This window comes from Colletotrichum karsti (assembly GCF_011947395.1).
Source record: "Colletotrichum karsti strain CkLH20 chromosome Unknown Scaffold26, whole genome shotgun sequence".
In the NCBI taxonomy this organism is placed as follows: domain Eukaryota; kingdom Fungi; phylum Ascomycota; class Sordariomycetes; order Glomerellales; family Glomerellaceae; genus Colletotrichum; species Colletotrichum karsti.
In genome coordinates this window covers 1-492139 of record NW_024065926.1, presented here as the reverse complement: position 1 = coordinate 492139, position 492139 = coordinate 1, and the positions used below count along the sequence as shown (strand labels likewise).

The following is a 492139-nucleotide window of genomic DNA, read 5'->3' as shown; positions in this document are numbered from 1 at the left end:
GGGTTTTGAGGATAGTGAGTTGGCAGTTGGCTCTAGCTGGTTCAGGCGCAGAGGCAGAGGCAGAGGTCAATTCAGTTTGACGAGAACCAGAAAGCCAGGCCAAATGGACATGGACAGTGGAGAAATCGAAGAACAAGACGGACACGAGGGAAAAAAGGAGGACCTGGCGAATCCGGGGGTGTGTGGTGTGTGGTGTGTGGGAGACAAGGCGAGCAGAGCAGGTCGCGAGCAGGTCGAGCAGAAAAAAAAAGGACCCTTTTTTTCTGCTGGGAAGAGGGAAGGGAAAGAATGGCAAGGGACTGGGAATGGGAAAGGGGGGCCCCCTGGCGGCAGGGAGGGAAGGATCCTCGAGGGTGTGAGAGAGGCGTGGAAGAAAACGGGTGGTGTCTCTGTCCTGTCGCGGCTGCAAGAGTGGTTCTCGCGATAGCTGGTGTGGTTTTCGTTTTCGAGTCTGAATGCTTTTGGTTCTGTTGTTTTGGTCTATACGGGTAGTTGTGGTGGCAGTGGTGGACGGTTCTAGGCCGTTGGTATTTTAGGATGTACGCAGAGGTTTTTCCAATTAGATGGGAGCACACAGTATTCTTCTTTTCTCGTGTTTACAGAGAGGGTGTGGTGGGCGGGAATCCAATGGTTCTGAGAAACGAAGGTGGTTGAACCAAGTACCGTCTTTGCTCTAAGCACTGGACGTTAGCTGAGGTTAGAAGGTATGAGGGTGTAAGGCAAGCCAAGCGGTACCTGATAACCCGCTGCAAGTCGCAAAGCTGCCCTGAGAAAAGCGTGATCATGGCACTGGACGCAAGACACAAGAACAGAGCACTGGAAGCAGAAACAGAACGCGGCGCGGGCGCAAGTGGAGAGAGGAAAGGAAAGGGCGAAAAGAGGGTGTCATGTCCGATGAGGTCGTGTGTCGTCCTGGATGGGAATGATCGGCAGGTTGGGGTTAGAGTGTGGGGGCCCTGACCTCAGACCTGTGCAAGACGCGCCTGGAAGCTGGTGGAAATGCGGCGGCGGCGGATATCGTGACAGTGCCGCGCGGTACTGAATGCCATAGAAATGGCTGCTGACGGTGCAAGAAGGGATTATGTCAGCCAGTTGCTGACTGTACGAGTCGGCACGATTCCCACAGGGTCCGGCTCCGTCCACTTCGTCATAGAACGGGGGCGCATCCTCTGTTCGGGTCAGCTCTGTGGGCTCTGAGTGGCTGGATTCTCGGTTGTGCGCCCTCCAGGAGGTCGAGCATAGCGCAAATGGCCATCTAGACCCGTCGATTGTTGCGACCAAGTCGCGCCATTGTATTCTTTTTGCCATTATGTTTCAAGGCATCTACACCAGGTGAACGAGAACACGTCGCGATAGATTGGCCCGTTGGATCGTGAGATGCGCGCCAAAAGCAAAGAGCTGTGTAAGCCTCAACCACTACGGATACCACCACCTGCGGACGGATAGACGGCGGACAGCTGCCAAACGGACTTGCAGGACCCCAGCATGCGGGCATTTGGCACTTGGTAGGCATCTCGGTCTAACAGGAAAAGCAAGGCAGGCCGGTCCAAAAAGACAGGGAACCGCGAAGCGCGAACAGGGCAAGCCCCAGACCAAGGCAGCGACGAGAGGAGACGCACCGCACCAGCACCAACGCACCAAGAATCGGGACACTTTCAACAAAATTGTCTACCGCAACCAGTATTTTCATCCGCGGACTTACTGGTGTGTATTTTGTGTCGAGTTTACTGCTGTTTGATGGCAATTGCAGCGTTGCAGAGAAACAATACACAAGGAGGACGGAAAGAGTACCTTCCCTGTACCTCACCAGAGCTTTATTTGGGAAGTGGGTCCGCATTGGGACGACGTCATAAGGCCCATGTAGATTGGAAATCCGGCATCATCATCTCAACGTCGACCAGTCTGGACCCCTTTTCGACGCCGGCAGACAGCCAATCGCGCCCTTGTACCCCTTGAGTGTGGGAGCACTGGCCGCCTTCGATACCGAAGCACGCCCTGTACGCCTCCAGGGGAGGAAGAGGTGATCAGCTCCTTCCAGACCGGCCATTTCATCAAATCCTTACTTACTTAGGTAAGGCAGATGAAGACAATCACGACAGCTCATCTTCAGCTTCTCAGCTCTGAACTCTGGGTTGTTCATTTCAATTCAATCGAATATTCGGTTTCGACTGCGCATTCACAGGCAGCACTATGCGACATACCACTACGGATACTCCAGAGCTCATTTCGTTTTTCTGCCCCCAAACTCTCGCCCCCTGTTGCCGGACTTACTCTCGGGAATGACGTAGTCGAGCATTGTACGGATAGGTACGAACCGTCAGGTCAGGTCAGGTACCCGTCATCAAATTCAGCTGACGTCTTGGGCTGGGGCTCCCGGGCACTGCCAGTACAGCTGCGCAACACACTCACGTACGCGGTACGGATGTTCGTACGGATACACGCAAACTCTACAGGCCACGACCTGCGTGTCCATCTATCTGTCCGCCATGGTTTGCGTTGCGCCGTATCATGTTCGGGGCCTAGAACAATTCCATCAACTCTACTCGACTCGCGCAATTGGGGCACAGGCTCAGAGCTCTCGATCAACCAATTTGGCTTGACACAATCTGCCTTTTGACTTGGTTATTCTGCCCAGTCCCATCAACTTGGGACACGCATGCAAGTCTGCAGCGAGGGATCATGCCGGACCGTCGCCGAAGACAACATTGGGTGGTCCGGGGCGCAACCGGCCAACACCACGCAGTACCCAAGGTGGCTTCCTCTTCCACCGCATCACGCAGGGTCACCGCAACTTGCTTAGCTGGACGGCGCGGCTGCCTCGACATTGGACGACAACAATCAGGCACACTTGAAACTTGGGAGACGCGGCCACTACGCAGTGCCTATCTTGGGTACGATCCAATGCAAGATGGCAATGAACATTCCGCCCTCGAGTGAGGAGGGTTGGTTCCAAGTTTTGTTTCGTTAGGGCCATCACGAGTTGTTGGCACGCTGGGTCTTGCTCCAGTTGCTAGAGGAATAGCGTGCATCGTGAACTTGGAAATATCTACGGAGTGCCCGTAGCAAGTTGCGCTTGCATAGGTATCTTGCCAAAAGACGAGATTGCCGCTACTATTGCTGTCATGAGCCCCAAGTCAGGACAAGAAAGGGGACAGGCGGGAACGAGTCGAGTCAAGGACGGCTCACATGGTGTTCCGGGAAATTGGATTGGCTTGAACCCAGCCCAAGGTCTCCATGTCCAACTGGAAGCTGGAAGGACGGGAGTGAGGATATTCATGCTCCTAAGCTGAGGGAGGTGCGACTTCCCTTCTCACTCCCCCATGCTCCTTCCCGTCCATGACTTCTCCAAGCCAAGGGAGAGAAAGAATGGCAGGTGCAGTGAGGGGCTGCCCCCTCCCTCCCTTCCTTCCTCGGCCTCGGTGCCCAGTGCTCACATCCAATGACAAGATGTCCCATGTTGCATCCTGCGTTTCTCGATTTTCTCGAATTTTCCCATCTTTTTTCCACGTTTCCCGATTCCATTCCCATTCTCATTCCCATTCCACCGGTCTTCTGCCCGGGCAAATGGTCCATCTCCCGTTACATTCTCCATTCCCGTCTTCATGTACTTCCCATCCCGTCCGTCCTGCTGGCCCGGTGGATTCCCTCCGGCGTCCCCAAGGACCCCTTTCCCTACCCTCCATCCTAATCTCGTCCTATCCCAACGCATTGCATCCAATTCCACGCTATTGGACTCCCGCCTTGTTTTTGTCTTCACCGACACGAACATGGCCAGTTTTTTCTCCCCCACGGTAGTAGGTTTTCTACTTTTACCATGGACGACGAATTCTAACCCCACCGACCTTAGTGCAGGTGTTATCGTCCAAACTACATAGTACAATCACGAAGGATTTCTGCAGACCGTTCAAGTGCCATTCCTACGACCTCGGACGGTACAACCATGAAGGATTTCGGACTTGGCTGAGCTGAGCTGCCACAGCTGCTACCTTAGCTGATGGCTTACACGACAGGATCCCGCCTTCGGACGTCGCTCCGAGGTTTTCACCACTAGTTCCAACCTACCAATCTCGCAATCACCCTTCTCGTGCCTATTCTTGCATTGGTCGCAGAAAATCAGGGTCCTGGGGTCCCGGTGTTCCCGCTGCCACCACTCCGACGGGTCACCACCGGAACAAGCACCAGCATCAACGCCGGCCGGTCGTCCCCCCATTTTTGGAAGAAACCCGCCCAGCCCACGGCAGCGAGCAGGATGGATGGATCATGGATGCCGTGCGATATGCCAGGTTCCAACGCATACTACCCATCCATTCGGCCTTGCGACCGCACTCGTGACCAACTTCAGGGTCTTTTGCTCCGCGCATCTTCCTACTTCCTAATGGATGACTACACGACTTTTCGCTCTCGCCTTCAACTCGTGCAACGATACACAACTCGAGTGCTACTCGGGTACGGATTCCTCATCGCGCGGACGCCTAGCGTGATGGTCGTCAGATGGTGGAATGCTCGTCTCAGCTGCGTAGACTCGTCTCGATCGTCTCATGTGCGCTCAGCACGCCGCCGCGTCCATGACAGCTCTTCTCATTAGCTGGCGCGGCAGGGCATGCAGCAACACGCCCGTTTTCGGGGCTGCATAGCGTTTAACTCTACCAAGGGTCAGATGCTGCAGGGTTCTTGACTGCCAACTTGCTCTGTTAGGTAACTCGAAAGGCGGACAAGTGGTTCTGACTTGCCGCCCCAATGGCTTGCGCCTCCAGCTCGGTACCCACGCACCCAGGTTGTGCTCCGTATCGTCGTCCAAGTCCTTTTTCATCTGTCTGGCCAGTGCCTCGAAACACCCTAGGTACAAACCTGCTGCTGGGCGTTTTGGCTGTCAATACTCTTCCCACTCGCGTTGGACATCTCACACCCGACAATATGGACCCTTATTTTGCTTTCTTTTCTTACTACCTACCCGCACTCCGTTTTAAGTGGCCTTATTATTTCGTCATTCTTCCAGGCATCGTCAACCTTGAGCCCTGTGGTCCCCCCTTTCTATCTCTCTTCAACATCTTCTACGCTGATAATAGAGTTTTCCTCTCCTTGCGCCTGCAGAAGTCCCAGAATCCCATCGTCATCATTCTGAGCGTTCGTTGGGGCGGATCTCTATCTTGTCTTGGCATAATCCGTTCTGGAGACCAACCAGGAGGTACTCGGAGTTCTGGACTGAAAGAGACAGACTTCCTTTGTCTTGAGTGAGACGGACCAACGCGCCATCGCCTGTCGGCTGCACGCCATGTTTCGTAAACCATGCATCCAGCACCGGACTGCTTTCGTCCCGCCACTCAGCTCTTGGGGAACTGTCGATCTCGTCTATCGGCAAAACAAGCAAGTTTTGCAAGATATCGATTATCTCGTGCGCCTGAAGGGTACCAAGATATGGTGAACCTCGAACCCCAACTCGCTCTCCCCCCCTAACTTCATCTCCCCCGCACCGGTCGTCTCACCACGGCGCCCATCACAACCCCTTCGCTGAAAATCAGCCAAACCCCACCACCTCTTTTCCCCGTTGACTTTCTCTTGGAAGACGCTTCAGGGAAGATCGTTCCAAACCACACCGCAAAATCGCAATGGAGGGCGTCCATGGCGATCTAGAACGCGGTCGGCGGTTCCACCTCTTCATTTTCTCTTCAACCATAGGCTGATCTTCCGCGCGGGCAGGGTTCCAGGCTTTAATTCTTCTGCCCACCCAATTTCAAAGTCACACAGCGGGCAGCACACTGACAGGGCATGCAAGACCCTGCTTCCGGGTCTTTTGCGCCTTTTACCGTTTGTCTGTCAGACAGTTTCTCCGGTCCGGCGGTAAACTGACCGTCTGACGATGCATCAGCCGCAGCTGCTGCACATCGGAAGTCTCCCGGAGAAGGGCCATCACAGGCGAGTCAATCGCCTGTCTCGGCTCATGTTTTGTCTTTTAACTTGCTTTCTTCTGCGTTAAGCGATCGTGAACCTACCTGAGTTTATCGACATTTATAACTATGAAGTAAACGGCGGCTGTGGGGGTTGAGTTTTCTGTGATGCAAACGAGCTAACCCTGCTCCGTCTATCGAGAGTGCTGTGTCATGCTAACAGCCTGGATACACAGCAACTTGGGAACAACTTGCTTTTCGGAGGCAGCCTGCATACATCCAGCATGGCGGCGCGTTGCCTTGTTGATGAGGTTGACAAGTCATCCGACTGAACGGGCCGTTAGGCATCGCCGCGCCGGAGCACAACGCCCCTCCGATAACAAGATCCAGATATCACTCCTCGGCCCTCCTGACCTCGGGCAACGCATCTTCAGCCTCATCGCCGTCCGGCGTCAAGTGGTCCCCCTTCATTTCTCGGCCCCATCAAGTCGGCTATGCAAGTCATGACACGGACAACCGAGGAAAACCCACCTCAACAATGTGCGGATGAAAGGGTCACATCAGACGAGACATGGGACTCCATGAGTCCTCGGCGAACGCCGTCGCATAGCAAAACATTTCCCATCCCCGCCCGCCCCCAAGTTCTCAGATCCTGAAATAGGTGGTCACGATGTCCTTGTTTGAGGACCTATGATGTCAGCGACGCTCTCGTGGGGCAATCAACCTGGGGCGACGGGCTCGTCTCGGCTTGGCTTTCTGGGGCCGGGGACGGGATTTCTCGATGCTGGGGTTTCCGCCGATGAGTTGTTCGCTGCGACTTCGCGGGAGCTCATCATCATGTGAACTCTAAAATCTTCGGAGACTCCTCCGAGTTGGTTTGGGCGAATGGCGGTCCAGCCGGTGATGGAGACCAAAAGTCAAGCCCCTGTTCGCGTCGAACGACGTGTCCGCCCAATCGAGCATCGAGATTTTCGAATGGCTTCGTCCGATCGGCGACGTCACACGCGTTCGGCGGCTACGGCGGTTAGGCGGGTACTCTCGAATATTCCACGTCTTCTTCTGTGCCTGGGTTCTGCGATCAAGACGGGAGATCTTGGTTTGGCTGGATCGGCTGGTTCTGCAATAGCTGGATTCAGCCGCCCCAAGCCGGAGAGAGGTCCGGCACGGCGCTGCTCGGTGACGAGAGGGTGACGAGTCGGATTATGACAACGACTGCGATGTGCCAGCCTTTTCAAGACCGTAAGGCTCCCAACGCCTATGGGCTCTCGGCAGTTGCCTCTAGACGCGTTTGGCGTTCAGATCGAAACTAGGTGATGTAATGCCAGTATTACTCAAGTACTCAATCCTGTTTTGTCTGGCGCCTGATGACCGGTGAGGAATCGCAGTGTATGGTCTAGTCTGCTGTTTACTGAGCCAAGTCTTTGGCTCACCTGAATTGAGCGACGATGTTTCCGATGTTGAGGCTGTGAGTGTCAAGCATTCAGAAACGGCAAGAATGCGATTGCTCTTCGTCTTACTGGGCATATAAATTCATTCTTGCAAACTTCACTTGAAGCCTGGGAAAGCTCAAAGTTGGTGAGGATCTTCCTAGGAGTCCATGAGCGGACGTCCCAGTTCATTCGCAAACCACAACGCGGCCAGGCTCGTCATCCACGGGACTATGCCTCTCGAAGCGATGTCGGGATATCAGAGAGTTGATGTGTCTTCTTCTTTTTGGCATCCTCATCCCGACCTTCTCTTCGTCAACTTGAAATTATTCGTGTCGAGTACTCCGAGGATCGTTTGGCGAATGTGTATCCGGTCACTGCTTCGTTTGCCGGTGACTTCGGGACTGGTGATCTTGCAACGACTACTTCCTGCAAGGCGAGGCTCCGTGATGTGAGGATCACGACAACTTCGAACAACTTATTGATATTTCTCGCGTTGATGCGTTGACGCACCTCAGAGCGTTCAATATACATAAAATGCGGCAAGGCATGTTGGCTGGAAGTTATCAGCTCTCGTGGTAAGGTGACGAGAGGGGAGATAATGCGGTGAGCTGTGAGTGAAGACGCCGGGTGTACGCACGAGTTTGAAGACGATTGCGCATCATCCATTGAATGAGATATTCTTAGTATTTGAACACAGTCTTGCGCTTGCGATATTCTCTTCTTCTAGCATGTTTTGTTCTTGTGGTCGCGCGTATAGGTATCCTTTGCACGTGTTCAATCCTCAATACGCATACGATCCAACTCGACTCAGCAACATGCCGCGGCCTGATTTGTGTCTCGTGAATCATCGGTGCTCTGTCGTTTCTGGTGTCCTTGACCTGGACTGTCTTATTCGGATGAGGATTCGAGCGGATGGAGGAACGTGGTTTCGGGCGCCCTTCGTCGTCGTGTTCTCGATGAGAGGAAGTTGCAGCTGATTGGAGCCGTCCAAGTGGGGATGAACAATGAAGATATCCAGCACTGTCGAAGATCTTCAATCAAGTTTGGGACACAAGAGCTTCCAGTCAAAAAATGGTCTTTATATATTGTTAGGAGTGCAAGGTCAGGGTAGGTGTCAGCGTTCGGGTGTAGGAACAGCTTGCCTCGTGATCTTCAACGCCAGCTGCTTAAGAGGATCCAGAATCGGCTTTCGAGGCATATATCTTGTGGGCAAGCCTGCCGCCCAGCTTGGTCTAGAGGGGGACCGTTCTGATGGGCGATACGTTGCACAAGAGCAGTCCAGCGGCTGGTCTAGACGCCCGAACGACTTCGGTCTGCACATCACCAGCTTCTTGGGTCCTGAGACTTGCAAGCTATGTTTGTACATACGTGATTCCGTGCGTCTTCGTTCGTCGTTGTTCTGGGATTATTCTAAACCCTGCAGTGTTTGTATTCCGGCGGTGTTGACAGTCAGATGGGTTACTCTTACAGAAGTATATCACCATGAGCCGCCGGGATGTTGAGACGCTCAAAGTGTTGACTGTTATTTCACGCTGAGGAATAATCAACTCAAGCATCAATCGGCTTTGTGATTTGATCGTAACAGAGGGAGAAAAGCTCTTATAGACTCTGCGATCGCCACTCGGTTTCGCCAGGTCGCCGTCCTTAAAGAGCACTTCGACATCCGTGGCCCCATCCATCTTTCGGCCCAAGAGGCGTGAAAGTGCTCGTTACCGCTGATGCGCTCAAGATTCTCCATTGACATTCACAGTTAAACCTCAATTCATCTAGAATTACCCACAACATGCCGTTATAAGAGTAGGCCTTATAGTCATCAGCATAGTCCTTAACTAATTCCAAAATCTCCAGGGAGACAAGTGCCACGAGGTGCTTCCTGCGTTCAGCGGGAGCCTTTAGCAAAGTCCAGGTATGTTTACGGGGATATTCAGAGTTGCTGTGATGTGTTGAGCAGCCAACATGTTCTGGCTAGGGACCTGTTTGCTGTCGTCGACTGTTGTTGTCGTTCTGAGACTATTCGGGCTGGTATTCGGTCGTACGGGGCGTCGTCGCCGGTTCCAGAGCTTTCAATGTTTGAGCATGCATGCATTCAGTGCGGTAGAAGTGGTAGTTGGTGTGGTGGTTGGGGTATCGTAGACTTGTCTCGAAGCCCGCAGCGAACAACCTTCTGTGCATGAGATGGGCTGGGCTGGCAGAAGGAAATCTCTTTATATCAGACTGGTCTGAGAAAAGACGACAGACAAAGTTCTATCCAAGTTATTCTTTGAGCCGCTACTATCTTGCTATTCAGATACCATGATCGCGGCTGTTTCGCGGCTGTTTCGCGCTGCTTTGAGGGCTAGGATGATTGCCCATATGGACGACTACTCGCAACGACCGCTGGACGTCCAATAGCTCTATCAAGCTGCGGTATGTCGTCGTCGTCTTCCTCGTCTATCACTCTGGATGTATCTCGTTTTATTCATGACGGTGTGTTCACTTGCTTACATGCATGGCAAAGCGATACCTGTCATCTCACTAGTACTACCCGCAACTCCGAGCCGATCATGGTCGAAATTCTGATTTCACTTGTTCTAGGTTGCGTGCCAGAGCCGGACATGCTATCTGTTATCGAAGTTGTCTCCAATTTCACACATTTGCTTTATATCCCTTATGATTTGCGCTGGAGTGTCTCGTTTGTTGATGGTTCGTCTACCCAACGCGGAAGATCCATTATATTTGTCTGTGTTTTCCCGCAATGGACAGTATATAAACCTTTTCGCGAAGATACTTGTGGTTTTGAATCTCAGACTCTTCAGTCTTGAGTGTTTTGTACTCTTTGGACTGTGCTTATAGTTTCTTTTCCAGCTCCTTAGATTTGCTGAGCTTCTTCTTATACTTCTCGCGCTTCGTTTTTTGCTTCTCCACCTCCATGCGCTCGGCGTAGGTAAATTGATCCAAGTCATCCCGGAGAACTCTCGTTCATCAGTGGCCCTCTTGAGTTATTCGAAGTTGTTCATGGCGGTCTACTCTAGATCATGTATACTTTCAGCGATAAGTCGTTGGTGTCTTCCCGGTGTTGATTTGTGTCTTTCCATCTGTTCCGCAAAGGCTGTGGTTCTTCGTACGAAGGGGCAGCAGGATGCTCTTAACCGGCTGTCCCTGAAGCTAGTCGGCCAGAGATATTGCGCGAAGGTTTTCGTTGGAAGACGAAGCAATGGTCAAGATGTACTGAGATTGTATTGCGACTTGCTGAAGTTGCGTCATCTTATCTGATCTGATGATCGTGTAGAATCAAAATACCCATTGCTTCAATTGTCATGTCGTCCAAGCCCGCATCAATTCATGGAACACCAGAGGTCCCTCTCCAGGTCAGCTTCGAAGAATCTCTCGCACTGGTCTGTGTACTCAAATAAACCGCCCTGGCTTTGAGTCTCACATTTACTCGATCGTGCTTCTAGATTTCGTGATTATCTAGGTCAAAGGCGGAGTGATAACTTCTAAAGAAGACATGTTAACATCATAGTCCGAGAAGCCGCAAGGTGGCAGCTCGGTAGTTGACAATTTCATTGTCAGAAGGGTTTCTGTTCTCGTCGTCTAAGAAGCTTCAAACATACTCAGGATCCAGCTTACTCCTTTGGCTGTGTCTACGCAAGGTCTCTTCTAAGGTTCTTCTCTGTTGGTCGAAGGTGACGATATCGCATACTGAGGGGATAATTTGGGCGCGGCGGCCGCGTTAGTTGCAGCGTTGTGGCCACACATGGGCGTCGTCGTAGTCGATAAACTTAGCCCTACTCTGAAGACAAGTATTCAGAGTCCCTGAGGCCACAAATTTCATTGTTGCTGGAAGCAGCGGCAGTGATGTTAACTTCGAGTCGCATCTTCATCTGAAACTTTGATCTAAATAGATCAGAAATGATGCTTCAACAGACTGAATCACTTCACTTTCCAGAATATTGATCGCGCAGTTGAGTTCACCTGGGCGGTGGGGTTGTGAGATTGTTTACTGAGCATAGGCATGTGGTGTCTGCCTCACAAGTTGTCAATACACGACACTGTTGCCATGGGCGAGAAGTGCGACGTTGCAGAGTCATGGCGAGAAGTCGTCTGGGTGTATCAAAGATCTAAGTGGCCGACTTCACTGGACCAAAGACAGGAAGGGGATCAAGTGACTAAGAAAATGAGGAGGCTGGTGTCGGGAAATGGCGTCCAATTGTCTCGGCGCCATGTCGTTTGGTTTGGAATGCGTCCAAGATCGGGTTTAAATGTCGGGTAATACAAATGCTCAGTGGCACAAAAGCACAAGACTCTTGAGACTGTGGGCATGGTGCTTGAAGCCAGCTCGCCCAAGGCGTAAGGTCGTCCATAAGGTCGTCCATGAGACCTTCCATTCCAAGCCACGGGCCCATCGACCACATGGCATTGGCTTGATCTCATCCTCGGACTAGATGGGCTCATGCAGGATGACCAACATCTCACAATAGTGCCGAGGCTAGTGACGAAGCTGACTCTTGCGTGCCATGCGGTGCTGGTATATGATTGTCGCTAAGAGCGCCAAACCGTTGAAGCTACGGCACACGAAATCGTGGCTATCGGTGTCGCTAGACGGAGCGGACGGCCGTGGGGGGTCGTGGAAGAGGGGCAAGGTTCGTCGGACCGCGCCACAGCCGCTTGGAGTGCACCGAGTGCCCTGGGCTGCACCGTGTTCACTGTCCGTGGCGGCCGGCGATTGTGGACCATCAGGCCGGGCCTCCCACGTGACTGGTCGTCGCTTTATCGCAGGACTATGACGCCAGCGCCTTTCCCGATCCGGACTGGCCTGCGATCTTGCACCCTAAGCGAAGAAGCCTGAGATGCGAGATTCTTGAGTCGATAACCGCTTTGTAGTGAGCTGGTCCAGTCCGAACATGTCCGGCCGTATCAAGAAAGGGATCCTAGATGAATCAGAAGCGAGTATCAACCCCTTTCTGAGGTGAGAAGTCAGGGACAAGCAGCCCCGGTTCTTCCGTCGTCATTGTAAGAAGTGCTGCTTGCTTCGCTAAAGATGGAAATGGCGCTAGGTCATTTCAGTGGATAGCGCACTGTTTGTCATTCCTAGGTACCACCTGCAGATCCTTTGCAAGGCCGCCATGCTCGGTCAGCAGGGTGGGTGAGAAATGGGAAATGGGTGTTGAACTGGAAGCTTCCGTCATTCCAGGTTCCTTCTGGTCAGAATTTTGGTGGTGTTTCGGTCGCCCTGTCGAGCACCTCAGACTGGAGAGCCAGCCCCCAGCCCAAACGAAACGAAGCCCAGCCTCAACGAGCCCTGGCCGCCTGCCTGCTTGGGCTTGCTGCAGCACCCGCGCACCCGCACACCCGCACCCGCTCTTGCACTTGCACTGCACCTGCACCAGCTCCAGCCATGGTTCCCATCCTGAACTAAACTAAATCACCCCGATTCACGTTCTCAATCCTACGGCCCGTCCTTGGAAGACGCCATTTCCCAACCTTCCTTTCCCCGTTCTGTCGTATACATCGTTTGTATTCTTCCAGTGCGGTCTTCCAGAGCGTTTTAATTCAAGCACCTTGCTGTTTACCTCGACGTCCCGTCGCACACTCGCTTGCCTCGCTACATATAGGCTCCTGTTTGACCGACCCTCCCACCGTGACGACGACGGCGACTACGACCGTTAGACACCCCGACCGAAGGTCTTTTTCTGCCTAAAATCGACACAGATAGACTCGAATTCGCCCTCGAAGGACAGCCTTTATTCTTCCCCGTCCTTCACCTCCGAAAACTATCACTCGACTACTGTTATCGTCTTACCCTGCGACCGCGAAACACCAACCGCTCGAACCCCATAACATCGAACCCAGGCGCGCCGCCAGCATGCGTCGCCCTTCGGTAGACCTCACCGATGCGTCGCGCAATCTCGAAGAATCAGTCGGCTCTCCATCGTCAGATTTCGACGCCGGCGATGTCGACCTTTCCATGCCACCGAATTCCGACGAGGAAATAGACGACGACGGTGACGGCCGCATCTTCACCCCGCCTCCGCACATTGCGGCGCGGTTTTACAGGCCGTCTCAGGCTCGTCGCAAGGACTCAGCTGCCTCGTCCCGCCGCAATTCCATCTCATCCGCCCACTCCCGCTGCTCGTCCACCCAGACTTTTTCCCGCCACGGCGCTCCCCAGAGCAAGCATGTCGCACAGCACCTCCGGCGCACGTCCTTCCTCGAGGACCGAAAAGCGCGCCTCGCGGACCGAGCTGCCCATGCAGAAAAGGTTCGTCTGAGGGCTGCCGCCATGGCCAAGGCCAGCCACCGAGATGCCTCGCTGTCCGAGGAGCGCGCCATCGCTGCCCAACAAGCACGCGAGCGGAACCTGGCTGAGATCGTGGCATCTTGTGCCGAGGAGGTCAAGAGGGCCAAGGCTGTTGCCGAGACCATGAAGGAGAAGAGGGAGCAGGAGCTGGTCAAGTTGCGCGTGCAGATGGAAGAGCGCCTAGCCGAGGCTGAGAGGAGGAGAGAAGAGCTCAAGAATCGAAACACCAAGAGAGTGCGAGGTCAGAGTTTAGTGGCTCGGAAACCCGCCGAATCCCTTCCCAAGCTCACGGAGAAGGATACTCCGGCGTTGAGTGAGGCTGCCGCTGCTGCAAGGCTGCAGTGGTGGTGGAGGCGCATCCTGAGGAAGAGGGCAGTTACCGAGTTCTCCGAGTTGGGTCTTACCATCGACGGCGTACGAGACACATCCTTTGACAAAGTCCTGGAACTTTTGGCACAAGAACAGGTGGTTGTTGGTACCGCCCGCATCCTCCGAATCTGCGGTCTGCAGGAGGGCGATCCGAAATCCGTCGACGAGATGGCTGCTGTGCGAACTTTCCTCAGCGCCTTTCTCATCCTGGGCCATCCCACGCAGGTTCTTAGCAACAAGGACGGCACGGGGGAAACGGAACAGGTTGGATTGCTGCAGCCTCAACCGATACCCCGTGATGACCTTGCTAACCCGCAGCTGCAGGACCTCGTGACCAAGGCCCGAGATCTTTTGATTTCTTTCGAGAACATCATGTCGCGATTGACAGCCGCGAACAACTACACCCCTCCTCCGAGCTTGCGAAGCGCACTGCCCGAGATCTATGCCACCTTCTACAACGCCTTCCTCGCCTGGAAGTCGCGCGACTCGGAGTCACTTGTACAAGTAATGCTCATGCAGTTTGTTGAGTTGGACTCGATCTTGCAAACAGTTCAGGACAACACAGATGTCGTCGCTGCCGAGCAATATCGAGAAAGTATTAAGAGCAACCAGATCCAGCTCATTGTTAGGATCAAAAAGCTCGCTGGCCAGGAGAAGGGCAAGAAGCTAATTGCCGATGCCGTTCGCAAAGCACGTAAGGCGCGTGCGGCCAAGAAACCAACTGGAGATATGAAGCCTCGCGTCGCCGACAATGCTCCCGGAGAAGCGTCTGCCACAGCCGAGAGTCTTGTATCGCCGCCAGAATCACAAACGTTGACGCCGCCGCCGACCCCGGCTAAGGGCCATGTCAAGCCGCAGCCCATCGAGATGAAGCCAGGCTTCAGTGGTTTGCTGCCAGACAACCGTATCGTGGTCCACGAGCTTGCCATCAACCGGGAATACCGAATTCCTGCCAGCGAATTCCGGGAACACCGTATGTCGCAGCAGATCCCTCTATTCGCTACGATGCGATTCAACTTGGCGCAAGACAATCTGGATGCCAGCTTTGAAATCTTTGTCATCATGATGACATACTTCAAGGACAACCTCCAAAGGCTGGTGAAGCCCGGCGCCTACATGCACAACACGATTGGAGAGATACTTGACGTGGAGGTAGCCAAGCGCCAGTTCCAGATGGGAAGTTTTTCGTACGAGAAGTTCTTCGCCTCCATGGCATCCCTCCTGCCGAAACTGTGTGCGCCATGCCGTGATGACGAGGCCAAGGATCTGGTCACCAACAAGCTTCACCAAGGAAGCTTGGTCGATCGCGTCGAGGCACTTACAGAGTTTGTCGACCTGATGCTTTGTGATTACGTTAATTACATCTTTTCCACGGCGGCTCCACAGCTGATCGAATCTGCCCCCGAGTATGAAAAGAAGCGGTTTAGCGCCGCGCTGCAAGCTGGCGAACACACCTTGGAGGCGGCAGAGGCAGTGTGGCGATCAGCTCGTTCCAAGGTGGTGGCCGAGGTGCGCAAGCGAGACCCTGAAGGCATCAATCACCCCAAGTCTCGCCCTACGGACGACAAATACTACGCGCAGATGCTTGTTGACTGCTTCACCCAGCCGGCGCCAATTTCGAAGGAGAAGGTACCCGAGATGTTGCTCCTTGACTACAAGCGGATGTCGCGGTTGTCACTCGCCTCGCAACGAATCGTCACCACGGGGGCGATCTTGCTGCAGTGCAAGAATCTCCTTAAGCGTGACGTTCGTACACCATGGAAGACGGAGGCAACGCGAATTATGACGGTGCTCGACACGGATCACGACAACATTGATTCTACGGTACAGGGAGTCATGGCGGCTCTCGAAGGTGGACGATCAATGCCGGCGGCGACCAAGACACACCTCAGGGCTCTGGTTGCCAAGGTGCTCAATGCCAGCCAAGACTCGATCAAGAAGGGCGTGGAGCCCACGGAGCCAGTACTCCGTCTTCTCCTCGCCCGTCTCCGTGGCCACCTCAATACTAGACTTGCGGCTGGTTCAGCTAAAGAAAAGGTCAACGCGGCTACGACTGCGCAGGAGAAACTTGCCGGGCTGGGTTTGGCCGAATTCGCAGTACAAGTTAGGGAGATGCTCGACGAAATATCCAAGGTTGGGGCTGTAGACAGGGCGGCCCACGGATCGTGGTGGAACGAAGTAGCGGCCAAGGTTGCTGCGGAAGCTGAAGCGGCCAGCAGTTCCTCTTCCTGAGGTTATGACGCAGAGGACGGACACTCATGGTACGATATACGAGTAAAGGAGGATGCATTCTTCAAGACTCTCCTTGATGACATGATGATGTACTTGTTTGGGCTCAACTGGGACCGGCGTTAGAGGAGAGTTGGTTGGTTTCGACACATTTTCCAAGCATGGGATGAAGCATTGGGTTGAACAGCGATCCTTTGCCGGGATGGATTTCTAACAGGAAGGATACACACGCACATTGGTAGATGATGTGGTAGGGGAGCGTTTGTTACAACTTTTTCGGATGAGCGAAGTCTTGTTACGAAGGACATGGCCAGAATGGAGCATATTCATGATCAGGCTTGTGAACCATTCCTGAGTGTGACAATTGTAAGAGCATTGACTAAAGTGAAGCAAGCAACTCTTCAACAATTACACCGTTGAACCCAACCCCGGTCATTATCTCGCTTCCCATCGGCGTAGGTGCACAAGCCACCACAGCCTCGTACCGGCAGCCCCGTTTTCTTCCCGAAAGAGACAGGTCCGCGCCGAACCGTCCGAGTCGGCCGGCTAACCGCCAAACTCCTGGGAAGGTCTCATCAGAGATTTTCACGACCAAAAGGCCAGACAGTCGAAGAAGGGTCAGAGGAATCGGCCACGACCTGCCTCAAATCGCCCAGCTCTTGGAGTCGAGGCGTTCCTGCAGCTTCCTCTTTTTCCTGCGGGCTCGACACAGGATGAACCCGATCGGGCAGCTGGTCGGACGGACCTGGGCGCGAGGATTCGACGCTTCTGTCGGTCCCGTCGCTCAAGGTCTCATCCGCGGCTCTGTATTATTATCCCCGTTTACTTCGTCTGCTCCGTCTTTCACTTCGTCTTTGTACAATGTAGGCTTCAGACGCCCATTTTCCAACTCTTCAGTCTCTAGGACTACTGCTGCCACCACTTCTACTACGAATAAGTCTCTCTGGTCGTCGTCCAATGTTTGGAAATCCATCCGCGATGGTCTCGGTCTCTCTCGGTACGTTGACTAACTGTTACTCTTTGCTTTATCCTTTTCTTTCTGGGCCGTCATTCCGGGTGCAATCGGCCACCAACTGGCAACGAGGTACTCGACGCAGCATTCCTCAGGTCGCCTCGAGAGCTTCCCCCCAATAATCCACCAGTGGCACGCGCTAAAAGCGTAAGGTAGTGTCACTGAATCCAAGCTCTGAGGTCAGGGAACCTTACCCATGCAGGGACCTTTTGTCTGCCCCTCGTTGCCCCTCACCTCGGAACACGCGCTGAGGTCCACCCTGGAACTCTGTCTTGCCAGTTGCATCGCCAACCCGAAACCCACAACGCCATCACTCTTCCAGTCTGGATTCCCAAGAAGGAAGGACACTTGTGTGGAGCTAGCTACAGCTTCTGATCGAATCCATTGCCTCTTTTTTCTTCTCTTCTCTTTACTTCTCTTCATCCCAATTCCTTGCTTTAAAAGTTGACTGACTCTCCGTTTCCTCAAACAAACAGCCGTCGGCCTTTCTTCCCCGCATATACTACCCGTTCCTACTGCTCGACCATCACCACTTCAGACAAGGCACTCTTCGCCAGCAGAGTCGGCAACATGGCGGATCGCGAAGTTCTCCCCGACTCCATCAAACCCTCCCACTACGTGCTGTCGCTCCGCGACCTCAACTTCAACGACTGGACTTACAAGGGAACCGTGACGTAAGGATTGCCCCTGCCCCTCACCCCGCTTAAGCTTCAGCTTCAGCTCCCAACATACCAAGCACGTGCTGATGTTCTACTCCGAACAGCATCGACGCCGAAGTTGTCAAGCCCACCAAGGAAATCGTCCTCAACGCTCTCGAGATCAAGCTCCTCGACGCAAAGATCGCTGTCGGTCACACCAAGTCGACGCAATCATGGGAGTCCAAGAACTTCAGCTACGGCGAGAAGCAGCAGCGCGCCACAATCACCTTCGACGAGGAGATCCCCCAGGCGCAAAAGGCTGTCCTGACCATTGAGTTCGAGGGTATTATCAACAACGATATGGCTGGCTTCTACCGCAGCAAGTACAAGCCCACCGTCGAGCCCGCCAAGTCCGTTCCCCGCGACGACGAGTGGCACTACATGTTCAGCACCCAGTTCGAGTCCTGCGATGCCCGCCGAGCCTTCCCCTGCTTCGACGAGCCCAACCTCAAGGCCACCTTCGACTTCGAGATCGAGGTTCCCGAGGACCAGGTCGCTCTCAGCAACATGCCCGTCAAGGACACCAAGAAGACCCGTGAGGGCTGGCAGATGATCTCCTTCGAGACCAGCCCCAAGATGAGCACGTACCTGCTCGCCTGGGCTGTTGGTGACTTCGAGTACGTCGAGGACTTCACCGAGCGTCGCTACAACGGCAAGCAGCTGCCCGTCCGCGTCTACACCACCCGTGGCTTGAAGGAGCAGGGCCGCTGGGCTCTGTGGCACGCCCCTCGCATTATCGACTTCTTCTCCGACATCTTCGGCATCGAGTACCCCCTGCCCAAGGCCGATCTCTTGGCTGTCCACGAGTTCACCCACGGAGCCATGGAGAACTGGGGTCTCGTCACTTACCGCACGACCGCCGTCCTCTTCGACGAGAAGACCTCCGAGGCTAGATACCGCAACCGCGTCGCCTACGTCGTCGCCCACGAGTTGGCTCACCAGTGGTTCGGCAACCTGGTCACCATGGACTGGTGGGATGAGCTTTGGCTCAACGAGGGTTTCGCTACCTGGGTCGGATGGCACGCTACCGACTACCTGCACCCTGAGTGGCAGGTTTGGTCTCAGTTCGTCAATGAGGGTATGGAGATGGCTTTCAAGCTGGACGGTATCCGTGCCTCCCACGCCATCCACGTCCCTGTCAAGGACGCCCTCGACGTCAACCAGATTTTCGACCACATCAGCTACCTCAAGGGCTGCTCTGCCATCCGCATGCTTGCCAACCACTTGGGCGTTGACACCTTCCTGAAGGGTGTCTCCAACTACTTGATCGCCAACCAGTACGGCAACGCCAAGACCAAGGCTCTGTGGGACTCACTCAGCGAGGCTTCCGGCAAGGACGTCAACAAGCTCATGGGCCCTTGGATCTCCAAGATCGGCCACCCCGTCTTGACCGTCGCTGAGGAGCCCGGTCAGATCTCCGTCAAGCAGTCTCGTTTCCTGTCTACCGGTGACGTCAAGCCTGAGGACGACCAGACCACCTGGTGGATTCCTCTTGAGCTTGAGGGCAAGGTCGGCGCCAAGGGTGTCACCTCCCTTTCTCTGGAGACCAAGGAGGACACCATCCGCGACGTCGACACCGACTTCTACAAGCTTAACTCCGGCGCTTCTGGTTTCTACCGCGTCAACTACCCCCCTGAGCGTCTTCTGAAGCTTGGCCAGCAGCTTGACCGCCTGAGCACCGAGGACAGGATCTCCATCATTGGTTCCGCTGCGGACCTTGCGTTCTCTGGTTACGGTACCACTGCTGCCCTCCTGTCCTTCGTTCAGGGCTTCGCCAAGGAGGACAACTACCTCGTCTGGAGCCAGATCCTTGACTCCATCGCCCTTGTCAAGTCAATCTTTGCCGACGACGAGACCATCAAGAAGGGTCTGGAGACCTTCACCCTGAAGCTCATCAACGACGCCGTCGCCAAGTACGGCTGGGAATTCCCCGAGGGTGAGAGCTACCTCGATGGTCTCCTGCGCAAGAGACTTCTCCTCACCGCTGGTGTCAACGGCCACGCCGCAGTCACTGAGGAGGCTACTAAGCGCTTTAACGCCTATGTTGAGAACCCCGAGACCAACTCCCTGCACCCGGCTCTCCGTACCCCTGTCTTCCGCGTCGCCATCAAGAACGACACTGCCCGTGCCGTCGAGGTCTTGAAGAAGGAGTGGTTCACCACCCCCGCCATCGACGGCAAGGAGATCTGCCTCTCCAACCTCGGCTTCGTCCGCGACACGGAGATCATCAAGAACACCCTCATCCCCTTCCTGTGGAACAAGTCCCCTCCCGCCCCCGCGTCCGACTCTATCCCTCCCGCCGACATGCACATGCTCGGCTCTGCTCTTGCCGGCAACTCCGTCGCCCGTCAGCTGCAGTGGGAGCACCTGAAGAACAACTGGGACGCCTGCGTCTCCAAGCTCGGCAACCCCATCGTCGTCGACCGCTTCATCCAGGTCTCGCTCGGCAAGTTCACCGACTTCGACACCGTCAAGGACATCGAGTCCTTCTTCGCCGACAAGGACACCAGTGCCTTCAGCCGCACGCTCGAGACCGTCAAGGACAAGGTCCGTGGTCGCGCCGCTTACCGCGAGCGCGACGCCGCCTCTCTTAAGGAGTGGCTTGTCGCCAACAAGTACGCGTGAATCGCGGAGAGAAAGAGGGGGACGGATGGGATACAGAAAACCAGTATCCCATGTAAGTTGTAGCTAGCGATAAGATGCTAGGTTGTGAAAGAAATACCACTTTTGTTTTTTGTCGTCATGAACCCTCCTTATCAGTGATGCCAATGGCCGCGCTTAAGACTGTGGCGTCATAACTTCCTCCACGTTTCCTACATAAAAACGTCGCATCGATGCCAACATTGCGCTGTCTTAAGGGGCAACAATCCCAGGGGTTGAAGTTCGCGGCAATATATGATGTTCACAACCTACTACATGGGCACTGAAAACCTGATCTGAACCTACCCTTAACCAGACCTGGTGATGCGCACGCATGCATTCTTCTCGATCGAATACATGGAAGACGGCGATGACGAACAACGAAAGGCCATCACGAAGCCAGGCTCACGAGATCGAGTTTTCCTTCCGCGAGGTCATACATACAAAATCCACCGGACTTGCCACACAGCGTGCGTCTGCTATGGGACGTTCGAGGTTTCACGTCGATAATCCGGATGGTAGTGTGGTTATCGACATCAGATCCTGTTGAGGTTCCTAATTTATACCAAGTTCAATGCCATTCATCAAGCTTCTAGCACCTTGTGTGATGATATGAGCCAAAAGGGCGGTGAAGGGATATATAAAAGACCACTGTGCTCCATACATTTGGCTCCCTCATTATGCAAGGCCGACTTGTCCCGGAATTCCTAGGGGTAATCCTATTTCGTAAGAAATCTGAGTGCATGCGAGTCTCGCTGTCGTCTATAGTTCAAGAGAAATAAAGCATACCTGGCTCGAATCCTCGTGGTGACGTCGTCCTGTGCCCTTGTTTCTGCTGTCTTATTCGGCTATGTATGGAGTAAATCATGGTATCTCTCTCCCTTCCTCTCTCAGATCATAAAGATTCAGATGGCGTGCCGAGCCTCTCCGTTTAGTTTTAATTAGGCACGTACCATCAATCAAGAGATTGCAACCAAGTGTGTCGGGCCCGTTTCCTCGGCATGTCTTGCCTGCTTTTATCATCCATTCTCTACTCGATCTGAAGACATACATCTTATCGAGCTTTATTGGTTTTTTCGCCCAAGGATTGCTTTTGCTCCCACTTCGGCATGACATTGGCACGATTTTCGGGATTCATTTTGTGTCTGTTAATGAGGACATATATATAAGATTCGCTTTGTGTAATGTTTGTTTTAGAAACCAGAGGATGAGGTGGGCTGATATCTCGATAAAATTGAGATTCTTCTGTGCCACCACAGTTAAATATCTTCATATTCGGGAAGAGTCAGTATGGTTTAGGAAGGTAGTAAGTATCATGCGAGGGAACAGTCGCGCCGGCATCCACGTCCTTCGTCTTTGATGTTTTATTCTTCTTAGTTTACACAAGGACACGAGTACACACAAGTTGTGAAGACTTATGAGAGAGAGGGTTTAGCGTACCTCGACCCTATCAATATCACTTCGCATGGCTCGCATCCCGTGCATGTTGCAGTTGTATTGAAGGAATAGGTCGAATGGAGCACTGTTGCCGTGCTGCTGACCATGAGGCACAGACGAGGCTATTTAAACCAGATCTCCTTTGAATGACACCGTCATTGATAAGCATACATCAGCAAGATGGTACAAACACGTGACAAATGTCTGCCGATCACATCAAAGTCTCCAAGCCTCAAGAACGCCTTTCTGGGGGCACAAGTGTCTGGTTTAAACTGGCATACATCATTCTAGGTGGATTTTGGGCCTCTTTTGCGAGTGGTTTGGTGTGGAATCATGCCGAGTTTGAGTAGTACTGATGAGTGGCATGACACTATGGAATGAGGTTAGCACTGCTTCAGTAGATTCCTCTCGGGTAAATATATATTTGGCGCATCCCACCTCCATTCTGATGTCTTCTCAAACCGCAAAGTTACACCCTTCCACTTCATATAGGATGTCTGTGAGTAGTCCCAATTGGGCCTTGTTGTGTCCGGTGCTACCTCGTCTTCGACCTCACGAGAAGGTGAGCGAGCGACGGTGCTGGCCGAGGCACATTACGGACCGTCTTTATCCGTCGGCATCGCTGGACACTTATTCCTAATTATGTATTCAAGAGCAGTGACACCTTGTCGTTATGAGAAGGTATGTCTCTCCCGAGCCGTGCGTTGGCCCTAGACTTGCCCCAGTGATAATCCTGGGTAAAGAAGATGGCACCAGAGAAACCCTCCAAGTCAACCGCATCAAGCCCTGCGGCTTTGCTAGTAGTACTTGATTGTATAGTGTTCAAATAGCTAGCCTGATACCTTACACAGGAAATGCTTTTGTGAAAATGCATATGGCAAGGACTTTTGCTGCGCAGTGTTACGATAACCCAATGTTTGGCGGCAGTCCCTTCCCTCTAATGATCTTAAGGCTCTGCAACTTTCCAAATGATCTTGCGAGAGTATCTCGTCGTGGGAGTTCAGTAGCCCTGCCGTCAATATAAAAAGAAGGCTGCTTCGCGTCCAAGAACGTTTTAGCATAGAGCCAGTGCTGGAGCTGTCTGGTTCTTGACAGCCAGCATTTTCCATTTGCAAATTGACAAACGGGGCCAGACACAGCCAAACAGTGACAAGAAAATGGGAAGCGTCAATGAGTCGCTTGTGAGCGATATCGATACGGATTTTTCGTAGGTATTCTCAGTCAATAAACCGAGGACACGGAAGGCCGATGGCGATGTCAGTCAGACTTGCCACTAGGAAACTACAAATAATTATATCAAGTGGAGTTTTGATTTCGAATCGGCGCTCCGGCGAAGCCTTGGTATTATTCCGCCATCAAAAGCCGGCTGATCGTGCAGAGACCGCTTCTCAGGGGAAGCATCGTATTTAAAGCTGTAGGCACAACACTTTCGAAGTTACACTCGGATCTTGTTTTGAGATGCTTGTCGTACCAGCAAGTTTCAAACGATGCTCTGTCTACCTCTGACCTAAGCTGGGGTTTACACGAGGATGTATTCAGAGCAAGCAAGTCAGCCGCCAAACCCCCACGCGAAATCCCACTTACAAGCCCGGTCGTCACCTTCAATCAACCAGCCACCCTTCTTCAAGGCCAACCCTCCTCGATCCACGACGCCAAAAGACAGCCGCATGATCACAACAGAGACTCGTGCCGATGACTAAGACGAGATCGCGTAATAAGTCGTCATCTCACCCCGAGCCTCGCCATGCTGACGGGCTCGTTGACCGACTGCCAAGTATCGTTCTGTATCCCCGCATGTCAGACAGACCTCTCCGTAACCAATCCGAGATACTCGTACAGTCTGGTCTTCCGTAAGCCGCCCGCCAAGACAGCTCAGAACCTCTCCAGTCAGCAAAACCCACAGCCGAGCCTTGGTGAGAATGTCGGTATGCTTAACAGCAATCCAAGACATCCATCCCCGTAGCCTGGTCGGGCGACGGAGGTTGGATTACGGGCGTGATCGAGGCAACCAGGCTACGGCGGCGAGTCTATGGGTTGTGTTTAAGGGGGACAGACGTACTTATATAGTCCTGAATGCATTTGACATGTCCAAGCGGTTGGCTTCAGACACCTCCCTCATCTCACCACCGACGCACAACCACGATGAGCAACTGCACTTCAACACAGAGCTTCTTCGGACACTTCACAAGACGTCTCTGCACACGGTGCATGGAGCCGTTCACGACGCAACATGTCTGTTTCCAGGCTCAGAACCTTGTGTGCAGGGATAAACCGACCCGGCGTCTGGTTGAGTGAATTTGTGAGTTAATCTGTTGACCTCAATCCTTGAGCCACTGGCTAACTGTCAAATAGAACGTGTTTCTTGTTGTATTCGACGGTTCGAGTAGGCGTAAATAATAGGGCCGGCCACTCCTGTATTGAGCATATTCCCTCTCCGGCGATAAACGGCATCGTTGTACGGCTTCAGCCGGTGGCTTTGGATCTGTGTAAGTTATCAGCTTTGCGAACGCATTCGTAAACTAATTGTCAACTCAAGAATACCAAGGCGCCGCCTAGACATGGGTTGAGCTGGTAATATACGGTTGGCGTGTCTGGCCAGTCGGGACTGAAGCGGTAAAGATAACGAATATCTTTTCGTGCTGTCTTGAGTTTGTTTATGGGTGTTATCTTCTATTGCCAATGAGTTATCAGTTATACAGCTGCTTCTGTTGTCTGCCATTCACAAATCTCTGATTTATCCGCAATGCAATCATGGGTATTGTCGTCTCATTCCAGGTTGTTTTTTGTATGCCGGCCCAAAGTCATGCTATGTATTGTACAAGCGTAAGCCACGCCACCCGACACCGATGCCAACCGCCCATAAACCGCAAACCCAGAAAAGGGAACCGAATGCCTTTATCGTCAAATTAACATCCCCTGTCCATATCCCACATGGATTTGACACCCATCAAAGTACTTGTCGTAGATCAATCACTTTGGGTAGGGCGTCGCCATAACTCATTCATCAGATCTCGTCTGTAGACATGCGGTAACGAATAGTAGCGAGGTCCCACTGATCGTCGCCGTGATGCCCGAAGACGCCGTCGGGCAGAGCGCCTCTACGACTCTTCATTACGACGAGGTCCGCGCATCGACACAGAGCCGCCACGCTGGCCGCGCTGGCCACGTCCACGACCCTCACCGCGGAAACCGCCGCGGCCGCGCCACTCACCACGGCCACGGCCACGGTGGCCAGAACCGCCTTCACGATCGCCGCGACCGCGGTTGCGTCCCTGAACCTGGTGGAAGCCGTCGTTAGGATCAGCAGCGGGAGCAGGAGCCTACACAGAGTGAGCCAAAGGAACTATGGACGGACGAGAGGAGGAATACTAACCTCTTGCTGAATCTCGTGGTGCTCGGGCTGGTCGTCGGCCCACGACTGGGTGTTGGAGGCGGCGGCAGGGGTGGCCTCGATGCCAGTCTCGGTCTCGACGGGATCACGAGGAACAGAGACCCATTCCTGGGACTCGGACAAGGTGTTATCGTTCTGGTCCCACTTCTCGCCAGCAGCGTTTCCAGAGCCGCTGGTGATGTTAGCGTTCGCATGGCTCTCGATGTTCTGCTCGGGGTGGCCGTTGGTCAGGGCAATATCGTCGCCGGCCTCGATCTCGTTCACGGTGGCGTTAGCGACGGTGGGGTCGGTAGCGGGCTCGGCCTCGGTCTCAGCAGGAGCAGGCTCATCCAGGGCGATCTTATAGGCCTGGGCAGCTAGCTTGACCTGACCAACTTGAGGAATATTAGCACTGCATGCGACGAAGAAAATCCAGTCGAGTCTTACAGGTGGTGTTAAGCTCCTCGCCAGCGACACCGTGGGTCTTTTCGTCGGTGCCCTCGATGAGCTTCAACATGGCGGCGACAGCGCTGTCGTCACCTGCGTAGATGGCAAGGAGGGTTCCCTCGAGGGCGAGGTTCTCGTCGATGGACTGGTCGGCCTCCTCGGAACGGCGGGCTGCGGCAAGACGGAGGAACTGCGACAGAACCAGGAGCTTGCTGGTAAGGGACTGAGAAGAGTCTCCCTCAGCCTTGGCCTTGACCTCAGCGACGGCCTCTGCCTTCTCCTTCTCCAACCTCTCGGCGAAAGCCTTCTCCAACTCAGCCTTCTCGCTCGCGGCGCGAGTGCGGTACTCGTGGTCGATCTTCTTGTACTGAGCAAGCTGCTCCTCGTATTGTTGGACCTGAGCTTGCAGAGCTGGCTTCTTCAAGTACTGAGCCTTTTGGTCGGCATTGATAATGCGCGACGCAACGAGCTCGTCAAGAGACTTGCCAGTGTTCTCGGCAATGAGACCGTCGATCTTGGAGGCGTTGGTCTATGGGACAGCTTGTTAGCGCGAGAGCTTGGCGGGGAGAGGGGTAGAGGTTAACGAACAAGCTTCTTGTTGGTGTTGCGGATGTTCCTACGAGCACAGGTTAGGGAGGCAAGCTTCTTAGGTGGTGGGATTCATCAATTGATGTTTGGCTCGTACTTTTGCAACTCGCGAACATAAGGGCTCTCGCCGGACTCATCGGAGCCATCCGCCTTCTCGGGGGCGGGAGAGGCAGTAGGAGCAGGAGAATCAGTGCGCTCAGCAGCGGCGGCGGCGGCCTTGGCCTTCTTCTTCTTGGCCGACTTGGATTCGGTCTGGACCGCGGGGTTCTGAACGGTAGAGGCGGCCATGTTGAAGCTGTGCGAGATGGCAGTCAACAAGCCGGTCGGGTCGCGGGTCGCGTGAGCTTGGTCGGGGTTTTTTTTCCGGGTGACGTGGTGGCCAGCTACAGCAGCGAGTGCGCAGGTAGGTGACACAGGTAAACAAATTGGTTGATGGGTGATGAGATGCGAGGAAGTAGGCCCTAGGATCGGAAGAGATACTTAGGGGAGAGAGTTTGTGATGAAAAGCTAGAAGCTAAAGGTGAAGCTTGGGAGGTGTGCAGGATATAATTTTTGGAGGAATGGAGAGAGATGATGCGGAAGAGCTAAAGTTGTAAGGTAAGGCAGTCAAGTCAGGTCGTCAGGTAGGTCTCTAGGTGCTGAGGCCCGTCCCTTCCCGGGGCGGAGAGGTCGAGTGGGTTCAAGCCTCAAGCCTCAAGGAGCCGACAGCACCCCTGCCCACCGGCCGGCTGCTGGCTCCTTCCCTTCCCCTTCCCTAATGCACCCCCTGCATCCACTGTCACCAGGCTCCAGCTGGGTTCTAGAACTGAGAGGAAGAAAAGGTACAAAAACCAATGTACCTAAGATGTCTGGTTTCAGCAGCAATTATCAGACTATCGGATAAGGAATTCCATCAAGATACTTTGATATCTGGTAAACATGGAAGCACGCAGTCTTTGGAACAGACAAGACTCAGGAATCACGCACCCTTGCGGGCTCAATTGAATGACGTACGAGACAGGGCATTTCAGCCTTGCAAGTGCTAAGATAACCAACGTCCCTACCTAGGTATCCGTTCGTGTACATGCGCGCTAATCCCCCGCATTAATCTGCGCCTGCTGCTCATCCGGTGGCTGGGAACGCTTGCTGAGGCGTCTACTGGCTAGGAACCTCCCAATCACAACATCGACAGATGACCTGATTTGAACCCGTACAATGCAACCGTCCAAACTCGGTCCACCTATTCAGACGAACCGACCCTTTCCAGCCTCTCACTCGGCATGCGTTCTGGTCAACGGACGTCGTCCTCCCGGGAGGGAAGCAAAGCACCCGTCCTCGGCCAGTTTGCAACATGCCCGCGTAGTCATGATGTGTAGCTCGTCGCACGTTAACCAGCGGAGCCAGGTCCCTCCATCATCCTAAGCAGTATCATAATCGTTGGTGTCCATAGCTCCGTCAACCAGTACTTGCCCAAGATATGATACTGGGCCTGTTGAACTGCCACCCTTTCATTCGCCAGCAGGCTCTGACAGAATTGTGCTGGTAGGTAGGTAAGGAGCGCCTTCTCCGTCAAGAGTAGCGTTATCTGGCACAGGGTCGGGTCGAGCGGTTTGCGATCGGTAGGTTGGCAGTTCAGCCCTTGAACTTGATCAAAGTATCCTGCCAAGACTATCGTCAGCTTTTGAACTATTTGAGGCCAATACTAGTTGCTTGAATGACTTACCGAGGTCACCTTCTTCACACTTCTAGCTGTAATTCCTCTCTCCCCAGCCTTCTTGGACTCGATTGCCGCTTCTTTGACAAGCCTTCCCAGAGAGTGAGCATCGCCAGTTGTAATAATGCACAAATCGTAAACTCACGTCTGCATGAAGAGGACATAGTCGAGGTAGACCTGGGGAACAGTCAGTGACGCGTCTCAACGCGTCTGAGGAGGCGACCGACCATGACGTCCACATTCTTGCTGAGATTGCAATTAGAATGGGCCTTGACAATCTTCTTGACCGTACCGCGAGGGTACGCCTTTTGACCGGGCGCCATAATGACAGTTGGCAGATAATGGCGTCGCGATGTTATTGACGATGAACGTGAGGTAGGCGTCTCGCGGCAGTAAATTGGTGTTGCGGCTCGGTGTGACGTTCCGGGGGTGGGGGAGCTAGCTTTGTTTTGTTTGGGGGCGGCAGTTACCGAGGTGAGCACTTCACGCGGCCTGTGCTGACTTCCAAGGTTGCCTCAGTGCACCACCCCTCCGCACTGTCCTTGACACCGTGCCCCTCCATCCGAGCTTTTTGGAGCTTGCGTCAATCGCCAAATTGTCAGCTACATTTGCGAGGCCTTTCGATACCGAAAAGTCGCACCACAGACCGTCAAAATGTTGTCAAGGCGCATGGTAAGTTTTGTCAAATCAAAACTCAGACGGGACGCAGGCTAACGATATTTGCTGCAGCTCAGCAAGGCCGACGAGGAGGCCATGGGGGACGAGGTCGAGGTCAGGAGAGAAGACCAGGACAAGATCAACAAGTTCAGCCGTCTGCACTCTCGCGAGCTCGGCATCGAGGATGAACTGAAGAACAAGAACGTCAGTGCTGTACTCATGCTGTGCGATCGAATCAGGCTAATATTGTATGGACCCGCAGAAGGAGAAGGAGGAGCTCGAAGACCTCAGCACAGAACTAGAGCTCGCCGACGAGGACGAGACTGTACCGTACGCTCTTAACCCCCGCGCCAAGGCCCACGATATTCCGAGCTGACCCAGGCGGCAGATACAAGATCGGCGACGCATACTTCCACGTCCCGCAACCCCAGGCAATAGAGATGCTGGAGAAGGCTTCGTCCAAGATCGAAGAGGATGTCGAGGAGTTGGAATCCAAGCTGGAAACGATCAAGGAGGAAATGACCCAACTCAAGGTCGAGCTGTACGCCAGGTTCGGAAAGAGCATCAACCTCGAGACATGAATCAATCACGATATGGACGGCTACCCGCCTCCTCGCCGCACGCATGACACCGGCCTGGAGACACCGGAAATGCTGAAATGAAGCGCCAGCGGGGCGTACTGAATCGCACACCGCCCCAGAGAAGCTTGCATCGACCGTCAGGAAGAGAGGTCGACGGACCGGTCAGGCTCTCGAAAGCCTCAACAAAACGCCGCCCTAGGAAAGCCGCATGTTTGACCCGGGGCCGAGTGTGACGGCATCAACCAAGCTAGGCCAATGCAAATCAGCTCAATACGATTGCGCTACCTCGAGAAAAATGCCGAATGACCGCCACATGGAGGGGCAAGCCGGGCATACGCCGGAAAAGAACCTCCACCATCGCGGCCGGTTAACATGTCGCCGACCAAGTGGGGCTGCGATTCGGCTCCGATGGCATCCATGACCCAATGAGAGCTCACGCCCTTGACGCCCGTCTAGTTCACCCCCCTTCCGTCAGCGATGACGGGATTAATTCAGACGGCCATCTGCTACGTCCGGCCCAGTTACGATACACCATCGGATGCTTGAATCTCAGAAAGGTGGTGGGAACAAAGCCTAGACGGTCTCAGGCCAGAAGGGTCGTCGCTTCCATGCAGCATGCATGCGCCCGATCTTCGGGCCGCCTGTCTCTTTGGGCCATTATTCATCAACATGCAACTTATAATGATCTTTTGCCCTTCCCCTCAGTATCCACGATGTGAAAACCCCAACCCACAGCCGAGATTGCCAAGAGATTGGGCATTTGTAATCGGTTCGCAATGCCAGACAACAGCCAACTCAGAGAAGACGTAGAACGGCAACCATCGCCTCTTCACCGTGAGAAAGTTCCAACCTAACCTCGACAACTAATCTAACCTTGGCAGGCCATCACTCCTCTTTATCAGGCGCCGTCAAGAACATAGACGAAGATGATGCCCGTCGCAGATATGACTCTCGCTGTGAGGAGCAAGGGCTCGGTGACGAGAAGGCCACCAGCCCAAGTCCAGACTTGTCAAGTGACGAAGACGAGAAGACAATAGTCTCATGGGAAGATGGCGACCCGGAGAACCCCCACAACTGGTCACATGTCGGTATTCCATCGAGTCTCGACAAATGCATTACTGACACTTTCCTAGACGAAAAAGTTCCTCATCCTCTGCCTGACCATGTTGCAAGTCATCAACAGCACCATGGGCTCAGCTCTACCGTCCAACGCCATCCCGTTCATCACGGCCGAATGGGGCATCACCAGCCAGCCGCAACAGGTTCTGCCCATCTCCGTCTACCTCATCGGGTACGTGTTCGGCCCTGTCGTCTGGGCACCGGCTTCGGAACACGTCGGCAGACGGGTTTTGACGGTCGTCACCTTCGTCCTGTTCACGATATGGACGATGGCCTGCGCCCTGGCACCGAACTGGCCATCTCTACTGGTCTTCCGCCTCTTCACCGGCGTCTTCGCCAGCTCTCCGATCGCCATCGTCACGGGAATCCTCGCAGACATCTACGGCAACCACGAAACCCGCGGCCGCGCCATGACAGCCTTCATGGTCGTGAGTTTCACCCTCCCTTCCGTTGCAAACCCATTCTAACAACCTTCAGATGACAACGTTCGGCCCGCTCTTCGCACCCATCATCTCCGGCTTCTGCTCCCCGACCATCGGCTGGCGCTGGAGTTTCTGGATCGCCCTAATCTACGCCGGCGCGACCCTCGTCCCCGTCGCCCTCCTCCCCGAGACCTACGCCCCCGTCCTCCTCGTCCGCCGCGCCCGCAAGATCCGAAAATTAGACCCCGCCCTCGCCTCGACCGTCGTCGCCCCCTCGGAGCTCGAATCCACCGACCTCAAACAGCTCGCCACCATCGTCCTCACCCGCCCCGTGCGCATGCTCATCTTCGAACCCATCGTGAGCTGCACCTGCGCCTACCTCGCCCTCGTCTACACCATCTTCTACATGTCCTTCCAGGCCTTCCCCATCATCTTCCAGAAACTCTACGGCCTGTCCCCGGGCGTCTCCGGCCTCGCGTACCTCCCCATCGGCGGCGGCGCCCTCCTCGCCGTGCCCGTCTTCCTCGGCTGGGAACGGTACCACCTGCACGCGCAGAAGGAGGGCCGCTCCTGGGCGAAACAGGAAGAATACCGCCGTCTGCCACTAGCCTGCGTCGGCGGCCCGCTCTTCTTCGTCTCCCTCTTCTGGCTCGGCTGGTCGTCGCGCCAGGACGTGAGCTACGTCGTGCCCATGCTCGCCGGCCTCCCCTTCGGCGCGGGCTTCATGCTCATCTTCATCGCGCTGCTCAACTACCTCACCGACGCCTACGAGGTCTTCGCCGCCTCCGCCAACGCCGCCGCCTCCACCAGCCGCTCCCTGCTCGCCGTCGTCCTGCCCCTGGCCACGACGCCCATGTTCGACGGGCTCGGCATCGCCGGCGCCTGCAGCCTGCTCGGCGGGCTCAGCGCGCTGATGTGCGTCATCCCCTTCGTCTTCATCTGGAAGGGCGAGCGCATCCGCGCCGGGTCGCGGTTTTGTATCGCGTTGAGGGAGAGGAGGGAGGAGATGGAGAGGAAGGTCGAGAGGCAGCGGCGTAGGGAGGAGGCGAGGCGCGGGTCGGGGAGGAAAGAGGAGGAGGTGTGAAGCGCGATGGGAGATGGATGGTATACGAACGCCGTTTTCGGCCTGGAGGACCCGACTCCGGTATTTTGGAAGAGACACCGAAGCGGAAAGTCTCGGGGGATCTAGCAGACTGTCGATTCCACCAAATCGGCTACCTACTATATAGAGGCTTTATCGCAATGGTCTCGGAAAGTCGACTCGGGGCATTTCTATATCAAGGAGCCCCTAATGTAATCAACCTGACTAAGAGAGGCTGGAAGGAGCATCCGCCCGCCAAGCGGGCAAAACATGCGAAATACCAACCCCGATATCAGCATAGATTGACAAAAACCCAAAAGCACAATACCAAAACCGTAAAAATCAAGTTCAGCTTCCCACAGTCATCGTGATGAGAACACTCGTTTGCCACAGCAACCCGGACTGGAATGTTTGGTGGTCCGAACGCAGCACAGACATCGATCACCGACATAAGACGAGAACATTCCTGCCCCCCCGCGAAACGAGACAGAGTTCGTCTCATGTCTTGCCGTCAGCCGGACCTTAAGACGACTACACACCACCAAGACTGCTCTTCACTCGCGTAGGATGATTCGTGGATCTTTCATATGAGTCTTCACACACTATAGCATAAGAAGGGCACGCTGACTTTGACTTCGATAGACGTCTCATTCATAACGGGGGAAGGCAGCATAGTTTTCACCAAACCTCATCCCCATTGATCTAAAAGTATATACAAAAAGAATTGAAGAAATATTTTCTGGGATTTTTTTGTTTTCGGTCTTTGCAACTCGAACCTTGTTGTCGCAGAAACGAACCTCGCTTACATTGGAACGAAACGCGCGCCAAATGCAAGAAAACGCAAATGCTGCCATCCCCCATTGTGGAAAACCCAAAGACCCAAGAAAACACCAGGACTCGCCCATGTGGTGTCCTCTCTGTTTTTCCGAATCCGCCTCTAAATCGCAAAACGAGTCGTGAAGTTGAAGAGCGAGTTAATCATATGCATCCCCCCCTTAAGATAGTTTGTGTACACAGAAAAACTTTCGCTTTATTCTTTTCACGACCGCACCAAACGATATGTATACAAGACAAAGTGACAAGAAGGATAATAATGTGTTTGTTCATGAATCATAGATTCTTCTCATAAATATGATAAAACTTGACATGCTTTGGGGGGAATCTAAATCAAACACTTTAGAAGAGCTTGTTGGAGCGGCGGTAAGCAGCGCCGGTGGGCTTGGCGCTGCCGGCACCGGTGCCGTTGGTGGGGAAGGGAGCAACGGTGACGGTGGTGGAGAGGGTGACAACCTCCTCCTCGTCGGCGGGGCACTCATCGTCCTCACCCTCGTCAGCGGCCTCGGTGGTAGCGGGCTGCTGGGCAGAGGCGGTCTTGCTGGGCTCGGAAGCACCGTTGCCGGAGCCGGAGCCGGAGCCAGAGCCGTTGCTGTTGCCGTTACCGGCAGCGGCGGTAGGGGTGGAAGAGGCACCACCGATGGTAACGTAGACGGTGGAGGCAGGGACGGTGACGGTAACGGCGGGGCAAGAGCACTCGCCGTCAGAGCCGTTGCCGTTGCCGGTGCTCTTGTCGGAGTCGGAGTCGGAGCCGGGGGTGCCGGTGGCGTTGGGGCGCTTGATGGTGACGGTGCGGGTGCCGGTGGAGGTAGCGGTGGTGGTGGTGGTAGGCTCCTCAGAGCCGATGGCGCCGGTGACGGAGCCGCCAGCAGGGACGGAGGCAGAGGGCTTGACGGCACCATCGGTGGTGGGCTTGGGGACCAGGACGGTGGAGACGGCGGTGGTAGGGACGGCAGTGGTGATGACGGAGGCGGTAGAGCCCTTGCCGATGGTCATGGTGACGATCTTGGTGCTGACGATCTCGGTGACGGAGGTCTCGACCTCGCCGTCAGCGGGGCAGTCATCGTCTTCATCCTCGTTGTCGCCGCCGGTGGCAGGGGGGCTGGTGACGGTAGGGTCCTGGGCAGAGTTGGTCTGCGAGGGAACGCCGGGGACGGGGACACCACCGCCGGTAGTAAGAGGAACGCCGGGGGCGGAGGGGGTGGCGGAGACGGCGGGAGCGGTGCGGGTGGAACCGGGGAGGTTGCCGGTAGAGTGCTCCTGGACGAGGGACTTGGAGATGCTCTCGGCCTCGGTGACGGGGCAGACGGTCTCGGTCAGGTGGACGACGTTGGTGACAACCTGGGTGATGAGGTCGGAGGCGGAGAGGGTACCGCTGCGAGCAGGGCAGTTGGTGATGGTAGGGGCGCAAGAAGTGACGGTAGCAACCTCGGTGACCTCGACGGTGAGGGTGGTGAAGCCGGGGGCGGCGGAGGCGGTAGAGTTGTCGCGGCGCCAGTGGAAGTGGCGGGGCTGGTAGGCGGTGGCACTGGCGAGGGAGGCCATGAGGCCGACGGCGGCAACGGTAGACTTCATTTTGAGAGTTGTGAGGTGGTTGATTTCTCAGGTAATGTATATATATCTCCACAAAGGTAGACGATTTGTTCTGTTTCGAGGGTTCGTGAAAAGGGTGGGCGAAAGATCAATTCCGCGATGGTTCAAAGCTGGTTGGCTGCAAGACTCAGTTGCGCAAAAGAATGAATGGTGATACTCGGAAAGTGAGCGTCAGTTGGTAGTGAAGGAATGGAATGTGTCCGAAGACTGGCAACGAAAGACTGTGGAGAGTAGAGAAAAGAGCAAAAAAGCGCGGTAAAGGAGAGAAGGAGAGGAAGATATTTAGAAGGAGGAGAGGAGGTCAGAGACCTTTTAGCCCGTGGAGTCAAGTTGGTGGACTAGACATGGGGGGTGGTGAGAAGGGGGGAGGGGGCGCGGACGTGGACGTGGACGGTGGAACTGAACTTGTGGATGGGATCTCAATCCTCGGAGGAGAAGGGGGCCCTACTGGGGCCACCTTGGAGCCGTGGGCCCTTCATCTTGGTCTGGTTCCTGACAGTGACAAGATTCGATGGACTTTTGGAATTGCAGGTCCAGGGTCCGGCCGAGGCCACTCACACCCTCGTTGGCGTTGGCGTTGCCGTTGCCGTTGGACGTCGTGATGGATGTGAGCGGGAGCCAGGCACATCTCACCCTCCTGCATCAGGGGTGGAAAGAACGGGGCCAAACGCTTGCTTGGCCTGCATGGAAGAACATGGGTGAAGCATACGGAGGAGAGAGCAAGGATGAAACTTGAAGGCGGGCAGACGCCGTTGCTAACGGTGTAGAGGAAGCGGCGGCGAGCCTAGGCAGGAGGAGAAAAGATGGCGAAGGAGGTATCCGTATGGTCCTCGTAGTGGTGTGTCGTGACAGTCCAAGGTGAGGACGACGACGAAGTGGTGGAAAAGGAACACCACGCATCAGAGCAGGGGGTGTGGCAGCATCGCAGCTTACAATGTGCAAGGATAATTCAGGAACGGCAGGCGAGTAAGAGGGAGTCGGCAAGCGCCTCGAGAGAAGCTAACAACAGACAACCACCGCACCGCACGCACACACAGCCCTCGCATGGGACGAGAGATGAAGCCGCCTTCCTTCTCAACCCACAGACGGAGCCCTCTTCATTAAATCCAGGAGTGTCCGGGCCCCACCCGCGCCGGTGATGACGGCACGCATTCGACGACGTGTGAGTGTTGGTGGGCGGTATTCGTAGGCATAGTCATAGTATGAATATGTGAGCTGTGTTAAGGGAAAGGAAACATGAGATGAGAATGAAAGAAGAGTGAGAGTGAGTTGAGTTGAACCCCTTTACCGCAGCTTCAATAGGAGGCGTTCGTTTCCTCGCAAATCCAGCGAATAAGCTAGGGCAATCCCGGTCCGGCACCAGCTGGGGAGTACCTGGGTGGACTGTGTTTGCACCTGTCATCGCCAATTGCGCGGACCTGCCAGTTGCCAGCCAAGCTAACCCCTGTCGGGCCTAGACCCCTGTTATCCGCCCCTCAAATGCAGGTACGGGGCAGCGCCAAAAACATGAGACACAACCGTGGCCAATCACCAGACCCATTGTGATCCACCCGCCGGCCGAATCCCTGCTCCAGATCTCAGCGCGACAAGCAGGAAGGAACCACGGAACGCTCCCCTGAGCCTCCGCGGTGAAGGACGGAATAAGTAAAAAATCAGCGATATTGGATGACATTTGCCAACCGTCGACCTTCTGTGCAGCTTCTCTCGCAGTCCAGAACCTCAGTGCTGCAGCCTGCCGGTGGATCTTCTTCTGCTTCTGAGAATCGCCGCGCGGGAAGATGCATTTCTCGCTACAGTCTCACCCTCAGCTCACCATCACATCACATCCCTTGTTTTTCGCTCTCGCATTCATTCGTAAACAACCTCAACTTGTTTGTTGTGGAGATGGTCCGTTGCCGTGTCCCGAGTCGGAGCCGCAAGCCCTATTCCACTCAAGGTCCGATAATTCGGGATGCGCAACGGTAACACAGATAATGTGCGCGCTCGTATGTACTTCGTAGGCAGGATGCAGCCAACAAATCTGTGCGTATCTGCAGAGGATAGGTGAGTGAGCATACGCAGTGGTCCCGATTCTCGACCTCAGCTGAGCCCGTATCGCCTCACCGACAGACCGTATTCCGTGCAGCCCGATGCAGGTCTCTCATTCGAACTGTCGATACGGATGATATCTCCAGACATCATAACCTCAGTCTCACTTTTCGTCCTTCTCTGATGCGTAATCTCTTACTTTTAAACCAGCCCCCTCATTACTGACTCTTCAATCTCTCATATATCAAGCCAGCAACGACGGCTGGCGGCAACGTCTCACCCCGGCGCCAAAAAAAGAACCATCACCAACTCAAAATGAGGGCTGCCGCTTAGCCGGCGACCGTTTGCCTGACGTCTGTCTCTGCTTCGCATCGTAGCGCGCCGTGCCCGCCCGCCAAAAAGCGTATTTTAGTGACGACCTTAACTCACTTTACCTTAGCCCGGCCGTTTTGACCCCGCGCATCAGGACGTGACGTGAGATGAGAGTGAGACTCGGGAGAGGGTTACAGCCAGCGCATACGGTGGCTTGCTTAACGCTCACCAGAAATATCTGCGACGCAGCGGTGGCCAGTCGATCCTATGACGCCGTCGACGCCCCCAAATTCCCATTTGCGGTATGGCTTCAGACAAGACGCCCTATCGTCTATCGTCTATCCGTGTCGTCTCTGCAGTTCCATATCTGTAAGCCCCTCACCCCGAATCTCACTCTCACGATAGCGATTGAGCCCGGCATAAGTGCGGTAGCGGAAGCCGGCATCGAGTCATTATGGGAGTTGTGCATCGCGTCTGTCGTCTATCTGTCGGTAATAATCCGACAAAGCCTGCCTATACACCAACGACTAACATGAGCCCTGAGCCTGAGGGGATCCGGGAATTACAGCATTTCGGCAGTGTCACGATTCCCTCCATCATCGGCATTATCAGGCGCTGCTAAGCACGGAAAGCAGGTCGGGTACCTTGCTTTAGCCAGGAACCGCGTCGCAGTGGCGCTGGCACCGACCGGCATGGAGCCTGCGCTCAGCCCCTCGGCCCCCTTTTGACGCCCCCCTCGGAAGTTGGGCATCCTCTCTCTCCTCTCCAGTCTCCAATGTCTCCAGTTGGATCGCATCGCGTACCGAGGGACACCCGTCAAAATCGTGCTTTTCTGGTTCCTTGGACCTGCGCGCGAGCGCGCTTCAGGGGGCCAAGCGTCAGCGAAGAGAATGGGATCGCCGCGGTGGTCCTGAAATGGTTCATCGGTGCGACGCTGTGCGCTGTGCGCTGCGCGTTCTGTCTGCTGCGAATCATATTGTCATTCTGGCTGAATACAACCTCTAGACTTCCCGCGAGAGCCAAGACGTAAGCCGTGGAGTCGAGAAATCTCCGTTTCTCCATGATCGTCCGTGGTGATCGAGATGAGGAGCGGTCCAGGCTTTTCTGACGTGTGTTGTTTTGCGTCTTGTTATTTTCTCCGATTTTCAGGGCTGAGCTTTTGTTGATATTCATTCCTTCGTCTCATCTTCCATGAAAGGAGTCAATTGACTTTTCAGTTCCCGCCTCCAGCTCCTTTTCTTCAGCTGGTCTGGGCTGCAGAGAATTATTGTTATGACACGACATCTTGGTGCGACGGAGTGAGTGAAACCTGGGATTACCTAGGCTGTTGACTGCCAACCAGCGGAAACGTAAGATCGAAACAGCGGGATGATCTGATGAGATTGGACATCCCATCATCAGACGGAACAGAGCTCAGCATCGTCGACAGCAAATTCAGCAATAATTGACCCAGGTACCGTTGCAGTCAGCCACAGCTCCTGACATCTCTCCCGCCATTTAGCTCATGGCCAAGCATTGAACCCCCGAAAAGGGCCGTTTCAGACCCCCGAGACGATCCCCTTTTTTTCTCGTCGTCCTCGAACCCCTCCGACTCCATCGGAATGGGGGCCGCTTTCTTAACAATGGAACAATAGACAAGACATCTTCCAAGTCGACATCCTCGCCAACGTGCCGTCGAATTCTTCTCCCCGGAATTGGCGGCGGGGCCATCATCTGGGAAAACCTGCGGGAAAACTGCGCAGTTGGCAGTTTGGCAGTTCCATGTCGAGGCAAGGGTTCGATCAACAAATCTCTTCCCCCTCAGGGTTCGCCCCAGAACTGCTGTCGCAGACTGATTGTGTCGAGATTATGGGTGGTGCTCCAGCTCACCACCGTCACCACGCCTGCCGTCTTCCACCTAACAGATAACCACTCATCTCACCACCCACTTGAAAATTAAATGAAAATGAGTCTCTTCCAACTTCCCGGCAATTCCATCCATCCCTCTGCTGGTTCTGGTCCTCGCCTGAACTCTGCAGACTCTTCACATGCCGGACCGTTGGCGCGTACGTGATTAATCTCGCAGATAATTCGCGCTGGAAATTGCTCACTCCCGGACAAAACGCTCACCTTCACCTGAACACCCCGGGCTGCCTTGATGAAGGATTCGTAACGCTTCCTTCCTCTCGGTCGGCGTAGTCGGCACTGGTCTTCGGTCTGCCCAGCTCACCTCACTCGTGCTTTGGTTCGATTGATCGATTGATTGATTGACAGATGAGTCGTCACGTCCGAGTTCCCCGCTGACACCGGAACACGGCTCAGCTACTGCCTCCCTCGCCGGCCTAGGCGCGCCGCCATCGTGAAATGAGAGTCCGCTTACAAGGCGCAATTGCCCGAGATATCTGCTCGATTCCCCTCAGCTATCGTATTGTGCCCGGCCGATAGTCGAACTTGCCCCGCCAACACAATGAACCGACGTGGACTCACTGAGAGACAAACCCCGCCTCAGTCGTTGCTTCTTCCAGTCTTCCGCTGCCGCCTCATGCGTACTGTACTCCGTACCGCATCTCACATCCGTCGTGTTCAATCGTACATACTTGCCGTCTCCCTGGCCCGATGTCTTCGACAGCCATCTCACATTTTAATCAAAAGCGTCGCCCGACCAGGCGATCCAGGCCGGCGCAGCCGTCGCAAACTTCAAACACCACAGCTCCCTGACGCCCGCCTCCTCGGGGAGGGGAGGGGAGGCTTGGATTGTTCTGGAGGGGGTTCCTCCTGTCTGGCACCCCCGTCTTGTTTGCACACAATCGGTTTGCATACCCGAACCCTGTCGCCGAGTCTTATGCGGACGCTCCGTTTTCCCCATAGACACCCGACCACGACATCCCGAGTTCGCCATAGCTTCGAACTGCGACCACACACTCAGGAGTTCGACCCGGAGGAGGAAGGAGTCTGGACTTGCGATACTTTACTTGAGAACTGGGTTTTCTTTTGGTCCAGACATCGCGCCCGCGAACGAGAAAAGCGCCCGAAAGCCAAGTGGCCTGCGCCACAGGGTTCGCAATGCGTCGTCCTTGTAGGGCAGACGGACGGGTGGCCGCGTCTAGATGGGCTAAATTGAGCCTCTTCTCACTGGTCCACCGGCAAGAGGCTCCGTTGCTGACCTCATCGATCAACGATATCAAGTGAAGAGATTTCGTGCCTTTAGAGAGAGTTCTCAATCAGAGGCCCAGAGTGACACTCAAGTCATTATTCGTCTGGCAGCGTAAAAGGATGAGAAAGTCAGCTCAGACCTCAGTCAGAGATGTGCACAACCTACAATCTACCTTCTTCAAGTCTGAAGAACACGCTTCTCTGAGTGCCGAGTGGCTCTTCCGAGTTCCGACTTCACGACGGAGCTTCGGGCTTGTTTTGCTTTCTACGAAGTTCAAGTTCCAAGAACACCTCGTTCCAAAAATCATCACTCACTGTTGACGAGAGTCGTGTTCCGTCTTCATCATTTCGAATGTGAAACGGCTCGACCTAAGATCGATGAATGTCAGCTTGTACGCAAAGTCAACGGGACGCGCTTCTTGCTTGCTAACACTCTCGAACTTATTTCCATAGTCCCTTAGATGGAACATGGTTTTATGTTTCTACGACTATTTTGTCACACTGAGGGCTTTCGATATTCAACATCTATTCGCGTCGAGCTCACGGTCACATGCTCGAAAGACACAGAGTTACCGATAAACACACCTTCCGCCTACCTTGCTACGTTTTCAATGCAGAAATCGACAGCATGATTCAAACAATATCATTCCAAATACGAGCAGTGCTTCGATTTTCGATTCAACTCTTGGCATTGGCACTGCACCTCGATCATATATATCTCTCATCGACTGTGAACAACCATCACCAAACGTCGCTTCTTTGTCAAGTGTTTCTCGACAATGTTTGCAATCACAACTCCTGCCGAAACAATCTCAGTCATATAGGGAGGCTGATGTTTGAACTGGAAACATACCATCGGCAGAGTGTGGACTCGGAAAGGCTACAGACTCTGAGGCATGCAAGCAAGTGCTCAGCCGCAACACTCAGGAAGACAGTCCTCACTGTCACGCAAGTCTTTGACACGCGCTTTCACGAGTCGCAAAGGATCATGGGCTGGGAGAGGTGCTTGCCTTTGAGGGCTGGCAACCGCCCCTGGTGCCCGCCTGTTGGGATGGTGTTACCCTTGGTGACTGCCACGAGTGGAAGAAGAAGCTGTTGAGAAAGAGCTCTCAGGGGCTCTCGCCCTTTTCACCCACGAGGCTGAGGTATGACATCGTCAGGTCAGGTCAGGTCGCCTTACCTCCTCACCACCTTGTTTGAAGAGTTTTCCTTCTGCCACCTTCTCTGCCTCAATCTCCCCCCAAGAAAACCTCGCCAAGCTTTTGACAACTCTCTTTTGGCACCTTGGCCAGCACAGATGCTCTTTTCGCTCGCTCATCAACCCTATCTTTTGCATCATATCTCCCTCTTGGGCCCTTGAGCGGCTTCTTGGATTGGTATTCGGTATTTTGCTACCCATCCGATTATCACACCTCCCCCTCGTTTGGAGATCATAGCAAGGTCGGTCAAAAATCAGCGGCGATGGGAAAGTTCTGTTGTTTCCCCTTTTTCCAACGCGAGGGGAACGAGGACACCGAGGACGTGGAACTCGACGACGTCCCCAGGCAGAGGCCCGTCGCAGCCCCTGTCAACATGCAGTTACCGCAGCCTGCGAAGCTAGCCGGCGGTAATTACGACTTCGAGCACTGGATCGCTAGCAACAACACCACCGGCTCCCTGGCATCGTCTCGATCGCACACGCGTACCCCTGAATCTTTTCTGCCTGACCCGATCGGCGTGGAATTCGATTCTGACTCCGACGACGACATTCACGCGCCCAAAACAAACAGTGGCGCTGCTGGTGCGGTCCGTACGCTGGCTCGACGCCTATCCCAGGACGACAAGAAGCGTGCGGCTGCCAGCCAAGTGAAGCTGCCTCCCGATGTCATCAAGGAGCAGGCTGCCCTTAAGAGGGCTGAGAAGGCGGCGGCAGCTTACCGTGCCGAAGTGAGACGCAATTCGATGGCGAGAATTCAGGCTCAGGCCGAGAGCGAGAACAGCAGTGCTCGGTCCATTTCCACGCGAGGAAGTAACAGAGTCTACGAACTGGAAACGGTTGTTGAGGATCCAGAAGATCATAAAGACAACATCCGAAGCGGACCCCGAGACGAAGTCAAGTTCTCCGTCATGCCTGGCAGCCCCCTTCGGGATGTCGATTACCCGTCACCTCCTACTCGCCCTCGGAATGCAAAGCTTCCTGACGAGACACTCAAGTCCGACCCCGCCGATTACGACATCAAAGAACGTCGACGAGACAGCTGCCCTAGGCCCGATACCGGTTCCAAGGTGTCGGCAGTCCTTCAAGAGCGACCGTCGATGCCCATCATGCCCCCTCCCCCAACCCTCGTTGCTAAGCAAGCCCCCGACGATCAAGATGACACCTCCCTCAGAACTTGGGAGCTTTCTCAGGCCAACACTCAGCGCGACAGCCAATCCATTCTCATTGTCCAGTCCGAAGATGCCGCCACTGGACTGACACAGGACACCACCCAGTCCAACAACGTCTCTGAGAGTCAGCACCAGTCCGACGAACGCGACAAAGAGGTCCCTCAGAGCAACGATCAACCCAAGGCAACCTCTGAGGTCGCCACTGCATCTGATCGCTCGCGGGCTTCGGAGTCCTCGCAGTCTCAAGACGGCAGTGCTTGGAAGGTTTGGTTGCTTGCTCAGAAGCTTGGCTCCCAGGAGAACTCGGTTGCCGCCGCCAATGAAGCCGCCGCGCAGACCGAGGTCGTGTCCTCTGGCAATGACGAGGCGAACTCCAAGGTCCTGGGCTCTGCTACTCTTACCGGCTCGGGAACCTCAGGTCAGCTTACCATCAGAGCTCCACTCAACTCGCCTGACTCCAACTCACCAGACTCTCCAATCGATCTCCAGAGCGCCTTGGTGATGAACCTGGAGATGGAGAACGAGATGGATCGCATGATTCAGCAAGCTGAGGAAGAGGGCGCGCTCTGCCAGGAGCGAGCCGCCGCGTACTTTTCTCAGCAGGCCATCAACCACGGCCAGCTCGACAATTCGCAGCCGTCTCCGCAGGTATCCGAACAAGATCAGATGCAGGATTCCAACACGACTGTGAAGGATCAGGATGGTCCTCAGGTTGCCTCAAAGACGGTCTCATCCTCAGCGATGCCTACGTATCCCTCTTCCTCAGTCTACTCTTCGACCCAAAACACGCGCCCACCTTCATTCTCGACTTCAAAGGATGCAAGCAGCGACGAGAACAGTCGCTACATCCTCGAAAGCCTCAAAGGGATTGAATTTTCCCCATTCGCCGGTATGCTTTCTTACGCAGTATCTGCCTTTCAGGCCGCTAATCAGCAAGCAGTTTCTGGCAATCTCCGATTTGAGCGCTCTGATGACAGCTACCGAACAGCTATGAGCAAGCGTTCTACTTCTGATGCAGCTCTTCCTTCTGTTGCCCTCCCCTCCGAAGAGATTGCCCGTGACGAGAACAATGCGAAGCTGGAGACTCAGATCGAGACTCAGACTGAGACTCATTCCGAGGCGCCCGCTAGCTCCCAACTCCACAGCCGCAAGTCGTCGTTCCTGCAAATCTTGCGTCACCGCAGCCCATCTGGTTCCAAGGGTCATAGAAAGTCGAAGAGTCAGCCTTCTGCGAACCTTGCCCCTTTGAACACTTCGTCCGAGTCCTTGGAGGTTCAAAAGCGCTCTGGCCATCTCAAGAAGCTATCAAACCTCAGCATCAGGTCCAACATGCAGCCCATTTCCACCACCGAGGCTTTCGTTGCCCCGAAGCTGAACGAAAGCACTACAATTATCTGGAAACGAGCTTTTGAGGTTGAGCACCATCAGCGTGAGAAATCCGCCACACCCTCTTCGATTCGGGTCAGCAAGTCAGCCACACCTGGACAAGCCTCGGCAGGAGTTGATGTGACTTCTGCCCTCAAGCCCAACGATACGGCGGTGGATGCTTCCCTATCTCCAAAGCCCACTGGTCTGCCGGCTTCTGCGACAATGGTCTTGGTTGGGGCTCCAGAGACGGAGACGACCGAAGCAGCGGTTGGCACCAACTAGGACTCGGGCCATCCAAAGCTAGCCACCCCTCCCGCATCCTGGGCTAAGTGGGCTTCGCATACTCGGGCTGAGCGCACTGCTGCTGCTGGATCAGCCGATGATGTGAAGCAAAAGGATTTCGCTACCGTCACTGCTTCGAAGGACAAGCAAATTTGGGTCACTGACAAAGACTCGGCAGAGCTAGACGCGGAGGTCAACCAGGGCACTCAGTCTATCTCCAAGAAACTGGGCAAGGCGATGAAGACCGGCCTGAACAAAATGGTCGCATCCAAGTCGAAGAACAAGCAGTCTGCTCAGCTGGAGTACCCTGAGCTGGAGATTCTGCCGACCAAGGATGGATACAAGGATCTCAAAGCTCTTGAGGAGAGCATTGCAGCGATGAAGAGCAGCCAGCGTGCTAAGATGGCGACTAATCCTGCTCTGGCCATTGCTGAGGTGGAAAACGAGTCGCAGCAGTCTATCAGCAGGACATTGCCTACCCAGATCTTGGAGGCTGAGCATGCCAGACACGAGTCTGCTGATGACGCTGACTCCAGCTCTGGTAGACACAACATGGTCGCTAACCCGATCAGTGATGGCATGACTGTTCGCCCTGTTACCCCGGCCAACCTTGTGGCTCCCCAGACTGATGGCTCAGCTACCGCGACTACTGAGAACTGGGTCACTCCAGTTAGCCGCATGTCTGATAGCCCTGCTTCGGGAGCGAAGGGCGGGTACGACTCCGAGGCAGAAGACAATGTCTCCATTGGCAACTCGAAGTCCATCACGAAGGCTTCGGCTTGATTTTTCAGTTCACACGTTTTGTTCTGTGTATCCAGAGAACGTCGAGCAAACCCAGTCGATCTATCCTGACGATGGGAGTTGCAAGAGCAAGTATCAGGCAGGTCTACGCCTCTTTCGATCAAGATACATCTGCTAATCAGCTGAGACAGGAACACAACGACGAGAAGCAGAACTTTTGGTGTTTTTTTTCTGCTGCTTGGCAAAGAGCAGCACTCATGGCTTGGCAAACGATGGTTATGCCCGACAAGGGCCAAGAATGTTATGAATAGACGAAGTGATCTTGTGGCTTGGAGAACGCCTCGAAAAAGGACCGTCGAAGGGCATGGATCACATTTTTTGTACGGTATAGGGGGTGACGGACGTAATTTTCCCCAAGTGTATAAGTTGATAGGCAACGAATTTTAGTGGTAACTGAGGCCCGAGTAAGAATGTGCGTGATTTGACTTGCATGATGTGGCATTCGCGAAGCCATCCGGATGTCTTGCACCGGCCATGCTTGCGTAAAGACTTGACTTGATAAGAACATCGGATACTATTTTGTTTCCTCGCCTGGCTCTCCACGCCCGTCTGCGCTTCACGGCCTGGGCGACCACTTCACTGTCACCAGGCCACACGTACGAGGGCTGCGTCGCGCCTGAGGGATCGGTGCTGTGCACCGAGGCTCTCAGAAAGAACCGTCATCTGCTAACGACGCCTTTCATGTTCTCGAGTCTGTCTCCCTCGACGTCCATCGCTGCCGGTATTCTGCGCCGACACAAGCGGATCGATCCTGGCTGAGGTTTCGGGATCGCCCTCGTTGCTTGACTGTTCTGTGTCATTCGTCTCGCCTTGGTGAAAGTCGGACTCGGCAGAGGGATTGACACGTCTGAACGATTTCGAGAATCTCGTAGGTATTGAGGAGATCTTAGACGAAGTCCAGTTGCGGCTCGATTGTTCGTGAGGTCAGGTGCAAACGGTCGTCGGATAGGAAAGGGGTTGGTTACATCAGAACGAGTCTGTCGCGGACGGTTCGATTTTACTGTCCGCGTTGTGCGAGTTTTGTCCCATTATGGTATCAATGTCGAGAGGCCATAACATGACGATCGACCTTAGTCTACTAGAGCACAGATGATAGTGAATGCTCAATGTGGCCTTGAGCGGTCATAACTCGTAGACTTGAAAATCCCTGGGGCTAACGATACCACGGGTATAGCCTTCACCCCGTCCGTCCGTCCGTCCCTGTTGTACCGACGCCTTCATCGTAACTCCGCATGCGAATTATTACCCCCAAGCCGTAATGCTGACCGAGACTCCCGTAACAATGTCATCATAAAGGACTCAACCAAACAAGACGTTTTCGTAGCTCTGCTGGTCCAAGTGCTTAAACAGGACATCTTGCAGCGCAGCTCTGCTTTTTCCGATTTGCGGGACAACACCTTCAATCTGCTGGAGATTGTTACGCATGCTCTCCATGTGACTGCCGACCTGGCCCGCCAGCCCGCGCAGCTCTTCGTCCTCGAGATCCTATTCCAAGTCAGAACTGGGTATTTTGCACGGGGTATGAGAGATTTTACCTTGAAGAGGGTACCGCCCACGTTTTCGCCGGGGACGAACTTAAAGTCACCGTCGCGTCGGGACCCGTCGTTCACATGCTCGGGAATGAGGACGTGAGTCTTGCGGAGGTTGTCTTTGAAGTGTCTGGCCTCGGACTTGGCATTGGCCTCCAGCTTCTTGAGCGACTCGTATTCCTCTTCCAACGCCTTCTCCGCGAGCTCTTTTTCTTTCTTCAGTAGCTCGACGGCGTGGATCGCCGGATCGAGCTGGCGCTCGAGAGAGGCGATGCTGTCCACGATCCGTTCGAAGTCGAACTCCTCCAGCCGGCCGTTGTCTTCGTTCTGCTTCTTCGCGGCGCTGGCGCCGGCGCGTGGTGGTACGGAGGCCGGGGGAAAGGGCATGCCTCGGGATAACTTCCTGTTCAGACGGTTTGTTATACCGCGCATGACAGAAGCGGCCGATTCACGGCGCTTGTCGTTATCTTTCAGGCGCTGGAGGACTGGCCGCTCGGCGACGTGGAGGATGTTGGAGATGAGGGATAAAGAGGAAGGGGCTAGAGGAGACCACTTCTCCTCCATGGTGGAACGTGAGATATGGCGCATGCGGGTCGTGATGTGGTGGTGTTTTAGTGTTGGGAGACGAGATTTGGGGGTAGGAGGTTCCTGTTGCTGCTGCTCCCGATCACCGGAATTCCGCCGACGGCCTTTCTTGGGCTGTTCTTCTGACGCATCCTCTGAGGGGCGTTTCTTGGATTTTCGTGGTTTCGAGGCCTGCTCTTCTGAGTTGTTGGGCTGTTGCTCCAGGGCATCTCCCGTGGAGCGTTTCTTGGACTTGCGCGGTTTCGAGGCTTGCTCTTCTGGACTCTGGGGAGTGTCTGATTTGCGTGGACGGCCTCGACGACGGCGTTCTGAGTCTGGCGAAGGTTCCTCTTGCTCCTCGCCTTGGGACGGCCTCTTCCGCCGTCTCTTAGTTGGCTTGTCTGCTGATGGGTCCTCGGCCGGGGAAGGTTGTCCAGGTTTCCGTCTGCGAGGCTCCTTTGGCTCTGCATGTGAGGTCTCCTGGCTGTCCTCCTGTGATTGGAGGGAGGGACGGCCACGCTTTTTCTTGGCAGGTGCCTCTCTTTCGGGAGAAGGCTGGTCCTGTACCTCCGCTGCTGGTCGACCGCGTTTCCGGTTGGGAACCGTTTCGGTGGCCTCCTCCTCTTCCGCTGTGGGCTCTTCAGTCTCTACAGCTTTCTCCTTTGGTTTCCTGCCTCGTTTCTTAGGTACCGACTCCTCTCGAGTTTCTTCTTGTTCTTCAACCGCGGGTTCTTCTGTCTCGGGAAGCTTGTCCTTTGGCTTCCTGCCCCGCTTCTTGGGTATTGACTCCTCTTGAGTTGCGTCTTGTTCTTCTGCTAAAGCCTCCTTGTTCAAAGAAGGCCGGCCACGTTTCTTCTTGGGGGCTGTCTCCGGCTCCGGTTCCTCCTCGGGTTGTTCTTCGACCACCTTGGCTGGACGTCCACGCTTTTTCTTCCCAGCATTGGCAGCACTTGCCTCTTCAGCATCTGCCTCTCCAGCTTGGGCCTCGTTCAACTTCTTGGCCGCTCTCCGGTTGGCTTTGCTCGGTCTCGGCTGCTCTGTAGAAGGAGAGCTCTGTTCTGCATGGTCTTCGTTGGTCACTACGGGCTCTTTGTTCCGTCTCTTCGGCCGTGCAGGCTCGGCATCTTCCTCGTTCGTATCCCCATCGACCTCTTCACGGCGCGGCCTGCCCCGTTTCTTGAGTTTCGATTCACCTGCGGGAGGAGATGGCTCGGTTCCAGACGCTTGCTCTGGTGATTTGTTCTTGGGAGGTCTTCCGCGTTTTGGTTTGGGGGTTTCCTCGGCGTCGTTGGCAAGCTCATTAGGCTCGTCGTCTGCGGCGCTGTGGGAGACTACCGACGCGTCGTTTGTCTTTGACGCGTTGGGAGGCCGACCGCGTTTCCTCGTTTGCTCTGCAGCTTTTGGCGGCTACGAGCGTGTAAGTGAGAGCTTGCCGAGTTGAAACTCAGACTTACCATCTTGAAGGCATGCGCTTGTGTTTGTGCTGCTTGCGCAATTGCAGATGCTTGGAGTTGATCCTACTTGTTGAGACGCGTTTCGGTAGGTCCCCCTCTGAAGTCAGTGTGGCTGCAGTGGCAGCTGTGGCAGCTGTGGCACCTGGTGGCTGCTACCCCGGACCGTCGTTCCACTGCGATCCCCGACAGTGACGCTGACCAGGTCCTCATTGGACAGCATGTCCATCCGGGAAAGACCGTGTGGGGAGGCGTGGGTGGTGTTCAGTGTTCTGCAGCTCCTGGCCAACGGGTTTCACGGGTGTTCTGGAGCACCGTAGCGCCCCAAGCTCCTTGGCCGTGATTTCCCAGTCGGATCACCAAATGACCAGGTTCAGTCAGGTCCAGGAGGTGCCAAAGGGTAGGTAGGTAGAACTAGAAGGGTCCTCACTACCTGAGGTACAGATAACTCTGTGCCCCTTCCACTTTTTTTTTCATCCCGACTCTGTGTCCTCTTTAAACATCCAACCAGGTCCAGCTTTTCCTCGTGTTGTGTACACTTTCATACTTATTCCCCCATCCCGTCCAACGTCCCTCCTTGGCCCTCCTTTGGTGTAATCGGCGTCATCTCCCGCTTACCCTTTTTTGTACACCACTAGTTCGCGCCCTTTCCCCTCACGCCAACTTCGCAACCCGTCGCTCGGACGCTTATCGCGACATCTGTCTCAGGAGCTTCCTCTCAACTCAACACCACACAACCGACAACATGCGCGTGTCCGCCACCACTCTCCTCGCCCTGCCGCTTCTCGCGGCCGCGGCTGAGTCGCCCTTCGAGCAGTACAAGGCCCAGTTCCAGAACTTCCTCAGCTCCTTTGGCGCGTCTGCGCCCAGCGCGAGCACACCGGAGAACCCCAAGGCTGCCACGCCTGAGGTCGCCGAGAAGAAGCTGTCCGTTCTGACTGTCGACAACTGGAAGGAGACCCTCTACGAGCCTGTAAAGGCCGACGCCACGACACCTGAGGAATGGTGGGTTCTGATCACTGGTCGCAACAAGACCTGCTTCGGTAAGTTTGGTCGCATTCGCAACTGTCATCACTACGTGAGTGCTAACTCTCTTCTAGGTCACTGCGATAAGATCGAGACTGCCTTCAACGAGACCGCGGCCAAGTTCGCTCAGCTCCCCGAGTCCCCCCACATGGGTCTGCTCAACTGCGACGACCAGCCTGTCCTCTGCAACGCCTGGTCCGCTGGCACTGCCTCTGTCTGGTCCATCAACATGCTGCCTCCCGGATCCAAGGTCGACATCTGGAGGAAGCGTCTCAACGTCACAACCACCACCTCGGACGACATTGTTGATCTGTGGAAGAAGGGAACCAAGGAGGATTGGATTCTGACTGAGAACATCTTCCACCCCTTCAACAGCTGGGTTGCCGAGAACAACCTGTCTATCCCCGTCGGCTACTTCTTCTGGGCCTTCAACCTCGTCCCGAACTGGCTCTTCATGCTCCTCGTCTCCTTCGGTAGCCGTACCCTCATGAACCGTCGCATGAACAACACAATGAACAACCGCGAGAACGCCGGCGCCGCTGCCCCCGCTGCAGGTGCCGCCAGGTAATCTAATATGATGAGGGCTGTAGAGTGGTGAATGGGAGGCTGAGAGGCGCGGGACTTGAGCATGTCCCATTTTGGACAATGTAGTTCATATAGTAATCGTAGTTGGATCAACTTTTCCCTTCACATGCATCTTGCACGGTTTTGAGACCCTCAATTACGCTGTCCCGGAGCGTCGCGTTGGAGATGCGGCCGTAACGGAGGTCACTCATGGTTCCGACCGTTTGCTTCACAGAATCGAGGAGGGCAGCTTCTTGCGCCTCAAGTTCTCGAATTTCCGCCTCCAGATCCGCTACGGCAGAGTCCATTTCTGGGATGATGGAACTGAGCGTATGCTTGGGATCCGTCTCAAAGGGACCGTAGACCTAGTCACAAGTTAGACAAGCTTCGTTTGGCCCAGTAAGCGATGGGATCTTACCGCTCGTTCGATTTCCAGCTCTTGGTCAACATCCTCTCGGGCAGCTTTGCGACGAGCATTTGCGATAACGCGTCTGGTTCGCTTGCCCTGCTGTTCCTCAAACTCAATGTTTTGCGCAACAATGTCGACTGCAACCCTTCTCTGACGCTGTAGTTCGCGGTATAGACGGCGAATTTGGGGATTTGTTCGCTGCGCTTTTGGAAACAGCTCTGTGAAGTCCTCGAGGGTGATGATGGACGGCAACTCGGCCGGGGTGGTGAGATAGTTTTGGAGGATTTCGGACTCAGAGGGAGCCATGGTAGCTGAATGAGACTCGGCAGTACGATGAGTGGATGTGCAGAGAATGAAGAGATGTCGGTTTCCCGAAGAGATCGTCGTTTGGAACGAAAAGGTTACTGTTGTTGTTCCTTAAGGTGGTAGGGCAGGGGTGTGTCTAGATGAGGTGAGGTGCCTTCCCGCAAGTGGCGCCCGTGTGTGCCTGGGCAGGACGGGGAGAGACTGGACTGGACGCGATTGCTCTGGCGGGACGCGTTAATGAGCCGCGTTTCACTCCATAGAAAGAATTCGCCTTCCCTTCTTCATCCCAACACCAACCGACCTGCATCACCGAGAACTTATTTCCAACGACCATCGTCACGGTCCAGCATACTCTACTTGCAGAGACACCAACAGTAAGATTTCTTTCCGCGCCAAAATATTGTTGATTGACCGGATGCTAATCGGACCAACAGGTCGATACTGTGCTAGCGACTCATCGAGCACTGTCGTCCGGATCTGTCCGTACCTTAGGCTCGTACTGTGCCAGTGCATGACAACACGTCGCTAGTCGACTGTGTCTTATCGTCTCGCGCACTGTCCGAGAATTTAACTTCATCACCCCTTTGACCGAGGAACAGTTCTACGGCATCAAACTCTCAGCTCTCATCCGCCACGGATTTTCCGCCGTCCATCTAAGACCATTTTATCAGTTCGAGGCATCTTAGATCATCACACAAACCTTATCAGATCCAACATGGCGCCCGCACGCCAACAACCCCCTCAGCCGTTCGCAAAGGACGAGAAGGTCCTCTGCTTCCATGGCGAGATGCTCTATGAGGCCAAAATTCTCGAGATTCAGCAGGCCGAGAGTGGCGAGGGATTCCAGTACCGCATCCACTACAAGGGCTGGAAGAACACCTGGGACGACTGGGTCTCTATCGACCGTATCCGCAAGTTTACTGAGGAGAACAAGGAGCTGGCCAACCAGTTGCAGGCCCAGATGAGGGACCTTCGTCAGAAGAGCAGCGCCAAAGCCCCCAAGAAGGGCCTTCGCGCCAACGGCACCGACTCGCTACGTGGTAGTGAGGAGCGAACTGCTGGAGTTGCTGCCAGCGGCCGAGGCCCTCGACGTGCGAGGGACTTTGATCTTGAACAGGTGAGTTTTGAAACATCTTTCTCCTTTGTCTTGTCCTTTTGTGTGCATTTTTCGGGTCTCGATTTCTCCCGGTGGTCATTGTGCGGTGTCTGCAGTTGTGGACATCTTGAGAGGTCTCGTGAAACCACGCGTCAAAGAGACCAGGGATGGGCAACAACAAGGGGTGAATAGCTTCATGCCGGGTGGGGCCACCGAGGCCGTTACGCAGAGCCGCAGGTGGACGGTGAATAACTGGCCTTGCTTCATTATATGGGGCTTCTTTACTGAGGTGACTGGCCTTTTTTTCGTCCGAAGGAAGGTGAAAGGAAAGCGACCTGCCTCGAAGCTCTTTCCCACAATCATCTCTCTACCTCGACAAATTCATTTACGCCAGCCACCTCCTCAACACAAAATCTTTTTTCGAATTCTTCAGTCGCTGGCCACGAACTGAATCACCGCAATAACTACTCCTTCGTCCGCTGGGTTCGGATTTCCTCTTCTCTATAATTCCTCCAATTACGGCAACTTTTGCATACCATTCCACCAGCATTACACATCAATCAGCATGGCGACTTGGATCGGTGACTACATTGGCAACTGGGACGCGTCCTGCGTGAGCTACCCCGGAGACAACCACTACGGCTGGGAATCCCCTACGAACCAATTATACTTGAACGACGACGAACGCTGCTTGCGTGACCCCTCTCCGGTCCCGCAAGGTTTTGCTCAAGGCTCATATGGTTTCGCTGCGGCTCGCCGCCAGCAGAGCCCCGTCTATCGTTACCGCGACTGCACGCCTTACCCCTCCGAAGATGCGAGTGCCTGGGCCAACGAAGAGAACAGTGTTGAATACGATGAGGAAGAGGACTCAGACCCTGCTGATCCTCCCTTTCCCCACTGCTACGACGAAGATGGTGAGCCGTGGGCGAACAACGACAATGACCTTGGACACGATGAAGCGGACGAATCAAACGCTGCTGAGTCTCTCTTTCGTCATTGCCACGATGACGCTGACGCTCCCTGCCGTCACTGCTACGAAGACGAAGATGGCAAGGTCTGGCTCTACGACGAGGAACGTTTCGATGACGATGAGATCGAGCGACGTCACGATGAGTTCCAGCAGCTATGGAGCAACGTCAGCTGGGAACGAAGCGCGCGAGACCAGGAGGACGCCCCGATCTCACCCACCAACACGATTGGCAGAGCTCCCAGTGTCGTTAGCGATTGGAGCTACACAAGCGACTCCACCGCTTCCAGCGTCGAATTTCTTTGGGAGTCAAAGAAGAATTCTGACGCCAGCGCCTTTACCGACATTTCATCAAGCGACACTTCGGAGCCAGACAGCCTCATCAGCCTTGATTCCCTGCAAGACCCAGCTGCCCAGACCAGCATGGCCGAGCAACACCGCTGCGGACGCATGGACAGTGAGAACAGGAGCAACAAGCGAAAGCGGGACGAGGAAGATGACGATGAGATTGTTTTCCTCTTCGAGTTCCAGCGCAGTGTTCGATCCAGACACTACTAAATCCAACCTTCAGCCAGAAAGGCGCGCGCGCGGCTGGTTCCGCCGGTTTACGCTTTGGCACTACGATGGAGGGATTGCACCTTCCTCAAGCCACTCCCGCATCTATACATCGATGCTTCGCGCGCTTCACCCAACATTGTTTCGTTTTTTCCGTTCTCCAAAGCTCCTTCACAACCATCCGCTTCGACCTCAGTTCTTCCCATTACATCTCGAAAGAGCATATATATATGATGGCTTCGCAATCTACTCCTCGAACTCGCAAGCCACGCAAGGGCGCCGCGGCTTGGCGGCTACCGGCAAACTGCAAACAAGTCGCATGGAAGGAGCCGCGACTTGTGTCAGATCACCTCTGTTCGCCAGTTCCTCGCAGCAAAAGCTATGTCACGAAGAACGGCAAGATCAACTTCGACGATCGCTACGATATGTCCAAAATTTGCAAACGGAAACGGCCAAAGAGGGAACAACTTGACCGCCAGAAACGCAGCCGCGTCTCTCCTCCATGCGATGAGGAAACGGCATTCAAGGAGGAAGCGGAACCGGATATCAACACCATTATAAAGCCAGAACCACCTATCAGCGTATGTTGGACTGGAATCACCTGGGAGAAATCGCATCATCGATTGCCAAGCGGCTTCGATCTTTCCGTTTTTGATTCTGCGTTGCGTTTACGTGCCTGAGCCTGCTCAGAATACTAACCCATCAACAGGAGGACAGTTTCCATGCCCGCCCATCCATTAAGTTGGCCATTCCTGATCATATCAAGGCGATGCTGGTGGACGACTGGGAGAACATCACCAAGAACAACCAGCTTGTTCCTCTCCCTCATCCTCATCCTGTCGATGAGATTTTGAACGACTATCTGGCCTACGAGCGTCCCAACAGAGACGATGGTTCTGCGAACATGGACATTCTTGAGGAAGTCGTCGCCGGTCTTCGTGAGTACTTTGAGAAGTCTCTCGGCCGCATTCTTCTGTACCGGTATGTTCTCAGAAACACTTGGACCTCTGTAACCCTGACTAACGCCATAAAAGCTTTGAACGCCCTCAATACCACGAGGTTAGAAAGGTGTGGGAGAAGGCCAAAGAGGACGACAAGCACAAGTCTGTCTGTGACACTTACGGTCCTGAGCATCTTTGCCGCCTGATGGGTATGTCTGCACAAACTCGTGGTCGGACTGTTCACTAACAAGAAGAAGTCTCTCTGCCGGAACTCGTTGCCCAGACCAACATGGATCAGCAGTCCGTGTCCCGCCTGCGCGAGGAGCTTTCCAAGCTCACCGTCTGGCTCGGCAAGAACGCGAAGAACTACTTCGTTAGCGAGTACGAGACCCCGTCTCAGGAGTACATCGACAAGGCTCGCGGGTTCTAGAAACCTGGACCTGATGCCGAATCATCTTGAGAACACTCCTGTGGGTGGAGTACAACCTGATATCTCAACTTTGCACCTCGTTCCTTCTCCAGTATTGGATTCCATTCTTTACAGCAGTGGAGTGAGGAAGGATTAGGGATAGCAGAATGGGTATCATCGCAGCAACATGCTGCTCAGGCTCCTGACCGGTATGAAGGGTTGGGGATACATAATTATTTTGCAGAGTCACCCGGGAAAGGGTCCTCTGCACTGGGCAGGAAAACGGTTCATGGTTCTTAGCACGTCGATCTTACTTTTCTTTCGTGATTCCCCGCAAATAGTCCGGTAGCCATCATCATAGCTGGCGACCAAGGATCAATGGAACCGATCAACACGGAATGAATGTCCAAAAAAATGAGTGAACTTTTGATGTATTCCGCATAAAACTACGCCCTTATTGCGGGTCGTAGGTGTTGTACATTCCGTCATACTTTTGTACAGATCTTCGTGGTGATGGTACACGATCAGACTCTCCTCCAAATCCCATGGCCAGTAATTTGGCCAGTAATAATACCTGGTCCTCATCCGCCGGAAGCAGACACCTGTTTCCCAGATTTCCATATCATGTCTCCTCGCAAAAACTTCACCACCCTGCCCTCCCCAGACCGGCCTGGCCTGGCCTGGTTTCCCTCCTAACCCGGCACCTCCTCACCGGGCGACGGCCTTCTCGACGTAGAAACCGGGGTCCGGCCTCCTCTCCTCCTTGACCTCGTATTTCGTCTTGGCGCGGTCGACCTCCTCGACCTTGACCAGCTCCTTGACCTGCATGATCATACCGGCGAACTCGGGCTTGACGGGGTGGAAGACGGTCTGCGTGCGGCGGTGCAGGCCGAGGGACTCGAGGACGGCGCGCGTGCTCTTGGGCAGGCCGATGGCCGAGCGGTGGAGGGTGATGCGGAAGAAGGACATTGTTGTTGAGGTTGAGGGCTCGCGGGGTGTGGTTCTCGGTGCGATCGCGTGGGTTTTTGGTTTAGTGTTTTTCTGCGGGCGAAATTTAGTCAAGTGTTCGGGTATATGATGGGTGTACAGATTGCATATACTTACGATTGAGTGACTGCCGAGGCAGTTCCGTTCTCCCGGTACCGCTGGTGTTCTCGAGCTTCGCAACTTTGTCTTTCGTCGTCGATGCGATGACCGCCGTCGAGGGATCCAAAAATCATCGAAGCTGCTGCCATTGGGATTCGGATGGTCTGTGCGTTTCGTTGCGACGGAACTTACCGGACGAGATGGGTCCACATTTTGCTCCCTCAGGGTGGGTTAAAAATGCAGTGAAATAATGAACCTCATTGAACCTCAAGCAATGAGCCTCAAGCAGATGATCTCACTCAGCTCTTCGATTGACTTGGGCGATATGTTTCTTTCTTCACACATCTGCTCCCTCAGGGCGGGCTTAAAATGCAGTGAAACCTTTTTCCACTTCCGACTCCTTGCGCTGGGCCCAGCAAGAATTCACATTGGATAGCTGCTCCCTCAGGGTGGGTTAAAAAACGCAGTGAAATCTCAAGACCTGTCACCGCTCAACTTCCAACTTTCCAGAGCAGACTTGGCGATTTAGATCTAGTCTTCGCTCCATCGGTGACCAAGGCTTTTCTCCGTATGTACTCTCTCAAGACGGCGCAAACTTGTAATACTTTTGGTGTAAGCGACGAGAGTCTACATGTCTTATCAACGCAACTAGAAAGGACACCCCGTTAACGAATGGTTATTCACGCGAGGGTATTTCAGCGTGGATGAACCTGACGCCTTCCGTGATATCTTCCATCGTCAGTCATCGTCTCCAGGTTTTCTGCTTGAACCCACCCTGTATCATCAACGCCAGTAGCAAGCATGACTGATAATCGCTGCTTTTTCTCATTTCATAAACAACGTTGTCGCAAACTTTGCTGCTTCCAAGTTGTACACGCTTCAATGGAAGTTGAAATGTAGTAGCGTCCGCAATCAACCAACTCCAGCCTCGGGGAAGCGTATCAGTTGATGTCGCCGTGTTCAAGCTCAAAACAACTTGTCAATAAGTTATCAATTAATTCACTCTGGACGAATCTCTCCCATTGACCACTCCATGATGAATACATCTTCTCCTCGCATCTCCAATCAATGTCCCTAGCAAGATGGACTTGCAAGCTCCACATCCCCGGCGCCGGACCTCCAGCCGGTGTCCGCATCAGCCGTACGGGTACAGTCCCGAGCTTACCATACTTCTGAGAGTGGCGGCCGCGTCGTTCAGCGCTTCCACACAAAGCAGAGGGGAGTTGCCCAGCCCGATAGGAGGACTGAAGGGTCTTGGCTGCAGAGAGGTCGCACGAACTCTTTGCGGTAGCCCCGACAGCTTGTTTTGGAATCTGAGCTGATCAGCTTTGAAAGATTGCGTCGACTATTATGTGCCGGTCGCCCTAATTGTGGCGGCAGTATTCGTCCTGAACAGTATTCAGTGGAACCTGCAACATGTTGGTTGAGGCGATTGCCCGTATGGAGCATGTCACTGGAGAAAGATCATTGGATGATGAAAACGGGCAAAACCATTAGTATAGTCCCTTGGGACTACCAGCACTACACGTATATAGCTTGTCGTACAGACGCCATTTAGCACACCATCATCCCACGTATGACGTTAAAATCATTTACTCCATTTCTATAGCCACATCCCGTGGCGACCCATGATCCTCCTCTGAAATCCGTTATTCCCTTACATCTGAACCTCAACTCTGCCTTCAGTGCCTGGCGGGCCGGAGCCGAGCTGGGGGAGGATGTAGGTAATGTCATCCCACGGGTGACGGTACAGACCAGTGCGCAGTCTCTTCTGGTCGAGGTAGTGGGCAATAAGACCGATGGAACGGCCGAGAACGAACAGACCGTTGAGGACACCCATCTTGAGGTAGTCCTCGGCCTCTTCGGAGGAGAAGGCGCCGCAGTTGCGCATGAGGTCGACGAAGCAGACAGCGATGCAACCGTCGACGTTGAGAATAAGGTTGTCCTTCTTGGAGGTGGTGACACTCTCGACCGCCAGGGCGTAGTCGAGGAGCTTGTGGCTGGGGAACTTGGCCAAGACGTACTCCTTAACAAGCTCGACACGGAGATCGGGGTTGTTGCGGGACTTGACACGGTGACCAATACCGGGGATGAGCTTGTTCGCCTTGCGCATGTTGTCGACGAACTCACGGGGGCTAAGGCCCTTGTCGAAGGCCTTGGTGAACTCCTCGGCGGCGCCGTCGAGGGCACCACCGAAACGAGAACCAATGGTCAACAGACCGGCGACGAGGGAGGAGATAAGGTCCTTGCCGGCACGGGTGGTGATAATGGTGTTCATGGCACCGGACACGGCGGGACCGTGGTCGGCAGTGAGCATGAGAACCATCTCGAGGAACTTGGAGGCGTAGGGGGGCAGGCGGCGGCGGAACCACAGGAGGGACATGACACCACCAATGCCAATCTCTTCCTTGAAGACGTCCGAAATGGGCATGCCAGCGTACAGGAGCTCCTGGCCACGGTCGTCGGAAATGGTGGAGATGAAGGCAGCGGGCTTACGGATGAGACCAAGCTCCTGGGCCCAGGAGTAGTCGATGGGGATCTTGGGAACGACGGGCTCAGGCTGGGGCTTGATGGTGCCGTTCTTGACGAGGCCGTCGTAGACAGCCTTCAGGACCTGGGGCATGTCCTCGAAGGTCTCGGGGACGTAGAAGCCAGCCTCCTTCATCTTCTCGTTCTTGGTCTTGGCCGTCTCCAGGGTGGAGTTGGCGAAGGCACCAGCGTGACCGAACTGAACCTCAGTCTTGAACATGCTGGCGCAGGTACCAATGGCCCAGGCAACGATGGGCTTGGTGATGACGCCGTCCTCGACGGCCTTGATGACCTTGTACTCCTCAACACCACCAACCTCACCGAGCAAGACGAGGATCTTGCACTCGGGGTCGGCCTGGTACCTGAGCAGGTGGTCGATGAAGGTGGTACCAGGGTATCTGTCACCACCAATGGCAACACCCTCGTAGACACCGTCGGTGTTGTTGGCAATAATGTTGTTGAGCTCGTTGGACATACCACCAGACTTGGAGACGTAACCGACGGAACCCTTGCGGTAGAGCTTGGAGGCAACGATGTTGTCCATCATACCACCAGTGTTACCGATCTTGAAGCAGCCGGGCTTGATACCACCGACAGTGGCGGGGCCAATGATGGTGATACCCTTCTGCTGGGCCTTGTGGGCGATCTCACGGGCGCGCTTCGAAGCTTGTTAGTAGCTGCCTACGATTTAGGGTGGGAATGGCAGTTACTTACGCGCTCGGGGACACCCTCAGCAATGATGGCAATGGTCTTGATCTGAGGGAATTCCATAAGCTCCATGGTGGAGCTGTAGACACTACGGGAGGAGGCGAAGTTGACGACAACGTCGACGTCGGGGTGCTTGGCAACGGCCTTGTTGACCTCCTGGTAGACGGGCAGGAGAGTCTCGCTGGTTCCCCAGTACATCTTGCTGACGAACTGGCCGCCGAAGGTGTAGATGATACCGGCGACGGAGGGGGTCTTGCGCTTGCAGATGAAGTCGAAGTCCAGCATGCCCTGAACGGCGCGGGGCTGGAGACCGTAGACGAAGCATCTGGTCTTGTCGTTGAACAGAGCGTGTTCGGGGAGAGGGCTCAAAGGACGGCTGGGAGCGCTGAAGCGTGTGATGTTGTCGTTGGCAGACAGGCCGCTGGCTGCCTTGGCGCCATTGGCACCGTTAGCGGAGGGAGTGGCCGCAGGCATTGTGAGAGTCGAGCTTCGTCGGTGGGGGAGATGTCAACGACGGAGGAGAGAAAAAAAAGTCTGGCGAGGGGTAACTCGGTCAGTAAGTGGAAGCAGACAACGGACGCCAGAGACAACAAAAAAGGTGTCTGCCCGGGAGAGGAAGTGACTCCAAGTAAGGATTGAAGAGGTAAGGTAGGAGGTGGAGGAGGAGGAGGAAGTTTGGTGGAAAACAAACGAGCCGGATTTGTGGTGGGGAGTAGGTGAGATTTCAGGAGGGAGTCGGAGGACGACGTTCGCAGAAGCTGAATTCGTTGGATCTGCGAGGCTACTGCTCATCGGCAGCTGGGGACACCACCAGACAATTATGTGGACCTTGTAGCTGGCGTAGCCCCAGCTCTTTGGGGGAGACAGAAGTGCGACCGGGTGCGTATGTCGATCGAGGCGGGTGTGAAGGGTACGGAGGGTTGGCAGAGAGCTAGGTAGGATGACACGACAAGGATGGGTGGGATTCGGGGCCCGGGGAGTGGTGGTGGTGGTGGTGATGATGATGATGTTACTGACCTGGTAAAGAGTGGTGTTGTCGGAGGTGGCACAATGGCAAAAGTCCAGCTTCTTTCTTTTTTGTCGAACTGCCCGAAGTTGGAGAGGAGAGGATCGAGGACGAGGACGAGGACGACGGCGGGGAGGATAGATGGCGAGAGAAAGGAGGAGCAAGAGGGAAGAAAAGAGAGTCGGAGATGCGAAGGGAGGGGTTGAAGACGGAGGTCGAGGGCGTAAGTAGTTGAGAGTCGGCGTCGGCGAGTCTGCAAGGTGTGTGGGATTCTTTTTTTTCTTCTCCAGCGGGAATCGGCAGGGAGGGGACGGTGTGAGGCGTGGACGAGGTGTGTGTGAGTGTGTTTGTGTGAGGTGATGATGAGCAGGGATCGTTTGGCGTCTGTTCCTGTCGCTGATCGAGTCGAGTGAGGTACAGTATGTACCCAGGCGCGGGCGGAATCTATCTCATCGGGTACCTCAGTCGGTTCCAGGAACGTACTCGAATATTGGGGCCGAGTTTGAGGTCACGTACCTTACCGTCAGTCCAATCCCAATTCTAAATCTCGATGCTCGAAATGGGCAAGTCCACTTCCCCAAACAATTGAACGCCCAGCAGCGGCAGGAACAGGCGGTCGTGGCGGGCAGATTGAGTTGAGTGACGGGTGACGGACGTGGTGTGTGCTTTTTTTGCTGTGCTGCAAATGCTGGTTCTGATACTGCAGTGAACTGGAACTTTTTTTTTTTCTTTGTGGAATGGGGAATGGGGAATGGGAATGGAGACGTCCGTCATGCGACGGCCGAAAGAGTTGGGGAAGTTCAGGGCCAATGGGACGCTCTGATTGGACATGTTGGTGGTGTTTTTCGTTGAAGTGTTGAATTCCAGCGGGCAGGGAGGGAGGGAGCGACGCGATGGGACGGACAGGGAATGGAAGCAAAGGGAAGGCGGCAAGCAAACCTACCTAACGACGACAAACGGTAAGGTACCTACTGACTGCTGTGAGCGCAGTGTGTGGTGTACCGGTTGGACCCTTGGTCCCCACTTGTTTCTGGCGGACCCCACGCCCAGGTACTGGAAAAGCTCCAACTTGGCACAGGGCAGTTTTACAGGGCAGATTGGGAATGGAAACAAAATCAGCCCGGGAATCTCACAGGGCGGTCACGCATGTACCGATACCTGCCCTGTCCGCAATGGTGCCCGCACCCGTCTTGCTCAGTGACCCCGTACCTGCACAAGCCCAGGCCAGGCCCTTGCCTAGCTGAGGGGAGGGGACACAGAGGGAAAGAGTGACACCTCAAAAAAAGACGAGGAAAGAGCTACCGCGGAGCAACGAGGTCGTTCTTGCCTGCCCTCTGCTAGCATGGAAGCCGGAAGGTAGACGGAGCAAACCCGCCTGCCCTGCACTTGCACTTGCTAAAGCTGCATCGACGGACTAACCCCGATGATTGTCATGAAATCTCAGCAATGGCATGGTCTGAGACCTCGCATATCGAGACAGACCATACTATGTACTGCCAGTTCAGTCGGCGGCAGAGCAAACTGCAGTCACCGCAACGTCGGTGTTGCCCTCCCGCGAGTTCCCCGCCCCGACCAGTCCAAGTTGAGACCAACCGGCTGGCGCTTGACCGCAACAATGGCCGGGAGGCGCGTGCCAGTCAGTGCCACCATACCTGAACGAGAAATCCAAGCTTGCCCAAGCTTGCCGCATGGCGGCAGGGCGGCAGATTTCAAGGTTTGGTTTGACCGCATCTCTCTCTCTCCGTTGCCTTCCTCTACGGTCTACCTCTCAGAAATCACTGGATTGTCAGGGAGGATCGACATTCGACGGCTTCGGGCATGGTCGCGACCAGGTTCATGTCGGTGTCAGACCAGTCAGGCATTCACTGATACTCATCAACAAATCGAACACTCGTTCCATCTCGTCGTCGTCGTATCACTTTTGCCCAGGCAATCTTAGCTCTCAGCTGTATTAGTGGGGGCGAGGCGAGGCGGTCACTAGAACAGCCTCTTGCTGCTTTCAATTGGGGTGGTATTCGTCACCTAAAAAGTTGTTTTCTTGTATGTGTGAAAGAGAGAAGTCGTGCGCCTGCATGTACCTTACGGGTAGGTACTTGCACTGCTTGCCGCGTCAGAAAAAAAGAATTCGAGAAAAAATGGACAAATTGCCCCTCTATGCGAGAAAAAAATGCAGCAAGTTGGAAGAAAAGGCAGCGGAACAATGCGGCGATAGTCGTAAATGCGAAGCGCAGAATCGCAAACCACGGCCGAAACAGACGCGGACGGAGACAAGAGCCACTCGCACTTGGGATAACAAGGACGAGGTGCCCACGATCTGAATCTTTTTCGACGCCGGTGATCGAGTCCACGTCCCAGTTCCTGACTCCCGCCCATGCCATGTCCACATTGCAGCCCAAACGGGCATGATATCACTCATACCCATGCTCCGAAAGACAGTCGAGTCCACGCTCTTGGCGCAGTTCATGGGAAAAATGTCCAGTCCAGGTCCTCGCATGCCCCGAAACCCGGCGTGCCGTGTCCATCTCCGCCGGTTTTCGGGCCTCCCCATCGTCACTCCGACCACCGGGCATTGCGCTCTGCACCCTCACTGAGGGAAATGCACCGCATAGATGGTCGGGTGCCGGGGCTCACACAACTGCGAGAGCGCCGGCGTGGGCGTGGCTTGGGACCTTTTTGAGGGTTTATCTGGATTCTGGAATGTGCCATGCCTGGCCGTCAATTATTGATGCCGGTGCATGCCACACCACTCCATCTGGAGGGAGCGACGCGTGGGAAGCGTCTGACTGTGCAATCCAACGTCTCACTCAAGACCTGGATGACTGTGCCTGCACCTGTGCCTGTGCCACCTCACCGTTCCCATTCGCATTCCTATCCCGGTTCTCAATCCCAATGGCATGCCATTCCAGCGCCATGGCCAGCCTTGACACAGCCGGGACGCCGTCCGTTGTCTCACGAAGAGAAACGTCCGAAACAGATGGCGTGCCGCGGCGCACGAGTCCAAGACTACAGCTCTGACGGGTTGGAATCCATCGACGTTGATAGCCGGTGCGAAGATAGGTTTCGGGAATAGGACGATGAACAGACGCGAGGTGAAGTCGAATCCGAGTCCTGTCCCTCGGATCTGGGAGAATCGTCTGGAACAGCATCATCTTGAAGTCCAAGCCCGCTGCGAGATTGCCGCGCTCCATCTTCTCCCTCCCGTCCCGTCAGTGACATGCAACTGGAACTGTCGCTCTCTCCGGGACCCGTCGGGAGGTTGCGAATTTCGGCGAGTTTTTGGCGCAGGTTGCATCGTGCTGGCAGTGTTCCGCAAAAAAATGGTCCAACACTTGCTGCTGCGAAAAATTACCGCCCTTGACAGAAATCGGAGCCCAGCCCAGGTGAATCCAGAATCCAGTGAGGGCGACTTCCATGGTTGCTTGGAAAAGGTACTCACTCACAGCTGCGTACGAGGTCCACTTAAACCTCTCAACAACCAGTGCCTGCCTTCCCCCAGACAATTTTTTTTCATGCTGGCTTCCCCCTTCCTTCCAACTGGAATCCTCACGCGAGAACTTCGGCGAGGTGCAGGAACAACTGTCAGGTACAGGTACTTGTCCTTCCCGTCCTTTCCTCCTCCCCTTTCCCTTCTTCTTGCTTTTTTCTCCCTGCTCGGATCGTGGTGCTTTGCAACTGCAGTAACCGACCGCAACAGCTTCTACTGTAGGTGCAGTGACTGGACCGGAAACTCGAAGCTGCCCCTCGTCAGTGCATGTCACTCCAAAACAAGGGGAGACAGAAAGAAAAAATACTGCCCTGCCCGCCCAAAAATACCTTACCTCGCATCCCCAAATTCCCCCTCCAAAAAAACCCCTCCGAAGCTTTCCTTCCCTTCTCGGATTCCCACAGTGCCACACTCCGCCGAATACCCCACCCTGTGTCTGCACGTACCACCTCATTCTTTCCCCCCCAAAACTTTTTGGCGTGGTCCCCTAGCTTCCAAAAAAGGTGAATCCACCATCCACCCGATTTCCCACACCCCCGGTCGGTCGGTACCTGGGCGCTCATGGCTCCCCAATGATGTACCTCATCCTCTCACCCCTCCCCCTCCCCTCCTCCTCGTCGGTCTTCTTCTCCCAGCAACAAATAATCCCTGGGAGCTTCGACAAGTCCAAATTTTTGTGTGAAAGGCTGACGATCATCTCCCTCCCGCAGCTCCCTCTTTCCACTCCATACCCTCCCCATCCATACTTCTCCTTCAACCTCGCCGCTTCTCTTCTTCCTCTCACCGCTCGCCTCGACTCGAACTCGACTCGATCCTGCTTCCTTTCCTGTTCCTGACTCTCACTTGACTTCAGGACCTGAACAACTTCTTCCCCAGACTTCGACTTCGTCGCCAGGTGCTTTGCTGTCGCCAATTCCACCTCCCACGGTATGTTGTCGCTCTCGCCCTTGCTCCGTTCCCGCTCTCCCAGTTGCAATCCCAACGCCGCCGCTACGTCTCCGTCCCGCTTGAGCTCCGACTAGCCCCCTCCAAAGCTCGACTCGACTCGAGTACTTTTGCCCGTTCCGCTTGCGGTGTCACTCGACTGCTCAGCATGCAAAAAGGCTCTCATCCCCCCAAAAAGCTCTCTCCAGCCCAAATCCTGCGGCTGACGGCAGCAACACTCGTCGAATCGACCTCCACACAAATACACTCGAATTCCCGAGACAATTGCTGACGAGTCCGCTCTGAATCCAGGCCAGAATAAAGCAGGGAAAACACAAAGGAAACCTCACCCTTTTCTCACCTTTCCACCGCCAAAATGTCCGCCAAGTCCATCCTCGAGGCCGACGGCAAGGCCATCCTCAACTACCACCTCACCCGCGCCCCCGTCATCAAGCCTACTCCTCTTGCCTCTCCCACCAAGCACAACCCTCCCCCCAGGTTGTGCTCTCTGCACTTCGCTGAGGATGCCGATGTCGAGGGTGTTCTGAACCAGGCCGAGGTCACCTACCCCTGGCTCCTCCAGTCCGGTGCCAAGTTCGTTGCGAAGCCCGATCAATTGATCAAGCGCCGTGGCAAGAGCGGTCTCCTGGCCCTCAACAAGACCTGGCCTGAGGCCAAGGCTTGGATTGCTGAGCGCGCCGGTAAGGAGCAGAAGGTCGAGCACACCACTGGTGTCCTGCGCCAGTTCCTCGTCGAGCCCTTCGTTCCCCACCCCCAAGACACCGAGTACTACATCAACATCATGTCCGTCAGAGATGTAAGTTTTGCGATTCCTTGAATTGATTTTCGTCCTTGCTGGTGGTGGCGGTGGTGGATGTTGGCGGGTCGTCCTTCTCCAACTCGGTGGGCCGGGCAAACGGGGGCAGTCCGGTCGTGAGTTGTGAATATCATCACATCCACATCTCAGCAAAGTCGACTCGTCGATAGCTGAAAGTAAGAAACAACGAAAGGAGGAAACTTGTCTGGCGACGTTGGAAGGAATTTGCATGCTTTATGTCAATTCCTGTCCATGGGTCAAATAAGTGGATTCCCGCCGCTGGACTGCCTTTTCCGGTAATTTTCCACCCGAACCGGACGAACGGATGCCACGAGACGAGGCCTGTGACCCGTCCAACTCCGTCCACCCATGCCCTTCGCAGAAGTGCCGCATGCACGCGGCAGCCGGTCATAATACCTCAACATCAATATCTGATCTTGATAACAAATGATACTAATGGTTCATGATGATAGGGCGACTGGATTCTGTTCACCCACGAGGGTGGTGTTGACGTTGGTGATGTTGACGCCAAGGCTGAGAAGCTTTTGGTCCCCGTTGACCTCTCACAATACCCTTCCAACGACGAGATCGCCGCTACTCTGTTGAAGAAGGTTCCCAAGGGTGTGCACAACGTTCTGATCGACTTCATCAGCCGCCTGTACGCTGTCTACGTCGAGTGCCAGTTCACCTACCTCGAGATCAACCCCCTCGTTGTTATCCCCAACGAGGATGCCACCTCTGCCTCTGTGCACTTCCTGGATCTTGCTGCCAAGCTTGACCAGACTGCCGACTTCGAGTGCGGTGTCAAGTGGGCTATTGCCCGCTCTCCCGCCGCTCTCGGCCTCACCAACGTTGCCGCTTCCAACGGTGACAAGGTCAACATTGACGCCGGCCCGCCGATGGAGTTCCCCGCTCCTTTCGGTCGTGAGCTGACCAAGGAGGAGGCTTACATCGCCGACCTCGACGCCAAGACCGGTGCTTCCCTTAAGCTTACCGTCCTGAACGGCAACGGCCGCATCTGGACTCTGGTCGCTGGTGGTGGTGCTTCCGTCGTCTACGCCGACGCCATCGCCTCTGCTGGCTTCGCCGACGAGCTCGCCAACTACGGTGAGTACTCCGGTGCTCCCACCGAGTCTCAGACCTACCACTACGCCCGCACCGTCCTCGACCTCATGCTCCGCGCGCCTATGAACGAGCAGGGCAAGGTCCTCTTCATCGGTGGTGGTATTGCCAACTTCACCAACGTCGCCAGCACATTCAAGGGTGTCATCAGGGCGCTCCGCGACTACGCTAAGCAGCTTAACGAGCACAACGTCCAGATCTGGGTCCGTCGTGCCGGCCCCAACTACCAGGAGGGTCTTAAGAACATGAAGGCCGCTACCCAGGAGCTTGGCCTGAACGCCAAGATCTTCGGCCCCGAGATGCACGTTTCCGGCATCGTGCCTCTGGCCCTCGTCCCCGGCAAGTGGGAGGAGAGCGGTGCTCAGGAGTTCTCTGGTTAAAGGATGATGATGAAATAGAAACGCGGCGGGAGGATGATGGATATTACCCAGGTATCGAAGGGTTAGACGAAAGGAAAGTTTGCGTGGTGCCCGAGACGGCATCGTGCCAACTTTCTTGTACGCTTGCAAGTTTAACGGTGTTTATGACGGCTGGTGCACAATACCTCCGACGGGAAGTCGAAGGTCGGGTCCTTGTATCGTATGTATGGAGGGCATGGTCAACGATCAGATGAGCAAATAATTAGACGCTCTATAATGTGATGTTGGCTTCTGGTTACCAATGATGTTCTGTTGTTTTCTCGTGCCATGAGTCCGTCCGTCCGTCGCTCTTCCGTGGTGTATGTTGTCGTGGTCCACGCATGTTTCTACCTAATGACCTCTATACTGTCGAGAGAAACGGTGCTCTCCACCCGGAGGAGGCAGTGCTCGGGAAACGGCAGCGACGCAATCTCTCGATATCATCAACCCGTCGTCACACCTTGCCCGCCCGTTTTCCAGCTGATTGCAACCTCGGGATCCGGCACTGATGCCCAATATCCAATCTTCAGTTGTTGTATCTCGCTAGGCCCCCGTTGTATTGCAGACTGTCTGCGTGGTCTCGACGAGCCAAACTCAGTTGTTGACATTGACGAGCGACCGACCGACCCCCTCATCGCGAGGCACTGCCCGGTGCCCCGAGACTACGGAGAAGGTCGGAGAGGGTCGATAGGTAGGATGTGTCGGGGCTGAGCTGCTCTGGTGCGGTACGACTTGATTCAGTCAGGTGTTCTTTTCCTCGAGTTTTGGTTGTTGCAAGAAGTCACGCTCAAGACGGCCCCTGGAGCGGTGGGAACTATGGTGTTGGCGATGTTGGTGACGTCCTGATCCACGGATGAGGCAGCGTTCGGGCTACGGCGACACAACTGTCTCGATAGCTCAAACTAAACTTATGATCGTAATCCGTTTGAGTTGCGTGTCACAGATGCTTTGTTATATCCTTTAGATGCAGTATATCCGTGCTGATAGTAGTCTGGGCGACCAGAAAAGCCTTCTCTCAGACGGTACGTTCTCTATCGATGGTTCGCTGCTGAGGGTGTATCTCGTGACCTTTCGTGCCAGAGAGAGATGGGCTCCAATGAGTATAATCAGGAAAGCGCGGTTTGGAATCTGATCAACGTACGAGGGCATAGTTTGGGCTGCGATGAGAGTGTTTCTTGACTGGCAGGTGAATGTGACCCCCTTATCTGGATGCACGAGACTGGGAGGGACAAACTGGAAACTAGTACTCACTCGCCCGTAGCAGCACATGTGTCGCTGTCTCCGAGTTCATTCATGTGCTTCCAAGGCCGACGAGAGTTGTGGACGATACACTCGCAACATGCCTTACTCAGACATCATCACGATGGGGTAGACTCTCTCTTCAGAGCCGCACCATGGTCTGGGTAAGAAAGCCGAGGTCGGCATACTTGGTCACCATTCGAAACGACAGCATCGACAGCAGTAGCGAGGCATATGGAGGATTGAGAAGCCAGACCGGTATTTAGCAGACATCCTCGAGCCAAGTGCAAAGCGTACTCAGTAACCTCCTCACAACCGCCGCTAATCACACAACTATGCCCTAACATTACTCTTTGAGAAGCTCTCAATTAGAACGCTTTAGAATCAAAAGTGGCGGCAATAAGGACGATAGCAATGAGCATGATCACGGAGGGCGGCTAAACGGACCGCGAGAGAGTAAAAACTCGAAAAAGTGGCAAATATTCCGATGATAGAGGACGTCCTTACTTTATCCGGATTCATTGCGTGATTTATGGCGCATGCTCGTGGTCCAGTTCCGTTTGTGATATAGGACAGACTTGATATTGGCGAATAATAGTCAAGGAGAAGGTTCAAACCGCAAGTTAGCTGGCCGCAAGCTGCAATTTCTCCTTTCTGAGTTTTGCAGACTGGCCGGGATATCGTAATATCTTTGGGCTTGGGTATGTATCTACTCTCTTCATGTACGGATATCAAATACGGAGCTCTTCGATAGCAAGTGGCCTGCGAGACACATTTACGGGATGTGGTCTGCAGATTTGTTATGTCTTGTCGCTCGAGACGGTTATCAGAAATCTGAATAGTTACAAGGAGGAGCGAATAGGACTTTCCCCGCCCAGTTCGTTCTCTGAGGCAACCCGCGAGAGGGAGGTTGACACAGGTCGACGATGAGGCTACTGGATCAGCTCGACCGGCGGTCTGCTCCCGAGTCATTCGGGGGGTCAATCATGGTTGATAATGGCATTAGATCAGTCAGTGAGAGTGGGCTCGCCGAGCTTGATCGGCGGTCTACCGGAGTGGCCCTTTACGATCCATATCAGGACGGCACGAGGACGGATACGAACTGCGGCGAGAGTCGCCACGCGAGCTATCCTACAACGGGAGCCAAATCCGCCGTGTTCTCTTTCGGTGGGACCGGGAAGCCAAGTCGCGGTGGTCAGCCCGTCAAGTAGTCTGGAGTTCTTTGCTCACCGTCTTGGCTAAGATTAATACTCGCAATGTAGTCGTTGTTCATAACGGCCAAGACGCAAAAGAGGCGGTGCTCGGAATGCCGCAACAATTGTACAGCTCAGCAAATCCGATCTGGATTCCACGACGAGATTGACTTCGTCCTTGTTCGGTTGGGGACTCATGGATCAGCATAGAGAGGCTCTCGTTGAAGCGAAATGCATGTTGCCTTGGCAGCCCAAGTTGTCAGAACACTTCCCAAGTGGTTGTCGATCTTTCGAGGTGGGCGCGCCCTCTCGGGTTGTCATTGTGGCATATGCCATCTAGTCAAAATTGCTTACCTTTCGTTCAAATAGGTGTATCGGGTGCGAATTGCGTCGATAAAATGGGTTGATGGCTTCATCGACAGCAGCGGTTTCGCAAAGTTCCTTCAAAGGATTGACAAGGCTGGATCGCCGGTAATGACCCTGCTGTCTCGTGGTTGTCGATCAGAACTGTAGCGAGAACATGGCGTAGAGACAGCGGCTTCGTCAAGCACCTATGATCGACTGACCGCCAGCCGGTGGACGAAAACCACGCTTTCCGGGACTGCGGCGGCACCTCGCCTCAGCCAGAATCTCCCGAGACCCCCTTTCACGGCATGCCGCGACTCGGTTTGTGGCACCGCTCGAAGCTGGACGAGCGCCGTCAGTTGTCGGTTACCGGAATCTGGGTTCCTCTGATAATGGAGAGGCAGGATTCGGAATGCGGCACTGAGGGTGGCTGAGAGCGATTAATATCTCCCATCTACCGGAGCTAGTCTGGAGATCATCGATCTTGGGTGACGCGGCCATCCGGGGAAATGTTGGTGTTTGTTGAAACGGCTCGAACGGCTGCGGATGGAACGATGGACGGATGTGACATTAGCGCGGAGGCAGACGGTCGGAGCCGACAGGTCTCGGATGCAAAATGCCGGCCGGGAGAGCCGTGAAGATAAACTGGATCCCGCCTATCTCACTATCTCGTGTAATTCGTATGGAGGCTAAAAGTGGGATACGAAGCCTATCATAATCATCTGCCCACAACCCAAAGTCAGTTGGGCAGAAGATGAGAGAGGAAAAAAAAAAACCCTGGGCAAATACGATGCTTGTAATCTGGCGCGCGCACTGGAACGAGCCAGTGAGAATGGCCCGAGGCTGGCACGATGGAGGCGCCGTTGGGCTTTGCGGGGATTGGGTGGAAGACTTTCGTTTTACGGCTCCTCGGCACGCGAGGTTTTCCGCGTTTTCCATACCATTGAAGGCAAGGCTTGAACGATAGGGCGCGCTAGTACCTGACAGCACGATGGGCTGGGAGGGGGGCGAGGATGGCGAATGATTTGTGCCCTGGATTTGGATTCCTGTACCTCGCGACTCGGTCCAGCGGCCGGCGTGGCTTCTCGATGGCAACTATGCCATTTCCTGAGCATCGTCAAGGCTTCGCCATTGCCACTAACACAACCAACGAGCCGAAGAGGCAAGTGAGGATGGCTCACGTGGTTTAGACTGCCCCGAACAAAGAGCTGGACCGGGCAACCATCCGGCAACAGCGTTCGGCTCCAAACCCTCTTGAAAGAAAGTTGCGAAGACAGTGGCCCGGCCAAGTTGACAAAGGAGGAATTGCAGGTGAACCCTGGCAACCGAGGAGGTGGATGACACCATTTTGTGGTGGGAATATCGGATTTTTTTTTTGTAGGCGGTGGTGGTCTGTTGACTTTGCGACTGCGATTGTGTCGTTCGTCTGTGCCGTCAATCACTCAGAAGTGTCTCTCCGGCCCCCCGGTCTCGCTAGTTTGGCGCATGGTCCCAAAAAGCTTGACCGTGGTGTCTCATAGTGTTTCGCAAGGAGAAAGGGGTCTCTTCTCTTGGTTGTGACGTGTGTCTGAAATCAAGACAATTCAATGGCCTTGGAGACCTGACAGTAGTCAGCTCCTAATAAGTCAGAACAGACAAACAAAACATCAGCAACAAACGGACAGACATCAGAAGGCGCATGTCGTCTGTTGAAAGCTAGGAGAAACGGGCCTGCAGGCTGCACTAGAGCTGCAGATAAACGAGGGGCCACAATAGAGAAGACTGCGAGAGAGATTAGTTAAGACCGGGGGTAGGTAAATTAGACATGTCGCCAAGCTTTTGGTGAACATGCAGAGCCAGTCACCAGCGAGAAACTGGCGACTAGTCAGCACCCATCACCATCTCTCCGACGGGTAGAGGGTAGGGTGCCCTGCAGCAGTGCGAGGTTCGATGCAGTCAGCGCGGACCAGCTTGTTGCCCGAACCATCCCTTCCATCCGACGTCCAAAAGGCAAAAGTCCCTTCTTCCTCGTGACGGCGCCGCGGTAGGCGAGGAAAGAAGCAACAGCGAAGCGAGAGTGGCGGCGGGATACCGCAGACTCAGTGGTGGTGGATGAGCAGAGAGGCCCCCAAGCCCCTCCATTCTGTTACGCGCCCCAGCCCTGTCTCCTGTCTCCTCTGAAGCGTTCGTTACCGTTCGTCGGGTGATGGATTTGCTTCAGAACCTGAGGGAGGTCCCGGGAGGCTGTGTTTGCGAAGGATGGCTCTGTTCGCAAAGGAGGGGCAGCTGAAGAGTAAAGTAAACGGAGCGGCATCCGGCAAAAGAGGCAAAGAGACTCGAGGCAATGGTGACGCGCTACGGGAGTGACGGCGAGACTAAGACGGAGGGAAGGGAAGGGTAGATCCAGGGCTGGGGAGAGCCCGGCAACGTAGAACTACCTGGGTGAGGTTAGAATGACGATGGGAGAACGGAAGCTGCGAGTTGGAACCCAATTCCTCCGTCCAAAGAAGCAAGCAGCCAATAGACGACAAAGTCAAAGCTGGGACGAGGGGCTTCAACTGGAATTGATAGAGAAATCGGTATCCGTATCCGTCAAAAAAAGGAGGAATAAAGTCGCCGCTGCACACACGGACCTTTTGAAAGAAGAGCAAAAAAAGTACTCTGTAAGGTAATAGGTAGATGTATCCAATCTGTTAGGGAAGGCAAGCTGGAGATGATGTGTGACGCTAGGCCGAGATGAGACAAATTCAGTGAGCATCGTATCCAGCAGGCGGGAGCCCAGGAGCCATGCACTTGCCTTTTCCATTTTTAATTTACATGTCACGATTCGGCCTATTCTTGTTGGTGCCGCTTCTCTCTTTCTCTTACTTCTTCCCTCGACAACCCTCCCGTCTTTATTATTACTTCCCCGAGAAGTTCGTCTTCCCGTTTCCTCTTTCCCATCAGTCAAACACCACTCGCTGATTGAAAGTGACACTCGCTCGACCGCGTCGCGCCTGTGAGCACCGAATATCCCGGCTTTTCACCCACCACCACCTTCTTCCTTTCTAGTCACTCACTCATCCCACCATCCAATCCAACAAATCCCGGAAGAACCGTTTTCTTGATCCTTCCACTGTCTCAGTCTCACTCTTCCATCCTGCCGCTTGGCTATTTTCCCCATTACCCACCATCATATTCTCGTCACTCTCTTGGACTCGCGCTAGCGAACGATACGAATATCACCGTACGACTTCTACGACCCAAGGTCTAATTACTCAATACCCAATTCCTACCGGAATCACAACGACATAATGCTTGTGAGTACCAATTCGACTTTTTTGTCATTGTCGCTTTCCCCCATTGGCTCGGCTGTCGCAACCGAGGCCGTTGGTAGCAGCCATCCATCGCGGTGACGATCATGCGCCAGACGAAGCCAAGTTCTGCTGTACCATGCGAACAGCCAACCTCATTGCTCGGATCGAGACTGCTGCCAAAGCCTCGTCATCGATCCCGCTTTCTTACTACTCTCCTGCGTCAACATACGGAACATCCAACTCTAACCAGCTTTCATTAGGTCCAATCTGCTCTCATCGCACTTAGTGCGACCTTGGCTGCTGCTGTCAAGCCCCTCACCGTCAAGGGCAATGCCTTCGTCAACGACGCCGGCGAGAAGTTCCAGATCGTTGGTCTCGACTACCAGATCGGTGGTAGCGCTGGCTACGACCCCAAGCACGGCAAGGATCCTCTCAGCGACGCCGACGTCTGCATGCGCGATGCTGCCCTGCTCCAGCGTCTCGGCGCCAACGCCATCCGTGTCTACAACCTGGACCCTAACCTGAACCACGATGCTTGCGCCTCCATCTTCAACGCCGCTGGAATGTACATGATCCTCGACGTCAACTCTCCCCTCGTCGGCGAGAGTATCTCCAGCTTCCAGCCCTGGACCAGCTACTACGCGGCCTACATGAACCGCACCTTCGCTATCGTCGAGGCCTTCAAGAGCTACCCCAACACCTTGGCCTTCTTCTCCGGCAACGAGGTTATGAACAACGTCGAGACCGCCAAGGACGTTCCCCCTTACCTCCGCGCCATCACCCGTGACTTGAAGAACTACATCTCCAAGCACGCCGACCGCACCATTCCCGTCGGTTACTCCGCTGCCGATGTCCGTTCCATCCTCGTCGACTCCTTCAACTACGTTACTTGCGCCGAGAACGGTGACGAGAAGGACCCCAGCCGCGCCGACATCTTCGGCCTCAACTCCTACTCTTGGTGCGGTGAATCCAGCTTCAAGACCTCCACCTACGACCAGCTCGTTGCCGACCTGAAGGACACCCCCGTTCCCGTCTTCTTCTCCGAGTTTGGCTGCAACAAGGTCACCCCCCGTGTCTTCACCGAGATCCAGTCCATCTACGGCACCGACATGAACTCTGTTTTCTCTGGCGGTCTCGTCTACGAGTACAGCCAGGAGGACAACAACTACGGTATTGTCAAGGTCAACGACGACAAGTCTGTCAAGCTCCTCGTTGACTACGACAACCTGGCCACCCAGTACAAGAAGGTCGACTTCAAGACCCTTCAGACCACCAAGGCCTCCACCTCGTCTCCCAAGCCTCCCAAGTGCGACTCCTCTCTCATCACCGAGAAGGGCTTCAACAACAACTTTACCCTCCCCGTCGTTCCCCCTGGTGGCCAGGACCTGATCGACAAGGGCATCAGCCCCAAGCCCTCCGGCAAGATCATCTCCATCTCCGACTGGAGCGTCAAGTACAAGGTCTACGCCTCTGACGGCAAGACCGAGCTCACCAACCTCGCCGTCTCTCCCCTCTCCGACGACTCCACCAACACCCCCGGCACCAACACTGCCGGCGGTACTCAGGCTGCTACTGGCACTGGCGCCGCGGCGACCGGCACGTCCACCAGCAGCCCTAACCAGAACGCCGGTGTTGCGATGCGCCCTGAGGTGATGGCCCTGGCCGCGCCTCTTGTTGCTCTTCTTTTCTTGTAAAGCTTTGATGAGTACGGGGATAGGGTACTTGGCTTAATGTGCAGTTTGGAGGTTATGACTTGGTTTCTTTCTGGCGACATAGATTCCCCGCGGTTTGTGTAAAAACCTGAATAGATGCGAATGCGTCATTGATAACGTTTTCTACTACTTCGCAATGAAGTTTATTCTACTTTTTCAACGATGCTCCCTCAATGCCTCATGATTGTGACTCTGGTGCCCGAGTGATGTGCGTGAAGATATGAGCTAGGTTAGTGTTACATCGATAATGAATCCACTTACTTTCACTGCATCTTGAACCCCATCAGAGGCATCCAAATAACCACTCCAACGACGTTTAGCTACTATCAGAGGAGTAAGGCAATGTCCATGTTTAGATCGCTGTGTCTTCTCTAACTTTGCCTACCGCCTAAGCATGAAACTATTAATACAGAGAATGAATACCTCGCATAATCTCGCGGAAACAAGGGGTCGCCTCGCCCCCAACGGGCTCCCTCACCGCCCGTATAAGGTACCTTACCCAACGGCCGAGTCTTCAGCGGTTCTTTTCTGCCGGCATTAGAACAGCGCCAGCTGGACCCCAACCAATAGAATCCCCTATCGCCCCCGAAAATGGAGTGACTCTGAAACCCAAAGGGATGATGGAAATGTGTCACTCCACGACACGGGACCCTGAGGCGAGAGGCGCCCCCGACTCACTCCCTCTGTCAGCCCCCCCGTGTGACTGACCGCCCGCCCGCCGAACCGCACCCAGCCCGCACCCGCACCCGCACCCGCACCGCCCCTCCGTGCCACCCCCGAATCCGAACCTTAGGCGTGCTGCCCCTCCATCCAAAGCCCTTTTTTCCCTCCGCGCGTGGTGTGTGTGTCGTGGTGCTTCCCTATGCTGCCCCGCCTCCGACCGCTCGTCCGCGCAATCCCAAGACAACCTCCAGCGACCACCTATTTCTGGAAGAGACAGTTCGCCATGGCTCCCGGTACGTCAGAAGGACTCCCTTGAATCCCGTGCCCGCTTCCGCCCCCATTCCACACCACGGCATGGACCTCGAAAAAGTCCCCGGTACCGCTCTTCTAGATGGAACGAAAAAAGAGGGCTAACACAATATGCGCCGAACCAGTCCTCCCCTCCGACCGCCGCCCGATCATCATCTCCGGCCCCTCGGGCGTCGGCAAGGGCACGCTCTACAAGCTCCTCTTCGAACGCCACCCGGACACCTTCGCGCTCTCCGTGAGCCACACGACCCGCGGCCCGCGGCCCGGCGAGACGGACGGCGCCGACTACCACTTCGTCACGCGCGAGGCCTTTGACGACCTCGTCGCCAAGGACGGCTTCGTCGAGCACGCCACCTTCGGCAGCAACTGCTACGGCACCTCAAAGGCCACCATCGAGGAGCAGTCCGCCAAGGGCCGCATCGTCGTGCTCGACATCGAGATGGAGGTATGTTATCTGTACATCAATGGCTTGGAAGGCAGTGGGCGCATGGCTAACGGCGGGCGCGCGCGCGCGCGGATCAGGGTGTCAAGCAGATCAAGAACTCGGGGATACCCGCCCGCTACGTCTTCATCGCGCCGCCGTCGGAAGAGGAGCTCGAGAAGCGCCTCCGCGGCCGCGGCACCGAGAAGGAGGAGAGCATCCAGAAGCGCCTCAACCAGGCCAAGGTCGAGCTCGAGTACTCCAAGACGCCCGGCGTACATGACACCATCATCGTCAACGACGACCTCGAGAAGGCTTACAAGAAGCTGGAGGACTTTGTCTATGCCGCCTCTGCGTAGACGTTCGGACGGCGGGTGCGAGGACACGCGAGACTGTGCTCGGGGCAAAAGGGGGGCTAGAGTAGACGAGGGATGAAGGCACCTAGACGCAAACATAGACGTGGGTCAACGATCGACTGCTGGTTCATACCATGGGGTATTCCATTAACTACTGAATAAACCTCTGGGAGGATTCGGGGCCATTAAAACGTAGGCAAAGAAGCCAAGCTCGAAGTGCTAAAGTAAAGTGAACTAAGAAAACATAGAAATGCGTCCAGCTGTAAGATGGAAAAGGGGGGAATAATGGACTATTTCGCCAGCACCGAGTACTTAAAACAACGACCACAGGGCCGGAAGGGGGTATGACCTATATCCGCGCAATGCTGGCATCAAATTCCTCCCAGGCAAACGTCTCCCATGTCTTCCCGTGGAGACAGCAACTGCCCCCTGCCTCAAAGTCGTCGGTCGATGTAGCCTCTGCTTGCTGCCGAGGCCGTGCCGTGCCTTTTTATCTGCGCATAACACCATGAGATTGAAAAAGTCGTCAGAGAATCCGGCCGCCCAAGAATATCATTGCCTTCCGGCTCCTCGAGTGCGCGGGTCAGGATGTTCGCCAACTAGTAACCGTTCATGGTCATTCGTTGCGAGCTCCGGCTCATTTCCCGGTCAGCGGCAGGGCTGATGGGTCTGCTGCCACCGCCGTGTGCACTGCTCTCCTTGAGGGCCAACAGCTGCTTGGCACGGAACGTCTCGTAGTGGATCTGGGATGTCGTCTCGATGAGATCCTGGAGGTGGGTGCGGAGCAGGAAGTTCCTCAGGTAGGTAAACTCGCAGTGGTTCTCATCCTCGACGTTGATGACACCCCAGCGGTTCTGGCGGCCCCTAACCTGCTTGCCGTTTACGATGATCGACTTCTCAGAGCCAACAACGGCGAAGGGGACCAGGTCCTATACGGCTGTCAGTCATTGAATCAAGTTTGCTTGGGCAAATACAACCAACCTTGATCTGAGTGTTCAAAACGCGCTCTTCGTCATCAAACTCCTCGTTGTCGTACGGGTACATCTTGAGGTTGTGGAATGCAAACTCCTCCTTGATACGCTCCTTGAAGTCCTGGCGCTCCTCCAGGGTGAGGGTGTCGGACTTAGCAATGACGGGGACGACGTTGACAACATCGGACAGCTTCTTCAGGACGACAATATCGATAGGCTTCAGGGAGTGGCCCGAGGGCTGGATGAAGAAGAGGCAGCAGTGGATGCGAGTGTCCTGGATGTAGCGCTCGCGCTGGGCGGTGAGTTCCTTACGCAAGTACGCGGAGTGCTGGTCCTTGATGTACTTGACGATGGGATCCCAGCAGCGGTCGTTGTTGACCAAGTCTCCGTAACCGGGGGTGTCGACAATGTTCAGGCGCAGACGGACGCCGTTCTCCTCGATCATGTGGGACACGGCCTGGATCTCGGTGGTGGAGCGGACGGGCTCATCGGGCATCATGCGACCCTTGGAGTCGATGAGGTGGGAGGCGAAGATGGTGTTGATCAGGGTGGACTTGCCCAAACCCGTCTGGCCTGTGTTGTGGAGCGTCAGTTGAGTGCCGACGCGACATCGCGATCAGGCCAGCCATCGAGTGAGGCCAGCGAGCGCGGGGGGAGCAATTGCACGGCATGACTTACCAACGCAGATGACATTGAACTGGAAACCACGCTTCAAGAGCTTCTTCTCGATCTGGTTCGTGATGCTGTCGAAACCAACGTGGGACTGGGGGTAGATAGTCTGGGGCTGCGCCATCTTGATAGCTTTTCGGCTCGGAGGAGCGAGAGTGGTGCTAAAAAGGTAAGGAGTGAAAGTGAGATACGTTTCTGTGTTCCAAGAAAGGTATTCGTCTCGATTGGGGGCCCCGAGTCGAGAATCGGAAAAATCAGTGAGCAGGGAGAGAAGAAGCAGAGAGGATCACGAGGGTCGACGTTGGAGGAGAGGACTCAGGATGTTTCGAAGAAGAACAAGCCGGTGAAGGGCAAATGGAAGGGTAATTTGCTACCCGTCCCCCCGTGTCTCTCAGTCAGGCACTGGCCGTTGGCTGCAGCTAATCACTTTGATAGGTTGTCCCTTCCACCTCCAGCAAACAATAATTTCCCTGCAGGGAGGTACAGGGGGGTCCAGTGGGAAAGGGGGAAAGGGGTCCTCACCGTGTTGATTGGCTGGGGGAAGTCTGTGCGTTAGATGAGCTCTGATTGGCTGGAAGATCTCAATTGACAGCTCCCCGGTCAGGTCTTTTTTTTTCGGGTTCGGAAGGGAAGAACTAGAGCTTCAGATCGTGATGTGAGGCCGGTCTGCTGTTCCAATACACCGACGACGTCACCCGCGCACCGATCTCCGACCATATTCTCTCAACGCGCACGAAGCACACGATAGTGGTCCGCGACTCTGCGTGGTCCCGTATCAGTCCACCGACGCGACGACTCCCACCGCCGAATAGCCTCGCTTGCGACGATCTCTACTCGACCCATCCCGAAATGGCCGCCGCCGCGATGACTGCGCAGCCCCTGCGCATCCTCCCCCAGATCTCTGCGCCAGTTATCTCGCAGTCCACGAGGATATTCTCCCTGTACACCCGCCAACTCATCCGGCCCATGCTCCCGACGCTCTCCGCCGCCCTTCCCGCAGTTCACCTCAGCATCCCCGCATGGCTTGGTGACATCTGGGAATCTATCCTGCGGGCAGTACCTAAAAAGAAGACATCCCACTCCAAGAAGAGACACAGGCAGATGGCTGGCAAGGCTCTTCAGGATGTTAAGTCTCTGTGCAAGTGCCCGGCTTGCGGCCAGACAAAGAGACAGCACGTCGTATGCCCTCACTGCATGAGCAGTATGTATAACCTCCGACATTGGCTCCTGCATATCATTGCTAACGCTGAGGTGTGATAGAAATCAAGGATATGTGGAGGGAAGAGAACCCTTCTGGAAAGTTCGTCTAAGCTGCCGGGGGTTTTGTAACAGTTAAGGACGTGTATATTCGAGTGTACAACTGGGTAGCATAATGCGGCGTTTGGGACAATTCACCACCTTCACAGTGTTATTTCGTCGCTTCAAAAGTGCTTAGCTGGCCAACAACCGGCACATGGGCAAATAGATACAGTCTCCAGGCCTGACTTGACGCGCAGAACGGACACATGAGGGACAGAGACGGAACACGTTTTCTCGAGCAAACCTCTCTCAAGTTCGTCGGGAACTACGACGGTCGATTCCGAGTAAAGTTGCTTTGAACCAAGTTGTGATGGTCCGAAGAAGAAGCGACAATGGCATTTGAGACTCGAATCACCGTCATAGGATAACGACTCGCGCAAGTACTTTATTCTCCCGCTTGCGTTTCTCCAATGTCTACAGGACCAGACAAGGCTGCACTTGAAAACGACTCAACCTACAAACACACCAAAACAGTCTCGAATACCATCACAATGAACCTGCGTTGCGTTTCTTTGCTGGAACTATGCACAAGGCCCTTCAGCGGCCTTCAACAAAGAGAACAATTTAGGTCTTGTTCTGGTTAACAATGGTCTTCCAACACAGCATCCTTTGACGTACTGACGAGCATTCAAGGGAACTCCTACAAAGCCATCATGGCTCGCCAGTTCCTAAAACCTCATGTTTCGATATAAGATGTTTCGCTTCACGTCCACTAAGAGAAGAGAAACATCGACAAGACGACAACAAGATTCCCGCATAAAAACACTCACCCTCGCACACTACACCTCAACCATACGAGAAGCACAAAAGTATTTACGATGCCATCCCTTCAGTCACCCGTTGATCGTTGCCAGACAGGCCTGACCAAACTTCCGGTCGAGATCATCCTGGAAATCGTCTCTTATGTCAGTCCTGCTGCGTCTCCTCAGGATGTGTGGGATAACACGCCATTCCGTGATGGCACTTGCGACTTGAAGAACCTCGCTGTATCATGCAAGACGCTTTACGATACTCTGCAGCCCATGCTGTATGCTCGAAGCCAGCACGATGACTGGTATGCCCTCCGCTGGGGTGCCTTCCACGGCTCCATCCAGACGATGGAAGACGCAGTGGCCGCAGGTGCGCCGCTCGACTATACATATGAAGACACGGACGACTACCACACCAGCAACTACTGTCGTTGCGGTCGATTTGAAAGGGTTCCCGTATCCTCACATAGCTCGCAGATTTGCACCCTTTTCCACGAGAAGAAGCCCGTCCGGAGTGCCGGGACTCCTCTTCTGACTGCAATTCGCGGCGGCCAGCCGAAAGCTGTGGACTGGCTTCTTTCCAAGGGAGCCAACCCCAATTACGCTACGCAGACAGGAATTGGATTGGGCGGCGCTTTCTGCCGTTCGTGTGCCCGTAAGTCTGATTCTTCCGGAGGATATCTAAGCTGCATTGGAACCTGTGGAGTCACGCCCATGCAAGGTGCTCTTGACTACTTCACGCACAGCTCCTTCGGTGGCTCTCTCCTTAAGACGGAAGATGCCCGCATAAAGGTTCTCGGAAGTCTCTTGGCCTATGGTGCAGACGTCAACCAGGAGTTCGGCTTCATCGACTGTCCACACTACGATCGTCACCTGCGTTCCCTCCCTCAACAGCATTGGAACCCTTTGGGCCTCGCGGTGTTCACTCAGACAGTAGGCCCCGAGACTGTGAAGTTTCTCCTTGACAACGGCGCGCGATTCGAGACGGGAACTGAGTCTCTGTTCATGCCTGTTCTTGCGCACCTATCCCATTGTGGGATCGCGCTAATTTCCTGGCGAGTCCCCGTCGACCTGCCCCTGTACGACTGCGAGTCCAAAGCGCGTGTCTTGCTCTCGGAGAGGCATGAAGCACACGAGAACTGTCACTGTTTCCCAAGCTACGATAGCCTCAACTCGCTTGGAGAGCGAGATTGCGGACGCATTTCCTGGGATGACCAAACTCCGTACAGCGGCAAAAGGGTGAAGAAGGTGTTCCAGTTTTTGCGGGAACTTGAACTGCCTCTCCTTACCTCACATCTTGATTCGGTCGAATCGAAGCAGATCTCCCCGCTGATGAAAGCAATCCGAGCATTAACTCCGGAAACTGTGAAGCTGCTCATAGGCTATGGGGAGGATCCTAATGCGCGCTGCTCGCTGGGAATATGGCCGTGGCATCAGAATTCTGCCCAGACCATAGATGGACATAACGCACTCACCTTCGCATGCGCCATGGTGGAAGACAGCCCGCCACAACCCCAAATTGTTCTTGAATTGCTCAGGGGAGGCGCGAATCCATTGCTCAGAAACTCCCGAGGACACACGGCATTACACGAGCTGGCCCGCAACAACTTTGACGCTACAACTGGCAAGCTTCTCCTGGACTACGGGGCGAACCCCAACGCTCTTGACGGTAACGGCTGGGCCCCATTGCATCATTTGTGCTCATCGACAAAACGGCCGACGCGTTTTCGCAATTGTCACTTTCCAAACATGGTTGGCCGAGGAAGAATGCCCCTGGCTGACCTTCTCCTGAGCAGAGGGGCGGATCTGGGAGTGCGAACTCGCGAAGACTCAGGACCAGGAATGTCACCATGTCAACTTGCGTTGCAGAACCGCATGACTGTATTGGCAGACCGTCTCCTTGAAGAGGAATTCAAGCGCGGAGATCGTACATTGCGATCGGTGTTTGCGCCTGCTGATGTAACAAAACCGGATTACACCGGCGCTGGATATTTGGACTATTGGGGCGACTTTGATGACTAGAGTAAACATCAGTGGGCGGTTTGTGTGTCGAACTGCACTCCGTTGTAAGTGATTCTTTCTTTTCGTCTTGTTCCGCTTGCTTTTGTTGGGATTTTGGGTTGACAATAAGGTAGTTTAACAAAAGCTATAGCCAGACTTCATAATGTTTCGAGTCTATGAATCATCACAAGCAAATGTAAAATGCAACTAATAACAAAACAGCTGTGAACAGGAGATATTGTGTAGAAGTTGAAGTGCTAAACTGCCCTGGGCTACAAACATGGGTGTTTGAAGCCCCTCAATTGCCCCTCCCCAACTGCCCACTGCAGGGGTCTTTCCGCCCAAATCTGTGATGTCAGCCCCCACCTTCCCGTCCACATCGCGGTCGCAGCTTTCCCATCTTCAACCGCGCATCACTCACCGCGGCAGAAGCTTCACATGGACTGGCAGCCATGGTAGGTGTCTCCTTGCCGCGATTTGCTGCCGCCATAGAACTAATTCGAACAGTCTAAACAATACCTGACCCTGCACACCGTGGACAATGGTACGCCGCCCTTGGAGCTCCAGCTGTCACTTCGCCAGGCAATATAGCTAACAGCCTCTCAGCCCACATCACCGACATCTTCGGGCTTGCCACGACTTCGAGAGCCGTCCTCTCTGCAAGCGGCTCATCGACCCTCCACGTCCACAACACCGCCGACCCCACGATCCCCATCACCCAATCCATCAGCGGCGCGCACAAGCTTGGCTGTCACCACATCTGCACCTCCCGCGATGGTCGTGTAGCCGCCAGCGCTGGCTTCGCCGGCGAGCTGAAGGTCTGGGTCGTCGACAAGGATACGGGAGAGTGGAAGCTTCACTCGGAGGTCAAGGACAAGAACTCCAAGGCTGGCGAGACGTGGGCTATTGCTCTCAGCGAGGACGGAAAGTTCCTCGCAGGCACGACCTACGACGGGCGAGTAAACGTTTGGGACGTCGGCGCGGAGGGAACGCCCAAGATCAGAGAGTACGAGACGGGAAGCCCTGGATCAGGCAGCTTCGGCATGTCTGTTGATCTGAGCAGAGACGGACGGTATACCGCGAGTGGACACCAGAACGGCTCTGTCTACGTCTTCAACAATGACAGCGGACGTCTTGCGTACTCGCTACCAGGTATGATCACTTGCGGATGCCCTATTGATAATCATCTGACAACTCCGTAGGTCTGGCCAAGCCTGTCCGCGCGGTGGCGTTCTCGCCGGGTAACACGAGACTGGCGGCTGCCGGAGACTCTTCCATTATCGCCATCTACGACCTCAAGCACGGCGAGCAAGTCGGCAACATGACGGGCCACTCATCATGGATCACCACCATCGACTGGAGCGACACGGGCGAGTATCTGCTCAGCGGAGCGATGGACGGCAAGGTCAAGGTCTGGTCAGTGGATCGCTACGCCTGCGTGGCTACGCATAGCGAGACTGGCCAGGCACTGTGGTCTGTGAAGTGGCTTCCCAAGACCGGGAAGAGCGAGATGTTCTGCACGGCGGGTGCAAACAGAAGCATTTCGTTCTATAGAGAGGCGACTGGGGCATAGAAGAGACCTGGCGTGGCAAACCTATGAAGTGCATCTAAAATACCCCGGCAAACCGCAGTTTCTGCGGAAAAGAGCAAAGGCAGATAATAGACATCTGAAGTGAGCTCCATGCATACAGTGTGAGGGTAAAGTGTGTATCTTGTATGGAAACAGTGAGGTCTGACGCACGTGCCTTCGTACCAGTCTCGCGTTGCCCCGCCAAAATTTAGGCCCCTGTCTCCTTCCCTCTTTCGTCATTCACTTCACATCCAGATGAGATCAACGACCGCATTGCGACGACCGTAATTGGTGCTGATATCCCAACCACCTTCAATCAGATATATCATACATATCTCATTCTTCAAGGTTACGAGTATTCGTACACTTCTGCGAAGTTCTGATCAAGGCTTCACTCATTCACTACCACCGCATTCGATCGCACTCAACTCCACCCCGGTCACCAGTGACAACCAACATCCACAATGCCCACAACTCGGAGATCAACAGGCGGCGCCCGAGCCCGACCGGGCCCGGCTCGGGGCCAGTCGACCATCAGCTTCTCCCACAAGGTCTCCAAGCCCGTGCCCAAGGACCTGAAGAAGGCCGCCGTACTCACCTCCGCCGTCGAGAGGGCCCAGAAGAAGGAGGAAGATGAGCAGGTCGAGGAGATCCGGGTCGACGAGCCCGAGGCCGCCGAGGAGCCGGACGTCAAGGAAGCAGTCCCCGAGAAGTCGGAAGCCGTCGTCCGCGCTGAGAAGATCAGCGATGCGCAGATTAACAAGTACTGGAAGTCCATCGAGGCGGAGCGCATCGCGCCCAGGGTTCACCAGAAGGACGTGACCGTGGCGGAGAAGGTGCTGCGCTACTTTGATGTCAGCTCGCAGTATGGTGTAAGTGGTTTTCCTGGGGTACCAGTCGGAGTGTGACGGAGCTGACAATTATCTAGCCCTGTATTGGTCTGCAGCGCAGGAAGCGCTGGGAGCGGGCCGATCGGCTCGGCCTGAACCCGCCCGTCGAAGTGCTCGCGGTGTTGCTCAAGGAGGAGAAGAAGGGCACCGCCAATGTTGAGCGAGCTCACATGGACGAGCTCATGAACTCGACAGCTGTCGGGTCTGTATGAGCTGCGGAAGAAAGTCCGCCGAGGAGTTGTATCACCACGAAGCTGCAGGCGTTTGGAGTTGAGAATTGTTTTGAGAATCATTTCGCTGTACGGATATACGAGGCCCGCGGAACAAAGAATTCGCTGTAGATAGCTAACAACTGCTTGCTCTTCTGGACAATAGAGAGCCAGTTTTATACCCTCTATCGACGGAACTATTTATAGCATGCCCTCAGTACCAGATGCTCCTCGTCCTGTGATGCTGCATCGTCTCACTACCAGCAGCCTCCAACTCCTTCATGGTATCATACAAAAAGAAATCAATCAAAATAGCGTTAACAGTCGTCCCGGGGTGCTCCTTCTGAATCTCCCGCTTGATCAGTTCAACACACCAAATACTGCATGCTATTTCAGAGTCAGCGCTGTCGTCTAGAACTTGGTTGTAACATGAACTCACCTCTCATCTGCAACTCCCACCTCGACCCGCTCTCGAGCACCCGCTTGGAGTTGATAGCCGTCGCCAGCGAGGGGCTATAGTACAAGCAGCCCATCGTATTCAGGATCTGAGGGACACGGTAATCGGCAAACATCGTAATCTTGTCAATGTCCTGGAAGGCGCCAATGCCCTCACCATTGAAGCACGCCCAGATATCCGCCACTAGGATCTGGGCTCTCTTTAGGAAACGCACCGGCTTCCGGCGTCCCTCGAAGACGTGCTCATCACGGAAGCAGTCAAAATCCCGGGCGAGCAAGTTGACGAGTCTTGCGGCAGAACCGTTGGCGGCCTCGATGAGTTTTGTGACGCTGCAGTTGTACTTCTCGTACAGCACAGTACCCGCCTCTCGCAGGCACTTAAGGCGCTCCTCGAGAAGGGGCATTTGCTCCTCCGTCTTGGATCGGAAGACGTGTCTCATGAGTTCCATGTTGCACTCGTCTTCGCTCTGCCAGAAATCGGAGCTGGTGATGGGGATGCCCTCCTCGAGAGCCCGCTGCAGCGAGGCGACCATGCTCCAGTAGCCGGTCCAGGTCTTGCCGCGATACTCGACGGCAAACCTCTCGTCTTCGGGCTTTTCCGACCAGAAGCAGAAGTTGAGCAGGTCCATGGTGAAGATGAAGGCGGCGGTGCTGTCGTCTTTGGTCTTGGGGTGAAGCTCATGCTCAGTCCAAGTGGCGGTCGAGTACTGCTTCTGCTCCATCTGGGCGTAGATGGTCGCGGCTGCTCTCTTGGTGGCCCTCATGTCTATGGCGACATCGATTGAGTTGTCGTAGACGAACTCGGCGCCCTCAAGAACGCCCGTCTCGGGCTCATCGTCGACATTGAGCTTCTTCTGGAAGTGCTGGCGAAGCAGGGCCAGGAGTTCGGGGTCGGCCTCGTCGTCGGACATTGCTGGTGCTGCTGCTGCTCCTGTGCTTCTGCCCCGGTCTTGTTCGGATGTGGCTGGTTGTTTCTGATTCTTTGACCCAGACGTGGCTTGCCTCGTCTGGTCGCTGCACGAATACGGCCTTGTAAGCTGCACCTGGATGATTCTGGATGGCTTTGCGATTCTTTTACTGAGGGGACGACGCAGGTTTGAACTTTGGCCGAGGCGGTATGAAGAGACAGACCTGGAGACCCATACAGCTGCACTGACCCGTTTGTTTTTTTGTTGGATCACTGCTCGATTGCAGGCGACGATCATCCTAGAACTGAGTATGAGCCTCTAAAAACCCAATTCCCAGCTCTCCTCAATCGCCGTGTGTTTGCTCGCCCGGCATGGGAAATCACCCAATCGGTCCATTGCCATGTGAATGAGGCCCAGCACCTCAGTGCCTACAAATCGTACAACAGGAACCGGTGGAGGTGCCGTGTCAGGGCAGGCTTCAATCCAGCGTTTCACACAGTGGCTGGAGGATGCACTAGGCCGCTGAGGTTACAGCGCTCTTAGTGAGTGCCTCTGCAAGCGAGAAAGACCCGCTTATTCCAGCTAACCAGACCAATCAAACCTCGAGCGCGGCAATTCCCCAGGAAGCTACAGCTCGAATCCCTGCGAGATCTCGTCACCGGCTGCCGGTATTGGCTGTAACCTTGCTTCTGGGCGATCGTTCCTCCCGCTGACCTCAGGACCTCAGGGAAAAGCTCGACGTACCTACTGTACCTTCCACCTGCCTCTCTGTACCTGGGTACCTTAACCTTCCTCCTTCGCAGCCTCGCTCCCGTGCTGAAACCACCCTCATCCCATCCCACCTGCCGCGGCCTTGCTTACTTCCCAGATCGCGCTTGCTGGCGTACTTCAACCTCGATCCTCTTTTTGATCGTCAATTCTCGATACGAACAAGACGAACGATTTTGCGACTCGTGCCGAGCTGATGGATCCCAAAACGACAGACGCAGCCGCAGCTGCACCAACCACCGCGGAATCGACCGCGCCCCCAGCGACGGCGACGGCGACGGCATCGGCGCCCCCAGCACAAGAGCAGCAGCAGCAGCAGCAGCAACCCGTACAACAGCAACCCGCCGCCGCTCCTGCTGCTGCCGCGCAGCCTACTGCGCAAACAGTTCAACAGCGACAGCCTGCCGTCCCATCGCGTGACAAGTTCTTCCAACAGTCGCTCGGTGGTTCGTTGAACGCAAACGTGAAGAAGGTACGTCGCATCCCCGGCCGATCATGGCGCATCAGACCACGCGACCGTCGCTGCCATCGCAACATCCATCCCAAGACCGCCCCTGCCTCGTCATGACCTCAGTGGATGGCACGATATTGTTGGCGGGTGCAATTGACGATTCAATCGAGCTAATCATGGTCTCGCAGGCGCGCGTTCTGATGGTCGGTGCTGGCGGTATCGGATGCGAACTCCTCAAGAACCTTGTCCTCACAGGCTACGGCGAAATTCACGTTGTCGATCTCGATACCATCGACCTGAGCAACCTCAACCGCCAATTCCTCTTCCGACACGAGCACATCAAGAAGTCCAAGGCTTTGGTACGGCACTCGACGCGATGACGGCGTGTAGGACAAAGCGGGTTACTGACATGTTGCAGGTTGCCAAGGACGCCGCCCAACCCTTCAATCCCAAGGTCAAGATCGTCGCGCACCATGCGAACATCAAGGACTCCCAGTTCAATACCAGATGGTTCAAGGACTTCAACATCGTCTTCAATGCGCTGGACAACCTCGAGGCCAGACGGCACGTGAACAGAATGTGCTTGGCCGCAGATGTGCCCCTCATCGAGAGCGGTACGACAGGATTCAACGGCAACGTTCAGGTCATCAAGAAGGGCGTCACCGCGTGCTACGACTGTACTCCCAAGGAGACTCCAAAGTCATTCCCCGTCTGCACCATCCGCAGCACGCCAAGCCAGCCTATTCACTGCATCGTGTGGGGCAAGAGCTACCTCCTTAGCGAGATCTTCGGAGCCAGCGAGGACAAGTCCGCGTTCGACAACTCGGCCGATGCCGACAACGCCAAGGAGATCGAGGAGCTGAAGAAGGAGGCGGCAGCTCTGCGCGCGATTCGCGATGCTTTGGGCACTGAGGCCTTCCCTCAGCTTCTCTTCGACAAGGTGTTCAACAGCGACATCGTGCGATTGGCGTCAATGGAGGACATGTGGAAGTCCAGGAGAAAGCCCGAGCCTCTGGACTACAAGAAGCTGTCCGAGCAGTCTGCAGAATCTCTCGGTGCGAAGGACACGATCCTGCAGGAGGGTCAGAAGGTGTGGAGCTTGGAGGAGAATTTTGCCGTCTTCGTCGACAGCTTGGAAAGGCTTAGCAAGCGCATGCAAGAGCTGAAGAAGGCACATCAGGATGGCGGAGCTGAGCCTCTGATTACTTTTGACAAGGATGACGAAGACACGCTTGACTTCGTTACCGCAAGCGCAAACATTCGTTCATCAATATTCGGCATCGAGCTCAAGTCTCGCTTCGACATCAAGCAAATGGCCGGTAACATCATCCCTGCAATCGCGACGACGAATGCCATCGTCGCAGGTCTGTGTGTTCTTCAGTCGTTCAAGGTGCTGAAGGGCGAATACACCAAGACGAAGGAGGTAAGTGGAAAATGTGACCACGGCTATCTGGAGTTGGGGACTAATTTTCGTACAGGTGTTCATCTCTCCTCACAATCCTGCCCGTCTCCTCAGCACGAGCAACTACCGGGCTCCCAACCCAGATTGCCCAGTCTGTAGCGTATATCAGACGACCGTCTCTGTCGACCTGTCCAGAGCCACGCTCAAGGATCTCGTCGAAGACTTTGTGCGCCTGGAGCTTGGCTTTGGCGAGAAGGAGTTTGCTGTCAACAACGACGTTGGCCCCCTCTATGACCCCGACGAGACCGAGAACCTGTCCAAGAAACTCAGCGACTTGGGAATCACGGAAGACTCCTTCCTTACTGTTATTGATGAAGACGACGACGAGCCCTTCGTCAACGTCGTCATCAGTATACAAGAATCGTACGTCCGCCTTGGTCACTTGCCACGTAAACACCCGCTAACCCGCCACAGCAAGGAGCCTCTTGAAGACAAGCCCGTCAAGGGTTTGGCCGTTGACCAAAAGCCCGAGATTCCTCGCAAGCCCAAGAAGGAGACACCTGCGCCAACGGCGGAATCGAATGGCACTGGCCAACAGAACGGCAAGCACTCGCTAGAGGTATCGGAGGTTTCTCCAACCACCCTCAAGCGGCCCCGTCCTGATGATGGCGATGAGCCCATCGAGGCCAAGAAGGCCAAGGTCGCAACTACTAGTGGCAGTGATGACGTGGTCATCGTCGATGATTCTACAGGTGGAGCCATCGTGATTGACGACGACTGAGGATGCTTCCGTTGATATCGAAGCCAGGGACACCCCTTCATCCACTCGGGGATATCGGCTCAGACAGCACTCAACCCACCATCCAGATTCAGGATGCAGTTATTGGCGTACGTGTTTTGGGCCAGGAAAACGGCGGCATCAGCCACCTCATCGGGCCGGCCCAAACGCCCCAGCGGAATGCGCTTCTCGAGGGGTTCTCTCGACATGGCTATAATTTGTACATTAGCACTATTCTGTCCAAGGACATTGATTTACGGGGCCTTGGGGAAGCTAGGCTTGCGGATGAGGAACGTGGAGGAAAGGTTTCTTACAGGCAAGCATATTGGTTTCTATGTAGCCAGGGACTATGGCGTTGGTCCTGATGCGCAGCGGTCCTAGTTCGACGGAAAGAGCGTGGGTGAGACCTTTTAGCAGAGGGACACGCAGACGTTAGACATTGGTCGTTTAGATATCGGGGACACGAGGCAATAGTTAGACCTCTGTAGGCCCTCGGATTGGACTCCGCATGAGGAACGAATCAAAAGAGAGAACATACCTATGATGCCTGCCTTTGAAGCTGCATACACACTGGTGCCGGGGCTGCCCTTTTGGGCCAGCAAGCTCGCGACGTTGATAATGCAAGCTGGAGGTTCAAGTCAGCATAGCTCTGTGCGGGAGTGCTGGGATCGGTTGCGGGTGTGTGTGGCAAGGCGTGCCATGACTTACCATCCCTGTCGGCGCGCCTGCGCTTCATGCGTTGGGCCATGTACCTCGACATGAAGATGGTGCCCATGAGGTTGGTGTCAACGAGTTCCCTGGCGGCGTGAGGGGAGGTGTTCTGCAAGAGCTGGAATTGCGCAATACCCGCGGCGTTGACAAGGACGTCTATCTGGCCCGTACGTTTCTGCAACAGCCATCTCCTTGTCAGTTTTACGGTAGCAGGTTTAACAATGTCGTATGACAATGGCAAAATCACATTCAAACATTCGTCTGGCCGATCAAAAGGAGCAAACGACATATGATAAGGGGGGGGGAGGGGGAAGTCGAACCCAGATGTCGTCCAATACGGCTTCATCGCGGCCTTGGGCGGACACGTCCATGACGGCGTAGGAATGGGCGGGCGGCTTCTCGTCCGGGGACGGCCGGGTGCTGCCGGAGTCGGAGTCGGAGGCGGCGGTGAGGGGGGCGAGGCGGGTGTCCCGGAAGGGCGGGAGCTGGGCGCAGAGGTCTCGCAGCTTGTCCTCTCTGCGGCCGAGGAGGGTCACGAGGGCGCCTTCGGCGGCGAAGCGGGCGGCGATGGCGGCGCCGATGCCCCCGTACGCGCCGGTGATGAGGCAATGCCGGGCGCGGAGAGGAAGCAGAGCGCCGGACATTTTTGATGCCGTTACGGCTCTTGCAGCTATTCGGAAGTCGAGGGGTTCGGACTCTCTTGTGACGGTGTTTGGTTTTATGGAGGTGGAGATGTTTACGTGGAAAGAGCTCTTTGATTTAGGCTTTGCGGGATTGGAGGCGAGTGTGTCCGAGTTTGAATTTTTGGATTCCGGTCAGGTGGGGTGGAATGGAGGAAGGGACGAGGAATTCTGGAGAGGTGTTTCTCTCTTTCCCATGAGAGGTAAGTGAGCGAGAGGTTAGAGTGTCGAAATTACTGAAGTAAAGGTCAGGAGCTACTGCTTGTTGCTCCTCCTGCTGAAGCTCTCGGACGTTGGGGGGGAGCTGATTCAATGCAAAAATGCGAGGAAAGCATGCAACATAAGACAAAGACGCCTTCTTTTGGAGCTTCCGAGACTGGGGGATCCCGAGTTGGCGCGGGTGTGCTGGGTTCGGCCGTTGTATCGTAAAGCATATGCCAGGTGCGGCCGTTGGGGGTTTTTGGGGGCGGGGCGAAGATCGATCATGGCATTATTTGCGTGGTCTCATTTTCCTGCTGGCCGTTGGAGGGGGAAATCTGATCCCGAGGTTGTCCTTTGTCCGTCCTTTTTTGTTGATCTCATCTTTCAAGCTCTCTGATGGTGAGACAGACGTTGCCGCTCGATGTTCTCCACCTGTACGAATACCTCTCTCTTTTCGCCTTGATGGGGTGAGACTTGTTCGTAGAAACGAGGTTTGTCTCATTGGGTTTGTAGGTGATATAGCTAATTGACGATTTTGTAGGTGATCAGCAGCTGGTAGGCAAGAAGATAATAGTGTAGACCACCCATGTGTATGAGGCTTCAAGGCGAAGCTCTCGTCCACATCCACATGCGCCCAGCGTAACGGTTAGACAAAGTACCGCAGTACCTGGAGAGGTTTAAGTGCTTTTGGAGAGATCCCTGCCTGGGCCCCGACTCGATACATTGGGGGAAGTACCGTTGACTTGATATCTGCTGGTAGAGTCGTTGGTGATGGCGACGGGAGCTAAGAGCGCCCCGCTGCTGCTGTAGATTCCAGGGCGATGACGCTTATCATTTTGCTACTTGGGGATATATGCTGTTGAAAATCATACCTAGATAATGAAGCTCCAAGATGCAACTTGGTCTCGTATTGTATCTCGCCCTAAGTACCATCTCTCATGGTAACCTGAAAGGTAGCTCATGCAGTCAAACTTTGACATATGCTCTAAATCCTGTCCGCAAAACACCTTTTCAGCACCTCGGCTGGTTCTTCAAGTGCATCCATGGGAGAGAGTCCAGGATACCTCCCCCAAAGTACCCGACCTCCCACACCACCACCACGCCAGCGGTTCCAGTTCTAGTTCCAGTTACAGTTCCACGTCCGTTGTGGTGCGAACGCAACATCGCAATCCCACCACTACACTGCTCTGCTGCAGCTGCAAATTTCCCTTTCCCTCTTCTCACTCTACACCACCTCACTCTCGCCAGGCCTGCCGAATTCCTCCTCCTCAACCTCTCGGCCGCTGGCAATCTCACCACGCAAAGGAACAACGCTCGTTTGCGCCCCAACCTGAAAGAAACCACCGGCAAATGCGCAGTCTCCCACCGAGGCGCCGAGCAATTGCTGCATCCTCCAGGTCCCCTCCTCCACCCTAAACGCCTGCCCGCCCGCCCGCCTTACACCGACCGGAGGCCACCGACCTGAGCCCCCCTCCGAAACCACGAACCCACCGACGAGTTGCCCGACGAAACGGATGGCCGTATGCCTCACGATCGCGACATCCGACAACGCCCGATGACCAGCCATACCAATGGCGCCCCGTCGGCGCCGAACCCCGCCCCGGACCGTCGCGATGCTGCCGTCACGAAGCCCGCCGACACCGATGCCTTTCCAGAGCTCCCCGTCATAACCGTCAAGGCTCCCACCGATGCGCCCGACGCCGGGCTGAGGAGTCTCGATCACTGTATGCTACATCTCTTGTCTTTCTGGTCGTTGGCATGGTGGTCTGTCGTGCTCGCAGCGTCTTGCGACGACGTCAGGCGAGGCGGGGCTGCTGGATCGCGAGTAATGACGGGCCTGAGCTGACCGTGGACGCTGTCGACAGATAAGAGAGCGCTGCCGAAATGGCGATACCAGATGCGACAGTCGTTGCTGCCTCTCATCCGCTGGGAGACGCCGTACTTGGCGTATCTGCAGGAGAAGTTGCGCACCCCGTGGCTCGACAGTTACTTTGCGATTACGGCGAACCTCGGCACCCATACCTTCTTCATGATCGGCCTGCCCATGCTGTTCTGGTGCGGCTACGCATCCTTTGGCAAAGGGTGAGCACGCATTGCGCTGTATCGCACGAGAACACGGCTAACCAGTGCTTTCAGTGTTATTCACATCCTCGCCGAAGGCGTCTTCTTCACCGGCTTCATCAAGGACTTCTTCTCACTCCCCCGACCTCTGTCACCACCGCTACATCGAATTACAATGTCTGGTTCCGCTGCATTAGAGTACGGTTTTCCCTCTACGCATAGCGCCAACGCTGTGTCTGTGGCTTTATACGGCATCCTGGTTTTGCGCAGCCCAGATACGATCATGGAAGAGACAACCAAGACCATCCTCGAGGGTCTATGCTACTTCTACGCCGTCTCCATCGTCTTCGGTCGTCTATACTGCGGAATGCATGGGTTCCTCGACGTCATTGTGGGATCGATCTTGGGCGCTGCTATTACTGTTGTCGAGTTCTACTACGGCCCGGCTCTGGACGCCTACATGCACAGCAGCTCCTGGTGGGCGCCTGCCATTGCCGCACTGATCGTCATCGCTCTCGTTAGGATACACCCCGAGCCTGCGGATGACTGTCCCTGTTTCGACGACAGCGTAGCTTTTGCCGGTGTCGTCATCGGTCTAGAGATTGGAACCTGGATGTACGGTCGCACATCTCTGGACTCGTTTGGGGGTAATGCCCACAGCGTCGAGTCCATTGACCTCAGCGCCCTGGGATGGCATATCGTGGCTGCCAGAGTCGTTTTTGGCGTCCTCGTCATTTTCGTCTGGCGAGAGGTCATGAAGCCAACACTGCTCAAGGGCCTGCCTCACATTTTCCGTCTGCTGGAGAAGGTCGACATGAACCTTCCTCGACGATTCTTCACCCCCGCGTCCAAGTACAAGGTGGTCGATCCTGGCTCAAGGATGGATACCCTCATCCCCTCCGTCAGAGACATACCTCGTGTGGTCCAGTCCATCCGCCACCCTACAACCCGCGGCCGTTCGGTATCGATCGGACCCCAGAGTGCCGCAGACGCCTACGAGACCCTTGCCTATCGCGAGCGCAGGCGGAGGGAGAGCATCGGTAGCAACGGCAGCGTGAAGAGCAAGGGTAGCATGTTCGAACTGCGGGACAAGAACGGCGAGAAGAACGGCGACTGGGAGGGCAAGGGCGCGGCCTCGGGCGTACAGGGCCACAACACGCTCAACGACTTTGAGCGAATGATGGGTACCGGGAGCGTGTTGGCGAGCCCGAGCGAGGAGAAGGGAGAAGTGGAATTGACGGTCGGGCAGCAGGACGAGATCAGTGAGAAGGAGATGTTCTTGCGTCTCATCCGCCCGCGAGTGCGGTACGATGTTGAAGTGGTTACAAAATTGGTGGTTTACACAGGTGAGTATTCTGACCCTTCCGCTGGATCCGGAATCCTAGCACGTGCGCAGGTGCTGACAGCTGCCCCACAGGTATCGCATGGTTAGGCGTCGGACTGATCCCCATCATGTTCGAGCTGGTTGGTATGGGATCTGCCCACCTTCGTAAATGAGAGTCTTTTCCCCGGTCGTCTTTTGGAGACGGGGAAGCTGTGTTTTCTGAAAAAGATACCATCTTGAACCCCCCTTTTTCTTTTCCCTTTTTCATCACTTCTCTCTTCTGCGTGATGCATTGGCACGCCAGGTAGTTGATTTTGCCTTTTCCTCTACGGGGACGCAGAAGTAAAGGCCCCGACATGCGGAAAGGGGCGGCGAGGGACGACGATGCATAGAACCGTTGTTTTACAGTTTATTTTGACGAAACGCACGACCGTGTTATATATTCTTTTCTGTCACTTGCATCTACTACCTAGGGCGGCCTTCGATGATATTTCCAGCTCCGGACTGAAGGAGAGAGAAGAAAGGGGTGGCTTTTTGCGTTAACGAGGCGTTCTTCCTGGGCAGGCTTGGCCCGGCGGGTGTTGCGGGCCAGGTTGTAATCGTGTGTATCCGTATCGGTAGAGATATCAGAGACGAATGGCAAGACTTCTTGTCTACTTCAAGCTCCGTGCCGCAGTCGGTGAAGATGAAGTCCGGTGTTTGTGGTGAGACGTGGCGATGGATGCCTGAGAGAGTAAGAATGACGGGTGAGACCCACGACGGCGGCGTTGACCTGCCGGTTCTAGCGTGTTTGTTGCATATCCCCTCACTCTTGCTCCTTCAACATCAGCGTCGTCAGTGTGTTGTTCCGTCTGCTGTTTGGACGGGGCCTGGCATTCTTGCGTGTGCATATTGAGCTACAGCAACAACCTTGATGGCTCTTGATGAGGAAGAAGATGTGTTGATGCAGTCTTCGACCTCGGGGTGACCTCACCTCGTCGAATTGTTGCCATCATGGTGCGGATTGGTCATTTGGAAGAGACGACCCGCGACGATCGACAGACCCAAGAACTTGCCGAGGAGTAGGCTTTCGAGGCGGAGCAGCCCGTTGGACCCCATCTCAACACGCGAGATACTTCTTCGGACTTCCATCTCAGGACTGCGGCACAACCTCATCCCACATCAACCGGCGTCTTCGTCGCGAGTTGTGACTCCATGTTGCTGACGACGAGAGTGATTTCTCGAGGTCGCAGATGATGGGTCGATCAAGAAGAGGATCTCGCACACAAACTCCTCGGCAGTTCGGCCTCGATGCTGAGCTGAACTCTCGAGGACGTATCCGTACACGTAAGACGCAGCATCCCCTTCGAAACAGAGATTGACACCTGAGCAGCACTGTCACAAGCATTATCACCAGCTCATCGACACAACCATAGTCCCATCACTGTCGGACAGGACGCTCCTCGAAAGCAGACCTGCGTGGAGCTCGAGGTCCACGTCGGAGTTGACGCCATATTCATGGACACGTACGACCATGTGGGGTCCTTGCTACCCAGCAGATCCCCCGGTTGGTTCCCCTCACGCACGAACGATGGAGTGCGGAGCTGGTGATGGACGCCTGGGGAGTGCCGCCCCGTAGGGAGGAGTCACGACGGAGACCATCATCAACCCAAGTGCCGAGAGCTGACTTGATGGGCTTCAGACACCAGCAGCACATGCTTACTTTCTTCTTCATCCAGTCGAGACTGTCTCAGATACGCCCGGCAATCTGGATCAGCGAACCATCACCACCCCCAGGACACGGAGGACTCAGGCTTCGGCGCGGCCCCCAACCTGGGAACCAGCAGCTTCCATCGGTCCAGGGGATCGGATCATCGGACGATCCGCCGCGGGTGATCCAGTCTGTAGGGCTACCCAGCTGGGGCTCAGGAACATGCCAGATTATCAGATCTCGAGGCTTGCGTCGATTGGATGAAGCTTTTCATGAGACCGATTGGGTTCCTGGCGCGATGTTTCCCTACCGGACCCCTGGCGTTTGTCCTGCGGCGGTGCCACTGGAACACCGACACCGACACCGCGACTGCAGCTATCCAGACAGACCATGCACCCTTGCACACGACGTCGATGACAGCTGCCACGGAGAAGAAGCAACGATGCTCGATTTGTTCGCTCTTGGCGTTTGATATCGACGAGCAAGGTTTTCCCAGATACTGATGACCAAGACCAATCCTTCAATCGGTAGCATCACCTCGGGGGTTCACATTCACCATCGCCCTTTCAACACGGAATTTCGCACACACTCATGCGCAGATTGTCGATGCGACCGAATTTCGAAGACACGGCCACGGCGCATGATGCCTCAATCAAACGACGGTCGGATTTTTGCGGTTGTCTCCCAAAATTGCGGGTTTGCGTTACAAACGGGCGACGTCATTTGCTGTTCCGGTGCCGGATTTTGCTAGTGCCTTATCGCCTAAGGCACGCAGATGGTTGCCATCTTTGGTTTAGCGCAGATCTAATCGGGTCAAGCGAGGAATTCATTGCCCAGAGGCGAGGAGCGAAGAGGGAGAAGCGGCAGGCTCAAGGGGAAGAAGGGGCACCACCACAGGGCACCCGACCTTTCTGCGGTTCCTGCCATTTTACCTGACTGATCAAACCAGACCAGACCAAGGCCCACCGAAGCAGCCGCATCTGCCCGATGATGTGCAGCTTCTTCCTCGACACCTTCGACTTTGTGGGATCGCTTTGCCTTTACCTTTGCTAAGCTTTCCGACCTTCATGGTACCTAACTTTGAAAAATTCTCATATCGTATCCATGACCACCTCTGGATTTTTTTCAGTGGTACAACCAAACAACTAACGCCAGGCGCAAACTCTGGGAGGTGCACCCCTTCGCCCTTCTTGCCAGCCTAGCCCTGGCACATCAGCCCAGATCCGCCAAAAATCGACCCATTAGCGAGCTGGCCCGGCCAGAAGCAGCTCTTGTCGTTTCCCTACAGTGGCCAACCCCCCGCAGGATCTGATAACCAAACGAACGAATCTACCTATTCTCCGCACTCCACGAGACCTCTGCACCTCACATTTTCGGCGACTTGACCACACCGTCCTGCGCACCTATTCTCGACTCTAATTCTCCCCTCAGAGCTGCCATCTCGTCGCCGCATGCACGGTCGCATGTAGTCCCATTCATCATGTCGACCGACGCTGTCAGCGCTCCAGTTTCGGAGCCTGCACCTGTGCCGGCGCAATCAAATGTCGATGCCGACCACGACGAGCCGACTCTTGGCCAGATTGAATGTGCGACCAAGCCAGCCTTCCTCCACTCCCCGCCCGACAGCAACAATGCGCCTAAGTCAGACGGGAGCGACTCGGAGCTCAGCGATCTCGACGAAGATGCTGTCGACCCGGCCCCGAAGAAAGATGAGGCCCCAGAGCCCCCCGTCGAGGACGACATTGGCGAGGTCGTTCCAGACCACTGGTCCGGCACAGTGCCTGTCTTCAAGCCAACCATGCACCAGTTCAAGGACTTCAAATTATTCGTACGTCGTCCTGTGTTTTGCCTCGCTGTGCCTCCCCTTGCTAAACGTGAATGCAGATGAGCAAGGTCGATAAATACGGAATGAAGTCTGGAATCATCAAGATTATTCCTCCCTCCGAATGGAAGGAATCGCAACCAAAACTTGACAACCTGGTGAAACAGATCAGGGTTAGAGAACCGATTAAGCAGGAGATCATGGGATCCAACGGAACCTATCGACAGGTCAACATCCTCCATGGAAGATCATACAACCTACCGCAATGGCGACAACTCTGCGACCAGAGCGAACATCAACCTCCCGCCAGGCGTGGCGAGCGCCGAGCCAACGTCGAAAAGCCGAAGCCCCGACCTGCCCCTCGACCCCGACCAGCTGCGAGATCAACCCCATCCGGTTCCAAGAAGCGCGGCCGAGGGCGCCCGGCCCGTGGCAAGGCCAAGATCCAGGAAGAAGAAGAGACTCAAGAGGAAGGAAACCGACCCATGACGCCGGTATCCCCGAAGCCCGACGCCGAGGTCAACGTCAAGAAGGAGGAAGTCGTCGACTCGGTCGAAGACCCAGGAATGGATGTTGATGACGACGAGCCACCTACGGTCGGCAGGATGGGTCGCATGGGTGGCGCGAGGCCCGCGAAGCCCAAGACACAGTCGGTCTCGGCCCGTCGGAAATACAGCAAGAGAGAAGGGTCTGCCATGATCGACGAGGAGGCGTTCAAGGATTTCGACTACCAGATGGATGTCTCGGACTACACACCGGAGCGGTGCGAAGAGCTCGAGAGGATATACTGGAAGACGCTCACTTACGCACCTCCGCTGTATGGTGCAGATCTCATGGGCACCCTTTTCGACGAGTCAACGGAAATCTGGAACCTGAACAAACTGCCCAATCTTTTGGATGTCCTCGGAACAAAGGTTCCTGGAGTCAACACTGCTTACCTCTATCTCGGCATGTGGAAGGCCACTTTCGCCTGGCATTTGGAGGATGTCGACCTGTACAGCATCAACTACCTCCATTTCGGTGCCCCGAAGCAGTGGTACAGCATCTCGCAAGCCGACGCTCGTCGTTTCGAGGCTGCGATGAAGAACCTCTGGCCTACCGAAGCCAAGGCTTGCGACCAGTTTCTCCGCCATAAAGGATTCCTCATCTCCCCCTCGCATCTGAAGCAGCACTACAATATCACCGTCAACAAGTGTGTTTCCTATCCTGGAGAGTTCGTTGTAACATACCCTTACGGATACCATTCGGGATACAATCTCGGCTACAACTGCGCCGAGGCTGTCAACTTTGCGCTCGAATCGTGGCTTCCTATGGGAAAGATTGCCAAGCGCTGCGAGTGCGCACAGGCACAGGACAGTGTATGGGTTGATGTTTACGATATCGAACGGAAACTCCGTGGCGAGGAGACAGAATATGAAGAAACTGACGAAGACGACGACGAAGACGAGGATGAGGACGAGGACGCCAGCGGCCTGCCCTCACCGCCCAACAGTAATGCTGTTGGCATCAAACCCAGTCGAAAGCGGAAGCGAGCAGGAGACAAAGACGGAAAGACAAAGGTCAAGAAGATTCGTCTCAAGGTCAAGGCCCGCGCTGAGCCAATCTGCTGCCTTTGCCCCAACGACATCCCTGGCTCGGAAATCCTACCCACGGACGACGGCCGTAAGGCACACCGCATGTGTGCCCTCTACCTCCCCGAAACATATATTGACACCGTTGACGAGAAGGAAATCATCGCCAACGTTGCAAACATCAACAAAGAGCGTTTGGATCTCAAGTGTCTATACTGCCGATCCAAGAAGGGCGCTTGCTTCCAATGTTCGCAGAAGAAGTGTGCTCGCGCCTACCACGCCACATGCGCCGCTGCGGCTGGTGTGTTCGTGGAGGAGGCAGAGGTGCCGGTGTTCGGCGAAGATGGAACCGAATACAAGGAACAGGCTTTCGAGTTCAGCTGCCGCTTCCACCGCACGAAGAGAGACAGAAAACACGACGGCGACTCCCTCGAGGAGGACGAGCGTATTCGCAACGCTGCCGCGGCGCTCAAGAAGGGCGAGATCTGCCAGTTGCAGTACTACAAGGGCGACATTTTCGCAGGTGTCGTTGTGGAGAACCGGGCGGACGAGCAAACGCTGCTACTGGACATTGTTCCGAATGGGTACGATTCTCTGAACGACGAAAAGAAACGAAAACTAACACTTCACAGCGATCGTCTCGAGGTCGAGTGGAAATGGCTCTTGCTACCTGATCCCTCTGACTACCACCTCCCGAAGGCCTCGGCCAAGGCCATCCCGATGCCATCGTCCCAGAAGGCCAAGGACCAGCTCAATGCGAAGCGGCCGGCTGACGAGGTGCCCAGGAAGGATGCTCCTTTCGTCGAGGGCTACACCTGGGCAGAGTTCCATCCTTGCGATAAGTGTGCTAACCCGAACCAGGCCAAGGTTGATCTGTCGAAGGACAATCAAGTATGGCACTACTTGGGTAAGACCTCAACGGAGGCCAAGGCCCAGTACTCCGAGGACCCTGCCAAGCAGCAGCACAATCCTAAGAGCAACTACCTTGACACCATTCCCAAGCCTCCGAAGCCCGTCTCTGCGACTGCGGCTCAGCGCCGACCATCTCACATCCCGCCTCCACCAATGCCAGTATCCACTCCCGGTGTTGCTATTCAATCAGGCCTCAAGACTGAGAAGCCGTACGTCTACAAGCCCAGGAAGCCAGTGGGAACTTCCCAAGGAACTCCGGGCGCTTTTACGACGCAGAAGTTCATTCCGAAGCCTTCGCCTTCTCCCTCTCCGATGGGCCAGCAACTTCACTTCGGATCGGACCCTCGATACCAGACGCAGACCGGTCAGTTCGCTCAGCAGCGGTTTACACCGGACAATCGGCAGCAGTATGTTTCGCATTACAGCCCGTCTGGCCAGGGACAATACGCGCCACCGAACAACCCGCAACGGCAGAGTCCCTACGGCACTCCGGTACCGCATCCAGCGGGCGCCGCGAGACCGTCACAGCAGATGTGGGCGACGCCGTCGCATGGTCCCAGACCTCAGCCCACGTCCGGTAACAGTCAGGCCTCAACTTCTCAAAGCCATAGAAGATACTCCACTGCACCAACGCCATCAGTTGCTATGAAGTACGCCTTCTTCCAGGTGCATCATAACAGAGATTCGAAGACGTACCGAACTCCTTACGCGCCTTGGGTGGGCTTTACCAACGGCTACGAGGGTAACTTGAGAGCACATCTCATGAGAACGTCACCCGAAGCCTTTTTCAAAAACAGGCAAGGTTCTGTCCTTGGTGCTTCTTCGGCATCAAGTCCAACAGCCCACACCCAAGCTCCTGCACATGGCAGTCCGTACTTCAACACCTTTGCGAAGACGACGCCGCAGGGCTCCATCGGCATGTACGGTCAAAGAACGCCGGCTCCTTCGTACCCGTCGCCGGGTCCAAGACCGCCTTCACACGACTCCACGATGCAATATTCTTCGATGTCTCCGAGCCCTGCGCCTACTGGACAACAGCCTAGTCCCAACGGGTACAATAGTAGTTGGACCACTCAGCAGAGTCCATCGACACCTCTGCATCCTGCGATTCGGCCACAGTATGGAGGTTGGGTGAATGCCCAGCAGCAGCCTCAACCAACCACACAGCCCGCGCCTCAACATCAACCACCGAAGCAACAGATCACACAAACACCTGTGGCTCCTCAGCCTGCGGCTGACCAGCCTGCGCCTGCTCAGTCCCAGTCGACTCAAAAGAAATCGGAGTCTGCGACGAAATCGTCCGCACCCAAAGTGCAGTACAAGGTACATCACTCTCAGCATTTCTAGCCACAGCAGTTTCTCCAACATCAGACTAACCAAATCATAGATTCCCGAAAAGCAGACGCCCGTACCATTGCCGGCCAAGTATCTCGCTGCGATGGGCAAGACGGCTTCAACAGCCACTCCGTCCAAAACAGCCACCCCTTCAAAGGCCAGTACTCAGTCAACTGGGGCAACTTCGCAGGCCAACAAGTCATCACCGTCTGGCGCGGCGGGCTCAAGCCAAGCTACTCCAGTAACCGTTGCTCAGCCTTCTTCCACCCAGGGCAACCCCCCTTCGGTGGGTCCAACACCTTCAAAACAGGCGCCGACCTTTACCTCGCAGACTGGAGTCTCCGCCCCGCAAACACATGTGCCGGCTCCGGTGCCAGCTCCGGTCCAGAGGATGCCATTCACGAATCAGTTTTCGGCTCATCGCCCACCCCAACCCCCTTACCAGCCTTACACGCAGGGCCCTACGGCTCAACAAGTCCAACGGCAACTTCAGCCTCTGGGCCAGGCGCGAGCAGAGCATCACTCCTTGAACCCAGCCGAAATCCTAGCACAAATTGCTACTCAGCCCCGCGTGAATCCCCCAACGCCCACGATGCAGCATCATCCGATGCCTTCACCAGCGTCACATCAGCCGCCCGTGGCCCAGAATTATCCTGGGCACCAGGCTCCTCACCCGCAACATGGAGCGATGCATCAGCACCAGCAGTTTCACCACTACGCGCCGCCGCAGGGTCAATACCAGCCGATGCAGCCGTATTATCCCCAGCCGAGTGCAGCGCATCCCTACCAACCGCCTCCATACCAGGGACACCCAGTCTCTCACGCCTCTCACGCCCCAGCGCCGGCCCCAGCTCCAAACCCGGCGGGCGAGGTAGCCCTCCCGGAAGTACCTGCGGACTCGACGGGCATGGTGGAAAGGATGATGCAGAACCTGCGCCGCGTCGCATTTCACGGCTGATTTGCTCCAAGAGCTCAAAAGCATCCAATTGTACGAATAGTCCGTTCTGATACACACGAAAACGTCTCCAGCGCGACACAGGCGCATCATTGCTGGAGGCGTATGGGAGGAAAAGCACGCACGCATGCACGGAAATCATGAGTTCTCTGACAAAAATGGCGTTGGACGGTTTATTTCGAACAGGGGCCTGGGTTTCGTTATTTCTAATCCGCAAACCCAGGACCAGGGATAACATGGCATCGGGCAGTAGGATGGTTCTTTGCTGCTCGTTTGAGATGCATGCAAACGCAGTAACGAGGCCGAGTGGTTTATATGAGCTACCGCCTCAGATATGTAAATAATGATTGTTTGTTTTGCCTGGCTTTTTTTAATTCAACCCGAAATTCCAAGGGAAAGTGAGCTGCTTCCTTAGCTGCACCGTGACATCTACTTAGCGCGATTTCTCACTGTACTACGTCCCATCCCCTGATTGTCCTTTGGCCAAAGCGGAAGGAAACATCCTCTGTGTAAGTCAAGAGCTCTCTGCGTACAAGGGTCTCTGTCCGGTCGTACAAGCTGATTGAAGTCTCGCGGTTCGTGTTAGGCAAAGTAGATCATTATATATACTCTCTCATGAAATTCCTGCTATCCGCAGACGACACGAGCGGCATTAAGGCGATAAGCAGATGCTGAGAGGGAAGACTGACCGTGAGCTCCTTCGACTTTGAGTCCTCGAGTGGATGATGTCATGGTTGTTCACATATCGTCTGGAAGATGGATGAACTGAGATACAAGTGTTCCTTTGCCCGGCGTCTCTGGTAATTTCGTCTTATTCGATGGTGAATAGGATGAATGGGCTATGTGAGAAGATGTAATCTCTGGAGAGTCTTGGGTTGAGTAGCGATTGTAGGCTTCAATCAACCTGGCCTGTTATGAGGCTGTCAACTTGACTGCCACTGACGAAATGGACACCACCTCGACTTTGGCCTAGTCTTGACGTCGCCTCCGGCTCTATGCTGTTATGTCAGGCGGATCTTAGCACTACCCTCGTGTACGAAGACGACGAGACCGGTAGTTACTTGTATGTTGATGCTTGGGAATGCTTACCTCGCGGCATCTATATTACTCGCGAACATTAGCCCCAGCACCTGCATGTTTTTCTAGGATTTGTATACAATTGCATCCTCCATGAGGGCTAGGGATGATTCTTAGCTACACGCCAGCGCTCCCCATCGTTGTTTGGTACAAGGTCGAATGAGGAGTGAGGATGGTCTAAGCTAATAACCATTCCCTTGTCTGGTGTCTCGGGCTTTTTGGTCTTATTCAACCGTGATAAATCCAGTGAAGGAATCGTATGTATTAAGAAGACGTGAGCCGCTGAAAAGGCCCGCGTCAAGGGGGTTGCACTGAGATGAGTAGGTTGAGTCTTTACTCGACATAAGCTGCAAAATCAGCACGCATTGTCAGGACGTGTCTATTTGTGTTCTTCTTCAGTGATCGCTGTTTGAAGAAACTTTATACTGCAATTCGTGTTGTTTCATTTACCGTCCACAGCCTTACTCAAGCTGCTGGTCGTTGAATTAACCCTCTTCAGCGGGAGCTGTGGTCTGTCTCAACCTTTTGCTTTGGAGCTGCAAATGTTTGAAGACAGGTCTGGGCAGCGACATGTGATGGTGGAAAGTTGTTGAGTTCGATTCTGCATTCTGACCAGGGAGACGGGCGATTCGAGTATATAAGTATGTATTGAGGCATTGTCTGTTATCTCTGGCGGTTGCGTCTTATTGATGATGAATAGGATAGGCTGGGATGCGCGCCTTGAAGATGAAGTCTCCTAGAGTCTCATCATCTTTGTGTCATTGCTTCATGCGCGGATCCTCATCTATGTGAAAGTTCGACGACAACGGCAACCACGTCTACCACTCTTCTTGCAAAGATTCTCGCACAGCAACAAGCTTCCTTTATAGTCAGCTTGTGTTGTCTTGTCTTTACTTGTGTATGGGGTTTGTAAACTTGCCATGTCTTGGACAATGATGTCAAACTTCACAAATACATTCCAGTTGCTCCTCAAACTCACATAGCGTCAACCCGCACCCAAAAGAATCACCTTTTCGCCGCTGACTAAACAACCCTTAACTCCCTCCTCGTTGATCGCCGACGGCGCTTGTGCGGGTGATGAGCACTAGACTGCTTGGGCGCCTTCATAGCGGGAGCGCCTCTCGGACTCGAGAGTTTAGGGGTCATCTGCAAGATGCTTCGAATTGCAGTATCGGGGAGCCAAGTTCCGAGTACCGACTTTCGAATACAGGGCCCAGAACATTGGACTCGACTTGTTTGGGCTAAGGCGTTGCGGGATGTCTTAGCGGTTGAGGACGGCCGCTACCACGGCCGTTGGCCGAAAGATGTAAGCCGCCCGGCCGCGAGATCGATTCCGTATTGTCGGGGAACTGAGCGGCCCGAAGCCAGTAAGCACCATGCTAGTGATCATCTGGATAGAATCGTCTTCTGAGTTGATGTGAGATTGTAAGTGATCACGAACATGACGTCTTCTTGGGAATTTGAGGCCAAGGGTTGAGATAAAAGGGTCGCCTTGTAACCTTCAACATCGAGAAATAGACACTGCAGCAGAACTTGACACATTGCAAAGCACCTGAACGCAGACTCATTATCACAAACAATTTTAGCATCTTCACACTTCATAATGTTTCTTACTTACTCACACAATGTCGTCGTCGGCGCATGCGTTGCACTGGCTGGATCATATCTCATACTCCGCATCATTTACAACCTCTTCTTCCACCCTCTGGCCAAGATCCCTGGCCCCAAGCTGCCCGCGGCAACATCTCTGTGGCTCTTCTATTCCGACTTCAGAGGCCATGCCTGCGACGACATCTTCAATCTTCACAAACAATATGGCAAGTCTCACTACAACGCCCCTCTTGTCTGAATTTCATGTTAACGCCAACCTCAGGCCCCGTAGTCAGAATCTCACCGGACGAAGTGTCCATCAAGGACATCGACGCCTTTCACAAGGACATCTACGCCCAAAACACCAAGTTCCAAAAGTCGGCGTACTACTATCACGCCTTCCACAGCCCAGACTCGAGCGTCTTCTCGGAGACCAACAAGGAGATCCACGCAAAGGAGAAGCGCCTGATGTCCCACGCCTTCTCCCGTGCCAACCTCGTCGGTTACCAGAAGAACATGTACGAGAACACCGCTTCGTGGATAGGACGGTTGAAAAGCTACGCAAATGTCGGCCGCGTCATTCCCCTGTGGCACGCCACGCAGTGTCTCACGCTCGACACCGTCTCCGGCTTCAGCTTCGGCTCGAAGGCCGGGGCGCTTGAGGCGGAGGACTTTTATCACCCGCTGTTTGTCGGGTTCGAGACTTTTGCGCCGCTTGTCGTCTTGTTTCAGCAGTTCCCGCTTTTGAAGCCCATATTCGGCGCTTTTCAAAAGTTCATGTCTTTTGGTTTCGGTCCTATAAACCAGGTATGTGTCACCAACTTGCATATTTGACCTTTGTAGTACTGACAAGAAGATAGAGCTCGGCAAAGGCTCTTGACCGTCTCAACGAGAAGAAGGGACGGCAGGAAGAAGATTCCGGGATGATCATGTTCGACAGCATGGTCGCCCGCGCCGAGAGCAACGGAATTCACATCAGTCCTCAACGCCTTGTGCAGAACGGAAGCTTGATGCTCGGTGCCGGGACCGGCACCACCGCTTTGGTCCTAACCACGGCTATCTACCACCTCAACGCTCAACCCGAGGTGTGGAAAAGCCTTCAATCAGCTCTGTTGGATCGATTTCCCGACTTCCTGAACGAGCAGCCCGACGTCGTCCAACTGGAGAAGGTCCCGCTGTTGGAAGCATGCATCAAGGAGGCCATGAGGGTCAGCATACCAATTCGGGGTAGATGGCCACGCGAGGTACCGAAGGGGGGCCTTGACATCCACGGCCTCTACATCTCTGAGGGGGTAAGTCTCTAGATCCGTACAATCATGGCTTGAACTCGTGAGCTGACAAAAGGGGATGAAAATCAGTACAGCGTGTGCTCCTCCGCATTATTATACTGCAACGATCCAGATGTCTTCCCAGAGCCAGACAAGTTCAAGCCGGAACGCTGGCTCGATGCCGAGAACGCTCATGACATGCAGCGGAATCTCGTCGTCTTTTCACACGGATCGAGGGCTTGTATTGGCCAGAAGTGAGTTCAATCTTCCCCAGCATACGGTACCTGAGCTGTGCTAAGCAGATAATTGTGTAGCTTTGCTCAAATTGAGCTGAAGATCGCCCTCAGCCAGGTTGTGATGAACTTGAGCCCTGGAAAGATTGTTGATCAGGAGCTTGGGTTTCACGCTCATAGTATCACTTCGCCAGATGGGCTAGCCGATGTCACGCTCCGACTTTCGTAGGATGAGAAGAAGACGGACTCGATTTGGGAGCGAAGCATTCACCGTTGATGTCGTTCGTGGCTAGTAACCAGGGCTTTGCGGGACAGGATGGAGGAGTAGTTATAGCAGGCGTCTCTAGCAACATACAGTATTGATCATCTTTCCGAAGCTTCATCCTGCGCAGTAGCGGCAGTCGAATAATCCATATGCCGTCCAAGCAGGTTGCTGCAGTCCTCCACAAACTTCTGGCCCTTCTTCCAGTGCTGCACGATTGGGTGCATGTAGTTTTGCCTATAAAAGTCGTTCGGGAGAACTGGAGTCCGGGTACAGCAGTGGCCTGACTCCTGTGTCTTCCCTCATGGGCAAGTATTTAGGCTGGAGAACTATTCTGCCGGCATAGTCGCAAATCTGGCGTTTTTCAGACAGTTGATTTCACGAGAAGGCAGCTAGTATGTCCTGAAGTGCTGTTTGTGACCATTGCTGTTGTTATTTTCTAAACATTATCTCCGAATAAGACATCAATGATTACTCCATGATGTTGAATCAAGTTCCAGATCGACGCTCTCATACCCAGTTAAATTCTGGACAAGTCATGAGGAAACGCTTCGCAACCATTCGCTATACGAGTCAGCGAGAGACATTGTTCGTGAACGAGAGAAAGAGGCGTTGCGCCCTTCTATTATTTATATGTATGTACTACAACCAAAACGCCTCCCATGGACCTCATCATAATCATGCACGGCACATCCTGCCATCTGCAGCAACATTCCACGCGTCACTGCCGACGGTCTTGAGCGCGTAGAAGACGCCGGTGGAATCCCACTTCTGCTTGATCTCGAGCAGCTTGTCGTAGTTGCCGCCGAAGAACTTCTCCTTCCAGCCGTCAATGTTGAAGTCGACCTCGTTGACGTAGTTGCCGGACCCGGGGGTCGCGGCCTCGATAGGAGGCATGATGTCGTCCGTCATACGCTTCTGGTCGGAGATCATCGTGTCCCAGTCGGCGGGGTCGTTGCTCCAGGCGGTGGAGTACTGCACGTGGATGGCGGCGTTGCGCCAGTGCGGGTTGACGGCGTTGTCGACGCCGGTAGGGGCAGAGGCGTTGAGGGCTACGCCGGCGGAGAGAACGCCGTAGGTGTCGGCGCCGTAGCGGATGGCATCGACGTAGCCTGCGCGGGAGGTGGTGTCGGAAAGGACGGAGCGGGGGACGAGGCGGGAGCCGAAGTTGTAGGACTCAACCTCGACGTGGCCGTAGGGGAGGGGACCCATCCATTTGTTGTAGTGGTCGCGGTAGTTGGTGTAATCGGTGGCGGAGGAGGAGTAGGGGATGGCGAGGTCGGCAAGGACGTCGAGGAAGGGCTGGAGAATAGCCTTGGCTTCGTCGGCGGTCTTGTTGTAGGCCGTCAGGGGGTTGATGGCGAAGATGGAGCTGCTGTAGAGGAAGACGACCATGGCGCCCTGGTCGGTCATGTTGGGGAGGAGAGAGTGGAAGGCGTCGAGCATCTGCCACCACTTCTCCTGGGTCGTGTAGGAAGCAGCGGTCTGCAGACCGACGCCGCCGACGCTGGCGTCAGGGTACGCGCGGACGGTGACGGAGGTGACGATGCCGAAGGTACCAGGGCCACCACCGCTGAGAGCCCAGAAGAGGTCGGAGTTCTCCGTGCGGGAGGCAGTCACGATCTTGCCGTCGGCGGTGACGACCTCGAACTCGAGCGTCTGGTCGGCGGCCATGCCGAAGTTGGTGGTGAGAGCAGAGTGGCCACCGCCCTGGATGTAGCCACCGGCGGGACCAACGGTAGGGCACTCGCCGCCGACAACGACGAGACCAGAGGACTTGCCGGCCTCGGTGATTTCGTAGCCGAGGACACCAGCACCCATCTTCATGGCGGGGCCGGACCAGAGATCATCGGACCAGGTGGTCACCTCGATATCCTTGAGCTTGTGGGTCCAGGCGGCGAGGGCTCCGGCGCCGGTTGATCGGCCCAGGTGGCTGGAGAAGTGGGTTAGCGGAGGTGTGGATAGGCCGGGACGGGAAAATAAGCTTACTCATGGCCCGTGTTTCGGACGAGGAAGCGGATGTTGTTCTCGCGGGCGAAGTTGACGGTCTCGACAACGTCCTGGGTCGAGGTCACCTCAACAGCGTACTGGACGTAGTTGCCGATGAGACAGGGGGTGGTGCGGTCCGTGAAGGGGTCGCAGGACTGGTTGGCGAAGTAGCTCTGCATCACGGAAGATGAGGAGGGAAAGCTGGGAATCAGTTAGTCGTGGCTGTTGCACTTCATTTTGGGAATGTCACATACTGAGTCTCGGGAAGAACCCATGATTCCTTCAGCGCCGTGCACGCGGCCTCATCGTAGTTCGGGTCGTGGCAGACTGAACCGATGGGCACGGTGGCAATGAGCTTGCCGCCGACAGTGGTGTTGAGGGTGTTCCACGAGTCCGTAGAGGGCCAGCAAGCGTCGCCGGGGAGGCAACGGCATGAGCTGTCGTCGGCGCGCTTGGGAAGGACGCCCGCGGCGGCAAAAGGCGCGGCAGCGAGTGCTGCCGTCGCAATGGTAGCGAAGGACTTCATCTTGACAGGGCTGGAGGAGGGGAGAGCCTGGGAGGAGAGGGGATTAAAGGAATGACTAGGCTGCTGCAGGGAAGACTCCTGACGGCGGAATGAAGCGAGAACGACATGGCGGGATGGTCTTTATATTGAAAACAGTCCGTCGTGGAATGCTAAGACCAACAACTGCTTGGCCGCGGCGCAGGAATGCGAACACCTGGACTGGGCTGTGTACGGATAGACAAGGGCCCCCAAGAGGGGGGACGTTGTCAATCTCCCTCCCGGCCGCAGAGTCTCGTCCGCGGCGCCAGGGCCGTGACTGGAGTTTTCCCCTTTTCGGCATGTTGTCCGGCATTGTGGGTTACCACGGGGTAGATTGCGGAGCTCGAGTGCCCATTGTTTTCTCCTTGAAGCAGGGTCCGGGGCTCCTTTGATTTACCCACAGGATGCTTCGTTGGACCTTCTTCAGGCCTTCTTCTCTATCCTGGAGATCGGCACGAGGTTCTTTGGAAGGTTTGTGCGTTCCAACAGACTTGAAGGCGCAGAACGTTGGAACAGAGAGTTGAGGCTTAGATCTGGGCGCGAAATGAGATGAACGTATGAGTCGTTCGATGCGGCAAGTTTCTGGAAGGCTTGTGGAAGAGGTGACTGGGGCCTTGCATGAAGTCGAATCTCGCCAACTCCCGGGGTGCGGGCCAGGGAATACGCATCGGACGAACAGCTGAACAAGACAGGTCGCGATAGCAGCTGTCAGACTGTTGGTGCTGGATTCTTTGCGCCACCGCAGTCTGCGCTGCAACTTTGTCCTGGAAGACGTCGATAACTAACCCCTGACTGATGGAGTTTGCCTCGGTTGCGCCCCCAACTGGCCCTGGTCGAGTTGTTGGCGCACAATCGCACCCCTGTCCTTTCCCCTGATCTCTGGTTCCATCGCCATCTGGTCTTTCGTCCTGTTCCTGCAGCACAGGCCTGATGCTGATACCGAGCACTCTCTTCAACGTGGCTCTGGCTGGCGGTTGTCTTCCAGGAACACCGCCGTCGTAGCCAGTTGACTTCTGGCGACGGGAGGGGCCGATGGTCTTCCAGCATCTGCCCTACGGCCGCGGATGCCATCGACAAAGCCCGTTGCGCGTCAGCGGCTGAGAATTATTGTTTGCCGTTGTCTATTTTGAGTTGACGCAGTGAGACAAGCCAATGTTGGCTAAGACATGTAGGTGACCGTTCGATGGCATGTGGGGTGCATTCGTCGCTCGCGAAAGGATTCGGTCTTTTCTTTTTTCACCTGTCGTTTTCGATAGTCTCAAGGACTTGTTCCCCTTTCTGGCAGTATCGAGTATCTTTTTCGAGAAACACCGACGATAAACATGTGCCGAGAAGGATTTGCCGCCTCTGCCGTCCACACCACCATCACGAGAAAAGCCTCTTTTCGAATCGATCTCCTTTCTTCTCGGCCAATAGCGGCCACTAGCGTCGCCGTTACACTCCCCAAAATGGCTCCCAACGCCTAGAACTTTGCTCCGAAGCTTAGCAGGGCCACGATGTCACCGGGCCGGGGCGAAAAACGGAGGTCCGAACGTCGTGGGTGGCGACATCGAACGATATCACTTCGTCGATATCGTCAAGCTTTTGGCTTAACCCCCTTCTGCAGAGTCGTCAACGTGTAAGCCGCGTATGATGCGCCGTATCGCTCTTTGTTGTTAGCCTCGGGTGAGTCCCGAAGTCGGTAGCTGCCGATACACCTGAGCTTTGCAGGAAGAGAAAACCCCGGTCCCATGTCTTCGAAGCGCCTCCCCAACACGTGTTGGTGCTCGGGATGAGGGGCCGGTGGGTTCGGTGGGCTTGGAGAGGACAATTGCGCCGGGATCAAATCTCGGTGGCGACATCTTCTTTGAGCTCGTGCGCAGTGTGGATGGTTCGTTGGGCTGACGCAATGCCTTATTCATTCCGATGGTGGGACTATCTTTTATCTATCTTCCGATGTCTTCGGGTCCGAATGATTGGGGGCGCAAAGGATTGAGGCTCTTCTTTCCGCATTCTTTGTCTTATTCGTTATCCAGCTGGCCGGAAGACTCGGTATGCCAAGATAATATCTCAGGTTCTATTGCATTGAACGAAGCCCACTTCTCCTGCCGGACTGAGCTCGATGGTCGTCGCATGAACGATCGATACCGCTCCGAGACCCTTTCTGCTGGGCTCAGGCTCGAGAAATGCGCAGCGCACTGGCTTGTTTCCGGGAGGATATATGAAGACGTTGGTCACGATGCCGTTGCTAGCTGTCAAAGGTGTCAGCAGGGGTTCTTTGCTTTGCCTCGGCTACGGCGACAAGCTCAATTCGGGCCAGACTTACCGATGGCATACCCTGAAAGCGTCTCAGGTACGTCGAAGACATCGGTAAAAGTGCCATTCTCATAGGTGAACGATATGCCGAACACAGCAGCGGGGTCCTCCTGGGGCGTCGGTGCTGCCGCAGCAAGCGATGCGGCGAGAGCGGTGAAGGTTAGATGAACTTCATTTTGGCTGTTGTCTTGATTCGTTGTCCTTGATCTCTGAAGTTGTCAAGTCCTCTCGAGATGTCCAAGCGCTTCAACGATAGAAGACTTTATAGTCTTGGACAACCAAACCGTCGTCTTGCCGTGCTGACAGAGAGCCATCCTGATACGGGCTGTGTTGTTGTTCTGAGCGCCAACTTCGGCCTCAAACGGCGCTCCTATTGCTCTTTTTTCTGTTGCTGACTTGCAACGTGACATCCATGGAAGAAATCCTGCCCTCTTGGGAACTAACTGCTGACAACCTCAGTCAGAAGCCAGTTGCAGTTGGCTTTCAAGCTTGGTCGAGCTGCGCAAGTTTGATTTGAGATCTCAGGGTTTTTCTAAACATTCTAAACAAATCAATTTTGCTGTTAATTGACAAGCACACATCATTGACTTGGCGCCGTCGTGCTCGATATAAGTAATGCAACCCAGACACGAGTTCATGACACTTTGGGGGCGGAATCCCATACGACGCCGGCGGGGCGATTTGCCAATCTGCGGGGTGTGACATTGACGATATATTGCCCTCGGACTCAAATGCGATTTTTAGAAACATGAACAAGGTGCACCCAAGCTGACTCGCGCGTCATGTAGATGCCAAAAGTCCACCCGAAGTTGAGGTGAGAGAACGTGTTCACCAATGTTGAATAAACCAGTCCGGATGCCACTGACCGCCATCGGCATCCAGACACACCGTGTTCCCACCCACGGAGACTCTACCATCCTGGCTGAATTTCGAGATCGAGTCTCGGATCAGGTCTCTGAAGTCTGTATTGCCGATGTAACCTGCGGTTGCAGGACGAGGCGTCGCGCGAACGGAGAGCCCACAAGTGTTGACGCTCACCAATCGCGACCACGAGACACCATTGGCATCGAGGTCGGAAGTTGCAACTCTGAAGTAGCCCTTGGTGTTCTGAAAGTATGTCTGCAGAAAGTTGCAGTCTTCGACGAGAGGGGCGCTGGAAGACCATGCGCTTGTGAAGGTGCTGCCGCCGCAAGCGTCCCAATCTTTGGTGTCGGACACCCAACCGCGCTTCACCAACGCCGGGGAGACGGTATTATGGGACGTCGTGAAGTCGGCATAAAAGGTGATATTCTGGGTGCGCCCATCTGGGAGAGTGACTTCCTCCGTTACGGGTGTGCGCTTGAAGGGGCCAGAAGCCACGTCACGGCTAGGCAGTGAGAATGCAACAGAAGCGGACGCCGCAAGTGAAAAAGAGATGACATGATTGAGATGCATGGTTGCAAAGTCGAAGTCGCCGGAGATTTTAGATGGCGAACTACTGACAGTGGGCAGCTTTAGGAATATCCCCTCTTCTTTATAGACACACGAATGAAGAACAAGGTGTCTGTGTCGTGGCAGCCGGAGGTGATTCTAGCCAGCAGAGGACTGGCCTTACACGTATACGTCTGACGACCGTGGACGTTGCATTGAAGGAAGGCAAGTAGATGCAGACGTTTGGTGCGAAAATAAGACCCCATGTCATCTGCCTATAGTCGAGGAGGGATTTTCGTGAAAACGGGACTTCGGTGTTGATGAGGTTGGAATTCCGGGGACGAATGTGGTCATCTTTCCACATTTGCGCAGCCCAAGTGCCGTCTCAGCAGCTTTGCCACGATCGCGCATAGAGCTTGTTTTAACAGCTTCCCCATTTGGATGTCAGCTTGTTGCCTCTTCTGAGTAGCTTTGAATCCTTCGCAGGCAGATCGTTCGAAATGCTCACCTAATTTGCCCACAGCGCTGATTCCCTCCACTCGAATCGAAAACCTCAGGAATACTCTAGTTATTCACATGTCTTCTTAAACCGTTGTCGAGAAGGCACACTGGACAATGGCCGCTCTTGGCATGTCAATGACAGAGTGTCTTGGGGACGACACGGTAGCGTAACACCTCCGAATTTAATTGAGATTAATCACACAAAAGCCACAAACGGTGAACCCAAGACTCTACCGCCCGAGTCGATCTTGATCCCTTCTTTCCTCAGAAGCAACCTCTTCTCGTCCAGAGTAATACCCTCTCCGTTCCTCGGCCACTTGCCCTTGAAGCCACCAAGAGCCCCCCCTGTGGCGACAACCCTGTGACACGGAACTTGCGGTGCGAATGGGTTACGACGCAAGGCGTTGCCGACGGCTCTTGGTGATGACTTGAGATGGGCTGCAAGAATGGCGTATGTGGTGACGTGACCTTTGGGTACTTGGCAGAGGGCAGTCCAAACTCGCTTCTCGAACTGGGTGCGGTTGGAGGATGCGATGCGCTCGAGTTGTGTGCTCATATCTTCGGCTTCGGGGATCTTGACTGACGTGATGGCACGCGCCACTGGCGACGGTTTCGCGGCGGATGGTCTGGCCATGGTGATTGGGAGGTCGGAGGATGGCTAGGATGCCGTTTTGACGTTGCGATCAAGTATTAGCCTTGATTGTGGAGATATGGAGACTTCTTGGAGTTTCAACAAGCCGGAGAAGGTGTCGAGAGAAAACATTAGGAATAAATAAGTCAATCGCCTACTCTCTGAGTCAACGGCGAAGGTCTGGCAAGTGTCAAGCCAAGGGCGCGTCGCAGGCGCGGGGCGAGCATGGTGGTCCAAGCGATGGATGACGCGAGTCTTGCGCGTGTCACGTGTACTCATCGTCACGTGATGAGTCAAGTCCTTGCAGACAACGCCGTGAGGACAACAGAATTTGGGCGGATGCATCAAGCTCTTAGATGGACGGGAGAGGTCAGCAATGTCTTGCCAGTTGGAGCGTCAAATACGTGTTTTGAAGTACATCGGCATGCGCTCTGATAATGTACAAACTTGGGGATGCGCAAGTATTTGCATGCTCTTGTAGAAACGGGTATCCTCGAACCCAAAATTGTAACCGTGATGTCGTAGTCTTCCGATAACGCCAAATAGACCGAGTCGTACGAAATGTGTGTTGTTTTCCTAAGCGATGCGGGTAGCAAACCTCGGCCTCGATCGCCAAAGTTCGTCCACCCAAACCGTGTTTGATTCCTTGCTTTCAAGCGCCTTAATCACCAGTGTCAACCTCCAAGTCGATCTGCACACCATTGCTGACTCCGTAGTCCTCCAGCGTAAGATGATCCTTGAACGGTCGCTCGCCCTGGCGCTTCAGCAGGATTTCGTGGGGCTCCCGACCGACTCTTGCAGCGACCAGAATCTTGAACATCTTGACGGGATCCGAGGCGAGGCAGGGAATCGCGGCCTTGGTGCCCAGACGATCGTTGACGTGGACGATGATCATCTCTTCGCCGCCGGCAGCAGGTGCGGGTGCGGGCGCGGGCTTCTCTCTCTTGGGGGGCTTTGTGGTATCCTTGGAGCTCGAAGAGCCGGCCTTGCTGTCTCTCGGGCCCGAGTCGCGGTCGCGGTTACGGTCGCCGGGGCGGTAGCTGTCATTGTTGCGATCACGGTCGCGGTCGTTGTATCTGTCTCTGTCGCGGCGAGGGGAGCGGGAGCGGTTGCGGTAGCCGCGTTCGAGACCTCTTCTGTCGTCGCGATCATCGCGGTCGTCCCGGCGACTCTTGTCCTTCCATCTGAAGCCTCCTTGCTTTCGAGGCCTGTCTCGGTCTCGGTCGCGATCGCGATCCCGTCTCGGAGAGCGGGATCTCGAGCGCTCTCTGTCTGCCATGGCGAGTTGGGATGATTGTTGATGGCAGTTGGGAAAAGCAGGTTGCGGTGCACTGAGGTGGAAGCAATGACGGCGCATTAGAATTGCCCCACCATGCACGGGCCACCATAGCCGCTACGCCAAATCGCCCGCGGCGCGCAGTCACAGCTATCGGATCTCTCTTCTTCACTCTGTCTCAAAGAGTTCTCAGATGAACATGAGACTCATCGGCGAATGAAAGGCCTTAATATGCCGACTACAACCATCTCTCATTTCAACTGCAACTCACTCTCAACTCTATGCCATCTAAACGACTACTCCATATTCGACTCTGGAGATCGCGACCTCTTTCGTGCACCATCCAGACGACGCATACTGATATTAGCAGCGTCAACCTAAGCCGAATTACGCTATTTTGCGAGTGCAAATATGACACTTCCTATGCCCACCTCATCACTCCTCGATACGAATTGGCAACTGCGAAATGCGTCCAGCAGTAGACAGGTGAGCGAAATATATGACAATGTTGCCGGCTGAATCCATGCCTCGCCCACCTCCTGATGCATGCTGTCTTTACTGAGGCGAGAATCCAGACCGTTATGGATCAGACACTCGATCGAGGCCGGAGGCTGGACTGTGCTGTGGGAGATTAATTGAATGAGTAACAGGAACTATCCGTACGCTCCTGGAACAGGCGGAGCGGTCGGCTACCCCGGGATCTTTTGGGGTTGTCATGAGTCGCGATGTTCATCCAACCTGACCCGTTCATGCGCCTTTGAGCATTCACCAGCGCAACTTCCGTACCGCTTCTCAGGGATTATGGCACAACAGCAGCCAGGGGATCGAACTCAACTAAATATACAGAACTCAAAATGTCTCTTACAAGTGCTTATTCGTCCCTCTTTCCTCTCCGGTCTGCCGGGTCGCTCTATCAAGGAGATCCCAACACGACTCACGATCCAGTTGACGCCCAGGCCAATTTTCCTGCGGCCGCGAAACCGCACCATTGACACAGCCTCTAATGAGAAGACAACGGGCAAGACTGTCATGAGGAAAACTTATCGGGCACTTTCGATCGGCCCAAGTTGCCGAGAACCGCAAGTTGATGAATCACCTCAGCGATACAGCCTAGACCTGACGAAAGGGCTTGTTACGACTCGGCCGAGCACAGCATGGAGCCCCAGAGGTACACTTATTAGACTTTCCAATGCTCTAATAAGGTCCACCCGCAATAACAGATCGACAACTGTATAAAGAGCCCATCTGCTTTGCGAGCAACTCGGAGTCTCGTTCTCGGTCACCGCTCTCGTTCTCGCCTCGCCTGCAAACACTCTCATTATCAACGATACCCTCGTTCTTATACCACCGCCAAGATGAAGTTCCAACTCCTCCCTCTCATCTTCCTCTTCGCATCCCAGGCATCAGCGGCCTGTGCCAACGGCGATGTTGAGCTTTGGGATCTTCAGGTCATCGACGGTACTGCGCAATGTTCCAAGTACGGTTGCTACAAGTCGTGTACCTTTCCCGACGGCAACGGCAACTGTGGCGGCTGCACCCAACGAGTTTCCACCGGTACTGTTCGTCCTCTTGGCGGCAGTTATTGCTGCCCTGGACCTCTTACTGGCCTGGGCAACACTTGCGTCACTGCTTGTCCCGCAGGTACGTGTTTTTGCAAGCAGTTCTTGAAGCAACACTATGGTACATGAACTGATATGATGTTGTCGATGTAGGAAGTCGCAGCGTGTAGATCAGGATTTGAGTTGGTCACATCCTTGCCTCCGATGTTTGGATGGCCATGTTCAGCGTCAAACAACCAAGCGGGGCCATCGTCATCATTGTATCGAAGCGTTTCTAGTCTATATGTTACCGTCACCTCAATTACACAACAGTCTACCATCCATCCAGTCGTCTGCTTCAAACAGCACCTCTCATTTGATTCAATATAGGTGAAGATTCTCTTCCATCGCCAAAGCTTCAGAAGCTATATCTCGGGATATCGCCCGTCATTTGCGGTCGATGACCCTTCCCACGGACTGAACAATTCCGCCTTAGGATCCTCGAGATTTTGTCGAGGCTTGGTCTGTTCGGCGTTGAGTCACGGTGAAGGCCGCTCCTGTCTCTGATGGCGAGACTCGATGCTTAGGTAACTAGCATGGTGGAATGGGACATGCGAAACCCTGATAAGAGCCTTGTATCAATCCATCTCATTGTAGCTATAGTTATGCTTGTTTCTGCAGTACCCATTCGAAGTTCATGTGGCCCACTTCCCTCACTTGACCTCCCGTCTTAAGCTCTCTCAGCTCCAACATTTGAGGTGATATGCCTTCCTGTAGCCCCTCTCATTGAATATAAGCGATAGATGTCGTGTGGACTATGTGCCATGTCGAAATAGAAGCCCATGACTGTGTGAGAGCGGAAGTATGGGTACTGGCGCAAGAAGCTTTCTTCATGCGGCAACATGTCGAATGATAGTGAACCAGTATCGGGCGTAGAGCGAAACGCTATTGATCATCAGTACCAAATGCTTTCATAACAGTATATCAGTAACACACCACTATTATAACGATGGCGCCGACGAGTGAAGCACTTCCAAAGAATAAAAATGGTTGGGGGCAGTCCCACCACGAGCGTCACAATCGCGATGACAGCTTCGAGAGTGACCTCCATTGCAACTTCGACCGTATGATTTGCTAAGAAAGTTTGCCAGTGAAACTGATGTCGCGTTCTTGAGACCACCTCCCGTTCGTTTGTGTGGTGACAAGATACTGGCTTTCTTTTTGGCAACTGGAATAAGAACGACATGAAGAACGTAGGAGGCCGTTATTGAAGGGAGGGTATCATTCTAATATTTAACATGAACAAGTCCAGCTTCTAACGAGTCCATGTTGGGCATATTGGCAGTGCACTCACTCCTTTCAGACTTAGGATTCAGCAAATCAGGACTTGCCAATGTGAAGTCATTAACATGCAGAGCTGGCGACCCGCAGCTTCCTGACCTACACTGCCCGCGCACTACGCTGGAATGCTGTGCATTAATTTATCCCATGATTCCTACTGCGGAGTTGCTCTCATTGTGGTTTTCAGGTTTCGGTTCCAGCCAATCATAAATGCTTCTTGATGCTCGAATGCTAAGCCCACCATGTTGGGCGAACAATGCCTATTGCCTGTCCTACCCACAAAACAGGTGATGCTGTCACTGGCTAACACATACATACGCTTCCGCCCGCCGATGACCAGCTTCCTCTCGCATTGCGATATGGGATCAGGCCTATCACATCGGCCTGCCAGTCCAGGGCGGATGCTCAGGTGTCAGATATTGGATTTGGCCAATTGGGGTTGCCGCGACTGTGCAGCAAATCAACTGCCTTCAGATATCGGTCAAGGCCAATCAAAATCTGGCCAGCTCAATATGACCTTGGCATGCACCAGATCCGAGCTGCCTACTTAAGCTGAGCATTTTCCTGTCTTAGGCGACTCAGCTACGGCATCTCTGCCTTCTTTCTGGTCAACCCAAGTCTTATCTCATTCGTCGCTATGGTGTCTCCAACACTACAGCTCAAACAGGAAGAATGGATGAAGCACAAAAGCTTCATTCGAACCATGATCATGCAAGAGAACAGGTCTAGTGCTGAGACACGAGAACTGCTTGCAGAGAAGGGATTCTCGGTAACGTAAGAGTCATATGTCTTCATTACAGCGCATCGATAGCTGACACGAAGAAGCAAAGCGCAACTTGAATACAAACTCAAGATCTGGGAATTTAGTAGAAAGATTCCTAAGAAAATGAGCGAGGCTGTTTGGCAATACATCGGCCACCGAACGAGGAAGAGAGCCCGCCAAGGGAAGCAAAGTGAAGTTGTCTTGAGGGGCGAGGTTCTTTCCCCTACCAAAGTGCGCAAGGAAACGAGTCGTCATGAGCCATCGGCCTTGGTTAAGTTCACACAAAGTAAGTATTAAGAAATCGCGACAGCTTTTACGTAACTGACTGTTCGAAGCAATGACGAGCCCCAAGACACCTGAAGGACTAGACTGTGCAATCTACACTCCAGTAGCCCTGTCCGTCGTGTCTCCGTCGCCCATGCAGTTACCATCGCCGTTTCAGACTAAGTGGCCGAGTAATCTTCCTTGGTTTCAATTCCAACCGAGTCTTTCGGCATATTGTGAGTGTCTCAGACTTTCCAATGCTCTCTATAGTCTCTAACAACTCTCAAGTGATTCGCCTAGCCGGGTTGCCGAAAAGTGAAGCGATTTTCCCGACAAGCCAGGCGTTGATCAAGACGTCAGGGTTTCGAGACGCAATGGTATCAAGAGATGCCCATCGTCTTGCTGTAGAGATCGGCTCCGTAATACCTGAGACAAGCGAGAATGAGAACGGCAACATCGCTCGGTCGTTACTGGAGGGTTCAGAGAACGAGGCGTTCTCAGAGCAGGTTAAATTCTCCCTTTACTGCCTTTCCAACAACATCGATCACAGCTCCTGGGTCTCGGTTCTTCATATTCTTGAGCAATCTGGACTCACAAAGACGCCACTCCCGCTAAACGAGTCATCAAACACCACAACACGAGCGATTGCGGAGAATTTGTTCAGACACGCATTTCTATTCAACAATCTGAGAATCGACTATAATGAGAGGTGTGAAATTTGTAACAGCGCACCATGTGGGCAGGTCAATGGAGGCGAAAGACACACAACCAATTCTCTCATGGTCTCAGAACCTGCCACAAAAACACCGATCATCAAGGATCACGACGGTCGTATCAACGGACGCTTCATCGCATGGCTCCTGTCTTCTGGTCTGAGTCCTAACACTTCGATCATTGGAGATCGCGGTTCTCAGTCTACACCGCTCTTACAAGCTACCTGCAATCTGCGTGTCGAAGCAGTGTGTCAACTCTTGGAAGCAGGAGCTGACCCCAACCTGGTGGGCGTTGACCAGAAAGCCCCAGCTCTGATGGCGCTAGTTTCCCTCAACTCGCTATGCGAGAGTGAGAAGCTGAAGCTAGTTGACATAGCTAAACGCCTCTTGAGCGCTGGTGCATCGCTGCATGAGAATGATGACCAGGAATCCATTCTCATGCAAAGCATCAAGTATGGGCATCTAGGCCTTCTCAAAACTCTACTCCAACATGGAGCAAATGTTCTGCACCGTATTCCTTCGAAACCAGACCAAGTCGAGCCCTATCACGGTCATCATAGCGTCATGTGGTACGCCGTTCAGTCCTCAGAGGAGGCCGAGGCTATGGAAACCATCTGCACACTGATTCACCACGCAAAGTTGACGTGGCCATCGTCTTCTACATCAGACTTTGTGACGATGGATGTCGTTATGGCTACTGCTGCTTATGGTTATGACCATATCTTCGAGATGCTATATAGCATCTGTCCCGGCATCGTCAAACTCGAGCACAACGGGTTTCCCGCTCTGCACGCTGCTACGCGTGCGAGACAAACGGAGACCTGTAGACTACTTCTACGTTTGGGGGCCCTCGTTGATGGCCCCGTGCACCCGGATCTACCCCCCCCACCGCTCTTTATTGCCTGGTTCAACGACGATGCCGACACTGCGGCGCTGTTGTACCAATCTGGGGCAAACAAGTCTCAGCGATACGCGACCTATCTAGCTCAAAATAATTGGTGCAAGACCAGTGATTTCTCCTACTACCTTCTACTGAACAAGTGGGAGAAGATCTTATGGGAAGAAACTGCTCATTTTGACGCGTCATGGCAGGCTTACAAAATACATGTCATATCCGGACAAGTAGAGGTCACCGGCAGATGGGCATCATTAGCACAGCAGGGAAAAAAGGTTCCTCCCCGATCTTTTTTTCGAAACGTACGCTCCAAGAATATCGAGGCTTTGCGGCAAGCCCTTAGAGCAAGAGTCGACCCCAATTGGATACGTAAAGGAATTACCGTTCTGCACGATTCTATGATCCCACGAGAATACGTAGAAGAGGGCTTCTGGTTGATAACTGAGAAGAAGATCTGCAAGAAAATGGCAACTGTTTTGCTCGACGCTGGAGCCATCTTAACCGGCGGTGAGGCACAGCGGGCAATTCTTCTGGATGACTGGGATTTCGCCAGATTAATCCTCCGGCAACAAACGTCAATGAGCGAGACTACTCAAAGCCCGCCATATATGTCACTGTTGGAGGCAGCGGTTCTGGCGGATCGCGCTTACACGCTGTTTTCAGTTCTGTCCTATACTGGCGAGAGGTACGACGCCGGAGCCCTCTGCACATCTGTTCTTCTCCAAGCTACAGGCGAAGATGATTGTGATGTTGAACATTTACTGAGTATTCGTCCTCAACATACGACGCCATCACCGCTAGAAGGCTTGGCTATCGGAATTGCAGCCTTGTACGACGACTGGGAACTGTTGGAGTTGCTTCTGGATAAGATCCAGACACCAGCTTTGGCAAGATTACCCAACGAACCGGACGCTAGGAGTAGCTATGGGTTGTCTCTTTACAACCCAGAAACACTCAAGCATCGTCTCGAGGCTGCCCTCAAGAACTCTTTCAGGAGTGCGATATCGTTTTGGCGCTCAGTTGATCAGGGGAGTCTAGACGGCTCGCCACTTGTGATGGCTCTCTGGTCCCCGACGTCTCTGTCCCGACTCCTCAAGCACGGATACCGCCCCGACAAGCTTACGATTTCTGCCGCAGTCATTCAAGAAAATACAGACGTTATCAAACAATTGGCAGAATTGGATTTGCAAAATACAAGTCATCCTTTTGTTGAGGGGCCAGTATCACTTGCTGTTGAGAAAGAAATGCCCAACATTGTCAGAGTTCTACTGGACGCTGGCTACGATGTAAACGAGAGCAACTACTGCGTCACATACGGCAGAACTCCGCTTCAAAGCGCAGTAGAGCGGAAAAACCTGGCACTCATTGATCTGCTTCTCGACGCAGGTGCTAGGGTCAACGAACCTGCAGCCAAAGACCGAGGCGCCACAGCTCTTCAGGTTGCAGCCAGCAACGGACGTCTCGGACTCGTCAAACATTTGGTGGACCGTGGGGCTGACATAAATGCACCGGGGGCTATGAAGAGCGGGAGAACGGCACTGGAGACCGCTGCCGAGAATGGGGGGATCGACGTGATTCAGTATCTCCTCAGTAATGGAGCGCAGACGACTGGTAAACAAGGTCAGCTGCAGTACCTTCGAGCCTACAAGTATGCTGTGGAAGAAGGACGCCTGGCAGCAGCAGATCTCCTCAAAAGCCACCGGCGTTGGACAGCAGAAGACGAGGCACTGTGGTCAAGGTTGGAGAAGATGTCGAAAAGCAGCTGTTCAGAGCTTGAGTCGAATGAGGAGGGCTCGCCAGGCGAACTTCAGCATCCGGATAATGATGGCGTCTCGGCTGCGTCTGCCGCGGGAACCGAATTGGCTAATGAATTGGAAGAGCTAGAGATCATGACCAAAAATCCATTGGACTTCTGGTCGCCCTGAGAAGCTGGAAGTAGGAGTAGAGATTATTGGCGTTGTCAGAACGTAGTTAGTGAATTCAAGTTAGATAATCAAGAAAAAAGAAATATGTAGCACGACCTGGTTTCGATCCAGGGACCTCTGGGTTATGAGCCCAGCGCTCTACCCCTGAGCTACCGTGCTTGTATTGGTTGTTGAGGTTCACTTGCGTTTGACCACCTAGGTAGGACGCAGTGGAGAGTGAGTCATCTCCGATTCAGATTTTTGACTTTGGCCTCAGTCCGGCTCCGCAGTGGAAACGTTGCAGTGAATGCTTTGAGGTCGGCGACGAGGGAGAACGATGGGGCGGATGGAGGGTCTCGTGAGATTGCGTCGTCCTGCATCAAGATCCGGGGTATCTCCACATCTCCAACCCATCCAAAAAGTCCCCGACAACAACTTTGAAACAATATCTTACAGCGCTTAATCATCGAACCCCTCAAACTCGTCGTCGTCCTTCGCCTGCCCAGCCGCCTTCGCCTGATTCCTCCTCCTCACCTCGGCAATCAGCTCGTTCAGCTCCATAGCCTTGATCTTCTCTTCATCCGTCATAGTTGACATCCTCTCCGCCTCCTTCTTGCGTCTCCTCTTCTCCCTACGTTCCGTCCGCACCTCGTCTCTGTCGGTCTGCTTGCTCCACGCCTCGTTGGTCTTGCGCTTCCTCTTCGCCTCGTTCGCCGCGGCCTCCTTCTCGCCGTTCCTCTCCGCTTCCATCGCCGCCTGTCGGGCGGCCTCGCGAGTCTTGTCCTTGTACGCATAGCCGTCCCAGTCGAAGCCCTCGTTACCGAGCCATTTGTCGCCGTCCCACGACTTCGTCTCGGGCATGCGCGGTAGGCGGATCAGGCCCCATGCCTTGCCGAGGTCGGCCCAGTCGAGGTCCTTGACGCGGAAGATGGAGGTCGTCTGGTGGGCGTTGTAGCTGCGCACCCAGCTGACGAAGGCTTTATGGGCCTTGTCGTTGTAGGCGCGGTCGCTGCGGAGGATGTCGCGGAACTTCTCGGAGGCTTCGTTGGCTTCCTCTTCGGAGACGACGACTTCGGGTTTTGTGAGGGGCTGGACAGGGGTCTTGCGGACTTCGAGGAAGGGAATGTAGTCCTCCTCGTGGCCGGGTTGCAGGAAGACGACGGAGAGACCCTTCCTGCCTGCTCTTCCGGCGCGTCCGCTTCTGTGGATAAAGACCTTGGGATCTGAAGGAGGGTCGACTTGGCAGACAAAGTCGACCTGGGGGATATCGAGGCCTCTGGCAGCGACATCTGTGCAGAGGAGGACGGATGGAGATACTGAGTTGACGAACTTGGCGAAACTCTTTTCTCTCGCCTTGGGAGGGAGCTTTCCGTGCAATGGCACGAGTGTGAAGCCGCTAGGGAGGATGGTAGGTAGGACGTGTTGGAAGTAGTCGACCGCAGCGCATGATGACAGGAACACGATGCTCCGCTGCGGGCGGGGGCTGAGGTTCTCCAGAAGCTTGCATAACGCTGGGAGCTTCTGGCTTGCTGGTGTGACGAGGTAGGACATTTGCAAGCTGATGGGCGTTTTCCGGTCTTCGATAATGCCGCCGTCTCTCAAACTCTTCACCCTGACCGCAATCTTGACGGGGTTTCGCAGACCAACTGTGATGATCTGGGATACGGCCTCCGACACCGATGCGCTGAAAAGACCCGTTCTCCTCTGCTTCGGCAGGTAGGAAAGAATTCTCTGGATATCCTGCTTGAAACCCATATCCAACAGACGATCCGCCTCGTCCATAATCATCAATTCGAAGGTCGCTTGCGTGCAGTGCACGTGGGGAGAGGCCAGGAGCTCAACCAGACGTCCCGGTGTGGAGACGAGAACATTGGGCGCATGTCTAACGAAGAAGCTGAGATCCTGCTGTGTCGTGGTGTTTCCACCGACGAGCAGCTGAGGCACGATTACGGGAACGGCGGTGTCGGGGCGCTTGTCGTCCTCCTTGAGATACGGGAGGATCTCTGCTGATGGTGGGTGGAAGCCGACGAGAGACTGAAGAACGGTGTGAATTTGGATTGCAAGCTCGCGAGTCGGGGAGACGACAATGGCGAAGACGTGACCGCGCTTCGTGGGCTCGGAGAGGCGCATGAGCTTTTGGACTAGGGGGAGGAGGAAAGCGAGGGTTTTGCCGGAGCCGGTGACGGCCTGCGAATGTCAGCACGGAGTCGCCTCGTCAATGTCTATACTGCCGGACCTCAACTACAACGTCCTTGTTTCCGAGGAACTGGGGAAGACATGCTGCCTGGACAGGCGTCATGCGCTGAAAGCCTTGGCTGGAGACGAAATCGAGGATCCATCTGCGCAAAGGTTAGCGGCGCGTCGTGTTAAGCAGACTCGGGGGTCGTACTCTGCCAGAGGAGGTGTGAGGCCGCGCCAGGACCTGGGGTCCTTCTTCTTCTCTTCGGGCGCCATTGCGAGAGTCGGTCAATCGAGTCGATGCTGTTCACATAGACTTTGCGCCTCAAATTCGGCTCTGCGAAAGACTTCAAGGCTGTCCGAGCTGGAGGGGCGGGCTGCTCAGAACTTTTTTTTTTGGGTTATCGATAAGAGGCGGATCTAATCGCTTATCGCTTATCTTATCTTTCTTATCATTCGACATATCCTCACGTGGCCATTTGCCCAATTACAGGCGTCCATGCCGCAAGACCTTGTCTGACCGCCCACGGACAAAGCTAGTGATATCATCCCGTCTTCCACCCAACCGTCTCGAGCCACTGTGAGTCGCGCGGGTTGCACAAGCACCATAGCCAAAGTGTCATTGAGCATGACATGCCACCCAAAAACTTTCAGCCATGATGCCAGCCCAAGCCAAGCCCACCCGCACTAGGCGGTCAGCCAAGAAATCAAGGAAAACGAACGAATTGTCTCTGGCGTACATGATGCAGCGGTCCATCAACGGCGGACATAGGAGCGAAATCCGCACAGAATCCACTCCCGACGAGCGACGAGGAGAACGACATGGAAGCGGCGGGATGGCCGGAGATGGCTTCTCACATGCTTGCCAGAGGCAGCCCGTAAAAAGCGCTGCCGTTCAAATTGGATCCAATCGCACCAAAGACCCCTGCGAATTGCCCGAAGGCCGTCCCTACCTCTAGGATTAGTCGCGTGCACCCGAACGGCCTGGTCTGGAGGGGCTTCGGGGCGGTGGTCATTCGGGCCTCGGCACACTGTGTTGCGGGTTATTGAGACTGTGGTTGTCTATGGTTCATCCTTGGGAGACATATATGATGGTCTGGATGATATCTTAGTTGGACCTTGAAAACAAAACGAACCATTTCACTACGGAGCTGTTTCCATAAATGCTAATCTTGAATAAACCGAGTTGAGAGCATCCTTAGATATTGAACAAAATAAAAAGAAAGGCTGGATGTTCGTCCAAACACCAAGTGGGCTTACTAAGAAACAGTGTCACCGCCCTGACACACAGTACGGATACGTCGCCCAGGAAGGTACTCGGTACCTCGCTGCTAATAGACCTTTCGGCGAAAAATCCTCTCCCACCTGAATGTCAGAGTAAGGTATTGGCACTGGACTCGCAGCACAACAAGACACCGACGATCCGGTCCAAACTCCAGTTCCTCGTTTTAAACACATGTCACGCCGTCTGCTGACCGACCGCATGTTGGCGTGGTCTTCTTCTTCCCCTTCCCAGCCTGCTTCAACATGCGGCGGAGTTGTTCTCTGCTGCATCCTCAAACATCACCCTGGATCCAATAACCACAGCCGCCTCCCTTCTCGAATCCCAGGCCCAGCATAGCCATAAACGTTGTTCACGTTTCGACATATTTCACACCCACGCCCACGCCCACGCCTACGCCTCCCACGCCGCCGCCGCCTTGTCCCCCCACGACGCACGTATCTCCAGAAGAGACAGACATATCCGGTCCTCACCTTGGCCTCTTCAAAGATTCTTCCTCCCCTTCCAACGCATCTTGACGGGAGCAGTCTCTTGTCCTGCTCTGCCACCATTTCCTTACAACATGTCTGTCCGCGCTGTGCCCTCCACACCGCGCGTCATCTCTCCGAGCCCGACACCCTCAGAGATCGATGCATCGTCAGAAAACTACTTCGGTCCGACAACGAGATCGGCAACGAGGAAACGCCTCTCCACTCCTCAGCCGGTGGATGAGCAAGAGGATGAATATGAGCCCACGACAATGCGCAGATCGCGCACACGGAGTCGCTCTCCTATCGAGTCCCGCCGAATCACACCGATGACCACCGTCAAGTCGCAAGCGAAACCACCCAAATCGCCCGTCATCCCGAGCGAGCCGATTACAAATGGCCTCGCCGTCAACGGCGAAGTGAACGGCAACGTCAACCGCAACGGCAATGGCAAAGCCCCGACGGCCAACGGCCACCTCGCCCCTCCGTCCGCCGCTCCCACAGGCTGGAGCTGGCGAGACTTCAGCCGAAGCCCCAGTCCGCTGGGCTTGATACCTATTCACAGGAAATGGAGGACATTTGTACACAAGCATGAGGTACCGAGGAAGGTGCTGCACGTCTCGATCGGTTTCTTCACACTCTGGCTCTATGTGTCGGGTATCCAGACGAGCTCGGTCGCACCATGGCTCATGGCTGCGCTGATGCCTATCGCAACGGCCGACTACCTGCGTCACAACTACGCCTCATTCAACCGCTTCTATGTCTCGGTGCTCGGCGCCTTGATGCGTGAGAGCGAATACGCAGGCTGGAACGGTGTCATCTTCTACCTACTCGGCGCCTGGGCTGCACTTCGTTTCTTCCCCAAGGACATCGGCGTGATGGCCATCCTGCTCCTAAGCTGGTGCGATACAGCCGCCAGCACTTTCGGCCGACTCTACGGCGCGTATACCCCGCGCATCCGCCGCGGCAAGTCGCTCGCGGGATCAACGGCCGCTTTCATCGTCGGCATCGCGTCTTCCTACTTCTTCTGGGGCTGGCTGGCACCGAAGACAGGACCTTTCCCCGGCGACGAGCAGTACCCGTTCATGTTCACCGGAGCGCTCCAGCTACCCCGCGCCATCGCAAGCGCCGTGGGGCTGTCGGATGCTCAGGCCACCATCACCGGACCGCTAGCGCTTGGGGTCATGGGCTTGTGGTCAGGCTTTGTGGCGGCCGCCAGCGAGGTAGTGGACATCTTCGGCTGGGATGACAACCTGACGATTCCGGTGCTCAGCGGGGCCGGTATTTGGGGATTTCTTAAAATCTTTGGCTAGAAGGGCTGGGGAATAGATGGACGGAAACCAAAAAAGATACACTAGCTCACTCACCGATTGCTAGCGTAACGACGACTAGCACACCGACGGCAGTGGGCTATGAGGCGGGGAACGATACCAGCCTCCACCTGGGGAGAGGTTGGAAAGGGTGCTGTTTATCTAGCATGGTATGACGTTACGATTTCTGATCGTCGCTGTACTCCAAAAGAGACGCGACAGTTGGAATCCATTACGCCGTGCTGGATGAGGGCGCTCTATGCATGATTTATCGGCGTATCATCGTGTCCATTGGAGTCAGAATCGGGGGAAGGGGAGTCGGGAGGAGCATGGCATAGGAGGTCGGCGGGGGAGAGGAAACATACCATCGTCACCAACAACAGTGTACTTTTTTTTCTTTGGATCGCGATACAGGAACGGACATATCTATGGGAGCAAGGACGAACGTATGGACGACTGAGATGTCCGGACCCAAGGGTATATAATGCTAGCTGCTATTATAAGATAACGAACAGAGTTTTCCCTCTTCTCTCTCTCACCTTGGATGCCGCTGCCCATTCAATGACCTATCTGACATGCATTTTCTGGCGCGATCACACTGGGACAAGGATGAGGCTATGAGCAATTGTGCCATCCGAGGCCATCGAAGCGATCACGTCTCGTCACTCGGCCGCCGAGGAAGCACAGGAGATCGACCACTCCAGTGCGACCGTGGAGTTGGACCGGTGTTCTTGATCAAGTCGCATGCGGTAGATTCTCGCGGATTAGGATCTCTGTCCGAATCGCGCCCACACACATCTCGGATAATATCCAGCCAGCGGGCGAAGGTGAGGCGACGTGGTGTTTGTCGTCGTTCCTTCGTTCGTCGCACCGCGTCCGCATCCGCATCCGCATCGCAGCGGCAGCAAGAACACAGACCTTGCCGAGGGCGGTGCTGAACCTGCTTCTCGAGCGGGTTTGTCACGTCGTGCAGCTGTCGGAACGGGGATTTTCTGGCCCTAATTTTTCCTTGTTTTCTTACATGTGCGAATTGTCTCTCTCACCGATCTTTTTATTCCGAGGAAGGATTCGAGGGGTACGGCATTTGGCAGGTCACGAAGTTTACGAGGGGGGGACACACGCAAGCGGAAGGGTTTTTTTTTCTGATGGGCGACGCGATGCGCGCGTGAGAGTGATGGGAGAGGGAGGAGGAGGAGGCGGAGGTTTGATTGACCTTACACGACGGTCGATCCGTGCAGGAAATGCGGTGCACTGCTGCTTCGATGCGTTTGCGCTTTCTGATGAATTCCCGGATGGATGGGGGAATGGATGGATGGGTATGGGTATGGCGTGGCGTGGCGTCTGGCAGTAGAGGCTTGCATCTGCAATGATTTCTTGCGTCCAGTGTATTTAGGATAATCTGTTTGGAGGAGAGGGTGAGAGATCACTGACTGGGCTTGCGATTTGCTTGGATGAGAGGCGACGCGGTGAGAAAAGGGTGATGCGGAGGGGTATGCGAGTGTATCTGCGGGAATTGGGGGAAATAGCCCGTCGATTCGGGGGAATGTAACGTCGACAGCGAATCTCTCTGGAAGGAAGAATAGAAGAAGGGCGGCGGCGGCGAGTGAGTGGGATGGGAGGTTCATGTTGGTTTAGATGCGCTGCTCATGGGGGCGGAATCCTTCAGTCGTCCAGTGAGGTTGTGCCCCATCATCACTCACTCTCCATGGCTCGCCTTGCCCGTCTTGGTTTGACTGCATCCCGTCTGCATCTCGGGCTTGCGTTTCGTTGCGTTGCGTTTGCGGCGCGCGGTGCGGTTCATGTCATGGCATGTTGCATGTGTGTGCATGTGTGTATGTGTTGTCCCACCCCTTTTCGAAAATAGAGGGCGGTTTGCCATGCGATTCCGAGATTTGGGGATACAGCAGGGCGGAAGAGAAGCAGGACCCCGGTATGTTTTGAGGAGTGCCGTGTGTGGGTTTTGGTGTTTTCGGTCAATCACTCATTTTCAACTTCTCATTCTCATGAGAGATAATTAATGAATGTCACTTAAGAAAAGAAGGTTTAGTAGGCACGTTTCCCGTAGCACAGACCGTTTCCGTTTCAAATGTGGCCGTCCTCTTCTTACCTATGTCTTACCTCACTCACTCACTCACTCACTCACTCACTCACATGGCTTGCCGTGCTAGTGAGCGGTATCTCGGAGTTGATGATAGTGCTTCTGGGTCAGTGCCAACGGTTACCCTTCCGATTCACTCTTGAGTCTGAACAAAGACCGAGTGGCGTTTTCGAGTCTAGACAAGCCTCACAGAAGAGGTACTGGCCGTTGGTGGTTGAACCACTCACCTCTCATGCAAATCCAAGCCCTGTCATCCAGAGACATTGCTGACCTATGGCCGCTTTTCGATGCCTCATCCTGACCTCCCTTGACGCCATGACTGTCAAGTTCTAGTCCTACTGCAACACCATCCAACTAGTCGACTTCGAGAATGGCCGTCAACGAAACATCCACCAGTTCTCTGCCATCTCCGTGTGTTTAAAGTGCCGTTTGACTACTCAGAAATGGGTACCCAAGGTCGGCGGTGGATCCCGGGCGCACATTCGCATGGAGGGCAAGTCATGCCCCTCCCCCTCCATCACTTGCTCAAGGTACACGCCCACACCGAAGAACCTCTCTTCCGGCTCCGGATCACCAACCCGGCAAGCCTTGGTCTTCCGTCTGGACGACGAGTTTCTCTCTCTTCTCACAAGATTCTTTCTTTTCCAACAAGCCCAGACGTTAGATACCTCCAGGATGGCCCTGGCTGAATCCTCATGCAGTCAACTCACCCCCTCCATCCACGCTCAGTCGTTTGCTTCCAGAACGAAGTTCGTCATCCGGGGCTACCTTGCGTGGGGCATCTCGGGTCCCTACCGGCCAAGGAGACTGAGAGAGACACACCCGGCGAACCACGGCCGGATGTAGGAAGACCCATGAAAGACGGGTTAGCGGGTTCGCGTGTCGGCGTTTGACCGTTGCCTGTCACGCCCGCGTCACCCCTGCGCCAGACATGCGCACATAGGACATACATGTCTTCAAGTGACGACCTCACTCGCTCTAACTCTCAGCAGAGTGCCATTGGGGTCTGGCTCATGGTACCGGTTGTCGAGAGAAGTTTCACCTGTGTGCCTCGCTGGATGCCTTGTCGTGCTCTTGCATCTCAGGTCCCACCCCAGGGCCCAGTCGCTCCAACACGATTCGAGAAGGGAAAACGTTCCCATTTGCAAGTCCCGGAGGGCGTTACGGCGTATGATGGCGCACGACATGCTCACAGGAATTGGGGGTGACGCGAAACCAATGCGCCGCTAGATCAGATCGGAAAAAGGGCCTGCTCTCATGACATTGGGCGGAGAGGGGCGTTGGACCGTGAGAGGAATCCCGATGATGATGCCGTTTGCTCTCATTGGGCTTCTTCTCTCGGCTTTGGGTACCTCTGCGTTGTAAGGTGGAATTTGGGCTGCCTCTGAACCGTCGACGGGCTGACGATGACGGAGCGGAGGCGTGGGACTTACTTACACCGCCGCTCTTGGGAGGGAACTGCAGATGTAAGATTGCCCAGGTAACTTGCTTGCGTCGTCGTCTCCGTCCGGGCAGCTGTACTCTGTAGCTGTATCAGCCCTTTTGGACGTGTGAGAAAACGGTTCAAAGTCTCGAGTGTAATTTCGGCTTTTCGAGGTGCGTTTCTGAGCTCCATCTCTTCGCATGTCTTTCTGGAGATGCATATGTACACCCCCGTCGAGAACGAACTGATGGGCCTTGAATTGGGAGTGACCCCCTCACACCTCGCATCGGTGATGGATGCTCAGAGGGGCGAATTTCCAGCAAGTCGGCGCCGCTTTTCTGCATTTATGTCCAATGAGAATTGTAAAAAGTGCGGCGATTAAGCCGAGAAGGCCCCCGGTCGACTTTCTGCATCGCTGCATTTATTGCAACCTAGGGGCTGGTACAGGGGGGTCTTGGAGCCCTACCGGAGCCTTGGGCAAGTCAAAGACTGATAAAATCAGGGAGTAGATTCGTTTTGCGCCAATGAAAAATCCGAGAAATGAACAGATATCGAGTCAATCAGGAGGGGCAGAAGTCTCAAGTTGAGAGTGTCAGAATGTCAGTGGGAAAGGGTAGACAGACAGAGACAGCTCAAGAGGCCTAATTGGGAAACGGCCAGCCAACAGCCAACCAAATAGAATCCCGTAGGAATAAAGAAATAAAAATAAAATAATGCAGGTTAGACTAAAATAATAAAAAAAAGAACCAATTGATTAAAGAAAGAATTAAAGAAAAAGGACCGCGGTCCTCAATCTTGACAACGCATCACCACATAAAATGCCCGAATCTGCTGCACTTCTGCCTGACCTGACCCCGGGGTTAACTACAGGATACTTGCCTCAAGTCTGCAATTCAGTCGCATCGCATCCGCAAAGCATCATCCACCGTTTTCAAGATGGTTCTTTTTCCATTCGACATCTATCTACCTAGGTAGTTGATCAAAGGACCGATCAACATGGCATGGGTCCTTTATTCTCCCGCATTCCCGATTCTCCCAAGGTGGTCCGCTTCAGTCCAACGAGACGACGACACGAGCCGGGTGGGAGTGGAAATCCCACGCTGCTTTTATCAACTGCTTTAAACAGCCAAAGTACATGCTTGGCTTGGTTCCGACGTTGGAGTTGGTACCAGGTCTTTTCTAAGTTCTTCCTGCCGTACATTGCCGTACCGTCGTTGAACACGCAGACGAAGAAGGCATACCCGGAAACTTGTAAGATACATACAGGAACAGGAACGCCAGGTTCGTTCGCAATTGCGAACGAGGAAAACGGAGAGAGGAGAAATGGCCCCCGGCAAGCCAGACCCCGTTACATGACCATCCCATCCCATCCCATCCCATCCTTTTTTTGACTTCTGTCCTGTTCCTAACCTGCCAACCTACCTCCCCTGCCCTGCCCTACTGCTCGACCTTATCCTATCCTATCCTCGTTCATCCCAACCCAACCCGTCCCTCCTCGTCCTTGACTACGCACCCTCGTTGGACCAGAGTTTCGATCAACGACGGCCCACGCGTTTCCCCGCGGCCCCGGCTTTATTTGACTCTGTCCTGACGTTTACCGCCTTGTACCTCCACCAGTCCGAGGTGTTTGCTGCCTCTGGTGTATCTCCTCCCCACGTCCACATTCCTCGGCCTACGGTATTCCATTTTCTCTCTCCATCCGCCGTCACGAATCAGAACACACCCCTCCCCAGACATTCAATGGTCTTTCCGGCTCGTGTCTGACTGGGTCGATGGGAAACATTCGACCCGCATAGCTTCCGTCATACGTACTCTCCCTCCGCCCGTCTACGGATACCGTCTACGGTCCATGGCGTGGCCACCCCCGGAAGGCCGTCGTCGTTCCATCCCGGCAACCTAACGAGCTTCCGTTTGCTCGCCCTCCGAGGTCCCAATGGATGTCTTACATCCACGCCTCACCCTTGGACACCACCTCCCTTGCCCTCGAGCTAAGGCAACCTCTTCCCATCTTGACACCGCACGGGCGTGGGCAAAAAGGGCAGGAAACCCTTCACGCCATGGCCGTCCTTGCTCACAGAGCCCCATGCCCCTGGCTTGCAGATGCAACCATTCTCTCCTTGCCTTACCTCAGTAGGTTAAAGTAGTTCGGCGGGATACGTTTTGAAGGTGGACGTATGTACACTACCTACCTGACCTGACCAGACCTTTACCTCCCCTGCTTTACCGGTCCCACCAAAGTTGTGTGTGTCTCTCTCTGCAATGCTCTTCGGCGCCGTTTTACACGACATGCCTTACATGGCTTCATAGCCCGCATTTGTCTTGCTGCTCTTCGCCGCTCTGCCCCGGCTAGTCCGTGCCAATTTTTCAGTCTCTGTTTCGTTTCTCTTTTTTCCCCCTTGGCCCCCGGCTGTCATCTCTCTCATACCCGGATATTCCAGACAGATCCATTGCCCCATCCGGGCCACCCATCCTCCATCGTGGTCCATCTCCACCAATACGACCCATGATAGTCGCCCCTCGGCATATGCAGACACCTTGCTCGGTTCTTTCATTTGCCTTCAATACTTTTTGCTATTCTATTTGAGTTTTTTTTCTCTCCATGAGAAATGGAAACTCGGCCTGCAGATGTAGCCATCTGTTTCCCTGCTTTCTCCTTGGCCAATGGCTCTGTCCATCACCTCACACGTCGTCCGTTACCACCCCCCAAAGCTCCACACCCTCGACACCACCACCCCGTCCCTCTCGTCGATGGATATCACGTCCACCCCGCGAGCAACAGCTTCGAAGCAAGCAGAACGCGGGTCAAGACAGGGTTTAGCCTCTTCCACTTCCCTGTCACTAACGCACAGGCTAGCCAGGCCCAGGCAGGTCGACCGGCTTTTGATGTTCATGGCCGTCCATGTCATGTCGTCGCTTGTCTGCGGCCATTCTCACCATCCCATCACATCATGCCCTTGGACCATTCCGTCCGTTCCCTCCCTCGGGCGGGGTTCGATGATGAACAGCCACGGCCTGCCATCGGACGAATCCAGGCTGGATGTCTTATCCCCCGAACAAACAAGAGATGGAGTCCGGGAGGGTCTCGGAAAAAGTATAAAAGGGCACAACTTGAGCGGTTTGGATAGCTGTTCTCCTTCTTCCTTTCTCATCAACATCTCAGACCGTCAAGCAAGCTTCTGCTCAAGTCTATCAAGTCGTTCTCATAAACTTCATCAAAGCAAGCACCTTCCTTGCGCTCTGTCTTACCAAGTGGCCAGTCATTCCCAGTCCACAACGCATCGAACTTTAGTCATCCCTTGTTTGCTTCAAACAAGTTCCCACATCGCACACCCACACGTCACAAGTCCTCTTCGTCGTCGTCGTCGACTTATCCGGTTTGCCCATCATGTCTGCCCACTACAACTCCTACGCCATCCCCATGCCCGTCCCCAACCACAAGGGCCAGCAATACCCCAGCTACAGCAGCACCTACTCGGTCTCGCCCCCAGAGACGGACGAGTCCGTCAGCTCAGGCACCGGCCCTTCCTACAGCAACAGCGGATACTCTACCGGATACTCCGTCGCCAACTCCAGCTACGCCGGCAGCAACAGCGGTGACTTTGAGAGCGCCCACTCCGCCAGCGGCGTCGACTTCAACGACTACATGCAGGACCGCTTCGCCCAGACCTTTGACCCCATCCCTCTGGATCGCAACATCGCGGTCCAGGCGCAAACGTGAGTTGAAAGATTCCAATCCCCAAGTGGGACTCCGGTGGCCGCGCGGCAACGCCCGGAAACCCGAAAGATATCGGACGGTTCGCTAACCGGAAACCTGAGAAACAGATCAGGAAAGCTCAACGCAAAGCACCGTGAGCTGCTGGAGCTGCAGAAGAAGGCGCAAGCCCGTCTCGCAAAGACGCGCGAGCGCTTCAACGAGGGTTACCGTGACGCTCAGGACGTGCGCGCGGACCTCGAGTGGACGCAGAAGAAAGTCACGTAAGTTTTGACACCATCCATCTCAATTCCGAGGTCCGAGAGGCGCGCAAGCAAAACCTCGAAACACCTTCTTGCGGAAAAGAAAAGATTGGCGATCGGCCCGGAGATCTCAGCAATTTCCACTTCCTGCGAACCAGCGGGGGGAATAAGGAAAAAGCGGGTTTCGGTGGCATCGATCGGAATCCGGGAGAAGCAGAAGCTTGAAAATGAGAGGCAGCGGCAGCGGCTGCGGCTGCAAGATCTGAGACACAAAGCGGCTAACACGAAGGTTTGGCGCAGATCGCTCAAGAGCAAGACTTCTCGCAAGCACACCAAGGAGTACAACAAGGCGCGCGCTCGCTACCCTTCGCCCGAGTACTAGATGCTCGCCAGCTCTTCAGCCGCGCGAAATCGTGGACGTCGAGCGAGCAGCGTCTCTTCAGCCTTATTCCTTTTCTAGCGTGTCATTTTCAACTACCACCAAAAGCAACCTCCACACCACCAAAAACGCACGACATACATGCCGCAAACATCCCTGCCTGCGCAGAACTGCAGGAACGAAGATACCAGCATTCCGGATTTGCTTTGCATCTCTCCTTTTTAATCAGGACACACCTCCTCCACCTTTTTTACGGTCTCTTTTTTTCTCGGGTACATATTGGGCTGGTGAGGGGGGGAAAAGCAGAGACAGGGGCCCTGGGCGAACCTGACAGCCGGGAGGCATGTTGACGCGCAGCGGCACGGCGCGGGGCGACCATGGGGCTAGCCGCCCATCTCACGCTGCTTTTGCGAGCTGGGCAGGCAACGGGCGACGAGCGAGCCGTGTGAGACGTGGGGATGATGGCGGGGAGGATTCCCGCCCGCGTGGGAAGACCCTCCACACCTTTGTCCTCCACACACACGCGAGCTCGTTTTCTCTCCGCGGCCCCTGGCTAGTCGTGTGGGTTTGCCGGGCTGTTTCCCTGCTCCTTTGAGACCTTGTTTGGGGGAGTTTGTTTACGGGACGGTTACGAGATATGATTGGACGAATAGTTTTGATTCTGGGATGGTAGCGTGGTTAAAAGTACACCTCACCCCCTCCTTTCCGGGGCCCAGGGCAAGCGCCCGAAAGCTGCAGTAGGCGAGGCCCCATGGCGCCGAGAGATCGGTTCTGTGGAGTCGAAGGGCCTGGAGAGGAGACAACGGTGACTGAGAGGCGGCCAGGGAGGTAAAATTGCGGCGGCAATGTGTCAAAGAAGTAGGCGCTTGTCCTTTTCGGGGCGGTGGGATATTGCTCTTTCGGGAAGGGTGACGAGGGCGAGAGGTGATGGATCTCTTGGGCAGGCGTGGATATTGTTCCTTTGACACCCGGGGCGGTTCTCTAGTGATGACAGGGCTCTCCGTAGCGAAATCGTAAACCTCTTTCATGTTCCGTCAAGGGGCCAGTAGACGGGGGCTGCTGGTCCGTAATGTCCTCCCCCATAGCAGAGCTGTGCCCTGCAGACCGTCCAGATGATACCGTAATAGACCCCATATCCACAGCCCAGCCGCCGTGGAGGGTTGAAAAACCAATGATGTACCATGTGGTGTGCTGAGATCCCTCCATGCCCTGCTCCGCCATGCCCTTCTCCTTTGGGGTTGTGATATCACGTGACGTCGGTCTGGGTCTGACGATGTGATGTTGATATACCCATAGCCAAGGACATGATGGGCAAGACTGTTATGCGCTAGTCGAAGTTCGATGAATAGCAGCCATATGTTCCGCCATTCCACAGTTCAGTTCCAGTCACGGCACACCAGCAGCCTGCCTCTTTGAAGACGAAGCGACCTCCCCAGCCCGACCTCTCATGCTCAACTCGAGCACCTCCCACGGGTCCTCGTTGGACCTGGGGTCGTAGTACCCCTCATACCAATGCTTGTCGCCGGGGTGTTGAAGGCGCGGGGGCGGGGGGTTCCGGTTCCGTTCCCTCATATTCCGCTGATACAGACTCCGCGGCGTCAAAGTCTTCGGCGCCGCGCCCATCTCCGTGCCCCACGAAGCGTTGGGTCTCTGAGGCAAGCCCGACGGCGCGGTGGCGACGGGCTGCGGAGCGACGCCGTTCTCGCCGCCGCCTCCCGCGGCGATGCCTCCGCGGGTCGCCAGCTCGTCGATCAGACTCTGCGCGTGCGCGAGCGCGGGGGCGACGGCGGGGTCGGCGTAGAGGCTCGCGCCGCCGCCGTCGTCGTCTTGTGCGTCTCTGTCGGCTTCGTTGTCGTCGGAGTCGAGGGCTATCTCGTCCGTGTTTGCGGCTTCGGGAGCGGTGGTGGAGGTGGAGGTGGTGGTGGGAGGCGCGCGGGGTGCGAGGGCGACTTGGTTCGCGCCGGTTGCGGAGGAGGAGGAGGCGACGGCGTCGGTTCGGTTGTTGTATTTGCGCTTCTTCGCGGACGGTTGCATTCCGAAGGAGGAGAAGCCCATCGCGGCTGCCATTTCGGGGTCGAGGTCGGAGGGGTCCATTGTGGCGGTGAGCTGTGGTGAGGGTTCGCGGGGACGTGGGGAGGGTTGTGTTGGAGTGTTCTTTGACGCGACGAGACGGTTCAATGAAGTCGGGCTCGTGGCTTGGTAGATTTCAATCGAGTCGGCGATGATGGCGATGGCAGGAGAGAGACGGCGTCGAGGTGATGAAAGAAAATGAGCAGGAGCTTGGGGCGCGGGAAGATCCGTGGCAAGGGCGGTTGAAATAACCTAGCGAAGACCCTTGCTCGGGACTGGGGCGCTTAATTTCCAGGTTCGTGGGGAGCTCTTTGGGGGTCCTGGACAGTAGATGTCGTCTGGTTTCAAGTCGGGTATTTGCGGCTGTTGGACGACCTATTGGATACAATTGGTGATTGGGTTGCTGGCGAATCAGACTTTCATTTGAGGTGTGATTTCTGTGTGGTGCGAATTGGATGGGTGAAGAAGCTGTGGTCCGGGCTGCTGATGTCATTTTTTGAAACGCGTAGCTGGAACGAGGACCCCTGGCGCGGATCACGGAGCTTTGGGCGGCGGTTTGTAGTCTTGATCGACTACGAAACAATCTTCCCTTTCGCATCTCTTTTTGGCGTATCTGCGATATAATCAATCATCCATCGAATTGCTCCCCAAATATCTATATGAGAGCTACCGAACACCTAATACTCAACTAATATTCCTCCCGTTCCGGCGAGCTTCATCAAGCTCCTTGACCACCATCCAAGATGGCATCACCACCGACGACCATCAACCTCATCTCTCCCTCGAAATACACCTCCTCCCCGCCGTCGACCTTCTCCCCGCCCCCGATAGACTGGCTCCTGCGCACCTGGACCGTCACCCACTCCACGCTGGCCATGTGGCGCGACGCCCGCAACGTGCGCATCTCCTACGCCGCCCTGCCCGCCAAGCCCGACGGCACGGCCCGCATCGACGACCTGGTCGAGTACGAGTCCAACAAGAGCACGCCCTCGACGGGCGTCAAGTCCGTCAAGGGCGTCGACACGGCCTCGCGCCCCGGCGGCGACACCTCCGCCTGGGACTGGAGGGGGAAAGGGTGGTTGTTCTTCGTGGGCAGCCACTGGGAGGTGCTCGGGTGGGGGGAGAGGACGACGGGGAACGGGGAGACGGAGCGCTGGGCCGTTACGTGGTTCGCGCCGACGCTGTTTACCAAGGAGGGCGTCGACGTGTACTGCGATCGCAGGGAGGGGCTCAGTGAGGGGACGTACAAGGAGGTTTTGGAGGCGTTGAAGGGGTTGGAGGCGGGTGAGGTGGCGAGCATGGTTGAGAAGGATATGTTGCCTGTTGAGATTTCGTTGCCGTGGAAGGAGAGTTAGGGGTGATGTGACGAGATAATGCGAACCTCTTTATGTTCTCTATCGGCGTTTTGCTTGGGCTTGTTCTCTCTCGGGAAACGTCAGTCTTGCGCCTCTTTTGAGTTGGATTACCTTGGAATGACATATCATATATAAATGACAATCCCCTAAACGCAAGTCCCTTGTCCCTTGCCGCCAGCTCTATTCATCGAGGTGCTGACCAGCGAGACCGATTAAGACGAATGTGTGTTGAGTCCATCGATGCCGTGATAGTTTCTATGACTGTGGGATCACCAAGGCGACAGTTGACCCATACTATGTCTGACCGCTAATGCGGAACGAATAATGTTATAAGAGAAACAAACAACTTCTAACTACGGTTTGATCGAAAAACGAAACCCCTCCTTTACAGTCACACTGTACACCCAGGAGGAAATACCGATAACTTGTTGTTCGGAGCAGCAGGCATCTCGATCGACAGCCAACCTTCGTACCCTGTGTGTAGCGAATACTTTGCAATAATCAAAAGACGACGGCGAGTACGGTCAATCACTTCGGTTCGCGTTCGACTTCTTAATCACGCTCTTCCCTGAGTGAGAATGCTGCGACATGTCCACCGTTGCCAGCTTAAAACGTATGTGAGGCATGGATATATCGACAATGAGATGTTGTCCTTGATCTCTTGGAAATAACAGAACCAAAAGCTCTTATATACTGATTCTCATACCCAACGTAGATCAAGTTCGAGCACAGGCAGTACCATCCAGTTCACCTAGCGCTTGGCCGAAGTCTCTCATTCTAGCTCCAGCCTCATCAACATCTCAAAAGGAACAAAACTGTCGAATCATCGTTGGCGAAAACTCGACACCAGCCTCTCAGCGCTTCATGGCCGTCAACCTATCTCTTATCTCATGCACGAGGAGACGAGTCAAATGACTTCAAGTAGTTGTATTGGAAAGAATTCATTACTATCTTAGCACCATTACCATTACTTCCTCCTTCGAACTCAAACGAACGAATTGGGTATACTGCAAAACATATTGAGTGCAACCTGGTCATGCCGATTTGGGGTATCGTCTCCTGAACAGGCTGTACGCCCTTTCCTCCTCTCCTTCTCTGTCGTAAAAGTACATTGTGTGTTTTTGAAGATTTTCTGGTGTTGTATATGTCGTGCAAGCAGGGGTATTTGTAAAGCAAAAGCAGTCGTGTCGGGGATCGTCATAGCGCAGAGGGGCGTGTCGGTGAAACAACGAAGTCATCGCAAAGGTGAGAGCCGAAAAGGGGCCGGCTTAATCAGTGGGACCAAGCTGTTCCAAGCACGACAACCTCTGGTCAGCACTAGGTGCAAACTCAAATGTTTTCGATCACACGAGAGTTGATGGCTTGCTGGAAGCCGGAGTCCTGACCTCCAAAGTCACTGTAGCTGACGTCCTTGGAGCCGCCTTGGGCGCTCGACTCGCCAGTCGGGTTCTTGGCGAGCGCTTGCTGGATGTCGGGCATGGTCTGGTTCGCGGCGGGCAAGAAGATGACCTTGCTGTTGGCAGACTTGGCCATCGCCTGCATGGCCTCGAGGTAGCGGATCTGCATGGCGGGAGCAGAAGACAGAATGTCGGCAGCCTGGCGCATGAGCTTGGCGGATTCGACCTGATGAAGGTTAGTATGATGCTCGTACTACATGGGAGTGATTTGGAGGCATACCTCGGCCTTGGCGGCGATGATCTTGCTCTCACCGATACGCTTGCTCTGGGCAGCCATGGAGAGCGACTCTTGCAACTCCTGGCTGAAGATGATATCCTTGATGAGCATGCTCTCGACCTGAACACCCCATCCGGCGGCGACATCTTCTATGATCTCGCCGACGGACTGGGCCATCTCCTCTCGGCGCTCGATAACGTCCTGCAAGATGCGGGCACCAACGACGTGGCGGAGAGTGGTCTGGGTACGCTCCATGAGAGCCTGGCGGACGTTGGAGATACCGAAGGCGGCGCGGTGAGGGGCGACGATGTGGTAGTAGATGACCGAGGTGAGGTGGAGAGTGACGTTGTCCTTGGTCATGCAGGTCTGCTGAGGGACTTCGGCGGTCTGAATCTTGACGTCGACCTGGATGAGGCGCTCGCTGAGAGGGTTGACCTTGACCAGACCGGGGTCGACGGCCTTGTAGAACTTGCCGAACTTGGTGACAAGACCAACGTTACCCTGTTGGACGTTCTTGTAGGGGTTCGGGCAGACGACGCAGCAGGGGATGGCACCCATGGTACCGATGCAGGAACCAACAGCGTTGACTGGGCGCATTGTTAGAATACGGTGATGTCTAATAAGATGGGGATGGTATAGGACGTACTCATAGTTCCGTACCAGCCCTTAGGGTTGGCGTCGTTCTCGACGATGGTAGCGTAGCTGCGCTGCAGGTCCTCCTTGGTGGGAGGCTGGACGGTCATACCGCCCTGGGGCTTGAAGCCGACGACATTGTTGCCGTTGGTGGTCTCGGAAGCAGCGTGGTCATGGTAGTCGGGAGCGCGGCCCTTGCCGGTGGAGGAACCCTCGTGGTGGGGGGCTGTAGCAGTAGCGCTCATTGTGGCGGGAGAATTCGATCGCGATGGGGTTGAAGATGTTTGTAGCAGTCGGCGCTGGGAGTTGCTAGACGATGATGAAGCTTGGTGGATATTATCGTGGGCTTTGTCGATGGATTCGGAGAGATGAACCATTTGGAGTGACTAGAGAGCCAGAAGGATGGGGATGGGGTGCTTAAGTAGTTGATGTGTCACGGCAGATGAACAGATGTTTCGAGGAGGAGGATTGGTATCGGCAGACGGCTGCCCAGACGGAGAAAGACAATGAAGGATCATAGAGAGCGGAAGAGCCAGGGTTCTCATGTGGGCTGTGTTTGCGCCCAGGAGCTTTGGTCTCTTTTGGTGCGGAGAGAGCTTACCTTACCTAGGTACTTCCTGCTGTCTTTCCCCTTCCCTTTGGGAGCTTGGGAGCACAGGAAAGAATACGTACTCGTCTTGGTTTGACATTGTTGAATCATCTTTTTGAATTTCGGTGGCACTCAGTGTGCCATTGCCTCTGGTGATAGGTCCATTTGTGCCTGCTGCAGCTGCAAATGCGCCGGCAAAAGTGGAGCAGGGGTCTCGTGCAGCAAGAGAGACATTGGAGGAAGGTGCAGTCACACTGGTGGCCTGTTGGGCAAGGATTTCCTCCAAGTGGGGTCCTCTTGGTTAACCTTGCGGGGCAGCGCCTCCCCCAAAACCCACAATAAAGTGCCCGACAGTGGAGAGACTGGAGATACTGGAGAGTAAGCAAGGGCACCGCCTACGAAGCGAAGATGGAAGCAGCGAACCATGGAGAGCTCAAGATGTTCGTGCGGTCGCGATATTTCTTCCAGCATCACCAGGTTCCTCACCCAACAACACCGCCCATGTCCTCCCCCCGAATGGCCCGGAGGGCGACTTCATGTTCTTGTGGTGGTGGCAGGACTACGACGATGCAACGGCTTGACTTTTCACTGCGCATCCAATCACGATTCATCCGTCTGACTTGCAACTGCCCCCTCACATACCACCATCGGCTTCTCTCATCCGCAGACCGAGCGCCGCGCCCGATCAACCAGAGAGAATATCAACCTTCACCTCCGCATGCGCCCATCGCGAAATACGGTCGCCTAGCGGCCTTCAATGTGGCCAATCTGATATTGCATGGCACATGCCACGATGCGTCTTGCGCGAGGCGACTTTCTTTGCTCAGCCCTGTTCATTCCTCGCTGCCTAGACAACCGCTACCGCATTCTCAACGGCGGCGCCACGGCGCACGCAGGCGTGGCGGTACTATTCCTTATTCCGACTTTTTCAATCCCATCTCAAGTCAGCCTTGGCTACACGGCACTCCGTGCTCCAGTCAGCAGCCAGGGATGAACAGACAAACAACTCTGTTCCTCCACTCCAAGACGCCATCCGATCTCGTCAAGCTCCGTGCTGGCCAGGGGTAGCTCACCTGCGGCCATTATCGAGGGGTCACTTTGCGAACGGGAAACGTTTCACAAAACATTCATCTCTGTGTCATGATTTTTCGGGTCCGGTCACCCTCCAAGACGATTCCGCCCAATCAGATGCCCCTTCGGTGCCGAGTCCCGCCAAGGGAGGGTACGGCAGAATCGGATGATATCATGGAGCTACACGCCGAGAATGCCACGCTACGGGTCTTCATTTGCACCGACTTATCTGATATCGCGACGACTTCTTTGCCGTTCCTAGGCACTTCGTACTCTCACCTACCCTAACAAGACCGGCGCTTGAAGCTTCAGTCCGGCGACCCCACGATGCCCCGGAAATATCATCACGAGCATAAATTCTAGCAGAGCCTCCCAACAGTCCGAGAAGGAAGAGGAAGCGATGACTTCATCGCGAATCCTCCCAAAGCCTCACTACTGCAATGCGCCCTTCTCCCGACCGGTTCCGCCTCGCTCCCGAAAGTCCCAATTCCAAACCTGCGTTGCTCGTGACTGGCCTGGTGCTCTGGCTCGCTTACTCCCCCACTTAATTTGCCGACCGCGCCCAGCTTCTAGGCAGAACCACCAGCCTCCGGATCGGCCAATGTACGCCGGTCCCCGATCTCCACACTGCCGAATGTGGCCGTAGCGTCCCCCGGCACGCGTGACCCGGCACTGCCCGCCAATATTTCGCCCGACGAAGCTTGCGGAGCTTGAGGTCTCTGTCCATCACCATATCCAATATCTGTCAGCCCTTGACATCATCCCGTACGGGCCTCAATTTGAGTTCATCTCTGAGTTGATGAACGCCAAACCAACACCCATCGCATTCAGCATCCGGGTTGATCACATGCTTCTATGGGCTTTCAAAGGGTTGGTCATTTCACGATACTTTCTGAACACGGAAGATGGGTTCTGTTGAGAACATCCTCCTCACCTTCTGCCTAGACATGTGGTGAATTCAAAGAAGGCTTTCTCTGAGAGACTTTTTCGCCTCCACGCAATTTGGAAAGAAATTAAAGATTGATTTACAGATGTCCATCACGACCTTCGGACATCAATTCGACCAACAGTGGAGCCCACCGATGTTCATGCCAAGCCCCGGAATCCACTTTAGAATCCTTCGAGAAGGTTTCCTGTTTCGCCACCCCTGCATCGCCCTGCAACCAACCACAACATCGTCATCCTACAAATTGTCGAAGCCTTGTGGTGTTCCACAATGTTTATCTGGCACTGCAAATCGTTGATCTGTCTTGCACGGCCACCGCTAGCGCCGGTGGATTTACTCATAACACATGACCCTGTTGAGGTTTGTGCCCGACGACTTTTCGGCCGAGCCGCTCATACAATTCCATGGGGGATCACCCGGCTAAGCCACGACAAAAGAGCCAAAATCCACAAGCACTTTGGTTCTTTTGGGAATCTTTCTAGAAGCCTACAAATGTGGACCCGAAATGGAGAGATTATGACGCTATCGGAGAATATCGCGATGTGGCCCCCCGGCTTCAACCCGGAGCTGCAGTCCGCAGTGCCCTTGAATCCTACCAACGCCGATGCTTCCAACAAAAAAAAGAACTCTAAAACGACGAGGCAGACAGAACCACTAACCTCCCCTCGTCCCGCGTAGCCCGTCAAAGTCTTCCACGATGGCCGCATGGTCCATCTTCCAGCTCGGACTCATCGACACCATCCAGTCACCCTCGAGAAGCTTCTCGTCCTCGATACTCCGCCGCGTCTTGTCGTTTGTGGCGCTCCAGATGCTGCGGTAGATACCCTGCGCGGGATAGCTCACGAGACCGAACGTCGCCGCCGTGCTCTTGGTGACGAGGCTCACCACACCCTTACCCAACCCCTTGGCAGCGCCCAGAGCTCCTTCTTCCTTCTTGCCTGTGTAGGTGTGCACAAAGATGTCCGTGAGACCGCCCTTCATATCGTGACAGAATGTCTTGCCGGCGACGGAAACACCGCTGCGGAACCCTTCTACCGCGTCGTGCTTCTTGACCTGGTCACCGTACAGATTCGGTACCGCTCTGAGACCCTCCGTGACTGCCAAGGGGATATCTACAAGCAGGCCTTTGGTGGCGTTGCCTGCAAGCTTCCCGACGCCATTTGCGGCGGCGACTGCCATGGCCCCTGGTTTGCTCGAGGAATCCTCTCCCCGGGAAGACACCGGACGACTAGTCGGTTTCGCATCACCGCCTTCAGGAACTCCCACCCCAGGAAGGGGAAGCATGGCGAAAGCCGGTGCTTGGCTGTGTCTCCGGATACTCTCAGCTTGCGCCTCGACCTTGTCTCCGGACTCGCTGCCCCGCTTGTACTCTTCGAAGGGTTTGACAATGATGTCAGCTGTCGCACCGGCCATCTTGACGATTGTCGAGATGGACGCGGCCGACAGCGCAGTTAGGGGGTCCCATCTCTGGTTCTCGATGTTCGTCGGCTTCGAGCGGTATCTGGTCTTGATGTCAACATCAATCCTCGACAAGCGAGACTGACGGGTGCTTACGACTTGAGCTGCTTCCTCTCCACCTTGCCGTTCTTGACCAATATCGACGCGACCGGCCTGCACATCTTGACCTGCTTCTTGCCTCGCCCGTACACCAGAGCCGCTGGTTGATCAGGGAAGAAGTCGCATCCCATCTTCGACTCGGGCAGGTTTGCGTGGAAGGAGTCGACCGCCGCCTGGACCCCGTCCTCCTTCCGCATAGACTCGGCCAGTTGTTTCGCTGCTGTGACTGCTTCTGGCGAGAGGCAGTATTGGATGGCGTGGATCAACTTCTGCGAGGTCAGGGAACGATACGGGATCGGAGCTGGGCCGGCGCCTGCTTCTGCTACAACTGCGCCCCAGAAGGGTTGGCTATGGTATCATTAGTGAATCGTGTCACCACGAACGCGGGTGGGATCAGCTTACTCTCCAAAGAAGGGGACGATGGTCGTGGGTGTTCCATAACGCAGCCCGCACGCCGTCGTACCGGCACCGCCATGATGTATTACGGCAGCAACTTGTTGAAACAGCCACTCATGGGGACAATCGCCTACGTAGAACACATCCGAAGATTCTTCTCCCGTCAAGTTGCTCCACCCCCGCGAGATGATGGCTCTGACGCCGGTGGCCTTGATGGCGCTGAGGACCATGGTCATGAGTCCCTCGATACCACCGACGACGATGCTGCCGAAGCCGACGTAAATTGGAGGAGGACCGTCCGCAAGGAACTTTTCGAGGTCGGGTGGTGGCGTGTACGGTGCTGGATCTCGGAAAAAGAAGCCGCTGACATCTGGGAACTGTCAGAGAGGGCTCAAGGATATGGGGAGATGGCGACGAACCTATGTGCGGACCCCAATCGCTCGGCTTCGGGACGAGAGATGGCGACCAGCAATATGTGAAGGGAACTTGCAGGACCTCGAGCAGCCGGTGTCCCTCAGTATTTGGGACAGTCTCAAGACCCAACGACGCAACTCTCCAAGAATTCACCAAATCTCCCAGACTATACCTCGTTAGCAACACGCCTCGGTCCCAAGAGATCGGCTATCCTTACCCCTGCCACGTCAGAAACTCCACGGCGGCATACGACGCGAAGTTGGTCGTCTTCTTATCCGCCTTCGAATACCCGACATTCGCCAGCGGGTGCGGGAACGCCTTGGTACTGCTCCACGGCATCGTGAACATCAAATGCACCGGGATCCCGAGCGCCTGGGCACAGTGTACATGCGCGAAGCTGGGCGGGTTCGCGATGATGGCGTCGGCGACGAAGGGGACATTGGTCAGCGGGTCCGGGTGGACGCAGGAGCGCCAGAAGCCATCTAGCATCTCGACGTACATGTCGCGCTTGCGCTGGATGATGCCGGCGCGGATCTGGGATATTTTCGGGATTAAGGAGGGCGATTCCACCATGTAGCTCATCAGATCCGCCGGGTCGCCTCCAACAGGAAAGAATTCGAGTTTCGGAGAGGAAGAGAGGACGAAGTCGGAGAATTGGGGGTGCGTTGCGATGCGGACGCGGTGGCCGCATTTCAGGAGGGCGGCGGCGAGGGCGAGGAAGGGCTGGACGTCGCCGCGGGAGCCGACTACTTGGACCACGATGTTCAGAGGCATCGGCCATTGTTTCTTGGGGTCGTATTGCGGTGTGTATTCCGGCGGTGTTTGCGTCGAGCTGGATGGTTCGTCTGCGAGGTCTGCTTGTCAAAGAAGCGTCTTCCAGAGGTTGCAGTTTGGGATGCGGGCTTACATTCGAGATCTAGATCCTCCAGACCCAAGGACGACGCCTTTGAGGTTCTGGAGGAGTCGAAGGTTTCTCTGTCTTGGTTCCCCATGGCGCGAATCACGTGTAAATGCACTGGTAAGGGGTGTTTTCTGCTCGGACGAGAAGGGATGGACTCTCGAAGGAGGGTGGACATGGTCTCTACTTAAGCTACGGTGACATGCCGCAGCAGCCCACATCGGGGGGCCGTTTCGGTTGCCGCCCTGTCCTTGTCATTAGGTGGACCAGTACTTCGTGGCTGGAAGATGTCACATATACGAAATTCGCGCTTAGCTCTTCGTGTGAAGCGTTCGGGTTGCCCGTGGAGTCTCGTAGTCTCGTCGGCTGGACCCTGTTTGTTCTTCCTCCCTCGAGCGGACTGCCCTTTTCGGGCCGTCCGCAATTCTTGTAGGGCAAATTCAGCTCCGGTCGACTTTAAAGATTTTTCAATAAGGCTGATGGCTTTGATTATTCGCCTGTTTCAGGCATCTGAAGACTCTATCTTGAAAATCTCCGTTCAAGACCGCTTGCCCCTATTCGCAAAATCACACCCAAACCGTGCTTATGATATCCCCCGCCGTATCAACGCCAGAAACAAGCCAAAGCTACACCAAAAACCTAGAAGTACAGCAGAAGAAGAGCATAATCTACGCCGTCTGAGACTCTCTATCCGGGAGCTCTTCCAAATCCACCTTATCCCTCCGCGGCACAGTCCTCGTAAGCTTCCTCGAGGCGCAACAATACGCACACCCGTGGACGGCGTTGAGGAGGTACAGTATCATCAGCACGCCCGCGATCCACGCACCGGCCGCGAGTCTCGTCTTCACGCCCCCCGTGATGGCATGCCCGTCTTCCTTCCCGTCGATAACGTTCGAGGACGAGACGCCGCAGAGCGCGGCCCAGAGGACGGCGAGGATGAAGTCCCACACGCACCACACGGCGTGCGTGACGGTCGCGAAGACGTGGTAGGCGCAGGTCAGCACGGTCAGGACGGCCGGGACGAGGGCGAAGATCCAGTTCGTCCGGGAGAGGGGTTTCGAGTCGTCCCAGGAGGCGAGGGAGGCGGCGTAGAGGCCGATTGTGACTATTGCGAGGACGAACTGAAGGATTCGGAGAGAGGCGCGGACTGCGAGGCCGAAGGGCCCTGAGAGATCCCAGTAGTCTCTGATCATTTTTTGTGCGGTTGGCTTTGAGGAGGGAATGTTTGTGGTTTTGGCGGGGAAGTTCGGACTCGGGGGATAGAAAGATTGGAGACTTGAAGATGGATATGGAGGAAGAGGGGAAGCAGACCTCGGGAACGCTTCTAGAAAAGCTTAGGAAGGTCGTTTTTGAACGGAGAGAAGTTCAGGAGAAAGAATCAAGAGAAAAAAAATCTACAATCTGTAGTGTCTGGTTCCGTCCGAGGGCGTGTAAGTCGTCAACAGGGGCCCCCGACTCGCGCACGCCGACCAATCGCTGAATTTGCGTATCGGGTACGAAAAATGCGTACTCGTTCGCGATACCGAGTGATACGCATATGCGCTTCCAACCCCACCGCCCCTGTTTACCACTCCCGCCCTTTTTTCTCTTTCCCCAGTCTTCTTCGATTTCCAAGATATCGGATCGTCGTTTGTAATCTTCTGACTCGTTGTTGTGGGTTGCGGTAGGTGGCTGACGGTGGGCCGTCTTGATGCCATCGGACCGGCGTGGCTTGGCTCTTCTATGGCACTGCCGAAGATGCTTCGCAAGTGCCCACTCGGGATGCACACGACGGTGGAAGGAGATTCGGCATCTCCAGATGCTGGGTGCGAGTTTGATCGGGCGCGTGAACCCATGTCATCACTTAGAGTCGACTACGCTTCCGTTATCAGGCTAACGATCCAGTCCACGCGTCCTGGCGACGGGAGCCTCGGCAGTCCTTCCCAGTTTCCGTCGTCGTTGTCGTCAACATAGCCTCGTGGCAACATATCCACCGGCTTCTTTCATCGGTAGTTTGTAACGAGATTAGGTTGGCGGGCGGCGTGATCATGCCGGGATATGTTGAGCCTCACCATTAAACAAAAGAAGGGGCGTCGGGATGGAATACGAAAATTGCGTATGCAAGAATGGCTTCTTGTATATAAGACGATCGTCGAAACGTCTTTGTGAGCTACATCGGCACAGTCCACGCTCTTTACCTTTCAAGGACATATCCAAAATGGCGCGCACTGCAGTACTCTCGTTCTTCACCTTGTTGTCCGCAGTCAGCGGTGCCTCTGCGCAGCAGTCCTGCAAAACCACTCCCTTGGACGCTGCCTGGCCATCCGACGCCGATTGGTCTGCCCTGAACACCACCATCAACGGCTCTCTGATCAAGACGCGTCCTGTCGCCTCGTCTTGCTACCCCGGCAACCCGTTTGGCATCTCGGAGTCATGCGATGAGGTCAAGGAGGGATGGGAAACTGCTACCTTCCACGCAAAGTTTCCAGAGTCTGTCGACTACCCGGTGTACGCCAACAACTCATGCTTGCCCCCCAATGCGGCCGGGTACTCTGCTTCGAAGGGTTGCGACATTGGTGCCCTCCCGCAGTATGTCGTCAATGCTACGACTGAGGAGCAGGTTGCTGCTGCCATGAGCTGGGCCAGCCAGCGCAATATCCGCATCGTTGTCAAGGGGACGGGACACGATCTGAACGGCCGGTATGTTTCCCTCAGTATTATAAACAAGCAACACTGCTAATAGCAGAATGAACAGATCCTCCGGAGCCTACTCCCTGTCCATCTGGACTCCCAACTTCAATAAGCTCGAATTCCAACCCGAATGGAAGAACCCGGGCGACAACACCACCGAGGTCGCCATGATCGTCGGCAGCGGAAACAACTGGGGTATGGCAACTCGCGGAGCCGCCAAGTACGGCAAGGTTCTGGTCGGCGGGACCGTCGAGTCCGTCGGAACCGGAGGTCAGATCCAAGGAGGCGGCCACGGCCCCCTTTCAAGCACATTCGGCCTTGCGGCGGACCAGATCCTCCAGGCTCGCGTGATCACGACTGAAGGCAAGATTCTCGTGGCCAACGATGCGGAGAACCAAGACCTCCTCTTCGCCGTACGCGGAGGCGGCGGTGGCCAGTACGGCGTCGTCACCGAGTACGTCCTCAAGGCGCACACGCCCCCGGGCAACGTTGTCTCCCTCGGCATCAATCTGTCCACCAACAGAAACGACACCGCGGCCAAAGAAGCTACCTGGCTCAGCTTTGCGGCCCTAATGGCGAGCATCCCTGACTTGATGGACGCGGGTCTCACGGGTTCGGCCCTGTTCAACCGTGAAAGCTTGTCAGACGTGTCTCTCCCGGCCAACACCACGCGCAAGGTCTCGGGTAACCTTGGTTTCTTCGCGTACAATACCACAATCGAGAAGATGACCGCCCTCCTGGAACCCGTCAAGGCTCGCATGATCGCCGCGGGTGGGGGCAACAGTACCGTCTCGGCCACTTTTGGCACGCCCGGGGAGAACCCTGATTTCTCCAGCTTCTTCGAGTCCGTCAATTCGGCCCCCAGCATCGCGGGACAGTACAGCCTCATGAGCAGCCGTCTGTTGGGCCGCAAGCACCTGTCCGAGATTCCCGTCACGACCCTGGCCTCCTACCTCAAGAGAGCCCTGGCAGCTCAGGACCCGACTGGCGGCGGCATGATGGTCATCGGTCTTCAGGGCGGTCCCGGTCCCCGGAGTGTGCCGGAGAAGATGCGCGGCGCCGTGAACCCGGTGTGGCGGTCGACGTACATCCACATGATGAGCTACGGCGCGTCGCTCGACACCACCGTCGCGCCCAAGGAGGCTCTTGCCAGCGCTGCCAAGTGGCTGGAGGAGGTCAAGGAGCCTGTCTGGCGTGAGTGGGCGCCTGGTTCTGGGTCGTACATGAACGAGGCCAACGCGTTCAACAGCCAGTTCAAGGAGGACTTCTATGGCGAGAGCTATGACAAGCTCCTCGAGGTCAAGCGCAAGTATGATCCCACAGAGAGTCTGTTTGTCTTGGCTGGTGTTGGAAGTGACGCGTGGGACTACGACCTCAACAGCGGCAAGCTTTGCAAGACGGCTTGAATTGCGGTCGAGGAAGCAGTCGATCGAATTCCTTTCGTGTACATATAGAATCGCTCCATGTATTGATAATCAGCTCCAGCTCGTCGTCCGTATCGTTATGCTTCGTGCCTTTGTTCGTCGTCATTACCAGGTAGACTATTGTCCCTTCGCTTGTGATCATCCCGTCGTCTTGACGTTGAGTCTTTGTCGTGCCGCTCGTGTTCCCGCCGATGGCCCCTATCCTCCCGACTCCTGTCTCGCCGGCGACTTCTCTCCTCCCCTTTTCTGTCTTCACGATGATCGCTTCTCCTCTCCGTCCGTCGACGGTCATCATCGCGGTGTCGATCGCTGTCTCGTCTGCGGTGGCCTCGCTCACCATCTTTTCTGTCCCGACGTTCCCTATCATCTCGATTATTGTCTCGGCTGTGACGATCCGACTCCTTCCTCTGGTCTCTTCGTCTTTCGTGCCTCTCTTTGCGCTTCTCTTCTTTGCGCAGCTGCTCCAGGTCTTTCTGTCGTTCTGCCTCAAGCTTTTGTCTCTCTTTTTTGACCTCCCGAACTCTGGCCGCGCCACTTTTCATCATAGCCAGGGGATCACTTGCGACGATTCTCTCAGCATCTCTCTTTTTACGTCCGGGATCCTCATTTCCCCATACGTCTTTGCTCGGGGGTTCCAGCTCGGCGGGCTTGTCTCTTGACTCTGACTTGGCATACCACGGACCTACCATGCCGTCCCTGCCCGCAGCATTCGAAAATCGCATGGTGTACTGGTCCTCAAGCTCCTTCTTCTTCTTGGCCGACTCCTTCTCGGCCTCTTCGTTCTTGAGATGGCGGCCCTGCTTCCTCTCCTCGCCAAACAAGTCGATGTGCCCGGCGCGGTCGACAATCGGCGCAGAGCTTGTGGACTTGCGCAGCGTGTCGTTGGCGGCCTGCACTACATCAGAGCGCTCCTTGGCGACGCGGAGCTCAAATTCAGTGTCGTCCTCGCCGGCGCGCTTGCGCTTCTTCCGCTCCCTGCCGAGGCCGGCATCGCGATCCCGAGCCCTGGGCTCCGCGTCTGCGACTTCAGGTGGAGGCAAAGGCGGGGGCTCCTCGCCGCGTAGGATGGCTAGCCGACGTTCAGCGTCCACATCCTGCATGCGCTGCTCTTCGGCCTCCTCCTTGGCCTTTGCGGCGGCCTCATCGCGACGGACGCGGGCGATGTTGTCTGCATTGTAGACGTTCCAAGACTTCTTGCCCAGCAGATGACTGATGAGGCGTCAGCTTGTGTTCTGGGCGCGAGATGAGTTTGACTTACAGAGGCATTTTTCTCGGTATAATTAGTTCAGTAATCAGTAAGATTACATACCGGACTGAAGATGGTTTGGAAAAGTCCGGCGCCTTCTGGTGACATCCAAGTCGTTGTGCAAATGGGATTTCGAAGGTACGTATCCGTACTCCCATGGTAGGTTAGCGCGGTTGGCGGCATTAGTCAGGCAGTCCCTGAGTGCTGTCGGGTGGTGGGGTTATTCAGCTGCAGCTGCCCTGTGACGGGGCGGGAGTGTGCACTTGCCGCCCCACTCAAGCTTCGTCTGAGGTGGTCGACGCCGGGGCAGCTGAAGACGATGGCTGTGCCATGCGCGTTCCATCTGTTCCAGTCTGCTGAGGATACGTTCCACCTGGTAAGGCACCTTGCCTTCAGGTACAGCAGAGAGAACACGCAGCAAACAAACAGAAAGTCAAGTTATTCGGCTTCAGCATAAGGCATGCAGCACAAAAGCAGAGATAACACGTGGCGGCATACCGCCCTGTTGGACACAGTTGCTGTTAGCTGTTGCCTAAGGTACCTTACCTTCGGACCTTTTGAGCCCGATTTCCACGCCGATAAACAATAGAAACGTAGCAGTAGCCACTGTCTACTGTGATAAATGGATGAGAGAACCTTGAACTTGAATACCTACCTTAGTCATAATATGACTTAGATGATGTGGACCTCAATGGTTAAGCTGAGGCTTAAGGAGAGCTGGATCTGGCTGTAATTAATGTAGCAATAGATCATCTGTTTCTTGCAACTACTTCTGAACCTCTTGCCACCTCTATTCCTATCCTTGTTGCCGTAAGTTCTAGTACTGCTCCTGTTATCCGTTGTTACTGCCCAAGTATTCGACCAGGAATACTGAAGCAATACCCCGTGGCAGCGACCCCTCCAAAGAATCCCGTCTCCATAATTTCTCCAACGCCCTCCACTGCGTACCTACCTCAGGGCAGGTGGTCGGATACAAACCACTCCGCTCCTTCCAAACCTCCCACCTTCCCCCACCGACCTCCCGCCGCCCGCCGCTCCTTCCCTCGACGAAATATAACCTTAGACGGCGATAGATAGATACCTGCAAATCTCACGAACCCCGAACTCGAACCCGACACCGATCAAGATACCGCGACCATGGCTTTCGTCCCCAAGAAAGCCGACGCAGAGCTAATCTACGCCAATGTGTGAGTGCTGCCCACCCGCCAACTATCGATACCCTGCTCATGCTAAGCCTCTACCAGAGTCGGAGTGAGCCTCAGAGACTTCGCTCCCCGTAAGGAAGTCGGCGACTGCGACGTCGTCCTTCGCGTACAAGACCCGATTAGAAGACAAGTCTCCGAATACGTCGTCCGAGCCCGGCCCCGACCCGACATTGAATCCGGCGGCATCTGCCTTTCGGGCCACCAGAGATCATGGCTGAAGATCGCTCTCACCGACCGCTTCGATGCCGAACCTTTCGATGCTGCCCAGCGGGGCACACCACCACTGCTGGCCATGGACCTTGAGTTGTCTTGGGCTTCGGCCAAAATCGACCCCAGCTATTCCTTCCACTACCAACGAATCCAAAACTTGGTCTACCAAAACTTCAATACCTTCATTGTTGCTCCTGGCCAGCCCTTCCTCGCAGACATCGAGTCTCGCAAGATTATGATGACTGTCAAGTCCGTCACTCTGCCTCCTCGAGGGAAAGGAGAGGCGCCCGTTACCACCAGCGACCCTAGAGCTCGCGGTTTCATCACCCCGGACACCATGTTGAGCCTTTTCAAGGACTCTAACTCCCCTATGAAGCTCGAAGTCGCCGATCACCAGCAGCACTCCGAACCTATCATTTCCCCCGACTTCAAGTTCGAGGATATGGGTATCGGTGGTTTGCACGACGAGTTCTCTACCATTTTCCGCAGAGCCTTTGCCTCGCGTGTGTTTCCCCCAGCTCTGGTCCAGAAGCTTGGCATTCAGCACGTCAAGGGTATCCTGCTCTATGGTCCCCCGGGAACGGGAAAGACGCTCATTGCGAGACAAATCGGCAAGATGCTTAACGCACGTGAGCCCAAGATTATCAACGGTCCTGAGGTTCTCAACAAATTCGGTATGTTCTACGTCGGTTGACTAACACAAGCGCGATGCTGACTTTGCACAGTCGGTCAATCCGAAGAGAACATCCGAAAGATGTTCGCAGACGCCGAGAAGGAGTACAAGGAAAAGGGCGACCAGAGTGGCCTGCACATTATCATTTTCGACGAGTTGGACGCTGTTTGCAAGCAGAGAGGTTCTGGTGCCGGAGGCGGCACTGGTGTCGGCGACAGTGTTGTTAACCAGCTTCTTACCAAGTTGGATGGTGTGGACCAGCTCAACAATATCCTCCTCATCGGTATGACCAACCGTAAGGACATGATCGATGAGGCTCTCTTGCGTCCGGGACGTCTGGAGGTTCAGCTGGAGATCAGCCTGCCGAACGAGGAGGGACGCAAGGAGATCTTCATGATTCACACTGCCAAGATGCGCGACAACAACATTATGGACAACAACGTGAACATCGACGCTCTTGCAGCCCAGACAAAGAACTACTCAGGTGCTGAGATTTCTGGTGTCGTAAAGGCCGCGACGTCATTCGCCTTCAACCGTCATACCGAAGTTGGTAACAGCGCCAAGATGAAGTCGGACGTCTCGGCGATGAAGATAACGATGGGAGACTTCGAGAACGCGCTCACCGAAGTCAAGCCTGCCTACGGTGTTTCCGAGGATGAACTGTCCAGTGCCTTGGGAATGGGCATGTTGCAGTTTAACGAGAATATTCCCGCAATTATCCGCACGATCAAGGGCTATATCGACACCGTCAATGAGTCCGACGTTCTTACCAGGATACCTGTTCTTCTCCACGGACCCCCCGAATCAGGAAAGACTGCTCTGGCTGCCCACACGGCCTCCATGTCCGACTTCCCCTTCGTCAAGCTGGTTTCTCCCCAGCATTTGACCGCTTTCCGCGACGAATTCGGCAAGAAGGACTACCTCACCAAGGTCTTCACCGATGCGTACAAGTCAGAGAAGAGTATTGTCATTCTCGACAACTTCGAGCAGTTGATCGAGTGGAACCCCATAGGACCTCGTTTTTCCAACTCTCTCCTCGACAGAATCATCTCCTTGATCCAGACTCAGCCGCCCAAGGGCCGTCGTATCCTCGTCATGGTCACAACTTCGGAGCGCTTCGTTCTCGGCAACCTCGGCGTTCTCAAGCACTTCCGTCGCCAGGTGCCGGTGCCCGCCATCTCTGACGTCCGAGAGCTCGCGCAAGTGCTGGGTCAAACCGGCATGTTCAGACAGGGCGACATTCAACAAGTTGTCAACTCACTTCGCAACGACACTCGGTCAGACAAGGTTGGTCTCGGTATCAAGACAATTCTGGAGTCAATCGAGGAGTCAAAGATCGAGGCCGCCTCGGAGGGCGGTAACATGTTGGACAGTTTCGCCGCAAAACTGGCAACAGCGATCTCGTCCAATGCTCTGGATTCTCAATGAGGGGATTCCTCTCCTTAGTATACATGCAAAGTATACATGTAGAGTAGAAACAAATGAAAGAAAGGGCGGCAAAGAACCCTGTGTTTTCGATTATATAATATCAGTACTGGTGGTGTCACATTGCAGGAGTAGACCGTTTCACCACTCATTCTATGATCGTCTTGACTCTTCTCCAACTGACCCCTTGACCACGTCCATAAGTTTTAGTCGGGAATGACACTATATTCTTCAGACTATCTGGCGTATCAAAACAGTGCAGTTCCCATGCCCCTCTCGCCAAGAACCAGGATAATTATCCATGGTTATTCGATAGAACTAGAGTCCGGTTTGTTCCGAATTCATGTCAATAACGGAGGGAGTAGTGGTGGTGATATCTGGCTACTTCGAACCACCGTCGATTTCAATTTTAGCCCACTCGTTGTCCAGATTAACTTGCGTCTCTTGCGTGATTTGATTCGAATCCATATCAATGACGAAAAGTTTAACGACGTGAACCATATTCGTATGTTTCCCATCTAAGGTTATGAAAGTCACGTTGGCGTCCAGATAAAGCTGCCCAACTTGCTCTCTTTCCTTCAAATTATCCCTGTGAGTTGAGGAGTAAGCCACGAGTATGTAGAATATAGAAACGGGACTGGCTTACAGAAGCAAGATCTTTGTTATATCCTTTTTCGAAGTGTCCAAAAGCTCATTGACGGCGGTAATGATGATCTTCTGTATGTCTTTGCGGCCAACATATTCCGACGCGGCCATGGTCGTGGTCGAAATCATTAGATCAACATTCCGATCGCGATCGGCTCTAGGAACTTCTAGCCATATAAATTTGGATTCCTCTTGCTCGTTGCTGTGAGACATATTGGCGTCAATTGGATCTCGACTCGTGGGTACTGGTGCTGGAATCACAAAGGTCGCGTGTGAGGGTTGTTGCTTCAGATCTGCCCGTCAGAATATCTGCGCAACTGCATCATTTTTATGGTCGAATGGCATAAGAGTTGATCATGAACATTACCTCTGTTCAAGCCCGACAAAGAAATGTTCAGAAGTTTTCTCCGATTCGTCCTGAATACATCGTGGAGCAAAGCTTACCTCACGTCCTTACTGGACCTCACGTCACTTGCCCACCTCGGTCCCTCTTATTTTGCTGAGCCAGGCTGTAGAACTACGACGACGACTTTTGCGCAAACGAATCATGTTGGGTATACTTCCGATTCAGTACAGCACTACAACGAGTTTTGTTCTCAAACATGGGCGTCGGGAGAAAAAGAAATCCGCGGCAATGGCCCCTGTCCATGGACCAACACGTCACCGCTGTGGCCCATCGGCTACCATGCAACAAACAACTTCACCGGAGCGAGTTCCACTGCGGTGAAGAAACGTGGTAACCAGCTTGAAAGTGGTAAGAGAAGACTATTGATCTGAAACACAGTGATGTTTGTTGGTGTCGTGGGCAGTGCACTGCCTTCACCCTCCTCTCTTGTATGTATGCAACCAAGTTAGAATCCCAGTCAGCTACTGCACGACATTCTCCAGACTCAATTCCAAGCTGTGTCGATGGGAGAAGGACTCACAGAGATTCAGGCCGAGAGTACACCATATGAGGTTGATGCTTTAGGAGTGACAGAGGTTATCGTCTTTGGTCCCTCCCTGAAGTCTGTGGGATACGTGTACGGTGTAGCCTTCTAGATCCCCCTTCAACGCCAGTCAGGGCTCAAGTAGACATTGAAATCTTCCTCAAAATCGACCTCGAAGTCGACGACGCAAGTATTTTTGAGATACTGCTTGAGAGAATTTGTCTTGCCTTTCACTTAGGTGTTTTGCTAGGTAACTCAAGTCTCAAGCAGGGCCTCACCACCTCGGCACATAGGCAGCGCCATTGCGTTCCGAATGAATCAATTTGTCTCGTCTGAACTGATTTTAATTACAATTGAAACTGGAATCTTTGCTCATCATAATGCTGCGGTGCTCCCCCGTCCTCGAGAAATACAAGAACAAAAGAAAGAGGAGGATCTGTATATGAGCGCACTTAAGAATCCTCGTCTATTCCATCTAAACTTGTAGGCCCACTTGACAACACTTTCGGCAGGGACAGGAGTGATGTCGATGGTCGAAGGGTTCTTCCCAGCGAGTCTTTCTCGCTCTTTTTTCTCGTCGTCGGCGTCGAACCTTCTGACTTTGGCGGAGTCAAGCGTCCTACTGACCTGGGAGCTGAGACATCCAGGCTTGTACCCTGTAAGTGTCTTGTGAAGCTCTCGATCGCTGTCAACGGCGAAGACGTGCGGATTTCGTCCCTCCTCCATGCACCTTGAGACCGCCTGCTTGTTGTCTTGTTCTTCGTTACATCGACTCGCTTTTCTCTGAGACTTTTGAAGTGATCCAAGCCCTCTGAACTTTCCTCGGATGCCAAGGAGGCACGATTCATTTCAGACTCAGGAGCCTCCTCCAGTTTGACGTCGAAACTCGTCTTCTGCAGCGTTTGTCCGGCGGCCTCAATCTCGATGTTTACCGATGCTCCACTGCAGCTCACCAGGCAGTCATAGGAGAACTTCCTGATCTTATTTCCATTCTTGTTGACGCTGCATGGTAACTGCTGGAAAGGAATCGGTGATTGAAACGTGATCGTGCGCATATCTCGGACCACGGGGTCCTTTGCGCGCACAGGGGCGATTACTTCTTCGCAGGTAACCAGCGATAATGACACATCTGGGTAGCTGCATGGTTCCTCGTCTTGGTAAAGTCGATAATACTCCAGTCGCTGTGGGCTCTTCTCCGAAGTTTTCTCACCCTGTAGTAGATTTGAGTCAGTTGAGATCCTTCATCACTCCAAACGGCACGTATGATAATCACCTTTCCAAGAAACCACTCCACCTGGTTATTTACTCTCCACTGAGCCGCGAGTCTGCAGTAGTATTTATCCTCTTGGAAGTCCTTGTCAAGTTCATGAGCATCCGACCATTTGAGCGTACATTTGTTGCCGTAATGAGCCCGTGATATTCTTGTGCCGATCTGCATCCGATTCAAAGTCCTCATGACGACACCTCGGCAAATGGCCGTCCATCTGAGGCTAGTTAGCTTAGGCTCGAAAGAATTGTTATTCCATACACTTACGGCGCAGGCCCGCTGGCCTGAAGAACCTCGCTCTCGTTTTCGAGCATTTCGGACAGCCGTTGATATAAATATCGGCACCTTCCAAAGCCACCAACTAACATGACATACTAGACCACGACGAGAGAGAAAGTCAGTGAATCATTTTTGATGAACTGTTCCATCGGCGGAGTTACTTACCCTCGGTGCTTTCCCTGTGGCTTTTTCCAGGGCGAGAACTTGATCATCAACAAGAGATTCGATTTTGGAGATAATCCCTTCGAAAGCCTGCTTTACTAGGCTCCTGCTCACATGTGAGTTTCGTAATGAGAGATGATAGACACGTGGGACTGTGTAGCTAGTTACTTACCCTTCGATCTTGATCATGGTCTCCTGAGTTCTTTGAATGCATGTTGCAGACAGAGATATCGTCCAGTCCCTTGTTTCTGACACGAACTCTTGCTTGATGCCGTTTTCCCAATTGTCTTGAATCATCTTGTCGATCTCATCTCTTGGAATAAAGTCCCAAAGATCTTTGCTGAGAGCGTTAATTCTTGGTTTCAAGATGTTTTCGAACTCCTCGTCGAGGAAAATAGCACCACATAGTCCCCCTATTCATCAATTCAGTGGACGCTGGACAAGAAATTAGGTTGATCCAGTCTTACCTGTGCCTTCAACGGCTTCGCTGACTGTCAACGGATCGGTTTGTTCGATCACATAACTGATGAGATCCTACACAACAGTCAGACAACGTTATTTGAGTGAGATGACAGCCCACGGACTACTGTGCCTCCTCCGGCATCAACAATCGTGATGGTATCACCGGCCTCCACATCGGTCAGCTGAAGAAACTTTTTGCGGCGTAGCGTACTACCCTACCTGAATATCTGGCCTGTCCTCCAAATCCAAAAGAGTGGCAGTAGCTGCTGCTTCGGGTTCGGTGACGAAAGACAGCTCTGTGTGCCCGCAGTCTCGAGGTTCAAGTATTCCAGCCATACGAACCGCGTCTGCCATTCTATCTCTTGCAGCATCTTTCCATATCGCCGGCACAGAGATGACAACGTGAAAAGGGGTCAATCTAAAGATGGCTTTGCCAAACTCTTTCGTCGCCATCTCCTGCACATGCGCCCAAACGCTGCGCAAGTAGTCCGCCACAACATCAGTCGGAGTTTTACCCAGCTGGGAGAGGAGCGCCCTTGCCTCCTCCAAGTGAGTAGAAGCTTTCAAGTGATCCGGAATATCTTTCGGGTCAAGCAGGAGGAGCTTGAACCACTGCACAGACTCCGCATGAGGACGAACATCGTACCCCCATCTTTGGGTCCCGTCCTCTTGATATTGTATTCGAGACGGAGTCTTTTCACGATCGGAGTTCTGGTATTGGAAACTTGGCCATCGTGTGACTAGGCGGATGTCTCTAGCCTGGATCCGTTTCGACCAAGTCCACGCGACGCCGGTGTAGCTGCAACTTGTTATCGGGAGAGCCATGAGGATGGGGGTTGGTGAGGCCAGACTCACGTTGTGCCGAAGTCTATGCCGAATATGAATTTCTCTCTGGTTCTCAGATCTCGGGAGCTACGTAGCCGATGCGGTGGCGGAGATCCGGGATAAGAATGACGGTCCGGCCCCATCCTTCAGACTTTCGCAGACTCGAGTCGTCTAAAGGCTAGATTTTGTACGCCTGCAAGAAAAGAACCGAGCTTAAAAGCTGTTTTTCAATGTCACGGCCAAGTTTCGTGAGTTTTGCATCTGACGAGAAGAATTTGAATGCTGATTTGAGCCGGCGGAGATGAGTGCATATGATGTTTCCAGCACTAAGACCGGACCAAGGCATTCTTGTACATGCATCTACTTCAAGCCACCCTTCAAGGAGAACCGCAAACGCCTCTGGTCGCCTAGAATTTTACATGCAGTCACAGCTATTCGAGTGTTTTTCGACTTGTCATATGCAACGGGGCTGCCCGAGGCGGATCAGGCCTCAAAACCATCTGCTTACTGGGGTCACAAAGCAGGCTGCGGCTTTCGAATGCAACCTGACTCTCGACGTGTTTTGCAGTGGCAGGAGGTTCAGGTACATGCGAAAACCTCGACCAGATGTGGACGAGCTAAGTCGGCAGTCAAGAACGGGTCGCACAAGTAGCAGTGGCAACACTCGTCCACACCATTTTGATGTCAGCCCCGTGGCCACAGGGCAATCTGAATGGTTCTTGAGCCTGCCCGCGTACATGTCTCATTTGTGGTTCAGTCTGCCTTACAATCTTCGGGACGCCTATCAAACTCTCGAGGCCAGTTGAGGCCGCCGTTCATGTAATGAGAGCTAAGTGCACATACGGTCGGTCGGTCCGTGGCAGGATATCAGTGCAAATGCCTGACGCCTATTTAAAGATTCATGCACCCTTGATGTACGGGCGCTCGCCGTAAAACGCTCGATCAACGTAAAGCCATGGCAGATGAACCAGGTATGATCTTCGTGATGGGGCTTTCTGGAGTCGGAAAGTCCCATTTTGTCAACCTCCTCGACCCCGGCTCAGTAAAGGAAGGTGCAGGACTTCACGCTCGTAAGTCTCAGTGAACGAAGCCTCACTGCAGATAGAATCACGTTTACGGAAGCTAAGATCTTGCCAGAGACCAAAGAATGCCAGATCGTCAAGATGAGAATTCTCACAGAAGCTGTTTGTGTTGTCGACACGCCTGGTTTCAACGACACAATGCGCAGCGACGCGGAAGTTCTGGCAACTATATCGAACTTCCTTGTCGCTCAGCATGCGCTCGGGGTGCCCCTAAAGGGCATTATCTGGCTACACCCGATCGACGAGAGAAGAATGCGCGGCTCCGACGTCGACAGCCTTCTCATGTTTCAGGACCTGTGTGGTCAAGAAGCAATGAAGAACGTGACGCTTTTGACAACCAGATGGGACGTTGTCGAGAACCCGACCAAGGGCTCCAAGAACGAACGAGAGTTGAAGAGAGACTTTTGGAGAGACATGATCTCATACGGTTCTAGAGTCCAACGGTTTGATGGGACCTCCGATATGGCATGTGCCATCATAGAGCGTATTCTCAGGAATCATGAGGTTGTACTGCAGGTCCAGAAGGATATCTTGGCGGAGGGAAAGACTTTGGAGGAAACCAGTGCAGCTCAGCGTATCGTTCCTCGACTGGACGAAAAGCTCCGGGAGAAACGGGAGAGGATTCGTGTTCTCAAGAAGAATGTGGAAGTGGCGGCCTGCGAAGATGACAGACAGGTGCAGAAGAAATGGGAAGAGAAGCTGAATCAAGCCGTGCGGGAAGAAGAGAGGATTCGAGCCAGCCGCAAGAGACTCCGCGCCGACCTTGGGCGAGAGGTAAATGGGAAAATCGAGGCGGAGAAGAAAGGGCGCAAGTGGAAAGACAAGGTGTCCATTTTCGCATCGATTTTGGGGCTGACAATATCTGCGGTGGCTAGTCTCGTCTTGCCTCTTGCTGGTGTATCCATTTGACGGTTCTCAAAATGCTTCGAGGCAAACATGTATATATACCATGGTGTACACATAATGTTGCCCTTTATGATTGGTCTGATTATCAGGATTGAGAGCCTGCTTGAAGTTGAGTTCCTTCGAGGCAGAGCCTGCATAAAATATTGCTCTCTTGCATGTTGGTGACCGCGTGACCGCCCGGCTAAGCCGTAGAAGCAACCCATCTCTCCGATAAAGGTCGCAAACGTCAGCAGGCATGGCCCTTCTACCTTTAGTCGATGGGAAACAGCTCAGCCTGCCTTAACCCAGCTCTGCTGTAATTCAGGTGGACCAACAATTGCAGTTTTTGATTACGACGGATTCGTCTCGATATTTCCATTTCCACAGGAGGCAATCAGCTTTTGGGAGACTCGCCACGCAACCCTGAACATCTACGCTCACCGGTCCAGCTCCAAAGACGCTATTTGATCAACAGTCACGACGAGCATGCCCACGAATAAGCCTACTCTGATCGTCAAGAATCGTTTCAGTCAAGGAAGATTACCCCGTCAAAACACCTATCATGTCTCATTCCCCGGAAAAGCCTCTCGTCAATTCCAGCGAGGAGTATCACAGAATGTACGTCCAATACATACGTGATAAGCGCCACGAGAGAAATTCCAAAGAACATGGACCTTCGAGTAAGGCCAAAGGCGACACCAGTGAACAAGAAGAAGTCAAGAATCTGAGAGAGAAAGTAAAGGAACTAGAAGCAAGGAACGCTGAGTTACAATGCGAACTTCGGACAAAAGAGGAAGAAATGCAAAAACTCATCAACGATCATGATGATGACTTTCAAAGGCTGATGGATGAGCGAGATGAACTTGAGGAAGACCTGATGGACTCGAGATGGACGAGCTACCACCACATCGACGACAACGAGCTCACCGCACGGTTCAAAAATCTGGATTTTATCATAAAACAGACTGCAAAGAATAACTACTGCAGCCCGGAAAAGCTGATGAGAGATGGCGGTAGTGTCGACAGTTTTGCAAATCGGCAGAACAACAAGTTCGCACGCCTGACACTCAACTTTCAGAATTACTTGCATGGGCCGCATAGGGTATTCATCATTCAAGCCTACATTTGGCGCTATCTTGTCGACGTTGTTTTCAATTCGACGCGGGCTATCTGGGCTGGGCACATGTCAAAAGAATTCGAGGCTTTTATCAAGAAGCTGATAGGTAGGACACCCTACATGCTTTTAGGCCTCTGATGCTAGCTGGCTGACATCAAGCAGTTTTTCACAAGACATACGAGATTGAGAGTGATGATTACCATCAGTGGAGAGCACAGTCAGTTGCGTTGATCACTGGTATTGGCCGAGACCGGTCAGGTTACGAAGATTCTATCAGTTTACTGGGAAACACGCTATGGAAAGAGTTACATCCTCACCAAAGTAATGACGCCAGACCCGAATCTATGCGAAAAATCGTAGCGATAGCCGCAGAGCTCGACATGGAAATGTCAAAATGTCGGGTATGGTACCAGATCTTCATGGTCGAGGTGAGCGAGACGGTGAACGAGGCTACAGGCGGGCGGCCTGACCTTCCGCGACCCAAACAGAAGCCTACGGTATTCAGCAGGAGCGACATGGAAGAGATTGTGCCGCTAAAGGGACCAAAGTATGTTGACTTGGTAGTATCTCCAGTAGTGTACCGGCGTGGAAACTCCAGCGGGGAAGGGTATGAGAAGGGCGATATCTTGTGGAGGCGGACGGTGCTGTGTGCTCCAGTTTCTAAGATCCAACCTCCGCCTAGGTCAGCATCTCTCCTTGCGCGAGGTGCAAAGCTCATCGGCATTGAATATTAGAGGTAGCTTTACGATTATCTCGCACACTTCATCTGTCTGCTCTAGAATAATACATCCACTTCCAAACTTAGAGGGCGCGACTTCACTTGTAGATATCTTTAAGTTTGAAAAGGAGCGACAGGTATTAGTTGGTGGAATAGTCACATGGAACCAAATATCTCCTCTCGACGAAGCCATGATGATTGGGAAACACGACGTAGAAAGTCACAAATACACATCACAGAGACACTGTGGTTTGATACCCCGCGTTGCTTCAGGTAGAGTCACTTGCTGAAGCCCAGAATACCGGGCCATGACTTTCTCAACTCCCGGATTCCCACGTGGGACGAACCCTTCGATTCGAAAAGCCGTCAAGGTCACCGGCGTTCTCCAGAAATCCATCGTCTGAACAGAACCATCGCGGCCTCAATGGGAAGGTCCCAGCGAGCAAGTCGTCAAGTTCCATCAAGAATGCGCCCTACCCCCCCTTCCCAGACCCGCAACAGCCGCCAGCGTGACCCTCGTGGCAGCGCAAGACACACAAGCGGTGAGCCGTGAACGGCGTGCAACTCGCGGCTATTGATCCTCTCGGGCCAAGAAAAACACAACCTTAATCCATCTTCCCACTTCAAGTCGACTGCAGAAGCGCGCCCCTCTATCGCTCGCCTTTCTGGTACGGCGCATGCAGGTGACTGGCATTCAAAGGTGGAGCGGTTCTGGCGAGCGCACCTGCAATATCTGACCTTGCATATGTGATGCCGGCAATGAGCAGGCCGTTGAGACACTGCGGGCTCACAACCGGCCGGTCAAAGCGCGGATGCTGTTGCTGTCGCTGTCGCTGTCTCTGCCGCTTAAGCGGTCGGTCGATCGGCCGGCCGGTCGGTCGTGGTCTCATTAAACCATCGCCAGACGTCAAGCCGGCCCTGTCTCGAATAGACTCGTCCTCCCTTGACAATATTAAAGCGATCTGCCGGCGGATATAGGTGTGCACCTCACCTCAACCCACTCGACACATTCTAAAATGGTGTCTTGACAGGTCTCGTTTAGAGTTCCTGGCGGGGGACCCGTCAAGTCAATGACAGCTAGAAATCAAGGCACGGCACATACGGATATCTACCCTCAATCAATCCCACGGCGGCAGATTGACGCATCCCATGCTTCGGCTCGCGTGGTCGGTAAAGGCCTCCATTCTGCGTGGCTGTTGCGTGACATCCGCTGTAACGGTGACCAGGGCATGACAAGAACACCCGCCGCACTTTGCTGCCACTGTCGCCATAATGGTGGACCGCTTGACGATATTCCTCTTGATATAAGATCTAGTCTCTAGATGAGCGAGATAAAGAAAGACGGTGTGACAGGCGTCAGCTACCCCGCGACTTATTGACGCCTTGTGTTGCCGGTTTACCCCCCACTGTCGTCGCAGAGGGCGGGTGTTGCGTCTGCTACTACCACTCAGCTGCAGTCTTCCGGTGTGATAATGTCACCTTCTGTAGCGATTGGTAGGTTGTCCTGCTGAAGACATTGGACTGCCGCGCTTGATTTCTTTTCTCTCTCTTTCGCTGATATTGGCCGACGGACGACGGCAGACAGGACATCCCGGCCGCAGATTGAACGTTGCTGGCGAACTGGCCATCAGTGACTTCACGAAGCGTGGACCAACGTTCAACACGTGTGATAACAACCCATTCCAGTTTTGATCGCTCAGTGGAGCGTTCGTCCTGACCGCAATGGTTTAAAAAAACACGTCCCCGGCGCTCCTGCCCTGGCTGCAAGGCCTCGCAGATGAGAAAGAGCCACAGCTCATAGGCGACTGCCAGGGGATATCCAGGGTACCGGGAAGCCGGATTCTCGATGTTATTTAACTCCCAATAACGGAATCCTTGGCAGCTGGCCAGTGCTCCTGAAGGCATCAAATTACAGAGACACGCTTGTGCAAACGGCGGCCCAGAAGACGTCGCTCTGCCGTGTTCATCCCGTGCCCGTCAAACAGTCCAACGGAGGTGTATCCGGGCCCGATGCTCGCCGGAGGATCGTGGTGGGGTGACACTCATGTGCGAGGTGCAGATGTAAAACAGGTTGATGGGCGAGTTCCCAGGGTCGAGAGGTGATATGTGCCAGTTGTATGACTTAAGAGAGTTTCGTTGCTACCTAGTACGATGGTGATGCCAAAAAGTAGACAGCGTGCGGCATGATGGTGCCAGGCGTCCGGAAAGGAGTCTTGGTCAATGCCGACACCATCGAGTGGGGGGCACCCTCGCTGTTTGCTCAAGGCTTCCCTTGCACGGATACATTCGTCTGCGGTCGATTCGGAAGTTCGCGCGGAAAACCCAAGTCTGTTGGTACAGGGCCGATTTCTTGAAGAGACAGGCCACGGATTTCTGGCCTGGTAACGAAGTCCGCAGTGCTGGGCCGCGGAAGACGGGATCTGTGCCGCTTGAGGCTGCCAAGTGATATACCATTACTGCGAGGCAGAGGGGGTATTGAGTGAAGCTGTCCGATATCCTGGTTGGAGGGAGCAACCACTGCGAAGGATCCAGACCGTTGTTGGTCCAAGACGGACGGAAATTCGCAAGCGAGAGTTCGTCTGTTGAAATCCCAACGCCAGTGTGCGTGCGGGAGAACGGTTGTATCTGAACATGGCCATGAGCGATCGGCCGAAACCCAATTCAGCTTCTCCATCCTGTGTGCACAAAGCTTGACTCGCAAGTTCCTCAGCCGAATCCTCTGGAAGACATCCGGGCCACTGGCTCGGTTGCCACAGGACCCAAAACGTCGTGAGCCGTGAGCCCTAGGCTCCATCTTGCTGCCCCGAAGATTTCTTCTCGAAGTTGGGCGTTGGGCATGGAGATCAGCAACGCAAAGCTCCCGCGCGGGTCATCAGCACGGCCAGTCCGAGCTAGTGCGTGCTTCCGTAGATAGTCACGGAGACGAAAATATCACAATGCGCCGCCATTCACCGGAAATGGGGGGTGACATGTTCGGCATGGCGGCGTGATCATCTGACCGGCTGACTGGTTCTCTTCGCGCGGCGCTGTTGGCCCGGAGTTAGTATCTTGCCATTGCTTGCTTTTCCCTATGTTTTGACTACTGTAAGCGGTTGTGGCAGATTCGATACCGGCTTGACACAACATCCGATTATGCCTCTGAAGTATCTCATCGAGCCGGCCGGCGTCTTCCTGGGAATTGCCCACGACATCAAACGCAGCGGTAACGGCCAGAACGACTTGAGGGCGGCGAACCCCAGACCCAAGCTCCCGTCGACATAAGTTGGCCCCGTTGCTATAGCATTGCAGCACAGGGCGGTCAGTGGCCCTCATTTGCACATTTGGGTCGCGCCACAAATCGATAACCCGTGGACAGTGCTAAATTAAGACTTTCGCGGCCAACAAGCTCAATTCTTTTCCGCGGCTTGGACAGCAGTTGATGGCGGGACATAGTTCAGATGGGCGATCAGATGAGATGAGACGAGTGAAATATTTGTCCTTCTTGATTTCCAACAGTGGCCACTCGGGGAATATCAGGTTATCGTGGCAGCGTAGTCTCGAAGTGTCAAGCATCGAGAGCCGCGTCAGTCTTGAATCTTGATAACATGGGCACCGCCACGGTCCACTCTCACGCAGAGTTTGCATGGCGTGAAGCCGGTTGATTGCTTCGCGTCGGTTGGCGGGCGTTTGTGGAGAGTCAAGAAATTCAGACAGCGAACTTCTGTCTTTGCCCAGCTCTTTTGCCTCTCCGCTCCGGTTGACGCGGTTGGGAAGGCTAGATCCCGGGGAAGCTGGAAGGATGACGAGGAGGGAGGGGAGGCCCGGTGAGGGTGACTGAGAAAGGGGCCGCACGCACCAGCCAGAGCGACCTGAAAGAGAGACTCTCGCGTGGGTTCTGGTGGCTGTTGTTATCAATCCCTGCCACAATTTCCGATCCCGGTCTCTAGTCATTAAAAGTGTGATATTAAAGGAATGCTGGCAGACGGGACGCGTTTTTTTGAGAACCGACAGCAATTGTGTTAAACGTGCACCACTCATAGCCCTCAAGCCCTATGCTGTAAATGGCACGCGAACCTTTCGTCGCTATCGACGGGCGAGATCCAAGGTCGGTGGGAGTTGTTAAAGATGCTAAGTGACGAGAAGTCGAGAAAGCCTGCCTGCACTTGTCATTGACCGAAAACCAGGAAAAGGTTTGCTAGGCCCCGTTGCTGCGCGTCTGCGGGGTGTTTCCGTCCCTTCTTTGGGCCTTTCTTTGTGGATGGATGCCACGCGGTTTGGAGGGTAGCAGTCCAAGGTATTTCGTACCTGAGGGGTAGGTAGCTCATCCCTTTTCGTCCTACTGGAGGCGAGGCGGGGTGTTAGAATCGGCCTCGGAGTAAAGGACGAGAGAGCAAATTCGACGAAACCTTCACTTCGTTCTGTCCGGCTTTCGATTCAATCGTGATCTTGTATTCGCCCTCAATCTAGCCCGAACGATCTTGTACGGCGCGAGATCATGTACCATTTCCCGTGCAGCAGAAGAGAATGGGAATGAATTCGCTGATCTCCATGCTCGATTGCCTCATCGAAAGATGGCTCACGCGGCATAGGTGCTAATCATGTCCGGTGCGGTTCTGGCGCCGGAGTTTTTCGCGGACCGTTATATGGGCAACCTGTTGGTGGACGGCAACAATGGGTAGCAAGGTTCCATTGTTCGTGTTCTTTTGTGTCGTTGATGGTGTGGCATAGCATCGAAACATGGTGCAACACGAGGCGGCTTGAGGCAAGGATGCGTTGATTCGACGAGATGACGGCAAGGTAGGGTAGGCGATGTGATGTGAGTGCATCGACTGCAGGACTCACGCCTCCCTTCCTGCTGCCCAGTGGGCACACAACCCTAAGCAGATCCTTGAATGGAGGATTGTTCTGCGGTTCTTCTCTGACATTTCTGTGGAAGCCACTTCAGGTACCCGTGTCCGAACCGTCTGCCATGTTAGTGGCCTGTCAGTTGCAGTCGGTAAAGCGGGCAGCCATCGCGGGCAGGGGCGGATTGTGATGGTGATTGGCCAGGGGACACTTGACGATAGGCTGCAGGTTGCAGAGGACAGACACAGATGCAGATGCAGAGAAACGGTAGGTGACGTGCTGCCACGGCGTGCGACGAGTCTCGAGTGCATCGTGATCGGAGGGCTTCCAGTTCTGTGACTCTGTGCCGTCCCTCCATCTCGACTAGAGGGATAAGTCGTAAAGCGTATGCGAGCCTGTGTTTCGTTGTGCGATGCCTTCACAGGGTGTTGTACGCAAAGAAGCCGCGTCGGATGGAGCTGAGTAATTGGTGTCTTGGTCGGGAGTTTCGACACACGGATGTAGTTTGACAGTGAGGATCCATACCGCGTTGTGAATTGATTAGGACTCGGACGCAAAATGGATCATTATGGTCGAGCGAAGAGGTCCTTTGATGCGTGAGTGGTAGGCGTTTCAGTGCGGTTCCATTGCAGAAGGCCCCAAAGGACTCTTGAGCCCCATCGTGGTGCGGAGGAGACGCCGAAAAAAAAAGGCACGTCGACCTCGGTCCGCGTGAGACGAGACAGAGACAGAGACAAGGGACAAACGAGAGGAGTCGAAGCGTCCCGTCCATGTCCAGTGTTGATCGGCTGGTTGCTGGATCTGATTCTGGAGACTGGAGACTGGAGGTCGGCCTGTCAAGTGCTGGGGTTGTGGCGTCCTGTGGTCTCGCTTGGTGTCGGTGGCCTCGCTTCGTGCCACCAGAAGGCTGGGTGCAGAAGATGACATCAACCGGGGAAGCTCTGTAAGGTAGGCATGACGAAAAGGGCCCAGATTGTGATGCGATGGAGCGATCGGTCTCGGTAATGGGGTTGGACGTCTGTAGACGTCAAGATGCGAGGCGAGAGGCGAGAGGCGAGAGGTGAGAGGAAACGCTCCCTGCGTCAGAGCAAGGCTGGAAGGGCAATCTTCCGCCTGCCATGATGTTCGTTTCTTCTTTCTCTGTCTCTGTCCCTGGTGTGTCGGCGGCCGTCATTGCGCCTGGCACCGAGCAGTGCATTTAACCCAAAGTGAAGTTAAGGCGAGATATTCCGTCACGAGATGGTGTGGTCCCTTGGGTACGTATCTCATTCTCAGATGATGGGCGTAGGTGGTGAAGTAGATCAGACCAGGCACCTCGCGTGGTAGGTTGTTTCTCTACCCGGATCCGATTTCAGATTCATCCCCGTAAAATGGGCGACGGCGGCGGCGGCGATTGCTGCAGGAAGAATCAAGGTTAAGGTAAAGGTAAAACAATAGGTAAGGCAGAGGGGAGCACCTTAGGGCAAGATAAGGTCAAGTATGCCATGTGGTTGATGGACTGGCCGATTCATTGGTTAGGTTCGCTTGAAGCGCAGTCTGCAGTCTGCAGTCTGCAGGCAGTCGGCCATCGTGGACAATAGCAAGAAATTCGCAGGAGTAGGTTTGGTGGTTTGGTGGTTTGGTGGTTTGGCCATGGCTGCCATTGTGACGAACGGATGGAAAGATAAGGTACAAGGCAGATGTATCCCGGTACGTACCCGGTGGTTTCCTCTGCCCCTGCAAACACAAGACTGGAACTACGGGGCCGTAACCGTGCGCGCGGTACTGAGGTACACTACTGAGGAACGCAAGAGCTCTCAGCACAGTGGCTGGCCCCTCCCCGTTCACCCGTTGGCCTCCACTCGTTGCTGGCCCCTGCTCGGCCTTTGAGAGCCAGTGAACCGACCAGCCACAACGCCGGAAGATTAGCCGGTGGGGTCCAGAATGTCAGCCCGAAGAGGTACGTATTTCTCTTCTTATTCTCCCGTCAAGCACAATTTAAGAAAATAACAGCAGGAGGTGCTAAGATGGTGAACCGAGCAACTACGCGCACTGCTGATGCTCCTGCACTTGCACTTCCACGGTACTTTCGATTGCACCTGCTCAGGCCGTGGTTGGCATTGCCTGGCCAAACGGCAGGACTGGACTGAGCATGGAAAGAGCACTTCACCTGGGCAATTGGAACATGGATGGTGGGGTCCACCCGGGACCCCCGTCCATCCTTGCGCTTTCCTTCCCTGCTCCTTGCTCCTGGGCTTGCTCCTGCCTCCCTGTCTGTTGCTGTTGCGTTGCTCTTTCTGTTGCCGTGTGCGCACCTGGCTCCTGGCTCCTGGTTCTTCTTGGCTTCCTGTCCTCTTGCTGCTTGGATCGTTCTGTGCTCTTTTGGTGATTGGAAGGCATTCAGCCGTTGCTTCTGCGTGGCATCATGGCGCATTGGCAGCAATAACAGAGACGGAATAATATGTGCTGTTTCCTTATGCTACCGTATCCAATGCCATTGACCACCCCCGCCACCTGCTCTGTTCTTATTCCTCTTCCCTGTCCTTGATCTCCCGCCTGACAGACTCCAGAGACATCGAACCCGCCAGCGAGGGAACAAGCACAAGCACAAGCACAAGGAACAGGGAACGGCGCAGGCCACCCTAAAAATACGTACCTTCAATTCCTTTCTCATTGAATCTCAAGCCAGGGCAACTCGAGGTAAGGTAACTCCCACGGACCACCATTTTTACTTGGACCAGACTTCCAGCCCATTTCCCGCCGACCTCACCTCACCTAACTTACAGTCTACCTCTCTCTCTGCCATTCCAATATTACCATTCCCATTACCACTACACCTTACCTTAATTCCTCCACTGGCTTGTTCCTTTCCCTTTCCACATTCCAATTGTGCGCCGCAGGTAACAACCTTACTTGTGCCATCCCAATTCCTTCTTCCTTCGAGCCTCATCTTCGCTCCTCCACCCTTCAGCCAGGAGATACCCGACGACCCGACCGACCGACGGCCGTTGCGATCGAGCCCACCCTTGACGTCGAAGCGCATTTGCCCGTTTCCAGCCCTCGCTCGATTTTTTTTAAGGTCTCGTCTCGTTGGATTATGCCCGTTGGACGCTTGTGCTAGGTACTTAGTCCTTGGCTCTTGGATCGTGGGTTTTCCACTCCTGCACCCTCGACCTCGACTTCGACCTCGACCTGCCGTGCCTCGCCTTGCCTTCCACTTCTGCCGTTACCCATTGCTGTGTCCCGCGCCGCTGCTGCTTCTTTATGGCGTCAAAACGTACGTTATCTTCACTTCTCTCCACATGCTCTGATCTCATCTTTTTCTCTCCGACCCTTTGCATCTGCCTCTGCCGCTGCGTTCACGTCCCACGTCCGCGGTCACGTCCATTCCCGCCCCCTCCACCATTTCTGGTCCCTGAGATACCACGGACCCGCGAGGGCCCTTTGAAGATATCCAGTTACCACCATCTCGTCCCAAAAACCCGTCTCGGCCGTCCGGAGTCTGGAGCCTAAAGCCCTGACACAAACAAACGCTCCGCTCGCTTTGACTCCCCCAACGACGACAACGAAAACCGCTACCCTTCTTCTACGCCGCCTGGCCCCATCGTCGCCCTCAGCTTTTTATCCACCTTGTCTACATCAGTATGCTGACCCAACACACCTGCGACTAGTCACCGCAGCGAGCAATCACCGCTGCCCGCAGCTGTAATCGATTCGTGCCCTATCGGCCATGGAGGCCACCGAACCGCTGTCTTCTCCAACCGGACGCGGCTTCAGCGTGCGCTCTCCCCAATCGCCTCGCTCTCCCCGCTCTCCCCTACGCGATCAGCCTCCCCACAGCCCCTTGAGCCCGAGAAGCCCGATTTTCAGCAACACGAGGTTTGGGAAGCCGCCCAAGTCGGCCGGAGGAAAAGAGGGCTCCGGAGCCATTACGGGAGGAAAATGGACCAGCAAAATGCGCCTGCCCGGCTCCTCGACCGCGAAGCCGTTGGTCCCTGTGACGGAGAAAAAGTCCGAGGAATGGAATCAGTCGCCTGCCCGCCGCTTGAGGGCCGACAGCGCAGCCGACGACTACAAGTTTGATATAACGCCTGACGGAGGGTCTGCTGGTCGGGAAGGAAGACAATTCACGGTCTCCAACGTGGGGAATAACGGAAGGATATACCTCAGGTAGGGCACCTTTGTTGACACTGGCTGTGCGGCGACCGTTGTTGATTCGTCCTCGCTGGTCGTGGCAGGAATGAGGAGCCCTCATCGCAATCTCGTATCTCGTCCGAAAACGTACTGACAACAAACAGACCAACAGTCCGGCCCGCCAACCAGAGATTCCCTCAGCCAAACTTTGTCTTTCCCATAACGCCACCTGGGACTGCTGGCCTCGATGCCCTGACCGAAAAGCAGAGACAGCAAGACGCGACCAACGCTCACCTCAGCCAGTGGATCGCCACCCCACCGACTCCCGCAACGCCTGCAACGGCTGCCGCCAACAAGCGCTACTTTTCCAGTCACGCCCCGCGACCTTCTCAACATAGACGTGCTCATTCCGACTCGACGGCACATGATGGCGCGACGAGCAGGAACTCCGAGGCCGAGGGCTTCAAGATCGTCATCTCAAAGCCGGGTGACGAGAAGCGGTCAAAGACGACGGAAGATCTGGACGCACCTCACATTCCGCTGTTAGACATCGAGATTCCGAATTGGAAATTGGGCAACCCGCGGTTTACCGCTAGAGGAACCGCCTTCTTTAGAGGGTCGAGTTATGCGCCGACAGACGAGTTTCCGCGCTCCAGCAATGTCTCTTTTCTTCACCGGACTCCCACGGGCGAGCTCACTCCAAAGATGCCCGAGTCGATCACGTCCAGGAAGCTGAGCCCCATCTCGATTCCTCAAATACGTCTACCACCCTTGGGAGACATGGGGCCGCCCATGTCCTTCAGTCCAGCTCCCATGACAACGCCCCAGTTACCTCTCGCCCGCTCAACCTACATGTCGACCCATCTGGTCATTGAGCCAGCCATGTTTGACGCTCTAACCTTCAAGCCAACATGCGACGACAGATCGATAGTACGCTACTCGCCATCCACAGGCGCCGTCACCGCTGCGACGCCCCCTCGCCTTGTGGCTGAGATCACCTCACCAAGCTTCTTGGACTATGAGCTCATCTCCGACTTTTTCCTCACGTATCGAGCCTTCATGGAGCCGTCCGACCTGCTGAAGTTAATTTTGGCTCGTATGCGATGGGCGCTTGGCCGAAATGATGAGATTGGCATGGTTGTACGAGTTCGAACTTTTGTCGCCATTCGTCATTGGATCTTGAACTACTTCATGGACGACTTTGTCATCGAATATGGTCTTCGAGTGACGTTCTGCAACCTGTTGAATGACATGGTTGACGAGTTATCGACCGACCCCCGTGGGCGCAAGGTGCAACTTAAGATTCTGGCCGAACTGAAGAAGTGCTGGCGACGAGTGTGCGCCCAGTTCTGGGACGGTCCTGAGTTTGAACCTTCCCTGGGACCTAACGTGCCCATTGCCCCGGGCGGCATAGCTGGACACCGAAACGCCAATCTAGACCCATCTTTTTGGGAGCAGGACAATGCTGCCCCCCAGCTCGACGGCCTCTTCGCCCCTATCATAGAAGACAAGGAACAGACAAGCTTCTACGCAGATGTCTCTCGCGCCGGGCACATCGGGGACTCTCAGCCGGTTTTGCAGCGACCTTCCACGCCTGAGAACAACGATGCCCAGACATTCGACAGGAGGCAAGCGGCATCACCCACGAGCATTGCCAGCATGGACGTTATTTCTTGCTCGTTCCCTGGTAAGACCGCGCGGACGATCCAGCCTGGAAATCCGTCTTTGGGCATTCACCCTGTTGTTACTTCCAGTTCGGTCTATTCGAGTGCTGGGCCAGTAGCTACAACGCCAAGAGCTCTCGTGGGGAAGCGAGTAAGGCCAGGGCAGGGACACAAGAGGAGTGGAAGCTTGACGGACTCGCTCAGAGAGAGGGAAAATCCAGCTGAAAAGACGGACCTTCAAGAGACTGACTTTCTGATGTCTCTCCCCTTTGCGGGCAGCCTCGTTCGAGGTAACCTGATGCCACCTGGCCAGCCATACGTTGAGATCATGTCTCCTAGTACGGGAGAGTTCCAGCGACAGACAACCATTTTCCAGGTGCCGCCAGAGGAAAGAAGCGCGGCATCCGCAATGTCTGGTCAGGGTATGAGAAGACTGATAGGCAGTGTACGACGTGCGCTCAGTACGAGAGGGCAAGGCGTGTCCCCGACACAAGGCAACTTCATCAATATTTCGCCCATAGGACCCCGTGGCGCTACCACCAACAGATTGCCAGGTACTGCTATCGTCCCGCAAGCCAGGCCCCAACTCAATGGTGTTCGCCCTCCGGTCCGAATTGATCTGCTGGGTGCAGAGACTGTCGAAGAGTTCAAGAAGGCTGTTCGAGAGGACGCCGCTGTTGAGGCTGCTGCCGATGCTGAGAGGCGCGGGTATCTCAATCCCACCCTGGGAGCGCTTCAGAGCGCGCTACCCGACGGAGTGCTCGACCACTCAGCACCTCACATACTCTCAGCCTTCGGCAGCAGCGTCCCGGAAAACGACACTCTCAGGCCTGTTAGCGACATGGCGATTACAACTGGAAGCAAGTCGATAGTAATTGTGGATGACACAGTGTCTTTTGCTCTTCCCGCTATGCATGGAGCGCTCCCAGCCAACGAGTCTGTCGAGGCATTCGCAGAGACGTTCATGCCGACCGGTGCGGATCCAACACCGCCGAGTACGCCGCCTGGACACCCCATGGGCACCCCTCGACGATCGTCGTATCTACTCAACCAGCATGTCATGAGACCGTCTGTCTCTGCTGACCCCCTACCCCCTTTCGTCCCTGACCTGGCAACGCTGAGCAACGATCAAGGTCCGCAGCCTTCCGCCGATGCAAGCCGTCCCATGTCAGACACTGCCGCACCGGTCTCGAGAAGGCCTACATTGACAAGGTCAGCGAAAAAGCACATTCGGCAGAAATCAAGCAGGACAAACCGGTCTCTTGACTCTGCAGCGATACCTCGACGAACCGCTTCGTTCAGCAGTGCCTTCGACCCACGCTCAACAGTCAAGAGCTTCGACGCGACCACCTTTTCGGAAGAGTATGATTCTGACCAGGGCGAGCCCAGCCCTGTGCCTCCGCCTCTCCGTGTTCTCAGACGGCGACCGGGTGGTGATTTGAGGGCCGTCAAGAATATAGGAGACTTGGACGCCTTCCCACTGCGTAAGTCGCGGTCTGCTGGCTCGCTCACGACGTATTCCGAGTCTATGCGAAGCTCTTACCTGCAGAGCCCAAACCATGACACCAGCGCCTTCGTAGACGTCGTTTCAAGCGAGTTTTCACATCCACAAAACGAGGACACTTTCTCTCTAGGAGCTTTAGCGGAGCCATCAGCTAAGCGACAGCTCTCCTACATCAGCACGCACTCATCCAGGCCGATCATGCGCCCCTCTTTCGAAGCAGAGGCGCAGAAACTGGCTCAAATCCCAGACGATGCCGACGATGACGGTGGAGTAGAATCAGCTCTGGCAAAACTTGAGGGCAAGTACGAGAAGAGAACGTTCAAGTTGTCCATGGAACCTGCGAACGCGCCGCTTCCGGGCACAGTAGCAGAAATGGTCAATGATCCCGTCGACGAGCCGGAAACACACAAGCAAGGTAGACAACATCGCCATCTGCATGTTCTTCCTGGCGATGCGATCATGGCCCACGAGCACCATGAGGGATCTGAGGCGCACAACAGCTTCCTGGACATTCCTCAGCGACCGCCCACTGAGACTGGTTCTTTCTTGTCGGACAAGTCGGGAGGATCATACTGCTCCATTCCTCTTTTGGAACGAGATCTCACGGATGACGGCCAGAGCAAGGCAAGCGCCCGAGAATGGACCAACAGATCTATCCTCCAAGGACCTGATGACGATATCACGCCAGCAGTTACTCCTCGACCAGTCGAAGGCACCATCTCGTTCCCTTCTTCATTCGAGGTCGTTCACAAAACCGAGAGCATGGAGAAGATCAAGGCGGGCGAGACGAAGGCCCCTCCAAGCGAGCAGTCATTTTTGGACGACGACAGCGATGGCGAAGACGACATGATTTCGGATCTTTCTTCTGAGCTCTCCGCAGAGATCATCGAGACGGATGAGTTCGCGCCAAAGGCACCAGGCCCCAAGTCAAACCGCAGTGTGTCTGTTGTCGAATTCGATCCTCGCCCGCTAAGAGAGTCAACTGTCAGCCCAGTCGACAGCCGCGACCCTCCCTCCCCGCCCATGACCCTCGTTCAAGCCCTTCGAATGTCGCCGGAAGCCGCCATGGTTCCGGAGCTTCGCGAGAGCCAAGTATTCCAGCGGAAACCCTTACCGCTCACTCCAGACGCAACCCCAATTGACGGCGTGCGCTCTGATTCACCCGCTGATCCTACCGGTACGAAGGAGGCCCTGCGCGGTCAGCCCTCACCACAAGAGCAAGAGCGGGAGTCTTCGCTGAGAATGTCGGTTCATCTGCCGTTCATCCTTGCTTTCGACTCAGAGATCTTGGCACAGCAGTTTACTCTCATTGAGAAAGACGCTCTCAATGAGATTGACTGGAAAGAGCTCATTGACATGGGTTGGAAGAACGCAACCAACAACGACTCCAGATCATGGGTGGACTTCCTTCGCAACACGGATGCGCGCGGGGTCGAGGTGGTCATTGCTCGCTTCAACATCATGGTCAAGTGGGCTTGCAGCGAGATCGTGCTCACACAGAACATTGAAGAACGCGCCCGTTGCATCATCAAGTTCATCCACATCGCGGCTCACTGTCGCAAGTACCGCAACTTTGCGACAATGAGCCAAATCACCATTGCTCTGACATCCATGGAAGTGTCACGACTGACAAAAACTTGGGCTATGGTTCCTCCTTACGATATGAAGACTCTTCAAGAACTCGAGGGTCTCATCTCACCCACTCGCAACTTTTACAACTTGCGTAAGGAAATGGAGGGTGGTTCTGACACGGGCTGTATCCCGTTTGTCGGCATATACACACACGATCTTCTCTTCAACGCCCAGCGGCCCTCTGAAATCGCAAGCTCGCCAACCACCGCACCTTTGGTCAACTTTGAGAGGTGCAGATACTCTGCTACGATTGTCAAGACACTGCTCCGACTGCTTGAGGCGAGCACTCTCTACGAATTCCAGCCCGTCGAGGGCATCACCGAGCGCTGTCTCTGGATGAGTGCGCTCAACGATGAGGACATTCGTAAACACTCTCATCGCCTCGAATGAGCCAATTCCGGCAATATTCCTGGCACATCATATTCAATAATGCCTTGCTTACATCGCCATGGCCGATGTAGCAATTACGACTATCGAAAGATACCCAAAATTTGTACATGTGTTTCTTATGGATCACGACTTTCGCTCACGTTTCCTTCCGCCATCCTGTACAACGAGCACATACTTTGAACTACACATTCTTTCGAGGCTTCCATCAGCGATTGTCCTTCTACACAGCCCTGCTCGGGGTTGCATCCCCGAGACAGCGGACATATACCCTGTACTGTTAATTCAACGAGATATCAAAAGAGCATACACGGCTCAGAGTAAGGAGAAGAAGAAGAGGGAAGGAGAAGACTAGGCCATGGGTGGCCGGAAACGCACATAGATACGGTGGTCTATACCCTAACTCAGCGTCATTTGAGCGAGCGATCAGGCAAGCATAGGGAGTTGGCGGGATATGGGAATTTTTGGGACGGAAGGGATCTGTTGGGCTTCTTGGACTCGGGGGCTTGTCTTCGAGTAGCGTTCAATACCCCTTTTGCATGTTAGAGATATACTCTAGGCGAGTAAATCAGAGAAACATCTTGGAATGTGTCAATATCTGGCACGCCTTGGCCAACATGTCTGGTGTGATTTTCAACCCGTAGTTAGTTGAGGCCGTTCCTGAGCACCGCCAGTTACATCAGTACCAATATACATCTGACCCTCAAGGAAACAACTTAGTCTTGCATCCGCCTTACTTCAACGCTCGTGGCATGAACCGGACCAGCTAAGTCAGCTTCGATGGTCACAGATGCGGTGGGCTCGCCGACGCTGGCTGCGTGGTGATTGGCTAACCTCCCAACGGCGAAGCCCACGTCGGGACCGCGAACCAAATATCGAGCGAGCACGTGAATCGGACGTTCTGTTATGTCACTGGCTGAGAAGCCGCGACTACTTCTCGGCGAGTTGGTTCTCTTTTGCATTTTCATGTGCTTTGGTCATGATGGGTGCCTGGAAAACGGGTTGTCGACCAGGTCTTTATCGGCCGTGGGGCAGCGAGATGCTCGCTGAAAGAGGAAGAAGTCCGTCTACTCGACCTGGATAGCAGCGAGAGTCGTGGACATGACCTTGTTTGATTTACTGGACCTGGAAGGCAAGGAATCGACCGACGGGTAACGAACATGATGGACAGCAAGCACATCACATGAAGAAAGACGAGCGATGTCACGTCACCACTCAACTCGGACACAGTGGGGAGCGCAAGTGAGAGACCAATGACGGTTGTGGTATTGCAATGCGAGTTTTTAAAACCTCTCCGAGTCCCCGACAATGATGATTTCAACCAGCGGCCTCATGAGCAAGAGCGGGATAACGATCAAGTCCACCCCTTTTGACCACACAGGGCTTTCCCTCTCCCCCAATACATGCACAATCCGGTAGACTATATCACGAATTTGGTTCGAGTATCTTTCCCTCATTAGTGCGGCCAAGTTGACCCTTTTGCCCAAGATGCTACCAGCGATCATAAAAAACTCCGGAAGACGTATCTACCATTCCATGACCATTGATTGCTGCTTCCGCCGACTTTTTGCAAGTGTTTTGACGAAGAATTGGAAAATCTTTGTTTCCCACTTTTGGATTTTTGTGTTTGTTTCGTTTTTCGTCCAGGGAGCCCCTCTCATAGCCTGCCTGACCGACACCAGAACTTCAGGAAGTTTACCACTGAGACTCCTTGGGAGCGGCGGCAGCGGAAGCCTCGCCAGCCCAGTCGGCGGAGGCACCGGCGGCGCCAGCGGCGGCCCAGTCACCCTCGGCACCGTCCCAGTTGGTGGCGGCCTGGGTGCCGGTGAAGCCAGCAGGGGCGGCGGCGGCGGCGTCCCAGTCACCGCCGGCGGTAGGGAAGCCGGACTCGATGGCGACGGGGCCCTCCTCCTCAACACCGGGGAGCTTCTCCTCCTCAACCTTGTCCTCGGCCTCGGCCTCGGGGTCGCGGTCTGTCGCGCGCGTCGGGTTAGCCTGCGTCCCAGCACCAGCAGCAGCAAACGGGGGGAGGGGAAACACATACAGAAGTACAAGTCGACCATGACGTCCCAGGGGGTCTCGCGGTTGTAGATGGTGCCGCGGAGGCGGAGGACCTCACGGGCGAGCATCCACCAGACGAGACCGATGGAGTGACGGCCCTTGTTGTTGGTGGGGATGGCAACGTCGACGTACTCGGTGGGGGAGTCGGTGTCGCAGAGGGCGATGACGGGGATGTTGACGTAGGAAGCCTCCTTGATAGCCTGGGCGTCGGTGCGGGGGTCGGTGACGATAATCAGGCGGGGCTCCTTGAAGGAACGGGTGATGTAGTTGGTGAAGGAACCGGGGGTGAAGCGACCGGCGATGGCGACGGCACCGGTGTGGGCGGCGAACTTGAGGACAGCGCGCTGGCCGTAGGGACGGGCGGAGATGACGCAAATGTCGGCCGGGTTGTCGATGGCGGCGATGATGCGGGCGGCCAGGACAATCTTCTCCCTGTGGTCGCGCAAAGTCAGCGATTGCGCGCGCGCGTTGAAGAGAAAAATATCCCTCCTGGTGCTGGTGCTGCTGCTTCTTACCAGGTCTTGCCAACGTTGATCACGTTGACACCGTCGGCACGGGTCTTCCAGAGGTAGGGCTCCATGTGAGTCTGGAGGTTCTTGCTTCCCAGGTGGGCTTGAGCTGCAAGCAGCATCTCAATGTCCTGGGAAGTGGCATTGAAGATCGAGGGGAGGTTAGCGGGAGCCATCTTGGGCGATTTGGGTCGATCTTCCACGGGGGTGACGAGGGGGCGACTTGGTGGTGATGGAGGAGTAAAATCGACCAAGAAGCTCTCACGAGAAAAAAGTTCGAGGGCAATATTCAGAGTGTGCGCGGAGGGTGCGTTCGTTCGCTTGCTGCCCTGACTGCGCTAACCGGTTTGGGAATGGTGCATCTTGGGGACGCAAGTCCCTTGTACTGCACGTGATCTCAGCCGCTAAGCCCAGGCTGGCGTGGGCCCCGGTTTTCGGGGGAGGATGGGAAGACGGGTCGTTTTGAGGCTGGAAATTTTATGGGCGACTCTCCACGTCGATGACCGTGTGTTGAAGGGGAATTGTCGCCGTCATGCCTCCCAGATTACAGAGCCTGCAACGGCTGGGCACCGCTAGCCGTAAGCTCAAGCGCCGATTGAAAACGTGAAGGAAGTAATTGAATGGCTAATCGGTCGAGTTAGTGTGCCTGCGCCCAGCTGTGAGGCCAGCAACACCGAGCTTCCTCCCGATCGTGCAGACCGCCAACCTCTCCCAGCGGGAGAAGAAGCGCAAGGCGAAGCAGGACCCCTACCGATACCAACAGGCGCAGCAGCGCAAGGCTGCGAACGAGAAGAGGCAGGCCGAGATCCAGGCGGAGAAGGACGCGAGCTGGGGCAACCCGATCTACGGAATCCAGACTCCCTTTGTCGAATCGTTCGATTCCGCCGGCCAGGCGTCCATGACGCCCGAGATTAAGGATGACAAGGGCAACGTCATCCAGAAACCGCACCCCCTCCCGACGTCGCCGGGGCTGCTGAACCACCTCGTCACCCGCGACGAGCTGGAACAAGTGATACAAAAGGCCTACGTGCTCACGCAGCCGGTCATGAACGAGAACCCCGAATACTCCGACCCCACCGCGCACAAGATCGCCGTCAGCAAGCACAAGAGCAACCACGTCAAGGCGGTCGAGGCCTTGAACCGGATTCTGTCGATGGAAAACGCAAGTTCGAAGATTATCCTGCACACCAATATCAAGAGATGCGTGGAGGAGTTTGGACGCCACAACACCGACCAGGTTTTGAGGCAGAAGCCCAAGTCCATCTATGTCGACCCCGAAGCTCCGGAAAAGCCCGAGAGGGCCGGTCCTGACACGGGAAGTTCGGAGGTGCAGATTGCGATCTTGACGGCCAAGATCAGGAAGCTGGCCATGGAGCTGGGCCGGAACCGCGGCTACAAGGACAAGCACAACAAGAGGAACCTGAGGGTGCTCTGCCACCGGAGGCAGAGGCTGATGAAGTACATGGAGAAGAAGGAGAGGGGCAGCGAGCGGTGGACGAATATGCTCGAGAAGCTGGGTCTGACACCGGCAACCTGGCAAGAGCAGATCAGCTTCTAAGGAGAGAAGACGTGTGTAAAACTCAGACTTGTAATTGTCCTCTATGTACAATATAGCGATCGGTAAAGATGCTGATCTCCCCGTCATGAACCTGAGCTACCTCCTTGCGCCGTTGTGACCTGCCATGGAACGATAAAAACTGGTATTCTACAAAACTTAACAGAGCGGGATTCAAACAGGGGGAAAAATCAGAAAACGCTGATGTAGTTGCCGATGCGGTCCTTCTGGTTCTGGGCTATGCATTCGGCAATCCAGGTGATGTTGCGGATTTCCTGATGTCATTGTTAGCTTACTCCGACGGCTAGCGAGGTGGGTGCGACTGACCTGCTCGCGAAGCCTCACCCAGGCGTACACGATGGCAAAGGTGAATTGTCTGGTGAAAGCACTCTTGGAAATCTCCATCTCCTTCTGGTAGAACATGTCCTCGAGGCTCCTGCCATCGGCGCTGGAGCCGCCGCCCTGGTTGCCGGGTCCTGACGGGCCACCGCCGAGACCTGCGGCCTCGAAGAAGCTCTTGTAGTCCGATACACCATCGACAGCCAGACGGACGCCCTCAAAGTCGTCTGCTCTGGAGAGCATCAGGGTTCCCTCCGGGTAGAGCTTGCCGAAGCTGGGGTAGAGCTTCTTACGGTCGGACTTGTTAAGCTCGGTGCCGAACGAGTTGAGGGTAATGTTGATGGCACGGCGGTCGGCCTCGAACTCGAGAATCTCGGACATGATCTCGGATGTGGGGGAGCCAGCCATCTCAGGGTGAGTGTTGACGAAGTTGTAGAAGTCCTCCAGGTAATTCTTGTACAGCGTGTTGCGGACAATCTCGATGTTGAGCTCGTCAAGGTCCTGGTGGCTGAGGCTGCCCTTGAAGTAGGCGGCGAGAGGGGTCTCGATCAGAACGCTGTTGTACAGCTCTTCGATATTCGTCGCAACGCAAAGGACGGGCATCGTCTCGAACCAGCCGAGGGGGTGGCATCTCTCGAGTAGCTCGCGGGTGTCTCGCTCGTGGAGGGTGCCGGTAATCAACAGGGCAACGTTGTCGATCATGTAACCGTAGGTGAGATAGTCCATGAATTTGGCCAGGGTGCCAATAGCGTTCGCTCGAACATAGCGGAACTCGGAGACGAGTTTGTCGGTCGTTTTGGCGGCGAGAGCCGACGTCGAAGGGTTAGGAGGGAGGTTGCCGAGGAAGTCGCCATAGGCAGGGCCGAGCTGCAGCTTGAGGTCTAGAAGACGGTCAGATTGGCATCGCATCAAGGGGAGATAAGAAACTGACCATCGATGGTCTCGCACTGCGTCAAGTTGCTGTAGCTGGAGCTCGTAAGGAGGCCATTTCTGTAGCCGCGGACGATGCCCTCGAGGAAGCTGCACGATGATCAGCAATGAGCTCATCAACATCTCAGATGCATCTCAATAACTCACCCAGCATTAACGTTGAAGAAAAGACCCTCCATTTTGTTGGAATGACTGATGCTCAATTCTCGGGAGTTGAGGTGGTGACGCCGGTGATGTGGAGGCGCAAACGGAGATACCTAGGCGGTCCAGTGTCGTTGATATCGAAGGACTCGGCCAGACCAAACACTGTACTCAGAGCTGCCAGGTCCCAGCCTCTGCCATCCAAGTCCCCATTACGAAGACCCGACCCCGTGCAGACGTGGACAGGCGCGCACGGACCCACTCATTAGCCCCTCGGCAGAACAGATTTTACGCGCTCCGAGCCATCCCACTTGCCAATTGGGTGTGGGGGCCTTGGTAAGGTCCGCAGTCGAAAAAAATTGGTGGAGCTTGGTTTAGAAAAAAAATATTTCCAAACCATCAACTCGCTCTCTCGAGACTGCCTCCGCGGACAACAACATTCATACCCACGCGCGGAGGATATCACCCGAGGGATTCATACGGCTTTTTGTGAAGAGAATCGACAGTATACAACATGTCTCTCTTCGTTCTTGCCGAAACGCCGGCAGGGTGCGTTCAATCTTGCGAAGAAAAAAAAAAGCCGTTGCAACTTTTGAGCTAACACGAGACATAGCTACGGCCTGTTCAAGGCTGCCGACAAGAAGCTTCTGAAGCGTGATGAACTCACGTCTGGTCCTACCTCTTCGGAGAAGATCAACGAGATGTAAGTCGCGTTCACAACTCTCAATGGCAATCGGCCCTCGCGGTGTACCCCAAGGCGCGTACGCGTGCAGACTTGAGACCGTGGGAGAGGCTGGGAAAGGTGCAGTCAGAGTCGAGACTAACAGTCGCATAGGCTCAAGCTCAAGACCTTCGTCAAGTTCGATAGCTCCGCCGTCGCCGTCGAAGAAGCTGCCGGCCTCAAGGAGGGCCGTGTTCCCCCCATGCTCGCCAACCTGCTCAAGGAGATCAAGGACGAGAAGAAGGCTTCCCTTGCCGTTGCCGACATCAAGCTCGGTGCTGCGATCGGAAAGCTTCCCGAGTTGAACATCCAGGCCGTCTCTGATGCCGCCACCGCGGACCTCTTCCGTGCCGTCCGCGAGAACATGTCCTCTCTGATTCCCGGCCTCACCACCGAGACCATGGACCGCATGGCCCTCGGTCTGTCCCACTCCATCTCCCGCCACAAGCTCAAGTTCTCCGCCGACAAGGTCGACGCCATGGTCGTTCAGGCCATCAAGCTGGTCGACGACCTCGACAAGGAGCTGAACGTCTACGCTATGCGCACCAAGGAATGGTACGGCTGGCACTTCCCCGAACTGGCCAAGATCCTCAACGACAACCTGGTCTACGCCCGTCTCGTCGTCGCGGTCGGCATGCGCCAGAACTTCGCTGAGGCCGACCTCTCAGACATCCTCCCTGAGGAGCTTGAGGGCCCCGTCAAGACTGCTGCAGAGATCTCCATGGGTACTGAGGTCACCGAGGAGGATCTCGACAGCATTGTTTTGCTCGCCCGTCAGGTCATCACCTACTCTGAGTACCGTGCTCAGCTCAACAACTACCTCGAGACCCGCATGCGTGCTCTCGCTCCCAACTTGACCGCTCTGGTCGGCTACCTCGTCGGCGCCCGCCTCATTGCCCACGCCGGCTCCCTCATGAGCTTGGCCAAGGCCCCCTCTTCCACAATCCAGATCTTCGGTGCCGAGAAGGCGCTGTTCCGTGCGCTCAAGACCAAGCACGACACTCCCAAGTACGGTATCATCTACCACTCCTCCCTCGTCGGCCAGGCTACCGGCAAGAACAAGGGAAAGATCGCCCGTTCGCTCGCCGCCAAGACTGCCCTTGGTCTGCGTGTTGACGCCCTTGGCGACACCGAGAACCAGGACGACGAGGAGGAGAGGAGCATCCTCGGCCTCACCAACCGTATCAAGCTCGAGAACCTCCTCCGCAAATTGGAGGGCAAGCCTCTCCTGCCCAAGGGTGCCGCTGTCGGCCCCGACGGTCAGCTCACCACCCCTGGTGGCTTCAGCGTGAAGGAGGCCCGCAAGTACAACGCCGACGCCGACGGTGTCGAGACCAACGGCAAGAAGCTGATCCAAGTCGTCGACGAGGAGATGAAGGACGCCGACAGCGACGAGGAAGACGAGGACGCCGAGATGAACGACGCCAGCGAAGAAGAGAAGAAGAGCAAAAAGGACAAGAAGAAGGAGAAGAAAGAAAAGAAGGAGAAGAAGCGCGTCTCCATCGCAGCGGTCGAGACCCCCGTCAAGGAGAGCAAGACCGTGAAGGGCACACCCGCGAAGCTCAGCGAAAAGGACTACGAGCGCCTGGCCGCCGAGGCTGGCGTCAGCGTGTCCAAGTTCAAGCGCAAGTTCGAGCGCGGCGACGTCCAGCTCGGCGAGGACGGCTCTCCCGTCGTCTTCAGCAAGAAGGAGCTCAAGAAGCTCCGCAAGGAGGGCGAGGAGGCCGCCGACGCGACGCCTGTCAAGGACAGCGGCAAGAAGAAGCGCAAGCACGAGGACGACGAGACGCCCAAGAAGGAGAAGAAGCTGAAGAAGAAGCGCAGCTCTCTTGGTGCTTAGAAGGAGACCAAGCGGCGTCGCATTTCTTATTCATAGACGGCACTTGGGCCTCATGTGGATCAACATATCTTGTTCAATGCGCTGTATGATACCTTGATCTCTCTGGCCGGCGTTATGGGATGGACCTGGGGGGCTTTTATGGTCTGATCATTGGATGGGCATAGTTTCTCTTTTACTGGCAGGAAAAATGCAATATAATTGCTCTTGTTGACCGACGTCCCGCGTCGTGTCTGCTACCGTGAATGTGCAGCGCGCCAGCGCAACCCTCGACTACACTCTGAGATACTCCACGCTCTCCCATGGTTTATCTCAATTTTGGTTTCGAGGAAGATCAATCGCTCTTCGGAGCAGAACCCAATACTCACCGCGGCATCCGCTACACCATGGAAGTCGAGGTCCACCAATCGTGGCTCACATACTAAGACACTTGTGTTCATTGAGATATCGTTAGGTTAGCTGTTCACCACCCGCAGGTGTCCTTGGACGATCTCTCACATCGTGGCTCATCTCACTGGAACATCTAGACAGTTTCATAAGTAGTACTTGAATTGACACCACCTTTGCTATCCTGACTCCTTCGATCCACCGTGAATGCATCAGTTGATAGGAATGCAGCGACGGCCCAGAGTACCCCTCGGGCAGATGGGCGGCTTCTTCGCCGCGTTGCAGCACTAATTCATATCAGATATCAGGGTCAAGATCAGATTCATGTCTCGTTACTTACACGGTAGTGGGTAGGCCCAGGACAGTCACCACTACAACAGTCATTGCATTAGCAGGGCTCACTTCGCCACGCTATGGTTTCGTGAAGGGAGATGGGGACGGGACTCACGTCGTGTATCCGCCGCCGCAGGACAGGCTGTCTTTCTGGCATCTGCCAGTCGAGTTGCACTTCGGGAAAAAGCAGCACTTGACGTTGGCTGGGTCGTTGGGGCACAGGTTGCTCGTGTAGGTGCCGTCCAGAGAGTTGCACTTGGAGGTTGTCTGGCAGGTGCCGTAGTTGCCCTTTGGTTTGAGGGTTAGAGGCAAGGCCAGATACGATTTGGTGGACGCATCATACCTTGCTATCCTTGCAGTAGTCTCCGATGGCTGCGAGAGCGCTGGAGAATAAGAGAGCGGAGACAAGGGTTGAGGCCTTCATTGTGATGATTGATTCAGTCTGGAAGAGGAGAACTGTGGTGTTTGGATAACTGCCTGATCAAGGCTTCAGGATGGAAAAAGAGTTGGCTTTTATAATTCTTTGGCATGCTGCCTTCGCTGTGGCAAGCCAGCGGTCTTGAAGTTTTATCCCTCAACACCTCGGAAGCATCTCTCATCCATGGGCAACTCGAGCTGAAGTTTACGATGATCCTATTCAGACCATATTGTAACTCAGACATGCACGTTGCCGCCACAAAGACAAGGGCCTGAGGCCAGAAGTTCCCCGCGTCCAGACCAATGTAAGCTCCCAATGAGGTCTCTGAAGGGATGGGGCAATCTCTTGCTGGTTGGTATGCCACCACATCGTAGATCTAGGGATGGATATACCAGCCTTACGCGGAAATCTCTTGTTTGAGGCGACTCACGATGTTGCGAGTGTTGGGCTAAACAACCCGAGTTGCATTAGCCCTGCAATATTTGGAGACGGAAGTGGAAGGAGGATTCATGGCTGAAAGACGGTAGTTAGACTGCTTACACTGAGTCGGGGTAAAGTTGGGCCTGGACTATGCACAAAAAAGCAATGGAGTTTTCAGCTGAACTGCAAATGGTTGAAGAGCACATCTCCACCAATCGCTTGGGAAACAACTAATGCGTTATTGGGTAGTCTGGTTATACAGCTAGACAACCCCTCTCAAAGGTGCAACCAACTCACTCAACATCTAGTACATGGATGTTGCAATCTGGGACCAAAAAGGTCAGACGACAACTCCAACACCCCAAATAGCAATGTAAGCTCAAAAATGGGCTGATTTAAAGACCATGGCCACAAAGACCGTTCCAGGCCTTATGTTTTGCTTGCTGCAACCTGAGACACTTTGACGATATCTCGGTGAGACCAAGGGTCCTTCACCGATAAGCGAACACGTGACTTTAGATCGCCCCACGCGTTGAAGGAAGCAGCGGTGCGGCAACACGACATCTGAAGCGCGCCTAGCATCTCGACGAGACATCAATTGAGCAGTCGGGCTGAGCTGACGTTAGACAACATGGAAGAGCAGAGTCCTAGGAGAGCCAATGTGAGCGCCACATTCAACAGGCCCCACCTCTATGCATCTCCGGGTGCTGGTGAAGAGTTCAGGAATGGTCCTGACCTAGACTCTAGCTATGGGGAACAGTGGATGAGTGACTATTATGACCGAAGAGCTACGAGGAATCATGGTCCAAACGGTAGGCGTGGTGTGTTTTCCTTTTTTTTTCCCCCTCTTGTGTCCAAATCAGCTCAGCTCAGAAGGGCAGCGTTAGGCATCATCATGTTTTGACACCTGCCCAATGCATTTCATCGATTTTTTGCCACCACTTATGCCAGCAGCTACAACCAAGAACGCCGCCTTCATGCAGGCGCGAAAGGCCGGCGCTAATTCTTTGTTTTGGCGCCAATTCTCCCATGGAACTTCAAGTGAAGTCACGTCTCCTAAGCGCCTTCTGCTTGAAAGGAGCTGTTTGACAGGGGTTCATAGTGACACCTTACCGTCACCTCCAAACTTCAGACGATTTGACAAGCAAAAACCCAGTCGCGGAGCTGCTGTTTCAACTTTCCAAATTTATCCTCAACTCGACCATTCGTCCTGGTCCTGCTGCTGACTCATCTCTCACCTTCAGCCAGCTCGCATGCAGACGACGACGCCGATGACGGCGAAGCCTTTCCCCCACAACGCGTCAACTGGGCTGCTATGAGAGCGGATGCCAACATGGACTACCTTCGAAACTCTCAGATCCCCGAATATTCGGATGAGGACGACCCGGCTGGCGTCCCCTTCGGCGACCTTGGAGACATCTCCGCCGAGGACACTAGCGTTGAGGACGACGAGAATCATGCAGTCGACCAGCAAGAAGAGGCAGAATTCGACCCCCTTGCCGTCGGTCTAAAGGAAATATCCAATCTGGGGAAATTCACCGTTAGCAGCCACAAGCAAGGCAACGGTGTCGACCAGCTGCGGAACGACAGCTTGAAGACTTACTGGCAGTGGGTTCACCATGATGCCAGCGCCGTTGGCGAATATTGATGCTGACTGGTACCAGGTCTGACGGTCCCCAGCCTCACAAATTGACCGTCTACTTCATCAAGCGCGTCGGCATCAGAGACATTCGCTTCTACGTGGACTACAACGAGGACGAGTCCTACACGCCCACCAAGATCGTCTTCAAGTCTGGCACCAGCGAGAACAACTTGATCCAGTTCGCCCAGATGGAGTTGGCGGCGCCTGTAGGATGGCAGCAGGTCCCCATCGCCGGCTCCGGCGGTGGCCCTGACGGCAACACGCTCGTATCGTATGTGTTCCAGATGCAAATACTCGAGAATCACCAGAATGGAAAGGACACCCACCTCCGCTCCATCAAAATCTACGCCGCGGACAACGATGGTGTTGGTGTCGAGCGAGAGGCTCACCCAACTTCTGCGAACACCGTGAGTACCGTTTGGCATGTTATAGAGAAAACATCTGACGCATGTCGCAGGCTACGAATGTCGATGAACCTGATACGGAGGAACTAGCCGATCCCTGGGATATATCTGCCCTCGAAGCTGATCTCCCTGTTCCGGACTTCATGAAAGAGCCTGAGATTCGATGAAATGTCGGTGAAGGGCCTGCCATCGCTTGACCAAGCCTATGATGTTCACGAATGAAGGGATACGGGCACGATGGACATCATTAATACTGCAATTCTTGTTTTCACACCAAAGATACCCCGAATCGGATGCGGAAGGATGCCGGAAAAAGAAAGGGCGTTGGATGGCCGTGGTACGATGTACATCTCAGTTGGAACACCCCTCTGATGACGAGCTTTTCTCTCCGTCGACGATTTTCCAACAGTAGAGGATGTCAGAATTTATTATTCACGAACCCGACGGCACAGCCAACGACTGGTTGACATCGCATCTTGCAACACCATTCTTAGCGTGAGCGGCTGATTGATGATGCGGTATGACAACTATCAAATTCATCCTAATCTCTGCAACCGCCATCTACGCGACTCCTGCTTTTCAATCCAGAGTCATTCGAGAGCCCCTTCGAGGCGTATCTGGGGCTCGTCCACATGGAGCAAGCTCCTCCGCACGATGTATCGCTTTATGGAATAAGCAACATACAGCAAGGGAGGCCAAAGGGAGCAAAATTCTGAAGCCACCTTTAATTGAGCTTGCCATTTGAAGTGTTTCACTCACTAAGCCGACTTTCGAGTTTCATCAAGACTAGGCTGCGCATTAGGTGACTCTTGAAGATACAAGTTTGCTCTGTGGCGACATGGGCGTTTACGAACCAACCACGGCCGTCGAACCGGAGAAAGTCCAGAGGTTATCGTCAGGAAGACCATTGATGACACCCATGCCAACGTTGAGGCCTTCAGTTTCAAACTCGGTCGCTCGCTGGGACGTTATTCGCGGGAATAACGAGAATACAAGGACAGCTGACGGGCCGAGGTTGCTCGAGTGCAGTACCCGTTTCGGAGATCCTGTGACATTGAGCACGATGCTTCACTGTCCAGACGAAGGCCTGGCTAATCTATCTTCACATGTGTCAAGTCACTATCGCTTCTAAGACCTATCCTGAGTCATACGTAAGGGGTGAGAGCTCATCAGGGTTAGCCATAGTCATTACAGAACAAAGCCGACACTGTCCGCGGGTCTACGTTCCATGCAGGGACCGAGTATATCAACCGCGAGTTCAGAATAGCCTGTGGTCTCCTATCCGTCGCAGTAACAACAAGCAGCTCACGTATAAAGTGTGAAGGCATCGGAAGCGTCCACGCCAGCAGCAGGTTTCGTCAAAACAGACATCGCGGCTAGCTGGGCCACCAAACACGGGCCATTGCGGCGTTGACCACGAACAACCTCAAAAGCCCATCGAACCCGGCGCCGGGAAGGGCCGAAGATGGTCTTGAGATGACGAGCCAAGATCGAAGAGCTTGGGCCTCTGATGCGAACCTTCTCCCGTGATAGGTCGACAAGTTGGGACGAAAGGCATGCCCGGTTGCCAATAGATCGAACCGGACTGTGAATATTTCCCGACGTCGCCAGCCTGCCACCCCTCCTCCACGCGGTCCACACACACGCCCGGCAATGGCACCGTGGGCGGAAGGGGTCTCGAACGCCGTCGAGAGTTCATGCTTTAGGCTCAGCTGACAGGAAAATAGGGCAGATGGAGCAGGCAAACCTTTGCTTTGGCGCGAAGCTTTAAGCGTGAAACATACGCAGCCACTGACGCACGCATCCACGGTTCGTCGATGCGGGGCCGATGGACCACTTCTAGGCCTTCTCGCATGATGTCATTTCTTTCAAGCAGTTCTTGTTCATATACATACATATATATCAATCTCGATGTTGCTGGGAGCTAGTTCCCGGCTCTGTTCGTGCTTAATGGAAGCGCCAACGTCTTCTTCTCCCCATCACGATGCAGATTACTGTCGTTCCCGCATCGCCCAAAACAGGACAAGCCTCAATCAGAGCTCTATTGGAGAGCGCGGGGGAACATACAATAACGGGCGTCTACCGGAATCTGGACAAGGTACCTTCCGAGTTCAAGGGGCATCCCCGGTTCAGGGCCGTCAAGGGCGACGTCGCGAATGTCGGGACTCTCAACTTCTCCGGCGCCGACGCCGTGGTTACGATCACGCCGCCGCTGTACTCCGAGTCGAAGCCCATACAGAGAGCACGAGAGATGGCGGCGAATGTGAAGTACGCCGTCGGCAGGGCGAATGACTCTGTGAAGCGGTTGGTGTATGTGTCGAGCGTTGGCGCTCAATATGAGCATGGCACGGTAAGCTGCGACCAGAGAATCCGGTATGGTGTACATCATCGGTACTGTCTCAAGAACTCCAAGCTGAGAAGAAAACCCCAGGGTGAACTGAAAACGAATTACGAAGCCGAGCAAGCACTTGTCGCGGCGGCTCCCGAAGTTGTCTTCATCCGATGCGCCTACTTCATGGAGAACTGGGCGTCGGCGGTTGAGACAGTAAAGACCGATTCGCCGTTCTTTTACTCAGTAATAGCCCCAGAAGATTACAAGATACCAATGGTGAGCGGGCCATCTACTTCACATGTCGTCGGTGTTAGTCCTGGCTGACGTTTTACTTCGCAGGTTTCAGTAGAAGATATCGGCAGGACATGCGCGGCGCAAGTCCTCGCGGCTGGCTCACCGTTGAGTTACAATCCTTACATATTCGACCTTCACGGCCCCGAGGCTTACTCGACTCGAGACTTACAAAAGGTTTTCGAGGACAAGTTGGGGAAACCAGTCCAGGCGAAACTGGTCACGGACGATCAGCTGGAAGGGTTCTTCGCGCAGGCTTTCCAGCCGCCTGTGGATGGTATGTTCGTTGAGATGACTAGGAGCTTTCTGCCTGGTGGCATTGCGGTGGATATGATGGAAGGATCGCGGGTGCAAAGAGGGAGAGTGACTCTGAGTGAAGCCATCGGGAAGATGGTGACTGGTTGACGATGCTTCGGAGTGGTGACGATGCAAGGGTGGTCGGCAGAAGCAAAAACTGGAATCGGGGATCGTGAGAGTAGGGGTATACAGACGCCGGCAGAGATTATCTAGCTGCACAACGAGTGAGTGAGCGCACCTCAGTCTGGGAGACTCATTCGAGGACTAAAAATCCAATCAGAGTTACGAAAAAAACAGCAAAAAATGAAACTGGATGTCAATCGCGGACGGGAATTGAGCCCGACGTGGGGGTCGAACCCACAACCTTGAGATTAAGAGTCTCACGCTCTACCGATTGAGCTAGCCGGGCGACTGGACCCAGCTGGTTTGTTGGAGATTGCAGCCGTAGCACCGCCTATGATTGTCAGCGGTTAGCCAGCGGGGCTCGGGCGCGAAACGTCACCATCGTGAAGCATGAAATCTTTCGCGAAAGGCGGCCAAAAACAGCCAGACTGAGTAGAAATGAAGTTTTTCCTTGTCTGGCTGTTTGTGAGAGTTCTTTGGACCCTGGCTCGTCGGCCTTTTTCATCCCGTCTTGAGTTCGGAGAGGCGAAATCCCACTGGCCACATCAACCCCAACTTCAAGCCGCCAACTCACCAGCCGAAGTGTAAATTGCCAAAGTATAATCGCCAAACCCTTGTTTCCTGGAAGACGGTGTAGGGGATGTGATGAGAGGAAGGAAGGTAATATGCTAGCCCGCTAGTATGCTCTCGCGCAAGACACACATTGCAGAACCTATACTCCCAGACAGGCAGATCTATTCGGCCCTTTGAGCAGGGTCTGTCAACAACGATGCAACCCATCACCGTTATAAGGCGGAAGTTAACGGCAGTTGAGGTCTCATTTTCGCAGTATATGGATGCAACGTTGTTTTTCGGCGTCAGATGGATCATCGTCTTCCTGCCGTGACTCCGCACCGATACTCTCAAGTTTTGTGATCTGTAATACCTATTCAACGCTCAGAAAGTGATGATGAAAGATTGCCGGCGAAGCTGAACCGTTTCTTTGATTGATTATGATTCCAATCAGAAAAAATCAACAAACCTGGCGCAGCGAGCCGCTATGATATCTCCTCACACGCACCTGCTCTCATGAACCGAGGCTTCAACTCAGTAAGATGCATGACAGAGTTCAAGCCCTGATAAACCAGCTTGAGAGAATGATACGTGAGGTTTTCATGGAATTCCGGCCGACTAAAAAGGTTTATTCCTGACCCAATTGTTCTCATCCAAGCCTCGCTGCAGAGGTTTTGCTCAATCAACCTAACCCCTTTTTGGGTCCAACACGTTGTTTTCGCCGCCAGAGCATACGTTACAAGGCCAGGAAGATGAACCTTTACTGTTCTATTTTTCAGCAACATAATTCTGTCTTTCGATCAGGCATGTGTTCATTTATGTTTCCTTCACAGTCTTCGCGGAAGGCTAGCGATAAATCAATATTACAAGTGAGGAGTCGTAGGTTCTTACAGAGGGAAGCGTAGTCAGCATAAGTATTCCAACGAGATGGATTAAATGTGATGGCTTCACTGGCTGAGTCGTGCATTATGGTATAAGTTTACTAACTTGCGAACATGAAAGCTTCTCTGGAAGCCCACATCTCTGAGACTTGCGCCAGGAGTCGGGAGAATCACAGAAAACCCCTGAATCGACCTCATCGTTGCGCGTAGGACGTATGGGCTTCTCAGAACATGGAGAAACATGAAATGAGTCTACCACCACACGAAAAGTAGCGGCAGTACTTCACGTTTCCCGAAGACTCTTTAATAACCGTGTTATAGCGGGCAATTTGCTGTGGATTCGGCCAAAATCACCCCAAAACCCTGCTCCAAGACTGCCATCGCACACCATGTATCAAGCCAGAATACCTCAGGAGGTGCCCGGAAGCCGAATTCCGTCAGCTTGAGAATATCCAAAATCAGTTGGTCTAATCTCCGAAAACTGACGACGAAGCACCATACCAAGGCTCAGGGGATGCAAGGCCGTGATATTGAGACGGCGGCCGCCGCTCCCCTTGCCGTCGCCGTCTTCGCCGTGCTCGCCGCACGACGCCGTCCCGGCTCTCCGGGCGCGATATCGAAACTGCTTGACTAATGTGTGCTCGCTTTGGGAAGAGCATGTCACGTTTGGCAGCTCTCTCGAAGTTCTCGGCGAGAGCCAGCGAATCCCCGGATGTATCACATTCACATGTTGATGTAGTCGCTGTGCACTGGTTGATCAGACGGGACTGGCGGCGTGAAATCGCATCCCCTTCTTCATCGAAGGTATATGTTCTCTCTTCAAGTTGAGATACATAGTCAAGATTCAGAAAGCACCTTTGGACGTCACCTTCTAGCGAAGTCTGCAGTCGTGTGAAGACTCCAACCTCACGATCCAAACGTCTCGGCTTCCGTGGACATGATCGGTCTGCTTGGGTTACGTTGCTATCGCCAGGGTCTTTGAGAGCGTAAAAGGGGTTGGTTTAAACCGGCCTCTGCTGAGGTGCTTCTCACCGAAGGCCTCCGGTGAATCGGCCTAATGGAAACCTCAATATTTTACAGGTTCGGGTTCATTTTCGCCCCTACCATCGTGTCAAGACTCGCCAGCCATAATCCAAAGACTCAGTCGAACAGCACACCTACCTTCGCTACGCAGACATCGAGCTAACGTCTTCATACAAACGCCAAGACCATCAACCAACGCAATCGACCGAAATCCAAATTTGCAAAACCCCCTGGAATCCTGCGTCCCCATCGGAGCTCACTCCGGGTTCCGAAAGAGCTAAAAAAGCCTCCACTCTCGCCCAGCCTCACGATGCGGCTGCGCCGCAGGAGAATCTCATTTCGCGGCGCGAGGCAGACCGCGAGGATGGGTGGTGTGAGTGGGGATGGATGGTGAAGCGAGTCAACCAACTCCGTACAGGGTCTCGTGGGAACGAATCTCTATTTGATCTTATTTCATTTTAGGGTTTTTGCGTGTGAATCGCGAGGACTCGAACTCGAGCTCGTGACTGTGTCAGGACGATCGTTATCCGGATCAGCGCTCATACCTCATCGACGCCAAGTTCTTGATGAGCAGCTGACCTTGTTTACGAGTTGAGAAAATCACATCAGAGACTAGCCTGAGGGCATCTCGAAGCTTGAACTGTCCTGCTCTCGACCATTCCTCCTGATGTCTGGTGCAAACGACTATAGAAGACTCTTAACGGTGCCGAAAGACGGATTGGGCACTAGCATACGATTCGACCCAAGGGTAGAGGGTATCCGTATTCCGGTTCCCCGGCATCTGGCCGTTTTGGGGGACGTTTTTTACAGCGCAATTACACTTCTCACTCGGGACTTACAGCCAACTGCCATCACCTCCACTAGGAGTGAAGGATCATCTCGGGGCTAACTTTGCTTCGGTCCCAAATTACCGAATGGCCGATCAGCTTCCTTGCACGAACAGACAATTTGACTGCTAGTCAGAGCAGCCTGCGAAACGGTTAGAAATTGAGGCTTCTGCGGCGTGCTTCAGATCGTCAAGGGGGCAATTCGCCAGGAACGATTCCGCGCGAAGACTGGGAATTTCGGATCGGATTCGTTCTGGGTAGTTGGGTGCGGCGTGATATGCCGGAGGTGATGCCACGACGGTTCACTCGTACCGTGGTTATGGGCCCAGAGGCCCCATATGTGATGTTTGCTTCCCGTCGTGCATAATCGGAACATGTAAGTGCCTTCCGCGTGTCACATCGGTCACGTGGTGGAAGTGAAGTTGACAACTTCGCTAGCAGCCTGCCATGCCGGATCTGCAACCGTTTTGTCATGCTTGTTTCTCCCTCGTGGGTTGTCCACAACGGAGCTACGGATCGTCCGGTGCTTCCAGAGACTTCGAGATCGGCCAGGCCCCAACTCGAAGGCCTTGTAAGATTAGCGCCGCCCCGCCGGATGCCTGCGTTTGAAGCAGGGCGTATCAGTACTTGCGTGTTGGGGTGTCAAACGTGATGCCCTCGTGGTTCCTGCCAACCAGGTCTTCGTTTCTGCGAAACGAATGTTGTGCAAGCGCAACTTGCGCAACAGCACTGATATCGCGGCTTCAGGCCGAACATAATCGAACAAGGGTGTCTTAGAACAGGCGAACACTTGGGTGGCAATCGTGCTTTCAAAAGAAAGCTCATGAGAACTGCATGAAACGGAGGTTGAAGAAGCTCATTGTCCTCGGCCAGCGCTGAGCAACCAGAGGAATGAGGGTCGACTACCAAGAGGCAGAGGACTCAGCGACGGCCTCGCTAGGGACTCAAGTTGAATGAAAGTGAGTAGCCTCTCGACCAAGATAATACAGAGGCACTAGCCTGAGCCTGAGCTTAGATAGAGGCGTCCTAGTAGATCAAGGGATCTCCTCGGGGGAAAAGATAATAGAGGGCGAGCGGCCAAGTCATACCCAATGACTCTGCAGTGGAATGTTGGACAGCTAAGCCTTCAACTTCCACAAACGATGAATGAAAGCTGTTGAATTGCGCAGGAAATTGGGACGAAAACTCGTTCATGTAGATACGCGTGCTGCATGTCTGAGTTGAGTGAACGCTTCTGAACGCGACGCGAGTTGTCTGACGATTTAAAGTCGCCATTATTAGCGAGAGGTGCCGCAAGTCCAGGTTGTGTTGAACGCCTGAGTGTGAATTGAGGTGATAATGGCGTATGTTTCTGAGATGGCCGCATCGAGGGAAGCCGCCACTTCTGCAGGGGTTCAAGCAGCCGTTAGGGAATAGCTGTAAGCAGCCCGGCTGCTGGCGAGGCCGTGATGTTCAACCAGCGTACATGATTGGACGCAGTCTAAGGTGCATCACGACGGGATTGTGTGCTATTTGCTGCGAGGTCAGCGAATCAATGGGACGATCAGGCCATCGATGACGGTTTAGGACAAACCGCTGACCCAGGACACCCTCATCAAGACAGTAAATCGATGCGACTCTTGCGTATTCGCAGAGGTAGAGCATTGGACCAGATGATCGCTCTCTTAGGACAAGATGTTGCAGACCAACTGAAAGCCAGCAACGTTGCTACGTCGGGTTCGTGGATGAAGATGCCTGTACTGTATCCGTATCTGACCAGCGAGTCGGGGTGGCTCCGGAGACATTACTGCGGCGGCGCACCGGTCGGTGGGTAAGATTAAGCTCCATCTCCATCTCGCATCTCGTGAAGGGCAGGGATGTTGGACGGGGATGCGGAGCGTGGGATGCAAGGGTCCGGCAGATTTATGAAAGGCGAGTGCCGCGCGATGGCGCGTGGGCGACTTGTGTGCGACGGTGCATCCCAGCATTCCATCCGACGACGCGGCGCACAGTTCAAGCGGCGGGAAGCTCAGGCCAGACTTAATCGTGAATTCATCGTGGTTTACTGGGATGCACTTTGATTTATACAGAACGATATATCTGGATCAGTGTGCAGGCTGAGGGAGGCCTGCCGCTATTGAAAGCAAGCGGAGTGATGGAAATTGCGCCGGCAGCCTCTTAGCCCCATTTGCCAATCCAGTGGAAAGGGGCGACACGACGAGCGACTGCTATTCTCCAGTCGTGACAGCGGCGGGCAGGGGAGAAATAGGGGTTCATTAACCCTAGTGTAAGAGGGCTAGGTGGCAAGGATTCAAGGAATCGAGGGCGGTGTCATGGAACATTCGAAGCTGTGGAGCAGAGCCAGCGTCGTCGCCGGGTTGGTACCCGTTTGTCGATCTCGCTCCGGTTGTTGTGTTCCTGAGGCTGTCAGGACGGTCAAGACGTCAGGCGTTTTCTCGTGCCTTGGAGTCGACGGCCGCTAGGGGCATCTTGGGGAACGATGAATGCTAGGTCTGTAGATCTGGGCCCAGCGTGGCGGCCCGAAGACGTCAGGGCAGGAGTGCCAGGTTCTGTCGCGAGGACAACCTTGGCCGCGTCCACGATCGATTTGTGCCTTCGCCTGTTGACTTGCTCCGAGTTGTCTTCAAGGGTGACGGCTGCGAGGTTCACAGTGTTTGGTTGAGGTCGTCGCACCAGCGTGTACGCGAGGAGATGAAAGAGATCCCGACGATCCGTATTAGTGGTACGGCACCGCTTCGTGGATATTGATCTGCTCAGTGACTCGGCGATGTTCGGAGGCTCATCTAAGCAACCATAGAGGGGCTTCGTCGAGCAGCACAGCAGGTGACATGGATTCGCAGGAAGGAAATTCGAAGATCTGTCGGCCTCACCCGCCCGGCTTCAATCCCATCAGAATCCAGGGGTTTGACGGGCAGATGGTGGATGAGATACAGATGTTCGTATCATGTATGGGCTCTGGTGGGTATGTCCTGGAGCGTGTAAGGACTGTAGGAATCGTGAGGAATACATACTTTGAGCAGGAATGGGACAAAGACCCTTGGAGGGGCGGCGTGCCACGCGTATTGGGTCCGGAACCAAGGTGCTGGGTGCTGGGTCGATGTCCTCGCAAATGATGCGATACGATGTCGGTTGGTGGTTGGCGAATGGCGGTTGGACGAGGGCAGGGCATGCTCTGGAGGCGTGGAGGCGAAGGTGTACTTTGTACGGGTGTTGGTATCGCATCCCCTCACTCTTGGTGAAACGGAACGGCGCGAGCGATGCGGAGTCTTTGTGCTGTCGGTGTCCTTCCATTTTGCACTTCTTTCATTAGAAAGTGAAATCGAGGGTGACGCGACCCTTTGCCGAAAGGGGCGGATACCTTGGACGACAGGGAACAAGGCCGATTGCCAGTCGGGGGGCGGAGGGCGCGCTTCAGCCCGCGAGTGTCGACTCCTCGAGCAAGCAACAAGCGGCATGGAGTTTGCTTTTGGACGAGGCCTGTCCATGCAGGAATAGGCGTCCCCTGTGTTCTCGGGGGCAATGTCTCAGTGGTGGTCTAAGATGCAGTGTTTTCGTATCGTGGAGGAATGGATGCACATGCATGTTTGATGTGATAGTTGCGCTTGCGTGGGCCTGCAGGAGAGACCATCCAAGAGATTGGCGTGCCGCAAGATTCAGTTATGGTGGAAGAGGCGTTGGGAAGGCCTTGATGCAGCCAAGAATGCGGTGGTTGTTTGCTTTGAGGCAGTGGTAATGAGTCGAAATTGAGAGTCGAGGAAACATTGCGGCTAAAACATTGATATTGGCTTAAGGAGGCACGGAGGTCGAGAATCAATGGAATTGTAAAGACAGGTACGTACCCACATGATGCCATCCATGGATACCTTTTGCAGTCAAGTTAAGATGGAATTGCATATGCTGGCAGGCGTACTTGATGAGATAAAAATAAAATAGGAAGTTGCTGTATCTGTACAGAGTATAGCGAAGAGAAGGAAGGCGACGTCGATAACTCGCGCCTGCTGTTGGGCGGTGGTGCTGCTGGTCTGGACGGATTCGGATTGGTGCACTCATGGCGAGCACGAGATGGCATCTTCTCAGGTCTGATTGGCCGGCAGTGATGTTGCCGTGGGGGATTAGTGCCTCCATTTCTGCACAACACAACTCAGGACATGCAGGAACTCTCACAACACAGCACCACACATCTCAACTCTCAACTACCAGTCGGTTTTTGATTGGTGGTTGGCCGCGCTACAGTGTTTATCTAACTGTGTTGACGACATGGGACAAGATCAAAGTCAGTTTCACTGCTGTCCAACCGCAGGATATCGTTTTGATCTGACGTCCATGGGAAACGTGCATGACGAGAACATGGCAAACAAGTTAGTACGGTGTTCTGGCACATTGTTATTTACTCAAACCTAGCCAGTCTGACAAGCACTTAATCGACATTGCATTACTACAGCCTCGTCATAGTGTGTTCGTCTGATGGTCTGCCTAAGAGAGCACACTCCCGCGGTAGAGGTGTCACGGCAGCATCGCCTTCTGGAAGGAAACCATTGTGCACCTCTGAGGGAACCAGCGGAGGTGCTCAGTCCAGCGTGGAGGGAGGTCCCATGCAGCCCAAGATGCACAGTCGAATGATTGCCAGTCGGATCACGATCGCACTGTAAAGCTAGTCATGGCCTCACGGCACCAATGCAGCCCGGCAAGTGTTGTGGATTATTTTGTGCGTGTTTCCCAGCAACGCACGGGTCGGTGACGGGAGAAACTTCAGATCCCCGCCATCTACGAAGGGAATACATGATCGGTGAGGAATTGCATACCTACCTATCCGTAAGTACCTACTTTCTTCTTTTTCTATTCGCCTGGCGTTCTTAGCTTATTGCCAGTGCGTACGGGCAGCCACTGACAGCCGGCGCCGTCCAGCTGACGCCGTATTAGCGCCGTGTCTGTCCTTCCCGTCCGTCCCTGAGGTCTGAGGTCACTGCTTCGGGTGAGGGTGAAGCCTTTGATATCTCGGGGAAGGAGCAAGTGATTGCTCTCAATTGCACCTTCCCGTCCCTGATTTTCTAATTGGAGACACCGCCAAAGCAGCGGCTTACCTAAGGTAGGTATCTGGGAAATTGAAAAATCAGGTCCTTCACAAACCCGACGAAAAATTGCTCTCGTGACGACGGCCTTACCTCAAGTTGCCCCTCTCAAAGTCTCTGACCTCCAATCCGACAATCCGGCGTCATCCACTTTTTTCTATCTTAATTTTCTTCCGGCAGGAAAAAAACAACAACGATGCTCAGAACATTTTGGGCTCCTCAGTCCTCGCTTCGGATCAGATCGATTTCCACCACGACCAGTTTCGGGTCGTGTCGCCAATCCACATGTCGTCGACTTACCCCTTTTCTCGCCTCTTCCCTCTTCGGCCCCGACGCCCGTCGCCCGTCGCCCGTCGCCAATTCCTTCCCCCCTGCGAAGGGTGAAGCACTCAAGTCTGAGTCCCAAATATCCGTCGAGGATCCCCGTCCCGCGGTGGACTGCGGATTGTGGACTCCAGCCTCCAGCGTGAGGTCTCTGCGGCGGTGTCCAGGTCGTAGCCGACCACAAATCGTGACCCGGCAGCGGGATGTCGCGAGGCAGAACACCAGAGGAAAAAGGAAGGAAAAAAGTCTGGAGAGAGATGGACCCAATTTTATATATAGGGATTACCTACTTTACGGGTACGGCTCTCGAGTTGCTCCCTGCTCTGGCCTGGGCCTTTTTTGCGGCTTGCCATGGGCACCGACAAGGGCCCGGCATGGCATTTTGCGACTTGCCTCGTTGCGGTAGCCTCTCATGGGTCTGCCCACGGACTATTTGCACTGCTTTGCCTTCTGCAGACGGCTTTTCTATGGAGCAATGAAGCAATGGAGACGGTGCAAGAGGCGGTCATGGTCCTGGTCGTGGTCATGGTCATGGTCATGGCCATGGGTGCAGACCGTTCTTTTACACTTTATTGCCGCCACATCAAGAGTCGCACGCGACGGCACGAGACGAGACGAGACGAGATGAGACTACAGAGTACACGTACCTTCACCCAGCAACGCCAACGTCCGACCGACCACGGCAACAACAACTCTGATAATCGGCCTTATCTCACCGCACACGGGTCCTCCCTGACCGTGTTTACCACAGAGTGAGGTGCTCTCTGTAGGTATCGTACGGATACCTCGACAGGTATCCGTACAGAGTACCCTGTCCGAGGTATATCGTCTGCACAGGGCAACACCAACACCCACGACACGACAGACAGCAACCCGAGAGTCAGTCGGTGTCATAGCCGGAAACAAGAGTCAGTGCCAGCGTCAACTCGCGGCTCCTTCTCGCATCAACAATACACTCTCGACTCGGCGCCGGCGCATACAGAGCGAAGAGACTCTGAACGCGCAGATACGACGTACTGGCAACCGCAAAACCTTACCTACCCGCCGTTGGATGCAGCTGCAACTGCGACTGACTGCAACTGCAACCGCAACTGCACCTGCAAACGCATCTTCAACTGCAGCCCGTGGTGTTTGGCGAGCTGCCATCCCAGTTTGGAAGACGTCTTCAGTCTTCCATCGCAAACTCGTGTATCCATCGCCGTCATCTCGTCGAAACCACATATCCGTACTGGCCGAGGATTGCGCAACAGGGCAAAGCAAGACAGACGGCTTTACCATAGTATGTTCCGTCCCATCCCCCATCATCGGGTCAACGGTGGTGCCCCAATGCGCTACGGCTAGGCCCAGGCTGCGCTTCCACCGGCGCCGGAGCCAAATGGAACCAAAGCCAAAGCCAAAGCCAACCCCGTCAACAGTCCACCTCAATATCAGACCCTGACCGGGCAGGACTGAGGTGTGAGCCGTGAGCAATCCGACTGGTCGCGAGTCCTGGTCTCATGAACGTGGACCCCCAATTCCTAACATTTTCAATACCTTCCTTACCTCAGGTACGGATACCTTGAGGCAATGGAAGTGACTTGGGGTCAGAAGAATCCCCCATTCTCGGTCGTTGTCGAGTTCTGTGCACTGTCTGCAGCCATTTGCGCCCAGACGTATAAAACCATCGTTGGTGCCGCGACTTTACTACATAACATCCGTGCCTACCAAGGGTACCGTACGATGCACAGACTGGAGTCTTAGGTTGTCTGTCGGCGGGAGTGACACACACAAGGTCCCGCTGCCACAGCTGCCACAGTCGATGTCTACCTCACCTTACGGGTACGGATACACAGCACGCGGTAGCACATTCCATCGGTTCTATGCCAGAGATGCTCTAGGCCGACGGTCGAGCGCGAGAGGGACTGACAGGGCTCGGCCGGGGTGGTTAAGGGGAGACAGAGAGAGCATTAGCATTGCTGGCCCTGGACAAGTTGCCGTTGCAATCCGGTACTCGAATTGTGCTCTGTAGTGCGGTAGTGCTACCTTGGTAAGGTACCTATCGATATGGCCCCCCGTATGTTTGGTGAAGTTAGCGTCCGAAAGTTCTCTCCATCGTCGGTCAAGATTGCCCCTGACCCTGGCCCTGGTTCGTGTCTGGCCCTGTCACCCAGAGAAAGTGTCCTTTCTTTCCTTCCATTTCCCTTCCGTGGGCAGCTTCTCTGGGGGGCCCCTCCCCTACTACCTCCAACCACCCTAGGAGGTCAAGAAGTCCACCGTCTTTCTTCTCCAGTGCCCTGTCTTACCGTCTGGCAGCAGACTGCTTGCTGTTGCTGTATCTGCACCGTGTATTCTGTACGGATACCTGGGCTCCCCGTCGCCTTTCTGCCGTTGCCACATCGATTTCCTTGACCCCGGTTGGCTGGCCCGTCTAGAGTGGGGCCCTTCATCAGCTGCGTCCACTGTCCACTGGACCACTATTCCATCGTCGTGGGAAAGAGAGAAAGCCTGCAAAGAAGGGGACCAAGGAGAGAGAGGAAAAAATAAAAAATAAAAAAAAGCTCCCCTTTTTAGCCTCCTCACTTCAGCTTCTTTTTTTTGCTGCAACATTTTTTTCCCTCGTCTGCTGCTCTTTCCCTTCCCTCTTCAACCTCTCCCTCCCCTCCCCTCTCCCGACCTCTTTTATTGAGCATATCCAGACTCGACAACAGGCGTCATCGTTGTCTGTCATAATACACCACCTGACCTTCTTCCTCCCCCCCTCCTCTACCACCCAAGAGGTGAACCTACCTACAACAAGATCGCGTGTGTCTGCGACTGCGACTGCAACTGCGTCTCTAGTACCTGGCAACTGGCACAGACTGGCAAACCCGCCCCCCAAGGTTTCCAACTGCTGCGTCTTCGGCGGAGAAACGAGCGAGTTAGAAGGAAGAGAAAAAAAAAAAAAGAGTACACAGAGAAAGAAGAAGAGCACCAGCCCGTCTGCGCCCATCCCGCAGGCCGCCACATACCTGCTATCCTCTCAAATCTCTCCACGCCCTCTCTTTTTTTCCCAACTCTCAGCCCGCTCTCGCCCGCGTCTACACGCCCATCACGCTCACGCCCCTACATAACATCCGCCACGGCATTTTGGTTCTGTCCCGTCCTGCCTGTCACAGCGTGCGACTTTCGGCTTCTTGCATCTTTCCCAGTCCTTTTTTTGACCCAACTTTTGGGGGGGCCCTGCACCACCTTTTGCAAAACGACGAAGCGATCCGAACGGTACGAAACGAACGGCCGCCTTGAGACCAACATCTGCTGCGACTTGTTCGTTGCATGCTCTGCGTTTTTGGTGACCCCGTCCCGCATCGCCGAGGAGGAGAAGAAAAGACAGACGCCCAGAAAAACCAAAAGGCCTCGTCCACCACGTCACTTTCTCGCTTGAGGGCCTTGCATCTGCCGCTGCTGCTGCCGCTGCCCCTAGCCCTCCTGCGCCCTCCCTCCACTTCCGCAATTTTCTCCCTTCCCACTCCCATCGGTACGAGCCAGTTGCTGGATCTCAACCCCCAGTAACCGCCAACCACGGGGTCTAGGAGCTCGATCACGAAAACAATGAGCCAGCAACAACACGACATGTATCTCGAATACTCAACTCCCGCCAACCGCTCCCCGAGCTCTTCGAGGGCCTACGCGGGCGGCTTCCAGTCTGGCATGTCCCTACCTCGCCAGGCCCAGCGCCCCTTCGACAACGGCTTGGGCTCATCTGCCCTCTTCCCCTCCGACCGTCTCGGTTACAACCCCAGAGCGATGGATCAGATGTCTGCCAGTGGAATGCCCGGAGGATACATGCTGGATAACAACCAAGCTTGGAACTACAATGCTGGCGGTGTCGCGACCGTCAACGGTGCCATCAACGGCGCCAACAGACAGAGGAGCGTCAACCGCCGCGCTGCCCTTCCTACCGTAAGTTTCGCCCCCTATATATCTCCTTTCCCGACCCCACGTAATCTGACTGTCTGTAGAACTGGACCGATCAGGGTCTCGGTATGCAGAACTCGTATGACTCCAGCATGTCCAATGGTCTGCGCTACGGCGGACACGGCGATATGCGACCTAGCTCGCAAACGGAGGAGCAGCTCATCCCTACTGCCATCGTGATCAAGAACATTCCGTTTGCCGTACGCAAGGAGACGCTGGCTGCCGTCATGATGGATATGCATCTTCCCCAGCCCTACGCCTTCAACTACCACTTCGATAACGGCGTGTTCCGCGGCTTGGCTTTTGCGAACTTCCAGTCACCCGAGGACACCAAGATTGTCATTGATGCCATGAACGGTATGGAGGTTCACGGCCGGAAATTGAGAGTCGAGTACAAGAAGATGCTGCCCGAGGCGGAACGCGAGCGCATCGAACGCGAGAAGAGAGAAAGGCGTGGTCAGCTCGAGGAGCAGCACCGTGCACCCATGCTGCACCAGCAGCCCTCGCTCCAAACCCTGAACAGCATCTCCAGCCAAAGCGGACGCAGTGCCCTCGGTATGTCACTTGATTCCATTCGCACAGGGCGCCCACTGACTTGATATAGGCGATGTCAACCTCAATGACCCAGAGACCCTCGAGTTCTACACTGAGCTTACCGTCTTCAAGCGTGACACCACCCGAGAAATCCTCATCTTCCCCGCCTCCATCTCCCCGGAGCAGCGTCGTCAAATCCACATCTTGGCTCACCACATGGGTCTTGAGCATAACTCCGTTGGAGAAGCCGATTCGCGACAGATCCACGTCGTCAAGCATGCGATGCCGTCACCCACGACCCAGCACCACATGCCGGCTGTGGGTTTGGACTACCACAAGAAGGGCCTGAGCAGGGCGGCCACGTTCGACTTTGCGGCGGATAGGGAGGCTCGTAGCGCCAGCACCAACTACTCTCACGCCATCGGTCGCCAGGGCCCGACTCTGGAGCTTCCCGGAAGCCCTGACGGCAACGGCCTGGCCAACCTCCGTGCTGCCAAGAGCTTTGCAGACCTGCGATCATTCAGTCCCAGCCCGTCTGCGTCGTCTTCGAGCTACTTGACTGCCATGAACGGGATCGGCAACATTCCCCAGGCCAACAACTCCTCCGCTCGCTTCAGCGAGTACAACCAGCAGGCGGGTGCCCCTCTTGCGACCCCCAACCTGACGCCGACCTCCGGCACTGCTGGCACCCCCGGAACCGACAGCAGTCTCCTCAGCTCCCTCGGAGGCTTGAACCTTGGCTCCTACGAGTCTGCGGCGCATACTCAGGCGCGTAGCACACCCGGTGCCATCGGCAGCCAGCGCCCGGGAGCCAACGGATCCAGCCGTAATGCGCCCGAGAGACAACCCCGGGGTCCTGAGTGGGAGACCTCTGCCGGTTTCAACGGACGCAACCGCTCCAACGGCCACATGCAGCGTGGTAGCGGTGAGTTCTCTAACCTCTAAACCATCTCCAGTGCGGGACTGAACAACTGTAGACTCTTCCGACAACATCCCCCGTGCCGGAAGCGCCTCTCGATTCCACTAGACAAGAACCCTAATATCCTCGCCGAGACTGCCACGACAACCACTACCATGAGGACACGATTCATGACTCGCGACGCATAGAGACTACAACGACATTCGACGAGTTCACCCAGCCCCCCCAGCTCGGGTAATCGACAACCCTGTGTTATTCCTGCCATTTGCTTTTCAATATGGACACTCTCCCACCGTACTGCTTATAATGATGATTTGTTGGAAACGAGCCTCTGGCAGCGTTATGATGTTTCGCTCGGCCGTCTCGGATTTGGTGGATAGAAGATTCCAACGCCGCGGCGGCATCCATCATCGGATTCACGACACCCGCCCGGCACGGAAACCTCGGCTCATCGCTGTTTCACGACCAGAGAAGGATGAACGGAAAAGAAACCTGGATACAAGAAAAAACAACTTTGATATGGGCAACCATTTCGGCATGGCACGGCGCCCATGGCGGTCCCCTATACCCCTCCTGTTTCCCCGCCATACCTCCTTTCATGGCGCGCGGAAGCATATGAACCACCTTTGACGATGAATACGCTGTTACGACCTTTTTATGTCTAGATAGCTGTACCAGCATGCTCGACAAAAGCCGAAATTTTTTTGGATGAAGAGACCATGCCCCGGCGACCATGACTATACCCACCTAATATCGCGGTCCGGCATTTTCATCATTGGCGACCGAGGACGGATGTTACTCCTCAGAGCCTCATCTCACGGTTAAGCGTCGACCCAGAACACCTATCCAGGAGCGGGGTCATTGAAGAAGAAAAACAAAAAAGTTTGATTTGAATTTTGGGCGTTGCTTGTACTCTTACTCCCTCCGATTTCCCCGGACTTGGGTGCCTCCCGGTGTCTCGCGGGATGGCCCTCTGGGGACTTTGGCAGGGAGATTTGGCGTTGAGGCTGCATTGGGGCTGCTAGGTCGTCTCATCTTTTTTTTATTACGGTCTTTATTGGGACCTCCAGCTAGAGTATTGCTGCGCTTTTCGTATTTGGATTTTTGCACCGTCATTTTGTTTTCTGTATGCATTGATTGGCGAGCATCGAAGTGGGATGACAGGACGAAGATGAAGCGGGATGATCACATGTCGATATCTTAGGAGACACATGAGAGAAGATGAGAAGAGAGAGAGAGAGATCAAAGATGCGTGGACGGCCAGACTTGTTGCTTTTTGTTGTGCAGCGTGCTTTGGCACGGAGATAATACGATGATGACGGTTGAAGTGGATGATGATGACGATGTATGGAGGGGGGAGAGAGAGAGAGCCGCACACACATTGGGGCCTCGGTTTGCGCCTTGTTGAATATATTTTGTTTGATTTTCATGACCATGACCATTATTATGATTGTACTGCATTTGTGCTATGATGCTGAATGACTACTGATGAGTGATGGACTCGACCGAGAGAGAGAGTCTCGAACCCCCAAACATGTAGCGCCATGTTCAGTCACAGCCGTTTTGTCAAGTTCGACTCTGCGGTGAAGTGTGCGTGTCTTTGTTGGTCCAGGGCGAGGCACGAGTGTGTATGATGCAAATTTCATAGACTTGTTGGTTCCGTTGGCGGTGACTTGGTTGCTCGAATCCTTGATTCACGTATCATCATATTTATAGTCCGGTTCCTGTCTTTGACTTGCTGTGGTGTTTGTTGGTTTGGGTCCGTCTCGTATGGGAGTCATTCGCAGTCACTCATCACCCAGCATCTGCCCTTCCGGAGGGAATACCCTCATAACCCACATAAACTCTCTGAATTCTCCAAATTCTCGCTGCCTTGATACATCCCTTCGTTGTCGTGAACAAAATGTCGCCACGCGACGGGCCGCCAACAGAAATCCAACTACCACCACCCGATACCCATCCCAGGGACAAGACCCCGACAGACGCAGCGTCACCGAGATCGAGAGATTCCCCCGCGAGCCCACGCATCCCCTCCTCCTCTACCACGACGCCACATCCTCCAGAAGAACAGCCGCCGCGACCGCCGACCCCGAAACCATGGCTCTGGCGCTGCCACGCGTGCAACACGACGTTCCGGCTCTCGTGCGGGCGGCGGTGCCTCCGGTGCGGACACGTCATGTGCACGCGGCGGCTGCTGCCGGGGGAGCGCCGGGGGGACGTCTGCGGGACGGAGTTTGACTATCGGCGGTGGGCTGCTTGGGGGGACTGGCGGAGGGAGAAGACGGGGAAGAGGAAGAGGGGGCAGGACGGCGATAAAGAGGAGAGGGAACGGGAGCGGAAGAGGAGAATGGGCGAGGAGAGAGGGGCGTCGACGTGTTGGGACGACTGCGATTACCCGTCGGAATGTCATCATATCAGGGCGGAGACGAGGACGGAAGACGGAGATTGGGATGAGGATGAGGATGATGGGTTTGGCATGTCGTCGCCTTGGATGAGTGCTGCGAGGGATGTGTTGAGTATGAGTGCCGACGAGGCCGATTTTATGTTTGAGGCGGCGGATTTTCTGGAGGGTCGGTTCGGCGGTGATAGAGACCTAAACTTGTACCCGCCGATGATAGAGATCGAGGGAGAGTTATACGGCGAGTATGGAACGGGCCCTTCGGAGAGCGTTGAGTTCTCGTACGATTATGGTGAACCTCAGCTGTGATGGATTTTCACGGACAGAAAGAAGCCAAAGAGAAGTGCACCCCATTACAATTTTATTCGTCTACCTAAGCCCATCAGCCAGTGCCATATCCGCGTGCCTTCTTTGGGACCGAAACGGGAACCTTGAATTGTTGTACATGTAGATTCGAAGTGAACCTGCGCGGGCCCTGACGTGTGCAGGTGTGTGTGTGCAGATACCCGTTGTTCCTCAGGAACGAGGCGCTCTCGGCTCCTCTGCGGCCCTTCCGAGCATCGTATAGCCCATAAACGTCGAGTGCAAAAAAAGAGCCAGCACGTAAACGCAGTCGCAGTCGTGCGTGCCTCGTCTTGCGAGACGTTCTTTTGGACAGACTTTTCTCCAAACCCCTGGCGCACCTGCCTCGTCGTCCCTGACCTGACCAGGATAAGGAAAGCAGGAAAAAAATAAAGCGTTCCCTCGGACCGAAACGTCACCACCCAAAATACCTGGAAAACAAAAGACTACCGGGAATATCAACAATTTGCGACCGATATCCAATGAGGGCGTGGTCAAAGGATATTCGAGTCCTCGCGTGCCTCGTCATTATTTTCTCTTTGGTGTGTATTCTTAAGCCTCGAGAGCCTTGGCCTTCTTCTTCTGCTCGACCTTGAGGAGGAGGGCGCGGTTGATGTGCGGCAGGACACCACCGAAAGCGATGGTGGCGCGGATGAGGGTGTCGAGCTCCTCGTCACCACGGATGGCGAGTTGAAGGTGGCGGGGGGTGATACGCTTGACCTTCAGGTCCTTGGCGGCGTTCTGAGACGTGTTAGTCGGGTTTAGGCAGACGCCGCGATGAGTCAACGCGGGACAGCGCGGGAAGGATTGCACTTACGCCTGCAAGCTCGAGAACCTCAGCAGTCAGGTACTCGAGCACTGCCGTGACATAGACAGCTGCCTTGGCGCCAACGCGCATCTTGTTCTGGGTGTTGGCCTTGAGGAAACGCTTGACACGACCGCAGGGGAACTGAGTTTTCTAGTTAGCAAGCTGCGAAGGCAGGGCGAAGAAATTTATCGCCAAATGCTTCGCTCGTCTTTGCGCCATCGACTTCTGAGCCCAGCCGCACGGTGCACGCGACCATGACGCTGTCAACGTGCCATGCCGCGTATTCGATAGATAATCAGCGGCGCACGACGGGAATAGATCGCCAATGTCGAAACGCGATCAAAAGCGATAGCCGTGAATGTGTGATGTCGAGTAGTGCAGCTGGACGCGTCGGAAACGAATCATCGGTCGGTGTTCGATATCTGGAGCTCAGAAGTCGAGGTGCAAAGGCGGCGCATCATCAGGACGGCGCAAACTTACCTGAAGTCCAGCGCGGGCAGAGTGGCTCTGCTGCTTCTTGGGGACCTCGGCGGTGGCCTTGCCTCCGGACGTCTTTCCGCCAGACTTTCCCTTGCCGCCAGCCATTGTTGATGTCGATACGAATGCGCGAAAAAAAGATTCGATAAATTCGGGGGTTGAATAAAACTCGACGGATCGGTCGAAGTGGGGATGCGCGAATCGATATGAAGTCAAAAAAAAGAAGTTCTACTCGAAGGGGATGTTTCGGGTGGTGGTTGGAGTTGGAGGGGTTGTCGAGAAGAGCTTCGGTGGAGGTGGATGGAGATGGCAGAAATTTAGCAAGAAGGCTGACGGTCGATTGTTGTTGTTCGTCGGTGACAGCAGGACCTGGGAGGACAGGGGGGGGCGAATGGGAAGAAAATCGCAGGGCAGGTCGAGTCGGTGTGGTGTGGTGTGGTTGGTGCCTTGCTGTGCTGCTGTGTTTTTTTTTTCTTGCTGTAAGAGGTGGGAGGAGGAGGAGGCAGTCCAGTGAGTGAGTGCTCTTTGCGGTTCTGCAAAGGTCCGCGGCCAGTGCTCTTTTCGTCCCTCTGATGTGTCCTCCACTGCTTTTCGGTTCTCTGAGGTGCTTCTGCTGAACCTGGGACCCGGTTGGTGCTCCCTTCCTTCGCTCTGGCTTTCTGGGCAGAGTTTGCGGAGGAGTTTGCTGAGCTTTCGAATGTCGGGATGTGATTGGTCGATGGGAGCTAAGCTGTGGATGGCTGTGTTATGGCGCTAGCGAGGAGTGCCCAGATTTCGTGTACAGAATGTTATCGCCGGAATGGATGCTGACCAGGTCCTCCCTTTGCCGAAGTAAACCCGGTCCGAACCGCCGGAGCCAGGCGCCAGCACAGAGCAGGCTGATGTGAGTGACCTGGACTGTGGTGAGAGGTAGGAGAGAGGCTGTCGCGCAGAGTCCAAGACATGGCCTTGCCACGTACAAGTCCCCGCGCCGACCAAGACGCGAAAGATGAGTTGAGACGTGCTTGTTCAACTCGAACAAGCAACGCAGACATACGGAGATGTCGTGACGGCTGAGAGAGAGAAACCTACCTTGGCCTGCCTTACCTTGAAGGTGAGGCTCTGCGACGGATGCCAGCAGCAGCCTTGGCCAAGTCCGCTGCACTCGGCGAGACAGCCGAGAGAAAGTCAAGAGATGGTAAGTAAATGGTCCCCATGTATGCCTGGGACCACAAGCAGCCCGTCTCGAGCCGTGGAGGTGAATGCGGCCATCTCGACCATGATGTTGCTGAAGCTGGCCTTGATGTCGACGCAAAACGCAGACCAAGGAAGCGTCCCGCACGAGGCTCGTGCCCGTGGCGGAGAGGTCACATGATGTGGCTGACACGATGTTCTGGGCGCCGTCGTCTTATGTAAGGCAACCTTGAGGGCCACGGCGGCCCGTTCGGATGGCTCCACAGATATCCAGTCTCCACCCAGCCAACGCCACGGCCCCGTGATCTGAGCTCGGCAGTCACGGGCGCTCGGGTGACGCTGCACCTAGCCGGAAGCCCGGCAGCTGCCACCAAGTGGTTCCAGTCTGCATCTCATCTGCACCGCATCCCCGTCCATCCATATCCATCCCCTCTTTTGAATCTTGGTGCACCTTACTTTACTTTGCATGCGCATCATCACGCGCTTGTCCAGCGACTCCGAAACTCTGCCCAACTCAATTCGAGTCAGCTGATGGCGTATACCGGCCGCAGCAAACGACGACGAATGGGACCCTTACTAACCATGGCCAGTTGAACGGTTGGCTGGCCGACGTCTGCCTTGGCTCTACGACATCGCAGGCCAACATGTGGTCCGAAATGTTGTCGTCTCACGGTCAGTCTGGTGAAGCCCGGCTTTCACTCACTGTGGTTACATCGCGTCGCGTTACGTCGATATTTAAGCAGAAACACTGGAACATGGCATGTGTATCCGTATCCCTACGGACTCCTCAGGCTCCTTTTTGCCCAGACAACCTCGTGTGATGGGCGTTCGCCGCGTCGGCTCACAAAGCTTGATCTGCCCCTCTGCTGTCGGAGACGGGGATCGTGTCGACCGGCTGCCTCAATGCTCTGGCCACAAAACAACAACACCACAGCCGACTGGTCCGACCAAACAGATGGATTCCACGATCCGATAATATACTTGGGGGCCGCGCATTCCGGGTTATTGGACCTACATGGTAGTGACGTGAGGTTCTTCCGAGAGCTTCTGCTTCGACAACGATATCGATAACCTTGCCATGCGGGCGGGTGTAAATGCGGGGATTGCTTCTGGCTACTGGTTACCGGCTTCTGGCTTCTGGCTCGTTCGGCGGTTGACTGATGACATGGCTACTTGGAACGTTCCTCGACCAAGGCTGGGATGGCTTGGCCAATTCGAACCACCGCCGTCCGCGGTTGTCTGCGATGTTCTACGATGGCCCTGGCCACAGCATGGTCCAGAGCCTTTGTCGGTGGTATTCGTTGGTATTCGCTGCCACATGGATAATGGATGACGAGAGACGGAACCCCTGGTATTCGAAACATGCAGCACACTACTTCAGTTATACGTAGGCCTATTAGCAGCCATGCAGCCAGCAGCGTTGCTAAAGATGGATATGGAGATTCTTGGCCACGTTTTGACGCCGCCGGAGGCTGATCTGAGCACCCGAAAGTGGTGCACCACGACCCATGATCATGCAGTAAGGCCTCCTGGCTTGGCGTTGCCTCTCCTACGTGGACTTTTTTATCTTCTAATTCTGAATTAATGCTTGAGGGCATGTCTCGTGAAAATGGATGGGTGACGGGTGATGGGTGATGATGTGGCTTAGGTACCTTAGGTATACCAGAGAACGACCACCATGATGGTAAAACCTTGTTCGTCCACCATCCGGATTTTTTTTATTCTTTAACCCTTCTAAAACTCCTGTCAAATTTCCATTTCACCACCACTCTACCAACCCAAAAAGTGTCTGCCCGCCTCTCTCACGGCTCGACCCTGACGCTTGTTGACGCCCAAACATTTCACGTTGACGCTTGACGGGAGCTCACGGACGGGACCCCACCTGGAAATCAAGAAGCGAAGACCCACGTGGTACTTTTCTTCTCACCGCCGCATCATACGATACACGTGTATCCTGCAGGTCACCACAGAGGTCCATCCCTTAGGTTCGCTGCAGTCCAAGACGGCGACGGCACCAAGCACCAACGCCAGCGACCACTTAGGGCCAGTTTCGGGCGCTCAGCGGTCCCAACCTCCCCCCTCAGTCCGCCCTTTACCCCCTGGGCTTATCCGTAAGGTACCTTGCGATCGCTCCATTCCAGCTTCCAGCCCGTTCGTTCGTTGCGGTTGCTGTTGCGCCAACCTGGCCCTAAAAAGGTGAGACCACTTCCTGCTGCATTTTCACGCTGCATCGAACCCGACGGAATCCCCAAAATTCAAGGGGACAGAAACCCTGCTTCTGCATCTCTTCGTCTCTTGTTTTCAATCGAAAGAGGTCCAAGGTCCGTCGGTAAACGAGTTGACTGACCAAAAGGAACACGAAGAAGAAAGCAAACGGACCCAGTCGCCAATCCAACCTACCTTAGAAATCGGCTACTACATCACCATCGATCATCACCCATATTCCGTACCCTCCGTCCTCCGTCTCCTCCGCAAGGACTTAGACATTTTCCTATTACTACTACTACTACTACTACTACTACCACATACATCCCCCTCTCCCTTACTTCCTCCTTTCTTCTGAACCAAAACAATGTGCTGCCGGTTTACAGCCACCGAGGCTGCCATCGCGGACGTGGGCTAAGACCAACCAACAAGCCAAGACCAGACGACGAGGGCGACTACCACGACTTCGAGACGAGCCCCTCTACCTTAGGTACGCAGGACTCACTCACTCACTCGCTCGCTCACTCCTCGCCTAACTCACCGCAGTACTTTACACTCTTGTCAACTCACCTTCATCGCCATCGCCCCATCTCTCGCCTAGGATTCCTGGCGCGGATTGCACTCCCGTTTCACATCGACTTCTCTGCAGCACGCCGGGTTCCATCCAGTTTCAACCTTCCGTGACGAGGGAATCCCCGGTCGCCAGTCTCCAGCAATACTTGAGTACCATTGCCTTCAAACAGTCATACCGCAGCAAGTTCTCGACTCGACTCGACTCGAAAGCTTCAAGTCCCGATCGGGCACACTATGGATGCCCTCGAGGTAGTCCGCTCTTTTGGAAGAGGCATCAATCGCGCTGCCCGCGGGGTACGCAACAGGGTACGACGTGATGAACAATCATCATCATCGTCATCTGATGCCCTCCCCACCTCATCGGCCCCATCCTTGTCCGCCTCCTCCACCAGCGCCGAGGAACCGCACCCACCGACCGGTGAGCAGCCCGATCTCGAAGCGCAAATTCCCCATCAGACGGCGGCCTCTTCTCAGTCTCACTCTCAGTACGCCTCCGTTCCGCTTGCTTCACCGCCGCCCTTCACCCCGACTTCGACTACACCGCAACCTTCGATACCATCACCAGCACATACCGCTCAGACCCATCATCAGCTCCCAACTCTGACCCTCACTCTGGGCCCTTCAGCCCAAGCCCCCACTCACGATGCATCTGATCAGTCACATCCACCTCAGTCTGCCGGCTCGACCGTCTCCGCCATGTCCAACACCCAGACCTTGAACAACAGTTATACTCATATCCAAACCCTCACCGTCCCGGGAAATCAGTCTCAACCCGTCTCGCCGCTGTCACCTCCGGCAATAGTACACTCTCCGGCTTCTCCGTCATTCGTGCCGTCAGCCATATCCTTTGCGCCTCAAGTTCACCCTAATTCTCCCGTACCTCAATCTCTGAACCTCTCGGCGGCGGCCTCTCCGTCGCAATATCTCCCCTCACCGCTCGACTCACCCCTGCCTCTGGATCTCGAGCGAGAAATATCGGACAAGGAAAAAGACAATGTCTCCATCCGGCCCCAGAGCGCGCGGCCCCGCACGTCCCGCTCCCGGCGTGACTCTGTCATCGAAAAGGTCGCTTCACTCGACCCCCGGCCCTCTCGTCGGCGCTCCAGAATCCTTGGGCCCAAGACCGGAAACAGCTTGATGGACCTTCCTCCGGAGTTGCAGCTTCTTATTATCGACCATCTCGAATTCGGCGAGCTTGAGAACTTGCGCCGTACGTGCCGTTTCTATCGCAACTTCCTTACGAAAAAGACCATTCGCGACCTCTTTGGCGAGCAATTCCGTCTCGCCTTGTTGGCGCATTGCTACATCTGCCTCAAGTACGATCCGACCCGAGGGAGCTTGCTGTGGGCTGATTACAACCACCCGCGCTACCCGCTCGCGAGCAAATGTGTCGACTGCGCGTACCAACAAAACGAGCTCTCAGTCGGCAAGAAGGTGGCTCTGGGAAACTACGCCAGCGTGTGGATCTGTCGGTGGTGCGGATATCCCGTTACTAACGCCTCCGCTCCGAACCAGCCGGAGTTCCACAAGGGGTGCTACGGGCACTACAACAATGTGCTTCTGGTCTATTTTGTCCTAGGCTGGATCCAGCTGTGTCTGGGAATCGTCGGCGGCGCGCTTTGCTGGAGGTATTTCAAGCAGAAAGTGCTGATCCTGGCGCCCTCCATTGTGAGCCTCTCGAGTTGTGTTGCATAAGTCTTCCGCTAACAGGCGCAGGCCAACTTTATTCTACTATGGTGGTGCTTGGCTCTCCTCGTCGTGAGAGGCGACCACAAGCGCACATACCACATCTCCCTTATCCTCGAGGCGGCGATCCTCGGGCTATGGTGTATGCCACTCTACGTTTTAGTTGGCCTTAACGAGGAAGATTTCGCCGGACTGCAAGACAGGAGAGTCACGGTGACCCTGGTCTTCGTCGTCCTGAACATGTTCTTCCGCCTCCTCAACGTACTCGGCAACCTGATTCTCGCATTCGAATGGCGTCACTTCTCCCGAAAGAAGCCCCGATCCATGCTCATCACGAAATGCATCAACTTCGTCCTCGCAGGACTCGTATATTGGACCTACCCGCAGAGCATAGAACAGGAATACCCCGCACAGTACCACTTCTTCAACACCGGCCGCCGGCGGATCAAGCGCATCCTCGCCGAGCGCAACCGACAGCGGCAACAGCAGCAAATGATGACCATGATGATTTAGACGAAACGGGAAAAGAAAGGGGGCTATACCAGGAGTGCTATACCAGGAGTTCTCACGGCCCGTCACTTCTTTTTTTCTTTCCCAACGACATGACGACGGAAATTCGGCGTCGGTTTCGAATAAGCGTATTGGGCGCAGTGCAATACCGGGTCCCGGAAGGATACCGGAAGGATTCTATGGGTTTGACGGCGTAGGGATTTGCAAGGACTCCGGGAGATATATATATACCTTTTTGTTTCCTTGTTGACGATACCTACCCACAGCAGCCTGTTGGATCCCACAGCACGACACCGGCGCTGGTAATGAACGATATAGCTGATTAGCAGCTCCTTTTATTGGAGCGAATGAAAGAATCAGAGACATTTCCTCTCAATTATACAAGACCTATCTTACCTCACTACCTATGCACGAGTGCTCGGACGAGAAAAGTATGGAGGCCATGGCAGAACTGGAAGCTTTGGATTCAAGACCTGTGACGACATGGAAACTGTAGGCCCAGAATATATCGTGCTGTCTCTGTTTGTACAGTCACCATTGCATGATATCAGGGTACAAAGCAGCAATCTTTCTCATTCGCGACGTGGTATCTTAGCTCATCACCGATCTAAGTCAAGCAAAAAACACCGCTTCCCAACTCCAATAGCTAGCTAGACAGCCCTAATGACCTTTTAAAACCCATGACGCCCTTGCTTATGTGTTTCCATCTGTGTGTACATCTCGATCAGACGGGCGGTGAGCGGCCGTTCATCTCCGCCGAGAGCGGGTGGTGGTCGGGGCGGGCTCAAAGGCGTCGTCCTCGGAAATCTCGTCGTCGCTGATCTCCACCGCCTTCTGCGAAGCCGTGGCCTGCGAGAAGTTGAGCTTCGTCTGGCGCGTCTTGGCGGGAGCCGCGCGGGCCGGCTGCGATCGCCTGCCCCGAGTGGGCGCGGGCGCGGGCGGCTCGTCGAAGTCGTCGTCCATGACCACGTCCTCCTCCTCCTCCTCGTCTTCGTCCTCGAACACGGGCTTCTTGCGGCCTCGGGCGGGGGCCTTCTTGGCGGGCGCTTTCTTCGCGGGGGCCTTCTTCGTGGCGGCGGCCTTGGTGGTTCGTGCGGTCGTCGCGCGCTTCGCGGGTTGACGGGTCGCCGGCTCGTCCTCGAGGTCCATCATGTCGTCGTCGTCTTGAGTCTGCGCCCGTCTCGATCTGGCCGAGGGCTGCGCGACGGCCTCGGTCTCGATGACGCCAGGCTGGTCTTCCCAGTGCCCGTCCAGGTCGGAGTCCCATTCCTCAGGCTTCGGCTTGACCTTGCGTCTTGCCGAGGTCTGCTTCAGACCTCCCTTGGAGAACTGCTCCTCAAGCTTGGCACGGTACTTCTCCATGGCGTTGTCGTAATCGTCGTCGTCCGAGTCGAGGCTGAGCATTTGCTTGACCTGGCCGGCCAAGGACTCGCTGACGAACTCCTCCATCGCATGCTTGTCGTCCTTGTTGACAAATTGGTTGACAGCATCTCCAAAGGGGGCCTGAGGGAGGATCTTGAGGGACTGCGCTGCCAGGAACTCCTGAACAAGAGCCTCCACCTTGACAGTGTCGAGGCCCAGAGCCTCCTCCAGCATCTCTGGGATATCTGTGTCGGCGTTGCGTCCTTCTCACATGTTAGTGTGCGCCATTGAGGGTGGGTACCTGGAACTTACTGGAGGCACCGGCCTTCTTCCGGTGGAAGTAGACAACGTCGTTGGTGTTGGCGACCTTGCCGACGAATCTGTTGGAAAACCGCTGTGGATTCTCGCAGTCGTACTGGCCGCCCTCGGGAGCTGTGTATTCCACCTTGAGCCGGATAAGCGGCAACGGAGGCTCCTCGTCTTCGTCCTCTTGAATAGCCGCCCAGTCCTCGGTCGCCTCCTGAATCATCTCCTCGACAACCACCATCAGTCTCTTCGTCAGCTCTTGGCGATTCTCCTTCTTGGTGTGCAGGCCCTTGAAGCGGGCATCGCTCGATAGCACGATCTCTTTCGTGATGAAGGGCCGAACCGTCTTCAGAGGGATCTTCTCAACCTTGAACTCCTTTCCGGTCACGTTCAGAATGGCAACTTGCTTCGGAACCGCCTCGCCAGGCACGAGGGATGTGGCCACCGAAGAGCCGGGCTGCATGACGTGGAACCCAGTCTCCGGGTTCTGTTGAGGGTCAATCAGGCACTCGTGCTCGTGGCCCCAGACGATCAGGTCCATCCAGTCTGGCAGGACGTTCTCGGGAAGATAGGATGTAGCGGTATGGGCGTGGTGGTTCTGGTGCACCGTGAGGAGGTTGAACCAGTCCCCCTGCTGGACGCCCGGCCGATACCACTTGACCTTGTGATCTCTGAAGGTCCGGAACATGCGCTCGTCACGCACGTTGCTGAGGCCGAACAGAGCGAGCTTCGTTTGTCCCTTCTGCAGCAGCACGGGCTTCGCCTCGATGTTGTCGGCCTCGGCGATGCGGCCAAAGTAGTTGACGAGTCCAGCGACCTGGAGCAGATCGAGAGAGCAGTAGTGGCCCTCGCCGCTGGGGTCGTCGTGGTTTCCGTGGATGGAGAAGACGGGTATGGAGATGTTGATGTCGGGGTCTTCGTAGTTGACGTTGGGGAATGCGCCTTCAAAGACTTCGTTCGCGTCACTGAGGAACTCGAGTTCGCAGGGCTTCATGCCAAGACAGTTCTTCCGGAGACTGCGCATGACCTGGTACATGGACTTTCGCGAGGGCTTGTTGTCGTGGAAGAGGTCACCGCCAAGAAGGACCATGTCGACCTGGGTGTCTTGTCAGCGAACGAACCGTCAACGGTGGGGTCGGAGGGCATACATCTTGGGCCTTTGCAATGTTCAGAATCTCGTCAAATGTCCTCCAGCTGTCGTCCTTTCGGATCGGATCGCGCTCTTCGTAACCGACATGGTTGTCTGTCGCAACCAGGATGCGGATGGTGTCCGCCTCTGCGCCGGGTTAGCAAACAGGTGCATCTAGTAAGAGGAGACACATACCTGTGAAGTCCGGCATGGCGTCGAGGAGATCAGCAGAAGATCTTGTCAATTGAGGGGCTGCTGGGCGAGGGAAAGTATGTAGAACGGCGTGGGTTTGCAGGATTTAAGAGCAATGGAGGGCGGCGATCGGGACTTAAGTGGCCGTCGCGAAGCAGCGCGCCGCGAGCAGGCAGTCAGCACGCGAACCCCCTGTAGCTGCAACCCGCAATCACGTGTGGAGGGGTGCCTGTGGTGGCTCAAGCGCTGAAGCTGGTGCCTTGGGCGGGGCAGCTGCCTGACAGCTTCAAGTGTGGACTCAGTGAGTGAAGGCTCACCTCAACAGTACACCTCACCAGCTCACCGAAGGCATAGCCAATATCGACCTGGCGGTGTTTAACAGGCAAACAAATATTCTCGTAAATCATCAAAGGATAGGTAAAGGCGTTCATTCATTGTGTTTAGGTCGTTCTCCGAGCGTCCTCCGGAGTCCAAAGCCAGCAATTACACACTTAGTCACCAGGCACCTTGCAAAATGTCATTCCCGAAATATCATTTTTGAGATGTTATGAGAAGAAACTCTCACAATCTGTTTACCAAGTCATAGCTTTCAATCCGAGAACTCAAGTTTGGATGCCAGCGACATACTCCAGGCAAATCAGCTTCATCCGTTTATACCGAACGAAGCCTTGTTCTCCAGGTCACAACTCCTCTGAGAAGGCAGATTTGCCTCCGCCATCATCTGCCCTCCTCGACTGCCTTACGAACCTCGTCCGCAAAGCAGGCAGAACTATCGCTTCGGCCTGATCTGCCTCATCTACACGGACAATAACTTCGTCAAGCATGACGTTGCCGTATGTGAAAAAGCCATGATTCGCCCATGAACTCGAGCATCTTGGACCCAAGGGGGACTGCCGCCTAGAGCCCTTGGGTATGGGCGTCGAGAATACTGCCCGAAACAAGACCTCTCCTTCGTCTTTGAGTCCTAAGAACTGCAAGTCTGCACCTTCGAAGCCCAGGGTGCCACCCACGCTCCTGAAGAAGTCGGTTCCGTTGTACACCAACCTTTGGACCGTTAAGCCAAGTCTTCCCGGGACCGCCGCCAGTTCGATCACGGAACTCGTCTTATCATCAGCAACATAAGTTCCCGCCATGTTTTTCTCCGCAGCTTCTCGCATCGCGGCCTCAGCTGCGGGAACCCACTTGTCCAGGAGAGTGTCGCTGAGCACCCAGAAGGTATCGTCCGGTTGACTAGAGCCAATTGCAGACTTTGAAGCGACATTGACCGTCATCCCGATTCCGTGGTCAGGGGAGAGGATCAGGTACGTAAGGTAGGCTCCAATGCCGCCATTCTTGGCGTATAAATCCACGAGGCGAGTGTTATCGGAGCCTGGGGAGGTAGGAACGTCCATCCGGGATATCTCCCATGCTTTACCGACCGCCGTGCGTGTGGACGCCGAGAAAGCGACAGGCTGAAGCCACTCACGGGTTATCGCCTTCGGTAACAAAGACGAGCGAATGATAGAGCGGCCTATAGCAGAAAGATCTCCAAGGGAAGAGTAGATGCCACCGGTTCTAAGGAACTTCAGTCTCACGCGTGATTGTGAGAAGACGTCATGGTTTACACTTACGCTGTATAGGAACCTAGACCTTCTCCGAACTCGTACCCAACGAGACCTTTCCCGAGAGAGGGATCGAGATCCACGACGTTGGCGTTCGAATCATTCTTTGGTGGGCTCCAGAAAGTTCGAGATAGACCGAGAGGCCTTACGATCGCGGAATTGAAGCCCTCCTCCATCGTCTCGCCCGTGATGTTTTCATAAGCCCATCCCAGAAGCTGGAAGGCTTGATTGCTGTAGACAGGCGTGTGCCATGTCGCGGAAGCGGGGTCCTGCTGAAGGGTGAGACGGAGGTATTCTGCGCCTCGTCAGCATTGAATCGCAGGGCGACGCGTTGTAGGTATGAGTGACCTTCTCTCGTACATGCGCGCTTCCCGGGAATACCGCATTTGATGATATCGGATTCATTCAAACGAGGAAACCCGGCATTTTCTGCCTCAGGTAGACCGGAAATGTCGGTAAACCCATCTGGCACTGATTAGCGACACGCCGTCGTTGAACACCTCAAATTGGGGACATACTGTTTCGCGCTAGGCCGCTCATATGGCTCATTAGAGATCCCAGAGTTACCTCTGACCATTGCACTTGGTGTACCTTGTTTCCCGTATGAGCGTTGTCAATCTCAGGGATGAAGTCCGTCACAGGCCGTGACCAGTATGATGGGTCTAGCTTGATGAGAAGCGTGTAGACAGTCAGCAGCTTCGAGACGCTTCCGATACGATACAGCGTGTCCGAGTTGAGAACACCTCCGGTCAGTGAACCATCCAGCTCTGTGCCGCGGTTGTGATGTTCGAACAGGAATTTGTCCGAGTCTGCCGAGAAAACACCAAGCGAAAAGGACGTCGTGGATGTGCCTACAGAACCCCATTCGGTCTCCCCCGTCGCGATAGCCTTTTCGATGAGTCTGGCGAAGGACTTCTGGGTGTCTTGGATGGTTTGTGTCGACCGTAGATCCTTCGGCGGAGGGTAAGCTGGTCCAGGGATTGGGCAGTTGCTCAGTTCAACAGCCTGGCTAATTGTCGCCACAGCGAGGAGGGTGTATGGTCTGAGGAAACGCATCGTGAGAGTCCAGACACAGTGAGGATTGATGAGAAAGAGGTGGGAATTCCATGATGACTGCCGTCGTTTCTTGAATTAATATGATGTGAGATAATGCGAATGCGCGGCACAGTTCCTGCAATGCCTGACCTGACTGGAGCCACCGAGTTCAGGACCTGCTGCTCGAGATAGGGCTCTCACATCCACTGCGGACTAAGTTGCAGGGGTCGTGTAAGTGCCCTGTAGGTAGGTAACTGCCCATCGTCAGGTCCTGGTGCCGACGTCAACAAAACTCGTGCTGCGCTTCGTGACAGGGCAACTTGTTCAAAACCAATCTCATTCATCTTACAGAGATTTACATTAAAGATCTTGCGCTTCATGTCATGATGTAGGGACACATTATGGCGGTCAGGCTGCCATTGTCTGGATCACACCAGACCAAGACTTGGTAAGGCCTATCATCAACTTCCCTAGACACAAGGCACTTCAACGCATTGAATTGAAGCCATCTTGTTGACACCTTCAATACCAGTGCCTAGACTTCAGAAATTCGAGCGACGTCGCGACCAGTTCCCACGCTGAAACAAGCAAGCGGCAGTTCGGTAGCACACAATAGATGAATGGTCGGCATCTAATGCATCAGCCTACATGTATGCACAGCAAGGGTATAACCGCCACAGCTTGCGATGCAGAGGTCCTTTCGACTTTGTTGTCTCCTTTATTGCTAGCATACCTGCACCCACTGCTTGATTTGAGTTTTCGCCGTATGAGTCTACGGCGGGCAATAAGGTAGCCACAAATAAGCCACAATATAAGGGTATATACCTGCACCCACGGTACACCATGATGACCGCTTTAGGCTTCCAAACTCACTACTGAAGTTGTCTGATGTTTTTTGCGCACCTTGAAGTTCAGTGAGACGACTGGAGCCTGCCCTGCGCTCCCTTGATCGAGGACTATTGCTTGATGCGGCTGCTCTTGCCTCCCACAAAACCTCACAATATCAAACCAGCAGGACCGACTGCACCTCCTTCCCCCAGGACACCTCCTGCCGCGCCGCTCCTGCCGCCTCCCTTCACTGTGCTTGCTAAGGTACCGTGTGATCTCAAGCTCTGATATGTAGCTATTGTGAAAGTCATGGTTCGATCCTCCGTGTATGAAGATAGCAAATAAGTTTTGCTCCCAGACACACGTGTGAGTCACCATGCAAAATCCAGATAACTATAGAGGTAAATGCGGCGAAACTTTTGGTACCCTTTACACCTTTGTAGAACTCAAGGGGGGAAAGCTTGCAAGAAAAAAAGAAGGGTTCGAAAGTTATAAAAAGAAGAACCCCTCATCTGAGGAAGTCCTGGTCCTGGTCTTGGCACATTGGAGCGAAGCTCCTGGCTCAGGGATGAAAAGCACGCGGGAACAGTGATGAGAAGACAATCACGGAGCCGTGTCCCCTCGCGGGGGAATCGTAAGACTTCTAGGATTTCATATCTGAGTTCTCTTGATCTGGCTCACAATTCCACAGCTCCAGATCATGCGTTTCCAATGGAACGATTTCCCTTGCTCTGTTGACATCCCTCCAGACGTAGTTCGTCGTTGTTGATTCGTATTTCCATCCTCTACCCACCTCACTGTGAGCGGAAGCCCAGTTAACATCCCCTGTTTTACATCATTGGGACGACTCGTACTGTGTTGAATGTTTTCCCAACATTTTCCTTTACATCCATACCATCTTCAGGCCTTTTGGGGGGAAGGATGTACTGCCTACGGAGTGTGTGGTAGGTCCTTCTAAGGAAGGAGCCGGTTCGAGAGGACGGGAGGGGAGGAAGGAGGGGGAGCATGGACGATGCTTTGAGAGGCAGCAACCACTAATTCCAGAGACCCGGCCCAAGGGAAACCTAAGGCAAGAAAGGTCAACATTGAGACATGGAACTCCAGTATTCCAACGGCCGACCTGTCAACGGATCTCAGACCGATAGACGACGGAATGTAAACTATTGAATTATTCTTGGACGACTTTAAACGCAGAAATATGCAGCTGTCTGTTCGATTACACGTGCCATCTGATATCTGGCCAATACGTCCCTCAAGTGCGGCCGATTCTCCCGCCGCTCTAAGCTCGCGCGACTAGGCCTGCAAGGGGTGAGGCAGGGGAGCCGAGGTGAGCACACATCTTCCAGATCTCTGTTAACAAGAACCTCATATCTGTTAGAGGTACAAGTTGGCTACCATATCAGCTGAGCTAAAAGTGGCGGTTTTGGAGCTCACATGTCCGTCTCACTTCCCCGCACCGTTCGCTCCCGAGCTCAAATACCGACGACGTTCCGGGCTTCTTTCCACTACCTCCTGGTCCCTCGAAGACATTCCTCACTGAACCAAGGATGAACAAAACCGATAGCGCTAGCGTGCTGGATATTTCTCAATGGCCGAGTGCGAAGAAATTCGTTTCTCGATGTGAAGAGTTCCTGAGCGAAGTACAAGACTTGTAAGTGTAATCCACGCATCTCCACGGCCTCATGTGCCGCCCCTGGAACGGCTGTTACTAATCATGAGTTCCTGATACACCGCAGAACTCCCGGGAAAGACCTAGAAGGCCGACTGAACAAAGAATACGGCCCCGGAAACCAGTATTATGAAGACTTCTGCTCCCACATCAAGCAAGGCCTGAGAGAAGGATGGGTGGCGCAGACCGAAATCGACGGACCGAAATATCGACGGGGCAAAATCGCTCTTCCATCAGAGGCAACCCGGTATTTCAGCATTACGACGGTGTACATGGAAAGTGAAGAGGAGTACACCGGGCAGTACCATGCTCACCCTTACGGGGAGATCAACTGTGTCGTTCAGCTCGACGCCACTGCTGAGCTCAAGGGTATGCAGGGTTGGCAGGGCGCAGGCTGGACGTCCCCGGGCCCGGGGACACATCACTATCCAGAAGTCAGGAAAGGGGCTTTGGTCGCGTTGTTCTTTCTCCCAGCTGGCCGCATCTCGTACAACGCCACACCGGATACCCCGCAACCGTTGTCGCTTTGATGCGAAATAACCATGTATCTGTCGAGTGAAGAGGACCAGAGTTAGATGCTGCTGATGAAATAACAGACCATATTACAGACTCCGATTCCAAGTTGATCAATGTGACAGCACCGAGGTCCTGAGGACATACGGAAGGCGGTCTTTCGGAGACCGAACAACCGCCTCTCGAGCCGCTTTGACTTCGACACTGCCATGGAGGTTGGTTTAAGCTTGTATGAAAATCAGACGGTATTTAACGTTGAAATGCTATTGTGAAAAGATATTTGGTCGCCGAGACCGGCTCTGAACACCAGAGGTGTGTCTCGCGCGGGAGCCGAAGACCATGCCATTTCATCTGGTCGGACGTCACGGACAAGCGCTACCGAGGCCGCGGCGCATACTGACTTCTGACAGCAGATGCGAATAAATCAACATGCATGTATGTATCTGAATGAATGCCTATATGAACCCTTGGTTGTGTATATATACATCATAACTGACACGCCGCTTTTTCAAACCGCTCTGGATTGTTCACCCTCTGCATGTGTTTTACCATACCATTATCCTTCAAACACAAACTCATCTACTCAGTAATTTGACTGAACCAATGGAAAGATCTACCATGGAAATGCCTTGCTCCCGCGATGGTTTTATTTGGAGACCCCAATTGGGCTTCAATTACGGTCAGTCATGTATATAGACCACGCCGGCATCATGCTAACGAACGCCACCAATAGGTCTTTCCACACCAGCAGTTGTACCTTCAACAAGCCATGACAATTTGGGAGACAAATACGACGTAATCATAATTGGAGCTGGATTTGCTGGCTTATCAGCTGCCCGTGATCTCGACCTGGCGGGCAAGAAGGTGCTACTCATCGAGGCTCGCGACCGTATTGGTGGCCGAACATGGACTACATATGACGAGAAAGGAGAATCTTACGAGATGGGAGGAACATGGGTTCATTGGCAACAACCGCACGTCTTCACCGAAATCCAGAAGTACGGGCTTGATGACTTCGTTGAGACCAACGCTGTTCCGGAGGGATCCACCATCTACTCTAAAGCCAGCGTTGCAGGCCCGATCGTTGCGCAGAGTGCTGAAGAGGCAGCTGGGATGCTTGCCAAGATTCAAAAGCTCGTGGCTAGATTTCTAGATGTTGATGGCAGTGGCGGGCGTACGGTGATCCCGTTCCCGTTCGACACAGCGAGCAGTATCCGAAACAGCCACCTCTACTCAGCGGTCGACGAGCTGAGCATCAAAGATCGAGTTGATCAGCTGGAAGACCTGTCCGATGAAGACCGGGCAATTCTCGAAGTGCACGCTGCCTCATTCTTCGGTATACCTTCCGACCAGGCCGCCTTCTCTGCACTCCTTCACACATACGCGCTCTGCAATTTCGACCCCAAGACGACTGAAGACGCCATCATGAAGTTCAAGCTAGCCACAGGCACCACGTCGTTGGCACTTGCGATTCTGAAAGACTTCAAAGGCGACCGCTTGTTCTCTTCTCGAGTCATGCAGATCACTCAAACAGACAATTTGCATGGCGCCAGTGTCACGCTTGAGTCTGGGAAGCAGTATCACGCCAGGGCGATTATAACCACCATTCCGATGAATGTTCTTTGTGCGACCAAGTTCGAACCACCGCTGTCCCTCTTGCGTCAGGCTGCATTGAATGAAGGCGTTGTTTCGACCAAGATGGGAAAGCTGTTGGTAACCACGTCAACCGAGCTTCCAACCGGATACAACATGTTGTGCGAGGGCGGCACGTTGCCCTTTGCAAGCGCTTTTGCCGACGGCACTAGGAACGGGGAACCTTTGCTTACTTTCCTGTGTCACCCAGGTCATGACCTAGACTCCAATGAGGACAAGATACGCCTCATAGAGACATTACACCCGGATGGGATGAAGGTCACGTCTGCTCGAGCTCACCTATGGTCGGAAGACCCTCTTGCCGGGGGCATCATGGCTGTTCGAAAGGCAGGGTTTCTTCGAAAGTATTACGACGAGGTGCGAAAACCACACGGAAAAGTCTTTTTCTGTGGCTCTGACTTCGCAGACGGATGGCGTGGGTTCATATCTGGTGCCTTCGAAAGCTCTTACCGTGTGACGAGGGAGGTTTTGACACTCCTAGAGCATTGAGTATCTGACTCTTCTCGGATATTTGGGCCTTCAAGAAAACAAAACAGTAGTTACTACAGATTTAAGAACATCAAATTGGATTCGTTACAGTCTAAACACATTTCCCGTTTTCGGATGTGCGGCCACGACCACTGACACCCGGGACAAATTCATGACTCTCGCGTATCGGCTGTTCATCTGATCTTGTCGTTTACAGACTGCCCGAAGTCCCACGATAAACCTGCCGGAAGCGTTGTAGGTAAAGACCGCCGTGGCATGAAAGTTTGGGCCTGACGCTTCAAAGCAACCGGGGGTGTAGCGTCCTTTACCAAAGAAATCCCACTCGACCAAAGCGACTTTACCAGCACCAGGAGGAACGTCGATGATGGCGTGAAACTTGATACTTTGCCCTACCCTAGCCTTAAACTTTGTACAGCCTTCAACTTTTAGGTGGATGACTGGTTGAATACCACCCCGTTCAGCAGCGGTTTGAGGCACACTGATGGCGTTATGATCGCTGAGACTGTAAGAGGTCGAGACCGGAGGTGGGACATTGTTTTCAACCCATAGACTCAAGTCGCGCAACGCTTGCTGGACCATGCCGCGATAAGGCACAACGAGAGCTGCCCGACCTTTCCTGGGTCCATCGTAATCGTGGTCCGCATTCTCGTTGTACCATAGCCGATAGTTGTCGTCGAACTCAGTGCCCAAAGACTGCTTGACTTGACTCCGGTACCAGTCCGCGTGCCAGGGGAAAGCGTCAGTGTCTAGTAGGTTCTGGACAACAATGACTTTTCCTTGTATTTTCCCGGTATGGGTGCTACCTCCCGAAGCCCCCTCGGATAGACGCTTGGAAGCATCATGGGGCCGCTTTGGGAAAATGGAAGACCCGTCTGGTCCACGGAACCTGTCGAAACCATAGAATCCAGGACGATCTGGGACCTGATATCGGTAATAAGCTCGCATGGCTATGGACCACTTGTTATCGATAAGCAGTCTGGTTCCCGGAGCTATCATCTCCAACAGAGGAGTCTGCTCTCGGGAACGTTGATCGAAGACCGCTATTTTGTTAACCTGACAGAACGTGCCGGTGAGGATGCCTAGCTTGGTGTTTTTCGAAGACAGGATCGTGAAGTCGTACCAGTCATTGGCAGATGTGATATGAGATGACGCAGTCTCCAGTTCGACTGAGAGGCGCATGCCATCTGCGCCCAAGATGACATGGCGAACGATAGATTCGAAGCTGACCAGAGAGTTTCTTATGAAATCCCCCAGAGGACCCGGTTCAGTCCCCAGATGCCCAGGTTTCGTCCAGAAATCGTCCATGTATTCTGGGTCTGTATATCTAATGATCGAATTCGTGAGCAATGACAGCGTTGAAGTGTCTGAAATGGAAGAAAAGTCTTCCCAGGCTTCTATGGGAACCCCCAACTCAGCTGCCTCCTGTAGGACGTGTTTTTCCAGAGGGTTTAGAACTGAGAATGGATCGCCGCTGCCACCTGGCTTCAGAGTCTCTTGGATACAACTAGCCTTCTGGCGAAGGACCAAGCTAGCCATGTTTCTTATGCAAAGGTTGTTTGGCGCGGAGACTGGTACAGCTTGCACGAAAGGAACAGCACCGTCCCAGATGCCTATGGTCTTTTCCATGGCGCCGATGACCTGAAGAGACCCCCCGCTGCCGCCGTAGATGTATCCGTAAACATGGCGCGGGCAGTTGCCGTAGTGTTGGATTGCAATCTTTCTGGAGAACTCGGCGGCAGCGGCTTCGGCTTGGAATCCATGGGTGCCAGTGACTTGGACTGCGTAGGCGTGGCTTTCGAATGCGAAGCCGATTGTCTCATCGGTGGCCTCATCCGATTGTGTGGGGAAAGCTAGCTGAAAAAACCTGCCGTGCCAAGTCGATTCTGGCGGAAAGTACAAGTTGAAACGTATTTCTGTGTTCTTGAAGTGTCCCGCGACGTGGTAGTGTTCGACTGGTATTACCCGGTGAGACTCGTGGTCGATGACGGGTAGGTTGTATATCGGGTCAATGTTGTCTGCTGTCACAAGCACCAGGTGCTGGGGCCCGGTTCTTGCGTTCATAGCTGTCTAAGATATTTATAGAAGTGGAGACGGTAGAAAGACGAGAAAAGACAGATGGCTAACGATCGCAGTTGAACATGCGCTGCCTTGACACTGGGGGTTCTTGTTGGAGGTCTAAGCCGTGGTGAGTTGATGCGCGAGTGAGTGATCAGCGACGGAGTACACAATTGAGATGGCTTTGACAAGATTTCGAAGGAATTATAGATGTTTGCCAGTGGGAGAAAGAGATAAACGCCGGCCAAGCCGTCCGCGTACCATTTTCGTATTTGATACGAGAAATTTCTCAGTCGCATCTTCGTAATCTTACCTGTCGTTTCAAGACGAAATACACAGCCAGACGGTTAATAAGCTTATGAAATACATATATCTGATTAAATAACAACCTAGTAGTAAGTAAGGTTGACTAGGAATTTATCATGGGTATCACGTTGACATAGAACACTCGTACTAGTATTTGAGAAGGGAAGCCAAGTTGATCAGTTTGTTTCCCAACCGAGAAGAATGTTTGCGGTGAAATTCTATTTCAAATAACACTAGAAAATTAGATTCTGTAGTCTATAGAGTCACATGGTAGTATCTTGTTGCTGAATCGTACTCGAGCAATACCTCCGCCTCCATTTGGTCAACGCCTACCACGACCTGTCGCCACATGCTGATTTCATATGAATCAGCCATGAATCCGGGAAGAACCATCGCACATAGATACTTCTGTCCCTGAGATTCGAAACCATTTTCACGAAGCACCAGGTTGCCATCGAGGTCCCGTGCATTGGGCCCAGCCACCAACTGAGGGCAAAGAATAACCACCATATTCAACCCTTCCAAGATACCGGAGAAGCCAGGCGGTGGGCTCCAACGGACTACCATACCGGGACGAATGCGCTCCTTGAAAGGAACTTCTGCGGAGTCCGGGTCGAGATCAACACTAGATGCCAGTCGCTGGTTCCTTGAAGCCGTGTCCTGAGCTTTAGCCTTAGGTGCTTCGTCAATCTTAGAGTCGGCGAGCTTGGCAGATGATTTTTGCGAGTCGATATGCATACGCCAAAACTTGGATTGAAATGCGCGAGCTTGGTCGGGCGTCACATCTGGGGTCTTGAGACAGCGAGTGAGGAACTCTGGCGTAGGAAGGCGGAGCAGTTGGGCGCCGGTCTCTGAAGGGGCCAGCAACTTGCCCGAGATCACAGGATTACCGGACTACCATATTGTTAATTGAGAATTCATGTTATTGATGAGAAGTCTTACATTAGTATTGATCCAATCTCTCAATTGCTCGTTGGTCCAGGTGAAAGGTGTTTCGGAGTCATACACCGAAGGCTTGGCCTTAGGTAAGAGTACTCTGAGCATCTCGGCATACTTGAGCGTGTTTTTCCCCGCAAAAGCATCGGGAAGACTTGGGTTCACGCATGCTATGACCACTGTCTTGCAACTGCGGCGGCTTGCGGGATCGAAGACATGCTTCAAGATCTTGGTGAGAGAGCTTTGGCGGAAGGGAATGTGCGTGGGCTTCTTCACCTTCCCATTCATGGACGCTGCATCAACCGTTGCTCTGCCCCGAATGCAATCTTTCAGGACCGAAAGACTCGTGTTGATCTCACGAGCTTCTTTCATTCGGTCGGCCGTGTGATTAGCTCTATCCCGTGCTGCCTCGGAACCCGCCAGGTCGATCAGATAGAGAAGTCCATCTTCAGCCGCTGGCATGACTGGGTTTTCGATGCGGATACGACAAATCGCATGAGATCGAGATGATGCGTCATTCTTCTCAGTTGCTGCTGTGCGGCGGTATGTTGCTGCTTTCTCAATGAGGTTTAGCAGAGTACTCGCTTCGGTCACCTCGAACTCGAGGGCCCCGGCCAACTGGGTGACACCGAAAGAGTCCTCAAGAACGGAGATTGGTCTGCGTGAATTCAGAAGATCTGATAGAAAGTTTGATTAGTGAAACCTTTCACAAGAAACAGGGAAGACTCACCAAATGCGCGGTTCCCCGCCAGTTCGATGATACAAGCATACACCTTGCGCTTGCCCTGGAGATCTTCCCTCATCAAGGACTCAGCGACCAAACGCTCAATGGCGCTGACGGTGAAGGTCTTGCCGGAACCGGTCTGACCATAAGCAAACATGGTGCTGACGCCGCCGCTCCAGGCCCAAGGAACCAATGGTTCAACCAGCTCTTCATAGATTCGCTCAGTTGCATCCTCTGGGCCATATGCGCGATCCAAACGGACTGAACTTGACTGGTGAAGTAAGCATCTGGGCTAGAAGCGCCCGGTATGAGGCAATCACGTACGACAAGACTTGGAGGGCCGTGGGGCTTGACGTGCTTTCGGATCTGATGAACATCTACGGCACCGCGCGCACTGGTCCGGGTAAAGACCCCGCGGATGAGACCGGCGGACGCCTCATCCTCTAAAATGGGCCGGAGCCGGGCCGCGACCACCATGTCCGGATTTGAGGTCGCATCCGGGTCTTCGGGGTTCGCTGAATCTTGCTTGGCAGCTTTAGCAGCGAAGGCGGCGACTGAGGCCTCGTACCAAGGTGTATGCTTGATTTGATAGTCGTCCATCATAAGTAAATTGAATCTCGAAGGTAGTGAGATGCATGAAACTGTTACAGCTAATCCCAAGTCCGCTCAACGCCTTTTCGTGACCCAGAAGCAGACCTTATATTGATAAGAAATCACGACTGCCAACTCGAAACTGGTATTTGCTAGGCCCCCCGCATAGTTGTTTGTTTCACCTCAGTTCTGCAATTGGTGTAGATAAAGCCACAGACGCTGTGAAATGGATGCCTAAGTCTCGTCAACTGAGCAACCGGAGCAATCGGAGTGATCGGAGTTTATGGTGAGAACGCCAATGAGAGCAAGAATCCTGTGACCTGGAACAGGAAGTTCCCTGTGACTGTCATGCATGATAACTAACTGACAAGCGCCTCAGTGAGTGACCAGGATGTTGATACGCGACATATGGGCATAGATCCGCTGGGTAGTACCGCTAATTAGCGGACGACCTTCCAGCCGATGTTCCACGGAATCTGGCTGCCTGCCAGGTAGCCAGAAAATGCTTGTGATGTTACGCACCGAGCATCACTTTTGGCCCATATCTATACTGTTTACTTTTAGGTATGATAAGAATGAATCCCTGGTTGCTGTAGTGCATCCATCAATAACCACCACAAGTTAGGCAGACGCTGACAGCAGAGGTAAAGGAACCAATGCCCGGCCAGGTAGCCAGTGAAGTACTGAAAGTACTGAGGCAACATCAGCTTTGCTGCTGCACACCTCATTTCGACAAGATAAAGAATTACTGCTTGAGCAACCCACATCATTCAAATGTCAACTGTTTTTGTTTTTCTCTTCTCCCTAAGAGATCAGCAACAAGGCGATCTGCCGAGCCCAGCGTACCGTATGTGTTATTGTCTCCGTATCTACCGAGGCCAACGCCCTAAAAAGTGTACATGACTACTCCCGTCATATCCTATTATTTGGGTCAAACCCGAGGCTGTGAGCGGAGCTTCTTCGCGAGCTTCTTTTTGGGCCCCTAGCAAAGGCGAAGCTTCGAGGTGATAGGCTTTTGGTGTTGCCATTTATATCCGGAGTCAGTTCCCGAACTTCCGTTGTAATCGCAACTTCCACATCCTTCCTGATGTTGTTGTTCCTGTGTCTGCTAGCGGTACTGTTGCTCCGCTTAGTGCTCTTGGTGCTCTTGGTGCTGTTAGATCTGCTGAGGAAAAGCTTGTCGGCGTATGGATCGCCCCAAGATTTGACATCTTGCATCTTGATCTCGTTGACAATGCGCTCCTCGCTCTCATTGAAGGTCACGTTGGTGATGGGGTATTCCGAGGGGGGGCCACGGCCTCGCCAGCTTTGGTTACTGCCGGCTCCAAAGGTGCGAAGGTTGTCTCTCGGGGTGTTTTCGGTGAGCTTCTGTGTGGATCGTATGGAGGTAATGAGAGAGCCGAGGATAGGGGTTAACCAATGCTTGAGGATGGAGAAGACCATCGGCAAGTTGGCTGTGATGACGGCAACAAATGTTTCTCGAACAGCCCAGGCGCCTGCGAGTTGGGCACCGTTCTGAGGATCCTGAAAAGCAATGTCAGTCATTGTGATTGAGCATCGGAAACGGTAGAGGCTTACTGTAACGATAAGAATACAACGAAGCGTAGCGCAAACGACAACGAATAGGCCGCCACTGAACAGGAAAAGTAGACCCCATTTCTTTAACGGTTTAAGCTTGGCCTGCCAGAGCATGGGAAGAGGAATCGATAGCAAGTAAAGATCTGTGGAGACGTTGAAGGAAAGATAAACCCAGACAACTTGGTTTGAAACAGCCGGTTGGCAGACATCTGCGACCAACTTAGTAGGTTTCATGATAGTAATTCTCAAGCCGATTGACTTACTTCCGGGGTCTGGATATATCTGCCAGTTCTTGTGGAAAGGTCGGCATGCGAGAAACAGGTTCGCAACGACGATGATCCAGCTCGCGACAAGGAAGCCGAAACCAACCCAAATACGAATTCGGTAGCTTTTGCCCAGGCCAGCCTATGTATTGTTAGAGGGTGAGAACAGCAAGTCTGGTCGGAATGGTCAGAGGCGTACTGTTAACCTCAGGTAGAAGACCAGAAGGGATGCCTTGAGCGACCACAGCAAGACTGAGTAACTTGACCATCCGCAGATTTGAATGATCGAGCCGATGACCCTTAGTCAAAGTGAATCAGCATTCATGAACACAAAGTTGAAGTTATCCTCCTCACCTTAGCCGATATTCCTCGCTTTCAGGGGACAGTGCGGCTCGCTGCTCGTCCGTCATGCCGTTGTTGGCCATGCCCTTCGCGATGGCTCCAACCGAGTGAGCAAGGGCAGTCTCGATGACATAAAAGATCTGACAACATGAAAGTCAGTCATAAGTGAAAACATGTGAATTTAACGATAACTTACCAATCCCACCCACGCTAAATAGTCGTCAGGCTGGAGGCTTTTCAACCCAACTGCTTTGGCTCGAGCATAGGTTCTGAGCATCGTGAAGAGGATACCAACAGCCAGAAGAGTCCAAGCTTCAATGGTGAACGACTTCATTGCTGCTGCTGCGGCGGCCGCCGCAGCAGCAGGATCCATTGTTGCAGGGTCTGGCGACGACATATTTACAGGCTTAGCGAGTGACCTGATCTGCACAAATGAAGCAAAAACATAAGACTCAAGAAAAGAAACAAAACCACCCAAGGAAAATCGGAAGAGAGTGTGACAAGGTCATTAGAGATTCTGGGGGAACCATTTGTATAATCTTTCCAGCGAGACTCAGAGTTTCCAACCGGAGCCAGAAGCCTCATCCAAACATCTATCTACGCTGAATAGTTGTGCAGATCCACTGCCATGGATGCGTCCAAGGTCCATCATCGCTGACACCCTGCCACCGGTTCAGCGTAACTGCTCCATGTTTTCTGTTTGAGATTTCCTGTGCCTGAGTCGGGGAGATGTGGACGGACAGCGGGCTACCATATCCGTACCCGGGTGAGAGATCCGGTGCCATGGTGGCGGTTGAGGTTCACCTGAGTCTCCGGACCTGTCAACTTAGAGAGAGATTGCAGCACTTGTTGGATATGTGCGTAACCGTTGTTGCAGGATTACAAATTTCGAATCTCATCAGGCTCATTGTCAAATGCAGTCTTGTGCTGCAGACATCATACCATATTCCAGCCATGATTCGAACAAATGAACCGCTCCGTCGCCTAGTTCTGATAGAGTTTCGAAGCATCGAAAGAGCAGATGGGTCATTGACCGAATATGGTAATTCCCAAGTCAACTCAATATCGCGTAATACGAAAATGGACAACACCAGGGATTGTGATGTGGGAAGTAAATACACATGCAGAGCTTGGCACAGAAAATCCGCCAAAAGTTACCTTTGCCATTGCATGCCGAGGACGGCGGGTTTCCCGAACGCCTGAGGAATCGCCTGCAATATGACTCGCCGTGGGCATTTCGCCTCTGGGAAACGTAGCATTCAATAGCTCAATGGCACTCAGTGTTGGTTGTCAACAAATGAGTATCCTTGGTCATAGTAGCATTGCGGATAAGAAACACCAATTGGCTACTCGTGTTTATTGGGTCCTCATTGCGCGTAACCTCGTGGGAGAGCATCCAATCGTGGATGCCGGTGCGGGGAACCCATGGGCATACGCCCGGATGGCCCCGACTGGGTTCCCGCTGCCACGACATCGCCAACATCCCGATGCTACGGAAAGCAAATTTCATAATGCGCCTGGGTTGAAGAAATCGTGCGTTCGAGGTGGAACCGGAGCTGATGCTCTCAAGGTTTGCTAAAGTAGTCCAGGGCCAAATATGTCGACATCAGGGGCTCGGGATCGCAGAACACGCCGAAATGGGAAATGCCTGTCTCGGTACTTCACCTACTGGCGATTCGCTTTCCAAAGGGATCAGAACGGCTTGCCAAGGGACCCCTGGATGCCGTTTCCCCAGCCGTCTCATTCTATCTGCAATTCAGCCAGCTGCACCTTGAGTCCCTCCTTTGCCCTCGACCAATGCCCAGGGGGTAAGCTGACGTCCTTCAGGATGACCTCTGTCACCGCTGATTCTTTCCGGCGTCAGCTCTCACGAGTTACATCCTTCGAGAGAGTTGACGTCCCGCCGAGAAGATGGAAAAAATCGACTGCGTTGTTGTAGGTGCCGGTGAGTCTCATTATCCATCATCAACGCTGGCATCGCAAACAGACAAGCTGACGCAATACAGGATGGTACGGGCTAGGCGCTGCGAAGCAGTATCACTGCACACAACCGGAGTCGTCGCTCGTCATATTCGATTCCCAGCCCGCTCTTGGGGGCACGTGGGCTGAAGATCGCGTATATCCAGGGCTCAAGAGCAACAACCTTCTGGGGACGTTTGAGTATCCAGATTTCCCCATGAAAAGCGATTCCTTCAACATTTACCCTCGCCAACATATACCTGGACAAACCGTCAGCAACTACTTGAAGGCGTATGCCGAAAATTTCGGCATTTCGGATAAGATTCGCTCGAGTCATAAAGTAGTCACTGCAGAACATCAAGAGACGGTCGAGGGCGGATGGATACTTACCGTATCTAACCAGAGCGGAGAGGAGTTCAAGGTGTTTGCCCGTCGCCTCATCATCGCGACTGGACTCACATCGGAGCCATGGTTGCCGCACTTTGAAGGCCAGGAGTCGTTCGGTGGTAGGGTTTTCCACGGAAAACACTTTCAGCAGAACGCGGATACTCTGGAAACGGCTAGGGTTGTGACTATTTTTGGTGCTACTAAGTTCGCCTGGGATGCTGCATATGCATACGGGACTGCTGGCGTCAAGGTGAATTGGATTGTGCGATGTAAGCCGTTCTTATACTCTTCTTCATGATCTCAGGCAATGCCAACTTACTTTACTAGCCAAAGGTCATGGACCGTGTTGGATGGCGCCTCCATTCGTCACTCCGCTGAAGAAGCAGCTTGAGAAGCTGGCAAGTGAGTAAATGGCTCTGGGTGTGAATTGAAGTTTCTTTCTAACAAAACACAGACACACGCATGTTGACATGGTTCAGCCCTTGCATTTGGGGCAACGAGGATGGTTACAGTGGCATTCGCAACTTCTTCCATGGTACTGCTATTGGACGAGCTATTGTGGACGGGTTTTGGAAGGTGCTGGGCAACGATGCGAAGGCTCTCATGGAATATGACTCCCACCCAGACACGGCAAAGCTGGAACCATGGACTGAAGCCTTGTTCACATCCACGAACTTCAGCATTCTCAACTATGACACCAGCCTGTTCGATCTCATTAGAAACGGCACAATCAAAGTTCATCTCGGAGAACTTGATCACCTTAGTCCCGGGAAAGTCCACTTGTCCGATGGAACGGAGCTAGAGGCGGACGCACTTCTTGCTCACACTGGGTGGAAGCATGTCCCGCCCATCAAATTTCTCCCTGAAGGCATTGACAAGGACCTCGGGATTCCTCATGTGCCTATCGAAGAGGCGCCACGCGAGGATTTGGCCGGACAGAAAGATCTTGTTGCGAAGGCTGACAAGGAAATCCTGGACCGCTTTCCCCGACTCAAAAACCAGCCTGTCTGGAACAAGGACTATGTTCCCATGACCGACATGAAGGGGATCGACAGTAACGATGAGATCACGCCCTACAAGTCTCTTACACCATACATGCTGCATAACTTCATAGTTCCGCCCTCCGAGCGTTTCCTCCTCACTCGCGATACAGCCTTCGCAGGCATGGTCAGTAACTTCAGCAACATTATCACAGCCCATCTTCAGGGTCTCTGGATCAGCGCCTACTTCTCAGGTCGCCTTGTGAGAGACCCTGCGAATGCAGCTGGCGATAAAGCGGCAATGAAAAAGTTGCAGTATGACACCGTTCTGATGAACCGCTACGGATTCTGGCGGTACCCAACTGACTGGGGCAACAACAAGTGCCCGAGTTTCGTCTTTGACGCTGTGCCCTACCTCGACCTATTGCAGCACGACCTGGGACTGACGCCCTGGAGGAAGAAGGGATTTCTGGCTGAGTGGTACGATCCTTATGGTCCCGAGGACTATCGGGGAGTGAATGACGAGTGGGAGAGCAAATATGGCAGACACAAAGCCGTGATATTCTCCGCAGATTAGCGAGCCTCCTTGAACTCGTTGAAGTCTTGATCGACATCAACTGTCCAGATAGCCTTGGCCCTGAGAAATATGCACACTCAAAGGAAAATCCTTTCTTTCTTAATATCTCTTATATGTAGAATTTCATTCGTCCAACGGGGGCTTGTTAAATCAAAGTGATAGATTTATCAGGCACGGAGATTACAAATAGAACTTGTCGTTTGATTCCAAATCTTCCATCCATCCGATGGGACAGCTGGTGCTCTGTGGCTGTTATGAGCCTTGGTGGAGTCGTCAGGTAACCCAGCTGACGACTGGCCCCATTTGGAGACTTCGAGTTGGAGACTTGGAGGCATTGAGTCTCCATATCCTTCACATTCTGGAATAACACAATCGCAAGAGCTGCGCAGGTAAAGAAAGAAATGACGACTTTGGTCAGGGGATCGCCTTGATTTCAGGTTTTACGCAGAGCACGATCTTCGCCATCTCTCAGCATTCCCTCTGTGCGACAAGGACCCGTTGGGCGTTAGTAACACACATTTCGTCGTCAAGATGACGGTTCTGATGCTTAGAACATCTAAATTTTGAGAAACTTCCCTTATTAAGTTATTGCGTATCGCTCCGAGGCTTGTTCAAGTGGTTGGTTGGCGCCTTTGATGTCGACATACTGGACCCTGAAGCTACGAAGCCATTCGACTACCGAAAAAACTTTTTCTTTTCAGTCAGCCGTCTACTTTACAATGTCAGAAACGAACACGAATCTGACAAACTCAACACTGTCACCTCCGAGACACTTCATCGGCACTGTTGATCTCACAGTCACATTCGATACAGAACTTCCCATTCCAATTGCACGCAACAACAACGCCCCAGCCTTTGAGCAGCTTCATGCGCCGACTCATTACAATGATAGGTTCCTATCACCGAGAAACTGGAGCAAACCCAGAAAGCTCTTAGTGCTCTGCCTATTGTGCGTCGCTACTATATTTGCCTCAGTTGCGGCTGGGTCTTATGCACCTGCGAAACAAGCCATGGCGGAGGAATTGGGCGTTAATCAGATGGCTGTCGCTGTCGGCATCACAATGTTCACAACTGGATTTGCCCTGACGCCCATGATACTAGCACCAATGTCAGAAATCTGGGGCAGAAAACCGGTGTTCACAGTTACTGGCGTAATCTTTGTCGTCTGTCAAATATGCAGCGCTGTCACCCGGTCTTTTCCAGGGTAAGTTGCCTTTGATCAGATTCCGCCTCCCAAGGACCGACGCCAGCATGAAGAGTTGTAGCTCACAAAATCTCTGAAGCATGCTAGTAGCCCGCTTCTTCGCCGGCGTGGGTAGTTCGACATACTCTAGTATGATAGGGGGCGTGATTTCCGATATCTACGAGCCCAATGAGCGTAACAGCCCTATGGCTGTGTTCTCCGGCGGTGCTCTTTTTGGAACGGGGTTAGGTCCACTGTTCTGCGGCTTCATCGTTCAGTACACCAACTGGAGATGGATATTCTGGGTACAAGTCATCGTCAATACCGTTACGGTGGTCGCTTTTCTTATTTTCTTGCCGGAGACGCGCGCAAATGTCCTGCTGCGGCGAAAAGCAGAAGCTCTAAATCGATGGTACAGCGAAAATGGGGAGGCTGTGTCAGGATTCCAGGTGAGGGCAACCCAAGGCGGCGATGTCATGAGCCGAGCAGTCAAGTGGCATCTGGAAGGCGATCAAGAACGAGGCTCACTTGGTCAGATGATAGCTTCCTCAGTCACATTACCATTTGTGCTACTCTTCACGGAACCGGTGGTCTTCTTCTTTTCCTTATGGGCAGCCTTCAGCTGGTCGATTCTGTACCTTGGATTTGCTGCCGTTCCGCTGGTTTTCACTACAGTCTATGACTTCGATCTGTCATCTGCCAACGCAATCTTCGCGAGTTCGTGTGCGGCATCGATTATCGCGACTCCGATCAGCATCTACCAGGAGCGGTGGCTGGACGGAATATCGAGTCGCAGATTGCCGTTGGACCGACCGGAACGGCGCTTGTACTTCAGTTGTGTCCAGAGCATTTGTTTGCCTGTAGGCCTCTTCATCTTCGGGTGGACAGCGCGAGAGCAAGTCCACTGGATCGTTCCAGCCATTGGCCTGGGCGTCTCAACGCTCGGTGTCTTCTCTGTGTACTTGGCCGTCTTCAACTATCTTGCAGACGGCTACCATGGCTACGCAAGTTCTGCCTTGGCAGCACAATCATTCTGCAGGAATTTCATCGGCGGCATCTTCCCGCTTGTAACAGTACAGATGTATACCAATCTCGGGTACGGACCGGCGTCTAGCTTACTTGGCGGCATTGGCTTGCTGTTGACTGCCGGTCCTTGGATTCTTGTTCTATATGGCGAGAGAATTCGGGCGAAGAGCAAATTTGCCCACAAATTGAACAAATAACGCCGGGTCCGGCGCTCCGACCCGTACTCCCGGACCGGGGCCGGAGGCAATCCGGAGAGGCCCGAGCCCACTAGCCGGATGTGGGCCCAAGCTTTCCGAAGTTTAGAATTTGCTGGAAAGCTCGAACTCACCAGCCACCCCCTTCGACCTGCTGTCTTGGTTACGTCACAGACACGGCATCCCGCTGGCGGTGTGCGCGTTGCACAACAGTAGTTCGTTGCAGACGCATGATTCCTCGAATCGGTGGAATCACAAGGATGGCCCTCGAATACAATAAATATTCCTTCAACTAGCTCGCTCTCCTCCCACCCACCTCTTTAAGCAAGAGCACCGGAGCTTCGGATGTGATCTGCGGGACATTTAGCCCAAGTGTGCAATTCACTCTGGATCAATTTTCTCATCATCTGGATCAATTTTCTCATCATCTGGATTCTGCCCATGTCGCTCGCCCAGCACGTTACTCAAGCCGAGGGCTTCGACTATGAGCGTCCTGTCGAACAGCCCGACCAAGCCGGGAACGGTGAGGCGGCTTTCGGTACTTTGCAGCTGCTCTCTACCGACAGCTTGAACAACAACGCCGATCCGCAATGGCGACGCCTGAGCTTCGCACCAGTCGAGCCAGTTCATGTGGAAAAGCCCATTGCAGCTTACAAGGTGTCCAATGCAAAGCGATGGGGTATGGATACGTCGGGTTTGCGAGCTTCATTGACGACAGCGCTAACATATCGCAGTACAGGTAGCCACTGGCATCGTGGCATGTTGGCTGGCAGCAGGCATCGTTTTTGGCTTCGCTGCACTCAAACCCATTCTGATTGCCGAGGGCGTGTATAGCGACCTCTGTAATGCCGATGACCCCGTTACCGTGGATGATGGCGACGACATCCCCTGCGTGGAGCAGGACATGCGTCTCAATCTTTTCTTCATCGTCGCGTCTGTCACTGCCAACGTGTCATCGCTGCTCGCTGGCTCGGTCCTTGATCGCTACGGTAGACACGCATGCTGGGTCGCGTCATCCATTTGCATCACCATCGGTTGTGTCTTGATGGCCTCGTCGCACAACTTTGAAGATTTTGATGGCTACTTTTTCGGCAACATCTTCTTAGCCCTCGGTGGCACGTTCGTGTTTGTTTCGAGTTTCCAGCTCGCCAACGCGTTCCCGAAGTACAGTGGGCTGATCATCGCACTTGTCACTGGCGCTTTTGACGCGTCCGCTGCCGTTTTCCTCATCTATCAGATGGTGTACAACGCGACCAACGGACAGCTGTCTCTGGAGAAGTTCTTCTACGCATACATCGCCATTCCCGTTTTGATCTTGATTGCCGAGTTTATATACATGCCGTCCCGATCATACCACACCATCCCTCAGCTAGAAGCAAAGATCGAGAAGGCTCAAGACGAAACGCGCGATGCCCACGACTCCGACAATGAAATTTCCGACAACAGAACTTTAAGGAAAGTCCGCAGTGCTCGGGCTGATCGTCGTTTATCAAAGCTGGATCAAATTGAGGAAGTCGCCGGTGATGCCCAGCACCGCGAGGAACGGGTCAAACGCAAGGAGGAGCGACAGGAAGCGAGCGGTGTCTGGGGCGTTCTCCATGGCGTTCCAGCACACAAGCAGATCCAGAGCCCTTGGTTCATCCTCATTCTTCTACTAACCATCGTCCAAATGTTGCGGATGAACTACTTTATTGCAACTATCCGAGCACAGTATCGATTCATGTTAGGCTCCGAAGCCACTGCTGATGCGATCAACCACTTTTTCGACATTGCTCTTCCAGTTGGAGGCGTCGCATCCACTCCCTTTATCGGTGTTCTCCTCAACAACCTTAGTGTGCCCACGACCTTCGGCGTCTTGACCGTTCTGATTGTCGCTATCGGAGTCCTCAACTGCTTGCCATTTGTCTGGGCGGGTTACGCCACGGTCGTCTTCTTTGTCATATTTCGACCACTTTACTACTCGGCTATCTCGTGAGTCTCCCCTGCCACAATCATAGCTGACGAAGTCTGACTTGAGATGCAGTGATTATGCCACCAAGGTCTTCGGTTTTGCCACGTTTGGCCGCATCTACGGAACCATCGTGTGTGTGTCGGGCTTGATCAATTTCGCTCAATCTGGCCTCGATGCTCTCACTCATGGTCCCCTTCACGGTGATCCGACTCTGGTCAATGTTACCCTCGGTGCTGCGGGCACACTCATTGGGCTTATTTTGACTGTCTTCGTGGCATTTAAGGGCCGTACATTCGTCGAAGAGGAGAAACCTGCTCTCGATGCTATAGAAGAGAGGCAGAGACTACTATCGAACGCCGGACAGGACTATGGTGCCCGAGACTGATGGATACATTGGACGCAGCCATACAAGAGAGGAGAGAGAGGGTTTGGAAGCCTTCTACTACGAGATTAAAGATTTGGGGCCGCGCGGCCACAATTTGGACTACCTTGCATCATGTGCGATGCCTTGATAACGGTCTCACTAGACGTAGACATGATTGGTTAGTACTACACCCAAAACGGTATCTCATGTAGTATTCAGATTCGAAACGAGCAAGAAAACAACGAGAACATTGTAGCGAGACTGGCGACATTCTCGATGAATACAAACAGTACAGCTCTTATCTACTACCTCGCATGTGATGAATGTTCTACATCCATCCATGACGGTAAAGCCACTGAGTATCTAAGCATCAAGCAGCTCGGTCTCTCTACGAACTTGCTTCTTCTCTCGCGAGTCGACACCCAGCCACAACAAGTCCGGTCGGCTGTAGTGACCGTGGACATCCAGCATAGCCTTCACCTTCATGATCTCATCCAAGTCAATGTCGGCGATCAGAAGACCCTCTTCCTCCTCGCCGAGGTCTTCAGTAAGCTTCCGGCCGTCTGGCGCGATGATACAGGCGCAGCCGCCACCGCCAATGTGATAGAGTTTACCATCGCCGAGCTTCTGACGATCAACCCCTGCCTGGGTGTAGAATGAAGAGGAAAGAACAACGAAGCAGTTCCCTTCAATAGCGTGAGTGGTAGAGAGGTTGCGCGCCCCTGATGCAAGAAGTTTGAGTCAGCAGCGGTCCTGTATTCATGGCTCAGAAGAGAGGAAATATCGTTGGCTTACCCTCGCGACACTGAGACCAGAGGGCTGAGCCCTCGGGGAAAGAACTAAAGTAGTTCATGGGAGGCCAGGCTGCCACGTGAATCTCTTCGCCCTGGGAGTAAGTGTGGTAGCGCAGCAAAGGCTGGGAATGCTCCCAGCAAGAGAGTGCACCAATTTTGCCAATGCCAGGCTCTTCGACAACATTGTGAAGAGACGCGCCGCTGCCATCGCCGTACAAGGTTCGCTCAACGTGAGTGGGTTTGATCTTGCGGCGGATCATCTTGATCTCTCCGTCCTTGCCGATGATGGATTGGGATAGATATAAGGAATGGTTGGCGTTTTCGGAGTAGCCAAGGACGACTGCAATTTTGTTCTTGCCAGCGCAAGCACATATCTTGGCCATCTCGGGTCCATCACGCTTGAGAGAAGACTTCATGTATTCCTTGACCATGTCAAAGTCAATAGGTCTCTGCCTGTATCGTTGAAATGAAGTTAGGTATCGTGTGTCGCCGAAGATATCGTCAGTACTTACCAAATCCACCCCGGGTAGTTGGGAATCCAGACTTCGGGAAAGGCAATCAGGTCGCATCCCTTGCTGGCTGCTTCTTCAATGAGCGTGCATGTCTTCTCGACTGCAGCATTCAGATCAAAGTAGCAGCCCTCGGCCTGAACGGCGGCAACACGGACGGTCTGGCTTGACATCTGGGAGAGTGTGATGAGTTCAGAGTAATTGACTAACTTGATGCTTGTTTGAATCCTATTTTCATAGCTCCAACCTCGAAAGCTTTTATAATCGGATTCAACTACATCATCTCAATGTTTCTTATCTGATGGACGGTTGGAGTTGTACCCAGAACTTTTCCTCCATTATTCCGATTGAAGATAAGAGGATGCACAACCAAACATCGTGTCCTGGTAAAGATAACACTGCCATTGGTCTTCCAGGCTATATTGCTAACGCTGCTGGATTACTAACTCAGCAAGTTTTGGTAAGATGGAGATAGGTATCGGAGAGTTAGAAACTGGGGACAATGGGACGTGAAGCTTCATCCTGTTCGCATCTTCAGATAAGAAAGACCCCAGGGCGAATGAGCCGAATGGCCCAACGCGTAGACCTTCTGTTGCTGCTGTAAGTGGTGTCATGCAAGATTTGGGGTACCCCAACTCCACTGTGGGTGTCTCCAACAACCCCAATAAAAACATTGCACGCAGAAATTGGGGACGGCGGGTGTTCGTCCGAGTGAGGGCATGGGTATCAGGGAATGGCGATTTAATGCGACTACTAAATCCGACTTAAGCTTATGATATTAGAAATAGATGGGATTTGAGCGTGTAAGTACCAGATAAAAGCTCGAGATTCTCGGAAATGGGAACCTTTCTTCGTTGAATCCCAAGCTTCTCTGAGTGCCATTAATAAGGATTGAAATACAGGCCCACGACTAGCTGAGTCGTTTCATGCTCCGAAGTACTGGGCCACTTACTCTCTGTAGCGTGTATTAGTAATGCCTAATGTGATTATTCTTACAGCGTTCTTCACTGAAACCTCGGAGGTCTCCTTGCTTAATGACATCCATCATTCTGATGTGCTGTTGGTCTGGCAAAGAACCGGCAATGAACATGCTTCTTGATTGAAGGCCCTGCGAACGACGCACAAGATCAAATGGCGCCAGATAGCGGACGCCCTTACACTTCTAAGATATGTCACATATGTCACCGCACCTTTGTGCGAGGCGAGCATTTGCGCCGACATCTGCGAACCCGTCAGCTCCTTCCAAGTGGTTCCGTGGTGCAAATTTTGCGAGTACCTACTGACATCGCTCTCCAGACACCAAAGAGAAGCCCTACGGGTGCCACTGCGGCCAGTCTTTCGCCAGAAGAGACCTGCTTACGAGACATGAACGGCTCTACCATGCTACCATTGCCAACAGCTCAATGGCGACTCCGGCAATGACAGCCAACTCGAGTCTCGATTCAAGTCCATTGAACGCCAGGGCACAAAGTAATGGTGGTATGACTGGAGTAACGCCTGGGAGTGGTCATGATGTTGCTCATGGCCAGCCCTTAAACTCACATACCGATTCTGTAACTGAGCTTGGCGAGCCATATGCGCTTGAAGACAATGCTGAGCTGCTAGTACCTCCATCTCCTATGGAAGCTATGCTGGACATATCCGATTTCTTCGACTCCGTTGGATTGGACTTCGATCACGGTTTCGACTTCTTCGCACCGACTGAGCTCGACACCAGTGTTGCGCCAGGACCGCTGTCGACATTGCACACAGCCCCATACGATGAAGTTGATCGCGAGAGCCAGCAATCTCATTCGACGCCTCCAAATGCGCATCGTCATCAAGCAGAATACAGCTGGAAGTGCATCCCGGACACAGAGACAGGAGAAGGTGAGAGGTACTTCCTTCAATGTTAAACTTTGTGCTTAATTTCGGCCAGATGACTTTCGTGAGCTGAAACCTGTATCTCAGCCCTGGAAAGTGGATGAAGAGAAACGAAGTGTCTTTGGACAGCACGTGGAAGACTACGCCACCGCAATCGGGCCTTTCAGACTTCCTTCAAGACTTTCCATATCGCGATACATCGCCGGGTTTGTGGACGGCTATGTCAACCACCACCCATTCATCCACATGCCCACCTTCTCCATCACGAAACACCAGGACGCTCCTGAGCTCATACTAGCCGTCATGGCCGTTGGTGCACAGCTGCGGTATGAATACCAAAACGGTCTTACACTTTATCGAGCGGGAAGGGCCATTGTCCTTCACCGACTCAAGTCTGGACATCTTTCACGTCAGCCAAGAGACCCGGGCGGAAGCCAAGGTTCTACGACGGCAACAAGTAGTGCCAATGAGGAGCATCAGTCCGCACCTGCCCGTATGGATAGTATCAAAGCCATTCTATTACTGGCAACATTTGCATCATGGCAGCAGGATCAATGTCTTGTACGGGAATCGCTTGAGTATCAAGGTCTACTCGCAAGATGTATTCGAGAGAGCGGATTGGCAGAAACTGCCCCCAACGATGGCGATGACTGGCATACTTGGGCCAGAATTGAATCCGACAGGCGCGTGAAGCTCTCCGCATTTTGCTTCTTGAACCTACAAAGCCTAGTCTTCAATGTTCCACCGGTCCTGCTCAGCAATGAAATCTTCCTACGGCTTCCAGTCACGTGCGACGAGTGGCTTGCGCCAGACACATTGAAATGGCTTAACGCACGATCGAAAGCGGTACCAGTGATATCTTTTCAAGAAGAGTTTGTCCCGCTGGTTCAGTCCCAACCGAGACGAATCCCGCCAACTTCACCATTCGGAAACTTTGTGCTCATGCACGCACTTCTACAACGTCTCGTCATCTCCAGGCAGCTGTGCTTCGATCCGCAAGGCTTGGGATTTTCCTCTCAGGAAGCAGCCAGGTTTGAATGCTCACTTCATCGTTGGAGAGAGCAGTGGTGCAAGGCGCCAGAATCTGTGTTGGACATTAGAAACACCAAAGGTTCCTTATCCTGGACAGCGACGTCCTTGCTAGGACTGGCTCACGTTCGTTTACACTTTGATCTCGGAAACCAGAGACAAGTATATTCCGGTAACCCTCAATCTATCGCCACTGCTGCATTCGACGCCCGACCCCCGGAACGTGGGCCGCACCTCGTATTTGCTCTTCTCCATGCGGTTCATGCGTTGAGCATTCCGGTTCAACTCGGCATCGAATACCTGGCTAACTGTCAGGCCTTCTTCTGGAGCTTGCAGCACAGCTTCTGTTCTTTCGAAGCAGCCATTTTCCTAAGTAAGTGGCTCTTTATGCTTGCGGATGATCAAGACTCGGTTAGTTTGGACCGTGAGTTGCACCCCTCCAAAGGAGTATTAGTCACAATGCTAAAGCGAGTTCTAGCAAAAGAACAGCAAATCATCAGGTGGCTGGCATTCGTGGTCAATGAAGCAATGGCTTCAGTCGATGAAACACAGGAAGATGAGCCTGACGTCTCTAACGGCACGCTCACCCAAGACGTATTGAGATTTCTTGGTACCGCAGTGGTCAAAATATTCGCCAAGATGTTCCAAAAATGCAACAACGCTTGGCCGATCATGAGGGTGATTGGCGAGAGTCTACACGAGTACTCGCAATTACTAGACACGATTGTCGGCCCAGAAGGTTCAAATCTGGCGGAATACGATGCAGTTCATCCCAAGAAAACTTCATCACGCTCGTTGGGCAGTTTGGACAGCGTTGGAATGATCAGGAAGCTCAGCTGATTGCCACCTTCTGGACCTACTTGGGACGATAAACATACGAGAGGCGCCCAATTATTTGATGTAAAGTCAATGATGGCAGTCTTGCCCCCCATATTCAGTCCGTCAACTTTTGGTCGTGTCTGCATTGACACGCGTGGGCCAAACATGGTTCAGACGACGATCAAACCGCAAGTGCCCGACCCAGCCGTTCGGATGACACCTGCCATGATCCGACGCCGATGTATCGTGGAGAAGATCTTCGAAGAGATCATCGTGATTCGGTCTGAGCTTTGGCATTTTCTAAGACGAGTTTCAGTCAACCTGGCATTGCCTCGAGAATTTATGGTTCCAGTGATACGGGCTTGTGTCAAGTTCACCGAGGCCGAAGAAAACTGCCGGTGGGACGATCGTACGGTAGAAAGCCCGTTCCTAGGCGGCGCGCCTGTCAATCGCACACTTTCGCTCTATTTAAGTCGAGTTCCCGTCAGAGTCTCAATGTTGTCATTCTAAGCTCCAACGACAACATCGCAACGACTTCGATCATTCATTTTGCTGTGCAAAACCATTCGCTTCATAGACCTGGTGTCATCATTCACTTTTAATATTCAATCTTTTTACATCTAAATCCTCTTTCACTACCGTAAAAATGGTCCGCATTGCTCTCTTCACCACTATCGCTTGTAAGTGATGACGCTTGACTCAATCGCCGATATCCTGGCCAGCGAAGACTGACACAACTTGACAGTTGCCATGACGGCTTTCGCGCAAATCACTCCCAACAAGGCCGGCGCCAGCAACGTTGGCAAGGGCGACGGCTCGCAGTTTATCACCGGCGGATGCGTCAGCGATGCCGACTGCAGCTCGTCATGCTGCGCCGACGCCAGCAATGTCGGCGTCTGCTCCGCGGAGGCAGCCCAGTTCCAGAACGGCAAGAACGGCTGCGGCTTCAACGACCCCAACGCGGATGCCACCATCGCCGCTGCCAAGGCCCAGGCCGAGAAGCAGGGTTTCTAAGCTGGAAATGCAGGAACTCTGGCAACGACGGACCTGAGTGGGTTGGATATGTGACGTACCGTGAGTAGGTGCATGCTGTCTACCTTAGGTTGCAATTAGTTGCAAACACAACTTAGTCATCACGACGAATGCATATCAAAATTTGTATGCAAATACTGGAGCATTTTCTACTGCACTTCAAGTGATTTTTACTCCTTTCGGTGCGAAAAATTCGAACTCGGCGTGCGGATGCCCAGCTGTTCATCGACCTCTCATAAGACAGACTACAACCTCACGTACTATCATGTTTCCACGTGCTAAGCGTCATTTTCTGTTGAGTGAAGCAACTTCGCAGAGTCTTTTAGGAAGCTCCTGATGCTGCAATTTTAAGCGAGGGGTCGCCAAGTCGATGAACGTTGAGCTGCTGTATCGGGCGCAGTGCCAAGTAAACTGCGTCTTCCGAAGCCAGTGAACTTCCTAAACTGCCATGGGACTTTTCGTGCCACTGGTTGTTTTCAGTTACGTAGTAGACCGCACGACTGACGTGACATCGACTTATTCAACGACCCTCGTCGAAAGATGGCACGCTAATGCTTCCTCAGATGAATAACAGCCGAGTCTATGCTGCATACGGCAGCTACAAGCAGCTTACTCCCTTGGCACCTCGGATAAGCTTAAAAGCACCACTCCTCCTGCCCCATGTTTCTCCTCGCTCCGGTCAAATGTTACCATGTAGACGAGTGCCCAGGAAACACTACCAAATGTTATGTTTCAACTAAGTAAATGAGAGTGGCTTCATGGGCCGATTCAGCCCAGATGCCTCATTCGGCAACCGGCATGACTGCCCAGCCGCGGGGGTCGTCCCCTCATTGCCATGGCGGGGAAGCTTCGGTGCATTGCTGGTTCCTCATTAACTGATTTCACTGATTGATCTTGGGAAGGTGCAATGTGACATTGTCGGAATAACACCACAATACGGCAGGAGCAGCGGCTACGTGGAAGTGAGGGGCCAGAAATGCAGCATTGCACCTGGGCTACCTTGCCTAGTATAAGAATTGACTGAATTCTCTTCGTTTTCAGCCTACGCAGGTAGATACCACATCTTTGGGACGCTACCAAAACTCCTAGCATCGATCTGCCACTTGGAACCACGACGACATGCGCTTCATTGCGACTCTCGCCGTTGCCGCGGCCTCTTTCGGCCTTGCTGCTGCCGCTCCCGCCTCTGACGACGTCAAGATTGACCCTCTTCTACGGCTCATCAAGACTTCCGAGGATGACGCCGGCACCTGGGTCACCGAGGACGAGAAATTCGAGAAGTACACCTCCAAAGGCCTTGGTTTCATCGATATCACTGATATCACTGTGAGTTCTTCATCTCCATCACCTAGTGGTCCCCAGCCTTTTCAACTTGTCGCTTTGCCCGTTACGGATGCTGAACCAACTTTCTGCTAGGAGGAAGAAGTTCTCGCCGCCCTCTCCACTTCCGACGATGTCCAAGTATCCAAGCTTGCCGCACGCCAAGGCGTCACCTACCCGACGACCTTGACCCACGTCACTGAGGCCAACTCGCTCATTACCCGAGTGACCAACACTGGCCCGCAAAGCTGGCTGCAGACCTTGACCAAGTGAGTTAGCTTACGCACTCGAAGGGCATTAGGAGTAGTATTAATGCGTTTATAGCTTCCAAAATCGTCACTACCGTTCTACCTATGGCACCCAGGCTTCCACCTGGCTGTACAACCAGGCTGTTAGCATCGCCTCTGGTAATTCGGCTATCACAGTGACTCGATTCACCCACTCTTTCAACCAGCCTTCCATTATTGTCAAGTATCCCGGAACCAGCTCCGATCTCGGTATGTCATCTATGCGCCTGCGATGCTTTGTTCCGACCTCAGATACCTTCCCACGTATACGAATGATAGCTAATGCTTTTCCTCAGTCATTGTCGGTGCTCACCTTGACTCCATTGCCGGTGGTACCGAAGCCCGAGCTCCTGGTGCCGACGACAACGGTTCAGGTACTGTTGTTGTACTTGAGGCTCTTCGTGTGCTTGTTGCTGCCGGCTTCAAGCCTAAGAACACCCTCGAGTTTCACTTCTACGCAGGCGAAGAGGGTGGTCTTCTCGGCTCCCAGGCTATCTTCTCCAACTACCGGAGTGCTGGCAAGCGTGTCCTTGGTATGCTGAACCAGGACATGACTGGCTACTCCCCTGGTGGACGCGCTACTGTATACACCGACTACGTTAACTCTGCATTCACCGCCTATGTACGCCTCATTGTCGCTCAGTACACTGGTGCAGCCCCCTCCAGCTCGTCTTGCGGCTACGGTTGCTCAGACCACGCAAGTGCCACGTCGAACGGGTTTCCTTCGGCTTTCGTCAATGAGGAGCCCTTCAGTACATCAAACCCCAACATCCACACTTCAAGAGATGTGAGTCAAAGCGAATCGGAGTTCTAAAGACTCAGTTAGATACTAACCAGAAACTCGCAGACCTATGCCAGCATCCAATGGAACTCAGTTCTGCGCCACTCCAAGCTCACAGTTGGCTTCTTGGTAGAAGCATCTTATCTGTAAGCGTACGAGGAGCGGGCGGTAGTGACATGATGATGATCCATTCGGTTTGTACCTAGAGTAGTCACCTGGCAGCCTGCCTGAGGAGTATCATTACAGTATTGATACATCAATGGATGAATCGATTCAACCGTAGCTTTCTTGTCTGTATTTTGACCCGGAAGATCTTAACAATAGTCTAGGTCTTCACGAGCGTAAACAATAACATAGCTAGTAGCACACGTACAAGGGCCAGTCGCCAGAACGCCTGCTGCCGTACGGAAATTTGGGCTCGGTGCTAGCCGGCGGTTGGCAACATGTATGCGGCTCTCGACGCGCCATTGCGTTTTCATGCCAAGCTTCATGAAATTCGCGTTCAAGCTTTGCCAAGGGACCGGTGTCACTGTTCTCCTCGCTCCAGGTTGTGGCCTAATGCAAGTTTTGGCGCTTGGCATATGATATGTCTTGGCGAAAAGCGTATCAGTCAAGGCTTTGATATTGAAGTCAACTTTCACGACGCATTTCAAAGATTGTTGGGTAGTCATAGAGGCTATCAAGTCGAAAAGGCACGGCAAGAACGCGTGAATTAATTGGTGAGGTGGGCTGGCTAGCGTGCTCTTATCTGTGGTCGTGGTCGTGGATCCCGGAAGGATGCGGTTGCGGGAAGTGAACTGCGGATTACATTCGACCAACAGCCTCTATCTTGACTGTGCCACCTTGGCCTACATACAAACGAGCCACACCAAAGGTCAGACACAAGCCCTTCTTCATAGATACCTTCCACATACAGTAAGATCTTGTAAGAGCGTTTTGGGGAATGCTGACTTATAAGTAAGGTGTGATGAAGCTGTTGAGCGGCACAGGGTGAGTACTTCGAGAAGAAGACAACAGACTCATTGACATTGGGCAACTCAGTCCTGGCAGGATGCGATTGCGAAGTCTTTATCTACGCTAGCGTCTAGTTGAAGCCCACCATTGTTGACGCGGTGTTATCATTGATCAACAATTCCGAACTTCCATCCACATCCCGACGTGACATCCAAGGGTCAAGCGCTAGGGAGAAAGAGTGGAAACGAGGGCTGGCTGGCAGTCCGCATCTTGACTGTAGTCCAACGGTCTGGATCACTTCCGTCGGTCTCTTCTTCTGAGATTTTACAGCGGCTATTAGCCAAAACTTAGTCATTTCGGGCAACATTGTGGATTTGGGAATGGCGAAATCTACATGGAATACTGCGTCATGACAAATTTTGACAAGTTCTCGACGGCCGGTCCGAATAACACTGCTTGGCTTCCGGGTTTCACAAGGTTCTGGAAATAAACTTCACCGGGGCGGGCTCGACTGCTGATTGTGGTAAAGATATCTGCAGGCGGAGTGTCCAACGACCGAATGCGTGCCCACCCTCCTTATCACGCAATGTATCTTGTGTCATGGATAGGAGTCGATAGGGACGATAGTCATGTTTTCAACCATATCTGCTCAGGCCGGGGGAACTGGGATCAGGGTCGTGAGGCCCGTCAATTGCAATGGCGCAACAAGCTTTCACAAGCTCGCGATCAGTCTTGGACCCGCCTTGGCCCCGCCTTGGCCGTCCAGACAGGGGATTCCTTCACAGTGTTCCCGATGAGGTTACGTTGGATGTGGTGTTCGTCTTGATTAGTCCGGGGTGTGTTATCGAATCCGTGGGGGAGCGACGCTGCGATGGACGAGTTTCGCTGGTGCTGGGCGTTGGTGGGCTGTTTGGTTCGTAACATGGGACAGCCGCCGTACAAGACGCCTCGGTATCTCTCAGGGTTGTGGTATATATGATCACTCAAGGTCTTTCCAAGCCACCCGGGTGCACATCATCTCAGTTTGACCTATTCTCCATCATCTTCCCCGGCAATCCTCGAGAAGAACAGCTGACACTATGGGTGAGTCGGTGGATGTCGTCTTTCGATTGACTTGGACTGACACGACGTAGCTGAGAACGTCGTTGGTCTCAACGTCCAGAAGGTCATCGAACCTGATGCCGACCAGGGCCTTCACCCCGAGAAGTCGCAAACCAAGACCGATCCCGAGTCCCAGGTCGGTTCCCTGGAGCATTCAAGTAGTGTCGTCGATGACGAAGCCTACCCACCACCCACCGCCGAAGAGCGCTCGACGCTGCGCAAGGTCCACGATTCGATCCCCCTGGCATCATGGTCTCTCTGCTTTGTAGAGATGGCTGAACGAGCCTCGTTCTACGGCGTCAAGGCAGCCTTCAATAACTACCTTCAATTCCCCCTTCCTGAGGGCGGCCCTGGTACTGGCGCCATCGACCCCAGCAAGCCCAACTCTCATGCTGGCGCCCTGGGCCTCGGCCTCAGAACAGCTTCAGCTTTGGGTCTGCTTTTCACGTTCCTGGCCTATGTCATCCCCATCTTTGGCGCTTGGATCGCAGACGTCAAGATCGGTCGTTACCAGGCTATTGGATGGGGTGTTTTCATTGGTGGTGTTGCACATGTCATCATGATCGGAGGTGCAGCGCCGGCTCTCCTTCAGGCCGGCAAAGGTGTTGCGCCTTTCCTCGTCAGCTACTTCCTCCTCGCCATCGGAGCAGGTATCTTCAAGCCTAACGTGGCACCCACTGTCATCGATCAGTACAAGCACCAACGGGAGTACACCAAGGTGCTCAAGTCCGGGGAAAAGGTCCTCGTCGACCCCGAGACTACCATTAGCCATATCATGCTGATTTTCTACGCCTTCATCAACGTCGGCGCCTTCTTCTCCATTGCTGTTGTCTACATCGAGAAGTACCACAGCTTCTGGCTAGCTTACCTTATCCCCGGCATCGTCTACTTCCTCCTCCCGGTTCTGCTGGCCGCCACGTATAAGCGCACCGTCAGACTTCCGCCTCAAGGCTCCGACTTGAACCGTTTTGTGAAGATCACCGTCTCTGCCCTCAAGGCAAGCAAAGGTAACATCTTTTCAAAAGACTTCTGGTACAAAGTCCAACCTAGCACCATCTACAGCGAGCGAAGTGTTCGCGTCAGCTACTCTGAGAAAGATGTCGATGATGCTCGACGAACCTGGGGAGCCGTCCAAATCTTCTTGTACATTCCCATCTGGTACTTGAACGACGGTGGCGTTGGAAACGTTCAGAGCAATCAGGGAGCTGCAATGACCTCTGATGGTGCGCCCAACGACTTGCTAAGCCACTTCAACCCCTTGGTCATCATCGTCTTCTCTCCTTTCATGGCCCAGGTTGTGTACCCATTCCTCAAGCGCAAGGGTATCAAGTACGGACGCATTAGTCGTATGACGACCGGCTTCATCTTGGCAACTATTTCCTCCGTCATCGGTGCCATCGTTCAGTGGCGCGTGTACGAGACCAGCCCATGGTAAGCTCCACCTCCTATCTAGCACAACCTCCTTGGCCTGCTGCTGACCTCTCCGATTTGCAGCGGCTACAATGCCAGTGATTGTGACGGGGTTTCGCCGCTCTCCATCTGGTGGCAGATTCCGAACGTCGCTCTTGGTGCCATGTCCGAGATCTTCGTCAACGTCACGGCCTACGAGCTCGCGTACGCCCGCGCTCCTGAACACATGCGGTCCACTGTCGTCGCTCTGTTCTTATTCATGACGGCTTTGAGCAGCGCTCTGGGCCAGATCTTGCTTCCATCAATCGGTGACCCGACTTTGGTGTGGGCCTGGGCTGCTCCCGGAATTGCTCTTGCCGTCCAGACCGCCGTCTTTTGGTACAGGCACCGCCATATCAACGATGAGGTGTTCATGACTTACAAGGAGGACTTCCAGAGCATTAGCTCGGGAGAGAAAACGAGCATTGATAAGGGTGAGAAGTAAAGAAGCAGGACTTTGAACAACTTCTCATATATTGCGTTAGACCATTGAGCAATTATCACATCTAAATAATGTGTTTGAAGATTAGTACAATAATACTTCCGGAAGTTGGGTACATTAAACCTCCGCAAAGACGACGCTGATCTTCTATTTCATGGGGTGATGTACTGATAAACCTGAAGAATTACCTGCATGAGCTCAGACAGCTATTAGTAAGTAAGAAGAGGCATATCGCATAGCTAGTATCACAACTTTGAAGGAACATAAGAGGTAAACGAACGGCCGTTGTTATGATTCCATCTATCTGACTGAGTGCCCTGATTGTCCCTTATACCCATGTCCTTGTCCTCAAGATATCATCCTCATGCTTGTTAAGCCCCCGGATGACAATATGCGCGAAAAGGCTTTATGCCATAAGAATGGCACGCTTGAAGGGCTGGTCGTGGACATAATCCTTCTTGTCATTGAAGTCATCAGCATTGACAGCAATGATCTTTGCGTTACCAAGGTTGGGGTACTCGTAGTTCTTCCAGAAGTCGGCGATCGGCTTGCCCTTCACCATCATAACATAGGCGGTTCCACTGGACTCCTTAGCCAGGGCCTCGCCCATGCGGGGGAACAGCTTGTCCTGCTCGGCGCCAGGACCGCACTCATCAAGCCAGTCGAGGTATTGGTCGCCGAAGACCTTGTTCCAGTACTGGCCGCCGCCGTCGAGAGTGGCCGCGAAGGCCTCGGCTTGAGCCTGCTTGGCGCCGGCGGTGTAGAAGACGGTGTTTGTGCCAACCTTGGCGTTGTCTTTGATCCAGTCCCGGATGGAGTCGACAGACGGGCAGTCTCGACGGTGCAATTCGCCTGCGGGCGCTGCCAGGATAGGAGAGACCAAGCAGATGGCCGTGGCGATGATGCTGGAGAATCTCATTTTGACTTGGGTTTGTAGAGTGTATGGATGGAGGTAGAAAGGCTTGGAGTTGTCTTCAAGGAAGATGGCTTAGAGGAGGAGAGGACTGGATGACAAGTTGACTGGCTGTAGAGATGTGCTGATGATGCTTTGCTTGTTGACTTGACTGATGTCTTGTTGTCTTCGAGTTGGAAAGGAGGAGATCATTAGGCTATATTTATAATGTCGTTGAATGCTAAGAAGCACGAATGAGAATCAACAAGTTCAAGACGTCGAGGCGCAGGAACGAGCGGTTTCCGAGACTCCATGGCGATCACTCGAGGCCTCACCACCCGTTGACAAAAGTCCTGAACCCACAAACTACCTTGGCCGGTAACATCATGTCAGACTGACTGCTAGACGTTCAAAGTCCTTCCCATAGTCATTACAATTTTGAGGCCGTAGGACTACAGCCCAGGCGATCGCATGTTCAGCCAACTCCATTGCTTACCTTATTTTTAGACACCATCGTCATTGTAGAATCACTATGAGAAGATCGCCACTGGAAAGTCTCAGGGAGATTTGGGGGCAGGAAGTCAAGCCAGAAGGATTAATGATACCAGACAGAGTTGTCGGCGACTTTCCAAGTGCCTTTGGAAGGTCTCAGTTGGGCAGGGATGCAACATACCCAGGCAGAACAGAACGGAAGTCAGCAATGGGCTGTGCGTAATGTGGGGTTTCTTCGTACCTACCCGACACTATTTTATCTTATTTTCCGTGTGTTGGTTGCGACTGAGTATTCGATATGTATTGGTCGATTGTGCGTTTGTTGGTTGTAATGTGCCTAGGGAATTGATGCCTGCTTGGCGAGCGCCGATCAGCTGAGGAACATTCTGATGTAACCTGTCCGCAGCGACCTAAACAGCGACACCTCACCTCCGAACGACACCTCGCCACAAGTTTGCCAACATCCATTAAAACCAAAGTCTCATAGAGAAAATTATCGACGAAGGTCGACCAGAAAACGCAGAAACCCTACCATACCCAGTCCTTGGCACCTTCCTCGAGTTACAACCATTTCTTCTACATTACCAAATATCCGCACAGCATTCGCAACCATGGCATCTTCTCGCGAGGACTCGCTCATCACCCTGGCTTCGGCAGGGGATGTCAACCAAATGAGAAACCTACTTACAGCCGCACAAGAGTCTCCATCAGAAGAGACTATCCAGCGCCTTCTGACGACAGCTGCGAAAAGTTCCCAACTCGACGTCGTCAGCTTCCTACTGGAACAGTACCCCTCTGTTCCCCTGGACGAGGAGATTGTCCGAGCCGCGGTCAACACGGGCTCAATCCCCATCTTCAAGGCCTTGCTCTCCCGGGATCCCTCGGTCATCAACATGCCCTTCGACATGCGCGGCTCGCCTCTCATCGTGGCTTGCATGGGCCAGCAGAAGGTCGAATACCTCCAGTTCCTACTTGAGACCGGCGCCGACCCGAACCAGGACCCGGACGCAGCCAGCTTCCCGCTCGCTCTCGTGGCAGCGCTATACTCTGACACTGCCGCAATCGACCTGCTTCTGAAGCACGGTGCCCGTTTGGAGCGCTCGGGCGCGCTGGCTGCTGCTGCTCGGCGCGGCAATGAGCCCATGACCCGCTGTCTCCTGGAGCGCGGCGCCCGTCTCGACGCCGACGCCCCCGCTGTGGGGCCCGGACCGTCGCCGCTCCATGTCGCCGTCAAGGCCGGCCACGCCGGCGTCGCCAGAATTCTGCTTCAGCAGGGCGGCGCCGACCCCAATGCTGCCGACGCCAGTGGAACCACAGCTATCGAGCTCGCTGAGCAGATGAGACAACAGGGAAAGGACGTGTCAGAGATGATAGAGGTTCTAGGAGGAGTACAGGGACGTTAAGCAACGTATTACGGGGAATGTAGATTAACAGTCTTTACGAGCAAATAACTGAGGCAACACAGACAGGTTGCCACTCTTTTTCAATTACAAATGATGGAGTATATCTTACTTCTCCTTTTTTCTCTTTTCTTTCAAGAAAAAAAGTTGTCAAACTGCTAGACTCAGTGCACCCAGTCAGCTCTACATTTCCGTGACTTCGGGCGGGTGATCTGCAGCGCAGGCAGCCGAGACAACATGCATCGGCAGCTCCACGCGAGCTTACACCCGTCTGTGAATGAGCCGCAATGCGTTTACAAGGCGCAGCTGGCCATCGTCTCGCCAGTCAGCCGATTAGAGGTAAGGAATAAGTCGCCGTTTGCGGGGTACATCCAGGTCGTGTTATTTTGACGTCACTAACACCAATGCCGAACAGAAGTCCATCTGCGATCCGCCTATGCTGTCGATACCGAAGAACCAAAGGTCCTTTCTGAACTCTTTTCGCCATATCAACTGACGGAACTTCTGCAACTACCACGCTATCCCACGATTTGTGACATGCCATCCCGTTGTCTTGCACCGCCCATGTATCTATCTACAGAAACGTCCGTCAATGTGACAATGCATTCCTCTTATGCCGATCTTCTATCAACAGCCTCACTACCTTGGACTTTTGGGAGTGGATTGGGTCGGTGTGTTCATGTTCTAGCAGCGAAGTTTGAGCTGTTGCCTGATGAGAGTCTTCCTCATTTTAGCGTTGTTAGGCAATACCCTCCGAGTTAGAAATGCTGCGCCCACACCAGTGGAGGCGTTAGGGTCCTGTTCAATTGTCAACCGACGAGTGAGAGGATTGATCGACTTTGCATCGGATCATATTGATTCAGCACGGCACGGCATTGCGCCGGAGAACCTCACAAGGCTGTTGGTTCGAGTTGCCGATCATCGCCAGTCCTGACTACTGCTGAACCTCAAGAGCCATGTGAGTCGGGGCAATGGGAAGTCCCTATCGCCCCCAATGGCAGTGAAATCCTTCGTGAGCAAGACATGCAACTATCATCATGGTTTCAAGGGCAAAGGTAGCTGAACGTGGGCTAAGCATTGTCGCCGTAGGCATCGTCATTGATGCCTCATCGAGACGTCTGGTCTGTTGATGAACGACATCATCGACGAATAAGACGGTAGAGATGCGTATAAAAGCCGGACCACCGTTGCCATCAACTCATCAAATTATCATCGCATCAAGGCACACATCAACTCACTTCGAGCTCATCAACTCACTCGTCAACTCCCTCACAAACTCACCAGCTCATCACTTTTATACCCACTCTACTTATATCTACACACACATTTGTTCCAGCTGATAAACAAATCTTCAAAATCTTCAACTTCCTACTCACCGGATCACACATCTTAGCCAAAATGAAGTCCGCAATCCTCCTTGCCATCACCCCTCTGCTTAGCCTCGGCACCTCCGCGGTCGTTCACAAGAACCGCAACCCCACACCGTCCTCCCTCAAGGCCCGCGACCAGGAGTGGTCCTTCAGCGTCTACCAAAGCAGCGTACGATGCACGGGAGCACGCGATCCGTACAGCGGTAGTGGCTCGCAGGGTTGCACCAAGGGGATCCGGAACGGATCCTTCGGCTCCTACACGAGCGGAGATATCGCTGAAGGATGCTCGGTTTACATCTACAACAACGACAACTGCGACTCGGAAGGAATCATTGATATCTTGACGAGCGCCGACCCCAGTGGTTGCTTGCAGCCGCAGCTTGAGGTTTCGGGGTCGGCCAGCTTCAAGGCGGAATGCGATTAGTGATATGCAGGAAGTCGCTGGCTTGGCTGTGAGAGATTGTCTGGTGAGATGGTATTGGGCGAAAAGAGAGCCCGGTTCTGGCGGATGGGTATGAAAGCCTCTTCACATCGGGAGGGGGGGCATGCAAGTAGACCGCGGATGTCGCATGGTTGTTCCGTAAGGGACCACTTCGTTCGTTGATAACCTGGCTCGATAGGCAATACACGTTCGTTTATGGTTAACAAGTTCGCGTTCCAAATCAGTCTCAAGAAAACTCGGAAGAGTGATTAAGCTCATGACTCTTCTTGTGTTGTTGATATCTCACATACGCCGTTGATCCTCCGATTATCTATCTGCATGCCGCTGAATGAAAGATGATGACATTAGCCACGTTTGGCGAGACAGCTCAGCTCTGGGTAGGTTAAGCCGGTTGAAGAGGATTCAGATATTGATATTGAAAGGTAACGCCGCAAGTCTATGCTCCAAATCTATACAAATTGACGCTTCTTGGTGTATGTGAGAGGTGTGTCCTCAGTTTCAACTTACAAGCAGAACGTCAATGTCGCTGTATTCTGTATTATTTATCCCGACCCAGTCTCTCTTCGTCGTCTTCCGTCAACTCGTAAGCAGGCCGAAATCCCGCGCCATTCTCATTTCCCTTCTTCAACTGGGGATTCGGATGGGTATCTTGCGTTCCGCCTAAACTAGTGTAACCCTGGATTGGTCAGCATGTTTGCTCCCATATTGTAGGTGGACGACTTACCTGATCGTATAAAGGACAGTATGGGATCTCCAAATGACGAATAAACTACCCAGTCATTAGCTCTGAAATGCCGTTTCTTCAAGCATCGCGTCCTTGGAGTTCTGGTTATTGTTTCTGCGATGACGAGGTCAGACTTACAGCCCAGATTTCAGCTGTGAGATTCTAATGTTAGCTTGAGTTTTGCAGGAGTGGCATTGCCGGTGAGCGGCCGGGTGAGCCGAGCCTTAGATGGACAAGACGTACCGTAGTGCCAGTCAATTACCGGGTGTATCCGCATAAACGCGGGCCATCCCGCGTCTGTCGGGTCAAAATGCGTCAACTTCTCGCCATGCGGGTCTGTCCTCCTCGTCCCCACGAAAATGGCCTCTACGTTTGGCCTATCACCCAGATATGCCTCCAGACCCTCCTTCATGGACATGGCGTATCTCTTGACATCGAGATGATATATTGAGCTGGATGACTCGACGAAGTCGTCAACCTCAGCAAAGGGGTGCTTCGATACGATGTAGACAGCCTGGACTTGATCGGGGAAGGAGGAGGTGTTGCCGTTGGAACCGTTCGAGCCATTCGTCTCGGCCGACTTGGAGGAGGATGGAAATCTTCGTGCGAGGCAGGCAAGGAGCATAATTAGAAGCACCAGACCTAGCGTCACAATGCTGTCAGCAATTACCCGGAAAACGGTTTCCACAAGTCATGGAAGCTCCGGGGGCAATGCGCTGCCACAAGAGACGCGTCCCGACGGAACAGAAGAAGGGAATCTAGAAGCGCACTTACAGTCCTTGCCTCCGTTGTATGATAGCGAGATCTGTTCCAAGCTATCGCGCCTCGGCGCATCAGCACTGCCTTTCTTCCTCTATGCCGAGGCAGACGCGGGGCAGACATACCTGTACCTGGCCAAGGCCTCATCCACTACTCCCATAGACACGCGCAGCTGCTCCTGAACATTTCGCAACACGGACGTTTTCGGTTCTTCGGCCAGAAAAGCGTCGACCTTATCTCGGAGCTCGACGCAGACGTCGTAAAAGGAGCGGGGAGGCGACTCGGATAGGTGGGGTTTCGCGGGGTAGCCGTTGGTGACAGCGGCGGCAGCGACGGACTGCTCGCCTTGGGCGTGAATCATTATGGCCTTGGAGAGACTTTCGTGTGATGATGCGTCGTGGAAATGGGCGGTGGAAAGAAGTCGTGACTTTCAGAAGACTGGGTTTCGGCGGCCGCGGCAAAGGATAAGACGGATGGCATTCGGTGTCCTTTCGGAGACGGCGATGGCGGGGGAACGTGCGGCGGGCGACTTTCCCATTTTGCCGAGTCCACCGGGATACCGCCTTCCGGAAACGGCAAGGTCCGACACGTGAAGAACCCCCACTTGGCTTAGCGGCAAAAGGACCCCGAAAATGCAATTGTAGCCGTCATTTGTTGTTTTCCCCCAACAGCTGCTTTCAGGGTCCAACAGGCATGATTCACTAATGACTGAGACAGATTCCTCGGAATAAACCCGAATTAGGGACGTTTCTTTCATTTGATTTCCGATAAAGATGAATTTCATTATGGTTGGTGGAGCTCTGTGAAGCCCTGGTATTCCTGAACGCCATGCTCAAAATCATTTTCCCAATGGTGAAATTTATTCCAGATTCACCAATATTTCCAGTGTCCTTACCCCAAATTCATCGACATGACTCCTCATCCTCGGGCGTCACGGGAAGCGAGGGGAACCGCGACCTCGTTGGGCTGGAATACGCCTTGGGTGGCGGACTCAACGGCGTCGCAACTTCTTCGTCCACCGGCCCGAACACGTCGGAGCCGTCATCCGAATCCCCCGCGGTCGCCGTCAATGCGGGGCTAATTGCCGTCCGGATCACAAGGGCGCCGTCCGGGCGGTGATCAAGCGTTGGCGTCTTTGGCTCTGCCCCAAACAACCCTGGGCTCACAATGCTTTGCTCGCTCGAGACTGTGGTAATTGCTTTGAGGGGTTTCCGCGTGAGACGCGAATTTTCGCCTTCGTATGAATTGGGCCCGGACCATTCCTTCCGGCTGTCTCCATGTCCAGTGATAACACGAAGAAGAGGTCGCAGAGTCGGAATGCATGCACACATGACCGCGCAGCACAGCTCGATTTCAGACCATACCAGAGCCGGGATCACGTCGTACGTGACATCCCGCGTGAAGGTATGCCCTAGCGTGGTTATTCTGATGATTGAGATGACTGTGGTTCTGCTCTCCATTAGTATAACGAATCTTGCGAGGCCTGTCTGTCTACTCACACAAAGCCTAGCCCGAAGCTGACCATCAAGGCGACCTTGAGCATTCTTTTGAGCTTGAGCTTCCGCAACAGTGGTAGGGGCAGCAGGAAGATGACGATGTCTGTGATGAGATGGACAACCGACGTAGCTAACCACCATGTGCCCTGATCGTATCTTTCGGCTGCGAAAGTATCCCCATTCCATGTTGGGACCGCCATGATAATGGATGATACGATAACCGCCGTGCCGAAACAGCAGATGAACACAAATATTATGTCGCAGATCAGTCGAAACTTCGGAACTGTAAAGACCCTACGAAACTGCAGGAGGAAAGCCATCTTGATCGTAATGAAGGTACAATGATAGCAAAGGGTAGCGATTATCGTCAACTATTGTGGATGTCAGAATTAACTTGCATGTCCCCTATTATCATCAGCTTACTTACTCTTCGTCCAGCTTGCTGCACTGACACAGGAATTGTCCACACATGATAAGAGAGGCCATATCTCGTGCCTGAAGCCACAGTCAGCTATCATTTTAAAAGGATTGAAGGGAAAAGGGGCATTACAGATTGAGAATATTGCGCCAGTAAGCATCACCAAAACCTTCACTCCTGTTAGATCTCCCCAATCTCTTCTTGGGAGATGGTCAACTTACGAACGATATGACGACAAGGGTGTCATCGGGACCCCATTTCTTGATCACCGCTGCTCGGACGTATACACGCAACACAACCAGAATGAAAGCTGCCGAGACAAATGCTGCTGAAATGCCGATGAGCAATCCTGCCCGGTTCTCGTCGGTATACGGTGGAGGACTCTGCCCAGGGTCCATGATTGTCTCATTGTGCATCGTATTTGTTGGCCCTGTCGCTCAGTAGGAAGCCCGATGAAGGCAGCAATGCTGACGGCGAGCGAGCCTTCTTTCGCTTCTGGGAGTATCAACAATGATTCTAGGTGAGTGGCTCGAGGTAAAGGAGTGTGGACAGCGTAGGTGTTGAGTGTTAAAGACAAACAAACCGAAGAAATGCCCCCTTGTCGGAGGCAAGACGGCGAGGTGAATCGCGCATGGCGCCTCAATAAGGAGCAAAAGGATCTGGACTTTGACTGGGCAAGTGCTAGTCTGATTGACTTTTCCGTGTCCGGTGTTGTCTCAGTCATGCCCCGAAGACAAACAGTAGGTTAAGCCGGATGCGGCAGCGCCACCGAACGATTCCAGCCGCCCCAAGCTCTAGAAGCCGAATCGAAAGCCGTCAACCCCGTCATCACGGAGAATCTTGGCAGACGGGCAGCCACTGGCATAATGGCTTCGCTTACCAAGGGCTCAGATAGCCAAATGAAGGTGTCGGTGGAGCCTGATGTGAGCAACCACGCAATCTCGTTGATCTCCAAGGCCGGGGCTTTGGAGCTGTCTGCAGACTGGAATGCACGATGAGGCTGAGATCACAGCTGGACATCCTCCCGCCACAACTCTTCCGAAATTGGTTGGAGTAAGACGTTGAGACAGAAATCCCGGTGTCCCGGTACACCAATGGCGCTGTATAAAGACTATTGGCGCTTGCGGTGATCTACTTGACCACACTGGGTGCATCGGTTAGTGAGAGACGATGGGGCTTTTCAGCCGTGGCGATGAGATTCAAGGTCCGCTTCCAATAGAAGGTGCATGTCACACAGTGCCTTCTGTGTCGGATTGTCAGGACGCGTCTTCTCGACTTTGTGAGCAGATAAGTCACATGATCTTGAGCAAGTAAGATGATGCTATTAAGCAGCTCCCTCGTCGCTGTATTTATAGTCTTGGCCGGAGATGAAATGATACGAAAGAAAATGTCAAAAACATGAACGTTGATCGAAAACAGGAAGCAGCTCCGAAATCATGCGTCTCAAGCCTTCGGCGCGTTGTCATGGTAGCTGTGGCTTATTGGCAGATGTTGCACCGTAAGCGTTGTTTTAGTGATGTCGGCGGACCAGCGCCAGATCTGCATGTGACGCCACAATCAGTCAAGTCACCAAAATCGAGATTAGCTCAGTGTTGACTACTAAGCCTGTTCTCTACTTGAGGCGGCAGGGATAACTCGCGCTTGCGTCCCAGTATCACGGTGACGGGATACGTACCACGTGCTTGATGCATGGGAATAAGCATTAAGAGTTGCTGGGAGCTTCTGAAATATCCATCTTAGACTTTTCTCTTACAATTCTACTGGATGATGAGGTAGTCTGGGTTTTGCTCCTCGTCAGGACACATCACAAACTGTCTACAGGGTGAAAGAGAGCATCAGATCTGAGAGCTTCATACATCTAACTGACCAAAAAGCAACTCAAGAGGCATTTCAATCTCCGTACATTACGTCCATGCTGATTGGCATTATCTCATTCATACTACGTGTTCTGTATTTACCAAAAACTCGTCTCAAGCAGGAAACCTTGAGTTCAGAGCATTCCACTCCGTCTGCGTCAATGGTGTGACGCACCCGTGCTTCAGTCCCTTGGGAAACCCAGAAGTGCTGGAAGCTGACCAGCTGGGTGACTGGATGTTGCTTGTCTGGAAAGGTACATATTGCGTGTAGTCGTCCAGCAGCAGATGGTACAGATTCGAGTTGGTGTTGTCAGCGAACGAAGCAGGTCCCTCACGAGGGCTCTCGTTTCGTACGTATCCTGGAATTCGCCTCCAGGTGCCAAAAATGCCATCCGAGGTGACCTCCTGGTACACCTAAAAAGAAGTTCAGGTTAGTAAAGTGACATCCCACCACATATAAAAGGGATTTGAGTTGAGTTGGTGTTCATCTTACCTGGTTTGTTGTCTCGTTCTTGAGGAAACGAGCATACGCTCCAGGGGTACCCAAGTACTGGAACTCTTGATCGATGAGTGGGGTATCGGCAAGAGCAACATAGTCCCGGGCAGGACTGAATGTGACAAAGTCTTTCGTCGCCGTGTAACGGATACGGTCGAGAGTTGCGGTGCCCGTGTGGCCTGTATCCGTAGATCTGTAGTGTCGAGAGGCCCAGAAGACGTACCAATGAGCCTTTGCGTCATCCCAGACTGCGGACGGAGCCCAGACCATGCCGGCCGTGTCAGCTTCCACACTACATAGCAGGTTAGTGAGACGTGGATTCTGATATGTTGTCTATTACTCACATTCTGAGAGACGGAGCAGACCAGTCAACTAAGTTGGTCGACTTCCAGACAACGATTCCGCGGCTGCCCGTTCTGGTGGCTTTGTCCCAATTGAAACCAGCGGCATTGATGTCGAGGTCTGAGCATTCCATGTTAAGCTTCTCGTCATTCTGCAGCAGACAGATTATATATACGACTCACCCGTGGCAATGAGATACCATTCAGATCGGGACGGGTTGGTTGTGAGATAGACATCTCGGACTGCCTTTGTGCCAACGGTTGAGGTCAGAACAGCCTGGCCTTTGTTCAAGAACTTGAAGCTAGAGGCACTGTTTCCGTTAGAAAGATGGAATTGGACCTTCGGGTTGGCATCGCTGAACGTCGAAATCAGGTATCCGACGAAGTTTGACGCTTGGCGGGGAACAGGGTTGGCAGCCACAAGTGCAGCCGAGGCCACCGCGGCTAGGATGGAGAGAACACGCATACTAACGTATGTTTGCACGTATCAGCTGAATTTCAACGACTCCTGGGAGCTCCGAGAAGGATCTTAACATTGTGGGACATCATGATTATTATATACTTGGCTGTGCTGTTAATGAAGTCATGCCCAACGTATTGCCTTGGCACTAACACCAATTCTGAATGTAGTCTATCACGCAACGCGTGCCACGGCAAGCTGACTTGGAGCTTCATATATTGAACGCTTTTCTGTGGTGCGGCTAGTTCTCTAGCTTCCCGTCGGGGTAGCGTCTTGCCGAGATCTATCATGATGCGGGGATGACAGACTCCACAAACGGCGTAATCATCTCCGTCCACGGGGCTAGTGTATGGAGAAGACAAACCCTTGTCGATAGTTTCCCCAGAGAACACTACGTCTGTGTGGGGTTTGACGTCCGGAGAAATACCTCGCCAACTACCTCTCTGCATGAGCATCATGGGGGGCAGCCTGTGCCCCCGGAAGCACCCGCTCAGAACACATGGTCACATGCCTTATTATCAAAAAGATGATTTAAGCGCCAATAACTTCCTTGGAAAATCACGGAATTAGAGTTGATGAGACGAACTCGTGGTTCAGTTGCATCCACACACCATCCCAGAGCAAGGTTCAATGACTCGGGACAGCCCGCCCAATCACGTACCAATCGATTCTGCAACCTGTAAGGTCAAACACTAGGAGAATCTATCGTCATTGGCGGGTTTTGATGTTGATCACCACACACCAGAGATTCACGTACCTGCATCTATCCGTTGTATAGACCCAGAGACCTCGTGCCCAACTTTGTGGTTCCATTGGAACTTTGACAACAACCTGCGTACAGGTATCTGAAGTATTTGGGCTCATACGTCAAAGGCATCGACTCCCCGACTTGGGCAGTCATAGAAACCAGATTGTAAAATTGAAGAGAACGAACAGAACGTTAACATGAAAGAGGGCACTTGAGTTCGTTATGTAGTGTCATCAAACCAAAATCTTCTGTTGAAATTCGCTCTATGTCTAACTCTCCAAAGAATCCAGATCAATCTCCTCCTGGCGCCGTCTAATGAGAAACTTCGTTGTAGGGTCCGGGATTATCGACATACCAAAAGGCGTAGCCTTCGGTCGGAAACCATCTGGTAACCTCCAATCATACTTCAGCAGGAGGTGGCATAGCGCGATCTTGATCTCGTTGGCAGCAAAGAATCGTCCTGGGCAGGCGTGGAGTCCGTGACCAAACCCAAGGTGCTTGGAGCTGGTGCTGACGAGATGGGCCGTCTTGCTATCCTCCTGCTTTTCTCCTTCAGTCATCTCTCGCAGGCGAAGAAATCGGTAGCCATCAAACTTGTCCGCGTCCTTCCAGTATTCCGAGTTCCACATATGAGTGCCATCTCCGACCAGATTCTGCCCTCTCTTGATGAGGTAGCCGTCTGATAATTCTATGTCTGCAAGTGCTTGTCGGCGCCAAAGTCCTTCAGGCATCTCATATCAGCACGCATCTGAGTCGCAGAAAAGGTTTCCATCACATACCTAGCAAAGCTGGCTTCATTCTTTGCGATTCTTTGATCACACTGTCCATCAGCTTGAGATTGTACAACGCTGTCTTTTTCAGGCCCTGAGATCCCAGAACCCTGACTACTTCTTCTCGAAGCGGCGACAGGATCTCGAGGTTCAATGCGATGTCAATCATGGTCTGTTGAAGAAGGTCGCTAGTTGTGTGAATAGCAACGACAGTGAGGGTGAGTTGGTGCTTGGCGTGATCCTTGGAATGACCATATTCCGTTTCCCACCATTCGATCAGATCGTCAAATGGAGAGGGCTTTCCTTGTGCCATTGCATCTTCTTTTATCTGATTGCGCCGTTGAATATGAGGTTCGAGAGCGGCGTGTGCCTGGGTAAGCTTTTGACGGAGGTCCCAGCAAGTTGGCATTGCCCAATGAACGATGGGTCGAAGCAATCGTGGCCAGGTTCTGACGTCGTCGGTGGCCGAGAATGCAGCGACAGTATAGTCGCCTGATGCCCTGATCCAGTTGTCGTCTCTGCACAGTTCCTCTCCCATGAATATCCTAGTCGACATTCGAGACACGATGCGGACGAGATCGTCTTTCGGATTAATCACATGCCAGTCTGGTATCATCAGCTTTCATTGGGACTGTACTCTCCATCGCCTACTTACCATTAGAGTCTGTTAGAACTGTCTTCAATGCTTGCGTGGCTTCATTTGAAATAGGTGCGGTAAGCTTTGCTATTATGGACTGTCAGCTGTGTTTAATTCCGGCACCAGTGGCTGCCATATTGCTCACCCAAGGCTTTGGTCAAATACTTCGTTACTATCTTGGCGAGACGGTCGTCCAAGGAAAACGCATCGAAGCCGGGAATGTAGCCATGTGTATCCTTTATTCTTGATTCAGCGCATGATGGAGTCTCTTCAGTGGTGCATTTTGAAACTCACATCGTTTGCAGGTACCAGAAAAGACAGGCGAGAGTCACCTCGAAGCTCTTCAATATGCCTTGGAGAGAGCACGATGACCTCACCCCAGTCGCAATAAGCTCGATAAAGTTGATCGCCAAAACGAGCTCTTCCTTGAGCAAGAATGTCTGTGCTCTTTTGGAAAAATTCGGAAACGCGACGTCTGTTGGTCAATTCGAAAGGTCTTTTCGGATTGATTTCTGGGAGCTTGCCACCGTTGTCGCCCAGAGACCTTGCGAGGACTAAAAGAATGGCGATTGTGATAAGATACGCAACAGGCTGATCAAGACACAGCAGCCAAGAATCAGCGCTTGCCCACTGCCTCAGCTGGAAGTCCATGCTGTAAATTTGAATTCAAAAGAAATGCCTGTTTGCAACGTTCACTAGTGAAGATGTGTAGAATGAGGATTCACTGGGCCAGTAACCGCATTCTACCTTGATGTGATTATCACGGTTTATATACTTCATAGAAGAAAATATCACAGCTTCTCGACGCCTCACAAATCTCCACATTGAATCTTCAACTCACTTTCGCAGGTTGCGGGATGTGGCTGATGACATGCACCGAATGCGAGACCGAGTGAAGTAACGTATTGAATGTCATTGGCGCTCAGACTAGAAGCCCGTCGCCGCTGACAAAGCCTCAAGATCGCCAGCTTGCGTAAGTCCTGACTGAGCCTATCTCTCTAAACCTCGCCAATCAGTGATCAAATTCAACCGTTTCGACCACGGCAGTGCGTAAGTTCCATGCCGTATCACACGTTAGCCGTTTGGCAGTCACCAATAATTGTTTGACGGGCAGCTATGAGGACACCGACGCCGTCAAGCCATCTACAATAGTCGGCGAAAACCCATCGGACAATACCTCACGGCATGCTGAACGAACAGTCGTTTGTAGCAGACGCGTCATATTATACTCTCAGTACCATCTAATTGAAGACCGAGAAAGCGAAAAAATTGAAAAATGCGAACCGCTCAGTTCTCAATAACACGCGTCATTTCAATAATATTCAAGTTCGATAGATTTTGGCTTGTTGGACCCAAGCATTCTGTCGTGTTAGACTTGTGCAAGAGTGTGGAGACATATGAGGCTCAAGAAAATGCCTACATTCCAAAACAGTAGGCATTATATTAGCTTAAACAGGTTCCAGCTGTCAGGAGATCAGGCATTTTGTTCTCTACGAGTCGTTGTCACCAGTGTCTGGCGCCTACATGCAGGCTTGGAACGACAACCAAAGTCGCACGACTGACTTCCTATCACCCCTAGAGCGAGCTATTGAGTCCTGGTGGTCCTCTCATAGCAAAATATCAAATGAAAGTTCTGAAAGTGAAGGGGGAGTACGGCTGTGGTGTCGTACGTGCGTGATGGTCTCTAGCGACAAGGCTTTAAGTAGGATTGGAACTTGTTGCCATGGTGCTATGCTCACATACCAACGGCATCCCACCGGCTTTCGAACCCCGTTCGAGCAAATAGGCTTAGAAATACAAGAGTATAGAGATGCGGACTTATGGAGTGACAACTTGTCCGTTTGTGACACAAGACACAGCTCTTAGGGAAAGCCAGGCGGGAAACGGAACCTAATCTAGCATCGCCAGTGGTTAAGATAGAAATAGATCCAGACTGCATGGTTTGCTTATGTGTAATCATTATACGAATACACCGCTCTTTCCGCCGGCCTTGGTCCCGAACAGCCGGCATCGGGACCGTCAAGAGCCGGACTGGCCGGGATCACATCCCACCGGCTGAGCGGGACGGCGATTCGGTCAGTGTTGGATGCCGAGTCCGTGCCTGGCTTGCAGCAATAAATACGGTATGCCGACAATTGTATCACGTCTAAGTGAAGTGAACAAGTTGTCTTACCACTCATCTGTTTGTTGCCATCGAAAGCGGGTATTATCAATCCACAGAATATCAAGATGACGAAGTCCTCAGTTTGGTTGATTACCGGCACCACCTCTGGCATGGGGGCTGCCATGATGGAACAGTTTGCCGCTCGAGGAGACCGGGTCATCGCAACCGGACGAAGCGCCAGCGCCCGGCTGGCAGAAAAGAAATCGGGCAACATCTCCCCCATGGATCTTGACTCTACGTCCTCTCTGGCCGTTATCAAGGAACAGATTGAGAAGGCAATCCAGATTTATGGTCATATTGACTTTGTTGTGCTCAATGCCGGAATCTCGGTGCCTCAAACGATCGAAGAGGCAGAGTGAGTTCTAAATCTGAGTTCCCTCTTAACATTGGTCTGATTCGGCGCTTTTGTAGCGATGCCTTTACCCAGAAGATGCTCGATACCAATCTCGTTGGCGCAATGAGGCTGGTTCAGGCCGTACTCCCCCATTTTCGAGAGAGGAAGGCGGGTACATTCGCCTTCATAGGCTCAGGAATGGGATGGGAAGCCTACCCGTTCTTCACTCATTATGGAGTCGCCAAAGCTGGTCTTTCTGGTAAGTGTTTATAGATCCCATCACCGGAGGTGCACGCCTAGCTTATACTTATAAACACAAGCCTTTGCCGAAAACCTCCAAAAGGAAACAGCTCATCTAGGACTCAAGACTGTTATCTTTGAGCCTGGAGCCTTTGTGACTGGAATAGGACAAGCCCGGACAGCAGCTGATGAGGGTGTTGGTGGCGCCCCCGATCTTGTGGATTACCAAGGCCTTTTTGGCGAGGTCATGGGAAGGTTCGCGACTGACTTGTCCGGAAGCATTCCGTCAACTGTCGAGAAACTTCCCACGGCCGTTTGGGACGTAGTCAAGGGAGAAGGCATGGCCTCGGGCAAGCCCTTTCCTATTCGTGTACCCTTGGGTCTGGACGCTCTGGCTGTTATCAGGCAGAAATGTCGCGAACAACTCCAGCTATGTGACGAATGGGAGGAGGTCGCGCTGAGCACGACGAAAGAGGGAGCTAATCCTACTCCTCCCACATACCTGATGGAGAAACTTTCGATTTTGAACTTGACGAACTGAAGAGAAAAGGACGGAACAGGAAAAATGATTTAGCGATACTTTTAGAGTACGCTCTATTTACATGTATGTGTACAGGCGCCCTCTTGATCAAGGAAACCCGAGCTCTGAAAGAAACATCACCAGCGGTTGGGTCTAAAGCATAGTCTTAGAAATTGAAAATGTACATGCTCGCACCCAGGGCTAACCAGTAGCGATTGACTTGACGAATGAAAGTGGCACCAGACCGGTGGGATGAGAGCACGCTGCCAACCAAGAGTTCTTTACACCTTCGTTGTAAGATAGGTAAAGGCGAATTGCCACAGCTTGGAAACACAAGCAGATCGGAAAGCATCGGAAGCATTCCGACGAACATACAAGGCTTTTGATTTGAATTAGTCCGCCGCCTAGTGCCCCTGATGTGATCCCAATGGAAGTCTTAGTAGACGAGTCCCGAAAGTGACACTGAATTGCACGATGTACGGAGGATCTAACCCAAAAGAGGAAGCTATACGCGCCGCTGGCCAACCACCCACCATGCACCTCTCCTTAACAGCCAATGCTACGATAAACAAATGAATGGCACCAGACAGTAAACAGTCTGTCAGAATAAGGTTCAACGTAGGTTTCGTTCATCCAATCATCAAATAAAATCATGAGGGCTCCAGCGTAATGATTATGCCTCCCCGTAATGAACTAATATTCCTATGTGACGACTCACACACATCATTCCGACATCTGATGTACGGTCCGGGTGTATAAATAAACACTGATGCCTCTCTAGAAAGGCCCTCTACAGCGTCAGACTTTCAGATCAAATTCTTTCTTCAGGCTCCTAAGATGCGTTCGCTCGTTACACTTCTCTCAGCCCTCGTTGCTTTCACCGGCGCACTTGACCCCATTTGCGACAGCGAGTGCCAAAGGGGCTGCGATGCGGAATGTCAAGCAGCGATACAGACCACATACGAAGCTGAAGCTGCACTTTGGGTTGGTGACATAGTTTCCGATTCATTCTATTCGACTCCGGCAAATATCACCGGCGGCAAACCTGGAGATATCCTTCGCTGGGAAGACGTCCCTGCGACACAACTTGCTTCTAACTGGACAATTCCAGCTAGTCTATCCCTCTCCCGCGTTCTTTACTTGACCGAGGATATCGATCGGAAGCCTATTCCCGCTTCAGCTTGGGTTCTTCTGCCGTTCACAAACCCTTTCGCTAAGCCCCAAGGCACGCCGGAAGAGAACAAGCTTCGAACCATCGTCTGGACTCATGGCACTGCAGGTCGCAGTAGACTCTGCGCTCCCACCAACAACAAGGGCCTCTACTACGACTGGAAAGCCCCTTTCATTCTTGCTGAGTCTGGGTACGCTGTTGTTGCTCCGGACTACGCCGGCCAGGGTTCCGATATTCCGCAAGGGTTCATGTATGAATCAGGCTTCCTCCACGCCGCCGATGTCGCCTATGCTCTCATCGCCGCGAGAAAGGGGCTTGGTGATGTTTTGAGCCAGAAGTGGATGGTATACGGACACAGTGAAGGAGGAATGACTGCGTGGCGAACCAACGAGCGCTTGGCCATGCCAGACCAAGAGGCTCTTTTGGCGGCCGGCGAATTTGTGGGATCTGTTGCTGCTGCTCCTGCGTTGCGCCCTCAAAAGCTCATCCCGGCTTCTCTTGAGCGTGCCAAGGGTCAAGCAGCTCGGGACCCTTTCTCTGTATACTTCCTCCAGTCCTTGTCGAAGCTGTACCCCGAACAGATCAAGGTAGAGGATTACCTCGGAGAGGCCCCTTTGCAGAGAATCGGAGCACTCGATAAGTCATGTTTCCAATCTGGCTTTGCCATCGTCGGCACCTTCACTCCCGACCAGCTGTACAAGAACACCAGCTGGTTGACGCACCCCGCGACGAACGACTGGGCTATTCGGTACAATGGCCAGGGACCACACGCAGTCGCAGCGCCTATGTTGGTCATTCAGGGCTCGACGGACACAATTACTCCAGCCGACCTAACTTTGGACGATTTCAACCAGACTTGTTCCACCTTCCCCGAGAGTCCAGTTCATGCCCGCGTGTATCCTAACATGGGGCACGGTCAAGTTCTTGAGGCTGCAAGGGCCGATATTGCAGCTTGGATTGCCGCTAGGTTTGAGGGTGTTCCCGTACAAAAGTCTTGCGTCCACGAGGATGTGAAGCCTTTCACCGAAAGATACGCTGTTGGAGACATCTTTTGGCATGGAACTGCGGTACCTTTCTAGAGGTCGCTTCGTGTATATCTTCTTGAGACTGACAGAACATGTTGGTCTATTCTGTCATCTGGCGCTTCTTTTTACGGGAGTCTAGTGAAATTAATCTCGCCAAACCCGAGCCATCTAGATAGAATACAATCATGAACGGCGCATCCTCCCCGAAGCTTTTCAACTGAATTTGAGCTTCTTCTCTCCTCTTTTTTGTCTCCAGTAATTGGTCCCTTCCAATATCTCATGACATCCTCTAATAAGCCAAGCCCATTTCTTGATAAAGGCAACGTTGGCTTCCCATCCCCGGGGATCCCAGGAGTCGCCCCATACAATAAGACGTGGTCGCTCGCCGTCACCACTGTCGTCTTTGTGATCAACGCCGAAGACGTCGAGACAGAATTCGTCTTCGTCAAAGAAGCCCAGTTCTTCAGCGCGGATTGCTCTTTCCCTGAGCGACGGGATCGGGAAGAGGTCGAGAAAGGGATGGTGGGTGATCTTGTACTGCGTCTCTGTTGGGCGAAGATAAGGAGGCCAAGTGGAAGCTTGCCTGGGGCCGCATGGTAACCTGGGCCCTTCAAGATTGAAAGGGGAGATGAAGTGGTCCTCGCATAGAGATTGGGGAATGAAGCCTAGAATGCGGGCGTTACGTGCTAGAGCGTTGAGCAAGTTGAGTCCAACGAGGGCTTGGAGCTGGGTGGGTTGAGGAGTTCCCATTGAGAAGTTTATGCGCGCGTCGCGCTCCAGGACAATCATCTGGCCTCTTTTGTTCGGACATGGCAACATAGCATATCCGGTGCCGGCATCTTCATCAGGACCGGAGGCCCCGGGTCCCGCCTCCGCGTCCGCACCGGCCGCTGCGGCTTCTAGGCGACCGCACAATTCTTTGAGTTTTCTTTTTCCTATGATAGACACAAAGATTCGTGTTAGCAACGCGTGATTTCTTAACCGAATGGTGTTCCTTTAGGGCACTAACGACGAGCTCTCTGGTTGAGGCGATTTTGTATTTTTCTCCTTTCTTTACTTGACGCCACCCCCGTCCAATCATCTTCAGGTTGAGTAGCATCTTGCTGCTCAGGCGACGCATTCACTTCCAATTCCATTACGGAGCTGTCGCCCCTTGACGTGCTCATAGTAGTATGATTTGATGATATGACCAGACTCTTGACACGTCGGCTGGCGCTAGTGGAGTCGTATGAAAAGGCTTGTGATATCTCGGCATCATATGGGCGCCAGCCTTGGTTTTAAAGTGTGCTACTGAGTCGCTGAGCCGTGATCGGGCCACCTGCTGTACCGCCAAGTCTCGCTATTTACAGCATGGTGGGGAACCAGATGCGTTCTGTCGTTGGCTGCTTTTCAAAGAAAACAGGGGTTAGTTATCTTCAGCTGGGTAATGCATTCTGAGCGGCGAGTCAGGACCATCGCTCCCTCACAGCGATGGCATCCAGCTGAACGAAAGCCGAGCAACCTAGTGCCGGAGCTTTTACGTACTGAAATAAATCCAAATGTCGACTGAACGTCATTTTCAGGTCAAGGACGCGCTGAGTGGCGGTTGTTATTGCTTTCATTTTTTTCTCAAAAGTTCCACAGACTATCATAAAACTCTTGTGCCTCCTCTTGCGTGCCAAAGTCCCCAATAAGACCGCTCAAGAGACTTCCGTAGGCGTCAGGCATATTAACGTCGGCAATTTGAGCAGCCCAGTTGGTCAGATCTTCAACGTTTGCGTTTCCAGACTCAGAGGGGGACGGCAGAGTTTCTTGTCGTTCTTGCTGATTCCGCTCAACCATCATAGCCATTGTCCGTGACGACAGCGCTTCGAACAGATTCCGGTATGGTGTAGCAGCCTCCCAGCGTTCCGCCATGATGGCGAGTAACATTGTGCAGGTCGTGAAGATATTGCTGGCACTATCGATTCTCACAGCCTGCCTAACGGCCGGAGAAGTCCAAAGGCAGTGCATGTAGGTCAACCCAGCCAAAAACAGAACATGAAGAGTTGACCAGGTGTAGTTGATCGGCTTCCCGATGTACAGCCGTTTGCATGATTGACAGATGTTGCTGGCAGCCTGAGTGCATTCAAGAAGTAGCTCTTCATTTGTGCTATTCCTGTCCGTCAGTTTTCCACGGTAGAGGAAGAGAATCGTCTCATAGTATGTCAACCTCCAGTCTTCAGCGTTTGCAAACACGGTAAGCGGAACACCAGCTCTCAGGGGTTCCGCTGGTGTCTCTGCCATCCATTCGTCAACATCTTTGCGGAGCGATGATAGTTGTTCCTGGTAACTCTCGTGATTTAAACGTTCTGTTGCGGCATTGGAGTAAAGTGATGCATAAATGCGAGCCCAAATGCATCGGATGCGAAACTGATGCAGTGCATGTGATGTCGTCGTCACAGGACCATTTGGAGATTGTCGTGGCAATCCTTGAATCCCAGTTTCAGTGATACACGAGTCGTTGATGTCCAAAGGAAACTACATAGACTTGTGAGTTATGATAAATATTATATGCTTGCATTTGTCTTCTCACCTCAGTGTCGACTTCTTGGATGGGAAGGCTCAAGGGAAGCCCAAGATTGACCGATGCAGCACAGTCCATCTGATACGCGCACCAGAAAACGCGTTTCCGCAACTCCAGCCTGAGAACACTGGTTCTGAGATTCATCTTTTTGATGCTTCGATGGTATCCAAGCTCGATGCATTGGCGCAATGCCAATCCAGAGAGATTCCTATGCGGAGCGTCAGTCACGTTCTCGACAGCCTGTATCCGACTCGCTCACCATACAGAGGGCCCCGTGGCAGATCGAATAGAGAACAATGCACAACATAGCAGTGCCTGGATAGACTCAAGGTTCTTTTTCGATAGGACATGGTCAAGATGTAAAAGTGCCGAGGCGTAGAGTTGCTTGAAATTCATCAGATTAGCCTATGTTTTGAGACACCAGCGAAAGGTCATCGGCCTACTTGTGGTAGTGACTTAGGATTGGATTTCAAAAGGGCACCTATGGCATACACCTGTGTCATTCAGGTTAGTAACGAGATACTTGATGGCATCAGAAGTATTGAAGATAGACGAACATACCATATTGACAAAGAATAACTGAGTAGGATCGGCACACGCAGAGTCAGGCCCAGCAACATCCTTCTCCCACTTTCTGAAGGTCGGCTCGTGCAAGAAAGGATATTGAAGGTGGACATTCTCGAAGTACGCTTTGCTGAACAATAAACCAATCTCATATCTTGGTAGACGACATGGGGAAACTGGAGGGTCGATATCGCCAGTGTTCAAGTCAAACTCGCCAACAGACTTATCCTGTATGACTTGGCGAACGCAGGCATGAATGACGCGTGAAAATGAGAACATGGAGGAAGAGCCGAAGTAGTGAGGCTCTGCTCCGGATGCGTGAAGACTCAAGACCCCGGCTTTGGATACGAGGTCAGCGGACCCATCTTGTTCATCAAGATCGGTAACCTCAGTAGATTTCGAAGCAACAGATGAGGCGGGCAAGCCTCCTGGCGCTTGAGGTTGGCCTTGCTGTCGCAATAACCCCTCCAAAAGTTCCACTCGTTCCTCTAGCGTCTCAACATAATTCCTTGGCAGTTGGCGCTTGGTAGCTGAGTCCTCGATAAGGCAGGCTGTAGGTAATAATAACGAGTGTCAGGGAACTTTGATTCTTTTCAAGGCTTGAGAATCATGGGATGGTGACCTACCGACGTCAAGACGACTGCAGTTGGCGCAGGACGGGACCTGGTCATCGCACTGCATTGAGAGATTCATGAGCACGGAATGTTCACCGTCAACAGATACGTTTGGATGTTACCTTGAGCTTTCTTTCCTTGCAACTGATGCAAGCCGCCTGCGCCCTGGTGCGAACCCGACGCGAAGGACGGAGCGGGCGTCTGGAAACAGGGCGATTGCTCTGCAGCATGGTTGGTACGACCGCAAGTCCTAGGTCAAAAAAGCTTCGATGTCTCTTAACAAACAAGCTGATTCTTGCGGCCTCGCGAATTCAACTTATGGACTCGCTGGTGGCCATCTTGTAGGTGTTTGGGAAGAAAAAAGGAGGACGACGTGCCATTTCGTCCGACGCTGAGGCGCCTAAGAGCAACATGGTGGGCCGTCTTGATAAGGATTTCTTGGGGCATGATTGGCACTGTTCGCTCCGATTGCTTCACGGGATGAAGCACTGATGAGCAGGATTACAGGGGCCATACCCTGGAAAGGCGTTAAACCCCTGTCATCGAGTCAGGGCCTGCGCTACTTTACATCAAATGGCTTCTGAGGAGAGGAAGATGTTGATGATCAGGACGATTACTAATGCTATTGATATTCTCGAAATGATTGAACGACACATTTTTACTCTTTGTAGACATCGATCTCCAGATAAAACCCAATGTCCACTACAATGCTCGAGGCTCAAACTGTCTAACAGCAAAGTAATGGTACCTCTTGCGGAATCGGAACCTGAACCGCTTTCCAAACACGATGAATATGCCACTTCCGAAAAGAATTGCGGTTATGAAGACTCCAATTACAATGTATACAGTCTGTACCCCTGCGGCGGCGATCCAAGGAGGCAGAGCGAAGATGATGATGAACGAGCACATGTTGCGAATGAAGGTCACTCCAACCATGGCATCACCGACAACCTGATGAGAGTCAGTGACTTTGATCCATTATCCTAGTTGATTTCATCTCTTACCTCGGTGTAAGCATCTGTGATGTAAGTGAGGGAAATGGTTCCAGCTGGCGCTGTGCCGAAGCTGCATAACGCATAGCTCACAGCCAGTACAGGCCATGGCCAGCCGCTGCTCAACCCGACCCCGAAAAGGATCATGCCAATGGGTACAAAAGGGGCAAAAGCTGCCATGACCCAAAGTCGCATTTCAGGCTCGTAGATTCCCTTGTTTCGTCTGGACAGATACAGGATCCACCAGTCGCTGAGCGGACCGCAAATGAGGGTCCCCAGAGTCGATCCTGTGAACGGAGCGAGACTCATGAGCCCAATCTGATCGGGGTTGAAGTTGTAAGGCGCTCGAGTCATCCAGTTGGAAAGCGTCGTGACCAGGATGTTGGATGAGATCATCATTGCTCCGTATACGAGAGACATGTAGAAAACCCCAGGAACCGAAAAGAGAATTTGGAAAGGCTGGTAACAGTGACGAACGAAGGACCCGAGGGACCCAGGTGAAGATGTTGTCAAAGCGAGACGCTCTCTGTATGACTTTCTTGAAATGGTGCTGTCGATGTCGGAGACCGTGAAATTAGTATTGGGCTCCTTTGAGGACAAGGGATGGTCGGTATCTTTCGAACGTCTGATTCCCTCAATACCCGGCTGATGAAGCTGGGAAACGCCGTCAATCGGCGGAGTAACAAACTTTGTCTCTTCATATCCGAAGATCATGGCCAAGAGAAGGACTCCGAAGAAGATGGCAATCCACCACCATACCCAGCGCCATCCTTGAGATATGGTGACATAACCAGCCGCTAATGGGGCCAAGGAAGCTCCAATCCTCGTCGACCAGAAGAAGATGGCGTTCATGGTTCCACGTTGGTTGACGAAAAAGACATCGGCGACGGTCATCTGAACCACAGTCTCGGCGAGGGCGCCCATGAAACAACTCAGAATGTTGACCATCATCAAATCCGCAACAGTCTGTTGATGGGCGGACCAGATGCTGACGCCGAACTGGATAGCAGTGCTGCAGATGTAGATGGGACGTCGACCATATTTGAGGGCGAATGGGATCAAGACACAAGCCCCGATGGCAAGAGCTCCACAGCCAACAGCATAACTAGTATTCAAGATGTCGTAGCTAAAACCCAGTTGCTCGTGCATGGGAGCCCAAGTTGGAGTGGCGGCATCAATCCTGCAAAGAGTTATTATGCAATTGAACAGGTTGGCCGAACAGGCCAAGGGGGTGGGTGAGGTACAGTGCAAAGACCATCAGAGTATAGAAAGCAGCAAGTCCAAAGTTCCAGTACTTCAAACGGTTCGGCCAGTTCTGGGGTGCAGTTCTTAGTCTTTGACGACATGGAAGTAGTTGGTGAAGATTCCGACAGGGGCTACAAACCAATGGGTCGTTTGGGTCTCTTGATGGCTGGGGTTGCTGAATGATTTGGCTTGCACGGTCTTCCTCTATGTGAATGTTAACGACGTATCCAGGAAGCCTTCGAAAAGATATCTTATAAGTTACCTTCAAGCCGAACGGTGCCTGGAGGCCAGGCTGGGTTATCTTGTTCTTCGAGTGAAGCCATCTTGGATAGGAATTCGGCAATGACTAAGACCGCAAAGCAATGATGGCTGACAACGATATGATGAGACGAAACATCAAGGTGGAATTGACGATCTTAAGTATCTGCACGAGTCTCAGTCTCGTCAATAGAAGCAGAAGTGCAGTAGAACCATGCAACCTACTCGGCCTTCGAACACGAACAAATGCCGCAAGGACAAGGGCGTAGAGATACGCCAGCCCAGCCACCAATCAAGACGATATTTCAGTATTTCGATAAAGGAAAACGAGTTAATAAACGTGAATGGGTTGCGATACCTAGTCAAGCCAAGTGTTGGAGACGAGTTAACTGAGGTATGTTAGTTAGGAGGAACCAGCGGGGCGCGGGGTAGCAGGGACGCCAAATATTGATATGTCATTTCCATGATAACGAGACGGATATGAGCACAGATCGCCGTCGGCCAGCTGGGATACCACTGCAATCGGATCTACTAATTCAGCTTGTTAGAAAACATGGTCTGCTGCGTTGCTAAAGAGAGAAGGCCTGGTCTCGCTGGACAATTGATCTGGATGCTCGACATCGGGTGTACCCGAGCATGACTTCCGATTCGTGGATCGGCAACCCAGTTCCAGTGAGATCGCGAGTCAAATACCTCCACATACTCGCGACTGTCCAATCGGAATTCCGTCTGAAGATCTCGTGCATCGGTCTTTGCCGGGGTAATTTCCGATCCTACAGGCCGACCAGTTCCCATTCCGCAGCGGGAAACCCACCGAACCGCAAGCAACTCACGAGGTTCTCAAGCGTAGTTCTCATTTTTCAAGTTGAGATTCATCGCTATGATGGATCCTAGCGGGGTGAATATACCCAGTTTGATACGATATGCTAAATCACATGTGTCATTGGATTGAGTAACATTTATTGAACCGGGACATTTGTACATCACGTCGAACTGATAAGACCGGTCCCTGTTTCTCTAAGTTGTCTCTTGGGCCCGAGGAGATGTCACTACGCTGCCTTCTATCGTGTTCTGTTTATGATTGCTTCCAACTGCAAGCCTCTCAACATAGAATTCGCAATGGCCTCAATCTCAGTACCGCCTTCTAAAACCGACACGATCATTGTCGTCGGCGCTGGCATATTCGGACTTTCCACTGCGATTCACCTGGCAGAGCGTGGTTACGAGAACGTCACCATTTTCGACAAACAGCCGTACGAAGAGACACTTTATTCTTACTTTAACGGTTGCGATGCTGCCTCTGCTGGTAAGCTGCGGAGGGTCTGCCTGGCGGTTTGCTAGCTAACGGACTCGTGCCAGATATCAATAAGATCATTCGATCAGCCTATGGCACCCAGAAAATCTATCAAGACCTCAGTTTCGAAGCTATCAAAGGTTGGAATGCCTGGACACGCGAGCTTCGACGCGGTGGAGATGCCGTGCCTCCGGGCATGAACACCGATGACGATCTCTGGATCAACAATGGCGATTTGTCGTGCACCGACGATGCCGTATTGCCTGAATTTGAGAAGTCCACGATTGAGACCATGCATAGGGCTGGTTATCAGGATACGCAACTTGTCAATGATAACCCGGATCACTTGCGGATGGCGGCCGAAAGGGGTCTGGCCTCGATGATGCAGCCATTCTCCAAGAAACTGCTGGGAGTTCTGGATTCAACTGGGGGTATAACCTTAGCCGACAAGGCATGTCGTTTTGCACTACACAAAGCTAAACGCTTGGGGGTTCGAGCCATTCTAGAACCACTTGCTGGAAAGGTTGTATCCTTGATCGAAACCCCGAACTCTCAGATATCTGGAATCCGTACTGCTGATGGTAAATCTCACGAGGCCGCCCTGACTATTGTCGCATGTGGTGGTTGGACCCCAAGTCTCATACCATCTCTAGACGGCTTTGCGGAGACAACTGCTGGGTCCGTTGCGCTTTTCAAGCTACCGAAGCATCTTCACCAACGCTTCGCCTCTTCAAACTTCCCAGCATGGTCATTCAAGATCGGCGACGGTGCAGAATATGGACTCTACGGTTTTCCTGTCGATGACAACGGCGTTCTCAAGATTGGGTACCGGGGAACCAAGTACACCAATCCAAAGATTCAACCGGACGGTCGAGAACGCAGTGTCCCTGTGACGCGATGGACTGAAGACGAACAGATCCGCAAGGTTCCTTCTCAAGCCCTCAAGGTAATCAGGGCCTTTGTGGACAGATATCTCCCGGAGCTGGCCGGCATCGAGGTGTGGATGACAAGGCTATGTTGGTACACTGATTCGTTCGACAACCATTTCATCATTGACCAGGTTCTGGGACAAAACGGACTGATGGTGGCCACGGCAGGCAGTGGACATGCGTTCAAATACCTGCCCAATATCGGAGGTTGGGTAGTGGATATCATAGAGGGCAAGGAGTTGAACAGACCGGCGGTAAATGCATGGCGATGGAGATCTTTAGAGAAAGACCAGAAGCCGGTCAATAAGCTCATGGAAGGTTCGACAGGAGACCGGGCTCTCGCAAATGTTCCGCTGGTTTCCGTAGGAGGTCCAGCCTCGAAATTATGACGCAGTGCGTTCTGTCAGGTTTGTATGAGATCTATCAGACTCGCATATGAGTTTAACTGCTTCAATATCATACTCATCTCCATAGTTTACGCAACTACGTCCCAAGCGTCTAGTCTTTCCGTGTCACTGACTTGCTAGGCAGAAGTGGTACTGCTGACTGGAGCGCATGAATGATGCAAATCGCGATCTGGCGCTTTACATGAACCCCGATGTATTTCCTTACAAGCCTTACAAGGGAGAAAATGGCGAAGCAAAGCGTCACTGGGAGCGCAATCGCAAAGGTCAGTACGAGAAGTGACTCACCAAGGTTTGGTAGACTCTTTCCTCATTGATTTCCAACTTCTGACGACCGGATCAAAATGGATACACCAGACATACATATGAAGATGGAGAGACAGAGTTTAGGATCAAAGCGATTGGCATGTGGGATACTGTCGGTACGCTAGGCATCCCTCCTGCGCCGGTCATTGGCCTTCGAGGGTCATCCTACCAATAAGGTGCCTCATGTTCTCTTATTTCCACGCATACTGGCTGACCTTCATGTCACGTAGACAATGTTTTTCACGCTGTCGCTCTCGATGAACCAGAATACGCGCTTAGACCAAACATTTGGGAGAGAACAGACAGCAATAAGACGAATCTCAGGCAAGTTTGTTTCTCCGGCAGTCATGGAGCCGTAGGAGACCTTTGGCATGATCAGCAAATAGCAAAAGTTTCTCTGGCTTGTACGCTTCTGACTGAGTACTTGGTATGTATGAGATGCGGCTCAAGATGACTTTTCCAGGGATTTGTGACCAGATCTTCACGATGGGCGTTTAATTCAACCCAGGTCGTATGGAGGACATCTTCAGTCAAGGTCTGCGATACCCTGTCGGTCACACGTACTCTCTTGTTTCTCGGGGCTCTTGGATAACATGGCTCTCCCCCAAACCGCATGTGCCGTGGGCCAACTCCGAGATCTGCTCCGTCAAAACATCCAGCTCCAATCGGGGTACGTCTGAAAGCTGAAAGCGATAACAATAAGTCACACCCGGCCGGCAATGAAGAAAGCTCTGGAAAGGTGCTTGTCCGTGGGGACTAGGCTCAATGCGTAACCCCATGACTTCCATGCAGAGCTTAGGTGGAACCACAGTCCGAAACCCTGGGACCTTCACACGTACTGACTAAGACATGAACGAGGAGACCGGCCAGCTTCTGCTGAATACAACGAGCGTATTCGCAGTAGCGTTCAAGTTCGCCTAGCCTGTCAAGACTTTGCTATGGACGATATGGAGACTTGGGGCTGTAAGCCCCTTACTCGGGCGGCGGGCGGCAGTGAGCTCTGGAAGCTAAGGCGCGGGACTAGGCTTAGTGCCGCGGAACTCAATCAGATCAAAGACTTCAGACCCAGGAAGTTGGATCTTGGGACGGGAGAGTACGGCCGAAAACTCTATTCGGTTGGGAACAACCAAGGCCAATGGAAGTGGTTACTCTCTGACAAGCAGTTTGGAATTGTGTCTCATGCAAAGGTCTTGCCAGAGGAACCCATGGCGGGTTACTGGGAACGGTATCTTCTGGTCCTGACAGCGGGAAACCCCGATGCGTGGAGTTGGGCAGAGGAGAAACCTCCCTTGGACACTGTCTAAGGCGTGATCTAAGGCTAGGTTAATCTAGGTCATCTTGTCTCAGTCAGTAGCGCATGAGAGGCGCAGCCGCGGGCTTAGCTAGGATCTAAGTTGACGGATATGGTTGAACGTCCTGAAGATCTTCGTTGACTCCCAAAGGACGGCAAGCCAAACAGTTTTCTCCTGAGTGATCGGCATTCCAGATGATTCTTGCCACGTTCAAATTCACGTTCTCGCAACGTGCAACTGCGCGTGACAGCCTGCGAACAGGCAAGCATGCCTCACACCACAACAAGTCGACGAGACAACTAAACCCCCATCACTCGGTGTCATCAAAATCTTTCTGATACTGGGCTTTGAGATGTTGAAGATATTTCCCATGGTGAAATCTGCCATTCTTCTGATATCAGAATCCGAGATACCTGCAATGCTCAGATGGCTGCATGCAACCATGGCTCTTCACTTCCGTCATACCCAAGCCACTGGAATGAGCCTCGCCATGCACTAACGGGCTTTACCGCCGGGCTGTAGAAAACGAATGGAAGCAATGTCTCACATGCAAGCTCTAGATTGGTGAGTTGGCTACCAGGCTAACGGCTTTGTGTGACCGTGGCGGGCTCCTCCCGTCCGGGCTGCCAGCCATCTTTACGACCAGGCCCGGCCGTCCGGGAAGACCTGTTTTTAGGCTCAAAGACAGTCAAGCTTTCAGCTTCAGCCATGTCAGTCGGCAGTAGAACAACGCTGCGGTTCTGAAGTTGTGATCACGTCAAGCTCAGTTCGAGACAGTGACTGCATTCGGCGATGGAGATGTTGTTCAAAGAGAACATGTCGATATCACGGAAGAGCTGATGAAGAGCTGAATATATAACTCATGTCGTATTCCATCTTCAGAACCTATTCTTCACCAGCAACAACACAGCTCAGGTCTTCAATCCAGCTCTTAATCTAATCTCTTAATTAATACCTAATCATCTTACTTACTTCCTCCTCACTTAATCTTAATCAACTCCTCCTTTAATATCTTCACTCCCCTTCAAATATCATCAAGATGTCTCCGATTCGCAGCTTCACCGCCCTTGCCTTGGCCCTTGGCGCTGCAGCCGCCCCAGCGGCTGTGGAACTTCCCAAGCTCGACGTCTCTGCCGGGCCTATTCATGTCTCGGCCGACGCACTCACCTCGAGCATCCTGCCGGCCGCCGGCACCCAGCTCCGCCGCGAGGCGGCTTTGGGCGAACTCCCGAACCCGCCCGCCGCCAATCTTCCTAGCTTCGAGCCGCCCAACTTCAACCTCCCAAAGGTCCCGTCCGCCGATCCTCCCGCTCTCCCTGAGATTCCTCAGATCAAGCCGGAGGCCCCAACCGTGTCTCCTATCAGCTTCAAGCCAGAGCCTGTCCAAGCCTCGGTGAAGGACATCAAAGTACCGCGTGTCATTGCTCCTACTGGACTTCCTGTTCAGCTCAACACTGAGAGCATCGCCGTCTCCTTCAGCACTCCTGTGGCGGTCCCTGGCATTGTTGTGCCTGAGCTGCAACCGCGGGAGACCGCACTTCCGATTGATGCCGCTCAGATCGATGCCCCGAGAGGTCCGCTCCCTACTGTTAGCGTCAAGCAATTCTCGGCTAGTATTCCCGCTGTCTCTGTCACCATTCCGTCTGTCGCGGACATCAACCCCGGAGTTCCAAAGTTGCCCCGCCGCAACATCAAACTCCCAGCAGAGGTTGCGAGCCCTGCTGTTGATCTCCCGGCTCTGAGCAGCGTTCTCTCCATGTTGGGCGCTCTTGTCACAACTTCAGCCACCCAGCCCGAGGCTCGCGATGTTGTTGTCGCTCTACCTGCAGTCACTTCGATTGTCTCCGTCTTGGGCGATGTCAAGGCCGCTCTTCCCCGCGACGACAAGTTTGCTGCAGTCAGCTCCGTCGTCTCTGTTCTGGGAGAAGTCAAGGCTTCGTTGTTGCCGCGCAACCCGCTTGTCGAATCCCCTATCAAGGTTGAAGCTGCCAGCACGACTGTCGACATGGCTGCTCTCAACACCGTTATCGCCGTCTTGAACAAGCTCGCCAGCCCTGAAGTTCGTCGCGACGCTTTGGTCCCTGGAGCCGAGCTTCCCAGTGTTACCGTCGATCTCCCTATCGTCAGCTCTGCACTCTCTGTGTTGGGCAGTGTCGCATCTGCAGGCCTCTCCGTCAAGGCTGCCCGCGACCTCCCCGTTCCCAACGTTCTTAGCACCGGTGTCGCCATTGGCGCTGGCGTCAACGTTCTCCCCTTCACCGTCACCGTCCCGATTCCCGGTGCGCCTGTCCTTGGTCGCGCGACTCTCGAACTCCCTCTCACTACTTTGATCCCGGTCCTTTCTGTCAGCAAGTCTCTTGACATCCTTGCTCGCGACACTATCGAACTCCCTCTCACCACTCTGGTCCCAGTTCTTTCCAAGCCTGTTGACCTCCTCGCTCGCAACACCATCGAACTCCCTCTCACCACCTTGGTCCCGGTCCTTTCTGTTAGCAAGTCTCTTGACATCCTTGCTCGCGACACTATCGAACTCCCTCTTACGACCTTGGTCCCGACCCTTTCCAAGCCTGTTGACCTTCTCGCTCGCAACACCATCGAACTCCCTCTCACCACCTTGGTCCCGACCCTTTCCAAGCCTGTCGAGCTTCTGGCTCGCGACACCATCGAACTTCCTCTCACCACTCTGGTCCCGGTTCTTTCCAAGCCTGTTGATCTTCTCGCTCGCGACACCATTGAGCTCTCTTTCACGACCTTAGTTCCAACCCTTTCTAAGCCTATTGATCTTCTCGCTCGCGACACCATCGAACTCCCTCTCACCACCTTGGTCCCAACCCTTTCCAAGCCTATTGAACTCCTTCCTCGCGATACGCTCGAACTTCCTTTGACTACCTTGGTCCCGGCCCTTTCCAAGTCCGTCGACATCGTTCCTCGCGCGACTATCGAACTCCCTCTTACCACTCAGTCTCTTAGCATCCTTCCTGCTGAGACCAAGATTCCTGAGTTGCCGACCGTTCCCCAGTAAACGATCAAGAAGATGTGCGATGCAAAAAGGAGCAGATGGGGGGGTGGCTTGGCTGGCCGACGGACTCCACACAGAGACTGGAACAAGGAGGGCCGCAGTAACAGAAACTAGTAGGATCGACGCTTAACGACAATTAGCTAATTAGCGGAGGAAATAATAGGGAATTGACAAGATGTTAAAACTATAAAAGAGCCCCTGAGGCATGAATCTATTAATTGGCCAGAAGCTAATTGAAGACCATCATTGTTCTGAAAACATGCCAAGTCGCGCTGATCATTTTCGTCCGAACATCCCGCACTTTGATTACACATGACTCCAGGCAGAGGAGGTCTGTTCCCCATCTAAGATCGGCCGTCCGAGAGTCCGCCGTTCACGTTGGTTTAAGGTTAGCCCATCCTCGCGGTATTATTGGGGACGCCAACGGCGACGCCATTAATTACTTTCAAACAGCCAAGTGGCACTTGACTTGAATCGCTTCAAACTCAATGACTTACAAAGCTCTGTTGAGGCCATAAAGGTCGACGCTCTCCCGTCTTACTGATCCCACGAGTTGAGATGAGGCACCCAACTCCAGTCGTTCATTCGCTCCCTTTTTAAGCTGTCCAACTCAGTCAATCATTCCATTCATTCTTTTTCCTAAAGCAAACCACTGATCAAAATGGTCTACTTCCACTCATTCCTCATCGCTCTGGCCGCTGTCGGGGCCGCCGCCGCCCCGGCCCCGCAAGCTTCCGGCAACGCAGACGCCCCTTCGCAAGACCGATGCTCCGGCGTCACTTGTCCGGAAAACTCGTACTGCAAAGTTTTCGACTTTCATCTCGAAAAGCCCGTCGCTTGTCAAGCCAACGGCACGGTAGCTGAAGACTCTCAGACCTGTGGCAGCGTGGTCTGCCCTGTTGGTACAACATGCTGCAACTCGTCCTGTGGCGTGTGCACTGCGCCGGAACAATCTTGCTTGCAGTGGGTTTGCTGAGACAGTTACGGAATCCCGCCCGTATCAAATGGGCCAGAACATCATTGTTATGGGAGTCTGGGCGTTGGGGTGGCCTTCTTTCTCACGGCACCAATAAGGTCTACATCTCGGGATTGACGGCGCAGACAACTTCATGGGCATATCAAATATCGAATGTTGGGAAGAATATTACTTCAATTTGCATGTCAGCTCTTGTTTCGCGACTTGTCGGGCGCTTTCAATCTCTCCTAACTGGTATTAAGCCTGGCCTACGTTTTTCTCTATGCTCTGTGTCGTTTCAATTATGAGCTGGTGAGGTACGCGATGTCTCCAAAGCCTCACTAATAAACGCGTAGTTCAAAGGTTCAAGATTGACTTCTTCTCTCAAGGAAATGGTAGAAAACGTCTTTCTCTAGTTGCGAGACCTATTTCATGTCCACTCTCTCCGCCTAGTACGCTCGCATCCCGCTTCCACATTGACCAAACATACGCAACTACGGGCGAGTTTTGCTGAAAAGGGACAAACCCCCCACAACCCGCCCGTCATCTGAACGCAGCCGTCTGATGTTTAGACATGTGCTAAGCCTTGGTAATGGGGAACTCTGGTGTCTGGGTCATCCCTGTCTCGGCATAGTATCGTTCCCAGTGATTGACGAGCCTTCGCATCACTTCGGGCTCTTTTTCTGACACGTCGTTCATCTCGGCCGGGTCCTTCTCCACATCATACAGTTCCCAGTCGTCTTTTCCCCTGGGTTTGTTGAGCCAGACAGCCTTCCACTTTCCTTCGCGGATGGCCCGAAGACCAAAAAGTTCCCAGCCATGGACATGCACGTCTTCTCCGTGCACGGTTGAGTCGACTGCGGAGTAGTCCGAGGACGAGAGGTGGAAGACCCAGGATTTCCCACGGGGAACCACTACCTCGCGCCCTCTGAACGAGGTACCGGGATGTTGGATTTGTGCCATTTCGAGGATTGTGGGTAGGATGTCCATAACCGTCGTGAAGCGGTGCGTAATGGCCTCCTGTTTCGCCTGAAAAGGGGGATATCTGATGAGACATGGACACCGAATCCCACCCTCAGTAATCCAGCACTTGGATCCTCTAGATGGTGCCGTCGCTGCACAAGCCCATCGAGCTCCTGTTGTTTTGTTAGGCAACCACCCGGTATAATGCGAAACGATATTGATTTTACGTACCATACCAAGCGAATGAAGACTTCTCTCCAACATTGTTCAGGCTGTTGTCGTAATATTTCTGTATTACACCCGCAAATGTCGTCTCCCCGCCCATCATCTGAAGTCAACGTTAATGGCGCTATTTGATGGCTGGAACCCAGTTCATGGTAGTCTCACAGGAATCGCTTCTAGGGCAGCCCCTTCAGCGCCGTTGTCGGACATGAAGAGAACGAAAGTATTGTCCAGCTCGCCGGTTGACTTGAGGTATTCAATCACCCGACCGATGTTCTCGTCGATCAGTTCAACCATGGCAGCGAAGACTTCCATCTTCCTTGCCGACTCCTTTCGTTCAGAGTCCGTCAAGTCGTTCCACTCTTTGCCGAGGACCCCCGTGGGAGGAGCATGCTCGATACCTTTATCAACGAGGCCAAGCTCTACAAGTCGTTGCAACCGACGCTGGGTCAGAGCATCTGGACCGTCGTCATATTTCCCAGCTAGGTTGTGTTAGCCATCAGTCCTTGAAGAAACCAGTTGGCACGTACCATATTTCTCGACAACCTCTCTCGGCGCTTGCAGCGGCCAGTGAGGGGCAGTGAAGGGCAGGTAAGCAAAGAAAGGCTCTTCCTTCTCCTTGTCATCTCGCTCTTCTAAGAACTTGATCATTCGGTCAGTGAAATAACGAGTTGAGTAAAAGTCCTCCGGTAATTCAGTCCTGTGATTGATGAACTTGTCACCATCCATCCAGTGCCCCTCCGTGTTGAGACATGGGATCTGAAATTCATCATCATCGAGCTGAGGCTCATAGGCGTGATGATTTCCGGATCCTGGTAAGAAAGAAAAGCTTTTCGTGAAGCCGCGACTGCATGGTGCCAATTCCTTCGATAAACCGAGATGCCTGTCCAATTATTTCCTTCAGTATTCATTGTTACGCGTGCTTTGAGTTGATGTTATCCTCACCATTTTCCTGACATGATAGTCAAATACCCGTTGTCTTGGAGAATCTCTGACAGAGCAGCAACTCTCCAGTTCAAATAACCCTCGTAACCGGGCTTATTCTTAAAGAAGTCTCCAAAACGTGACATGTGTTCAGCCATCTGACCTTCAGCGGTGGGTTAGTATCACGTTCTTCTGGATGAATGACAATAGTGACATACCAAGCCCTGCGATGTGATTGTCTGTTCCGGAGAATAGCATGGATCGAGTAGGTGAGCATGCTGAAGCAGTATGAAAATTGGTCATGCGAATGCCGTCCTTCGCCAGTTTCTCAAGCACAGGTGTGTGGATTTCGCCGCCGTAGGGACCGACATCAGAGAAACCGAGGTCATCGGCCACGATAACCAAGAAATTCGGCCGCTTGTTTGACATGTTGAGAATTGATCGACTTCAAGTTGGGGGGTACAATGAGAAGTCAGACAGCTGGCCTTAAAACTTTTCTACGGGGTAGACACAAGATAGACGAGGTCAGCGAAGCAGCAGGGACATGAAGGCACCAGAAGATGTCGCAATGACTTTTTAAGTTGACGCAATCTCTACTAGATCTCATCTGGGATTCATTATCCTGTTTTTGAGGGGCTGAAACTGCAATCAAATGGATCCTGCGGGAACCGTTTCCAAACAACGGGAAAATAACATGTTTTCTCCCCGTGCTTCCCCGTCGACGACCGCACCGCTGGCCGTGTCTACCCCAGGATCGACATCCGCCGAGATCCGAGGGCGGGGAGACTAAGGGATTGTAACCGGTCGCACAGTCGGCAAGTGTCATGGCTGTCACGATGGAATGCCGTGATTGACTAAAAAAAATTACCAGGGAAGTTTTCTTCAACTCGATCATGTTGGGAATCAGCGAGAAGAATGTGAGACAGTGCGCCCAGCAAAACACCCCAAGCCAGAACTGATTTCCATCATCAACCTGACTCTCGGGAACCTGCCCGTGGGGAGTCCTATGCTTATGATTGTTTTTCTTTCAAGGTTATTCAATGCCTTCTTTCGTTGTTTTACGCAAGCGGCAATGCTGTGTCTCTAACAAAGACAGAAATTGACTGAAGAGAATGTGCGGCAACGGGGAAGAACGGGGAGACATGTCTACAAAATAAGCCGCTATTCGGTATTAGGTTTAGGCCAAGAAATGATGCAGACACTAGTGGAGACGCAGATCCATCACGAGGGCGGGATGCTTTGCGTACCCAGTCGCGACTCTGCACCACGAAGCTGGGTCAACTTCTCCGGGAACCAAGTTTCTCAATGTCGGCGACCGGCAAATCGTCAATTCGAGTCCCAATGGCGCAATTGAAACCCGGCAGCTTGCAAGAAGTGAACTCACCAGGATGATCGGTATAAAGCTAGCTCGGCCAACTGCTTCTCGAGGGTAAGAGTTGCGTGAGCCGGTAGACAACTAGATCAACAACAACGGCACCAGACTCGACAATCATGTTCGGCCATCTCAGTCTCAGACAGTCTTTCAACAAGACTTTGTTTTCCACGATCATGCTGATTGCGGTCTCGCAGTTCAACTTTGGTTTCGATCAGCAGGGGTTCAACACAACTCAGGCGATGAACGCATTCGAAAGACAATTTGGGTGGTACAACCCCACAAAGAACATATACTATCTCGAAAGCTGGTGGCTGTCGCTCTTTGCAGGTTTGCCTTACATTGGCTTCGGAATTGGTACCATATCCTCGAAGACGTCTAGGCTGAAGGAGACTGACAGGATGCAGGAATTCTGATCGGAAGCTCTGTCAGCAAACGATACGGCAGAAGAATGTGCATGTTCTCCATGAGTGTTTGGTCGTGCATTGCAACAACTGTCATCATGACTTCCAAGAACCGAGATCAAATCCTGGCAGCTCGCATTCTCGCCTACATCTACATCGGAATGGAATTAAGTGTCGTGCCAATTTTCCAATCAGAGATCACACCACAGCGCGCTCGCGGGTTTGTTGTTGGTACATATCAGTTGAGTCTTGCGGTAGGTTTCCAGCTGTGGTTGTCCGAGATTAATCACGTTCTGACAATATTAGATGGGCGGGTTGGTTGTTAATGCTGTCGCGCGAGGCACTGGCAGTCTGAACTCTTCAGCAGCGTACTTGATTCCGTATGGTCTGTTCTACATCGTGCCCATCATCGTTATTGCCGGGATCTGGTTCGTTCCCGAAGTAAGTCTCTTCTGGTTTGATGGCTTGATGCTGTACTACTAGCTAACCAGTGTTATCTGCAGTCGCCACGCTGGCTCGCCATGCAAGGCCGGAACGAAGAAGCCTTAGTCGCGCTCACCCGTCTCCGTCGAGGCAAATTCACAGAAACCCAAATCACCGAAGAAATGGAACATATTCGCGCCGGCATCGACCGCGAAGTAGAGAAGGGCACTTTCAAGGACATGTTTCGAGGAAAGCAGACGACGAAGCGTACCTTGTCAGTCATGGGCGTCAACTTCTTTCTGCAGGCGACCGGTTCAATCTTTGCCAGTGTCTACGGCGCCATCTTCGTCAAACAATTGGGATTCATCAACCCGTTTACGGTCACGATAATTACTTCGGTCATCAACATCTTCATGTGTCTGGGCTCCATGGTCCTCCTCGATAAGATGGGACGAAGGTAAAGTTTCTTCATCCCCGCAGGGATTCTCTCAGACATTTCTATGACCGATTGGCTGACGCGAGCATCTGCAACGCAGGAATGTCATCTTCTTCGGCGGATCGATTCAGATGGCCGGGCTTTTCGCCATGGGAGGCCTCGGACTGACTTCAAACCCGAGCGTCCCCGTAAAATCCGCCATCGTCGCGATGATGGTCGTGATGACTGCTGGCTTCACCCTGGGATGGGCACCCACATCGCACGTTCTCTCAGCCGAGATACCGAGCATGCGTCTTCGTGACATTACGTACCGTACTGCCAGTGTCTTCAACATTGCGATGCAGTTCACGATCGCGTTCTCAATGCCGTATCTGCTAAACCCGCCGTATGCTAATTTGGGATCCAAGGTTGGTCTGATCTTCGGCAGTATAGCGTTTCTGTCTCTCATATTTGTCTACCTCTGCGTTCCGGAGTGCAAGGGCCGCACATTAGAGGAAATCGACATGCTTTTTGACATGAAGGTTCCAATGAGGAGTTTCCAGAAGATTGATCTGTCAGAAACACTTGTCCACGTCACCGGTCGGAAAGAGGATGAGGAGACTGCCTCAGAGGTGGCAGTGGGAATCCGGGCCGGAGGGAAAGTGTAAGCACTGGGAAAGCTTGGGAGGATTTAACCAGAGTGAGAAACTGAAATATTATCATTGAGATTTATTCACAACAATGAGCATATCACAATCGTCTTCAAGATAAAGTTGAGTACAGCGTCTATCCAATAATAATTAACCTAAGCGAGACAAAGATATAGTATACACGTTGCAAGCCAGATCCAAATACCAAAGGAGTGACGCTTTCCTACATACTCCACCAAAACACAACCGTTACATCATGAAGAAATACAAACTACCGTGTCATTAACCATCCTCCACATTTACCGGGTGTATCGCAGCGCACTATTCTTCGCAAATCATCCATTCATGCAATATGTATTTTCAAACGCTTGTGGCAAAGATCCAGCCAGGCAAGTCATTTAAAGCATGAAGGCGCCGAGGGCGAAAGCGCCAGCAACGGCAAGACCAGCAGCGCCGAGGACGCTGTTGCTGCCAGGGGCAACAACACCGGCGGCGGCGTTGGGGGAGCCAGTCTCGCGGCCACCACCGATGGTGGAGGTAGCGATGGAAGGGAAGCCACCGCCGTTGGAGGTCAGGAAGGTGGTGGTGATGGCACGGTCGGTGGTGCGGCTGCTGCGCTCGGAGGTAGGAGCGGGAGTGGCACCGCCGCCGATGGTGGTGGTCAGCTGAGAGCTGGCAGTCAGACGGGTGGCCAAGACGATGATGGTGTTGGCAGCGGAGGTAGCAGAAGAGGCGTAGGAAGTGGACTGGAAGCCACACTGGTTCATGATGCTGTTGATACCTGTAATCCTGTGGTTAGAGGCGATGAGATTGTTGACAAGAACCGGAGAACTCACCCTCGAGGCTGCGCTGCTGGTCGCTGGCAACCTTCTGGCTCATGCAGCTGGCGCACTCGGCAGCGAGGTTCTTGACATCGAAGGAGGTGTTGGTGCAGACACACTGAGCGTCGAGCTCATCCTGAAGCTGATCGCTGTTGTTGTTGGTCTGGCCGGGGATGAAGTTGACAGTGCAGATGTTGCCAAGGTCACGGATGGGACGGCAGACAGCAGTGCAGTCGTTGGGGATGTCGTTGGTGTTGAGGCGGAGGTCGGCGTTGACAACCGCGACGGCGGCGGAGAGGGCAAGAACCTTGTACTGCATTTTGAAGGTTGGGGGGGTTGTTGATGAGATAGAGAAGTTGGTAGTCGAAAAGTTGAGAGAGAGCTGAGCGAGCGTTACAATGAGCCGAGGCTGCTAAGAGTTGTAAAAGGGCGAGAGACTAGCTGTCGAAAGCGAAGTGAAGCTGGAAGATGATGATCCGATGAGGTGAGAGAGAGAGATGTAAGAGACGGGATCGTGATAGGATATTTATGTCTTGGAGTCAACCATTCATGCCCTGCGTGAACGGTATTGCTCCCTCGGTGCTGACCCGGAGATCCGCTTCGGCATCACACGGTAGGCCCCTAGGCGTCGAAACAACCGGCAGCTTGTGCCATGACAAGACGAAGAGTGGCACTGATGGAAGCAGGAAGGGAGATGGACTGGAGAGAGACGGCCATTCGGCCACGAGCAGGGCTGTGGTGGGCATTGCCAAGCTGCATTGCAGAGTCCCCGAGCAGTCCAAGCCTCATACCCGTGTGCTCAGTGACGCTATCGGTATCCCGACTTTGTCAGCCCAAGGGAGAATAGTGGCTCGTTCCTGATCAGAGTGAACGTACCTCTGTCGTGTTCTAGGCGCAGCGCGCAGCGCATCGCAGGGTGGCCAAAGAGCCCTGCAGGTCGAAGGCAGCATACGTCGAAGCATAACATCGTGAAACGCCTCTTTCGACTGACACCCGTGCTTGCTGCCTCTGTTTTCCCACGTGAATCGGTATACACTAGTGCCGTTGCTCAAACCTTGTTCTTAGTGTGCCCCGGTAGTCTATCTCAGATGTACACACGGCGAGGCGATTGGGCTTCTTCATCCATCCAGTGTATGAAGAATGAAATGAGATACAGGTTGACTCGGCGCACGGCAGGTCTTTGCGAGAAATTTCCTTGGTGGCCGTATTTCTCATCCCACATCTATCCTCTCCAGGGGCCGATTTTGCCGCAGTACTTCATGGTAACGTCTGGTGTAGTCTCTATTACCATAGTCGATGTAAGTTCCACATCGGGATCCTGCATGTTTAAAAAAAAGGAACGCGATATTTCAAGGGTTGGGAAGGATGCTCCGTTACCATGGAGAATATCTGACCAGCGAAGGCACAGATTGCGTGTCGGTAGCCGCGACCGCTTCTAGTTCAGTTCACATCCTGCTCCTAGAGCGAACCTTTCCGCTCCAAGGTTGCGGGAAATGACGCCGGACAGCTGCCAACGGTCAACTCTGTTCATGGCCACCCTCCCTTGCCTCCAAACATTCGGTCTCTCGTGGTAACGAGAGGGTTGGGCCACCACTCTCCCTCGGCATTACTTTTGCTAAGCTCAGGCGGGAGCGGCGAGCCTTAGATGGGCATGGCGCTAACTGAAGCCCGCCCCTCCTCTTTTCCAACCTCCAAATTGATCCTGGATGTCCTCCATGCGGCTCTCGGGCCTCCCTCATTGTACCGACGATCTCCCCGTAGTAAACTGTCGTGTTTCACCTCCGGCCGGAGGACCGGACCGTGCGCGGGAGAGCGAGTTGTTGGTTCTTTGCACCTCGTTTGAATGCTGAGGTTCCCCATCGTCCGTTAAAAGGCCCATGTATCACTCGGCTATTTTGAGTCCCATAGCCTGTGCCACGCCGAATGCCGTCTTACCGTTGCTGATTTAGTGATCCAAGGGCTTTCTCTAGATCTGTGGCAACCGTTGGGAGATGGAAGACAGTGGCGGCATGGCCTTCGCTGCTCTAGGCTAGTCTGAACCCCTCAGAAACAAAAACAGGCTGTGCTTGAATACATACTACGGTACAGCAGTGTGAACAGGGCTTTGCATCATTGAGTCCGACAAGAGAAATCATCGCGTATTGTCGCAAGTTGTCGCGAAACCGATAATCGCGAGGTGCATACGATATAGCACCAGGTCGGCGGCACCCTTTGTTGGGAACGAGATGCATTATGGCAGTGTACAGTTCTTGTATACATCACTAATCGTGACATTGAACATCACGCGAATTGGTCATTCGTCACCTTGGCAACTGCGAATGAGAAGTCCTGCGTGGACGCCACACCTTAAGCGCCAACCCTGAAGACGATTCGACCAAAGTTCTAGCTTCGTGCCACCAATTTGTCAAATCTCGGAGCCTCCATTTAAACGTGAAGGCCTTACGAGCGGATGGCCGGTCTCTAAACGAAGCTCCCGTGCTCACCATCCGTTACCCTCGTAATGTGGAACTAGAGTGAGGTTAGGCTGAGCACAACCATCGTCCTCTCTACCCCAGTATCACCACCCACTGGCCAGTTATTTGGGCAAAGTTGAGGGGACTCAGACACGGGTTTATGCCGTCGGGAAATATTCAAGCTGGGGCCAGGAACAGGCACACGCATGAGAAGCGGCGAGTTCATCCAAGGTTCGAGATCCCTCTGCCCCAAGCTTCCAGCCATCTCAAGTCCTTGGCTGGGATCGCGGGTAGCAACGCAAGAAAGTGGGCAGTTCCATGCGCCTGGTTCTTTCGCAGTACAGTTACCAGCTTCCGCAAATGCAAACGTCACCATCCTCGGAACCATCAGATGCCTCGCAAGCCGTGGCTGAGTGATTGCATAGAGGCAATAGTATGTACGTTTGTGACGTTGAAAAGCCCCAAACAGGAGTGTGCTCAAAGCTGATGCAAGAAAGCTTGGCACAGGACGAGGCGGGATATCCAGACATTTTCTCTGCGGCCTGCACCCCGCGTTTGAATATGAGAGGGGCAACATGGATATTTTGAGCCGAGAGGTTTGTCCCTCGTAGGAGATTCGCCAACGGGATTGCAGCTGTTGAGTCTCGCCACGCTCAGAGCTGGACCAAGTGCCAGTGCGTGTTCAGGATCACCAGACTAAGGACGACGAAAAGACTGCCCGCGTCTCTTTTTTCCTCTGACCGCGCGAACTAGCGGCCCGTGTGCCCGCCAACTAACCAACCGCCTCCGGGAGGCCAACCTCTAGGGAAAATCCTGCAAGGGGGGACGAGAGAGAAAGGGCTCGGTCTGCACCGAGATTGCTTGGCGGCGAAACATCAAATGTCAAGGCCGTCCGTGCTGCTGCTTCTGCAGGAACAAGCATCACATGCCCACCGGGTCCCCAATATGAGTGTTGTCATGGCGGCGGCGGTTTTTGCAAAGGGTTTTCTCGGAGCCAGAGGAGGAGAGGTCCGGCGATTCGCCTCCGGGTTTTCGGTGTAGATGGGGACGGCGGGTGGGCGTTTCTTCGGGGCAAAAAGAAGAAACGATAATGACGAGTGACGATTCGCATTCATCGTGGCTGGCGACTGAGCTGATGACTCTTTCTCGGGCGTCATCCAGGAAACAGAGAGCTGTTGCCGATGACATGAGTCTTGATGGGTCACGCGGCACCTGCAGACCGGAGGCTTCCTTCCAGGAAAGCGAAACTCCACCGTGAACATCATCCAGTCTCAAAATTCGCGCAGTGCTTCGCGCAGGTACGCAGGTGAGGAGCTTCTTAACATGGTCAGGCCGACGTCATCAGGACAACAACTCCGTCATTTCCTTGAAAGTAACAGATGAGTTTGCGACTGCAGCACAGCATGCGACAGGTGGACATATTGCGAGAAATGCGATGAATTATTCAATGTTATTGGCAAGCAAGTAAGCCACTCAAACTGCGACCGGAATCCCTTGGCAGGTACAGTTTCCCACCTCAATATCTGTCAACTGGCTAATGGAAATCCCATGTCTGCCAGGATTCCAGCCATTCGGATGCGACCTGCCTCTTCTGCATCCTCCATTGGTGCCGATGCAGCTGATGCGACGAGCCGCGGCGGGCAGATATGACTTTCGGAAGCACCCGGTGAGCTCAGGAAGCGGCCAATGGAGTACCCCGGGACGGAAGGAACGGGAATTGTGGGACGCTCTGTGGGCCGCGTCGGGGCGAGGGGCGGTGTTGTGGGGTTTGTCCCGGTGTTACTGTGAGGCGAGAGGTTCCATGTTAGCGGTGGAAAATAGTGTCCTCATTGCGGCGCAAAACTGGGAAATGAAGAGATCACCCATATGTACGTACGTTTGCTTGGAACCCTGGACCGCAGCGGTGGATGAGGTCGGCATGTTCAATGCTCGGCTGAAAGCCCGGCCGAATGCCACACCGAGTACGGGTGGCATCCGGTGAATCGGGATAAGTGGGCCTCTTGCGGATGGGTTTCCACTGATTGCCGAGTCAGACGGAGAACAGGAAAAGCTCGCGCGGTGTAAAGTCAAGAGCCTCGAAGACGTAATCTCAATGGGAGGTATGATGGGCATGAATGTAATTACTCCCGAGGATCGAGCCAACTAGAGACGGGGTGAGCTTTGTTCTTAAAGCTCGTCATCGGAAGCAACCCCACGCTTCCCTGGGGGAGATCTCGTGGAACACCACACCCAACTCGATCTGCGGAGGGAGCCTGGGCTAATAAAACGCATCCGCCAACGGCCAGAAGTGTTGATATGGGTTGCGAATTGCATAGACAATAAGGCCGGTGACGTGATGTCTCGTTCCAGACCATTGTCGTGGAAGCCATGTCAACTATCCATCGGAAAGATTCTTCGAGCCTGTGAACGGGTCGCGGACTGTTGAACATGGCAAAATCGATAAACATAACCTACAGAACCGTCTGACTTCACTCCGGCAAGGCGTCGGCGGGCGGGTAAAGCAGTCACCCGTTCCTTCAACTGTGGGAACCTGTTGGCGATCTGCAATTTTGAAGGGGCCTAGAACAGCTCGATTTCCTACACAGGATGTAAGAATATGGCGATGCAATGTGCGTCGCAACAGCTGACTCGAACCCCTGGCATTGAACCCTGATTGAGCAACCACGGCGACGTGTTTGCGGAACTGGCTCCGGCTCGCTGCATATGGGCACTGCAAACCCTAGCTGCCCCTGCCGGCCGAGTGAGACTAAAGACCCATCTAGATCTCGGCCCTTCTGGACTTTACCGCGCCCGGAGATGCGGGAAAACTTCAGTGCGTGACGTCACGGCTATTTCGCAGGAGAAAACGGAGCTGCGTCCGCGAGGAAAACGGACCCTGGGGTCGTGGATGGGTGTTAGGCAACCAGCCTTGGGGAGTGAGAAAGGTCCAGACCGTGATGGACCCCTGGGCATTCGCCAACTCGCGCCAACATGAGAGCGATTGGCCCCCGTAAGCTGGCCTCACTGCCCCGTTCATCGTGTCTGATGGGTTCGTCAAGCATCAGTCAATCGAGGGGAACATGACGTAGGCGGCTCGGGTCTGGTTTTCTGCTCGTTGCTATTGCCTCTGAATTAGAGGATCCGTTGGTCGGTGGATGAGGTCCGGCGTGCACCTGTGTTCTTGTCTCACAGGAAGAGAATACTCGAGATCAAGTCATGGGCCACAACCAAGGTTAGAAATCGGTATATTAATCTGCTATGAGCAAGTAAGCAAGTCAGCCAAAGTACGCTTCCAAAAGGACGGGAATTCCTGAGATTCCCATCCAATGCAGCCAATCTGCCATACACTCTGATCATGGCGGGACCCTGAACGCAGCCGTTCGGCTGTGCAAGGGGCCCATGGCACCCAACCCACCCTAACTCAGGGCAGATCGGCGTCAGCGTGCCTAACTAAGGCCAACCAAAATACCCGCCCCAGGCTCGTCTTTGGTATGGCAGCATTTGGCTGAAATGCTGGAACTCCGACCTCTCTCATCGCTCTGTCGTCTCCTCGTCTGCAAGTTAGACAACGAGACAGCTGACCGAAAACAAGACTTCTAGGACTGTTGAGAAAGTAACGCCGATATGTGCACGTCAGCCGATGACGTCATGCAGCAATGAAGCTGTCCTGCGGCGAATCTGCAGATCAAAAGACTGACGTGTGTTGGGCTGAAGAACCTGTGAAAAGCAATCAGCAGAGACGATGGCCCATGACGATGAATTGAAGCTCCGTAACCCGATCAGTCACCTCTCAAAATCCTGGGAGAACCCCTGGCAGATACTGTCCTTTCGTTGACCCAGACTTCTTTCACATGGGTCCCGAGTGCTTTTCCATTATGTATCAGCATTACTACTTGGTGTTTTTCTAGGGATTCGTTACTCGTGTCATGTCGTTGTGGTGCGCCAATGGATGTTATACACATGGTAGGAAAAGCAAAAGGACACCCCCACTATCCCAACCCTCGCTAGCAGACTCAACGTCGATGTCGCGTCTCGCCTGCCTCCCTTCTTACACGTCCGTGGACGGTGCGCTGCTGAAATCAAAGTCGTAGTGCATATTCTGTCCAAAGATGAAGGAAGCTTGAGTTCCCCAGGGCACTGGTAGAGGCGGAGTCGGAAGCGTCTCGGCCTCCATTGCTGGCCTAATTGTCGCACCACTCGGCAGTGGGATTCTACCCCGGCTAGCATCGTTCGGGCGCGATAACTTTCGTCTTTTGCTTTGGGACGTCTTCGCGGTCGAGTACGGGTTCGTCATCGAAATCTCTTCTCTATCGTAAACCCATTCGCAAGCCAGAACGCCAAACTTGACGGATTTTGGCCGCTTGTGGGTGCTGAGCTTGCTCTTGGTGGCGTATTGGACAAATCGTTTACGGACCCATGATATGGTGTCGAAGACTGAAGATTTGACTGTCCAGTCATCCGGATTTGCTTCGACAAATACCCTGTCCGCACTCCTGTATATCCGAGGGTCTATTTCTGTCATATTTGTCAGCTTGAAAAAGGGGGGCTTCTAATATGAAGGTTCGGATTACCTGATCTTGCCCTGCTCTTGTCGGGACATGTGGACGGCCAGGGCTTCTGCGCCACCACTGTTACTTGTCAGTGATGTGCTTTGGAATCCTTCATGACCGATCGACTTACCCATTTCTGTGTCCACGTCCATCATCTCGCAGTCCTCAGACTCGACAGGTCGAGGCTTGCGCAGGATCAAGTAGTCGACAAGGTAGAAAGCCTCGAGGTTTGGAAGGTGTCGAGCAATAAATTCATAGAGGTGGACGGGATGGACCCTCCTTCTAGAAGTGGAGTGGTAGTTTCCGCAGTGTGAACAGAGGTAGGTATTGCTGTCCGGATCCCACTGATGACAGTAAGTGACAGCAACTCGACGAATTTTGGCCAGTTCCTTGCAGCGAATGGGCAGCTTCAAGCGACCCCCTGTTTTGAATAGGGTTGGTGTCAAATACTCCAAGCAGACGACGTCGTTTGCGGGAGCAAAAGAGATGACACGGCCATTCTTGAACTTTACAACCCCCGGCAGGTTCGTAAGGCGTTTCATTACGTTGCGAGACTCGCTGCACGTGGCAGAAAGAATGCTCACTGTTCGGTTGACAGAAACGTAGTTCGATATGTCGGCTTGCGGGGTTGGATATCGAGGCTCCAAAGTAGCCTTCCTGAGCCTTAGCGGGACTCTTTCGTGGGAGAAGCTTGGTAAAGCATCGTTGTCGCTGTCGTCCTCGGCAACGTTGGCAAGTGCAACGTGCCCCGGGGGATATAACGGTTCGGCTTGACTGTGGAGACGGAGCCAATGCATCCCAGGCTGGAGAACGGCGGCCTCCCAGATCTGGTGCCTGATCTCGGGAGGCAGTCTCAGAAACGGCGTGAAAAATCGAGCGGAGTTTGGTATGTCGAACTTGATACCAAAAGACATTGTGCGAGGCGATGTGGGACAGGCGACTCCGTCCAAAGCCAGTAACAGATCGGCGACGTGGTTAAAATATGGTGGCTGACGATGCCTGGTATCGCGATGTTTCTGTCAAGGAGAGTCGACGACAGGTAGCCGGCCGACAAGCGAACGTCGACTTTTGAGGGGTGAACTGTGTGATTGCTCCGGCTAGCGGTGATACATCGACACGGCCGACTGTGGTGAATCAGGGACCTGATGATTCCTGATTGGGTGCACTGCGATCGGGATGAAAAGAAGAGAATGACGCCGGTAACTGATTGATGATGATGCGGTCGACAAGATTGACGGCGCGTTTGCCTTAATCAGATACTGGAGAGAGAGAGAAGAGAGTGGGAGATCGGTCGGCAAGTCGGGTGTTGTGTCTTGGGAAGCGAGGAAGTCAGGTCGGAGGACGTTGAAGGAAAGTTGCGGAAGGCGCGTCGGAGTTTATTCCGCAACGCGACTGCCTCATGTCAATTCCTTCTCAAGACTCCAATCAGTGAGATTTGGGCAGGAACGTTGGAGGCGCGCAATTGAACCGGATGAGGACCTCTCCAAAGTGAAAGGTGAAAGTGTGGCTGTCTGTTTAGCGTAATTTGCCACAAAAGCTACCAAGGTAGGGAAGGAACCACAAAGTGTCTCACTCACTCTTGAGATTTCATCAGGTTCTCAGTGAAATCTCATATGAGCCATACTCCTCATCTCAAAAGCTTGATCTCATTGTTGGCTTTGGTTGTTTTCGCTTCTACCTAGCGAAAGATAATGAGCGAGGACATCATCAATAAGATACATCCCTTCATAAACTGGAAATCCAAGCATTCGTTCATCTATCCTGATGTCACCGCCCTCTTTGCCGTATGGAAGACGTCCCGAAAATCATTGCCAATGGGCTCTTTGTTCCTTCTCGCTTCCTCCAACCCGCCTTTCCTGTAGCCACCCGGAAAGCACACCCACAAGATGAGAAGGACGATCAAAACTGCGAGGGCAATAGGCTGAAGGACCCAAACCCCTCGGCTGTTTGCTATCGCTCCGATCCCGAAAGGTATGATGGCGCCTCCAGCACCACCAAACGCTGCTGCGAATCCAATGACACTGACGTGGTTGTCGCTGGGTAGAAGCTTTGCGGCAGCAACGATGGCCGCGGGGAACAGCGGTCCGAGGAAGAATCCGAGAAGCATGACGAAGATGACCGACGCAACGAAACTGGGCACGAGCCAGTACAGCAGCTGCAAGACGATGGAGAGGAGTACATAAACTGCAATGGCCCTCTTCTCTCCGGCCCGGCCGGTGACGAACCCCAAGACGAGACGTCCTAACGTGAGGCCGAGCCAGAATAACACCGTCGTGATACCTGCGAGAAACGGCTCCGCATGCCGTACCCGCAGCATGAAAGTCACAATCCAACCGCCCAGAGCGACCTCTACCCCGACGTACGCGAGAAGGTAGAACGACAGCAGCCATGTGATTGGTTTGCGGATCACCGTCATTATCGATGTGCGGTCCGTGCCGTCCGTCGACGAAGGATGCTTGTCTCGGTGCACCTGTCCCGTGGCTCCCCAAAACGCCGTCGCCGTGAGGATGAAGGTGAAGCCCGTCATCGCGGTCATCACATAGTAGAAGGTATACCATTCCAGGTCTGCCTTCGTGACCATCGCCGACGCAATCAGGGGGCCGACTGTTGCTCCGAGACCATAAGCGCCGTGGAGGAAACCGAGAAGCTCGTTGGAGTTCTGCATGTTGCCAATCCAGGCGTTCCAGCCGCTGTCCTCGAGCCCGTTTCCATACCCAGCCACCAGTAGGGCGAAAGGTAGGACGGGATACGGCGGGTGCAGTGCTAGCGGAAGGAAACCGAGCGTTCTGCCGATTGGCCCGATGATGGCGATGCCGCGCTGACCTAGCGAGTTGTGGATGAAGTTGTTTGATAATGCGGCCACGATGTACCCGACAAAAGGTGCCAGGAATAGCAGGGACACGATCGTGTACGAAATGTCATAATACGTTTCGATCTAGGCCGTGTTAATCAAGCCGTCCGGAGAGTCTCCTGGTTTCCGAACACGTACATATGGAAGTAAAGCCTGTGGAGGGGTCAGCCAATTCCTTAGTTTGAGCAGGGGAAGGCAACTCACGCCAATAGCTCCGTCGTTCATTCCCATGACGATGAAGCTGTACAGAGTGGCGAGGTAGCGAAACGTGTTTACCCGGGTCCCGTTCCATTTTTCAAGGGCTGGCTCTTCTTCCTGACCATAGTTGACTTGTTGCTTTTCGTTCGCCTCCATCTAATAAAGGAGGAGCCGAGCCAGGTGATGGCAGTCGCTCGGAAGTCGAGAGTAGTAAAGGTGATGGTCTTCAGGTCTGAGAACCTGAGAGGAAGCGAGCTGGTCAAAATACCACCACAAAATGTTCATGTCGAGTTGTGTAATGTAGGGATATAATGAAGCGGAGAGAGAGCTCGAGGATCGACGGCCTCGTGAGGGGTTGCTGGTTGATGAGCTTGCCGGATTGGCTTGCCGGGCCCGCAATCGGGGGTCCGTACTCCCACACCACCACCACCACCCCGCCCGAAAGTCTGTCGACGTCGGGTACGATAACCTTTGGTGTAGTGCGACAAGCCGTGTTTTCGAGTTGGACTTGGTATTGCTGCCCGTGTCGTAGAACCTGAAGTATGCGGCACAAACTGCCGTACGGACTGCGCCGAACGAGACTCCCCCCGCGGAGTCCACGGTCCGGTGAAGCGGGGTCCGGAGCCGAGACGGAGCCGAAGTGGAGCGATCTCCGTCTTACCACAAACAGAGGACAGAAAGCCTCCGAACGCCCCCCGGGGAAAGCCTCCGAATTCTTCTGCTTACGGTTGTATTCATTTCTTTCTTGCGCCCCAACTGCGCGCGCCGTTGTTGAGGACAACGAGGAAACAAACAATCAAGATAACGAAAAAAACATGACGTTTGTCACCCATCCCAATCAAAAGCGGTCAGCGTGCGAACGATGCCGAAGACAGAAACTGCGGTGCTCTCGCCAAGACTCCGATCGCGACTCGCGCTGTTCGCGATGCTCCAGGCTGGGGTTTCCCTGCGTCAGCGGCCAGCAGCGGCGAATTGGCCGCCCGTCACGAGCTGAAGTCCAGAAGAGAACCTACGACTCTCCAAACGAACACCGGATTGAGGACGACTCCTTGGAGAGGTCGCCGACCGGACGTTGGGACGGCGGTGCTGCCATCACCCCCAGCGAGGTCCCGCTTGAAGAAGGCATGCTACCCGGGGAATTGGCACTCCTCGAGCCGACTGTTGGAGTCGGCGTGGATGAGACGGATGCCGAGGTCGATGTTGACTCTTTCTTTTGCGATTTTGTCTGGGATGAAACAGCGCTGGAACCCGAGGCCGTCGGTGAATGCACCGAGACATTGGGTTTCGAGGTCAGGCCAGTGCGAACAGTGAATCCCACCGCCCAGCACGAAGCGATGGCCAAGATATCCAAAATCAACCTCGACCTCCACTCCCACATCTCCAGGATCAACGCCCACCGAGAGAGCTTGGACCTATGCTCTTTCATTTACCCAAGCTCGGTATTGAGTGTTGCTAGTGTCACCGTCGTTGAGCTGGGACTCATCCTATTTCAAGACTTTGTCCACACCCTTTCATCCCTGGAGAAAACCGTCACTACGTCAGCCGCTTTTCCCGCGCTGCAAAGTCATCATGACCTTCCTCGCTTGCCTTGGGACAGCGAGGACGGAACACCAGCCACGCTCGACAGCTCCAACTTACAAGACAACAGCTCTTTAGCAGCTGCCGTGCATTGTCCTGAGTCGGCGATGACAGGTGTCGTAGACGCGCCTCTTGCGCTCACCATTACGAGTTGCTACGTCCAGATCATCACTCTCTTCGAACATATCTCCCGTCACATCCTCACAAGGCTCGAGTCCGTGTTCGACGTCCCTCTCACACCGATAGAGGGCCTCAAATTCGGCGCCATGTGGATCGCAGACGGTCACTTGCAGGGGCTGATGTTCGCCCAAATCATCACCAGTCTCTTCGACAAGGCAGATCGCCTGCTCGGTCTGGGGACACCCACGACGTCGACCATCCCTGCGTCGTCTCCAGGAGCACTACTGTCCGAGAAACAATCAGAATTACTGCGCGATCAGCTCAAGTCGACTGTATCAGGTGAACCTGTGTTGAGATCAGAGAAGCTCAAGAGGGATGCCGATTCGATGTTGAGGTGTCTTAGAAAGGCATCTGCTGCTTCTTGAAAGTTGGTGGACCGCGATGGGTTATTCCGGCATCCTGCAGCGTTTCGGGAGGGTACAACTCTAGAACTAGAGACCTTTCCACATTGCTTCTGATGACTATATGTTCCTATTCATTAGAGATAATGTCCACCGCCGATGCTTCGGTATAGATGCAGACTGGATACGTTGCCGGAGAGTTGCCATCATTCGTCCAGCAGCTATGTTGGATGTGTTGATGATTCGGGTTTCTTAAAACTGCAAATAATAGTCGAACATGCCTGCAAGCCCCCATATCTTACCGCGCATCTCATCATGTCAATCAATCACTCACGACCTGGGGTGGCCGGCTGCGCGGCATTCTTCATTACGAGTCTTCCACGCAAACACAGTGGCGCACACGGCAAGTCCATTCCGCGGCAGTCACTTCCGTGTGGCCTGCTCATAAGACCTCAAATGTGCTCAAAATGTCTCCACCTCCTCTCCCCTCGATCAAGTATATATCAGCCGGCTAGGGCGCATTCCTCCCGTGGAAAGTTTGTTTCTTGCTTTAGGCCTTCGCCTCAGACAGTTTGTTTCCCAAACGGCATTTGCGATATGTGTCGCCGACGCGGACGGGGATGAAGTCAGGTACCCATGTCACGAACTGGCCGCCGTACTCCCGCTGAACCGGACCGTCTTCCCGATAAGACGAGTCATTCAACAAGTTGGTTGCTTACTCGCACTTTCTGAGACTCTGGGCTCCCGAAAAGCTACCTTTAAACACAAATTGCTCACAGTCACAGGCGCGAAGAGACACAAGATTTGGTATGAACAGTTGATACATTGCAAAAGCTTGAAAACGCCCAGCAGCGAAAAAAGGTGCGCTGGACGTTATGAGGTCGGCTAAAAAAGGTGTGGGTGCTTGCAGCGATATATACACCGGGTATAAATCTATTTACATGGTTGAGAAACGAACAAGTGCTCATTCATAAGGGGGTGGTTTTCCTTCTTTTTCCATCGACTCGCAAGTGCGATTCGCCGCTTAGTGGCGGGCGTGGAAGAGGTCACGGGCGTGACGGCGGAGCTTCTTGGAGCAGCCGGCGTCCTCAGCAGCAGCGGAGGCAGAGGCGGTAGGGGCAGCGGAAGAAGTGCCGTTGGAGGGAGTGGCGGGGGTGGCACCAGAGCCGGAGCCGGAGCCAGAGCCAGAGCCGAACAGAGCAGGGCCGGGAGTCGTGTAGTCAATGGTGGCGGCGTAGGGGTTGAAGAGGATACCGGCGTCGGTGGACTTGTACAGGGCAGTGCCGAGGGTTCCCTCGGGGTTGGCGGTGCCGGAGCCGGTGATCTCGACGTTGACGCACTGGGGGTAGTTCTGGGCACCGTTCTCAGAGCCAGCACCGTGCAGAGCAATGATCTCGTGGCGGAGGACGTAGTTGCCAGCGATCAAGTCGGAGGGGATGGTGGCGGTCCACTTGTTGCCGTCCGCGATGAGCTTAGCAGCAGCCCACTGCTTCTTGTCCGCGTCGTAGCCGTCCTCCTGGATCTTGACCCACTTGAGGGTGGCGGGGTCGGCCGAGGTGCACTCGCCGTCGCACTTGGCGGCGTAGGTCAGGACGGGGCCGATGTGAGACTCGGGCCAGGCAGACCAGAGGAAGTCAACCTTACCGCCAGCAGCGATCTTGGCGGAAGTGGCACCGGGAGCAGCGTTCTTGTGGCAGTTGATGTCGACGGTGCCGTAAGCATCGGGGGCAATGAAGCCGTTGTCGAGGTTCTCGGCGGACCAGGCGGGGATGCTCGGGGGAGTGCCGCCGTTCTTCTTGAGGTAGTAGTAATCAAGCTTGTAGCCTGGCTCCGCGACGCCAGCGAAGGTGAAGTTGGTGACGGTGCCGTGGGCGAGGACAGAGGTGGCGAAAGCGCCAACAAGGGCGATGGTGTTCTTGACGGAAGGCATGGTGGATGAAGGAAGGTTGATTCCTAAAAGGAGGTTTGGTTGAAAGTGAATGAATGAGCTTGTTCGTGGATGTAAGAGTTGGCAAAAGAATGTCCCAGCTTCACACAGTGAAGAACTGACGGTTGGATGATGGAAAAGAATGAAGGTGGTAAGAACCAAAGAGTGTGCGACCTTGCAATGTTGGATGCTGAACAAGAAAGAAAGACGGAAATGTGAGGGCGTCGTCGCTGTATTTATCCCACCGGCCAGCATAGAGAGGAATAGAGAAGGGCACCCCTTTCCACGTCCTATCTGCCGTCTACCGTCTGCCAAGATAGACTCGCGCAGACACCGATAGCTGAGCCGCCCTCACCCTGGAGGAGAAGCAGGTGGAGTGGAAGAAACTTCATATGACCGAAACACCAATATGCAAACCGGAGTGGTGGAATTTTGGGGGGTGGCACCCGGTCGAGGCCGGGGGGCCATCGCCGTCGTCGGATGTGCTCCGATTTGGAAGAGCGGCCGGTCTTGGAAAGATGAGATGGATTGATCCACTGCGCTGCGGCGTGGCGCCCAGCTCCAGCTGCCAGCGTGGGCCGTGGATCGTGGCAGCGTCGTCGTCGTCGTCGATTCCGGTTGCTCAGCCGTCATGGCAAGGGGAAGGTCGAGGATCAATGATCTGGCCCAGGGGCTTCAGCCGGGATCGTTGGCCGGGATGATGCGGCACAGGGAAGGTGACGGCCACGATGGAGTCGTTGGCTCGGCTGGACTTGAAAGAAGACATTGACCAGCATGACTTTTGCCCAGAAACGGTGCCTGGCAATAGGCAGGGGGATCCCGTATGATGGTCGACAGCCAAAGTCGCAGACCGCCCTGGCCTCGCAGGGCATGGGCTGGCCATTAGCGAGGCTTGAAAGAGTTGCTGATTGATACCTTACTGCGTATTCGTAGAGTCAGTCGAATGATGCCTCTGGTTCATGACTTGCAGACTTGCCGTTTACGGCAGAGCACAGGACATACCGGAATCTCAGACGTAGCGTCGGCCATGAAACAGACCCTCCCGGCGCCCTTAATAAGGCAAGGTAGATCATAAGAAGATGTGCGTCGGGTGTGGTTCGTGCTCCACTCAGAGCCGCCGGCCAGTGCGTGATTGATCGGATTCGGTAGCCAGAGACCGAGGAAGTATGCGAATATGCATATCCCCGTATTCTCATCATTCTGTCGTTAGCGCCCTCGCCTTCATATCATACCGTGCAATTATCGATGGCGCCGGCGTTGAATTTAGAAGCCATTCACTTCTTCTTGATTGCGGCCAGCGAAATAAACCCCAAAAGGGAAGAGAATCCGCCGGGGGAAACCCGCGATCAGGATTAAGGTGTGGTTCCTGGCGCCATTAACCCCTGGATTATTGCTCCACACCTTTATCACCCACGTTTTCCTTACGAAGGAACTGATTTTTCTTCTTCTTCTCCTTTCCACGGGACCCAGCATCGACGTGATCTCGTTTGGGGCGCCTCCCTGCGACGATCTCATAGTCGAGATGAACGCAACGGTTCGACAGCCGCCAGACCGGTTCTTTTTCATGCGCCCAGACTTTGCCAATTGTGCTTTCATCTCATTGTGCCGAACGCCTCGTCCGAGGGCACTCTCGATGAAACGTCCCTGCATACCCGTCACCTACCGTCTGACAACAGTCAGCACCTCATTGAATCATTCGCATTCATCACCCAGCCGCCGCCTCAGGCGCTGACAGCCTGACCCTTCGGGCTTCCCCCTCTTCCCGTGATTCTCAAGCCCGCCTCCTGAGACTCCTGCAGCATGAACCACATTGCTTCGGCGCGAAATCCTTGGAGGGAATGCATTTGCCAGGGCTGTCGTCGCTAGACTTCCCCAGCTCCACGAATCGCGACCCAAACCTCAACCATTCTAGGTTAGCTCTTGTTTTGGATAAACTTCTACTGTCGTCAAGACTTCCCCAGCAGCGATGCTGGCGGTTGCACTCTGCAGAGACCATCCCACTTGCTGACGTTTAATGTGACGGCGGCGGCAACGAGCATGCCCTAGAAGTCATCAAGGCGGCAATGAGCATGGCCTAGAACCTCCAGCGAACGTCTTTGCTCGGCTGGGAAGCCGGTGTATCACGGCAGATGAATCGCATCACGTTTCTCTCCTCCTGACGTTCCGTCAAGGACCGACGCTCATTGTGACAACACTCAATTGGTGGTAGTCTGAGGACGCGCTCGGCGACACGCCGACTGAAATTTTCTAGACAAAATCTTGGATAGCTTCCCAGAATGCCGCAGGGGATTCCCACATTGGGAGATGGCCGGCGTTTGGGACAATCTTCAACTCGACGCCCTTCTCTCCGACCAGGCCCTTGAATCCGTCCATCGCCTTCACGAGGGCGCCTTTGCCGTCACCGTCTCCGACGACCAACAAGCCGGGCACTCTGCACGAGCCCAACGCCGGCTTCAGATCGTAGTCCCACAGAGCCTGGCAGCTGTACTCGAAACCGGTCACGTCGTTGGCAGCCACCATCTGCGTCATCGACTTGACGACGTCTTCCTTCTCCATTGTCGCCGGGTGGAACCAACGACCTACCGTTTGCTGCGCCAGCTTGGCAATACCGGCCCCGTCGTCTTCCTGCGCGACCGCGATGCGATCCTTCCACGCCTGGGTGTTGGCAGCGCTCGAAGTGGCATTGAAGTCACAGGCGATGAACTTTTCCAGCCGATCGGAATACTTCAGAGCAAAGTTTGTGGTGGTGGCACCTCCCATCGACACACCGATGAGGGCATGCAGCTTAGGGATACGCAGAGCGTCTAGGACGGTGCGCAGATCAGAAGCCAACAAGTCGAGCGTGGCCGGGACAGGCGGGCTGGGGATTGAGTGTCTACCACGGGTGTCGTATCGTAGAATGCGGAGATCCGGGCGCTTCTGCTTCAAGATATCGACAACGGGATCCCACATGTGCAGCGACGTCAACAAGGAGTTGCAGAAGGCCACAGTTGGTGCTTCGGGGGACGGGTTGCCCTCGAGCCTGTAGGGAATAGAGAGGCTGTCCTCTGCTGTGATGTAAGAGCTGATGGCCTCATTCTCACCTGGCGTCGTCTTGGTCTTGCCATCGGGCGACGTCCAGCTAGCGGTAGAGGCAGGCAACTTGGCCAGGTTGTGCAGGTCGCGGGGTGCGGGGCCAAAGACGTAGAAGAGAGAGTAGGTACGGCGATTCATGGCCTTGACGTGCTTGGCGATGCCGGCAGCGCGTGGTGTAGCGGTAGAGGCCTTGTGCTCAGGGCCTCCCAGACCGTTCTCTCGCGCATAATCGTGGAGGACGAAGAAGGTGGACTTGGCGCCAGCACCGTCTCCGAGACTGGAGATCTTGAAGACTCTCGTCCTCAGCCAGCCGAGCACCTTGGACAACATGTCGATGTGCTCCTCCTCGTACCACTTCTTGAAGTCCGCCTCTGCGGTCTCGTCGTTGAGGGTGGTCTCAATGGCCACCAACTCGAGCCCCTCGGCCTCTTTATCAGAGAGCTGCTCAATTGGGCGAAATGAGGGTGCGTGACGCTCAATGACCAAGTCAAAGAAGTATCTCGTGACATCGACCTGGCCGATGGTTTCGGCCTCGCGCGAAGATCGGTTTGCTCGGAGGGTTGTGTAGGTTGGCGTCTCCAAATGAGACATGGAGGTGACGTCGTAGCTGGCGAGGAAGGTCGGCTCCTTACCGTCGTTGGCGCGGTATCGCAGGCCGTTGGTGAAGATTTGGGGGAGACGCAAGCGAGTCGGGCCGTGCTCGTTATTGTACCACTCGTGGAACTGCTCGAGAGCCAGATCTGGCTTCGGCTGCATAGTAACGTAGAGCATGCCAGGGGTCGCCATCGTTTCTCGGTGTCTTGGGAGTAGATGTTGGGCTTCAATTGAGGTTTTCTCGGCGATCACAAGTCGTCTTCGGGGGAGAAGAGAAAAAGTCGTCAAAAGATTATGCTCAAAAGTCTTCAGCGCGACTTCGGTGGTGTTGTTGCCGGCAGGGCGGGGCAGATGACGAACGCGGGGTCGAATTGGGGGAGGGTCGGCAGCTTCGGGATGGTGGCACTGCACTCTCGTGCGAGTCAAACAGCACCTAACGATAAGGTAAGGTAGCTTGACTTGGTCAACTTTCGGCGTAGATGTGGGGAGAGATCAACAAGTTGATTGAGCTGTCACTGCGGGTGTCGTTCCTCGCGGAGCTTTGGCGGAGGAGGGACATGGTGCTTCGGCGTCGTCGAGATAAATAATCGGAGAGCGGCGGAAAAGTGTTCAGCCAGAGCGTTTGGGGTCTGCCGTCTCGATTGATGATTCTTCCTGGTAGTGGTGGGCGAAGCGATGTCGCTCACGTCGAGTTCTATGCGAGAGTTCTCGTTGAAAATCGGTCACATGAGAAATAAGACCAGTTTGATTCGGCTACCTACCTAGGTATTGGGTATTTGGTGATGTCTTGTGTTTTTCTAACAAAAGAAACTCAGGCCATGGATCGAGTTGACTGAGGTAAAGTACGAAGGTGGTTGAGAAGTAAGTTCTATTGGGCTGATCGCTCCTGCGCCAAACGTTGCAGACTCCTTTGATCCTTTGCCTTACCTAATATTGATACATGAGGCACGCGCTTACTCAGACAAGAGAGTGATTCCATCCTGAGCCGTCGTGGCAGGTGCATCACGACCTCGAGGTTCGGTTCCTGCCTCATCTTCAATTCGCGTCGCCGACGCGGGGTACCACACCTCAGGCGTCAAGATCCACCCAAGTTATTTTCGCCAATCAGATCGACACGCTGCTGTAGGAGGCCGTTGCATGATTGGCCAATCACATACCTCCCACCAGTGGGTCAGAGCTAGCCCTGGCCCCGCCTTGAACCCCACGGTGCCGTACCTAGTCCATTTCAGGCTCCCTAGCAAAATCCCAATCGGCAGGGACGACGTCGACTTCGACATGGGCACTTTCCTCGCTAATCGAAGACCAACCATTCCATTCCTCAGAGCTCCCGTCGCGTCTAGGTCGTGAAGCTCCCCTCCCCCACGTCAGGCCGCCAACTGCCACCCGTGGACACCACCTGCACCCGCGCTCGAGGTGGCTCAGCCTTCCGGGCTGCCTTGCATTGCAGACACTGGACCCGACCAACAAGGTTATTGTTTGCTTCAATTTCGGTCGTTATATTCAACTGCCCCGGGCTGCCTACCTGTTTGCCAAACCCCGCTTCACCGCTCCTTTCGCATCCTCGAGGAAGGCCTCTGTTCAAGTACTTCCATCCAGACGCTTGATCACCATCCCCACCCTCAGATGCCATTCTCACAGGTATGATAAGTCTTTTCATCAAGTCGGGAATGCTATCATCTACAAACACACAAAGACTGACAACTTGCTCATTAAGCCTGGCCAAGTCTCTTATTGCCTTCCTGACTGATCGATTCATTGATGTTGTCATCTAATGTCACGCGCTGTTGCTTCTCAACTCACATAATAACAAGCCTCACCTGCGTTGGCCGTTGGTTACAGCGCATCGTCGGTCATAGGCAACTTTGCTGGCCTGATTCTTCCCTTTCCTTGGCTACTCCTCTTTTCCCTTCAAGTCGCCTCAGCTTGCTCTCGTCCGACCACTGCACGACTTCTTCAACCGAGAAATGTTTCCCGGCCATAGCAAGCCTGTTGTTGTCTAGGCCCATCTTCGCCAGTCGAAAGACATATCCTGTAGCTCGCCATCATGGAGGTCTTCCTGTCCAACGTTCCCCAGCAGCTGACGGATCGTACGCTGGAGAAACAATTGAGACCGCACATGAACGCCCTGGGCTTGACTGCTTGGACTTGCTCTACCAGATCCAATAAGAATGTCGGTTGGATAACCTTCTTGTACGAGAGAGATGGCGCTGCCTTTCTACGGCGCCATGGGAAGCAGCCCTTGCCGGGCTCAACAAATACGCATCCTCACCAACCCCAAGACAGTCGCCACTTCCCGACCAGAAACAAAAAAGGCCCAAAGGAAAAGGCAAATCTTCATCTGATGGGCGTTCCCGTCTTCGTCGCAAGAGCCAATAAAGCACCAGACCCCTTCATGATCAAAAGTATCCGCCATCGCCTCGAGGAGCAGGTCAAACAAGCGCCCATCGTCGACGAAGCTATTGTCTTCCCGGCAAGGCATCTCGCCTGTGGTCACAACTCTTTTCGAAACGAGGCTCAAGCCTTGACTTTTGTTGAGCAATTCCGCTTAGATGTCGGAGCCGAAGCCAAATTTGGCAGGTTCATGCTCATTTTGAGATTCACCAACGACGTCAAGGTCGAAATCCCTTACTCGTCCATCATTGAGATGATTCATTCTTCATCTCCCTGCACCTTCACCCTGGTGCTTGCTGAACCCCCGAGATTCTATCATCTGTCGGGTCAGGATTTGGACGACCAGCTGTCTCGACTATCGCTGTCAGCACCGGCTCCTCCTCCGTACAAGCAATACGTGCGCTGTCCTGGTATACCTGGCGACAAGTCGGTTGCCGGTTATGCCGGCAAGTGTCTGGTGTACCAGCTCAGTGTCATCGACGCCGACTTCGACCGCAAGATGATTGCTCTGGAAAACAGACGGTTGTTCGAAATCACTCACTTCCAAATCGCCTACGACCCGCGACCAGCCCTTTGGAGCCTCGACTATCAAATCTGCTGGGACAGATTCTACAAACATCTGACCCAACTGGGAACGGACAGGGTTTTGCCCTTTCGCATCTTGTTTCTTCTGCAGTCTTTGGTGTGGAATAACTTTCTTCATCCCAAGGTCGCTCACGACTTGGTCGTCAAAATCGAAGTCTTGTTCAAAGATGCGAAAGCTCATAGAAGGCCCGACCCGATTTCTGATCAGGCTATCCAAATCCTGCGGGATGGGCCGACAGAGAGCTTGCCCTTTGCGGTGACCGATACAGACCCGCGGATGCTGGATCCGGCCGAGATCCTGTCCTTTTTACTTGAGACTGAGCAACGAATTCAAACCGAGGGTGATTACAGGAGTACCTTATTTGGCCTTGATGCCTTCAATCACCACACCTGGGTTTTCAAGGCGGTGGTAACCCCAACCAGAGTAACCCTTCATGGGCCAGAGATGGAGCCGCTCAACCGAATTCTTCGCAAACATCCGAACCACGCAGACTACTTCATGAGAGTTCAGTTTTGCGACGAAGATGGCACAGACTTATGGTTTAACCCCAGAGTGTCGTACGAAAAGGTATTCGAGCGCTATCGAGCTGTACTGAACGGAGGAATTGCGGTTGCAGGTCGCGTTTATCAGTTCTTGGGATTCTCCCACTCCTCCCTCCGCTCCCACGCCACCTGGTTCTCGGCTCCCTTTGTCGACGATAGCGGTAAAATGCAGCTGTACCAGAACATCATCAAGTCCCTCGGCGATTTCGAACACATTCAGATTCCGGCTAAATGCGCAGCCAGAATCGGGCAGGCCTTCTCCGAGACACCCTCTTTCATCTCACTCACTGACAGCGGGATCGGATCGTGGGACATTCCGGACATCAAATCGTTCGATGGCGACATGGAGCGCGTGTTCAGCGATGGGGTGGGAACCATCTCGCAGGAAGCGCTGGAGCTCATTTGGCCCCGTTTACCGCGAGGCTCCCTCATCCCTACTTGTCTTCAAATCCGTTGCGGAGGCGTGAAAGGCATGCTGTCATTAGACTCAAGGCTACCGGGACGTGTCATGTGCATCCGGGCAGAATCGATGGAAAAGTTCCCAAGCCAAGACAAGACAACTCTCGAAATTTGCGATGCCGCCTCGAAACCGCTCAAGCTAGTGCTCAACCGGCAAATGATCAAGATCATGGAGGACTTGGGCGTACGAAGCAGCTTTTTCCTTCGGCTGCAAAAGACAGAGCTTGACCGACTGCGTGCTGTTACGGCCGATGCCTACAACACTGGGACTTTCCTACATATGCAGGGCATTGGGTTGAACTGCTTTCTGCCGACATTCGTCAAAAGCTTGGATCGATATGGCATCGACTACAGGCGGGACAACTTTCTCCGCACTATGGTCGAGTCCATCGTTCTTCAAGAATTGAGGCTCCTCAAACACAAGGCAAGGATTCCGGTTCCGAAAGGCGTCACTCTCTTCGGCATCATGGACGAGACCGGCTTCTTGAGGGAGGGCGAGGTCTATATTGCCTACGACACCTACCGCCGTCCCGGCAGGGTCATGATTGACAACTCCCTCAAAGACGGCCCAGTCCTTGTAACACGGTCGCCGGCCCTTCACCCCGGCGATATTCAACTAGTGAAAATGCGAACACCGCCACCGGGACACCCATTGAGGAATCTCAGGAACTGTATAGCTTTCAGTCAACACGGCAAACGCGACCTACCCAGCCAGCTGAGTGGCGGAGACCTCGACGGCGACCTTTACAATATTATCTGGGACAGAGAAGCTATTCCCAGAATCACTTACAATGCCGCTGACTATCCTCGAGTAACACCGCAAGCACTTGGCAGGACGGTACAGAGAGAAGACATGGCCAACTGGTTTGTTGACTTTATGAAGTCAGACTGTCTAGGATTGATCGCAACAAGACATCTCGTCGTATCAGACCAAGATGAAAAAGGAACTGTCGGGCAAGACTGCCTAACGCTCGCTGGACTACACTCGACTGCCGTAGACTTCTCCAAAACTGGCATTCCCGTCAACCCCCGAGATATCCCAAAGGCCCCAAGATTCCGTCCTGATTTGTATGACCCATCTTGCAGTCCCCCCAAGCTTTGCCATCGATACTGACAGAAGCAACTTAGTCTCGCACCCGCCCCACCCGCCCATTTGTACGACCGCAATGTGATTGACTTCGTCGGCAAGGATGATACCACTGCCGAGGATGACGAGGATATGCTACCTCCGCACCAATACTACAAGTCAGAAAAGGTTCTTGGGACTCTCTACCGTAATGTGGATGAGAAACAGATTTGGGACGAAGACATCAACCGAGTTGTATCCAGATCCGGCCCCTCGATGTGGGAGCAATTTGTTGGTCTCATGCAACGGAAGATTTACGACTACAGTTACGGAAGGATATCCTGGCAGACACGGCGAGCTGATGCAACAAGGCTCCGAGATGTGTAAGTTTTATTGTCTCAACGGCATCATTTTCCTGCTGACTTGGTACTAGATATGAAGACACCGTTGCCAACGCTCGTACACACTTCGCGGACAACTATATGAAACCATTGACAGAAGTCGAGGTCTTCTGCGGTTCCATCTTCAACAAAACTGGCGCGCAGACTCGACGTCAGAAGGACAACTCGAAGAAACTCAAAGCGGAATTTGATCGCCTCTCAGAGTGGCTCGTGGCGCAAATGCGGCGCAAAGTCCGGAATCCGGAACAGGAGTCTGGATCTGCCGTCTTCGGTGCGGCCAGTCAGATATCTGCTCATGGGGACGACCCTATCGCTCGGATTCTTGCGCCCAACAAGGAGGCTCTTGAGATGTCATATGCCTGCCTGATGGTTGGTTTGACGCGCAGCGAGGACGTCGATGAAAAGCCGTTACAGAGTTTCAAGGTGATCGCAGCCAGTGTTGTGCTGAAAGAGCTGACGGAGCTTGCCAACCGTGTGCGCGGCGGACGAATGGTCGCTCCTACTAATGAGTACCATGGCTCCGGTGGAGGCTTTGTTGGCGTGAGCTCTGGACCTGGTGTGTCGTACGCCTACAACGGGTTTGATGTTGATGTTGGACAGTATCCAAACTATGGGTATAGTGAGTATCTCTGAGAATTGGAAATACGTGGCAATGGACTGCATGTGGTGATATATCAGCGTCTTTTATTGAATCAACATACTATTCCACGTTTCCCCGCGGTTAGAACTGCGGAAAAGATGTTTTCCTCGCACTCCATCAACCCCGAGTCGGCCCCACAAACCGGGCCAAAGACCCGATGAAGTGGGGCCACCCAATCGGATGTAACATGTAAGACACGGAGGATAATCTGCAAAGCCTCCGAATCCTACTTTGAACGATTGTTCATCAAGACCGTCAGCTGCTTAGTCAAAGAAAAGCCTCCGGTCATCAATTGGGAGTGTAGAAAGCCCCCTCGTTGTGATCATGCTAAATACTGACTCTCTCGACCTGGCTGTCCGGCGAGATAGCGAAGACAGCCGGGAGTTTTGTCTGGGACTCCAACATTGACACGAGTATCCTTCAACATTAGCACCCAAAATGGAGCCTCCTGCAGACGCAACAACCACAGTTATCGGGAAAGATGCTCGACAACATACCGCGGCGCTTACGGATGACAGCCCAAACCTCGATGTCATCTCAAAGGAGGTCCACGAAAGCGACGATGTCGCCGTTGCGTCTGCGAAGAGTTACAAGAAAGATTACCGATTTTGGGCCATACTGTTCGCACTCTGCATCACCTCCCTTCTGGCATCGCTGGAGAACACCGTGGTCGTAACCTCGCTGCCTACCATCGTCGAGAAGTTGAATTTTGGAAGCAGCTACGTCTGGGTTGCGAACGCTTTCTTCCTCACTAGGTAAATCTCTTCATACTCCTCGCCCGAAACTGTCTGCATGCTTCATTGCTCACAGCTTCTAGCGCCTCTGTTCAGCCTCTCTTTGGTCAACTTTCCAACCTTTTCGGCCGGAGATACCTCACAATCTTCATCGTGGCACTCTTCACCCTTGGCAGTGGGGTATGCGGAGGGGCAAATAGCCCAGCGATGCTTATAGCTGGTCGTGCTGTCCAGGGAGCTGGAAGTGGCGGCATCAACATGATCATCGACGTCATAATCTCTGATCTCGTCCCGCTTAGAGATAGAGGCTATTACATGGCCATCATTCTTGCTACCTACGGCATCGGAACGGCGATCGGGCCAATAGTGGGTGGCATCATCGTACAGACGACGTCTTGGAGATGGGTAATGACTTTAATCTTCCCTCGCTACTATTCGGCTAAACACTAACCGGAACAGGTGTTCTACATCAACCTCCCTGTTGGTGGGCTTTCCATGGTTCTTCTATACCTCTTCCTTCACGTAAAGTGGGACAGAACGTCCACCTTCCGCGAGAAGATCCGCCGAATCGATTTCATAGGCAACTCAATCCTCATCGCATCAACAGTTTCCGTCCTCATAGCCCTGACGTGGGCAGGATCGGTGCATCCCTGGTCTTCCTACCACGTCCTCCTTCCTCTCATTCTCGGTCTTCTGGGCCTGATCGGCTTCTGTCTATTCGAACGTTCCGGTCTCGCCCCCGAACCAGTCATGCCTCTCCGCCTCTTCGGCAACCGTACTTCAGCGGTGGTGTACGGCACGACCTTCCTCAACTCCGCGATGTTATACTGGGCCTTTTTCTTCCTCCCGCTCTACTTCCAGGCCGTCAAGCTCTCAACACCGGGACGGTCCGGTGTGCAGCTGCTTCCGGTCACGCTGATTTCTATCCCCGGCGCAGCCATCTCGGCCGTCGTTCTGGCGCGTTGGGGACGCTACAAGGCCCTCCACATCAGCGGATTCGCACTCATGACCGCCGGGTTTGGCATCTGGAGTGTCTTGAACCGGGACAGCGGCACGGCGGCGTGGGTCCTCGTACAGATGGTGCCGGCCGTGGGCTCCGGGTTCCTCATGAACACACTCCTGCCGGCGTTTCAGGCCGGGCTGGAGGAGAAGGACCAGGCTGCCGCGACGGCGAGCTGGTCTTTCATCCGGAGCTTTGGGAACATCTGGGGCGTGGCTATTCCGGCTGCCATTTTCAACACGTATGTGTCGAAGTACGCGGGCCGTATTGATGACGCTGTCGCGCGAGAGGTCTTGAGTGGCGGGGACGCGTATGCGAGCGCGACCAAGACTTTTGTGGAGAGTTTCCCGTCGCCTGTAAGGGATCAGATCATCGAGGTTTTCACGGAGGCTTTGAAGAGGGTCTTTTGGATCTGCATGGCTTTTGGGGGGCTGGCTTTCGCGGTGAGCTTCTTTGAGAAGGAGGTCAAATTGAGGAAGGAGTTGGAGACTGAGTATGGACTGGAGGAGAGGCAGGAAAGGGAGAAGATAGAAGGGAGAGATGTTTGAGTATTGATGTGGCCTTGGCCACACTGGCGTGTACATGTAATTGAAGTCATTCAACATTCATGCCTAGGATGCTACCCTCTCCCAGGGACGTGGGTTAGACCCAAGTCCGTCAGACATTACCTAGTTCGACCAGCCGGGAATTGCCTTACCGAATAGCTGCCTACTCGTGTCCGTGTTCTTTTGGCAGCTGGGTCGCAAGGTTCGACGGCAGGAAATATGCTTATTTGAAAGGCGTTACGGAAAAGCGGAACTGCCAATGTTGGCCAAACAAGCGATCGCACCTTGCATGCGGCCAGGCATGTGTGGATCAATGTGCGTGATATCAAGTCGGGTTTCATCGTCAGGCAAGGAAGTACTGCGGAGATTCGTTGAACCCCAGACTTACGCCTCAAGCCGTCTTCGTGGGTACCAGGCTGTGTTGACGATGATGGTTGCTGTTGGTACATGCATTCTTACAAGCAAACAAGGTGTTCATGATTCTCTATGAGGCTGAACCATATCCCTCGTGATGAGCCAGCTCAAAGGGCCCAGATCGGCTGCGCATGCCTGTAGGCGAGTCGGTGCGGGAAGTTGAGGAGGAAGTCTAAGGCGCACGATCCTCCCTGTTTGCCGGGATCTGCATCATAGCACGGATCGGTATTCAATTTACCCAAACTCAAATGAGATGAGAATATGGGGGCTCCTATTCGTTTGAGAGTCTACTTTCCACGGATTCTTGTGTGCTGTTGCGTGGCAGATGAGATGAAACTCAAATTCGGTTGTTCGTCGCACTTCCCGTCCTCTCGACTGCCCGCCCGCCACATAGCGTTTTCCGTTTCCCCGCATACATAGCAAGCAGATGAGACTTCAGTTTTCTCGCGGCTTTTCCGCAAATGTGATCTGCTAAGTACAGCTGTGGGCGTTCCCGGGAGGCAGGAAGCTTCAAAGGTAAGCACAACTTCATGCAAGCAGACGACCTGAATGTCCATAGGACCAACAGGACCCTTGTCATTCAAGCTGCCAATCGACCTAGACGAGAAACATATTCTTCCCCCAAGGAACCAAAGAAAAGCCTATTTCTTACTTCGTAGTAGAGTTCCTTTCGCTCGGCACCTCAAGTGAGATTACGTCGCCGGCCGCCGGCCGACTGTGTCACACTACATCTCGAGCTCATCTGCCAGCCAACGTCGTCGACATCTCAGAGATATGCTGGCAGTCACGGTGTTTGCAAGGTCATGAAAAAGTACCGAGTCAAGAAGCCCAGCGGGCCTCATGAGCGGAAGGGCGCGGTACGGCGGTGTCCGTCTTGCCGCCAGGTATGGGCAGTGGTGGGTTTTCATGACGGCTAACAGCCAACGGTTGAAATTGCTAATGAAATTGGTAGTGCGACTGCCGACGTCGTCGCGATAGACAACGATCGCAATCATCCTCTTCGGTTGCTTCGTTGATGAGCCAGTCGTCCCCGGGCACCGTCGCGTCAAAGATTACGACACCTGGTGATCTGAATTCAACGCCGGGATCTTTAGAGCCGTTGCCGCATGAGATTACTACGGCCTTTTTCGCGTTTGTTGGCGATTCACCGTCTCCTCTCACCGATGTCTTTTCGCAGTCTTTCATCAAGACATACCTGGACACCTCTATTCCAGTACGGGCTATTGTCACAACTTTCGGAAAGGTCCTGTTGGAATATGGGCGCAAGGTCGACCTCCCGATAAAACAGGCGGCTGCCAATGCACTTGTTGCGGCGGATCGTCCAAAGCTGAACGAATTTCTTGACGTTCTCACCTCGTCCGAATGTCATGATCAACACGTCACCCTCTTATATGGAATACTACTCGCCTATTTGGAGGTAAGAGATAGTCATTAAGGATCGCAGCCGTATCTTGAAACTGACGTGGAGCGTGACAGACCATGGTAGCCCGGTCCTGGCTCCTTTATCAAGGCATTCTAAGGAAGCTGTCGGACAAGATACGAGAGCAGCTCAAAAGGGAACGTCGAAGACCTCATCTTTACTTTGACCGCGGATTATTGATCAATTTCTCACTTCATGCGGGATATCATGCCTTGATATCTTTTGAAGATACCTTTCTCGTTGACGTCGAGCTCTACGACCCGTCCCCCTTCGCAGACATCGACACGGCGACCAGCCATGTCCGCACCAATGCTGCTATCCTTCATCACTATTGCAGATACGTGGCGAATTTTGCACGCCTACACCACAGGTAAGCATTCAACATGTAGACTGTTGCTAGAGATCGTTCTAGAGCACATACTAAGCGACACCGAATGATAGAGCCACCAAATGGGTGAGGCAAGCACGTCAGGTCATTGCGGACCGTCAAAGCATGTCCGAAGCAACAGTGGACGAATTGCGACAAACGCTTGCCAGCTTCGGGCTACTACAAACTGGAAAGGAGGTCGTCGAGAGTTCAGCGAGAGTCATCGACGTGATGGAGATGTTCCGCGGCAGCGGCGACGACAACGACGAAGACATCGACGGAAGCGATTTCGGCTACATGAGAGCTCCTCTCTACCATTTTGCTCTCATGGGCCTGACGCGCACCTTCTGGGATCCGACATGGAAACTCATCGACAACGACCTGCCGAATATGCACGACATGCCCAACTTGGAAGCCCATGCTCTGTTCGTCTTGGAAAGGCTGGAACAAAGGATCCCCTTGCTTGGCCTTGAATCTTGGAGCTATCTCGTCATAATGATGGGCGTTGCGATGGAGGTTAGGATGCCCGAGTATCAGAAGCGAGTGGAGGCACTGGTTAAGAGCGTCGCCGAGAAGGGTTTTGCTTGTGCGGAGTCCATGCTAGGCGACATGAAGCTGCTTTGGGGGGTGGACTACGCTTTGCAGCACGATATCAGTATTGGTCCTTCAAGTTGAGCGTACAAGTAGCTGAACAGAGCTTGCGTAAGAGCGTTGGCCCGCAAATAATAAGATGTCTCCATGACAATTGTAGGTATGGGGAAAAGACGTCAACGACGTGTGAGAAGTAACACGGGCTGTTTTACTTGGCGACGCCGGCACCGGTCGGCCCCACTTCGGAGGCCCGGGGCTCGGGAGCCGGATGGTTCTAAAGACCAAAGGATGTTCTTATGTCTGGAAGAAATCATGATCTACTGATTCATGAATCCTTAAAAACTACAACTTCGATCGCTTTTGATGCGAAGAAGAGAGGTTTTAGGTTCTCACTGGATGCTCGGCGTCTATCGATCAGTGGAAGCCGCGCGTCAGCGCACAACATAATAGCACTGTGCCTTGAAGGATCATCGGCGCCAGTGACCATGTTTACAGAATGACTACTCATTAAAGACATCAACTCGCCAGTTGATATCCCAAAGCAAATGAACTTCTTTGAACTTGAATCGCAAGCTGAGGCTGAGGAGCGACAAGAAATGATGCAATTGAGGTCGGAAAACCTATCGATTGCCGCCTTCCATTGCCAGGGCGGCATATCTGTCGATTCAGCGCTGTTAGCGACGCGTTCTGCCCCCGGAGTGCAGTGGCAGCTGCAGCACTTCGCCCTGACTAACACCACGCTGGAAGCCTAATACAAATTGAACTGAGCAATTCATTTGTGATCATCTGATTCTTTAACTAAGAATAGTAACTGATCGTGAAGAGGTTGAGTTTATCTACCTGCCTTCCCTCGTTCGTTACTTCTTTCAGGTTCCAAGGTGTTCAGGACTTACAGGGCATGCGCCGTGGTGGTGCAAGCCTGACCACCCTCAATTATGTAGCAGCGTTATTATGGCGGGCTCTCTCAGTCATCAAACAGGAGAAAGCCGTTGTGATCAATAATAATTCCATCTCCATATCGTCCGCTGACACATGCTTTCGGATTTTCCCTATTCTCTGGGGGTTTATGTAGGGATGGAGTCAAACCTTGAGCTGCTCAAACTTAAGACACTTGTGGTGGGTGATGACGATGGCTAGGAGGTACCTTATGGTACCTGACGTGCTACTGTAACTTCCCAGCTGTTTTCCAGCTGAGGCGTTAGTTGTGAAGACCAGTTCGGCAGCGATGGGTGCCCTGTTCATGTTCCATCCACGCCTTTCTCGATGATTAATCGCAACATTCTCACTTGTACCTATGTTTTCATTCATTCTTATTATGTATTTATTCAATTTCGTGTTCAAAAACTTATGAATCTGCGCATCTTCTGTCCTGCTTCAACCTCAGACTTTCGCTGCAGATTCATACAGCCGGCAGGTGACACCCACAAGAAGAATACTGGATCTGTCGTGGGAAGCGTGTCAGAGATTGTAAAGATGCCTCATGGCCAACGTCACCGATTCCAATAGTGACATACCTTGCTTCTGGAGAAATAAGTGAATCCTTCAATCGAAATGCTCAGAGGTGATCGAGCCGGCTTACAGTCCCCACCCCCGCAGTCATGCTGCACACCGGGTGCTCAGCGCAGTTCCGGTCGAGGAAAAATGCTCTACCGTCGAGAACGATTCCAGCGGTGTGCTATGTCTTTAAAGCTGCTAATTCAATTGCGTTAAATCCAATGAAATATGAAGGTTTCCATTAGCTCACATGACGTCATTCACACCCACAGGCCTTTTTCCCCGCAAATAAAGCGTCGCACAGAAGAAACAGGAACCGCCTTCCGACATCGCCAGACACACATCCTCAGGAGCGAATACGAAGCAATTATCACGAAATTTAGTGTTCATATCAATTCCAGAAGAAACCATGGCACCTCCTATCTGCACCAAGACTTTCAAGCTGAACAACGGTGAGCCTTTCAGTTCCGAATTCAGGAGAAGAGTGCGTTGACTCAGGGTTTGCAGGCATTGAATTCCCGGCAGTTGGTCTTGGCACCTGGCAAGGTACGTGACCATGACTCTTGACATAATTCAATTTCCTTACGCCTTCCAGGCAGTAAAGGAACAGATGATGAGAAGGCTTTGGAAGAGTCGATCATCCACGCCTTGAAGGTGGGCTACCGCATGGTCGACACCGCTCAAATCTATGGTGTCGAAGAGGTCGTGGGCAGAGCCATTCGCAATAGCGGTGTGCCTCGTTCTGAGATCATTGTCGTCACCAAGTTCTGGGGCGAGTGGCACCATGACCCGGCTGCAGCTCTGAAGATCTCACTGGACACCCTTGGCCTCGACTACATCGACGTCTTCCTCATGCACTGGCCCTGGGCTACAACGCCTGCCCCTGAGAAGAAGCCTCTCAAGAAGCATGAGAGCCCGACGATCGTCGAGACCTGGAAGAAGATGGAGGCATTGGTCGGAGAAAAGTGCAGAGCCATTGGTGTCAGCAACTTCATGCCTAAGGTGATGGATGAGCTGCTCGCCGAGGCCAAGATCGTGCCTGCTGTCAACCAGGTTGAGTTGCACGCTTTCAACCCCAACCTGAAGCTGGTACCTTACTGCCAAGAGAAGGGTATTCACGTCACCGGCTGGAGGTAAGATAAGATATCCGCACGCCTACTTCTCCGAAGCCTGCTAACCCGCGAAGTACTTTGGGCGGTTCTCGCACGACAAAGAATGAGATTCTCAGCCACGAGCTCTTTACAAGCATCGCCAAGTCGCACGACTGCTCTCCTGGTGTTGTCTCGCTCTCATGGGCTGTTCAGCGCGGCACAACGATCATCCCCAAGAGTGCGAACAAGTCTCGTATCGAGGAGAACATCCGCTTGGTCACTCTCACGGATGAGGAGATGAACAAGATCAACGAGGCTCACAAGATCATCAGGAAGGAAAGATTCTCAGATGGCATCGACAAGCAGGGCTGGGACAACATCGATATGGGATACGAAGACGAGAATGGCAACTGGCTGGCCTAAGTTGAGGATGTATGAGAAAACAGATGCCACATCACGAACATGATGTAGATCAATACGACTTATGTTCTCAAGACATACATCTAATCTTGAATCCCTGAATACTTCCTCACTTTTTGAATATTTGGACATGTTCATTGCATGAGACCACGCGTGCGCTACCCACCCTTAACAGATCTATCACGGAAAGTAGCTGGATACAATCTGACGTTTAGTTTTGATACAGGTCAAGGGGCCTGGATAATGACTCAAATTTAACGTAGTCTATATCAGAACGTATGACTAGGTATGCACAGCTATTCTCAATCAGGTCCTATGATGTGACCTTCGTTGCCAATTTACCATGCCAACACATCTTGCGCAGGTGTCGGTTTCAATTCCTGGGCAACAGGAGGCTTCGTAGTACCTTTGCCAGTCAATACGTCATAAATTCGCTTTCCAAACTTGTTGAAGCCATTTGTCATCCCGCCCATCTTGGTGAGCTTCTTCTCGAGCTCAGAAAGCTGGAATTGGAAGGTCTCGCCGTCGACGGCCAGGGTATTACGATCTAAATCAATCTCGATACCAGCTCCCATCGTGGCTTTCTCGTAGAACTTTGGATCATCAACGACGAACCCCCAAAGGCCAAGTGATGGTTGATTCCTGCTGTAGATGAACGCGAAGCTTTGTGCTATAACGCACTTGATTCCAGCACCTATGTGTTCATTAGTAACTCCCTTACGTTCGAAGCCGTCTCCAACACATATTGAAGTTTCTCTGAGATGCGTGAATGATGCGCGAATAGAAACTTACCCAGAAGCGATTGAACAGACTCCTGACGACTCGACCCGCACCCGAATGCCTTGCCGGCGACCACCACTTGGTATCCGTCTTTGACCTTCTGCCGAAAGTCTGGATGTGTAAACTCAAGACAATGAGCCCCTAGTTCTTCGTTGTTTTGGGATGTGAGAAGATATTGAGCTGGGGCGAGCTAACACCGATGAGGGTGGTCAGCTGAGGCATAAATCAAGAGGTTGAAGTTCGCCCTCTATGTCCTTACCGCATCAGTGTCTACGAAGTCTCCTATTCTGAAGATCTTGCTTTTTATGATACCTGAAGTTGACTTGTCTTCTGTATCCTCCACATTCACTGAAGAGGGTTCTATCACTTGATCGTTGCCGTATTTGCTCTGTTCAAGTGAGTCGTTGCCTGGTGGTTCTACCCATTGTGGTTGGACGAGATCTTCGTCAGGAAGGGAACCTTTCCCCTTGATAGCATTCCACCTTTCAGTGGAAATTTGATCAATGAGCTCTTGGGGAGACGTGACAGTCATATCAAATGAAGATGCTGCAACTGTCGCTGCTGAAGCCAAACTTCCAATCGCTCCTTTCATTGTTGTCAGTTGGATTCGTCCACATGAAAGGTAACCACCAACCTTTGCCCATGCGATTTTCAAAGTTGCGATTCTGGCTGCTCAGCCAGATCTCTCCTGGTTGCGCCATATCAGCGCCCATTCCCACGCAATAGCTGCATCCAGGAACCCCAATGGTGAAGCCTGCGCGCTCGTATATATTTGCAAGTCCCGTCTGGCGCAGATAGTCTGCGATAGGACGGCTGCCAGGGACAACCCGTCGACTTCCGCGCGCAATAGGAGTTTTGCCAGCATTCAGACCGGCCTCAAGTACAAGAGCTCCCATGATGAGATCCTCTTCCGCAGTCGTGCAGGCTCCTATGAAAACGCCATCGAGCTGGGTGCCAGCTACGTCGGCTATAGGCACAACATCATCAGGGCAAGGGTAACGGGCAACAAGAGGCTGCGCTCGAGATATGTCGATGACGTGTGACTCTGCGTATGAGCAATCTTTGTCTGCTTTGAAGTAGTACGATGCCGTCTTGTGGCGAGCCGTCTTCCTGCGATCTATGAACTGTTTGGTCACCTCATCGAGGAAGATACCGGTAATGCCACCAAACTCCTATGGTCTGGTGAGTATTTACAATCTGAAAAGCAGAGATATTTGGTTTACCGTAGTCATGTTCGCGATGGCGAAGCGAGCATCGGGACTCAGCCATCGACATCCAGGGCCAGTGTACTCCACGACTCTGTCAGCAGCCACGGTGTTCCGCTTGAGCTGCTGGAGGATGTAGAGAATGATGTCTTTGCCTCCTACTCCGCGTTTTGGACTGCCGACAAGGTGGATTTCAACTACTTCTGGAACTTTGAACCAGATCTCTCCCGTGACGAGGGCCATCGTAACCTCTGTGGCACCAAGTCCAATAGCAAGGCACCCATCCGCACCGGCGCTGCAGGTATGGGAGTCAGAGCCGATGATTATCTGTCCAGGTTGCGCACGCTCGCGATAGAACTCAGTATGCATGATTGTGTAGTTGTGACCTTGGAATTCTGTCATCTTGAATCGTTTTCGTGCGTAATCCATCTCACCGACGAGTTTCTGCACCAACGGGGTGTCCATAATTCTGGGATCGACAACATGATCACCGGCCAGCCAAAACTTGGAGTTGGAGAAAATCCCAGGGTCACCCAGCTTGTTGTATGCTTGAAGCATACCCTATTGACTGTTACTGTATGCATCTCCGAGTCTTTCCAGATCGCCAAACTTACGTGCCAAGTAGCCTCGCTCGCCATGACCCAGTCAACTGAGACTCTGATCATATCTCCAGTTCGAACCCATCCCCGTCGATCAACATCGTGTAAAGCGAAAATCTTCTCTGTGACATTCATAGGCTGACGGCCGGCAGGTCGATTGATCAAGGGGACGATTGGTCCGCCGCATCTTTCTGCAGAATTGAGCGATTCGAGCCCTGGAGAATACACGGCCTCAGCGATCAGCAGATTCGAGAAAGCCCAACCCTTGGGTGACGTTTGTGATTTTCCTGCCCGCATAAAGGATGATCTTACATGCCGATGCCAACAGGACTAGCTCATCGCTGTCCATCGCTGACACCCTAGCTTCACAAGATAACCCCATACCCCCGTAATCTGGGGATGAAGTAGCGATGCGAACGACATCCGAGATGGCTCCGGACTCCTTGGTTATGCCTCTTTGATGAAGTCTTGTTGCCAAGGCAGACAAAGTAACGAGCGGGTTTTGCTCTCCTTCTGCTGACACCTTAGCTCTGACCAATACGCCGGAGTCTGATTGGGAAACTTTTACCTATGGGCATCCAGTCGTCGTCTATTTCGATATGTCGAGTCTCTAGTAAAACTGCTCGAAGCCTGTCCGCAAAGCTATGTGCTTTCATTTTGGCTATTGATCTTCTCGCTGTATGATGCTCGATCAGACCCGGTCGACACTAGATCTTTTCGATGTTTCGAGGGCCTCGGGAAAGAATTCGCTCACGATAGCGGAACCTCGCACTTTTTGAGTTCATGGTCATATCTTAGAGTTCATAACTGTCGGACTAGTCCAGTCTTCCGTTCCGTGTGACAATTCATGCTGCTGGGGTACCTAGTCATGGCGTATCTGCGCACAAGTCAGACAGATGCAACGCTGCTCTGCGGTGCTTCATCCGTGCACCCGATGCTCCCCTTCCAACCTTGTGCGGAGGCTGGGATGTTGCACATGAATCCTCAGTTCAAGGTTGGAATTCTTTTAAAAGTATGCCAGCGGATAGCTATGAGCCTTTTCCTCGTATCGTCGAATCAAAGAAATATCTTGCAGCTGTCCCGTATGTCACAAACTCCACCTGGGAGCCCCAGCTTTTCAACCATAAGATCATACTCTCAATAGTTCCAATGATGTGAGCCATACCTGAGGTGTCAGGGTGTAAGATCAATGGGAACACAAAATCTCCTGGTCCGTCGCCATTTGAGCCATTAGCCCAGAGCCAAGTGAATCGATCTTGCCACATCTTCTCGATAGACTGGGGTGGAACATATCCGTGGGAATTTTCTACATTTGGCAGGTATTGCAGAGGCGTCATGTCTTCCATATACCAATTTCCAGGAATCTCAACCACATTGGAAGGCTGAGGAGCACCGCATGGACGCATCCAAGTCTGTGCGGGCTGCTCATAGTCAACAGGCTCAGGCAAAGGGCCTTTGTCGAGTCTGTACAACTGAGAATCATGCCCACTGAGAGAGGAATCATAGAGAAATCCCTTCTCCTCCAACAGAGTGATCGTTTCCTGACGCAGCCGATACAGAGGCGCCCGATATCCGAGTGGCCGTTTCCCAGTCAGAGATTCTGCAAGAGCAATGCACTTATCGAATATGTCCTCTTCTTGCTGCGCGGTGAGCTTTGTGTTGTCTTCGTGACAGTACCCATGCAGTGCTATTTCTGCCCCAGACTCCACGATTGACCTGGACTCGGCTGGGAACGTCTCCATAGAGTGTCCAGGAATGAACCAAGTCATCTTGTCAGCCACATCGAGGCGTTTAAAGAGACGGGTCAGGCGACCGACGCCCACATGCCCAGCAAAGAAACCCGACGAGTAGTCCGCGAGACAGTTACGAGGATGATGTCCAGTTCCTAGCCAACCAGAAACTGCGTCGAAGTCGACTGACAAAAGTACACGAACACGCCGTGAAACTGCGGGCATTCCACGGGGAATTTGAGCTAGAGCTGGAGTGGCCTTCAGCTGCCATACAAGGGTCTTGAGTGATTCCAACGATTCAGGCTTGTCGTCCACAGGAGTAACTCGAACTCGAACACCGCCGATTTCGATCACTACGCCAGTCAGATCTTAGTTGAATGTATTGTAAAAGACTTCAAGTTACTACCTTACCTTGCTCCATGTTATTTCTGTTCTTCGACTACTGAATGTCGGCCAAGGCTTGAATGTTTGACGGTCGTTGCCGGGTCGGTGATTTGAAGTTCATCGATTATTGTGAAACTCTGGCGAGATAGAACATTCACTGATTTATTACGCTCTGGTTGGATGTTGTTGGAATAAGGTATCGGCACTTGGGATGATAAACATGCGCCCAACGGCGGCGGCTGCTTTTGAAAGGGGTAGTCGAACCCAGTGAGGGGGAAGAAACTTGGAGAGGAGAAACTTTGCACCTGGTTTCTTGTTCAGTCGTGATGACGTCGCATATGCAGCTAGCAAGGCCACGCATAGCCGAGCCCATCCTCCTAGGCGGATGTTTATTGGCGGTCAGAGCGGATTCTGCGACGTTACGAATGCAGGCTCCAGACTGATCCGGTCTTCAAACTCAACACCTTTTACGTTAAATAACTACGCAGTCTCGGTAGCTTAATTCTTAACCTCAACCAGCTTCAATATTTTTCTGATCGCTTGCTGAAGACGGAGCTTGTAGAAGTTCTGATCCAGATCTAGTCATTGGCACATCCCTCATCATGGCTTCGTTGTTTTCAGTGGAGAACTGCAGAGAGCATTTCCCAGCTTTGGAGAAGGACCAAATATTCGGCGACAATGCTGGTGGCAGCCAGGTTCTCGGAAGTGTCGCTGATAGGTAGGCTTTGTGTCTACAATGCAGCCTGATATTGTCAATAGTAACTCCAAGACAGCATTTCAGAGTACTTGATCAACAACAATGTTCAGTTGGGTGCAAGCTACAAGACTTCTCAAAAGTCAACCGCAACATTTGACAAAGCATATCAGGCTGCTGCAAAATACATCAACGCACACGTTGATGAAATTGGTAAGTTGTCAGGATCAACAGCGTTGACGTCTGATTCACTGTTTACGCTACAGTCCTGGGGGCTTCTACTACGCAAGTTCTTCGAAACCTTGCCGCGTCAATCAAGTTCGAGGCTGGCGATGAGATCATCCTTTCTGAAATCGATCACGAGTCCAACATCGACCCGTGGCTTCACTATGCCGCGATTTCCGGGGTAATCGTCAAATGGTGGACACCAGTTGATCGCTCGAACCCGAAGCTTGACACTAAGACGCTCAGAGATCTTTTAACGAGCAAGACGCGATTAGTCGCGTGTACTCATGCTAGCAATATTCTCGGAAGCATACACGACATCAAGGTCATTGCCGATACTGTCCATGAAGTTCCCCGTGCTCTTCTATGTGTAGATGGAGTTGCTTACGCACCACACCGCGCCATTGATGTCAGAGAGATTGGCGCCGACTTTTACGCCTTCTCATGGTACAAGGTACGTCAAGGCTTTGTGCGCCATGGAGAGAATCCGAGAGTCCTTGAGTTGACGCACTCACTTACGGTCTAGGTATACGGACCTCACATCTCTCTTTTGTACGGGTCACGCAGAGCACAACAGCATCTCAAACCTCTTGGGCACTATTTCAATCCTTCTGAAAGTATGATGGATAAGTTGGAAATGGCTGGCGCAAGTCACGAGCTTACGCAATCTATCATACCGCTTGTGGAGTATTTTGGAAAAGACCCCAAGCAAGCCTGGAAGGAAATAACCCAACATGAAGAGCTTCTTCAAAGACGTCTCATTCAATACCTTGATTCGCGGCCGGATGTTTCGATTCGAGGCGAAACTTCATGCTCGCCTTCACTTCGGTTGCCCACCGTGAGTTTCACGGTGAGAGGATGGTCATCTCAGAGCGTGGTAGAGGCCGTTGAAGCGCAGTCTAATGTTGGTATTCGGTGGGGTCATTTTTTCTCCAAAAGATTGGCGGAGAAGACTCTTGGTCTTACTGACGACGGCGTTGTCCGTATCAGTCTGGTCCACTACAATACGTGTAAGCTTTTCATCAAGACGGCCCGAGTTCAGGAATCCCGAATGAAGCTGACAGAATCAGTGGACGAAGTTGAGGTAATTGTCAGGGTTCTGGATAAGGTTTTGGGGCCAATATAGTAGAGTCGGAGGTAACGAGGGGGTGGTTGTCACAACAAGGATGGGTGGTTTTGTAGCCGAGGGCGTAACGCATCAACAGTGATCTGTCGTCCTCGCGGTCTGCTTCTTTCGTTTGGCAGCTTTCATTTTTTTGGACTTCGTGCACCCAGAAAGCTTTCGGGCAGTTTCATAACCTGAAATTTGATAAAAGCAATCCTGAAAACTGAGGCTTATGGGTCAATATAACTAAGCACGTCGTGATGTGACTTCCATTGGAATTGACGGAATGACAATAACGATCTAAGACGACTGGTCTTATAGGCAACAAAGTTTTCCAGGGACAAACCAAGGGGTCTGACTCGGCTGCTGGCACTTGCGCGTTTGGGAAATCCGAAGCTTCATAAGTTATGAGGTTACTGAGGAGACATCCCTTCGGGACAAGTGAAATAGAGTTTGACAACGTACAAGTCATGCAACGGGGCTAGACAGATCTGTGGTGGAAGAATCCACATTCTCGTCCAAATCAGAGGTTTCATCCGGGCTGGGGTCAGTTCATCCGCGCTGTTCAGGGACCACGGCGTGCCGAGGCGCCGTACCGTCGGGGCGGGTTCAAGAGGTCACTCGAGTTGTCATCTCTTCTTCAGCAAGGGACCGTCACATTCGGTGACCCTCTGGACGGTGTTGGATGGCTAATGATGCCGGTTGCCCACATTTCGCACCCCGAACTTGCGTAAGTAACTTTCCTAGTATGGAACTTGAGGAAATGTAACACAGACTGAATCAGATTCAAATCAAACAAGGTTTACAGGGCTTCTCCGAGAATTGGATTGTACAACATGGAATTGCGGGACCGATAGCAAGCAAACGCACTTTTACCGCTTCATGTCCATCTTCGAACAGATTGGTTGTTGATGAACCTTGGACTTCAATGACCAAAACTTCTCTTGCGTAAGACATGGCTACGAATATGTATGTTGTCCATCTCGTCTATGAGCTGCAAACATTCAGATTCAGGCCAGAGTATTGCCGACAGACGGTTGCTAACTCTTCTCACAGGCTGCCTCAACCTCATACCAAATACGCGGGCTTCCTGCATTTTGACAACCCCGGCCGTAAATGGCCGAACAGAACATTGAAAGAACATCCTATTTGGTTATCTACAGATCTTCGAGATGGAAATCAATCTTTGATTAACCCGCTGGTACGTCATTTCTCATGACAGAGTCCCAATCCTCATCGCGGCGACTGGTAAAGTATGCTCACTTATCTTTCGTGGAGACCGTCGATCAAAAATGGGAGTACTTTCAGATGCTCGTCTCTATCGGCTACACAGAGATTGAAGTAAGCTTTCCAGCTGCATCTCAGGTGGAATTCGACTTCACTCGCCGTCTTATTGAAACCCCTGGCGCTGTCCCAGACAATGTACGGATTCGGGGCCTTTCACCAACTCGTGAGGATTTCCTGGCACGAACTGTCGAAGCACTACGCGGGGCCAAAAGAGCTTCAATCTGCACATACATTTGCACCAGCGACAAGCAACTGAAATATCAAGGGTTTTCCCGCGAGCAGGCTGTGGAACAGGCTGTCAAGTCGGTGAGGTTCTTGCGATCCATTACCAAAGACGATCCCGAGTCTGCGTCTATGACAGACTGGACATTGGCATTTGGACTGGAAGCGTTCAATGAGGCCAGCCAAGATTTTGCCGTGTTCATCACAGAGGCCGTCAAGGAAGCTTGGGGTGCCACCGTCGAGAACCCACTCATTGCAGTCCTAGCTACCAGTACCGAAGTAGCCACACCCAACGTGTTTGCAGATCAAGTTGAGCTCTTCCATAATTCTTTGACGGAGCCGGAGAAGATACGTATCTCGCTACACCCACACAATGATCGTGGCTGTGGGATTGCTACAGCAGAACTTGGCTTGCTAGCGGGCGCCGGCATGGTCGAGGGTTGCCTCTTCGGCAATGGGGAGCGTTGTGGCAATGTCGACTTGGTCGCCTTGGCACTAAATCTTTACTCTAGAGGCATTCATCCTGGCCTTGACTTCTCGAACATTTCGGTCATAAGGCAGAAGTTTGAGAGGCTGACTGGTCTGACGGTGTCTCAACGTGCGCCGTATGCCGGGGAGTTTGCTCTACAGGCCTTCAGTGGCAGTCACCAAAACATCATTCGCAAGGGAATCGCATGGCGAAACGAAGCCTTGGAGGAAGGAAAGAACCCTATTTGGGACATTCCCTACCTTCCCCTTGATCCAGAAGATCTTGGCATCCCACTCGACCAGATCATCCGTGTCAACTCTCAAAGTGGCAAAGCTGCTGCCACCTGGATCCTCCACCGACGCTGGGGCCTTGATATTCCCGCTGAACTGCAGGTAGATTTCGGTCGCCGGGTGCAGATGATGTGCGAAGCTTTGGCTCGAGAGATCACACATCAAGAAGTCATCAATCTGTTCATCGCTAGTTACGCCCTCTCACCAACCGAGGAACGGGATACGACCAGTCAGCTCGGAAGAATTAGCATAGATACTGACGGCAGCCTCTGCAATGTTATGGGGACGGTCAATTCTGCAGACAATTCCTCAATTCGCATCCACGGGTCCGGGAGTACACTCGAATCTGCGATCATTAGGGGCCTTCACTTCACGAAAGATTCGAACAGCGCTACCGCCACAATCTGTCACACGCAGAGGCTCGATTCTGATTTCGGCCAGGGAAAAGTATGCGTACTTGCTACGTGTACTGAGGGAGACATGGTCAGCTGGGGTTATTTCATCGAAGAGAACGAACAACATGCTCAGGCAATGGCTATTGTTTCGGCATGCTTGGTAGGTACTTTGATTCCGATATGTTTTCGCAATGCTGACGTGTGTTGCAGCATTTGTATCGTCGCAAGCGGTCGGCGTTGCCAACGCAGAAGCAAAGCACGATTGGCAGAATTGATGCGAAGACGGCCCCTCCACGAGCAGTTACAAAAGCGTAGAAAACGCCGCTTCAGTTTCAAGCTTCATTGTGTTCTATGTCAAAGACATCGGTCGGAATTTCGAAACTGGGGAAGCTTTGACTTGCGTGTTAGTGTTACCTATGATGCCTTGAGCCTTCCCAACGTATTGCTTGCCTACATGCATCCATGGGCTGAATTCCTCAATACTCTGGCAGCTTTCCTTAGAAATATATTGCCATTTTTCCCGACATCGAATCCATGTGCTCGTTTCCCATGAGCCTATGACGTTTCAGCAGCAATTTGGGCCCTCTGAATACTAATCTTAGGCGCTTTGTTAGTTAGCCCATCACCCCTTTGAGTGGTGAGAAATAACGTGTAGTAAGACTATTCCCGTCTCTCTTTCTTAAAAAAAAGTGGTCAGCAATAACCTGTTGTCGTCCCTAGCAGCCAGTTTGTGCTATCATGATCCTGTTGTCCAAGTCACTTCAGAGTCGAGACTTCAACCTGTGTGAAGTTACTCCTTGTCATAGGATGAATCGGGACGTAACTTCAGATCTGATAACTTCTGACGAAGTGCCGCTGAAACCGGAAACCTAGATCGGCCTTTAGACCGAGTGATTTGCAGCGAAAGATGCATGATGGATCTTCTGTGTTGAAATTTAATGGTAGCGCGGTAACAGGGATTAAATCAATGCTATCTCGAAATTTGTTGCGTTGAGGTAGCTTCCAGGGCAATCAGCCACGAGCTTTCTGTACTTCAATTGTCTGCGTATGACTATTAATTAGCTAATGTCTGAAATACACGTTTATAACGATTGAGATGCGAAACTTGGCCTTCGGGGTTTCGTCGACCATCAATAGTCAGCAAACCGCAATATCATGGGTCTTTCAAACTGTATCCGCTGTCTTTTCGCAGACAGGAGAGCCCAAATCCTTGCGGTGCTTATCTACATGCATCACCAACCCTGAGCTGAGGTTCCTTCACGGCATCAGCGTATCGCCGTAAATCCCACACTGAAATTCATCATCAGATGTGAAAGTATTATTATGGAGCTTGTACGGGCGGGTCTTGGGGCAACTTGAGGGGAAAGACATAAAAGATTGTGCTGTGCACAAAAGGTCGACTAAGCCAGATGGGGTCAGCCTTTCGACGTGGAACACAAATTGTGAAATGAGCTGGGATGTTCAATCTAATGCCGGGGATTCCACGCTTTTCAGCGTAGCGACGGCCCCCAAACACAGCCATCAGCCAACAGTTACCGGCACGTCAGCATGGTTCGCCTCGACACATCTCCAGTCCCCCCATCGAGTCGAGAAAGCTTCCAACGGTGAGGGACTTTCGAAGCGGACCACATGTGCCCGCGGTCACACAACCAACACTCAGAACATCCTCTCAAGCCAGGTCTTAATGATGGTATTCTCCGGCCGGCCGTCTGATGCGTGCTCCCCCTGTCGTAAGGGAAGACTCAGGGTTCGTACCATTTCCCACCCAAACCCCCCTTTTCCTACTGGACCGCTCGTATCCTCGGCCCTCAAATCGGCGAACCCTACGGTGCGGCGGCATCGCGCCACCGCTCACATTGCCTCTCATCACGCGTAGCCAACATGAACCAGATTGTGGAAGTCAAGGCTGATTTTCTTATTCTATTGATGGTGTTCAGTGCGACCGCCTGCAGCCTGGCTGCACTCAGTGCTCCCGCAAAAACATCACTTGCCCGGGCTACAGGGATATTTCGGACTTCTTGTTTAGGGATGAGACAGCCAACGCCGCTTATAAAGTCCAGAATCGGAAGCCAAGGAGACGCCTTCAGGTCAGAATGAGGCAGCCGGCCGATGCACAGTCATCTCAGCAAAAGCAAAGTGATCGGAAACCTGCAGAGGTGGTCCCGTCGACGCCGGCAGCCGGAGTGAGCGCGGGACCAGCCGCTCCGCAAGCGGCCGGGAAAGTGATCGAAATTGATACCCCTTTGGGATCGCCTGCAGATCCACCACCGGAGCTTGCTCTGGCTCGTTATCGGAACCTTACTCAGCCTACTGAGGACGTTGCCCGGACATACTTCATGGTTGACTATATCTCGTCTTCACCTTTCGAATGGCTCCCTCAACTCTGTCCCCATGGCTTGCCTAAGCAGGATGCCATGTCGGCCGCCATATCGGCTGCGGCGTTAGCCAGTCTCTCGCTGAAGATGTCGGATCCCAGACTTATGAAGCACGCTCGAAAGCACTACTCCAACGCGCTGTATCACACGAACAATGCTCTCAGCACTACAGAACTTGCTATTCAGGATTCAACTCTCGCCGCTGTTCTTTTGCTAGGCCTCTTTGAAGCACTCGTTTTCACAGGTCAACAGTCCCTCGATAGTTGGAACGCCCACGCGATTGGGACCGTGGAGCTTCTCCGCCTTCGTGGGACCCGGCAGTTCCAGACGCCTCTTGGCCGAAGACTCTTCCTCCACTCGAGTGGTAATATCCGTACCAGCTGCGCGCACACGAAGCGGCCAGTTCCTCCACGGTTCCTCAAGCTTTATGAAGATGCGAAGCCACTGCTCGATCTGAGTGGCCCTGTCCACCAAGTGGCTCCTCTCAACGATCGACTCGCAAGTCTGCGTTCCAGAATAGCACAAATCGAAGGTCAACATAGGCAGGAATTGGTACTTGAGGCCTTAGACCTTGACGCCGAGACCGTGAGAATAGGTCAGAGCGTTCCAGAAGACTGGAAGTTCACGGCAAGACTCCCAGAAGAGAGCTCCCCTTTGACGTACAAGGGAATTTCCCTTCGGTATCCGTCTTTGAGTGCTGTTCGATACTGGAACTCCCTGCGGATTATTCGCATGTTTCTCAATGATCTCATATGGGCACAGTCTTCACTTGCACTCAACCAAGGTCCCGATCTCGACGACGACACCGATTACGAGGAACTCCAGGCATTAACTGCAAGAAACATGTCGACACTCGTGGTCGAGGTGCTAGCCAGCTGCGGCGAGTACCTGGAATCGTCCGAGAGGCGGTTCTCTGTCACAGCCAGGTGCCTGATATGGCCGCTGTCCGTCATCGCAAACGCTTCCCTTGCACCACAGGATGCACGTCAGTTTGCCAGCGACTGTCTCGAACGGCTTGGGCGGGATTGTCGCATCCCTGAGTCGATTGGTCTTGCAACCGGGACACACTTGATCTGCGAAGCCGAATGGTACGTAGACTAACTATCTCAATTATGCCAAAGCATCGCCCCTATTGAGTTACTCCTCAGGTGCTCTTCCATATCTCATCACTTCACGTTCGATATAGACACGACTTTACATCATTCAAACCCACTCACGCAATGACTAGAATGGCCTCGAACGAAGAGAAGATACGGTCATCCGCCAAGAAGGCTCTACAGTGTTCTCTGGCATATCATACACTATTTTCAGTCTTCAGAGCACTCCTCCAGCATGTCCCGTTTACCCAGCCTACACAATACCCGATGTGTCGATGATGATCAATAGCAGCAATCATCACACTGGATGGAACCATTTTGGCGACTATGCGTCATGTGCGCGCGGCGTCATGTTGCAACGTGCTGAGAGCCGTGCCCTGGGTCGTTGGTGAAGTGTTGCTGCCGACGGCCCTCCTGCGTTTCTTTCTGATCTGAAAGCAAACCCCAAAGCCAGTGATGATGGCACTAGCTATCCCAACGACTAAGCCTGCTATTTCACCCTTAGTCAACCCATCGCCGTCGGCCTTCTTCGAGTTGTTTGGGGCATCGGTGGAAGAGCTGCTACTCGAGACAGATCCAGAGGTCTGCGTCGCCCGACTTTCACTCGAAACCGTCGCATCTCTCGTGGGTATGAAGGGAACACCTTCGCTCGTCTGGGTTACCGGTGTGCCTGGGTCGTTGGGTGCGTTGAAAATCGCTCCGTTCGCAGTCGCGCAGTATGAGTCGTAGAAGTTGACCATGCTGGTTAGGTCTGCCGACCAGTTATCGCTCTGGCTGCATCCACTACTGACACAAGAAGATATGTAGGATGTGGCGTAGCTCCACAAACCCGTGTTGCAGTAGCATCCGTTCATCGGCTCGCAGCCGCATTGCATCGCGATGCCGAGATCGTGGTATCCGCCGACACCACAATGGTAGTTGCCGTTATATATGAGGCAGCCAGCAGCACAGGCTCTCGCCGTCGTGTAGGGACGTTCAGAGTGTATGCTGACTCTGCCGAGGGCGCCTGTCGTGATAGCGGCAGCTGAGACAAGATGGTTTAACAGCACGAGGCCGATCCCGGTCATTGGGAGAGAGGTTGCCTTTTCGGGGTTCTTCAGCAAGAGCATGGTGAACGCCTGTGTCTTCTGTGATCGGACGAAATACTGTTGAACGAATCTTGGAAGTGCGGGATACGACCCTTCAAAGGTTTGGAGTTGACGAGGTCCTTGTGACACAGGCGAAAAGGGGCAAGAATTTATTGTGCCTTGCCGTCTGTTATACTTGGCAACCGGGCTGAAGAAAGCCCAACATGAAGGCGCAAGCAAGTCGATAGTTGCAGATCTAGCCTAGTCACCGCCAAATATCAATAATCCTTCAGGTGATGTTAAGTGCGGCTGAAGCATGTGTGGCACTTCTATCTGCGACAATGTGGTAGCACAATGGCGTTCCATGCAGGCAAGGCGTCTCAGAGGTCAAGCCCTGGTCCAAATTGAAGGTCCAATGGCATGGCATCGAGAGTGTTTGCAAGCTCCAACGCCGAAGCCATGGGCCAGTCCCAGACGTTCCACTGAAGCTGGTCCATCCCCGGCGGTTGCGTTTCTTTCGATGAGAATGTCTTTACTCGGAGCATGTCAAGCACTTCAGCACATTGGTTGATGTAGCCTTTGGCATTCTCCTCCCTGAACTGTCGTAGTGTTTCTGCGCAGGTTCTGACGAGATCCTCATCCCCCTCATCCGTGGTGATGGGCTGGCCTTTCCATCTAGCAAAAAGTATCGTCAAACCAGCCTGCCAAAGCATATGCCTGCCATTGGGATGCAAGTGAGCAATGATCATGGCGTCCAACTTTCGATGGGTCGTATCGAATGTCAAGTCGCCCAATAAACTTGAAGACAGTCGGATGAGCTCCGCAGAGGCACGACCGCACGCCATCAAAGAAATGGTGAACTGAGGATCTGCGGTCGTGAAAGCCAGGGCCGGGCGATGGACATGCACAGTGGCATTACAGAAAGCGGCACGAAGGAATGCGACTTCAAATGCGTCAATACTGACTGCTGGTGGTTCCACCCCTTCGTCGTCGGCATCGGCTGCTTTGTCAATTGGCAGCATTCTTTCCCACATGGTAAGTTCCGCTTGTAGCTGTGTGATCTTTGCCACACCACCGCGTCTCCGCGTAGTTGTGTATAGCTTCTCTAACGCCTCTCCAACGATGACTGCAAGCTTGAACATGCATAATGCCGAGTCTACCTGTGATCGCTCGCCAGGTAAGGGGAAAGCCACGCTGTTACGGGAGACTTGATCGTGGTCGACGCGTGATGGTAGATCGGTGTCGACGTCTTGATCGCGGATGAGTCGTGGCATTCCATGGTAAGCACTTGAAAATCTGACTAGAACGTGAGCAGATGAATGTATGAATCCTTGGCTGGAAGAACTAACGTGTCAAGAGAGTACTGGCACCACCATACACGCCGCCGCAACTCAGTCTCCAACGGGTCAAATTTGAAGCGTTGTGAGTGACGATGAAGACCAAGATTTTGAGCCATTCTAGTGGCCATTCCTCCCAGATGAGAAGCAACAGAGTGCCGAGAAGATAATTGTAGGTAAATCTGGGCTATTTCGAGCCCTTGCAAGGTCGGTAAGCAAGGGCGTTCTTGAAGTCTGCTGGTCAAGTTTGCCGACATCGTGTAGTACTTGTCTGAAACGCATAGAAAGTGCCGATGAGTCTGATCGCAACTTCCTGCGTGGCCCAGAGTCCCCAAAGCCAACAAGCCCAGAACCTGATATAGGATGCTGAGGTCGCCGTGCTCAGGGTCATCGTAGAGCTTCTGGAAAGCCTCTATGGTAGACTGCTTATGCACGATGGGATACAGAGGTGTCCAACGGTCAATAGTTTTCTCGAGGATATCGATAGCGTCCAAGGGAATTTGGCCGGTGATAGCAGCGATTATCTGAGAGTCGGAGTCTTGCGATGGAACGCTCCATAGGTTGTGGAGATAGAGGCTGTAAACGCTGCTTGGAAATGTGTCTGAATGAATCCTGAGCATTTGCAATTGTTGTTCAGCTTGGCTGATGAAGTGCACTCCCGTCGAAGACCCAGCGAACATGGCGATTTGGTCGTCGTTTGAAACTAGCCGGCCCATGTGGCCGATCACTGGCTCTGGCCCATGTCTTGTCTGCCTGGCTGATGTAGCCTCCGCACGATGAGGCCATGTCGACCCAGGCCCATTGGCGATGTTAACTGAGGCATTCGACGACGAACACCCGGTGACGGCTGAATGCGATTGTGTGGCATCAGGAAGGTTCGAATTGAGGTCTATTGCCGCACCGATGGAATCGGGCGTTCGTGTTGGGGTTGAACCACTGCGTCTTTCATCGATGACTTCATTCTCGTAATAGCTGTGTATTGGTTAACTAAGATATCTTCTGAATCTGTGAGGAAACGTACCTTTTTCTTTTTCTATTCCGCTTCAGTTTCATCGATACTACGCAGGCTACGCCCCCGACAGTGCAAGGCGTACACTGAAAATACATGTTAGTATGTGTGTCTCGACTCTTTACAACTTGCTTAGAAATGCAACTTGCCTTCTCTCCGTCGCCGTAGCATCGAATTTTCCTTCTACCAGAGTCCGTTGATGTCAGAGAATACGCAACAGTCAAAACGAAAGCACACGTACCGTCTACAACGATCACTGTTGAGCAACGTCAGCAGAAGAAAAAAGCAGTAGAGTGAGGTTTGCAAAATGGGGGCTAACCAAACTTGTCCCGACTGCGCTCCGCTAGGATTGTTCTGATCGTTCATTGTTTCAGTCCATTGAAACCATTAGCATGTTGGAGCGTTGTGATCGCAGCTGCCTACAATGGCTCGTGAGTGGCGTTGCAAACATGAGCAGATGGCGATGGGTTGTTGTGGGGAAGATGAAATCGAACACCAGTCCGAAGCCCACCGTGGTAGTGCTGGTGTTGTTGCATGACTCGGTTAATTGCATGACGTTCCGTGACCTACGTCTCGGCCTATCACAGACCCAACATGGATGAACAAACAAGTGTCATTGCTATGTTTGAGATGGAAGACTTCATCTCAGTCTGTCAGGTTGATGTGCATCTAATTTGACTGGTGGGGAAGTTCCTAAGAAATCATGAGAACTTCTCGGGGCTCATTCACCCTCTCACGACAAACTTTCTCATCCGTCTTCAAAAAGCCTGCGATTTTGTTCTAATAAATAAATCCAAATGATTTATGCTCAATTAATAGAAAAAAACAGATTTCTTTCTTCCCACTCCTGGAACAGAACAAAAGACTTGAAGCTCTGTGAGAATCGATGATGAAATGATGAGAATCGGTAAAATATTCGAGATTTGGTATCACCGGGAGTTCATGTAGCTTCATTTTCTTCGTCTACTTTTGGAAGGTAAATCTTAGTGTGTATGGTTTTTGATGCCGTTCCCGTTCACAAGGCTTTTATCCCCGTTGGCCCTAGCAGTTGTCTGTTCAAGCAACTCGTCAACCATGAGCTGGCAGCACCCCATGTACTTGGTAGGGTCGCAAAGCTTGGAAAGCTGGGCTGAGTCTAGATGTACTGTGACTTGCGATGACTTCTCTAGCGCATCTTGCAATGAGACGTCGTTCTCGTGCGCCTCCACACATGCCTTGTAAACAATCTCGTGCGCCTCCTGTCGGCCGGTGTACTTAGCCAGGTCCATCATCACGGCCTCGGCCACAATAAGACCTCGCGTGGACTTGAGATTAGCCAGCATGGCATCCTTGTTGACCTGCAAGCCAGACAGAGCAAACTCGGCTTGGTAAAGAGATCCCACAATCGAGATAAAGGCTGTCGGAATTGCAGCCCATTCCAGATGCCAGGGACCAGAAGCTCTCTCAAAGTCGGAGACCATTCCATCTAGAACCAGACCGGCTTGGGCGCGAAGGATCTTGGATTGAGCAAGGATAACCTCGCTAGAAATAGGATTTCGCTTTTGAGGCATAGTAGAGGAGGCACCGCGGTGAGGAACATACGGTTCAGCAACCTGAGAGACCAAAATCACTATGTGACATCTTTACGGTATGCGGACTTTTACTTACCTCGTTCAACTCGTTGGACGACATGACAATCAAGTCCAAAGCAATCTTTCCCAAACTACCTCCAACTAGTGCAAGGTAATTGATTATTTCTGCAACAGTATCGCGTGCCACATGCCAGGTGATGACGGGATCTTGAAGGCCAAGGATTGTGGCCAGACGCTTGCGCACACGGATTCCGCTGTCCGAAGTCCCCAAGGAGGCTAGGGTGCCGGCAGCACCGCCGAACTGCACAAGCAAACAGCTTTCTTTGATCTGTTCAATGCGCTTGACGTGTCGGCGAAAGCCCGCCAGCCATACAGCACATTTGTAGCCGAACGTGATAGGGAGGGCATGTTGCAAGTGTGTCCTACCAGCCATTGGCACATCTCTGTAGGCGGCCGACATCTTCTCAAGGGTAGAAGTGACCTTGCGGAGGAGGCGCTCAACAATTTCCAGGCCATTCTTCATTTGAAGAACGGAGGCGAGATCCATGATGTCTTGAGTAGTCGCGCCCCAATGGATGTAACCAGCTGTATGAGTACTGCTTTAGTGACCTGCGTGGCCATTGATACTACTAGGGTGAGTGAACCTACAAGTCTCTTCAGGAACCCATTTCGACATCTGCTCAACCAAGGCAAGAACCGGATATCCAACAATCTCAGTGCGAGCTGCCAAAAGTTGCCAATCGATTTTGGACACGTCGCAATGCTCATTCAGCACAGCAGCCGTACCTTTGGGAACAATGCCCTCGCCCTCCTCGGCCTCGGCAAGTGCGCATTCCGCCTTGATCAAATTGGCAACATAAGAGCGCTCGGAGAAGGCTTGGCGGGCTTCCTCAGTGCCGAAGATGTTGCCAAAGAGAGTTGAGTCGAATACTGTGGCGGCAGACATGATGGTCGATTTTGCTCCTGGTCGTTGCAGCGAGAAGATCGGTGGACAAATAGGAGATATAATCCGTTCTCATGCAAGTACGACCCTACCGCAAATCGTTCCAACGGATTTGAGAGTTCGTTCGAATCCATTTTATTTTCTTCCCTGGATGAAATCCTTCCCCTCCGTCCGGTCTTACACCGAGCCCCGCGGTGGAGCACGGGATAACGCGATAACGGGGGCCGGCAGGCGGGATAAGCACGGCGGCCAACCAGCGACGGCGTAGCGGCGTATCGGCGTAACGGCGTAGCACGGGCCAAGAAACCCGGCGAACTGGTCTTGGCCCCGTATCCCCTGCCCCGGGTCCGCTGCTAACGTGAATTAAACTCGTTGCGGGGAATCTGGATTCCTGGGGATTAGTCGAACCACCCCCGCAAAGCCGGGGATGGAGAGTCAACAGGTATATCAGGTATAATTCTGGCCATGTCCGGCTTGATGTTTTCTCGCCTCTTTTGCTAGGAGACCAACGGACCTTATCTTGGATTTCTATTTCCTCCCATCGGCACCAGGTCATCAATTTTGGTTTCCTGGCACTTCTATTAACATGTCAACCGTCACGGACAAGCCTGGCGGGCCCCTTGAGGTCGAGCATGACGAAAAGTCGGTCAAAGGGGAGGCTGTTGTCTCGGGTGACTACTCTGGAGCAGCCGAAAAAGCCGATCCTGCTGAGATTGCCCTCGTGCGAAAGCTTGACAGGAGAATCATGGTGAGTTCCGACCAAGTCCAGAGATTATCCAAAGCTAATGACATTGATCGCCAGCCGATTCTTTGGGCCATGTACTTCCTCAACTACGTGCGTTGATCCTCGAACCCAACAGCTCGCGACGATTCACTAACAGCTAAAAAGCTCGATCGAAATGCCCTTCCACAGGCTCGACTGAACACTCTAGAGGAGGACCTAAATCTCAAGGGTGTGGAGTACAACACGGCTATCTCGATCCTCTTCGTCGGCTACCTGCTGATGCAAGGTAGGCCATCTCCGAGAAGACACGTAACATACAATGCTGACAGCTCCAGTGCCTTCAAACATGTTTTTGACTCGCACGAAGCCTTCTGCATACATGTCCATATGCATGATTGGCTGGGCCGCCGTTTCGGCTGCAACTGCTGGGGTCAAGAACTACTCCGGACTCGTCGCGGTTCGGTTCTTTCTAGGCTTTGTCGAAGCTGTAAGTTCCATCAAGCGAAACTGCGAAGCTCATTCTGACGTTTTGACTAGCCATTCTACCCCGGCGCGCTGTACCTGCTCTCTATTTTCTATACCAGAAAGGAGCTTGCTACCCGAATCTCGCTCCTCTACACAGGCCAGGTTATCAGCACCGGTTGCTCTGGTTTGATCGCCGCTGCAACATTTTCCACTCTTGACAAAGTCAAAGGCCTTGCTGGGTGGCAATGGTAAGTTCGATGTCCGCCCGACAGTCAAATTACCATCTAACAAGGAGGCGGCTAGGCTTTTCATTATTGAAGGTTCTGTCACAGCTTTGGTTGCCATTTTTGGCTTTTTCCTTTTGCCAGACGACCCTTCCGAGACCCGCTGGCTTACAGAAGAAGAGCGGAAACTTGCGGTTGACCGAATTCGTCGCGACACTGTTGGTCAGCAGGAACGCGGATCAACTCTGGATGGCCTCAAGCAAGCCTGCAAAGACCCAAGAACATGGCTCTTTTGCTTTATACAGAACACCCATATCTCATGCTGTTCTTTCAATAATTTCTTTCCCACTATCGTGCGCAGCATGTAAGTTTTGGTGGTGAACAATCTCCCGATGCAAACAGAGCAAAGTTGACACAATTCCCAGGGGCTTCCAATCAACCACCGCGCTCCTGCTCACTGCCCCACCTTACTTCGTGTCGGGAATCTTGGGTATTCCTTTGGCTTGGTCAAGCGGCAAGTTTAATGAGAGAACCTGGCATATCACTGCTGGCCTGGGCTTAGCCATTGTGGGTTTCGCCATGACTTGTGGCAGCACAAACAACGCAGTCAGATATACTGCCACCTTCCTCTATGCTACTGGCGCTTACGGTGAGTACCTTTATCTCCTTGAAAAGTTATGTGACAGAGTAATTGGCTGATTTGGCGAAGGAGTTGGCTCTGTGATTCTGGGATGGGTCAGCAACACGCTGTCTCAAACACCTGAAAAGAAGGCCGTTGCATATTCACTCGTCAATGTGACGGCAAACCTTGCCTACATATACTGTGCTTATCTGTGGCCCAGCTCTGATGGACCCAAGTATATGATGGGCTTCTCGAGCATGATTGGTTTTGCAGCCGTCAGCATCGCCGGCACATGGGTTATGCGCATTTGGTTGATGAGGATGAATAAGAAGATTCGGGAAAGTGAGGATGAGAACGCAAGGCTGTATGCCTACTAATTCTTCTTTTGGTCATCATTCGGCTAGTAGAAGATGATGGATCGCAGCTTAGCTTAGTGCAAGCTTCGTGGCCGGACAACCTTGAGCTTTGCGGGCCAGCATATGACTACTTGGTGGGCACAGTAGATATGAGAGAGTCAATTCAACCCACCTCGCTTAGTCTATCCATATCATCTCATTCGAGCTTTCATCAAATTCCTCGCCGTCCATTATTCCGTGGACATATGTCTCACCGACGAGTTTCCAAGTCCTTCCATTTTGCCTGAACGCCAAAGGGGCCTTCGAGCCCTGAACGAGGAAAATCTTGTCCCCGATCCTTACAGTTGCTGGTCCGAGACCGATGTAACCACGTTGTGTCTTGACCATTGTTCTGTTCCATCCAGTGTACGCAGTAAATATCCAAGACGGGTCCTCTGCACACAGGCTAAGTAGCGAGGCATATGCAATGAAGGTATGCCATATGCTGAGAATCGCCAACCCAACTTGGACCCCAAACAGCCACTTTGGTAATAGGCTTGTAAGCATGACCACAATCCTGTCGAATGCCTCAGACTCTTCAGTCTCCTCAGCTACCTCTATCGGTAGTACTAGCTCACACCATCTCAGCATCTTCCAAAAGACCTCACGCCTCGATTGATTGGTGGGCCCATATGCACTCGGGCAATCAAGACTGCAAATTTCACGCCAGGAGAGATATGCTCGGAAAGCAGATTTTCCTTGCCTTGTAGGATTGTCTGGCATCGGAATTCCGATAGCCGTGACCTCATCAAAATGGGTACCAAGCAGTCCGAGGACCCTTCCGTCTGCGCTAAACTCCACGTGTGCCTTGGAATCACGAGTAGCTTTTGCGTGATAAACAGGGCGAATGCCATCACTGTGACCTGCGAAAGTTCTCCCGATCCATATTTGATCTGTATCATACCCCCATCCAAGAGACCAAGACGGGAGTCCAGTATAAGAAAGGTTGGTTCCGTGGCTCCGTGAAAGAACGTCCAAATCAACTCTGTTTTTGAGGATCGCGGCAGTGAATTCGATGAAGACTTCAGAACAGCTTTTAGAGTAGTCGACTTTCACCCCAATGGAACTGTTGTGCTTAATGAAGGCCATCACTCCATAAATCTTGTCGCGTGGATTTGTTGCTGAAGAGTCTTCATTGACGGAAAAGACATCGAAATGGTCCATAATAGGATCTCTTATCCATGCGATCCGACTTTGCACGGGACCTGAAGGTGCAATGGGCAAGAACGTTTCGTTCCACTTCGAATAATCGACAAGATGCGCCCAGTTTATCTCATCAGGACCGCTTTTCAGCAAGGCTTCTGGACAGACGGCGGCCTCTTGCAGAATCCATACCCGAGTAAACCATGGCAGTGCCCACAGATGTTCAAGTGCTATGGAATCAAATACTCGATCCCAGAACCAGTTTTCCCTAAGTTTCTTATCCGTCCGTGGGGTTCGACCGGTCGTACGTTGAAGGTTGTGCTCAGCATGACGCCAGCAACGCATGGAAACCTTCATGTCACCGAGAGGGTATGCATGAGAGTATTCCATCAGTACACGAAGCACCCGAAACGCTCTCCGCGTGAGAATGTTTGGCGGTCCTAGCCATATGACCGTTCGTACGCACTGCTCGTAGATCTTGCCCATGAGGGGTACCTGAGTATTCTTCTCCGCGGCGTCTTTCTGGTTTATGCAGATCGCATCGATCCACATGGTACGGTGAGGATCGGATCCTCGCAGGTATTGAAGAGCAAAGTAGAGGTTCTCGCCCGCGGAAAATTGTCTTCCATCAACGTAGATCTCCTGCATTTTCGTGGACGTGCCCCAGCAGTACGATAGTGCCTCGTATGGGGGCTTCTCGGAAAGTCGTGCGTGCCGCAAGCGGCAGGAGATAGGTCCCGGTCCGGGCAGCAAGTCAAGGACCCGGATTTCATCTTCGGAGGAGAGAGGGGTGTACTGGAAACTGGCCATCGCGATGTTGATGCAAGGGAAAGGAATCAGGCTATGTGCGGCTGAATGTCAGGAGAACGACCCCCTGGTCCGCTCAAAGCCTGACCCCGCTCGAGATCGCGCTGCCTATGCGAGTTGTCCAATGATGATGACTTGCTTGTGTGCGTTTTTCATTGTCCCGCTGAGGTTGACGCGTCCGACTATCTCTGCCATCATAACTTGCCCTAAGACCACACTTGTAGCAATTGCCGCCGAACAGTTCTATTTTTGAAGTGGCGTCCGGTGGCTTCGCAATGAATATTTTCCTCGAGTTCTTATTCAGATATTCCTGATGCGTACATGCCTCCTCCCGTCTTTGTGATGCTCTTACTGGTGCGGCAGTTGTTTTTATCGATTTTTGGATGCGACTTTAGGCTGTAAGTAGATGTAGGTTAACTGTGCGATGAGAGGCAGAGGATCTGCGTCAATCATCGTTCTTGCATCATTCACAATCACGGGTCATCAGCTATGGGAAGCTTAACGAGTTGTCAATACCGGGCATGCAGCAGGGCGCACAGTCAGATGGTGGATTAATCTATGCAAGTCTTGAACTTCGCATCCATTGGATAACAGAGCTTCCGCCTGGATCAAGACTAGAAATATGTCCGGCGGCGGGTCGGCGGGTGGCATGCCGCCGGTCTTCATTGTGCATGAGTAGCCTAAGGCGAGAGGGTGTCATTGTAGATGTCAGAATTGATTAGGAATCTTGTCCTTGGCAGATCAAATCGTTTGCTACCTTACCTCAAAGGAGAAACGAGCTAGCAGCCATCGGTGCCAAGAGCTTGAGCAAGATTTGGGTAGGAAAACCGTTGGAACTTGGTAGTTGGGATAGGGAAATTCGAAGAGCCTGGTTGTTAGGCCATGTCATTAATCACTACTGACTGGGCAATTTGCAGTTCCTGGCGACGTAAGACCCCTGGAATCTCACTTTCAGCAATATTTCCACTGGTCCTTCATGGTGGCCAGTAATTTGACCATGAGCGCATGCACACGTAGACTCCTCGGATTCCACGGCACGGGACCAGTCTTCCTTGTTGACTGTTCAGTCCATAGTCAATAATTGCTACATGTTACCTCATGTCCTGCTACCTCGCGGGTATGCAATTGATCGAACCAAGCTTGGTCAATTTCAGGCTCGGGCCATTGTCATCGGACATGTCGACGGCACTCCGGTAGTTCCACGCTAGATTTACGACTCCATATATCCGGAAATAGTACCCGATGAGATGGGTCGAGAGGGTCTTGTTAAGCTTAACCTTTTCTTGACAGGATCAGGGCGAAGTGTTTCCCCAAGTTGGGACGGAGCATGATTCAAATAAACGCGTGAAAAAAGAAGGTGTCGGAAAACTCCATCCAACTGCGATGCCGCATCGCCGACTTTTAAAGTCCCGTGCTCCTCTCATTTAGCTGAACCCCTGCCATCCACCTGTATTCGGACGGAAGCGGAGTAAACAGCTACCTTGGCGTGTCAATTAGAGAAGCTTAGACTGACAGGCCCGCTTGACATCAACGCCCGGGATATGCCCCGGCTCACAACTCCCGGATGAGGGAAGACTACCGTGCCTTCCCTTCCCCTTCACATGTCTCCGCCAATGACATTCTCGGCGACCGCTGAATAGAGTCGGCGCGGAGGCAGATCCAACGGCTTTCATTGCACGGAAGTTCCCAAGATTCGGGGACCACTGCATCGGTGAAAGGGTGGTGACAACAGCGCCCCCTCCCCCTCAGCACAAAGGCCAACCCTTGTTTGGTGGGAATGGATTCATACGAAGCCGCTTGTGAGATGCCGGCCCAGCCCTATAGCGTCTCTTGGCAAAATCGTCGTGTTCTAGCAGGTAACATGGGAATGAGACCGAGAGCGAGTGGTTCGGACTTCGTGAAATGAGATGCTGTCTGGGCAGGACGGGACGAGTCATGGGTTCCAGAAGGTTTAGACTTCTTTTTAAGATTGTATCCCCCCGGTGCAAATCCAACGATCTTCCCTGGTTTTCCGTCTTCACCTTCTCCATTGCGTATTGACGACGTTCTTTGCTAAGACACACATCATGAAGGCCACCTTTTTCTCTTTTCTCGCCGCCCTCGCCGGCACGGCGACCGCCCAGGTCCAGGGTAAAGCTTTTGGCTTTGCCGCTGGTACCACTGGTGGCGGCTCTGCTTCTCCTCAGACCCCTACAAGTCTTGCTCAGTGAGTCGCGGGCCTTCATGCGATAAAACACGGAGGTGTCGGTGATTAGGCAGAGAGCTGACTATCGCCAGGCTTAAGGAATGGCTCACAGACAGCACGGCGCGAACCATCATGATCGACCGTACCTGGGACTTCCGTGGCAGCGAGGGTACGACCTCGGGCAGGTGCTGCAGTGACAATCGCACAACCAAGTGTCCCGGAGGTACATCCAAGGGACAGGCTTGGATCCAGGACACCTGCGATGCTGCCAGTGGCACCTGGGTTGACTGCACTTACGACAATGCCGCGAAGAGCCCCATCGACGTCAACAGCAACAAGAGTCTTGTCGGTGTTGGCACCAAGGGTGTTATCATCGGCAAGGGACTGCGCGTCCGTGGCGGCAAGAGCAATGTCATCATACAGAACGTTAGTCAACATGAAACCCCTTTCTGTTCAGGAGACCACCACAGGAAGACAAGATGAGCCAGTACTAACGAAAATCCAGATTCACATCACAAACCTGAACCCTCAGTACGTCTGGGGTGGCGATGCCATTACTCTCGATGGGTCTGACAGGGTTTGGATCGATCACTGCAAGATCTCTCTCATCGGTCGCCAGTTCATCGTCTCTGGCTGGGGCGCCGCCGGCAAGGTCACCATTTCTAACACTGAGTTTGACGGCAAGAGCGAGTGGTCGTCCGGCTGCAACGGCAAGCACTACTGGACCGCACTCCTCATCGGCGCTAAGGACTACTGTGAGTTTCATCATCAACTTCACCACCATCAACTTCTCATGGAATCAACCGCTCATGTCAAGTAACCAGATACTTTTGCTGGCAATTATGTGCATGATACTTCGGGCCGCTCCCCCCATCTCGGGACTCTCAATGGCGTGACCGAGAACCTCTTCCATGGAGTTGTAAGTTATGAAGCTTTTTGTGAGTGCACATCGTGAGACCATCATCTAATCGCACCACAGAACAACTACTTCCAAAATGTCGGAGGTCATGCGTTTGATATTGATGGAAACACCTGGGGTAAGCAGCTCGATGCGAGTCTCAAGCGTTGACGTTAGTGCTAACGCCAGAGAAGTCCTCCTCGAGGGTAACTACTTCGACAGCGTGACGACCCCCATTACGCCCGCGACCTTGACAAACGGAGGCCAAATTTACATCGTCAACACCGTTGACGAGGCCTCTCGTTGCACATCTTACCTCGGCTACATCTGCGAATGGAACCGGGCGAGTAACTCCGGCACCGTCAGCTCCCTCACCAGCACCAACGCCTTGACCAAGCTTGGAGGCTTCAAGTCTTCCCTCATCGGTCACATCCCTGTTGCTGATGTTCCTGCCAAGGTCAAGGCCAACGCGGGTATCGGTAAAACGACTAGCACCAATGCCTAATCGGATGAATTGCCACACGGATGGACTCCGGCTACCTGTATAACCCTCTGGCCGGGGCCAACGGCTCCTGAACTTTGAACATACTTGTCCTTCATTGTATTTACTTCACACGTATATATCTGGTCTTGCGGCTATGTCGTATTGAGCCTCACTTTTATGACATGATGGAGTGGTTTGATTGAGATCCTCATCACTCATGAATGAAATGAAGTTGACCCTTCGTATATTGACTGTTACATGTAAGGAAACCTGAATAGAACTCGTTCTCAACATTGAACGAAAGAGCACCGCTAGCTCCGGGTATATGGACGACTGCCAAACCGCTCGGTGTTCACTCGTCCCACGCCCAATCAACGCCATACACCAAGTCCCGGGACACGGCAACCAAACCGTAAACCCCAAATCAACCCAACTTTTCTGTATGCCGAACCGCGTATCACTCCGTTTATCATGATTCCCTGAACTCCCACTCCTGTTGAATTGTGGGGTTCTGTATCGCCTTGGCATAGCCCGAGAGCCAAGCATGGCAGGCCTCATATCTTGGGTGATCGATGCCCCGCCTGCCCGTTACAACCATCCGGTCGGCAACGTCGAGAATACTTCGTCCCTCAACATCTCGTGCCTGCACATTGGCGCCGTGTTGCGTCAGCGTGCGCATAGCGAGCTTCTTTCCTCTGCGCACAGCAATGTGCAGCGCTGTCTCGCCGGACCGGTTTCGTGCGTTAATGTTTGCGCCGGCTTGGATGAGAAACTCGAGTATCGCCACTGGCTTCTTGTAATCATCGTCTTCGGGGAGCTGCGCGACAAAGGCCATCAATACGGTGTTGCCGTACTTGTCGTAGTGGTTCGGGTCAACGCCGAGATCAATGAGGTCCCTGACAACATTCTCCCGGGCCGTGAGGCGCTCTTTGGACGAGTCGGAGAGGGCCTTTTGGAGAACAGGCTTGTTGTGTTTGCGCTTGCGGCTGACTGGAGATGTTTGCTGTTGCTCGTCGGACGGAGCACCGAACTTGGCCAGGAGGGACTCTTGACTGAGAATAGCGTCGGCGAGGCAGTGCAGGGCGTTTCGGCCTTGGGAGTCCTGTAAGCGGGGCTTTCGGTAGGCTTCGTTGATGGTTCTGAGGAGATTGGCTTGCTGTTCGATCGGGGATGAGAGTTGTCGCTGAGTCCGGGCGTTCCAGGTGGGAGACATTTCCTCTCCGACGGCGTTGGTGTAGGCTCGACGAACGTTCAGACCAGGAGTCGCGGACTCGGGGATGTTGCCGAAAGCATCGCGGCGACAGTATTCTAAGGGAGAAAATAACGCCAGAAGAGCGTTTTTCGTCTCCTGGCTCACTACCCTGGGATCTTTTGAGTGAATGATGTGGCAAAAGTTACGGCCATACACATCGCATGCGTAAAGGTCGAACTGTTGTCGTTTCAAGAACCGGATGAGTTGTGATAATAGCTCCGCTCGACCCGTAAACCAAGAGTCGTTGAGCACATGCAAGAAGGTCTGGCCGGCACTGTTGGTGGCTGATGGGTTCGGTGACAACTCCCGAGTCAAGGCACTGTAAAGGTGGGAGTGAGGAGCGTTGCCGGCTGCAAGTAGGTGAAGAATTGTGTTGCCGAAAACGTCGCGGCGTGCAAAATTATCATCCGGAGGCTTGCCGTAAGCATAAACATATTCGGCAAATTGGCTTGGCCCCTGTCCGAATACCCAAGACTCGTGCGATAGCTCGTCTCTGACATGACAGTAGCAGGATCTTCTGTTGTGCTCCGGAAGCCCAGGCATGCAGGCACCTTGTTGTTCCAGACGGTGATGAAGACTCAAGAAATCGCCGGGAAGTGGTCTGGCCTCGGTCTCGGAGACTCTTTGCGGGGCGTCGTACTCGAAAATCCATGAAGCCGCGTTTGACTCGTTTGAACTCGAGGTTCCCGGGCGGTCCTCGTCGATCGGAGACTGATTAAGCATCATGTTGCTCGGCATCGTGTATCGCTTCAATAGTTTGTTGACTTGACGGATGAAGCCAGACGAGTAATCCGATAGAACGTCTCCCAGAGATTGCATTGTGCCGGAGCGGTGGAGTTCGGCAGGTTCGGCCGGGGCGACGGAAACGTATTCGGGGGTCATTAGGGTCGGGAGCGGGCCCGTGGCGCCCGGGTTCCACCCGGCGGACGAAGCACGGGAGTGGTCATAGGACTGAATCTCGTGCACGTTTGGACTGTTGCCGCCTTCATCCTTGAATTCGGGATTGACGCTCAGAAGCGATCTTGCGCCTGGGGAGGTGTATTCGGGTGAAAAGGCGTCCTCGGGCGGGGTCTGGCGCGTAGGGGAACTATCAAGAGCGGTGATGCGCCGCTCCATGTCGGTCCGAGTTCGAGGGTGAAGCCATCGCGGTTCTTTGTCGAGGATCGCATTGAGCTTCTTGTTGGCAGAGTCCTTTCTGGCTTGGTGTCAGCATAAGCATCGGCGCAAAAAGTTGAGTCGCCATACCCTGGACAATCCCGGTTACCGGGCGTCGCTTTGTGGACGACTTCAACGATCTTGACAAGAGGCAAGGTCGTATAAACGTAAAGCCTGGCCAACTTGCGCTCGGCGGAATCAGTCCACAGCGAGGGGCGACCGGTCTGAGCGCCGTAGGTGGCTTGCGAACTAGAGGGCGATTCCGACATTGAGCTGAGGGTAGTGGTAGCCCACCACAGCCTTGTCACGCTGGACAATGTAGAGCGTGTAAGTGAGTGCCTTTGGGTAGAAAGACGTCGTAGGATGCAAGAATGGCTATTGACCAAGATTCAGGCGAGAAATTGAAGCAAAGTACTCCAGAAGTGAGGAGAGGCTTGACGCGCAATGAAAACTGTTTGGAAAAGGTCTTGATGACAGGAAGTGAGGGGGGATGACCAGGCTATTCAATGGAGCTGAAAGGTGGTTCGCGCCGCCGTGGCGCCGTGGTGCGAGAGGAGGGATGGGATGGGATGGGCGGCCCAGACCAGACCAGAGAAACGGGAGCCGGCACGGCGCAAGGGTGGAACAAGCAGCTAATGGAAGGTGAAGAAGCTCGGGAAAGACGATAAGACTGGCTGGTCACCAACACTTGGCCGGGGGTCGCAGTTGCACAGCACTTGTTGGAGCCTGGGGGAGAGGAGTCCGAGGAGGAAGGTCTTGAAAGTGGCCTGGCGGAGTCGCATGGCCCAATGACTTGTTCTCCGAAGTGGAAGAAGGGATGGTGGTGTTGCCAGCAGGCTGGTTTGCAGGGGCTGGGGCTCAGCTGTGTGCCTTGGAGCATCCCGCTTGACCAACCTGACCTCGGGGACTCGGGTGAGATAACGAGGGCTGGCGAGAGAAGGTCGTGATTTCAAGTCCTCTAACGTTAGAAGCCGTGGAACATTGCATGAGGCGGCGTTTGCCCAGCCGAAGGTCAAACTGACCAAGAAACGGCGTCAGTTGAGGGGATTCGCGACTCGAGCAGCTTGCTCACGTGCGCCCACGAAACAACGATCCGTTCAAGCGGCTGATGAAGCGGCGGAACGCGATGAGGTTGGGTTGCTTTGGTGTGTTCAGCTCGAGGCACCAGCATTTCACCATCCTTGCCAGCGTCCACTACCCAAGGCATCAGCGACATACCCTCGTCATGGTCATGTTGGTAATTTCATTCTCAAAGGCGGTCAAAAACACTCGAAAACCGTCTGTTCCGTCGGGGCAGACTGGATTGAAAACAATGACTTCATTCCGAGATGTGAAATGCCACAATGGAGGATGGTGGACAACACGAAGATTAGGTCGTTCGGTTGGTCCGCTGTGGACTCGATATGGGCGCAGCTCCTGAACTGCTGTCATCCACAAAAAGCGATGAAATGTATGTGACTGGAGGAATGCAAAAACAGCCCTGTCAGGCATAGTTGAAGGAGGGGAACCGCTGGGGCAGTGTCTCCAAGGCCTCCTTGCGCTCTGTGCAATGAGTCGACTGGCGACGGGGGAGGGAATGACGTGCGTGCTGTGCCATGCCGTTCTGTGTTGTGCTGGGGCATACCGAGATCTACGTATATCCCCTGGTCCTGGTAACAATCTCGAGGTGAGATGAACATGACAAGAGATGGGATGCTCACAGTAAGCACAACCTCAGATATCTGTAGTTGAGGTACACACTCAGTGTTTTGGTGAAGTAAAAGCGAGAAGATATTTGGCTGCAATGCTGTCGAGGCATCCCATTGCTATCAGGATTGGCCTTTGAATTGAAACGTCAGTTTAGTCGGCCTCAACTCCAATACATATGTTCCACTTGTAATAACAACTGCTGTAAACTGAAGCCCGGTACCAAAACCTGGTACGGATAGCTTCAAGAATCGCCTTCACCTAAGTAATCATGTTTGAAGAGAGAATTCAAGTCAAAGAAGCAAATGAACGATTGGATGCCGTCCAATTCACAACACGATCAGTGATGCAGACACCGAGAACTCTGCTAGGTTGCTTTGGGTCAACAGGACCATCCCCGTCCTTCCCGTGAGACTGCCCCTCAATCCTCCGGCATCCTGCGCCGCTAAACACAGCCACCTTTACCTATTCTTCTTCGGACTATTTTTCACAATTGCAACTCTCAGAACTGAGAGAGGTGTGTTCCGGCGGCCTCGCAAGCGATTTGTTGGAGAGAATCTCGACTTTCACTACCAACTCCAGCCACAATCTTCCCGACACTCTGGTCAATCAGCGGAGTCACCGACTTCACCAACGTAGCAGCGCGGTGTTGGTGCCGGATGCCTCCCGTCTCATTCCAGCCAACATGCCTCTCCTCCGCATCGTCGGCGACGTCCATGGGGCCTGTCAGGGTCACCACTTGCCCCGCCCTTGGAGGCAGAGAAACTCTGAAGGAACTGATGATCCCCTCTTCCTCCCGACACGCAAATCATTGAAGCCAAGAAGAACATCCGCCCCTTGTTGAGCCAAGATTCCACCCACTTAGAACCCTGGCCTTGACCGATTTTTTCGTTTGGAGCATCTAACCATTAGTGCCCTAATGCACCTTCTTCGACTTCACGAACTTACTCCTGATCGCTATCCCCGTCCCGCCGCGGCCTTAGTCCCCGCGCCCTGACTTTCCCGCCCGTCCAATCCCGGCCGCTAACTCACCTTATTTTCAACCTCCCATCCACAGCCACTATCATGAACTACCAATGCCTCTCTAGCACATGCGCAAGCTCGCGGGCAGTGGGTACAACTCTCTCGGAGACTTTGTCGTGATACTCTGGGCTCTCTGGTGGCGAATATCAAGCATGAACCCAGTGATGCCACGCGCATCGGCGCGTTTCTGCGGCCGGAGGTTCTCATGACAGCTCTTCTTTTTTCCAATTCTCCATCAATTCGGTCTAATTCCAAACTCACCTCTTCTTTGTTAGCGCACTTACAGTCTCGGATGACCCAGATGATCAGGACCCCTGATGAAATTCCCCATATGCGATTCCTAATTCGACGACCTCTCCATCCGTTGGTCGTAAACTGATGATGCATGGCTGAGCTGAGTCCAGTCCCAGTCTCGCTCTACAACTCATCTGCGCTTCCCTAGTTAAGTCGCGTCTGTGGTAATTCGACTTGGTTCCTAAGTGTTCATCACGGGATCCTAAGCCACCATACATGATTCACAACAACTCCCCTTTGGTATTTCCCATCCTATCGACAATGATGATGTCGCCAACTCCCTATCGCCTCTATCTTTTTTTTCTACTTTTCACAGTCATCAAACCTTTTTTGGCAAGTAGTCTTCATACATAAACCCCAAGTGTTTCCGAAGGTCTCGTATGTCAGACCCAACCAACAATCTCATCCATCTTGAGACCCATCATCACGGCCATAATCGAGACCACCCCAACACAACTCATTTCCCGCGTGACCCAATCGCCTGTGATCATGACGGGGTCTAGCAAGTATTACGGATACCAGCCTTCTGCTGCCAAGTATGGAGCTCTCATCACATCCTCCCACGGGCCGTCCCTTGCTGACCCGTGCTAGGTACGCCCAGTCATCCTATAGCACGTCTGCCAATATTAGTGGACACGCAACGAACAGCAACTCGTACAGTACGGAGCGCTACGCGGCATCGTACAGTCCCTCGGACAGATTCTACGCCACCGGGCAACCCACAGGCAGATCAACCCAGGGTATGGCTAGGCAGATAGACTCGTTGAGTCGGCAGTTGGGTGATACTCGAAATGGTTACGTCAACAGCAACAACGATGGCAGCAGTCGTGCCAGTCAGGCCAGCAACGATTATGTCCGCAGTGGTTATACCAACAGCGATCGTCGTTGGTAGATATGGACCTCTTTCGTTGATTAGCCCTGTACGCTACCCTTTGCCTGTATAACATTGCTTTTTGTAAACTAGATCGATACCCAAATCAAAGAATATCTTATCCCCTTGTGTCTTGTCTGATGGGCCCCCATCTGATAGTTGCCTTGGGGCAGGCCTTGTGTTGATAAGCAAGCGAAGTTGCCGACGTATAATGTCGCAAGGGGCAGACGAAATCACATCTATTCCATGGGGCAATCGACCCCGTTGCCTCACAACTTTGGCCTTGAATCGGGCTCGAAAAACTTATGTTCGTATGAATAAACTAGCGACGACGCACGACGACGACGACGACAGCGACGACTACAGCGACAATAGCGACAGTAACAATAATGACGGCAAAGATGAAGACGACAAAGAAGACAATGAGATAATGGCTCGCCCCGAGAGAAGGGTGTTATTTAGTCTATCCCTGTCAAAACTTGAGATCTGGTAGGTTTGGCTGTAGGGAAGGGGCTGAGAAAGTATGGTATCTATTGACGACACGATTTCATGAGCGCAAGCCTATGTCGCAATCATCAGCATAAGATATGGGAAAGTTCAAGGCTAACTTTTTGATTGATCTAAGCTGTCATCCGTTGATCATACGTACATGAGACGAGGTGCACTGCTCCTTTTTGCACTTCGGCCGATAACTCCAATAGATCTTGGAATAGCTTCAGACGCATATGACACCAAGTGGCACCCAAACACTGTTCCCAAACAGACCACCGAGCAGAATATCCAGAAACGGTCGAATGCTATATGTGAGTCCGCTATGCTCATCCACAATAGAGAAACAAATTGTAGACCCGCCTTTGTCCGGTTGAAAACCGAGCTGTAGGGATGCTCTCGACTTCAAGGGCCCAACGAGGGCCAGAGATGAGATTCCCATCTTCTCAACTACCTTCTTCGCCGGACCCTCCCGTATTCGGAAAACTAGTCCCGGCAGTTGCACTTCTCAAGTCTGTGTGAGCCTCAGCATCTTGGCGACGGCTGAAACTGTCACTCGCAACAGACTTGGGACGGACGATGTCGGCGGAGGAGGGGAACTATATCAGCCAGATAAGTTCCGAAGTACCGAAGTGACAGGTCTCATGTTTTCTCCGTCGAAATTCATGCAAGCCCGGGCCGCGCTTGTTCACTTCAGCGAGGCCCTAGATATGTTAGCGGTGGTGGGAATTTGTGTTGATTAGTCTTGATCCGGAGACGCAAGGGAGCTCGCGCCAGACCGTGGCCGGACGACTCTGGAACCCCGCCGGCGCACGAACCGTCACTGAGACACTGCTCCAGCTCATTTCTCACTTTCATCTCACCACATGTTTCTCCACCTTACTTTTATTCCCCTGAGCTCTGTTTGATCTTACGGCGATGAGTAAATTCGACGTTTACCGATTCTTTGGTTGAGATGTGAATATCGGGGTTGCTTTGCGACTGTCATTTGCAATTCATCGCCACCAACACGACGATCAACATCCACCTTCAACAACCAGGCTATCACCACCAAATGATTCATCATGACCGAGACAAGACTGCGCAGAAAGCGCCTCGCCGAAGACGACGATGAAGACGAACACCATAGCCCAAATAAGAGAAACCGCGCAGGGTCGGCCGCCTTCAAATGGCTCTGGGCGCCATCCACACCACCAGACCCTTCATCGCATGGCCTGTGGACGTACTCGGAGACCGAGAGGCTATTTCACAACCAAGCCGACCGCGACGTGCCGCGTTCGTTCTCACTACCGCCGGAACCTACATTTAGACGCTCCAGACGCCGGGGTGCCATCTCGGTGACGTCTTCATCGCCAAGCGAACTTGATCGCCACCTCGCCATGCAACTGCAACAGCAAATCGCCATCATACGCCTCAAAACGGCATCAATGGACGACGAGGACGAAGTCGAGCGGGCGCGACGTGAGCTCGAGGACGTTCAGATCGACGCAACACTCCCGTCCATCCTGGGCATCTCGTTAGACTTTGACCGCAAGCTCAACCTCGGGTCCAGTGGTTCGCCAGAAGGTTCGGAGCAAAAAGGCAAGTCATGAACCCCTCAAACCCCTCCCTCGCGAGTCAAGACGTTCCCGTCTCAGACTCTCAGTTCCCGGCGTAAAGTAGCCGCACGCTTGATTTTTTTTCCCTGCTGTCAACTGCAACCCCCCCTGGCCGACGATCAAACAAGAAGTCAGGAACCAGAGGCCTCTAACACATGCAACCCTGAGCGTAGAAACCGGTTCGCCCGCACGCGCCGGCTGCCTGTGGGATTCCGATAAAGCCAAATCGGGCGGCGTAGGCGACGGAAGAGACCTGCGGCAACGACAGCACCGGCAGCTTGGGACTGGGTGTGGTGCCGTCATTCAGGTAAGCAATGCCGATGGCGGGGTGGACGGGGGTCCAACATCTCCAACAGGCCCAGGGCTCTGGAGGAGACCTCGGACTTGAGACCAAAGTTTGCTTTTTGCCAAGCTTTTCTCTGTCCCAAGACACGACACAGTTGCGCGGGCAGGGGCACATGTAATAAGTACTGGTGAGGAAGAAGGCATTAATGCACTAGATGTGATGGCATGTTGGAGGGAGGGACAATGGCATGAATGTCAGATGTAATAATACATTTTGTATTATAAGATGTAGTCGTTGTTCGGGTATTATAACCCTGAAAAGTAATTAATAACAACAAGAATAGTAGTAAACGAACGTCATGTTTTGAGCGCATTAATCATAGGTCGTCCCATCAATCCAACAATGTCTTCTCTGTAGTTAATCAACGCCCAGGAGGAGGAGGCGAACTCGACCTCGTAAACGGCCAGTTCCCGCCCTTCTCCCCTGTCGGGCTGTCAACCAAGTCCCCAAACGGGCTCACGGTTTGCGTCCGTCTCAGCCAGCCCTTGCTCCCCTCCCCAAACTCGGCCTCCTCGTCCACCTTGTCAAGCTTCTCGTTGGTGGGCGCAAATGGTGGAGGAGGTCCTCCTGCGGGCGGCGGCGGCGGCTGTTGTTGTTGTTGCTGCTGCTGCTGCTGCTGTTGCGGCGGCGGAGGTTCCCGGTCTCGATCTCGAGCAGGGGCCGGGGTTGCAGGTAATGCTGTGTTCGGCGGCCCGTCTCTCGACCTTGGCGGGAAGAGAGAGTAAGGAGGCTGCTTCTTCGGCGACGGCGGCACCGGCCTTCGACTCACCGAGGGCTCCCTTTGTATCGTCTGCATGCCCCCCATCGGCGGGGCTGAAGTGCTCACAAAGGTTGTCGTCCTCGAGAAGTTGGGTGCCCCGTCGCCAAAGTCACTCACTGCGTACCCCATCCCACCTGACCCCGTCGTGCGTGCCGTGTCTGGTCTCGTTGGTGATAGAGACTGTTTGAGGTCCGGTGGATAACCGTTGCTCCCCGCCAGCGCGTTCGTCGTCATGAGAGTGTCCTGCTTGGGATAGCTGATCTCACGGCGGATAGCTCTGGCGGTCGCGTCTTTGCGTTTTCCGCGGCGGTAGCGTGTCCAGATGTAGAAGCCCAGAATCGTGAGAAGTGAAGAGCCGATGATGGCACCCACGACGGCCAGAGCTGCTTGCGTAACTGAGACAGCTGTTCCCTGTGCCTGAGAAACTCTCAAGTTGGCATCGTCCTGTGATGTTGTTAGTCACCGTCTATGATCATTCCAGCGTGAAAACTCACTCTCGCAGCCTGAATCTGTTGCTGCGCTTGCTGCTGAGCGTTCTGAATAGCCGCGCTCGCCGACTGCGTAGCGACGGCGATGGCAGCAGCCGCACTGGAACTGGCACTCGCCTGGATACTCGCGATTTGTGACGCCAACTGCGTTTGGGCGCTGTTCGTCACGAGAGCCAGGTTGGCGGCAATGTCCTTGCTGGCGCTCTCCCTCGCCTGATTCTGAGCGTTAAGAATTCCCTCCCTCGCGCTCGCCTGCGCCTGCACAACGGCGTTGTTCGCCGAGATGGACGCTCGCGTGGCCGCGTCGTTGGCCTGCCTCGCTTGCTCCTCCGCCTGTCGTTGCCTGTCCTGGGCTTGTCGAACCTGGTCGTTGGCCTGCTGGATGGCCTCCCGAGCTGATTGAGACGCTTGGGCGATCGCTTGCTGGGCTGATCGAGAAGCCTGGTTGATGGCCTCTTGAGGGTTGCCGATAATCTGTCTGCCGAAGAGGGCTGCTGGCGTTGGTACCGCCAGCACGACACGGTCTTCGAGAGGAATGGGCTTGTTGATATCCGCCGACGCCGTTGGGGGTTCAGCCCTCTTGCCCAAGACATCCATGACGATGTGTCTTCCCCCTACGCTTCGCCTCCGATGAGGCTCTGCCGGTGATCGACGACCATCTCCTCCGTCAACCCATCGTGCCCACCGCCCTTTATCTCCATCCGCCGCCGCCGCCGCTAACACGAAGCAGACCCAAGCAGAAAGCAGTAATAGTCGTGGGAGGCAAGCCTTCACCATGATTTCATGTCGGATTATGTATGCCTCCTCTTCACTGTAACCATATTATATCTCTGTTCCCGTAAACAACACGATACGTCTCCCGGATCACTTCAACAAGAAAGGAACAAAGGAAAGCAAAAAAAAGGACCAGTCCAAGAAAAGAGCCAAAAACCAAAGAAAGGCCCTAGTCGGCGGCCCGCGTCCATGTTATGGACCGCTTCATCCTAATTGTCGAACGAAGAGCCCCACGCCCACGACTCTGGCCCTACCGGACCATTCCTCTTTGGTTGACCCCATTATCCCTCCCGCTTCTCCGCCCAATATTGCCCTGATGGTTATCCAGTCGGCTTCTTTGGAGACCGGGCTAGAGGCCGGTTGTTGCCCGTTGTTAACGGTGGTGGAGTACACGATGCCATAGATCAGATTTGGGCCCGTCGCGAACCGTCCCATCTTCTCATTCGGTCAGACGCCCAGGCTCGTGGTGGTTGTTAATGCACAGATGGTTTCACAAGTCAATTTGGAAACAGAAAGCTGACAGAAACGACAGCACAGTTTATGCCTGCCTGACGGGAGCGGTTTGTTATACCCTCGCGGCATCAATATTCGGTTGCGTTCCGAGCTTGGTACTGTCTCAAAAGCCAAAGTCGGTTTGGGTCCCTGGTTCAATGAGGCTCTCGAGGGAGGGGCTCCCAACTGCGGGATCCCCCTCTAGCAGCGTCGATCCTCGAGTTCTTGGTGTCGCATATCCCTGTCCACGGTCACTTGACTCGGGCCCGGCTTGCGGGCAAGGTCGGGGTAGCCGGAGGAACTCAAGGGGAACTGGCAACTTGGCCAGAGTATATCCTGAATCGACCAACTCAAAAGGAGGAGGCGTTCCTCCAGGGTCTTTTTGGCTTCCCCCCCTCCTAGACAAGTAATGACGACGAAAGACAAATACTGAGCAGGGAGCGACCTCTGTCGGACCCAAGAACAAGATCAAGATTCTCGGCAGCCGGCGAACTAACCGAAAGCACGAGTCATCCATGTGGTTACCGCTGCCGCTCGACGGCGCGTGCGGGCGGTTAGAAGGCGGTGGAAACGTTCCTCGGTGCGACTAGGAATTTGGAAACGTTCTTCACATTGACCATCTATATACTAGTGGTGTCCCGGTCTTTCTTCTCGTTCGTCGTCGTTCTCGACGACCTGTAAGGGCAATCATCAGCAGCTCAACCAACACTCCCAAAAAGCGTGGCGTGACTGACTGGTTGTGTGGCCGCCCCATGCAAAACTAACCATATCTCCCAACGCCGGCCATGCATCCATCCTGCACGGAGAGGATATCCCGTACCCACTACCTGGCCAACTTTTGTGTGTGCCTGAAATTCGATGTGTGTTTGGTGAGACTGGATGAAAAAAATAAGAAGCAAGTCATGCTTGTTCCTGAATCCCCGATGCTTCTCGGAGCGCTAGCGCGTCTCATGACTCCCTTTTTCCGCGTCGTGGCCCGATGTCTGGACGGAAGTTTCCAGAGTCGAGGGCGCACGAATATTCATTTAAAGTTGGCGGAAGAGACTTTAAACGGGCAGCTTGAACTTCTTGCCCTTCATCACCTTGGTGTAGTAGATCCAGAAGAAGTCCGAGTAGAGGATGGTCTGGATGATGCCGGCGACGATGGCAATCCAGTCGACCTTGTGGTTCACCTCGGTGAAGTAACGGTAGATCCAGTTGGGGATGTACAGAGCGCGGTAGATACCGAGGGCGGCGAGGTAGTGGGTGGTGATGGTCTCGGCCTCGCCGGTGCGCTGAAGCATGAAGAGCTGGGGGAGGATGGCGACCGACTCGAGCCAGATGGAGAACGCCCACAAGATCTCCCAGAAGGTGTAGTAGTAAGGGAATATGATGGCGAGAACGGCGGCGCCTCCGAGGAGGTACTGGACGCGGAAGGTATCTTGGTTGGGGTCGTTGGTCGGCTTGTAGGCGGTGGTCATCAGGTAGACGATGTAGCCTTGGGAGGAGATGAAGAGGATCTTGAAGACCAGGTTCCAGAGGCTCGAGGTCGAGAACAGGTCTGTTTGATGGCAGAGTAAGCACATAAGTCAGACAGCGAGGGAAGGCCATCGTGCGCACCAAGATATCTGGTGATATAAACCAGCAAGTAGAGGGCTTGTGATTTGAACGAAATACCGGCACAGCTCTGGATGAAGATTAGATAAGGATCGGGTGACGACATGGAAGGCGTTGCAAGCTCACATTCATCTGTACCATCTTGTGGAGGAGGATGCCAATACTGGCAAGGTGGGACAAGTCCCCTAGACGGCATGTCAGTCAATCAAGCTCTTGATCGGTGAGGCTAGCATCGATCGCATAGCTGCGCGACGAGAGGGCGAAACATACCGAGAATGCGGAAGAGGTTGAGCATCGTTGCGGTTTGGCGATCGGTCGCAGTAGGACGAGAGCTTCAAGTGGAATCAAATCGGAGCTTGTAGCTGCCAGCGACAGCAGCGGGGTCGTCGTCAAGCGAGGCGTAGATGGGAATTCAGAGCTTCGGGTGATGTTTGTTATCGATGCTGTCGTCGTAGGTGTTGTCGCGTTGCGTCTTGACGTTGAAATATGCCCAGGGAGAAGGCTCGAACTGCGTTCAGTAGCTATTTTTTTGGCCCGTGGTTCAAGGAGGTCGAAAGGACACGAACGCGATTGCAAGCTCATTGGAAGCTGGAACCGATCAGCCAAGCCACACCCAGCTGCCAGCTCAACCTAACGTGCCAGGTTTACGTGTTTTACCTAAGGCAGCTCCCTGGTTTCGGCTTAGGTAACGAAGAAGTGATCCGTGCGGTGCAGGACCTTACCTAAGTACCTAGGCCGACAGCGGTGCATTCCCGCTGTCCGCGATGGATCCACTTCCGCTAGCTGCTGCCTTAGCCGCCAGGAACACGGCGGGCATGCACAGACCATGACGGAAGAACCGATGCAAAACTCCCGTCTTTTGCTGATGTAATTATCTGACTTGCCGAGGCTTTTCCGGACGGACTGGACTGAACCCTGGACCCTTCGGACCCGGACCCGCCCCTAAGTCCAGGCCGAAGAACAGTGACGTATTACAAAGCTGCCTGCCTGACAAACCTCCAGACGGCCTCACCGGTGACCGCGTGCGTCTGCTTCTGCGCCTCAACGCCGTTTCCTGCACATTCTACGCCGTCTCTCCTTTGTATATATCTCCCGACGCCTCTCTCCACCTCCTGAAACGGTATCGCATCTACCTGCAGTGTCAAAACATTTACATCGAGAAACCAATTTGAACAACAAACCCAGATTACCAAAGTCAAACGTTCAAAACCAAATCCCCCACCATGGCCGAGCCCCAGCGCGAACGCGACGGATCGGACTACGACTCCTCCGACGAAGCCATCACCATCACCCTCACCCATCGCAACATCCTGCGCACATTTAAGTTCCCTAGCGACGGCACGATAACCCACCTATCCGAAGATGTCGAAGACACCCTCTCCATCCCGCTATCGAACCAAAAGTTCATCGTACCGAAGCTCGGCCTCCTCAAACCCCCGTTCAAAGACCTGGAAATGTCCCTCGCCGACCTGCAAGGCAAAAAGATCATGCTCATGGGCGCCGAGGCAAAAGAGGTCGCGTCGCTGCAGGCCGCGTCCGAGTTCGCCGCCAGACGAAACGCCGCCCGCAGCGCCGCCCGGAAGGCGAACCGCCCGTCGAGGAGGAGGGACCAGGCGCGCTCCCAGGCGCACAGCACCTACACGTTCCTCTCCGTCAAACCCCTGGGCGGACTGCCTCACCCGGAGCGCTCGCTGGCGCTGTTGGAGAAGCTGAAGGAGGACCCGGGCATCCGCGCCTCGATGGTCAAGCACAAGTTCAGCGTCGGCTTGCTGACGGAGATGGAACCGCTGTCGAACACGCAGTCGAGCCACGAGGGGACGACGAGGCTGCTGGGGTTAAACCGCAATCAGGGCGAGGTCATCGAGTTGAGGCTGAGGACGGATGCGCACGACGGGTACAGGGACTACAAGACCATCCGCAAGACTTTGTGCCACGAGCTGGCGCACAATGTACATGGCCCCCACGACAGGAACTTTTGGGATTTGTGTCACCAGATTGAGCGCGAGGTCGATGCGGCGGACTGGAAGCATGGCGGACAGACCGTAGGGCAGACATCGTCGTATCACGCGGCCGCCGAAGATGATGACGAAGAGTTCGAGGATCACGGGGGCTGGGAAGGTGGCGACTTCGTTGTTGGAGGTAGCGCCGCTGATAACAAGGGTCTAAGTCGGCGGGAGATCCTGGCCAAAGCTGCAGAGGAAAGGTTGAGGAAGATGAACATGGAGAGAAGAGATGGCGGAAAACCTGATTCAGGGGCATCGCCATGAGCGTAACGCTTCTTCTGGGTATGTGTAGCGTTTGGCATTCTGATTACGTAGCATTGCAATGGCGTTGGTAGACATGATTTATGACAGGCCTCGCCGGCCAGGAGGATCTGGATAATATCTGCACCACTTAATTCAAATTCTTGCATATGATCCTTCACAGCCTCTTTGTTTGTCGCAGCGACATGGCCAGGACTTTTCCACATGCCGCACTCAAGAGAGCGGAAGTGCCTCCGCAATGTAGGAAAATCTAATAGCAATGCCTTTGATTCTGCATAGTCTGGGCAAGCAGGCCGCGATTAGGTCGGGCAAATAGATCAAGTCATGATGGGGCGTGGCATATGTTGAATGCTGAATTAAGGCATGCTTGCCTTCTGTCTTTGGGTATCTATTGCGCACATACACAATGCCTCTAGTGGCGCCGTCGCCGATTCCATTCATATGGCGGCCCAGCCCACGATGTCTACCCAACGGGTGATGCTCTTCGTACAAATACTCCTTCTTCGTGATGTGTAGTAAAAAAGGTAAAAAAAAAGGTGAGGGAGGCATCGTCCGAATGTCCTCCCAGTGGAATCCCTGACCCTGGAACGCCTTAATTCCATGCAATGCCCTATCCGGAACGCCACCGATGCATGTAAGCGTGCCAAAACGCGAATGCTGCCGCCAGAAATGCTCATGTGCTTTTGTAAAAACAAGCCCGTCGCGATCGAAAGTCGTCGCCTGTAATGATCCAATTCCAATACGATCCTTACTTTGACCGCTCAAGATCATCCGCAAGGTCTTCTGCAGTCGCCACCTAGGACTCCTGCACCTTCAGCCACTCCTTTTGCTCCGGTTCCCACTTGTGTCTGCGAAACCATGTTAGTGACGGCCCCAGAAGCAAGCTTAGATTGGCAGATGTTGACTTACCCTTGCCATTCGGTAGTGACCAGGCTCTTAGTACCGTACTCGTCTGACAGGATGCGCTCGAAGCTGTAGGGAATGATGGCGGGAACGCCCTCGAACTCGGTCTCGCGCATGGGGAAGAGATCGGTTGTGCGGTAGCGGTGGTAGTTCTTGCAGCTCCAGACGCCGGGCATGCCAGAGGGGTCGCGCTCGGCGAGGCCGGTGATGTCGATGAAAGCGCCGTTGGCCATGTTAATCCAGCGAGCGTCGATGATGTTCTGGCCATCTCCGCGGTCCTTGTCAGTGCCGTGGGGGTTGACGTCGAGCAGATAGCGTTCCTTCTGGGGGTTGCCTTCAGCGTCGGTCCATTCGTAGTCGTGTTCGGTACGGTTCATGTTCTGGCCGAGCCAGTAGAGAGTGGCAGTGGACACTTGCACGTCGAGGTCGTAGTCCCAGGGCATGATCTTGCCGTTCCACCACCAACCTAGGAGTGTGCCGTGGGCGAGCCAAGTCTCGACATTGAGCTTCTTGGTGATGGTGAGGTAGGAGCGGATGAGGTTGCGCAGAACAACGCGGTGTTCGTTGTAAGGGACGGCCTCCTTGAAGTAGCGGATGTCGTAGTGGCCCAGCTCCTCACCGCAGCAGGGCTCGTGGAAGTACTTGGTGTCTTCGCGCTTAGCGATGACTGGCGGTGACGCTCCGTTGGGTGACTGTGAAGGCGCAGCGGCAACTGTGGTTGTGAGGCCCAGGAGGGCGAGAGGAAGTGCGAGACTGAAGCGCATGGTGGCGGTCGTGATATATCACTCTGGTGAGTAGTCGAATAAGTTGATGTCGACGTTGTGTATCTATCGGTAGTGCTGAAAGTGATTCGCCAATCCAAGAACTCAGGAAGGGCCGTCGTTTGCTGTTTGCGCGGGAGGCCTCGTAATGCCAAGAATTCGTTGGGTTTGTAGGGAACTGATGGGGCAGGAGGTAGGTGCAACGCCGAGACAGCAAGCGGGTGCGGCGATCAAAAGAAGCTGGAGAGACCAAATCCGATGGGTATCAATGCGCAGTAAAGACTGAAAACCAAAAGTTCGTCTGGTGAAATACGGCCTCGAGGTGGCGGGGTATCGTGAGGTGAGGCCGATGATGTGAGATGGTATCGTGAGGTGAGGTAAGTGGACGTTCGGTGTAAGCGTCGACAGCGGAGGCAACAGTCGTCACTGCCGGGATGGCTACCTATGTGCAAGAGGCCAACGGTGGAAGTTGAAGGTGCCTGCGGTGAAGACTATCTAGACGAGGTCGAGTCTAGTTTAGAGAATATCGACGTTAAAACAGACGGATGCCAAGAAGTGGGAGGCAGGAAGGAGGACGGGAGTATTCATATGTGAAGCGCAAGGCGGGAGATATGTAAAACGAGAGACTGCGAGAGGTACGAATAGACATGGAATGAGTGAAAGTCGTGTGCCACGCCATGGACCATGGACGGTGTGGGGAGGGGAGGATTCGTGGACACTGGGAGAGGTGTGTCTCCAGAGAGAAAGGGCGGTTTGTGGGAGGTGTTGTTGGGCTGTGATGGTGACGGGAGGCGTGGAGGGCGTGTACGGTAAGTGTAGCCGTATCCTTTAGCGTCCACCGTTCCCCTTCCCGAGTCCCGCCTTCTTAGTTATTGTGACCCTGTTTGCCTTGCCAAGATCTGGGCCATCGTTTTTCTGCTCCATTCTTTCCGAGAGTTCCTTCTTTTTATTTTTTGCATATTTCGGGGCATGACAAGGGACGAGATACGGGATGCCTCTGAAGAATCAAAAGGCGCACACAAAGACTGGCAGAAACAATAATGCAGCTAAAAAAAAATAAAAAAAAAATTGGTCGACAAGACATCGGACAACAACAACATCAGACCGAACAAGACTTACAAGACATGGCAGGGTCTTTCCAGCCGCCAGATAAAGCGTGGTACGTACTCATGCCTACGTACCACCATCACCGCCCCGACATATGGATACCCTTCAGTCACTCTCCTCACCTCACCTCAGTCCTCCCACATTCCTTGGCTTGAAAGAGAAGACGGAGTGCGTCTGCGCGGATGTGCCACGATGAGTGGCATACGTAATCCCGCGTAAAAAGGAGGTCCTAGTCATGGACTGGAGGCCCGGCCTCGAAGCGGCGCACGGGAGCCAGTGATAGCCCGCGCCTGGGACGGTTTTGGTGACGAGTCTCCAGCAGCAGGTGGATAAACATCCGGTTACGGTACATAGAGTTAATTAAAAAAAGACGACCAAAAAAGAAGCTCGGGGCTGGCCTAGTCGCGTCAACAGTTCACGGTTGTGTGGTCCGGGAAGGACGGGCGGGGAGAGGAGTTGAGAGTGGGAAAATGGAAACAGGGGCGGGACATGGATGGGGCAAGAAAGATTTTGATATTCCTACTTTCCAGTGGCTCAGCACTTCGGACTATTCCATCAATTCATTGAATCCTACTCGTACTGAGTATTTCTCACGCAACTCACTGCAAAGTTGATCGCGTGAGGTCGCAGGGTTGCTCCGTTGCACACTTCCTGGATCCCGTCCACTGAACGTCCATCCCTTATCCTGTGGTCAGGGGGGAGGGTGTCACCGTCCCGGAGGCTGTCGTGTGCTCTCTTTCCTTGGTGTTCCTTGGTGTTTCTTGGCCCCAGTCACCGCATAACCCGCTAGGCGTAGCGGTCTTGGCAGCATAACGGGGGCTCCGCTAACACCACGGATACCTACCTAACGATGTGTCTTGCACGTATCCAATCCACCTATACAGAGAAGCAAGTTTTCCCTCCTAATCTTTGGAAGAGGCGCTCACGACCATGTCAGTCGTTCTTCGTGCCGCAGTTGCTTCTAATTAGCCCCTATGGTCTGAGCCAGAAGAGGTGTCGTCCTGTCTCGACCATCGGATATCAGCCGCGTCGTGGAAAGTCTCTGTCAGCCGCAGTAAGACTCTTCAGATGGCTTTTCATGGGATGACGGATGGAGTGCATATGCATCTACCGAGATCCATGCAGCACAGCGTTCCGTCCGGACTTAGCGGTGCACCCGACCCTGGACCGGTATCGAAATTGGAAGGCGACCACCTGCCAGCAACGTCACAATGGAACCTCCTTTGACATTTTCTCCATCGGAAGCCAGAGAACCCTGCCACCCACCGCGGGCCAAATCTGGGCTTAATCAACACAATTCACGGCGACCAGAATATCGATGACGGGCGCATTTCGCCGGACGGACGAATGAGAACAGGGCAGTCGACTGTCGCGTGTCCGTCATCTCCTTTCCAACCATCATCCATGGCTCCCAGGATGCATGTTTTTACCCGATGGTCAACTTCAAGAACTGCATATCTGCATTTGCCTGATACCGACAACCGCGACGCCAGGCTGACTGCCAAACGAACAAAACACAACGGTCAACGAGCTGAGCCTGCCGTGCCGTTCTTCCAGCGCCATTTCCCAGAAATTGGGCCGCTCTTGGAAACCAATCCGCCCGCTTGGCACGTTTGGCGCTGGCCTTCAGAACCTCAGCCATTGCGCCTCCGGACCAATGATCCGAGGCCCTGCGCCGGGGCCTCATCTTGGCCTCCCTCGGCATCGCTTCTTGAGGTCGGGCGGGAAGCGAGAATCGTATCGCGAAGCAGCCATTTGCGAATTCCGTTCCGCTGCTTGGGCTGTTGGGGGCTGCTTTTTCTCGTCAAGCTGGACCGGCCTTCCATAACCACCGTCTGACCTGAATACGGGCTGCATGTCACCCAGGTCGTCATTTTGCATTGCTCTCTTCGTCAGCCGTTTCCCGTATCGCGAATTTTCGTCCCATACCGAGAGCCTCGGAAAGAGAAACAGCAGCCCGAACGGCCAGGGACCACCCTTCTACCGTGATCAGCGGCTCTGCGACATCAGAAGATGGATGCCCGAGACAGGAGGTGGCCGCTGACGAACGACACCACACGATCGAATCGTCCCAAGTTGGAGCCAGAACACCACCGTCCCCTACCTACCCCGACCTGTTTTCAACATCCACCCTCAGGGTCAACACCCCATACCGCGGTTACGTACGGATGCGCATCGCCAGATAACGACCTCAAGGCTCATGGCAGTCTGGAACGGGATTGGGAATGAGATGGCCAGAAAACCCAAAACTCCGGCGGAGCTTATCCCCAGCGTCAGCCGCCTTCTGGTTCCATTGGCCGTGCAACATGGGAAATGTCCCACAGTGACGCGTGGCCCTGCTCCCTTAGCCCCTGCACCCCTTATCCCTCTTTCGGACAACGGCTGTCTGGCCCAAAGTCGGGGCACGTCCGATGTTCACTTGTTCGGGTCAGTTTTTACTCTGTATTTTCTGCCTGTCTGCCCATTGTCACTCTTTTTGATGCATAACCCGACTCAGATTGACTTTCCACCGAGGGGGGCGTGGCGCAACTTGGCCGCTACGCAGGGCTTCCGCTCCGCCCGTCCATGATCCATCGTCCGCCTCCGGAGTAGCGCTCCCTCAAAGTTGACAGTCGAAGCCTGTGAAGGCTACGAGTGTGCCGCTTATCCTTACGGCTGCTCTACTGCGTCCTGAGGGGCTCGAAGGCTAGGAGCTGCCGCCTCCGTGAACGCTACTCCAGCTGTCCCAGCGGCTCGGTAGTCTCACGGCAACATGGCATCTCTGGCGGTTAGCAGCAGACGCATTGGGTTTCAGGCCCTCCTGTCAACATTGGGGGACTCGTCACTGCCGCGCAATTCCTGGAAGTCGGCACCGCTATTGCAAACTAGCCGCAACTCGGAATTCCATGTCTAGAAACATCGCGAGAAAACACTGAGCAAGACGGCAGGCAAGGAAGCAAAAGCCATTCAATGTCCGCATCCTGGAAGATCCCGCTGGTGGCTGCATCTCGGCACCGAAGCGGCAGCAGCACACAACACGGATAGAAGTACGAACACTTACTAGTAACGACAGACAACTCAAAGCTGCAGCCTGCTGGGCACCCTAGGCAATCTGGGCACCCCTCATTGCACCACAAAACGGCATGATCGACATGTCGCGTGTTGGCCTTCCTTTCGCAAGCAAAGGCTGGGGAAACTGAGTGGTTGGCGGCTGGGGAATTGGGGATAAGCATCGATCTTGGCTCAGTGCCGGTGTCCCGGCTCACGTCGCGCATCGATCTTGATACTCGGATACAGCAATAACGAACGCCTGATGCGAATGCACAACCGTCGGGCGTAGAGTGGAATGTCTCAATCAACATTCGGAATCCTTCGAGATGCACTCATTTCGCTGCCAAGAATGCTGCTTGCTATCTTTGGCTCCGGCCACCGTCCGGGAGGGAAGCAGAGCCGCCGTGTTGCCTCTTCATCATTCCTCGGCTTTGCGTCTCACCAGCTTCGGACAAGCCCCACCGGGCACGAAATGCTAAAAACAGTTCTTTTGTTGTTGTTGGGCAAGCCGCGAGCCCCATTTCTGTACACTATCCGTACGCGAATCACGGCGTGAAATCACAGGCTTACGGGCGCCGTAGGACAGGGCGCTGTCATACGCGCACTGCAGACGGGTCCTGTGGCGCCACAACCCGAAAGCATCTGCGCCACTCTGTACTCATCGATGGTAATTGCCCGGTGCTGTGTCGTTACTTCGTACGTGTGCAATGTGCCGTAATGTGGGCAGGGCTGGCTGGGATGGTGTTCCGGGATTCGGGCACAGTCGCAGACAGCACTGCCCCCGTTCCGCACCCGGGGACCCTCCAATTCCGCCCCGCCGCTACGGTTCTTACCCGGTGCCTCATGCGACACTCCCGCACCAAGCTGTACCGCGCTTGGCAGCGACGGCCGGCCGACTTTGCGGTCCAGGTTTCCCGTCCCGGCAACATGATGAACTCTAATTGACTGCCGGTTGACTGAGCCTCTAGCCTCGTCATCGGTGTCGTTAAAGATGCTGGATCCAGCCGGCGGGCAAGTAGTGTACGGCATATCGGCACAACCCACGTGAATGGAGACGCAAACGACTGTCTCCAGAAGGTTGTTTTCTTTGCATGTCTCTAGATTCCAAGTCCCTCGGGACAACGGCAGCATAGTGGACCTAGCAGGACATTTCACCCCGGATTTCAACTTTGTATAGATGCTTAAAGTCAAAGTTGAGGTATGAGAAAGCCGTGTTATCAATTACTCAAAGAAAATAAGCCTCGACACGTCATATTACAAAGTTAGTCAACCTCGTGATTTACTGCGAGAAGATGACGATGACGGTCCTTTTCGGAGCATACCAAGCACAGCCATTCCCAAGCATGATTCGATCATAAGAAGCCTTTATTGTTTCCAATGTAAGCAGCAGGGCCAATGTAGGTAAGTTGTTACTTGAGCTTTCTCCGCGCAATACACGGCAGACCCTCGATCAATTTGTAGCTACTGTCGAATATCCTGCCGGGAAAGCTACTACACACCATGTACTGCTGCCCTTCTACCAGTCCGATGACAATGTTATGACAGGCTACCTTAGTGAGGGGAAGGTTACCTGACACGTTACCAATCGGTCAAACTCCTCACAGTTGTACAGCTAACGCACTGAGGATTTCATCGTGATAGCTCTTTTTGCTGCGAGAAATGCCGCCCAACAAACATACAGCCGGATCTATCCACTGACCCTCATAACGCGCGCCCTAACAACGCCATCGTATGCACCTGAAGCCAAGCCTGCCCGGAATCGCGTATTGATTGTGCCATCTCCAGCTATGGCCGCAGCACGATGAGCAAACGCGAGCCTTGTCATCATTCATAATCATCAACCCTCCCTCCCTCTTTATCCATAATCACAACCGGATGTTGATATCCAAGCACTCGACTCTCCATTCCCTCCGTCCTAACAGGCTGCGCAGCCACTCAATACCCAGACCGGTCCATTCCTGCCTCTGCCTCGCGAGTTCTTCGGCAGCGGCCCCGGCCAGGGCGCTGGCGGTCGTGTTGATGACCTCGACCACGGTGGCGTTGAAGGTCGCGTTCGGGTCGATTTCGGGTATCGGGGACGGGGAGCCCAGAGACGTCGGCGAGCGCGGTTGGAACCAATTGCTGCTAAAGTCGAAGAAGCAGCGGTCGGACCAATTACACGAGGTCAGGAAGAGGATGAGGAGCAGGAAGCTGCAGTAGACGCAGGGTCGGTTGAGGAAGTAGGTGCAGATGAAGAAGAGGAAGATGAAGGCGGGAGAGGCGTTGGTCGGGATGAAGAGGAGGGGGAGCCAGCTGTTTGTGGTGTAAGCGAAGAGTTCATATAGTCTTGAACAGTCTTGAGGGGGATTTCTTGACGTACCTCCGAAGGCAGAACATGGCGGCGGTGGGGATGCTGGTGAAGTAGGTGAGGCTGGAATGTGGTCCCTGAAAGGATGGTTCGGGCTGCTATTCTCAAGGGCAGTAGGCGCCTGCTTGCACGACGAGAGCGGAGGCGTGATCGCGCGAGATTCCACCACCAGAGTTCACGATCGAAAGCGCCGAGGAGTTGTGCGCCCAAGCCCCGTGCCGGGTTTCGTAGTTTCGCAGGGCGGCGGCCGGAGCGTCGCGGGTTCGGCGGGCTCTGGGAGCACACTCTCGTGGGTGGACGAGGCTGGTTGAATTCCCGGGAAGCCTTGGAGCGAACCGATCGCGAACGGAGATCTTGGTCGTGCTCGAAACAGCAAGCCGGGTTGCTTCGACGTCAACACAAGCACAAGTGGAATGTAAGGCAAGGCAGAGGTGAGGATGGTAAGGCAGGTATCCGTACGCTGGCTGCTTTCCCCTTGTGAGCCGGAACTTGCTTACGTCAGGAATTCCAATTTAATTCTGCATGCAGAAAACTTGAGGTGGGGGCTTCTCAGAGAGCACGGCCCAGATGGCCGGATCCACTCTATGAAATGCCCCTGGCCAACCAACACGGAGAGAATTGGTTCTGGGCCAATGAGATTGATGAATTAATCGTAGCCATTCGATGGAAAGGAAAGACCTCCCCCAAAGCTTCAGCGCTGGTCCAGGAACCTCCTGCGCGCAGCTGCACCTTAACCCGCACCAGTGCTGCACCAACCCACTGAACGGGCTCGTTCTTGCACGCTCAAAGCTGCCCTAAGCTCAGTGGTCAGTGGCAACGGCAGGTCGCGGACCTTTCACCAAGGTACCTATCACCTAAGGTTGGACCTCACCTCAACAGCTCTCCCGCAGCTTCAGCAACAGCAACAGCAGCAAGAGCAGCAATTGGACGTCGGTCGGCCCTTCCTTCCTTCCGCATCTTTCAACCACGTCACCCCCCTGCACCTTCGCTGGCGCTACAGGGTTGTGTTGGGTTGGGCTGAGATTCCAGCCTCCCAAAGTCGTACTTTCCGTCCCAAAATTATTTTCAACACCGTCCGTTTTTTGCCCTTCAGTCCTCTTTTTATCTCTTCTCTCTCTTCAAACCACCATCAATTCGTGTCACGACGGAAGGGTCTCCTTGCCAATTGTCCCTCGTTTCCCCCGTCGAAACACCCTCCCCACCGGTGCCATCATGGTGTCTCCTTTGCCTGCGGCGCCGACACCTCCCGGTGGCAGCGTGCCTTCAAACGGCGATCGCACCACCAATCTGTTGAATCTGCTCAAGTTTAGCGGTGCTGGCGGCCAAGCTTCACAGGCGCAGTCGCAACCTCAATCTCAACCCCAAGCTCACCAGGAACCCGCCAGCTATCAGCAGCATCAACACCATCATTCGCAGTCTTCTCAGCAATCCCAGCAGCAGCAGCATCTTCAGCACCAGCAGGACTATCAGCAGTCGCCCCAGCAGCACCACCAGCAGCCGCAACTGCATCAGTCTCAGCACCAGCAGACGATGCCTTCGTCCATCCCGACACAAATCGTCGCTCCCGCCCGCGCTCCCGCCGATCCCACCGGTCTGCTCGCCGCTCTGATGAAAGGAGCACACGACGGCGATGAGTCGAGACCGGAGCCATCCCAGAACGGCTCCTTCGCAAACTTTGGCGCGTCTTCGCCTCCCGACGACACTCGCGCATACCTGCTGAATCTGCTGAACCGCCCGAAGCCTAGCCAGAACGACATGCTCCTGACCGAGTCGGCTCGCTCTAGCTTGCTCAGTCCCGCCCCCCAGCCCGGCGAGAACATCCTTGGGAGAGTCCTCGCCGAGGCCGGTCAAGCTCCCTCCAACCTGTCGCACATGTCCTCGAACTCCTTCGAGTATGATCCCAACAGCTACGCTCAATCAAGTGGCAATTACGGGACCTACTCGTTCCCTTCGACCCAGGACTCCAACCTGCAGCCTGCTCACCCGCAGCACCAGCAGCAATACGGCTACAACAAGGCCAACAACAGCTTCGAGGAGCCTCAGATCGCGTCGCCACAGAACCGCACACCCAAGTCTGGTTCCATCTCGGGTATCGCCCCACCTCAGTCTGCTGGCCAGTCACCTGCCGGCCCGGCTTTCCAGATCCTGAAAAAGACCCACGATTCCCCGAGCTCCCATCACGGAAGCGAAAGCAAGCGCATCAACAGCGAGCGCAGCCCTCTCGCCTCCCCCGAGCGTGTCCGCCACAGCATTGGACACGGTTCTTCCCCTGCCGACAAGCTTGCTAACCCTACGCCTGGCTCAACTGCCTCGTTTGCGAGCATACCCGCCGCGGACAAGAACAAGGAGACGGTCTCGGAGGCCATCCACGACATTGCCGAGCAGGCGGACCTCGAGGCCCAACAGGCTCTGGCTCGCGCTGAGGAAGAGCAGTCGCGGCCGGAGTACCTGCAGGATCTCGAAGACATGGACACCGCCCGGACCGAGAAAGAGTTCGAGGCGAGCGCCCACCACGCCGCCCAGGCCATCAAGAAGGAGCTTGACCGCGAGGAGAACAGGGACCTCCTCGAGCGGGTCGTCTCTGCCGAGGTGGCGGAGGAGGTTCGCGAGATCGTCGAGGAAGCTGCCGCACACGCCGTCGCCGACAGCTGGGAGAGCGCCGACCAGGACGAGATCGTGGTGATTGAAGAGGAAACTCCTTCGCCCGTCAAGGTCTTCAACTTCCCCATGAAGCCTTGGATCTCAATCGGTCTGCAGGATGGAGCCACCGACCCCCGCCCCCAATTCCGTGATGATGCCATCATGGATATTGCGCGACTCAAGAAGGAGTTTGATCAGATCGACCGCAACCTTTACACTGCGACCGAGAACTACATGGCCTACGGTATGTCCAAGGCTGGTGGTCTTCGTGTCATTCGACAGGATGACGGCAAGGACGCCAAGATCTTCACTGACACCAAGGACCGCATCTTCAACGTTGCCATGTCCGTCACCCCCGCCGACCATACCGGCATCCATCGCGAGGCCATCATCGGCACCGGCATCAGCGGCACGGTCTACTGGGTCCAGATCAAGAGCGGCGAGAAGGACCACATCGAGGACGCCCACCCTGAGCAGTACGGTTTTGCTCTGCCTCCTATGGCTTCCCACGAAGGTGGCGATGCCCCCGGTGGTGTCCTCAAGACCCGCGCCCGGACGTCGACTATTCACCCCGAGTTCTTTGCTGTCGGCCGTGGCAAGTCGATCAACATCGTCTGGCCCACCTACATCATGCAGAACAACCTCTTCAAGCCCGGTCACGACCGTGTTGTTGACACCGAGAAGCTGGCCAAGCAGTGTTCGTTGAAGATCAATACTGGTAAGGCCGGTAAAGACTTCACCTTCAGTCAGGATGACAGCGTGATAGTGTCTCTTGACAAGTCTGGCCGTGTCAAGTTCTGGGATGTCCGGGATCTCACTGCCGCCCAGGAGGGCAGCGACCCGCGCTGGCCCATGCCGGCGCACACCTCTCTTGAGATCAAGGAGCCTCTTATGACTCTCACCAGCACTCCCGAGGGTGAGAAGGCCTGGCCCACCTCTGTTCTCCTGGTTGATAAGCTCCGCCCGTACCAGAAGCGCTGCGCCCTGCGCTACATGATTATCGGCATGAAGCAGAACCACACCCTGCAGCTTTGGGATCTTGCCCTCGGCAAGCCGGTCCAGGAGTTCAACCTGCCGCACAGCAAAGAGTCTGACGCTGTCTGCAGCGTCATGTACCACCCTCCGACTGGCATGCTCGTCATCGGCCACCCGACCCGCAACTCGATCTACTTCGCGCATCTTTCGGCTCCTAAGTACAACCTCAAGAGCGTGTCGCAGGTTGAGTACATCCAGCGCCTGGTCGCTCAGGACACATCCATCCCGCAGCCAGACTCGACCGCCGTTATCAGCGGCGTGCGCGAGTACTCGTTCGCGAACCGTGGAATCCTCCGCAGCCTCGACATCCTCTCCAGCCCTGCCATGAGCCAGGAGACTGACGAGCCGACTCTCTTCGAGCTCTATGCGATGCACTCCAAGGGTGTCGCCTGCCTCTTGATCAAGCAGGCTGAGCTTGGCTGGTCAAAGGACAACAAGGTCTTGGCTCCTGTCGATGCCGTCGAAGCTGGCGTCGTTACCATCTCCAAACTCAAGCCGCCTGCCGCTCAGCCTGCCGAGCCTGCCCACCAGAACAACGACGTGGGACACCCATCGGCTCGCAACATCGCTAAGGAGTCTCTCCTCCAGACCACTCCTTCCCAAGACGATAACACTCCTCGTCGCGGCCCCGAATCCGTGACTCCGGTCAAGATTATCAAGGCTGAAGCGAAGGAGGACGACACACCGGCTCCTGCCCCTCCCGTAAAGGAAGAGAAGCAGGAACGCAAGAGCCGAAAGAAGAAGGCAGCTGCCGCCGCCGCCGCCGCTGCCGCCGCTGCTGCCACCGATCCCCAGTCCAACGGATCTCCTCGTGCTGGTCCTTCCAACGGCAAAGACAAGCAACAGCAACAATCTTCCAACACCATCACCCAGGAGTCCGTCGAGACCGCGATCAGCAGCATGGAGTCACGCCTGCAGAACAGCTTCAACGGCCTCCTCAACTCATCCTTCAAGACGCTTCACAGCCGCATCGACGATGGTCTGCGCGCCCGCGAGGCCGACTTCACCGAGCGCCAGGGTCAGCTCCTTAACATGGTGTCTGACGTCCTCAACGAGAACACCCAGAAGGTGCTCCACGCGCTCATCAACGAGCAGTTCAGCAACGCCGTCATTCCCGCCATTTCCGATGTGGCTTCGAAGGCGGTGTCTGACCAGTTCTCCAAGAGCATGAACGCCCAGGTTTCCCACTCTGTTCAGAAGGAGATTCACAAGGCCCTTCCTTCCGCGACTCAGCACGCGCTGCAGAACGGCGAATTTGTGAAGGCCATCTCTGACAGAGTTGGTTCGAACGTCGCGGCCAGTGTTCAGCAGGAGGTCGTTAACACCTTGACCGCGCGTCTAGGTCCTTCCTTCACCAACATGGCGGTTCAGGCTTGCCAGCGCGTCGCCGGCGAACTGCAGAAACAGCACCGCACCGAGATGGAGGCCATCAACGCTCAGCGTCTCGCCGAGACCAAGAAGATTGACCAGCTGACCAACGTCGTCACTCAGCTCATGGGCACAGTCTCCAGCATGGCGGCTACCCAGGAGCAGTACCAGAACGAGTTTGTCAAGCTTCAACAGCACATGGTTTCTCAGCAGCAAATGATTCGTGTCCAGGCTCAGCAGCAGCAGCAACAGCAACAGCAGCCTCAGGTGCCGCATCACCACGCGGCGCCTTCCTACAACGCCCCCTCAGTTGTCAGCCAGGTCCCTAGCACGACGCAGAGCCACGTCTACAGCAACGTTCAGAGTCCCGACCGCGCCTCTCATCACTCCATGGGCTACGGCCACTCCCAGGCTTTGACCGTCGCGAAAAACCAGGAGATGGACGCCGATCTCCAGTCTCGTATTGCTGTCATCAACCAATCCATGAAGGAGGGTAGGGCCGAAGAGGCTGTCGTCCGATGGATGCAGTCTGGCCGTGAGCAAGAGGTGTTTGAGAAGTACATGTCGAAGTACAGCCCTGAGTTCGTTCGTAACCTGCCTCATCTGGTTCTCTTGACGGTGACCGCGACCGTCAGCTTGAACCTGGAGTCTTACACTCGTGAGCGAATTGCTTGGCTTGAAATGGTCGTCCACAGCCTGCAGGTCTCTCTGGGCAACATGGTAAGTCTCGACGTCATTCATCTGCCTTCCACTATTCACGAATACTGACACTTCTCCAGGATGAGGATGCTCGCGCAGTTACGCCAAAGATTATGGGTATGCTGGTGGCTCGTGTCGAGGGACTCTTCGTCCGCATCAGCAGCTCGGCGGGCAACGACCCGGTTCTCAAGAACCTGTCGCAGATCATCATGAACGCCAAGCGCGTCATCGATGCCTGCCAGGACGAGCCCCAGTACGCTTAAGCGACGGACCACGGAAAAACAAAATTTCTTGCACCGAGCTTTTTGACGACATGACGATATCAAGTACATAGGACATTTCGACATCATACACTGGAGGATGGCTTCGCTGTTACGCGCGGTCGGCATGTTGAGAAGATACGGACGGCTACGGATGAGAGGATGAGCTGCAGAGGGCATGATACCAGTCGGCAGACACTGCACATATCGCGTTTCCTTGGCTTTGGAGAATGGGGTTCGTCGCGTTGCGTTTCGTTTCGTTGGGAGGCGTGTTACGGGCATGCGAATGGAGTAGCTTTGGGCCTTGATCGATCTCTGGCGGGTGGATAAAAGTCCAATTTTCTCTTTCCTTTTTCTTTTCTCTTCTTTCCTTAGTTGTAATGAGGGCCTTCGAACGGCTTGGGTGTAGATTAGGGAGTATGTTTGGACACCAGCCCAGAGCTATTCTTGGGTTTGGATGTTCCATTCAGGGGGGTGGTCGTCTTAGATAGGAATGATCTCAGTTGATATGATCAAGGGCTGAGGCTGATTGTGACGTTGATGGTGTGGCTGTCTCGAATTTCCGATTCTTTAACCGTGCTGACGATTCCCGTGTTACTCGGCTGCCCATGAGCACAATGTCTTCATAAAAGAGAGTGTCTTATTTCATTAATCCACGATAAGAGATAAGCTTATTCTTACATAATCTGCAGACATCTGGCCTGTGCCCCTGAAGAGAACACGGAACCTTGCTGGAATTGATGCCTTATGGCCTTATCTGGTGCTGTTGGTATGTGATTGGCTGAAATCCAGAGGTTGGCGGCAAGGAGCTCAGTCAGTCACACAAACACTGGACTGGACAGGTGCTGTGTACAGCACACCAACAGCGTGTGCTCCTGGGGATTTTACCGGGCTACCTAAGGTACCTACCTATCGATTGACGCAGACTGGCAGGCCAGGGAAGTGACCACCTCAGCCCTGCCTCTTGTCTCTGCCAAAAAAGCCACCAACGCGACTTGTCGACGAAATCTCTGCGGCCACCCATCACCGCGGAGCTTCTTTCCTCGTACGACACCTCCTTTCCCGTGGTTTTCCTCGTTTGATTCGAAGTGAGGACAGCTGCGATACCACGACGTCGAACCCCTAGGAACCCCCGACTCCGACAGCACTGGGCCAATTGCGTCCAGCAGAGTGTTCAGTGTGGTACCAAGTAAGGTACTTTGATACCGGGCAACGCGACGGTGGAAAGCTCCCAATTGACCAGGGGGTGCCACAGCTCCGAACACCACTTCCCGTCTGTCTTCCAGGTTTGGGGGGTTCTCGAATTGACGAACTCGACTACGACGACACGCCGAGACGACGCCCACGACAGCCATCTTTGGCTGCGCCAACATCACGACGAGTCGCCGCTGGTTCTCATCACCTCGGCAAATGACATAGAAAAAGACACCGTATTGCTTTTTCTCCGATCAAAAGCGCAGCCGCAACCGCGGAACAGCCAAGGAGAGACAGCGAACCTCGACCGAGCTCCATCGTCACCCGTCACCGACCTTTCTTCCCTCCCCACGGATACCTCTGCCAGCAGTGCTGAGCTGCTAGCCGGGGACACGTTCCCCTTGCGCGCGTATGAGCTGGCAGGTGGTCTCGGGTATGGGGACGAACGTAGGAAACGGCATGGGCGGGCCTGGAGGGAACGAGATGGGCGGCGTCATGCAGGGCAACGGCTCTGGTCAGCCTAATGCGACCGAGTATACGCTACAGGGTAGGTCTTCCGTCGTGTGTCTAGAGGTACGACGACCGTTTTGCTGATCATGGCAACCGACAGGCGTCATGCGATTCCTCCAAACCGAATGGCACCGTCACGAACGCGACAGGAATGCGTGGGAGATTGAGCGCCAGGAAATGAAGGCGAGGATAGCTGCCCTCGAGGGCCAGGCGAGGCGGTCGGATGCCACGCAAAAGGCCTTGAAGAAATATGTCACCATCCTCGAGAAGAAGGTTAAGGATCAGTCGGTGCAGCTCAAGGGAGGATCCAAGGCCGAAGAGGCTGCGAGGGCCGAGAAGGACCGCGCCGCCCAGATTCAGGAGAAGCTCAGATGTGAGTCAACCATGCTTCGTGAAGGCAATAGAGATACTGACAGCTGCGTGCAGCCTCGACCAAGAAGCCCACTGATACCGACGGCAACGAGATCGACATCGAGAAGGGCGACGACGAGTCGCAGCGTGCCGACCTCAAGTCATTCCTGGATCAGTGCCAGGCCGAATTCACCTACCTGATGATCACGCCAGCCAACCCTCTGCCTCCCCGCGAATCACCTCCGCTCCCGATTTTGGAAGACTTGCGCGAGGGCGAGCCTTTCGGCGTGCCGGGCGGCAAGCCTTTCCAGGAGCCGCCATTCTCCTTCGCATCCTCGTCGCTCGTGCCGCAAAACCATGTCCGAGAAGCCAACCGCCCGCCTCCTGCTCCGAATCACGCACCCCCTATGCAACGAAGTCAGCCCCAAAGTCTACCCATGAGGCCAGCCGAGCAACAGCTGCAACAGATGCCGCCTCCTAACCCCGAACCTGCACCCCCCGTCATGTATGCTGCTGGTAACGAGTGGCCGCAGCCTATGTCCGTGACCGGGCGTATGCTGGACGACAACATGCAGCAGCGGCCCAGCCATGCCGTCGAGTCGGTCAGCAGTGTTGAGCCCGCGGAAGAGCCTCAGCTCAATCGGCCCGCGCCCGAGACTGACGGATGGGAGTTCCCCGAGGGCGCATTCCCCGAGTCCAACTCTTCGCAACCTCTTCAGCAGTCCAGCAACCGCCCCGATACCGATGCCTTTCCTACCGCCGACAACCTTCCCAAGTCCCCCAACCGCGGGCCGGCCTCCCATCGCCGCAAAAGCTCAATGTCGAGGAGGCGTAGCGCTGAACATGAATTGTCGTTGAACGCTGCCGCTCAAAAGGCGGAGACTGGAAACTTCAAGTTGCGGTTCGGGCTGCGTGGTCATTTGGATACTGTGCGAACCGTCATCTTCTCTGGTGGCGGCAGCCCAGGAGAGCCAGAGATCTGCACTGCGGGAGATGACGGCATGATCAAGCGTTTCCATATCCCCCGTGTCGACAGTCACGGGCAGACAAATGCTGCGTCGGATCTTGACGTGACTGCTAACTTCTCTCATCGCGGTCACACTGGCGCGGTTCTCTGCCTGACTTCTTGGTCGCCATCTCCAAACTTCTCTACTGGCGGACGTGCTCAAGGTGACGGCTGGATCTTCTCTGGAGGCCAAGATGCTTCCATTAGAGTTTGGGAGCGTGGCAGGGTAGATCCCAAGGCCACTCTCGAAGGCCACACCGACGCTGTTTGGGCGTTGTGTGTATTGCCAACGACGCTGGGATCGGTCTTTGGGCAGACCAACCAGTACGGCGGTCCTGATCGCATCATGCTCGTCTCTGGAGGTGCCGACGCAACCGTCCGTCTTTGGGCTGTCAGCGCGCCGCCTCAGTTGACTAGTCCTCAGCCAGGTACGAACAGAGCTGGTCCGACGGGGAGCAGAGGCCGTGTTCGTGGCAATTCTATGAGTTCGGGCAGCGCTTTCTCGAGCACCCCGCAGCCCAACATGGCATCCAACTCTCCATTCAATCATACTCTTGTGCACAACATCAGAAGGGCTGATGGATCTACGGCAAGCCCTACCTGCATCACACCCCTTGGCGCCAATGGAGAGTCTTTTGTGGTTTCCTACTCTGACGCTGCCATCCTTGTCTACGACACCAGAACCGGCGAGCAAACGGGCACCATGGACAGCTTGGAAACCTACGACGGAACCCCCAATACCAGCGTCAATGCTGTTGTGGCGACAACCGTGGGCTTGGAGCAACCCCAAAGCGGCATGTCTGAAGAGGACGCTGGCGCTGGTGGTGGACCTACTGGTGGTGGCAGGTCGATGGCAGGATCAGGCGTTGAGGGCGTCATCATCTCTGGACACGAGGATCGGTTCGTGCGATTCTTCGATGCCAACAGCGGTAAGTTGAGGACTTCCCCTTTTGTGAATCATGGCTCATTATCACAGGACAATGTACATACAACATGCTCGCGCACCCCGCATCGATTTCGAGCCTTTCCCTCAGTCCTGATGGCCGTGAGCTCATCAGCGCGGGCCACGACGCCTCTTTGCGATTCTGGAGTCTTGAGAAGCGATCCTGCACGCAGGAGATTACGAGCCACCGCATCATGCGTGGCGAGGGCGTATGCTCGGTGGTCTGGAGTCAGGACGGCAAGTGGGTCGTCAGCGGCGGAGGTGACGGCGTTGTCAAGGTGTTTGCGCGGTAGACGGAGAGGAGAGGCATATCTGAAGAAGAAGAAGAAGAAGAGAGCAAAATATACAGCAGCATAGCGTCCGTTGAATGGCGTCGTTGTCTTTGGGTTGCATGCTCTTGGGACGGACTTCTGATGGCGGGCTGACGCATGGCAGAGAGGAATGGGTGTTTATGGCTGCAGATGCTTGGCATGAGGAAACGAGCTTTGGCGGTCGGCAGTGGGCTGGCGCGTCGGAGCAGATGGGGACAGGATATGGGTGCGACTGGGTGCCATCCGTCCTGTTGTAATATGTACCGGGGCATTGTTCACTACACTTGTCGATACCCCCTCCGCTGCGCCTGTCGTGTGACTTTTGATGTCCATTGTTTCGTCGTACATAATTCAAATGAGAAGATGATTGACTGGGTATTACGCTACGAGGCAACTTGACTGTAAGATAGGTAGGTAGGCAGTTAAAATTCCAACTCCTCGACTTCCATCCCGCACTCTTTGCATTTCTTCACAGTCATGCCATCCTCGTTCTCAACAGCCCGTCCCCAGTCATGGACATGTTTGCCTCCGCCGACGGAGTCGCCAAACTTCCTCGGTCCCGATCCCGCCGCACCGGCGGCCTGCTGTCGCCTGATCGCCTCCGTCCGCGTCTTCCTCTTCAGATCGTTGAGCTTGTCCCGGAACTTGGCCTCCTTGCGCCGTTTCTTGTCGGCCTCGCGCTTCTCGAACTCGGCGTCGAGCTTCTCTGCGGAACCCCATTTCGTGTTGAACGCGTACTCCTCCACCTGGAAGCGCAGGAACAGCATCATGTCGTGCCAGTGCGACTTGTGCGGGTTTGGCCGGGACAGGTGCGGCAGCAGGTCCGGGTCCTTCAGCTCCTCGTCCGTCAGGAGGTAGTCCTCCCTGCACTCCGTCTTGGTCAGGAGCGAGTACTTGTCCGGGTTCGAGTCCTTGCAGGCATGGCAGACCTGCACGTTAAACACCTCGTCCCAGACCCAGTCGATCTCCAGAGAGGAGCACTCGCGGCACTTCTTGCGGGTGGCGTCGTCGGCGAGCACGCTCAGGCCCGGCTCGAACGGGCCGGCCTTTTGCCTCCGGAGCTTCTTGAGGAGCTGCAGCCTCTCCCACTCCTGACTCGACATGCCCTTGGGCTTTTCCTCGGTGGGCGGCCCGCCGGGCTTGGCCTTGGGCACGAGGGCGGTGTTGTGCGGGTCGTCTTCGGCCGTGAGGAAGCCGCCCTTCGTGTCCGTCATGGCGGACATGTTGTAGTCGACGAACTTTGCAAAGTTGCGTGCGGGGCGCGGGGCGGTGGCCGTGTCGCGGGCATCGCGGTTCGTGGAGGGTTGGTCGGCAGAGGTCGAGATGGACGAGTATGTGCGTTTCGTGCCTGCGCCGGATGATGCGCCGGCTTTGGTGATGCGGACATTGTCTGTTGCGATGAGGCCGGAGGAGGTCTTTGGGATCGGGGCTGACGGGGCCTCGGCTTCGCGGCGGTCGCGGAGGGCTTTGGCTTTCAGGCGGGACTCTTCCTGGTGACGGGGTTAGCATTGGGGATCGCGAATGACGGGTGAGGGCCGGGGCACAATGCGACGAGTCACTTCCGGTGTTGGAGGTGTTCCGGCAGGCGCGGTTGACCTGGGTTTCGGCGGAGGTGTCTTTGGGCGATCCATTTTAGACTGGCGAGGTTGGAGACGTTGTCTAAGGTATCTGGAGATGTTGTGGTGTGTCACGGTGGTATTGCGACGAGAAGTTGAAGATGGGAGGCGTGAAGGGTGGAGGGGCAAAGAATCCGGGGTGGATTATGTCACCATTTGACGCGCGAACGCACGTGCCTGGCGGGCTTCCGCAGACCGAGCTGTCCGGCGGGAGCTGCGGCCGCGAATAGCTGCCTAAGCGACTTGGAACAAAACGCCTTGGGTGACGAGGTCAACGGGATGTTGCGATTAATGTGCAGTATCTTGGGAACGTATCATCTACACCGTGCCCCCCGACCTTGGGGCTCTATTCCAAGCCTCGCCACCACGAGACAAAAACAAGTGTGTGCATCGCGAACCTCCTGTATTCCAAAAGCCCTCCCTGCCAGGTTATATGTGCCTGTAGCCGGAAGTTCCAGTTTACTCCTCCTTGGCACCACCACGGCCGGCACGCTCGGCAGCCTCGACGGCCTTCTTGTCGCTCTGGGCGGGGCCGGACTGCAGGCCCTGCATGAAGCTGGCGGGGGCCTTGAAGGGGCGCTTGAGGTCGCCGGAGGCGGGCTGGCCGAAGACGTGGATCTTGACGAGGTTGCTCTCGAAGGCGGACTTGAGGGGGATGATGGACTGGATGAGGAGGGGGTTGGTGTACTTCATGTAGATGTGCATGAAGGCCATCATGGCGATACCCATGGCCTGGGAGCGGAAGGCCTGGCGGAGCTGGGTCGTGTCGTAGGCGTGGATCGTGGTGGTGACGAGCTTGCCCTCCTCGGAGGAGCCCATGGGGGCGGGCTCAACGTATTTGAGGGTGGTGAGATCTGCAGGGGATTGTCAATATCAGTATGCCTCCTCCATGTCGGCCGTATCTGCGATTACGAACCCTTCTTCTTGTTGATCTGGGCCTGGACGTAGAGGTACAGGATGGCGATCAGGATGTTGCTGGCGATGTAGCCGGCACGGCACATGTTCAGGACGTTCGGGTCTTCGAAGGGAACCTTGCGCGAGACCTGGACCATGCCGAGCATGATGATCAGGTTGGTGCTGTGGCATTGTCAGCTGTTGGTTCTGGGGAGGTTTCTCGCGATGGTGCTGTTTGCGCTGGCAGAGATTGCGACGACGTACATCTGAGGGCTAACCATTTTGGCGGTATTGCGAACAATTGACTCGAGGGGGTTGACGAAGGAGACAAGAATCCGAGGCCTCGGGTTGCGACGGAGGATTTGATGGTTTAAAGGAAGGGGGGGAGGGAGGTGGCTGGTAGGATGCGAATGGCGCGAACGTGAAGTTGGCGAGTTTTTGTAGCGTGGCACCGGCGAAAGGGTGAGGTGGTCGAAACGGCTGGGTTAGGTGGAGGTGGGGAGGTTGCTTTAGTGGAGTTTTCCTTTGGTTCCAGTGGTCAGTGTCTCGTTTTTGGCGCGGTCCGATTTGCGGCTTGGGCTTTGGGTTCGGGGTCCAGCGGGATGGCGAATTGCGAAATCCATGGCATCCGCCGTGTTTTGTTTTTTTTTCCTATGGGCGGTCGGGGTTCTGTAGCATTCTGCTGGAGTCTTTTTCTCAGCCACCAAACTCAAGGAAGACAGGGTATGTGAGCCTCATCTCCGTCTTCAAGCACCATCTTATTACGCAGCACGTTGGTTGCCTCTCCTTAAATGCTTCACAAACTCAATGCACCTTTCCCGTAAAGACCCCAAGGCATGCACACTAAAACAGATGGAAGGTCGCCATCCTGCATGTGTTGTTGGTGGCTTGAACCGTCCGCCTGGCCGATGACCCAACGCCACCATCCAAACTCCGCGATGTTGGTAAGACGACAACCAACAAACAAGAGAATCTAATGTAAGCCGCGTGACCTTTCGGACTATTGAGGACACGTTCATTAATTGCGACGTGGAGAATCCTGCTGGATATCCACCCACCTGCCTGTTTGAGAGAGCTTTCACTCTGCCTCATATTACAGCTGAGATTTGGTCATAATCAATTACCTGCTTTTTGACGTTGGCTGCACTTCCGATAAAGTCATGCTTGAGATGCAATGAAGACAACTAGCAAGCCTGAATGACAAACATGTCTTCATATTCCAGATATGTACACGAGACTGCATGGCCTCTGACAAAATATCTACACGGTGAAATTGTTCTTGTCCGCTTGCATATCTCTTGTGCTTAGATAATCCTCAGATAAGGTTTATGCTGCACGTGAGTGGACCCATATATCCCGCGAATCCGGTGTTCGTCTCCACCTTTCCCGAATATCACGGCCCGGCCTAAGCGAAGCTCTTGAGAATCGGGAGATATGTGGCGTACGCCTTGCCCGTCGTAGGCTCCATGGAATACATGTAGTCGGCCCACCAAGGCCCGGCAGCCCACCCTTCACAAAGTCAGCTTTTTGAAGGGCCTTAAACTTGGTGAGTAACTTACAGAGTGTGCCCTTCCAGACATCCGAGTTGTCCGAGAGGTGTTGGAGAGCGCCCTTGACGGCGGTCTGGCACTGCTCGTTGGAACCGGCACCGATCTCGCCGAGAACACCTTGCTTCTTGTTGTCCTTGAGCCACTTGGTCGCCACGGCAAGACGCTCAGCTCCGATGGTGCTGCTGACGCACGCCTCGTTAGTGCCTGAGCCGTCGGTGTCAAGGTACTGGTGCATCTCGTAGAAGAGAAGCTTGCCGGTCGAGTCGGCGGGGTCCTTGAGGTCCTTCAATGCGTCACCGGAGCCGCTCTCGATCTGTCCACAGCCGGTCAGCACATGTCCTTTCCTGTTTCGACAAATGAAACGTCACTTACCCAGTGCCAGGCACCCGAGTAAGAGTTGCCCTCGATCCAGATGAACTGCTTCGTAGCACCGGCAGCGCGAATGTTGTCAATGGCCGCCTGGTTGAGGTCCTTGACAAGCGTGTTGTCCATGTCATGATATTCGTTGTTTGTGTCGAAAATCACTTTGTCGTTGTCCTTGAAGCGGGCCGCGACAGTCTTCCACCACGCACCAAAGTCGGCGGAGCTGGTGATGATGTTGCCGTAGTATCGGCCGTAGTTGTGAGGGTCGATGACGGCGTAGGAGCCCCTGTTCTGTTGTCAGTCTCGGTTCGTGTATTCGGTCAAAACTAGGTTGTGCTCACTTTGAGGTGACGTCCTTGACGAGCTTTGCTGAAGTTAGTCTGCATGTTCGCTAACCAAAATCTGCGAGCACTTACGTCCTCGAGACCCGAGAAGTAGGTCTCATTGATGGTACCAGTCAGCTTGTCGGGGATAATGCGCTCCCTGCGGCCCGGTCAGTGGCTGTATTCTTTTCTGCACGATACTAAGATACTCACATCATGGTTCCAATGCGGAAAGTGTTCAAGCCGGCTGATCTCAGGGTCTGCATCCAGTCAACTCACGAACTTCTATCTGTTCGTGGCCACTCACGTCAATGGCCGTCTTGTTGGGCCATGTGTACTCCTTGCCGAGCTGTCCAGGCAGAGTGTTCTGGCCAAACTCGCCACCGGACTCGTTGACACCGGTGAAGGTGAACCTGCCGGCGCGCTTCTCCTTGGAGGCGCTGTCGACAGGGGCCGCCAGGACCGATGCGACGGACGCGGCTCCCAGAGCCAAGTTGGTAAACTTCATGATGTCGAAGAAAGAATGAAAATGGGTTCGGACTAGAAAAGAAGGTAAGAAGGTCGGATGAGGTTCAAAAAGCCAAGACCACCACCCCAGATCAGCCAAGAGGCACCACGGGCTTTATACCTCGTGGCCATCGTCCCCTCGTTTACAGTTTAGGGGGTGGGCGTGGTCTGAACTCTGGGAACATTGCTGCCAGGGCCCATCGTGACGGAGTCCCTTGCTCCGTCCCATGTATAAAGCCGAAAAGACATGCGATTTGCCAGGAAATTTAGGAACGCAATCAACAGGGCCTCATCAGAGGTGGCTCGCGAGGCACTCTAGCTAAGCTTGCTTGGCATGGGCGATGTGCCGTGTGGGGTAGGTCCGGCAGGGAAGGGCAGATCTCGGGACATGGACTTCCTAGGGCGGTCTCCTTTGCACGTTGCATCGTTCCTGGTTTGTGGTTACTGATGCCGAGAATGCCGAGGATTGCGGCTGCTGAGTCTAGTTGCGTCGGGGTTAGATTACATGCAGCTTGTCTGCGTAACCAATTGTCCTTCATCAACGGAGCATTTGACAGTGACAGCTGACGGCTGAGCAGGTTTGAACAGATCAACTACCGGCATGAAGAAGCAATATGTCGCAGACCTGTTGGCAGACCGACTTCGCCGCCAACGTAGGTATTTCACTTCAGTCGTGGACTGATGTTGGTCCCAAGGGGGAATTAAGTTGGGACGTTTCATGTAGCCGGGGAAACTCCCTCCGCGTGGTATATTGTCCTGGAATTAAGGGATCGCCAACTTGACCACTTTCCCCACATTGATCATCAACATGGGAGCACAGAGAGGCCCAGACTGAGCCGCGATGCCGGGAGGATGATGCTAGCACGGTTACAGGATAAATGACTTCCATATTCCATATGGACGCCGGTAAAGGCTCGTGATGCAGGTACGGAGTTGCTGCTGTTTGTTGATCAAGCATGACGTTGGTTGACCGATGTGGCGGGGAGGAGATGCAGCAATGAGTTCATTGCGAGATCCTCGCGAAGGCGAGTTGTCACTTTGAATTCTCTTTGCGGCTTTGGCTTGCAGGGCCGAGCAGGGAGTTCCTTGGATGACGTGAAGACTTAGACTCGGCCGTTTCATCAGTTTGTTGGAGTTGGAAACAATAACCTAACTGAGTTCTGTGCTTGACACCGTCTGAAACGATGAAGACAAACTTGCCAGTCCTCATCCAGCTTTCCCATTGAGATACAGGCCCCAATAGTCATCAAAAGAGGTATGGACGGACTTGACATCAGGTGAACTCATGATGCGACTAGCTTGATCGAAGTTCTGCTTGAGCATGGTGATTTGTGAACCGCGCAGGTGCAAAGATCGAAGTGGGTCCTTTGTCCACCCAGGAATCGGGGACGCGGCACTGCAGTGTCAAGGACCTGGCCGGGGATGCAACAATGAGTCACGTGACACGGACAAATTCTGGAAGCTCGGAAATTCTTCCCGCGCGGCATGAGCAGAGCCGTCGTTGAATCGCGACCTGTAGCACTATCAATCCCAATTAGGGTCATCAACCGCCAAAATGCAGCCCACGAGGTTTCTTCTGAAGAGATCGGTTTGGAAGGGTCAGTCGTCGCAACCGATCGCAAACATCAAATCGGGACTCGCTGGCTAACATCTACCTTCCAGGACCAAACATCGTCCCGTAAGGACATCCTCTCACGATACCCCTCGATCGAGACACCCGATTCTGACTTTGCTGCGAATAGTCTCCCGATCGTCCGACCGGCGCCCGGCAAGAAGGTCCCTCCCATCAGGACACAAGCCCGTTCCGCCACCATTCTACCCAACTTTGTCGGCCTCAAGTTCCAGGTCTACAACGGCAGGCACTACCTGGATGTGACGATCACGGAAGAGATGGTGGGACACAAGCTGGGAGAATTCTCGCCGTAAGTGGCGCCTACACTGGACTTTTGTCGCAGTCGCTGACGTATGTTTAGGACGAGAAAGCCCTTCATCTGGTCCAGATTGTGAGAGGGCGCCTGCTGAGCAGAACTCGGGCGTTCCTGGCGAGAGGAGGAAGACAGAAAGACGACAACGATTGTACAACATTGTCAAGATACCAGCGATACACTGTAGCATAAAATTCCAGGCCATGTGCCGTTGATGACCCTCTATCATGTTTATGGATAGGCGCCTACTGTGCCATTCTTTCCATCGTACGTGACTTGCCCGTCGAAAGCATAAAACCCCTCGGCCGTGATCCGGGCCCCCAGACGCCGAAGCAAACCATCCAACGCCGTGATATTTATACACCAGTTCCAGAAGAAAACCCCGACGAAACGAAACCCCATTATCGGTAGAACTCGCTCCGCTTGACGTTCACCCCGTACTCGCCCACGGCCATGCCGAGGTCCTCCATCGTCAACACCGTCCGGTTTTGGCTTCCTCCCTGCCCACCACCTCCGTAACCAGGTCGCTGGATACCCAGCGGCCCGCCGCGACCTTGATCCTTGGCGCCTGCGGGACCAGTCGGCTGGCCAGGGATGGGAAAGCCGGCGGCGGCGCCGAGGTTGCCCATGGGGTTGTTTGCGTTGCTGTTAGATGCGCGGATGCGGCTGTATTGGTACGCGTCGGCGGCGATGTCGGCGATAAACTTTTGTGTTGCGAGAGCGAGGAGGCGCGCGAGACGGGGATCGGTCTGCGGCGGAGGGGGAAGACCGGCTTTGGTCATGTAGTAGTTGGTGACTGCGTCGGGGATCTGCAAGACGTCTTCGTCAGCGTACTGTAACTTTTGCATCATGCGGTCTTTGAGATGACAGGTATCGTACAATCGGCGCGTAGTCGTCCATCTTGGTCAAGAACTCGCGAAGAGACATATCCTTGCGCGTGATGGCTTTCGGTTCGGGGCCAGGCGCGACTGCCTCGGGAACGGCAGCTCCGTCGGCAGGAGCAGCAGCGGCGGCGGCGGCACCGTCAGCCGGAGGAGCGCCGGGGGCAGAAACCTCCTGCGAGTTGGGTGCCGTCGGCGCCTGCTCCTCGTTCGTTTCGGGGGCGTTGGTCGACATGATTCGACTGCTTTTGTTGAGGAGAGGTGCTGAGTGTATTCGTGGGGTTGTTTGACGCGATGTCCCGCGAGGCTGGTGAGGCTGGTGATGTAAGGCGGAATTCGAAACGGGGAGTGGCGCTTGTCACGTTGAGTGGAGCCTGAAAGCTTACCTCAGCCAACTCCAATGGTACTCTCGTCCCTTCCAGTCAAAGCGCTTGAAAATTGGGGCAGGATACTGCAAACATCACCCTGCGCTTCCTGCTCACTCACCGAAATCAATATGTGATGTTCACCGAGATGGGCAGGGACGAGCGACATGGAAGCGCGATTGCCTCCAACAATTGCAAGTGTGCCAAACTTTCAAGGCTCCTATCACTTGCGTCCCAAATGTTGCCTTGCTTCAATACACTCACGATTGAGGGACATAGTACAGAGTAGCATCCGACTGTTGTCTCCTGCCATTGAAGGCAGGAGACGAAGTGACGGACTCACGCCCCGGCGCTTAGGTTCTATTTTTCGTCGGTCTCGGAGTCCGCAAGTTTCCGGTTCTCATCATATTTCTTTTCATCGGAACCCCTTTTTGTCATCGTACATCTTCTCATGCCGGCATTACTGGTCGAAAAGGGGGAGTCCCACATAATGGTCCAAGAGCACTGTACGGGACGTGAATAGCCTCTTATGTTGGCGCCGGCGCTGTTTCAACGCACCAATTCGACCGGATCGGCCATTTGTGGGTCCATTTCAGACCGTTCAGATGGTCTCCACTCGGTCAACTTCATCATCAGGCCCGATAATCTAAGGCCGGGTCCGATCCGGAAGATTTTGGCACTGTGAAGACGTGCGAACCGGACATCGATGACGGCACTTCCAGACACAATGGTTTGGGTCAATTTGAATGTGAGTATTCTGTCAGATTGGCATGGACCGCAGTGTGCACGATCATGGCATAATAAATAGAGGCGATAGTGCTCCAGCATGCTGAACAATCCTTCATCTCATACCTACTCTCATCACTCATCCTATCATTGCCTCTACTGTCCTACTCGACTTCTGCAAATCTCTCAGCATGACTTCTTCATCCTCATCTCTCCTTCGCCATGGCATTTACCGAAATCTCCCCCAGTTTGATCCCTCTTTGAAGGGGCTTTCTGCCATCATCACCGGAGCGAACGGCATTTCTGGCTTCAACACCGTGCGGGCTCTGCTTGACAGTCCGGAGCGCTGGCCCACCATCTTTGCCCTCTCGCGCAAGCCTCCACCCCAGGATATGATGGACCTGCTCACACCCGAGGCGCGATCTCGGGTCGAGTTCGTCTCATGCGACTTCCTCGATGACCCTTCCTCAATCGCTGGCAAGCTCAAGTCAGCCGGCGTTCGCGCTGATCATGTCTTTTTCTACTCCTACATCCACAGGGATTGGTCTCAAGCTCAGGCCCTGGTTGAAGACAACGTCACTCTGCTGAAGAACTTCCTTGACGCACTGAAGCTGGCGGGCATCAAGCCCGACCGTTTCATGCTGCAGACTGGGGGCAAGAACTACGGCATGCACATTGGCCGTGTCCGGACGCCCCTGGTCGAGTCGGATCCCCAGCCGAGACATCTTCAACCCAACTTCTACTACCCTCAAGAAGACCTCGTCAAGTCCTTCTGCGAGAAGAACGGGTCGGCGTGGAATGTCATAAGACCAGCCGCCATTATCGGAGCATCATCCCACGCATCGATGAACACATTCTACCCCTTTGCTATCTACGCTGTCGTCCAGGCACACAAGGGTGAGCCTCTTGTCTTTGGAGGCGACTGGGAGCAGTGGCAGTACGAGTACTACCACTGCACAGCTCGGATGACTGGGTACTTGACCGAATGGTCGGTCTTGAATGCCGATTGCGCCAATCAAGCCTTCAACACCCAGGATGGAGGCCCTTTTAGTTGGGAGCGCTTCTTCGCCGAGCTTGCTCGCTGGTTTGGTGTCAAGGGAGTAGTCCCGCCGCCTGATGAAGAGTTCAAACTCAAGAAGATCGATGGAAGACCTGGAAAAGAGTCGCCGCTGGGATATGGTCCTCCGTTGTCATCCAAGTCCAGTTTCACGTTGCTGGAGTGGGCCCAGAAGCCGGAGAACATTGCAGCTTGGCGCGAAGTCATGGAACAATCAGGCGGAAAGATCACTCATGATCCGTTCGAAAGTCCTGATGACTTCTTCATTGGCGACTTTGCTTACCTGCGGTTTGGGAGTATGTGCTTGAACAAGGCTCGTAGGTATGGATGGACCGGCTTCGTGGACACTCTGGAGAGCATCTTCGAGATGTACCACGAGATGGAGAAACTTGGTATGCTGCCGAGTATGCAAGTCGAGGCTGCTCGTCCTTTGGGTTGAGGTCTGAGTAGGATGAAGTTCGAGCGACATTCACTGGAGTGAAGGCAAGAAGAATGACCAAAGTTGTAGATTGAATCATTGAGAGTAAATCTCAAAACACTGGATCTGATACGAAGTTCTGTGACGACAAAAGCAAGGGGTGCAGCCGTGTGGTGGCTGTTCAGCAGCCGAACAGCCTGAATTCCCTTGTTTCCGTCTATCTGCATGTGGTCTTGCTCTGCCTGTTCATGTTTCGTTCTCGACGTTTCTGAGCCGAAGGGTCGATGGCGGTCTTCTCCAACTTACGTTTCGCGTGTCTCACTTCACTAATGCCACGATGGATCCTCTCGGAAACGCTGCATCTGCCGCTGGATTCGCAGCATCGACCGCAAGCGCAAGTCATCCCTTCGCACAATCAAATCGATATTGCATGTGCTCACATGGTTACAGCTCTCAACTTGATTTTACTGACTGGTGAACAACATTCAGTAACATTGCCAAAAAAGTCGCCGATCTATGCAAGGAAGTAACGCAGCCTTCCGATCCACTTGTGTCGGTCGAAAAGACTGTCAAGCAATGCCAGGCTTAGAGATACATCAACAGGACCCAATTTGGGCGTCAAATTCAGGTTTTCCATGACAATGATGTCTACGCTACACCTGGCCGTTGATGGTGGTACCACAGGTAGCCCCCACTTTCGCATCAGCAATACAATTACACGGCACCGGAGTAGGGCACCGGAGTAATGAAGTAGGTCGTCGGAGAAGGGTATCGGAGTAGGCTATCGGACAAAACTGAAATGTCGCCGGATCATCAACTATATAACGGGAGCCTCAGCAACTTGGCAACATAATGAGAAGACTTTTGACATTGTTTGAATATACAAATCACGCAACTTGAATATCTCGGTAACATTCCTTCACGACAATGTCTGAACAAACAACCACCCTCCCCGACGGCGCAGTCCAGATTGCTCCTCGAACGGGCACTGCGTTTCGAGTCTCCAAAGGTCAGAGGTTTTCAGTCATTGACCCGCAAGGCGTCTCAGTCGGCGACCTTGTGGCGTTCAGTGCCAACGACCCCCGCGAAGCTCTCAGCAACGGCCGATCTTTCGATTATGCCTCCAAGATTTTCTTCTCGAATGGCGATAAGCTCTATAGCAACCGGAGCAACGTTATGCTCAGCATTGTCGAAGACACCGTCGGGAAGCATGATTTCCTGTACACACCCTGTTCCAAAGACACGTTCCGTTTGATGTACGAGAATGTTCCGGAGTACCCAGGTTGTCAAGGCAATCTCGCTTATGCTCTTGCCAAGTTCGGCGTTCAAGAAGATGGCATTCCCCCTCCATTCAATGTCTTCATGAACGTGGTTGTGGATGGCAACACAGGAGCGCTGGAGATCAAGCCGCCTATTAGCAAAGCTGGCGACCATATCGACTTTGTCGCCGAGATGGACTTGATAATCGGCCTTACGGCATGTTCGGCACCCAAGACCAATGATGGCAGTTTCAAGCCCATCCAGTACAAATTACATTGACGGATACTTTGAGCTGGGGATGTACTTTAGTAAAATCTATGGAAACTAGCTGTGGGCTGGGACGACACAGACAGTGCATCAGATGAACTGGATTCACCTTCTAAGTTGGATAAAATATTCTCTCAAATTGAATCTACTTCAGACTGCAAACTCTTGAATAACTGATAGGAAACACTCTGTCGAATAAATGGCCGCTTTTGGTGGGGAGTGCTCAGAAAACCGGCCATTCACTTCGGAATTGAATCCCGAGTGGAAAACTAGAATACCGGAAATGTCATTTTCTCTTTTGCAAATAGTTTCTAACACAGGGCCGGCGCCCGGCGTACCTAAATTGCACATCGGCGGAGAGATCACTTCTTCACTCCGATTCTCCGAGGTCCAAGCCGCAAACTTCACCGTTCCTATTCCACTCACCCTACACTTTCTAGTTCTGGACTCAATATTTTTTCCCTCGTGGTTCTTGGTGGTAATCGAGGCAGCTATCTTGTTCCAGCATCTACTCAACGCTGACGAGTTTCCCCTAAAGAAATGGCACCCATATATAAGATCGCACTTTGCCAGTTTACTCCAAAGGTAATGCAATTGAGGCACTATTAGCTCATCAGCTTCCTTTAATGTTTTTCTTTCTACAAATCGTAATCTCTTGATAACATTCATTACAGGTCGTCGCGATAGCTGAAAACTTCGCCCTCGCAGAGACCTACCTGCGCTCAGCTGCTGACAAAGGATGTCATCTTGCTGTTCTCCCAGAGTTTCACCTGACCTCCTGGGAGCCCAGCCATCCAGATTTCTTTAGTGCTGCGAAACAATCCACACTATATTTGATCAAATATCAAGCACTTGCTCGAGAACTTGGCATGAGCATCGTTCCTGGCACATTTTGCGAGCCTTATTCCGAAGATGGAGGCAAAGAACGGCTAAAGAACGTAGCTTACTTTCTGGCTGGTGGAACAGGTGAAATCTGCGGAAAATACCAGAAGAAGAACCTCTGGCATCCTGAACGGCCCTACTGCACGTCTGGACAAGCTCCCCATCTCGCGTTCGATACTCCGATGAAGGGTGTCGACGGGCAGTGTCTGCGGGCTGGGCTCTTGATCTGTTGGGACCTCAGTTTCCCCGAAGGCTTTCGTGCTTTGGTACAAGATGGAGCCAATTTGATCATCATTCCAGCCTTCTGGTCTACTAAGGGTGGGGAGGATATTCGCGAGCTGAACAGCGACGCGGAGGTGGCCTTTCTCAACAGCGTATTGACAGCAAGGGCTTTCGAAAATAACACTGCGGTAGTTTTCTGCAACGCAGGTGGGCTTAGTATGGTTACTTTGCCTATTCTGGGTGTCTTGAGAAGTATCTGTCCTGGCGAAGACAAGGTTGAAGTAATTCATGTTGATTTGGATGTTCTCCGGGTTGCGGAGGAACGGTATAAGATTCGGGAGGATATGCAAAGTCTTGAATGGCACTATAAATAGTTTGTAGGCATTTGTGTTAGCCGTTTCACCTGAAAACTAGAACATACGAAACTGAATATTAAGAAGAGGAGATGGTGAATTCACTGAAGCTAGTAAAGCCTTCCATGACACGCCGCGATTATGGTAAATAAAGTTCATCGACTTCTCCCTCCGCCAAGAGATATTGGCCTTCCAGGCATGGGTGGTCGGCGATACCCTGCCAAAAAGAGATATCGGATTCCAGAAATTCCTGCCCGAGCTGCTGCTCCCACGTAACCTCGACTTCAGGCCCCTCTGGCACAGGACGGGCTGCGCACAGGTGGGAACTACTTTCGTCGCTCAAAGCTGAATCTAGAAAGCGATGAATTGTCCGAGCGGCCTTGGTAAGCAATGCGTGATTTGGGTCTCCTGCTTTCGCTATCGTACCCCTCTCGATTTCTGTTGTCAAAACGGTGAGATCCTGGAGAACACTGCTTCGTGAGATACGTAGACAGCTTGGTGTGATGTGAGGGTTGAGCATAACTAGCAATATGATGCCCGCTGCTGGCAATCCATAATGGGCGATCTGGGTAATCAGCGTGTGGTCAAAACCTTCAAGAAAGCAGCCTTCCGACAAACCTTCCACGATAGTTTCGTGCCCGAGTTTGATAGCTCCTCCCGTAATAAGATGACATCGACTACAAGCCTGAGCATCTCGATAGCGACTTCGACCAGAGGTGTGCTAGTTTCTGAGAGTCGGTCCCATGCTAGACGACGGAGCAAGAAACTCAGATGTAAGTGATTGAGTCTAATACTGGCGAGAAAGTCTCGTTCGAACGGACTAGCGGAGTGGTCTCGAATGCTTTCTCGAATACGGAAGTGCGCCGGCAAAGAGTTCCAGTGCGAGTCTGCTATCTTTTGAAGCGTACTGAGTAATTTGATTTGAATGGTCAGAAGCTGGACCGAAGGTCACGGATGATGGTGTGGGCTATTTTCAACTTACTCAATAGTTTGCCGGCAGTCAGACCGGTTGGTGTCAAATAAGAGCTCTATCGCATCTTCTTTGACTAGAGCACATAGAGCTGACCAGCGAGTCTCTGACCGGTAGTTCATTTTAGTAGTGGGATCCCATTGAAAGAGTCCTGGGTCATCCGACAAGGGCGCCTCGCAATCCAAGGGAAGTCGGCTGTCCGGGAGCTGGAAATGGCAAAATCTTTTGCTCAAACGCGGCCGGCGACCAAGAAAAGGAGATGAGTTCTTATCGAGTGAGTATATTCTAGCGAATGCTGTTTTCCGTAACTCGGTAAGAAACAGGGGCGTATTAGCCTTTTTCGACAAGTCTTCGTGGTACCCGAGAGCCATAATGGACGATATAACATCACCCACTCGTCGCCACATATGGTAGCCTATGCATCATTAGCAAAGAGTCAGTATGAATGGTGGTTGAGGCTTCTGTACTCTGATCACCGTAGATGTAGGAGTGAATGATACAATGCTCATACTGGAGAACATGCTGCAGATCATTCGGGCAGTCTAGAGCCAGACAGATTTCAAGGCAGCTCGTAGCCAATCTCAGCGACTGCTCCCGCAGCGCTATTCTTTGTTCATTGGTTGTGTAAAGAGGAGGAAAGAAAGGAACATCCATGGAAGCTCGAAGAACAGCGCACATAAATATTCCTAAACTCTCCCAACGAGTGTTCTTACCCAGGAACTCAGCCGAGAAGGCCGAAAGCGTTGTTGCTGCGTTGATAGCCAGCGGACGATTAGTATTCCTTGACAACCTGTGAGCTAGCTCAAAGTGCCATCCTGAACCTTGAAATGAAGTGAGGCGGGAATAGTTTGAGTATCTGGCGAACATGGCAACGAAAGGCTCAGCAAGGGCCAAGTTGATCCCCTTCTGTAGCCATAATGAAACAAGATCTTCCAAAGACCGAACACCAAATCTTGTCATCAATGATTTGATCAGGTCCGCCCCTTGCTTTACTTGTGGGCAATCGTCCAAGGGGGCTTGCTCAACATGGATTGAAGCCGGTGTGGAGTTGTGCGTAGCAGCTGCGCCATCATTCATGTTATCCTGGCCAGAATCCTCGGGAAAGATCTCGTTGAAGATGGCGACATGGCTTGACCGGCCTAGGTGGCCTGGGTTTGGATGGAGCTGAGTGCGACGTGTCCCTGGTATTTGTAACAGGGCCCCGGTCTCGGAGGGACTGTCACGACAATGTCTATAACGTATCTTAGCGTATTCATCAAACATTACGATCGGGCTGCCGGGCATAAATACTGTGGCGATGGAATCTCTTGTGGCATCTGCTGAGAAGGAATAGCTTTCGTTTGCTTCCTTTTGAAGGGAGCAGCTCTGTAAACACATAGCGACGGATCTCCTTGATGCCTACACCTTGAGCAGCACGGCCGACTGTGGTCGCAGGCGAGTTTTGCCTTTCTGCAAGGATCGCATGCTGCTTTTCTGGACCTCATAGCGTCGGGGATCCGTCATTGGACTCTTTGTGCTTCGTTTCGGAGTACAATGGGGTAAAATTTTTAGGGTAGAGAGAATGACGGCGGAATCAAGGTAGCTTGTTCATCGAATCAATCGAGATTGATCCCAACTAGTCAGCAGCTATCCGCGGATAAATAATCGACGCGATCCGAGGGTTAACATCTATGAATTGCGCCCCACTGCCAGCTACCTTGCTCCAAACCTCCTACTCTTGCTCTCCAACTTCAATCTGCACTTGGCGGCCATCCAACGTGGTTCGTGGTTCTATTCTAATTTTCATGCATATCTAGGCTCTCCTGAGGGTTTGTCTCTGGTGCGATGGCTACCTATAGTCTCTCCCCAGAACTCATCTTTATACGGGATGCAACTAGATCCTGTGTTGCTTAAGGATCTCTGTCTCTTCTACGAATCCGATTGCTTTGGCGACTGCTTTGCGCTGGTTCAGTATGGACAGGAAAGTGTGTCGCTCTGGGGAAAAACCACTTGTTTTGTCAGCGCAGCCAGCATGTCATCTTCCGTATTATACCCTCTTGACAAGCCCGAAGCATATAGTCTAAACGTATTGACATACTAGACAAGCGTAAGCACAGATTTCGAAGCTCATCTGCAAGCAGCTCAAGTTCACCGTTCGCGAGATGTTCGCGAAATGCGCCGTAAATTCGATGAATTTACCGCGGAAGAGATCATACAGTCGAGATGTGATCGATTTCAGCAGAGAATCTTCACCTACTTGGACAACGATGGACGAGAACAAGAGGATGTTTTCGAGATTTCACGGCTGTCTAGTTTCCAAAATGGGAGTCCGACGTTTAGCAACGCGAAGATTGGGCATTGTTCCATGCCGAGTGTGTCATTTTAACCCTAGTAACTGTAAAGTAATGTTCCGTTTGTTCCAGACTGAAGTATCTTCCGATTTTCCCTGATCAGCATCCACCTCAGCAACCAAGCCAGAGCGGCCGCTATTACAGAGAAAGCAGCACTAGAGGTCATTGCTATCGTGTATCTGGGCTCATCAGAAGATGGCCAGAGATACTGTTTCATCGTCAGTCCAGTACGCACTAAGGGCGGGGGGCGTCAGCTTACCGGAGTATATATGGGACCGATTGTCGCGATTGTGTTCACTAATGCAAGAGAGACAGCTTTCTTCTCCCTTGTCTGTCCACATGTACTCGATACCCAACCAAGAATCACGCTATTGCATGCATAGACGCCAGACGCGAATGCGCACATCGCGAAGTAGCGAGCTCCCACGTTCAGCGTACTACAGGCAAGGACAAATCCGAAGACGGCTACACACTTGGCTATCGTGATGTGATAAACCTTTTCGTTGAAATGGCCTACAAAAGCAAACTAGTTCAGTAGTCGAATCACTACAAGTAGTCAGTGAGGTCTTGAAATCACTTACCGGAGCTAGCAGCCCATGCAATGGATATCGCCCCAGATATCAAATAGGGGGGGCAGGTAAGGACCAGAGTGGCGTTACGGCTGAAGCCCAAGGTGTCGACGATTGTGGGAAAGAAGTTCTTGAAGTTGCTCGCCGCCATATGAAAATGTTGGGCTAGCACCAGAACCCAGAGGCGTGGGTCGCGAGCTGCTTCGACAAGACCAGCCCAAGTACTGGTGTTTTCCTGGAGCTCAACTGTGTCTACCGCAACACGAGATTGAGCTAGCGTTTTCTCGCTTTCTGACAGCCAGTGTGTGTTGAGTGGCTCGTTGGGCAGAATGAAGGCCGAGGCAATGGAGATGACAAAGGTGAGGATCCCTTGGATAATGAATAGCCACCTCCATCCGGCCAGGCCGGCGACCTGTTCCATTTCGAAGACCCCGACGGCGATGAGGCCTGCAAATGCAGTTCCGCAAATGTTTGCCGTGAATAAGATGGATATGCGCGTGGCGATTTCCTGCCTCGTGTAAAACATGGCAAGTATGTAGAGAGCGCCCGGGTAAAAGGGAGCCTCTAAAACCCCCAAGAAAAACCGTGTAAGAAGCAGACCCTTGAAGTCTTGAGCTATGGCAGTCAGAGTACTAACGACAGCCCACAAAGCCATAGCAACCGCCATGAACCAGGAAGGTCGGGTTCGTGTGATTAACATGTCTTGTTGATGTTACGCTCAACTCTCATAAGGATATCGATATCGACAGGGGAAACACTGACTGCTTGGGATCTGCCCTAGAATGTAGCCCACGAAGAGTATTGAGACGCAGGTCTGATACTCAGTTGACGTTATGTTGAGATCCTTTTCCATGTTGTTTAGTCGTGCAACCGTGATGGCGTTGCGGTCAAGATAGCTGCACGTTGAAGTAAGAACATCGTCAGATTACCATTCTATGGAATCTTACTTGAACCAATACATTATCCACAGAACGGGAATGATTATTCGGTCTAAACGCTTCACCAGTTTGATCTCGGCGGGGTTCGTCTTCTTGCGCGCAGAAGTTTGGCCCTCGTTGATGGCCGCGGTTTCGGGAAGTTCGCCTCTCTCAACATGATGGCATTCAGCAGTATCGCCTTTCTTAGACTTGTCTGCGATCTCAAAGTGATTCTGAGCTTCGGAAGCCATACTAGACGACATGCGAAAGTGCGATTTGAGAAGAAAAGAGAGACCTTTGTCTTCAAGACCATAACTTAGAAGAAACACCAATACCATTTATTTATACACATACTGCTTTAGGGGCTAAAGCCGCCTACCATGTTTACCCATGTTTACCCCGGATTACCCCGGATTACCCCAGGCAATCCTGCATGCTCCCGCAGGAGTGCATACCTTTGCTGTGTCTTCATCTACACTTGCTTATGGCCCCATATGGATATGAACACGCAGTCGGCTTAAGGCGGACTATATCGCACGATGATGTCGTTATACAAGGGTAAAGACGGGCTCAAGCGGACAGAGAAGCGAGGCCGGCGATCGTCCGGGTGATGAGGGACACGCACGAAATGTGGTGCAGAGAAGCGGGCCGACGCGGACCGGCGCGGAGTGATTCGGACCATCCCGGATGTCCTCAGTATCTTCGGCAGTTGTTTCTGACTTGACTTCAGTGACAGTTCATGCAAATAACCGTCTCATGGATCGGCTTACTTGTCCCTCGTCTTTTCGCCTTGCTCACAATGGTTAGAGCTTACGCTCGCTCAGTCGCACAACAAACCACTTCAAATTGGAGCTATTCCCAGTTTGATGCTTAAACTCTCACAAGAACATTTCAAGAGCTAATGTCTGGCAGATTCCATAAGAAATTGAGCGAGTCAATATCAAACCCTTGAGATAGTTGATCGACACTTTCACCGAAGGGTGCTATGCTTGAATCGAACTGCCAAGCCCTCCAAAAACCATGCTGATCAAACGCTGAATCGTCTCTGGCATTCCCATCCGACGAAAACCCGGCAACGCCGAGATCAACGCCGTCCAAGTTGGTTGTGCCATCGCTAGCAGCTCTCTGGCATAGCGAAGCACTTCCCTCAGGCCATTGAGACACTGACACCAAATTCTCACGTAGACTTGAGGCGTGCTTTTCGATAAGGTCCGCGTATCTCATAGCAAAGTCCATGTCATCTGGAGGACAACTCTTGAGTGTTGTCGTGCACTCGTCCAAGATTTGTAAAGCTGCGTCCATGTCTGTCGCTGGTGATCCAAGACTAATGGCTTTTAAGAGGAAAACAGAAGCCGAGATTACGTTTAATCGTATGCGAGCAGGGGCATAGGCTAGATGCAACTTGAATGGTGTCACAGTCGCAATTCGGAGCACCAAACTGCTGTCTGCGATGACCTGCTGAAGAAACTTGGCATCTTGTGGAGTCATAAAAGCGGCAAGGCCATCCTTCTGAAATCTGGTTGACTCGGATACGGCGGCCCTTTGAACAACTGCTTGAATGGATATCGCTCCAATGCAGGCTCTAAGATGGTGCAATTCAATGAGAAGAGAGTCCCTCAGCTGTTCAGGGATATCTACATAGATCATAAGTAAGTTACTAGTCACAGATGGGACTCAAGTTGAATTTCTTACTCTTGAGACTCAAATCGAATGTCTTGGTCCAGGTAGAAAGTGAGGATTGAAAATGCTCCAACAGATCCGAATAGTTGTCATTTTGGAGGACAGCTTGAAGTTGTCCGCCGGATTGGAAAAACATGGACGAAGCGACTTTATAAAGGCGAGTAAGCTCCAAGTGAGCATCCATGTAGGCGCTCCACGACCTTCGTGAGGCACCATCCGTTTCCTCCATGATTGACAGAGAAGCTGCGATAGACACGCTTTCTGGCAACACGGAATGATAGCCCAATCTTGTGGCTGTTTGCGTCATGTAAGTATAGAGAAGCTTCTGGGCTCGAAAATTTCTATGTTTCGCGTCGTCCAAGGGAAGTCGGTTTCCGAGGTGGTCGCTAGACATGATTCCAAGCTCATAGGCTAGGTTTGTTGCCAGGCCGAGAAGCATCCATGACATCCGACTGGCTCTTTTCGCGGGTTCGAAAACGTCTTTTCTCCATCGCAGGAGTGGCTCTTCGTTGTTTGTGCGTTTGCGATTTTGGCGATCATACTCCGTGTCAATCAGAACGGCATCCCAACCCTCTGTGTCCGGCGGGAAGTGAACTGCACGAGGATGCCAATCCGATATGAGTAGCAAGCTTTCAATCGTCCCGATTATTCTCATTTTCGAAGTTGAGACCTTTTCCTGTCCCAGTATTATTCGCTTAATCAAGGACTCGCAATATTGCCAAAGGCGATTGTGGATCAAATGGCTTCTTGATGCGCCTCCAGCTCCGGGAAGCATGAAGAACCGCGACGATATCATCAGGATCGTGCAGCAAAGCATGGATTCGTGACAAATGAGGCCTGAATGAGACTCATGACTCCGATATTGATCAACTACAACCGGTGACAACGGTGAGAGGTATTTGAAGAACCTGAGTCACAATGAGTTAGACTACCGTCGAACCCCAGATTTGAAAACTTACAAATCAACATATGTGACGGCTTCCTGTGAGGTGAACCAGCCTTGCCGAACAAATCGGCACTTATCCCACATATCCAGACTGGCTTCTGATGGCTCCGACAGAGACACGATGATGAATCCAATTCCACTTTGGCAGCCCGGCTGTCCGTCAGAAGGAACGGCCACGGGTAAGTCCTGTGTAGAGTTGTTCGGCTGAGTTGATGGAGGTCCGGTAGATGGAGACTGCAGAAGATTTGCCGCGTCAGATAATACCTCAAGAGCATCGTTGGATCCCGTAACCAGACTTGATATGACTCGAGCCGAAATTGAGCGGTTGTTTTGTGTTGAATTCTTAGCCCATGTTGTATGGTAGCGTTCAGAGGGAGGTGATGGTGTTCTGACTTCGATTGGTGCAGCTTCTTGCTGGAATTGCGTATCAAGTTGAGGCGGCGTTGCTGATGGTCTTGATTGAGGTCCGTGTATCCGGCTTTGCAAAGCTGCAGCTGAAGTAGATCGCGTCTCTGGCCCAGAACTGGTCCAAGTTGGCAGGTCTCTATGTTTGGCGGTCCTTGGGCGACGGTCAAATCGACAGTCGCGATGTTCTCGCTTACATTTTGCGCAAGGAGGCTTCTCACCCATGACGCATCGGACTTTACGTGCTCGGCAAGAATCGCAGGCGACATACGTCCGTTTGTAACGCGGAGAGCCGTGGGAGTCTGCCCCCTTGCCGTTCTCAGTCATTTCTTCGTCACTCATCGTGAATCCTAGCAGCCGACTCGAGGATTGACGAGTTACACAACCAGCCCTAGAGTCTGAGTTAGCAGTGTCAGGCATGCAAAATGCACTTGCGCTCAATAGTGTAATCTTTCTCGCCAGTAAATTTCATTATGCAATTAGAAAGAATCTTGTAAATGTGATGGAAAATGTTTGAAAGACAAGGAAAAATGCTCCCGACGTGCTCCGCGAGTATCCGCGTCGGTCCGCACTCGCATGCCCCACTGACATCATCTGAGCTTTGCCGTGCCTTCATCCCCGCATGAGTTCGGTCTCGGAGTGAAATCGCGAAGGAAACACGCTGCGGCTATTGAGGCCTTGGAGTTTGCTGTATTGTCAGGTCTTACACACTGAGCTTGACTGCTCCGAAAATCGGAAGATTGGAAAGTGTAGCCATCAATCTCAAGATCTGTATATAACACACATACAGTAACGCAACAAAATCATTCAACTGATTGTTACAAATCAACGACACTGATTATCTCAAATTCTCGAGCCAGATTATAGCTCCATACGCCGCAGGAACCATGTCCAAGTCAATCGTCAACACCAACCCTTACCCGTTCCACTTCGAGGCGAGCACTCAGCCAAACTTCAAGAGAAATGGTGATCGTGTCACCATCAACTTGGACAATTCACGTGGCCGTATTCCCTCGTTTCAGGCATCTAAGCTGCGGTCTTTGATGCAAGAATCTCACGATGACCCCTCAAAGATTGTAGCCCATGTCTGCAGTTACGATGCGCTCAGCTCGCGGCTCTGCGAGGAAGCCGGGTTTCCCATTGTGTTCCTCGCTGGCTATGCTATGGCGTCCGCTTTTGGTCTGCCTGACACCGGATACATCGCCTTCCAGGAGGTTGCGGCCAAGGTTCAGGAGGTTGCGAGGGTCACTAGCATCCCGATTCTTGTCGACGGTGACACCGGCTACGGCGGTCCCATGAATGTTAGAAGGACCGTCGAAGGGTAAGGTCTTGATGGCTGTAAAAGTTGCTGGTGTACATGCTGATCTGATTCTCATCACATAGTTTTGCTACTGCCGGCGCTGCTGGAATCATGGTTGAGGATCAAACTTGGCCGAAGAGTATGTCTCAGGAGGAAATCTTGCGACTTGTTGCTTGCGTTACTCACATTATTACAGGATGCGGACACACCGCGGGAAAGAGTGTGGTGTCCAGAAGCGAAGCTTACGCCCGATGGCAGGCAGCAGTTGATGCTAGGAATGAAGGGCTGGATATCTGGATCATGGCACGAACTGACAGCTTGATTCTTGGGTACGACGAGGCGCTTGCCAGAGCTCAAAAGGCGATTGAGATTGGCGTTGACGCCGTCTTCGTCGAGGCCCTCCCTGATCGCGAGACAATGGCACGCCTTCGCAAGGATCTCGACTTCCCTTTGTTCGCCAACATCATCGAAGGCGGCAAGACGGAGAATCTTTCAGCAAAGGATTTGGGCGAGCTTGGGTACTGCGGTGTGGCATACCCGTGGACTCTTGTGGCGACGAAGTTGAGAAGCATTCGTGAAACCTTGGAGGCGCTGAAGGGCTCCCTCACCGTTGGTAAGCCACCAACGGTTTTGTCGTATGTTGAGGTGTGCGATGGAGTGGGGTTCAACAAGTACTTTGAGCTGGAAGAACGCTACCAGTTCGAGGGACGGACCAATGGCGCGAACGGCCACCAGTGGAAGAACTAGTTTCTTGTTAGCATCGATATTTTCTCTCATCATAACAAGAGCTAGTGGGCACAATGGAGATCAACAAGTTCCCTAGTGAGGAACCCGAAAATCCATCCGACGTCTAATATACCATTTCGAGACATGAAGACCGAGTGGGGCAATGTCACCAAAACACGAAGAGATGAAAGATGACAAGCCGAGAAACAGAAAGCAGGGGAAAAGTTGAAACGAAATGTATATCACTGCTGAATTTGGCACCCCGTATGGGCAATGACAGTCATCGGCTGGAACGCTGGTTTCGACTCTGTTCACGAGCGGGCTGGCGAACTCGTGATCGGCATCGCATTTTCCGCTTTGTCCGTAATAACCAGGGACTCTGCCAGATTCATCTCATGATCGACGAGGAATTAAAGTTATCGGCGGTACCGCGTATCTTTGACGTGTCCCAATTTTAAGTCCGAGCAAGTTCCAGAATTCAGTCATGTTGGTGTGGAGCCAGAGGTTCTTCGACCCACGGGTAGGTAAAGAATGACAGACTGAGGCCGGCCGCCGAGCGCTTAAGCATGAGCATTAGCAAATAAAAGACCAATTGTATGTTCTGTTAAAGCATGTTCGACTCGGGTTGAATACAAACTCAGTAATGATGTGTTCACTTGATTGGGGGGCATGAATGTTCATTGAATGAGGCATAAATTCGTATCAGGCTTTGCCTGATTGGCGTCTAGCTCGCTAGATCTATACAATCTCTATGATGTCCCAAAACCCATACTCCGAACCAAAAACTCTTCGGCGGGGGAAGAGGGCGCGCGAATGGCGCCAGTAGCAATCAACTCCTTTACAATGTCCTGGTGGACGACGTGCGATTCTCGTCGTCGGCAAAGTTCAAAGGCTATTCCGTAGCCTCTCAGGATGGAGGAATGCTCAATCTGCTGAATGTTCCAGCGGTGGGGTGTGCCGAACGAAGGGGTGCCCTAAAGCACATGCCAGTCATGGCATTTAGTCCTCGGTCTTGTGGAGGGAGCCGGTGATGTAGCCCTCCTCGAGGTTGTCGATGGTCTGAACATCCTCAGGAGAGAGCTCGAAGTCGAAGGACTCGAAGTTGGACTTGATGCGGTGGGCGGTGAGAGACTTGGGGAGGACGATGTTGCCCTTGCTGGCGTTCCAGTTGAGGAGGACCTGGGCAGGGGTCTTGCCGTACTTGGCGGCAATCTGGCCAATGACGGGGTCCTCGAGCTTGTTGCCACGTGCGAGAGGAGAGTAGGCCTCGATGGCGATGCCGTGGGTGCGGCAGACGTCGACGAGGTCCTGGCGCTGAAGGAAGGGGTGGACCTCGATCTGGTTGACGGCGGGGACGACAGAGGTCTCGGCGAGGAGCTCCTCGAGGTGGTTGGCACCGAAGTTGGAGACACCGATGGAGCGGACCTTGCCGAGGCGCTGGGCGGTCTCAAGGGCTCTCCAGGAAGCAATGCGCTTCTCCTTGTCGTCGGAGGGGGAGTGGATCAGGTAGAGGTCGAAGTAGTCGAGCTGGAACTTCTTGAGGGAGTCGCAGAGAGCGTTGAAGGTAGCCTCGTAGCCGTGGTCGGCATCCCAGAGCTTGGTGGTGACGAAGACCTCGCTGCGGGGAGTGCCAGTCTTCTGGAGCCACTTCTTCAGGGCGCGGCCGCAAGCCTCCTCGTTGGCGTATCTGGCGGCAGAGTCGATGTGGCGGTAGCCGGCGTCGAGAGCGGCGATGACGGCGTCCTCGGTCTCCTGGCCGTTGGGGGCCTTGTAGACACCGAGGGCGATCTGGGGGATTTCGTTGCCGTCGTTAAGCTGGACGGTGAGGCGGGGAGAGTCGCAGGGAGAGGCGTATCCGGAGTCCTGGCGGCGAGGGTTGATAACCTTCTCCATACCAAGCTCAGGCTTGCGGGAAGCGAACTCAACGGCGGCCATTTTGAAAGTTGTTGGTGGTGTAGATGAAAAGTGTCGAAGGTGAAAGTTGTTGGGTATCAAGAAAGAAGTTGAGAGGCGCGGTAGAAGGTATTTGAATGTGATGAGATTGGATTGGATTGTTGTGTGATGCTGGATCGAAATAAGACCCATTGAAGCAGATCTATCAGGTCCTTTTTATCCTTTTCGACGTCTCTCTGGATAACAATGGATGGCCTCCTGTTTCCCTTCTCGGACCGATGGCGTCGTGCTGTCGCCTGCGGCGGACCCGCCGTAAATGTCCCGTCCCTACTGGGTTGATGGATGCCCCGTTTGATGCTGGGGACAGTGCCCCGTTGAATTTGGGTCGGTACCCCGTTGGTGTTGAGTCGGTATCTCGAAGTTGTTTTTCGAGTCGGTGCCGGCGGTTCCCAGTCGGGATCCGTCCGTTGTCTCGACGGTACTGGGTTGAACCGTCAAAGGCCCCGTTATCGCTGGGCCACCGACCCGCACGCGCTGGAGCCAGTGACGTAGAAGTTCTCCGCCGACGTTGGGCCGTTGCTCCGCCGGGGGATGGGCCGATGACGTGCCGTGTCTCCGCCGGTGGTGAGCCGATGGATCATGTCCGAGTCAGTGTGGTTGGCTGCATACCGTACGCAGTAGGCCTCAGCTACTCCGTACTCAGCTCTTCCCACCCGAATCCCGACTAGCCCTGTTCAAGACGATTCATGGCTTATCGATACGAAGGCCAGTTTATCGGACGAAACGGTGTGGTGGTGTCGTTATGAGGCTGAAGTATAGGTTAAGCACAGCCAAGATTCCGGTTGTTGAGCCTCAATCTTTTTTCGGGTGGTGGCAAATAGATTGATCTTCAGCATGTTAGCGTTTGATCCTTCACTCGGTAGACGCGAGAATTTTTCTAGAAAATCGGGACCCAGCTCAAACGAAGCGTTATTCGGTCTGTTTTTCCCGAGGACGAACACATACATGCTGAAGACACGTTGTCGCACACGTTTGGCGCCGTCGCAGCGGTATGGACCGTTTTGACAGGACCCGCGGCAGAATTGCGTTCCTCCACGGAACACCGCAAGTACCTTACCCTCCCTCTCATGGGTAAGGTGTTCGAAGTGAAGCGCCCTTAGCGACGGCGAGAGAGGTCGGATTATGACGTCAAGCCGCCGAAGTGACCACAGTGAAGGTGGATCATCTCAAACGCGCGCTGCTTCTCGGGACTCCATTATAAAATGGACCATGAAGCCCGAAAAGTTCCCGGAAATGGTTTTCTGCGCGTATGTAGGTGGTATGTGCGTGTAAAATTGGATGGCGGATGGATGGATGGCGGGATGGCAACCGCAGTGCGGCATGCGAGTCGCGAATTCGCCATCACATTTCTGCATGTGTGTGTGTGTGGTGTACCGGTGTATCTGGATGTACACCACACTGATAGGTGATACGTGCTTCTCTTCGCTGTCACCGTCGCGGTCGACTGGGTTGGATGGAACTTGGGGCGATGCAGCGATGGCGATGAGAATGGAGCAGAACAACGAACGGAATTGAGAATGGAGAAGACGGTGAAAAGTTGTTCTAGCGTTAACGTCGCTTGGGCCGTTTAGGGATTTCGTGATCCTTGCTTCAGGTGTGTGATTGGCCGTATCCCCTGCGAAACTCAGGAACGTGGTTTCAGGCCACGCCGTGATGTCATTGGAGGGTCCGATGTACTATGTAGTAGGGCCAGCATGGAGGCATATAGCCTGCAGGACCCCTATCGGGAGTGTTCGGAAGGGCCCGCTCTTCCTTCAGCCTGGGCGGCCTGGGCGGGACACTGGAGGGAATCCCATTCTGATTCTGATTTCGGACTGGGCTGCCTCTTGCGGATGGAGCTCGCGTTTGCAACAGCTTGATAGCTATTGGAACCGAGAGTTTGCGTCTTATCGGCGCTTATCCGTATTGCTGATGTCCTTCTCCAAGCCGGACACGACGGGCGTCTGCATGGTTGGCTACTATCTTGTCTCACACGAGCATCTTCACTTTTTGAGATGAAGGATTCGGAAAGGATTCTCTCTACGGATACAGAGACCCTGATTGACCATCGGTGAAAAGCCCCGATGAAACTTGATCCTCGCCGGGCGTCCAAAGAAGATTTTCACATGTGCGCCAAGCCGCCAAACGGGCAGGTTAGATGCGCCTTCGACCTCTCCAGGCAGTAGATCGGCAGGAGATATCCGGATTGTCCTCTTGAACTTCTCAAAGCCGCGAGAGAAGCCGCGCCGCCGCCTTGCAGGAAAGCCTTCGTCGATCCCTGTTGAGAAATTGATGCCGGCTGTCCATCTACCTGAAAAAGGCATCTATCGACGTAGGTGCTGCGTTTCTGCTTCTGCCATGCATGCCTGTGCGGCCTACACCCTGAGACAAGGCGCTATCAGAAAGACCCACGCGTTCTCCAATTTACTTTTATCTCGTCCAAGGCAACGAGCATTTTCTCGCTCTTCCCAGCCCGCCTGGCGTGACTGTGGATTGGATACACGCCTTCTCACTGGGTAAATGCCTCGTAATGTGGATGATCACCAAGACAAAGGGACCCAAAATATCCGTAGGTATCCCCGTCTCACACCGTGAAGATGATAGGGGTATCCGATATCGACACACAGACGGAGGGCAGATCGCTCGGTGGATCCCCGATGCAAGGTGAGAAAAAAATGTCCCTCATCTCTCCTCTCAGCCTCTCAGCACGGTGCATGAAGTCCAGAAATCCCAGTACCGCTCGCTGTCATTGGCGGTGTGTTGACCTCTCACACCGATAATGGGGCAAACCCGGTTCCACCTGTCCAGCATAACATTGATAATGGATTTTCTCAAAAAGACTCTTGGTTGTTGCAGCGCCCGTCTTCATTGGATGATGATCTAAATTTCAAACTCTGCTGGATGCCATCCCTGGTGAGGCTGCAGACTCAAACTTGGTTTCATGAGGGATTTCACGTCGCTGGCCTAGTTGCTGCGGTAAGATTACGTCTTAATGCATCGGCATCAGGCAATGAGGCAGGTTTCTTGAGAGAGGCTGGCAAGTGCTGGGATAGGGAAAAAAAGACTCCCGCGAGGTAGCCGAGAATAATGGCGAAACCGCCAGGTGGGAAGAAGATCCTAAGAATGGACACAGCGGCTTTTACCAGCTACGCAATGTGATACGCTCTGCGCCCGTTGGCCTTTCCGACCGCAAGAAAAAACAACGCACTCATCAGCCATGCCGTCTGGTGCCATCAAGATTGAAGACCGTACGGATACAGAGTCGTCATCAACTGCCGTGGCCGACACGTAGATAGCCACGCAAGATAACGGGACATGTGCATCAATCAACGCCCGACGTGGCACGAGTCAGGAAGAACAAAAATGAGGACGTCATATTAGAAAATGGCGAAGCACTGTAACATCAAATTCTTGCACAACGCTATGCCGCGAGTCGTTGATGTTGATCAAGTCTGATCGGCATCAACCCCAATACGGCTTCCGCGAGAAATGTCGGGGGAAGGGGAAATGTCGGGAAATGTCGCGGAGGCCTCATGCCGGTGAAAATTTCGATGAACAGCGAAATTCCGACTGATCACAACGAGCTGAGGGTTGGCGATGTGGCAGGATGTGGAAATCATCGAGACGGTGTTGGACTAACAGCGATATAGTTACATGCTGAAAACTAGAAAACACCACTGCTCTGCACCCCACAATGATGCGAAAACTCACGATGGCTTCAATTATGGGTCACCACCTCAGACTCTCATGCTATCAACAAACATCATCGCAAATAGCAGACCAGACCAACACATAATCATCGTGGCGTGTAAGTGCTGCTACATCCAGGTGATCACCTCTCAATGGCGCTCCAGGTCGTCATAATGAAATTTGGCTGTGACGATCGCCTTAGCTCAAAGTTCAGCATGCAAAGCAACTACGCGATCAAGAACGCTACTTGCAGAGCCAAAAGATGTCTAAGAGCTGCATTGGCAAACACATCCAAAACCTCAACACCATCCGTCATAAGCAAGTTGCACTACAATCGTCGCATGTCGTTGACACTGGACAGCCTCATCTCCACATCGTGAAAAGAAGTGGCTCCATTTTTTGGTGGTGCTTCCTAGCCGACCCAGGCCAAATCTTTCTTTGGTTGCTTGAAAATGGAAGAATGAGAAAGACCCGAATCGCCTGAGGCGACAAGCTCTTAAAGATACATCGATGTATGCGACAATTATTGAGTTGCTTTTCAGAGATTGGGTACATATTGAGGCCTAATAGCCTTATTGTGATACTTTCTGCATCGAATCGTCCAAATCCCACTTGAGCATCATAATCCAATACATAAGAACGAAAACAAAAACAGTATTCGCTGGGCGAGTCTTGTCAAAGGAAATCTCTCGCGGTTTCCTAAAAGCTTAGGGCTCTTTTGGTTTTCCCTTTGCTGCCGTGTTGTCAATAATGACCTGAAGTTGCTTTAATGTGCAAGTTCCCAATTTTTGGTGCCCATTACTTCAATCTCGTATCTGTCAAGAAAAATATTCCTTGAAATCGATCTGCAAACACCTGTTCTCACGAGCCGCACCTCCATCGGTAAAGACAAGCTCGTCTGGGGCGGATGACGATCCCACACTCGCCCACCACCGGCCACCGCAGGCGCCACATCATGGCAGTAACTGGAGTCTCGCTTGTTGCACGGAACCACCAGGAACGCGGATCGTGACGCCGTGAGTGGAACTGCCGTCATTGAAAGCCCACGGAAGCTGGCAGAATGCAAGGTGACTGTCTCCGAGGGGGACGGAGCTGGCCGTCACTGCTACCGACCACCCAGACTGCCAGGGCAGCAAGGGCAGGCTTGGGTCCTTCTTCTTTGGGCTACAGGCCCCGCCGCTGCAGGAGCGGGTGGCGTGTTTATCGGTTGCCCGGGCGCTGGTCGCGGCATGGCCGGCCGGGGTTGTGGGCCTCAAGGAGCTCGGCGTAGAAAATTCGGCGATCGTGACTCCGGAGTCGGTGAGAGTGGAGAGGCCGGCGTCCGGGGAAATACTGGAGTTGATTGGCTTCAGCGTGGCTTGGTGCGGGGTCAATGTCCGGCGCGCCGGCCGCGAGAACCGTTTTTCACTTTTGGGGTAAACGGAGAGTAATAAACGGCATCAGATTTTAGCCTGCGTTTGTCACAGACAGATTCAGTAAGTCTCAGAAAAAAGTGCGAGGATCGCGGGTTACGGGGGCAAATGACATGAAAAAGAAAAACACAACAGCTCATATTATGCAACACTCAGAAATGAAAGAACACAATATAAGCGGACACACTTAGCACCCAACACAATGAGAGTTTGTAAGCCCATAGATACCTGTAATTCAGCCAGTCTGTTGACCTAATTTCTCCTTTCTAGTAACGGAGTCTTAAAATCAAGTCATTCACATCTGCTAGTATTTGGCCGATGTTTCTTAGCTTCTATAGATGCACCTACAATGCAACAATGCAAACCTCTTTGAAGATTCATTAGGGAAAACGGGCGGAATTGATTTGATGCGAAAGGGAGCTTGGAGGGTGCTTCAAAATCAAAGACCTTCGGGCAATTATTAGCTCAGTGTCTCAATTTCAACACTCCTTGAATAGCAATTCCGGGACTACATCAGTTTAAGTGTCGAATCAAGATACACGATGAAAAGCTCGTGATCAAGACTTTGGGGGTTTGGATCTTAAGCCCTTTGGTCTGGAGATTGAGCGATGGAAGTGCACTGTGTTTGCTAGGTATATGGTATGGATAAAGAGGGCGAACCGATGATGGAGTCACATCTGAACGGTTCAATTTGTCCGCCTTGAAACCACATTTGCAGTCTACCATTATAAACTCATGGAGAGGTCTGGTTCTGAAATAGAACGACACTTGGCGGGAGTGTTGATAAAGAAGCGTATCTACCAATACAGCTTTTTCGTATGCCCAGCACTGTTTGGAAGAGTGTGAAAGTGCTGACTTAGATGTCTCTTGTAATATGTGGTTATTTCAACCCTGGTCGTACGTTAAGAGAGTCTCAAAGCATGGAAGAGAGACAGTGACGGCTTGTTCTGATGGGGAACCAAACCAGACACTGTACTCGTCTGATAACTGCAACATCTCGATACTACGGTCAATGGACTTGAAGAAGGATGAAAAGCCTTGGTGCAGTGCCACTCTAAAGAGGCTCTGTTTGTATAAAACTTTTAGGCTAGGCAGTTAAGGTTCATGATAGAAACACGTTCAAATAGGAATCGGCGTCTAGGAAGATGTCTTATCCTACAACACATCACGCTTTTCGAAGTTGGTTTTGTTGAGAACTGCGTCATTTCGAACTCTGGTGGTATCTTAGGAGAAGCATAGGCAAAAGGCATTTTCGCAACCAGTCTCGGCGGGTTGATCTTCCGAATTGCACAGACGACATAAAGAATCATCGCACCGTAGGGACAGTGTTTTTCTCCTCAATGGCCTCGATGCCCCCCTTCTCTTCCTCAACCGGTCTGATGCCAACCTCGGTAGTGGTAAAAGCATCAACGACGTTTCTGTAGGCAGGGACGAAGTTGACGGCGAAGGCATAACTCCACGCCAAAACGAAGAAGATGAGAGGAATGACCATGGCGGTTCCCATGTTTGTGTTATCGGCAACAACTCCGAGCAAAGGAGGCACAACGGCACCTCCAGAGACACCTGCGAAATGTCGTCAGTCGGTTGCATTCAGCAACGGTAGAATGCAGGGGAAACCTACCAGCAATGATGAAGCCACTGCCTCGCTTCGAATGCCTTCCGAGACCTCTCATACCCAGCGCGACAATAGTCGGGAAGCAAATGGACTCAAAGAATAGGACAATGTAGAGCATTGCCATACCGGTGTTGCCATGGTGGACGATGGATGGAGCGATGAAGATGACGCAGCAAGTGAGGAAGGCGATGAAAACCCAGCGGGGCTTGACGTAGTGCATGATGCCGACACCGACGAAACGACCAACCGCAAAAGCCGCTTGAGCGCCGGCGAGAAACTTCGCACCCAGAGTCGCATCCGTATTGTCTCGAAGCTCAACTACATAGTTGATGAAGAAGCTGAGTTCACGTTAGTGGCTAAAAGGTAAGAGTGGTTGAACAATGGGCTCACCCAGCAATGGCGACTTGGGCACCGGTGTAGCAGAACTGCGCAAAGGACGCATGGAACAGACGATATTGCTTCCAAAACGACTGATTGTCGGTGTTGGCGTGCGTCTCAGCAGCCTGGAACTCCATATCGGCATCGGTAATTTCGGGAATGTGCGAGAGCCAGAAGACGATGGCGAGGGACCAGACGAAGACGGCAATCGCGAGGTACACCCACTGGACATTTTTCAGAGCGCGCTCGTCGTCGAAGTTGAAGAAGACGTATGATCCCATGACGGGGGCCACGACGGTGCCGATACCGTTGAAGGCCTGTGAAATGTTGATTCGGATCTCGCTGTGCTTAGGAGGGCCGCAGACGGTGATGTACGGGTTCGCAGCCGTCTCGAGAGCACCAAGGCCGTTACCGATGACGAAAATGGCGGCGCAAAAGCCGCCGAAGCTCTTGGCGATGATGCAGGGGATCGCGATGATGGCGCCGAGGCCGTAGAGGAAGAGGCCAAAGACGAAGGTCGCCTTGTAGCCCCAGTGTCTCAAAATCCATGCTGCATGACCGAGACTTGCAAAGAGATAGGCACTATAAAAAAAGATAAGCGATTGAACGGTTGGCTGTGGTTCAGGAATGGGCATGTCGAGTGCTTCGTGGTACTGCGTGACATGTGTGCGAGGTGGTGTGGGGTGAAGCCCGAATTGATGTATTTCGCCCATTCAAGATACAACGTACCCAAAGTAAGCAGCCTGCAAGCCGGAGGATCTGGCTCTGGTAATACCAAGGGTAGTTTGGAAATGCTTGTTGAGGGTGTCGAGTAAACCTGGGAGGAGGAGTCAGCATTCATATGAGCTAAGACATCGTGTTCGCCTTTCGGCGCAGAAGCAACACACCATACGAGAAACCCCAAAGGAAGAATAGGATGGTGACCAGGAAGATGGGGAAGAGCGACTCCTTCAGGGTGAGCTCGGCGGCGTTCGTTCGTACGTTATCCTTCTGTCGCAAGGACCGATCCTTGAAGAACTGTTTGACGCCCATATTGAGCGGCCAGTCGGAAGATCGATCGACCGTGGAATTGAGGAGATAGATGAGAGCGATGAGAGTGAAGATGATCGCGCGGCAATGGCTTGTGTCAGGGTCAAAGCCCCGGCGGCGAGACGAGACAAGGCGGACGTTAGTAGCCGTTGAGTTGCTCGGACTTGTGGCGGTTCCGGTTGTAAAAGATGCGCGTCAAGGGGAACAGAAGCCTTCTGGAAGGAGGGGAAACGGGTCAGATGAAAGCTTATAAAAGACAGAGCCGGCTGTTCTCTCGGTCGTTTCGAGCTTGATGTTCCCCTTCGCCAATTCGCTGAGGTGACGAACCTAGCTAACATCCCGGTCTGCCATGGCCGCCACGGCCGGCTGACCCTCGTAGGAGAGGCAAACGCCGCATATCATTCGAGGTTTCTAGCAAGAAAGACAAGGAAGACGGGGGTTGCGAGGCCATCGGGTATGTTCGTCTGGGGTAAACGGGTGCTTGGAGAGGATTGCGGGGGTGGAAACGGCGCATTCTGAGTTGCTGGGGAAGTGGCCCAAGTGCGGGGTGAGAGGCCGGGGGGAACCAGTCAGAGACGATGTGGTGGAGTTTTGGAGTTGGGAATACATGCTTGGCATGTTGGTGAGACTTGGAATTCCCCCGAATGAATGGCATTTAAAGACGACATCATGCGAGGGAAAGTGGGCGCTTTACTGCGACTTGAATATTGTGATTGGTGAGTTGGATCTGGCAGTTCCTGGGGGTTGCGCAGAATAATCCTGCGTATCACGGTACCTCGACGCAATGTTGGACCGAGGTAGGACACACGGTTCGCTCAGCAATCTATCCCCTGGTAGATCGGAAGACGAAGTCACACATGAGATGTCGAGCCCAATTTACACCAGCTCACGGAAGAAAGTGACATCACACTTGCAGTCATTTGTCTTGATTCTTTTTTTGTTTGATGTAACGTAACTCGATCGATTGGTATTCAGACCACCAGGGACAATCTGTAGACGAGTTGCTCCAGGCTTTCGTGGATTGGAGGCACGTTGATAATGAGAAGCCATGCCGGGCCAAGGCCAACCGAGAATCTCGTGCCGCCCAGTCATTTGGCATCTCCAAGTCTTTGATTCTTCTTGTCGAATTCGAAGGTCAGTACTTGGTCCAACTCCGACAAGCTACGTAGTCGATTTGACACATCTGCATATGCGAGACGATACAGAGACTAGGCCAGGCGAAGAGAGTGAGGCGGGATCCTTCCGCTTGAGCCGCCGCTGGCATGCGCGTACCAATCGTCAGCGCATATCATGTCGAACATGTTTCTGCCGCTTCCTTCTGTGAAATTGTTAGCTTATTCATTCGAACGCTGCTGCGCTTGATAGCTAGTTGGCTGGAACATTGGCTTCAGCGCTCAGCTGTAGACTTGAAGCTGAACTTGACATGAGTCCGTTGGATTCTCCCAGCAAGCAGTCTCGCGGCTCTGAGATCAGCTAGCGGGACCTACGGGACGCGCGGGAGAAATGCTTGTGTTGATTGAGTTGACATGGCATTTCCCTCGGTCTCTGTTACCCGGCGCGGAAAGTTTCTGTCTCATCTCCAAAGAGCATGGACAGCCCTGTGAACTGAGCGGCCCATCTTGATTTGCCGAACGCGCTGCCGCACGGGAGCTTGCGCCATGACTCGCAGCGCGCGCGATGGGTGTTCAAATGCGACATGAATTTCCGCCAACAAGTTGCCAGCCCTGACAGCCCAGAGCAGCTAGGACCAGCTGGCAATGACTGGCAAGAACAGTTTTTCCAATGCCAAGGCTGATTTCGGCGATGGCCGTCCAGCAACCAACGAGAAGCTATCACGTCTTCTTGGCACCAACACCAAGTTCTGTGCCAAGGCCTCTGGGACGGTGATGATGACTAGCGGCGGACATTTGAGGCGTTTCAAGTCACTTGCTGCTATGAATTGCGGGATGATACAAAAGCCCAGCTGGGGTCTGACACGCTTTCCCTCAAACCGTCACCGAAGGAAATAGGAAAATGGCGCACGAAGGATGAATGAGGTTTCCATCAGCCAGGGCAAGTGCATCTGAGTCTTGCTTATCCTTAATACCCTCGACGACGCGCCGCTGTTTTGCTCCAAACATCTTTCGCCGCCGCCAATACCTCCCCAGACATCACCGCCGTCTCGTCGACATGGTCGCGTGACCTCAGGTGGTCGCCGCATCAGAAACCAGAAGGGATGATCTTGGCCTCTCTCATCCGGTCAAACACCTTGCCCCAGGCCTCAATTGTCGATCGCTCCTCGCCGAAACCCGTGGCGTACATCTTCGACATGTCGAAATGCCGGTCGGTATCGAACTGCGTGAGGAGAAAGTACTCGAATCCGGGATAGATCATGGGGTTGTCGGCATGGCCCTTTTCGAGCCCGTACCTGCCCTCCAGTTCGCTCCACGCCGAAAGATTCTCTCGGATGAACTTTCGCACCTCGATCGGGTTATCTTGCTCGCTCTTCACCCCCTTCAAACCGAAGTACTCGCACAGCACTGGCCATTTTTCTCGCCAGCACGAAGGCCTCTTTGCATCGCCAACGTTAAATGCATCGCCTTTCTTGACAGACTGGACGGCTGTGGTTGACAGGTGAAGAGTCTGCCGCGCGATCATGTCGGCCGAGGCATCGACGCTCAGCGCGTTCCAACTATCGAGGGAACCAGGGAATGGACACTCAGCATCGGCTCCATGGATGTGTCGGTACAGGCTGAAGAAGATGCCCAAGACGGTCCCGAGGGAATACCAATTGCCGTTCGGCACGAAACCAACGACGATATCCGGTCTGGTCTCCAACCATGTCCAGCTTTTGGCCTTTGAATACTCGGCGATCCAATCAAGTTGCGGATAGTAGAAGAGGCCTGCATCGTGCGGCGGGCTCATTCTCGGCAGCGTCTCTTTCATCGGCGTAATCATGTTGCTGGGGCGATTGCGGAGAAGATGACAGCCATAAGCCTTCGAGCCGGTCTGAAGTACGACAAGCTCAAGCACCGGAGAGAGAATGTCTACAGCTGCAACTGCTCTCTTGAACATCTCAATGTTCTCGTGACACTCGGCCTCATAATTGCGGTCAGTGTGGGCCTTGTACGCTACCAACCATCTGTGAGTACATCCAGCTTGAGTTCGTAGAATGAAGCTAACTCACCGAGGTAGAAGACATGTGTGACTTGGCCTACGTCTGAGATCTTTTCTTTCATTTTGCGATTCAAGTCATCTTGACTCCCTCCCAACAAGTCAATGCCAGAAACCACCGAGAGTCTCTCGTCTTTGGGCCAAAGGGTTTTCGCGGGGTCCAGCGGCCTGTTCGTCAGTGCGATGCAGCGATCCCATATTCCGTTCTTGGGATAGTCATGCAAAATTTCGTTGACAAACGACCAGCCGGACACTCCGCTCGCGCCATAGATGAGTACTGTTTTCTTTTCGGTCATTCTGCACGGACAGTACTACTAATGAAGAGCTCACTTGACGAGGCTTCTCAGCAGGGCGTGGAAGTGAGCATTTATCGATTGTCCACGACTCCAGGCTTCATAGCTGCTGGTAGGCGGAAATCGTGAACCGTGCCAAGACGAGAAGCGGACCGCGATCGCCGGCGCCGCTTGGACGGGAAGTGGTTTTCCGGCCGGGTCGCTCTCCGCATGCCCCCACCTGCTGCCGACCTAAACCGGAGCCGTCTCGGTATCCGCATTTCTGTGTCTGCTTTCTCTATTTCCCTTATTCCCTTTTGTTGTTCATTATCACGTGCGGCTTTTGGCCAACCCTCTTGGAAGTTCCCGAGGACAAGGGGCAGTATACAACCGAGTGGAACGGGAGGATTGCGAATCCCTTATCAGTACCTTTCTCTCACTGAGGATTCTACCTCGCGAGAGTCTGTGTCTACGAGGGCTTACCCAGATGATCTTGAAGTACACATTGAGCTGAAAACAAACTCCCCACCAAGCGGTCTAGGAACCGGCCCGTCGGCATGATGGACCCACCCCGGAAGTGCGGACGGGATACCCTGACGGGCCACCGGTCCCCGGTTGCCGGTAGAAATGGTTTGCTGGCGCCATGCATGACGGGAGCGTTCTGGGTCGATGCAGCTGGTTCGCATATCGAGGTTCACCCAACCTCGTGGCGACCCATCGGTCCATGGGTCTAGCATCTCGTGGCCCCGCCTACCAGCTTGGGTGTAGACATTGCGACAACATGCTTTTTAAGTGTCGAGCAGGCTCAGTGTCTGCAAATTCATTACCGCTAAGAAATCCTCGGTGTTAATCCTGTCAAGATCGAGGGACGAATGGCGGTGCACTGTGTCAAGTCTCTATTAGCTGAGGAAGTCTACCAAGTGGCGACGATTCCAATAAGACAAAGGCACTTTAGGAGAATGCCAAGGCTCCAACAAACCACTCCATCAAGATTCACTGAGGGTCATCGTATTCGAGGTGTCAACACGGGATGGTTCCCTAGCCGGCCTCGCCTCGTCGAGCGATGAATGGTATGTTGGCAATGGCACCAATAGGCTCAGAGAGACATTATCACCCCGGCTGTGCAGACGAACCTTCGAAAAAGGCTTCTAGACCAACAAAGCACAACCGATGTCACCGTTGTCAAAAGATCCAATAGTGCCTAGAATTAGTCGCCATGTACCTCATCTGGCAGCCAAACGTGGCGTGCCGCTGCAGATGGATTGCACGGTTCGACAAGCCAGGACCGGGTTGCAACCCGCATGCAGGGTCATCGCCGAGGCATCGTCGAGCAGTATTGAGCCGGCTTGGCTCTGGAAGGAGGGCGGCCTCTCATGGCCTACGAAAGGAGCACGTGGGCTCGGACTCGGCCAGCCACGGGGCGGCCTAGCCGGAGAGTGGGGGTCGGCCTTGGCCGCCCAACACACGGATCGGAGACGGATGGTCTTGGAAAAAATGGAAAAAGGAAAGAAATCACGGATGGCATGTGGATTGAAAACCGAAAACTCGGGTTGCCGAGAAATTCTTGCCTCTTGGGCTGACACAAATGGTGTCATGTTCAGGGTGGTTGGAAATGCTGGGGCGGCGTCAAGCTTTGCCAACCCTCATCCCCCCTCTCTCGCCAACGCTGCCGTGTGCAGCATTCGCATCCTGCGAGACCTGGGATTGGATGCGCTGGATCGCCGAGAGTCTTGTCGTCAGGGAGGCGAAATGCTTGGTGTTCTGGTCAGCCTGTGGCAAGCCTTGCCAACCCTTCGCCAATGTCGACGGACGACATTTGTCTGATCCCGATCGGAAGGTTCAATAGGCTTGGGTGCGTCCTGGCATCGGGCACCCGACTTGGCGATGTGATATTTTCAGCGTATTTCTGCAACGTCAGTCGTTAAATTCACATGGAGAGGCCGTAATTACAGATATCAATGCAGAGTCATGTCGACGAAAATGCACCGAAAATGGCCCTGCCTTTCATCCACGTCAATTGAGACACGTGCGACAGCCTTGCAAAGTAGCCAACATCAAATATCGTCCAGGAAAATAGGCGCAATTAAGATGCTTCTGGCTTGCCTGGGGAGGTGACGGATGATCTACCTCGAACAGACACCGAGTGAGTGAATGTCATGTCATATACTTCGTACGTTCGCGCGTCTGAATCAGCTCAGTGCGCGGGGGATTTGTCAAAACGAACAACTGATGTCTTCTCGGTCACGATTGGGCATTCGCGGCTTCAGCTGAAATGCACCCGCCTCGTCTCGCAGCCAATACGGACGTCTGGTTTACTGATTCGAAATGTCTGTCGCCGGTCACATTACAGATATGGGGCTATACCAAACTGGAGACCGAGGCGCCAAGACGTGGTTGCGCAGGTATGGCGACAGACTTTTCGCAACGTGCCCAGGACGCGCATTCCGGATGGCCAGTAGAGACATCGGGCCAACGTTGATCTCGGAGGGGAATTGGCTGACAGTGGCTGAGTTGGGAGGGCAAACCCCGTTCGAGTCGGGTCTAGCTGCGATTCCGAAGGAGAAACATTTCATGTTGGTGGATACGGAGCAATAAGAGCCCAAGAGAGGACCGGAGAGGCAAACCCTTATCGGTAGGTCGAGCGTCGGTCGGAGGAGGCGTGCGTGGGGTTCGGTTCCTGTCAAGCAAAGAGAGAGAGAGAGTCGTGTGCAATGAAATGAGCAACAAGACGGCGTAGCAACTGTCGAGACGAACGAGCCAAGACCAGAGGGCTTGGCGTTCTCTTAATATGCCTCCTCGACGAACAGGGGGGTCGAGTCCAAGTCAAACATCCGTAGCGAAAAGATGCCACACGTGGAGAGTTTAGGATTCATGATTCGTCCACTCCAGATCCCCTCCCCAAAATCTGTGCGGGATGAGATTCCTCGCCCGAATAAAGCTTGCTGGGTGGACCCGGACTAGTATGCTAGGGATACCGACATCTTGGCACGCTAACCGTAAACATGACCCTTGATAGCCTCCCGTCTGGTCTACCATCGGTCCATCGACCATGGAGGACCTTGTGGGAGGAGGCGTCTGTCTACGGAAGACACACATTTACGCTTTCTACGGATACGCATGTCTCCATGCCTACAGGCCGACTACTGCATGTACACACGGAGGAGTGCGGAGCACGGAGCACAAGGAAGACGAAGGACAGGATCTTGTTCGACCCTTCAACCTGGAGAGAGACATGGGTTTGAGTCTGAGGAAACTGGAGCACAAGGTGTTCTTCGTCCGCTGATGGCCGCCACGCCCTCACAATAACTCACACCTGCCAAGGAGACACATAAAAGGTCTATCGCGCGCACCCGATCCCATCGCTGTCGTCTCGTGTGTCTGTCCTGTCCTCCAGCAAGCACCCCTTCCCCTCATTCTTCGAGACCATCACATCTGCTCGCCCAGTCACAGCCAAGCAGAAGTCAGTCACAATGGCGCTCGACCAATACACCTACGTCTTTGCCATAGGCACCTTCTTTGCTATGCTCGATGCATACAACAACGGTGCAAGTGAGTACCGCCGAACACCTCCCTCCGTCTAGCAGTTGAGATTCCAGGTCGCCTGTGCGACCAGGTGGTGGTCTTAGAACCCTCAACCGCAATACCCATCGAGAGTAACTTTCAGACGCTGACTCGCATGAACTTTCAGACGATGTCGCAAACGCTTGGGCGACCAGTGTGTCGTCACGATCCATCACCTACAGACAGGCCATGGTCTTCGGTACCATCTTCGAGATGCTCGGAGCCATCACCGTCGGTGCCCGTACCGCCGAGACCATCAAGAACGGTATCATTCCCAACTCCGCCTTCAACGACAACGCCGGTGTCCAGATGCTCGCCTTCACCTGCGCCCTCGCCGCCGCCTCCAGCTGGGTCATGTGGTGCACGCGACACTCCGCCCACGTCTCTTCCACTTACTCCCTGATCTCCGCCGTTGCTGGTGTCGGTGTTGCTACCGCCGGTGCCGACAAGGTCCAATGGGGCTGGAACAACGGAAAGGGTCTCGGTGCCATCTTCGCCGGTCTGGGTATGGCTCCCGCCATCTCGGCATGCTTCGGTGCCATCATCTTCATGCTCATCAAGCTCGTCGTCCACGTCCGCAAGAACCCCGTCCCTTGGGCTGTCTGGACCTCGCCTTTCTTCTTCCTCATCGCCGGTACCGTCTGCACGCTCTCCATTGTTTACAAGGGATCCCCCAACCTGGGCCTCAACAAGAAGCCCTCGTGGTACATTGCCGCCGTCACCATGGGTACCGGTGGTGGTCTCGCCGTCCTCGCCGCCATCTTCTTCGTCCCCTTCGTCCACGCCAAGGTCGTCAAGAAGGACTACACCATCAAGTGGTACGACTTCGTCCAGGGTCCTCTTCTCTTCAAGCGCCCTGCCCCCGCCGATGCCGAGCAGGCCAAGGTTCCCAACTACGCCGTCGTCCAGGAGGACGAGGAGGAGGACACCCTCCCCCGCCACACCAAGTCTTCTCAGGCTTCCGAGTCTGGCGACGAGCCCCTCAAGGAGAGCAAGGAGACTCACATCCCCCACGAGAAGTCTCTTGCCGCCGCCGAGATTGGCCAGGGCCCTTCCTACAAGCAGCTTCAGGCCGAGGGCGAGGCTAAGCTCCACGCCAAGCTCCTTCAGAAGCGCGGTCCTCTCGGCTGGGCTATGCGTCTTCTCCGCGACAACCCCATGGGCCCCGGTCAGGTCTACGAGCTCCACAACATGAAGATTATCCTCAAGCGCATCCCTGCCATGATTGTTGTTGGTGCCCTCTACGGTCTGCACTACGATATCCACGCTGCCCAGACTGGTGTCGCCGGTACCCCTGAGGGTGAGCGCATGAAGCGCGTCTACGGTGCCGCCAAGAAGTACCCCAACGAGGTCGAGCACACCTACTCTTTCGTCCAGATCATCACTGCCTGCACCGCTTCTTTCGCCCACGGTGCCAACGACATTGGTAACTCTGTCGGTCCTTGGGCTGTTATCTACTCTGCATGGAGCACCGGTGACGCCGCCGCCGCCAAGGCTCCCGTCCCTGTCTGGCAGCTCGCTGTTCTCTCCGCCACCATCTCTCTTGGCTTGATCACCTACGGCTACAACATCATGAAGGGTAAGTTCACACTTTGGCGAACCAAATTCGAAACAGTCACTAACAAGAAACAGTCATGGGTAACAAGATCACCTACCACTCCCCTAGCCGTGGATCCTCTATGGAGATGGGTGCCGCCATCACTGTCCTTGTCTTCTCTCAGTTCTCTCTGCCTGTCTCTACCTCCATGTGCATCACTGGAGCCACCGTCGGTGTTGGTCTTTGCAACGGAACTCTCAAGGCTGTCAACTTCCAGCGTGTCGGTCTCTTGGTCTTCTCCTGGATCATGACCATCCCCGTTGCCGGCACCCTTGGCGGTGTTCTCATGGGTCTTTTCCTCAACGCTCCTCACTTCTAAATGCACTATACCCCTCCCCAAACACGGGGAAAGCTTTACTTGACGAATAAATTGTCACTATTTACTAGACTTAATGTACATAAAAGGGGGTTGTGATAGCATAGACAGGCGCGATGGAAAGCGTTTCGCAGCAATACAAGAATAATCAGAACATTCACCTGCATCGTTCCATGGGCCAAGAGCTTGGCGTAGCGCCGGCGTAACTGAGCGATTTGCCAGAATGCCATCTTCGGTGACGGATTCGGAGGGCAGATCCATTCTAACCGGCGCGGTCGTCGTTACACGGCCCGTTCCACGGCGTCCGTCGACACCCCGGATCCTTGGGAGTGGCTGTGGCGGTCTTAGTGCTGCCAAGTGCGACAATGACTTTACCGTGTACTCAGTTGATTCGGCCGACGTGAGAAGCCAAGCATTCAGACCAGCTCACATCTTCTTTACAAAACAGATCCATCGACAAATCAATTGCTTCTCGAAATAGGCTCGAAACAGAGCTCTCTTGGCAACACAGGGAGATGTCATCCCGGACGGAGGCGTCACATCGCGGCGCACATCATCCTTCAGCTGCCATCCCAATCAACGCAGAACATGCTTGGCAAACCTAGAATCGGACCGTCGAGATGGTGCACAGGGTCGTCAGTCGCGATTTGGCACATTATTGGACGTTGCCTCGTTTGGCAGTCAAAGGCTTCGGGCACCGGGCACCGCCAAGCTTTTCCATCGTGGCTATGCCAACGTCGCGGTTGTAATGCCAGCCACCTACCTGACCAAGACGTTCTCTCTAACTGCCAAGGCAATTGGCACTTAGTAACGGCTATCACCTCAATCGGCATTTGGTCGCGTGCTCGCCGTTCTTCAGCAATCTTGGCGCTTACTACGTACACTATCGCTTGTTTCTGTCGCAGGGGCGTTGTCTTAGACGATCCTCTCCTGCGACCGTTGGAAGTATTTTTCGGCACATCTTGTAGGGTTGCACGATGCGTCGGGTTGGCCTTTAATTGCATGCTCTATTATTGGACCGAGGGGCTAATTTATGGCTTCAGACAACTCGATTGTGATGCTGCTATCTTCTTCGGGCGTCTTAGAGATCCATGGATGATGCAAGCCTGTGCATCAAGACAAGTAGGTCAAAGGGTCGATCCATCGTGAAATAACAGGTTTCGACTGGCACCAGTATCGTTGAGCACCGGGATACTCTGGGCATAAACAGCTGCATTTCTTGCGCTCCAGACTCGGGCGATCATGTTTTCCTTTCGATAAAGGCCATCCATAATAGAGGCGAGACCATTAACCCTATCAACCTCATGAGGAAATCAAACGTTTTAATAGGTAGTACGACTTATATCACAATGAAATATGTCCGGCAAAATTTCCAGCTGTTTCGAACGAAATGGGTCCTCAACTGTACAGTAGGCGGATTCTTCCTTTTCAAAAGCAAAGAAGCAAGAAGTCCAGGCAAAGCCTAGAGGGTCATTCGTCAAAAAGGTGCTGACATAATAATTCGTATTTAATACGGTCATTTTGATACTGCAAATGCCATCCACCCCGAAGAAGGCACTCCGCAAACATGACATTCCAATGAGCTGATTGGAAGAATATGAGAGCATTGATAAATAACGACACTACCAGAAAATTCCTGAGGTATTCGTAGGGTCCGGGACCAAGTGATTCGCGGTAGTTACCCATGCTCTTGTCAGCATATAAGAAATGGCCGAGCAGACTTCTACCTGTCGTTTTGCGGAAACTTCATCTATCCCATTCTTTACCACACTCCTTTAAGTCACTTTGAAATTCATCAATCCAGTCGACTACGACTGTTGCGCCCGTTTATTTTGAGAAGGAAAAAAGCGCCTTCATCCAACCATCTCATTCTGGCACCTACAATTATCTCCCGAGAATCAAAAAAGACCATGCAGCAACAAGAATGGAACAACGACCTCATGGACTGCAGTCCATGCGGGACTTGTATGATGGCTACGTGGCTTCCATGCATTGGTCAGTACCTCCGTTTAGGATTTGCCATGTATTTACTAATATGATTTTGCGGGTTTAGTGTTCGGCAAGACCGCTCAGAGAATTCGAGACCCAAAGCTCACTTTCTATTCGCCGTTAAACGGTGAATGCATCATGATTTCTGCCTTGGGTTCAATTGGTCTTCATTGGATGTAAGTACTGCCTGGATCTTCACGTCTCAACTTGGGATATTATCTGCCACCATTTGCCTGTCTAGCAGCGTCGCAGCAATCACTGACGAACCGTGTCGGAAACACAGATACATGATGAGCAAGAGAACCGACATCCGCAAGGAGTTTGGTATCGAAGGAAGTCAGTGTGGCGATTGCTGTGCGTCGTACTGGTGTCCCTGCTGTGTCTTGATGCAGAACGAAAAGGAGGTTGAGAGTCGCACCCAGTATGCTCCTGTCACCGAAGCATACAATGCACAGGGAGAGAGCATGAACGTGCACAAGATGTAATTAGATGTTGGCTTAGATCACTTGGTATTGCAACGCTTGTAACAAATACCTACTTAACAATATACTATGTGTAAAGTATGATGGCTTTAACAAGTCATCTGCTTGAATGCTACTAAGTCAATGAAACGTTCACGAAGACCTAGCACCATGAATTGACCGCTTAAATCTGCCAACTCTGAGTTGTCAAGAAGAGGTCTTGAGCTCTGAGTTGGTTTGTGAGAGCTTACTATGTCATCTGAGCCGACCCTGGACTACATACCAGCTACAGTATCCATCAAACCCACATACAAGACAGCTCTGAAGTCCGAACAACGTTCTTAAACTTCAATTCGGAAATTTACCAAGTCGTTAGGTCTGGAGAATGGTACCGTAGCCGAAGCGGGAACAACCGCTTGCAGACGCCGTCCATGAAGAGGTTAATGATTGGACGAAGTCGGCTTGGCCCATTCCAATCTTGAGCAGAACTCAGCAAGAGAATGGCATTGGAAGCTGCCAAGAAAGATGCGGCGGCATAAGCTTGAATGATTGATCCGGCATCTAGAAGAATTGGGTCTCCCTGCTGTTCTCCATTGAAATCCAACACTTTTCGTATTAATACGAAAATTCCCAGCACCCCACTGGCTTTCAGCATTAGTGCCACGCAGGGATCGCCGGATTCCAGGTTGGAAACCTGGAAAAGGAACCACAACTTGAGCGCATGGAAGTACTTCCGCTCTTCCGTCCACAACAGTTGAAGCTCCTCGCTGAGGTGTCTGTAAGAAAAGCAAGTTATATAACTGCCTTGTGTCTCTCCTGGAGCTCTCCTTCGAGTTACCCGCGCCGCTGCTGGTCATGTTGTAGACAATTTTGATTACCGACTCCGCGCAGGTTGCTGTCATATCTCGAATAAAAAAGACTCGTGAGTTTAAACTCTTATCCTTCTCGGTTTAAGGTACCTTATGTTGAGTTTGCCCTGAAGACTGGTCTCGAGTCGATCCATTCACACGCTTCCCGAAGGGCTCTGAGTGCTGTGATCCAGCAAGCCGGGCGAAACTTGGCTATCCCTCGAATTGAGTGGCTTCCATCAACACACAAGCTTCCGGAACTCTCTATCTAAAGAGGATACATCAATAGAAGCGATTCGCATCAAGTGTGGTCGCCCGTGGATTCGGAATGACCATCAACGCTGTAACCAACTCACGAAGGTGTCCAGTGTTAGTACTGAGGTACACTGGGACAATCCCAGGTCAAAATGTCAACTGAACCCCCACATCACAGGCAGCCAATGGCTACGAGCAGCCCAGACCGGGCTTCGGCAACGCTTGTGGCAGTGCCGCTCAGGGGCAGCGTGAGCCCTGTAAAGCCTTAATTAGTGGCGCTACCCAGCATTCGGATTCGGTTTGACGCTGCGCTTTCTTTTTCACCTCAACCATCAAGAAACCATCCATGCTCTGAACTTGATGGTATGTTGAATTTCCCTGGATATCAAACTATTTTATACGGATCGAGTGCTTGAAATGAGCGAGTCGAATACCTCTCAGCACAAGCCGAAGCACGGCGATGCTGGCTGCACTTGCACGACCTGCCACATTGCGAAAAGAAGATCTCACAAAAAGTCCCGAAACGGCTGCAAAAGCTGTAAGCGCCGAAGGATCAAGGTAAGACGGTCAATGTCGAATTTCCTTTCCCCAATCTGACACTGTACAATCTAGTGTGATGAGGTCAAACCAAGATGCGGGCAGTGCCTAAAAGCGCTCATTCCTTGCGACTTCGCATCTGCACCAACCCCTCCTGATGAGTTCCAGGACCGATCAACTGGATCTCCGGAAGCAAATATTGCGTTGGTATCGAGGAAAAGGGGCCGCCCCCGGAAGGACTGGGACGCAGTTTTCAAAGGCCCTAGCCCTCCTCCTCATCTTCCTCAATACTTGGCGACTGCCGAGCCGGAAATACCTGACCTGATGAACTTGCCATCGACACCAAGTAACATGACTCTGTTTACGGAGTCTCCCCAGGTTACACCAAACCCTACCTGGATCTGGACGGTGGATGATCTGGAGCTACAACACCATTTCATGACCTCAGACGAGCTTTGTCCAGGTGATCCGATTCTCTGGAGGGTCAAGGTACCAAAACTGGCCTTCGGAAACCACTGCGTTCTTCACCTGTTGCTAGCAGTTTCAGCGCTTCACATGGCACGGAACAAACCAGATGAGGCAAGCCGTTACAAAGCCATCGCGGACGGCCATTACGGTGTTGGACTTCGTCAGGTCATGGATATCCTACCGAACCTGAACAGGGAAAACTGCGGGGCGCTGTACATCGCCACAACACTCGTGTGTTCGTACAGCTTCGCTTCGGGACCAAGCCCGGGTCATCTCCTGATCATATCTGATGGTACAGAGGTAGCCTGGGTCGAACTACTGCGGGGCGTGAAGATGGTTGTGGAAACAATGGGCTTTGAGGCCATCTTCGCTGGTGCTCTAGCCCCAATGCCGACAGAGCAGCCACCCAAAGAACTACCGCCTTCCGAAATGACGGAAAGAGTGGTTCTATGGGAGCCGGCTCTGCAAAGAATTGCTGATCTAGTAGCCGTGTCCAATGATCCTGACACAGGGATATACGAGAAGATGCTGACGGATCTGACTTCGTGTTTCCAGCAGACTTGTGGCACAGCGAAAGAACCAAGACACGCAATCGATGGAAAGATGGAAATTATAATTGGGTGTGTTTATCGCACTGAGGATGAATTCGTTCAATGTTTGAAAGACAAGAAACCCTTTGCGCTTCTTATACTGGCGCATCTTGTCGTACTTATCAAGAAGCTGGAGTGGCTGTGGTATATGACAGGCTGGGCGAGCCATATTCTTCACGGCGTTGCCTTGATCTTGGGCCCCGACTTTTCGGAATATCTGCGTTGGCCAAGAGAGGAGATCGAGAGGTTGAACGAGGAAAGAATCCACAAGAAGCAGTCCGACAGCAGCAACAACTAGGTTCAGTTATTCGGCGAACGGTTGTGGAATGGTCGAGACGACATCCGACCCCCGAAGGCTCTGTACAATACTTATATACATGTATCCGTTTATCAGCCCAAAACAGGGAATTGTATTTTGTTTCTCCATTGACACATGTGTCGAAAGACCTAGCTGCACAGCACTTTTGGACGCAATGGTCTTCGGGTGCTCGAGTCTTTAAAAGACAAACCCCCCTCCCCCCCAGCAGTGAGAGTATGCGCGGGTGCAGGTATGACAATGGCATGTACACTGGGATTCAACCCAGCAGATAGGTGCGTAAGAGCCTTAGGATTGCATTTGATCCTCCTCGCACTTCTCTCACTGCTGCGTGTCTCTTAGCCTAAAGGAACAGTGCAGTCTCACCCAGGATGACCTCAGCCTGGAATGTCATTTCTCATCATCATTCTCAGCTAATTCTGCCTCGCCCGAGCCATTTCAGCTCACAGCTTAACCACTTGCGGACCGCAAAAGTTTTCAGCTGGGAATTGAACCCAATCGCCTGAGTCTGCTCTTCACCGAAATCTTGGGGGGCTCTTTGGGGGCTAACTTCGCCTCCTTGGCACATCATTTTTCACACCACCTTCAACTCAGCTGGTCATGGGAGTCAGCCTTGATTGGGTCTCGAAAATGGAGATGGTCAGAAATGGCTTCGGGTTTGATCCTTCGACAGCACTAATTTTTTCCAGTGGAGGGCACAACACTAAACCTTTAGATTGCTGAGAGGCTCCTGGCAAGAGTGAAAACATCATATAATCTTATCTTTTATTAGAAAAAGTTCCATTATCTCTGATCAAAACTTTGCAGGTTCACAGAGTATGGGAGTGAGGTTGCTATTAACTGTCTTTCAATATTGATTACACCGCCCCTTGTGTGTCACTTCATTCATAGCTTTTGGCGGCGGTTGACCACTTTTTAGTCTCCTTTATTCTACCTCACCTTTCAACTTCTGAATTGCACCCCGGGAAGGTACAGAAAACCCCCCATCCCACAGGACTTAATCCTAACCTTTCTTTGGTGGTCAATGTTTACTGTGCCTCTGGAGTGCTGGAAATGAGGTAGTCCATCTTGAGTTGGTGCCCTTGAGTTCCCTCCGGTCTCATGAAGACGACTGAACCTCTTATTTCCAGGTTTTCGCTGTTCATTTATTTTACTTCAAGTATACGCCCCCAGGCCCGCCCAAGAAGCTTGGATTACAAAAGCCCGACAAACGGTCTATTCTAGGACCTAGCATCAACACATTGTTTTGTTCTTGACGGGCATGAGTGCAACTACCCGACCTTGGCCTCTTTACGTCAAGATCCACACCTCAACCCAAACCGCGACAAAATTTTCCAACTCGGAAATCAACTTCACCTTCTCGCTGGGACCAATCTAATCTCGTCATGAAATCCATGAAAGTGGCGGTCATCGGCGCCGGTGCTTCGGGCCTCGTCACCGCGAAGTATCTCAGCCAGGCGAGAGACTATTTTGGCGTGCCCGACATGGAAATTCGAATTTTCGAGCGAGAGAACAGCATCGGCGGTGTGTACAAGCACAAAGTGTACGAGGAGGCCGAGGTACGTCTGCAAGAAACTCCAGCGTAGCACCTCGGGTGGCGCAGTGGCCCAGATGGCCTCATCCTAACCACCAGGCGAGAATTTAACTGACGAGGAAAACCAGATGGTCTCTTCCAAGTACCTGACAGCATTTTCGGATTTCCGAGTGGCCAAAGAGCTCCCGGACTTCCTGCCTATGGAGGAATATGTGCGATACCTCGAGGATTATTGCACGAGCTTCAAGCTTTGGGACCTAATTCAGATGAGGACTGAAGTCCTGCGAGTGTCGAGAATCCCCGGTGGTGGTCATCGCATATGCTACAGAAGCATCGGCAGGTCTCAACCAGGGCACGAGGATGGGGCTGATCTGGAGTCCATGTACTGGGATTGCGATGCCATTGCTGTCTGCACTGGCCTCAACAATGTGCCCTCAGTTCCAGGTATCGATGGCCTCGCGAACGTCTCCTCCGTCCTGCACTCATCTGAAGTAAAGGGAAGAAAACAATTCGACGGCAAGCAGTCGGTCATGATCTTGGGGGCCGGAGAGACTGCCATGGATATTGCTCACCTGGCAGTAACTTCAGATGTTCGAGAAGTCGTGATGTGCCACAAAGATGGCTTCTATTGCGCCAAGAAGGTATTTACACGGCGATTGTGGCTTTCTGACACGCAGCTGACCTTGTTAGACGATTCCTCTGCCCACCGTTATGAAGGTATTCAAACCATCTCCTCACCAGAAGCCCGTCGATACGGCCATCGCCAGTCTCTTTGACACCGCTTATCTCCCGGAGCGACTGCAACACTCTTTTCTGCCCTGGTTCATATACGATAAGTCACTCAAGGCTCTTCACTGCATATCTGGAGGAACACTCGCAGGCCCCGACCAGTGGGTGGGTTCTATTGAGGGAGACCGCAACAACGCCGACTCGCGTGAGTTTCATACAGACAGCTAAACGTGTTGTTGTTTCGCTGACTTGTCTATTCAGTGTTCCTTGTCAAGTCTGACCGAGCTCTCCCTTACCTCAACGAGGGCCACCGCCCGACCAACATTCTCTCTCGAATCCGGGCTTGGATGATGAACGTGGAGTTAAAGGACACCGGCGGAAGGAAGATCTTGTCAGCCCCGTGGCCTGCCGCCTTTTCGAAAGATGGCCGGGCTATCTTCCCCGGCAGCAGACGGAGTGAACATCAAGACGCACTCGCCAGAACTGTGAAGCCAGACTTGGTCGTCCTTGCCACAGGATACGTTCGTCGCGTCTGTTTCCTGGGAGATGAGTACCCCAAGCCCGACGAGCTGAACGTGCGTGGTATCTGGAAGCGCGGTGATGTGACGGCCGGCTTCATTGGCTTCGTGCGACCTGGGATCGGTGAGCTCTCTTGGCGGTTCACCTCTGCTTGGTAATCGGGGAAAGCTAATGAGTCGCACAGGTTCCATTCCTCCGCTCGCCGAGCTACAGGCTCAACTCTGGATCCTTAATCTCCTTCGACGCAAGTATCCTCAACAAGTCCCCTCTGCGCTTCCACACCCGGACCCGGACGCTGTCGCACACTACGAGATCGACTATGCTCTCAAGGCACGAGGCGGACATGACTTCTTCAAGACCAAGCACGGGGTGGAGCAAGAGTCATACGCGTACCAGCTTGCTCTTGACATGGGCGCGGCACCCACGTTTTCCTTCATGATTCGCCAGGGTTTCAGGGCCTTCTTCACCTGGGCCATGGGATCAAACTTCAACAGCAAGTTCCGGCTCGTCGGTCCGTGGAAATGGGAAGCTGGAGCCCTCGAGATCATGCGTGGTGAGCTGTTTGATGTCGCTAAGCAGACTGGCGGTGCCGTATGTAAGTTGATGGGAAGATCCGATATCGATGAAGGCGTTTGCTGACTTTGGCCCGAGTTTTCACCACGTACACCATCTTCCCCATCCTCCTTTTCGGCACTCTCACGGCTGTTCTTCATGCGGTCGCTGGGATTCTTCGATTGATGGGCATGAGTGATCGAGCAAAGGCAGTTCTCGGATCAGGAAAGGTCCCACGACGAGAGGGGGACGACTGAGTTGGGAGCGGTGGAGGCTGAAGATGATAGTTGAAGGCACTCATGGATGACCAAGGCGCCGCTGATTGTAGTTTGTATAATTCAAGCTTGCGAGCTTAAGATTACTGAACAGAATGTGTAATGCAACTCGTCAGACTGAGAGTACATACGTTAGTTTTATTGTCGAGGCGAACTGTGGTTCGGATGATCAGCGGTGCATAATGGAAGCTCCAAGCCTAGGTAGGTAGGTAGGTAGGTACCTCCTGTCATCAACTGTGTAAAATTTCCAGCAGCAGGTTCAACTAAAATGCCCCGCGCGGGGTACCTGAACGGCAGGAACCATCGAAAACACTAAGCTTGATTGGCTAAGGGAAGGTAGCGTCTGATATCCGATAACGATAAGCCCAATTGACGATTCGCCTTTTTTTTTTCTTCGTTCATGCTTTCTTTGCGCAAAGGCTTCCATTCCCGTCATCTGCAATACGACTTCGCTACCTAGGTATTGCTTGGTAACCACCGTCGCAGCCATGCATTCCCTCGTGAAGCCAAATCGATGGGTATCCCTGAAGCTTCTATCTGAAGATACAAAGGTCATTCAGATCATTCCGAACACGTCAGTTGTCCCCAGTCCTTCGCCCCGGTCGCTGTTGGCCCGCTAACACTCCCGAAGAACCATCTCACTGGGCAAATTCGGCTCGTTCCCGACAAATCTCATCATCGATCGACCATTTCACCTGACGTACGAGATCCAAGACAGACGCGAAGGCGAGAACTTTAGCAGGTTACGCGTCGTCCCCCCGAGCGAGATCCACGCCGATGCCCTGGTCGATACGAGCGCGGAGCCCGCCGAAGAAGATGGCGTCGACCTCGAGAACGTGATCGCCGCCCCCGATGGCGCAGAGTTCGCGGTTGTGGACAATGAGAGCGGCGATGTCGTGGCGCGGTCGCGCCGCGAGATCATCGACGAGACGGCGCGCCAGACCTTGACTGCCGAAGAGATCGAGGCCTTGAAGCAGGGCAACACCGACGCCGGCAAGGACATCATTGCGAAGCTCCTCCTGTCCCATACTGCCATCGACCAGAAGACATCATTCTCCCTGGCCAAATACAAGCTCCTCAAGACGAAGAAGTACATCCGCCGCTTCACGATACAGCCTCTCGACCCCTTGACCCTGGGCAAGTGGTTTTTGGAAGAGAAGGACGCGGGCAAGGTGCTGGAGATGAGGGAGGAGATGATGGGTCTGCTTGGCTGCTGGGCTAACGTTCACTTTGGTGGGCTTCCCCCTACCGATCAGCCCGAGGTGGTAACGGCCGATGGTCTTGGCATGTTGGACAAGTCCGAGATTGGCGGCCGGTGGTTAGTCGTGGACGACACCGGAGGTCTCGTGACCGCGGCCATGGCCGAGAGAATGGGCTTCTTATACCCCAATGACGATGAAGAGGACGCCCAGCAGGAGGAGGATAAGGATGCTGCTCAAACCGTGCCGAACGGAGACAAGGCCACAGAGACGAGTGCGGATGCCGAGCATGCGAACACTGAACCTGTTGCTCCCCAGGCAACAACAGGAGCCGACGAGGACATGGCCGACGCACCAGGCGAGAAGGACGGAGAAGCACCGAAGCAGCAGCACTCTCGCCGAAGACAGCCTCCTCGTCGCGCCGATTTCGAGTCTGTTTTCGCGCCCACCAACACTCTGACCCTCGTGCACCCGAACAGTCAGCCGAACCTCGCCCTCCTTAAATACTACAACTTTGACAGCACCATTCCGAACCAGCCTTACCCCCTACACCCTCTCGCGACGAATCTCCTCCCCATCTCCTGGCTCCAGCTCCTCGAGCCCGAGGAAGACGTCACATACTCCACGCAGCCCCCTGAGGTCTCGGACGAGGTGCTCCATTCCTGGAAGGCTAACCGCCGAGGGAACTACCACCGCAAGCGCAGACGCTGGGCTCGCACACGCTATATAGTCGACTCGACGCGTGCGGGCGGCTTCTCCGGTCTCGTCATTGCGACGACCATGGACGTCGTGTCTGTTCTGCGCCACACATTGCCGCTCTTGGCCGGCGGAGCCCCCATCGCCATCTACTCACAGAGCATCGAGCCTCTGACCGAGCTCGCCGACTGCTTCAGCATCGCTCGCCGTGCAGGCTGGTCCACGAATCCCCCGGCCGAGGCCACTGGAAAGTCGATCCAGGAGTTGGAACATTGGGAAGGATCGGACGATTTCCCCATCAACCCGACCCTTCTCTTGGGTGCCAATGTGCAGACCAGTCGTGCAAAACGTTGGCAGGTGCTCCCCGGCCGCACGCATCCGATGATGATGGGCCGCGGCGGAGCAGAGGGCTACATCTTTACCGGGTGGAAGGCGGTCCCCGCCGAGGGCAAGGTGGAGGCTCGCGGCAAGTTTAAGAGAAGAAAGACGGAGGCGTAGGTCGTGAGAGAATTGTTTTGTAGAGTCATAAATTCGCACACAGCGGAGGGTGCACGATGCGGGACGGATAGGGGGAAAAGACTTGACACCCGCTTGCGTATAGATACCCCGGCATTCACGATTCAGGCTCTTAGGGCCGCATCGGAGTATAATGGCATCATCTTTGGCCTTGGTCGCTCTAAAGTCACACAAACGCATTCTTTCCGAAGTTCAACCCGGCATTTTTCTTGACCAGCACATCACAACGCCTTGCCCATGAACTTCCTCTTGGTGAAGCTCAGCCACCACTTGCTCGGCTTTCCGTCACCGTTCTCGTCGTAGACCCTGGCCAATAACCGCACCGCCAGCTCCTGTCGGACCTGGGACATGTACTGTCGCAGTTGCTCGGCGTCTTGTCTGTCACGGGGAGGCTCGTACATCTGACGAAGGTGGTGTCAGCGAGAGAGAGATGCAACGGACACGAGCAGTTGAAGTAACGTACCTGGTTCAGGGGCCAGGCCGGGTCGCCCGGAATGGCAAAGTTGGTGTCGAGGGCGAGGTTCATGACATCCTTGGTGGCATCGCGTACGCCGGCGCTGGGTCTGATCTTGGTGAGGCAGTCGCTGACGAACCAGATGCCGTAGACGAGCAGGCGGTCGGCGGTGCCCTGGATCTCGAAGTTGCGGAAGAAGGTGTTTGCGCGGAAGAGGGCGAGGACCTCATCGAGGATGTCGTAGCTCTCGCTGTCCGGGTCGGGGGACTCGTTGGCGGGCAGAGGCGGGTTGGGGAAGGGGAGGGTGTAGGCAGGGCCGCGGGTCTTTGTGCGCAGAGGCAGGAGGGGAAAGTTGCCTATTAATCGAGGGGCATTGGGGTCGGCATTGAACATGGAGTTGTAGGCCTGGAAGAGGAGGGCATCGTCAGCTTGGGGTTGAGAAGGATTGGCGGACAAGGCCGCTGCTCTAGCTCTGACAGGAGCTTGGTCGAGGTCGTGGCATCGGCCTCGAGAAGGATTGGTGAACGTACCGGCATTTTGACAGCTTCGTGACCAGCGAATTGGTGTGCTCGAGAATGTAGCTGGTCGTGATGGGATTGGGCGCAATGGGAAGACGTCGACTGAGGCACACGAAGCAGGTGCACCGATGGAGGGAATGGTGGGGCTCGACTGACGTCTCCCAAAATGGAGCTCAGCGTTGCCGACGGGCGGTCACGGTGAGACCTCAGCGCCCCGTGTGGGGAACTTGGTAGTTCGTGGCGCAGCTGTCTAGAGCCCAGGTGACTCAGCAGTATCACGTGATAAGATTGATGTCACGGGATGGATGCTGGCTGATGACTCAGGCATGAACCTGGACGCCACACGGGCCACGTCTTGGGTCTCCACCCACAGCTAAGCGAGAGGGGCTGATGCCTAGGATCACATGACTTCGCTCGTCCAGCGTGTCAGTGCTCCTGCTGCAAGCGGGTGGCAAGTCGCGCCCTTTGGCTGCGGTGGGGGAGAGTGGACAGTGACAGGTCACCGCCTGGACGCACTGCACCTCAGTCACCGACGAGGGCCGGCGAGGTGACCATTCTGGCCTATTCCGGACAGGTTTGACAAGCACCACCGGGAAAGCATCCAAGGCAGGCGCGACGTGGACGCACACTTCAAGTGCCTTCCTTACCTTTAGACTGCAGCTTCCCAGTTTTTTTCATTTTTTTTTCTCTTTTGCCGCCCGTCGCCCACATTCGATGAAAGACGTCGACGTGATCGTGGTCGACGACAATATTTGACTCGCGCAGCCCACGTTTCAGCGATCCAACTTCTCCCACGATATCCCCTCCTCTCTCTGCCTCTGCCTCCACCAACACTGTCCACCAGCGCAGCAGTGCAGCACCGCAAACGCATATTAACATCCCGCCGCTTCTTTTCCCCCCTTCCCACTCCTACCCCCGGATCGCCAACTTTTCTTTTTCTTGCGCACGCGGCACTGGCCCCTAGTGTACGGCATCGTCGATCTCAACAGATTTTCGACCTTCGTCGCAGGCCGAATACAACCCAGCTCCAAATATTCCAACCTGGGTCGCAAACGATTACGGATATTCTCCGACCACTGCGTCTTAGCGGAACCGGGTCCTCTTTTCTCGTTTTTCCCCCTGCCTGCGTCAGTCAAGAGTCGACAATCAACAGCGCGTCCCCGTCGCGCACCCGTCCTTGTTTGCGCCTGCGCCTGCGCCTGTGCCGACTTCCACCCCCGTCGCCGTCTCCGACTCGCAAAACCAAAACCCCCCGTTTCTGCCCCGTCAATCATCCACCGCTATCGCGTCGGAGTACCCCCCCAAAAAGAGCCCCCAAAAGAACGAAAGGGAGTGCGCCACACCCCGATGCTCATTTCAGAGTAAGACTATCCTTTCCATAGTCGGTCTTCATTGTTGTTTACCATCCTTTGCGACGTCTCTTTTTTTTGTTTCTCATTTCCCCTTCCCGCGACGAATATGCTAACGATCCAAAAGGTCAGTCTTTCATAGAAGCAGTCTCCTCGGACAGTTGCGCAACCTCGCCGATTCACCCTTCACAAAGATGGACCTCCCCAGCAGCGCCCCGACTGCCTCGACATTGTCGTCCCCAGAGCCCATCATCACAACGCCTCCCACCTCGAGTCCTATTCCCGCCATGTCCTCCTCCCCCGCGAAGCGCAGAAGAAGACGTCGCCTCTTCCGCCCGGATCATGGCTCCCTCTACGACCTCATGTGGGAGCACGCCGGCACCTCTCTCTTCGTCCGCCCCATCTGCTGGACCGACCTCCACGTCCGCCTCCTCGACGCGAGATTCATCGAGATGCCTCCTTGCGATACCCCGGTTCCTCCTCAATCACCCCGCGGCACTCCCGTCTCACCTTCGAGATGCCACATGAAGCCCTCTCCTGCCGCTACGTCCTTGAGCCGCGAGCTCACCGCTATGCTGGCTCCTGGAACAAACAAGTTCTACACCAACTCGATACGCACCATCATGTCCACCCTCTACCCCGGCAGAATGTCGCGCGTCAAGACCCAGCTCGACCTCCATCATTACTTCGGTGGCATGGTCTACCGCGATACTTGTCGCGTCCAGGTTGCCTGGGAGGCAACCCCGTCGCGCACTGGCTCCATCGCCTCGTTCGAGTCGGCCTCAACGCGCCCGGCAGAGTCTTTCGGAGTCCCCACCGGCGCCGACGGTACCGGCAGCGGCGGAAGCAGCCAGCAGGGTACCTACACCCAGCCTATTTTGGCGTACGTCGGCAAGGCCTCGGTTGCCGCGACAAGGCGGAACATGTATCGCGTCATGCCCGGGCCCAATCGATCCTACAACGGACCGGTCGAGCGCCTGCAAAAGCTGCGATCCAAGATGTTCGTCCCTCCCAACGCGAACCACGACCCTCTCTTGGTCGGCATCGTTCTGGCCTTGGCGCAGAGGCGCTTCTACGGCGAGCCCATGCCTACAGCGAACAAGTGGTTTCCCTCAAAGCCCATGTCATTTGGCCTCGGCGAGCCCGAGTTTCACGACGTGACGGTGCACATCTTGAGCAACGATAACGAGGCGTCCGAGTTCATCGTGTACAAGGGTGTCGTGACCGCGGAGCTCCTGCGCAAGTTCCACGAGCCCACCAAGAACCCACGCGTAACGGCAGGCAAGACCCTTGCCGAGAAGATGGGAGAGGCGGCCGACAAAGGCGGCATTCGCATCGAGTACACGAGAGTGCCGATCTGGCCAATCTTGGGACTGAAGGAGCGACTCGGCAAGGCTCTCGGCAAGGAGATTGTGGGACATTTCGACGAGGACAACATCGAGACGTGGGAAGAGGAGGCGGAGCCGAACAACGACAAACTGAAGCGACGACGTGATCGCGAAGCCCTCGCCGAAGTCTTTAACGGTAGCTTCGAGGAAGAGGCACCCGACGGTATGCCTCTCAGTGGGAAACGGAGATGTTTAGTTGACGAGGAAAGCGGGCAGGTGGGAGTAGTCGTCTGAAGGCATTGCATGGCGATTTGATCTCTGCATAACGAGGCCACGAGGCGTTTGAAGAGGAGCATTGGCATTTTCTCCGTGGCTAACGGTACAGCCATCGGTTGGGAACTTTGACATTTGGCTCATTCGGGATTTGGAGTTGCGGGATACACAGTACAGCGATGAGAGTTACGATTGAGACTTCTCTACGAGATAGACGGATACAGCATTGGGTTTCCAGCCACGACTAGGATCATCATGGCCTTGTTTGCTACCATGAGGAACAGAGAGGGTTGGTTTGGCATGGTTTGCCATTTCGGAGGGTCGAATAGCCACACGGCATTCATAAATATGAGCTTTTTTTCCAGACAAGATGACTTTTGCCTCGTTCACACAAAAGTGACATTAACCCAATAGACAAATGCATTGGCAAACATGTCTTTGGCGAAAAGGTATGATCAGCCCTCACCATCTCCCTTCTCATTGCGTAGGCTTATACAATATCTCTAGTTGTGTCCTAGTCTGCCAGGCTCTTCTGCCTGTTGCCCACACCAAATCATTATACTCAACGTCACCACTCGGCATTGAGTGGCTGCCTGCCTGCCTACCCACCCTCTCGGGTCGGTCGACTCCACACCCACCTGTTCATCAGACCTTCGCTCCCTCGCGATGATTCAGGATTAGTTCAGGATCCGATCTCAGCGTTGACTGCGACCGAAGACGATGCCACAGGCTGCAGCGCGAATACGGCCGAGCCGCCGTGCATATTCCCGACGCGTGCAACGTTTCTACCAATCACAACCAGCTCTCGTGAGCACACTGAAATGACAGCAGCGCCACACCCGCTAGAAACTTGCTTCTTTTGAGGGTTCTCGTGATCTGCGGTATGCCGATTGGACTTCCAAGTCTTTCACGTGCTTCTGTTTGGGGAACATTGTAAAAGGGCCTCACTTCGGTCTACACTTGCCTCGAACAGTCATGGGCGAATCAATAGTGGGAAATGCCGTTGAGTCGCGAGTTCCGCGAGACACTGTCTTGCACTAGGTGCGATACGACAATGGGAGGAGAGTGTCGTTCGCTCCCTTACGGTGACCGACTTTCCACGGTTATTTGAGGCTCGGTCCCTGGAAGATCGACTGGGATTCTTCTTCTCTGTCTAGAATACATTTCTCAGCATTCTTTGGCGTACATCGCTACCCATATCCTACGATGAAGGCTGCTTCAGTATCGGCGCTAGCATCTACTTTGCTCCCGCTATTTGCTGCAGCCAGCTCTGAGCATCGAACCCACTACCCACGCTCTGCCCAAGCCTCCGTCAATGTTGGTGCTGGAACCGTTCGCGGCCGGACGTTTGGGTCTGTCGAGACCTTCGCAGGTATTCCCTACGCCAAGCCACCTGTGGGCGCACTGCGATTGAGACCCCCCACAAGATTCAACACATCTCTCGTGGATTTTGACGCGACTGGCTCTGCTCCTGCCTGCCCTCAATTTGTATTGTCCTCGGATAGCCGCAACATCATCCTCGATGCTCTCGGATCGCTTCTCACACTTCCAATATTTCAGCCCGTTACTGGCCAAGAGGATTGTCTGACCGTGACAATCCAACGACCCGCAGGAACGTCAGCAGGTTCCAGACTCCCCGTGTTGTTCTGGATATTCGGCGGTGGTTTCGAGTTCGGGTCGACTGTTTCTTACAACGGTGCCAGCTTTGTTCGCGACTCGATCGATTTGAAGCAGCCCTTCATATTTGTCGGGGTCAATTATCGCCTCGGAGGCTTTGGTTTTCTTCCAGGACGCGAAGTTCTCAAGGATGGCTCTTCCAACCTCGGGCTCTTAGATCAACGGATGGCTCTGGAATGGGTCGCCGACAACATCGCCGCGTTCGGAGGAGATCCCGACAAAGTGACCATTTGGGGCGAATCAGCTGGAGCCATCTCTGTGTTCGATCAGATGGCTCTATATGATGGGGACAACAGATACAAAGGACGGCCATTGTTTCGGGGAGCCATCATGAACTCCGGCAGCGTTGTCCCAGCAGACCCGATCGACTGTCCGAAAGGTCAATCCATTTACGATGACGTGGTTCGAGCTGCTGGTTGTACGGGTTCAACCAATACCCTGGAGTGTCTTCGTTCCGTCAGTTACGAAACCTTCTTGAATGCGGCTGCCTCCGTACCGAGCATCTTGTCATACGAATCGCTCGCTCTCGCATACGTACCAAGACCAGACGGAGTTGCACTGAGAGACAGTCCTGATATACTGGCAAGAGACGGTCGGTATGCGGCAATCCCTATGATTATAGGAAACCAGGAGGACGAAGGGACGTTGTTTGCCCTCTTTCAACCCGGAGTCGCGACAACTTCCCAACTAGTCGACTACTTGTCCGAATTTTACTTTCACAACGCGTCTAAAGACCAATTAACCACCCTTGTCAACGCCTACGACCGCCGGATCTCGTCGGGGAGTCCGTTTCGCACTGGAATTTTGAACGAAATCTGTCCTGGTTTCAAACGCAGAGCCGCCATTCTGGGAGATCTCGTATTCACTCTTGCCAGGCGCTCGTATTTGGTCGTTGCCAAATCGAAATATCCCTCAGTTCCTGTTTGGTCGTACCTCAACAGTTACAACTACGGTACCCCGCTGGTGGGCACTTTTCACGCTTCAGATATCATCCAAGTCTTTCTCGGGGTCTTGCCTACGTTTGCCCGGCAAAGTACGAGGACGTATTATCTCAACTTTCTCTACAATCAAGATCCGAATGTCGGGATCGGAGGCTACGCTACATGGCCAGAATGGAGTCAAGACCAACAGCTCCTCTGGTTCTTCAGCGACCGCACACAGTACTTGAAAGATGACTTCCGAACGGATAGCTTCAACTTCATCTGTGGTAACATGGCATCTTTGCACGTTCGAGATAATTCAACATCCTTGCCGCGATGGGCTTTATGAAGTATTTGTTTCACAAAAGACGGTGGTCATACGCTTTGTTTGGCGGTCAGGTTTCATTCATAACGCAACAGGGGTATGATTCTTCAACGCTGAACTACGTACGCAAATGAAGATATGTGTCAGGACAGTAACTGTTTGCGTGGTCTGGTTCCGGCGCACCTAGCACGATTTGCTGTGACTGTTAGCAAACCACCTGGTCATTTAGGGGTACTTGGGAGGTCTCACCTTTGAAAATACGTCGGCCTGCCGAATGCCCATTTCTTCAGCAATTTTTGCGAGACGGGCCTTGACGTAGATGCGCTGCCTCCTGGTTGCAAATCGACTCGAGCCAGTGGCCAAGAGTGGCCACATGCACGAGACACCAGCCAGGCCTTTCGGCATCTCGGATGTTCCGCAGGGGAAGTATGGCGTACTCAGAGCATCTCCGGTCCACCCGAAAAAGTACGGCGTGCTTGAGATGATGTCCGCTACTTGCTCTTTGCCAATCTTGTTTGCGTCAATGTATTCCTTGGTCAAGGTGTGATCGCTCGGTGCACAAACCCACGCGATGCACCGAACAACCACCTGGTTAAGTAGCAATCTGGAAACGTGGGTGTTGATGTGCTTGCCTGCAGCCCAAACGTTTGGATAATCGTATATGGGCCCTGGAAACGCCGATACCAGAGCGATCTTGTCGTCCGGCACGTTGATGGCCGAACCCGAAATGACCTTTCTCCAAGCCGGAGGACACTTGTCGAACCACAAGCCAAGTTCGTCGTCCATTTTTCGAGCTCTTTGCAGCAGTTTCAGAGCTTTGTCAATCTTGTCTGTTGTCCTTGCACCTTTGAGCAGGCTGTCGGCTTCGGCGCGAATCAGCGTCGTCTGCAGATTCAAGACGAGTGCCTGGTGACCAACAGTGTCGCAAACTGCCTGACGGGCCCACCAGGTCAAATCTTCCAAGGAGATATTGGAGAAGAATGTGTATTGTCTCACCTACCAAATGTGAGTATTTGATCAGCCAACGGTGGATGAAGGGTGGGATCTTACCGAAGTCGCTCGTACAAACTCAAACATGCTCAGTCCTACCCCCGTTGCTGTCTGCTGGGACCCTCGCAGCTTCACGATGGCTGTTGCTCCTGAAATGTGCTTCTTGAAGCCAGACATTTCCACGTCGTCCGATACCAACCCCTCGTAAAATGCCAACAAGATGGCAGAAGCAAGGGTCGTGTCTTGCCTCACCGCGACTTTGTCTTGCATGGCTCGCGTTAAGTCCTCCAGAGCTTTGCTGTAATGAAGATGCGCCATTGAGAACAATCGACGCGAATTCGGTCTTCCGGCGAGGGCGGCCATCGAAACCGCCGAGAAGGCCGATTGCAGCGGCGAGTACTGGTAACTCGGAATGTTCAACAGCGGCAGAACAAATGTGAGGATACCTCGTCCAACGCCAGTCGGAGGCGCCAGAACATAATTTGCCAGGAAGAAACAGGTAGCCTGCTGGTCGAGTGGTGTCTGTAACGTCTGCGGCATGCCGTATGTGCCTCCCTCCAGGTCCTTGAACGAAACAAACGTGTCTGGCGCTTGATTGCTGATGTATGAGAGCGATGACGCGTATGACATGGAAGGGGACACGTCGGAAGATGATGAAGTGGAGTGTCTGTCTAGCCAGTCATCTTCGGGAATGGCGATGATCTGTTGTTTTCGAGGTAGTGGTGGCGGTGGTGGTGTCCATTCAGTCACTTTGCTTTTGCTCTGACTTTGACTCTGATTCTGACTCTGACTCTGACTCTCATTTTCCGCGTCCTGCTCCGTCGCGCGACCCTCACGAATAGCCTTCCGTAGAGCGGCCGACTTGGCCTTGCGGATTGTCGACTGAGTCTCGTCGCGAAGATTGATCTCGAAAGCGTCACGGTAGCCCGGGCATACCCTTTTCGACTTCGCGCACTTCAGGCAGAACGGCTTGGTCTCGTCACACTTGATCCTTCGCGCGCGGCAGAGCTTGCATGCTCTGCTCGGGTGTCCCGTGTTGACCATCTTCTCTCAAGCTCCTTTCGGGAATGGGGCAGTCGGTAGTGTGGTGACAGCTTGCCGTTCCTTAATGAGGCAAATGAAGAGGCGCGAGTGGTCTTCAATGCCGGTTTGACGGATTCAAGTTTGGCAAGCCGTGTGTCATGTGGGCGAAACCCCTATCAAAGTCGGAAATTCTAAGAGAGACGGGAGAGGAGCGGACGTGCTTCCTGGCGCCAATAAAAGGAAAATGGGCAGACTGAACCGGGCATGTGTCAGAGCGGCCGAGGGTGGCTTGCTATTGATGAATGTTGGAACGGCCGGTCTACTTGTTGGGCAGAAGGTCGAAGAAGCCACAAGAGAAGGATAATATGTTTCAACTCTAAAACCCGCCCCGCTTGTTTTGATGGTATTCTGCTGAGTGAGAGCTGGCTGGGTTTACATGCCATCTGCAATGACGTTGCGAGTCATGGTTGGGGGATGTTGGGAGGTGGAAGAGTGATAGGAAGACTCGCTCTTAGATCAAGGCGCCCACGAAGAAATGCGTGTTGGAGGGGCTGTGGTAAATGAGCCCACATACGTATGTCTGTTCGGCATGCCGTCGAAGCCGACTGTTGAGAATTTGGGTTGGAAAGCCGTCAACGCAGTTCGGCATATGTCCCCGTCGGCGGTCATTGCGAGTGCGAATTGTAGTTGTCAACTTGTGAGAGGGGAGCATCAGACGAAACGATGAGCCCAAGCGTCGCTCCCACTGGAAGCGTGAAACCGGAATTCCATGCGAAGACGACAAGTGTTTCTGAAACCTGGTCACTCGATAACCACGCATGAAAACCCCAATTAAGGCATGGTGGCTCTCGTACTGCTATCAACGCCTTCTAGAAGCCTTCCGGTTTTGAGCGCGGGCGAGCGGCACTTAGGTTTTGAGTAGCATCCGCCCCAGCAAACATGATCTGGCTTACTAGTATGAGTGTAAGTTGTTTTTAGGATCATCACAGGGAAGAGAAAGGAGGGAGGTTCCGTACTATTTCTGTAAATTCACTCAGGCATGTGCCCAACATAGCAACGGGGGACGGATGACGACGGATACGTTTTGGTGGCTCAAGTCAAAGGCGACTGGACGCGAATTATCAGTAGTACTTCAGCCCAACACCATCGGATTCGAGATGGGCTTGTAACGCTTAGGACGGCAATCTTTATTTCGTCTCACAGTCTGAACCCGAATAAGATTCCCGCGCCAGAGCAACGATGGGCGGAAGTGCCGCGCCTAGTGCTCTCATACCCCGAATACGCTTCACGAGTTCGGTAGTAGGCTCGGCATTTTGGCGTGGACTTATGAGCATCCCGAGGTGTTACGGCAGTTCTTTCTTGCTATCATGTTGATTTCTGGCCTGAGTCCAGATGACGACGTCACCTGTGACCGGGTTTGCCGAGTCGTCTGAAAACATCTGTTGACGCGTTAAGCCTAGAAGACTTGACTGACTTGACAAGATACATAACCTACTCGGTCTCGGCAGTGTACCCCATACCGCTGCTCGGACGGGACGAATGTGCGAGGAACACCCGAATATTCCGAGTTCTGATTTGTTGTCGATGTACGGGACGTTGCCAGCCCCGTGTCTACTGCCGAAAATCCGAGCTGACTGAAGTTATCGACACAGTTCGTTCTAACGCAACATGAGGAAAGGGATCAACGTCTTGGAAACATCAAACTTGTGCTCTCCCGGGTATCCGGTACGTTACGTGTCGTCCATCCACAGCCTGAGACTCAGCGTAGGTCGCCTGAACTCTAGTCGTTTGAGTAGTTTTTACCACTGTGTTGGTTTGACTGATGAGATGGACCTACAAATCCTTTCTTGCTGAACCTGAAAGTTCACAGATCGCTCGCGAGCAAATCATGACTGACAGCTGACGATCACTTGACGTGTAGTTGGCAGCCATCACCGGACGACACATCAAAGGCACGCGGCCTCCAACCGCATCATCTTCAATGATCCAACCGATGAAGCTATCGCAGCCCGCACCTAGCACCAAGCGGTGAAAGTGCTTGGAGTACAAGGTCTTCAAATAGGAAGGTCGGGCACAAAGCTGTGGCTGTGCCTCGTCTGTCGCAGCGAGCGGGATCTACTGCAAGGATACGAGTTTTATTTTGTCCGGGGTAATGGGTGGGTGCACTCCTGAGACCGAGAGCCAGGATCAAGGCTTTTTAAAACCAGCTGTCCCAAGAGAAAGGCCCAGAAAAAAAAAGCACATAGTGTAAGTCCAATCAGCCGGAAGAGCCTACAGTCGTAATGAAAATGTGGACATCTACCGGGCCGTTGTATTCTCATACTCTTTCTAGACAGCACTTGTATCTAGCATTTCCGGACCAGCAGATATTCGGCTGGTTGGAGACGGGCTTGGCTGCGCAATTGCTCGAAACCCGCTGCGCCTTGCGTCACTCCGGGCCCGATGTCTCAGGCGTACGTAAAAGCGGAATTCGGACTCGGAGGAGCGGAGTCGAGACCAAGTATGCTGACACGTTGTTGGCAGACGTCGGATCCTGACGTTTCTTTATTCTGTCGAGGGCAACTTCCGCCGCGGAAATTCTGATAGATTGTGTGGGCGGAATGTGGGCAAAGGTTAGGATACCCCTAGTCGGAACCGTTCCGAAGAAAACGGCAGAGTTTGGTTCACAGTACCTTTGGCATGGCATATGTATCACGTCCGGACTCTAACTCTCTCGCAGGCTCGGGTTGCGATTCTTGACCGACCGCCAAGATCATTCTGTGAACCCTTCTATTGCTTGCCCAGGAAGGCTGACAGGTGTTTGCGCGGAGAATGAACAACGTTACCAAATCCGAACACCCTCCCGAGCCGCTGGGCACCACCTTACTACGTAAAGTATCATAGTACGAAACCGAGAACCCTGCTGTACGCTGCGGCGGCACGCGTCAGGGTCAGGGGGCTCGACGGTAGATCATATCACGGCCGTCCACCTGCTGTCCCGGCATGTGCTTCCCTGCGGATCAGCGTGCAGAGGCCAGTTTGCGATCATGCTTCCCGCGTGATTTTAAGCTTGACGCTAGCTTGAGGCAGATCTTCGCAGGCATAGTGTGGTGATCCCATCGCTAACGGGTCGGGCTATTGTCCCGATAGACAGGCCGGCTCATCGACACCGGCGTTGATCGACCAGCATGGCTAACATCAGGTACGACTTTCTCAGCGGTACTGTGGTTCTTGAGATCCTCTTCGGTGAAGCATCGAACGGGATTCAAGACTTTGCGACAACTGGACCAACTACAAAGACCACCGCATGTGGTTACCGCCAGGACAGGACAGACGAGTTCGAACTATGGTTTTTGGACTTGAAAAGTTGAGATTTCTCCGACGCTGGTTATTATCGAAAGACCATGTATGTACTGGTGGGTGTAGGTGAAGCTCATAGTTTGAACCTAACTCCTTGCTCAGATCGTGGTCCTCACTTCGCGGGCCGCTTTCTCGGGTTGAGATCGCGTTACAAGATACGCGTGTTTGTGGGATTCAACAACCGGCCAATCCTCACGATTACCAAAATAGTGAAAGAGGGGGAGAATCGGGAACTGCTCGGGAACTGCCCAAGGGCGGATAGTAGTCCATCAGAACGTCTGCTGTGCCAACCACTAACCTCGCTCGGACTCGCACTATTCACGTCTTCAAAGAATTCAAAGACGACGAGAAAGTGTAGACTGCAGTGGCCGACTCGCGTCAAAGGTGACAGCAACTTACCCCATCAGGCTGACAGTCCCGTCAGAATGGGTCGTATTGGCTCGCATCACTCAACGGCGCGAACAGACACACCAGACAGGCCAGACACATACAGAGACAGGCAGAGACAGGCAAGACAGGCAAGACAGGCAAGACAGGCACACGACAGTTCGAAAAGACGGGACGAAAAACCCAGCTTCTGAGCTCATTGCCCCTTTGGGGGCAAGTCGTTGCGATTAGATGAGGCTGGAGCCCGCGCCTCTGACCCCGATATGGAAATGGTTCGACGCTCCCCTACGGCTCCTGAAACGGTTTGGCGCCGAACCTCCTCCTACCACCTGCCTGAGTGGGCAACTCGGCGAAATGTCTAGAGTCAACTTCGACTCCTAATACCGGCCCGCGGCTGAGGCGCTGTTCAGTGTCGTAGACTGGTAGTATCGATGGTCAGGTAGAGGGGGGACGCGGGAGGAGGAAGAGGAGGAGGAAGCGCAAAGAGCCTTTGAAGGTGGGATCGAAACCATTCTCATAAGGGTGGCAGCGGTTCCCTCCGTATTTCTCAAATTTCTAAAATCTCTCCAGACAAGAAAACGAACAAGAGGGTCGTCAGCGGACGAAGCGGAAACCGATTACATATTTCCAGGAACCGGCTTTTCTCAGCCAGATACGTCGAACGGCCGCGCAGCTCAGACCAACAGGTTTTCCGCCAAAGACGTTACATCGTCACAGCCCTACGCCGATAATACTCAGCCCGTCTACGCCCTGGTCAGAGTCTCCGAACGCCCTTCCCTTTGCGGTATACCCATCGCCTCACTCGTATCTGGTCCGATTTCCCGCAGACCGTTCCACCGTTACCTATCTGGAGTCGTTGAGCTGGGTCAGCCCGCTACTGCACGAAGACCCGCTTACTCTTTTGGTGTTTTCACTTCATCAATACAGATGAGCCGTCATGCACCAAGACGCCCATTTCATACCTGTCATTAGGAACCTCCACATAATTCCATACACGTAGGGGCTCACAGCTCTTACCTGAGACTCTACCTGTCCCTTTTTGTTTCGTTTCTCCAAGAGGCTTTCCTTTCTCATCAGTCCCAACTCCGATTGTCTCCACAAATTGTTCTTCCACCCTGCCCTGATTCAAGCATCCCGAACGGGCATCGGAAAGTAATATCTCACACAGTTGACCGACATGGCCGGTATTGCGGGCCTGCTCTCGGTTGCTGCCCCTCTTATATCTCAAGGCCTCGCCGCTATACAAGGTGGCTTGCCAGCAGAAGCTTCGACATCGAGAGCGGCAGCGTCGGCAACGAAGGCAGCAATAATACCAGCGGCATTGGCACCAGCGACGACACCATCGAAACCACTACTCACACCGGGCATAGCGACCGTAGCTGCTCAAAACAACCCTACCGCCCCAAGCGCAGGTGCATCTGCTGGTTCCAACGGGACGCCTATACCTGCTGGTCAGATCCAACCTCCCCAAGTCATCATCGAAACAAACTATATCGTCTATACGACTATCAAGACTCTTCCCCCAACAATAATAACTGTCACGCAAACACAACCTCCACCACCACCTCCGCCTCCTCCTTCTCCTCCGCCTCCTCCCCCTCCTCCCCCTGTGCAGCCAGTACCACCATCTCCTCCGTCTGTTGCGAGCAGAGGCCCTAATGCAGGACCCCTTATCAATCCTGAACCGATAGCGGCTCCCTCATCCCTCCCCTCATCCCCGTCAACAGACACTCCAAACACATCTCCACAACTTGCTGCTGCTGCTTCATCATTACCATCACCTCAACCACCGCAAGCCCCGGCATTTGTTCCTCCGCCACATCCTCTATCAGAGTCACCGTCTCTCCCAGTAACCACTTTGGTCAGCCAAACGCCGTTTCCACAACTCGGCCCTATCATGGGCGACCCGGCCCCTGGTCGAGGTGGAATGCCACCGCCGAATGCCAATCCGCAGGCACAAGTTGGTGCTCCAGGTGGCGGCCCTCCCATGGGACCTCCCGACCCTGCCAACGCATCCTTCCCAGGCGGAGTTCCAACGAAGAATCTAGACCTTCCCCTTACCGTTATGTTCATGCTTATGTTTATGCTTGGGGCATACGTCCATATAAGCATCTACAGGAGGAACGCAAAACGAGGCCACAAGTTCCTGATATCGGATATCATCTTTGATTTCTGTATGATACGGACGGTGACCTGCATATTTCGAATAACATGGTCGATCGTGACGACGCGAGGTGTCGTTCTCGTGGCTCTGATCACGGAAAATGGCGGGTAAGATAACACGCCTGTCCACAAACCCACAGGGCTCGTCACTAACAAACCCAGTGCCGCATTGCTGTTCGCCGTCAACATCTTCTTTGCTCAACGTCTCGTCCGCTCCATCCATCCGAGGTCAGGATGGTGTACAGCCTTTGGACAGTTTGTGGTCTTCTTGCTTCTCTCGGTCCCGGCGTTGATCATATTCAATGCCAGCAACTTGATCATCAGCTTCTTCTCTGTGGGCAATATCGACCGCCTCGAGACGACGGACGATCTCCTCAAGTTTGGCGCAGCGTACAACATGTTCCTGGCCGCCTTCCCTGTGATCGTGGTCACAGGTTGCCTTTGCATTCCTGGGCCAGAGCCCGAGAAGTTCGGCACTGGATCACTGCGCGTGAAGGTGGCTTTGCTGTTCTTCGGCTCGTTTTTGCTGATGACTGGTCATGCTATTCGTCTTTACGCCATTGTCAACAAAGAGCCGCCTGGTACTAACAGCGTCATCTTCGGCAAAGCGGTATTCTACACCACGGGCTTCATGTTTGAGCTCCTCGTCGTGGCAGCATACGCATTCGGCAGAGTCGATCTACGCTTCCACGTGCCGAACGGGTCGAGCGGGCCAGGAGACTACTCTGGCGACAAGGACAGAGGCAACTACTCTGTCGAGGAGATTGAACATCTCATTGACAACCTTGAGGTGCCGCACCAGATCATGCGAGAGAGACAGGGACCAGAAGACATGGAGATGGTTTTTGCCATCTTCTTCGCAACCAAAAAGGATAGGGAAAAGAAGGATGAGGCTTCCGACGATGCGACAGTGGTCGAGAGCACCGCCGACAGCGGTGGGCGGGTGGGAGAAACGCCACTTCCTCAAAGACCGGAGAGGATCACCAGGCGGCAGACGCTCATCGACGCCATGAGACCCCCACCCCCACGCCCGCAGAGAGAACCCACCATGTATCCCGACATTGCGGACTTTTACGTTCAGATGGATGACGGGAGTGCTCCCCGACGACCGCGAAGGCCTTCCATGTATTCGGAGGCTGACATGGGCCGGGGGTATAACTCAAGGTACGATGATCGGGCTCAAAAATACTGGGGTGCCTCGCCTCCGTACGGAAACGAGAAGGGGACTATGAGAAACATAGACTTGAGATGAAAAGGCAAAAGCAAAAGCGAAGCATTGGAGCGATAGCGAGCGAATTGGAGTCGAAGCCAGTTTGGCTTCCATCTGGTGTATACTAGCCACACAGCTTTCCCCCTGGGCGGCGTTCTTCACACCAGGCTTTGTAACTACAGGTCAGAGATGACAGAGAATGTGAAGTGAACGAGAATTTCACTCAGACCATCGTCTTTGCAGATGCTCATGCCTTGGCCGGTCGCACCATGGGAACCATAGGTGAAGTCTGCTCCACGCCGTCAATGACAGCGTAGCCCACGCGTTTGTAGAGTGGCCTGACGTCCTTTTCGGAGTCGAGGTACATGCGGTAGCCAAGATCATCAGCGATCCGGGACGCGTGATGCAACAGCGCGAGAGCATAACCTCGCCGTTGGTAGGCAGGATCCGTCACGATTAACTCGAAGTCTGGGCAACTGGGGTTAGTGGCGGTGCCGGTGGGAGCTTGGGAAAACCCGAGGATGGAAAGTCCGGGGGAGGCTAGCCAACGTACAGATGTGCGGATCCTTGCCCATGATGGACTCGTGCTGAGTGGCCATATCGGTGAAGAACTGGTCTAGAAGCTCATCTTTCTGCCCAGCATTTGCGGCCGGCCATCGCTTTCGCCATGACCAGGTCCCGTTGTCTTCTGGCCGGATGATCCAGATGAGAGCACTTGCGGCAACACCACCTGTGACAGGCAGCTGTCAGTTTCTAGAGTCATGGCAGATGCTCGGCAATTCGGGGAAACCTCCCACACGCGGGTTGGGGTTGGGCAGCGGAACGGGAGGCGGAACGGAGTTCGGGGATGTGGGTTACGGATACACCGTAATGCCTCGTTACCTTTCTCATTTCTCACGACGAAGACTTGGCCTTCTTGGCTGTTGTTCTGTTTCGAGAGCATGAACCCCTCATACGCTTTGATCATGTAGTCTCGTCCAAATTCATTCCGAGGAAACAGTGTGTGAAAGAACTCGTCGTTGAAGCCCTTGAAGAAGACTTCGGCGAGCGCGGGGGCATCTTGCAGCCGAGCGACTTCAACAACGGGAGCCGTCATTGCACGACGCTGGATGGAGTGGAAAACAAGAGCGAGATGGGACGAGGGGACGGCGAGTAAGAAAAAAGCTGCGAGCAAGGCGGGCATATGTACATAGTGAGACGGTAAAAGTGGGAGATATTAGATGAAAGGCAGTGGGGTGGTGGTGGGCGGGAGTTGGCATAAGCTTTTGAGAAGACCGCCGACGAGCCGGCGGCGTTGACGGCCAAGGACTCGTGGAGCGCCGAGCCCGACTCCGCCATGGAGGAGGTGAGGGACCGAAGTCTTGGTCGTCCAGGGTTCACGACCTCATGAGTGCCAGGGACATGGCGTGAGTAGCATCGTGGCCGCTTGGCTCGGACCCAAGCTGTGGGTTAGGCAGAGGTGACATCCGGCGGGTTGAGTGAAACCCAGTGCTCGAAGAGCGAAGAATCAAGAGAACAAGCACGAAACATCAATATTATTTTCCGTTGATCCCGAGCTGACGTTTGAGAGAAAGTGGTCTGAGGTGAGATCAATCCATGACCGTTTGATCCTAGGCTACTCGATCCTACAGGAAGAGCTGCCTGAACAGGAAGCTGTCATGAAGTCGAGTTGGCAGGGGCTGTTCATCTGAGTTACGTAAGGGAAGAGGTTAGATGCGCTTAAACCGGCAAGGTGTTGTGCACTGTGACTACACCAAATTACTGCGCTGACACAGTGCCGGATTAGTGTGCCAGAGAGCCCCCCTCTCATTGGCCGAGCTAAAGTGGTCACGTGGCTTTGGGTCCCCAGCGCGTCGCAACGCGTCTCCCAAATCTCAATTGCATCACGCCGCGACTATTCGGTATGCACGATCCTGCTTGCCCGCTGCAACTTAATTGAACAGCACACTGATCGGCATCAAACCACGAAACAACATGTCTGACTACGAGGATGAGATGGACGTCGACGCTCCGGCGTCCAAGGACATTATTTTCTCGTCCGACACCAAGCAGAAGCGCAGCGCCGCCAATCTTCCCGTCGAGGCCGAGGACAGCCTGCCCTGGTGAGCCTTGCTACTGCCCGCAGGAATGCGGACAAGACTGACGAATGCGAGCACAGGGTTGAGAAGTATCGTCCCGTGAGCTTGGATGACGTCTCGGGTCACCAAGACATTCTCGCGACAATCAACAAGTTCGTCGACTCCAACCGCCTTCCTCACCTTCTCCTGTACGGGCCCCCGGGAACCGGAAAGACCTCCACGATCCTCGCCCTCGCCCGACGCATCTACGGCACGGAGAACATGCGGCAGATGGTTCTCGAGCTCAACGCCTCTGACGACCGTGGTATCGACGTCGTGCGCGAACAGATCAAGACCTTCGCTTCCACCAAGCAGATCTTCACGCTGGGCCCCGCTGCCAAGGCCGGTGGCATGGCGTCGTACAAGCTCATCATCCTCGACGAGGCCGACGCCATGACCAACACGGCACAGATGGCCCTTCGCCGAATCATGGAGAAGTACACGGTCAACACCCGATTCTGCATCATCGCAAACTACTCGCACAAGCTGTCCCCCGCGCTGCTATCCCGATGCACGCGGTTTCGCTTCAGCCCGCTCAAGGAGCGAGACATCAGGGTCCTGGTGGATAAGGTTGTCGAGGAGGAGCACGTCAGGATCATCCCCGAAGCCACGGATGCGCTGGTCAAGCTCAGCAAGGGAGACATGAGAAGGGCGCTGAACGTTCTTCAGGCGTGCCATGCATCGAGTAAGGACTGCCGCATCCAAGTCTCGAGATCCGGTGGAAGCTGACAGGTACAGGTACACCGCTGCGGACAAAGGACGAACCCAAACTTCCCGATAGCGAGATTGTCAGAGAGATGATCACGACCGAGACGATATACAACTGCATCGCCGCGCCCCAGCCCGACGCCATCCAGGAGATCCTCGACACTCTGCTCAGCACGTCCGACGTAACAACCTGCCTGACGACCATCAACTCGCTCAAGGTGTCACGCGGCTTGGCATTGGCGGATATCATCACGGCAATCTCGGAGCAGCTGGCTACGTTGGAGGTTAAGCCGGAGGTGATGATCAAGTGGCTGGACGGGCTCGCAGACATTGAGCACCGAGTGTCGGGCGGAGGCAGCGAGGCTGTGCAGACGGGCGCAGTTGTCGGGGTGATCCGAAGCGGCGTCGAGCTGATGAGCGCATAAAGGGCAGCAGAAAAGAACGATAGATAATTCACGATGTTATGATCACAGTCAACCCCATCTTGTTTCTGATTGTAAAAAGTTGCTATTGCACCCGTCTGAATCAGCACCACACCAAAAGCCGCCGACTTGAGATGATCGACGTTGCCACAAATAAACTGTCAAGCAGGAAAGATGCCGGACGAACCGCCGTTGCGGATTCGACAAGGAGCGCAAGGTTGTACCAAGTTCTGCGCTCAACGTGTCTTGTGTGACAACGCCCGAGTCAAGAAAGTCGCCGGCCAGCACCTGAAACCACTCTGGTCGACCATGTCTACGCAAAATCGCACCACTCGCGGTGCAATCCGGCGACAACAGGTTACGAGCAAGGTAAAAAATAGAACATGTGAATCGGAATTTATGTGCGTTACAAACGGATATCCAGAAGAACCCTTCTCTATGTCGGCATAATGATGAACCGGCCAACCGGGCGACCCTCCCCCCTCCAAAAATAAAGACTATCCTATAATAACGCCAAAGCCGTCTCCAAGATATCCTGCCGCGTCTTTCGTGATAGTTGTACACACAGAAAAATAAACACACATACACACGCTTGGGCTGGGTTAATTCTATAGATGCCGAGCCAGGTGGCTTTCTTTGTTTTGTAGCTTCCAAAGTGGAAACCAGAATTTGATGTCGTCGCAATCCAAGAGAGTGTCGTTTTCTCCTCCCGCCAAATCCAAGATGACCGGGTATCCAAGACCATGGCGCTCCGGGACGTGGGAAAGGGACCCACGCGAAACCCACGTCATGTCTCATGCCTAGGATGGCAGTCGTACATCCGAAGCAAACCTTGGGCGCGTCGATCTTCTTTTTCGTTTCGTCATAGATCGCTTCGGGATGATCCTCAGTGATTGAAGTCGAAAGCTGATGAGGTGGCTGCTCAGACATCGGGCCACTTGACGGGACCGCACTCGCCCTGCTTCTCGATCCAGGCGTTGATCTTGCGTACGTCCCAGCCGGACATCAGGCGCTTCTCCTCCTGGGATTCCTTCTTCACCGGGTGGCCCAGCTTCCAGGCCCAGCTGAAGCCGCAGACGCCGTCTCTGTGCTGGAAGGAGAAGCAGGCGTCGTCGACTTCGCAGGCTTTGCGACACTGAGCAAACGACTTGTGCGCGTCCTTCTCCTCGGGTGACAAATCATCCAACTTGGCGCGGTTGAGTTGCCAGTCCTGATGCTTGTTGGCGGACTCGTCGAGATAGAAGCGGTCGTCGGCGGCGTTGTCCCAGTCGGCGCGTTCAGGCTGCATCTTTGGTGCGAAGAATTCGAAGTAGATATCCTTGATACGCGTGACGGGCGGCGGGTTCGGGAGGCTCTTGTCGGAGTAGCGCTTGTGCTCGTACTCCCAGAAGGAGGAGATTTCTTCGGCGTTCATGTGGTGCATCGTGACGATGGGGTGGCACCAGTGCGTCGGGCCGTAGGGAAGCGTGAAGGGCTTCTCGCCATTGATGGTAGGCCACTGGAGCGTGTTAGCGAGATGCGCTTCCTTGGCAGCTTGGCGTTTGGATACATACCACATTGTGAACGTTGACGTCGGCGTTCTCCTTCATGGCCAGGGCAAAGATGTAATCACCGCAGCACTCCTTGCTGGCGCGGACGTCCCACTGGTTGCCGACATTGTGCTTGCCCGCAATCATGTCGTGGTGGGCAGCCTGAGAGATGATGTAACCGGATCCGCCGTGGCCAAAGACAAAGTTGCGAATCATGGTGACACTGCCAAGATAGTGCTTGTTCTTGGGGTCGAGCTTCTTGAGCCACTGGACGAGGGTAGGCCACAAGACGTAGGTATCGGCGTCGATGTAGACGTACCAGTCGTAGTTGGGACGCATGTTGTACGTCTTCTCGGCGATGTGGACGTTCTTGTACTTGTCCAGGTTCCAGCCCTCGTCTTTGGACTCGGCGAGCTTGTTGCAGCTTTGCTGGTCGGCTTGGCAGGCCTTCTGGCGGCGGTAGAGGTCGAAATCCTTGTTTCCGTCCATGGCGTCGGGGAGAACACTGTCGAGACTGTCGCGAACGTGGTAGTTTGCGATGGTCTGATCGAGGTCGGAGAAGATGAAGAACTCGGGCAGGCACTTGAGCATGGTCATGAGCTGAGTGGGGACCTTGTCGAAGGACTCGGTGGCGCCCGTCTTCATGATGACGAGGATGTTGCTCGTGTCGGGGAAGGTATCGCAGACGGGATCGTGAGGGCGGTACGGGATGTCTTGGTTCGTCACGTTGTGCTGGGCGGCGGCGTCGTCTTCTTGGACGGGCTTTCCTCCTGTAGGTCCTGTAGGGCCCGGGGGAGGAGGGCGTCCACCGGGGCCGGCGCTCGGAGAGCTCCCTGGCGGAGGCGCGGGACCATGGCCTTGCTGGAATGGGTGATAGTTGGGGCCTTCGATTGCCCAGTCGGCGCCGAGTCTTCTCGAGGAGACGAGGAAGACGACGGCAGTGACCGTGACGAGGGCGAGGACGGTGAGGGCGCGGCGGGATAACATGCTGAAGGCGACAATCGGGTTTACACAAACGTCATGCCGTCTTCGGGTCAAGCCCATGATCTGTATCGCAAATGCCTACGTCCTTGTAGGAGCGCCGAGGGCGACGGCGGCGACGGACGCGCTTGGAAGAAAAAAAATGTAGATGTATCGAAGAGGTATGACGAGGATTCAAACGAAGGAAGGGTCGCGCACGAGGTTTGTCGTCGGACAAAGAAGGCGTCGGGTGGTACGGAAGCTTGCGCGCGCGCGGTCGTCGCAGTCGGTCGGAGACGAGTGAGACGGTGGAAAAGGAGAGGAAGGTTCGAGGAGAGTCGAGGGTAAAGAGAGCAGCAGACGGGAGCCAAAAAAGAGAGGGCGAATCAATGGGAGAGAAGGAGTGAACAGGCTACCCCGGACAAGAGTTAAGGGCCCGGCGCAGGCGCGGGCGCGGGCGCGGATGCGGATGAGATGCGGAGGGATTGGCTGGGGCGTAAGCTGGAGAGGCAGACACAGAGTTGGCAGGCCGTCGCAAATGAAGACGGAAAGCTGGCCTTTGCTTGCGGGTGAGAACAAGGAAGAAATATCCAAAGTTGAAGAAATGGAGCGGGCGGGCGGCAGTCGGAGGCGAGGTTCGCCTTCAAAGGTGAGGTCCAGTCCAGGTACGGGTAGAATCAGAGACAAGCACTTCCAAGAAAGAAAGATGGGAATGGGAATGAAAGCCAAGTTACACTAAAGAAAAAGGGACCAGTTCGGCGGGACTGGGCCTGGTCGTGGCCTGGTCGTACGCCTACCTTAAGCTAGTGTAGCGCGTTGGTACTATGGTAGGTATCCGTAGAATCAAAGGTGCAGCAGCGGAAAGTGCCTTACGGGTCCCTTACAGCTGACTGCCTCCTTCCATTTGGCTCGTGAACCTTGTCCGCTTAAGTAGGCTTGGCCTGCCTTAAAAGTACCTACTTCGCAGATTCCGTACCTCACGGAGAAGGGAATTCGGACCTGCTCCGTCGGGGCACAAGGGAACAGGCGGACTTTGGATGGATGTTCACAGGATTTTCCTTTAGCAATGATGAACAGATTTCGTTCAGGCCCAGCGCTTAGAAGGCTCAACGATTGGGTTTTCAGATGCAGGCTGAAGAGGGAAAAACAAGGCTTCAGCTGCTGGAACCTTAGGTACCTCAAGGTAGGGACCAGACGGCGATGCAGACCAAAAATGAAGGGACGAAAGGGATGACGGCATGTAGGGATGGCCGAGCGGAATGCCATGCTGAATGGCCATTTACTACTGTACACCCGAAAAAAAAAAGATACTGTCTCTGATGATCATCCAAAAGGCCACCTGTCTGCCGCTATCTGCAGTTGACTTGAGGCTTCCCTTACAGGAGAATTCGGAGAGGTAGGTGAGAAGGCAGTGAGTGACATTGACATTGACAAAATGGAAGGCCAAGACTACCACCCCCCACTACATTGTTCGAGGTAAGCAGCAGGGAAACTCTGATCGGTGCACTTCATGATGTTAACAAATCATGGGTTTCTTTACGCTTGGCAGCTGAGGGAAAAGAACCTTAAGAGAGATATCTCGTGCCAGCCAACCAGAGGCCACACGCGGTACGTACCGACTGGGATCTGGCTGATGGCTTGCAGGGGGGCTGTGGTCCGTGGTGCTTGTGCTCTCCACACGACGTCTGGTTGGCTCGTCACCGTAAGGAAGGTACCACCCACGTACTTCTAGCGTTAGATCGGTTACGGACGGATACGGATGCATATCCACCACCTGAGAGCGACTTTTTACGGTGCAATCAATTTTCAATACGAAGCTACCTTTTCCTCTGGATATCTGTACCAAGTGAATGCGCCACTAACCTCCACTACCTCAGCACATAGCAATCGGGCGCCGTCTTCTTTTGTCCATGTTTCCGTTTCTATCTTGTTTCCACGCCTCGTCTAGACTCCAGCCCTCCTTTCCATTCGTGAAACCTTCCAACATCAGCTTCTGCCACTTCAATCAATATGCGGCATACGTAGTAGACACCAAACGACGTCTCACCGCGTCGCCGCCCACCCCTAAACCTCGCATTCTGAGTCAAGTCAAGCTTTTCTCCAGGCGCTCATACAGAATATGGATACCTAGTATACTTCAATGGCCACCGCTCAACAGAGCCAGCAAACTGCCATTCTCTTCCCCCTGCGCTTCATACGTACTCTTCCTTAATAATTTGACTGCTCCCTGCAGCTCCACCATGACGCCACCGAGGTTCCGTTGCACTGCTCAAAAAGGCATTCGCAAAATGCCCCCCTGGCATGCGCCAGTCTGAATTCCAACATGCCAACCGTGAAATTGCCAAAGTCTCGGCGATGGAATCTTGCAACTCATATGCCTTCTTTCCTCCCGCTGCGGGATCACCTAGGTCGCGAATCCTCATTCCAAACGTCGCTTTCATCGTCTTACCGGCCACGACCGTTCGTGCTAGGTCGGTAGCTCCGTCAACTTTACACCCTCAGTTAAGGTAGGCGTACTTGGCCACTATGGCCGCTATTTTTAGATCTCGGTCCCCTCCTTCCGCCGTTCAAAATCGCTCACGCTCTTGTATCCTCACATTTCTGACTTCCAGGTTGTCTGAGATTGCTCTTTTTGTCTTCGTCAATGACTGCGCTTCATCGCTTCGGGTAGGAGCCAAATCATAATACTGACTGCAGTGTCTTCGAGGAATCCTCCGTTTCCCCCTTTCCACAGTATCCACCCTCTCACCGTCCCCAAGCCCCGCTTCTCCATCGTGGTCGGGATCCGCGGCCGGCTAAAGACCCAGGATCCTGGCGTTTCGCCGTGCCGGTGCCCGCACCCGGCCTCACTGCGACCTCATCCTCATCGCCGCTCCACCCGATGGAAGGCTGAGATACTACTCGGAATTTCCTCACTTTATTTAACTTCATCAACGCCCCAACTCTATCGGTCTCGGATTTCACCGCAGTTCCTAAGTCCATTAATGCTAAATAGTATTAAAATACTTATTAGTGTTTAATTATAATATACTACTAGCAGTAGCTTATATAGTCTACCCTATAAATAAGAAATAATAATAGTAAATAATAATAGTATTATTAGCTATACTAATATTTATAGTAGAAAATAAGAAGGTAGGCTAACTAATAGTTTAGACCCCTACTTTAACTAATACTATATATATATAAATAATAATAAGGCTAATAGATAAGGCTAGAGATATATAGACTAAATAACTAGCTAAACTTTAGAGATAGTTCTAGCTATAGGCCTAGCTAAACTATAATAGCCTTAACTATAATAGCCTTAATTATAATAGCTTTAACCTAAATAGAGGGTTTCTATAAATTTTATATATTAGAGAAAGGTTTATAAGTTATATAAAAGAAGCCTTATTAGGGTATTAAGAAGATATATATAAAAAGAGACTATTTAATACTATAAGAAGTAGGTTTCTTTCCTATAATATTAATATTCTCTTTACTTTAATATTAACCCCCCTTTTAAAGCTTCCTTAATAACCCTTCTCTATAATTAAGAGATAACCCTATTATATTAAGACTAAACTGTTTATTATTATTTACTATAATTATAAATAGTTAAGTATTTATATAATTCCTCTTAGAATTAATAATACTATAACCTTATAGTTTTAGTTAATATTATAGTAGAAATTTAGAGTTATCTATTAGATATATAACGCCTTATTATTTAGTAATAATAAGAATAATAATATCTATAAGGATTTAGTATTACTTACTTTAAGCGTTATTAATAATATTATTAAGCTTAAGTATATTAAATAGCTTAAAGAGGCTAGAGCTACTACTTAAGAAGCCCTCTAAGAGATAGATAAGATCTATTAATAAGAAGTAGCCCCTAATGAGTAGTTAAGGCCTCTATAGTAGTATTACTTTTAATATAGTAACTATTAGTAAGTTAAGTAAGTTTATATAATATAGAGAGCCTTACTAATAAGATAGAACTACTTAGTATTTAAACTACCTATAGATTAAAAGAACTAGAGTTATATTAAGTTTAGAAATAGTAAAGAATAACACTATTATAGTATTTAAGTAGGTTAGTATAATAGTATATCTAATAGACTAATATAGTTAATAAGTAAGTGGATTAGATAAGCGAGTAGATCAGCCGACCGCGCGAAACTATCTTCTAACTTCTATATTACGTTACACTATAACTAAATATATCATTATAGAGTAATAAAGGTTAGATAAACTTAGCAATTTAAGCTATTAAGAAGATACTAACTCTTAGTATTTAAGCTATATCTTATATCTACTTAGTGCTCTTTTTAACCTTATGCTATTATTTAGAGGGAAAGAGATTATAATATAATATTATACCTAAGTTATAAAATTTAACTATACTTAAAGAAGAGAAGCTAGTTAAGTATATTCTCAACCTAGATTCCTAATTATTTCCTCCCTATATTAGTAGTATAGAAGATATAGCTAATTAACTACTTACTAACTATAATATACCCCCTATTAGGAAGTATTAGGCCTTAAACTTTATTAAGTAATAACTATAGCTCTAGACGCGCTTTTTTTATAAGTATAACTATAAGAGGGCTTAATATAAAGACCTAGACGTAATAAATATATAGTTTTAGCTTATAGTAAATATAATTATAAAATATAGTATTATAGACTTAGATATCTATAACTTTAATAAGATTAGGTTTATAATAGGCTAGATTATATTTAGAATGGTTATAATAAGTGCTAAGAGGCGTTTAAATATAAAAATAATATAGCCTATTAATTATAAATAGGTTATAGTTATTTAGGCTATTAGTTTATTAGGCTATAGCGTTCCGCTATATATTATCGTTTTAGGGTAATATTACTTCTCTACCTAGTATATAGAAATAGGTCTCCTATATAACTAGGTTATTATAACGTTTAAAAACGGATAGATAATAAATAAAAGAGGCTTAAATTAGCTTTAGTACTTTAATTAGTATATAAAACTATATATAAGTAGTAGATATTACCTCCTTATTATTAATAGGTATAAAAGTTACTATACTATTAACTTTAAGATATATTATAAGGAAAATAATATTATTATACTTTATATACTAGCCTATTCCTCTTATTTACTTTAGCCTTTAGACGTTAGGTATTTTAGACTACTAAAGAAGGTATATAGTTAATAAATTAAGGATAAAATACGCTAAGGCAATACCTATATTATAAAGGAAGACTTCTTCCCTACGTTTTATAAGGCTTTTATATAAGCCCTTATAGTTAAAAATATCTAGGGAGGTTTTAGAGGGGCTAGGCTTATCCCTCTTAGTATAGAAAGTATACTATTAAAGCTTAATATTAAGTTATATACTCTAATACCTCTAGGGTCCCTCCTAATAACACCCCCCATATAGACTTCTTAAATACTAAATAACCTAATAGAAGCATCTTCTTAGTTTAAACTCATTAAGAGGAGAATTTCCCACTATTAAAATAGCTTACTAACTTTAATTATTAAAGCTATAGAGTATCTATTAAAGGGGGTATATAGATTTATATACTAGATTGCTTTATTAAGGTCTAAGGTCTAGATCCTTTAAGAGGAGAATAACCTACTTAATAGACACTAGAGGGCTAAGAAAATATATCTTAAATAAGGAGGAAGTCTCACTATAGCTAAAGTAGAGGACCTTTAATTATAGAGAGAGGCTATAGCTCAGATTGAGGAGGAAACGCGCTAGAGTAGTAGTTACTAACTGAGAATAGAGATAGGCTAATAGCAATATAGCGTCTATAGGAACACTAGTTATAATGCGTAAATATATTAATTTGCTAAAGAAATATCTAAAGAAGAAGATCTTAACTAGTTTGTATTAAATTAATTTGCTTAATATTAGTTATTAGTTATAAATATGCTATAGTTGCTATTGGCTAATCTACTTGCTTATCTGATCCACTTGCTTATTAACTATATTAATAAAAGGAAGTCTCTATTATAGCGTTTAGTCTAAATAATATAAGGGTTTAATATAATTAGTATTATTAATAATAGAGGTAGTAGTAGTAATTAAAATTAAATAAGTATAATTTATAATATAAGTCCTAACTAGCCTATAGATAAGTAGCCTAAAGGCTATTAGTAGAGTGCGTTAGTTTTAGTGAGGTATCACTACTAGCAGCAGTTCTATAAAACTATAAGGTACTAGAGGCAATAGTATTAAAATACACCCGCGTTAGTTAGCATTCCATAGTGATTGGAATAATAAACCTTAAAGCCTATAGCAAATGGCTGCTGGGAGTGGTATTACACGACCTTAGGAAACACAGATATAGGGGAGCCTAAGAGAAATTGGCTCTCGGTTTCGCGTGTGACGGGTGTCACCACAGGCCTGGAATGGCCTTCTGCAGCGGTACTGCGGCACCGCGTCGCGAATTTAGCTGCGGCACCAAGCCCAACAGCACCAGCCAAGAAGCAAGGGAGAGTTAGAAGATGCCAAAAATACTGCACAATATCTTGAACGCAGGTTACGCGTGGAGCTTTACGTGAAGTAGTTAGATAGATAAAGCTTAGGCTTTGAGTGAGGTTCATACATACTTTCCCCCGTAGTCCAGCACAGATCCTACCACTTCGCCGTCGAATAAGAGGCACTTGATTCTAGGGTTGAGAGCTGTAGAGGGTTAGTTACTTGGCGGCTCCCTGCTATGATGTTTTTGGCCTACGACGTCTTGAATAGCGTGTTCTAAAGACGGGGTCACGGTTATGATCCCTAACAGCGTCGAACAGTCTGGTTTCAAAGGCTGCCTGCTGAGCTTCAACCTCATTTATAACGAGTTCTTGCTATGGATGTGTACCAGTGGTTTGAAATGGCTTTGGCTTTCCCAATAGAGAGAAAAAAGAAAAACGATCAGCTTAAGAAAAGAGTGCAGAAACCGCCAATCTAAAAACGCAATTTCTAGAGCTGTTCAATACTTTCAGTGCCCCAGAAACGAAATCATGGAGGACGTGAAAAGTGAGCACTGGCAGCAGTCGCATCAGATAGATTGACGCTGGAGCGAGAATCGACGAGTGTATTCGTACTTGGATCTCTACGGGAAGACGCCATCTTCGGCAAGAGGTTCGATGGTTGGCATTGCGAGACTCACTCAACAGAAACCGCCAAATGGGCAATTTCACTCAAGAAAGGGTATTCGAGGCTCGAAACAACACGACAAATGAGGTTTCATCTCCCGTTGAGAGTGTATAGACCAAGTATGGAATTCCACGGAGACAAGCATGAACATTAGCAATAGCACGGCGATAGGGAGGGGCTGATTTGAAATCATATAACTGCCATCGCTTAGGACATCTGGGCCTGTCCAACGTGTCTATAAACACTACGCTTAAGCCTCAAGCCACAGCTAATCGTCTCCTCGCAATTCCTTGCTCAGTGGTGCTTGTCTCGTCCAGATGTTCATCCCAACCTTTTGTCCGCTCACCACAGGCAGCCCAGCGTGCAAGTTGCGCTGGTCACCGCTACCGTCCCAAAGTAGATTCTCCCAGTAGACGAAGTTTCCCTCAATGGGACGAAAGGTCACTCCGTTTTCCCATGGTTCGTCGCAGTCGACGAAATTGCACCAGCGCTCGTCTTGCGGCGCGTCCAGCAAAGGAAAGTTGGTTCCTCCGCCCGTGACGTTGACCGCAGAAACGTAACCAAAGAACGATGAAATTCGGTTACCACCCTGTGAAGCCGTGGTGTGTTTGGGATCGGTGAACCAGTCAGTGTGAAAGTGGTAACGCTGACCTTCGCCGTACTTCACCAACTGTAGAGGCTCAATGTGATTCTTCGGGACACTGTAGCCCTGGAAAGCTATTGCTCTCTCCTCTATGCAACGGACTACATCATCCCTCCACAGACTGGTGCTTTGTGACGTGCGGACTTGATGGGTAGTCTTGCCGCCGGCCGCGTCAATTACTCCTGAATGCGTGAAAGTCTCGCTTCTGATCGCTGGTTAGTTGCGAGCACGGGAGAGGAAGTCCGACAGGCGCAGCAACGTACCCTAGTTCCAGAAGGTGTTCTCTCTCGGCGGGCGTGATAAAATCGGGGATGTAAATGACCAGCGGTGATTTGGAAACCATATGGATCTTGTACGGAGGGTGAGTGCACTCATAGCCGGACAGCGGCTTCTGATCTTGCCCCGCCGCCACGGAAAGGACCAAAGTGATCGCAAGCGCCAAAGTACCTGTCGTGAGGAAGCCCATCATGCCGCCTGCGTACGATAGCGGCCAAAGATGAATATGATGAATTGGAGTTCAAACTTGAGGAATGTTCTCCGTTATCAATCAAGTCTAAAATTTTGAATCGGATGATGGATCCAACAAAGGAGCTTTTGAAACCCAATGTGTTTTGGGGCGAGCGTTGGCAAGCTGATATCTGAATGGTACGAGGGGTTTGGCGTTTAGTTCAGGGGCTTCCTTGTCTGATCTGCATGGCCTGGGAGCGTAAAACGGCGCGATTACGGGGCGTCAGCCCCCAACTTCACTGGGGTAACACCCCTGAACCAGTTCCAATCCAAAGCTCTCCAAGTCTTTTTCAACGTCCGGTTTCCATCTTCAACATGGGCTGAATACCACAGCTTCAGCAATCCGCAGAAATGTTCCTGAACCGTATCCTTGTCTCTCTCGCCGCTGCCCAGTGTGGCCATTGTTGGAAGTATGCAACTGAAAACGAATTCCGCACATCTCTTGGGCAAGACGTACCGGCACTCATTGCTTGTAAGTCCATCATTTCAGCTCTCCAAGTTCACAAGAGGTCTAACCCACCGCAGTTGTCAATGTGAGCACCTCTCAACCCCATGACTCCATCCTTCTTACTGAACAACGTTCGAATCCGTCTCTAGCCGACAAAGTAAGATGAAACCTGCCGCGGACATGGAGATCTTATCGTATATACTGATGTGGAAATTCTAGCAGTCTAGCAAGCATAGGATTCGAGCCTGAATGGGACAGCATTCGAGAAAAACACCTCAACACCATCTCGGTAAACTGTATCCGGAACCGCAAGCTCTGTGACGAGACAGAAATATCTTCTTTCCCAACAATTCGTCTTTATGGCACAAACGGCACAATGCAGAGATACCGTGGGCCCCGAAGAGCAAAAGAGTATGCGTCAAGATCGGCACCAGACTGATTCATGAGGTTGCAGGCTGACAAACTCCAGCATCATGGCGTTCGTGCAACGAATGAAGCGGCCAACGATATCCGAACTCAAAGACGAGGCTGTAGAGAGCTTTCACAAAGGGGATGGCATCGTATTCGTGGCTCGCTTAGCGCCTTATGATGAGAGTCTGCGCGTGCGATTTGATAATCTGGCCACGCATTACCGCGATCGTTACTCATTCGGACTCGCCCATACTTCGGTACCGGATTCCAGCGTCAGCTGTTACAACAACATCGACAGCCTCCAGTTCAACGCAAATGATCTTTCCTCAGTTGATGCATTGCAAACACTTGTTCACAGATGCAAAACACCACTTGTGGCCCTCTTGACGCGGAGGAATGAGATAGACTACTTGAGTGTGAGTATCACTGACCAACCTTCGGGCAACTTCTCATTGGATGCAGGGTGGCAAGTCTTTAGTCTACTTCTTCACCTCTGACGACGTGCGGCGGGACGAATACGTGACTGAGATCAGGCCACTCGCAAAAAGGTTCTCCGAGTACCTGACCTTTGTCACTGTGGATTCTTCTGAATACGCGGACATGCTTTTGGGCCTTGGGCTTGCGAAAGATGCATCTGAAGGCCTGGCGCTTCAGAATCCACAAACTGGACACGCCTTCCCGCACAACGGAAGAATCAATGCGGAGACGGTGGAGCAGTTCATTGTCGATATATCGGAAGGCAACGTCCAGCCTTGGAATGGTCAAATGCCGGTGGTGTCTCAAGAGGAAGAGAATACAAGCCATGATGAGTTGTAGCTGGTCACATTGACTCTTGATCATTATTGTTTCAACTATTCCCGCTGGTTCGCGGAGACTTGCACCCGATCAACCTGGAACGTTCAGCCGCTTAAAGTTAGGCTAGACTGGCCCAGATTCGTGAAAGAATCATCCAAGCTGATTTGGTGATTACGTTGATGTTACAGTCAGAGCAGGGTGCCTCAGCCAAAGTACTTCTTGAACAAGGTCTAAGCAGTTGCGTCCGGGTACAAATTTGCCGATCAGCATGGTGTCGGAAGGGTTAGACGATGAGGAACCATGATGTTCTTTTCGAAGTATACTTCACCGCGGAGACATGTAGTCGATGAATGATCAACAAGACAGGTTTTTTGGTTAAGCAGTTGCTAGTCTTCACAGGTTACATCAGCATGAAATTGACCCCAGCGCATCCCGGAATGTCATGCTTTGACATCTGTCATCTTAAGGGAGTTGATCATGGATCGTAGGGACCTGTGGCTCTGCGTCCAGTAAGAAGCTCTGCCTCGCCCGACTCTCTAACCAGATAGATATCCTCATGTCGTACTCCGAATCGGTTCTCGAGATAGATGCCTGGCTCATTTGTAAAAGTCATGCCTGGCTGCAGTAGCACATCCTTATTCCACTTGTTCAAGTATGGAGACTCATGTGCTTTAAAATGTTAGCCATCGAGCTTAGAAATCCAACACTCATACGCACCTTTGATTCCGATGCCGTGGCCTAAGCGGTGAGTAAAGCCGTACCCGTAGCCTGCGTTTTCGATAACTTGACGAGCGGCAATGTCCACACTAGCTGCCGTGTTGTTGGGCTTGAAAGCTGAAGCAGCCGCAGTTTGGGCATCCAAAACAATGTCCCAGACCTTCAATTTCTCAGCGCGGAGCTCTGAGTCCCCCTTATTCTCGTGCGTTGCGGAGTACGACTTCCCAGATCCAAACCATCTTAGAAGCTTGCCAATTGCGCTGTTGCAGCGAGTCTCCGGCGGGTCAATGAAGAAACTTCGACAAATGTCTGAACTGTACCCCAAGTAATGGGCACCGACGTCTATGACCACCATGCTCTCGGGTGTCAGCTTCTTCCACCCAGTAACGAAGCCACCATGTGGCAATGCCCCATGTTCTTCGAACAAGACGATGTTGAAGAATAAAGAGAAGTCGATAGAGAGCAAGGCATTGTTCAAGATGTCTGTCACATCATTTTCGGTGAGGCCAGGGACCAGACAAGGCCGCATGGCCCGGACGGCAACAACAGTCCCGGTGTTCACGGCGCGGAGGAGCTCCACTTCGGCGGGGCTTTTCTGTTGGCGCACAAGCTCCACTTCGGGGTTCAGACCGACGGTCTCAAAGCCGACAGAATCCAAGCCGCGGACAATAAAGTCGCGCATCTCTTCATCGACCATAATTTTAGCCTTGCGGCCGTCGAAAAGACGTGACTTGAGCAGCGTGCTGTACGGGTTCCAGTGCTCCTCCCAGATGACAATGTCTAGCTCCTCGTCTCTGGAAGGGATACCGAGCATGCGTACGCGGCCCTCCTCAAAGTGAGGTGACAAGAACGCAGTCTTACCGGTAATTTCACCGGACGGCAACGTCTGGGGCATGACCAACATGAGGAACGGCCGTTCCTCAGGCTCCCAGGGCTCCCAGTCGACTTGAGATATATTACCATAGTACCTTAACACGAGTTAGGCAACAGTCTAAAACTCTCAACAGATCATGTGAGCTTACTGAAAGGTGTAACCGGGCTCGAGGGCAAAGGCGTCGATGTTGGATGCTGCCAAGGCCTTCGCAAGACGATCCCTTCGCTCGATGAACTCATCTGCGGCAATGGGTACAGCGGAGTTGAGAAACGACAAGTCGGATTTCAGATTATCAATGGCGCATTGTTGAACCTTTTGAAATCCGGTAGGCTGATTGTAATGGTAAATTGAGGACGAGTAGAAGCTGGTCGCTAGGAGAAACAAAGATGTCGCGACCAAAGGAAGTAGTCGGGAGCGGCGTGTGGGTGGCTGCGGCGGTCGGGCCGGGGCGCGGGACGCTGTTTGTTGTTTTCTCTCTGAGCCCGACATCTCCAAGTAATTGGAAAGAAGAATGATGTTTGCAATTCTTGGTTCGATCTGCTGTGCATGCAGAGAAGATGGCGGCAAGTAAAGAGACAAGAAGATCATTTGCCGAGAAGTCGGAAGTCGGGGGGCCTGTCGGAGGCTGTCCGACCTCGCCCACCGGCCCCAACCCCTCTCCGGGGTGCAGCACCTGCGAATCAGTTCCCAGTTGGGAAATAATCCCCACACGAGTCATGCCAGCCGCAGAGCAGGTCCAACACCTACTGTGTAACATTTGCTGCACCTATTAGTTCTCGTACCACTGACATGGGTGTCGATAACGCTGGCGAGTTTTCCTCGGGTTACATCGCCGGACCGGACCAACAGATAGGACTCCAATCGCTCTACATCATTTGTCGATGACCTGAAAAACCCGGGCCGGAGGCTTGGGTTGCGTCCAACCGCGGCAATATGTAAAATGAGTGGCCCGCCACGGATATCTGGCTGATGCGTCTTAGACGCGTCCCCCGTTTCGCTTCCCTCTTCAGCAAGCCAAGTCTTTCTGTCCTTTCCTCGAACCTGATGCGTGGTTGATTCCCATGACAGCAGATTCAACTCACAACGCCAACATGACAACAGCCTCTTCTCCCTCTGGGATCGGGAATGATAAGACCGCTACCGAAGAATTGAGAATAGCCAGCAATGTTGGCAAAGAAGATGAAATCGATGTCGTAGCCGAAGAACCAGAAAAGACGTACTACAGTACTGTATCTGTCTGGCTCATGGTTTTATTCTCAGGTTTGGCAATTGGTTCTGATGGATAGTATGATTACACCCAACACGCCGTCTTTGTGTGTTTCGTCCCGCCCTCGTCCCATTGTGACTGACAATTGTGTGCGCAGCAATGCCGCCGTTATTGGAAATGTTGAGTTGCTGCTGGCAATTCTCTATCCCGACGATCTGACTTCAACTATATATCAGCGTCTTTCGAATGCATTTTTGATTGGCATGATTGTGGGCATGTTGCTGTTTGGTGTTATCGTGGATCAACTGGGTCGAAAGACTGGCGCCGTAGCTACAACTTTGTTGTTGGTCCTCGGAATCACCCTGTCTACCGCAGCAAGTGGAAACACGCCGACGGGCATGTTCTGGATGCTCATTATTGCTCGCGGCGTCGCCGGCGTGGGAGCTGGAGGCGAATATCCGGTATCTGGTGCTGGTGCTGCTGAAGCTACGGATGAAGACGCCAAGTACCGTAAAAGACGCGGCTTCATGTTTGCAATGCTGGCAGACCTTTCCAGCAGTTTGGGATACATATGGGGAGCTTTGGTGCCTCTGCTGCTTCTGCTTTGCGTTGGCCAAGAAGTTTCAAAGTACCACATTGTTTGGCGAACTTCATTTGCTCTCGGAATGGCCCCTCCTCTTCTCATCTTCTGGTTTCGCATGCGCATGGCCGTCTCAACAGCTTATCGCAAATCAGCAATGCGCAAACAGCGAACTCCCTACTGGCTGGCGCTGAAAAGATATTGGAGACCACTGCTTGGCTCGGCTTCTACATGGTTCTTGTACAACTGGATCAGTATTCCATTCGGCATTTTCAGTTCCACAATCATGTCCAGGGCGAATGCCGGCGATAGCCTTGTAAAGACACTCGGATGGGGTGTTGTAATCAACTGCTTCTACATCCCGGGACCGGTAAGTCGCTAACCCCGATTGTATTCATACCAATGATGTCAGCTAACGAAGAATTCAGTTCATTGGCGGATATCTCTCCGACAAGATTGGCAGAAGACAAACCATGGCCCTGGGGTTCACCCTCCAAGCAATTCTGGGATTCGTTTTGGGTGGAGCCATGAACCCAATTCAGAATGTATTCCCCTTGTTTGTTGTTCTATACGGAATCTTCTTGACTTTGGGCGAAGTTGGACCTGGAAGGTAAGTGATTCTGAATTGATATCATCAGCTGGGGCAGGCAAACTAATACGTGACTAGTACGGTGGTCTTGACTGCCTCCGAATGCTTCCCCACGTCTATTCGAGGTCAAATGATGGGGTTCATCTCAGCTTTTTCCAAGGCCGGTGCTGCTATTGGCACTCAGGTGAGTCCAAAACCTTTGCCTTTTGCAAAAATAAAGCAGCTCCGATGCTAAGAATTCAAGGTTTTCACCGCCATTCTCAACTCCTACACGGAAACGCCTTCTAAGGGCAACCAAGTTGCCTTCCTAATTGGTTCCGGGTTCGCTGTACTGGGTGCACTGATTGCATTGTTCGTCATCCCCGATGTGTCCCGTCGTTTGAACGACGACGACGAGGCTTGGAAAAAGTATCTAGCTGAGAACGGCTGGGAGGCTCAGTGGGGCGATGAGGTCACCCGAGACCCTTCTGGAGTGGTGATGAACAAGACAGCCTCCTAAAGCCCTTTTAGGGGGTTACCTTTAGCGTTTTGGCTGTTGAGACTGTGCCGAAGTCCACGCCATCGGGGAAACTGATTGGAAGATTGCAGATCTTTTCTGACATACATTGGGTAACATTGCCTGCAACACTACAACATGTTGTTAACAAATCCTCCTGTCTAAAATCTGAATTGGATCACGCAAACCAAGATCGAGTGAAGTGTTGATCTGGGAAAGGCTCTATTCGTTGTAAATCAAGGGCAACAGTACGCCTCATGCGTTGCATCCACCCTTCACTCGACGAATTGTGTATTAACCCTGCGTAAGTTCTTGGGAGAAGTTAAGACAAGGGGCAGTAAACTTTTCGGCGGAGGGCAGAATCCTGTTCATAAAAAATATATTCTTAAGCATGAACATTTTCCCAGTGATCCTCGCTTTTCTGGCAGATGATCATAAAGGTAGAAATCAATTATGATTGACCGGTTGGATATGATCGGTTGGTAAGGTATCATTCGGTCAAGCTTCCTGGTCAATCATCCTTGTTGACCTACCTATTGAGGATTAGCGATAGAAAAATACGAGAAAGCCAAGCATTGGGCTCCTCTCGAGGACATACTATGCTTGGATTGCATGATTTCCCATTTAACATAAAGAAGGATGCTTCATGGGACAAGAAAGTAGCTGTCAGCACACGCAACTTCAACTCTGGACACTTTCACATCAAAAAGGCAACAAAATGCGACAACAGTTGTACTATCTCGTTAGCGGCATTTCAGTTGTCCTGGGGCATACGCTCCGTACCGACAACCGCGCCATCCCAGACAAGTACATTGTCAGTTTGAAACCAGGAATCTCGAGTGCAACTGTTGATAGCCATCTCAGTTGGGTACGGGATGTACATAAGAGGAGGAGCCTCTCAGCTCGTACCATTGCAGGCGTCGAAAAGACGTTTGACATCGGTCTCTTTCACGCATATGCTGGGTCATTTGACGAAGAAATGGTTATGGAGATCGAAGCGAATCAAGATGTGAGTTAAGGTCCAACGTGAATCATCATAGCGAAGCTGAACGATCGAATAGGTAGATCGCATTGAGCCCGATATGCCCATCTATCCGTTTGAGCTCATCTCCCAAACGGAGGCTACATGGGGCTTGGGCGCTATTTCCCACGAAGCATCGATCAACGCGAGTGCCAACCTCCGCGACGGATTCGAATATCGTTACGATGAAAATGGTGGAGAGGGCACATACGCATACGTCATTGACACTGGAGTCTGGGTCGACAACCCCGACTTTGAGGGACGTGCCGAATTGGGCTACACAGTCTATCCTGATATTCCGTTTGAAGACAGCACCGGTCATGGCACCCATGTTGCTGGCACCATTGCATCGAAAACATGGGGAATCGCAAAAAAGGCCCGTGTCATCGCAGTGAAAGTGATTGCGCCTGGCCAGGTAGGTTGAGACAACTTTTGCTTTGGCGTTGTGAGACTGACGAATCTAGGGTGTTATGTCGCACTTTATGGAAGGATTTTCATGGGCCGTAAACAACATCACCGCTACACCAGGACGGGCAGCTGTTTCTGTGATCAATATGAGCTTAGGTGAGTCCAATCTCCATGTGAGCATAGGTCAAGTCCCACAACTCACTGCTCTTTAAGGTGGTCCAACAAATTGGGCATTCAACAACCTGGTGCACGCAGCATCTGAGCAGGGAGTCCTTTCAGTCGTATCGGCAGGAAACGCAGGAGTTGACGTCGACCGTGTGTCCCCAGCGGGAACTGCCAGTGCTATCACTGTAGCGGCCAGCGCTGCAAATAACACGGTGCTGAGCTATAGCAACTTCGGGTCGAAAGTCGATCTGTATGCCCCCGGAGTTGATGTGTATTCATTGTCTCTGGAGGCGGGGAAAGATGTTGCTTTAACCGGTACGTCTATGGCTGCGCCTCACGTGGCAGGCCTGGCCTTGTATCTGAAAAGTCTAGAGTCGGGATTAGAGTCGGTGGAGGAAGTGACTGCCAGAATTCTCGACCTGTGCAAAGCGGGTGTTATTGTAAGAGTACCAGAGTTCACTCCTAATTTGTTTGCATTCAACGGGGTTGGATCAGAGTTGCGTCGGCAAAAGTGAGGCCACATTCAACCATAGCAGCAGATAATGCCGCCCCGGCAAAAGGACGGTGGCCGTGGCACCGTACTTCATTGATAGATCACTTCTATGCCTGACTCGTGCTGGAGATAGCGAAGCGTGAAGCCTGAAGTTGATTCCAGGCTTATTTATCTGAAGTCGACAGTAAATGAAGTCTGAACATCTGAAAGGTTTGGACCGCTAAGAACAAGAACCAGACGTCGCCGACAACATTAAACAGACATGGTCTCTTCCAGAGTATACAAAAACAGAAAACAATTGTAATTAATTAGTCTATTAAGTGTGTCTCGGCACGTGAAAGACCTGGCCTCTGCTGGATGCTTCACGGCAAGTAGATGGGTGCATATCATGGCGTTCTTAGGTGAAAGACATGATATCCATCAATCCAATTGCCGTCGAGCAACTGGCAGAGGTATCTTGATTGAATTTCCCATTGAACTCAGATGAATATCCTTCATCTACTCTGAAGATGGGCATAGATCGTAATTACCGTTCGCGTTGTTGCCCCACCAAATCGGAAACGGCTTGGAAGAGCCGCCAGCGCCGAACACAGCGAATGATAGAATGAATAGCACCGTCAAACTCGCACCATCCATAGCGCCGGTGACGAGGTAAGAATAGTCGCGGAAGATTCTAGGCCGGTAGTTGCGCAGATAAAACTGGGTAAAAAACCCCGCGATGATCTGGCTGAAGATGACGCAAGTTTGCGACTGGTTGTACGGGATGAAACCAGCATACTGGATGAATTGAGGGAAGTTGATCTCCGAGAGAGAGAACCCACGAATTTTGGGAACGAACTGCATGTCTTGGTGTCAGCACAGAAAATGACACAGCAAATTATCATATCAACGGGATTGAGACTTACGTAGACCACCAGCCTGTGAAGAGCGACAATTCCAAAACCAATACCGAGACCAATAGGGACCATTTCGTACTTTCCCCCGATCTTGTAGAGGTATCGTGCCAAAGCCCAAGATGTCGCGTTGGTGTTGTAGGACTGCATCGTGGCACCGCTCCAGGCACTGTTACCATTGCTGTCCACAAGAAGCTCACGGTTTCCGTTGACAATTGAGATCATGACAGCATAATTAATGAAACCGCCCAAGATGGTGCCGTATACCTGCGTCAGGAACATGACACGAGGCGGGATCTTGACTGTATGACATGGTCAGACAAGGCCGCAGCAAGACACCGAGAGTTACGCACGGTATTCGCCCATCTTCAAATCATTGGAAAGGGTGACAGCGTTTGAAATGACGTTGTGTGACCAAGCGGCAAAATACATGTTGCCAATGGGGCGCTCCGGCAAGAGCAGGCCGGCAAGCATTTTCGACAGATTGTTCGTGGCGATTCCGTTGCCATATCGAGAGTATAAAATAGTACTCTACGTACACGTTAGTAAAGTCCAGGCCTGCGTAGGGTATATACGGATAACCCACCAAAGGTGCAATGAAAATCCCAAGCAACAGGGACACAATGTACGCCCAAACTGGAAGAGTGATGTTCTGAGTGGTCACGACGATGATTCCTAGAACGAAGCTGAGAACAAGGACTACCACATACCACCACCAAGGGGTCTCCTTGTAGTGCTTGGCCATGTGTGCATGGTGCCTGTCTTCATATCGACCACTCTTCGCGCTCTTGTAAGCCTTGACAACGTCTCCTCCCCAGAACAGGAAGCAGTGTGCAATCAAGGCACCAATCTGCGACGCAATTAGAAAACGAATAGCTATCCAGGATGGGAGAGATTGGAACACTTACCGCTGCGTTTGCCATGAACATGGCGTAGGCAAAGCTCCCAGTAAGCCTAGGAATTCCGTAGGTTGCCAAAGCATCCTTGTTCAGTACGCCACCAGTGAAAACCTTCGCAATGGGGTACGTGGATCCATCCTCAGAGCGAAGACGCGTTGACATGAATGGCTGAGACTTGGAGTCCCACGCGTTGGTGTAGTAGATGGTAAGCATTGCGATGAAACACACGAAGTACCCAAGTGCTGCGTGGGCCTGCAGTGCGAGGGGAAGCGACGTGTTGAACGAAGTAATCTGGAAGGTGTCAATCAATCCGTGCACAGAGAAATCGCAAAGAGACAATCATCTTACGTATTGCCAGTCGAAGGACAAACTGAATAGACCCAGTCCTTCGTTGTTGGTCGCACCGCCAAAAAGATTGGTCAGGGTAGCAGCCTTCTGTCCCGTTGCATGCATCGCGGCGAGACAAGGAACAGAGACCGAGTTAAGCCACGGCCACATGTAGGCAGGGAAGAACTCGTAGACGAAAATACCGAAAAAGCTGTACCAAAACCATCGCAGAGGCTTCGAATTCTTCAAGTCTTGCCAATGCAGCCCCTGAAGTGTTTTGACGGTGGGTAGAGTGCTCCAGTAAACAGCGTCAACATGCCAAACGGCGATGGGTCGCATGACGCCGCATATGCCATAGCCAAATAGTCCAATGGAGATGACGCTCAAAACAACCGTAGTTGGACTCAAGGGAAGATCGTAGAAAAGGTCCTGTGCCGCGAAGACTTGGATACTGGCGGCGGCGTTGGACGCAGATGTTGCTGTGATAGCACAAATAGCATGCTCTTTGAGGTTCCAGGGTCCATGATTGAAGAAAGACAGAATCCGAATCCATTGGGGAGGTTGACCTTCCCCGCCCTTCTCCCTCCACCGAGCTTCGAATTTATCGCCTCGGGGGAGAAAGTTGGCCCATGCTTTGCCTAGAAAATAGGCAATGAGAACGATGAAGGTTCCCGAGATGGTGACCTGGGTGGGTTTGAACTGGAAGGAAACCGATCAGATGGAGAGCAACGAAGTTGCTGTTGCAATGGTAAAGCATGCGTACCGTGTAGATTTGACTCATGACCGCCTGGAAGGCTGAGAGGCAGGTGGCTAGAAGGAGACTTCGGAAAGTCAGAGCAGGTTGGAAGTCGTCGCGGAGAGGCAACAAATGCTCAGCGGCATCCGCGCCAGTTCTGATGATGACGTCTTCACTTCCATCGTCCGTATCATGATCAGAAATGTCTGAAAGAGGCCGAATTTCCTTGACTTCGGCATTGAGCCCCTTTTCAGGAGTACTCATATGAGTGCTGGATTTCTCATTGATGGCCTCATGGTTCGGCACCGAGACGATCTTTCCCTCAGCAGGGTTGAGCGCCCCGGCAACGATTGTATCGCCGAGAGGGTTAGAGACCGACATATCCGCATATAGAGAAGACTGGACAAGACGAGACAAAATTATCCCGACGATGATCCCGACGATGGGAAAAAGATCGCTAACGCGCCTGATTTGAAAGATAATGTGGCAACGCCAGTTTGTCTCGCTCTCATTGCATCAGCGAAGGCCGACAAGATATAACTTTAGGATAACAGACGAGAAAGGCGGCACACGCTGACCCAATGGCTTATCTTTGTGATGCGTCTCGCGTGATAACGTGGAGAGATGAACCTTGTGCATGGTGCAATTCTAGGGGGGGTGTTGTGCGATTGGTCTGTATGTCGAACTCTCAGTCCAACGTTGCGTTTTTCATTGTGATCCGGACTCTTACAGGGATACTCATGGACGTTTACTGCCCGGTGATATGGATTTGTGTTCTACCCACTATGACTACGACACAATTTTAGGAAGGTCCGTATTATTACTGAAAATGGTAAGATAAGGTCTTCTTCTAAGGATCATTTATTGGTGCTACGATTATCTGTGCGACGTAAGTTGCGTGCTGTGTTGTACGCAGCATGGGGTGGTTTGCGCAAGGTCGGTTGCATTGTCGCAGATACAAGCTAACGCCGAGCCGGGAAGGTTATACCAAGCGCTACTAAGTGAGAGATCGGGGTCGAGACAGCAAAAGCAATTCGCCGCATTCCCCTGGGCTATAACGGGCAGTGAGCCAGTCTTAAAGCTATAAAAAAGAGCATTTAAGTTCAACTAAAAGACTCTATAGAGATTTAGACTTTAAATATAAATATTCCTAGTTCTCATTATGTATCCTAACCCTAGCCTCATTGCCATTAGCCTTCTCCTCCTAATAAAGAATATGCCCTTATAAACAACGGTCCCAATCCTATTACTACTGTCGCTATTGCCTTCTTAATTCCCTATAAAGACTTCTTATCTACTACCTTTATAGTAAGTATAATCTAAGCAACCTTAAGTTAGATAGTAAGCGTCTTTATAATTCTCTCTAGCTTACTTATAAGCCTAAGTCTACTACTCTCTACCTACTGCTTGCTATAACGTAGTAGTCCTCCCCCTAAAGGTAGAAATAGTAGCTAAGAATAAGTTCTTAACGCCCTAGTACTTAGCCCTATAGCTACTAAGCTACTTAGTAATAGTAAGTATAAGAAATAATATTATAATAGATATCTTAGCTAAGTAGAGGCACCTATAATTATATTCTTAATATAAGGTATATACCTACTAGCTATTTATTATAGCTAACTAACTAATAATAGGGCTTATATTATAGTAGCGGGTGCAAACGGCCCCAGTAGGGTGGGGTTAGGGCTAGGAAAAAGAGGTTTAGGCTAGGAAAAGGAGGTTTAGGCGGCTAGGAAGGAAAAGGAGGTTTAGTATTAGGAATAAGCTAGGTTATAAAGTTATAGTTATATATATTATTTTATTTACTTTAGGTATCTATAGTAGAAAGGAATATAGGGGTAGATAAGTAGGTAGATAGGTAGGTAGATTAAAAAGCTATATTTAGAATAGAAAAGCCCTTAGGGGCTTATTAATCCTTAAGTCTATTATATTATTAAATATTAAGTAAGCCCTAGGGGGCTTTTAGATTATAGTTATTAGAGAGCTTATTTTAGGACTTATTATAAAGTAATTTATAAAGAAGCCTTAGGGGGCTTATAGATTATAGTTATTAAGCCTATTTTAGGACTTATTATAAAGTGATTTATAAAGAAGCCCTAGGGGGCTTTTAGATTATAGTTATTAAGCCTATTTTAAGACTTATTATAAAGTAATTTATAAAGAAGCCCTAGGGGGCTTTTAAATTATAGTTATTAGAGAGCTTATCTTAAGACTTATAAATAATTAAATAACTAATATAGCCTCTATAATCTCTTACTTATAAAAATATAACTATTAATAGCTCTATTAGTTATAGGAGATAGAAAAGAAGTAATCTATATAGAATATATATATAGTAGTAGATTAAATAGACCTTACTTATAGAAAGAATTATATAAAGAGATATAGAGAGTAAAAATAAAGCTTAAGTAGCTAGCCTTAGTAGGAATAGCACCTATAAGTAGCTTAGAGATATATCTTAAATGCGCTAGTTTAAAGCCTACCCCTCTATAGAGTATATAAAGTAGTTTATAGTTTATTAAGGCTATTTAGTATTAGAAACTATATAAGAGATTTTTCTTATCTATTCTAACTCTAGCTTATTACTATATAGCGTATTTATAGGGGCTAAGTATTTAGCTAGGCTAATAGTAAGGGATTTAATATAGATAAGAAAGAGAGAGGTAAATAGGTGTTACAGCCAGCTAACTAATAGTGGGTTTATATTAGCAGTAAGTTAGGGATTAAAAACTATAAATAGTATTAAGTTGTTCTATAGGGCTATTTAAGTAATTATAGGTCTTTAAAGGTCTTAGTGATTAGTTAAGGCCTTAATAAAAGTTATAGAGTAGTTATCACTTAGGTATAGCTAAAAGTACTAGTAAGGGTAGTTATAAAGTTAATTACTAAAGAGCTATAGAAGTCTATCCTTGAGCTAGACTTAAGTCTATCCTATATATAAGTCCTAGATACTTCTCTTCCTATATAGACTATAATCTAAGAGTTAGTCCTCCTTAAGACCGCCCTTAGTATATTAGTCCTAATCTTTATCCTAGTCCTAGGACTACTTATTAAAAGTTAGTCCTACTTATTATTATATAACTTATACTATAGTTCTTCCATTCTAGGTAAGCCCCTTATATTCCTATAATCCTATATATAAAGGTAACGTTCTAATTGCCTAATATCCTTATAGGGCGTTCTTTATTAGTTATACCTAATAGGTTATAATATTAGGTCTCCCCTCTAAAGGTTTAATCTCTTAGACCTTATATAAGTAGGTAGTTACTCCTAGGTTAGGGAGTTATTAATTCTACTTCTTTATTTTCTATAATACTAATATTATATTAAGTTATATTTAAAAGTTAAAGTCTTAAAAGATAGAAATAAAAGATTATAAGCATTAAGCGCTTCTTAAGTTTATAGATTCTCATTCCTTATATATAGATATGCCTTATACTTATTATTTCTATATAAAGGTTATATATTAATTTAGTAAGGGGTTATCTTATTACTATAAGTGCATTAAGGTAAAGAAGCTATATAATAGTATTTTAGTAGCTTCTATATATAGGTATTAAGACTTTTATGTTTTTTTTCTTTTCTAACGTTTTTCTAGTATAAACATTAAATACTTAATAGAAGGATATTACGGCCAGCTAACTGACAGTGGGTTTATGTTAGCAGTAAGTCAGGGATTAAGAACTATAAACAGTATTAAGTCATTCTATAGGGCTTATTTAAGTAATCATAGGTCTTCAAAGGTCTTAGTGATTAGTTAAGTCCTCAATAAGAGTTATAGAGTAATTATCACTTAGGTATAGCTAAAAGTCTCAAGTGAGAATCACAAGTTGATTGCTGAAGAGCTATAGAAGTCTGTTCTTGAGCCGAGCTCAAGTCCATCCTATATACAAGTCCTTTCCCTAGTATATGCCCTTATACCTTAGGTCAAGCTAGATCATTCTGATCGAGAATGATCGTTTAGCCCCTAAGTCTAACTAGATCATTTTGATCTAAAATAATCCTTATCTTATCGTCACATGACTTATACTATAGTTCTTCCCTTCTGAGGATCCCTAACCGTCTTTATGTCACTAGGTTATATATATCCACGTTAGCCGCTAAGAGCCTAGCGGGGTTATATTGGTAGCTAAGCCCAATAGGTCGTAATATTAGGTCTCCTCTCTAAAGGTCTTATCCCTAAGACCAGCATAAGTAGGTTGTTACTCCTAGGTTGGGGAGTTATTAATTATGCTTCCTTATTTCCATAATGCTAACACTATATTAGGTTGCGTTTAAAAACCTTCTAAGCCTTCTCGTGAAGCTCATTATGCTAAGATCAAGCGAAACCATCAAGCTCTTAGTCAATTAGTTAATCTCTGTGGTTATAATGCAATGCCGTGCTCTCCGTATTTCCAGTTTAACTAGGTGTGCAAAATGGACCTTACAAACTCCAAGCGCTGCGGCAAATGTGCGAGCCGTGGTCTGTCCAACTGTGATAGGGGAGATGTGGCGAACGCTTGTAAGTCGTTTATTTTGGTTTTCTGTTTTTTTTCTGTGCTGATAACTGTAGTGAATCGTTGTTTCAAGGAGCAGAAGAAGATCGAGCAGGAGGAGCAAGAGGCTGAAGAGGCTCTTGAGCTTCTCTAGACGCAGCTGGCTACTATAATAGGTCGTTTATCTCATTTATAGAAATATAAACGTTTCTTAAAAGAGCGTAGTTTAGACTTAATTTATTATAGTATATAATCTGTAGAGGAGTGGGAGGCTAAGGAGCGTGCGTTAGATGCTAAGGAGTTACGTATAGTATTAGACTTATCTTTTTAGGGTGCCCCTAACGACCTATCATTAGTAAACTTTGGTCTAGGCGAGGGTTTCTCCAACCTTAGGTTCCTACTGCCTAGTAATACTCCTATAGTATCTGCTGGGAATACTAAAGGTTCTTAATAGGTTCCCATAAGTTATCTTTATATCTATATCCTTTCTACTTAATGAGATATTCTATATTTCTATTGTTATTATAGTAGTTAATAATTTATTTAACTTTATATTCTAGTTTAAGGGGTTCTATAATAATATAGTCTTTTATATATAAACCTATTAGTACTTTTTTAAGAAGTAAAATATGAAAGACTAGATAGCACTTTATAGTGTCTAGTAGTATAAGTTTAAAGTTAATATTAAATACCTTCTATATAATTTTAAAAGGTCTAAGTTTCTTAAAGTCCAACTTATTACTTAGTCGTTTTATCTTAATATTTCTATAGAGAAGGTATATACTATCCCCCTCCTATAGAGTTAGTCCCTCAACTCTTAAGGTATTAGCATATTTACGTGTTACGGCCAGCTAACTGACAGTGGGTTTGTGTTAGCAGTAAGTTAGGGATTGAGAACTGTAAACAGTATCAAGTCGTTCCGTAGGTCTGGTTGAGTAATCGTAGGTCTCCAAAGGGCTTGGTGATCAGTCAAGTCCTCAATAAGAGTTGTAGAGTAATCGTCACTTAGGTGTAACTAAAAGTCTTAAGTGAGAATCATAAGTTGATTGCTGAAGAGCTATGAAAGTTTGTCCTCGAGCGGACTTGAGTCCATCCTATATATAGGTCCTGGGTAGTCCTATTGCTGGGTGCCGTATATGCCCTGTACGGCTCCCGTATCCTTGGCATATGGCTTCCGTCTTTCTGGAATACGGATGCCGTATCTTGATTATACGGATCTAATCTCTTATCTTATCGTTACGTGACCTGTACTATAGTTCTTCCGTTCCTGAGGGATCCTTGCGTGTTCCCGTGATCCTGTATATAAATGTGTTGTTATAACCGCCTAGTATCCTAGTGGGGCGTCTTTTGTTGGTTATGCCTAATGGGTTGTAATATCAGGTCCCCTCTTTAAAGGTCTGGTCCCTTAGACTAATATAAGTAGGTGGTGTCTCCTAGGTTGGGGAGGCGTTAATTGTGCTTCCTGATCTCTATAATGCTGACACTATATTAGGTCGCGTTTAAAAATTGAAAGATTTAAAATCTGTTCTTTATTCTACTTGTGATGACGTATTTAAGCGCTTTGGTTCTTCTGACGTTATGCCCTGTACTTGCTGTTTCCGGGCGAAGCGTCCTTATTGTATAGCGGAGGGTTTAAAGGTCTGTTATGGGTGTAAGAATTTGAAGCGTCCTTGTGATAGACTAGTTGTTGCGTTAAGCTGTAAGTCCTGTTATGTCTTTCTTTGTGGGCTGCTTCTGACTTGTTGTAGTGAAGCGTCTTAGTGACTAGCGTTAAGAGTGGGAGGAAAAGGAGGAGCAGGCTAGCGATGCTCTGTTGGCGCTCTATGAGAAGCTTGCTTGGGTGTAATTGGAGGTAGCCGATGCAGCTGGTCGTTTGGCTCGTATTTGTACGACTTGGAAGTTGATTAAGGAGCGTTATGTGGAGACGTTTGCTCGGGGGATGCAGGAACTTGAGGAGGCTGACGACGTTCTTCCTGCATTGGATGCCCACGAGCGATACGTTGTGGAGGATCTTTAGGCTAGAGGTGTTGAGAACGACCCTTCCTGGACCGAGTTCGGGATTGGGGAGGAGTTCGCGGACTTAGGTCCCTTGCTTGGTGATACTCCTGTAGCAGCTGCTGGGAGTGCTGGAGGTTCTTGACGGGTTCCCATGAGTTGTCTTCGTGTCCGTACCCCTTCCATTTAACGAGGTATTCTGTGTTTCCGTTGTTTTTGCGGTGGTCAATGATTCGTTCGACTTCGTATTCTGGTTCCAGTGGTTCCACAATGATGCAGTCTTCTGTGTGTGAACCTGCTGGTGCTTTTTCGAGGAGTGAAATATGAAAGACTGGATGACACTTTATAGTGTCTGGTAGTGCGAGTTTGAAGTTGACGTTGGATACCTTCTTCATGATCTCGAAAGGTCCAAGTTTCTTGAAGTCTAACTTATCGCTTGGTCGTTTTGTCTTGATGTTTCGGCGGAGAAGGTATACACTATCTCCCTCCTGCAGAGTTGGTCCCTCAACTCTTGAGGTGTTGGCGTATTTGCGCATTTGTTCGCGCACGAATTCGAGTTCTCTAGGTAGCTTTTGCTGGATTTCCTTGAGTTTGTTGATATCTGCCACAGCTTTCAGAGCTGCTGGGCCTTGTCGTGGTTCTCCATAGACTGTTGGGTTGAATCCATAGTTCAGATAGAATGGGGATTCTTTTGTACTTTCTCCTACTGCGCTGTTGTAGGCGAACTGGGCCATAGGTAGCAATTGCACCCAGTTGTCTTGCTGGTAGTTGACGTAGCAGCGTAGATAGGTTTCCATGATCTGATTGATTCGTTCTGTCTGGCTATTGGTTTGCGGATGAAAAGCAGTGGACATTTTGTGATCAGATCCAAGCTGCGAGATCAGGGATCTCCAAAACTTGGAAGTGAACAACTTATCTCTATTGGATACGATTTCCTTTGGCGTTCCGTGTTGGCTGATAATCATCTGTAGAAACTTATAGGCGAGGTCTTCTGCAGTGCTAGACTCCATGTACGGAATGAAGTACAAATACTTTGTGAGTCTGTTGACGATGACTAGGATACTGTTGTAGTGGACCTTGGTTATTGGTTCTTGGGACTTGGGTAACTTAGTGATGAAGTCTAATGAGATAGATTCCTATGCGGTTTGCGGCACTGGGAGCGGCTGTATCTTACTATAAGGCTGATGTCGACTGGGTTTGCTTTTCGCGCAAACCTCACAGTCCCTAATCGCTAAAGATACTTCTTGTTGTGTAGCCGTTTTGTCGTAGTGTTGTCTGATGCGTTTCCATGTCTTGGTTACGCCTTAGTGGCCATATGCAGGAGCAGAGTGTATTTCCCTAATGGCTTCAGGAGACATCCTTCCAGTCGTGCTGGTATTGTCTCTTCTGGCCATCATCAAGAGTCTGGCTGCTGGCATAAGGTCTCCTTTCTTGTCCTTCTTGAGGATAACTCGGGTTTCCTCAGGTACCTGGACTTTGTGGTCCGGTCTCCTGCTGAGAGCGTCTGCTCTTCTGTTTTCTTTGCCTTTCTAGTAGATAATTTTGAAGTTGAATTCTGAGAGGAATTCAGACCATCTAATCTATTATTTATTAAGTTCTTTTAACGTAGTAAAGTGGGCGAGATTCTTATGATTGGTATAGACCTTGACTTCATACTTTGTTCCTAATAGTTGAGGTCTCTATTCCTTAAATGCTTTAATGATTGCTATAAGTTCTTTGTTGTGGATTTGATAGTTGAGTTCTAGGCTGTGTAGCTTGCGTGAGAAGAAGGCGCATGGGCGTAGCTGTCCTTCGTCGTCTCGTTGGCCTAACATACCTTCCACGACGGACTCTAGTAGAGTCCATTGAAAACCACACGTTAAAAAAAGTGGAGTCAATGAAGACATGGGGTAGAGTCCATTGAAATAACAGGGGGTAGAGTCCGTTGAGGTTTTCTATAGTAAAATCAGTCAAACCAGCATGCAATAAAAGCTGAGAGTTAGGCTAATTTAGATATCTATTTATCTTCTCTATACCACCTCATTTCAGCATTATCTACTCATAATTGTTTTTATACCCAGTTCTCGTGAGGCTGGTCTGAGCGTAGAAATAGCCAATCAGTAGATAGACGTATTGACCTCACGGCTTAGCTAATTAGATATTCCTTTCAATATTATGTTACATTATTACTTCTTTCTATTTACTCACTTTCCTCCCTTGTCCCCATAGCCCTCTTCTACCTAGAAGATAGAGCTATTTACTTTTAATACCTAGTATTCTCTTTATATATATATAATATGTAAGTTTGCTGTTGTTGCTAATGAAGTAGCAACCCATTTGCAGACTCGACACCCAGCTATTACAGCCCAGGAGCGGGCTCAAATCATCAGCACTATCTTAAATCTCCCAGGAGTTACTCACAGCCAGGTCGAGCTGTCACAGATCCAGTTCCCAAGCCCAGCATCTACTCCAATCGAGCATCTAGCTAAGCCACAGACGGATGGCATTCGGTGCCACAGCTGCCACTATGTCTGCCGGCAAGTCCGGAGAATCCAAGAGCACTGCCGGAAGGAGCATAGCTGGAAGAATGACTGGGTAAAAGGTGGCAATATAAAACAAAAGACAGAGCAGCTTCGGGAGGTACCGTGGACGACAGGCGTTCTCTGCCAGCGGTTCTTCCCATCCCGAATAGGCAGCCGCTGGTTTGAG

The 492139-nt window shown here is 53.1% G+C and overlaps 136 protein-coding genes across 136 annotated transcripts; 71 read left to right on the top strand and 65 right to left on the bottom strand.

The window, feature by feature from the left end:
- Positions 1-13160: 13160 nt before the first annotated feature.
- Positions 13161-16196, top strand: CkaCkLH20_08078 (uncharacterized protein; the record flags this gene model as incomplete). The annotated part of the gene is made up of 1 exon (XM_038890793.1): positions 13161-16196. One exon carries the CDS (start codon positions 13161-13163, stop codon positions 16194-16196), a length of 3036 nt encoding a protein of 1011 aa, XP_038743976.1.
- Positions 16197-17775: 1579 nt separating this feature from the next.
- CkaCkLH20_08077 (peptidase family M1) lies at positions 17776-20528 on the top strand (the record flags this gene model as incomplete). The annotated part of the gene is made up of 2 exons (XM_038890792.1): positions 17776-17879; positions 17969-20528. The coding sequence occupies 2 exons, from the start codon at positions 17776-17778 to the stop codon at positions 20526-20528; spliced, it is 2664 nt and encodes an 887-aa protein (XP_038743975.1).
- A 4550-nt stretch (positions 20529-25078) lies between these two features.
- On the bottom strand, positions 25079-26673 carry CkaCkLH20_08076 (uncharacterized protein; the record flags this gene model as incomplete). Its single annotated transcript, XM_038890791.1, has 5 exons — positions 25079-25300; positions 25354-25745; positions 25798-26326; positions 26386-26413; positions 26483-26673. 5 exons carry the CDS (start codon positions 26671-26673, stop codon positions 25079-25081), a joined length of 1362 nt encoding a protein of 453 aa, XP_038743974.1.
- A 1078-nt stretch (positions 26674-27751) lies between these two features.
- CkaCkLH20_08075 (uncharacterized protein) lies at positions 27752-28401 on the bottom strand (the record flags this gene model as incomplete). Its single annotated transcript, XM_038890790.1, has 4 exons — positions 27752-28023; positions 28108-28169; positions 28224-28255; positions 28306-28401. The coding sequence occupies 4 exons, from the start codon at positions 28399-28401 to the stop codon at positions 27752-27754; spliced, it is 462 nt and encodes a 153-aa protein (XP_038743973.1).
- Positions 28402-28732: 331 nt separating this feature from the next.
- Positions 28733-29316, top strand: CkaCkLH20_08074 (prefoldin subunit 4; the record flags this gene model as incomplete). The annotated part of the gene is made up of 4 exons (XM_038890789.1): positions 28733-28759; positions 28808-28939; positions 28998-29065; positions 29124-29316. 4 exons carry the CDS (start codon positions 28733-28735, stop codon positions 29314-29316), a joined length of 420 nt encoding a protein of 139 aa, XP_038743972.1.
- A 776-nt stretch (positions 29317-30092) lies between these two features.
- CkaCkLH20_08073 (uncharacterized protein) lies at positions 30093-31941 on the top strand (the record flags this gene model as incomplete). Its single annotated transcript, XM_038890788.1, has 4 exons — positions 30093-30150; positions 30198-30400; positions 30450-30863; positions 30913-31941. 4 exons carry the CDS (start codon positions 30093-30095, stop codon positions 31939-31941), a joined length of 1704 nt encoding a protein of 567 aa, XP_038743971.1.
- A 1173-nt stretch (positions 31942-33114) lies between these two features.
- CkaCkLH20_08072 (extracellular serine-threonine rich protein) lies at positions 33115-34347 on the bottom strand (the record flags this gene model as incomplete). Its single annotated transcript, XM_038890787.1, has 1 exon — positions 33115-34347. One exon carries the CDS (start codon positions 34345-34347, stop codon positions 33115-33117), a length of 1233 nt encoding a protein of 410 aa, XP_038743970.1.
- Positions 34348-41298: 6951 nt separating this feature from the next.
- On the top strand, positions 41299-44637 carry CkaCkLH20_08071 (uncharacterized protein; the record flags this gene model as incomplete). The annotated part of the gene is made up of 2 exons (XM_038890786.1): positions 41299-43774; positions 43877-44637. 2 exons carry the CDS (start codon positions 41299-41301, stop codon positions 44635-44637), a joined length of 3237 nt encoding a protein of 1078 aa, XP_038743969.1.
- Positions 44638-45954: 1317 nt separating this feature from the next.
- On the bottom strand, positions 45955-48243 carry CkaCkLH20_08070 (uncharacterized protein; the record flags this gene model as incomplete). Its single annotated transcript, XM_038890785.1, has 3 exons — positions 45955-46140; positions 46191-48069; positions 48203-48243. 3 exons carry the CDS (start codon positions 48241-48243, stop codon positions 45955-45957), a joined length of 2106 nt encoding a protein of 701 aa, XP_038743968.1.
- A 701-nt stretch (positions 48244-48944) lies between these two features.
- Positions 48945-49793, top strand: CkaCkLH20_08069 (uncharacterized protein; the record flags this gene model as incomplete). The annotated part of the gene is made up of 2 exons (XM_038890784.1): positions 48945-49242; positions 49300-49793. The coding sequence occupies 2 exons, from the start codon at positions 48945-48947 to the stop codon at positions 49791-49793; spliced, it is 792 nt and encodes a 263-aa protein (XP_038743967.1).
- Positions 49794-49899: 106 nt separating this feature from the next.
- Positions 49900-50504, bottom strand: CkaCkLH20_08068 (Cnl2/NKP2 family protein; the record flags this gene model as incomplete). Its single annotated transcript, XM_038890783.1, has 2 exons — positions 49900-50154; positions 50208-50504. 2 exons carry the CDS (start codon positions 50502-50504, stop codon positions 49900-49902), a joined length of 552 nt encoding a protein of 183 aa, XP_038743966.1.
- Positions 50505-51219: 715 nt separating this feature from the next.
- CkaCkLH20_08067 (uncharacterized protein) lies at positions 51220-53125 on the top strand (the record flags this gene model as incomplete). The annotated part of the gene is made up of 2 exons (XM_038890782.1): positions 51220-51621; positions 52148-53125. The coding sequence occupies 2 exons, from the start codon at positions 51220-51222 to the stop codon at positions 53123-53125; spliced, it is 1380 nt and encodes a 459-aa protein (XP_038743965.1).
- Positions 53126-53352: 227 nt separating this feature from the next.
- CkaCkLH20_08066 (uncharacterized protein) lies at positions 53353-54493 on the top strand (the record flags this gene model as incomplete). Its single annotated transcript, XM_038890781.1, has 4 exons — positions 53353-53703; positions 53832-54103; positions 54157-54272; positions 54321-54493. The coding sequence occupies 4 exons, from the start codon at positions 53353-53355 to the stop codon at positions 54491-54493; spliced, it is 912 nt and encodes a 303-aa protein (XP_038743964.1).
- Positions 54494-55180: 687 nt separating this feature from the next.
- On the bottom strand, positions 55181-55441 carry CkaCkLH20_08065 (50s ribosomal protein; the record flags this gene model as incomplete). The annotated part of the gene is made up of 1 exon (XM_038890780.1): positions 55181-55441. One exon carries the CDS (start codon positions 55439-55441, stop codon positions 55181-55183), a length of 261 nt encoding a protein of 86 aa, XP_038743963.1.
- Positions 55442-57215: 1774 nt separating this feature from the next.
- Positions 57216-59269, bottom strand: CkaCkLH20_08064 (ATP-citrate synthase subunit 1; the record flags this gene model as incomplete). The annotated part of the gene is made up of 2 exons (XM_038890779.1): positions 57216-58745; positions 58802-59269. 2 exons carry the CDS (start codon positions 59267-59269, stop codon positions 57216-57218), a joined length of 1998 nt encoding a protein of 665 aa, XP_038743962.1.
- A 5316-nt stretch (positions 59270-64585) lies between these two features.
- On the top strand, positions 64586-66528 carry CkaCkLH20_08063 (uncharacterized protein; the record flags this gene model as incomplete). The annotated part of the gene is made up of 2 exons (XM_038890778.1): positions 64586-65026; positions 65500-66528. 2 exons carry the CDS (start codon positions 64586-64588, stop codon positions 66526-66528), a joined length of 1470 nt encoding a protein of 489 aa, XP_038743961.1.
- A 6363-nt stretch (positions 66529-72891) lies between these two features.
- On the top strand, positions 72892-74292 carry CkaCkLH20_08062 (glycolipid anchored surface protein; the record flags this gene model as incomplete). The annotated part of the gene is made up of 1 exon (XM_038890777.1): positions 72892-74292. The coding sequence occupies one exon, from the start codon at positions 72892-72894 to the stop codon at positions 74290-74292; it is 1401 nt and encodes a 466-aa protein (XP_038743960.1).
- Positions 74293-75172: 880 nt separating this feature from the next.
- Positions 75173-76062, top strand: CkaCkLH20_08061 (guanylate kinase; the record flags this gene model as incomplete). The annotated part of the gene is made up of 3 exons (XM_038890776.1): positions 75173-75266; positions 75408-75727; positions 75805-76062. The coding sequence occupies 3 exons, from the start codon at positions 75173-75175 to the stop codon at positions 76060-76062; spliced, it is 672 nt and encodes a 223-aa protein (XP_038743959.1).
- A 596-nt stretch (positions 76063-76658) lies between these two features.
- CkaCkLH20_08060 (cell division control protein 10) lies at positions 76659-77823 on the bottom strand (the record flags this gene model as incomplete). The annotated part of the gene is made up of 3 exons (XM_038890775.1): positions 76659-76988; positions 77041-77603; positions 77709-77823. The coding sequence occupies 3 exons, from the start codon at positions 77821-77823 to the stop codon at positions 76659-76661; spliced, it is 1008 nt and encodes a 335-aa protein (XP_038743958.1).
- A 725-nt stretch (positions 77824-78548) lies between these two features.
- On the top strand, positions 78549-79009 carry CkaCkLH20_08059 (meiotic recombination protein ski8; the record flags this gene model as incomplete). Its single annotated transcript, XM_038890774.1, has 2 exons — positions 78549-78900; positions 78960-79009. 2 exons carry the CDS (start codon positions 78549-78551, stop codon positions 79007-79009), a joined length of 402 nt encoding a protein of 133 aa, XP_038743957.1.
- An 807-nt stretch (positions 79010-79816) lies between these two features.
- CkaCkLH20_08058 (uncharacterized protein) lies at positions 79817-83321 on the top strand (the record flags this gene model as incomplete). The annotated part of the gene is made up of 3 exons (XM_038890773.1): positions 79817-81416; positions 82355-82900; positions 82951-83321. The coding sequence occupies 3 exons, from the start codon at positions 79817-79819 to the stop codon at positions 83319-83321; spliced, it is 2517 nt and encodes an 838-aa protein (XP_038743956.1).
- A 461-nt stretch (positions 83322-83782) lies between these two features.
- CkaCkLH20_08057 (DNA polymerase delta) lies at positions 83783-84420 on the top strand (the record flags this gene model as incomplete). Its single annotated transcript, XM_038890772.1, has 2 exons — positions 83783-84190; positions 84247-84420. 2 exons carry the CDS (start codon positions 83783-83785, stop codon positions 84418-84420), a joined length of 582 nt encoding a protein of 193 aa, XP_038743955.1.
- A 211-nt stretch (positions 84421-84631) lies between these two features.
- CkaCkLH20_08056 (uncharacterized protein) lies at positions 84632-85784 on the bottom strand (the record flags this gene model as incomplete). The annotated part of the gene is made up of 2 exons (XM_038890771.1): positions 84632-84804; positions 84857-85784. The coding sequence occupies 2 exons, from the start codon at positions 85782-85784 to the stop codon at positions 84632-84634; spliced, it is 1101 nt and encodes a 366-aa protein (XP_038743954.1).
- A 961-nt stretch (positions 85785-86745) lies between these two features.
- Positions 86746-89183, top strand: CkaCkLH20_08055 (ubiquitin-like activating enzyme; the record flags this gene model as incomplete). The annotated part of the gene is made up of 5 exons (XM_038890770.1): positions 86746-87021; positions 87189-87359; positions 87419-88423; positions 88479-88825; positions 88877-89183. The coding sequence occupies 5 exons, from the start codon at positions 86746-86748 to the stop codon at positions 89181-89183; spliced, it is 2106 nt and encodes a 701-aa protein (XP_038743953.1).
- Positions 89184-89242: 59 nt separating this feature from the next.
- CkaCkLH20_08054 (uncharacterized protein) lies at positions 89243-90535 on the bottom strand (the record flags this gene model as incomplete). The annotated part of the gene is made up of 5 exons (XM_038890769.1): positions 89243-89391; positions 89495-89587; positions 89719-89805; positions 89889-90066; positions 90212-90535. The coding sequence occupies 5 exons, from the start codon at positions 90533-90535 to the stop codon at positions 89243-89245; spliced, it is 831 nt and encodes a 276-aa protein (XP_038743952.1).
- Positions 90536-92327: 1792 nt separating this feature from the next.
- Positions 92328-102445, top strand: CkaCkLH20_08053 (JmjC domain-containing protein; the record flags this gene model as incomplete). Its single annotated transcript, XM_038890768.1, has 7 exons — positions 92328-92496; positions 92638-92854; positions 92909-94179; positions 94251-94301; positions 97317-97675; positions 97732-101475; positions 101540-102445. 7 exons carry the CDS (start codon positions 92328-92330, stop codon positions 102443-102445), a joined length of 6717 nt encoding a protein of 2238 aa, XP_038743951.1.
- Positions 102446-105122: 2677 nt separating this feature from the next.
- Positions 105123-106839, top strand: CkaCkLH20_08052 (benzoate 4-monooxygenase cytochrome p450; the record flags this gene model as incomplete). The annotated part of the gene is made up of 5 exons (XM_038890767.1): positions 105123-105340; positions 105406-105916; positions 105970-106401; positions 106468-106631; positions 106692-106839. 5 exons carry the CDS (start codon positions 105123-105125, stop codon positions 106837-106839), a joined length of 1473 nt encoding a protein of 490 aa, XP_038743950.1.
- Positions 106840-107550: 711 nt separating this feature from the next.
- CkaCkLH20_08051 (FAD binding domain-containing protein) lies at positions 107551-109387 on the bottom strand (the record flags this gene model as incomplete). Its single annotated transcript, XM_038890766.1, has 3 exons — positions 107551-108805; positions 108862-109062; positions 109116-109387. The coding sequence occupies 3 exons, from the start codon at positions 109385-109387 to the stop codon at positions 107551-107553; spliced, it is 1728 nt and encodes a 575-aa protein (XP_038743949.1).
- Positions 109388-111454: 2067 nt separating this feature from the next.
- CkaCkLH20_08050 (uncharacterized protein) lies at positions 111455-114245 on the bottom strand (the record flags this gene model as incomplete). The annotated part of the gene is made up of 4 exons (XM_038890765.1): positions 111455-111636; positions 111711-111869; positions 112567-113066; positions 113827-114245. 4 exons carry the CDS (start codon positions 114243-114245, stop codon positions 111455-111457), a joined length of 1260 nt encoding a protein of 419 aa, XP_038743948.1.
- Positions 114246-114903: 658 nt separating this feature from the next.
- On the bottom strand, positions 114904-115521 carry CkaCkLH20_08049 (uncharacterized protein; the record flags this gene model as incomplete). Its single annotated transcript, XM_038890764.1, has 1 exon — positions 114904-115521. One exon carries the CDS (start codon positions 115519-115521, stop codon positions 114904-114906), a length of 618 nt encoding a protein of 205 aa, XP_038743947.1.
- Positions 115522-116873: 1352 nt separating this feature from the next.
- On the top strand, positions 116874-117355 carry CkaCkLH20_08048 (uncharacterized protein; the record flags this gene model as incomplete). The annotated part of the gene is made up of 2 exons (XM_038890763.1): positions 116874-117159; positions 117261-117355. The coding sequence occupies 2 exons, from the start codon at positions 116874-116876 to the stop codon at positions 117353-117355; spliced, it is 381 nt and encodes a 126-aa protein (XP_038743946.1).
- A 2848-nt stretch (positions 117356-120203) lies between these two features.
- Positions 120204-122957, top strand: CkaCkLH20_08047 (uncharacterized protein; the record flags this gene model as incomplete). The annotated part of the gene is made up of 1 exon (XM_038890762.1): positions 120204-122957. One exon carries the CDS (start codon positions 120204-120206, stop codon positions 122955-122957), a length of 2754 nt encoding a protein of 917 aa, XP_038743945.1.
- Positions 122958-123395: 438 nt separating this feature from the next.
- CkaCkLH20_08046 (ATP-dependent rRNA helicase spb4) lies at positions 123396-125390 on the bottom strand (the record flags this gene model as incomplete). The annotated part of the gene is made up of 3 exons (XM_038890761.1): positions 123396-125123; positions 125179-125275; positions 125326-125390. 3 exons carry the CDS (start codon positions 125388-125390, stop codon positions 123396-123398), a joined length of 1890 nt encoding a protein of 629 aa, XP_038743944.1.
- A 1568-nt stretch (positions 125391-126958) lies between these two features.
- CkaCkLH20_08045 (cytidylyltransferase) lies at positions 126959-128176 on the top strand (the record flags this gene model as incomplete). Its single annotated transcript, XM_038890760.1, has 1 exon — positions 126959-128176. One exon carries the CDS (start codon positions 126959-126961, stop codon positions 128174-128176), a length of 1218 nt encoding a protein of 405 aa, XP_038743943.1.
- Positions 128177-135079: 6903 nt separating this feature from the next.
- On the top strand, positions 135080-136030 carry CkaCkLH20_08044 (uncharacterized protein; the record flags this gene model as incomplete). Its single annotated transcript, XM_038890759.1, has 3 exons — positions 135080-135408; positions 135517-135669; positions 135949-136030. 3 exons carry the CDS (start codon positions 135080-135082, stop codon positions 136028-136030), a joined length of 564 nt encoding a protein of 187 aa, XP_038743942.1.
- A 1383-nt stretch (positions 136031-137413) lies between these two features.
- CkaCkLH20_08043 (uncharacterized protein) lies at positions 137414-138121 on the bottom strand (the record flags this gene model as incomplete). The annotated part of the gene is made up of 1 exon (XM_038890758.1): positions 137414-138121. The coding sequence occupies one exon, from the start codon at positions 138119-138121 to the stop codon at positions 137414-137416; it is 708 nt and encodes a 235-aa protein (XP_038743941.1).
- A 719-nt stretch (positions 138122-138840) lies between these two features.
- CkaCkLH20_08042 (uncharacterized protein) lies at positions 138841-139452 on the top strand (the record flags this gene model as incomplete). Its single annotated transcript, XM_038890757.1, has 1 exon — positions 138841-139452. One exon carries the CDS (start codon positions 138841-138843, stop codon positions 139450-139452), a length of 612 nt encoding a protein of 203 aa, XP_038743940.1.
- A 1329-nt stretch (positions 139453-140781) lies between these two features.
- Positions 140782-142004, bottom strand: CkaCkLH20_08041 (SPFH domain/Band 7 family protein; the record flags this gene model as incomplete). Its single annotated transcript, XM_038890756.1, has 3 exons — positions 140782-141075; positions 141130-141713; positions 141773-142004. The coding sequence occupies 3 exons, from the start codon at positions 142002-142004 to the stop codon at positions 140782-140784; spliced, it is 1110 nt and encodes a 369-aa protein (XP_038743939.1).
- Positions 142005-145019: 3015 nt separating this feature from the next.
- CkaCkLH20_08040 (uncharacterized protein) lies at positions 145020-147724 on the bottom strand (the record flags this gene model as incomplete). Its single annotated transcript, XM_038890755.1, has 6 exons — positions 145020-145866; positions 145920-146270; positions 146325-146688; positions 146738-146898; positions 146950-147577; positions 147640-147724. 6 exons carry the CDS (start codon positions 147722-147724, stop codon positions 145020-145022), a joined length of 2436 nt encoding a protein of 811 aa, XP_038743938.1.
- Positions 147725-148298: 574 nt separating this feature from the next.
- CkaCkLH20_08039 (uncharacterized protein) lies at positions 148299-148823 on the bottom strand (the record flags this gene model as incomplete). Its single annotated transcript, XM_038890754.1, has 1 exon — positions 148299-148823. One exon carries the CDS (start codon positions 148821-148823, stop codon positions 148299-148301), a length of 525 nt encoding a protein of 174 aa, XP_038743937.1.
- A 1004-nt stretch (positions 148824-149827) lies between these two features.
- Positions 149828-151706, top strand: CkaCkLH20_08038 (uncharacterized protein; the record flags this gene model as incomplete). The annotated part of the gene is made up of 2 exons (XM_038890753.1): positions 149828-150309; positions 150365-151706. The coding sequence occupies 2 exons, from the start codon at positions 149828-149830 to the stop codon at positions 151704-151706; spliced, it is 1824 nt and encodes a 607-aa protein (XP_038743936.1).
- Positions 151707-151801: 95 nt separating this feature from the next.
- On the bottom strand, positions 151802-153128 carry CkaCkLH20_08037 (homocitrate synthase; the record flags this gene model as incomplete). The annotated part of the gene is made up of 2 exons (XM_038890752.1): positions 151802-152933; positions 153034-153128. The coding sequence occupies 2 exons, from the start codon at positions 153126-153128 to the stop codon at positions 151802-151804; spliced, it is 1227 nt and encodes a 408-aa protein (XP_038743935.1).
- A 979-nt stretch (positions 153129-154107) lies between these two features.
- Positions 154108-156486, top strand: CkaCkLH20_08036 (vesicular-fusion protein sec18; the record flags this gene model as incomplete). The annotated part of the gene is made up of 3 exons (XM_038890751.1): positions 154108-154157; positions 154215-155059; positions 155111-156486. 3 exons carry the CDS (start codon positions 154108-154110, stop codon positions 156484-156486), a joined length of 2271 nt encoding a protein of 756 aa, XP_038743934.1.
- A 378-nt stretch (positions 156487-156864) lies between these two features.
- On the bottom strand, positions 156865-161052 carry CkaCkLH20_08035 (uncharacterized protein; the record flags this gene model as incomplete). Its single annotated transcript, XM_038890750.1, has 10 exons — positions 156865-157072; positions 157130-157330; positions 158685-159268; positions 159331-159541; positions 159592-159623; positions 159769-159871; positions 159938-160178; positions 160233-160299; positions 160350-160394; positions 160447-161052. 10 exons carry the CDS (start codon positions 161050-161052, stop codon positions 156865-156867), a joined length of 2298 nt encoding a protein of 765 aa, XP_038743933.1.
- A 955-nt stretch (positions 161053-162007) lies between these two features.
- CkaCkLH20_08034 (uncharacterized protein) lies at positions 162008-168115 on the top strand (the record flags this gene model as incomplete). The annotated part of the gene is made up of 5 exons (XM_038890749.1): positions 162008-162122; positions 162190-162961; positions 163860-164242; positions 164299-164683; positions 167944-168115. 5 exons carry the CDS (start codon positions 162008-162010, stop codon positions 168113-168115), a joined length of 1827 nt encoding a protein of 608 aa, XP_038743932.1.
- A 5272-nt stretch (positions 168116-173387) lies between these two features.
- Positions 173388-178981, top strand: CkaCkLH20_08033 (RasGEF domain-containing protein; the record flags this gene model as incomplete). The annotated part of the gene is made up of 2 exons (XM_038890748.1): positions 173388-173827; positions 173956-178981. 2 exons carry the CDS (start codon positions 173388-173390, stop codon positions 178979-178981), a joined length of 5466 nt encoding a protein of 1821 aa, XP_038743931.1.
- A 1692-nt stretch (positions 178982-180673) lies between these two features.
- On the bottom strand, positions 180674-181724 carry CkaCkLH20_08032 (uncharacterized protein; the record flags this gene model as incomplete). The annotated part of the gene is made up of 3 exons (XM_038890747.1): positions 180674-180951; positions 181023-181471; positions 181555-181724. 3 exons carry the CDS (start codon positions 181722-181724, stop codon positions 180674-180676), a joined length of 897 nt encoding a protein of 298 aa, XP_038743930.1.
- Positions 181725-182080: 356 nt separating this feature from the next.
- On the top strand, positions 182081-183106 carry CkaCkLH20_08031 (ribosomal protein s15; the record flags this gene model as incomplete). Its single annotated transcript, XM_038890746.1, has 2 exons — positions 182081-182126; positions 182190-183106. 2 exons carry the CDS (start codon positions 182081-182083, stop codon positions 183104-183106), a joined length of 963 nt encoding a protein of 320 aa, XP_038743929.1.
- A 188-nt stretch (positions 183107-183294) lies between these two features.
- CkaCkLH20_08030 (vacuolar ATP synthase subunit d) lies at positions 183295-184551 on the bottom strand (the record flags this gene model as incomplete). Its single annotated transcript, XM_038890745.1, has 4 exons — positions 183295-183378; positions 183431-184323; positions 184374-184462; positions 184520-184551. 4 exons carry the CDS (start codon positions 184549-184551, stop codon positions 183295-183297), a joined length of 1098 nt encoding a protein of 365 aa, XP_038743928.1.
- A 476-nt stretch (positions 184552-185027) lies between these two features.
- CkaCkLH20_08029 (nucleolar protein nop5) lies at positions 185028-187074 on the top strand (the record flags this gene model as incomplete). Its single annotated transcript, XM_038890744.1, has 3 exons — positions 185028-185062; positions 185127-185216; positions 185349-187074. 3 exons carry the CDS (start codon positions 185028-185030, stop codon positions 187072-187074), a joined length of 1851 nt encoding a protein of 616 aa, XP_038743927.1.
- A 596-nt stretch (positions 187075-187670) lies between these two features.
- CkaCkLH20_08028 (glycoside hydrolase family 24 protein) lies at positions 187671-188215 on the bottom strand (the record flags this gene model as incomplete). Its single annotated transcript, XM_038890743.1, has 4 exons — positions 187671-187745; positions 187799-187829; positions 187907-188079; positions 188135-188215. 4 exons carry the CDS (start codon positions 188213-188215, stop codon positions 187671-187673), a joined length of 360 nt encoding a protein of 119 aa, XP_038743926.1.
- Positions 188216-189839: 1624 nt separating this feature from the next.
- Positions 189840-190842, top strand: CkaCkLH20_08027 (anaphase promoting complex subunit 10; the record flags this gene model as incomplete). The annotated part of the gene is made up of 3 exons (XM_038890742.1): positions 189840-190237; positions 190294-190678; positions 190729-190842. The coding sequence occupies 3 exons, from the start codon at positions 189840-189842 to the stop codon at positions 190840-190842; spliced, it is 897 nt and encodes a 298-aa protein (XP_038743925.1).
- Positions 190843-192659: 1817 nt separating this feature from the next.
- CkaCkLH20_08026 (NmrA family protein) lies at positions 192660-193703 on the top strand (the record flags this gene model as incomplete). The annotated part of the gene is made up of 3 exons (XM_038890741.1): positions 192660-193025; positions 193107-193283; positions 193347-193703. 3 exons carry the CDS (start codon positions 192660-192662, stop codon positions 193701-193703), a joined length of 900 nt encoding a protein of 299 aa, XP_038743924.1.
- A 12258-nt stretch (positions 193704-205961) lies between these two features.
- CkaCkLH20_08025 (r3h domain-containing protein) lies at positions 205962-207888 on the top strand (the record flags this gene model as incomplete). The annotated part of the gene is made up of 4 exons (XM_038890740.1): positions 205962-206312; positions 206372-206882; positions 206932-207786; positions 207839-207888. 4 exons carry the CDS (start codon positions 205962-205964, stop codon positions 207886-207888), a joined length of 1767 nt encoding a protein of 588 aa, XP_038743923.1.
- Positions 207889-211072: 3184 nt separating this feature from the next.
- Positions 211073-211913, bottom strand: CkaCkLH20_08024 (histone; the record flags this gene model as incomplete). Its single annotated transcript, XM_038890739.1, has 3 exons — positions 211073-211261; positions 211338-211469; positions 211809-211913. The coding sequence occupies 3 exons, from the start codon at positions 211911-211913 to the stop codon at positions 211073-211075; spliced, it is 426 nt and encodes a 141-aa protein (XP_038743922.1).
- A 4215-nt stretch (positions 211914-216128) lies between these two features.
- On the top strand, positions 216129-217955 carry CkaCkLH20_08023 (F-box domain-containing protein; the record flags this gene model as incomplete). Its single annotated transcript, XM_038890738.1, has 2 exons — positions 216129-217424; positions 217473-217955. The coding sequence occupies 2 exons, from the start codon at positions 216129-216131 to the stop codon at positions 217953-217955; spliced, it is 1779 nt and encodes a 592-aa protein (XP_038743921.1).
- A 744-nt stretch (positions 217956-218699) lies between these two features.
- CkaCkLH20_08022 (meiotic recombination protein mre11) lies at positions 218700-220993 on the bottom strand (the record flags this gene model as incomplete). Its single annotated transcript, XM_038890737.1, has 4 exons — positions 218700-219577; positions 219627-220716; positions 220769-220896; positions 220945-220993. 4 exons carry the CDS (start codon positions 220991-220993, stop codon positions 218700-218702), a joined length of 2145 nt encoding a protein of 714 aa, XP_038743920.1.
- A 4959-nt stretch (positions 220994-225952) lies between these two features.
- Positions 225953-228729, top strand: CkaCkLH20_08021 (uncharacterized protein; the record flags this gene model as incomplete). Its single annotated transcript, XM_038890736.1, has 3 exons — positions 225953-226056; positions 226142-226443; positions 227420-228729. 3 exons carry the CDS (start codon positions 225953-225955, stop codon positions 228727-228729), a joined length of 1716 nt encoding a protein of 571 aa, XP_038743919.1.
- An 84-nt stretch (positions 228730-228813) lies between these two features.
- On the bottom strand, positions 228814-230790 carry CkaCkLH20_08020 (uncharacterized protein; the record flags this gene model as incomplete). The annotated part of the gene is made up of 1 exon (XM_038890735.1): positions 228814-230790. The coding sequence occupies one exon, from the start codon at positions 230788-230790 to the stop codon at positions 228814-228816; it is 1977 nt and encodes a 658-aa protein (XP_038743918.1).
- A 555-nt stretch (positions 230791-231345) lies between these two features.
- Positions 231346-233353, bottom strand: CkaCkLH20_08019 (kinesin motor domain containing protein; the record flags this gene model as incomplete). Its single annotated transcript, XM_038890734.1, has 4 exons — positions 231346-231984; positions 232033-232703; positions 232757-233021; positions 233075-233353. The coding sequence occupies 4 exons, from the start codon at positions 233351-233353 to the stop codon at positions 231346-231348; spliced, it is 1854 nt and encodes a 617-aa protein (XP_038743917.1).
- Positions 233354-234272: 919 nt separating this feature from the next.
- CkaCkLH20_08018 (uncharacterized protein) lies at positions 234273-235897 on the bottom strand (the record flags this gene model as incomplete). The annotated part of the gene is made up of 7 exons (XM_038890733.1): positions 234273-234323; positions 234395-234865; positions 234920-235128; positions 235183-235324; positions 235382-235481; positions 235537-235664; positions 235721-235897. The coding sequence occupies 7 exons, from the start codon at positions 235895-235897 to the stop codon at positions 234273-234275; spliced, it is 1278 nt and encodes a 425-aa protein (XP_038743916.1).
- A 1538-nt stretch (positions 235898-237435) lies between these two features.
- On the top strand, positions 237436-239427 carry CkaCkLH20_08017 (flavin-binding monooxygenase-like family protein; the record flags this gene model as incomplete). The annotated part of the gene is made up of 4 exons (XM_038890732.1): positions 237436-237469; positions 237531-238139; positions 238198-238272; positions 238325-239427. 4 exons carry the CDS (start codon positions 237436-237438, stop codon positions 239425-239427), a joined length of 1821 nt encoding a protein of 606 aa, XP_038743915.1.
- A 1284-nt stretch (positions 239428-240711) lies between these two features.
- CkaCkLH20_08016 (uncharacterized protein) lies at positions 240712-241833 on the top strand (the record flags this gene model as incomplete). Its single annotated transcript, XM_038890731.1, has 1 exon — positions 240712-241833. The coding sequence occupies one exon, from the start codon at positions 240712-240714 to the stop codon at positions 241831-241833; it is 1122 nt and encodes a 373-aa protein (XP_038743914.1).
- Positions 241834-242271: 438 nt separating this feature from the next.
- Positions 242272-244166, top strand: CkaCkLH20_08015 (uncharacterized protein; the record flags this gene model as incomplete). Its single annotated transcript, XM_038890730.1, has 3 exons — positions 242272-242509; positions 242565-243801; positions 243854-244166. 3 exons carry the CDS (start codon positions 242272-242274, stop codon positions 244164-244166), a joined length of 1788 nt encoding a protein of 595 aa, XP_038743913.1.
- A 342-nt stretch (positions 244167-244508) lies between these two features.
- Positions 244509-245621, bottom strand: CkaCkLH20_08014 (uncharacterized protein; the record flags this gene model as incomplete). Its single annotated transcript, XM_038890729.1, has 3 exons — positions 244509-244867; positions 244941-245392; positions 245452-245621. The coding sequence occupies 3 exons, from the start codon at positions 245619-245621 to the stop codon at positions 244509-244511; spliced, it is 981 nt and encodes a 326-aa protein (XP_038743912.1).
- Positions 245622-249805: 4184 nt separating this feature from the next.
- On the top strand, positions 249806-250173 carry CkaCkLH20_08013 (biotrophy-associated secreted protein 2; the record flags this gene model as incomplete). The annotated part of the gene is made up of 2 exons (XM_038890728.1): positions 249806-249839; positions 249905-250173. 2 exons carry the CDS (start codon positions 249806-249808, stop codon positions 250171-250173), a joined length of 303 nt encoding a protein of 100 aa, XP_038743911.1.
- Positions 250174-251310: 1137 nt separating this feature from the next.
- CkaCkLH20_08012 (POT family protein) lies at positions 251311-256528 on the top strand (the record flags this gene model as incomplete). The annotated part of the gene is made up of 8 exons (XM_038890727.1): positions 251311-251517; positions 251608-251780; positions 251836-252008; positions 252095-252585; positions 252646-252725; positions 254496-254616; positions 254672-256065; positions 256129-256528. 8 exons carry the CDS (start codon positions 251311-251313, stop codon positions 256526-256528), a joined length of 3039 nt encoding a protein of 1012 aa, XP_038743910.1.
- Positions 256529-256931: 403 nt separating this feature from the next.
- Positions 256932-257444, bottom strand: CkaCkLH20_08011 (uncharacterized protein; the record flags this gene model as incomplete). Its single annotated transcript, XM_038890726.1, has 1 exon — positions 256932-257444. One exon carries the CDS (start codon positions 257442-257444, stop codon positions 256932-256934), a length of 513 nt encoding a protein of 170 aa, XP_038743909.1.
- A 1076-nt stretch (positions 257445-258520) lies between these two features.
- On the top strand, positions 258521-259312 carry CkaCkLH20_08010 (uncharacterized protein; the record flags this gene model as incomplete). The annotated part of the gene is made up of 1 exon (XM_038890725.1): positions 258521-259312. One exon carries the CDS (start codon positions 258521-258523, stop codon positions 259310-259312), a length of 792 nt encoding a protein of 263 aa, XP_038743908.1.
- A 1395-nt stretch (positions 259313-260707) lies between these two features.
- On the top strand, positions 260708-261103 carry CkaCkLH20_08009 (uncharacterized protein; the record flags this gene model as incomplete). Its single annotated transcript, XM_038890724.1, has 1 exon — positions 260708-261103. One exon carries the CDS (start codon positions 260708-260710, stop codon positions 261101-261103), a length of 396 nt encoding a protein of 131 aa, XP_038743907.1.
- A 556-nt stretch (positions 261104-261659) lies between these two features.
- On the bottom strand, positions 261660-262965 carry CkaCkLH20_08008 (FAD synthetase; the record flags this gene model as incomplete). The annotated part of the gene is made up of 6 exons (XM_038890723.1): positions 261660-261797; positions 261846-261890; positions 261984-261997; positions 262089-262487; positions 262620-262660; positions 262730-262965. The coding sequence occupies 6 exons, from the start codon at positions 262963-262965 to the stop codon at positions 261660-261662; spliced, it is 873 nt and encodes a 290-aa protein (XP_038743906.1).
- A 541-nt stretch (positions 262966-263506) lies between these two features.
- Positions 263507-264916, bottom strand: CkaCkLH20_08007 (uncharacterized protein; the record flags this gene model as incomplete). Its single annotated transcript, XM_038890722.1, has 5 exons — positions 263507-264053; positions 264104-264471; positions 264528-264595; positions 264651-264687; positions 264740-264916. The coding sequence occupies 5 exons, from the start codon at positions 264914-264916 to the stop codon at positions 263507-263509; spliced, it is 1197 nt and encodes a 398-aa protein (XP_038743905.1).
- A 1572-nt stretch (positions 264917-266488) lies between these two features.
- Positions 266489-270260, bottom strand: CkaCkLH20_08006 (endo-beta-xylanase; the record flags this gene model as incomplete). The annotated part of the gene is made up of 9 exons (XM_038890721.1): positions 266489-266788; positions 266868-267162; positions 267215-267332; positions 267395-267655; positions 268775-269098; positions 269199-269795; positions 269845-269913; positions 269972-270069; positions 270121-270260. 9 exons carry the CDS (start codon positions 270258-270260, stop codon positions 266489-266491), a joined length of 2202 nt encoding a protein of 733 aa, XP_038743904.1.
- Positions 270261-272055: 1795 nt separating this feature from the next.
- Positions 272056-273105, top strand: CkaCkLH20_08005 (short-chain oxidoreductase; the record flags this gene model as incomplete). Its single annotated transcript, XM_038890720.1, has 3 exons — positions 272056-272345; positions 272402-272583; positions 272645-273105. 3 exons carry the CDS (start codon positions 272056-272058, stop codon positions 273103-273105), a joined length of 933 nt encoding a protein of 310 aa, XP_038743903.1.
- Positions 273106-273921: 816 nt separating this feature from the next.
- Positions 273922-275334, top strand: CkaCkLH20_08004 (putative secretory lipase; the record flags this gene model as incomplete). The annotated part of the gene is made up of 1 exon (XM_038890719.1): positions 273922-275334. The coding sequence occupies one exon, from the start codon at positions 273922-273924 to the stop codon at positions 275332-275334; it is 1413 nt and encodes a 470-aa protein (XP_038743902.1).
- A 159-nt stretch (positions 275335-275493) lies between these two features.
- On the bottom strand, positions 275494-276195 carry CkaCkLH20_08003 (uncharacterized protein; the record flags this gene model as incomplete). The annotated part of the gene is made up of 1 exon (XM_038890718.1): positions 275494-276195. One exon carries the CDS (start codon positions 276193-276195, stop codon positions 275494-275496), a length of 702 nt encoding a protein of 233 aa, XP_038743901.1.
- Positions 276196-276888: 693 nt separating this feature from the next.
- CkaCkLH20_08002 (major facilitator superfamily transporter) lies at positions 276889-281563 on the bottom strand (the record flags this gene model as incomplete). Its single annotated transcript, XM_038890717.1, has 10 exons — positions 276889-277584; positions 277835-278033; positions 278085-278209; positions 278269-278319; positions 278387-278519; positions 279752-279954; positions 280008-281175; positions 281240-281310; positions 281380-281444; positions 281503-281563. The coding sequence occupies 10 exons, from the start codon at positions 281561-281563 to the stop codon at positions 276889-276891; spliced, it is 2772 nt and encodes a 923-aa protein (XP_038743900.1).
- Positions 281564-282617: 1054 nt separating this feature from the next.
- On the top strand, positions 282618-284408 carry CkaCkLH20_08001 (uncharacterized protein; the record flags this gene model as incomplete). Its single annotated transcript, XM_038890716.1, has 3 exons — positions 282618-282804; positions 282858-283975; positions 284274-284408. The coding sequence occupies 3 exons, from the start codon at positions 282618-282620 to the stop codon at positions 284406-284408; spliced, it is 1440 nt and encodes a 479-aa protein (XP_038743899.1).
- A 2354-nt stretch (positions 284409-286762) lies between these two features.
- CkaCkLH20_08000 (uncharacterized protein) lies at positions 286763-288745 on the top strand (the record flags this gene model as incomplete). Its single annotated transcript, XM_038890715.1, has 1 exon — positions 286763-288745. One exon carries the CDS (start codon positions 286763-286765, stop codon positions 288743-288745), a length of 1983 nt encoding a protein of 660 aa, XP_038743898.1.
- A 1531-nt stretch (positions 288746-290276) lies between these two features.
- On the bottom strand, positions 290277-292235 carry CkaCkLH20_07999 (arylsulfatase; the record flags this gene model as incomplete). The annotated part of the gene is made up of 6 exons (XM_038890714.1): positions 290277-290833; positions 290892-290988; positions 291048-291364; positions 291413-291765; positions 291828-291969; positions 292025-292235. 6 exons carry the CDS (start codon positions 292233-292235, stop codon positions 290277-290279), a joined length of 1677 nt encoding a protein of 558 aa, XP_038743897.1.
- A 1062-nt stretch (positions 292236-293297) lies between these two features.
- CkaCkLH20_07998 (vegetative cell wall protein gp1) lies at positions 293298-295088 on the top strand (the record flags this gene model as incomplete). Its single annotated transcript, XM_038890713.1, has 5 exons — positions 293298-293535; positions 293586-293836; positions 293889-294023; positions 294086-294462; positions 294542-295088. 5 exons carry the CDS (start codon positions 293298-293300, stop codon positions 295086-295088), a joined length of 1548 nt encoding a protein of 515 aa, XP_038743896.1.
- Positions 295089-295468: 380 nt separating this feature from the next.
- On the bottom strand, positions 295469-296210 carry CkaCkLH20_07997 (Protein CAP22; the record flags this gene model as incomplete). The annotated part of the gene is made up of 2 exons (XM_038890712.1): positions 295469-295851; positions 295907-296210. 2 exons carry the CDS (start codon positions 296208-296210, stop codon positions 295469-295471), a joined length of 687 nt encoding a protein of 228 aa, XP_038743895.1.
- Positions 296211-302371: 6161 nt separating this feature from the next.
- Positions 302372-303787, bottom strand: CkaCkLH20_07996 (uncharacterized protein; the record flags this gene model as incomplete). Its single annotated transcript, XM_038890711.1, has 3 exons — positions 302372-302838; positions 302895-302951; positions 303004-303787. 3 exons carry the CDS (start codon positions 303785-303787, stop codon positions 302372-302374), a joined length of 1308 nt encoding a protein of 435 aa, XP_038743894.1.
- An 842-nt stretch (positions 303788-304629) lies between these two features.
- CkaCkLH20_07995 (major facilitator superfamily transporter) lies at positions 304630-306078 on the bottom strand (the record flags this gene model as incomplete). Its single annotated transcript, XM_038890710.1, has 3 exons — positions 304630-305808; positions 305863-305877; positions 305929-306078. The coding sequence occupies 3 exons, from the start codon at positions 306076-306078 to the stop codon at positions 304630-304632; spliced, it is 1344 nt and encodes a 447-aa protein (XP_038743893.1).
- Positions 306079-306737: 659 nt separating this feature from the next.
- On the top strand, positions 306738-308045 carry CkaCkLH20_07994 (uncharacterized protein; the record flags this gene model as incomplete). Its single annotated transcript, XM_038890709.1, has 1 exon — positions 306738-308045. One exon carries the CDS (start codon positions 306738-306740, stop codon positions 308043-308045), a length of 1308 nt encoding a protein of 435 aa, XP_038743892.1.
- A 1000-nt stretch (positions 308046-309045) lies between these two features.
- Positions 309046-309951, bottom strand: CkaCkLH20_07993 (glycosyl hydrolase family 61; the record flags this gene model as incomplete). Its single annotated transcript, XM_038890708.1, has 1 exon — positions 309046-309951. One exon carries the CDS (start codon positions 309949-309951, stop codon positions 309046-309048), a length of 906 nt encoding a protein of 301 aa, XP_038743891.1.
- A 2244-nt stretch (positions 309952-312195) lies between these two features.
- CkaCkLH20_07992 (uncharacterized protein) lies at positions 312196-313809 on the bottom strand (the record flags this gene model as incomplete). Its single annotated transcript, XM_038890707.1, has 1 exon — positions 312196-313809. The coding sequence occupies one exon, from the start codon at positions 313807-313809 to the stop codon at positions 312196-312198; it is 1614 nt and encodes a 537-aa protein (XP_038743890.1).
- A 1852-nt stretch (positions 313810-315661) lies between these two features.
- On the top strand, positions 315662-319695 carry CkaCkLH20_07991 (RNA-dependent RNA polymerase; the record flags this gene model as incomplete). The annotated part of the gene is made up of 3 exons (XM_038890706.1): positions 315662-318663; positions 318724-319044; positions 319095-319695. 3 exons carry the CDS (start codon positions 315662-315664, stop codon positions 319693-319695), a joined length of 3924 nt encoding a protein of 1307 aa, XP_038743889.1.
- Positions 319696-320140: 445 nt separating this feature from the next.
- CkaCkLH20_07990 (uncharacterized protein) lies at positions 320141-324857 on the top strand (the record flags this gene model as incomplete). Its single annotated transcript, XM_038890705.1, has 8 exons — positions 320141-320457; positions 320520-320616; positions 320671-320841; positions 320896-321929; positions 323180-323252; positions 323348-323812; positions 323872-324185; positions 324257-324857. The coding sequence occupies 8 exons, from the start codon at positions 320141-320143 to the stop codon at positions 324855-324857; spliced, it is 3072 nt and encodes a 1023-aa protein (XP_038743888.1).
- A 1819-nt stretch (positions 324858-326676) lies between these two features.
- CkaCkLH20_07989 (putative aldo/keto reductase) lies at positions 326677-327781 on the top strand (the record flags this gene model as incomplete). The annotated part of the gene is made up of 4 exons (XM_038890704.1): positions 326677-326719; positions 326775-326813; positions 326863-327400; positions 327454-327781. 4 exons carry the CDS (start codon positions 326677-326679, stop codon positions 327779-327781), a joined length of 948 nt encoding a protein of 315 aa, XP_038743887.1.
- A 335-nt stretch (positions 327782-328116) lies between these two features.
- On the bottom strand, positions 328117-330497 carry CkaCkLH20_07988 (aconitase family protein; the record flags this gene model as incomplete). Its single annotated transcript, XM_038890703.1, has 6 exons — positions 328117-328472; positions 328571-328748; positions 328818-329143; positions 329193-329730; positions 329782-330324; positions 330378-330497. 6 exons carry the CDS (start codon positions 330495-330497, stop codon positions 328117-328119), a joined length of 2061 nt encoding a protein of 686 aa, XP_038743886.1.
- Positions 330498-333078: 2581 nt separating this feature from the next.
- On the top strand, positions 333079-337478 carry CkaCkLH20_07987 (uncharacterized protein; the record flags this gene model as incomplete). Its single annotated transcript, XM_038890702.1, has 7 exons — positions 333079-333194; positions 333250-333383; positions 333437-333849; positions 335028-335230; positions 335557-335701; positions 335779-337323; positions 337374-337478. 7 exons carry the CDS (start codon positions 333079-333081, stop codon positions 337476-337478), a joined length of 2661 nt encoding a protein of 886 aa, XP_038743885.1.
- Positions 337479-339256: 1778 nt separating this feature from the next.
- CkaCkLH20_07986 (putative C6 zinc finger domain-containing protein) lies at positions 339257-340639 on the top strand (the record flags this gene model as incomplete). The annotated part of the gene is made up of 1 exon (XM_038890701.1): positions 339257-340639. The coding sequence occupies one exon, from the start codon at positions 339257-339259 to the stop codon at positions 340637-340639; it is 1383 nt and encodes a 460-aa protein (XP_038743884.1).
- A 328-nt stretch (positions 340640-340967) lies between these two features.
- CkaCkLH20_07985 (uncharacterized protein) lies at positions 340968-341744 on the bottom strand (the record flags this gene model as incomplete). The annotated part of the gene is made up of 1 exon (XM_038890700.1): positions 340968-341744. One exon carries the CDS (start codon positions 341742-341744, stop codon positions 340968-340970), a length of 777 nt encoding a protein of 258 aa, XP_038743883.1.
- A 338-nt stretch (positions 341745-342082) lies between these two features.
- On the bottom strand, positions 342083-343719 carry CkaCkLH20_07984 (uncharacterized protein; the record flags this gene model as incomplete). The annotated part of the gene is made up of 3 exons (XM_038890699.1): positions 342083-343002; positions 343052-343221; positions 343295-343719. The coding sequence occupies 3 exons, from the start codon at positions 343717-343719 to the stop codon at positions 342083-342085; spliced, it is 1515 nt and encodes a 504-aa protein (XP_038743882.1).
- Positions 343720-345031: 1312 nt separating this feature from the next.
- Positions 345032-346565, bottom strand: CkaCkLH20_07983 (uncharacterized protein; the record flags this gene model as incomplete). Its single annotated transcript, XM_038890698.1, has 3 exons — positions 345032-345640; positions 345696-346204; positions 346268-346565. 3 exons carry the CDS (start codon positions 346563-346565, stop codon positions 345032-345034), a joined length of 1416 nt encoding a protein of 471 aa, XP_038743881.1.
- A 583-nt stretch (positions 346566-347148) lies between these two features.
- CkaCkLH20_07982 (uncharacterized protein) lies at positions 347149-348974 on the top strand (the record flags this gene model as incomplete). The annotated part of the gene is made up of 8 exons (XM_038890697.1): positions 347149-347310; positions 347365-347397; positions 347452-347572; positions 347622-347773; positions 347824-347999; positions 348055-348339; positions 348401-348624; positions 348685-348974. The coding sequence occupies 8 exons, from the start codon at positions 347149-347151 to the stop codon at positions 348972-348974; spliced, it is 1443 nt and encodes a 480-aa protein (XP_038743880.1).
- Positions 348975-353008: 4034 nt separating this feature from the next.
- Positions 353009-354530, top strand: CkaCkLH20_07981 (pectate lyase; the record flags this gene model as incomplete). Its single annotated transcript, XM_038890696.1, has 6 exons — positions 353009-353148; positions 353220-353553; positions 353633-353882; positions 353952-354046; positions 354107-354164; positions 354220-354530. The coding sequence occupies 6 exons, from the start codon at positions 353009-353011 to the stop codon at positions 354528-354530; spliced, it is 1188 nt and encodes a 395-aa protein (XP_038743879.1).
- A 448-nt stretch (positions 354531-354978) lies between these two features.
- Positions 354979-357185, bottom strand: CkaCkLH20_07980 (ankyrin repeat protein; the record flags this gene model as incomplete). Its single annotated transcript, XM_038890695.1, has 2 exons — positions 354979-356956; positions 357007-357185. 2 exons carry the CDS (start codon positions 357183-357185, stop codon positions 354979-354981), a joined length of 2157 nt encoding a protein of 718 aa, XP_038743878.1.
- Positions 357186-362343: 5158 nt separating this feature from the next.
- Positions 362344-362871, top strand: CkaCkLH20_07979 (uncharacterized protein; the record flags this gene model as incomplete). The annotated part of the gene is made up of 1 exon (XM_038890694.1): positions 362344-362871. The coding sequence occupies one exon, from the start codon at positions 362344-362346 to the stop codon at positions 362869-362871; it is 528 nt and encodes a 175-aa protein (XP_038743877.1).
- A 713-nt stretch (positions 362872-363584) lies between these two features.
- On the bottom strand, positions 363585-365068 carry CkaCkLH20_07978 (uncharacterized protein; the record flags this gene model as incomplete). The annotated part of the gene is made up of 2 exons (XM_038890693.1): positions 363585-364427; positions 364478-365068. 2 exons carry the CDS (start codon positions 365066-365068, stop codon positions 363585-363587), a joined length of 1434 nt encoding a protein of 477 aa, XP_038743876.1.
- A 1715-nt stretch (positions 365069-366783) lies between these two features.
- On the bottom strand, positions 366784-367628 carry CkaCkLH20_07977 (ER lumen protein retaining receptor; the record flags this gene model as incomplete). Its single annotated transcript, XM_038890692.1, has 4 exons — positions 366784-367277; positions 367337-367403; positions 367460-367518; positions 367604-367628. 4 exons carry the CDS (start codon positions 367626-367628, stop codon positions 366784-366786), a joined length of 645 nt encoding a protein of 214 aa, XP_038743875.1.
- Positions 367629-368556: 928 nt separating this feature from the next.
- CkaCkLH20_07976 (WLM domain-containing protein) lies at positions 368557-369600 on the top strand (the record flags this gene model as incomplete). The annotated part of the gene is made up of 1 exon (XM_038890691.1): positions 368557-369600. The coding sequence occupies one exon, from the start codon at positions 368557-368559 to the stop codon at positions 369598-369600; it is 1044 nt and encodes a 347-aa protein (XP_038743874.1).
- A 793-nt stretch (positions 369601-370393) lies between these two features.
- On the bottom strand, positions 370394-371264 carry CkaCkLH20_07975 (uncharacterized protein; the record flags this gene model as incomplete). The annotated part of the gene is made up of 2 exons (XM_038890690.1): positions 370394-370445; positions 370507-371264. The coding sequence occupies 2 exons, from the start codon at positions 371262-371264 to the stop codon at positions 370394-370396; spliced, it is 810 nt and encodes a 269-aa protein (XP_038743873.1).
- Positions 371265-377263: 5999 nt separating this feature from the next.
- Positions 377264-377984, bottom strand: CkaCkLH20_07974 (uncharacterized protein; the record flags this gene model as incomplete). Its single annotated transcript, XM_038890689.1, has 3 exons — positions 377264-377690; positions 377758-377822; positions 377880-377984. The coding sequence occupies 3 exons, from the start codon at positions 377982-377984 to the stop codon at positions 377264-377266; spliced, it is 597 nt and encodes a 198-aa protein (XP_038743872.1).
- A 973-nt stretch (positions 377985-378957) lies between these two features.
- Positions 378958-383750, top strand: CkaCkLH20_07973 (uncharacterized protein; the record flags this gene model as incomplete). Its single annotated transcript, XM_038890688.1, has 2 exons — positions 378958-383508; positions 383568-383750. The coding sequence occupies 2 exons, from the start codon at positions 378958-378960 to the stop codon at positions 383748-383750; spliced, it is 4734 nt and encodes a 1577-aa protein (XP_038743871.1).
- Positions 383751-385400: 1650 nt separating this feature from the next.
- Positions 385401-388044, top strand: CkaCkLH20_07972 (uncharacterized protein; the record flags this gene model as incomplete). Its single annotated transcript, XM_038890687.1, has 4 exons — positions 385401-385488; positions 385552-385824; positions 385878-387737; positions 387785-388044. The coding sequence occupies 4 exons, from the start codon at positions 385401-385403 to the stop codon at positions 388042-388044; spliced, it is 2481 nt and encodes an 826-aa protein (XP_038743870.1).
- A 440-nt stretch (positions 388045-388484) lies between these two features.
- CkaCkLH20_07971 (DNA repair protein) lies at positions 388485-389693 on the bottom strand (the record flags this gene model as incomplete). The annotated part of the gene is made up of 2 exons (XM_038890686.1): positions 388485-389552; positions 389622-389693. The coding sequence occupies 2 exons, from the start codon at positions 389691-389693 to the stop codon at positions 388485-388487; spliced, it is 1140 nt and encodes a 379-aa protein (XP_038743869.1).
- A 444-nt stretch (positions 389694-390137) lies between these two features.
- On the bottom strand, positions 390138-390873 carry CkaCkLH20_07970 (phosphate transporter; the record flags this gene model as incomplete). The annotated part of the gene is made up of 3 exons (XM_038890685.1): positions 390138-390532; positions 390595-390755; positions 390833-390873. 3 exons carry the CDS (start codon positions 390871-390873, stop codon positions 390138-390140), a joined length of 597 nt encoding a protein of 198 aa, XP_038743868.1.
- A 1104-nt stretch (positions 390874-391977) lies between these two features.
- Positions 391978-393316, bottom strand: CkaCkLH20_07969 (cellulase; the record flags this gene model as incomplete). The annotated part of the gene is made up of 7 exons (XM_038890684.1): positions 391978-392081; positions 392132-392435; positions 392495-392771; positions 392827-392849; positions 392902-392968; positions 393022-393068; positions 393116-393316. The coding sequence occupies 7 exons, from the start codon at positions 393314-393316 to the stop codon at positions 391978-391980; spliced, it is 1023 nt and encodes a 340-aa protein (XP_038743867.1).
- Positions 393317-394870: 1554 nt separating this feature from the next.
- CkaCkLH20_07968 (mitochondrial ribosomal protein) lies at positions 394871-395322 on the top strand (the record flags this gene model as incomplete). The annotated part of the gene is made up of 4 exons (XM_038890683.1): positions 394871-394913; positions 394978-394993; positions 395058-395237; positions 395289-395322. The coding sequence occupies 4 exons, from the start codon at positions 394871-394873 to the stop codon at positions 395320-395322; spliced, it is 273 nt and encodes a 90-aa protein (XP_038743866.1).
- Positions 395323-395641: 319 nt separating this feature from the next.
- Positions 395642-396356, bottom strand: CkaCkLH20_07967 (transcription initiation factor tfiid subunit 10; the record flags this gene model as incomplete). The annotated part of the gene is made up of 2 exons (XM_038890682.1): positions 395642-396049; positions 396120-396356. The coding sequence occupies 2 exons, from the start codon at positions 396354-396356 to the stop codon at positions 395642-395644; spliced, it is 645 nt and encodes a 214-aa protein (XP_038743865.1).
- Positions 396357-397403: 1047 nt separating this feature from the next.
- CkaCkLH20_07966 (nad dependent epimerase dehydratase family protein) lies at positions 397404-398708 on the top strand (the record flags this gene model as incomplete). Its single annotated transcript, XM_038890681.1, has 1 exon — positions 397404-398708. One exon carries the CDS (start codon positions 397404-397406, stop codon positions 398706-398708), a length of 1305 nt encoding a protein of 434 aa, XP_038743864.1.
- A 906-nt stretch (positions 398709-399614) lies between these two features.
- Positions 399615-400226, top strand: CkaCkLH20_07965 (uncharacterized protein; the record flags this gene model as incomplete). Its single annotated transcript, XM_038890680.1, has 1 exon — positions 399615-400226. The coding sequence occupies one exon, from the start codon at positions 399615-399617 to the stop codon at positions 400224-400226; it is 612 nt and encodes a 203-aa protein (XP_038743863.1).
- A 5318-nt stretch (positions 400227-405544) lies between these two features.
- On the bottom strand, positions 405545-406720 carry CkaCkLH20_07964 (uncharacterized protein; the record flags this gene model as incomplete). The annotated part of the gene is made up of 3 exons (XM_038890679.1): positions 405545-406155; positions 406303-406436; positions 406488-406720. 3 exons carry the CDS (start codon positions 406718-406720, stop codon positions 405545-405547), a joined length of 978 nt encoding a protein of 325 aa, XP_038743862.1.
- Positions 406721-410375: 3655 nt separating this feature from the next.
- Positions 410376-411535, top strand: CkaCkLH20_07963 (carboxyvinyl-carboxyphosphonate phosphorylmutase; the record flags this gene model as incomplete). Its single annotated transcript, XM_038890678.1, has 3 exons — positions 410376-410809; positions 410872-410927; positions 410985-411535. The coding sequence occupies 3 exons, from the start codon at positions 410376-410378 to the stop codon at positions 411533-411535; spliced, it is 1041 nt and encodes a 346-aa protein (XP_038743861.1).
- Positions 411536-412513: 978 nt separating this feature from the next.
- CkaCkLH20_07962 (aldo/keto reductase) lies at positions 412514-413449 on the bottom strand (the record flags this gene model as incomplete). Its single annotated transcript, XM_038890677.1, has 1 exon — positions 412514-413449. The coding sequence occupies one exon, from the start codon at positions 413447-413449 to the stop codon at positions 412514-412516; it is 936 nt and encodes a 311-aa protein (XP_038743860.1).
- A 6405-nt stretch (positions 413450-419854) lies between these two features.
- CkaCkLH20_07961 (glucose/galactose transporter) lies at positions 419855-421573 on the bottom strand (the record flags this gene model as incomplete). Its single annotated transcript, XM_038890676.1, has 5 exons — positions 419855-420111; positions 420170-420501; positions 420554-421123; positions 421271-421358; positions 421429-421573. 5 exons carry the CDS (start codon positions 421571-421573, stop codon positions 419855-419857), a joined length of 1392 nt encoding a protein of 463 aa, XP_038743859.1.
- A 2196-nt stretch (positions 421574-423769) lies between these two features.
- On the bottom strand, positions 423770-424788 carry CkaCkLH20_07960 (uncharacterized protein; the record flags this gene model as incomplete). The annotated part of the gene is made up of 2 exons (XM_038890675.1): positions 423770-424680; positions 424737-424788. The coding sequence occupies 2 exons, from the start codon at positions 424786-424788 to the stop codon at positions 423770-423772; spliced, it is 963 nt and encodes a 320-aa protein (XP_038743858.1).
- Positions 424789-428465: 3677 nt separating this feature from the next.
- CkaCkLH20_07959 (phosphate transporter) lies at positions 428466-430472 on the top strand (the record flags this gene model as incomplete). The annotated part of the gene is made up of 3 exons (XM_038890674.1): positions 428466-428544; positions 428684-430135; positions 430189-430472. 3 exons carry the CDS (start codon positions 428466-428468, stop codon positions 430470-430472), a joined length of 1815 nt encoding a protein of 604 aa, XP_038743857.1.
- Positions 430473-434883: 4411 nt separating this feature from the next.
- Positions 434884-435915, top strand: CkaCkLH20_07958 (uncharacterized protein; the record flags this gene model as incomplete). Its single annotated transcript, XM_038890673.1, has 1 exon — positions 434884-435915. The coding sequence occupies one exon, from the start codon at positions 434884-434886 to the stop codon at positions 435913-435915; it is 1032 nt and encodes a 343-aa protein (XP_038743856.1).
- Positions 435916-437318: 1403 nt separating this feature from the next.
- Positions 437319-439524, top strand: CkaCkLH20_07957 (dimethylaniline monooxygenase; the record flags this gene model as incomplete). The annotated part of the gene is made up of 6 exons (XM_038890672.1): positions 437319-437492; positions 437596-438108; positions 438158-438401; positions 438458-438838; positions 438900-439310; positions 439367-439524. The coding sequence occupies 6 exons, from the start codon at positions 437319-437321 to the stop codon at positions 439522-439524; spliced, it is 1881 nt and encodes a 626-aa protein (XP_038743855.1).
- Positions 439525-440030: 506 nt separating this feature from the next.
- Positions 440031-441935, top strand: CkaCkLH20_07956 (Gcd10p family protein; the record flags this gene model as incomplete). Its single annotated transcript, XM_038890671.1, has 2 exons — positions 440031-440116; positions 440174-441935. 2 exons carry the CDS (start codon positions 440031-440033, stop codon positions 441933-441935), a joined length of 1848 nt encoding a protein of 615 aa, XP_038743854.1.
- A 239-nt stretch (positions 441936-442174) lies between these two features.
- Positions 442175-442863, bottom strand: CkaCkLH20_07955 (arp2 3 complex 21 kda subunit; the record flags this gene model as incomplete). Its single annotated transcript, XM_038890670.1, has 2 exons — positions 442175-442354; positions 442417-442863. The coding sequence occupies 2 exons, from the start codon at positions 442861-442863 to the stop codon at positions 442175-442177; spliced, it is 627 nt and encodes a 208-aa protein (XP_038743853.1).
- Positions 442864-444468: 1605 nt separating this feature from the next.
- Positions 444469-448821, top strand: CkaCkLH20_07954 (carboxylesterase; the record flags this gene model as incomplete). Its single annotated transcript, XM_038890669.1, has 2 exons — positions 444469-445825; positions 447140-448821. The coding sequence occupies 2 exons, from the start codon at positions 444469-444471 to the stop codon at positions 448819-448821; spliced, it is 3039 nt and encodes a 1012-aa protein (XP_038743852.1).
- A 201-nt stretch (positions 448822-449022) lies between these two features.
- CkaCkLH20_07953 (uncharacterized protein) lies at positions 449023-450831 on the bottom strand (the record flags this gene model as incomplete). Its single annotated transcript, XM_038890668.1, has 2 exons — positions 449023-449793; positions 449848-450831. The coding sequence occupies 2 exons, from the start codon at positions 450829-450831 to the stop codon at positions 449023-449025; spliced, it is 1755 nt and encodes a 584-aa protein (XP_038743851.1).
- A 5602-nt stretch (positions 450832-456433) lies between these two features.
- On the top strand, positions 456434-457951 carry CkaCkLH20_07952 (uncharacterized protein; the record flags this gene model as incomplete). Its single annotated transcript, XM_038890667.1, has 3 exons — positions 456434-456710; positions 456771-456807; positions 456862-457951. 3 exons carry the CDS (start codon positions 456434-456436, stop codon positions 457949-457951), a joined length of 1404 nt encoding a protein of 467 aa, XP_038743850.1.
- Positions 457952-458156: 205 nt separating this feature from the next.
- CkaCkLH20_07951 (GNAT family) lies at positions 458157-459005 on the bottom strand (the record flags this gene model as incomplete). The annotated part of the gene is made up of 3 exons (XM_038890666.1): positions 458157-458377; positions 458463-458639; positions 458792-459005. 3 exons carry the CDS (start codon positions 459003-459005, stop codon positions 458157-458159), a joined length of 612 nt encoding a protein of 203 aa, XP_038743849.1.
- Positions 459006-459883: 878 nt separating this feature from the next.
- On the top strand, positions 459884-461159 carry CkaCkLH20_07950 (replication factor c subunit 3; the record flags this gene model as incomplete). The annotated part of the gene is made up of 3 exons (XM_038890665.1): positions 459884-460011; positions 460068-460711; positions 460765-461159. The coding sequence occupies 3 exons, from the start codon at positions 459884-459886 to the stop codon at positions 461157-461159; spliced, it is 1167 nt and encodes a 388-aa protein (XP_038743848.1).
- Positions 461160-462078: 919 nt separating this feature from the next.
- Positions 462079-463672, bottom strand: CkaCkLH20_07949 (uncharacterized protein; the record flags this gene model as incomplete). The annotated part of the gene is made up of 2 exons (XM_038890664.1): positions 462079-462654; positions 462710-463672. 2 exons carry the CDS (start codon positions 463670-463672, stop codon positions 462079-462081), a joined length of 1539 nt encoding a protein of 512 aa, XP_038743847.1.
- A 7368-nt stretch (positions 463673-471040) lies between these two features.
- CkaCkLH20_07948 (2og-fe oxygenase family protein) lies at positions 471041-471884 on the bottom strand (the record flags this gene model as incomplete). The annotated part of the gene is made up of 2 exons (XM_038890663.1): positions 471041-471620; positions 471679-471884. 2 exons carry the CDS (start codon positions 471882-471884, stop codon positions 471041-471043), a joined length of 786 nt encoding a protein of 261 aa, XP_038743846.1.
- Positions 471885-472273: 389 nt separating this feature from the next.
- On the top strand, positions 472274-473597 carry CkaCkLH20_07947 (uncharacterized protein; the record flags this gene model as incomplete). Its single annotated transcript, XM_038890662.1, has 5 exons — positions 472274-472394; positions 472448-472511; positions 472590-472781; positions 472840-473197; positions 473244-473597. The coding sequence occupies 5 exons, from the start codon at positions 472274-472276 to the stop codon at positions 473595-473597; spliced, it is 1089 nt and encodes a 362-aa protein (XP_038743845.1).
- A 454-nt stretch (positions 473598-474051) lies between these two features.
- CkaCkLH20_07946 (metallopeptidase family M24) lies at positions 474052-475755 on the bottom strand (the record flags this gene model as incomplete). The annotated part of the gene is made up of 3 exons (XM_038890661.1): positions 474052-474245; positions 474294-475261; positions 475316-475755. The coding sequence occupies 3 exons, from the start codon at positions 475753-475755 to the stop codon at positions 474052-474054; spliced, it is 1602 nt and encodes a 533-aa protein (XP_038743844.1).
- Positions 475756-476258: 503 nt separating this feature from the next.
- CkaCkLH20_07945 (major facilitator superfamily transporter) lies at positions 476259-478042 on the top strand (the record flags this gene model as incomplete). Its single annotated transcript, XM_038890660.1, has 5 exons — positions 476259-476452; positions 476532-477324; positions 477383-477564; positions 477622-477727; positions 477788-478042. The coding sequence occupies 5 exons, from the start codon at positions 476259-476261 to the stop codon at positions 478040-478042; spliced, it is 1530 nt and encodes a 509-aa protein (XP_038743843.1).
- Positions 478043-478757: 715 nt separating this feature from the next.
- CkaCkLH20_07944 (uncharacterized protein) lies at positions 478758-480148 on the top strand (the record flags this gene model as incomplete). Its single annotated transcript, XM_038890659.1, has 5 exons — positions 478758-479048; positions 479101-479475; positions 479525-479624; positions 479796-479948; positions 480006-480148. The coding sequence occupies 5 exons, from the start codon at positions 478758-478760 to the stop codon at positions 480146-480148; spliced, it is 1062 nt and encodes a 353-aa protein (XP_038743842.1).
- A 476-nt stretch (positions 480149-480624) lies between these two features.
- On the bottom strand, positions 480625-483362 carry CkaCkLH20_07943 (OPT oligopeptide transporter; the record flags this gene model as incomplete). Its single annotated transcript, XM_038890658.1, has 7 exons — positions 480625-480963; positions 481032-481321; positions 481373-481550; positions 481606-481869; positions 481928-482209; positions 482267-482944; positions 483009-483362. The coding sequence occupies 7 exons, from the start codon at positions 483360-483362 to the stop codon at positions 480625-480627; spliced, it is 2385 nt and encodes a 794-aa protein (XP_038743841.1).
- Between the last annotated feature and the right edge of the window lie 8777 nt (positions 483363-492139).